The sequence below is a fragment of the Sphaeramia orbicularis genome, chromosome 12 (genome assembly GCF_902148855.1).
Source record: "Sphaeramia orbicularis chromosome 12, fSphaOr1.1, whole genome shotgun sequence".
Taxonomy (NCBI): Eukaryota; Metazoa; Chordata; class Actinopteri; order Kurtiformes; family Apogonidae; genus Sphaeramia; species Sphaeramia orbicularis.
The window spans coordinates 46,410,380-46,938,319 of NC_043968.1; the positions used below are offsets into that span (position 1 = coordinate 46,410,380).

A 527,940-nucleotide genomic window follows, 5' to 3' on the forward strand; every position below is an offset into this window, starting at 1 on the left:
AGATAGCTTTACAGTGCCTGGAGGGTTCAAATTCAAACTTTTTGAACTATCAGGGTCCAAATACAAAAATAAGATAAGTGGGTTTAGCAAAATATGACCCCTTTAAAGTATCACGGCTGACCTCAGTTTACTGCAGGTCATATGCTGATTCAACACCTGGATTTGATGTTTAAGGTGAAGGTTCATTACATAAAATAATAATTATAATAAGCAACAATTCTCCCTGTTCATATGGATACAAACAAACCAGAGATTTTAAAAATCTTCCAGTATTTCACTCTTTTTGCAACCTAAAAACAGCATTTACATGTGGGCCAGAGAGACATCCATCTATCCATCCATCCATCCATCCATCCATCCATCCATCCATCCATCCATCCATCCATCCATCCATCCATCCATCCATCCATCCATCCATATTTAGCATACAAATATGGTTAACAGTTAAACCAGGTATATGAATACACATAATTAGCTAATATACTAGTACATGCCAGTAGATAATCAGACCCCTTCCTTTTTCTTTCTTTCCTCTATCATCAGCTGCATTTATTTTAACTTTACGTAAACAGCTTAGTAACGGGAGGAAATGTGGTCAAAAAGTATCCAGCCCCCTAACATCATCTAAACATGTCACACTAACTGATCATATTTAATGTAGTATCACAGTAATATTATGAGCATGTTATAGTGACATATAATAGGAGTTATGACCTACAGATATCTTAATAATCATGTGCTTACCCGTGAAAAAGCTAACAGCAGAGATGAAACAACCCCCTGACATCATCAGTCAGCTGGTTTTAAGATGGCTGCACTCTGCCAGTGACAAAGAGGAAAACAATCTACTTTTCTGATAAATACAAATAAATAACAGTTTTATTGCAGTGCCATGTACTGTATTACCTAAGGTGCAAAGAAAATAAAGTACAGTAATGTTATCCAACAATTCAGAATAAAAAAATTTCTGCATTGGCCTCATTTTTGAACCAGGGTCCTTTGCCCTTTGACCTGGGAGCAAATCAATCTTTACAATGTTGATTTGAAGTCTTTTCAAGAATGTGGGATTGGCCGGTTTCATAAAAGGGCAACAAATATCTGCTGAAATGAGCCTGTCAGGTGTTGAGGAAAGAGAACGAGGGAGGCAATGAAGAGAGGATGAAGAGAGGAAGTACTTCTATGTACTTCTTCAGTTCTCTTGGATGAGAGACCAAACATTTTCAAAAGAGCTAAACCAGTCCAGTTGAACCGAGAACTACCAAGAAGAACAATGACCTGGGCAAATGAGAACCTGCACAAAGAGAGGAAGTAGAAGAAAAGGGAAAATGATAAGGAAGAAGTGAAGAGAATGAAGCGGAGGAGGAGAGATACAGTAAGAAAAGAGGATGAAGAGACAGGGGGATGAGGGGATTGGGGGTGTGTGGCCTCCTGGATTAGAAATCCGGTTGGTTAAATTAGTAGGACTTATTTTTAGCTCCTCTCTCTCTCTGACTGTCCCCCCTCCCTCTCGGAGGCATTAATTATCTGCCCAAACCGGACTAATAATACTCGCTAATGCTGCTGCTTAGGGAGACGGCCCGCGGTACACTGTATGTGCAATCAGAAAACAATAAAGACAAGACGGAGCACAGACAATGCAGAACAAAATTACCCAAAGAGTTCCTCTGGTCATCTTATGAGATGACATCTAAAATTTGTCTGATATGTTTTCTTTTTTTTTTTCTTAAAACACTCAGTGATCCAGTTAAATCTTCAAATGAAATCTGCCCATCCCACATTAGTAATCTTACATCTCCAAACAAATAAATGTTGTTCATTTTTAAAGCATAATGTTGGACACAAATGTTACCTCCTCTCTTAATTGTCCACTTTCTCTTTGTGTGCTATTATTACGCTTGTAGAGCTTCAATATTAGATCACAAGTCATGTTTACATCTAAAAACCAACACAGTAAAAATTCTATTATGTGAGTCTGTTTTCAGAAACACATTAAGGCCGTAGTTATTACTAAAATATAATATACCATAAACAGCTGGGGACTTTTCTTGTTCTTGAAATTCATGCTATCCTGTATTTAAAAACCTTTTGTCGATGCGTTCACACACACACACGCACACGCACACGCACACACACACACACACACACACACACACACGCACACACATATTCATTTTGTTGCTTTCATGAATGGTTTGGCTAAATTTCTTCACATTTGTTGCACATCATCAGCACTTGGACTACATTTTGGTCAAAGGTCAATGTCGCTGTGACCTGACATGATTTTGACCATAACTTAGGACATCAGATTATATGATACACAGATAATGGGACTGTGTGACTGAATTTATTTATTTTTCTTCCTCAGCCCATATACAGACTGATGTGGACTTAGTGACTGTGTTTAATTGAGTTTACCGGCATTTTAGGGCCTTTTGTTAGTTTCACCTTCTTCTATCGATACAATGTATAATATTTGTTTTTTCTCCATAACTAGACAGTATGTTTTTAATACTGTCTACTTAGTGTTTACTTTCCCTATTCTTTCACTCCACCTTGTCAAGATTTCTCATTTCCCACATCCTTTATGATTTATAATATTGTACTTTTGAGGTTTTTGTGAATGAACTCATTTCACAAATCCACCTTCTAGGTCCAAATGTTGATTCCACAAGAGACATTAGTCAACTAATCCAAACTCAGATCCGGTCACCTGTCATTTGAAGCCTACAAGAGTCAACCTGAGGTCTATTTTAGTCCAATCTAAATTGAGACAGTGCCCTCTGTTGGAATTGATTTAAATTCAATGTTGCAATGTTGTCATTCTCCTCAAGATTCATTAACATGATCCCACCTTCTGATTGGGAGCGGTTTTGTCTTCCTTTGAGGACACTACAGGCAGTATTTAGCTGGTCCATGGGCCAATTCCGGGCCCCAGGCCATACTTTGCCCATGTGTGCTATTGGCTAATTTTGATACTGGGGAAAAACAACACAAAGTCTGAAGGCATACAGATCCACTGACACTGGGTCATATATTTTCCACCTAAAAAAAAACTGCATGCATAACACACAAAACACAAAACGTATGCTTCTACAGTGTGAAGTCCTTGCCAAGAGCTGTGATTTATTTTCAGCTTCTGCTTTGTGTGAAGGTAATAGTCTTTTACCTGTTTACTTGCGGCTACAAAGAGGCAATTTTACATAGTAATGAATATGTAAAGGTGATTTCAGCTATGTGATGAATAGCAGGCAAGTAGACATGTTTGCTCCCAGTCACATAGCAGTGCTTCTCCATTTTAGATGTTATATTTTTTCAGGTTTTTTCACTCTTTCTGTCACTCAGTGTTGTCCACTGTGACACTGTGGGTGTCGTGTGCACATAACCCTACACACCTCATATAAACCTGACTACAGTCTCATTATGCCCAATAATGTCCCCCAGTAATACTGAAATCCACATCTCCTACAACTCATTTCCACTCTTGCTTCCTGTATTTTTAGACTTTTTTCTTTGCAGATTTTTGGACCTTGTGTCTGCCTGCTGCCTCCTGGATGGTTTTGACTTATCCACAGATCCTATTATTTTCTACATGTGCCAGTCTGGGTCTGTCTTTTTTTCTGTAAAACCATTTCCATCATTAATAAATTCACTGAACTGTTCCTTTGCCCATTTTCTGTATTCACCCCATCTTCTCTGTTGCCAGTGGGAAGACCACTGCAGTCTTAGTTTAATACATAAAAAAGTAATTGTCGTAATGTGATGTATTATAATGTATTTTCTATTTTATGTGACCATTTTTTATGATCATTTTACCAGATGATCTTTTGTGTAATTTGGTTCTGTTTTTGCGTCTTATTTCTGTGTTGTTTTTACCTTCTAAGTTTTTGGTTGCTTTTTTGTTTTTCACATCTCCCTGAAACTAAACCCCAGCTTTGTACATGAAACCTGATGGTAAACAGACAGCTCCTCTGTGTTCTTTGTGGACTTTCACTCGTTTGTGTTGATCTCTGTCTTTTTGTGCTTCACTGCACAACAGTCGCCTTCACTTTTGTTTGTGATATGACACAGACTGAGGGAGCACGATGCAGACAGTGAGGGAAAGAAAGAAAGAGACAAGGAGACAATGCAGATACTTCTTAGATATCTTCTCATTAGCCTTTCTGCTTTATGGAAACAAATCTTTTCTGCTGTATGATTCTGAGGACAATAATGTTCTCCCGGCATGTTTCTGTTCCTTCATACATGAGCTCTGATATGCGAGTTCAGAGCATGAATGAAGTGCCTTGGGCCATTCATACGAGATCTCTATGTATAGAAACATGTTCTTTAGGCTGCATCTATATTCTCTGATGTAAATAATGCTCTTTGAACCAATTCCCTCTTTATTCTTTTTTTTTATATCCCCGTTGAAGTTCAGTGTGTTTAGGACACAGTCCATATAAATCCTCTTATGCAACACATCACTTTGACTTATCAGCAAAATAAAATCTCCTGAAACATTGGAGATAAACAGCAGCTGCAGCTAATTAATCAGATTCTCATAATAAAGATGAGCAGCTCTGATAGAGGAAAGTTATTCAGTACACTTTGTGCTACTTCATACTTACACATCACTACATCACTTAATATACATTAAGGACTCCAAAATAACAAAATGCTACATATTTAAAATAATCTCCATCCCTAAAACTGTGGAACAGTTTTAAAATACCTGAAATCATATTTGGAAGCTATGTATTGGTTTTGGCTGTACTGGTAACAACATTTGAAAATGCATTTCCTCTGGTGTCTGTCAAGGGGCAGTTCTTAGCCCATTTCAGTTTAACTTGTACATGACCTTACTTGACCACACCATTCACTAGTTTGCCTGTGATATTGCACATTTTCATGTAACTGATGCTATGCAATTTTTCCATCTGCACATTAAAAAACCCAAACAAAAATCTGTATCACAAATGGGATATGAACTCTGATCCACAATAAAATATAGAAAATAACTGTAATGCACCTTGTTGCTGGATGTCACCCACTGTAATATGGATAAGACGTGATATAAACAGCTCATTATATGGTAGCAAAACACAATGATTCTTGTTTTCAGGGGTTCATGTGCTAATGAAGACACATTTATGAAGATTACATTCAATTTCAGTAATAAGATCTTCCTAACACATTGAACCTTAAAAGCAGCATTGATGCTGACAGATGCTTATTTGTGTTTTCTGATTGGCTTCCACTCTGTAGGTGTGACTGATAGCCGGACTGCAGTCATTTCATGCATCACACCCACACCTTCTCACCCCCCACCCCCCACCCACCTTCACCCTCAACCAAATGAAACCTGGAGAGGGACCAAAGTCGTTTGTTATTTCAGGGTTGGCAGAGCGACGGCACCCAGAGAGAAATGGTGATTTTGTGACTGTAGTGGGAAACATGAATAAATTCAACAGCTGAGGGTAGAGGGGGCTGCTGTGAAGTGGGTTTAACTGGGTTTAAACATTCAGGGTTAATGACAGCAGCTGATTAAAGGGTTACATTAGAAAATGACCCACAGACATTAATTACAGGTTTTTTTTTTGTTTTTTTTTTAACCTTTTTGTTTTTAAGAGCAGGTATAATAGATGCTGATTTCTGCAAATTCAGCATTCTACACAGGCAGAGACTCACATTTACAGCTGACTTAGTGCCTGTATTTTGATGCTTTTTTCCCCTCATTTTTTTCTTCCGCACATGCACTGCACATGATTTAATTTCTTTCCTCTCTCTGCATATGACTGTGTGTGTATGATTTATTATCCTTTATAGCAGTAGCCTATTCAGGCTTTGGGTCTTCACTGAGCAGTTGCCTAAAAACAAACTAAAACCTTTTAATCTTATAAATAACTACAGCCTTTCATCATCAATTTGTGTTTTATTACTTATTATTTCTGTAAAAAGCAGACATATGAAATGTAAATTTCACAGAAAAAAGAAAGTGGATTTTTATCCATTTATAGCAATTAACATTTCCAAGACAAAAGCATGGCTTTCGTGGTGAGACACACTTGTATTAAATCTGCTCATTATTAAGGTTTTTCAGTGTAGAGATCAGGGAAAATAAGTATAAGTTCAATTAAAAAAGTGCCCACTATCCTTGAGTTAATCTATTCCTGTGATTCTCTGAACTACAAGCAGTTATGTCCAAATATGTGAGGGTGCAATAGCATTGACCTTTGGCCATTTCATCCTTGATTGTTCATGCAAAATTTTGTGGCTTCATGTCAAACCATTCTTGATATACTGCGTTCTGAAGGAAATAGAGGCTAATGGACAGACAGATATATAAAAATGACAGGAACATAGTCTTCTTTGGTGTTTTGATGATGCTTGTGAAGCTGCCGGTTTAAAATCTAGTGTTTTGTTGGTACTCTTAGTGGCACCAGTGGATGGAGGCAGTGTCCTCCTGGAAAATACCATCATGTTTTTCCTATAATTTATCCCCTTTTGTATAGACAGATATAAATTATTCACAGCCAAACATCATGTTCTGAGTCAGCCACTCAAAGGACACCTTAAACAATAAAGCTAAACCAAACAAACAGCTGTTCAGGGTACATTTGATGTGATGAGCCACTCAAAATACATGCTTGGTCATACATATAACTTATATGTCTCAGACTCTCCTCAGTTTTTACCAGAGGACAAACATTCTTAACTCAAGGAAAAGGAAAAAACTACAGACTGAAATGTGCTGAAAACTATAATCCTTTGACATTTCTACTGATCTACAGTATGAAACCTATTAAATGATTCACTTTGATTGTTAACTGTGCGCCAATTATTTTTCAATGTCATCAGCATCAGTTGCATTTTCTCTTCAGTTAGGGCTCCATTTCATTTCTGTTATGTCATTCTTGTCTTATTATACTGATGTTGCATGATATTCATAGATGGATAGATCAAGGGCTCACCTTATCTCTGTATAATTGTCTGAAATTGCAGTGAAGCAAAACAGAAATAAGCATAGATTCTTCTCTAATGCATTAAAACTGACATAACAGATGGAGGGACTAGAAGTAGTAGTAGAGAGAAATAAAGAGGTTCTGTATATGTAGTACTTCTACTTTCAGATGTTAAAAAAGAGCTCTGAAGGTATGCCAAAGATGACAGTGTATTGGATTGTAAAGATATGACCTGAATCTTTTGACTCAGATGGACTAGCAGATTTATATGACCACTAGAGAGAGTAGTGAGTCACTCCAACCATTAAGAAATAACTTTTAGAGTAAAAAGAATATAAAAGACAAGGTGATAAAAGCTAGAATCACTGTTGTTGTTTTCTTCCCTGGCCACAGCTCTGAATTAATGGAATGGAATTTGAGTACCGTATATAATCTGCATTCAAGTGTAGTTTTAAAATGTTTTCGGTCGTTTAATGAGGACTCATGTCATGTGTTTCCTGTTTGGGGTGCAAATATCTGTGCACAAGGCTCTCCCTTTTTAGACTCTCATTATAGTTGGTGCGTGTGCAGTAGACCCTCTCCAATACAAGAGATAGGAGAGCCTCGATGTGCAAAAAAATTTGCACCCAAGCACCACCCACAGGAATAAATGTCACATCCCGAAAAGAATCAAGTCCTTCCTTAGAAATGTAATTTCACACAAGATCGTGTAAACCAGGGGTGCCCACACTTTTACGGATTTTGAGCTACTTTTAAACTGACCAAGACAAAATGATGTACATCCACTATATATTAATATATATATCAGTGAAGAGCTCAGTAGGTAACACTACTGACTTCAATGCTGTCTGTCCATTCAGCGACATAATCACATTATCTGAAGAATGTATTGAGCTATCTGTACAAAATTTATACTGTGGCTGCATCTCGGCATGGAGCAGAAGTCTATTGAAAATAGGTGACCTTGACCTACTTTTTCAAGGTCAAATGGCCTTGTGCAGTTATTATATCTGAGTACTTTCACACACACACACACACACACACACACACATACATATATACATACACACACACACATATATATATATATATATATATATATATATATATATATATATATATATATATATATATATATATATATATATATATATAACTTTTACACAAACACAATCTAATCAAAATTAAAGGGCAGTAACTTTCAACAGAATCTTACACTATATTTGGATGAGGGGTATTTACAGTGCGCAGCATGTTATGTTACTGTGTCTGTTTTATGTCCACAAGACATAGTCATTCTGACCAACTGTCAAAATAACCAGCTATGAGTTCTGGTTTGAAGAAGAAACTTGATGATACCATAACACAGATGTGTGTAAACAATAAACCCCCCTGTGTGACATCAAAATGCAGCTTTTATTCTTTAATGATGTCTCAAAATCACAGCTGTATTTCAGTATTCTATATGATGGCCTGTCTGTAGGTGTGGATGTACTGTATACACACGCACACACATGCACACACACACACACACACACACACACACACACACACACACACACACACACACCAATTGTCCGGTAAAGCAACACTGCTGTTTATGATTTCCTTCAGCCTTTGGTCCTGATGGATTTAGTGCTGATGGGAGGGGAAAGCTTCCAAAATTCATCAGTCACGCACATACACTCACACACATATACTTCTCTCTATCTTTGTGAGGACATTTCATTGACATAGTGCTTTCCATAGTCATGTAACCTATTCTTAACCATCACAACTAAACATCTAATCCTAGCCTCAAACCTTGAAAGTGTGAATCCTAAAAGTCCTGTGAGGACTGAAGAAACATGTCCTAAGGATATAGAAGGTCCTCATAACTATACTAAGACTGTACCAATAAACAGAAAAAAGTCTCCAGACCTCAAAGTGTGGAGGATCAAACCAGAATGAAATAAAACATGTTATGAGTAGCAAGCAGCACGTCCTGGAGCTCAAAGCTGAGGTATATGTGGAGTAATCAGCAGGGATCAGAATGTGGTTCAGACCTGATGTGCAGCAATTTTTATTTATGGCAGAAAAAAGAAAGAAGGATAAAAAAAAATATGGGGTCAGATAAGAGATGCTAGAATGTGGAAATAAAAGGAAGGATGGGCAAGGAATAGATAGAGATGATGAAGGCAAATGAAAATAAGTTAAAGAAACATAATGAACAAAAAAAACCAACCGAACAGAATGGACAAACATAATTCCCAAGTGTGAGACAAACTGTTTTAAAGTCCTAAAATTTCCTGTGTGAAGTTCTCACCAGCTTATCTTTGAATCTGCTCTGACTCATCTACTGCTGATTTATGGCTGGTTGATGTGACGGACGCTGCTTGTCACTGCTCATGTTTCATGGCCTCGGTCAATGAACTGCTGTCACTGCAGGAATACTAAAGAGTCTGCTTTCATTCAGCATTACATCACCTTCCCTTCAGCTGGTAAATTGTGAGAAATTAGGATTTGAACTCATTTCTCAGCTTCCTTCTTTACAAAACCAACCAACTCTTTTTATGCAAAACTCCTGAGTGCAAGACTGTATGAATGTCTTCTATGGCAGACTGAATATACGCTCCATTTTCTCCAGGCTTAAACCAGATCACGTCTCCCCTTTTCTCTGCAATGACCTGCTTTGACTTCAATTATATGAATGAGATGACTTTATTTTCAAAGGTCAAGATGACATTAACGTTATCGGATGAACAGAAAACAGATAAGCACAAAATCATTACATTAGGATATAACACAGTGACTGAGGTGATGATATTTGTGTTCATTTCTCACAGAAGACCAAACCACTAACCCTAGACCTTACGAGCAGCAGATGCTTCATAGTTTCTGCTGCAGCTTCCATCCATCTGGCCTCCAGTAACCAGTGTGACCAAACTGACTCTACATGTATGTTTGTTTTGGATGAGTTCTTCTTGATGTTTTAATTACAGGTTGAGTTGGCAAAAATGCCCCACACCAACATCTCTCAATATGCACAGACTGGTGGGAAAAAGGTCCCACACACACAACATGTCATTGGATGCCTTTAACCTTGATTACAGGACACATTCCCTGTGGCATCGTTTATGCAAAGCAATGTTTATGCAATGTCAGAATTAATTTCCATCCAGAGTTGCATTAATTTCTGTTTAAGGTCATATGTTGATGATGGGAGGTAGTGGGAGCAAATTAATACTTGTAGTACTCTACATCAATTAAGGTTAAAGATGTTTTTGCAACTGAAACATATTAACCAGTGCAGTAATTATCCAATGGAAGGATCTGAATTCTTTACTTTGTTAATATCTGAGTTTGACCTTTTTTTGTTAGGTTTTTTGCCAGGTACCAAGTAAATGCACTTCAAGCAGCTGAAAAGCAACTGAAACTCTATGTATTGGTGATAAATAAAGGGATGAGAGGTAAAGGATGAGATGATTCCCTTTGCTAGCAAGTAGGCAGAATGAAACAGCCCGTACAAAGCTGAATCCATGGCAAAAAGTTTTATACCTGAAGAAATCTTTTAAATAGTTTTTTTTTCATTTGAGCTCTTTGATAAATCATCTGACCAAGCCATCATGTCATTCTCCTCCAAAATGTCACAGTACATATTGGAATCTGTACCTCCATCACTGATGTCCACACTAATGTATATATTTTGCAAAACAGATACATTTCTTCACATTTGGGCCTCTATAGGTTTTTTCAGGTTATGAAAATGGAAAACTTTACAAATGCTTTCAGAGAGCATGAGAGATTTTCACACATGGATTGGCCATGACCTGAACCCCACTGAGAATCTTTGGGATGTACTGGAGAAGACTTTACATGTCTGTCCGATTATCCCATCACTAATAAAAGATTTTGGGCAAAAAAACCCCAACAAACCTGATGTATCTCTGGATGGAAATAAATGCTTGGACAGCGCATAAGCATTTTGAGGCCAAAGTAATGTTGTAGTGCAATGAATCCTATATTATAAAAGGGAAGTGGACTCTGTCTGTGTGCCTCGGACATCACACAAAATCTGGACAGAGCTGACTGCTGCAGTTTGGCATACTTTTGGTCAAGGAAGAGACGAGTGAAAATGGCAAGTTGATAGGACCAATATTTTGGGAGATATTAGTCATTTTGGAATACAGTGGCCTCCCAATAGCCAGTCATGTTACTATGCCTAGAATCATAGAATCATCACTGAAGCGGGTTACCTAGCAACAGGTAAACAATAGGGCCACATTGCCATGGTGTCAAATTTCATGTGCAGAAACAGACATGCCAGCTGAGAGGTCATTCAACTGAAAATGCCAGTGGAATTTATCAAGAAAGTAAAGAAAGTAAAGGAATCAACTGTATCAGAGGATCTTAACCCATGGTTCCCCACAGGTCAACGCACAAGTACTTCTATAATTTGTGTACAGCCGCAGTTAGAGTCCTAGAATTCTGCATTGCTTTGATTACTCAGGAGAATCTGTGATTAGTATAACTAGATAAATTAAAATTGCTTTTTTCACTGTGATTTGCCTTAAGCTGTTGGATTGTGTTTTCATGTGTAACCAGTTGAAAATCTGTGAACAGGTTAAAAAAAGGGCAGTTGTGGTTTATATAGAGTTCACAGCTGCACAGCTGTGCGTTGTTGTGCAGCTGTGCATCAACATGTGCATCAGCAGTGGCGGAAACAATGTAAGCAAACACAAATATACTGTATTTAGTTTACAATATGATTTGGCAGAGAAAAGCTTGTCATACTGTATTAACATTTAAATGTGGGAAGCATTTAGATTTGATCATTGTTGCTTGAAAAATGGTACCTGAACCACTTTTTTAACATTAACTGAACTGAACTGAAAAGACACTGCTGACAGTAAAAGCAATGAAACATACCTGGATACTGAAAATAGAAGTCAGAAACTACCAAAAAAAGAAGACGTTAGAATTTCACAAAGCAAAGATTTCTGTAGTTCAAGGCAGCCAAAAATATGTTCAGCTTAACTCTCAGATATAACAGAAAAACCCTCTAAACCTCATAATTATGAGCTGCAGTCTTCAAAATGTGGCCCCGGGAAATATAGTTACTGATTACAGTGGTGGGCTGTGCATTTGGCACTGGGGCCTTCAGTGGGGATTTACTTGACTTAATCCACTGCTTAATACCACCACTGTGACATCACAATTATAGACACCATCAATACTATATAAAAAACACAAAATAACAAGGTGTGGCATTAAAGAGAGAGAGCGAGAGACATTTGGCATATTGAGGGTGAATACCATTATTTCTAAAGCAAGAAACCCAGTTAAGACAACTCCAAACCTTTACATTACAACCACAGCTGTGCCATGTACATCTCCTGGGGCAGTTCACAATCAATGTTATCTAATAACATGACAAAAGCATAAAAAAACACATCCCTGCTCACCAGAGATGCTCATTATTTATATGCAAAATCCAATCTCCTTTCTTTGTGCAGGAAAACTTCAATGACTCGGTCATAGAGGTGATCTATGTGTTTCAGTTCGATCAATAAGTCCTTTTATGTCCATGGAGGCCAAGGCTGACTGTCTCCTCTGTCCAGTCATATTCCTGACATAAGTTTCTATTCTCTTGGGGGCAGAGAATGTCCACTCGACCAGCTAGTTAGCGTCAGGGTTGGCCGACCTCTACTTGTGATGTCCGGCTTTTATGGAAAAGTCCACCTCGAAAAATACATTTTTAAGTATGTTCGAGACCAAATCATTTTCCTCTCCTCTGTCAACCATTGTGGGCATAAAAAATTCTACCTCCAGTGTATTAATAGTTCAATTCAATTCAATTCAGTTCTATTAAAATGAGCTTTTTTGGCATGAATCAAAAAGAATATTGCCAAAGCTATATCAATTAAGTTTTGCTCTTATCATCCAATCAGATGAAGGATAAAGGCAGATGACATTGTGGGCTGGCCCTGTGAAGTGAAATTGACATCTGATTGGTTAAAGAAACAGTCCCAATGCTATACAGTTTAAGTTACATGAGCCTTCACTACTCATTTTGAAGGCCCAGGGCAGATTAGATTAACCCTGGCAACACATAGAGACTGAAATCTGATTAGACAAAATATCTTCCATCCACATACATGTACTGGAAGCAATACAGCCAAGATAAACACTAAGGAATGAAGAGAATAGTCTGTTGGGAATAAATGAATACAATTTCATGGAACAAACATTAGAATTTAGGTTCAGATTCAGATATATTTTATTGATGCACAGAGAAAGAAAAATATATAATACATGAGCAGTTCACAACAGATGTACATGAAAGGGAACCCCAAGGAAGCAAGAGTGCTAATAGATAGGGGACCCAAGCAACCAACAACATCCTCACCCACATTCCCCCTCAACCCCCACCCCCTAATGACATACCTACATATTCATCACCACCCACTCACGCGCAGTCATCGACACACGCCACACTCAAACACCTACACAGACCTACTGGTTGTAAATATAGGTCAGTGTTTTTGATGATGTTTAGGCCAGCAGAGAAAGTCCTGCTGGCCCTGATGGACTACTATTGACTTGATTAATATGTTTTTTTTTTTATCTCATGTGGTTGCAACTCCAGAGGCATTTCCTACATGAAAAATCTGAATGTGTGGTTTCTTTTTAATGAATCTCAAGTGCTACTAAAGTAATATGAGCTTTAAGCCTAGTTTAGGACACTATTTCACTTGTTGCATCTGATTCAGAGATAATTACACATTTGTAGACACTGATATAATGACTTTTAATGACATCACATGTTTTGTGATTGGGTTTCAACACATTTCACGGTGATGTCAGCACATTACCAGCCTCTACTGGGACCTTTAAAATGACTGTGGTGTTTGCCCTGAACCAGCACATTAATATTCATCTATCGCCATCGTCCTGTTTCCTCTGCAGGGGAAAAAGAGGAGAGAGACAGTCATGCATAAGTTCAAATGTGACCTTCTGGGTAATGAATGACACCGAGGTGAGAGGAAGAGGAGGAGGATGAAGGTGTCTGGGGGTTTCTATCTGCAGCAGTTTCTGACTACATCTGACTGACAGATCAGTTTTTCCTACATAAAGCTGCTGATGCAGTGGCTCTCCACTCCAGATGTGTCTCTGCTTCTGTCTCCAGATGTGTGAGGACGTCTCTGACAGCTGAGCTCATGTTCTGTTTGTTAATGCTCATCTCTGACGATGCTGTTTTTAGGTCTGCGACTCATAGTCATTCTTTATTTTTGGTTAATCTCCTGGATGTTTATTCAGTTAGCTGATTAGTTGCTAAGTCTGAATCAGAATCCATACAAATCCCTTATTCAGACTAAACAGGTTTTGCTTTCAGCATTTGCATGTTTGAAAGGAAAAATCTGTATAAATGTATGTGGCGCAGTAGAATAACAGCTGCTGACTGATCCATCTGACTTTGTGAAGCTGTTGTTTCAAATACAAGACAGTTTCCAGGGATGTGTTATTTTAGTATTTGAAGGACTGTGTTTGAATATGTACTGAATGCAAGTGAAAACGCATTTTATTTAAAATATAATGTTGGTCAGACTATGTTTTTGAACATAATTACCAGGGGTTAATACTGCAAGTGCACTACACAACTAGAATAATTTGGTAGTTGGATGCTTTTCTGGCTTTACACATTGCATTAAATGGAAACACAAAATTGAATGTTTTTCTTTTCTTTTTTTTTTTTTTTTTTTGCCAAATTTCATAGCATAAAGTAAGTATTTTCTCTGCTACAGCACACTGTGCAAGGCACTAAACAAGCAAACAAACAAACAAACAAACAAACAAAAAAATATATATATATGTATACACATACATACAGGGTGGGGAAGCAAAACTTACAATATTTTGAGGCAGGGATTGAAAGACAGTGTATGACCAATTAGTTTATTGAAAGTCATGAGAATTTATTTGCCACAAGAAAATTTACATAATAGAAAATGTTTTTATTCTATGTGTCCTCCTTCTTTTTCAATAACTGCCTTCACACGCTTCCTGAAACTTGCACAAGTGTTCCTCAAATTTTCGGGTGACAACTTCTCCCATTCTTCTTTAATAGTATCTTCCAGACTTTCTCGTAATGGTTTTGCTCATAGTCATTCTCTTCTTTACATTATAAACAGTCTTTATGGACACTCCAACTATTTTTGAAATCTCCTTTGGTGTGACAAGTGCATTCAGCAAATCACACACTCTTTGACGTTTGCTTTCCTGATTACTCATATGGGCAAAAGTTTCTGAAAAGGTATGGATAATAGTGTTAGGTATGATTATGACATCAGTATATGTTTGGTTTCAAAACAATTGACGTAGTGCCTGCTGAGAAAAAACAACTAAATGTTCATTGTAAAGTTTGCTTCCCCACCCTATATATATATATATATATATATATATATATATATATATATATATATATATATATATATATTAGAATTTTATAAATCCACTCTTGGTAGTGTTTTCTCTTCATCACATCTCATTTTTTGTTTACAGTGGTTTGATGCCTAACCAAGTTCACTGTATCAGTTTTTCTGTCCTCTTTAATGCCTTGGCTAATAATAGTAATTATGATAAACACATTTCCAATAAGATAAAAAAGCTTTGCTCGCACTGCTGTTATGAATCATGGAGCATCTCAGAGCATCTGTCCTGAAGAGGAACCTATGGTTCAAAAAGGTTTTAGCCATCTGTCCTCACATTTAGTATCAGAGCTGAGAGTGGGAGCAGTTGGACTTTGCTTCCAAAATGAAACCAATGTGGAAGTATCTTAAAGTTGTAATACCACTGGGTTTGGCTCCAAAAAATAAAGTCAAACATTTTTTTCCTAAACTCATTCCAGTCTAATCCATTTTATTTGGACCCTCTAAAAAGTGATATGGTAAACCATTTCTATCTATATTTATGTATTTTCAGAGATTTTTAGAGTTTCAGTTTATTTATTACGATTATTGTTTTTTTTAGTTTTAGGTTTTTCATTTAAATTAATAAATCTATATTTTCCTGACAAGCAGCTCAGCTGTAACTGTGTTTAGCAATACTGTAAAATGACTTTGCAACACAATGCTGAATGAAGTTTACTGTTTTATTGAGTCAGTAAACCTGTGCTTCGCAGTAGCTCAGCACCGAATCCTTGGGTTCCCATTGGACTCCAGCAACTAATAGTCATTCTTTATTTTTGATTAATTTTCTGGATATTTTTTCAGTTAACTGATTCAAATGCTGGATTTTTTTAAATTAGTTGAAGTCATATAGGAGAGTTTTCTTCTAGTATGGTCATTTATGGCTCCAAACACATGGCAGTGGCTGCAAATGGCCAGCTCAGAAACCAATGTCATGTACCTGTATACAGTCTATGGTAGAAACACACTTCCATGTGTTGTGGTTTGGGTAGATGTCTGTTTTTGGGTGAATCAGATCATCAGCTGAACCCGCCAGTTACACATTAGTTTGCTTAAGTACATATTTATGACTGTAATAAACAGCCACTGCTTGTTTTAGTGTTGGTTATATAACAGAAATGGAACAATGCAGTGAGAATAGCATTAGCTAAAGCTGAACAGTCATCAGAACATTTAGTTAGCTTAAATATTCCTCCTCATGTGGGTCTGTTCTAGGTCTCTTTCTCTGAAAATGATACACCTGAATGGGATGGAGCCATTTCTAATGATTCGCGTGTGTGATCAAATCGGCCTTAACACATCAGAATGGCCCAATCCCATTTCACCCCTTGGCGCTCCCCCTTACCCCTCCCCCTTCATTTTGCGTGTTCACATGAAGGGGTAGTGTTGTCCCATTTCTTGATGAATCGGAGGGGAAGGGCGAAGGGGGAGGGCTGTATTGCCCTTGAAATGGAGATTTTTCAGGACCACACAACAAACAGAGGGGTAGGAGAAATCTTCCATAATTCTGCTCGCATCATCAGCAAGATGGACATAAACACAGCCAAAAAGTGCAGCAGCGTGATGAAAGAAACACATAAATGTACGTATATTCTTCATAAACCACTTGATCATTTGATCAACGGTTTAATGCCATTTCAATGTGTTATACGTAGATCACATTCTGCGGTTTGCGGTTGATAGCTGCAAAAAGATGACCAAAGCCGAACAGAGACGGTTACAGCTGCTGACGTCATGGTGAATGCTTTCACAAACAAAGTTGTCGCATCTGTTTATAGCGGCATCAATGACCGCTGATGACGTAACAGGTCTCGAAGGGTTGTCCCATTTCGTAGGGGAGTATTTCAACCCTACCCTTTGCTACTCTGTTACAAGGGGTAATGCCAAGTGCAAGGGCCAAGGGGTAGGGGGAAGGGAGAGGGCCAAGGGGAGAATTGGGATTGGGCCAATGTCTCCTGTGAATAAACTCTGTTACAGTGATATAAAGAAAAATGCTATCTGGCGCATCATTTAGTCCCACATGTCTACTTCCCTCTGAAATTGCATTAGATTTCAATTCTCAACTGTTATCACAAAATTTTGATAAAAATGTGTTGAAAATACCAGCCAAAGTGGGCTAGATGTGGTCAGTCTTTGGTTGTGCCATGTTCTAAAACCAATTTGACCCCAACAAAACAGAAGAAAAGAAGAAAAGAAATAATAAGATAATAAGACACACAGAGATAATAGATAATAAGAAAATAATAACTGCTAACCTGTGATAGCACAACAGTTGACACCGGTAAGATAAGATAGCCACCTCAGGGAATCTCCACACACGTAGAAACTTGTAGTGTTTCCTCACACGCCCATCATGTGTTATTAACACATTGTCACGATTAGAGTTTTTCTTGGACATAAATGTAATGAAGTCAGCTCCTCAATGTTTGTGCTGATGGTTAAAGAATTCATGAGGGGAAACTAACACTAGTGAACGACCACTTTAGGACCAATTAGGATGTGTGCAGTCAGTGTCTCAGTGTTTTTGGGTCCACAGGGGACGGATAGACGCTCATCCACCCCCACCAGCTGCTTTATGAAGCAGGATGATAACAGGCTGAGACTCACGACAGCACAAAGACAGGCATATACAGCAGAAAGAAAAGACTGATTCAGATGGATGACGATGATCAGTGGTAGGTGTTCATTTATCTCTTTGTTCATATTTGATAGATGCTCAGAAAAATACGTCTTAGTGAGCAAACACTTATCTCAAATCAATAAACCTGGGTGTCTGCCCTATATACTGGAAGTATTGGAATTTATTTTGGCTGGTTTGACTCTAAACTATGGAGAAAAGTTCAATAACACACTTCTAAAGACCATACGCTGTATACCATAACAAAAACATTTGTCTAGAGAATCATCATCCATCTATTTCACTTAGTTATGGTGAGGGCTGTTGTGCTGGAGTCTGTCCCAGTTACCAACGGTCAAAGGCAGGTACACGTTGGGTGGACAGTAGGAGGAATCATGTGACAACCCACTCAGACAGGGGAACTCCACATAGAAAGATCCACAATGGTTGGTGTAGAACGTTCTTAATGTGAATCAATAGTCCTAACCACTGCACCACTGTGCCGCTCCAGCTGAATCCTTTATTTGGTAAATGAAATATGTTTGGAAGTAAAAATGAAGACTGAAAATTAGATATCTTTTGCTTGTTCAATATGGGAATATGTGGGGTATTTCTCTAAAATACTGTAAGGTCTCGACCTTCCTAAATAAAGTGCTTTAATAGGATTTTTTAAATATATTTATTGGGCATTTTGAGCTTTTATCATACTGTAGACACAGTTGAGATGAGAAATATGGGAGAGAGAAGTGATGTCATGCAACAAATAAAACAGATTCCTCATTTTTAAATCTGTATTTTTCCATGTCATATATACAAACTTAAATTAGCATAAAAAATACAACACCTTCAAGGCAAAATACTGTACGTAATATTTCTGGCTTGTGTTTTTCAAACAGAATTCAGCTCCTCAGACTGAATGGAGAGAGCCAGTGGTGTAAAACACAGGGAAAAAATGAAATGGTGAAATAAATTATTCCCTGATTCTGTCACAGCAGTTATTTCCTAAAAAAAAACAAATAAATATCAATGCTTTTGCCAAACTCTACAAGAGCTTCCCAGAGGCAAAAAACAGCTGAAGCGCAAGTTTTCTCCTCTGTGTCATCTGTTAGAGGTGATAGGTCAGTGAGCATGTGCGTTGCCCAGAGTTTTGTCTCTCATACAGAACTGTGCAGTAAGTTAAAAGAAAAGACAGATGAGAGTGCCGTAAAACTAGAGCTGCTTTGTGTTTGTACTGTTCAGCTCATGCATATTATGTGATGCTGTTATTCGCTGGAGATACAAACTCACTGCCCAAAGGCTGATTCCCAGAAGTGACCTGAACAAAATAAAATGAGAGGAAGACAGAAAATACTGGCAGAAGTCAGTGTGTCTGCAGCAGTGGTTCCCAACCTTTTTTGGTTCGTGACCCCATTTTAACATCACAAATTTCTGCCAACTCCAGACGTTCAAAACAGAGACTTTGTTTTTGCTAAAATTAATTTATATTTGATCATGTAATAGTTTGCTATAGTATGTTGCAAATAAATGTTAATTTTAGACAATATTAACTCTATATAATGTATATTATTATGGATGGAGGCAGAAAAGCCAGGTGTAGATTACTGCACAAAGTGAGAATTTTATTTTCCTTGGTCAGGATATGTACAGTCAGTCCAGCTTGGATTTACAAGGCTGACAATTAATACTGAACAAACAAGAACTCAAACTATGAATTATGAAAGAGCTGCAGCATCTGAAACCGACCACAATGAACATTTGAAAGATAAACAGCACCACAGTGCTTCAGTTTCAGCTTCAGAGTTTGTCATGTCTTTTATGTATTGGGATTGTCTCTGTCAACTCACCATATATTTTTTATTAAGTTTTTTTTTTTTTTTTTTTAAATTACTAGAAATTTCAGGTGACCCCATTTGAATTCCAGGCGACCCCATGTGGGGTCCTGACTCCAAGGTTGAAAAACACTGCTCTACAGGTAAATACACTACCACACACTGAAGTGAGCGTTAAGAGAATTTTTATCGTAAGATGGTATGTTTTTAATGGTAAATATGGCATGTTATCCTTTAGAAATTTAGGTGGACCACCTGAACACTTATTAGAAGTTGATATATCAGAGGCTGGAGTTTAGACTATCATGACTAAAAGCCCAACGTAAGCTTTGTATCCACCATATTTAAAAACCAGAGCTGTTGCAGTGCCCGGTCTGTCTGATTTACCTAAACAAGAAGAAAACAAGAGCTAAGTATAGATTTGGAGCCAAAGCAGGAAGTGTCTGTGCAGAAAAGTCTATTGTGATACAGCTGTTGTCAATGCAGCTCTGACTGTTGAATTGACAGTAAATGAGGTTACTGAGTCACTGTGCCTCGCTGGTCAGCCAATGCTCCTTTTACTGCAGCGACAACAGCCCCTTCTGAGATATACTGTTGGCAATGAAGTGTCTTTATTGGTTAAAGATGAGATGTAATTAGTTATATGTCTTATAATAATGTCTCTCTACATTAGGATGTTTGACAATGCTTCAACATTAACATTACTTTTATATGTTGACTTGACAGTGTATGTCATTTGTCTGGATGAAACTCATGCTGTTATATTGTAATAGCTTTTAACTTTTTGAGAGGTGTTAATCTATTTTTGTGCTAGCTGTAGCTGATGTTGTTTTATTTTCATTAATGGGGGTACAGTTTGTCCACATTCAGTGAAAATAACTTCGAACAATTTCAGATTTTCTAAATACTGCTGGTGTTGGGTTATTAAGAAGTACAGACAACAGCCACCTTGGTCTCACCAAAAAATAAGGCAGTAGAAACAGCTCTGACGCCTCAGACCTTGCATGTTGACTGTCAGTGAAGTACATGAACTGTCCTGATACTTACACCTACAATGATACCTACAATGCCAACAGAAAAAAAAAACCCTTAAAACTGCATTTAATCAACACTTGTATTTAGAAATTTCTGTGAAGAAGCTAGTGAGGAGGTCAGGGAAATATTCAAACTGATGGGAGTTTTTTGTCACAATGGGACTATGTATGTAATAAAGAAAACCCAAATTTCAAAAAAGAAGCTTGCGGGTATTCAGCTGATGTTTATTGGCTCGTCTCTTTCCATCACCTGTAAATGTAATGCTCTAGTTCCATGATGGCCTAGCCTGTGGAAAAGCAAATCGGTTCTTAGAAGGCCCACATAAAGAATGAGCAACTAGCACCAGCTAGGGCTGCACGAATAATCGATTTTAAATCGAAATCGGATTTTTTAATTAGTACGATTTTTAAAAAAGGGAAATCGTAAAATCGATTTCATCTCTCTCGTGCCTGCGGGCCGCGCGCTTGCGGGCTCCCGTAGGCTCCTCCTCCTATCAGTGACAGCGGTCTGTCACAGAAGTCCATGTAATGACCAGACTTTAAATGTGTTAATGAGCCCGCAGTACTTACAGCAATGTAAGCCGTGGCTTCACGCACGGATCCCACAACTGAAATAGAACTGCATGCGGATCACTCATCTTACGTTGCCCCGGATCCGTACCGTACTGTCTTCTTCCAAACCGGGTCCGGGTCTCGGGTCTCGGGTCATCAGCCTCAGCAGAGGAGCCCACACAGCCCCCTGCCCACACACATCCACCAGCTCCACAGATAGAATCCCTCCAGCGTGTCCTGGGTCGGTCTGTTCCACGCACGGATCCCCCAGTTTAAATAGAACCACATGTGGATCACTCATATTAACGTGGTCCACGCACACACGCACGCACGACTGATGCCTGTCACTGACTTACATTGGTATCACTTCTGTGGGCCCAGATACCCAGAAAAAAACAAACAAACAAAAAAAACAAACAAAACAAATGTATATATATATATATATATATATATATATATATATATATATATATATATATATATATATACACATATATATAATTTAGTCCTCTTACTTGCGAAATTTTTCATTCACAAATGTAAGTTCTGTAACACAAAACCAAATATTATTTATTTTTTGAAAGATGTTGAACTTTATTTAAAGCTGTTCGATAAATCTGGAAACAAAAAGGCAGGTATAAAAAAGGCTATAAAAAACATAAGTATTTGCTCTGATTTGGACATTGTATTATATAGTGTATTCCCCCTGACAAACTTCTGTTATTTTCTTGTTGTATACATTGTTTGTATACTCTACTTCATTCAATAAAGATTTAATTAAGAATAAAACTTCTGGGGGTTCATCATGTGATCCCATCACAGATTTGAGGTTAGAGCAGTGCCTTGCATTGTTGGCTGCTCACGAAAACGGCATGCTGACTTCTGTTGTCTTTTGTAGTTTTACCCAAAAATCGAAATCAAAATCGAAAATCGAGTTTTTAGAGGAAAAAATCTTTTTTTTTTTTTTTTTGCCAAAATCGTGCAGCCTTAGCACCAGCACTGGCTATGGCCCTGAAATAATACTGGAACATGAAAAGTGATTTATGGGATCCTGGGATTTCTGGAGCCAAACCCAGTGGCCATGAGCGGTATTCCAACTTTTAGATACTTATGCTTCATTTTGGAGCTGAGGTCCTTGCCCCTTGGATGTGACACCATTGACGAGAGACCAAACAAACGAACAAAAAATGACGTGAATAAAATTTTGTTTTCTTCAAAGTGTAGAAAACACAGAACTCAACAAAATTTAAGTGGTATCATTACTTTTAGATACTTTAATGCACAAATGCTCCATACTGTGCATAAATGACTGTTTTTTAAAGTAGCTGACATATCTTGAACTTATCACCACTGCAGTTCTGCAGACGTGGATCAGTGGTGACATGTTTCTGTCACAAACTGCTAGATGACAAATTCCTCTCTGTGGCATTAGATAAATATCATACTTCATCTTGACTCTGCAGCATTTTGGTTGTTGCCGTCTGTTACCTCGGGGGTCGTGACCTTTGCTGTAGACAGAACAGTGTGAAACTTGTCCTCAGTTTCTTCTCCACCGCTGACTGATGTCCTCGTTACCATGGACGGTCGTCATTATCACTCTGACCCCCCCTCTGTCGGAGGTTATCGGACAGTGAGGGCTGTCTATGTCTGGCTGCGGGGAATTGAGGGCACGCCCCCTCCTGCACGGCCTGATGGGAAGGAAAGAACAGCGCGGTCTAATGGAAACCAATTACCCAGCCATCAGAGCGGTCTGAGTTTCGGTTGCAGTCCGGAGGTGAGACCAAGGTGAGACAGTGTATGTCAGTGTGTGTTTTCTACTTTTAGACCTCTACGATGAGGATGTATGATGGCTTTAAAGTGTCAAATGGAGAAGACAAATGTACCTATCGAACACATGAACTTCATCTACTAATTGAGAGAACACAATAAAGTGTGATGAAAACTGAACCAAACATCAAAAAATATCCAATTCTAATGTACACACACAAAATTATATGAAAGTAGAACTTAGTGACATCTCTTTTAGTAGAATTTTTGGAAACATAAAAATTGGTTAAACCTAACTGATAATAGAATAGAATAGTAAGATTAAATGGTTGAACTGCAAAGAACCGAATCACCAAGTATTGAACTTAAATTAAAAAATTGAATTAAATCTAAAAAATTTATAAACATTGCACATAAAAATATATGTTTACATTAGTTAATTAATGGTTTCAAGAGAGTAGTTTTATGGAAGTAAAATTATAGGATAATTAAAATTTACCATATACTAAAATTGCTATTTCTATGAAATAACTGTCAAATCCTATGTTGGCAGTCAGCTTGGTAGAAGAGATGAGGGCTTATATATTTAGTCATTTGATGTGTTGCCAATGATGTTTTTTTTGTCTTTTTTTATCAACTAGAAATATTATACCACCATTTTTATCATTAGTTTCAGTCACAATTTTATAGAAGATGGCTTAAAGTGCCCATTAGGATGCACTAATGTTATACATTGCCATTTATCAATTCATATTTGTGTGTCTTCACAGTATATATGATGGAACTCATAAGTTCAGGAGCAGACAGATTTTAGCTTTAGTGCAGGATGTTATAAGTTTTTTTCTAACGCTAAAAGCCACTAACAGCTGAACACTTGTGATCACCTTACTTATTACATACATTATTACATAACAAACATTTACGAGGTTCATTACTGACCATGGACACACATAAACTAACAAACAATACAAGATTTAGGATTTCTGAGTACTTATGAAGGGTTTAATGACAATATCCTCCTGAGACCCAGGAATAAAAGTTTTGGCTTTTTTTTTTTTTTTAACATTAAATAATTGTCCTGATTGGACACGGCCTGATTTAACAGTTTTTGTTTTTTTTTTCAGATCTTATTTATTATTTTTTATAGAATGTCCTTTGCAGTGGACACCATGTTTTTAATTTTAATTTTTTTTTTTTTTTTAAAGTAAAGCTGTGAAACTCTTGGACAAAATGCATTGCTGGGTCTCAGGAGGATATAGTAATTAAATGATCAATCAGATATTCTGTAATCCTGCATTTCTGTATTAATAGCTCTAAAATATCTGCAACACCAACAGAAAGGACTACAATACAGATTTCAGAGTTGCAGTTATAACCTGGCATTGATGAATGTGTTAAAAGTGATGTAAAACTTCCACAAAATATTAGAATGAGTTTTTACTATATATGTCTATTTTCTGCTTTTGCTAAACCTTGTAAATACCTGAAAAATTATGAGACTCACTTCTGGCGAGTTAATCTGAAGGAAATGCGACCTTGTTCACGGTCTCATTTCTAGTTGTTTTAGTGATGAATTTAAAATCGTTACAGTTTGCTATGTGAGCGTGTGGAGGCTGGAAAGCTGCTGTTTTATTGGAGGACAGACTCTAAATTGCAGCCAATGTGAACGTGTCCAACAGCCCGACACTAATGAGTCGGGGCGTTTGATCAAGTCCAGACAAAAAGAACAAGGAGTCTGATCAATAAGAAGCAGCAGAGGATTGTGGGTGTTGCACTGCTGACAGGCAGCAAGAGGAGGAAACAACATTTACAAATGAGGAACAGCGATGTGAGGATGGCAGTGTGGACGGCTCATTACTGCGGTCAATGAGACAGAACTAAGTTATGTGTCCTATGTCCACTGAAGGCTGCTAACTGCAGCATCCAACCACCGCCGGAAGTTGTTTAAAAGTTATCCAGGCGAGCACTTCACCTCCCTCTGATTCACTTCATCAGGGCGGCTTTTCATCACCACACAATCTGCTCACATTCAAAGGACAGAAAATATAACCGCTGCAGTTTGAACTCTGTACTGTGGCCTGTTAGAGACATACTACAGGCAAGTTCAGAACCTGAAAACAGAGGACCAGGGTCATAATAAAGTCTCAAGGCTGTGGAAGTGGAGTCAGAATCTAAACCAGGGATGGTCAACATTTTTTCCAGAGGGCTGCATCAAATGAACTAAATGAAGTTAAAGGTGGGGTATGAGGTCTTAGAAAAACAGTTTGAGCAAGTTACATTTTGAAAATACTCAATTCAAAAGTCCAAACCTCTTTCTTCAGACATCCCCTGAAGCCACACCTCTAGAGTACTGGCATACACAATGCTTGTTCTCGAGGGTTCACGAGCTCTGCACAGCAACAATTCGCCTGGCTCCGGTGGCCCCGGCTCCGGCTGCCCTGGCTCCGGCTCTGGCGACCCCAATCCATGCATACCTCATTCAGTCTCCTCCAACACCTCTGCTCTTGCAGAACAGCCCCAGTTCAAACCTATCTGGCAAACGTTACATTTCCTACTGATTTATGTGAGTGACAAAACAGTTTGCTGGTGAACTTTCCATCCTAATATAACTAATATAGCCAAGCTCTGTCTCTGGCTTCATTTCCTGAACAAGTGCTCCAGACCTCTGAGAATGCACGATTCATGTACGTGCAGAGGGGGGATGGGGGAGGGACAAATGGCAGTTGAGTTTGATAGATATATCACTGTTCAATCATTTTGATTGGGCGCTCAAAATGATTGGATGGTGGTTTTTCAGTCCTGTCCATTCCATGGGTGACTAAATTTTTGTATTTTTGTGTTAGAGCATTTAATAAATTGGTTGTAATTGGGGTGTGAAGGGGATTTTAAGTAATATAGTAAAAAACGCTCCAGGAAAACATCTCGCACCCCACCTTTAACATAACAGTATCCTAACCTTGTTCCACTGACAGCTGCCAAAATCCCCCTGGCTCCCTAACGCCTACAACACATGTACCTCTCTGAAAATGACATAATTTTCCCCAGGAGTCACTCTGGTTCATCTGTTTTATTTGGAACCTCTAATAAGTGACCTGGAGGCCCATCTGTAAAGGTTTCTACCCTCGATATAAGTTCAAGGCAAATATTAGGCTTTATCTCTCACTTGCCAAGTCAGACTTTCAGAGTTTCAGTTTATTTAATAAAACACAAGACTATAAAATTAATTCATTGCGAAGTGATGATGATGTTTAATCTTTTACCAAGTCAGTAAGCCAAGTAAGAAAGTTGGATTCCTGTAGTTCTTCCCCTTTTGTCCAGATATGGTCACCTCAGGCTCTAAAAAGCCAAAGTGATGATGGCTATATCGCAAACTACTTTTTTCAGAACAGCAGTTCAGAAACCAGTAGTCAACATCACGGTCCGTTAATTATATACAGTCTGTAAGCCATACATTGGACAACGGAACTGAAACAGGAAACACCTACAGGAACACTGAGAGCCATCTCTACAATCAGTCAATTTGGTTAGTTATATGTTTCCATCTGCTGTCCACTGAGATTATGATGAAAAGACTATTTACTTCAGACAGGTCACTTACATTACCCTGCATGGCGTAAAGTTGTTTGACATGCACTGCAGGTCAGATGAAACACACTGCATTATGTTCACCATGAACTTCTGTAATGGACAATATCAAACATGACAAGGTAAAACTGATTATCTTGTGGGAGGGGATAAAATATCAGTCTCACTGATTTCAAGTTGCTCTGCAGTCACAGTGCAATTGGGGGGGCACTAAAAATCTCAGATCTGTCAGAACATGTTTTGGTCAAATCAAGAAGTCCAGTCTAAAATGTTCCAACTGAAGCTTGAGCTTCTTTAAAAATAGCTTTTGGGCCTTATTCCCCGTAAAGTCCTTGGGAATTACCCAATGCGTATTGTAGTTATAATTGTGAGAAAAATTGCAAGTTGAAAGAAAAATCTGAAGAAACAGTTCTTAAGTTCTTGGGGACAAGTCCAACTCAAGACAGATGTTTCCTAAAGGATGTCTCGAGATATTAAATTCAAATCTGGACCAAAACATTCAGAAAGACTTTTTCTTGAAAAAAAAAAACAACAACATAGTTGATTTGACCTTCTCTCCAAGTCTCCATTTTAAGGTTTCAGGTTAAATCTCAAATTGTTGGTACCAAGTGCTGAAAGTCCATCTTCAGTCCATGTGTTGATTATTCTATCTTGACTAGATACAGTACTGTGCAAATCTCCAAGGTCAGCATTAGGTTTGTTGGTTTAGTAAAGTTCTAATGATCACACATGCATTTCTCAGTCTCTACATTATGATACAATAGTAAAAACACAAGATTCAGGGAAAAAAAAAAAAACAGCTTCTAAAAACAGTAAAAAGTGGTAGCATTTATCATGACCTCCCTTTGCACTTAACATGTCTTTAACCTTTTGTTCAGACAATATGAGATTTATTGCATTAATTGTCTGATCTTTTATACCAGGTTTCATTCAACACGTCAGATGTTTTTAACTGTTTGTGCTGCTTCTTGTCATGGGGTCAGGGGTCATATTAAATAGTGACTTTAACCTTTACAGCTCATTTAGTTCAGTTTTTTGTGTGATTTTAAGCCTGTGCAAAAAGTTCCTGTAGTTTCTTGTTGTATGTGAAGTAAAGAGAATGAGAAATAAGTATGTATACTCATTAGAACCCTGCAAAAACAAGCAAAGGTGGCCCAGGACCTTGGCACAATATTGTATATTTGTAAAAGCAAGACTCAAGTCAAGTGACAGATCACTGCAATAAAAAAACACTTTGAAACAACTTAAGTTCTTGTACTCTATTCATCTCAGATATTTGCTCTGAAGAATGTCAAAATCAGATATTTTTTTATCCTTTCATTCCTGAAGTACAGAATCTTTGTTTGAGTCTGATTGAAGAGAAGTGGTTCAGTAATGAGCCAGTGAGTGGACGAGCTGAATGCAGCGGACAAGCTTCCCAGGACAGTGCTCATTTTTCCTCCCTCGCAGTGGCTCGTTGGTGAGGGAATGATCCCATCATCCATTGCTCCATCCCTCACCCTGCAGACAGACTCAGCGGAGGAGTCGGACCTCTTCTCTCTCCATCATCCTTTGCTTCAGTCATTACTGTGACTCGTCTCTCCATCATCCTTCTCTAGCTCTTTGCACTCGCTCCTGGGTCTTCTTCCCTCCCCCTCCTCTTACTTTCATGAAAGTCAACTGTGACTTTAAGTCTCCATCACTCACTCTGTCTTCCTCTCAGTGAATGATGAAAAGCTCAGGTAAGGTGTTAGAGACATTAGAAAATCTGAAACCAAAAAATGATAAAAAAAAACAAAAAACAAAAAAAAAACAACCTGAATATCAAAGGCAGTTTCCCTGTGTGAGTCAGTGTGTTGTGAAACTGCAATGTAACTTTAACACCTGTTTAACTGAACATGGAGCACAGCAGGTTAGTCTCTGGGTGTTGACTGTCATGGTAACAGATGATCTTTGGTCATTTTGTTCATACAGGAACTTTCCAGTGAGGACTGGTCTTGATTGTCCACAATGTCTTCCTCCAGTGAACCAGGTTTTCTGCACCTGTTTAGTTGCAATGTTTCCAATATGATCGATGAAGAAGGACATCTTGGAAAATCCCAATTATCACCTTCATCTCATTCTGACAAACCAGAAGAGCAGCTGTGGTGGGTGTCTAACCTCAGCGAACCTGAAAAACCCACAACTATTTTGATCACAACTTCCAAATTATTATTTTTTTTTGTCTTTCCCAAGTGATTTATCACCATTTCTGCATTTTTGCATTTTTCAGTGAAAATCTGGTATTTTCCTATATTTAATTCACTGATCATGCAGTTCATGAAAGCTCAGAGTAAATTCAAAGGTTATTAGATCAAATCAGAAAAAAAGAGGAAAAAGTGACATTTTAAACAAAATATATCATTAACAACATAAAAACAAGTGTCGTCATCCACTGTCATTTGTCAAACTTCATGGTTTTTCCTGGTGAATCAAAGTTCCTGAAGATGACTGTGTTTCTACATTTACTATGGAGCGAGTATTGATAGGATTAGTGGATCAACAGTTGTTAAACATTTTTGATCAGTAGTTGTTTTTGGTCGGTAGTAGATGTTTAGGTCGATATGGGTTAAGATGCAGGACTAAGACGTATAGGAGACCCTTCATGTTCTCTGGCATCAGGGTCTACAACACCTCAGTCTGAGGATTCACAGATTGATGATCGCTTGTTTTATTTAGATTTCCTTCTTTTCATTGTGCTGATGAAAGTGAATGTCTCCCTGGGGATCAGTAGAGTTAATCTGTCTCTGACTGTCTCTATATTTGTACCCGTATCTGTACATTTCATGGTCCTTTACAGGTTCATCCCTGAAATTGCTTGTCTCCACCACAAAAGAAACCCCCTTTCCACTTTTTGCTGCCGTACGTCCTACAATTGGGGCAGTGCATTAGATTCTTGGCTGACCTGGCCTGACCTGGTTTCCAGTTTTCATTTAATAGTCTTTTCTTTTTCCTTGTGTGTTTTCTGCTGTATGGGTTTTGTTACACCTCTAATAGCTCCTCTGGTTCACCATGGTTTCTACAGGGACAACACAGTTCTGGTCATTAGTGTCTTTGACTTCACAAATGGACCAGTGAGCAAACACTGTGCGCATGTATTGGTCATGGGAATGGTAGTGCCATGATTGCAATTTTATTTTATTATGCCATTTTATTTTATAATTTTATTATCTTAGAAATCTTTTGGGAATACTAGAAATGCTAAAGTGGTTAGATGGGAATTACCGCTGAGCTCCATTTGCTCTTGGCAGGTTGAGGGGTGTTAATGTCAGGCTCTGATGTTTAGCATTGAAAGTAGGCAGGTTTCCATCCAAATGTGTCACAAATCTGAACTGAATTGACTTAAATTTGGTGACAGAAAATGGTTCATCGTCATTGTTATCATGATCATGTTTCAAAACCAGACACATGCAGTATTTCAAATAGTAAGATGAGATGAGATAAGATAAGATGAGAAAAGATAAAACCTTTGTCTAACATTCTTTCTGAGGCTCTTACTACATTGTTGCCCATAAAGTTGGACCACAATATTAAAAGATGGTTGTTAAACTGATGAGAGGAGTTTGACACCTACAAAAAAGGTTACATACTCATGTTTTTATTGCCAAATTTCATGACCATGGGGGTTGTGTTAACTGTTCTGAACACCCAGAAATCAACTTTAAACTCTTAAAACATCTTTGGGTTGAGGCATGGGTGGGACCAGCAGGTGAGATACTAGTCTGCAGAAGTAAAACTGGAAACCAAGGAGCAAATTTAACTTGGTAAAAATAGTCACCACACTTAAATCTGGAAACCAGCTCTAATAATACACTGTTTCCCATAAAGTTGCAATAAAATATTTTTTTACCTTTTCTCATGCAATCATTGCCACAATGTGATTTATTCTTGATAGATAAAGTGCAACTGGGACCCAGTGTGTAATCATTTCACCTGGTCAAAGGTAACTATTGATGTGTGTAAATAGGGATCAAAAGAGGAATGTGTCTGAAAACAAAATGATTCCAACTTTCTGGGAAACAATGTACATGGTAGTATTTCATTGCTGTGTGCCATTTCAGTTTCTGGTATTAATTCAGTAAATGTTTTCTTCATCACTCCACACCCACACAATTACTCTCTTAATTGTTTCCATTGCACTTATTTGCCTCTCCCTTTTATTGAAATCTCAGCTTTTCCACTCCTCCCTAGCATAAACACTTGGCTGAGAATTTAGCTGTTTTTATTTTCTGCATTTCTCCACAGTTGGATGGAAACATCAAACTCAAACCTCCAGCATTCAAATTGTTTTACCTATTGAGCAGGAGGTTGTAACAACACAAGCAGCGAATAAAAGCATATAACCTTTTTGTTATCATAACCCAAAGTTCAGATATCTGCATATTCTGACACCTTTAAAATAAGATGGAAAATAATTTCTACTTTTCCTGCCTTTGGATAGTTTTAACTCAACTCCTTGGATGTAACTGCACTTAATTCTCACTTCTGTTACCTTCACCGATAGAGGTTTCATTATTTCAGGATGACTGTGTGTTTTCTCTGTGCAGTAGTTTACTCTCATGCTAAGTTTGGGAAATAACTGATGATTTAGAGAGTGTTGGAAACCTTTGTTGTGTGCCGTCCTCATCTTTCTGCACTAATTCCTGCAGCGTCGTTGTATCGACCCCAAAAAAGGAGCACAACTAGGGATTGACTTGAAATCTTCAAGTTTAACAGCAGCAGTGGATGAAAATCATGTATTAATTTGTTTTTGGTTTTTTTTTCCGATTTTTGAGAAATATTGGTATGTTTTTCCTCCCCTTTGGATGGAAACGTGACTATACCAAGTATATACCACAAGGTATAGGAAGGTAATCAAAAATAGTCTTTCAAGTATGACACTGAAAAAAAATTATAAGAAAAACTGAAGGCCAAACTGCCCACAGATCTAAACTTACAGTGAAGGAAGAATGAAACAAGAAAAAAAAAACATGATTGAGAAGTGAGGGAAAAATGAACGATGTGAAATGCATAGAAACAGGAGTGAGGTGAAAAAAATGGCCTCACACAAAGCCAAGGACACATACACACCTGAACACACACACATGCACACACACACCTAAACACAGTATTATAGCATCATCCATTACATCCATTGGACAGGCAGTAATGGCTGTGAGACACAGAGGACAGAGCTGCACCTATAAACAGTCACATAATTACACACACACACCCACAGTCACACTCAGACCCCCTGGCCTCATTATTTATAATGTACCGTTCCCCCTCCCAGAGAGGCCGAGGTCTGCAGGGTGGGGGTTGTTAATGACAAACTAAACTCTACTTTTAAATCGTCCTTCTTACTCGTCTTTCTCTTCCTTTATAACGTCATCAGTGTTATCGCTGCCTGCAGGCGTTGAATTTAGTCTAATCAGCAATGGCGTCACATTTAGGAAAAAAAAGTGGTTCACAAACAATAAGAGAAATCACCAACAACACAACAAAAACATAAGTAGAAACTGGAATCATCATGGCTACAAGAACAAAAGTATAGATTACATTTCAGATTACACATTATAAATAAATAAATGTACACAAACAGAGTTGTAAGATACACTAAAATCACAGAAGAATGCAGTGAGCATGTGCATGAGGTCCTTCAGCGCACTGAGTACTAACTTTAGCGTAACAAGAAGAAGAAGATGGCAGGTTTTATTGTACTAGTGCTAGTAAACTTAGCAGCGCCTGCAGTGCAAACACAACTCTAAAATCCACCATTGTTGTTGTTGGTATCACTTTGCCTATCCATACGGCAATGTGGGGGCAGCGTTGTGAGATTTTTCCACTGTGGGACCTGTTCTGCAAAAATACCGTTTCAGGGTACCGACAATGCTGGTGTCATTTGGACGAAAGGCCCAAACAATATTAAACTTTTGCAGATTAACATAATTTTGTTGTAGTGTGTTGACAGGAAGCTAAACGTTAGACTGTTGTATGGAAAAGGGGTGGGATTAAATAAATTATACTTCCTCCCACTCCTTTTCGAATATGCAAATGAAGTCATACTTTGTTTTCATGTATATGTATAGGTTTTTGTTTGTTTTGTTTTCCTATAATCAGTTTCATTTATAAGAACTAAGTAGGATTATTTTTTTTGTTGCATATTTAAACTAAACTAAACTAAACTAAAAAAACAAACTGTGCTATTACAGTTATAATAATTGTGACTAGAGCTTTGGCTGCCAAACTGAACAGAGAACAGTCAGCTAGAGTATGTTTAACAAAAAGAAATTAAAAAATAGTAATGTTAACTTCCCAGCATTGAGGTTCAAATATAAATTCTTACAGTTAGACTGATCACAGTGTTATTATTTTGAATCTGGATCAAATGCACCAAGAATAAGGAGAAAACCAAGTCCTGATGTGTCAAAAACAGCAGGTGAAAACCTTTCACTGTGTTTACTCAGTATTATTATGTTTCCATCATACATTTACACTGCAACAAACAGAAGCGTGGTTGTCTGTTATTGTCAAAAGTATTTATACTTACTCCAGCAGAAGGTAATGTGTAACTCCACACAGCGTTGTGACACTGCAGGAGATAAGACAGAGAGGTCTACAGAGGTCACAGATGGACAACAACTGAGCAGGATGTAAACAGTGGGCAGTGTGTTTATGTCTCTGAGCTCTACCACCAAATGTTAGCAAAGTTGACAAAAACTGGTTTTAAACCATCAGTGGAACAACTTTATCTGTTGACTGATTCCTCAGTCTCCACAACAGACTGTGGTGAAAAAGTATTTTATAACAGCAATATGACCAGAGCAGAAAAATGACTTTTTTCCTGTTTTTTGTGGAAACTTGTGAAAAAAGAAAAATTATACAAGGTGTTTACATGTTTATAGTGCATACTATTTGTTTCCAGAAAAAACATCAAATGCCAGTTGCAGTTTAGCTTTGTGATACAAATGTGTGTGTTTTTTCTCCTTTACATACTTTCTAATATTTGGCTGGTAATTAAAGAAGATTATGTCCAATATGAAATGACATAAATCTGCACTAAATGAGCCGTGATGATGGTGATGGTGAGTCTAAATGAACTCATTACAAGACTGATGTTGTGTTTGTGGATGAAAACAGTCTCCTCTGAGTCCAACAAACAACAGCTGGGACGCTATGACGCTTCAGTGCAGCAGATGCTCTGTTTGATAGAGTTAAATGCACACATTTCATTTTTCTGTGCATGGAGAGAAAATAGAGGATCTTTTTAGAGTTTTAGGTTAATATTTCAGCAACGGCAGAAACTATTGTATCTTCTTTAAGGAGACATTGTTAGAGCTTCGAATTCCAGTGTTACCGACAGTTTTGTCAATTATAAAAACATTGTTCCTTCTCAGCCAATATCAGAGATCATTCTGTCTCTATGTTGTCATCTAACCAATGGCCAACAACTGCAGCTTCAAAAGGAACATAATGTACATGTATCTTAAAGTGGAAGTCCACTGATGACTGCTAGATTCTGCCTTAAAAATTTTCTCCAAATTATTTCCACTGAAAAAAACATGAACTTCTCACTACAAAAGACTTTCATTTGTCATGTTTGTTTAAGAATATTCATCCCTAATGCCCTGTCCCCTCTAACAGATATTTTTCTAAACAGATATTTTGTACTTCCAATAAAAAAACATATTCTGTCCACACAACTTTCGTTTTACTAGATATCTCTGTCCTGAATTTGACACCTCAGGTGCAGATTATGCCAACATTTTCCAATCTCTCCATTTTCTTTGTGTGGGCACACACAAACCATAGTTAAAAAAAGTCTTTTGAAAAGCTCTGTTTTTGTGATGTAAAGCACTGATCACATGTGGACGAGAAACCCATGCATGAATAAAATGACCTGGAAGTGTCTGAGTGGTAAGAGTTATTTAAATTCTCTAAATGTTAAAGATAAGAGATGCCACCCTTCCGTCAGGTTCTCCTTTAGCTAACCCCCTCTAGGTACACCGGACCCCCTTCTACTGGAAAGGAGATAAGGGGATCCCACAATTCCTTGATGTAACAAAATCAGAAAATCTGACCATACTTGTAATGATCAGATCTGATGAAACGAATGAGCAAATGACAATGATGATAGACAGGATACATACTTTCACAACCTACTGAACCTTGCTGATATGTTGCAAAGTGTCACAATGAATATGACATTACTGTTGGTGAAACTTGTCAGTATAAATGTTCAACTGAATCTTGCATCCAGTGCACCCAAATCAGGACGGTGTAATATTATGGTGTAACATTTTGAAGCCTAAATGTAATAATGGTTATCTTTATATTTTTAACTTGCATTGATTTTTTTTTCATATTACAATGCTAAGTAGGATTCGTTATATTGAGTATGTGTGGATGGTAGTACAAATTACGTTTTATTACCCCGCCCACCCAAGGAGAGGCAAAAGGTGTTGTTTTTGGTTCAGTTTGTTTGGTTGTTTGTTTATTAACACTCTAGCAAAACTACTCATGCTAAATTGGGTTTATAGATTGCCAGCGACTCATAATAGATGTATTTACATTTTGGGAACAGTAGGTCAAAGTTCAAATTTTTTATGAATTTTTAAAATCGTTTTTTATTTTCCCATTTACTTATAATGGGCGATATTTCAAATGTCTGTAGCAGCAAAACTGTTGGTTGAATTCATACCAAATTTGGTTTGCAAATTGCCAGTGATCAAGAATAGATGTCATTACATTTTGGGAAAAGTAGGTCAAAGAAAAAAACTTTTTATGAATTTTTAAAATCTTTTTTCTTCTCCCATTTATGTATAATGGGCACAATTTCAAATCTGTATAAAAACATAATAATAATTATAATAATAATTTATATAGTGCTTTTCTATAAATGTATACTCAAATCCATTATTCATTCACACTCTGATGGTGGTAAACTACATATGTATCCACAGCTGACCTGGGGCAGGCTGACAGAAGCGTGGCTGCCAGTTCGCACCAACAGCCCCTCTGACCACCACCAAACATTCATATACCAGTGTGAGTTGCAGCACTGCAGACAAGGAGGGTGAAGTGTCTTGCCCAAGGACACAACGGCACATGACTAGGACAGAGCGGGAACGGGAAGACAGAGCGGGAATTTGAACCGCCAACCCTTCAGTTATTGGACACCCGCTCTACCTCCTGAGCCACGGCTGCCCCGTGTCATCAATTTTGTTTCAATTTACTTCACACTTGGCACATATATAGAGGCCTTTGATATGTTGACATCAGCACATGCATAGACATGATGACATCAGCTGGATCCATGCCAAAATAAGCTACAATACATGTGAGGGGCGGGGTTTGTTGTCCCTGGCACCGCTTGTTTTTGTTTGTTTGTTTCTAACACTTATACTTAGAACATTTATACCAAATTGGGTTTATAGATTACCAGTGACCCAAAATAGATGGGATTACATTTTGGGAAAAGTAGGACAAAGTCCATATTTTTTATGATTTTTTTTATATGACAAAAAAAGTTCATTATTAGTTCCCTAATCAAAATTCATCTACCCTGCATGTTGGTATAACTTAGCAAAAATAGCTAATGTTTGTGCTCTTTAATTAAATAGTCTGTGAGCCAGCTTGGTAGGTTGAATGTTCATCCATGATGTTAAGGTGACAATAAATGAAACTGCTTGGTGGGGTTTTTAAAATAGCACTTTCCTAAGTAGCAGTGCAGTGTCAGTAACTAACTTTCAGTAAATTAGCATTAGTCTTGGCATTAGCTAGAGGCATTTTTCCCCTCACTCCTCTTCAGCTTAACCCTCTCATACAAGTAACTTCTGGTCCTCAAAATGATGATGATGATGATGATAAAATGAGATGGTGATGGTGAAAACACTGAATTCAGAGCTTCAAAATGTAATATGGACCATGGATGCAGGAGGCTGTTAAAATGATGAGAAGACTCTGACACTTGCAAAGAAGGTTGGATATTACTCTTATTATTGGCAAATTTCATGACGTGGAGGTTGTGTTAACTGTTCTGAACACCCAGAAATCAACTCTAAACTTTTTAAATATCTATAGGTTATGGTGGAAGCCATAGGTGGGACCAGCAATGAAATACTAGTCTGCACAAGTAAAACTGGAAGCCAGGAAAAAAAATTGGTAAAAAGAGTCACCGTCTTTAAGTCTGTAATCCAGCTCTAATAATGTTACCCATACAGTTGGAATAAAATGTTTTTACCTCTTCATGAAATAATTGTGGCAATTTGATTTATTATTGATTGATAAAGTGTAACTTCAGTGTCACTGAACTTGGTCATAGGTGATAGGAATAAAAAGAGGAATGTGTCTGAAAACAAAATAATTCCAACTTTATGGGTAACGATGTATTTCCATGTAGTGTAAACCAATGTTGATATGATCTATTAAAACATTTTCTCTTGCCACAAGTGAAAAAAAAGCATAATATTCAAATCTGACAAAAAAAAAAAAATCACTGTTTTTCAGTAAGTTTTGGAAAAATAGTGGTGAAATTAGTACTGCAGGGTAAAAGCCCTTTGTGTTATTATTTTGGTCATAAATAAAAAACAACATGGGCTCAGTTTGAAACAGGACTTTATTAATTAATTGTATGTGTCAAACCCTCCGCCTTAAAAACCCCTGGTGAGATCTGCTGCATTATGAACTGATTTTCCTCTTCACACCTCAGGGTCTGAACTGAACTCAGTCGGTTAATAATGAGGAGGAGGTATGAGCTGCAGCTGTTGCCATCGAATCACAATCTGTCTGTCCAAATTGACAGCAGCAGAATGAGAAGACAGAGGACAGATAAATAAATAGCCTGTGGAGAGTGAGGGGTTGCTGATTTTAGTGGGAGACACTGTTAATGAACCCAAACTGTGCGAAGGTTTTATTTGTAGCCGCTGAAAATAGAGTGGCAGATGGACGTTTAAGACCATCACACTAAAAACAAGAAGAGTTCCCACACTGTGTATGTCTTTCAGGAGATCATTAGTGGTTTAAAAATCAAAATAAATCCAACTTTATTACAGGTAGTGAGCTTCTCTATGGGAGTTTGTCAGTTTGGTGGAGATGGAATGATGGGTTCAGCACTTTATGTTCTGCATCAATTAGTCCATTAAAAAAAATTAAAAATTATAACTATTGTATGACTTCAACAAGCAAATATTCTGAACTAAATCAAAGACATTTTACAGATGAAATAAAAGGAATGAAAAGGTGATAATAGTGCCGGAGAAATTAGTCTTTAAGCAAGACTTGAGTTAACATTTTGCTCCCCCAGATTCTCTCAACTCAAAACCAGTAGATATTTTGAATGGATGACTGAAACATTTACACATTTAAGGATTTTATGTCTCATAAAACGTCTTTTGTTAACAAGTGGCTAAATGAAACTACAGAGGTTAGCTCAGGAGACAGTATATTTCATAGTTTTGAAAGGGAAAATTGATTTAGTTCAAGTTAAATCAGTGATGGTGTACACACTTACATGAATATTTCTTTAAATGGAAATTTTCTTCCTCTGTTTTTAGAAAACAATGTGCTCACATGACAATGAAAATACAACTACACTCTGGTACAAATGGTCAGACAAACCACTGACTGTTTTGGTGGACACTGTGGATAAAACCGGACGTCGCAGACACAGGTTTTACTCTGTTATGAAGGTGAACAGCAGCAACAAGTTCAGTTATAAACGTAAGTTCCCTAAAGGGTTTGTTCAGGTTGTTGAAAGATTCTTTACATTCGATAAAGGTGTCTGTGCTGACCTTGAGCTACTGTAGGGCATACACTGGTTTACACTTGGGATATTTTCAGGTGCAGGTTCCTTATACAAGGCAGTGATTGACAAAAAATTTATTTAAGAATTTTGAAACATTTTTAATTTTATTAATTTTATTTAAATTTGCAAAATTTTACTTTTACTTTTATCGACTGCCTTTTGGCTTCGAAAAAAATCATTTAAAAAAATCATAAAAAAATGGGATCTTATTTACTGCCCTGATACAAAAGCCAGTGGAAAAACTCCACTTAAAGGTTAAAGGAAAATTGCACTGGGATTTGGTTAAAGGAGGTGAACTGACGGTAACTTCTTGGTTAGCCAACAAACATACATAATTCCCGAAACACTCTATACAGGACAAGGAGAAATGTTCCAAAACCAGTCACACCCATGACATTTAGGTGAAAATGTTGCTTAATGCTGGTTCCCAAAATTGTGTGACGTTGCCTTGTCCAGTGGTAGTGAATTCAGAATGTTACATTAATGCATCCAAAGGTTCAGTATGGAAGATGTGCATGCATGTGCTTGTGAGAAGTTTGTGAAGTCTGTGCTGTGCTGTTCACTGTGACCTAAGCTGACTGCATTTCAAAGATAATGATATCTCAGTTTGCACACTATTGCAAATGTAGAGGAGTAGAATAGAGGCATTGGAGAACTTGGGGAAAAGCTTAAGAACTGACCTGAGTCCACTTCAGTGTGCATGCTGTTTCATGGATGTAGGAAAAGTAGACAATTGTTTGCTTTGAAATGGAGTTAGTCAGTGCCAACAATCAACTTCCAGCACAAACTTAATGCATATGTAATTTATTTAACATGCAAATCTCTCTCAAAAAATATCATGATTACTTGTACTGCTATGGATTCCACTGGCTGTTTCCACTCAGGGATTATGTCAACACTACAATGAAAACAATCTCTAACCACAAAAGTGTTTTTGCAATTTTTATCATCTGTCATCAACTGAACAGTGGAAAAATGATGAATTTAACAGAAGAAGAGTTTCAGCAGAGACAACAAGGACAGTAATGCGTGTAATCCAGTATCTATGTTGAACTCAGCTGGTCGTTAAGGGTAATTTCTTTTTTTATTCAGGAACAGGTCACATCATGGGGCAAAGAAAGTCAGTGGAGACATATAGACCATAGGACCCAATCAGGCAACAAATGCAGGAGTCTGCATAATGAGGGCTCTTCAGACCTTGCATTAATATGCGTCCTGAGAAATCTGAAAACAGGTGGTCAGCTCTAAGTGTGTCTGCTCATAACGGTCATTAGAAAACATCATATGTGTCTAACCTGATCACTTTTGATCAGACCTAAAATTCCTGCTTAATGTGTACATAAAGGGGGTCATATATAGCTTAAAACACAATCACATAATCAATGTTGTCAAGCTAAACTGACTTCGGTATGTTTCCACCGTTCAGCCAAAAGGAGGCCCTGGTATCTTTTAAAGTGTACCTGTACTGGTCATACTTACCACATTAGTTGTACTGTTTGTATTAAAGCAAGAGAGGTGCAAATTCAGTAAAAAATCACAATAAATGCACTACACCAGACCTTTCTTTTCTGTGAATTACGGGCAGGGGCAGAACCTATGGGAGCAGCCATTTCTGGCCAGAAGTAATGCACCTGCGTCGTTTTTGAGTGATGGAGTACCAGTAAACAAGCAGCAGTCAGTGAGCAAGATTGAGTGGAAAGCATGTGTTCATGCTTGTTACTTCCACTAGGAGGTATTGTGATAACTTTGCTTTGGGTGCTTGCGTGTTTGTGTGTTTGTTTGTTTGTTAGCAAGATAACTCAAAAAGTTATGGACAGATTTTCATGAAATTTTCAGGAAATGTTGATACTGGCACAAGGAAGAAATGATTACATTTTGGTGGTGATCAGGGGTGGGGTGGGGGTGGGGCAGATCTGTCTTGGCGGAGGTCTGTGCTCTCCGAGTGCTTTTCTTGTTGTTTGTGCAGCTGTAAGCTTTACACTCTACCATTGTCCTATAGAGACATGACCCAGCACTGGCCGATTATGTGTCATCTTAGACTGGTGTCTTCAGCACAGGGTCAGTTATCAGTCCCCCTCAGCCCAGGTAATCAGACAAAACAACGAGTCGGTGTCACTACCAGTGCTGGAACAGCCCATGAAGGAGGCAATATGTCACTGACCCTGCCTGACTGATGGAGCAGTGACTTAGTACTTGCATTTACTTGCCAGTGGGCTGGTTTTAATTATACAGTTGAAGAACATATAAAAAACTTCAGCATTATAAAATTAGAATATAATATGCTATAAAAATGATAGGCTAACTATGTTTTGAAAATAGAATGTGATGTTATAGTTATGTCTGTTTTTATTGGTTAGTTTTGAGTTGCGTGATGTATTAATATTAGAGGGCAACAAGCTTAAAAGGGTAGAATGGAAAACACAGACAAAGGGACACAGATGGGTTAGTTTAGTTTACAGGAGTGTGGAATGTTTATTGTTTTATTATACATAAGGAGAAGAGTTTAAGACAGTGTTTATCAACCTTAGGCTCAGGACCCTACGTGGGGTCATCTGGAATTCATATGGGGTCACCTGAAATTTCTAGTAATTGATTAAAAAAAAAAAAGTAAATAAATTACTAATAAAAGATATTTTTTAATGATTCAATATATATTTCATTATAATTAAAATGCTACACATTTTTCTTATTAAAAATCAAGTTCAAATAAAATGCAGGATATAACATCTGAGAGGGCATGTCTTGATAGACCCGATCACGTAACCGCATGCGTTACTACACTTCAACCTGACAGTCGCAAACCGGACCAAACAGAAAATGGAAATATTTCTTCACCCACCTGACCCCGCTAAGACATCACCAAGAGAAAAATGTCTCAGTTTTGAATGTCTGGGGTCGCCATTGTGATGTTAAAATGGGGTCACGAGCCAAAAAAGGTTGGGAACCACTGGTTTAAGAGGTCTGTGGGGTAAGGACAGGGGACGACCGCTGTAAGGTGGAGGAGGCACAATGTTGTTGGTTGAGGCCAGGAAGAAACGACACCCCATGTATGACTATAAAGGATGAGGAAAAAGGTCTTCTGGGCTCTTGAGGACAGGGAGCCAGAGAGATGGGTTCTTTGTTTAGAGACTTTATGTCTGTGGGCCTGGAAAACTGATTCTCTGTAACCTTGGGAGACCACTGATCTGTGTACGTTTGATTAATGTTCATTAAATGATTGATTCATTGTTATTCTTAAATCCCGTTTCAGGTCTGTTTTATGATCAAGGTAATAACGAACGCAGGGGATAGAGAATTGGAGTCAGATTTGTAAGTAGAATCCCAACAATGGAACTGCTAGCATTATATGTGATTTTTGAAATAGTGAGCATTGAAAATTCACTGCAGGTACCCTTTAATGTGGAATGTTTTTTCCATGTTAGGAGGAGGAGAAACAGTATGAGTCAGTCAATGCACCTTGAGTGAATTTGGCAACTTTGACTATTCTGTTTTTTTTGTTTTTTTTTTTTTTTTTATCAACTAGTGTGCTTATATGGCATATACTTTTGTGATGATTAAGTCTTAAAGCCCTTACAACATATTTATGAAATTCTACTGGGTTATGCAAAAGGTGGATGTTTTATTTCCTCATGGAGAAATAAGTAGCAGAGGTGCATTAGCCAGATGAGTTCAGGCCTCAGCACACATGTTAAGCACTTTATTTGGCATGTTTTTGTGGGCTTCATCAAAATGTTATACATCTTTAAAGCACTTTAATATGACGCCATTGGGACATTAGCACATGCACGTCAGCTGAGTGGATGTCCTTCAGCACCTTCCGGGACATATACCTGCTCAGGCTACTGGGAGAATGTGTCTCACACCACCTCTGTATGCATTCTGAGTGTGTTCAGACCTTGCATTAATGCTGTTTGCATGTGATTGGATTTGTGATAATGGAAGAAACATCCAAACAGTGCCATCATTTTCAAAGTCTCTGGCCCAATCCCAATTCCCCCCTTAACCTTCCCCCTTACCCCTACCCCTTGGCCCTTGCACTTGACTCTACCCCTTGAAATGGATTTGCAAGGGTTAGGGGTTGAAACATTCTCCTATGAAATGGGACAACCCTTCCAGACCTGTTACGTCATCAGCAGTCATCAATGCCGCTTTTAACAGATGTGAAAATTTCTTTTCCAAAAGCATTCACTATGCCGTCAGCAGCTGTAAACATCTCTGTTCCATGGGCTTTGGTCGTCGTTTTACGGCTATCAACCACAAATCACAGAAATGTAATCTATAGCGCATTGAAACGGCATTAAACAGTTAATCAAATGATTAAGTTGTTTACGAAGAAAATACGTACATTTGTGTGTTTCTTTCATCACACTCCTGCACTTTTTTGCAGTTTTTGCCTCCATCTTGCCGACGATTTGAACAGAATTACAGGAGATTTCTCATATACCTTTGTTTGTAATGTGGCCCTTCCCCTTCGACTCATTGAGAATCGGGACAACCCTACCCCTTCACGTGAACGTGCAAAACGGAAGGGTAGGGGTAAAGGGTAGGGCCAAGGGGTGAATTGGGATATGTTGTCCACATTACAACATATCCAAGAAGTTACCAAAAGAAAATAAGGTCAGTGGAGTCTCCAAGAATGATCATGTTCATCCTAAAATGTCAGAGAAGTGTCAACTCTAGTATAAAAGTAACACAATTTTTGTTTTAAAAGAAAATAACATTCGTGTGGACATGGCCTGAAGCACTGTGAGTGGAGGTTACTGGTGAAATACATGTGAAGAATTGTTAATGATTTCCCTTCTTCAGTTTTTAAACCCACATGCCTGTACCTTTGACATTTTACAACATATATACAGCTGATCATCTTTTATCAGGGTTTCATTTCCACCACCTCACAGTTATGTTACTCATGTCTTACCTCTGATTCAAGTTCTGACTAAAATGTGTGCGTGTGTGTGTGTGTGTGTGTGTGTGTGTGTCTTCTCAGATTATTGGCCGGGCACAGCGAGAGGATCAGCTTGTCTTTTTTGTTCCGCTGTGGTATTACAGGATTACAGGTATTACCCAGCAGGCTTTGGTGTCTGATTTTAGCAAAATGGTTTACACACACACAGTCACTCCACAGTACGTACAGTCAGGGCACTTCAACTGTAAGGAGGGTTTAGAGGTTCGGGTCAGCCACAGTAGGGGGTTTATGTGTCACGACTTCTTCATTCATATTCCTGTTCGGTTCAGTCTGGAGAGTGAGAGCCCATCAGGTCACTGAGCGCTGAGCCAAGGCATCGCTGACAGGCTTCTGTGGGAGGAGGAGCAGCTGTTAAATGAACTTTGAGATGAGAAAGCAATACAGTGAAATTGTGAGGTCTAACCAGGGCAACAACCACTACTTGAGACTGAAGCCAGCGTGGAAATATCTTAAAGTGTAATGACTCTAATTGACTTGTATCGAACCCCTCTCTAGAAAGAATAAGTGAATATAATTTTGACCCTTTATAAGTGCTGGGTCAGACTTTGTGAGTGTATGTTAATTGAATAGAAAGGATTTTTAGACGCCTCCATGCATGTCTATGAGGTCAATCTGCCTGTCCTTTGGTTCTCATTATGTATAAAATTAAGTCAGATTGATTTGCCTGGTAGGTGGTTATAACTGAGATGCTGCAGTTGCATGAATGGAGGACACATTGTTGAACTTATAGGTCTCGTTACTCAAAAAGTTACACCATCAAAGCATTTTGTGATGCAAATGCTTCATTAAGTTTACTGTTTTTCCATATCAATAAGTTTCATCCAACTCCCTGCTAATATGGTATTTAATATGTGTGGTCATGTGAAACTGACATTGTTCTGAAATACAGTATGTGAAATCATTAAATTAGTGTTGTAGTTGTAACTGTGTTTTGAGAAGGTTTGCAGTGGTATTAGCTTGACAGGGTCCTTCCCTATGTGATTTATGATCATTTATCATAATATTATCCTCTGTATTTTGCATATTTGAGTGAAAATTCAGTATATTTTTTCTATGTTTAATTTAGGGTGTATTCAGACCTACTTTGTTTGATCTGTTCATGTTTGTTTTTGTCAACACCCGCCATCTCTGATTCACCCTGCCCCTGACTTTTCTGTCCAATGCCAGCACATTTTGTCACATGCTTGCTTCTGGGTACACATTTTGGTCCACTAGCAAAAAGTGCAATGAGAATACAATCCGACCCAAATGAAAAAATAAAGTCTGCATTCAATCTGAATCAAATAAGCGGACCAAAGGACTTTCCAGGGGTGAATACACTCTTAGTGATCATCTAAATGTTCTTTAAACGTCAGAGGAAATTCAAAAGTTATTATGTCAAAACAGAGAAAACTGAAGAAAGAAGCAAAAAATATCATTAACTGAATGTAAAAACAAGCATCTACAACCATTGTAATTTATCAAACTACATGGGGTTTACTTGTGAATCAGTATTCTAGAAGATGATGGTGATTCCACATTCACTATGATTAGTGATGCAGAGAAACTGCATTTTACCTGAATTATTTACATATATTGATAGGATAAATGGTTCAATTGTTATTAAACATTTTAGACCAGTAGTTGCTTTTGGTTGCCGGTGGCTGTTTAGGTCTTAGAGGATTTCATCAAGATGTCATTTAATTACAATTACAGAATACAAACTCAAGGCTTCAAGTATCAGGAGACCAAACCCAGTGGGTTACATCATGATGGATCCATTCACCACTGGTCTAAGTTAAGTAACTTAAAGTTTTTTTGCTTTCATATATACACATGGTTTTTTATTTAGATTCTAAAACTAAACTGCAGACTTCACTCTTAAAAAAAGACTCACAATCCAATAGACTTCTGCCTGACTGGATCCACTGGTTTACCTTCAGCTCGTACCATGATCACTCACTTTCCATCAGAGGCATGTAATTGTCTGATTTGCATTCAGGTGTGCAGGTGTGTGATCCCAACTTTCTCCTGGAGTTTCGTGGGACTTTGTAGTAGAACTGTGGGTGGGAAGGTCAGCTAGAAAGAGGAGAGACGGGGGTGGGGGGCAGCTGGAGGTGAATTTCAATTTTAACAAAGAACACACACTAAGAAGTCTCCAGCATTCAGCTGCTGAGATGAAACTCAGAAATGTGTCGACTTCCATCTGAGTCAGTCCATTTGTTCCTGAACCCTGTACCCTCTGCTGCTCTGTTTCCACTCACTTTCCTGTGTCGTGTCAACTAATTGCTACTCTCCCTGTCCTGGGGTGGTTTATAGACAAGTGACTGTGGTTTGCAAATGAAAATAAAATGCCAATTACAAAGAAAAAGTACTTGAAGGCCACTTAGATTAGATGATTAATAAGTTACAAGGTTCAGAACTTTGGCTTCACTACAGACGTGTTCTTATTCTAGTGGGGACGTGGCGTTCAGTGTTTTTATGTAAAACGAGATATCCATTTTATCTGTCAGTTTCATCTCAGGGGGGTGGAACTCAAATACTAAACGATAATCAAGCACAACAGTGGTCAAATGACCAACAGGGATATATTTTGCATTCTCTTTCATTACATGCTCATGTCAGACAATGCCATATTTTGTCTCATGAAAAATGTATTTTTCACAACTTTTTATCAGTATAACTGCCTGCAAAAACCTGACATTTCACCACTGATAGGTAAAGTAATATTTTTACAAACCCTAACATTTAGCCCTAAGCAAATAAGGTTTGAGTACAAGATTATTACATTTGTCAGATTTAATGATGCATTTTGAAGAATATATATTTCACTTACTGTAATTGCACATATTATGGTTTAGTGCTGGAGATGAATCTAGAGGTGGAGTATCATACAGTGATAAGGAAGATTAGGCCATAGTGGTAATACAGCAGGAAGAGAGTGAGAGTTAGGATGAAGATGAGGATGACAGAAGTATCATAATCAGTGGTGGCTTGTCAATAGAGGGCGCTAGGGTGCTGCTCCACCTGTCTCACATGAAGAAGAAGACCAGAGGAATCACCTGAAATAATTTTACAAAAATATTAATATTTAAATAAATGACCTATACATGATACAGCCAGTGAGTACTGTGTATAATCTGCATTCAAGTGTACTTTAAAAAATGTCTTTGGTCGTTTAATGAGCAGTCCAGTCACATGTTTCCTGTTTGGGGCCCTGCCTCAGAACTCCATAGACTCTCATTACAAATGGTGCGTGTGCAGTGGACACCCCCCCCCCTCAAATGCAAGAGATAGGAGAGCATCACCTACAGGAGTAAACATCACATCCCAAAAAGAATCATGACCTTCCAAAGAAATGGAATCACTGAGTAGGTCCGTAAGTACACTCTAAGAAATAAAATGTTCGAATTTGTGAGAATTAATTAAAAATGTTATGCAACTTGTTCCTTGAAATATAGTTATTAAAGTGTAAAAACATGTTGGAGTTAATTGCAAAGATAACCTACTAATAAATCCAAAGTAATTGTGTCAGTAAATCTAAAGTAAGATGTTGCTTTAATGCTACAACTTAAGAATTACATTTTCTAATTAACAGTATTGGTTTGCATTTACACACATGTTTTCTTTAAATTGGTGAATCAAATGAATTGATTCGGAATCGATTCGCAACAGACAAACAAACTGAAAGAATTGAGTTCCTTTAAAAAAATCGGACTTCCCATCACTAAATTTACAACAAACTGTGTGTAAATCCAAGCCAATACTGTTGATTAAAAAATATAATTCATAAGTTGTAGCATTAAAGCAACACCTTACTTTAGGTTTATTGACACAATTGCTTTGGATTTATTCGAAGGTTATTTGCAATTAACTGCAACATCATTTTACATTTAAATAACCATATTTCATGGAATAAGTTGCATAACATTTTTAATTAACTCCAACAAATTCGAACATTTTATTTCTTAGTGTAATACTACTGAGCTACTGAGTAAACAGCTGGACAGCTCAGGGGAATGGGGAGGCACAGCATCAATTCCAGGTACTAGTGGTATTAGTGATATGTTTTTAACCCTTATGCTGATTTTCTTTTTTTTTTTCTTCCAATGCCATACGTTCTACTCACACTAGCCTTTAACCCTGGCCTAAATGCATTACCCATATTATCAGTGGAAAAGACACTTGTCAGGGACATGCCTGACTTTAATAGAGCCCTAAAAAAATGTGCATGTTTGAAGGATAGACAGGTGAAATGTACATATGAAAAATACATGACTGAAAACACAGACTGTGCATTTTTATTTCAGTTTAAATAAATATTTTAAAACAGTGGTGCATGTACTTTGGTGTATCCTAGTGGTGATATGTAGTTATAGCGCAGCTGAAAATGGACTTGCATAGTGTGCCCCACCAAAAAATAATTTCACCAGCTGCCACTGATCATAATGGCGGAAAATCAACAGATAAGTTCAGAATGAGAATGAGGAACCTGGTGAGCGTTAAACTAGAGGAAGAGCAGATTTAAATGGAGTAGGAGGATTTTTAATATTCATTACAACACATTTAATTTGCAACATTTCCATGTCCTGACATATTTATTTATTTTTCTTTTTATTTTTTTTGTATTTTTCTTAGGCCTGTCAGCAGTAATACACTAGAGCTAAGAATGTAGAGCTGGAAACTCAGGACAGACAAAAAAGTCTATGAGATGATACAATGTTCCCTGAGGCGACAGACTTTTAATAAACAAATAAATATAAATATAACGAAGTACTGATATTGCTATGGTGTCCAATTTTAGGAAAAACATCCCAAATGTTGTTTTTCCTTAATATAACTTGATATACAAGTTGCAAAGATTGGAACTTATACTTCAACTAGCACGTTGACCCATGAGAATCCATGGGTTCTGGAAGTAGTAGACTTGATAAAATGGGGGAGCTGAGCTAAACTTACTGGTGTAACACACAGGTTAGCAAAAAATAGAATGGCCCTCATTTTGTTTTGTGTTGAAATCAAAAGTAACAGAAAAGAATGCATTCATAGTTACCTTATATATTTCTTTGAAAGGGCTCTACATCATTACTGTATGACTTCACATTCACATGACTTGATGACTTGACTAAGTTTACTGATGTAACACACAGATTAGGAAGAAATATAATAATGGCCCTTATTTTGTTTTGTATTGACATCAGCTTGGACCAGAGACCTTGACCCAGGACTGAACATGATAGTTTGTGAATTCTAATATTCCTGGTAGCACGTGAAGGCAGCATAAGACTTTTACACGGGACTGAACATGACGGGTTACTGCCAGTCACTGCCATCCTCAGTGACTCACAATAACCCTGATCCGCTGAACTCCGGTCCGCCTGCTCAGTCTGTGTAGTTACAGTGAGGGGGGGGTTCTGGGGACAGAGGACTGATGTTGTGGAACTGGGCCACAGTAAGAACCAGACCAACCTTGTTAGTGTGTGGTCACAGCTGGACCTGGTTCTCCCGTTGTGTCCCGGTAGTTCTGTTGATCCGGCTCCAGCTTCCCCCCCCTCTTTTTTGCGGCTGTTAATGGACTCATCCGCAGGCCGCCCGTAAGCCCACTGTAATTTTAAAAACAACTAATAACCCCAAAAGTATTGGTAGTATCAATAAGCTGTTTTTTCCTGTCTGATCCTTAACCCAAAATACATTAGCACTCCAAAAGGCACAGGCTAGATCTGCCCAGTTTTCCAGTTATAAAGCTGATACACATACATGCATACACACACACAGAGGTCACTTGGCTTTTATAATATAGATAGAGACAGGCTCTTGTTCTTGAGTTCTAGGGTGGAGATTCTTATCCTACCTGGGGCTTAATGATCTCGACTGAAGTACTTTACTTCGGTGTTGAGAAAACTGAAACAAAGTCTTTAATGGAAAAACTAGATAAGCTTTATATCAACTCTATTGTATGAAAAAAATCATACAAAAGGAACAAACCCACTATCTATAACAGAATCACTGTAAACTTTGATCTATAAATTGATCAACACTGAATTTCCTGCACATTCTTACTTTGGACTGATCTGATTTGTTCTTTTAGCTATTCATCTCTGCTGCTCCCCACAAGTGAATAAGATAAAACTGCAAACACTAACTAAAAAATACCTTGAAACCAGAGCCAGAACAATGTCAACCTTAATAATTAAAGAAGAGAGGTATAAGCACAAAGCTGGTTAGCAAAATAGTTGAATTTTACTTTACAGAAACACCTAAGAGATACACTTTAAAGTTACATTGACACAACAACTCCCAAAGGCAAATCCAGAGTAGGACTTCAACTTTATGACAAATTCACTGTTTCTAAATGAGGAGTCCCACTCACACAGATGTCAATTAACATCTTTATCGACTGAGGAGGAGACAGAATGAATATCTGAAATATCGTTTGAAGATAGCCTCTCAGGGGCAGCCTCATTTTTTTATTGCAACATTGAAATAGATTAAGATTCTTTATTGTCAGTATACAGTACACGCATCACACACTGAAATTTAACTTCTGCTTTTAACCCATCACTAGAATATGCAGAAACTCACCACACATACTAGGAGCAGCAGGCTTTCCTTATCAGATGGAGCAAATGGGGGGTTAGTGCTTTGCTCAAGGGCACACCAGCCAACAACTTTTTCTTCCAGCCCGTGAAATCGAACCGGCAACCCTTTCGATCACAAGCCGACTCTCCACCTGACTCTCCAGCCCTCTAGGCCATGGTTGCCCCCATACACAGCGTAATAAGTTGCTGTTTACCATTTAAGCATTAAGTCACCCACCCACCTCCACTCAGACTTCATCCACCCTTTCCATCAACAGACCAACAAAGTCCACACAGAGGATTTCTCTGTTGATAGAAGGTCTTACCAAATAGATATGAAGTTTTTCCAAACTAAGACTGTGTTTGGTCATGTATTGTTGACTTTTGCTGATGAAAGCTCCAGGTAAGGAATGTCCAAAGACCCCAGAGGCCAGTGAGTGCTTGAAATATTATGAGGAGGTGTCTATCATCTTCTGAGCTGCAGTATGACCTGCTGGCTAGTTTTTACAGCTTAGGGAAAGATGTGTCATTATTTAGTAGACATGCTGCTGGGTCTACTGGAATCTGCACTCCTGTGAGTTCTGCAAGAGGAGAAGTAGGAAGAGCAATACAGATCAGAAAGCGTCTCACCATACCTTCTATTAGACAATAGAAGGCTTTGTAATTTCACAGCTACATACAGTTCAGTTCAGTTAGTTTATTTCAGGGGTGGAAGGTGGAAGCTCAACACACCTACCCCTTTGTACATATTACCCCCAAAGTCCTAAACAGCCACTAAAGACCAAAAGCATCTACAAAAACAAAAAGTGTTATACAAAAAACATATTGTGATCACACATCACTTTTATACTATACTGTTGCTGGTTAGTGTGAAATTTTTTTTTGACATATTAAGAAGTTATTTTTTTTAATTTTGTTTGCACATCTTATTAGTAGTTTTTATTCTACCCTATTTACCTTTTATATACTGTATTTTGCTTTATATTTTTTTCCCTTTTATCTTCTGTGCTACACTGCCTTTTTTTAAATGTGTAATTTGAATGACATATCATTGTTTCCTTGTCAAAACCTTCCTCTTTCTTGGTCCTGACACTTTTTTTTTTTTTTTTTTTACCATCTGTCACTATTTGGGACCGGTTTTGACACATCTTGCAAATTTCAGCTTTAATGCTAATGCAATAAAAATGTCTGAATATTAATGTTTTTGACCAAAGTTTAAAATGTGAACTCCAACTCTTGTTGCAACCTTTAGATCATTGTGCACCACATTTTACATACACTTGTTGATTTAAGGACCAAAACTGACTCATAGATTTCCATTCAACGTTCATTTTTTTGTATCAACTTTAATTCAGACATCATATAATGTGACAACTATAAATACCTTGACACTGAGTGGTTGAAAGCTGAATAATTTGATATGCTTTTGAAAAAAAATCTTAATATGTTAAAAAATATTACATTTGGATGTAGATTATTTTGTGCTTTTTACATTATCTGAGCAGTCAACCAAGTCGAGTGTAATGCATATAAATTAATACATGTTATATTGATAATAATCTGATCAAAAGGGTTTAAATGAAAGTTTGTGAAGCTCTGTTTCATGTTCACAGAGATCCATGACGGTAACTGGTCAAACATTTATATACTGAACATGTTTTGTATCATCTCCACAGATATTCTTAACTGTAGCGTAGAAACATGATCTGAATGCCTCTGTAATGTGTGTGAGGAGGCAGACATTTCCTGGAGTCTGATTTATCTTCAGTGTTTTATGATGGCAACACAACAAGCAATTTCATTACAGTCAGATGTCACATGTTAATCACACAGGTGGACATAAAGGAGCTCAGAAAGATGGAAATGATGCAGCTGGAAAATGACTATTCTGAGTGTCTGTAGACCTTTGGTTGAACTTAGGATGGTGATGGTGTAAAAACAGAGGCCCTCATATTTCCATCTTTTACCAGGTTCTGGCATCCAAACATACTAACCATAAAAAGTTTAATAATGTGGGCACAAAATCCCATATTGTTCACACAATGGCAATAAAGGCTATTCTATTCTATTCTATTCTATTCTATTCTATTCTATTCTATTCTATTCTATTCTATTCTATTCTATTCTATTCCAAGGAAAAAAACAATGAATTATATTGCTGAATGTTTTAGTGGTACTGTCAGTATCACCACTATTGTGTCTTTCAGATGTGTTATTACGTTGGTAGAAAACAATCTGACCTGAAGATTTCCTGTTGAAAATCTTTTCTGTATGAACACAGAACTTGAGACTTTTTCCAGGCTGTAGACTAATCCAGCAGACATTTTATGACTCTCTCAGCACCGCTGCCTTTAGCCTATTTCAGTGTTAGAATGAAACATAACACACTTACGCTGGCCAGTGGCTCCTCTAACAGACTGAAGAGGATTAAGGATGCGAATCAAGATATTTTTCAGTCATCAGTCAAGATTATGAGGCTGCAGAAGAAAAAGAATAAACATGTGGATTTATTAGTGGACTATTGGCGCATAGCAGCACTGTTGTCATGTTGTGTGTGAGAACCCCACTAAACACTTGTGAAACAAATTATGTTGATGATCGTCTTAGTTTAACAAAGTATAACTGGTAAAGGTTTCAGCCAGGAAATAATATTTTATTCAATAAATAAAAGCTCTGAATGTCTATGTCAGTAGACGAATGAGGTGTCAACCACACCTGAAATTCAACATCCACACAGCCTTTGATTACAGGTTAAAGTTAACTCACTTCATTACTTCTATTGGTGGACATCACTCTACATTTTACCATCATCTTACACACAGTACTGCCTAATAATTACTTTAGCCACTAGAAAAGCACTCAGAGAGCACAGACCTCTGCCAAGGCAGATCTGTCCCACCCACCCACCTTCGATCACCACCAAAATTTAATTATTTGTTCCTTGTGCCAGTATCAACATTTCCTGAAAATTTCATCTAAATCCATCCATAACTTTTGGAGTTTGCTAACAGACAAACAGACAGACAAACCCCGATGAAAACATTACCTCCGCTGTTCCTTGGCGGAGGTAATGTATTGGAACCAGACTTTTTAGAGATATCAGTCTAGTGGGAATTGTTAGCCTTTAAAAAGGAAAAAAATAAATCTGCATTGGTATCCATCTCACATCATGGCATTTTATTGTCATTTTCCTGCTTACGAATTTTGGACGCGAGTGACAGTTAATCATCTCAGAGAAGTGATCAGCTGATGACCTCAGAGCAGCTGCTTCCAGTCACACATCGTTTGATTTTAGTGCCGACAAAACCGAACGCTGCAGCTTTACAGCTTCTGCTTTATGTCCCGGAGGCTGGACTCCGATGCAGAAACACAAAGAACAGCTTTTCTCTGTGTCTGAGGTGGAGTAGTGATGGAGACTGTGACAGATATCAGGGGATTTGTACTGGCAGCCTGCGGCGCTGCAGGAGCAGGCGTGCAGAAAGGCAATATTAGCTGGAAATGGGGAAGAATTCATGCGTGTTGTTTTGGAATGAATTGAAACCTGCAGCCACAGTATTGATTTCTGTCCCGTCCTCTCTTCCTTCTCTCCTTTTTTACTCGTATTTCTTCCACTTGCTTCTCCTCCTCCTCCTTGTGCTCTTGCCAGACTGATGGCTTTCATTCAGAGATGATGAAGAGGAAAGCGATGACCTTTCACTTCTTCCAGCTGAAGTTTAACTGCAGCGGTGGCTTTGACAAAATGACTCCTCTGTGTGACGGTTAGAGGTCGCCCACAAATCTGTGGCAGAGACAGATTACCACTGCTGTCTGTTTATTTTCTGATTTGTCTCTGCAAACACACAAAGTGAGATAAATATGAGAAAAATATCTTCTCTCCTCTCAGTCAGCTGTTTCCTGTCTCTGCGGGCACTGACCTCTGCTTTTCTAAATCTGCAGGATGATGACGATGCAAACAGTGTCAGATTTGTTTTTGTTTTTTTTTTTTATTTGTTGAATGGTGTCTTTTAAATCTAACCTGAGAAATAATGCTTTTCTTTAGGAGAATTTCCAGGAAATAAATTTGATTTGCTACTTATTGGACAGAAAACAGTGCTGAGTTGGTCCATTTCCAATTAACTACCTTCAGATCACTCTAGCGTAATTCAATTGTTTGGAATTGTTTGTTCATTTGTTTGTGTGCTGCAGTGTATGAGAGTTTGTGAAGCAAACAGAGTTGTGTGTCTCTTGTATAATCAAATTTCCAGTACACAGTGGGGTACTGACTCTTTATATTGATGTTTACTTCTTGCTCCAGTTTGTTAGTTTCATCAGTTGTTTACGTTTTCACAAGCAATTTGTTGTTGGAATCATTGCTACGGACTATGGAAGATAAGAGATAATGCATAATGAACTTGTTATTATAGAATAAACTCCAACAAGGAGATACAAGGTTTTGAATACCCTGAAGTGGTTCCTTAACCCCTTAGACCTGGCTTCCCCAGGTCCATTTGTGTTGCCATGGTAATGCTACCTAATGCTTGTAGCAATATACATATTCTACACATCCACGTACCCAGAAGAACGTCAGCTAAAAGCTAAAAACAAACAAACAATTGTCTGACAACAAGAACTCAATGGGCAAATATAAAAAAACAAGCCAACAATCTGAGACCAGTGTATGTCATGAATAATTCCATAAACCAACAGACCACTGAGACGACCTCTGCAGCGCTAGGCTAACACTAATCAGATCCCACAGAACAAGTATTATTTCTCTACCACTAAAACTACTGAACAAGCCAATGAAGCGCAAAAATGAAGGCTCCATTAGAGATGATTCCAAATTGTGTCTTACCATTTGCTGTTTTCTGAAGTTGGTTTTACATGAATTAATCTTCTGTTACCAGCTAATACATTGTTTTGTGTTATATTGAAATTATTCTGAAACAAATAAATATATATGTTGTTTTTAAATCGACAATTTGATTAAAGTTACATATTTATTAAAAATTATTTTCCTGCTTCCACTCAAAACAGTGTGACAGACTGTGTGGGAAACTCCTTTTAAATCATGTCTTTAGAAGCTCCTTCACATTGGAAGAAGCTGAGCTACAGCAAAGCTACAATAAGAAGAAACGAACTTTTGGTAACCACCAAGAAAAAGTAGTTTAGATTACTTTTTGACATTATAGCAAAATATAATAAAGCCAATCAGTATTTTAATTCTTAAGTTTAATTTCTGAAATATTAATGCCTGGTACCAAATATGACTGCTAGGGATGCACTGATACCGATACCAGTACTGGGTATCGGTCCGATACTGAGCGCATGTACTAATACTCATACTCCGATACAAACACACTGATACCACTTGACAGCAGCGGGACATTCACCTCATAGTGCAGCAGGTATGAGGCCGAGGAGTAATGTCAGTAGTGTGGAAATTTTTCAAAATAAACAACGGTGACAAAAGTAACAGTGACTGCAAATTATGTTAAAGACACAGACAGATATGGATGGAGTGTATTATCTGTCCTTTGCATACATTCTGCACGTAATTCTGTCGATTTTCTGGGAGCCTGTGGATGCATACCCAGAGCCATATAAAGATCATCATACTATCTTATAAGGCTCTGTGCGTACACAGATAGAGAAGCAGTACCACTGGGAACTGTGGGGGTAGCGGATATTTTCAAACAGCAACTATGTGAGTTAGTGAAAAACTACTGACATATTTATGATAACTGCCCCCATAAATATCAAACATTAGTATCCACACTAGTATTACCTACTCTATAGTCTCCATGTTTGTTATTATTGACTTTCTTCTTCTCAAAAACTTTAGTCTTCTTCGTGGTATTTGTCCAGTATGGTTAATTAAGAGCTGCACCCTCTGGTGGACTGATTGAGAAACGCTCATTCCGACACATTAAATGTCAGTAGCAGCACTTTGTTACAGTCAGACTAATGACAACGACAATAAAGCACATTTTCAAAAGTAACTAAGAACTGTAATGGTATTATTATGTATTCATATGGGTACTCGATATCGGCATGTAATCAAATGTAAGTACTTGTGCTTGTACTTGGTATCGGTGAATCCCTAATGACTGGAAAAGTCATATGAGTCTGTCAGCATTAGTTCAGACTCACCACCAAAGCCCTCTCTCTGGTAACAGCTGATTTCAGTGCCAGAACATGCCAGCTCATGGTTCAGCTGATTCTCTACTACATATCCGACTGGCAGTGTCTGACTCAGGCCAGTATATTTATGCTACTTACCCTGGCTAACATTGTTATAGCCTCCTACCCTTCTGCTTCTTCAGTAAACCAATTTACAGCCTGTGTCCACCTCAGCTCCTCCATTCTGTGTCTGATTTAATCATTGTCATGTTATTTGTCATTGATGCCTGTTGTGTTTTGTGCTCCATGAGACCTTGCTGCTGCTCTCCCCTGCTTTAGATTTTTCCATATATGTATGTTGAAGAGCAAGGAGGTCCCAGAACAGAGCCATGCTGCCAAATATAGCTCACTGCAGATGAAATAGTTTTCTTTGATGAAAGTAGTCCCAACTGAACTAAATGTTATTACACTCACCTTTACAGGATATGCATTCCTACATTTGCATTTTAGATCAGTAGTACAGATTAGGGCATTAACTGAAAAGTCGGTTTGTCGACGTGTTGATGTCTGTGGCACAAGTCGACGTTACTTTGGAGGAGTCGACTAGTCGTGTGTTATTCTCTCTTTCCCTTCCATCACCTGACAGTGCGCGAGCCGTCATTCAGCGCATGTTGATACTCTCATCTTTCTACATGAAAACATGGAGCGCAATGAGCGGTAGTGATGCGTGGATCAGCGGACCCGGGTCAGATTGGTGCGGGTCAAAAAATTCCACAAAGCGGGTTAAAAAAAAAAAAAAACACCCGCGCATCACTAGCACAAGGCCAAGACTGAAGGAAGAAGACGACTCAGTGTAGGAACTAAACTGACTGTGATCTAGAAAAACTCTGGTCTCAGTAATGTTCTGTGAACCATGGAAGCACCACCAATACTGAATAATCATTTGGACCGCCAGTGTGTTTGGATTATTCTGTTCATTTATTTCATGAAGACAATGTGCTCTTTTCTTTAACATGCTGTGTGTCATGGCTGCTGCTGTCTGAAGTTTTTCCCACTTTATGTTGTTCACTTAAATTTAGAAGAAAATTCCAAGTGTTAACCTATGTTTTGTTTTGGTTAAATGTCTGAGAAGGACTGTTGATGCTTGTGTTTTTCCAGTTTTTTATTCTGCTCTTTACTGTACATTGTTAATGTTACAGTGAACATTTGTACAAGTTGCTAATTGTTGAACGGCTGTGTGTCTGTGTTGTTCCTCCGCTGTCAATGTGATGATGTCATTATACGACAAGTCGACTCGACTTCAACTTTGTTGACAAACAAGTCAGTCTGAAAAAATCTGGAGTCACTAATGCCCTAGTACAGATGGCATGTTCTCTCACAAGCTCACGATTAAGGATGTAAGCCCTATCAGAGGATTGTATCAGCATCATGTACTTGGTTAACTAGGGCTGTGATGATTGTTCCTCAGGCCGTAGATGTTGCCGCTGTGTGAACACACTGTCCTTTTGCACTTACACGAAAGGTCAAATGATTTATGGCAAAGGAGGGTCAAAGAAGCAATGGCTAAATGAATATAAAAATTAATTATTATCCTTTATTATAGCTAAAATGATGTAATTTTAAATGTTAATAACAGGAAGTAGTTTGCCACTTGAATTATTAAACAGACTTGCATAGGTGTAGTTTTCAGTTAAACAGTGAAGGACATGCATTGCCTGGGGTTCTTCCTCCTGGATATGTTGAGCATCACACACTTCATTCCATACACTGTAGTGACTTTTTATGCACTCTGCCCTTTCTGTATTATTTTAAAGTGCAAATATTCTCTTCTCTCCTCTGGTTATATGTGCTTCTGACACCTTGGAATCAATGATGAATGATTTAATCAGCTTATAAACCACTGGTCTTTAACAGATTGTATATATTTCATCAAGATTTCTGCTCATGTTCAAAAGTTTCTGCACAATCTAGGCTAATGAGTGGTTGTTAACCCATAAAGACCCAAACAGCCCCAGGCGACCAAAAGTACTTTAATGTTTAATAACTGTTGATCCACTAATCCTATTAAACATGTAAATAATTGGTGTAAAATGCAGTTATTCATCTTTTCATGGTAATCAGATATAACCCATTTGGATGTTTAGAGGCTCCATAGTTGTCTTGCGTCGACGTTTATGTTGATTTAGTTTTGGGTTTTGGTCTCTTCCTGTTTTATTTTGGTGATGGTGGTCGCCTTCCTGTTTTGTCTGCACTTTGTCAGTCTTGTCTCTGTCTTCCCTAATCCCATCATTGCCTGCACCTGGTGTTCCTCCTGTAATTGTCCACATCTGTTTGTGATCCCTGCCTTCCTTATATATTCTCCTCGCTTTCTTTGTCTCTTGTCAGTGTGTTGTTTCTGTTTTCTTGTGAAGACACCCCCCTGTGTTAAGTATCTTGAATCTAGTTCCATGTGTTATCTGCCTCAGGCTTTTTAGTTTTATATAGAGTACTTTGTACTTCCTCTTTTAGTTCATTAGAGTTTTTAGGTTTATTGTAGAGGACGTTGTGCTTCCTCTTTTTCTTCATCCATTTTTGTACTTTTGAATATTTGTTAAATAAATCCCTTAGACCACTGAACAAAAGAGTCTCGTTGCATTTTGGTCCACGCCGAGTGTCGTGCCGTAACAATAGTTACCATGGAAACACCGTCATCTTCTACAGCATTGATTCACCAGTAAAACCCATGGAGTTGGATCAATGACAGTGGATGGACACATTGGGTTTGTGTTCAATTAATGATATGTTTTGTTGAAAAAGTCACTTTTTCGTCAGTTTTCACTGTTTTTGATAAAATAACCCACAACTTTAACCTTAGCTTTAATGAACGTTTACATGATCAGTGAATTTAACAAAGGAAAATGAATGATTTACACTGAAAAAATACAAAGGGTAATATTTTAATAAATGGTAATAAATTACCTATCAAAGGTTAAATACAGAGAAAAATTCATAACAAACAGGAAGAGAACTCCAAGGTACTCTCTTTAAGCATTAAAATGCCTTTATTCTCACGGCATGGTCATGTGTAGACCTATTCTATCTCTTGGGTCCTAGAAGCATTTCTTCCCATGATTTTTGGAACAGAAAAAATTCATTTGGGAACTGACACTAAAGTAGCGCTGGGTCTATATCAGATAATTAGTTCAGCACAAAAGATCCAATGTTTATGTAAGATACATTTTCTCACAAAAAAAAAAAACTGCATGAAAAAAAGGAAAAATTTAGTGCCAGTGAATCTATAGATTCAAGAAGAAGTAACACAATCTATCCTCGTATTGATTTTTTGCCCTTGCCCTATCATATATCCCCTATTCTAGTATTTTTATTCTGTTTATATCTTCTCGACAGTTTAAATTAATAGGTGTATATTCAAAGCAAGTCCTCCTTTTTCTCTGAATAATGACAGAAGTGGAAGCTGAACGCTGGCATCTGTTCCTCTGCTGTTCGGTGTTATGTTTCTCTGTTGGAGGCTTCCTCCTGGATGTGGAGCTGCAGTAACCTGGCAGCTGCGGAGTGTTTGTTTGCAGCCTGGTTGCAGGCAGGAAGTGGCGGTTACATGAGCCAGTAAGAACTGAGAGCTGCAGGGAGAGAACCTTCACCTCCTCTCGTCCCCTGTTATCATAATTAGACCATATTTCCAAACGAAGCTGAAGAGGGATGATGTGATGGTAGTGTGATGATGTCGCGTCAGAGGGATGACGGATGAAGGGAATAACTTGGAGGCTGTCAGTCCTTCAGGGAAAATGGGTGAATAATGAGTGAAATTAGCATGTGAAGTGTTGTGTTTACTGTTTTTATGAACCTCCTCTGCATTTGTAGCCTCACTTCACCTTCTCCAAAATGATGCATAATGATGTTATGTCCATCAGGAGACTGAATTTAGATCCAACAAATGGAAAAAAAAACCCTTCATCGTTCAATAACCCGTACGGTTCAGATCTTTAACCAAACAGTCCACTACGGCTTTGGATGCATTTATGAACAATGAATTCATCAGTCAAACATAAAATCTTAAACTCAAGCTATTTTTCCAATACAAACACAAAATAATGCATGATTGTTTGCATCCTGTTTCTTCCAAATTGCTAAATCATAATTTAGCAACAATTCAGTCCTTATTCCTTTCAGTTAAATTATACAACAAAGAGATAGGAGGAAAAAGAAATGTGGAAAATGTGTAAATTCAAATCTAAATGTTAAAATGCAAACAAACATAATTTTCCAGTTGTGATAAAGTAAACAATAAACAATACTAATGTTCTAAAATACATGTTCCTTTCACATTAAATATGCTTTTCTTGTTTTTTTGTTTTTTGTTTTTTTTTTATTATGTACTTTTTATTTATTTATTTATTGCCACTCACGGGCAATGAACCAAATATGGTAAATTCATTAACCTTGATTTTCTATGTAGCAATAAAACATTTTGAAAAATTTCACAAAAGTAATAGTCTTGTTTGGTCCTCTAATAACACAATGAGGTTGAAATTTAGAATTTCAGAGTATTTCTATGAGTGCCCTGTAAAGGGTTAATCTATAACACTGAAATAAGCCACTGGCCAAGCAGAAGTTCTTCAGTGTCTTCTTATCTTTACATAATATGACTTAAGTTTTCTAATAACTAGCTCACCTAAGTCAGAAAGTATGTCATTCTGCTGTTTCACACAGAACGCAATCATAGCACAGCGAAAACTGACTTTATTCTTTCCTTTCAAGGTTGATTTTTCTGAGCATTCAAGGTGTGAAAACACCTTGAATAAAGGCATCAACCAGTCACCTCTCTAAAACAGACATCAAGTGACAACAATGAGGGACCTGGACCTGTGGATTTCTAGCCATGAAGTGAAGGACACTGTGTGAAGCAGCATCAACAGACAACCAGACTGTCAGGTTAGTGAGGAGTTTCTGTAACATGTATGTCATATGAATCAGATTTGTTTTGCCCTGTATGTCTTTTTACTTGGACACATGGCATGGACACAGAGGACAGCCAGATCAGACAGAATGGAGACATAGAGGCTCCAGGTGATGGTGAATCCATCAATATGTCTGTCAAAAGGACCAGTGTGGACAGATTTGAATCTTTTACTGAACATGTCACAGCTGTTGAAAAATAACTCACTGGTACAGTTGTACAATAGTTTCACCAAAATCGTGTCATTTCCTGCTGGTTTTACAAACCTCCTCAAGGACACAATGCTTCTTTAGGTGGGCTATATTCAACTATCCCACAGAGAGCCTAAAATATTTATTGAAACCATATAGTAGACTTTTAGAGTTTCAGACTCACCATCCTCTTGTCACCTCACCAAGAATGACCAGATCCCTTATTTGGTTTCTCCTGAATCGTACCGTTTGCTGAGAAATGTTCCTAATTATGTGAAATGACTAAAATGTATCTGAGTAGGATAAGAGCTGTCTTCCTTTAGTGCCCCCTTTTGGATACACTGGACCATCTTTAATGGAAGGTGAGGACAGAATGCCATCCCACAATGCACTGCAGCAGCAACACTGGTCAACTCAACTGTTCATGAAAACAAACAATCAACATAACAGACAGGACGTGCATTTTCAGGCACAACTGTCTAATATATGTTTTGTACTTGAAACACTTGTTGGTTTTAATTCAGTAACACCTGTGCTCAGTTTGCATTAATTATGTCTTCAATTTGAACCTTCTTTTACTACAGGAATATCACTCATTAATTTTCAGCTCCTTCAGTCACAGATACTTTAATAAACCTAAACTGGAAACAGTGAACTGGAAAGTTGTTCTTCTGTAATAGAAATACAGTGGTATCAGGCTGCAATAAGGACATAAGAAGGAAAATGTTATTATAAATGTAAGAAGATGATGTTTTTCGTTCACTCATTAAAAACTAAGACCAGATGTTTTCTAGTAGATATAACATATAGATAGACATTTATAGCTTTATAGTTATTTTTCATAGACTGACTGTTGATTGCACTAAAGGATGAGTTTGACTGACAGGTGGTGTGGCTTTGGCCTTTATTTAGGCTCATTTATGTTCTAACTTTAGTAAATAACCCATAAGGACCCAGTGGAATTTTTTGTGGCAGTTCCCAAATTACTTTTTCTCTCTGTTTAATCTTTGCTAAGTGATTTATCACTGTTTGTTATAACATTATCTTCTGACTCTTGCATTTTTTCCAGTGAAAATTATCTATTTTCCTATAAGTTCAGAGTAAAGTCAAAGGTTATTATATCAAAACAGAAACAACTGATGAAAAAGTGACTTTTTCAGTAAAATATATCATTCACTGAACATAGAACAAGTGTCTCCATCCACTGTCCAACTGATCCAACTCCATGGGTTTTACTGGTTTTACTGGTGAATCAATGCTGTAGAAGATAATAATGTTTCAGCGTTCACTATGGAGCCTCTGAAAGTCCAAATGGGTCATATCTGATGACCATGAAAAGATAACAAGCTGTATTTTACACCAATTATTTACATGTATCGATAGGATTAGTGGATCCAACAGTTTAGATCAGTAGATGCTTTTGGTTGATGGTTGATGTTTGAGTCTTTATGGGTTAAGTCACATTTTTGCCAAATTGTCCGTGATGATTTCCTGCATTAAACAGCGCAGTAAGAACGGACCGGGGGAAGTATCTGAGATGTGCTTTTGCAGTCTACTTTCAGAACTTGGTAGTTTCATCATGGATGACCTATGTAACATTCATCCAGTGCAAAAGCAGCTGGATTCTCTCAGCACCATGATGTCTTTTCCTGAGGCCTGAATTCTCCCTCCCAGCTTTCCTTAACCACATGACATGTTATACAAAGGTCAAGGAAAAGGGTCAGAAAAAGTACACAAGATGTTTTCGCTTTTCACTTTTTGGATGCCTCCTTGCCTTGGTTTAACAAGCACATCATCATTAACACGGGTAAAGTGTAAATAACAAAGAAATAAGTAAATGAATAAGTAAATGTGGTATTGCATCTTGGCATCTGTGTGTGATTTTAAACTTTACAAGACTTGATTTATTTCTTGATGCCCTGATACTGTGGTTAATCTCTTAGCATGTCAGACCTCTGTAGTGGTACTTATGAAGAACCATAATGCTGCTTTTTTATTGATTTGCTTAAAGTTGCTTTGCTATCCTTTTAGGACTTGGGTATTATTTTATTTTTGTGTGGTATTAGACTACTAAAATAATGCATTAAGATCCCAAATACTGATGGATTGTCCTAAGTATGTCATGAAGGATTAAATGACTTTAGCTAATCAATCATGAATGGCTATTTTTCAGAAAGCTGTCAATGGCTCTGTACAGTTTCAGAATTTTCTTCTCCCAGCCCTTCCTCTCAGAAGGATGACTGCAGCAGACACTGAGTTTTTGTTGACAGTTTATTTTCTCAGCACATACTGGATGACCTTTCTGTCTGTACGAAATCATATCTTCCTATCTAACCTCTCAAACTGTCCTACTGCTTAAAAATACCAGAGCCCTGGCCGACCATCTCTGAGGAAAACAACAACATGCGAAGGTTGAGGAGGACATATTGGAAAAACATCTCGGGATCAGGACGTCTTATGAACATCATTTCTCAGAATGAACAACAAGAATAAAAAAAAGCACATTACCTGCAGTGTTACTTTCACCTCTGTCCACCTTCAGCACAAACCCATCCCACAGGCCTTCCTCCACCTCATATATTTATAATGAACACTGTATGACCAAAAAATACTTACACAGAAAGAAACTGTTCACAAAGAAAGCGAAACTCTTCAGGTGTTCAAAATAGGAGTTGTGTTGCATTTGTATAACTTCATGTATTTTATAACTTTAAGTTCCTCTTAGATAACTGCAGTGCTTTTGAAGACTTTTTAAATTCCACAGACAACCTTTAAAGTGATTTTCATTTCTGTGGTTCTGTGGATTTGTACCTTCAGAGATAAATTGAAAATCTCATAGTGTCAGTTAAACTATGAATTGTACTAATAACTTCTCATCTCTCTGCTGTCTCAGTACTGCTTTTCTCGTTGAGGACACACTAAAGTGTCTCATATTCAGCTGAAAAGTGAAATGGAGGTCCAGTCATCACCTCTAACCTTGGAGCCTTTAATGGGGCTGTAAAACTGTAATGGAGACATTAAAAGAGATCCACATCGATACTCTGATCCTTGCTGACCACATGATTTGCAGGACAATAGAAATCGCAGCAGAATGGGATGATGGGGAAGAGAGAGGAAAGAGTGTTGAGTTTAATTTGCTATGTCCGCAGTGAAGTAATTAAAAGAGACTGACCTAATTAAATAAGAGTGCAGGGACTCTTCTAATGCCTCTCCCACTGAATTAGACAGTTCGACTGACCATCACTTCAATGTTTAATGCTCTACTCAAGTCCGACAGTTACTCTGCACTTTGGCAATTTAGCCTATATATAACCCCCCAAGCCCATAAGTGTTATTTTTCATGATTTGATGCACTTTTAGCCTTTATGTAACATTTAAAAGTGAAGAGGAAATGAGATAAAGTGAGTAGAAGAATGACATGCAACAAAAGATCCATCCAGACAGGAACTGAACAGAGGACACACTCACAAGGCTTACTCATCCCCACAACACTACTATTACTACGCTATTTATTTATATTTTCTTGTGCTCTACCAAATTTACCCTGATTTCAAAACCAGTCTGGATAATGTACAGTGAGAATGGCCAGGTGTCCCATTCTGTGAAGGATGCCAGAGCTTCTCATCCTTTGTCCCCAAACATATTAATTTGATGCTCCATAGTTTGATAATGAAGGGAATGCATTGTTGACAGTAGTTGGGTTTACTTCCAAATGTCTTGCAAATTTTCAGAAAATCAAATCAACAACACTCTGTTAGTATTATGTGCATTTCCATCCACTACTGTTATGTAAATGGAACAAGTTGGTTCATTAAAAGGGACTTCACAACCAAGTAGTGTTTCATTTAGAGTGTTTTCACACCTGAATTTCGTTCCGAATCAGGGAGTAATGTATTACAATGTGTTACAGTGTTGAGCACCACTTTGTTTCAGTTCATTTTCACACTGCCCCACGCCCCCAACACCACATCCATATAAACAGCTGGAAGCCATGTTCCTTTATGCGCTCACTGAAAATCTTGAATACTTCTGAGTTTTTGTGTGTGCTGTCGGTGCTAGACATCTGATACTTCTCACACATAAGCATTGTTTCCAACTCTCGTGCAGTCAAAATCGTTGTCTAGCATTTGTTTCTGTAGCACTTCAATCATGGTGATGATTCATTGCTGGTTCCCGCTTAAAGTGGAATTTATGTTTGTTTCTCGTGTTGATTCATAGAATATCTAGTCTTGATTTTGTCATTTATTTGTAATGTATTCTTTTCTGTGCATAATTTGAAATGTGCATAGAACAACCAGTAGATCAGTTTCCTTCTATATTAACTCTATATATTTAGTCTGGGTGTTACAGTCAGAAAAAAATATTATATTTAAGTCTTCCATATAATTGATTAATTGATTGACTGACTGACTGATTGATTGATTTGATTTTATTATCATTGCACATGTCATTGTACACAGTGATGAAATTCAGACTGCATGTAACCAGACGTGCAAGTATGCAGAGAATCAACTTTGAGAATGGAATGATATATATTATAATATTTGCAGTATATGTAGAATATCTTGGCTCCTGTAGCACTCCCAGAGGGCAGGAGGGCATGCAGTCTGTGTGCTGGGTGGCTTTTTTTTTGCTCTCTTAAGATATGATGCCTAAATTGTAACATGTAATGTAATATCCATGGTTATTATTTTAATTAGACAGACATTGTACCTGCATTGGTAACCACATTGTCCTTCCACACAAACATATTCTTTGCCCCTTACATGGTTTGAGATCTGGTCACTCTAGATTGTCCATTCCCAAAGACTGACCGGATATTGTTGTTAAGCAGCTTATTTTAAACTTCATGTCAGAATCCCGTGACATTTCTGTTAGTGTAATCTCTTCACCAGTAGTAACTGCCTGTCAGGAAAAAATATGTTTTATTCAACAATCCAAGTCTCTGAATGTCCAGCTCAGCAGTCAAGTTAGCTGTCAACCAAAGACCACCCAGCAGACATGAACAGCAGCCACATGTGATGCACATTGGTCACACCCTTAAATGGGTTATATGTAATATTGATGTTTCAGAATAGACAGCAGTGGGAAGTTGTACATCAGAACACATCTAACAAAACCACCAATGAATCAACATTACATCTCCACAGACTGTATCACTCACTGAATAAAATGTAAAGCTCATTGTTTACATATATCTATTTTATGGTATCACCACGTTTTCTTCTTCAAACAAAAATACCTTTAGTGAATATAACAGCGTCTTCACATGCTGCATCAGCCGATTGTTTACATTGTAGCTGTTAGCTTAGCTCTGTTTTTAGACAGAAAACAGCCACAGTAAAACCATAAATCACCTCCGTTTTCTCTACAGTTTGTGTTGTCAATAGTAACACTAAAGATCTGTTTGGAATTGTCCAAACAAGGTCAGAACTGTCACTGTTTAGTCTGAACCATGGACCGATGAACGGTCAACTTAACAAATATAACACCACATAATAACTTTATTCCTTCACAAGCTTTATAATAAAGAAATGCTGTGATTTCAGCCTCAAACTTCATTCTTTTCATTCAAAGCTGTATCCATCAGTGAAAACAACAACAGTGCTTCTACCTTTTATCACTTTGTCACTTACTTTAAAACTGTATAAGTTGTTTCTCAGTAGTTCTCATATCATCTGATCACTTTCTAATGTTTTGGTCAAAGGCCCTTTTTCTTCACCATGGGAATCCAGCAGAGTCACTCACTACTCCCTCTAGTGAACATATAAAGCTGTCAGACCATGGGTATGAATAGATTCAGTTCATATTTCTACCATCCAATACATTGGCATCATTTTCATTAATTCGCAAATATTTATTACTTCCACTCTATTGATATTACTTGATACGTCAGTTGTAAAAAAAACATTTTAAAACAGAAATATTACATATCACTTCCTGTACTATTCATAACTTTATGCATGTACATCAGTGTTTCTCAACGGGGGTGGTACTGCCCCCCAGAGGGCATTGGGACACCGTCGGGGGGCGTTTGGAACAAGAAAGCTGAGCAGGGGGCGCTGAGACCAAAATGGGGGTGCTAGTCTGTATAAGTATAAATATGCAATGTATATAAGCTCCGTCAGACTGACTCAAATTTTTTTCGGGGGGGGCAGGAGGCTCACGATGACAAAAAGGGGTGTTTGTTCAAAAAAGGTTGAGGAACACTGATAAACAAACTCCCTGCAGTTATTATCTACACAGACCCAAGCTGTTTTTGCACCTCCACACTGACTTCACCTCTAATGAAAATGTTCATTCATTCATCCTCTGAACCTGCTTTATCTTCACTTAGGGTCGTGCCTATGGGCAATTTTAAATTGACCAATTAACCTATTAAGAGCGTGTGTTTGGATGATGGGAGGAAGCCGGAGTACCTGGAGAGAACCCATGCAAACATGGGGAGAACATGCAAACTCCACACAGAAAGGTCTCTGGTTGGTGAAAATATAATTATCCATATTTCATTAAACCACTTTATTAAATTGTTGGTTATTCTCAGCATTTACAGTCTCCCATTAGATCAACAGAAAGTTCCAAGTGCAGAATCTAACAGACTTTTTTAATCAGAGGCAGTGCAACATTTTTTACATCAATATGTTCATTTTTAAATCAGCATTCTCTGTTGTTGTGACTGATCCATCCTCCTTCATCTCCTTCCTATAAATCCCACTTTGTGGTTGTAACAATCACACTTGGCTTGTTGTGGATGGCGCACTCAGAGAACACACATTATGTTTGCAGCAGGAGGAGAATAAGACGCTGTTAAGCATGACAAACAGTTGCAAAGGCCCTACTAAATTTGGTCCTAGATGCTTGCGACCGTTCTTCATGTCATAAATCATTAATTTCTGTTTTAGAGAACACTACGTAGATGTACTTTTTCTATGTGGGAAGGCATTTGGTATTCATCACGTTTGCACACACAACATGGTGCATTTCAGTTACTTAATGAGAAAATCTGAAAAGAGCCTGCAGTGTTTCTGAAGCCTCAAAATTACTTTTAATTTACACACAGAATGTCTTATTGTTGCTGCAATTAGTAGATCTGAAACTGACTTTTATCTAAACCAGAAACAGCTTGGATCCTTAATCAGTTGTAATCGATAGAGGGGACCAACAGATCATATGCTGATGCTTCAGTTCTTATTAACAGAAGGATATAATGTATTCAGACAGGTTACAACCACACTGAATCACTATGTGTAGAGTTTATTATGTTTAGTGTATTTAGTTCAGTTTGAACATTAAAAAAGATAACAAAAAGACTGCTTAAATGTTAAACTTTGGGGGTATGGAGGTTAAGTTGCCGCCACTCACAGTTTAGCATTCTTTGCTATGCAGTTAATTTAGGTTCATTTAGGAGTATAAATATCTTCAGCCGGTAGAAAACATCTCAAGGATCCTCCAAAAGCCATTAGATAGGCTTTTTTTGTGCATTTAGAATTTGACCTTTAATTAGCCTTAATAGTCCTAGACGTTGAAGAGATTCAGTGGAAATCCACCGCTCTTTGGGACATTTGTGGAGTTCATTATTTATTATTTCAATAATTTATGAGGAAGCCTTAGAGGTCTGAGAACACAAAATAAAATATTATACCCTATGTCCTGAAAGTAAAACAAAGCACCTTCAAAAAAATCAATCAAAAGGCAGCATTATGGTTCCTCATAAGTACCACTATAGAGGTTTGATGTGCCAAGAAATTAACCAAAATATCAGGGCATCAAGAAATACACCAAGAGATGCCTTGTAATCTATGCTACAAATTTTCCATTGTGGGAAAGAGGAGGGAAAGCCCTGAAATTAACTTCCAGCTTATTTGCTGCCCAGATGTGGAAGTTGGCCATCCAAAAATCAGCGAAGAAAGTTAACAACGCAAGATCACAAGATAGAGCGAGTCATTCTCTGAAGGGGGAATGTATAGACGGCCGGCCATATTCATAACATAATATAATATAATGTGTTTAATCAGTGACCTCTGCTGGGCTGTATATCAGATTTATAAAATGATGGCTAATTTGTAGGTACATGTACAGATACCGATGAAGTTTATTGATCACCAGGGGGAAATTCATGTCATGTAGTCATTAAAAAGTGAATATTTTATAACAGTCAGAGGAACATATCTCATGTCTAAAGGCAGTCTCTAATGACTACCAAATTTAAGTAGTTTTACATAATTTAGTCCCGTTCTTATGTAATTCATGACTGAATGGCTCTGTGCTTACTTTATCAATACCATAGGAATCGTCTGGAAAAAAAATGTTGCCCATACCTGCCATTGAGAATATTCCAAACGCCTTCCATCAGGCCTTTCAAACAGATATTAAAGTAGAGGCAGTTCTGGTAAGACGGTCGTAAATGTCTGTGATTCAAACTCACCAATGGTAATGCTAAAGCTAACTTAGTAAATGCCAACTACCCATACTGCTAACTAGTAAATGTTACGTTAAAATGCCACTAAATAATTTCAGCAATTTGCTAAATGTCAGCATATATAGTTGTGCCTGCTAACAGCAAAGTCAATTAATTTGTAAAAACATAAATCAGCTAACTAGCAGAGAGACCACAACTGTGAATCAAATGGCATGTTGTATATGTCACAGTCTCATATAAGCCCTAAAATTAAACAATACTTTTTTATAACAACCACTCAACATATTTGAGAGTCCAGATAAAGTAAAAGAAACCAGAGTGACTCCTAGAAAAAGAACATTTTCCAGAGAGAAGATGCCATTTCTTGTATGGGAGTCAAGTGGAAAGAAATTCTTTGGTCCAGCTCACTTATATATACTGTATATTACTGCATTAGCACTGGGACATTTGTGGTTGTTGTCCCTTGAGCAATACATGTATATATACATCGCATGGTGGTTTTAATGGGGGTTTGAGGGAGTTGCAAGTGATGTAAAAGTGCTTTTGTCATATCCCCTGTCCTTGAGGAGGTTGTAGAGCTCCTTGTCAAGGTTCAAAGGGTTTTACAGGTTTTGAAGGGATCAAGAGTGTGCCTTGGAGGCTGTAGATTTCCTGTAGAGGATATCGGAGACATTTTTTTTACACTTGTTCAAGGAAGAGAATTGTTGAGATTGTGGAAAGCTGTTCACCTTATTGGTCTGTGAGTATGATGTGGATGTGCAAACAGCGACAATGGTAGTGATAATGACGGTGATAGTTTTCGTCCTCCTATACCTGCTAGTCTTTACTGAAGGTGGGACACTGCTGCAGGAGACAGGATGTAATGATCATAAATAGTTTGGAAATCACTGCTGCTGCAAAGGTCAGCACATTAATCTGCTGCTGTGACATGCTGCTGCCTTGCTGCAGCGTCCAGCCTCACCTGTCTGTCTACCTGCCTGTCCGGAAATCTGTCTGTCTGTGTGTCCTCACATCTTTGTTTATGTGTCTCTGTCCTGTTATGATGAGTAACAGCCTCTGAAATTGGTTTTGTTGTCTGCCTCCCTGAGCTGCTGTTACAGCAGCACTGCAGCACTGCGACAGCCGCTCTCCCCAGGCCTCATAATGGCAATATCAGTCAGAGCTGATTCATTACAGCCAGACATCAGGGAGCAGCCGGGGGTAACAGAGGAAATCCTCCGTCCTGAGAAAACTGTGCAAACACAAGACTCTTACAGCGCTCATTCATGATGTTTTTTAAACTTCTAAAATCTATAAAATTGTTTTTTATTATTAGTGGACAAACACCAACAGAGCCAAAGTGCCCTGAAAAGGCAGAGAGAAAGTTTGGCTGGCAGAGTAAAAAGTGTTTTTTTTATGAAATATAAAGCTGTTTACAACAGAAACTAAACCCCTTGTCACACAGCCTAAATAATTACTGCACACTTCATCCTTTGGATAATATTTACATGACACCAACAGAACCTAACAATAAACCAAACCAAATATGTTTTTACATTTTTATTTCAACTTGAAACTATTTTAATCATCTTAACACCGGTGATGTATCAACACCTGTTCAGAAAATGTAAATTTTAAAGGGAGCTCTTTGTAATGTTTCATAATTTACCTAAAATTATCACCAGGGTGTTAAGAGCAGTTCTGATGTTTACTAAAGATGTCAGTGTGTTATATTGCCTATATATCTTACAGTGGATGGCCACCACCATGTCACACCACTGTCCTCCATGCATCTCTGTGCTACCTCATACCAAAGATGGTAATGGCAGGTAAACGACTGAGACTGCTTAAAAATGCATATTACAGTACAAATTAACACACAAAAAAATATGAAATCACAAATAGACAACAAAGAACATATTCATACGACATAAAGAACACATGATGGGAAATTTCAAGAACCTAAGTGGGGAACAGAATGGTACATTTATTACAAATTCACTACCCGACACCAGTAGCAATAATGTGAGTAGTGAGTCACTGTGGTGTTCAGATTGGACTGCTGCTTGGGTTGGTGCCATGGATGGATTCCTACAAATTTTCACTCCCACCTCGTCACACACTGACGCTTGGTTCACTTAGTCAGGAAAAATAAGAAAGTCAAGGAGCGACAATGCACAAATAACACCAAATGAAAAAGAATACAAACCATGGTCTCCTGTGTGTAAATCCACAAATTTGTCACATGGCACTTGATGTCAATTGCTGATTATGTTGATTTCTGTTCGATACCCTGTACATTGAATATTGGTGTTACAGAGGTTAAAAAAAAGTAGGGCAAGGGTTCATGATTGAATATGGACTCTGTATCCAGTCAAGCATCGTTGGTGATAAATTGGACCAGCAAGAGTGATCCCCTGCTCTGCTGTGAATAGATATTTCACTATGCAGCTGGTTCGTTAGCTGCTGCTACAATGAGAAATGTGCTAATAATGCTATACACTAATAATCTAATTAAAATAATCTCCTTTTTGTGGAGGATGCTTCTATACTCCATCAGAAAGGGCTGTCAATCACATAGCACAGCCTACATACCCACTGACAACCTTGACAGCGTTCAACATTTGATCAAATGCATCCTCCCTCTGTTGGCTGTAGGATTTAATAAATTAACTTTAACACTTCAAGGAACAAAAAACATATTTCAATAATGCTACAGATTTAGCAGCTGCTGCATTAAAATTTGTTAAGTAAGTTAAATGAAAAATATCCAACTTTCTTTTAAATAATATTTTTCTTTGCAGAAGAGAAAAACTCACTGACCAAAAGAGTGAGGAGTGAGTTCATGTCCTTGGTCAACTTTTTTTTCATTCCTACATCTCCTGATAAATAAAGATACAAAGAAGCTGGACAAACTGGTAAAGAAAGCTGTTCAGGGTTTTGGGAGATGCTGGACTCTAGGGGCTGTGGTGGAGTGATGCACACTTCATCTTGGACAATCTGGATCCTGCTCTGCACTACGTTCGACCAAACCAGAGAAGCAGGTGTAGGACTTACTAAGATGGAGGACTCACTGCACAGAGGATCCACCATCTCCACTGTCATCAGACTCTGTAATAGCTTAGTTTAACCCTTTCATGCACGAATTATGAGAACCTTAATCAAAATTTTTTCCTGAGTGTATTTATTCCTCTTTAGGCATGAAAAAAAAACAATGTGATTGAAAATTTTCTTCTGAAAAATAAATAAATTTAAAAAAATAAAAATAATTTAAAAAATTTAAAAAACACTTTATAAAATAACAATGGAAAAAAAAATTCTTATGAACCCATTTTTCATGAATTTGAAAAAATGTCCACTCAGCTGGACACCATACGTTTAATTTTTGACGCACAGAAACATGTATTTATTGATAAATTGTGTGAAAACTATGGGGAGGGCTTGTGATTCTGGGGGTTTATGCTCAGGAGTGATCTACATAATGTTACCAAATCATGTCAGAAAAGATATGTAGTGTCTTAAAACTTTAATAAAGATATGTGTTAAAAAAAAAAACAAAACAAAAAAAAAACAACAACAACAACGAAAAGAACAACAAAACCCATGAATATACAAGAGAACAGCTGTAGAATAGCTGTCCACTGTAGTGACCAGTATGCATGAAAGGGTTAATGAATAATGATCAATTGAATTTCATTGAAGTTTTTCTTGGCTTTTTTATTTTCTTGACCTGTCAAAAATTTAATTTCCCTTTTGGGATAAATGATAATCTCTATCTGTATCTATAATTATAGAAATCCTGTTAATAGGTGAAGACACACCAACCTGATTTTCGGTGGTCAGACGTTGTCAGGCAGTCTGGTGAGGTCGGTGACATGAGTCTGCTTGGTGTGTTCTGTTCGATCGGCCATCGTTAATGATGTCGTCAGTCCTTTCAGCCGATTCAACATGTGTAATCGGCCACTACCCATCGCTCACTTGGACAAATCTGATTGGTGGAGGGATAGCCCTTGAGTAGTGAATCAGTGAACGAGAAGTGTCCATGTGAATACAGCTATGCCAAGGTACTTCACACTATTATTGTCTTCTATAATAGGACATTCATTAACTGCTCTAATCGTATCTGAATGAATGACAGTCTGTGTTTTCTATGGACTTCATTCATTCCATGAGCATACTGCGATTTCTCCTTTTTTTCATCTGCAACATCTTTCTTCTTCCACAAGAAGAAGCCCTAGAGCTGACAACGCCAGTACCGGTATCTTCTTATTACTAGAGATCCATTCAACGAGTACATTTCTGGATTTACGTCTCACGCAAGCGCAGAATGTACGTTCAAGTCGGTAGTCGATTTGGTGTGTTCTTCACACTTTTTTCACCGCGTCGGGGAGACTGGCGCTGACTGATCCATCGTACTACCTTTTTTGGCAGTGGTCGGCAGTCGGGTTGGTGTGTCTTCGCCTTATCACGCATGTCTATGCTATGACCACTAGTTTAAAGTACAGGTTAAAAATGACTCAGTTTAATATCCCCATAGGGAAATGTGTTTTTTGCATTTTGCCCATCCTAAAACATGCAGCACCTAGCCTCTAGTTGTAAGGTGGAAGTGTTATGGCTCATTTATGCTCACGTTACGTACGTTAATAGGTACGTCTGGTTCTAATGTTGTCCTGAGTCACTGCCTTCAAAATTCAGTGCATCTGTTGCATTGGAATGAGCGTTTCTCAGTCAATGCATCAGAGGGCACCTCTCTTAATTAACATACTGGCCAAATACCACAAAAAAGAGTAAAGTTTTTTGAGAAGAAGAAGAAGTCAATAATAACAAACATGGTGACGACAGAGGAGGTTTTACTAATGTGGATACTAATGTTGATACTGAGAAGGGTAGTTGTCACAAGTATGTTGATAGTTTTTCGCTTTGTCCGTATCCATCTGCGTCTGTACTGTAGAGCATAAATGAGCCCTAAAATGCAACCTCTACAACTCTTCCTTATTATGCTGCTTTTCATTTACTGACGTCATGAGACATATTTGAGTACAGATTGTCGAACTTATAAAGGGACCAGCTCTAGGTATGTTAGGCAATGTTAGCAATATCTGTTAATAATGATATATTAGTTTATACTGTATTTTGCAGATACAAACACTGTACTGACATGTTTACGATAGCAGAATTTGAAAGTGAAATTATTGAGTTAGTCATGATCATTAACCGCCACTGCCTTGCACTTCATTGCCTTTTTAGATAACAGTAGATAAGATAGAACTTAATGTAAAAGATCCTGATATTTTTCTCACCCAGTTGTTCATTTTTTGGAGTGTTTCAGGTCTATCAGTAACATTCTCTCCATGAAATGTGAATGGGCTAAGCCTCCCCTGCTCCTTTAGGAGCTCTACCCAATATAAGTCAGAAATGAGCATCTGATGACTTCTTCTCTTCCAGCAGACTTTTCCCAATAACCCTTGACAAACAAACTGATAGAAAAAAATCTTCCAGAAGAACATTAGAGGAGGAGGAGGAGGATTAGACAAACGAGTTGAGTTTAGTGAGGTGGAACTCCCTCCTGCGTCTCCTCCTTCAAATTCTTCCCATCCCAGCATGCAGAGCGGTGTTGGGCCGGCTGACAGTGATGAAACACAGCACCACCCCCTCCTCCCTTCTCCCTCCCCCTCCATGCTGCCTCCTCTCTCGCTGTGATTTACCTCTTTACCTTCTGCACTCACTCTTATCAGTAGTGTTGCATAAGAAGCTCAGCTGTGAACACGATAAGGAGAACGACTTCCGACTGATATCACCTCCTAATAGATCTGAAAAATATCTCTCTTTTTAAAACTGTTGCGTTTCATCTGAGAAGAGAAACACAATATATTTGTAACTGACCTGCCTTGTGTGTAGTTTTTCTCACCATTTTTTAAAAAGTTATCAATCCTCTCTTTTGGTCTACACTAAAATCCCATAAAGTGGTGTAAACTGACTGTAAATCTTCCACCTTGAGAACTGGTATCAACTGTAAGATATACTTGTGAGAGCTTTGTAATGTTATACAGTCAATTTTTAATTAATAGTTGATGTGAAAAGGTCCTTATATAAGAGCCCTCTCTAATTAAACAAATGTTAATTGTTTTTGCACAGATTTATACAAAAAGCAATGACTGCAGTTGGATGTTAAAGGGACTGTGAGAATTCCAAATACAGATCATACTGCCATTTTTCTCATCATCTGGCTTCATTTTATTAACCTTTATTCAGATTTTGTGCATGTATGGTGGTGTGTTCCTTATAACGCTACTCCTAAATATTGAATTAAAAAAAAATTAAACTATTAAAAAAAACATCAATTTGGAGCATCTCTTTGCACTCTGGTGAGAAATGCATGGGCGATTATTGCTACTTCGCCCCTTAAGAAGCACACAAACTGTAATACCCAGAGTACGTAAACTGAACCCACATGCACGACCCAGAGACAGACGTAAAGGTTCACAGTGTTTATTAAACACAAAGTTCACTGACAGTTCTCTGATAATCAATATGAACAAAACCTTGAGAACACAGAGTCCCGGGTTCTTCTCAGGGTTAGTAACTCGGACCGGAGGCGAAAACCCACAGTCCGGGTTGGAAAAGCACGTCGGGTATCCGACTAGGGAAAAGCAGAGGGAGGTCAGTGGCAGAACCAGGTCATACACGGGCAGGCAAACGGAAAGGCAACAGGACATAAGGATCAGGCTAGCTCATGCACCGTTAAACAGGCGATAGGTCGAACACACAATGAGTCAGTTGGAGGCAGAAGCACAGACAGGGGTTAGGCAAACAGGCGAAAAACAGAGATGGCAAACCAGGTCATACACAGACAGACAGACAGACAGGATCCAAAAATGCTGGTAAGTATCTCACGAGGAAAATACAAACTGGCAACGAACAGGGGAAAACACAGGGCTTAAATACACAAAAGGGAGGGAAGACAATGAGACACAGGTGGAACAAATCAGGGCGGGGACACGTAATCACACAGGTGACAGATTAGGGAAAGGAAGCAAAGACACCAGACATGACACACGAGGAGAACTTAACAAAATAAAACAGGAAATGACAGACAAACACACAAGACAGACAAAACCAAACTAATGTCTGGCGGCAGGCATGACACAAACATACATACTGTAATATGTAACGCCAATCTGCATAAAGCATGCCAATTTTTTAACATGCAGTGGATCCATGACAGTCCATCAGTCTGACCCCATTATATTTAAATCCATTATTTCCGCTATTTCAAGTCAGAATGCTTTGAAACTTGACAAGTAGGTTATTATACTGTAATTGAGATACTGCTGATATTTGTGCACATTTTATTCTTTTCAGTTTTGCATTGCAGATTATATATATTAGGCACCAGAACTATTTAGTCAGTTTAGGAAAAGATCATGGTTGGGGACTATGTTTTCACAGTCTTTGCAATTAGGTGCAGATATCATACAATAGTGTTCAGCATCTAAATATAAAGTTGAAGTATTTATGGGATCTGACATAGGAATTTGAGTTTGGTTGAAGGATGGGATAAGGGGGTGGGAGATTGGAAGTTAAACTTCTTCCTGCTCCTTTTTGAATGTTGGAGTTTCTTTTATATGATCCTTTTGTTGTTTGGTTTTAATACAAATTTGAAATAAATAAAGAAACAAAGAAACCAACAATAAATAACACCTGGACACCTGGGTTAAAAAAGTGTCTCTGTCCTAAAAACAAACAAGCAACATACAATACATTATCATCACCATATACAAATGCAAAATGTTTGTATTGTAATTGTATCTGCTGTGATACACATGAAATGTATTGATTTCCCAGATTCTTCACCCCCCACAGCACCGCCCCCAATATGTAAAATATTTGTTTAATATATTGGCATGCTGACCTACTAAGGAGACAGGCTGACTGATGCTGAGGCTGGAGATGAATGTCATACTAATTACAAAGAACAAATCAAACACCTTATCTTCCCCTGTAATTAACATCAATCCACATAGCCCTTTCAAGGGGGCTTTTTAAATGTCAGCACATTAGTTCATTTTTAAGGAACTTTCATAAAATTCCATCCCGGGTTTGCCGAAATGAAACCCTGAGTGGATCTTCTCTTCTAAAAGCGTTCAGCCTTGAAATGTTCTGGTTGTTCCTGTTAAGCTGATGGACTCAGACCCTGAACTCATGTCCTTCAGCCCAACTACCTCATTTCACTCCCATACTCCCTATTTTTTATTCTTCTCCTCTTTATTACTCCATCCATCAAGGAAATCAGCGCTTTACTGCAACCTCAATAACCGCCAATCCTCCCCGGATCCCTGCACAATTCACGCACTGAAAATAAAGCTTTTCCTTTCCTCCATCTGACTGTTCTTCCTTTGCGTTCACTCTGCGTCATGAGTCATTAACATAATCTTGCCAGCAGCTATAAAGCTGAGGAAACAGCGAGAAGGATGGTCGAACAAAGAACAGGCATTGTGTAAAATGATCATCAGGAGGATGCTGGTTGCTGTGGTGACACCTCTACTCCAGCACTAAAAACACAATGCTGACCCTCTGGGAGTCACATCTCCTTCAGCTGAGTCAATGAGGACTCATGTGGACTTATTCAAATGTCAGCTGTTTGTGAGCTGTGAGAGGAGAGGGGAGAGGAAATCAATACTAACAGTGTGTATGTGTTTACATAACGAGATGCTGTACAGACTCCTGCCTGTCAAACTGCAGTGACAGCAGGTCACTGAACACGGCATGTTTACTGTCATCAGCTATCAGTGAATGACAACAAAGCATGTGTGACTCCATCCACCTGCTTTAGGGATCATTCAGTTGCTAAAAAACTCTTTTCAGTGGAAACTCTTCATGTTTGGTGAGGTGATTATGGCTGTGCAAAGGTACATTAACCCTCAGACCTCCCCAAAGTGCACAAAAGTGGCTGAAAAAAACAAACAAACAAACAACTTGTGCTTATTTGGACATTTCAATCCAAACTGCACTCAAACAATGCAGAAGTAAGAGCTATGATCCAAAACTGGTAAATGCTAAATGGACAGCACTTATGTGTTTTTGACCTTACTGGACACAGCACTTTACAATTTGCCTCCCACTCCCACCTGTTCACACACACAGACACACACACACACACACACACACACACACACACACACACACACACACACACACACACACACACACACACACACACACAGCAGATTGAATAGACCACTCACAATGTCTCTCAGGTTCACAGAGTTAATTCGATCAACACAAGTGATAAACTGACAAAGGAAAATGACTGTTGGTGGTGATGAAAGATCATCCACAAATCCATCTTCCTTCCTTCTTTCCCTCCCTCCTTTTTTTTTTTAACTTGCATCTCTTTGACAATGCAAAGGTATAATTTTGTAAAAGATAAAGCACATTGAATAAAATTAACTGAACACACAAATGTCTTGTAAAATGAAAAAAAAAGTCCATTCTATTTCTCTGTGTAACACATTTTTGCAGTGCAGTCTTTGTAGTGCTCCTTGAATATGATGCATTTTATGAAAACATCCCTCATTACACAAAAGTACAAAATACCACTCAAAGAGACACAAATTGTGGTTGTTGTTGGTGGTGAAATACACAACACAGCTAGCTTATTAGTGCAATTCAACATTTTAAACTGTGAAACTATACACATTGTTACTGTAATCATATGTTTTGTTTAAAGATTATTTCTACCACATTTTGTTCATTCATTTATGAGCAACAGAAAACTAGAGATGGAAGTGGTAGCCATTTTACATTTGCTGCACACTATTCTCTCAGAACAGGAACAAACCATTATAAAAGCTAAGAGACTGAGCAAGTTAAAGGTGCAGGAGACTTTCGTGACCAATGTTTGATCACATCTGTAAAACCTCAGTCACAGCCTAAGTATCATGAATCTGTAAGTCTTTCTGTGATTACTCACCTGAATCTCTTGGATCACGGTGAACAATTTCGAAGTGTACTCTACCATAAACAAACCATTTGTTTACAAACAGAGCAGGTACATCACTTGGGCATCTTCGGAATTTTGCAGCGACGTGCATTGTAGGAAGCAGAGGTTTGCGCAGCCACCTGGCAGCGGCAGTACAACCATATATACAGCTGAAACAAACACTACGCGGAAATGGCTGAAACACAGAAACGGCTGGAGGGATATGCATAGAGGGAAGTGGAGCGCCTGCTGTTTCCGCATCATGTCTGTTCCAGCTGCTGCTGCCAGGCGGCTACACGAAACCTCTGCCTCAGGCATCTTCAGAATTTTGTCGTGATGTGTATTGTACACATCACGACAAAATTCTGAAGATGCCTGAGTGACCTACTGGCTCTGTTTGTAAACACATGGTTTGTTTATTGTGGATGGCACTTCAAAATTGTTCACCGTGATGCAAGAGATTCAGATGAGTAATCACAGAACAACTTACAGATTCATGATACTTAGGCTATGACTGAGGTTTTACAGATGTGATGAAAAATTGATCACGAAAGTCTCCCGCAGCTTTAATGTCATTCAACCACACAACACTAATATAGTACAATAACAGCTGAAAGTCACAAAATGGCACAAGATTAACTATGTCACTTTAAAAACAGCAGACTTGGATGATCACAAAATGAGATTGCGATATAAATAACAGTGATGATGATGTAAATTTACCAGGTAAATATCTATACTGAAGTAGGTATGAAGTGAAAACTGCTGTGTGTATTTTGGTATTATTTGCAGACACACTGCTTCTGTCCTGCTGAAGTATGAGTTGGACTGTGACCATAGACTGTTTAGAATTTGTAGATAGAGGAATGGTCAGTATTTGTTTTCTGATTTGCTGTCTTGCCTTTTTGGTGGTGGAAGTGACCGTATTTGAACAAAAGAGGCAGACTATAGGAGCATGAAGGGTCATAGGTGAGCTAATCCTAAACACCAGCTGTAAAACTGTAACTGCCACCTATTAGAGGCTCCAAATAAAGCAAATTAGACTCTCATGAATTCTACATTTAGAGATGTAATGTAAAGTCCAGTGGGGGACTTTTTGGTGTCACCCACAGTGGCCGTCATACATGATCATACTTCATATTGGAGATGAGGTCAAACTCAAAGGGGTCCTTGCTCTCCTTGAATTTGACCTTCATGGTGCATTCAAGTGCATATGAATACCTAGTCAATTCAGAAATCATATTTATTTAAAACTGTTTTTATGTCTTTCTTTTTTTTCTATTTAAATACATAGACCTGAACAATGAAAATGTTTACCCATGTTAATATTCTCAACACGAGCTGATGAATTTTTTTTCTTCAGGCTTCTTCTATTGCCAGGATGTTCTTCCACCTGACAGCAATGTTAAATTATATTTTGTTGTATATGAAAATGTTGATCAATAGGGAGAAAAATATTGTGGTAGTATTTTCTGCCTGTGTCTGAATTTGAAACATACCTCAAAGCTGTTCTCAGCAGGCTACATATATGTCATCAATGAGCTCACAGGGCTGCAGTAACCAATAACCAGTGGGTGTTCCAATAAAACACAGGAGAGGACCTGCATAACTAGACAAATGGTAGAAAAGGATAGGATACAAAATGAAAGTGTACTGAATCAATGACCTGATTTTGACGAACTAGCAAACACACATATACACTGACTTAAGCCTGCCCACCAGGAGCGGCACCAGTTCACTGTATTGCCCAAGGAGGCTCTGACATGTGAACAGAAAGAGGTAGGAATTCAACTGCAAACCCTGCAGCTTGTGGACAACCTGCTCTACTTCCTGAAGTGCTGGTAAACAAATAACCCCAAAGAGAGTAGATAGTTTTAATTTTATATAGTATTTAAACAAGGCAAAAGTAAAACACCAGGTTTGACCAAAAAAAAATAAAAATTTTACTGATGTCTTCAATAAACTACATCTCCCATGAGCTCCAGTTACAGATCACAGGTGGGGAGTCATTGTTACGGCACGACACACTGGCGGGGACTCAAATACACAAGATGATCAGGCACGAGCCAGATTTCAACAAGTTTATTATGTCAGTTAGTGTTCACAAGAGAATTCAAAATTACAAAAACAGAGGAACTAAAGGAGGGAGCAAATAAGTGCTCAATAAACTAAGTAAACAAAAATAGAAAAACAAGAAACAGCCTAGCTGTACTACACTCACGAGGGAAAAATCGAGGAACAAGATACAAGGAACAAGATGCGAGGAGTCAGAGGTCTTCTCTGGGGAAGCATGAATGACGCACTGACAACAGACAAAGGGAGAGAGGAGAATATATAGGGCAGTAGTTCCCAACCTTTTTTGGCTCGTGACCCCATTTAAGCATCACACATTTCTGGCGACCCCAGACATTCAAAACAGAGATGTTTGTTAGCTGAAATTAATTTTATTTTTCTTGGTCAGGATATGTACAGTCAGTCATGCTTGTATTTACAAGGCTGACAATTAATACTGAGCAAACAATAACTCAAAATGTGAATTATGAAAAGAGCTGCAGCTTCTTAACCGTTAGGGGTCTGAGCCTATTTTGGCTGTTTTTGAGTTCTTTTGATTTTGCCTTTATATACTATATAAAGAAATGTTTACTATACCCATGTTTAGTATCTTCTTTTTCAGCACAACTTCATCCATCTCATCTGCCTATTATTTTTTTTTAACTTTAACCTACTATATCAACACAAAAGGCCAAAAAACACACAAAAATTATAAAATCCAATTTGAAAAATGTACATAATTTATTGCATAAATGACACAAAGATGCTTAACGAACCATTTCAAAGACTTTAAAAGTGAATATTGGTTCCAAATATTAAGTATATAAAATCAAAATTGTAATAAATTAAAAATATACTCAAATATTTGACCTAAAAGCATATCTTTACATAGGCGTTTTCTCTGGTTTTCTCCATCAATTACTAGAAATTTCAGGCAACCCCATTTGAATTCCAGGCGACCCCACATGGGGTCCCGACCCCAAGGTTGAAAAACACTGATATAGGGAGAGCAGGGATCATAATCAGGTGTGGGTAATCAACAGGAGGACACCAGGTGCAGGCAATGAGGGAATTAGGGGAGGCAAAGACAAGTCAGACAGAGTGCAGACAAAACAGGAAGATGAACACCTTCACCAATATAAAACAGGAAGAGATGTAATAACTAAACAAAACCCTAACTAAAACCCTCAACTAAATTAACACAAACACCGCCACGTAACAGTCAATGCCAGTGAAGCATCTGTAAAACCAACAGAGACTACAACTGAATACATGGGAACATGGCTTGCCCCATGTCCTTTATGCGTCATTGTTGTTCCTGCTCCATGAAGAGCAGTGATGAATTCTCATCCTGAGGAATTTGGCTCATCAAGGAGAAATCAATGCCTCAGCTTCTTACAGCAATCAGATCAATGAGTATTTATAAGGGAGAAGCATCTCAGTTGGAGGAAACCGTACAGCATGGATATCAAACTCATTTTAATTCTGGGGACGCATACAGTCCAATTTGACCTCGAACGGGCAGAACCAGTAAAATAATAACTAAACTACCTATAAATAATGTAAACTCCAAACTTTTCTTTTAGAACGAAAAAGTAAAATTGCATTATGGAAACATTTACAAACTATCCTTTACAAAATGTGAATAACATGAAAAACCTGAAATTTCCTATGAAAAATAAATGTAATTTTAACAGTATTATGCCTCAGTTTATCATTTACACATGTGCATTTCAACTTACAGATCACAGTGGATCTACAAAGGCAAAAAACATTTAGAAACAGTTCCAGTATTGTTAAAATTGCACTTACTTGTCTTAAGAAATTTGAAGTTGTTAATATTTGTTCAGATTATTCACATTTCTTGAGAAAGGATGGTTGGCAAGTGTAAACATTTTCATGCACTTTAACTTTTTTACACTAAAACAAAGATGAAAATTTGGAGTTGACATTATTTATAGCAGTGTTTCCTAATGTTGTTGAGCCACGGCACATATTTTACATTACAAAAGTCACAAGGCACTCCAGCAAACAAAAATGTCACAAAAAGTGTATTATTGAAACATTATGCAAATCTAGTCTCAAGTTACTTACTCAGTGCGACATTGTTTCGGGGCATTTGGAACGATAAAGGTAAGAGGGGTGCGTCAGCGACCCCTCGGACGGATCCCCCAGGCTTATGGATTGAGGTCCATCGTAGTATAATAGAGGCCCACCCCCCTGCCCCAGCCCAATCTGCTGTTCCTGCAGGTAACCTGCTGATCTGCGCATCACCAGGGAGGGGGGCTTTATCAACAGAACGCACCACATCTGGGCCAATCAGGTGGAGCGTTCAGTTGCACATACCTACATATATCACTGCACTCGCATACAGTACCAATCAGGTGAAACTGGATAATCTTCCACAGCACACCTGATGATTTCTCACGGTGCACTTATGTGCTGCAGCACAGTGGTTAGAAAACACTGATTTATAAGTTACTATGATAGCATTTTGAGTTGTATGTGGCCCCTGAACTAACCTGAGTTTGACACCCTTGACTGTTAATATCTCAGTGTAATTTTTGCATTTCACAAATTCGTCACATGGACTGGACTGGACCCTTTGAAAGGCTGTGGGCTTTGACCCCCCCCCCCCCCCCCCCCCCCCCACACACACACACACACACACACACACACACACACACTCTAGGGGATCCTTAAACTTAAAGCTGGACCAACACTAGAAGATGGTTAGGCTGAATCACCACTCCTGAGCACAGACTGCATGAAAGAAGATAATCGTGTTAGTGTCGCTTATTAACCATAATTATAATCAAGTGTGTGTCACAGGAAAAAGTAAGTTTTTCCGTGTACAAACAGGGTCTTCATTAATCTGTCACAGCACAGAAATGAGATCAAGGACACTCTTCACACATCACATCCTTCTGTTACACCAACAGTTTTATCAATGAAGCACTGACTGTATAGAATTAATGGATGGAAGAAACTGTGACGTCATCCATTGGTGGTGACTGTTTTGAGGCCAGAGGTTTGTGATTTGCTTGTCAACATATTGGCTTTTTAGAGCCAGAAGTGACCTGGACAGAGGGGGGTGGAACTATGGGAGCCTGAGAGGTCAAAGGTGAGCTAATGCTAACTGCTAACTTACTGACTCTGTAGCACTGCTTAAAGCACTGCATAAAAAACTCTTTGTTAGTGGAATCTATGAGCCAAAACTACAGCTGAGCTTTCTGTCAGGAAAAATACATTTTATTAAACAAACAGAAACCCTGAAAGCACAAGTCAACAAACAAGCGACTTGTCATACAAACCTGTCAATCAAAAGACCAACGTGGCAGACATCTGCTCTATATTTTAATTTGAAGGCAGACCTCCTTGTTGGTCATTTCTATTTATCTACTCATGTTTTACAGATGCATGGGGGTGTTTGGTGTCTGGTGTCAAGAGTGTCCTGTGGTTGTTTATGAAACAGTTATTCCAGTTCCAACCAGGCAACAACTGCTTTAATTATTTGTTTTTAGTCATATTAGCCATGCAGCTATTTTTAACATCTTGTCAATTTTCTCGTTGGTTTGTGGATCCATCACCTGATTTTGGTACAAAGAGTTGCATCCTTCAAGATCAGCCTTAAATACACTTTGTGTAGGTTTAAACGTATTAACTTATTATTCATAGTATTGTTAATCCACATCATTTTATTATATACCGTGTTAACATGTTCTTTTATTGGAAGCTCCAGGGATGAGTCTGAATTCAGATTGGTCTCAAAGTTGACAAAATTTACTCAGATCACAAATAAGATGGACACTCAGCGCTAAGGACTCAAAAAACAATGCGCCCCAAAAATTAGATGAAGTGTGCATTTACTTTCCCTATGGGCGGGCTCGCCCATACAAATGGGTTGGTCTTTAACTTAGCGCTGTCTAAAAAGGTCAAGCAGATGTGGGGCCTCAACTGTAAGTAAACTTATGCCAACAATAAGTTTACTTCTTATCACCTATGTTTGACAACACTATATATGCGAAAGTGTGTGTTCAGACGTGTATCTACAAGAACAGAACATACCTAGCTCTTGTGCAGAAAGATGTTTCCTATCTTAACAAGCTTCATCTACTGACAACACATTTAAACTACAACAGAGTACTACATAAATCCTGGTCACAAAGAACTCACTATTAATATTATTCAAATAAAACAAACTAAATAAAAGAATCCTATGTTAAAACAATAACTACTTAATACTAAAACAGTTTATCCAAAAACTTCAATATCTAAATGAAAATTATATTTCAATTCCCCTTTTGACATGATTCTATCATGTCAACTGTGAGAGACTGATGACAGAATTTAGTAGTGCATAATACAGTCCTCTTTGTAAACTAAAACATTAATAGAAGCTTTCCATGCTCCTAAGGTTGTTAACTTAGGTGGAGTCTATGTAATTTCATCAAATCAAAACAAAGTAAAGGGAGAGCACCAACTTCTGCAGCTTAAATATGTTACAAAATGTTATCCCAAGCAAGCAGATTAGTTAATGGAGACAATGATTTGTAACAGTTTCCTTTCATGCTTTGGCACTTGACTGGTTATGCAAATTCCCACAAGATTTTATTTTTGCATTCTGAAAGACAATGGCACAGATTGTACAAAAATATTCAGATATAGTCATTTAGACAATCATCCACTGTGACCTTAACCTTAAACTTCTCAGGGTCAAATGTTTTCCAGTACTAGATTTTGACACTAAATGTGTGGTAAAATACAGTCGACCCAGATTAGTTTTTATCAAGATGCTTTTATAAATGTCACCCCATGTAAACACACACACACACACACGCACACACACACACACACACACACACACACACACACACACACACACACACACACACACACACACAAATTGGGATGATTTGTCTAAAATTATAGATGTTAATAGACTAACAGTAAAACCATTTCACTACTCAATAATAATACATAAATTTCATTAATATTGCCTTATTTTTCCCTCGTTTTATATTCAACACAATAGCTGATGATTTTTTCTGTGTTTGTGCTCTTGGATCACAGTATTTCAGCATTATAATGGTGCAGACCTTCTGACATGTTCATCCAAATGTTCATTTATTTGTACCTGTGAAACCCTGAAACAATATCAGTATACACTAGTGTTGTAGTCAAGACCAGCTAGACTGAGACCAAGACACTGCAGAGACCAGAGGGTATCGAGACCAAGACAAGACCAAGACCATGACACACTAAGGTGAGACCAAGACCAAGTCTTGTCGAGACCAAGTCCAAGACCAAGACCGATAACAGACTAGAGTTAGAATCGACATGACATGATTACTCATATCAATTGTAGAGCAAAAAAGGCATTGCTGTAAAGTGTCATGACTAGCTAAATCTAATTAGTGTTATTTTTTCTATTATATTGTCCTTATGTCTTGAAGACAGCGTGTAATAAATAATGATACTATTCTGTGATGATGTGGTTTTTGTACAAATCCCATCAAGACTGCTATACCCGAGACCAAGACAAGAGACCAAATGGGTCAAGTCTGTGACAAGACTGAGACTGCAAAAAGACCAGTCTCAGGAATTCCATCACTAGTGTACACACACTATGTGTGTCCACATTCATGTGTGTATCTGCGTGTTTACGTATGTCTGCTAACAGAGATGTCCTCACAAGAAGAGAAAGAGTCTGCTGATGATGATTGATACACAGACCAATCGCCTCCACGCAAAGCTGGAAAGCCATTACTGAAGTCTGATTGAAAACCACAGAGGGTGACCAACACTGTGAGAGAGTCTGTATTTGTGTGTGTGTGGATGTAACAGTTGAAAAGGCAGAGGGTGAGCAGGTCTGGGGAGGAAACTGAAGAAAAAACAGGGGTGAATCTTTAAAACATCATTTTTTGAGGATGTAAAACTCCTCATTTTCTCAGGGTCATTTCAAACTCAGTCTGAGGCCCACTGAGGGTCCCTGAAGCAGGACCTCCAGTGAAATGAGGAATTCAACTAAAATACAAACTATGGTAAAGAGGACATAGAGTCAAAAAAATGTAAACTTTGAATCCTGTGACTGTTCATATCATGCTTTAAAGGCTCAGCAGGCTCCAATATCAGCACTTTAATGTCATCTTTTTAATCTAGTACTTTTTTGACAGATTTTCGAAAGTCATTCTTTAGAGATTATATTACAGATTAAGACTGGGGCTAGGTAGACTTTAATACTGTGATACAGTGGCAGTAACTGAGTTAGTTACAATGTAAATTTACATGCACTGTATTATTACATCATTATTATAAATATGACAATATTCTTAATCTTACAGGTGTCACGTGAACAGCATATTCCATTTAAATATTCTGAATAAGGAGCATTTTCCAATTAAGACATTTGGAAAATCACTAATCTGCATGTTTTGCGGCAAGTTTGAGCTCACAACCTGTGTGTGTGTGTGTGTGTGTGTGTGTGTGTGTGTGTGGGTGGGTGGTATTCTGCCATTCAACACTCTTAAAAAACATTCTTTTTAATGGGATATTCATGACTGCAGGTGGACAGGAATATTAATTGTGTTAGGTACGTAAACAATAACAGACTTTTGTCTTTTTTAGCATGAGGGTTGAAAACTAGTATGTACAGTATTTTATGCATGTTAACTTGACACAAAAAAACACTGTAGCGAATTCTAGTGAATGGTCAATATGTCTGTTGTTGAAGCTGTACGTTACCTATAATAGCCAGCAATCACCGCATTTAGCTACAACCACATATAAAAGGACTTTTAATAGGTTGAAGCCAGTACTGTATAAAGTACTGGAAAGCCACACTTGAGTAGAAGTACAAGTACCCTACCAAAAAATGGCTTTGGTTGAAGTTCAAGTCACCAACTGAAATGCTACTCAAGTTAAAGTCTTTAAGTATATAGTATTTACTGTACTTAAAGGGGTCATATTTTGCGAAACCCACTTCTATTAGTCTTTGGTACATTTATTTGTGTATTTGGACCCAAATAGTTCAAAAAGTTTGAATTTGAACCCTCCAGGTGCTGCAAAACTATCTTTATATTCATTTTGGCAAAAATCGAGAGGATTTCTACAACCTGTTTTAATTCCTTCTTAATTTGTTATGTCTATAACTAGTTACGTCACAACATTTATACATATAGGGTCAAGACTTTTGACGAATATTTCTCCTAGTGCGACATAATTGTCTGTCAGCAGCAGCAGTTGTAGTCCATACTGAAAATATGTCCAGACTTCAAACCGATTACCTAAAATGTTCAGTTGTTGATTGATTGGGACAGAGCAGCGCAGCCAACAACCTGGAGGGGGTGGGGCGTGAAGTGGCTCATGTGCATTTAAAGGGCCAGCGCTCAAAACCACCTTTCTGGTGTCATTACTCAGAAATAGATAGTTGAAAATGGACCTGTGGAGTTGAATTAATGAAGAATTCAGACCCAAGCATAGCATTTACAGTTTATGTAGACCACAGGGAAATGGTTTAAAATGTATAATTCCGTTTTTAAAAAAAGCAAAATATCACTCCTTTAAGTATATCAATTACAATTAAACGTAATCAAGTAATGAAAGCAAAACTGCAAGTAAATGTCAGTAACAACCAAAGGCAGTCGAAATTTTGAATATTATAAAGTTTATCCAGGATTTTAAAAAAAGGTAAAGTTAAAGACAAGCAGTCAAAATACTGAAAATGATGCCTACATCACACACTTCAAAAACAAGGTGTTCAAAAACCTAAATAGGAGTAGGCTACAGCTGATATTATAAATGTCCAAATTAAAAAAAAAAACAAAGAAAAAAAAAGAAAAGAAATCTGTGAAGCTTGTGAAGCTTATGTGGCACCTCCAAACATGGAGCCTACATTACACTTCGTAAACAAGGAATCCAAAGTCTAAAGCAGTGTTTTTCAACCTTGGGGTCGTGACCCCATGTGAGGTCGCCTGGAATTCAAATGAGGTCGCCTGAAATTTCTAGTAATTGATAAAAAAAAAAAAATTATTAATAAAAAAATGTATGGTGAGTTGAGAGAGACAGTCACAATACATAAAAGACATGACAAACTGTGAAGCTGAAACTGAAGCACTGTGGTACTGTTTATCTATCAAATGTTCATTGTTGTCGGTTTAAGATGTTGCTGCTCTTTCATAATTCATAGTTTGAGTTATTATTTGTTTATTATTAATTGTCTGCTTCGAAAGTACAAGCTGGACTGACTGTACATATCCTGACCAAGGAAAATAAAATTCTCACTTTGTGCAGTAATCTACACCTGGCTTTTTTGCCTCCGTCCATATTAATACACATTATATAGCCTAAATGTCATCTAAAATTAATGTTTATTTGCAACATAGTATAGCAAACTATTACATGATCAAAAACAAATTAATTTTAGCAAGTGGATTAGATTTCTATAGCACTTTTCAAGGCACCCAAAGTGCTTTACAGTATTGAGTCATTCATTCACTCTCACATTCACACTCTGGTGGTGGTACACTATGTTTGTAGCCATGGGGCAGTTTAACAGAAGCGTGGCAGCCAATTCGTGCCAAACCTGTTTTATGGCATAGCTTCATTTAACTGTCCCTCACTTCAACAAACCGCTGTTTGCACTTGCACATTATGTGTTTAAGCCCAATGACAAATCAGCTTCCTGACTTTGTTGCAGTCACTAGTGTAACAGGATTAGTTCCCCCTGAACAATTTTCCCCCCGGAGGGAACTTATCCTACGATAACTCTCCCCCCGCGGGATAAGTTCCCCTCCCCCTGGTCAACTATCCCCTTGGACAGAAGAAGGTAGATATTACATCAAATTATATTATACCGATTACAATGTTTACATACATAAGGACATGTACCTACTAAAGAAATAATAAATAAAAGGTGCTTTTAGTCCATTGGGGTATAATCCTGATGACAAGTAGGTGGTACTTCCTGAATCTTCTCAGAAAAAGGCAATGCACTATAGCACAAATGCACCCCCCCACACACACACACACGCCATGTATGTCCAGTGCATATAGGGAATTGACCATAAAAATAAAAAAAAATCATTGAATCTTTGGATGTATTGTAATGTAATGCATAATGTGTTTAGTATATTGTTATTGGAATTATTGATAGTATTATTATTATTATTATAGTATTATAAATCCTATGTTTTAACATGCTATATTTAGCATGTTTCCAAAGTAATGATCAGTATTTTATTGTCCTTAAGGACTACAGAGTAGTCCCTAGAGTCCTGTCATGGGCATAATTAATCTCTGTAATAAAGAGATGGTCATTGGAGCTTTACAAAAGACATGAATAAGCTAAATCAGGTTACAGATGAACAGACAATACTGTGGGGGTTCATTTGTTGCTTGAATCCACAATTAAAAAATAGGACCAAGGGTCCTGTCATCCAACCACATATTTAAAGACATTAATTGACCATTCGTTTGACCATTCTAGATCATCTTAGGTCAAAGATTGCGTCATCAATCAAATTGTGATACTAGTATATTTCATCATATTGCTCATGCTGTTAATTTAGAATTTAGACTTTAGAAAAAGTTCTTGTAGAACTGAAATTTTTCGAGTTTCTTTTCCTCTTGCTTGTATATGTTTTTAGCTGGATAGTCAAAATCTACAGTCTGGGTTTGACCTTTCAGGACCACTAAAGGTCAAAAGTCATGGCACCAAATGAACGCCAATATGTGACTTTCTATCTACTGCCAATAGATTAATAAATTTAATAAATAAATAAATAAATTTGCACAATTCATAAAAATAAATAAATAAATCAATATCTCCTGGTTTCTTGAACAAACTTGGTAGACCTTACCCCAAAGATGTGCCACAACGAATATCAAGTCATTCTGACTGACGGTTTTGGAGAAAACAATTCTTTTTTTTTTTTTTTTCTACTTGTCTTGTCCAACATCCTAACAGCAGAATGGTAGCCTGGCTACCTTTTGGTGCTGAACAAATTTTCTTTGCCAAGGGTAACTTCATAAAGTATATGAAGCTCCACTTGATATTCTACTGTGTTTATTATGAGTTTTGTTGAGCCACATTTCGATGCCGGACCTGGCATGGGGGGGGGGGGGGGGGGCATGAAGGGGAGAGAGCAAGAGAGAAGAAGGTGGTGAAGACTCTCACAAGGAAGTATCAACAATACAAACAGTAACAACCGTGGTTATAATTATAATGGTAACAGTAACTACAACCAGAACTGAGTAAACTGGGCAGAAGAGAGAGAAAAAACAAAACAAACAAAACTATAAAAAAATTACAATAAAATAGAAGACAGTTCTTGAAAAATTGTTTGCGGACAGCAGACGGACGAGAACTGATACCAATAGTCCATCGAACCAAAAAGAGATTGGAGTACAGTCAAAAGGACAGGCAGTGTAAGAATAAATAAAGTGTCATCACATCTAAATCTTGACTAAATATACACTGAGTCATGGATGCACATGGATGAAAAACTGGGACTTAATGGTTTGGTGGAGTCATACAGCTATGAGGAGGTTGTTTCAGTCTCATTTAATTCAAGCTTTCTGACCCATGTTCTTTTTTCAGTGATGTCACAGTAATGTAATCTTCCCAGATGTCACATATTAAATAACAGAAATCGTGGAAAAATCTACCAAATTAAAGTCGGACATGAGATAAACTAGTATTATCACGCACATGTTTATCATCTCCTCACCAAGCTTGATATTAAATTCAAATGATTCTCTTCTTCCTGTCACAGATTGAGAGGAAACTCAGCTGGCTTCATCATTTTCAGTCGTCTGCCTCCCCAGAGAGAGGAAGAGTGATGGCAGACATTAGTATTCTGTTAATGTTGGACTCTTTTTATTCAGAGTTGATGCTCTCTCAGCTCTCCAATCAATCTGTTGAAGTTTTCACACAACTTCCACTTCATAGAAATTTGTATGAGTCTTGGTGTTGTGGGAGTTGTCATTCCTCACAAAACTGTTGGGGTTGTGTTTCTCTGCTGTATGGTCAGTAAAGCAGTGTCCAGTCTCTAGAAGTCATGATGACAATGTACTTTTTAAACAAAACAAAACAAAACAAAAAAAAGAGAGATCTGGGTTCCACCAATCTTAGCAAGTTAACAAGAGGATGGTGAGTTTCATTGCCTCATTTAAAAGCTGAAAAGTTGGCATTAGGTCACATCAGTTGGAGGGAACACTACACTGCTGCTTTACTATAGGCCTGTGATTATTTCATTAGCTGCTATGTTGAAATATGTTCTAATATCACTAGTATGCTAATCCTGGTTAACACAATATACTGTATCTTGATAAAAGCTGCAGGAGCTGAAATCAGGTGATAAAATGCTAGAAATAGAATATTCACACCTTCCTTTTACAGCTCTCCCCTATTGAGTCAAATCAAAAGAATAAATATAAAGGTTCTGCTGTAGAAGAGAAACCGTCCTAGAATTCTAGCATTTGTGTTGTGTCATGGAGTTGGAAATCGTAACAGTGAATTCAAATCACAGCTGTTAATTATGTTATTTAACCTTCAAAAGCCTCAACAGTGGCCGATGAACAAAAGTATCTACTGATCTAAAATGTTGAATAACTTTTGAACCACTACTACCTATCAATACATTAAAATAATTCAGCTATAATGCAGCTTCTCAGCTTTTCAGTGGCTTCAGATGTAACTTACGTAGACATTCAGAGACTCAGTAGTGAGTCATTGTGTCCTTGAGCAAGACACTTCCCCTACCTTGCCTCCAGCATCACTCACACTGGTGTATGAATGTGTATGAATGCATGGTGTGTATTGGCAGCCACACTTCCATCAGCCTGCCCCAGGGCAGTTCTGGAAACAAATGTAGCTTACCACCACCAGTGTGTGAATGTGAGTGAATGAATAATGGATCAATAAATAATGGGTGCCTTGAAAAGCACTATAGAAATCCAATCCATAATTATTATCATAAAATAACATCATATTCTGCAACACTCACTCACCAGCAAAACCCATGTTTGATAAATGGCAGTGGTTGTAGACACCTGTTTGTACATTCAGCTAATGATACATTTTTCACTTTTTCTTTTGTTTTCCCTGTTTTGATATAATGACCTTTGACTTTATTCTTTGCTTTTATGAACATCTACATAATCAGTAAATCAAATAAGGGAAAATAATAATGATGATACTAAAGGTGAAATATCGAGAAAAATTCCTTTGGAAGTGGGCACAAAAATAGATCTAGGTCTATAAGGGTTAACCCCGTGTGTCTGATAACACCTGTAATTTGCCAGAGCAGATTTACTACAGCCTGAAAACAGAGTCCACAGAGGGGCACAGAATTGTAGTTTTGTATCAGACCATTTGAATTACAACATGCTCTAAAGTAATTATGGAATTTCTGCTCAGCGGTGCCAAAAAACTATCAAGCCAGGGTGAAGTAAAAAGTACAGTTGGTTTTCTCTGAAATGTTGTGAGTTTGAAACCGTATCATGTTTGACATTTGATTCATGTTCCATTGTGCCGGTGTTTAGTCAGATATGGCCCTTGGCAGAGCTGTAGTGGAACAACCACTCAACTTTTAACAAGTAACACAGCAGGTCATCCTCTGCAGTCAATTCAACCGATGGGTCTGAAAATCGACCATGGTAGCTTTGACAAATAGTTTGAGTTGTCTTGGGGATAGTAAGAGGCTGGATATAATGTTTTGATCTAGACATTCTTCTTTAATTGTGGTCCTTGCTTCACTAAAGCCAACACTAAAAAACAGAGTTATATTTCTACTTTGGACATTGGGTGTTGGCATGCACTGTCAGATTGTTGACAGTTTTTTTTTTTTTTTTTTTAAATTCTTCTGTACAGCACTGTTTTTAATTGTAAAGCTGTTTTATGTCTTTGATCTATTATTGTATTTTATTCTACTATTTTGGTTTTTATTTATTCTTCTGTATAGCACTTTGGTTGTTTTAAAGTGCTTTACTAATAAAGTAGAGAGAGCGAGAGGGAGAGCTTAATTGTTAATCTTGCACCTGTAAGACGCTTTGGACAAAAGCATCTGCCAAATGCATTATGTAAATGTAAGTGCTGAAGCAGGTCAACATCCGGGCTATGCTATGTGATTGACAGGACTTTCTGATCAGGAACTGAATTCATCTGTTGATCAAATGCTCTATACTTCTGCACTGTGGGCTCTATGCACAGCCCCACTACTTCCTGAACTTCAGGTGGCTCCTTTATTTCCTGTCTTTCATTATTGGACACACTGATTAATCCAGGTATGTCTGCTTCTTCTTCTTGTGACTACTGATTAATTAGGCACACCTGGATTAATACATTTATTTATTTATTTATTTCAGATCCATTTTTGCTAAAATTAATATGTTCAAATTGTTCTCCATGCAGTAAGTGGGGCTGCTTCCCTGCGCCCCCTATTGATCAGCCACTAGTATGTATGAGATCTGAAAAATACTGCATTGCACTGAGTTTAAATCACATTGTTGAATTAAATCCCTACAAGACATACAACACTTGCAAAGCAAATGTAATGAGGTCAAGGAACTGCAGGCTACCTTCTTCTCGTTGTCTATCAGTTTCAGTGCCTTCTCTGCTCAATATCCCATGATATTATTAAACTTATACTGACCACATACTAAACAGATGCACCAAATTCTGTCTTTGTGTGCAGGAAGCAAGGGAACACAGATTTAGCTTTCTAGCAAAAAATCTCTCATATGAATGTGTTCTTTGTGAGGAAATACAGTAATACATCATCACTAATGATATTTAAAAAAAAAAAAAAAAAAAAAAGAACACAGTGTCATAGTGTTGTTGATTCTCACACGCTGTCAGACAGTAATAGAGACCGATGATGATGTTGCAGGAAAACAAAATGACCCGAGGGGATCAATTTGATATAAAGTGATGAAATATGAAACTGGTGACATGATCAAGTAGAGGTTAAGAACACTGAGGAGATGGATCAGTCCACATGATAATTAATCACAATGAGACATTATCAGAGGATAAAATGATAAAACCCAACAGGAGAAGAGTCTGCAGCACAATAATTACCTTTACTTCAGGTATGAGAGTGGTTCCATCAGTATTCCAGTCTGCTGCTGACTTTCATTAGAACCAATGAAAAACAGTGCTGGGCCAATCGATAGTGTTCAGCAGCTCGACACCTCGCTGAGGCAGCAGAGAGGAATATGAGCCGGGAAAAATATAAATATTAAAGAAAAACACCTGATACATCTCACAGTTTTTTTTTTCAGTGTTGTACCGGAGATAGATGTTTATCAGGTGGCCAAAAAATGCTGGAGATGACAAATGGTAGAGTGTAAGTATGGGAATAACAGTGACAGCTTTTAGGTGCTATCTCCGTTGTCAAAAGACAAAACAACAAAGAAAAAAATTCTTTTCACTTTCTGTGGAATAGAAATAAATATAATGATACTGCAGGTACTATGCAGATTTCTCCATTCGAGTATTAAAATTCTTCTTCTATTTGTGCTCAAGCTTTACACACAATACATACATGCTGTACACACCATAACCTCAAGAATACTGACATTTAGTTGATGATTGATTTAATAGAAGAAAGAGCTCCATAAAGAAGTGTAACACAGTCTGGCTCCATATATATGTTTGACTTTTATCACACAGTGTTTCAGCCGTCTGGCCTTTTTCAAGAACAACAGTCACTCTTCTTCCACATATTGAGAATCGTCTATTCAACAATGACGAAGGCCTTTTTACTAATGGAATTTCCTGTTAAGACATGAGAGATATGCCAACACTATTCATTTTAGGGGTGTTGTTTAGACATATATACACCAGTCAGAATATGTGTCAGTATGTATTTTAGATGTGGATATCTTGACTGACTGCCACACTCAAAGTTAGACCTATCACTCAATGAAAAATGTGTAAGAAAAAAAAATTGTCATGGCTACATCAAGTTTTCTGCTTCAAAGAAAAACTCAGTAGAAGATTTGATGTTATTGTGAATTCTGTGTCCAGGAGGGAAACCAGAAGCAATGTTGATTCTCTTCTTGCTTCTATTTTTAGCACTTCTTTTCTATGACTTTGAACATTTTTATCAGCAGCTGGTCTTCATCAAAAGCTTTAGGCATCATTGCATTTCTTGTTTGTACAGTTACATGAATGAATAGAGGTTTGCATAGACCTGGGGGGTATTCCAGAAAGTAGGTTCAACAAAATCTGAGTCTAATCCTAAACTCTGAGTTGACGCATTCTGAACTGAGAAATTCTGGGTATCCAACTCCAGAACAGCTGCTTTGAATTAGCTGAATCTACTTTGAGTATGTTTACCCAGAGTAAGGCGTGTGTATGAGCCACAATAAAAAGCCATCATCACTTGAGCACTGATACCTGGCTTCACCATGGCAATTGCTAACAAAAAGTGTACCTGTTATTTCACTCCAGTCCACTGGAACAACAGGACCTAATTCAAGTGTACGGGGAATACGAAGTGGTATTCCGTAGAGAGTGCAGGAGTCAGGTACAGAACCAGGCCACTGGGCTTCTACATTTGTGATGATGTGTACCAGACCACAAATGATCCTGATAGTGCAGAGGATGGCATTATTATTATTAGCTGCTCTATATTGTGACGTATACTCTAATTTTCAAGATAGCAGTGATGACACGTGGATGTTGATGCTGTGGAAGGACTTCCTATGAACATAGTCCCTTTTGTTTTGCGCAGTATCAGTAATAGAAATGTATGTTCCATCCACACACACTATTACATTTGGAAGCCCTGCAAAATGAAGGTTATCACTGATCTCAGTCTGAGTTTGCAGCAGAATGTCTCTAACATTATTTTAAGTATAATTTAGGATTTAATATAGAGCATAAGTTTGAATTATAATGATAATCATAAACTTTATTTCAAACATAAGTAGTAATAAAACATAAAGATGAAAAAAAGGCAAAAATAAATTGCAAATTTAAACAGAACACTCCAAAATATTGAAGATAATAACCAAAAAAAAGAAGAAAAAAAAAGGCACACAATGTACAGCTGTTTCACTGTGGCTCTTTAACATGTTATGTCTGAAATGGAATAGGAAGAAGCTTATATTGTCCTACCACAAATAGACAGAAATAGACAGATAATAGGTAAAAAGATATTTATCAGGAAATGATAGTGCATCTATTCAAGGTCTGAAAATCCTCTCCCGATGTAAAGCACTGCGTATTAACCGTGCTTCTAAATCTATGGGATCATGTTTTTGCGGACAACCCATTTCCAACAGTGTGTTTCATGTGGGAGGAGACAGGTGAAACTAAGGGTTTCATATAGAAAACCTGCCACCGAGCAGGTTATGTTCACAGAGTAAGTTACCATGGTGACAGACTCAGGGTTTGACTTTCCTCTCTTTCTGGAATGGAAAACCCAGAGTTTCCCTCATCTCAGGGTTAACATATTCGGAGCTTTCATGTGACCCGCTTTCTGGAATACGTCTGTGGTAAGTCTAGGTTGTCTACTGTCTACTTACTATGTCTGAATGAGGCTGTGAGGGCAGACTGAATGACTCAGTGATTCTCCATCAAAACCAAATTCATCATCTTTGGTATAACCTAAAAGCTGAAAGTGCTCCCCCAATGTAATGATATGATGATGTTTGTTTGTTTGTTTTATCCAGTTATAATTTTAAGTTATTTTTATTGTTACAAAGTACAAAAATTGCCACATGCTCAGTGTTAATGTGTCAAAGCAGAGCACAAATCTATAAATACTCCTATTGCTTTTAAAATATGATGGCTGAAATAAAATGCTGCAAATTCTGACCAATCACAAATATTCAGTGCTGTAAAGTCAGAAAGTCCTAACCCTAAAGCAGGGAATTTCTGGGTCCCTGAACCTAAATTTGGAGCTTGGTCCCTACAGTGGAAATGCACTGAGCCTCTGAAAAGCTTGTAAATCTTGGGGAAAGTTCCTGGAAAGAAAACACAGCTCAAGGCAATAGATTAAACCAGAGAGACCATGGACATAAGATGTTAAAACTGTCTCTTTTTCAGAAAACCCAGCAGTCTTACTTTTGTTCCAGAGCCAACCCATCTGTGTTATCAGATGTTTAGGGTGGATATCATGGACTCTGATCCTGGATTTAGCCTGAGGTCATGTGACTGTCTCCATCTGATCATGGAGTTAAAGTTTGGTGATGAAACTCCCCAGTAATCTCTCCTTGACTCTTTTTCTGTCTCACATTAATCTGGACTCATTTGTTGGTTTGACAGCTCTTACCTGGGGATCGCAGCTCAGGTGACTGATTCCTCTCAGCTCCGAGCTGTGTTTTCTAATTATCTCCACTCTTCTTCTTTTCCCCTCTGCCCTCCGTCTTTCTGGCCATTTTTTTTCCTTAGGCTGGATGGCAGAGGATTAATTAAAAATCCTCAGCAGCTTCAGGACTCACAGCCTGACACTGATGGATGGTGGACTGTTTTTGTTTATGTGAGGTGATGGTGGGGATGAGTGGACGGGTGGTCGGACTGGACAAGGCCACGATGTTTGCGAACACATTTACAACAACGCTCTGTGAGGAAGCAGCTCAGTTACAGCTGCAGAGAAACATTGCATTGATCTGTTTCTGCTCCAGCTAACATCTGATTGGACGCCTGCAGCTGCAGCAGCAGATTACTCTTTGAGTTTCGACCATTTTAATGAAGGTTTCTGATGCCTGATTAACTCTGTCAGGAGTCTGCTGCAGCTTATTGTGGTTGTTAGTATGCACTGATATCTTCAGTGTATTGACATGAACTTATGCATATGATGAATTCATTCTTCAAATCTAAGGAATAGTGTCATTTTTAGATGATCTATTTGTTCTTACTTTTGAAAGTGTGTTTTTAATAAGTGATACATGTAGACAGGTAGGTTTCATGTATCCAGTTATTACTGCAGTGATTAGCATGTTTAAGCAGCAACATGGTCTTTAACCGTGACTGATGCAGTGAGCAGCTTCTGTATGGTTTTCAATGGAAAAAGGTCATGTGGTCTGATGAGTCCAGATTGACCCTTTTCCAGAGTGATGGGTGTATCAGTGTGAGAAGAGAGGCTGATGAAGCGATTACCCATCATGCCTAGTGCCTACAGTACAAACCTGTAGTGGGGGCGAAAAAGGATGCCAGGATTCATCAGATTCAAATTGTGAGAGAGTAGTTCAGCTCAGTCCAGACCTGAACCCCAGGGACAAACTTTGGGACGTGATGAAGATTGTATGCACCGGTGTCACTTACTTGTCATCAATAAAAAAAAACTCTATTGCATTGTATAGCATTATAAACAGTCATGTGCCTTCATCAAAGATAAAGGTTGTCTATTGAAAAAATATATACAACTTATCTGATCCATGTCTGACAATTTGCAACTATAATAAAAATACATGAAAGATCTCACTTCCCAAAATTATATTTGTGCTAAAGGTATTGTGTATAGATGATCTCATATTGTAGTCTTTTAGATATTTCATGTGTGGACTGCTTTATGTAAAATATTTCACTTCTACATGGATATTCTATATATTTTATGAGCTTTTTTTTTGTCAGTATCAAGCCAACTACCTCAGCACTGCGACTGAAACTCTGTGAATGACAGTAGCGGCTGGTGCCAAAGAAGACTGCCGAACTCCACAGAAAATGAACAGAGCAGTTATGAATTTGTCTGGAGAGCCAATTTTTTGATATGTCAGTCAGCCAATATTATGTGTGTGCTGACATGTCATAAGCCTCTGATTTTAATGTTTGCCTAAAGTCTGCCAGCAGTTTAGTGTTTTCTTCCAGTGGAAACCGCAAATGACTTTAAATATATGTATAAAATTAAGTCATTCATGATAATCAAATCTGGGCTTTCCAGGCGACAGCCCTGTGACGAAGCCACACCACCCACAGCATTGTTGTCCAAGTGATGCTCTATCACAACATGACATGTTTTATGTATATTTGTGTTTAGTATCCAGACAGCAGTCACAGACAGGTGCACAGGGAGAAAACGGAGACATGATGGGTTTGTTCCTTGTGATAATTGGAGCAGGTTCATTGTCTGCTTTATGTTTACCCTCCTGAAAGCATTTGTCTCCCTCTAAAGGAGATTTGGCAACCCAACAAAAAATATCCAATCACAACAGGACAATAAAATAAGAACAATTCTGATGCTAAAACTGAAACATTCCAATAATAGAACATTCTCAAGTCACCTGGTCATGAATACTAGTACTATAAACAGGAAACACACAAACAATCAAACCAATTAATCAATGAAGTAATCAATCAATTAATTAATTAATTAATTAATTAATATTGACATCACAGATTTGTTTCAATCCCAGTGCCAGCAGAGTCTTTCTGTGTGTGTCTGCATGTTCTGTCTGTGTCTGCATAGGTTCTCCTGGGTACTCCACTTTCCTCCCGCTGTCTACAGACTGGGTAAATAGGTCAGTTTAAATGGCCCCTATAGGCGTGAATGTGAGTGAATGGTTTGTGTACGTCAGCTCTGTGATGACCTGCTGACATGACCAGTGTGTACCTCACCGTCACCCAGTGGTAGCTGAGATATTCTCCATCAGCCCTGTGACCCTCTCAAGGATTAAAAAATTCAGAAAATGAATTAATGAAGAAATGTTGATATTGCTACAAGGCACAGACCAAGTTTTTCTATTTCAGATGAATTTTTTCTATAATCACCACCTTTAACCCATAAGGACCCAGTGCTACTTTTGTGTCAATCAACCAAATAAACATTTCTATCTGTTTAACCTTTCTTAAGTGATTTATCACCATTTTACTATAATACTATCCTCTGTATTTAGCTTTTTTTTTTAAGTTAAAATCAGGTATTTTCCCATTTTTAATTTACTGCTCATGTAAATGTTCATTAAAGTTCAGATCAAAGTTGAGGGTTATATCAAAAACTGAGAAAACTGAAGAAAAGGTGACTTTTTTTAGTAAAATATGTTATTAACTGAACATAAACCAAGTGTCTCTATCGACTGTCATTGATCCAACTCCATGGGTTTTACTGGTGAATCATTGTTGTAGAAGATGACATTGTTTCCACGGTAACTACAGAGCCTTTGAATGTCCAAATGGGTCATATCTTATGACCATTAAAAGACGACAAACTGTATTTTATGTGAATTATTCACATGTATTGTTACGATTAATGAATCCACAGATATTATCAGTAGATTGTTTTGTTCGATGGTGGGTGTTTGGGTCTTTTTGGGTTAGTTTGTCAAATTAGGTGGGACCTGTCTGTGTGGAGTTTGCATGTTCTCCCTGTGTCTGTGTGGGTTCTCTCTGGGTACTCCGGCTTCCTCCCACCATCCAAAGACATGCACTGATAGGTTAATTGGTTCGTCTAAATTTCTCATAGGTGTGAATGTGAGAGTGATTGGTTGTTTGCCTCTGTGTCAGCCCTGTGATGAACTGGTGACTCGTCCAGGGTGTACCCCCCCTTCGCCCATAGGTAGCTGGGATAGGCTCCAGTGACCCCTGTGACCCTAGTGAGGATAAAGCGGGTTCAGATGATGAATGAATGAATGAATGAATGAATATGTCAAATTCAGTACATTTATTGTGCTAGGTGTATGTTCACATCATGTCATTTCATTGTAGTGAAATAGCCACAAGTAACATTAAAGATTCACATTGTAATACTGAGCTACCTCTAGCAGTGACATTGCAAATTGAACTCATCTGAACACCCCCTCACATACCTACAACAGCTGCAAAAAATGTGAAACACTCTCAGTAGAGTCAGTAATTTTTCCCATCCTGGACTTTCTAGTTTAGAGGACATTAATACTGGTTCATAATGAAGCACAGTAAGTGATAATAATGGGTCTTAATGACAGGTGCCATCTGCTGTAAAAGTACATGTGGAGGCGACCTGCTCTCTCAGAAGAAACAAACAGCAAGGAAACACAAACATGACTGATATTTTCATATGATTATGCTGCAATTCAAGCAAAAATAATCAACAGTTTATTCTATATCTGCAAGGAGATCCTTCTAAATATTCCTAAATCTTTAATATTACTAAAGACTACATGTCAACATTAGTGGGTGTCAAGTGAAATGGGAAGTTCCATTGAATAAAATTACAGATTTTTTTTTTTTTTATTTTAACCTCATTGGAAACATTGAATACTGACTCTGTTTACATGTACACTACTATCTTGGTTATGAGGCATATTTTTTTAAATCATATTCAGGATATGGTGTTTACATGGAACACAAAGAAATCTGAGTGCTCATACACCATATCATTTATTCTTACATTTCAGTATATGCTGCCTAACTTTAAAGACACTGTGGCTACAGAAAGTGAGACCACTCTGATTTATAACAGACTCAGCTCTATTAAACGTCAACATTGCCTTGTGGGGTCAGTTTACAGGTAATCATCTGCTGACAGCAACGGGAGAACAGATAAACAGCTAAACATGTCCTCCAGCTGATTTTGTGTCATAGTTGCCATACAGGACAAAGAGGAGGATGAAGACACACAGCCATGACTGATGGCACAGAGTCATCATGATGGAGTTCAGTGACTGGTTTTTATGTTTAATATGTTGTTAAACCTAGGTCCAGTTCATTGTTTTATGACAGACTATGACAGACAGGTATGTGTATTGAGTTCTTACTTACTGAGAAACCTTCAGTGTCTCTGTTACTCCATTAGAGAGTTACTTGTGTTGCTGTTGCCATCATTATTTAGTGCTTGTGTGGTAATCTGAATGTGTCAGAACCTGCAATATGATGTATACATCAGTACCCCAGATACAATTAGAATACTCCAGCTGGAATATCCATATTTCTCTAAACTGGGATATGGTCTTTTCCCAATTCAAAAACTCTGCAATATAAAGGGGAATGATGCGCATGTAAACTCAGTCATTGTGGAAGTTCACTATGCAAGATTTATGTCTGTTTATGTGGAGCTTGTGGAGTCTGTTTCTTGCCGGAAGCTGTGCTTTGTCATTGTCAAACTAACAACTGTTTTGATTAGCGACATCCATAATATCACCCTGTACACTGAGATCTGTGTAAAGGTCTCAGGTCATTTTTGTCTGAGAAAATCCTTAAACTCATTCTTTAGCACTTCGGGATTTCTCTTTTACTCCTCAGAAGGAAGGGTGAAGCGACGATGTGCTTCATACAGAAGCACATTGACAAGAACACTTTATCATCTTTAAAAAAAAATAGCATCTTTAACATATGTGTTGCCTGAAATTACCTCATACTGAGGTTCTTGTAAACATTTTTAATAAAATAGTAGCTATAAAAATTATTTTTAGTAATGTAGTTTTATTATATTTACAGTCTTGATTTTGAACCTTACACTTATTTTTCTTGTTTTCACTGCCATTCTCACATACATTTACTGTAGCTCTAGCAGCAGCTGTTGTGATGCTGCAGCTGTAGATGAGGGTACAGCAGAGTAAACAAAGAATGTTTACATCCACAACAGAGCAGACACACTCAAGTGCCTCTTGCTGTCAGACACACACAAACACACATAGCGTTGAGCTCCCATCCATTCTGTGTAAAGTAAACACAACTACCACAACATGTAGGACTGAACTCCATCCAAGTTAAGTGGGAAAAAAAATCTGGTGTAGAAACTACAGCTGCCTGCTGCTTTATACACTGAAGAGTCAACCTTAAACAAAAGAACCAAACCAATGAACTGAAAATCACAATATAAAAGTTTTTTGTAAACAAAAACAAGCACATTTACCAGGATTAATTACAATAATGATGTCTCACAGTGCAGTAGAGACAAATCATCTGCAGCAGATGTTTATTTATGAATTCATTTATACCTTCAATATTTTTTGCCTTTAAACCATTTGAAGTTCACTTTACATGATACAGTTATTTTATCTGTATAAAACTGTGGTTCTTTAATAAACAGGGACAAAACCTCTTCAAGTGTTTAATTCAGAAAATGTGTTAAATCTAACTAAATCTGCTCCTGTCATCGCTGCCAGTATTCTTCTTTTTGTTCCACCTCTTTTCCTATAATTGGTCATCTCAGTGGCTGAGAACGTGATCATGTGACCTGAAACACTTTGTCAAGTCAAACAGTAGAAGGAGAGGTAGTCCATAATCATCATACCTCTCTCTCCTCTTCTTCTCTGTTTGTTGTTTAGCGATATTGATCTTCAATAATCAAAGTAAACACAAACTGTTCTTGTCACTTGAGTCATCAGAGTGAATCTGGTTCTGGCATTCTGGTCACAACACTAATGAGCTCATGAATAATGCAGCAGTACAGCCGTGCTCCGCTGCAGCCTCGACCCATGGTCCATTTCATGTACGCGCTGTTGTCCACAGTGGCCAATTAGAGAGCAGCTGTGGAGAAGCAGGACAGCGATGAGACAAAAGGCAGGAAGTTGTACATTCTTAAGGAGTGCACACAAGTGTTGTGTGTGTGGTGGAGTAGAAACAGGTGGATATAAAAAAAAAAACTGTCCGAATTTTGGAAACACGGATAAAGGTCAAGATCTTCTCATCCTCCTGTGCTCAGGCCTCAGGCCAAAACAGCCTCATACTGACTGATGGAGTTTGTGGACAAATGTGATGATGTATTAAATGAGTGCTTCTATGAAACTGGGTTCATTTTGGTATCTGGCACTTTGCCAGCTTTATAGACCCAGTAATAAAAAAGAAATTTAGACATATATCCCCCGAGGATGTACCTCATGATGACCTCAGATAAATGCAAAAAATTATACTCTTGCTCTGAGCCATCCCAAAATTAATGAATTTTTAATCAAAAATTGGGGCCAAAAATGGGACAGGAAAAGCTACCTAGGTGTCAGTACATTTGTTTTGGAACACATCACTTGAAATGGTCTTATACAGACCATAAATAAAGACACTGTGTTAAATCTGTTGATCCTAGTGGTTTTTCTAATCCAGACATGCAGGTTTTTCATGATCGGCAGTTTCATTCCAGGTTTTGTGTGTAACTCATTGTGTCCACTGGCGTTACATGGGGAACCTGCCCATTTAAACACATATAAATCCTGAGTGATTTTGCAACAGCGGCCATTTTTGGGAAACACCCTGCCTTGCATAGTTAGCTCCCAAAATGTACCTGTGAGAAAATAAAAAGATATTTAAAAAATAGTTGTGCAAAATTTTTGTGTCCTTTTTACTGTGTCATATCTGAAAAAATGTGTGTGTTTTATCTGGATAAACCCAAAGTGCTTCTAAACCTGCTTCATAATATTAGTCTACAGCTGGTTTTTATTTTTAGCCCCTCTGTCATGTTTTTGAACAAGGTATCTGCAGGTTTGATGAAGCCAAATTTATGACTTTTTAAGCTGTTTTTCAATGCGTCTTTGGTCAAATTTAAGACCTTACATTCATGTCCAACAGAATAACATTACATTTACATTTCTCCATGGCTAAAGTTTCTGCTACTGATGTTCAAGCTCATACATAAACCCCCCCACCCATGAATGAATGTTGGAGGCTCCAGTCAATGTGATCTCCACTATGCTAAAATGATAAATGCTAATAACAAATTTGACAAACTCCTTACAAAGATTTCCAAAGCAAATATGTCAATATCATTTACTGTATATGTGGATTTTTTTAAAGACCTTTGAGTGACAGATTTAGGGATTAATGATCAATTTTAAGGATGATCTATACCTTAATTCATTTATTTAATTAATTTAAATTAATAAAATTAACATTTTTTTATGGATCTGCAGACACCTGTGAAAGGTAAACGACTGATGATGCAGCATTTAAAAGTGTGGGAGACTTTCGTGATGAATTTTTCATCAAATCTGTAAAACCTCAGTCATAGCCTAAGAATCACAAATCTGTAAGTCTTTCTGTGATTACTCACCTGAATCTCTTGCATTACGGTGAACAATTTCAAAGTGCCATCCACCACAAACAAACCCTGTGTGTTTACATTCTGAGCCGGAAGGTAACTTGGGCATCTTCAGAATTTTTTTGTCGTGATGTGCATTGTGGGAAACGGAGGCTCCTGCAGCGGCAGTAATTTTGTACTTTGTTTCTCTCTCTGTGTTGCCATAATGGAACCAGAGCCAATCAGTTACTGACAGGCAAAGGTGGGACACACCCTATTCATGCCACCAGGTTATTGCAGGGCTGACATACAGACATAAGTTTAGTATTTGACAACTCCAAGCAGCTTGGTTTTAGGAGTATGTTTTAAGCACATTTAAACTGTGGAAATGTTACTGTAGTCTGTATGAGAGGACATGGCCATCATCATCACCCATTTGTGAGTTTTCATTTTTACTACCATATTAGCTTTTTTGGAGCCAGAAGCAATGAAATTTTGACCAGAGTGGGAGGAGTAGGGAGTTGGTTAACAAGCAGCAGGGTTTGCCACTGAAATGGTAATTTTCATGTAGAAAAAAATCTTTGATGGTCCTCTGAGGGTATTTTATTAACCTCAACTACAGTAGCTGTGTCTGTCAAGAAAAACAGCATGCTTTATTCAATTAACAGAAGCTCTGAAAGTCTGACTGGGCAGGCGAGTGAGCTGTCAATCACACCTGTCAATCAAAGCTCACACAGCAGCCCTCTATTAGACCTTAAAGCTTAATACTGGGAGCAGCTGTCAATAATGGACCACCAGTACTGAAAACACATGCACATCAAATGAGGGTGGTCCTCCCTAGCACCAATAGGATGTGGGTGTTTGTATGGAAGTGGTCCCTAAAAACAGGACACGGGCTAAAAATTCAAACCAGATGTCGACTAATGTTATGAAGCAAGTTTGGAAACACTTTGGTTGTATTTTAAAAATAAATACTTACTGAGATAAAAGAGAAACTATTTTTCAGATAAAACACATTTTTATATTATTATATCTAATGCAAAAATCTACCATGGAACACGGTCAAAAGGACATGAAAACTACATGCTACAATTTCTTCGAATATCTGTTTATTCTCTCACAGGTACATTTTGGGAATTGAAGTAATTATGCAAGGCAGAGTGTTTGACAAAAATGACTGCTGTTGCAAAATCCTTCACATTTTATATGTGTTTAACTGGGCAGGTTCTGCATGGAACGCAAGTGGACACGATGGGTTACATACATAACCTAGAATAAGACTGCTAATTCATGAAAAACCCACATGTCTGGATTAGAAAAAACACTAGGATCCTCATGTTTAACACAGTGTCTTTATTTATAATGGCATATAAGACCATTTCAAGCCATGTTTTCAAGATCAAATGCACTGGCACCTATGTAGCTTTTCCTGTCCCAATTTTGGTCCTATTTTTAGCCCCAATATTTTATTAAAAATTCATTAATTTTGGGATGGCTCTGAGCAAGAGAATAACTTTTTTTGCATTTACCTGAGGTCATCATTAGGTACATTCTGGGGGGAAATATATCTAAATTTCTCTTATATTATTGGGACTAAAAAGCTGGCAAAGTGGGAGGAACCTAAATGAACCCAGTTTCATAGAAGCACCAACATGTGAAACTGGCCTTTATGAGGTTAAATCACCTTGGTAACTTACCATATATACCTAACCTGCTCAGGAGCTGGTGATGTTTGAGACCTATAAAAAAAACAGTGCCTTTTCACCAGGGAATTCTCCCAGAAAATCCTGTAAACCTCAGTGAACAGATTTAAAACTGTGAAAAAATGTTACATTGAAGAGGTCTCTGAAGAAAGTGAGAGATTGGCTTTCCATTGCCAAAGGGTGATATAACATATATATATATATATATATATATATATATATATATATATATATATATATATATATATATGTGTGTGTGTGTGTGTGTGTGTGTGTGTTGGCTCAGGTGGTAGAGCAGGTTGTCCAATAACCGAAGGGTTGGCAATTTGAATCCCGCTCTATCCTAGTCAGTCCCTTGTGTCCTTGGGCAAGACACTTCACCCTCCTTGCCTCCAGTGCCACTCACACTGGTGTATGAATATGTATGAATGTTTGGTGGTGGTCGGAGGGGCTGTAGGCGTGAATTGGCAGCCACGCTTCTGTCAGTCTGCCCCAGGGCAACTGTGGCTACAGATGTAGTTTAGCACCACCAGAGGGGGAATGTGAGAGCAAATGAATAATGGATCAATAAGGTAAAGCGCTATATAAAATCCAATCCATTATTATTATTATTTTTATTATTTATATATATAAATATAATCTATGGTATTGTCATAGGTTTGGTGAGAGATGGTCCCACGATGCAGACAAACGAACAAGAGATGAACTTGTAAAAATGACAAAAATCTTTAATGATTGTTTAAAAACTGGCTTGAGCTGGAGCAGGATGAAGGTGGCTGTCAAGTCCAGGGAGGAAGCAGGCAAAGGCAGGAACTGGGAAAAAGAGCACAATCAGATTAGCAAAAAACAGGAAAGTAACAAAGCAAAATTAAAGCCGCAAGCGGCATCTAAAGGCCCTCGCCAAGGGCACGTCCAGTGGAAGTATGCTCATCGTTCAGCAGGTGGCACTGTAGCCCCAAATTTTGTGTCTTCTAATGAATGGGTTTAGGCCTGGGACATTGACAACTGATTTGAGACAAATCAGTGTTCGTATGTCCGAACTGAACAAAATTTTGTATATATAAATCTGTAGGGGGTGCTATGAGCAAAAATTCAATTTGTTCCATTGAATGGGTGTAGGCCTGTGAGATGTACCACTGAGTCAAATTTGAGCCAAATCGGTGTTCGTATGTCTGAACTGATGCAATTTTCATGAAGGTAAATTTGTAGGGGGCGCTACTGAGCGAAGTGGCAATTTCTTTTGATAAATGGGTGTAGGCCTGGGAGATTGACAACTGATTCAAATTTGAGCCAAATTGGTGTTTGCATGTCTAACGTGAAGTAATTTTCGTAAAGGTAACATTGTAGGGGGCGCTATGGCGCCGAATTTAAAATTTTTCTGATAAATGGGTGTAGGCCTGGGATATAGACGTCTGAGTCAAATTTGAGCCAAATTGGTGTTCGTATGTCCAAACTGAAGCAATTTTAATAAAAAATATTTAAAAATTTTGTAGGGGGCGCTGTAGTGCAAAATTTCAGTTTCTTTTGATAAATAGGTGTAGGCCTTTGAGACAGATGTCTGAGTCAAATTTGAGCCAAATCGGTGTTCGTATGTTCGAACTGATGTCATTTTTGTAAATGTACATTTGTAGGGGACGCTATAGTGCGAAATTTCAATTTCTTTTAATAAATGGGTGTAGGCCTGGGAGATGGACGTCTGAGTCAAATTTCAGCCAAATCACTGTTCGTATGTCTGAGCTGAAGCAATTTTTATGATGGTAAATTTTCAAAAAAACTTCGCAAAGTTTGCAACCTTGTCACACAAAAACGGTGATGCCGATTCAAAAAATTCGGCTAACTTTTGATGCCCCACTTCTCTAGATACTGTACACCGATTTTGAGCTTATTCGGCCAAACGGCTTAGTAGGAGATAGTTAAAATACAACTTCAGTGAAAACGCTGACTCAGCATTTTGGAAATTTCAATCCAATATGGCCGACTAAGGGTTGGTTTAGGGGCGTGGCCATAATAATATTTTTTGTTTGTCTCCTCATGATGAATCTGTCTACCGATTTTCGTGGCTCTACGACAAACTTTATGTTGGACGCGCTCCCATTGGCGCAATGCATTTCCACTTTTCAAGGGGGCGCTGCCGCAACATTTCTTTACCGACATCTACGAAACCTATATGTAAATTCAATTTCTCACACTTCTGAATTTTAGGCAAAATTTGGTGAGTTTTCGTAAATGTTCAGAGGGTCAAAATTGAGCTCAAAGCGCAGGAGAAAGAAAAATAAGACAAAAAAATAAAAATAATAATGATAATCTGAGCAAGAACAATATAGCCGTTTCTATGGCAACCACGTATTTGCCCTTTTTTGAAAGTTCTCGAGGCCCCCCACATGTGTGTGGGGTCAGATGTCACCTGTCGTACACTTACACACGTGACTGACCCCGAGTGGGCGTGTCCCATTGACTCCCATTCATTCTGAGCAGGTGTAAATATGCGATTTGTGCACATGTCATATACATCGTCGGAAAGGTCTCAGTGCCGTGAATGTGAATATGTGTGAGAGTGGCGACAGTGGCGAAAGGCGACCGCGTCACTGGCGATTTTGTCCCCATGCGCCCACTGCAGACTCAATAGGCCCTGCGCCGGCTTTACTCGGCTCGGGCCTAAAAACTACAGAGCCAAAGTTCATGTACTACCACTTGAGGTTAGCTGACAATCTGGCAATGAGTTGTGCTGAAGACCAGGCTTAAATACAGAGGAGTGAAGTGGTTGATTGGAGGCAGGTGGCTTGATTGCAGATGGACGGCAGGTATGTGGGTGAAAGGTGAACTCCGGTTCTGCCCAGCTCCAGACAACACACACATGGACAAGACAGGGAAAGAACAAACAAGACACACACCCACAAAAGAGAGGGGGATCACAAGAAAAACACTAGGATCTTGACAGGTATAACAGCAAATGATTAAAAAGTATTAAAGTTTTAGACCTCTTGACCTTAAAAGATTTGACAGTAAAAGCCTATTAACTGGTTTGGATCCTATTTTTATATTTCCTCTTTACTTGCCCAGACTGTTTAATGATCAGATATACTTATGACTTAATTATCAACAAGTTAGGTCTCTGATAACAGGGGGTGGGTTAACACCAAAAATAAGAGCTGGTTCTTAAACACAGGTTTGGTTAATTCTCATTTATGCTCGCTTTACACATGAAAATAGGTACGTCCGTTTCTAACATTGTCATGCTTCACTGCCCTCCATACTTGTGTCGTGCTTTGGAATGAGCATTTCTCAATCGATCCACCAGAGGGTGCCGCTCTTAATTAACATACTGGCCAAATACCATGAAGAAGAGTAAAGTTTTTGAGCAGAAGAAAGTCAGTCATAACAAACATGGTGACAACAGAGGAGGTTTTACTAATGTGGATAGTAATGTTATATAGAACAGGGTAGTTGTCATACATACTGTATATAGGTAGTTTTTTGCTAACTCACACAGTCACTCTTTGAAGTGTTCCAGTATTTATGGAAACTATTCTCTTCAAATCTCAACACTGCCTCCATGGTTCCTGGTGGTACTGTTCCATATTCTCCCTCTGGGTTCACATCTGCAAGCTCAGAATTATGGAGAGATTGCTCCGTTCGTATCCGTCTGAGTCTTTAACGTAGAGCATAAATGAGCCCTTAATATAACGTACTACCCTTTAAGTACAATGACCACTTTTACAAGTTTAATTCTGTCACTGCAGGTGTGTGTTCTACAGAACAGCCATTTGTTGAAAGAAAATGTTTACACAATTAAAGAAATTCATTATTTATTATTCATTGAAATTCTCGAATGCTTTAATTTTGAAACAGTTAAGGGAGTGTTGTAGTCATGGGAAAGTGCACCAAATATGAGTGTGCACTAAATACGACTGTTGTTACCTATTTACCAGAGGATATTAAAAATAAAGGCCTGCTTCTAATACAAACCTCCTGGTTTGAGAAAGGAGTCAAAGAAGCCATTTTGAGAAAGTGGAAAATCCTTCCCTAAACAGAGGAGGTGGTCTGAGACACTAGTTATCAAAAACCTATAACACCAGTTTAAATAACATTCCCAAACAGTTTTCAACCAACAACCTTCCACACCTGGACTCACCTGAAACCAAACAACCCCCCGGCCCGAAGGATTTGGACCCACCCATCTGGTCAACGACCCTGAAACTGACACACAATACCCACTAACGACCCTAACCCCCAGGGACACACCCCCTTACGACCCTAACACTTAAGTTGGGAGTAACACCTACACAGACCCCTCCCCCTGCAGGTTTGTAAGTCCAGTTTTCCCCACCAGTTATTAGATCTGAAGAAGTCTCAGATGAGAGATGGAACGTTTTCAAAAGAGCAAAAAAACAGTGCAGTTGAACTGAGAACAACTACCAAAAAAACCCTCTTGGTACCATCTGCAGCTGAGGGAACTCAAGGTCCCCTATTTGACGCAAGTTTTTATATAATATTAACAGTAATAATAGATATTAACACATGTGGGCTGTGGGGAGTTGGCTGTTCCCTTTCCATCCTGGCCTTAGCCATAGCAGCTGTGTTACTTTTAGCCTGTATATTTTATTATTACATTTTCAAATTCCTCATATTTCCTTAAAGTGCTCTAAACCTGTCATGTGTGATTAATGTATTTTTACTCATAACTACAGTTTGAAACTCTGGCTTTACAGACCCTGGCATTTTCCTGTGAGGCTGTCATAAGTGGAATGATGGTGTTTAATTAAAAAAATGTATGGACGCTACTACTGGTCTCCAGAGCCTTGGGTTGCCAGACAGTGAGACAAATATAGAGTATAAGTGTATTTGGAATGATGGGACTGTTCATCACAATATTTCTTTATCCTGAAAACTAACATTTTTTGTCCTGATTTAATTTTCTGTTAGTCCAAAACAAAGACAGCAAAAGGTAGAAGAGAATAGCTAGACTAGGTGTATGAGCAAGGAGCAAGTGGAATAAATGTGTTTTTTCAGTGACACTAGAACGAAGACAGCAGTGTGTAGTGTTGTGGGGCAGCGCATCAGTGAGCACCGAGCCATTACTGGTGCGAGGTTGGACATAATAGAGGCGGCTGCTTTGACGAGTGCTGTTCAGTAGTGATGTGTTTGGGGCTTCGATGGCCCTGATGATTTATAGACACACCAACTGCAAATACACAGCACAAATCAAAACCTATACCCATGAATATAATCACTGATATCGTAACATTAGCTGAGAATATATCAGAAACATTTGATATTGCAACTTTTAGACACTGGTAGGGCTATGGAGCAGTGCCGCAGTTTTTTTTTTGTTTGTTTGTTTGTTTTTTTAGTTCTTTTCTCTTGGTTAATATGAAAAAGCTTAAGAAGAATTTTCTGAAGGAGGTTGAACAGCTGCTCGTTAAAATATTTATTGATTCCTGGATGTAAAAACATTTTTATTTTTGTTTCTACAGCTATATGTGTGTATGTATGTGTGTTAAAGGTAAACCTCATCCATAATTGATCCCAGCGTCAGTAATTATGCACTGGTAGTAATGTAATAAAAAATAAACGATGTAGCAGCATTCCAGTGGATTTTAATAATTCACACAACAAAAGCAGAGGCAGACCTGTCACTAGTGCATTATGGGTAGCAAGGCCAAGGCGTTTAGTTCAATAAATTTGATTTTCCTTACAGCAAATGTCTCACAATACCTATAAGAGAATCGTCTCTTCTTTGGCTGAGTACAAACCACTATAAACCTTTAAGCCCTTCTCTTCATTCAAAACTTTCACTTTATTTACTTTCAGAAATACATTGTTTAAAGTGATCGATAAAAAGTTACGTTGCCTTTACTACCACTGCTGACGTTATTATAATAATTTAATGTATTTAAAAAAAACTAACATTTCAATTTAGAAGCTGAATCCTTTACTATTTATGAAGTAAATGTATTGGTTTGTCCTTAATGATTCTACTGAAATTATGAATCTTGATTGTGATAAATGTGCTTCCAGGAATGAAATGGCAACTTAAAATTGTTATTTTAGTTTTTTTTTTTTTTTTTTCAGAAACATGTATTTTGACAGATTTAATTTTGTTTTGTGTTTTCTGTCAAGTATCTACATAAGTTAGTCATAATTTCAGGTGCTTTAATTTGTTATAAACGTCTATTTTCATACTTCTGTAAATGTAGTGTCTTTCACCTTCTGAGTGGAAAAAAATGACTCCTTTTTTGTTCTCTATAAATAAGCAGCACACTGTTAAACATCGTCTATTCTCCACGTTCATTTTATTTTTGCCCACATCGCATCAGTGTTTTCTTTGTGTTATATAGACAGTGTTTCATCTTCAGTGCACATTTTATTTGAGCCTGTGAATGTTCTCTCCTCCCAGTCCTTCCAGTCACCTCTTTTTTTTAAATCCTGCTGTCCTTTTTCCTTTTTGACCACTTTAGAGAAAGGCTTTTTCTCTGAGCTCAGAGAAGAGCTAAAAATAGAAAGAGGAGAATAAAGCAGGCTGTGAATGGGGGGAGGATATTAAACGTCCGTACAGTGCCATATCACCTCAGGGTCTAATGCTATGACTACAAGGTGATTGGTGGAGATTCAGAAGGTTTTTTTTTTTTTTTTCACTGTGACAGTTAGAGGTAAAGACAGATTAGAGCATAGTTCATGAGCGACACAAACAAAATTTCATCTTTAACCCGAAAAATCATCTGATCAAATTTTATACCCCAAATAAAGAACAAATTAAAGTGACCAATATTAAACACCCAAACGAAAGCAGTCTGTCAGGAAATCTAATATATGTGGAAATGATCTAAGTGTGTTCATCCTTTCCAAATACAGAATCTACATTTACTGTATATGGATCCTAAACAATGACTTTAATGTTTGATATTGAAAATAAAATTTTGCATTGAAAACACACCCTGAAAACTGAAAAAAGAAACACTGGCATTGAAAAACTTGAATTTAAAAAAACTGTAGTGGCATCCAAACAGGTATTGGCATTGATAACATTTCACTGAAATTCAAAACACGGACATCAAATATTATATTATTTCATTTTTATTAGTTTATTGGGGGGGGGGGGGGGGGTTCTTGATGTTGTTTTCTCGGTCCAGCTGACTGAAACAGCTTTTTTCAATAAGGAAATAATATGCAAATCACACCCTCCTAGCCCTTCCCCTCAAACCCTCCTCTCCACGCCAAAAATGTGACAGAAAGTTGAAACTGAAAACCACAGTAAGTGTAAAAAAACAGATAAAAAAAACATCAAATCAAATAAAAATCATTTCAGTTCAGTTCACATGTTTATTTCAAACCTGGTACCATAATATAACACTTAACAGATGACAACTTCATAGACCGCTAAACACATGGTTTGAAAAGGGGATGGAAGCAGCATTGCTTTTAGAATTCCAACCCCAAAATAACATGATTTTTATTCAAAAACACATCAGAATGCAAAAAATAATAAAAATGAAATTATACAACATTTGATGTCTTTATTTTAAACTTCAGCGAAATGTTATCAATGCCAATACCTGTTTGGATGCTGTTACAGTTTTTTTTTTAAAACATGTTTTTCAATGCCGGTGTTTCTTTTTTCAGTTTCAGGGTGTGTTTTCAATGCGAAATTGTATTTTCAATATCAAACATTTAAGTCATCGTTTTGGCTCCAAACATTCATATACAACCAAATTATCTTATATTCAGTTTCAGAATATGATTCAGAATGTGAAAGAATCTCCATTTACATCTTCAAAGTGTCTGTAGATTGAGGTTCATGTAGATGGATGAGGTTGCTTAGGATACATATTAAAACACATGCTAAACACTATCTTTCTCTGACCTTAAAAGGGTTATATTTAATATTGATATAACAATATCTCAAGAGCAGGGAGAAGTACACCGTCTTTGGATTCAATTGTTTTATGCCCAATCACAACAAAACAAATAAAAATAGAACATACAAGCATGGACAGAAGGATTAGTAAGAGTATTTTTTTTAAAAAAAGTTACACTACATTAATAAATGTAACTGTGCCATTAAGCAAAACCTTTCAGAAAGAGTATTTATAAAATACACCAACAGATCTTTTGATTAGAAATAGATGACACAGATAATCAAAAAAGTTTAACATGAACTTCAGAGTTATGAGGCCATCCAGCTTTTGTTCATTTGAAGGATAAATCAGACATTTCACATGAAGTTTTCTCTTTCTTCACATCCATGTCATTTCTTAACTGTGTTGCTCTGTCATAGTTAATTAATTTATTATTTCTTTGTCTTTCTGCTTTGATTTGATATCCAAGGTTTATATTTCAACATTTTTTTTAATACATATATTTTGATTTTATTTAATTTGCATTCACAGGAGGATGGCATCAGAAACCTTGGATGTGAAAAAGCTTCTTAAGTCTCAGAGAGGATAGTTTATTCTGAAAGACAGATATGAAATGTAGTGCAGAGGGTCACTGAGGATCCTCACCAATAAAACTATATATTCATCTCCTTAAATACTTCTATTAGTTCATTGACCTTTTAAATTAACTGCAGAATCTTAAGAGAATATCTGAAAAAGGTGTCTGTATGTAGAAAACTATCAGTCAGTGAACAGATGTGTCCTTAGATGGAAAACAAGTAAACATCAATCCAATACTGAATCTTGGCGAATATGTTTTGTCCTCATCAGTGTGTTCTGGCCCACATCCAGCTGTTTACTGGGTATCTGTAACAGGATGCAGCTTCTGGCAGCAGTTTGGGATCTGCTGTCGGTCTGAGTAAAGAAAAAAACTCAACAATTCTCAAAATACCCAGAAAGTACTACAGAAAGTCATCTTAAAACACATGAAACAGAAATGAGGCTCAGTGATCGTCTGCTCCTCCGAGTCTTCTATAAACGTGTCTCTGAAAGTCGCAGTGCTTAATGTGTTACATAAAATACTAAATGTTTTATTCTGATTTAAAGCCTCATTACAGAGATTTCCAGGATTGTTTCAGGACAGATCGGAGCTCATTGTGACTCAGCAGTCGGCATCTTTGGAGCTAATTAAAAGATCTCGGCAGGGATTGGCTAATGAGTTGAATCCCAGCATGCATCAGTCAGAGGAAACAGTCCAGAAGCGGCAGGAAGGAGGTGAGGCCTGCAGGGTGGAGGGTCTAAAGACAACAGGGCAACAAGAAACACAACAACGCAACAAGCAAAATACTAAACCAGATGCCACAAAGCAACAAGGGAAGTTGTGTCATGATATTAAAAAAGCAACAAATACTTGGATTGAATATAACATAAATACAGAAATACTTTAACTTCTTTTGACAGATCACAAAAAATATACCATCCACAATTACTCTTTAAAAATGGTGGATGTGGAAAACAAAACATCCTCTGCTCATCATCCGGAGTATTGTAATGTTCACTTTCTGCAGTGATGAATCTTCATACCACCAGAGCTTAAAATTCATCTCAACACAAAGCACTTAACAGCAAGGCAAGAAGAGGCAATGCAGCAAAAGTGTAATTATATAGTGCATTTCATACACAGGCAGTGCACTTTACATAAATAAAAGGGATATCCAGAGGAAAAATAAACTAAGTGCTTAAACAATAAAAGAGTGAAGTATTAGAAAATAAAATTAAAGAAAGCAAACAGGGCATAAAATCGCAATAAAGGAGACTAATGTAATTTAAAACATTAAAATGATTAAAATAAGATGCAGTGGTCCAGAATTACATAGAAAAAAGACTTGTGCGCACTAAAAATTAAATAAGTAAGCACAATAATATTTACTAAAGGAAACTGTTAACAGTGTGGCTAAATTGATTGATTGATTGACTGATTGAAGTATTTATTTCAAATATGAATGGATAAAAAGAAAATAAACAGACAAAGCATTTAAACATAAGACATAAAATACATATTGGAAAAGGAGTGAGAAGAACTTACTTAATCACCTTAGTCTCTTCACTGGAAGCGACTGCAGGTCAGTTTCAGTTGTAGAAGGCAAGGATTAACCCAACATTTCTCCTTAAATGAAAAAGTCAGGTACTCAAAATAACAGTGCTGTCTTATAATGTTCATGTCCTGTGTCAGCTGACAGTTTACATGATAGCTCTGTTAGCTTAGCTCTGTTTTCAGACAGAAAACTCACCTCTGTTTTCTGTATATGTTGTGTTGTCTGTAGCTGTACTTCAAACCCATTTTTAACACTCCAAATAAGGTCAGCACTGTCACTGTTTACTCACTCGGTGTAGAGGACATTTTATGATTTCAGTGTCATACGGCCTTTTTTACTTTATAGCCGTGTCCAGTGGGCAAAACAAGTGGAATGTGTCTTTTCTGTCCACATCTTTTCTTTAATTTTCCACGTTGTCTTATTGGTTGTCTCATCATAGTTAGCAGCTTTGGTCAAAGACTCCTTGGTGAGAGATTGGGAATGAGTGACGTATTTGGTTGTTGATAACTTTGGTTTTAAAATATACATAAAGAAGAAAAGACATAAAACTGCAGGTGTGTCTGGTCCGTGGTTTGGCTACATGACAGACTGTAGAGCCATTAACAAATAGGCCTCAGCTTCCATAGTCACTGCTTATTAGTCACTGAAAAGTGGTGGCACTAAGAATTTTTACGTTGAATATGATTGGTTCTGCCTTACTACAACACAAAATAAGGAGGGTTTTTTTTATATGGTTTTATCTGGAGGCCATCTTGTGGGACTGGAATATGCGAATAATCCAGTTTGCAATATTCAGTCTTCAGTGTTGTTCTATCAAGTTGCATAAGAACACAGTGTACATTTCAATAAACTAAAATACAAAATACAAAGGTTTTGTAAAAATCCATCAATATATCAACACGTCATCAGTAGGGTAAAACTAACCTGTCTCTCGACAGTCTAAATATAAAATGTAAAACTACATACATTCATTTCTATCAATGATTTTAAAAGTATCATGGAGAATGCAGTGAAGGAGGAATGTCACAGTTTTTCACAGTTGAATAGTTGTTATTGTGTTTTATTGTTCATTGTGTATCATGTATATGTGTTTTATGTTGTTTGGACTTTGTATGGCTGCTACCTTGGCCAGGTCTCTCTTGCCAAACAGATTCCTAATCTCAATGGGACTTCCTGGCTAAATAAATTTTAAATAAATAAATAAATGAATTAATAAATAAATAAATAAATAATTAAATATACTTAGCACCATTAAAAACACTGGGGCCAGAAAAATATGTATATTTGGAGATGTATTAAATTAATTGGTTTGGGGTTACCTTCATTAAAGAGGGAAGCACTGTTCATTAGAGAATGAATTGTGGACAAATTGTGATCAACTTAGCACGTTTATTCAGCCACTGAATACAGGTACTCAGAAACTGAAAGTGTCATCATTCAATATCGGGTGTGTCCACCTGTGGGTTCCAAACAAGCAGTGCAGCGACGACACATGGAACTGACAAGTCTCATGTCCTGAGGGATCCGATCCAATCCGATCTGGCACTCAGACGACTGATTGTACTGCGATGACAGCACAGACGGCAAGCGACTTCACCAAAGCTCAGACCTGCTCGTAACATGCCAATGGCACGTTCTCTCTGTTGTATTGTAAGTCATGGCATTTTGAGCTGGCAAAAACATTTGGGCGTTTTCTTTGCTCCCGTTACATAGACTATTGACTACACCTACGGTTACCAGTCAAGCGTGACTCTGTATAAGAGATTAGACTCAATGTCCGACATTAAGGGATTAGTCCAAACGCAGATGTCGCCCATGTTGCTAATAAAAAAAATACAGCTGTTAACTGTGTTACTCATCTCGTGAGCAACATATACAAGACAGGCACCTGAGCAAATCATCTTCTGGAAATTACACTACATGTTTGGACTGTGCGTTTTTAATGGCGTTAAGTATATATATATATATATACATACATATATATATAAATATATAAATATATATATATATATATATATATATATATATATATATATATATATATATATATATATGGAAGATTTTTTTCTTGAGGAAGTGGGAATTAGATGACTTGGTAAAGTGAGGCTTGCTTTGCAGATACCAAACTGACAGCGCTAACAAAATGGGAACAGAGTGTGTTCTCTCACATTATCACCTGTATTAAACTGTGGAAAATGTGAAATAACACACTGCTTCTATTCCAAGCAGATGATGCCCCACAAATCTAAAAACTCCACAGAGCCCAATTAACTGTTACATCTCAACACTTTTTTGACTTGAACAAGATTTATAAAGTTTGCGTTTGCCAAACCAGTGAGTTGTCATCCCTTTTAATGTCAGATGTAAAATGTCCACTAACAATACTTTTCAAGCACTTTCTAAAGCAATGGCAAATGAGTCTGAGTTTATAAATAGAGATTCATCTGAGAATAAAGCTGACTCTGACAGAAATATTAATATCCTCTGTGCTGAGAACTGATCCGATTCGTCCTGCTGAGGTGAACTTTATCCTCAGAGATCCTCGGGGATCAGGTTTGTCCTGCTGATGTCTCCGGTCCTGATGGGGAAACTAAAAGCCGCTACCTGAGCAGCAGGTCGGGGGATGGGGCACAAGGGGTTTATGGCCCTCAGTTAGTGTTTGTGTGCAGATTTACATCCTCTGTCAGAGGCCGAGTGATGGTTTGATGATGCAGAGTGATGAACGGCTGTCGGAGGTGAAGGGACAGACGGAGTGATGGATGGCAGGGGGTCGACTGTCCCTGCTGACTTCTGCTTTTATTTATTTACAGCAGAATACATAAATTAGGTTTTATTGTTTGCTGTGTCAGAGCTGATTTATGTCCCCCAGTGAGTTTAAACAGAAAAATATTATGACTCTCTTAAGGCAAGCAGAGGAGGAAGGAAGAGATTGAAGTATTAGTGGCAAATTCTTGCATATAATCAGTCAGTTCATAAAATAACACTGGAGGTGACGGTCATTGATGTAAGATGCTAAAAAAAACAAAACATAAAATAAAGTGTTCTGACATGAGCGAACTGGAGGAGTACACAGTTCAGTTAAAAATGCTTGGAAATATTCAGCACCAGCTCTGGTAAAAAAAAACAAAAACATGACTGAGCTAGTCTCATAGAACTCAACATTTTTAAAACGGAACTGTCAAATTATGTTTTACTTGCCTTCCACAACTTTTTGAAAGTTCCTCTTAGCTGCTAGAGAGTGGAGTTTGTCTTACAACTCCTGCAAATGTTAAGGTTTAGGAAATTCCAGCACTTGATACATTATGGTTTGATTTAACCCATTAAATCCTGGGCCATTTGTTTCTAGTGGGAATTATTTCAATGTAACACAAAACAATGGATTAGCTGATAGTGGAAGTTTTATTTATATTAATACAAGTTCTGATCAGAAAACAGCAAAGGTAAGACAAAATTCATGGCCATTGCGTCATAATGTGATCTTTATTTTTGCTTGTCTTTGTCTCACTCAGTGAGTTTCAGCAGTCACATTGGTCTGTTGTTTTATAAAATTATTCATGACATAAATTGGTCTCGGACTGTTATTTATCCATTTAATGGCTTGTTATTTGGATTGTGTTCTGTTCTCTGAAAATAAGTTTTGTTGAGCTTTTACCTGATATTCAGCTGGTTACATGGATGTATTGCAAATATTGCTACAAGTGTTGTGTAGTATTACCATGACAACACAGACAGAACAGCAGCTGCCCCCAGGTCTTAGAGGATACTGACATATAGAGATAAACAACTTGTCACTAGAGGCCCTTTCATTGACCCTCAAATTGTGTAAATATAACTTGCGCATAAAAATTTGCTTAATGGAAAAACAACAATTCTGCCCAAACTCTCGTTTTTCACTGAAATTTTTTTGTGCTTGCAAGAGGTGGTTTTTCGGGTCTAGCAAAATTGGTATATCACACAAAACTGCAATGGAAAGACCTTTTTGCGCAACTAGAGTCATGTGAACAAAAAGAAGACAGATGTTGATGGATGTTACAACAAGCGAAGAAGAGCCAACCAGGAAACACACCAGGAAACCGAATTATTTTTGAATTTAGTACAGGATAGAGGGGTAATGAGAATTCTGGATTCAAAACAACAGATATTTATGTTTGTTGCCATGTTTATGGAATGACTTCTCATGACATCTCGTGATAAGAAATAAACAAATCATTGCATTTCTGATTTAATGGAAAAAAATGCTTTTTCGATATTTAGTAAATATCAGTAAATTTTTGCACATATGTCCAATGGAAAAGTGACTACTCTCTCATTCACACCTATGGGTGGTTTAGATTGACCACCAGTCGATGCACATGTCTTTGGACGGTGGGAGCAAGTCAGAGTACACACAGCATACATCACCACCATGTCCCCCATCAATTAGAAATCATGTTAATTCGTAACAGTGGATAGTTGTCCTATGAACAGTGGACAGGGGCAGACACCATGCTTAGTGCAGATCCTCTGGTACATGCCTAAGATGAGGTGAGATGCCTCCAATCAAAGGCCATAAGGTAAATCCTAAGGGTCGAAGTGTGATGTCCAGTAGGCTTTTTCAAAATGTACATTTTTATGTGAAGCCATTCAGTTTTATTTTCAGCTACTGTGCTTCCCCCTATGGACATATCATTTTCATTTTCATTTGTTTTTCTTGTTAAAGAAGTACTGACATGTCAGTCCCTCGTGTTTACTTTGTTTCTGTTTATTGTTTATATTTTACTACTACTGAAAGTTATTCTTCAAGAAATAACTGGAGTTACGGCTTCAGAAGATGTCCAGTCAGATTCTGAAAATAAATCTTTAATTCAGCTCTAAATAATATAACAGAGGAATACATTGTGAAGAGGGAGATGTGCAGGAGCTTCACATTTTGATATCGTCATAGGATCACCTGAACAATGCTAAACCTTTGACGTTCTTCTGTTTCTATGATTTTCCTTTCACCTTTTTGACCTTTTCTGTAGTTTTCTCCCCCTCTGTTGGCTTGTCTTTTCTCTCTCTGCTCTGATTGACACTCTATTTGTTAGGCTCTGAGGATTTCTCACAGTGAAATAACATCATAATCCTATTTCCTCCTTTAATCCCCAAATTGAATTTCAGAAATTTGGGAGAACACTAAAGTGGGCAGGATTTAACCTCCAGCTTCAGTCAGAGATAAACATTTGACTGGTGGCCCCTGGGCAAATTATCTCTGAAGCTGATGTTTGATATATTTGTATGTGACTATGAGGAGCATCTGTCCAATAATAGTACTTATTTATTTTACAGCATCATTTAAGAGGACCCAAACACTTTCATTTCCATATGTTAATTCTGGGACTCTAATAGAATAGCTCAACATGATTTACAATTAAACATATCTAGCACTGCAGCTTCTGTGTGAAACAGGTGTCACGTGTAGAAGAATGTGGACCCTTCAGTAAAGGCAGGCAGCGGTGCATAGCAGTTCGAACAGTTTTGTATTGATTACTAGGAGAAGGTGAAAGCAGACTGGTGGTGATACAGGCAGGGGACCAGGGCTGGTACAGCAGAGACCAGGAGGAAGCTGCCGAGCAGAGGACTGACTGTGGTTTTGACTAGAAGGTGGAACCCAGGAAAACCAGCAGTGGTACAGGAGACTCAGAGGAGCCAGGAATACAGATAGAAGGATCACTAAGATTAATTAACAGTTTCAACTATGAACAAGCATGAGGGAGCTGAACCAGAAGAACTTCACCATGGGAGGTTTGGACAAATGTCCACTGAGGATGATATGGGAAACCAGGCTTTTTAACCCTTAAAGACCGAAACAGCCACCAGCGCCCAAAAGCATAGTCTACAGGTTTTAGTAACTTTTAAACCACTAACACTATCAATAAATTCAGATAAAATACAGATTCTCAACTTGTCAGTGGTATCAGACATGACCCATTTAGACATTTAGAGGCTCAGTAGTGAACAAGGAAACACCATCATTTTCAACAACTCTGATTCACCAATAAAACCCATGTAGTTTGACAGATACTCTTGACATTCACATAGTGGTATATTTACTGAAAATGTCACTTTTGTTTGATATAATACCCACTGATTTTACTCTGCTCCTTGTCCATGGTTGATAAATTGAATATACCTGATTTTGACTGAAAAATGCGGAGGATATTTTTATAATAAAAGGGATTCAATCATCTATAAAGGTTTGATATAGAGAAAAAAAATATTTTGAAAAGTCACAGCAAAAATTGTTGTAGGTCTTTGAGGGTTAACTATGACTGATGAAGATCTGGAACAGGTGTGCCACTGTGCTGCCACACCTTCCAGGTATACAGGGGAAAGAGGGGGCTGGGAGGGACATAACAGGAAATACAGGGACCTAACAACAGGCTCCTTCAGCTGCGGTCTGAGGTCTTACATGACAAAGCTCACATTATTATGATTGACCAGTTTACACAAAGGCTGCTTAGTGAAGATCATAATGCCTTTTGGTAGTTATACTAGCAACAGCAATTCAGTCTCTCTCTCTCTTTTTCTCTTCCTTTAACCCTCTCTCTTTAATCCAAACTGGTCAATGGACCATCCTCCAAGAGTTGGGGTCTGCTCCAGGTTTCTGTTTGTTAAAAGGACATTTTTCCTTCCACTGTCACCAAATGTTTACTCCTGGAGGATTCTATTGGGTTTCTGTGAGTTGGCTTAAGAGTCTGGTTTTGACCAGCTCTATATGTTAAGTGTCATGAGATAACTTTTGTTATAATGTGATGCTATATAATTAAAATTACATAGATAGATAGATAGATAGATAGATAGATAGATAGAACTTCCCACTTTTTCTTGTTCATTGTTTGAAATGTAAACTTTACAAATATTCCATGGATGCTAGAGCAGCTTCAGCAAGACATTTTGAAAGTACATATTTGCATATATACATGCTAGCATATGTGCAAGAAAGTACATATTTTATTTTTTGACAACAGTTGTATCTGAAAGCACTTACTACTCACTATATTATCGACTATATAGTGAATTTTGTAATGCTATCGTACGGTGATGATTATTGTACCCTACAAACATGGATTAAAAATAAAACAGTCCCTGGGCACAAAACCATGTGAGCTCTCTGATTAATAAAACGTATTCTTTGATTTTGAAACAATAGCCTTCAGGGCTTGTGTCCATACGCCGTTTTTCTCTCACCACATAAGTGCTTACCCAGCATTCTACCAGGGCTTTTCTGCCAGAATAAACAAACAAAATGTTATGTGGCACAAGCCCTAATATTAGTTATCGTCTCTGAGCCAAGTAGCAACCTCTGGGACTGAGAAATAAAGTCAACAGACAAAAACCCCCAATGATGGCATGACGTTGTTGAGACTTTGTACTGAGATTCTGGTTAATTTCTGAATGTAATTTTTATATAATTGTAGGGTAGAAAACTCGATTGCCTATCAGATCTCAGGTCTTAATGTCTCATCGGAGACAAGTGTAGTGCAGCTGAACAGGTGGCAGTCACAGTGTCATGCTGATGCTCTGGTCCTCTTGGACGCTGATCTGGTTCAAGTCCAAGGGGCTGAGCTGAACTACAAGTAGCTGCTTGGTTTGTTATCAGTGTAAGGTTTGCCCTCGACACTCTTTGCTGGCAGGCCGACTTGAAAAATGATGAGATAGCATGAATGATTTTTCAAAGTAGAATGTTTAGCTTTTTTTACTCCATTTTATCCATTGTGTATTTTGCTAGATAGCAGCTCACTTCCAAGTCCCTTTCAATTAAGACTATTTCCTCTGCAATAATTGCATTTGACAGTGTGACTCTGCAATGCATATGCATTAATAGGACCTAAAGCAGGGAGAGCAGCACCAAGACCCCTATAGAGAACAGAACAGCAATGACAACAATGTGACATTTTTAAACACACTGTGAAAAGGAGGAGCTGAGATGGAGGAATGTTGCAAAGCGGCTTACAGGGGCAGCAGCAATAGAAGAGGGCTAAGCAGTTTAAATATAGCACCCTGAATAAAATGTACCGCTTGGATAGGTGGAAGGACTTAGCTGCTACCAATGATCTATGAACTAATACTACAGTCAATTTCTATACACGTGCCTGGTTAAACTTTTACATCCAAATTCTTCATCATCATCATCATCATCATCGTCATCATCATCATTATTATCATTATACACAATCCAAACAACAATACTTATTGCAATTGAAGTAAATATTATCATTGTACACTTAAAGGAGTGATATTTTGCTTTTTTAAATGGAAATATGCATTTTAAAACATTTCCCTGTGGTCTACATAAACTGTAAATGCTATGCTTGGGTCTGAATTCTTCATTAATTAAACTCCACAAGTCCATCTTCAACCCTATTTCTGAGTAATGACACCAGAAAGGTCGTTTTAGGCGCTGGCCCATTAAATGCACATGAACCACTTCGTGCCCCACCCCCTCCAGGTTGTTTACCATGCTGCTCTGTCCCGTTCAACCAACAACTGAACATTTTAGGTAATTGGTTCGAAGTTTGGACATATTTTCAGTATGGACTACAACCGCTACTGCTGATAAACAGTTATGTTGTACTTGGAGAAATGTTTGTCGGAAGTCTTGACCTTATATGTGCAAATGTCGTGACGTAACTAGTTATAGATGTAACAAATTATGCAGGAATTAAAACAGGTTGTAGAAATCCACTCAGTGTTTGCCAAAAAGAATATAAAGATAGCTTTGCAGCATCTGGAGGGCTCAAATTCAAACTTTTTGAACTATTAGGGTCCAAATACACCAATAAATGTACCAAAGACTAATAAAAGTGGGTTTAGCAAAATATGACCCCTTTAAATGTGATCCTAAAGTAAGTCCAAATTACTGCCCACTGCTGAGTGAACTTTTGAGTGTTTATGATAAAGCGAAGCGGTGGTTTCAGACTTGTTAACAGGTGTGCAAGTGGGAAATGTGCTACAAAGCCAAGAAAAAATGTATATTTAGTGTGAATGCTTTGTCTAAACAGAACAACAGAACCTTGAACTTTTGTCTCACAGGAATTATTTTTACACATGTTCATCTTGCAGTTTACCACTAACACTGCACTGGCATAGACACAAAGACAAATCTAACATCAGTGTAATTTAAGTTAGTTTAGGTTTAGTTTAATAACACTGGTCTACAATATTTTTGAAATGTGCTAAATGTTACGTATTTTTTAATAAGATTAATTTCACATTTTGACCCAAGACTGTATGTTGGAAACATCAGCCAGCCTGCATTTTTGACTTGCCTTTTCTTTATCAGTGACTCACATGTAGTAAAATTTCCCTGCTTTTACTCTGGAAGCATTTTACCTTTAGACCAGTGTAATTCATTATTTGAAAACCATCCTTATTTTATGTATCTTGTTTCATTCTTTCTTATTTGTTCTATTTTATGGTTTCTAATTGAATAAATCCTTTCTATCAGAGACATTTTAGAGTCGAGAAGAACCTTTATTTCTTCTTGTTTGATGAAACTTTTTTTCTTGCTGAACAAAGATTAATGAGTCATGAGCATTAAAAAAGAAGTCTGAATACAATAAACCAGAAGCTTCAGCTCATCCCACACGTCTGTTCACACAAAAAGGTGCGAAGATGACTTGAAGATCTTAATTAATGTTGAACAGCAGCAGCCTCACCTCGACACGTTCTCATTTCAACACTAAATATAGAAAAGAAGAAGAAGAGCTCGCTACCGCCTCCACAAAAAGCAGCTCTGTGTCATCACAACAGACATATTTATAGTATGATCAAAGCTGGAAATCTGCTTCACACACAAACCAGCAGCATGTGTATGTGTTTTTCTACGTCCCACGTCTCCTCCTGTGTTCCCACAATCCTTTGTTGCAGCTGACAGATGGTGATAATCAGTATTGTCCCTGGGAGACGAGAAGACGTCCCATTTATTATCGTCCAACACGTCAGCGATGGACATCCAAATGAAAGCTCAGCTTCAGTCTGATGCAGCTTTAAATCAGTACATGGCCTTACTTTGTTTTTTATCCTGACATAAAATAGTAACGCATAGATTAAAAAATCACACCATCATCTTGCAGATTCACAGTATGCAGATCATAAACCTACAAGTTAGAACATCTGCATCAGTCTTTTTAAACAATGTTTTCCACAGTAGTTTATAGTGTTTTTTGAATGCCTACATACTTACTGCAGAATTTATGTCAAAACTCTAACCACATGGCCAAAAACACACAGCGCTTGGTGCCACACATGATCATCTCTGTCAATATTTTATTAATAGTATTTGTTGTTTGTCTTTTAATTCTTTGCACTGAACCTGAGAGCTCTACCTCAGTTTCGTTGTACTTGGTACAATGACAATAAAGATACTCTGATTCTGATCTGATTTTGAATATAGAGCTCTTCAATCAAAACTTAACCTTAGGACATGATATATCTCTTTAAGGGCTGTGTGAAATATTCTACTAAAACAGCTCAGAAAAAAACACAGCAGATGTAGATGTTTTTCTTTTTTTTAATTTACTTTGTATCATTATAAGTTTTTTGTTTGTACAGCAACAACAAAACAAGGAAATGTGGAATCGCAGCACAATAATGAATATAATATGATAGGTAAACTAAAGGACAAAAGTGCATCACAGTAACATCACAATGTAGTAGTGGGTAAAAATGGGATTGTAAGGATGGAGTTTATGGAACTCACCCTCTTTAAAGGCAAAGACACACCAACCCAACTGCTGACAAAAAGTAGCATGACTGATCAGTCGGCTCGTGTCTCCCCAACATGGTCAAAAAAGTGAGAAGAACGCACCAAATCAACTACTGACTTCAGTGTATGTTCTGCACTTGCGCAAGATGTAAAACCGGAAAATGATGGAACATTTCTTTAAACACAGAGCGCTGTTGTCAGTCATTGTTGTCAGCAGAGTGTTGAGTAGTCAAGAAGGGTTGTTGTAATTGTTGAACGGATGGCTAGTAATAAGAAGATACTGGTGTTGTCAGCTCTCGGGGTTCTTGTTGTGGAAGAAGCAAGATGTCGCAGGCGAAAACTAAGGAGAAATCGTACTATGCTAACACTACTAGCAGTATTCACTACATGGAATGAATGAAGTCCACAGGCAACACTGACTGACACTCATTCGGATATGATATGAGCAGTGAATGGCCTATTATATGAGACAGTAATAGTGTGAAGTACCTTGGCATAGCTGTATTCACATGGAAACTTCTCATTCACTGATTCACTAGTCAGGGGCTATCCCTCCACCAATCAGACTGGTCCAACAGAACGACAGGTAGTGGCCGATTACACATGTTGAATTGGCCGAAAAGACTGGCGACAGCATTAACGACGGCCGATCGCACTATTGCTATGATTATAGCTGGGTATTTTTAAAAATGGAGATTTTTCTTTACATTTGTGCCTATCCTTTATAAGACAATGATGGGCATGCGCACCAAAAACAAAAAGAAACGTGAAAATGGAGATTCTCGGACAGACATCACAGTTTTCGAAGGAAATATTCTACCACTTCACATGTGATGATACAGTAAAGAGGAAGAGGATGGAACTGATAAGTGAAGTTACAAGTATTAAATGAGAAAATAAGGAAGTTTGGTGCTACTAAATGTTAGCATCTTAGCTAATTAGTGCCCACTGCATCTACTTAACAGGATCTTTGTGTAGTTTTTGGACATAAAATAAGGCTTTTATGAGGTGTTTCCACAACGTCATACTTCATATTTTGTTTATCAGTCCTTTATCTGTTCTGTCCATTTCAGTGGAAGATAAATGCAGCAATAATTTTCGCACAGTGGTCTTCAACTAAAGACAGAACAAGACTGAAAAACAGACTGCAGTAGTTAATGACTACAGAACTAACACAGTTCAACTCAGAGTTCAAACCCTTTTAATCTGCTCAGACACATCAGAAAAGCAGGTAGTCATTGTAAATAAAAGTCACTGGCTCATCCATTTGCATTGCATTGTAATGGTTACACGTCTCAGATTTGTTTGGACCCAGAACCAGGAAAACTACATCTCCATAGGTTCATAGCAGAAGTAATGTTTTGTTGTGACTGTTTTCAGGATTCTGATTGGTCAGTGGTACTCAGTCGTTTCACCTCACCGACAGGCCTAGCATCCTCTTTACAGTGTAGATACAGGGCCGTGTAAATGCAGATTTTTCTGAAAATGGTGACGTCTGCATGAGTTTTTTTTTAATATATTTATATGGAGAGGGGGAAATTCCCCTTTTTCAAAAATACCCGGCTGCATTTAATTGTAGCCTATGTTTCCAAAGTTCTCATATAGAGATGGTCTTACCTGAGGTTTATGTGCATTTCTCTGTCCAACTTCTGTTCAACTAGTGTCTGTGTTTTTTATGTGTGTAGAGGTATAGTAGAGAAGTAGATGTTGAATTTGGTATTATTAAGGCCTTAACCTGAATTTGTGAATTGCCTAGGGATAAGTGTACAATGATTGGTGCTAAATAAAACTGAACTGTAGTGTTTTGTGTAAGAAACAGTGTGTAGTGCTGCATAAATGCACACACAGTGCACAGCAGAAAACGTATCTGTATATTTGGTGGCTTTGTTTACATTAAAGTTGTGAGTCTAAGCATTTACCTGATGGACAGAAACTGTAACATGTGAAACTTTGACAGGAATAGAACAGCAAAGTCCTGGACTTTACACAACTTAACATAGTAGAAAAAAGTCATAGAAACATTACTTTTATGATTATGATCAAAATTAGATCAGAGTCGAACATCTTGGATAGTTCAACAGATCATCTTTTCAGTATCAGACTAGTGGGTATGTCAGTGATGAACAACCCTGATCTCTACACTCACAGACTCTCAGCCTTTGAAGTGTGCTCACATTATCCTACAATTAAATCGTCAAGTGTGTGAAGGCTCTTTTGAGCCACTTACCATAAGCCTGTATTTCTGCAGACTTCACAGAATCTCCCACAGTCCATAGCTGTGACTGTGACGTCAAACATGTGTTTACCAGGGGAAGTATTGACTGCTTAAAAAATAAAAAAGAAAGAAAGAAAAACGGGCAAGTAGGTGTGCCAGTAAGAAAGATTTATGATATTTCATAATAAACTTGACATCAAACGAATGCAAGAAAGTGCTTTAATACAGTTCAGGTTTTATTCAGTTACGATTTCTTTTATTTTGACTCAAAGAATGAAGTAGTTTGTAGTGACATCAGTGTGTGTTTTGTCCATTCAGGGCATTCTGGGTAACCCATAAAGACCCAAACAGCCACTGGTGACCAAAATCATCTACCAGTCTAAAATGTTTAATACCTGGTGATCCACTAATCCTATCAATACATATAAATAATTGATGTAAAATGCAATTTGTCATCTTTTCATGGTCATCAGATATGACGCATTTGGACTTTCAGAGGCTCTGTAGTGAACATGGAAACACTGTCATCTTCTACAACATAGATTCACCAGTTAAACCCACTGGATCAATGACAGTGGATAGAGATGCTTATTTTAGTTCAGTTAATGATAGATTTTACTGCAAAAGTCACTTTTTCTTCTATTTCTTCCATTTCTGACATAATAACTCTGAACTTTAATCTGAGCTTTAATGAACATCTACATGATCAGAGAATTAAATATGAGAAAATACGAGATTTTCACTTAAAAATGCCAAATGCAGAGGATAATATAATAAATGGTGACAAATCACTTAAGAAAGGCTAAATAGAGACCAAAAAAATCATTTTTGTGATTGCTACAAAAGTAGCACTAGGTCTTTATGGGTTAACAGGATAAAAACCCTGGTTGGCAGATGTTGGTAATGCATTTTAACACCGAATACCACCAGCAACTAGACTGCACTCAAAAGCATTGCTGACCTACCCCCAGCACCTGTTTAGAATATCTATTCAGTTTCCCTTCATATGAGATAGGATGAGATAAGATAGAATTCTATTTCATGAACATTTATGTCAGTCCAGAGTTGCACTGATTTTTCACCAAGATCTTGTATTGATGAAGGGAGAGTTCTTCCTCTTCTTCTTCTTAATAATAATAATAATAATAATAATAATAATAATAATAATAATATATTGACTTTATGGCTCTTTTCTATAAAGTCAAAGTGCGTTACATTGAATCCATTATTCATTCACGCCACCATCACACACTAGAGGTCATGAACTACATCAGTAACAAAGTGTGAAGTGTCTTGCTCAAGGACACAAAGGCAGAGAACAGGATGGAGTGGGATTTAAACCTCCAATCCTCTGGTTATTGGACAACCTACTCTACCTTCTGACCTCCTCTATGGCCATAGTTGGACCACTGCTTAAAGTCCCCTCCATCACATCCTGTGTTACCTGTGGGCAAAAGTGGGGTACACCCTGGACCTGTCACCAGTTCATCACAGGGTTGACATGAACAGACAAATAACTATTCACTCCCATATTCACAAATATGGGATTTTTTTAGATTGACCCATTAACCTGTTGAACCAAGGACCTTCTTGCTCTGAGGCAATAGTATTAAACACTGTAACGCCATGCCACCCTTGTGTGTACCCACATAAATCCATATCCATATAAACAGAAGCACAATACATTTTGGTTGAGTGTATGTGCATGCAAGTCTGAATCAATCTACCTAAATTATAGACTGTATGGGAGATACATTTTTTGATCATATGACCTACTGATTTTCTATTCTATTCTATTCTATTCTATTCTATTCTATTCTATTCTATTCTATTCTATTCTATTCTATTCTATTCTTCAGGGCACAGACTGCGTTGACCACCGTACTCAGTGCCTTACTCCATTATCAGGTGTTGTTTCAATGTTACAAGAACACAATGACTTTTATATTCACAGGATTAAAAACTGATTAATGTAATAATAAAAAAAGTTGAAAATAAAAATAAAGTACAAACCAGTCCCTCCAGAAAAATGCGTTCAAAAATCTTTGATTATGCAATGGAATATGCAGGTTTTTTTTGTGATTTTATGCCGTGAAATTGTGGGAATTTGCAAAAAAATACACAGAGTTGCAAAAATATGCAGGAACTGGAAAAACATACGTTTCAATGAAAAAACAGATTCTTCTCCCACACCCTGTTCTAACTAGGCTACTCCTAAATGTCTAATTACATCCTGTAACAAGCAAACCTACAAGAAATAAGCATACACTACATCACAGAAAGTGTTGGTTCTGTTTTAGTTCTTTTTTATTTTCTAAGCCTGACATGGTTTTAACATTCACAGTCACAAGTGTCAAAATAAAATAACTGCTTCCTGTTTCACAAAAGTGAGGTAGAACAGGCCATCTGTTTCAAGGTTATTATAGCCTCTATGTTTATGTAGCATCATTATCGCTGCAGCAGAAACCATTTTCAAATGTTTCGCGCTGGAAAAGTGGCTCCAGCATCAATTTTCTTCTCTGTTCCAGCGTACTGTTACATGGGATGCAGAATAGTATGAACCTGTTTTCAGGTAGGACATCAGGTACTGGTTTGCTCTGTCTTTTGCAGATATTTATGTCAGCAAATGAGCTGCCTTTTTCATCATCTTGCAGGATTTCTTCTGAAGCTCACGGTTAGTTTACCTTCTGTGGACACATGAGCTGATGATGTGTCATGAGATTGCATAATACATCACTATCCGTGTCAAGTTACAATGCAATATTATTTAAACTTTATGCAGAAAAATGTGGGGATTATGAACTCATGTGACCACCGCATATTTTGTGTGTTTTGGACGGATATATGCTGTTTTTGCGGTGAGTATGTGCTCTTCTTGAAAAAATGTGGACCCCCACATAATCCATGCTATTTGCTTGATTTTGGATTGAATTATGCGATTGCATAATCATGTTTTTCTGGATGGACTGATAAACAATGTTTCAGTGTCATGAAAGTAGCATCATATGACATGTGATATGCCACTCCTTTCCTCTTTTCATTTTAAGTTTATTTTGAGCCGTCACAGTTGTTCATACTCACTGACGTCATCATTTAACACCTTGCTCTCAGCAGAAACCTGTTACCTGCTGAAGCAGAAAGTACACAGATGTAATTGCATTATAAAAAACGCAGGCATACCATTCAGTTGTAAGTGTTTCAGGTGTTGGAATCGTGCATGTTAGTTCACTGGAAAGGCCTCCTGAGAAAACTAAATGGAACAGAGGCATTGTTAAGGTTATATTTAACACCTATACTTTGCCTGCTTTTACAATGTAAAATGTCTGCTGTGATTAAGCTTTATGGAGTCAGTAGTTTTAGTACTCATGCTGTAGGCTGCAGAGTAAGACTGGTTGAGTCAGAAACTCTTAGATGCTGTGTTAGATCCAGCTGTGATGTGGGGACAGTACACAAAGTTCTCCAGCCTTTAGATATATGCAAATAAGTACAAGCAGTTTTCATTATATCACTTTACATTAATGCAAAAATGAATCAATGTCTTTGCTTAGTAACTCAGTAATAAATCGGTGTAAAAAGAAACGTCCCTACAACTAATAAAACAAATCCTCAGTGAAAATAACCAGTACATTATATTACGATACTAGAGATAAAACCAATGAAACTATGAATGAAACAATACTATCATAAAAACAATGACTTTATTTATTTTAAATCAGTAATAGGAGTTGCAATATACCATGTCAGAAAAGAAGAATGTTTTTCATATCTGTAAAGACAACACGCTTTTTTTGCCATGCATTTCTGTATTTCTGTATCTTCATCATCATGGACCACATATAAAATTATGCTGTTATTCATGTGTGATTTATGCACGTGTGTGATTCATCACTAATTGACAGTAGTAAAGATACTGGCATGTCTAAACTGGAGCACTCTGAATATAAAGGCGTATTATTCCACACATGCAGGTGGATTAGTAAATTGTCTTCTCTTGTATAGTCTTAGTATTATTACGGAAAAAAAAGTTCTCTTTCTCCCTTCACGCCTTCAGTCATGCTACTGCTATAGCTGCTTTAAGAGAGTAGAGTTAAGAGTTTTATAAATGAATCTGTTGTTTTTGACCACGGACAATAAAAACAAGACATTTTACTTCATTCTCAATATTTCAGATTCATATTCATCAGTTTGACTCAACATTTCATTCTCTCTGTTCTGACTTTATTCTCAACATTTCAACTATGGAATTTTCTTAACTCTTAGAGACCTAAACATCCACCAGTAACCAAAAGTATCTACTGATCTAAAATATTTAATCACCTTAGAACCACTAATACTATCAATACATTTTAATAATTCATGTAAAATGCTGTTTCTTGGTTTTTTAGTAGCATAGGCTATGACTGACATCTGGACATTCAGAGGGATCATCGTGAACATCTCTACACTGTTGAATCAGTGTTGAAGAAAATGAATGTATTTCTACACTGAACAAAAATATAACACAACACTTTTGTTTTTGCTCCCATTTTTCATGAGCTGAACTCAAAGACTTAAGACTTTTTCTATGTACACAAGAGGCCTCTCAAATATTGTTCACAAATCTGTCTTAATCTGTGTTAGTGAGCACTTCTCCTTTGACGAGATAATCCATCCACCTCACAGGTGTGGCATATCAACATGCTGATTAGACAGCATCGTTATTGCACAGGTGTGCCTTAGACTGGCCACAATAAAAGGCCACTCTAAAATGTGCAGTTTTATCACACAGCACAATGCCACAGTTATCGCAACTTTTGAAGGAGCGTGCAATTGGCATGCTGACTGCAGGAATGTCCACCAGAGCGGTTGGCTGTGAATTCAATGTTCATTTCTCTACAATAAGTCGTCTCCAAAGGTGTTTCAGAGAATTTGATAGTACATCCAACTGGTCTCGCAACAGTAGACCACGTGTAACCACACCAGCCCAGGACCTCCACATTCAGCATCTTCACCTCCAAGATCATCTGAGACCAGCCACCCAGACAGCTGCTGCAACAATCGGTTTGCATAACCAAAGAATTTTTGCATAATATTTGCAATGAGGCAAATGGTGCTCAGACCAGATACTGGCTGGTTTTCTGACCCCCGGACCCCCCCCAGTACAGTAAAACTGCACATTTTAGAGTGGCCTTTTACTGTGGCCATCCTAAGGCACACCTGTGCAGTACTCATGCTGTCTAATCAGCATGTTGATATGTCACACCTGTGAGGTGGATGGATTATCTCAGCAAAAGAGAAGTGCTCACTAACACAGATTTAGACAGAATTGTGAACAGTATTCGAGAGAAATAGGCCTTTTGTGTACATAGAAAAAGGCTTAAATCTTTGATTTCAGCTCATGAAAAATGGGAGCAAAAACAAAAGTGTTGCTCTTATGTATTTGTTCAGTGTAGAAATACTTTTATTTTCTGCAACATTGGTTCAACAGTAAAATCCATGTACAGTTGTTCTCATAAGTTTACATACTCTAGCAGAATTTGTGATTTTTTTTTGGTCTATTTTTCAGAGAATATGAATACATAAACTTTTCTTTCACTCGTGGCTAGTGGTTGGGTGAAGCCACTTATCAAACAAATGTGTTTGCTCTTTTTAAATCATACTGACAACAGGTACTATCCAAATGACCCTGATCCAAAGTTGACATACTCTAGTTCTTAATCCTCTGTATTGGCCCCTTTAACATCAATGACAGCTTGAAGTCTTTTGTGGTCGTTGTGGATGAGGCCCTTTATTTTTTCAGATGGTAAAACTGCCCATGCCTCTTGGTAAAACACCTTCAGTTCCTTTATTTGGGTTTTCTTGTACGAACTTCATGTTTGAGACCTCCCCAAAGTGTCTCAATGATATTGAGGTCAGGAGACTGAGATGGCCACTTCTTCACCTTCACTTTTTTCTGCTGTAGCCAATGACAGGTCGACTTGACCTTGTGTTTTAGGTCATTGTCATGTTGGAACATCCAAGACCATCCCATGCACATTCTGTCAGGGTACATAAACTTATGAGCACAACTGCAGTTTGACAAATGACATTGGTTGTAGACACTTGATTTTATGTTCAATTAATGCTGTATTTTACTGAAGTCACTTAACTGAACTGAAAAATGCAAAATACAGAGGCTAATATAATAAATTTTGATTAATCACTGAGGAAAGGTTAGATGTAGAGTGAATATCATTTGGAAGTCGACATAAAAATAGTACTGGGTTTGGTTGTTAATGTGGCCCTAATACTCCTTCAAGGTCCCACAGACCCAGTGTCAAAAAAGAAAGAAGGGGGTTAGTCAGGGACAGTAAAGTAAAACAGTAAAAATTTACATCTGTCACTCATATAAACCCACTCCAGGCAGAGCCAGAGGAGAGATGTTAATGATCTCTGATTAATTATGTCTTTTTTTCTGACAGAGGAGATGAAGAGCAGCAGGAGGAAGTGGAGTAGTGGGGGTGTGGGGTGGATGGTTCACAGCTCACAGTTGTTAATAGAAAAGATTTGATGAAAAGATTTGACGGTTGGTTTTCACTGAGCTGAATCGTGTTTCCTCGCTCTGCTGAAAGCACACCTATCACTGACAGATCCAACCAGAGATGCCACTTCCTGTGTGTGTATGTGTGGAGGTTGTTTTCCTCCTCACACTCTTGACTTCCATTAACTAAATGTTTGTGGGAGCGTTGTGGATCAATCGCTGCCTTGTTATGAATTCATGAAATTGCTTTTGTGGCAGTGTGCTTGTGCGCATGTTGAACATCACCTGTGACACGATGCTCATTACATATTTCACACATCCCACAGACGACTGTGCACAAGCCGCTTGAAGTTATCTGACTGTTAAAGCTGCTGTGTCCTGATACAGCTGGAAACATCACACCTAGTTTTTCGTAAAAGCACAGATCATCATATAAAGTGGGTTGTTGGTCCTGAATGATAAAAATAAACCCTCTTCCACACTTTCTCTGGGTCTTTAATTACATTCAGTAGAAGCTGCTTTTTTGCAGTAAGTGTTATTAATGTTGTGCAGTGACTGTTTAGTTAACGACTCTCTCCTGCCTTTCTATATGACATAACCTGATTGACTATAGGTGGTTTGTCCTCACCCATAGCTGGAGATGTAGGTGCTGCTTATTTAAATGTAAGCGCAACTATGACATTAAAAAGTTACAACTCATTTTGAAGATTCTGCAAGTAATGTACATTTATAGTCAACTATTTGTAATTAAAATTGACTCCACAATAAAATAGACAGACAGACCTCATAAGCAAATAGTTTCATCATGTTGACAGTAATATGTTAGTCAACCAAACATACAACTTAATACTTTTTAACATTAACTGATTGGCTGATGTCTATCTTGAATATGTCTGTGTCATCAGGGAAGAAACAAAATAGTCACTCATATTCAGCTGACCTCATTTTATGGACATATGACGTTGCTGAACCCAGACCTTAACAAGTCAACCAACCCCAGATCATAACACTGCCCCCACAGGCTTGTACTGTAGGCACTAAGCATGATGGGCAATCACTGCATCCTCCTCTCTTCTCACCTTGATGTGTCCATTATTCTGGAACAGGGTCAATCTGGACTCATAAGACCACTTGAAACAGTCCAATCTCTATCAAACTGATGGTTGTTTAAGAATGCAAAGCTACTCACTGCATCAGTTAAAGGGTTAAAGAACTCACGGAAATGTATTGAAACAGATCGAATGTGTAATGGTTACGGTGTGGGAGAGTTTAGTGTGTTCTGTAAGTTCTGTGTTTTTTTCATTGTGAAGGACTAGGGGGAGTGGGGGTTTTGAGCCCGGGTTGTTCTGGTTCTGGTTGAGGGGCTAATGAGCCGTGTTGTGGTGGTATCACTCTGTAACGCGTGGGTTATGGCCAACAATAGCCCATTTATTAAAAATTAAGAAAGGTGTGAGTCGCTACAGTATTAATCACAGTAAGTATCCAATAGAAGTATCTTATCTCTTTGCTTTTTTTGTTTTGTTTTTTGGCCATGCTGTGTACATATGAATTTGTGAATGTCTCCTCTAACCCTACAGGGGACAAAAAAAGTGCAGAAAACTAATGATTCATTCATTCATTTGGTTTGTTTAGATTTGGTAAAACCTAAACAATGGTCATGGCTAGGGATGGGAATTGAGTATCAGTTTGTTTTGCTAACAAGTTCCCAGTAGCTCAGTCTCTTGGAATCCTTTGCCTGCCTGCCAACAATTCTGGTTATTAGTTCCACCTTCCTTGCGCATGTGTGATGATGTCACATGTACGCTGCATTGTTTTGGTTTAGAACATAGCCAACATGGTGTCGAGGTAGAAACGCTCCAAAGTATGGCTGTATTTCATGCAAAAAGATCACACCAGGGCCACTTGTAACGCTTGCAAAGCCTCCATTCCTTCCAAGGGCGGAAATACCCCCAATATGCTCAAACATTTGTCCACACAGCATGTAATTCATTTGCAGAAATGTCATGTGTTTGATATGCTACTTAGCGACGCTTGTGAATCTAGTGGCAGGGCAAACACCAGGGCATCATCAGGGCCTGGTTCGGGAGGAGGGGGGGGCAACAAATGTCCTACCCCTCAAATACAAGTTTCCGAAGGTAGGGAAAGGGAAAATGAATTGCACAACAGCAGGAGACAGAGGAATTAGTAAAGGATCTTAAGTTTCACTTTACGGTCATATGGCGTGACCCCCCAAACCAGGTCTGTTATTATTGTTTGTGCCTACTGTATATGATATATTTTCTGTCCAGAGATGGAAATATAAAAGACAGTTAATGCAAACAAACTTGTCTTTTATTCTCTCACCCAATGACAATCATTAAGAGAATTGATAAGGAATCAGATTGATAAGCAAAACTGATAATGGAATCAGAATCATTAAATTCTTATCAGTTCCCATCCCTAGTCATGGCAGTGAGTATTGGTTTGAAACAGTAAACGTCTCCATTAAGTAGATGGGTTGGCTTAGTTTCTGAAGTGTCAGTAATACCAGGTTTGCTTCCAGTCTTGTTTATGTCAGTTCATCTCTTTGTTTCCATGCTGGTTGTGCTGTGTTTCTTTTAAATGCACGTAGACTTCTTTACACAACCCACTTAAAATAATCCAAATGATCCCTTTAAACATTACTGCACTTTTCAGGCTTCAACTCTCACTGATGTGCTCCATATTTGACTTACTCAAACTGGGAGGAAGTTTAGGAACATTAATGGAGCTGTTGGGTCATAAAATGAAATGAATGTTTGAGTCTTTTAATGAGCAGAGACAAACATAAAAACAGTGTATATCGAGTAATACGTTAGTAATGTGAGCACAGGGCTGAAGATCAAGTGATTTGAATATGAATGAATAAAACAGAGAGATTTAGGTATTCGTTTCCTATTTTTAATCATCTCTGGGACCAAATATTAATAAGTTCCTACCTTCGAAAATTAAAACTCCAACTATGACGCTGATGACCAACAACAATGAGGATGTTAATTTATTCAGCAGCACATCTAACATTCACTGAGCTGCTGAGCATGAATTAATAACAAAAAAGGAAAAATCCTTCTCCTCCTCTTCATCACTAAATCACTCTGCATTTGAAATGCACAAAAAAACTGTTGTGCAGGTCAAACAAACAGGTAGGAAATCTCAGGAATTGTAATTGAGTTTATGTTGATGTGCACAAGCTTCTGTCTTTTGAAATGGTGCCATCTTGAAAGAGTTTGAGTTTTTGCATCAAAAACGACAAACAATTACAATGACAGCATATTAATTATTGTCCCAATAGACTGCATACTTCATTACCCATAAGCGTTGTTGCAACTGTGACCTCAAGCATCACCATGGTTACTGAGCTTCACTCATTCATGGAGCACAGGATATAAGGAATTCTTTAAGACGAATGGAACTTACTCTCTGATGTATTTATTAATTTTTCTTAGATCTGTATATTTTAAGTTTGTATTATTATCATTATTATTATTTCTCTATTCGTCTTTGTGTTTCTAAGTCTTTGCATATTTTAATTTATTTGTTTAGATGCTTTTTCCTTTTGATATCTTGATGTTTGTTCACAATTTCTCTGTTCTGTATACCAATATATTTTCAATAAAGTTGGAAAAAAAATTCATGGAGTGCAGGACTAGAGCTTGGTATCAAACTTCGGTACCATCTGAGTTGTTTATTTATTGATCCCAAATTTCTGAAATAAATTATTTTAATGAAGCATCTCCATTGTTGTGCATTGCATTGTTGCTTCAGCAAAAAAAATAAAAAAAATCTGTTGGCCTTTGTTTACTTTACAAGAAGAAATAGCCCATTATACAAACGTCTGTAGGTTAAACGGACTAACACAGCATGTTTACTGCTGACAGACTGAAAACAATCATAATGGATGGATTTTTTTAGAAACTCTGCATATTCAGTTTATATTTCAGCTGCCTTGCTGAGAGAGGAAGTCCGGGTATCTGTATCAATAAATTGTTTATTAGCTCCATTTTTCAACATGTTAAGTTCTATGTTCTGCTGTGTTATATTTATCATGCAGTTTATCATGTTATATATTGTTTATTCTTATTCTGGGTTGTCCTGCAGTGAATCATTGTTCTTATGCACAGAAACACCCATTACATTTGACGTTTCCTATAATCTCTGGTGCTGCTTTGAGGTTAATATGTTATTGAAATCTATGAATATGTGTTCATGGGCACCTGGCTGCAGCTGCAGCTCTTCATCTTTTTCTATTTTTAAAGACGATGTGAGAATGAAACCATTTTTATCAGTGAATCCAGCAGCTATTTTTCATCATCAGCTGAGATGTCAGATCATGTGACCAGGTTAAAAAAAGATCACTAGCAAGACAAAGGCAGGCTGAAAGAGACCATATGATGATGTTTTATTTGACTGCTAAATATACTTTACACTATTTTAAGCAGATGTTGTTTACTGCTCACATAAAAAAGTGCAGCATAATTTAGAAAAGAAGCATTAAAAAGCAGAGTGACAGGACATGGTTTTTGCACCAGAAATGGAATTACTTTGAAGATAATGGGGTGAACCTCACCACATACTGGGTAAGGTAATGACTGTATTTTTGCTCTCGTTACTCTGATTTACTCAAAAATATCAATGTGATGTCACATGGAGTTTTCTTACCTCTGGATTCAGTTTTCACTTTGGGTCCTTATTCAACTAAAATGTCCTCTTGGTGTTAATGTAAGTCTGTATCACTTAGTACTAACTGCATTATCATCTTGTTGTCATATTTTTTATTTTGTGTCCCCTCTCTGGTTTCTGTTCACAATAGACAGATTGATCTCCATCCTGTTACAGGACACCTGAGAACATCCACAGTTATTTTTAACTGCACCATATCATAATTCATTTTTCCCAGTGAATCAAATTGCAGGTTCAAATTTCATTCATTTCATTCTTCATTTTAAAGCAAGTCATTCAGTCAGAACACAGATGCTTGTCCACTGGTTGTGTTCTGCAATGAAAAAATAAAAGTACTCCCAAATGTTTGGGCCATGAGAATAATTAAATAAATAATCTCAGAATGGATTGGAAAGAAAAGTCAACATCTGATGCTGCTTAGTAATGTATTATTTTAAACTTTTATTCTCAGTGATAAAATATTCAGGACAGTCTGTTTCCTCATAACCTTCTGGGTTTATTAGCACCAACCTTCAGCTGTAAACAATTATTAATGAACAGTTGCACCCCCTGTTTTGCTACCGGACCACTCTGAAGAACACTTATTTATTCATATTTTAATTGTGAATTCATGTGAAGGTTTCTACTGCTTCTGCTTTTCTGACCAGCTGGAGATTTTTGATCAAACCCAGCCAGTCTCTGAGAGAAAAGTAAACTACAACTTCCAGGGTGCTCTTAGTCACAGACCTATGTATATTACAATGTTGAGAAACTTGAAAACACAATTTGCAGATTAAATGGAGCTCTGAGTTCTTGCACGCTTAAATTTACATCTGGGGCCTCATGTACAAAGACTTGCGTGGATTTCATACTGAAACCTGGCGTACATCCAAATCCAGAAAAGTCTGTACACACAAAAAAATCCAGATGAACAAAACTGGGCGTTCGCCCGAATCCAAGTACACTTCCTTTGTACATCCCAATCAGTATGGAATTGACTGCATATATTGGAGTACCTGACTCCTCCCTCTCCACGGCCACATTTAAATATGCAAATCAGCATAAACAGGGTCTAAAGGTGGGATTCCCCTCTGCATGATCAGATGATGACATCAAGGTGGACATGAAGCGGAGGCCAAAATAGACGGAAGGAGAAAAGAGGATGAACTCAGCCCGTTTGAGCAGGCACACCGCTGTTTTGAGTGACACTGCTCTCACAGAGGCGACTCGTATCATCCCCGAGGTAAATATATATTTACCTCTACCGAGGAGGTTATGATTTTTGCCGGTGTTGGTTTGTCTGTCTGTCCGTGTGCAAGGTAACTCAAAAAGTTATGGATGGATTTGGATGAAAATTTCCGGAAATGTTGATACTGGCACAAGGAACAAATGATTTAATTTTGGTGGTAATTTGGGGGGGGCACTGATCTGCCTTGGCAGAGTTCTGCACTCTCCGAGCGCTTTTCTAGTTAGTATTTGTGTAACTCACACATTAGTTCATTCTACGGGTCATACAATGGCCTGATCACAGCCAAACAAGATAAAGGGTTCATGTGTAATCATGTCAGGATATCAAAGAGGAAATCAAAGACTTTAACTCCTGTTTAATCACTCAATTTATTATTTCCCAAAAGACAATGAGACAGAAGACGGTAAGACGCAGTCTCAGCCTATCACAGACCGTGGGATTTCTCTGGTCCAACAGCCAGCTGCTGATGCCCGTCCTCGTCCATGTCCACACCTGTGCTCACCCGAGACACCAGAGGACATCATTAGGACAATCGGCGGCGTCAGTGAACGCCTGGACCGACTAATAAATGTTCCCACAGACATTAATATTACATTAAATGCATTTATCACCAAGTGAATTCTGTGTCCTTGTCTCTTCATGTAGTTGAAATCACATCCTATTCAGATGGCAGGATTGGCATTGACGGGTCCAGGGTCTGGTTCTGGTGGTGGTGGTGGTGGTGTTGGTGGTGGGGTGCTGCTCTGGCAGTAGGATGGCATACCGGTGTGTTCATTGTTCATCTGTGTATCTCATATGTGCCCATCAGTCGGAGGAATGACCTTTGTCACATTATTAACAGTTTCCCAGTGTCACCTCTAAGTGTCGCCAATGGTTCCAAAGCACTAGAAACGTGCGTACGCCAGCTATGAAGTTGGCGTGGAGCACCGCACATTTCCACGGTCATTTCACTCTTTGTACATCTGAACGTGAGCATGGAAAAGGGCGTATGCCATGTTTTTGAGCGTACGCAACCTTTGTACATGAGGCCCCTGGTCACAAGTTCCTGTTCATTCAGGGGTTATGGTTTCTGTAGAAATCTGTTAAAAATGGTAGTTTAGAACAGATGCTGCATTAATTCAGCCTACACTGCGCTCTTCACGTTTTGAGACATTTTGACCAAGACCCAGATCACACTGGATACTGTAAAAAACATTAATGCATCTAACTTTTACAAATAGGAAGAGAAGAATATGATTGTGTGTAATGATGTGGTCAAACCAGTTTGTTTCCACAAAACTGAAATAATTATATGTAAGGTGATTGATATTAAAGGATATAAGGGGTGAACTACTTAGTCAGACATCTGAGTATCAGTTGGGTCTGGGGCGTTGCTTAGACTTTAGTGTCTTGAAAATAAAAATGGAGTTCAGGCAGCTTTATAACAAACACTCCATCTTACAAAATCAGAAAGTTTGCCACCAGGATTTAACTAAGGCCTCAGTCACAAAGAGTCTTACGAACAATGGGTTCATAAAAATCTCCCAGTTCATTCAAAATCTGGAGTTTGTAGACATTCGTGGAGGGAGCAGTAGTTTCTTACGGCCGCCTAATGAAGTTGGTACGTCTGCTGGTCAAATCAGAAGAGCAACTTGAGGCCTCCGTGAGAAAATGACGAGATTTCGTGTCGTATGAAGACCGTACAGTTGTCATTTTCTTTGTAAGGGTGCCTTGGGACCATCCTACATCATACCTATGGCCACTTCATGAATTATTTGGTTGTAAGGTGGCTGTACAGCACCCTTTTGTGCAACTCAAGTTATTGGTAGGAAGATCTTCCTCCAGGATTTATGTTATTTCTTCATGTTTATTTTTCTGTTAATAAAACAATTTCCCTTCAGCACCATATGTTTGAGTCCAATCATTCACTCTGTCGTGAAAATTTGTACACGACCCCCTCTAAGAATGCCATGAATGTTGCACGAATGACATAGTACTACCTATTATGAACACCTTCCGTCCACCTTAAGAACGCTGTGAGAATCTCTGTCTGTACATCCATTCATGTGAACGCCGTAAGGGACCCCTAATAACAATGTAATATGTTCTTGCAATCTACTTGTGGCCACCGCAGGAACATGGGTTTCTGGAATGGCCTCCTGATCCATGAAAGTCATGTGTTGTTCTTAGGTTGTTCCTAAGGCATTCATTTGGGCGCCCTAGGAAAGGGGATTTTGTAGTGCGTTCGTAGAGAATCTTGCACAAGATCATCCATCTGGCTACAAACTTAGGAATGGTCTATGAACTCTCCATTCTTATAAGCCTGCCTTGAGAAGGTTGTACGCAGTGGTCCATAAGTTGTCCGCACGGTATTCGTAGCCATTCATAAAGGTACTTGTGACTGAGGCATAAGCAAACAAATAAGAATACTCTTGTTAAGGACTGAGCCTGTGGTACATTCAATTGCACCCAAAAGCAGAGGTTGGAAGCAGAGTTCAATAGATGCATTGTCTACAGGCAAAAAACAAAAGTAAAGGTGGTGAGGAGACGTTGTAACGAGGAGGTCTGGAGGTTCGCAGAGTCTAGGATGCACGGGAGGAGTAACGCAGGGAGAATCCAAAGGACAGCAGACTGGAGATCACAAGGGTGCACCACAAGGGTGCACCACGTAGACATCAGAATACGGCAGAGTGGTGGTGGTAGACCTGGCTTACATATGTGGTGGATGAGGACTATTGGAGGCAGGTGTTGCCCATCAGCACACCTCCTCACACACCTGTAGGGGAAGAAACAGAAAGGGAGGGGGAAGGAGAGAAAACAGCAATACAGAAACAGACCACTGCACCTCTGTGGGACATTTACTGCAGTGATTACCATGTGTCAGCTACAACTGGTTCTTTAACTCTAACTGATGCAGTGAGTAACTTCTCATTTTTTAAACACCCCTCAGTTTGATAAAGAACATAAAGATTCCTGTTCCAAAGTGATGGATGTAACAGGGTGAGAAGACAGATGGATACAGTGATTACTCATCATACCTACACCTACAGTACAAGTCTGTGGGGGCAGTGTTATGATCTGGGGTTGGTTCAGTTGATCAGGTCTAGGTAGACATTGTTATGTGTCCATAACACACAAATCCCTTCATAAACTTCAGTTAGTTCAGAATTCTGCAGCTCACATCATCACCAGGACCCCCTCCACTCACCACATCACTCCTGTCCTCCAACAGCTTCACTGGCTCCCGGTTAAGTTCCAGATTGAATTTAAAATCCTTCTAATGACATTCAAAGCCATCCATAACGTCACCCCTCCATATCTGTCTGACCTCCTTAATGTTGCCACTCCCTCTCGTACCCTCAGATCTTCCTCCTCCATCCACCTCACTGTTCCCTCTGCCCGTCTCACCACCATGGGGAGCAGAGCATTCAGCCGCTCTGCTCCCCAGCTCTGGAACTCCCTGCCACTGGATCTCAGAAACACCACTTCACTTCCTCTCTTCAAATCCAGACTCAAAACCCATCTGTTTAGGACCTCTTTCTCTTTGTGAACACAATTGCACTGTCCAAATTTTTAACCTGCCTTTTATTTTTACTCTGCTTTATTGCTTGTTTTAAACTTTCCTGTTTTACTGTACGGTGTCCTTGAGTGCCAAGCAAGGCGCCTATAGATAAAATGTATTATTATTATTATTATTATTATTATTATTATTATTATTATTATTATTATTATTATAAAATGTGATCAGTTGAACCTGAATATACTGAATAACCAGGATTGAACATCAGACAGTCTTTTTCTTCCTTGATGACACAGATCTTGGCAATTAATGCAAAAATTCACAAAATAAATGTCACATTTGCAGTCATATTGCATAAATGGGAGTGGCAGTAAATGCATCTCATAATCAAAGCTAAAGTTGGTCCAACGAAATTACCAAAGACTTTTTCGTTGTTGTTGCACCTCTTCACTAATGAGGTGCTCCCTTTTTAATGGTGATGTGGTGAGATGAGGTGCACATGGGGGACTTTCTGCCAGAATGGTTAATGAGGTGACAGAGTCTATTTCAACCCAAACCTTTTTTCCTTATTGTCTATGTTTTTTTCCTTTTGGAATTTAATCAAACTTCGGGTCCCAGTCCTGCATACCATCCATTCATTTTGTTAATTGCTATATCCACTATTTTGGCATGTTAGAAAAGGACAATTCATTTTACATTACAAATATGCACTACTTACATAAATCTCCTTAATTAAACAAATCATACAAAGAAAACTCAAACATACAGATTTACAAGAGGCTTAATCAGTCAACATGTCATGTGTTGTACCTGATGTGAGACCAGACATTTACTTTTATTCAGGGATAGGGATTATATAAGAGTTTCACTGGCTTGTTCATAACTTGTGTGAAAGACATTAGTTCAATCCCATGTTCCAAGAATGATGATGTTTCAGATTTCCATTGTCTCTCAACACCATAGGCACCGTAGTTTATTGTGATCATTTGTAACAAACAACATGCATATTATGCAACATGCTACATACAAAGTCCTGGTTCTTGGGAGCATGAAACAGTTTAAGAGTGGAATTTAATCCCACAAATCATAAGTATGTCACATCCATAAAACAGGTGTATGACTGCTCCAATTTCATTATGCCAATGCCAACATAAATCACATCTTCTTAATTTGGGTCTGGTCACTCTGTTTGGAATCCAACAGCATCAGTTGAGGATTTTATAATTGATGAATTGTGTCTAGACAGCTCCGGTGAGAGTATGCCAGCTTGATGAAACTTTTTTGTGCTGTTGTTGCTCAGTGTAATCGCCACTGTCTCTCTTCCAAGCCAATTTAAGACCGCCAAGTTTAGGTGCATTGGCATCTCTAATAAGGCTGTATAAAAGTTGATGGCCCACTTTTCTTAAAACTAATATGGTTTCATAGGCTTTGGATTTCATTAATTGGGTGAGGATCACAAATCAGGACTACATGGATACCGAGGTCTGAGCTGGACATATTTCTTTAAATCTGTATTTGGTCAATGGTAACATTATTTAATATAATTAAAAGCATACAATTCATTCAACCACTGAATGTACACAAACTTTGTTACCCTTCACATTTTACGTGAATTACTATTTTTCTGAATTTGTTTGTTTGACTAATTGAATATTCCTTACCAGTTTTCAACTACATAATTTTAGAGAATATTCAGGTTTTTTATCACTCTTTTTTGTCACTTCCTTCCAAATGACTGAATTAAGTTCTCCTATGAATTTGTTAGGTTTTCTTTTCTGAACAGTCATAGTTTTCTTCAATCAGGGAAACAGATATTTTTTTCTCATACTATTACCTCTCTTTCTCCTCATAAAATTAAATTGGCCCAAATCATTCTGATGAACCAACTAACTTGTCGTTTTATTATTACTACCTGCAGCATATTTGCAGACCCTCCACCGTGTTGATGCTGATGTTTACCAAGCTGATTCATTGCTGGGTGTGGGCTGTCCATAGACAGATGACTGCTTATTACAAAGCCAAAGGAATCTAGTTTAAGGAGCTTCGCTACAGTCTCCTTCTGTTCTTGTCTCTCTTGGCTTTTCTTTTAGCTGCATTTACTTTTGAGTGGCATTACTGGTTGCTTGACTTGCAAATGTGCTCATTTTGACAGATTTTATACCTAAACTAGTTAGAGCAAATTTCATCATTTCATCATATTTTCAAACAGAGACTTGACATTGGAAAACATTAATAGAACATATATGAATACTGTAAATAGCAAAGAAAAACAGAACTTTATTTATCATCAGGGATGGAAAATGGAAATTCACCTTAATTTTCCATCAGTTCAAGAAAACAAAGAGACCCAAATAAGAAAATTCAACAGTAACCATCAGTCTCTGACTAAGGTACTACCTGATGCAATGGGGATGAAGGATCTTCCATATCATTCAGTCCTGCATGAAAATGAGCTGAGTTGTCCACTGCATCTGCATCTGCCTCTGTTAGAATGATGAAGAGAATGATCCAAATTGTTGTCAGTTGGGATGTGTACAACTGTTTAAAATATAGTTTAGGGTCTGTTTTTAATTGATTATGTACTATAAGTCTATTATTATGTTATAGGCTGTTACTGATCATGACAGAGATGCGTTGGCCTCAGGATATATAAAATCATACCAGTTTAATACACTGAACAAAAATATAAACGCACCACTTTTGTTTTTGCTCCCATTTTTCATGAGCTGAACTCAAAGATCTAAAACTTTTTCTACACACACACACAAAAGGCCTGTTTCTCTCAAATATTGTTCATAAATTTGTCTAAATCTGTGTTAGTGAGCACTTCTCCTTTGTCCTTTGCTGAGATAATCCATCCACCTCACAGGTGTGGCATATCAAGATGCTGATTAGACAGCAGGATTATTGCACAGGTGTGACTTAGGCTGGCCACAATAAAAGGCCACTCTAAAATGTGCAGTTTTACTGTATTTGGTGGTCCAGGGGGGTCAGAAAACCAGTCAGTATTTGGTGTGACCACCATTTTCCTCGCACAGTCTTCTTCATGAATTCTCTGAAACAGCTTTGGAGATGGTTTATGGTAGAGAAATGAACATTCAATTCACAGGCAAAAGCTCTGGTGGAGATTCCTGAAGTCAGCATGCCAATTGCATATTCCCTCAAAACTTGTGACATCTGTGGTATTGTGCTGTGTGATAAAACTGCACATTTTGGAGTGGCCTTTTATTGTGGCCAGCCTAAGGCACACCTGTGCAAATATCATGCTGTCTAATCAGCATCTTGATATGCCACACCTGTGAGGTGGATGGATTATCTCAGCAAAGAAGAAGTGTTCACTAACACAAATTTAAACAGATTTGTGAACAGTATTTGAGAGAAATAAACCTTGTGTGTACACAGAAAAAGTTTTAGATCTTTGAGTTCAGCTCATGAAAAATGGGAGCAAAAACAAAAGTGGTGCGTTTATATTTTTGTTCAGTGTAGTGTTTTTTTCTATGGTGGTATCTCACCAAGGCCAACAGGAACCATTCACTCTGCTAGAAACCAAGCCTGGGGCTCATTTCTGGGTTAAGTAGTGAATGCACCCATTAGCGGACCCTCCATCGCAAATAGTGAGGTAGCGATGGGTCAGCGAATACACAGGCAAAATCTGTCTCTGAGCTCGTTGTGTTTGCTAAACCACTGTCAGCACGCTATTTGCAACTATATGTGAGCAAACGAATGCGAACCCAAATGCCTCCACTCCCACCGTTTCTGTTATCGTCTTAAGGATATAAAACCGCTACATTCCTGTGACAGTCATTAATCATCAGTCATCCAGGTGACAGCACAGAAAATGTTCAACAGAAGTATGACACATTTGTGGAACAATTTGTCAATATTCTTCTCTCTTTATTTTTCAGTTTGTTAACAGTTGACGACATTTAGACCTACATATGTTATCCAATTTCATTTGCCATAGATTTGCATACTCATACAAGACCCACATGGGCCGATGTGAGAAGTGGAATTATTTTCATTCATTGATTTTCTACTCCGCTCCCCCTTACACACTTCTGTCTACCCCAAATTAATGCATCTGTCAGCATTATAGTTAGAATGAAGAATTATTATAGGCTATTTACACACATATATCGTGCATCCAGCTGGATGTCTAAGGATGACCTGAGTTATTCCACATTGGTGGCTTTGTTAACAGAACTCTAAATAATTACTGTTGGCTGTAACCACGCTGAAAAACAGGAAAAACAGATTATAAAGAAAAACTGAACTCCGCTCCGTTCCCTCATCCACTCACTCATACCTCATTACGCGCAATGAAGACTACTTCATTAAACCCCCACCTTCATGTAAAATAACAAAAGCATACAAACTCTGGTTACAAGGTGAAAATGGCAAATGTTGATAGACATGCATCTTTTTATGGAGGTTTTGTGGGGATTTGATCATTTTAATACCACAGTGCACCTCTTCATGTACATATGTTCCACCAAAACAGCTTCTCCCCTCCCTATACATACACACACACACACACACACACATATACATACATATACATATATATATATATATATATATATATATATATATATATATATATATATATATACATACATACATACATACATACATACATACACATACACATACACACACACACACATGCATATATATGTATGTATTAGGGTGGTCAAGATTAATCTATCATCATGATTAATCTGGTTAAAAATTTTAACGCAATTAACCCATCTGCAGCGCACAATGACTCTGAACGTCTCTGGTAAAGCATTTTGTGAAGACGCTAAACAGCACGTTGGCCCTCTGGAAGGAAATATGAGCACAAAAAAAACACGATGGAACAGTCAGCCGACAAAAAATATTATACACATTCTGCAGGAAGGAGTTTTCTTTTCACTGAAGCACCTCCAGCATAAAATAACACTTTAACATGAAGCATACGTTAGTCGGGGATTCTGCTAGCACTTCGGCTAACACGTCACCCAGCTAGTGACAAATACATTAAGTCCATATATATTTCCTTCTTTCTTGAGTCTGTTCGCTCATGCAAAATGAAATGCAATTAATATAGATGAAAAATTTATTTCAAGATTAATTGAAATTAATCCACAGCAACCGTGTGATTAATCACATTAAAAATTTCAATTGTTTGACAGCCCTAATATACCTAATATATATATATATGAAAATTAGTCAAATGCAGTTTCTTAGCTTTTCATCATCTCCAGATATGACCTATTTGGATGTTCAGAGGCTCTGTAGTGTACGAGGAAATATCATCATCTTCTGCAACATTGAATAACCAATAAAACCCCGCTTGAAAAATGACAGTGAATGTAAATGCTTGTTTTTTTGTTCAGTTAATAATATATTTTGCTGAAAGTCACTTTTTCTTCAGCTTTCTCTGTTTGATATAATAATCTTTGAATTTACAACAAGCTTTTATGTAAATCTACATAATCAGTAAATTAAACATATGAAAATATATGATTTTCATTGAAATATGCAAAATGCAGAGCACAATATTATAATACATGTTGATAATTCACTTCAGAAAAGTTAAATGTAAAAAAAAAAAATCATTTGGAAGTCTGCACAAAAATAGTTCTAGGTCTTTAAACATTCCTAATATTTCATTTATATATTTGCATTGTTTTTTAAACACTTTTATGTATTGTTTTATTTATTTATTATTTACAGTAATGTTCTGTTTTTGTGCTCCGATTTTCACATGTGTACATGTGCATGGTGGATGATGACAACTCCTCGACTTGACTGTTCCAGAATGTGCTAATGAAGTGTGGACATATAGTGGGTCTAGTTATGCGAGACCACTGGCAACCCCCACCCCAGTGATCCCAGTGGAGCTGCTGTGCCTGCGTTTGAACATATTTTTCATTTTCTCTATGGAAATCTACAATAGACTTCTATGAAATGTACATAGAGACTCCCAGAAAAACAACATACAGCTCAAGAAGGGCATTATTGTTGCTTTCCTGGTAAAATCTCTGACTGGTCTACATTGTTATAAAAGGGACAAAGCCCTCAGTGGAAGGAGGCTGGGGTGGACATGGAGTAACTTATAACAGGAGGACAGTATTTATGTAATGACCTTCTTATTTTTGCACCCATCACTAACTAAACGAATGGTATTTTTATTATATGTGGTATTTTTACCCCACCCTCCGAAAGGGAGGCAAGGGGTGTTGTTTCTGGTTTAGTTTGTTTATTTGTTTGTTTATTTAAACACTCTAGCAGCAAACCTATTGGTTGAAATCATCTTCAAATTGTTCAGGAATTTTTAAATTGGGTTTATAGATTGCCAGTGAGCCAGAATAGATACATTTGGGGGAAAGTAGGTCAAAGTTGAAATTTTTTATGAATTTTTAAAACCTTTTTCTTCTCTCATTTACTTATAATGGGCAGAATTTCAAATGTCTATAAAAACATAAATTTTGTTTGCTTCCTGCATTCGCCTTTCCATGCAGTTTCTCCAGATGTCTATTCGATCAGCGACTGTAGAGTGATGATGTGTTATGAACAGAGTCAATCAACTCCTCAGTTCTCAGCAGAAAGAGAGAAAAAGCCAGTCTGTCTAGCGCTGTTCACTGGTTTGCTTTCAGGCAGCTTAAAAGCAAATGTACATCTAATTATTATTGTCTTTTATTCACATCCAGCTAAATTTTGGAAGGCAGAACATTGTCTTGACCATGAAGTTTCCATCTCATTTCCTTCACTCTGTGTAGTTTTGTCATTGACAGTTTTAATCCACTGCTAACCTAGCTGATGAAACTCATATAGAACCCCTAATGGTTATTGATCCTGATAAAGTAATTTCAAGGCCTTGTTTTAGCAGCACTTCTCCTGAAGGGATGTGGCCAGTGCAGCTGTAGATTTAAAGAGCTCACTTGGTGATGATAAACTTGATCCCTGTTCGGTTGTGGTCAGTTAAATTGCATATATTTTTATTGTCTGATTTTTAATGGGTAGGGTTTTTAAGGTCTGGGAGACTGTTTATAAACACAGCTTTACATAAAGGAACAATGGACCTCAACAATTAGAGGTATAGGCTATAACTCTTTATTATCTTCCCCAGCAAACAAGTCAGAATCACTGGTAAACACACTAATGCACCATTACAGCTACTCTTCTTGTTTAAAATGCCATTACAATTTTGTACAGGACAAAACACTGTGCTGCTTTTTATGTTTCCTGAAGGCAAGCAATATAGTCAATTATGCTTTGTTTGAAGAAAAAAAAAAAAAAAAGAAAAAAGCTTAATAGTACTGGATTTGATGAAATTGCTTATAAATTGCTTTTTTTTTTTGTTTGTGTGTTTTTAACCTGTCCTGTTCAGCAATTTGGCCTCTAGTATGAATGTACTGGGCGCCATGAGTTGCTTGACATTTTTGATCTACAAGAGGGTTTTGAACCTCAGATCTGTTCCCCTCTATTGGTTGGATTTTATTACCATATGGATGTTACCTGATGGGAGAACAGGACAGGTGTTAAACACAAACAGACATTGACGTAGACCCTGAAACAGAAACAAAAAACAGGTGAAAACAGAACAGTAACAATAACAGACAAACAGTGAATTGAAAAACAAAATGGTCCACAATCAAATTAACCCGTGGCAAACAACAAGTGAAAAAAATAAAGAAACAAAAACAGCAACAGAAGAACATTAGTCGTTTTAAAGCAAGATAACTCAAAGGCAGTGTAACCTGAAAAGAACAACAGGCAAGTGTAGTCTGGAAAGTCATGACCACACCTGCCCATCAGCGCCAGCAGCAGGACAGGGATGGTCTGGAGAGCACAGGCAACCACCAACCCACAGAGCCAAAAGGACCCAAAACCACTGTTAGCGTGTTCTGTGTTTGGAAGCTCCAAGAATAAGTCTGGATTCTTTTTGGTCTCGTTTTTATAATTTTAATTATTGACTTGATCTGATCACAAACAAAATATAACTCAACTGAGGATCCACACCCCAAGTGGGAAAATGGATCCAGACATCCCAATGCACATCACTTTTATAATCCTTGTAAACTGATCTTCAAACTATGGGCTGACCCCCTTGTGCTAGGTGGGCTGGATCACAGAAAATGGACTGGTGTCATCTGACTCTAAAGTCAAGCAGATGTGATTCCTCAACTCTGTGTAAAACCCCATATTGACAGTGTTTACCTCTTATCTCTTGTTGTTTATGATCGTCTGTGAGCATACAAGTGTGCCTAAGGTAGAACCTAAGTCCTGTGATCAAAAATCTGTCAGTTTAGTACGTTGACCAAGATGTGACCTATCCTACCAGTGAAAGGAATCCTAAATAATACTGACTAATACTAATATTGACTAATATGTGATTAAACTTAAGAATTCATCTATCTAAATTAAAATAATAGTTCACCACACCCCATGGCACAGCTCCACAGCCAGAGCCAGAACCACCAAGTTGCAATGACATCCCCACATGCAGGGTAAGGGTTTCATAGTTATCAGACAACAGGAAATGGTTAAAGTTTAAATGTGTTAATGCAAGGTACAAAAGGTTTAAACTAAGGGTTAAGTCAGAGGCCTGTACTGTTTACTCTTGAATAGATGAGAGTTTTCCACTCTTTGTTTAAGCTGTGTAGACAGTGTTGGATGGGCCTAGCTGTGCTCATTATCATTCTGAAATAGAGGAATAAATCTCTGGTGTGATTGTATTTCTTTAACACAATCACAATCATCTTGAGGTGTTTGTAAAATAAATGGTGGGGAACTTGGTTTGGTGGCACATGGGGAGCAGTGGTCTTGCACTAAAATGGATAAAAGAAAATGCCTCAGAGTCAAGAGGACCTGCTTTATTGCATGTGATGACCAAAATAGTCGCCAGTGGAAGGTTTATAGAAGGGCTTAGTCCCACCCCTTCCAGTTGTACCCCAGTGTTGGAGAGAAATTATGTTACAATCGATGGTGAGAGACAAGTCATATTTTGATTCTGTTTGAATTGTTTGTTTTATTCATGTTTTCTCATATGATTTATGTCACTTTTTAAGATAATTTTACAAGTAAAGAAGGTTCCAGTATATTATAAATCTATCAGACAGTGAAAATATGAAGCTACAAAGACTACACACTGAACAGTTGTAGAGATGACATCCTCTCTCTCTCTCTCTCTCTCTCTCTCTCTCTCTCGCTCTCTCTCTCTGTCTCTCTCTCTCTCTTTCACCATTCATTGTTTGACAATGAGGTGAAATATGTTGTGTCCACTCAGCTGTTTAACACAAAACTAGGTGTTTCGTTATTATGTATACCACAAACCCATACTTTCTTGACTTCTGAAGATAAGTTAACATCCATCCATCCATCCATCCATCCATCCATCTGTTGTTTGAATTACTCAGTCCTTGTGAGGGTCCTGGGGGTTCTGGATCCTATCCCAGATGCCACTGGGTGAAGGCAGGGTTCACCCCAGTTCATCACAGAGGAACCATTTAAAGTCATAAAGAGGATATTGATAAGTTATATATGCATTATATATTCTTATGTAGATGATACTTTCTTTTGCTGTAAATTATAAATTGGAATGTTCTGATTCTCGATTGTGAATGGCTGAGCTGTGTTCAAAGCTGCAGTAAAACACTCCGTAAACATTATATCAGTATCACTGCGTCAGTCATACCATGGTGTTACAATGTTCGATTAAATTAAGATACAAAGCTGTGACTGTTAATGCCAAACTGTATTGTATTTGCTGTGTTTTTTATGAAACCTTGCCAGGTAGTATATGTAGTAACCATTAGGAAAAGCATCAAGCTGCAGGAGGCCATTCTTTACACTGAGTTTACAATGGCTAAGGGGGATTTAGTCACTCTGTTTTTGTGTTGTTTCACAACACCCCACAGCTGTTGTAAAAACTCTGTAAACCACAGCCCCTATGTCTTATTTAAATCCCTAAAATGGGACAAATCAAGTATCGAAAGAGTCACAAAGTACAAGTAGTATCTTATTTTTTTGTGGTTTAGAGAATGTAACCTTTAAATATCTTGTAATTGAACTAGTGAACAAATCAAGGGAGAAAAATGGTTTCTCTAGGAATAAACATATTCTCATCTGCATCATGGAATGATGCTTTTTGAGGCAACTTTCCTATCAGTTTTGGTTTGTTGACATTTTACACATGCATGCTTCAGCAGCATCCTAAGCAATTGGACACTGTTTATCACTCTGTGCTGCACTGAGATTTATTAATGATGATAATTATAATACTCATAAATTGGTGCCTTTCAGTAAAGCATGCAGAATTTTATTCATTTATGAGGCCCCTTATATTATTTTGCTGCGGTTTTTAATGAGGGCGCTTATAGAACTCACTCAAACAATTACTTTATGTTACATTATGGTACTGACTGTCTTTACTGAACTGGGAAAACCGACTTTTATTCACTGTGCACCTGCAACCTATGCAGAAGAATCTGAAGCTGGCTTTATATTTGTCTTCAGGGCAATTTAAATGTTTAATATGATCATATTTTAGCTGTAGCTGTTCTTGTTTTAGTTGATTCATTTGCTTTACCTTTTAATTGCTTCAATTATTCTTAAGGGTTTTATAGTTTTACCAGATTGCCTTTTTATTGTTGTCAGCACCATTATTCATCCAGTTCTGTGTTCATACTACATTGTAAATGTATCCTTACTCTATTATAATATCAAATGATAATAATCACCGTCAAAACCGGATTGGTCATAAACAATGTGTCAATAATTCAAGCTGGTGGTAAGAACACGTACATATATGTCTTCCTTCAGGAGAGGCTTCTGCTTCTCTGCTCAGTACACAGAAATGATACCAAAAAGGAAAAAAGAAATGTGGCTTGTGTGAGTTTAGCAGCTCCTACTCACACTGTCAGCCTCATGTCTGGACAAAAGCTGCTGTTTGAGCTGTCCACAAACAGTGCTTTGGGTCATAATCACTGCCCTGTTATCACAGCGCTTCCTGCTGCTGTGTACTCAGCAGCTGGATTGATTTCTTCTTTAAAGAGAATGATGTCCGACCGTAAAGACAACTTCATCTGCCATTCTGCTATAGCCTGCTTCTTCTTCTTTCCCCACAAATATGCAGACTGCAGCAGTAGAGAGTGAATTACCATCTTATAAGCACAAATCTATAAGCTGCAGTTGCTGACAAATGATCCCAGTTTGATTTCCTCTTGGGGGGTTTTGGGGGTGGGGGAAAAATGGTCGAGTGTCTGAACTGAATATGTTTAAATTTTTATCACATAACCAGCTTTTCTTCGCCTGCAGTGGGGAAGATGATAAAAGGAGCAAGTGGCTGATGGGACGTGAAGGCCTGAGGCTGATCACTGACAGAGCGCCGACCAATCACAACGAGCCGTGAGCCAGCGTTTCATCAGACCTGTCAGCATGTAAACCATTCAAAAAAACACAACTGTCAAATGTAAAACTTTGTTTTCTTCCACTCTGTGAATAAATAAAGATGTGTCAGTGATAAACAAATAAAAATGTGATTGATGGTTTGGAGTTTTTAAAGAAAGTTTAGACTAAACAATCATCCTGATGATCTGTTTGTTCTTATAGCTGTAAAATATCCAACATACTGGCTCGAGAGGCTGCCATGCTGAACAAAAATGAAGTCCTTAAAGGTCCACTTCTTAATATCTGGGGTGATTTAGGAGGATACTGTATATTTACATAGGGCAGTGTTTCTCAGCCTTTTTTGAGCAAATGCCCCTTTACATTATCATGACCCTCCTGCTGGGTCAGATTGAGTTTTAAAACACCATGCCCTGAATTCAAGACATTCGTTGAAGAACAGAGGTCACTGATAGCTGCAGCAAAGGGAAACACAAAATATAAATGGAAGACCAGGTAAGAAAAGGATTACATCCAGATGGCCTATCTGACAGATGCATTAAGTGTAACAGGCTATGTGATGCCAAAGTATGTTAAAGGCAACTCTAATGTCATCCCTTTACTCATGTGTTTAGTCGAGAGGTAGAGAAGGCAAGCACAAGCAATGCACACACCAGTATCTAAGGAATCAGGTAAGCATGAGAATACTAGATGTTTAAAATAATACTGGTCTACACGTAAAATGCTTCCAAAATAAAAGTAGTGAAATTTTACCACATGAGTCACTGATAAAGAAAAAATCAAGTCAAAAATTCACAAATTAATCAAACATGTTTCAAACATGCCTGAGTTGCATTAATCACTGGAGACTATTTAGAAGGACATTTCAGTAAATTATGACAAAGACACACAACACTGGAGAAGCAAAATAAGCTGGTTTATGATTGGAGAGAACTCTGTGTGTGTGTGCTTATCTCAGCAAATTAAAGACAATAAGTGTTTTCTGATTTTAAATCCTTATGACCATCTCCAGTAACCCTAACCAAGTTGTTTTGTGCCTGTTTAATAACCTACTTTTTTCTACACACACACGCGCACACACACACACACACACACACACACACACACGCATGCACACACCTACACACACACACACACACACACACACACACACACACACACACACACACTCTTCACCCCCACCTGACCATTCCCTGTGTTAGTGCATTGATATCCACCTCAGCTATCCTCCTTATTGCTTTCAGAGGGAAATAAATTCCTCTGGAGGTAATTACCTGCTGTAAGGTTGCATTACCCACAACTCCCCTGGTTATTTGTACTGATGGGAGGGCTGATCACCTTACTGTTGTACTGTTTCATTAACACTCCATTAAACCACAGAGGAGCCCACTGCCTCTTATGATGTGATATTTCTTTGCAGCTCCAACAGCTTCTTAATGAAACACATCAGCACAGACTGAAGCCACAAAACAAGTTTTAAACAAGGAACAAAAAGACTTCAGCAGAGTCTTAACCAGACGGTAAATAAAGATGGATGGTAAACATTGCTTCATAAACCCCTTTGGTGTTGACATTTCTAGCTTTCATAATGACAGTTCAGGCTCATTTAAATCTGGGTGTTTTTCCATTAATACAGCAGAAACATTGGCTTTAAACTAGCTGCATGCCATCAGGAGGAACATGTTATACTTGTTAGAAATGTTCAGTCTGTTCAGCTTGCTGTCATTCATTGTGGTATGTCCTCTAACCAAGGACATTTCAGACTGATCTGAGTTATCAGGGGACAAACTAAGTGCTCTTTAATGCCCCACAACCATCCAGACAGGTAAATCTGCTGTGATGTTTGATTTCCCCAAATGTAGCCTGAAACACTCACAAATATCTTTTTTATGTACGCCAAACAAGGATCTGGTTTGACAAGAAAAACACACTCTTTTGACCTTTAGTTGAACAAAACATAATGAAAACAGCAGCCTTCACCATATGGAAACTTTATGAGCTATATGCAGTATCTCTGCTATAAAATATTTTAAAATGACCTAAAAGCATCAATACAGTGTTCAGAATAAAAAAGTCTGATGTTAAGCCAAAAGCAAATGTGTTGGATTGTGGAGATACACACTGAACCAATTCATACCATGAGCCAATGGATGAATTTGTCCACTAGAGGGAGTAGTGAGCTAGTCTGCTGGTCTGATGAGAACCAATAAGAAACAACTTTTGGTCATAGAAAGTGAGAAAGTGATAGAATTTAGTAGCAATGTTCTTTTAACAACTGGATAGAACAGTGGAGTTTGATGTTGAATTCGAACCATTTCTTCTACATGGGTGGGTTTGATTGTAAAGATTATAAAAAAAATATATAAAGTTGTTATATTAACTAAGGGTGTTATTTGTTGATCCACGGTTGAGACTAAGCTGTGTCAGTTCTGACCTTGTTTGGATAACTTCAAACAGATCTTTAGTTCAGCTACTGACAACACAAACTGGACAGAAAACAGAGGTGTTTTTGTTGTTTCACCGTGTCTGTTTTCTGTCTAAAAACAGAGCTACGCTAACAGAGTTATAATGTTAACTAATAACTATTGGCTAATGGAGTAACGCTATGAAGACACAGCACTATATCACAGTATAGATGTGTCTGGAGTTAAACAGCGAGGTTCTACTTTATTGAGTGAGTGATTTCATCTGTGGATGTATACGGTTTATTTGTTGGTCATGTGTTCTAGTATGCAACCTCTCCCTGCTGTTGACAATTTTGGATATGAATACAGCATATGATGTACCTTAAAAGAACGTTAAGTTCATCAAGTGGAAAATATCCATAATAATCATTATCTATCTATGTAGTTCCCGTTGATTTTGGGTGAGAAGGAGGGGAACATCCTGGACATCACAAGTTTGGCACATAGTCCCTGGTTAGACCTCATTTAAACACGCATTTTCCACATTTTCCGTGATCTGATCACAAGTGCAGAGCCCTAAGTACAGACATTCACATCAGTGATCAGACGTCACTTCCCTGCTCTATATGCAAATAAACAAACTAGTCTCTTCTTAAAACACTTACATGGCAAGCTTTCATTTCCTGAAGGCATTGTTAGTGCATCACAGGCTTAGTTCAACAGACTGGTTTTGTTTAATGTCTGCTTGGAAATACACCACAATAAGGAAACAGTGTTTTATTACTGAACATTTACAAGGTAGAAAAACTTATTATTATTATTATTATTATTATTAATAATAATAATAATAATAATAATAATAATAATAATAATAATAATAATAATAATAATAATAATAATAATTTGATTCACCGTCTTGGACAAAAGCTATCAGTTGGATGTTGAATGTTTTTCTTGCCTACTCCTCTTTGTAGAAATTCTGTTCAGTTTGCAATGTTTTGTGGCACTTGGACTTTACAACCAACAAAAAACTCCTCACCTTATCCTCTTTGCTTTGGGGCTTTAGTGTTACACCCCGGCCTAGGGGTTCACCAGGGCGAACATAATAGGCTCAACTTTGACCCCTCCCAGCTCCCAAGCACACACGTCAGTCAAAACTAAAATTCACAGTATTTATTATCAGTATTTTGTTCAACTAAGGAAGGGTTAGGGGAGGGGGCGGCTAAAACAACAAACAAAATATCTTCTTTTACAATTCAAACTAACTTACCTAACCAAAATAAATGCAAGAAATAAAATACAGAAAACTTACCTAACTACCTAACAAAAACAGGAGAAAAGGTGAAAACAAAAGAGCCGACCTCCCCTACCAGAAAAAGGTTCAATTTAACAAAACTATTTACAACTACAAACAATCGGATTTTTCCAGGAGCACGAAGACTGACGGTCACACACACGAACACAGGGTTGGGAGCTGACAGGAGGCAAGAGCGAGCGAGGACGGAAGTTCCAGGGCCATTTTTAAAGGGCTGGGCAATCATGATCCACCAATCAGCAACCTGCAATAGACAGACACAAAAGGGCACAGCACACCTACAGGACGGGGGAGAACACACACACTAAACAGAAAACACATACATATACATATAAATAGATAAATTATGACCCAGGGTCATAACATTAGTTAATGAAAATATTAAATGTGGTCCATGCTTCAACATAGTAGGTGATTGTAATGGAGCTTGGTACTGGATACTGAAAATGGAGAAGGTCTACAGAAGGTTTAGGTAAGGTGGGGAAGGTGAAAACACATCATTGTATTATGTTCGATGCGTGCGATAGAGCACCGTTGTGCATAAAAATTAAGGTCTTCTTCGATGCAGCTTTTTTCTTTTATCACTACTCGAAGAAAGTGTCTTTGAAAAACTGGGAGTTGGCTTGTGAGTTGATTTTGAATACATCTTGAGCTAGTTGGGCCCCAAAATGTCCAACAAATTAATTTTTAACTATACCAGCCCATACTAGTACCCCACCTCCACCTTGTTGGTATCTGAGTGGAAGTGGATCTCTGTGATGTTACTGATGCAGCCGTGGGTCCATCTGTCTGCTCCATCAATTGTTACTCTGACCTCATCTGCTCATAAAATCTTTGGACAATACATCTTCAGATATTTCTTGGCCCAATCTTGATGTTTCAACATCTTGTTCAGTTGTGGTTGTATTTCAACTTGACCTTGTCTCTGAGCATCTTGTATTTCTGGACACTCCAGGTATACTCTGGAATATTCACTATATTCCAGAGTGGAGGTCAGCATGTTCCCAGTAGCATCCCACTTTATTCTTCTTCAATCTTTTGCTGTAAATTTCCATCTTTTCTTCTCTTTGTATTATTTATGACCTTGTTGAGTATTTGCAACAAAATAGATTTATGATAATCTGGTGGTTATGCTTCAATAGTTTAGTTATTTCAAGAGCATTTCATCTGTCTGAAAGGTATTGTACAATTTTTGACTTTTTGCTATTGGTTGAATCTCTTCTTTGACCCATTTGACCTGATGTACGAAGCTGCCTAATAATTTTGCACACTTTAATATAAGGTGTGAATCATTTTAGGCCACACCCTGTCTTTTACAAATATATATCACCTGAGAATGATTCATTCCAGTAAGAAATTGAATTTATATATAGTTTGGAGCTGGAAAATGTGCTTTAAAATGTTGTTATGGTCAAAATACTCACTTGTCTAACTAGAAGCACCTGGAGAGCGCAGACCTCCACCAAGGCAGATCAGTGCCCCCCCCCCGATGTTTGTCTGTCTGTCTGTCCGTATGCAAGATAACTCAAAAAGTTATGGATGGATTTGGATGAAAATTTCAGGAAATGTTGATACTGACACAAGGAACAAATGATTAAATTTTGGTGGTGATCGAAGGTGGGGGTATGGTGGGGGGGCACTGATCTGCCTTGGCGGAGGTCTGCGCTCTCTTTTCTACAAAAGCCCTTGTAGAGCGCAGACTTCCGCCAAGGCAGATCAGTGCCCCCCCAAATTGAATCATTTGTTCCTTGTGCCAGTATCAACATTTCCTGAAATTTTCATCCAAATCCGTCCATAACTTTTTAAGTTATCTTGCACACAGACAGACAGTCAAACAGACAGACAGACAGACAGACAAACCAACGCCGACACAAACATAACCTCCTTGGTGGAGGTAATAATAATTTTGCACTCAGTGGAATTGTAGCCGCTCCAACACCAAACTGTGTCAGTGATTGAAGAATACAGAGTAAACAGTTTTATTTTAAGAAACAGACAGGAATGATTGAAATGAATGAGTGTATTCAATAAAACTGGAGTTTTTCTGCAATTGCCTCTCGAGTGTGTGTCTGATTATCAGTCCTGAGTTTTTTCTGAAGGTTCTTACCCAGAAGGCCACAGGCTCCGCCATCCTCCCACATCAATATAAATGCCCTCTTCAATATGAGGCCTTTCTTCTTCTTCTTTTTCTTTTTCTTCTTTTTTTGTCTTCTTCTTCCTCTCTGGAGACCCAAAATGTTCTCACCTCCCAACACAAACAGTGAGTATCGACCAGCCTCTTCAGCAGCTGACAGGTTCACACTGAGAGGACATTTTATTACTCCATTATCAGCCTGACATCAGCTGCTTTTAGCTACTTCGTCTTTTCTCAAGGGGAGGTTTACCAGGAAACAAATACATGTGTTTTCTCATTTAACAAGAGATGAAGTGACACAACAAAGGGGAAAAGAGCAGCGCTGCACAGAGTGAAAGATTTGTTTCAGTTTGGCTGCAGATTTTTACCACTAAAGTTAAACCAAATTGGACTCATGTACAGTACATCAAACTGAACACTGTGTTATTCAGCGTTGACAGGAGGCAATAACTGAGTTCAATGTAGATTTTAAGATTGTCTTTGTGCAGTGGATTAGTGCTAAATCAGAGATACATTGTCTACATTCTTCTCCTGCTTCTCCCTCTTGTTCATGTTCTCTCAGTCCCATTACCACACTTAAAACTGAAACAGAAAAAAATGAAAATATAAGCTACCAAAGTGAGATGAGATGGCTGTCACATTGAGAATGGTTATTCCAGTTGACCTGCCTGTCCTCTCACATTTATATATGAGTCCTAATTACTTTGATTGAATGAAAAATAATTGTTACATTTACGTAAGATAGTCATTACATGTTAGGTCTACACAGCTTCTACTGCATAAATCATCGATTGTCTCAATGTTGAATTAGATCATTACATCAATTATATCAACTTTTTAATCACTTAAATACTTACCCCCAACCTCATCAGGCTGCTTTTCTCTTCCCAGTAGTATTTAGTTTAACAATTTATTTTTATTAAAACATTTGTGTCAAATTAAAGAATGAAATTCATTGATATCCATTCTAAAAATGTGGAAATATGATTCACTCATTTAAACTGAACATATGAGTTTTGAAAAGGGCTTCATGAATAATTTATAACATGACTCTGGTCATTTTACAGCAGCTGAAGCCATGTCTACACTTGAGATTTTTATGGAAATTGCAAAATCTTAAAAAAGAATAACAAGCAAACAAAAAAATTCTCAATTCAACCAATAAAGTATTTGTGCTTTATCTTTTTTCAAAAAATAGTTAATATGGTAAAAACCTTTTACTAATAAGTTCTGATATAGTGAACATATGCCTCATTTCATCCAATATATTTCCATAAAGCAAAAGAATGCATAGCTAGTAGTTCAGCTGGTAGTGTGGACTGATGAGGAGAACAAGTCCTTCTTTCATTATATGTTTAACAATATAATCATGACAACAAAGTTTATTTAACCTTAAAGTACTAATCTTGTATATTTCTGCAAGCATTAATTGAACCTGGAGAGCTGAAAGTGGCAATTTGTTCAGGTCTTTTTGTGAATTCAGTGTTATTTTTCAACAAGGCTTATTTACAAAGCATGGGGTCAATTTTGCACCAAATAGCCTATATAATTATCCCTTAAATTACATCCACACAATTAGCACAGGAACAACCTTGAAGCCATTTGCTTAGCAACACATATTGCGCTCAAGTCCACAATTTGTAGCTTGTGAATTACATGGAATATTTTTGTCTAATTTGCACAGGTTTTAGCTGCTGCAAAGGCCAAACAATATTTTTTATGAATCTGTCCCTGAGTTCTCAGTGTCGTAAAGGTGGATTGCCTTTTATTGGGTAAATCACCATGGTAACCCATGCTGCATGCCTAATCTGCTCCGAAACAGGTTATGTTTGACATAACAGATCAGAACATGTAAAAACAGAGCCTACTGATCACCTGTGAATTCTCCTACTGTCTGCACAGTATATTAGCTCTCTACTTCATCCTGCTCACCAACAGTCACTAGATCTTCTAAAGTGCTGATATACTGTGCTAAACCTTCATAAAATCAATATATTCACTTTGGTTTTCCCTTTGTATGGCAGTATTTTATATAATCCTAAAAACAGGCTGATTAAACCACTAAAGCTTTAGACTTGTTGACCTTAAAAGTAGCACTATTCACTGGTTTGAATTCTCTTTTATACTTGGCCTTTACTTCCACCAAAAAAAAGCATCTGCAAGGTTCAGCTTGAATAATAAGACAAAAGTTGTCTTACACAACAGACGAATACACCAAGCAACATATTCAACTAATGAAATACATGACTGTAATATAACTAGATGAATTTCAATCTCTGCAGAGATTGCATGTGATTACTGATGGATGAAGCTTTGCTGAAATGCAGCTGAACTGTTGAATCATAGCTGAATTTAGCTGAACTTGCTTAAGTTACAAAGTATTGTGTAAGTGAAAAAAGAAAACTGAAAAAGCTAAAAAGTGCAAAGTAGAAAAAACTCAAAAAATAAATAAATAAAATAAAAGTTGAAAGAGGAGCTGAAATGAAGGTTTGCTGAAACCCAGTTGAGCCCCAGGTGAATCGGGGATGAATTTAGATGGAATAGCAAAACTTAAATGAGAACATATTTTTATACTGTGGGAATAAAGTTGAAAAAGATGAAATGGTTTAATTCAGAGATCACTGCCAAAGTGAAAAAATAATTTGAAGAAGCTGAAATAGTTTGAAGTATTAAAGTTTAAGAAAGCTGAAACAGTTTACAGAGAAGCTGAAAAATACATCATAACGATGTATAGGGATTAGAATATTAGAAGTCTAATTGTTTAAATATATGAAATATAAACATGTCGAAAACTGCCCTATGCATAAGATGTGAAGATGGACAATCCAAAAAAAAAAAGTAAAAGCAAAAAAGACACTGGAAAACGACTAAATGCAAAAAGATGTGCATTGCATGCTTTTATTTTGACATTGTAACTGGCTCCATAGACCATCTTTATCTTTGGTAATTTTATTTTGAGAGTCAGGCTGGTCCTGAAATGTCAGCTTTTGTTACTTCTGGGAGGCTTTACTTTGAAATCCAGATGCATCCTGTGGCCATATGTGCACTTATAAAAACTACAGCTACATATTGTAGACTTTTATTTTGGTGGTCAGCTGCAGTCAGTGTAGGTGTGTGTGGCTCATTTTTATTTGTAAACATGAGGGTTTTTTTTTTTTTTTTTTTTTTTTTACTTTTTTTTCTGCTTCCAAAGTCTTATTCCTCCTTTCTGCAGCACTCATTATGGTTCCAAAAGTGGTCATATCAGTGAGGTTAAATTGTATTCATTTTATTAATGTACGATAATTAAAAAAAAAAAAAAAAAAAAAACAGTTTTATGTGATTTGAAGTATTTAGAGTTTTAATTTTGCCCTCCCTCCAGCCCCCTTTAAATCCACACCGGGGCTCCAACCCTGCACTCCACCATTCTCCCCTTCCCCCCCCCTCCATTTTTTTCTGGATCCACCACTTCATCAAAGTGAATGGTAGAGGTGAAGGGACCACTGGCTTGAGGGTCACACAGCTTTGAAAAGTATACAAAAGACCACCAATTTCTTTATGTTTTAGTGTCAAAGGTGTAATTGATAAGAACAACTTTTAACTCATACTTTAATACAATAGACATGCTATCAGTTTTCTTTCTTGGCCTTGGAAGCACCGTTAAATTCCTGAGATTTGTTAAACATTATATTTTGTTCTTGTGAGACATTTGCAGCTCTTGACTTGATCTTGTTTGTGATAGGTCATGGAATGCACTGGAAAATGTGAAATGATGCAAAATAATCTGATAACTACGACTGTGAAACCATTTAGCATGATTGAAATATTTTGGCTTTATTTTTCCCAAGCAGTTGTAACTGGCATCGAAAGTGGCATCCATCTTTATAATACTGTAATAAGTCAGGAAGTTAAATGTGTTAAGTCTCAGTGCTGTTCTGTGTATTTTTCCCTTCAGTGATGTTTGGATGAAGCTGATTTTGCTTCTGTTTGTTCTACAGCTGCATGCAGAGTAGCTTAGAGACACTGTTCCTTGTATTTTTCCCGTCTGAGCTCACAGAGTGAAGAAGATTTTTTTTTCCCATAAGGCCGTGGGACACTGTCAGACAGACAGAGGCAGCAGTTTCTTCCCTATCCCCACATGGCAGAAAACCTCAACAACAATAAAAAAGAAACCCTGAAACGAGACTGGAGGTTGGTTTTGACAAAGAAAAGGGTGTGAAGAGAAACCCACTCACTCTTCCTCCTCCCATCAGCCCCTGGGGCCTGCTGCAGCCTGTGTGAACAGTGAGGAGGATGCTGCCGAGCCGCTGTTTGGCCTTGAAGAGATTCAACAGAAAATTGAACTCTGCAGATTCCTGAGTTCACTTTCAATCAGATGTATTATTTATCAGCTCGATTTTTTACTTTCACATGGATCTACCAACTTGTTTGTGTAGTCATATTTCCTGCAGTTCAACTCTGCAGTAGTTGTCCCTGTCAGCCCTGAACTTCGACATGTATTGTCATTTTTGTCATAGGGAAGTTTAGAAACTATTCGCAAATAGTTCTTAAAATCACAAATACTCAACTCTACCTTCAAATAACCAGAGAAACTATAAGTATTGACAATACAATGTTGAATAAAATAAACTTTGTTTTTGCATGTTTTCAGGCCATATCATTTAGAAAATAAATGTTGTTCTAGGGTAAGTGGTTGACTCCAGATAAAAACAAAAAGAAAAAAAACATCACTAGCAGCATATTCTTTATTTTCTCAGTTAACAAGGCCCGTTCAGTTTAGTCATCTGGGTTCTCAGAGTACCTGAGTAGGTGCCATAAGTACAATAAAGCAGAAAGTAGATTTCGCTTTAAAAACAGAGACACTGCATTTCACTTTACTCACCCCTAAAGTGAAATTCAGTTTAGCTTAAATAAAATAAAATGAAAATAAAACAAGAAATTAGTCCTTTATTTAGAGAATAGCTGTAGTCACAAGTAGAAATATACGTAGTAATTCAAGTTAGAGCAGTTGCTCAGTTCAAGTGTCTTGAATAATGTTTTCCAAAGTTATTGGAGTGAAAAGGACATTTTTCTGCTTTTGAGACCACTGTGCCATGCTATCATCAAATGGTTGCCCAAAGTGGAAACATTTAACAGCATCATGAAGTTGCATATAGACCCAGACTTGCAGCAGTCTAAGGTAACATCAGATTGAAAGAAAGTGATGAATAAAAATAAAATACAATAAACTCTACATTTTCGCATCATCCTTAAAGTAAATAATATAGTACTTTTAATGCTTTCATGCTGAAAGGACGTTATATTTTGTTGTGTAGCACTTATTAGTCTGAGTTTTGAGACCATTTCTGAGCACTTTCTGATCTTTTTGCTGATGGCATGAGAGGTTTCTGTGTCATCTCAGAGTTAACTCTGCTTTTAAATGGTTTTGTCTTGATCTGAGACAAAGAGGACTCAAAGAGGATTTTATTTCAAGGCCAGTCCAGATCTACAGCCTGGATTTCTGAATTTCCACTGAGTGTATACTGGGTGATGATGAACACCACCTGGGACTGCCTCCTGTCCAGCTTTGGCTTTTGTCTGTGATGTTGCTCTGATTGGCTGTAGGTCTGTCCAGTTGCATCCACACACATTTTGGTCTCAGCCTGTTGATGATGTTCAGACTCATTAGCGTTTAAAATTAGTCTGGTAATACCAGATTAGTCAAGACCCAGAACTGTGAGCACATTACTAAACTTTCTGTATATTGTCAGATGGGTCAACCTCACCCCCCCACTGCCATCAAACTGTGCAACACATTAGTCAATGGTACTCAGACTAATCTGAATATTCTGTAAGTAAATCACTGATTACTCAGTTTTATTTTTGGTTTTTCTTTCTTTTGGTCAAATGCAGGACACATAGGGATTACCGAAGTCAATCTGAATCTAAATCAAATTTTTTATCATGTAAACATCCTGTTTCAACCTCAGCCAAGGAGATATAAAACAAAAGATATGAGCCAAATCTTATGTAATAAATTTTTATCAGCCTAAACCTTGAGTACATTCGGTAAAAAACAAAGCGATGGATAAATTGTGCAATACAACACTTACCAAGATGAATGGGAGAAACGATCATCAACTTTTAATAATAAATGAAGGAAATAAAAGTAGGAGTAACCCTTTCTTTTAACCGTGCTTATAAATACAACTGCATGCCTTTTCCATGTGAACATAAGTGGTGCATAAGCACAAGTCTCCTTCTATTACAAAAAAATATTTAAACCCTTGTTGTTTTTTTTGGGCTGTAGAATATATTTTTAATAAATGTAGCATAGCTGTAATGTAAAGTCACCGTCAAGGATGTAGGGTGTATGAAAGAGATAATACACCATTGCCCATAAAGTTGGAAAAATGTTGTTTTCAGACACTTCCCTCTTTTTATTCCTATTTATACACATTAGTAATCACAATGATTCTATAATGAATCCTAGTTACACATTATCAGTCAAGAATAAATCCTTTTCATGAGAAGAGATAAGAATATTTTATTCCAACTTTATTGGCAACTGTGTAGATTGCCTCATGGGTAAACATCACTGTAAATACAGGAGCATCTAAACTTATTTTACAATTGCCTATAGTGGAGCCAGTGTGAATCTGGCAGCAGTAAAATATAAACTTAAAGGGTGCTATGGTGCCTTCTTTTCAATCTTTGCAAACTTTTCCCGTCTTTCAGTCCTGATGATTGACAGCTTCATTAATCCTTGTAATACTCTGCAGAGTCTCTTTTTGATTAAACTGTTTTTTCAGCTGTTGCATCAACAGAAAATTTAACCATCATGCTGGTCGGTCAAACAAACATGATGCGGACATCAAAGATGGCTGCAGGTCAGCCTGAGGCTGCACTGAAGCAACACAGACGAAATATGTAAAATTCCTCCCATCACAACTTTGAGCATTTCATTCATTTACATAATATTTTGAGTGAAAAGTTTGGATTTATGATTCTCTTTGAACTATAATAATGACTACTCAGGCTGCTTTTGATGCCTTGCTTTCCCATTGAATCGCCTTAAACAGCTGTGAATGGATCAGATAAAACTAATCACAGGAAAAAAGACATCTAAAAAACATTCACATTCTGACAGTGAGAGAGGTTTAATTTAAAATATTAATACGAAAGCAAAAGCATCTTCACTATACGCACTCCTTTCAGACCCGTCCTTCAGCTCAGTGACCTTCAAACAGAGCCTGATGAAACGCTGGAAAAAAAAATCATCTCTAACAACTTTTTGATTTTCAAAGTCACCTTCCGTCCAAAAGCCTTTTTTGTTTTGTTTTTGGCAGTTTATTCTCAGAACAAACAGCAGAATCTTTTAGACAGTCACGACCTGAGGGAGGAGACCACAAAGACATTCCTTTTCCTGGCTGCAGTTCAGATCTACAGATGTGTCAGAAAATTAATAAACTGCTGGTGTACTTTTCATATCTGATCATTTATCGCTGATGAACATATCAAAAAGGAATTACAATAGCTTTTTGTTTTGGCTTTGAACAGTTTCATTTAATGCTTTTACCAATTCTACTGGGATATAATCAGATTTTTGGACAAAAATTAATTAATTACAGACTGCAATCAGTGGGGTAAGTGAGAAACAGTGGAAACCAGGTATTTTTCTGTTTTGATCTTAATTAGTTCAATAAAAGATCGAATTAGTATTGATGGTCGAGTTAAAATGGTTAATGATGCTGAGCTTTGAGGGTTTAAAGGATCCAACTGGAGGATGTGTCAGCTGTTATATGAAGGAAGATGAACTTCAGATTTATCTTAAACCAGATACAGACCAGTTCACATATAGGATTTAGACTGGTACTGCGGTATTATGGTTTGTTCAGGAATAGTGAGATTCACATTTCAGAAGTATATGTAACTACTTAGTGTTACATTAAATGAATAAAAAAGCCACTGATGGTGACAAACAGCCAATAATAGCACCCGTCACGTTATTTTACACCCTTAACACAAACAGTAAAGGTAACTATACACAAGATTCATACACAAACCTACTAACACTCATCTCACATGATGTATGCTGTTTGATGTAAACAATAATGGAAATGCAAAGACTCAAAAAATACAAAAGAGATGATAAAGGGAAAGCATTTTAATTGACCATTAAATGAACAACCACTGTTGGCTAAATATGTCAATAAAAATACAAAGGCAATGATGATGGATGGTTTGTGGAGTTTATTTAAAAGAAAGTGAATTTTTCAGATTTTTGTTGCACTTGAATAGTCTTTTTTTCATGAATTAAGGGGGGAGTAACAGACATTAACTGCAGGTATTTATACATTTATAAACTGAAATTGAAGTAAGATAATAACACTCTGCTCCAGGTGTCAACAGGAAAACTGTCCGTTCATCACATCTGTCCTCATCTTTTTTCTTTTTTTTGACATGATGTATACAGGCCTGGCGGGTCAGAGGGGATACACTGGGGTGGTTGTGTCAGAGAGCTGAGTGATGACTGGGATGAGTTTGTAATGCTCAAAGTACGAAAACTGAACCCAGATGCACGACCCAGAGACAGACTGAAAAGTTCAGTGTTTATTAAACACCAAGCTCACTGACAGTTCAATAAAAATGATATAGTACAAAATCTTGAGGATAATGGTGACGGGGTTCTTCTCAGGGTGAGTACCCCGGACCGGAGATGAAAACCCACCGTCCGGTTTGGTAGTACACGTCGGTTTCCCGACTGGGGAGAAGCAGAGGGAGGTCAGTGGCAGAACCAGGTCATACACGGGAAGGCAATCAAACAGGCAACAGGACATAGGGATCAGGCTAGCTCACGTACCATTAAAGTCAGGCGAGGAGGTCAAAACCAGGAGGTCAGAAGGAGGCAGAAAAAACCGACAGGGATAAGGCAACAGGCAAAAACAGAGATGGCAAACCGGGTCAAACACAGGTAGACAGACAGGATCAAAAACGCTGGTAGGTAACACACAAGGAGATATGAACTGGCAACAAACAAGGGGAAAGACAGGGGTTAAATACACAAAAGGGAGGGAAGACAATGAGACACAGGTGGAACAAATTAGGGCGGAGTCAGGTAATCAAGAGCAGGTGGACACAATCAGGGAAAGGAAGCAAAGACACCAGACATGACACACGAGGGAAACTTAACAAAATAAAACAGGAAATGACAGACAACATAAAAGACAGACAAAACCAGACTATCGTCTGGAGGCAGGCTTGACAGAGTTACACATTAGCTTAACAGTCACAGTGTTTGTCTTCAATATTTTCTTCTTTTTCATAATGTTTACTTTTACCATGAGTGTATTGAATCACTGGGCTGAACTCTAATGTTAACCTGAACAGAGTGTGAACAGACGGATGCTTTATTTGATCTTAAAAATGTAATCCCTATAAAGAAGAGATTGTAAATTGATGCATGGCTCCTGTAAAGACAGCTCCCTTCAGTATGCATGTAGAATTATTAAATAGACCTTATAAAATTACTAGAATATGATCAGTTTTCATTTGTGGTACTAATGTGCCGTTAATGTCATTCTACACCACCTACGCCATGGGCTGGTTCTACTTCAGATGAGTTATGTTCACTGTGTTCACAAGGAGAGTCCATATGAACATCCTCCTCTTGTCATATTCACAACCTCATTACTGGATATGATCTGAAATCTCAGGGTTACTGGTTTGAGCTGCGTTTATTAAATGTATGTCTGAAGAGTGCTGCTTATCAGCTTCATCATTTCAGTATACCTTTGTATTTTCTACACTACACCACAAAATTATTATGTTACTTGTTTGTTAACCTTGTTTGCATCACTTCCTTTAGCATACAGTTGATGAACAGCAGCATTTCTCATGATGTACCATTTGGACCTATGACCTTGCGGTAAGACAGGTAAAGTCAAACTTAGCTCATAATGCTATTTAATCCCATATCTGTGATGACATTATGAGCTCATTTACATGACCAGTAAAATCTGATAACTGAGAGTAATCAGATAATTGTAATAATAATTCCATGCACTTCAGAAAAACTCTGGTTTAGACATTTCAGTCCATAATTGGATTTTTTTTTTTTTTCTCGGAGTATGTACATCTGTATGGAGTAACAGTAGACTCAAACTTCCTATTATTGTCTTCCACTCATGTTTGACTACATCATTTCCATTTTCTATGATTTTAATAGTTTTTAAACATGTGCAGATATAAAAGGTTAGGGACAGATTAATGGGTACACATGCATGAAGATATTGGCGCATTGGTGAGAAATCCAGGTGTGTTAATCTGATTTCTCATAATCAGATAACTGCTGTTATCTGATAAAAAAAATATCAGATTATGCTGTTTACATGATTATTTGAATAATCTGATAACTCCAGAAATCAGATAATGATCAGAGTTTTAGTGTGTATGTGAACAGGCTTGATGCTAAATCGCTTCATTGGAGAAAAAAGACGCAAAAGTTATTTCGGTTAGGACCACTTTATTTTATCACAAATTAAATTAAACCATTTTGACTGGATTTGGTGGTATGGCTCTGTTATGGGACCTTTCTGTTTTCACATACATGGAAAGCTTGAGTCAAGAGGAGAACACCTTCCTGTCCCCCCAGGTGAATACATATAAGAAGACAGGGAGAGTGACGCCAGAGCCCTGTGGGGAACAGAACAGCCTTTAAAAACAGTGGTATGATGGGGGTTGCATTAGAGAGGGAGGAGCTCGGGTGAAGGTGGATTGTGACGACACTCTGCAGTGGGGGCAGGAAGAGTGGGCAGGCTGGAGCATCATGAATGGGATTTAACCAACAGGAAGCAAAGCACGGATGGGGGTGGACAGTCAGGTGTTGTATATCTATGAGGCTGCACTGGCAGAGCTCAACAACGTGGCCCATCTGAAATAACACTATGTTCAGCTTACCGATAAAATCATCAAAACTTTTACAATGCTCATTTCTTCGATGTATCTCAGAAATGTATGGAAAAATCGGAACCAACCAAAAATTCTGAACCAGTAAAGCTGGTGAAAAACAATTTTGTGTCACTGTCAGAATGTTTGGCCACGACTGTATTTCCGCAACAATCAACAGCAGTTAAGAGACAAAACCAAAAATGGAACAAACAAAACATTGGACATGTGGTATGCAGCAGAACTACTGAAACACACTATTTGCCAATTTGTGTGTGTGTGTTTGTTTTATACTTACACTTAATATTGTTAGTCCATATGTGAGTCCACATTGTCAACAGAATACAGTGGACCATTAGGACCCAGATTTTGTGCTCATAAAGGTCAGAAAAGTTGAGTGTGGAACAATCTGTGGTTGCCATCTTGGTTATAAAGTAGAAAGCACAGGTTGCAAAACATGAAAACAGCAGCAGGTGAATCTCCAGCCACTTTTACACAAGATCCTGGAAAAAGGTGAGATGATGATCCCACTTTTTTTCCACCATTGACCAATTTCCACAGCTAAGCCAAAGGAGTAACAGAGGTGAGACAGGCTGGACTTTTACACATCGGACCTGTGTTCCGGAATCAGAGGGGCGGTGGCGCAGTGTAGCGTTCAGTGTGATGTATAACTTGCGTGTTGGAAATACCCTGAGCATAGCTTCTTAGCTAACCTGTCCAGTGTCTTTCACCGTTCCACAAATGTTAGCATGTAGAGTCCTCCGCCTGAAGTGACAACAGCTCACAGATCTCGGCGTCTCCCCAGTTTGACATTTTTGTGGTCGTGTTGATATGTTTGTTGACATGTTTGTTTACTATACATGGCCCACACTCATTTTTAAAAACCCTTGGCGTGGGAGTCGCACACGCAATTTGTCATCAAAACGTCACACCATGGTTGTGGAATGAGAGGTGTTCCTTTTACATAGCATTCCAAAATCATGATTCCACCTTTATCACGACTCTGTTACTACCTCCAGAGGTGTTACAGAGCCATGATAAAGGTGGGACCAAATGATCGCACCAATGCGTTTAGACAGACATCATTCAGGATTAAAGGTGAAATATTCCCGTAGCAGAAGTGCTGTGTAAAAGGAGCTACAAGTACAGGTTAGCATTAGCTGGCAGATATTCTGGTGGGTGACAACCATAAAATGGCCTTTTCTCAGTAGTTGCACAGCAGTGACGCTTGAGTTGAGACAACACTACAATGTTAGAATTCTCACACAACTAAGCATAGAGTATACATAGTACACAGCCTGGAACAGTACTAATGGAAGTATCCAAAATGAGACACAGTGAGAGTTCCTAAACATATTAGATGCTTTACAAACTTGGATATCTCAAGTGCTAATCATAAACAATAAAATGAAAATGATAATAAATAAATCTGCAGAGAAGCTAAACAAACGCTCATTAATATGTATGATGCTGTTAAACCAGTTTCCTGTGATCCGACTGAAGGAGTGACTGGTGATACAGGTGATTAAACTGCAGTTTGAAACATGCACTGACTGAATGTAAATGCTGTTGCTGGGGTTGGAAGTCTGCAGGGAGGGGGATATTACTGTGAGATTAATGCAGTTTAATTACATCTGTCGCTGTAAAAGCATATCAGAAACCCTCTAGCTCTCTGGCAAATCCCACCTGGCGTCAAAGCTAATTGATATCTGATACTAATGACTTCTAATTGCACCTGTTGGGGAAACCTATTGAATGAAAACAGTCATTAAATCCTGTGGTAAGATGTTTACAGTCTGCAAACATGTGACCTGTGAGCTAATGCTGTTCTCAGGTCATGTGATAATGAAGGAAAAAAAATCCATAAATGAGCACTATAGATTGATATGAACTCAAAAAAGGAACATTATCTAGAAAATTATTTACCCAGTTGTTTATAAAACCTTTCGAGGCTCAGAAGGCATAAACCTGAGGTGGAAATCATGACAATAAGTCATGAAAAACATAGAGAAAACAACTGTCACAAGAACTAGAATTTATGACAAATTAGTGTCAAGTGCAGTTTTAAAAACTCTGCAGCCACTACTTTAAAATCTGTTTATACACTGTCATTTATGGAAGTATCTGTCTAACTAAAGGATGCTCCAAATAGTAATATTTTTTCAGTAACATTTAAATTACCCTGCAAATTACAATTCACTGTCAACAACTGCAGCTATCTTCATCATAACTTCAACTTCTTTTTCATATCAAAATGTGAAAACATAAAAAGCTGTTGTCTAATTTGTCCTTCAGAACAACAGAATATGTTCATTACTAATCACTCCTAAACAATTTAAATACATGACACAAAATACCAGTGATCATGTGACAATGGCTGAGGTTGGATTAAGTTTAGCCAGAAAATTAGTTTGGTTAGTCAGGAAAAGATTACAGTAAGTGTTAAAATAAAAGTCATATTTCACTCATGAAACCTCCTTCTAAGTTTTATCACTGTTTATTTTGCTTGTCTTTGCATGCACTGAATCAAATAACCTCAGGAGCAGCACATATATACACAAGTATGTAAACACCAGCTGTTTTAAGCCCCTTGAAAAATGGTCCAGTATTGTTGTTCTGAATTACAGTTTAATATTTAATAGATGTAAACATAGTACTTTTTTTCTGTTTATACTCAGTATAGTACGGCCAATTTCTTCATGGACTGTTCAGTTATTATAATGTGCAATATAAATGAAAATAAATCCTATTTTCATCTGATTTGAGCATTTGTTCCAGAATGATCAAATTTTAGGAGCATTTAGTCACAAAAATCTGACACGCAAATATAATAACGAATGACGACAGCTGGAAAAACAGACGCAGTGATGAGGGGGAAGATATAGTCATATGGAAGATTTTCACAGCTGTCATTTGTGATTGTGTTTCTGTCGTTACACTCATCCCACTCATCTCTCTCAGCCTTATCGCTCTGTGCCCAGACAATACTGTCCTAAAAAACACTTCCTTCTGGCCAAACAGCTAAAAACAGGTTGTCTGAGAAAGAAAAGCTGAGGAGGAGGTGAGGAGAGTTGGAGACAGATGGAGAGACAGAATGAGGGAGTAAAAGAGACAAAAAACAGAAATCAGAAAGAAAAGAGCTGCAGGCCAGACAGCAGCGTGACATGGTGTATTTACAGCAAGTACTACAAAAGTGTGTGAATATATTAACCAAATATCAACTGTGATATTTAAAACTACAAACAAAGTTTTCTTAGTTGAAAACACACAGGTCAAAGCTGAAGGCAACCACAAGATGGGAAACCGACATTTTCATTACTTAATCAGATTCTCCATTTCTCCATCTCAAACCGTTTCTTCTAGAAAGTCTATTTATATGTTTCAGCCTCTTAGTTACGGAACAGGAAAAGGGCCACAAGGGGCTGTACAGGGGGTGGCAGCTGCACCAAATGACTTCTCAAAAACCCAATATACTTCCTTAATAGTACTGAATCGTTTTATATTTGTTCTGAAGTTGTAGTGAAACATATTATTTAGTGGCTTGTCCCCTGGTTGGTGGGGGTTACCAACAGACTGAGGAGAGGGGCAGTTGAACCAGTTCTTGTGAGCAATTAAGGTGATTTTATGTTCATACAGATTGATTTTTGTTAAGGTTGGAATGTTGTTCACGATTATTCCACTGCCTATGGTCATTTCTGTGTTTCCAGAGAGATGTGAGCATCTTTTCTTACTAAAAATCACTGTAAATTTGTTATGATTCTATAATCACCATATACTCCTGAGACCCAGCAAAGTGGAAGTTTTAGCTTTTTTACAATAAACAATTGTCTCGATTGGAAACCGCATAATGCAACAGTTTTTTCAGACCCATTGTGTAAATTATTTTTATTTGTTTTTTTATTTTTCTAAATGTGATGTCCTTGTCAATGGACAGTATTTTTTTTAAGTAAAACTGTGAAACTTTTGTCCCCTACAGAGGAAAAAAAAATGTTTTGCTGGGTCTCAGGAGTTTAAACAGGTAGCAAAGAAATTGTACATTTCATTCTTAACAGTCCAGAATCTCCAGTTATGTTTGCATTTAAATGTTAGATTTCTCTCTGTAACCAGTCTTTTGCCAGACTAATCTATCCCTCCCAGTCTCTCTAATGCAATTATGGCAATGGACCAAGAAAGTGCACTGAAAATTTTCTACTTTCTGCTTTCTACTTCTCTACTATTTTTTTTGCAATGATCTTGACCTAAAAAACCTTTTAGCAGGAGATTTTCTTCAGGACTCTGTGACCATGAAGGGAAAATCCTGATGTGGTTGCAGTATTCCTTGGTGATTCTAAGTCACCCAGGTGTGCGCTACGCCCTGAAAGTTCCTAGTGTCTAGTTCCACTTCTGCACCAAACATGAACATGACGGCAGAGGTAGCTGGAGCATGGCTTCTAACTGGCAGATGTTCTTGGGTGACAATTGGCAAATACTGGCAAGTTTGACACAATTTGTGATGAATGTTTAACTCCCCTGATGTGCAAGTATTGAATATTGGGATGAACACATGGCATGAATAAACAATTTAAACTTCAGTCAGTACGAAATTGACACCAATTTATCTGAGGATAGATGTAATTTTGCTGGAGCTTCATCTGACAGGTCAAATGTGTGAATGACCAGGCAGACTCCACATTTGAATCCCTGTATAGATGGGCACAGCACCAGTGACCCCTGTGTGCATCTGGCTCTGATGTCTCTACAGAGTCCATATTTCAATAGGACTTGCTGAGATCAGGCTGGTTGTGCTGGCAGCTAATGGGAGCAGCTAGTGGGACCAGAAGGCCTCACCAACTGTCCACATATCTGGTACCATGCTGTGAACTGTCCAGCAGGTCCTTTTGGATGTTTGTTTTCTGTTACAGTGCAAGTAGACAGGCCATCTCCTCCATGAGCACTGGTTGCTTGGATTTCTCATCCATATTCAAGCTGTTTTTATGGGGTAAAATGTCTGACAGTAGATTATTGTTGGTAGTCAAAACAAAAATAACTGGTTCGAGCTGGTTGTAAAGTGACCCTGGAGCTGTCTTAGTGGAAAAGGAGTGTTTTGAAAGTCTGCAGGTTTGGTTCTTAACCACAACAATGCAGCACTGTGGATTTACAACAGCTCTGACTCATACCTTTGACAAAGACAATTCAAGTAAGAAGAGAGGATTCCAGTCTTGCAGAGTAAACATGTCTTGGCCTTGAGACCACAGTTTTTATTGTTGGAATGGATTCTTATGGAAGAAGTGCTCAAGTCCCTGAACAAATTCCTCTTTTGTGAAATGTATTTACTTGGTTTCATAAGAATCAGGCAACCTCTGTGATTATATCTTAACCACAGATTAACAAATTTTGACACCACCTGAAAAACTCTGAAATTAATAAAATGATTGTTAAAACTTGCGGTGTTGCAAAAGGTGCTTACTAAGAACATCAGGAATCTCTACACCATGTCTTATAACTCTTGAAACACAAGACTGACTTTTGTAAACAGGAGAACGTTAAGATAATTAGCTGCTGGTTTGCTGTTATGTTTTAATCAATGGAGAAAGAGATCAGAATCTTCACTCTTTATTTACACTGGCTTCTTCCCGATGGCAACAGCAGCCGAGGCTCATGGAAGAGTAGAGTAGTATTTACAACAAGGAACTTATAGATTGGGTCTGAAATTTTATAGTTTCATACATTAAAACAGCATTTAGGGTTTTTTAGTATGAATCCATCATATAAAACCAATATATGAATTGTATTTATAGGTAAATATTACATTATATAAGCTCTGGACATTTCACCATCATCATAAATATCCCATAAAGTAATGAGACAGACAATGAGAGAAGGCAAGTGCAGCCCAGTAGCTTGTAGTTAGAACCAGTAGTTTATACTTTGTACTATTGCAGATGCTGGTATAGTCTGTAGCACCACACAGAGCAGACAGGAAGTGGTATGTATTCACATCCTGAGCTCAAGGTCTGGAAACATACATTGTAGTATTTAGTCAAACAAAAGTATACTAAATGTTAGCATATGTTTTGTGGATTTTGTACATAGTATGACATTTTGGGTGGACTTATATTGTCAATATCTACAATAGACGACCATTTCTTTGTGCATTGAAAGTTGTTCTTGGACCGCAGTTTTGTGCTTTTCCTTTAATCTTTGTGTCTACACTCTTTGTTGGTGTAAAACGACTTGTATTTATTTTCAAGTTTTCCTAAAAAACAGAAAAGAACATTACCAAATATATGGGTCTATGAGGTTACAATACTGAATGGCCATTGTCAGAACAGCAGAGTTTCATCTCTTTATTCGTATAGTCTTTGTTTAAGGTAGAGCTGTAACAGTGAATCATAAATTCCACTGCAGTTTGGTAATCAATAACTGTTTTTTGTTTAATTTTTGAGAATAGTGAAAATGCTGATGTTTTGCAGGTTACAGCTTCTGAGTTTTGCAATTTTGATACTTTTCTTTGTAATACTGGAAAGTAATGTGTATCTTTTGGGAGTTTGGAAGGACTGTTTAATTATATAATTTTATGTTTGGAAAGCTCTCATAGTCCTGAATGATAAATTGTCAAATATTGCTCATATAAATCAATAGTAAATTACTGACAATAAAACCTGTACATAATTCAAACTGGTGGTCAGAACATAAAAATGCATGACTTGTTTATATTCTACATGTTCCGATCACACATGATCTGACTCCATTCATTCTCACATTCACACCTAAGGGCAATTTTGCAGAGTTGGGGAGAACAAACTCCACACAGCACTCAGTTGGTGCTGAAATTAAACCCAGGACCTCCTTGAGGTTATAGTGCTAACCACTGCACCACCATGCCACCTAGAAAACCCCTGACGTAAACCGGGAGCGTGAAGTTGGTTCCGTAAATGGGACCAGTTCCGAGTTCCGAAAACGGAACTGCTCCGTTTACGGAACCAGTTCCGTTTTCGAAACTCGCAACCAGTTCCGTTTAAGGGTCCAGTTCCATTTAAGGGTCCAGTCCCGTTTAAGGGTCCAGTTCCGTTTAAGTGTCATGGAAGTAAGCCGTGCTCCGACCTCCAAGCACTGCTTAGCGCCCTCCAAGCCCGGCTCCTGCGGGGCTTGGAGCTGCTCTAACCTGCAGTGAATCGCGAGAACAAGCCGGTCCTCCACGGACCTCGGATCTCGTTCTGAATAATGCTCTCCATCAGGTCCGACCCATAAATTAATACACATTTGCACCTTCTGCTGTTTATATTTTCTTTAATGCTGGCGAATGTCATTTTATTTTACTTCATTTATGCCAACCCCAACTTCCACATCGCCCGTTGTGCCCTGCGCAAAGCGGGCTCCAGGCTTCTAGCGCCAGCTTGTAGACCGATGCACTAAGCCGCTGTGACCCGGTACACCACGCCGCAGCACGGACCTCCAAGCTCCAGGCTTTTCATCAGCTACCGGCTACGTATAAATTAAACGGACCTCGGAAGTCCAGTTCGTGCTGGTTATGAATAAGCTTTCTTGGATCTGCTTATTCGGAACCAGCTCCGTTTAAGGATTGAACTAGTTTCATTTACCGAACTCAGAACCAAGCCGTGCACCGACCTCCAAGCCCCGCTTTGCCCTCATCAAACCCTCCAAGCCCGGCTTCTGTGGGCCTGGGAGGTGCTCTAAAACAGGGTGAACCGCGAGACCAAGCCGCCTCTCCACGGTTGTATAAGGAATAAAATTATAATACAATGCGATATAAGGAATGACTCGTGCGCTGTCCATGGTGTTGTTTTACACATATGCGGCATACGGGGCTAATAGTAATACAGGTAAAGTCATTATTTAAAGTAAAACAAAAACTTTTCTTTAAAACAAAACAAAACAAAACAAAAAACAATAATTTCTCAATAAAATCGGATGAGTGACTCCCCTGAAACACCTTCTTTCAAACACATTCAAACAAAGATAAACTTCCTCGGATCTGCTTATTCGGAACCAGTTCCGTGTAAGGGTCTCGGATTCAGCACAATGGACAGCGCACGAGTCATTCCTTATATCACATTGTATTATAATCTTATTGCTTATACAACTTTAAACATGTCATAACGTTCTATAATCATACCGTTCAAGGAATATATAACAGTATGACACAATAACTCTATTCAACCCATGAAGACCCAAACCACCACAGTCCAAATCATCTACTGCTCTAAAAGTTTAATAACTCTTAACCACTAATCTGATCAATACATGCAAATAATTGGTGTAAAATGCAATTTGTCATCTTTTCATGGTAAAAGTAGAGCTTCCAGCCCGGCTTGGTTTCGAGTTCTGTAAATGAAACTAGTTCAATCCTTAAACGGAGCTGGTTCCGAATAAGCAGATCCAAGAAAGCTTATTCATAACCAGCACGAACTGGACTTCCGAGGTCCGTTTAATTTATACGTAGCCGGTAGCTGATGAAAAGCCTGGAGCTTGGAGGTCCGTGCTGCGGCGTGGTGTACCGGGTCACAGTCTTAGTGCATCGGTCTGCAAACTGGCGCTAGAAGCCTGGAGCCCACTTTGCGCAGGGCACAACGGGCGATGTGGAAGCTGGGGTTGGTGTTAATGAAGTAAAATAAAATGACATTCGCCAGGATTAAAGAAAATATAAACAGCAGAAGAGTGCAAATGTGTATTAATTTATGGGTCGGACCTGATGGAGAGCATTATTCAGAACGAGATCCGAGGTCCGTGGAGGACCGGCTTGTTCTCGCGATTCACTGCGGGTTAGAGCAGCTCCAAGCCCCGCAGGAGCCGGGCTTGGAGGGCGCTAAGCAGTGCTTGGAGGTCGGAGCACGGCTTACTTCCATGACACTTAAACAGAACTGGACCCTTAAACGGGACTGGACCCTTAAACGGAACTGGTTGCGAGTTCTGAAAACGGAACTGGTTCCGTAAACGGAGCAGTTCCGTTTTCGGAACTTGGAACTGGTTCCATTTACGGAACCAACTTCACGCTCCCACGTAAACCTTCATATTAAAAATATCCAGTAAAATATAGTAAAGTATTTTGTTTGTTTTTTTGGACCAAAGTATGATCCAGAATAAACAGTGGCTTATGACTGTGACTGTGGAACGTTCTCAGATCAGAGTAACAGTGTGAGCAGTTCAGTCCTGTATCTATATAAAGGTAATTTCCCTTTGTTTTGCAGGCAGTGTGTCTCCTGAGTGACAGCATGGAGACAGATGTTACTATGGCAGAAAATAAGGATGAAATTGTCACACTGTGTAGGTTTACTGACCTGCAGACAGACACAGTGTGTGTTCTTGTTGCACAACACAAACACAGATGCACACAGAGAGATGGCTCAGACTCCCTGTTAGCTCTGCAGGGGGCCATCAATCAACCATATTGACAGCTCAGTGCACATATAGTGACCTCCTGCATAATGTGAAATCACACACATATGCTTGCTGTGTTTCCCTATGTTTAGGAAGCACTGATTTTCATTCATTTGCTGGAAACTTCCCCGAACCGTAACTTCCCCAAGCCCTAACCAGTCTTAACCCTTTAATTTAATGATTAAGTTACAGGGACATGAATTTTGTCCCCACAAGTGAGTGTGTGAACAGATTTATGTCCCCATTATGTAAGGAAAACATGTCCATTCACACACACTGCATTGATCTGCGTTCCTCTGGGTTCCTTTTGTTCAGTGATTTAGGAGCAGAATAAGACCTCCGCCTGCGGTCTGCACCTCGTCTGACTGATGGAGGAGATGAACTGCAGCTCAGGGAGAGTAAATACATCAGGACTGAAGGATGATGGATGTGTGTGTGTGTGTGTGTGTGTGTGTGTGTGTGTGTGCTGCATATCTAATGACAGTGTAATTGCCGTCAGTATTATCTTCACTAGTGGAAACAGATTTTGATTGAAAGAAGGGTTGTACTGTCACAGGTCAAAGGTGAAAGGTCAGAGGACTTCCACCCACTGTCAGGATAATGTAAACATTTTGATTCATGTTTAGTTGATAGTAGACCTGCAGGTCTGTGCTACTATGGATCTATCGTCTCATATATGGGGCTTGTATAGATGATGCAGTGCTGCGTTCACTGCTGGGTCCAGAGCTCTGTTCCTGGGAGTCACTGAGGACACAACAAAACAGGTGGATTTCCAAAATTCATAGCAGGATCACTTCACAAGATAACACATTCTGAATGAAAACCATACCTCTTTACCTCAGTTAATACATTTTATTTGAGCGGGAGTGCACAGCAACCCTAAGTTACATTTACTGATTTTGCTGCCACAATTCTCTGTTTCACTGAAGAAAAACTGCTGCTACTTCTTCACAGATAAATGTGTGGGGATGTGTATGTATGCAGGTGTGTATGAGTATACATATATATTTATGTGTGTGTGTGTGTGTGTATATATGTATGAGTAGATACGTATATATATATATATATATATATATATATATATATGTATACATATATATATATATAAATTGTTTTAATCTTCAATAATTTTAGTTTGTTACCAGTCTGATAGCAAGTTAGTGTATGTTCTGTTTGACAATAAAATGGCTATTGTGTTCTATCCTATTCTATTCTATTCTATTCTATTCTATTCTATTGCAAATCTTGAACAAGCAGCCACAGTGTTAAAACACACCTGTTTCCAAGAAATGGTTTCCTCCCATATGCAAATCTGTACTGTTACACGAGGCTGTGTCCGTAATCACTCACTAATTAGCATAGTGGAAATATAATGAGTAGCGTGCAATTTTAGACACAAATAACGTGAGTTTCCCCCCAGTCTGCCATTATTTCCTGATTAGATGCTTCATTATTGGCCATATGAGCTTTTGCTGCATGATGCAGTGTTCATAGTTCAGCTTGGTTGATCAATCTTAGCCATTACAGACCTAGAACTATTTTTGTGGTGACTTGCAAATGAATTTTCTCCACCTCTAACCTTTCCAAAGTGAATTATTACCAGTTATCATATTGTCATTTACATTTTTGTGAAAAACCGGTATTTTGCAAAGGTTGACTGTTGACCTTTTCAACAAAATATATCATTAACTGAATATAAAAACAAGTGTCCACAACCAAATAGCAATTGAACTACACAGCAATCAATGTTTCAGAAATTCTTGACATTTATGAAGCCTTTGAACATCCACATGCGTCATATCTGTCATAGTGAAAAGATGAGAAATGACATTTTACCTGACTTGTTTTAATGTATTGATGGGTTTAGTTGTTGAAGAATTATTAAATATTTTAGATCTGTAGATGCTTCTAGTTGCAAGTGGCTGTTTAGGTCTTTGAGGAATAAAAAGTGGACTTGTTGCCTTTGTCACGTTGCATGTGAAAGTCCTTCCACACTTGTTACCTCCGCCAGGAGGTATTGTGATCGCTTTGCTTTGTGTGTTTGCATGTGTGTTTGTTTGTTTGTTAGCAAGATAACTCAAAAAGTTAAGGACAGATTTTCATGAAATTTTCAGGAAATGTTGATACTGGCACAAGGAAGAAATGATTAAATTTTGGTGGTGATCAGGGGTGGGGTGGTGGGGTGGGGGGCATGGGGGCCCACTGATCAGCCTTGGCAGAGGTCTGCGCTCTCCAAGTGCTTTTCTTGGTTAAAGCTGTGTTTGTACTGGATGTAGGTATGACTCCATACACTATTATTTTGGAATAGGAAACAAAAAAACATGTATTTCTGCAATCAAATTATACTCATTTTGATGATTAAGCACTGGATCCTGCAACAGCAAAATGCAAAATATTGCAGGAGAAAGCCTAATTTGATCTAACATTTGTACAAGGAGAACTGAGGAGGGAAAGAGTGGTATTAAAAAGACAAAATCCCCACAACAGAAAGTCCCACATAAAAATGGGAATGTCTTTCTTTCACAGAGAAAGGGAGACTTTTAAAACAGAAACACAGAGATAATGGAGGGGAGACTGACTAAGTAGTCGATCAACCAATGGCAGGTTTATTCTTGTGGATTACCTACTGTGAGCCAGATTGCCATAGACTCATTCATTTATTTTCATTCTTTTATTTATTTAAACCCTCTGAGGGAAACCTTCCTTTCAATGGTGCAGAGGTACATAAAATAAAATAAATACAGACAGAACATGAGGTATAAAAGAGTAAAAACATGAAAAAAGAAGTGTTAATAACAGTTGTACAGTGGTAGAATAAGTAAAAAAAAAAACTAATAGTAAACATTAAAAATTAAAACAATTAGAAACAAGTACTTAAACCTTGTAAATGTCTCTATGACCTACGTAGAGTCACATTTAGGCTGCACCTGCAGATAGACATGTAAACCAGTAGACCTGCAGAGCTCCAAGGCTGTAAACCTGCAGAGGCTGACCCATGGACCTGTACAGAGTCAGACTCTTTATCTGCTTTAAATCTACTCTCAGACTGACTGAGATGTTTTGGCACACACTTTCTCCAGATCCATTAGACAAATTAGGGTCATCACAGTGAAAAGCTGCCAGTTATAGCTCACAGCTGTGTTTCCACTCCTCTCTGTGAGCCTGACAGGTCTGTTTGGACACCTCTGAACTTCATCATCACACAGTTTAAAGCACTGCAGATTAATTCCACTGAGTTCTATATTTATGAAATCAACAACGGCAGATTTTTTCCTCAATCATATTTATTGTATCTGTCTTTGCTTTTGGTCTTTGGGTCTTTCACTCATATGTGATTCAGATCTGCTTTATTACAGCATTGTGGAAGACCAGGAATCTGACCTTTGCAATGTCCTGTTTGTATTCTAAGGTTTTACATATGAGGACATAATGAAAACTCAAATCATCTTTACCTGGATCTAAGATTATTTAAATGTCAAGTGTAAAACAACACTCAACAGGTTCCACAGTGTCATTATCATTGTTTTACTGGCCCACTCTTTCTGATATTGTTGCTTCATTTCAGGTATTTGCATATGTACAGCTCTGAAGGTCCTGCTACAGCATTTCAGCTAGGTTAACATCTGGACATTCACAGCCATTCATTCTGTTGTTAATTTCTTGGTGTTCTTAGGATCATTGTCCTATTGCATGAACCTGCTTCAGTCAAGTTTGGGCTGTTGGACAGATGGTCTAGAATACTCTGGAAACAGGGGAGTTCATGGTTGACTTTGGTACTGTGGTGGTAAAACACACCCAAACAAGTGGTGCCAGGCACAACTAACCCCACCCCTTGCATGTATTGTAGCTTGTGCTGATGTCAGCATATCAATTGCTGCTATACATGTGGCAAGTCTGAAGTAAATTGAAATAAAATTGATGTTTTTATAGACATTTAAAATTTCGGCCATTATAAGTAAATGGGAGGAAAAAAAAGATTGAAAAAACTCATGAAGAATTTGAACTTTGACCTACTTTTCCCTAAATGTAACCACATCTATTCTGGGTCACTGGCAATCTATAAACCCAATTTGGTATGAATTCAACCAATAGTTTTGCGGCTACAGACATGTGAACGTTCACCCATTTTAAGTAAATGGGAAAAAAAAGATTTTAAAAATTCATAAAATATTTGAACTTTGACCTACTTTTCTCAAAATGTAATAAGATCTCTTCTGGGTCACTGGCAATCTATTAACCCCATTTGGTATGAATTCAAGCAATAGTTTTGCTGCTAGAGTGTAAACAAACAAAGAAACAAGCAAACCGAACCAAAAACAATACCCCTTTCCTGCCTCCCTTTCAGGGGGCGGGGTAATATTCACCCCTCTACCACATGTCTGGCAGGTTGCTATGAGGTGTTTGAGCTGATATTCTGTGTTTAGTTTTTGCCAAATGTGGCGCTGCCCATTATAGCCAAACACCTCTCATTTTGGTTTCATTTGTCCTAAGGTCACTGTTCCATAAGTCTTGTGGTTTGTTCAGATACAACTTTGCAAACCTAAGCTGTGATGGCTTGTTCTTTGTAAAGATCAGACACTTTCTTTTTGTAACCCTTCCAAACAAAGACACAACAAGCCGTATTTGTTCAATCTTCATCTAATTGCACTGTCATGAACTTGCCTGTAGAGTCTTGGCAGCTCTACTGAGATTGGCTACTGTCTTGAATGTTTTCCACTTCCCACTGTTTTCTCTGTGTAAAATGATGGACTTTGAATTGTTTGGAAATGCTCTTAGAACTCTTCCCAGATTGATTGGCAGCAACAATCACTTCACTACATTCATTGCTGATGTCCTTGAGGTGGTCACACTGACTGATGTTCGATAAATCAAGGGCTTAGCTGCACCTGGTTGATTCTTGCCATCTTAATTCTTTAATATGCTGGGTTTTTTTTGTTACCCCACCCCCCGAAGGGGAGGCAAGGGGTATTGTTTTTGGTTTGTTTTGTATGTTTGTTTGCTTGTTTGTTTGTTTTGTTTGTTTGCTTGTTTGTTTTGTAAGTTTGTTTGTTTTGTATTTTTGTTTGCTTGTTTGTATGTTTGTTTGCTTGTTTGTCTGTCTGTCTGTTTGTTTGTTTGTCAGTAAAACCATTGGTTGAATTCATACCAAATTGGGTTTATAGATTGCCAGTGATCCAGAATAGATCTCATTACATTTTGGGAACAGTAGGTCAAAGTTCAAATTTTTTTATGAATTTTTTAAATGTTCCCATGTACTCATAATCGGCAAAATATCTGTGAGGGGCGGGGTTGTTGTGCCTGGCACCACTTGTTTTAGTTTTTTTTTTTCTGCTTCCACATTTTGGTTTCATTCTCATTATAATCTATTGTATGTTGTTTGGAGTCAAACATAGAACCTGGTACGGAACAGATGATTCTTTATTAAGTCATGATGCATAAAACTATAGACATCAAAGAGTGTGTGCTTTCTTTTCCATTTGACTGTTTATGTGGTTTTAAGTTACAAATAGGTATTATTGTTATTGGTTTTTTTTACAATTCAACCACAGTCTAAACAGTGAGTTCATTTTGGGGTAAAAATCCTCATCCCCATCATCTGTCATCTGTTCACAAATTACAATGTAGATAAGCAGTGGCGGTCCTAGCTTGAATGACACCCTGGGTGAGAACCCCCTCTAGCAAACTGTGATGTTTTATAATATGTCCACAAGGACATCTAAAAATACAGAAAAACTGACAGGGTCTGTGTGGAAAAAAATTATACAATTTTTAGGGCTGGGCATGTTAACGCGTTATTACCATGTTAACGCATTCATTAAATAGCGCCAACATTTTTTTTTTTATCACACGTTAATGCCGTTTTATTATTGTTCTGCCTTTCAAGCAAGTCTTAGTTCATTTATACATACGGACTCTTATTTTGAAACTCATGCTTTTATTTTGGCGCTCCACACGCACCAAGCGCTGGTGCTCTGTGTACGTGCTGGCTGAGAGGAGAGAAGCCAGCAAACTTTACAAGTAATGCTGAATCAAACTTTGTGTAACTCCTGCAGTTCAATGCCTGTATATATCAATCATTCTGTTGTTTGCTAAATAACTTCACATGCAAACATGCCATTAGAAACATGTTTATGACGTTATTTTGGATGTGTTTATTACAGTGTGTTATTACCATGTTTATCAGTCGGAGATGGGTTGCTCATTCTTTATGCAGGCTCATGCTAAGTTTATATAAATTCATTGGTTGTGTTTAGGTATAATATGCCAGCCTTTGAGCTAACCTTTACTTATTTACGATGTGGTTGTTCTATTAGCAGTCAATTTAAGTTTATAATAATTACATCTATGCATTTTCCGTGAATATGCATATCATTAATAGACATAACTAATTGATTTATTTTGTCTTTATTTTATTAGTTAGTTCCTTCTTATGTCCAAACTGACTACGGTAACACCGAAAGGACAAAACATACGTTAGTGCAGCTTATTCCAACCACTAGAGGGCCCCCTTTGCTTGCTTTTAACAACTGAACATCACATATTATGGGGATTATAAGTATTAGTACTTATTACTGGGCTTAAGACTCCTGTCAGTCACTCACAAGCGGAAATAAACTGGTGGGGACATAAACATGGAGAAAAGTACCGGTCTTTTACATGGACATTTTCATTTTAAATGTCTTCAGATGGTGGGGTTGATAAGGCCAAAGTTGTTTATAAGCGCTGCAATGTGGAATTATTTTTATCACCAGAGTACTTCAAGTCTGGAATATCACTTAAAGGCAATATATGCTGTTGATGCCAGCAACCCCCCCACCCCCACCCCCCCAAAAAAATATAACTATGCGAGTAATCGCGATTAATTGCAGAAATCCACGCGATTAATTGCGATTCAAAATTTTAATCGCTGCCCAGCACTAATAATTTTAAATTAAATAGACAATACCTTGACAAGAGCCTACTGTAATGTGATGTCAGTAAAGGGCTCCCATGTGTCTAATTTGCCATTCCTGAACTTGTTAAATGAGTGATCCATTTTCTAAACAATTTGCAACAGAAACAAAAAAAAAGGCTGTTGATCTTCTCTAAATATATCAGTCAACTTCTAACTATTTTTTCTTCTCAACAATAATACACACACACGCACACACACATTTGCAAAAACCGACCTGAAGGATCCTCCTGCTGGGGAGACGTAGGAGCAAACCAGTCTTGATCCTGAGGATCAGACATTAGTGGAGACACTGTCTCTGAGGACATAGATGGTGTCTGTCCCTGAAGTGTCCAGCTCATTCCAGAGGCCTGTATATCTGAGGAGGTAGATGGCAGCTCCTCATCCTGAGACACAGAGAACATCCCATCAGCTGAGTGGGTAGATGGCAGCTCATCCTGACCAGTTACATGGGATGATCCAAAATATTTTAGAAGTGCCCCTGAAACTGCATCAAAAGGCAGTAAACATAACTGTGAATCTGATCTAAAACATCCATGAATTGTACATTTAAATAAACATACCATTGTATACTATTACTGTCTGTCCTTACACACTATGACGCTAACTCTCAGGGAGGAACAGGACACACTCTCAGTGCTGGCCTGTTCAGATATAGACTGCCTTTATCACAAAATAGAGTTTTAGCAATTAACAAATGTTCGTCTTTGAAACTACTGCATTGTAAATTCCGTTAGCTAATTACTGGACAGGACCTGATGACATTAACCCAAATGACCGATAGAAATAATAACTGAACTTGTAGCACTGTCTTGTTGCACGACACAATATGGTGAAATTGTATGTCATGTTTGTTAGTTCAGTTCAGCCTAAATATAGTTGTTTTAGAGCAGAGAAAGCAGATAAAGGAACAACTGTGAGAGTTAGAACCTGCCTGATGAACCTGAGCCCTGTTTTCAGAACATGCACAGTAATATGGACAGAACATGTGCATACCTTTATCTTTTGCCCGTTTCTCCTCTTCTTCTTTTTCTAAATTGAACACCTGACAGACCCACAGGTCAACTGTCCCACGCGCCCCCTCCACCTCTTCCTTTTCTTTCTCTCGCTGCTTCTGTGCACATGCTGCACGGCACCACCACAGCATGCAGGGGCGCCTGCACAACAGAGGGGGCGCTATTGTGCCAATTCCCTGGCACATCGTGATAGATTGACTCAATTTTTTTTAAGAGCTCGTGGCACGGCGCCCCTCATGAAATGCCCCCCTGGGCAAATGCCCACTTTGTCCATATGAGAAACCACCCCTGTAGATAAGGGATGGGTCTGAGCATCAGATGTTCAATAGACTTATGAAGATGTCTTATAATGGACATGCTCTAGGTACACTTAACGGTGACATTTTACATCACCATTAAATCCTTATTTTATTACATTATTTGCTGTACATTTTCCAGGTTTGTGAGTGAGATTAGGTGTGAATACTTTAATGCACAGCGAAAATAGGTTGTTGAAATATGGCATGCACACACGCACACACACACACACACACACACACACACACACACTAATTGATGCTCATAGCAGTATGATGCTTTCACTCTTGATTCTGCTGTTAACTGCATATCTTTCAGCAAACAGACCGCACAAAGATTAGAATCTTTTCATGTCCCTCCGCTGCCAATGAATGCAATTTTATTCAAGTTCTTCTGCAACCTCTGCCAGCCCCCACCCTCATTTGTAACCCAGCAAGTTTTGGTCTTTTAAATGTCAGATCCCTAAATAACATCTTTTTTATTACTTCTAATAATTTTGTCTTTTTTTATACTTGACAAATGTTAAAGCAGACTGTCTACAGCTGAAGTTGAGTTGGAGTTTAAGGAAAAAACATGGAAAATGTACAAACAGCCAGGTCAAAACAATGTCTTTATTTAAGAATTTGCCAATTTAATTGTGAGAATTAGCTGGTACTCTTACTTAAGCCAGAGAGCCGTAGCACCCGAGTCACATAAATGGAAGTGCTGGCAACCATCCGAAGTAGGAAAAATACTTCACTTTTATTTTTTAACACACCCAATCAATCAATCAATCAATCAATCAATAAATAAATAAATAAAGACAACTTGTCCCCCTCCACAGATAACAGGAAAATGAAGAACAGTTCATATGACTCCAGACCCCTTCAAATAGGTCTGGCTCAATCCACTAACCCCTCAACTACAAGTGAACTCAGTGTAGATTAGCTTTAAACTTCCAGTAAACATGCACCTCATTCACACCTATCTGCAAAATAAACCTATACATCAACCTTTGTGTTTCATATAATGTGTTATTTCTGAAAATGCACCCCTTGTGACACATTTAATTATATCCCTCCCCTGCTAAACCTCCCCTTCCTTTGGGCTACATGGTCTGGTCTGATCAGGCAGATCTTCTACACCTGACCTGCACTCACATGGGTGCGCCTCCATGGGAGTACCCCACCCGCTGACCTCAAAGGAAAAGAGAAAACAATGAACAAAAGGAAATGAGCAAACTTTAAGTGAGAACAAACTAAATAGGTACTGTCCTTAGCTGTTAAGACAAAAAAAAGTAATCACCAGTAACTCAGGTTAATTAATAAAATTAGTGAAAGGTTAAATGCAAATACTAAATGATTAAACTAAATAGGTGTGAGGTGGATGGCATACACCTGATTAGTGTGTGTGTGGGGGGGGGGCACTAACAGCTCCCTTACATTTCCTCCCCCGTTGGAAGGTCCAGAATCTTTTCTGCGGGACAGGAAGTCAAACCACCGTGTTCTGCTTCCCAGGCACATAGCAAATGTTGAACTTGTATGGCTGGAGGGACAGGAACCACCTGGTGATCAAGCTGTTTGTGTCTTTCATGGACTCCAACCACTGGAGAACTCAATGGTCGGTCTCCAGGGTGAATTCCCTCCCCAGGAGATAGTACTTGAATGAGTCGATCACCCACTTGATGGCCAAATACTCCAACTCGGCCATTGAGTAGCGCGTCTCTCACAGGAACAGCTTCCTGCTAACATAGGCCACTGGTTTCTTGTCCTTCCCTTCTCCTTGCAGTAGAACTCCACCTATCCCTCTCTGCAATGCATCTGTCTGGACCAGGGGTAGGCAATCCTGGTCCTCGAGGGCCGGTATCCTGCATGTTTTAGATGTTTCCCTCTTCCAACACACCTGGTTCACATGATAAGCCTATCATCAAGCTCTGCAGAAGCCTGATAATGACCTTCAGGTGTACTGGAAGAGGGAAACATCTAAAACATGCAGGATACCAGCCCTCGAGGACCAGGATTGCCCACCCCTGGTCTGGACAGTAAAGGGTAAGCTGAAGTTGGGACTATGGAGAACAGGCTCTTGGCAGAGGGCTTCCTTCAGCTACTGAAATGCCTTTTGCCAGTTCCTCTCTCTAGGCAAATTTGGATTGGCTGGTACTCGTGAGGTTAGACAGGGGTGCATCTCAGGTTGACAAGTTCCTGATGAACCATCTGTACCAACCCACCAGGCCCAAGAAGGATCTGACCTGCTTAAAGGTGGTTGGTCTCTCAGCCGTTCTTACAGCCTCCACCTTATCCTTCAGAGGCTTGATCACACTGCCTCCCAAGATGTGGCCTAGATATTGTAACTCCTGCTTCACCAGGGAACATTTCTTTGGACTGATGGTCAAGCCGACCTGCTTGATCCGCTGAAGTACAGCCTCCAGGTGGGAAAGATGTTCCTGCCACAAGTTGCTGTCGTCAAGGTATGCTGCAGCAAACGATTCCATATCTGACATTATTATTTCATTTTATGACAAAGTATGATAAAATCCTGATTTCGTCATTTTAGGTGATTTCATTGTGCATGTTTTCTGTATTTAGTCACTGATTTTACTGACGTCTTGGAATATTTTAACCTCCTGAATCTACAAAGTTCAAACTCTTGGCTCAGTTTTATATGTGGTCTCAGACCACACAACTTTATGAATAATCATGTTTGTGTTTTGGACCAAAGGGTAATTTTATTCAGTGAGGTTTTATCCCAAATCCTTTTTAATTGCAGTGAACTTGTTCATTGATAGGTTTTTAATTCTATTTATACTATAACTTGTTCGGAGATTTGCTGTGTGTTTAATTTAATTCACATTTTACACAGAAGAGCTATTTTCTCTTGTTAATCTCACTCGAGGACCACAACAATAAAACACAGTGTATGACTAACACAAATAATTGCAGCTATTTTATGAGATTTGAAATGGTGCAATAAAAAAGATTAACAAAGAGTTTAAGAGGGGCATCATTTTTTTTGGAATTTCATTTAAACTAATTCTACTCCGTTGATCGACTCAGTCATCTTTACTTTCACTATGATTTTACAGATGATCACAAGAGACCTGAGAGAGAATTTTATATATCTTCACCAACAAGTTATTGGCAAAGGCAATATTGTGTTTATCTCTCTGTTATTGTGCTCTAAGTTTCCTAGTTTTGTTTTGTCAAAATCACTCTGAAAACAGTTTTTAAGTACTTTGACTACCACTATTATTGTCAAATATAAATGACATACTTACGCTTTCTTAAAGAATAATTAGTGCAGAATTCTACACACAATATAACAAGACAAATATCCTCATTTGTGCAGTTATGTTCAGTAATATTTGCTACCATTTTATAAGCAGTAGATTTATTTGATCCCCCTTAAGCTTCCACAGTGATAACTCGTCTTCCAAGGGTCTACAATTAAAAAACAAAACAAAACACAAAAGCGTATATGCATATCTATCATGTCTTTCTTTCTTTCTTTCTTTCTTTCTTTCTTTCTTTCTTTCTTTCTTTCTTTCTTTCTTTCTTTCTTTCTTCTGTTTATTCCATTTCCTTCTACATTAGACAAGGGCAGTCTGCTGTGCATTTCAGTATTGATGCTGTGATATGGAACATCTTAAAATATGGCACCTTCATGATGGAATATCTGAAGTCTGAAATGTTGACATATTTCTTTGATGTTCAATGATCATCTTTATTAGTAGCATCATGATGTATGACTGAACAATACCCAAAGAAACAACACTAATGAGATAACACACTAATGCTTTTAACCCATAAAGACCCAAACAGATGCTGAAACCATCCCCAGATCTAAAATGTTTAATACCTGTTGATTCACTAATCCTATCAATACATGTAAATATTTGGTGTAAAATACAGTTTAGCATCTTTTCATGGTCATCAGATATGACCCATTTGGATGTGCAGAGGGTCCGTGGTAGCTGTGGGAACACTGTCGTCTTCTACAACATTAATTCACAAGTAAAACCCACGGAACTGGATCAACGATGGTGGATGGAAACATTTGGTTTGTGTTCAATTATTGATAGATTTTTCTGAAAAAGTCAATTTTTCTTCAGTTTTCTCTGTTTCTGATATATAGCCATCAACTACAACTGGAGCTTTTGTTAGCATCTATGCGATCAGTGAATTAAATAGAGGAAAATACCAGATTTTTTCTGTAAAAACACAAAATACAGGGGATATTATTATAACAAATGGTAAAGAAAAATAAGAAAAGTTAAATATAGAGAAAAAATTATTTTGGAACTGCCACATAAGTAGCACTGGGTCTTTATGGATTAATAACAAATAAAATGACAGGAAAGAATGTTTTCTGGCAAGAGTTGCACTGTTTTAACATTCCACAGGAAAACAGTGTGAGCAAGACGGGATTGAAAGAGAACCTGCAAGGGATCTGCTCTTACAGGGAAATCTTAAAATTGACATCTGTTAAAAAAGCACAGGCAGTTACAGCCTAGAATTTATTCATACTATTTGTATCAAAGGCCCTGAACTGGGGGAAAAAGTGTTCCAATTTACTGTTCCCTCTGCAAGGAATCAGTCTACAGGATCTTAAAGAGATGGTTTCTTAGATGCATCCAAAGTAATTTTAAATCACTCAAGGGCAGGCAAATGAACCACAGCACTTTTATATATTAATGTTGACTGATGATTTTGACTTGCAGATTATGTCTGTTATTTCATGTCTCTTAAACTTATTTTACAGTCATTTGTGTGTTTTTACTGGTGTATGGTTGTATTCCTGTCTAAACCTTGTGCCTGCTGCATGTCTTTGCCAGGACACCTTATTGATTAGCCATAACTGATTATTTAAATAAGGCAAAAATACCCCAATCACACCATGTTATGTTGATTTATTTATCATCATCACAGTAAATGAGTTGTCCAGAACTCTGCAGATGAACAGCTGATGTATTAAGCTGTTCTTCAGCCTACTCAGGCCCAAAGGTTCCTCTTTTGATGATGTTTTAGGCAGTTTTTACCACACATTCTGTAAATGATTAACCCATAAAGACCCTGCGGTACTTTTGTGGCAATTCACAAATGACTTTTTCTCTTTATTTATCCTTTCTTAAATGATTTATCATTTATAATATTATACTCTTTATTTTGTGTTTCTTCAGTAAAAATCAGGTATTTTTTAAAACTTAATTCACTGATCATGTAGATGTTCATTAAAGCTCAGAGTAAATTCAAAGGTTATTATATCAGAAACAGAGAAAACTGAAGAAAACGTGATTTTTTTTTTTCAGCAAAATATATCATTAACTGAACATAAACCAAGTGTCTCCATCCACTGTCACTGATCCAACTCCATGGGTTTTACTGGTGAATCAATGTTGTAGAAGATGACAGTGTTTCTACATTCATTAATGAGCCTCTGAACATCCAAATGGGTCATATCAGATAACCATGAAAAAATGACAAACTGTATTTTACACCAATTATTTACATGTATTGATAGGATTAGTGGATTAACAGGTATTAAACAGTTTAGATCAGTAGATGGATTTGGTCGTTGTTGGATGTTTGGGTCTTCATGGGTTAGTAATTATGAAGAATTCAAGTTGGCTTCAAGAAGAAACAATTTTTGTGGCATATTTAGCAAGCTTGAGCTGCAAAGGAAGCTTTGATTTTGTAATGAAATGTGACCGTTGCAACTTTAATGGTGTCCTGTAAACCCATGAGAGTTGGACACTTAGTGCATGACACTAATAAAAATCATTTATCATGTTGTGGAGGGATGGTGTGGTCCTTTGTGATTCTGATGGCTCAGACTGTTCCATAAATCATTTTCTAAATATTCGAAAGTTGTTTGTCTTTAGTTCTGTATTCAGTTTGTGGAACTGCAGACATCTACATTAGTCATTTAGATCTAAACTTTTGTCAGACTTGTTTTGGAGGTGGATTAATAACCTCTGACCTCTGGTTGGATCATGGGGCACAGACAGTGTTAAACAGTAGATGAACTGCTTTTTTGTTGTGGCAGTAGGTGATGATGAGACAGAGATGATGACTGAAGAAAAACAGGAACAGTCTGCTGCTCAGTACAGTTTTCTCTGCTCCAACCACAGGGTCATGGACTCAAGGGGATAGTTATTAATGTTCTTCTTTAGTGGGACTTGGGATAATGGTAATATACATATGTAATATAGGCTATGGTAAATTTGTCTTTATCTCTCTGTGGAGCAGAAGAAGAAAGTGTTTGTTGTTTTGTTTTCAATTTAAACAGCAAATTAGAAACTGGAGTTTCTCTTCAATGATAAAACAAAATATCTGTGCTGAGCAAAAAAACAAAACAAAAACAAACACGTTTTACTAAATGTATTCAATATAATAAACCAGCAGCTGTCACGCCACCTTTAACAATTCTATTTGCCCTGATGATACTATAGTTTTATAAGTTATCTTGCTGTAAGTTTTGATGCACACACACATTTTCTGCACTGCACAGTTTTTTTCAATCTGGACACACCTGTTTGGCTGAACACCGGAGGAACGATTTCATTAAAATTACAAAATAGGCAAGTTTGTTTGTTTTTTTAATAATCAAACCTTAAGGGAAACGAAACAAAAAGCTACTCTTTGCAAAGCATTTCTTTGCGTGTACGAGATACGGTTTCTGCATTTCTTGCACCCATTAAATTGACTGATTTACAAACAAGCAATTACTGACACATAAGTAACAGGTGACACGAGGGTTTTCGCTGCTGATGGAGAGTTTTTGGTGCGTAAAAGGCGCAGGAGAGCTCCGTGTTATCCGCGGGACTCCGCCAGCGACACGCCCCCAAAGAGAGAGAGAGAGAGAGTGAGAGAGAGAGAGAGAGGGGGGGGGGGGAGAGTGAGAGAGAGAGAGCGGGGAAACAGGAGGAAAGAGGAGGAGGAGTGGGTAGAGGGAGTAACGTGGGTTTCCGCGTCTCTGTTCAGCAGGCACCTGTGTGACCGGCGAACACGCCGCGGTCGCGTCGCTTCCTGCCGAACATCTCCTACTCTCCGCTGCGATTCGGTTCGGCTCAGCTCAACTCGGCGCTGCAGCTGCTGGGGCGCACGGGAAACCTGTGTGTTCAACAGGAAGGAAAACTGCGCTGCGGACGGCTCAGTGCGGGTTCAGTGTGGAGGGGAGACCCGGGGAGAGGAGCATGCAAGCGGCACGTCAGTGCCAGCTCCGTGTCCGAGTTTGGAGCGTGGAATTATCCTGATACCTGCTGAACTTGTTGCTGCTGGAGGAAATAAAAGCTGTGTGGAGGGTTACGACCCAGAGAGGAGATAAAAGTCCAAGGAACAAGTTTCGGTGCTGGATTTTTAACGGATTTTAATCAGAAATGTAAAGATTTTGAAGGATTTTTTTCTCAGTGGAGGTGAGTTCGGAGGTGAAAACTGGTTTGGTTTTTGCAGTTTTGATGCGTCCAAACTATCAGTAAACTGGGGCTGATAAGGACAGACTGGATAGGTGGATTTGTTTTGTTTCTAAGCTGTTATTGTAAGTTTTACGCATAGTTTTCGTGCATAAAATTATTAGTTATTTTCTGGAGAAACTCGAAGGTTTCATCTGTTGTCCGGCTCTGTCTTCTCTCTCCAGATGTCCTGTCGGTACTCCGCTGCTTCCTGAACTTCCCCACACAGAGCCCCTCTCTGAGCTCCAGGACCGAGCTCCACCACCTCCACCAGCATGGCAGCAGGAGTGGCGGCGTGGCTGCCGTTTGCACGCGCAGCGGCCATCGGCTGGATGCCGGTGGCCAGCTCGCCCATGCCGGTGCCCCCGAAGGACAAGCCGCGCGGACGGAACGGGATCATCGTGATCAACGTGAGCGGCACAAAGTTCCAGACTTGGCAGGACACGCTGGAGCGGTACCCGGACACCCTTCTGGGCAGCTCGGAACGGGACTTCTTCTTCCACGAGGAGAGCAACGAGTACTTTTTCGATCGCGACCCAGATATCTTCAGGCACATCCTCAACTTTTACCGCACAGGGAAGCTGCACTACCCGCGGCAGGAGTGCATCTCCGCCTATGACGAGGAGCTGGCTTTCTTCGGCATCATCCCAGAGATCATCGGGGACTGCTGCTATGAGGACTACAAGGACCGGCGGCGGGAGAACCAGGAGCGCATGCAGGACGACGAGGAGACTGACCCCGCCAACGAGCTGATCACGGCTGACATGAGCTTCCGGGAGTCCATGTGGCGCGCCTTTGAGAACCCGCACACCAGCACCATGGCGCTCGTCTTCTACTATGTCACCGGTTTCTTCATCGCGGTGTCGGTTATGGCCAACGTGGTGGAAACAGTCCCGTGCGGGGCCGTGCCAAACCGGGTCAAGATGATGTCTTGTGGTGAACGGTACGAGCTGGCGTTCTTCTGCCTGGACACGGCCTGCGTCATGATCTTCACGGTGGAGTACCTGCTGCGCCTGCTGGCTGCGCCCAGCCGATATAAGTTTGTCAAAAGTGTCATGAGCATCATCGACGTGGTGGCCATCATGCCCTACTACATCGGCCTGGTCATGACGGACAACGAGGACGTGAGCGGCGCCTTCGTCACCCTGAGAGTCTTCAGGGTGTTTCGGATTTTCAAATTTTCGCGGCACTCTGCGGGACTTCGCATCCTGGGTTACACTCTGAAAAGCTGCGCGTCTGAGCTCGGCTTCCTGCTCTTCTCCCTCACCATGGCCATCATCATATTCGCCACTGTCATGTTCTACGCAGAGAAAGGAAGCGGGAGCAAGTTCACCAGCATCCCGGCGGCCTTCTGGTACACCATCGTCACCATGACAACCCTGGGGTAAGTGATGCTGCTCGTGTGTGATTGTGCGCGTGGGGGCCGAGCTTTGGGCCCCGAAACGAGAGGATGGAAGTTACTTTACAACAGAGCTGAAAGAAAAAAATAACTTTTATGTAGTGCAGCTTAAGAACAACTGCGTTTTATAGGTGGAAGTAATGTTTCATGAACTTATAAAAAAAAAAAAAAAGAAAGAAAAAGTTTACAAGAAGGAACAAGAGGATTTTGAGATTTACTGGAGTCTTCCTGATTTCCAGACCTGGTGAAAATGACCTTTACATCTCATGCTGTAGGAAAACTCTTTTCTGTATTTGTGACATTAAACAGTATAGTTCCATTCCAACTTTGGTTTCACTTCAATTGCTGCTCACATCAGTCTTAACTTAGTGATGTATGAGCAGATTGGTTGCACCTCATCTACATGCGCCCTGCATTCATGTTTTACAAATCTTGCATCTTAAGGTTTAAATGTGAACTTTTCCCTCATGCTGCTTTTTTCTTTTTAACATTTTTACAATACATAGATGCAAGAGCCACAAACACACAAAAACTCTGCCTTTTCCTCTTCTTCTGTGAGTCATTAAACACTGCACACTCGCTGCACAATGTACAACGTACTGGACAAAATATATTAAAGTAACTTTTCTCTTCACTTTTAGTTGATTAGAGTATTTTCTGCTTTCTCGTTATATGGTTTAATAAATATAGACTATCTAGAGATAACACCAGAGGGATGTGAACAGGTGATTTTTAAGGGTTTTGTCATGAGATGATGTGGATTCTTCTGCATTTTGTCAACAGCTCTGTCTATTAACCATGACCACTAATCAATACAACCATCAGATATTCATATATTGGTATGTGCATCTGAAAAAGAGCCAAAGCTAGTTTAATGAAGATTAAAGTTTTGCAGCAGCACAGAGAGGACAGTTAGAGTTTCTCTTGTACTGTAGTTACAGTTTTATGTTTTCTGATAAAATGTGGCCACTGGCACTAAAACGGTTTGATGGAGAAGCATAAATCCACCTCAAGAACGCGACTATTTCTCTGTGTTGTCGCAGAGGGGCCTTTTATGACTTTATAACTGTTTGGTGCCAGATTCTTTTTTTCCCTCATACTGCTTGTGCGTGTATGTGATTGATGTATTTTAAGGCGGCACGATAGCAGTAATACTGTAAAAACAGTCACATTCCCTCGTCTGTACTGTGAATGTTCTTCTGCCCCTGCCAGTGTTTCCTGGGAGAGTGTGTGTTTCAGCTGCAGTAATAACCGTCATATACACTGAGTGTGCTCAGCAGAAGCTCCAATCTCTTGTACTTTAATTCATTTGTGGATCAGGGCTCCTCCTCTTCTCTTCCTCTCTCCTTTTCACCATTTCTTGTCACGTTTTGTTCTTTTTACTTTTTCTTTCTTATATCTGTCATTTTCCTGGTTTGGTTTTTCTGTCTCTGTCCATGGTGCTGAAACTGAGCTGTGACTGTTGGCTGTGAAACCTGCTGCAGTTTCACATTAAACCTGATGGGAGCAGAGTTATGTCTGCCATATTATTACTAACAGTGGAAAAAAAAACATCCAGATGGACAATCACTCATGATTCTGTTCAGGTTAATCCAAGCAAAGAGATGTGATAATATTGTCATCATTAGAAACACTGTATTTTCTCAGTTTATGGAGACAAAAGTTAATATTTTATGAGGATACTTTTATTTTTAATACTATATTAACCCTTTAGGCACCTGAGGGTTTTTTTTCTTAATATCCAATTTTAATATCAAGATTTCAAAAAGCTGTTTGTTGTTCTGTTTCATTCAGTTATGTTGCTTGTCACAATATTGCAAATTTGCCACTTAAAGGGTTATCACTAATATAATTAAATTCAAGTTAACATACATGCCCACACTGAAAATGATGAATGCCAAATGCTCTAATGTAGACCATACTTAGAAATGCCTACCTATTCAAGCATTTCATATTCCATTGAATAGCATATATGCACCTGCACAGTCAGATTAGGAAAAGTTAGAGGTGTGAGTTCATTCCACAAATACTTTTCAGCAGAAATCAAACCCATGACAGGAGATATTTCCCTATCATAGCTGTTTTTAGACAGGGAAAGGGGTTACTGAGGGCTGTAATTATCTGTCACTGTTCAGATTCAGTCAGACATGACTCTGTTGCTCCACTACATTGTTCAACACAGTACTGTGAAACACTGTGGGGTCATTTATATTTATGTGTTTAGTCTTTTGATTCAGACTGAGAGGATAGAGCAGCAGAGGGAAGGTGTGTAGTTTCATATTCTGTTGTATTTCACCTTGATTTTGGCTCCTAGCATTATTTATTACCCTGCCCCCCCTGAAGGGCAGGCAAGAGGTATAGTTTTTGATTCGGTTTGTTTCTTTGTTTGTTTGTTAACACTTTAGCAGCAAAACCTTTGGTTGAATTCATACCAAATTGGGTTTATAGATTGCCAGTGACCCAGAATACATGTGATTACACTTTGGGACAAGTGAGTCAAAGTTCAAATTTTTTTATGAATTTTTAAAATCTTATTTTTTCCCCCATTTCCTTATAATGACTGAAATGTGTCTACGCTGACATCAGCACACGCATAGACATGATGACATCAGTTGGATCGATGCCAAAATAAGCTGCAATACATGCGAGATGCGGTGTTTTGTTGTGCCTGGCACCACTTGTTTATGTATTTATTTATATATGATATTTTTCACTACACAAAGGTGTTAGATGTATGTCTGCTTGTATTTAATAGATTTTTTTAATTTATGATTTTTAAAATAAATGTTCATGTATTCCTTTGATTGATACAGTTTTCAGCAGTTCCAAACAGGTGATTAGAGACACGATGTGATCTGTCTGTGACTGACCTGTCAGTGCCCTGATCAGCAGCTGCAGGTCATGTGACTAAATAATACATGTGTGATGATGCACGTCTGTAGTCACAGAGCTGGAACAAGAGAAACCTGAGATACACACACAGACGTACACTCACGTAATTTTCTTGGAACCTAATTCTAACCAAACCCTACGCTTTCAACTAACTCTAATCCAACTTGAACTTTAAAGCAAGTCTTTATGTAAAAGGGACTTGCTAACCCTAACCCGTCTTTGTAAAGGAGAGTATGGAAACAGATATACATCCCTATAAGATTAGATCATGGTCCTATACGCACAGGCCTTTGCAAACATCTAATCTGTCACTGGCAGATAGAGGCAGAGTTTACATCATGCACAACTTTGAACATGTTTATGTACAAAAAATAAGTAAATATATGAAGGCATAATCTTTGTGTCTTCATGTACAGAACATAAAGAATCCACAAATACACATTAAGGTAATGACTGTTGTTATTTAGACGTTTTATACATTATACACAAACAATTTGATATACAAACAAATACTATGTGACATCACCCACTGGGTCATGGCTACAGCTACTGAAGCCCACATGAGCATTTTAATTGTCACAATTGTCTTGTTTTTTTTTTGTTTGTTAGGTTTTTTTTTAAATAAACTTTTTGTGACCATTTTTTACAAGAATTTGGAGAAGAATATGGAGTTACTGAAGAGTGAGGAGTGAAAACAAACAGTTCAGAAACAAGACCATGCATTGGGGAGTCATTTCCTGTTCAGACTTCATCCAAATCATGGTAGAGATCACATAATATGAAATCTTCTTTGGACTATGATTGCCCCAATAAATGCTGGATCTATTTTTTCCACAAGGCATACACCTTCTGAACATTCTGACACCAAAATAACATTTTCAAACACATAAATCTAGAGAAAATTAGCTTTGTTTAAGACTTGTCTGTGTCTCAGTAACACAAATCTCATACAAGGAAAGTAAAAAGAGCTACAAAATACTGTAAATAATAATTATAGTAAGAGAATCTTATGCTGTGTTCCAGGCAGGTTTTTGAGCCCGAAAGTCACAACTTCACGCCACAGCTAACAATTTTGTAGTGTTCCAGGCAGGTCACGCCAAACTACCTGAGGACAAGGAATTGTGGTAGCTAGGTGTAAACAAACCAGCATGGCAGACTGTACAGGGCTTATGCTCGTTTATAGTCATTTCTATCCCAGAGGTGCTTGCTCCTTGCTTATTTGAGGGAAAAGGGAGGAAAAATGGCGCATAAGGCAAGAGAAACTGTTATACCTTTTATGTTATGTTATTTGGATACGTATAAATTTATTCTTGCACTTAATAAGCTGAAAACTAGCTAATGCTAGAGTAGCTCCCAATTATGCATAACATTTGCAGATAAATAACGCTGGAGCAATACCTTGTTTTAATGAACAATTTGCATAATCACTGCATCCATGGGGGCCACCATGTTGTTTCACGGGCTGTGACGTCACAGCTCAAAACTGGGAGTACATCAATCTAGTACGAGTTTATGGGTGGGAAGTCACAGGCTTGACTGCCATTCCAGTGCATTTTCACTGGTAGAAGGTTGGAAAAACACAGACTATGGGTTGCCTGGAATGCAGCATTCGTTAACAGTAGATGGTTCATTTAGCCCTTATTATCATCCATTTACATGATGTTTTCAACCCTTCTGACTGTGGCCACGTAGCAGACAGGAAATGTACCTATTTGCTGTCAGCAGTACTACACTTTAAGATACTCCCACATTGGGTTTGGTTTCAAGCTGTGGTTGTCACCCTTTGATATAAACCAAACTCGTGGCCTCATCCCTCACAGAAGAGCTGCAGGTTGGACACTGATCTCCACTTGAAAGCAGTTTTCCAGGTGACAGTCATCACCTGCTCCCTGCATGTCTTCTCTTCCTTTTTTCTGAGGGATGATGTGTTGCTAATGCTGCTTTCAGACAGCTCTAATTTAATTAATGCATTAGCAGCGTAACAGCTCACACACACTCATTTGCTCGCCTTAGTGATTATTTTTAATCGGCTCTTTAATGAAGCCACCTACAGGAGCAGCCGAGCAGAAAAGATGGTTTCTGCAGGCAAGAGCTCCACTTGTCCCAAAACCCTGCTCCTGTTTAATTTGGAAATGACCGTTTTAATGACGCTCAGAGAGTTGGGCTGTTTTTGTAGACGGCAGACATTTAGAAAAAGCGGAGGGGGGGCTTATTAGTGGGAATGTTGCAGAGCACATTTAAGAGTGATTTTACAAAGTGGGAGACTCAAAGGAAGTAGGCAGGGATGGATTAACACACTCAAAGACCCTGAAGTAAAAATGAGTTGGACGGATATATGCACACACTGAGCACACTCTGTAATGTGTTCAATAATTAACCAAAATTAACCTTGATTGGCTCAATTTGCATCACATTTCCTGTTCTTCCTTCTGATCTCAGATATCCACTTGATTTGTCAAATTCAGATGAATGATGCTTCCTATTATCAGGTAACCCTTCAAATACAAAGAAGGTCCTGGTACAACGTCCTCTACTTCCAAGGTGCATGAAGGAGGAAAATACTTTTAGGAGTAAGTTTATTAAAGCTTTAATTAAATGTGCTCTATACTACAAGTGCTGCTGGAGTTCTTCAGCGGCTACAGAAGGAACAGTGGTCAGTCAGTCACCTTCTGAACTGTTCTATCCTCAGTATGGTCACGTTGGTGTTGGAGCCTATCCCAGCTACTTATGGGCGAAAGGCGGGGTACACCTTGGACGAGTCACCAGTTCATCACAGGGCAGACATATAGAGATGAATAACCAGTCAGCCTCACATTCACACCAATGGGCAATGTTGGCTTGACCAATTAACCTACTAGTGCATGTCTTTGGATGATGGAAGGAAGCCAGAGTACCTGGAGAGAACCCACACAAACATGAGGAGAACATGCAAACTCCACAGAAAGGTCTTGGTGTTGGACCTTCTTGCTGTGAGGTGACAGTACTATCTGCTGAACCACTGCAGCACCCCGTAGGAACAGTGGTCATCATGTCATATTCTCATTTTAACCTTTACCGTAACCCTTACCAAGATATTTTTATGCCAAGACCTAACAAGCCTCAATCGTTACAGTTACTGTGTATATTATATCTATAAATGTGTCTCATTGGTCACAGGTACACTCATCTATCATCCTATGGAGTCACTAGACTAGAAAATCTGAAAACACTTATATTGAGACAGATCATAGACTGAGATTTCCTCTCCCCATCTTCCTCCTGATTCTCCTCCTCATCATCATCAGCATCTGGTAGTTATCGCAAAAACTACCATTGCATCTTTCTAGAAATCATATACTTCACATAAATATAATGTAAATATAATATTTTTGAACATTTAAAATAATGGAGCTGGAGAAACAAATGGGCTGAAATTCATCAAGTCACTGCTCCTTTATATCAACATTTACAGGTACATGTATTTAGGAAAGGTTGACATGAAACACATTCTTGTTTCACAGATGTTGGGCGTTCTGTGGTTTGCAGAAATGAGCAGCATTTTTTCCTGACAGTTTGTGTCCTCCTCCTCTTTTCTCCTCCTTTCTCCTCTTCCTCCTCCTCCTCCCTCTACTTCCTCCTCCCCCTCTTCTTCCTTTTCCACCTCGTCCTGTAGATCAGTTGATCTTCCTCTCAGCTGCAGAAATGAAATAACAGTGTTAGTGTCGGAGCTCATTGATCAGAGCAGGCTGTGAATATCAATGACAGCAGATAAATACACTGCTGCACAGCTGCAGACACACACACACACACTCACACACACACACACACACACACACACACACACACACACACACACACACACACACACACACACTGATTCAGCTGCAGGAAACAGACTCTCTGTTATTTAAAGATAAATTCTCCTCAGAGATCAGAGCCTGCGCTGGGAGTTTCTACTCCTCTCTTTGTATTTGTCTCTAAGCATTCTGGGATTTGAGATCAGCAGCGTCAGCAAAATAATGGCAGAGATCAGTGAGCTCAGAGGTTTGATGATATGACACAAACAAATGGGTGCATGCAGTCGCACTGTTATTCACACATGTTATTCAAATGCCACAATGTGAAGCACATGAAGAATCAGATTAAAATTAAAATCACATAATTTGTGATTTCTCATAATCATAAGTAATCTTAACAAGGTAGTGGACAAACTAAACATCATAAAAATGAAATTTGGTAAAATTCCCATCTATATTTATTGCATGATTTAGAGTAGAGCAGCACAATTTGTGGTAAAAGCCATATTGCAGTTATCACTTATTTAACAGTGGAGACTTTAATTGGATTTTTCTTTTCTTCTTTTTTTTTATACACGGTATCTCTCTAATTACATTCACTAAATCCAAGATATGACCAAGCAACAGAATTTGTATTTATATTTTTCTCATTTCTGTTATCAGATTACCTTAAATCCTCCTAAATTGCAAATAAATCCTTGAAATTGCAACCATATCTGATTATATGATTACACAGGCTGATATTGTGATTATTTGTGATTAATTTTACAGCCCTAATTTACTGATATTATCCAAATTGTAATAACTATTTTTAGTGCAATAAAGTAATTCTAAAATTTTGAATATTGTAAATTGGATTTTGTTCTGTATCTAATTTATGATATTTTTTCTGTGCAGAGTTAATTATTACATTTTGGGCAATACATTTACATTAGTTTTCAGAGCCTTTAATATACCACCTGAATCTTTACACCTCTCAAAAGTGGGCAGGGCTACAAAAAACATTCTGCCCTTCTATTAAGTGTTCCTATGGGCACATTAGCCTCCATAGTCACTTTAACAATTGTTTATATTTTTATCTTCTCTTCATTTTTCTATTGTATGTGATGTCTCTTGTCTTGTGCTGCTGTTACATTTGAATTTAACCCTTGGAGGATCAATAAAGTATATCTTATCTTATCTTAGTTTGGAAATGGAATATGTATGGGGCAACTAGGACCTTTCCTAGAGTTGGCCATCCACATAAATTAAGCAATCCAGGATAGGATAGAGGGGAGAAGATTCAAGAACATCAGTGCAGGACTCTGCCGACCTGGGCTTTAAGGAAAAGTGGCCAGATGCCTTGTTTAAGTAAGAAACAAATGATAGAACACCTGAGGAGCTGTCAGACAATGAGCAATTAAGTCTATGGTCTGATGAAACTAAAACTGAATTATTTGACATGAATTCTAAGTGACTCACTCAGTGTAAAACTTGCACTGTCCATCACATCCCTAACACCATCCCAGTGTTGAAGCATGGTGGTGGTGGATCATGTGGGGATATTTTTCAGAGGGAGGGACTGGGAGATTACTCAGGATTTATGAAAAGATGAGTGCAATAAAGTATAAAGATATACTGAACAGAAACCTACTCCCAAGAGCCCAGGAACTCAGACTAGGCTGAAGATTCCCATTTAAGCACAATAATAACCCACAACACCCAGTAAAAATCACACAGGGTTGGATTAGGGATGACTGTGAAGGTTCTTGAGTAGTCCAGCAAGAGGCATGAGTGGAATCTAATAGAGCATGTCTGCAGAGAGATGAAAATGATTATTCTTTGTCGAGGCCCATCAAACCTAGAGGTACTGGAGACAATGCTTAAGGACGAATGGAAGAAAATGTCCAAACCCTAGCACAAACATTGTAGCATCAAACACCTGAAGACTTGAAGCTGTGATCTGAATATAAAATTCTCCTTTCACATCTGTTAAATATTGTGGTTTTATTTCAAGAAAAAGAAAATGATCCAGCTTTCTTGAGGCACTGTATGTCTCATCCTGAACCAGATTTTTGGTAAATTCGACAAGTGTGGTTGGGAACTAAAACCAAAATAAGGTAAAAGTCAAAACGCCAAGTAATGGGCATCTGTGGAAAACAGAGAGGAAAAAAAAAAGGTACTCTTGTTGGTTCCTAAACACCCTTATTACTGCAAACAAAGGCCACATATCTGTAAAGATCTGCCAGGACCTGTCTGACATTGTGTTTATTCTTTAATGAGGAGCTAGCATGAATGACTAATGTTGTAAAAAGGACTACAGTAAATGAACACAACCTATTTATGTTGGAATCCACTTTGTAAACACCAGTAAAGTCAGATGAGAGGGTTGTTATTTCCAGGGATAAAAGTCCACAGGTCTTTCTGACTCCTTCCTTTGCCATAACATAATTAAAGGACAAAATACTTCATTGGTCACATTCTCTTCTGAAAGACTTTTCATATTTTTCAATCACTGTATACATTTCTTTTTGTGTCCAGAGAGTCACATGTACGTGCATATTGAGCTCTTATTTTTATTCACAGTCATTCAGATGAACCCAGATGCTGTTTTCAGTCCATAACACACTCTGGATATGTAGAATTATTCCTTTTTTCAGCAGCTGCCTTCTGTGTTATGATGATCTTGATGACTCAGTGTGTGTTGGCAGCCTTTACCAGAGCCATAAAACCCATTCAGACCAGTATGACATAATCAATGAGGAGCTGTGTTCCCAACTTCCATCAGCAGCCTCATAAATCTACTGCTTCCTCTGCAGGACGTTAAACTGATCACAGTTCAGTTTTAACCATGTTCTTCTCAGATCTGATCTTGCCATTTTCTTAGATGTTTGACTTTCTTTCAGAGCTAAACTGCAGTTCAGTTTGTCTCTAATACAGACCTTATGTCAGTATCTTTGTCCATCAGGAAATATCAGTAAATCCTCAGAAGTACATCCCTGAAAACTATGTACACATTCAGAGGTTGTATGAGTTCTATTCATTGTCAAAATAATCCAGTGATTGTTTTCTCTACATTCATGCATACACTGCAAATTAGGATTTTTAGTATTTATGTATTTAGTTTCAGGACAGTGTGCATTGGCATTAGTTACAAAGAACATGATGCATGCACCAGATTTAGCAGAGGAGCTAATTTCCATCTGTTGTCCAGGACAAATGACCAACATAAAATATCACATGGTTACAAAGTACTAATATATAGGAAGAATGAGACCTTTATAACAATGTTTGGTTTTATTTATTCATTTTTTTGGGGGGGTTCCAACTACAAACTGAACCCTGACCACCACACAACAAGCCTTAAAAATCAGAACCAGAATCAGATTCCACAGCTCTAGGTGGTAAATTCATAACTTATTAATTGAATGACCTTTCTCTAAGCCCCTTCCCTTCTCGGTCTAGGGTAAGATACTGACCTAGCTAGTTTAACACACAGCTGTTTGCAAACCACAAAAACATGTCTGAGACCAGTCTTACTGCTGTTTCTTGTAGGTGGTATATAGTATTTTGTCAGCTTCAAATGAGACGTAACTAAGTAAAGTTAACAAATTTAGCATTTAGCATCTTATAGCTCTTCTAGTCCTCTCTGAGTGCTTCTCTGCAATTTTACAACTGTTAATACAGACATTTCCAAATGTTCCTCTTGGCATAACTTTAACCTGCTTTAACCAAGGCATTTACTGTTTCCAGGTCCACTTGTGTTCATTATTCTGTATTCAATCTGCTGCAGCACTGTATCCCTGAGTCCATAAAACACATCCAGTTGTCAATCTACCACTTTCCTTGAGATGATAAAGAGCAGAGGAAGTGGTCCAGCAAGAGGCATTGATAAATGATGAATAAGTAAGGTTGTAAGTCTTAAATTCATGAGGAAAGAAAAGAACTTTGGCACCATCTAACATGCTAACTAAGTTAGTTCCCTACTACATATTCAGATTCCCCTGATACAGAATAAAGCTTTTTGAGGAATTTCAGGTCTTCACACTCAGTATTTCAGTAGTGGGCCTCTTATTTGTCCAGCTTAGGAGAAGATAACTAAAGCAACAAGCACCATTTAGAGCAGAGCTGAGCACCAAGTAAAGTGATGCACTGCTGTAAACGGACCAAGAGCTTACAAAAGTACTTTAGACACTTACAAGGAAAATATGTAAATAAATACAATGATTTGTATTCTATATTCACATATATTTTCATTGTTTTATTCACTAATTCTCATAATGTGTCCTAACAGACTGTGATCTACTGAATGTTAAACACTTACAATGGAAAATTTCCCCATTCACTGTATTTGAGTAAAATGAATGAATTTAACCCCTTCTGGGCCATGGTGTCTCACTAATGAAAGAAAATTCAGGCTCCACTGTCATTGACTATTTACTTGACAACAGGATGAAAACCCCATAGTAATATGCTGAGTAGCAAATGACAGGTGTAGGCACAGTGACTAAGAGGATTTAATTCAATTGTGTTAATCAATTGTATACAGATACCACCACATCATACTTTAAGAACCATGCCAGAGGAGTGGAGGAAAATGACACCTCCACTATTTTTGAGAGGTGAATTAAAATGCAGAACAAAAGAAGGGGGCGAAAATGCCTGTAGCTAGCAAAAAACATATTTCTAGCATGTCAAAGAATTATTGAGCACCATATATGATGGCACACATTAGCTGTTAGGTAGCTGTTAGCTATGTGTTTGTAAGCTATTACATGTATATTGCAAATATAATGTTACTGCTTTCCACGTTTCATTTTAGCAGCTGCTTAACTTACGGAAATAGAGTAAACAGACATTTAAAGGGTTAAAAATTAACTTGCTTTATTATGCCCATAGGGAAATTCAGTTTCTGTGTTTTACCCGTAATACACACATTTAGTAGTTAGCATTAGTAACTAGAAAAGCACTCCGAGAGCGCAGACCTCCGCCAAGGCAGATCAGTCCACCCCACCCCACCCCATCCCCCCATCCCATCACCACCAAAATGTAATCATTTGTTCCTTGTGCCAGAATCAACATTTCCTGAAAATGTATTCAGAATCTACCCCCCCTCCCGATCACCATCAAAATGTAATCATTTGTTCCTTGTGACAGTATCAACATTTCCTGAAAATTTCATCCAAATCCATCCATAATTTTTGGAGTTATCTTGCTAACAGACAGACAGACAGACAGACAGACCCTGATGAAAACATAACCTCCGCCGTTTCACTTGGCAGAGGTAATTAGCATTAGCACATAGTACACACACTAGGAGCAGTGAGCTGCTATTGAAGGCGCTCTGGGACCAACTCCAGATCTTCATGAGTACCGTGTTCAAGGACACTGACAGGAGAACTGACCTATATGTATAGCAGTTTTTAAGGGTGGGGGAAACTGGAGGAAACCCATCTGGTGTGGAGAGAACAGGTAAACTCAACAAGCGTATGTGCTAACCATTGTGCCACCCATTTAGATATTTTGTCACACATCTTTTGCTTGTGTTCAGTTTTAAATGCTATATTTTTTGGGCTTGACAGCTTATGAAAACATGCCTACAGGTTATTACCTCCGCCAGGAGGTATTGTGATTGCTTTGCGTGCGTGCGTGTTTTTTGTTAGAAAGATAACTCAAAAAGTTATGGACGAATTTTTGTGAAATTTCAGGAAATGTTGATACTGGCACAAGGAAGAAATGATTAAATTTTGGTGGTGATTGGGGGTGGGGGGGCAGATCTGTCTTGGTGGAGGTCTCCGCTCTCCGAGTGCTTTTCTTGTTTATACACTGTTTTTAGTGCGTCTATCACATACCAGCTTTTTATTTGTATTTTTTTTTTTTTACTAGTAGTTGGTGGTGTTGGTGGGGGGTGGGAGGAATGCTATGTTTGCACAAGACAAACATAATGTAGAGTGATGGATTGTTTTCGTCTCTGCTTTGGGCTCAGTGAAAAGCACTAAATTTGACATCTTTGCTTATTGATTTTCAAATTAGAACCAACCAGCCATTAATCACTGCTACTGTAGACGTGATTAGTTAAAACATAATCAGCATATTAATCATTAATGAAAATGATCTCATTAGTTAGAGCCAACTTAAAATTTTTTGTCCGGACAACAGCATACATTTTTAAAGTCGTCACTCAGCACCTCCCATCTCCCATAGAGGCTGTCGTCATGTTGGTGAAATTAACAGTCCCATCTCTGAAGGACGTGGCTCCCAGGGGCCCAGCCTCCCTCCTCCCTCTGCTGTCTGGATCAGGTTTTCTCCCACATGTGATCTGATCTGGTTGCTTAACCACAAGGGGATCATCTGTCTGCACCTGCAGGACATGTGACCCCACCCTGACCACACCCATGTCCCAGGTGCAGCAGAACACCTGGGCATGAGCATGCAACGTGAACACAAACGTGATGTTGAGTGTTTCTGCAGCTCAGACAGATGACTGTTGAGATGATGAATAGAGATGTGACATGATGTGACTTGAGGCCTGAATCTTCATGTCACAGACCCCTGAGCACAAATGTTTGATGGGCTCCTATTTATATCGAGCTTTATTTGCTTTTGTCCTCCTTTAACACTATAATATTCATCTAAACTCTGTGATCATATTTCAGTTACAGTTCTAAGTTAGGACATTGAAAGGCCAATAAATCAGACATTAAATACAAAACACCATCGAGAATCGGAGAGCTCTGATTAATTATGGAGATTATGAAATGAATGAAGCCACTGAAACCACCTGCCAGCCTTTGTGTCTGTAAAATCTGTCTGATCACTTCTTCACATCTCTAGTGGCTCATAGTCTGATCCAACACCACTTCTCTCCCTCCAGCTGTTGGGACTAATGTTCATAAATTGTCACAGTGCCAGATGAGCATTTAAACAGTGTTAAAATACAGCGTTTCCCATGTTATGCACATATTCAGGTGTTTCCCTGTGGAGGGTGAATGTATATTCCTCCCTGCAGATCTCCAGAACCTTGGTGAGGAAGTGTAGCTACTTCTACTTTTAACCCCCATCATGGAGTCTGGATATCTTTTTTGCTTAGGAAGTGGTGGTATGTAATACAACAGGGACTCTATTGTACCAATTGCATAATTCTCTACAGGTATTAGTTTTATATACACAGCCCAGCCAAAATATCCCCATCTGGATTTTACTTGGTAAAAGCCTTCTGTTGGATAATTACTGCAGTGATTAATATGCACATAACCCGAAATGATGAGTAGATGCTCATTTCTTAAAGGTGCGGGAGACTTTCGTGAACAGTTTTTCATCAGATCTGTAAAACCTCAGTCATAGCCTATGTATCACAAATCCGTCAGTCTTTCTGTGATTACTCACCTGAATCTCTTGCATTCCGGTGAACAATTTCGAAGTGCCATCCACCATAAACAAACCATATGTTTACAAACAGAGTTGGGAGGTAACTCGGGTATCTTCGGAATTTTGTTACAATGGGCATTGTGGGAAGCGAAGGCTCGCGCCGCTGCTGTAAGGTGGCGGTGCAAGCATATGATATTATATTGATTAAACACAATGCGGAAACGGCTGAAATGTGGAAATGGCTGGAGGAATATGCATAGAGGTAAGGGAGCTCCTGCTATTTCCACGTCGTGTCTTTAGCAGCTGCTGCTACCAGACAGCGGCGTGAACCGGCATTTCCCACAATGCACGTCACGACAAAATTCCAAAGATGCCTGAGTTACCTACTGGCTCTGAATGTAAACACACGGTTTGTTTATGGTGGATTGCACTTCGAAATTGTTCACCGTAATGCAAGAGATTCAGGTGAGTAATCACTGAAAGACTGACAGATTCGTGATACTTAGGCTATGACTGAGGTTTTACAGATTTGATGAAAAATTGCTCACGAAAGTCTCCCGCACCTGTAAACAACCATCAGTTTGTTACAGAGCATAAAGACTGGAATGTTTCAATGAAAAAAGGTCTTGTGGTCTGATGAGCCCAGATTGACCCTGTTCCAGAGTGATGGGAGTATCAGGGTGAGGAGAGGCAGTTGAAGTAATTACCCATCATGCTTGGTGCCTACAGTACAACCCTGTGGGGGTAGTGTTATGATCCAGTGTTGGTTCAGTTGATCAGGTCTAAGTTCAGCAACATTATGTGTCCAAATAATGATGCCAATAAATGTACATGCCATAATCAAAGATATAGGTGTTCTTTATCTTTATCTAAAACAAAGTATTAGTGTGTGGAACTTTTTTTTTCCAGGTTGTGTACATAGTGTCATTACCAAAAACTGAATTTAAAAAAATCCCCATAGATAATGTGGCTCAGCTTTAACCAGATACCCACAGCAGAGACGTGACCTCTGTACAGTATGTACACTTTACCTCCTATTTCTGTAATAAGCACTAAAGAAACAGGCCTGATGGGCATGACAGGACAATTTGTGTCGATGATGAAGAAACAAGAGGAGAAAGAGAGACTGGTCAGGAAGTGATGAAGACAAAAGACAATGGCACAAAGAGATGCTGTCTTCCCTTTGACTATTTGACAAATCTGTCATCAGAGTCTATTGTTAGTGAGGTGTATAGAATAAAACATCAATAATAACATGAAAAGAACATAAATAACTCTAAGGGACGCTTACATAAGCCAAATTTGATCTGAACCATGTTAAATAAAAGAGAAATAATTACATCTGATGTTTGGTTGATGAATGAAAGATGGCAGCTTGATTTTAAAGCCTTCCTTTCAGTGAACTGAATATGCAAAGAAACACGTAGAAAGAAAATAAATTTGTAGAATATTGTCAACTTAAGTTTTATTAATATAGCACAAAATCACAGCAAATGTACACTCCTGGGTCTTATAATACTGCAGAGAAAAAGACAAAAAAAATGCTTTGTGAGCAAGCACTTGGCAAGAGAGTCAAGGAAAAACTTCTTTAACTGTTGTGACATTTAAGAGACTAATCAGCTAATCAAGACAATTACTGGGACTAGTGCTGCACAATTTAATCTAATCACAATGTCAGCCCGTCGAAGTATATAACTGTAAAAGGCTGCAATTTAATTAAATGCAAAAAGTGCCACATGCAGGCGTGAATGGGCAAACTCACTGGCTCAGCCCCAATCTTCACCCTATGGCCTGATCACTAAACGCTCACAGACTTTACTGATGTAAGATTTGCCTGAGGCATTGTGTTTATGTCAAGTTTGTGTTGGAGTGTGTTTTGTGCTGATAAATGCTTCTAGATTGATCACAGAAGAAAAGAACTGAGGTTGGTTCGTCCACAAAAATCCATAACACTCACACCCAAGTTCCACAGTGCCTCTGTTTAGCTCCTCTACAGCTTCAACAATGTGCAACACTAGCTACTGTTAATGTAGAAATGAGTCACTGATATCAACAAACAACAAAGTTCAGCACAACCGACACCAACACTAACGGTGAAAATGGTTAAAAATCGATGATGAATACACAAGGTATGTAACAGCATCAATCATCTAACGTTTGATGTTTTGATGTCTTAAATCCTTGATAATATTGATAGTGTTTGTACACATATTCATCTTTTATTATGTTATTTAAACAGATCGATAATGTATTTCCCTGTAAGAGAACTGTCCTGACAAGCTGACAACTCTCTGAAGGTGCACTTCTCATGTTTACCCTATTAAAAAAAATCCACTCACCAAAAGTAAAGAAAGTGGACAGATTTTATTCAACATTGGGGGTATAATAATCCTTTATTATTCACGCAATTTTCACAATGACACTGTATTTTTCTAATTGCTTGCACACTCTTATCCCAACGGCATTTACCATTTTCCATTGTCATCGCTCTGAATCCAAAGGCAAAGTGACCGCTAGGACATTGATATCTGCCTCTGGTTACGTCATTGACACTGACCACTGTAGAATCGGTATCTGCCTCGACATAATAGAGACAATCGGACAGGTTTTGACCTCTGTGCTGCTGAAAATGAGGATGATCTTCCCTAATGAATGTGTGGGTCTTGGCTGTATCCATGCTTAGGATGTACTTTCCTGTCATCTGTATGAATGAGGAAATGAAGCAGCCAATCAAAGAGCTCCATTCATACAGCAGGAGGGAGGAAATTTAGAAACATGAGGTTTGTTGAAGAAAATCTGCCAGTGAAGGAGGGTCGGTTCACAGAATGAGATGTAGTAACCGACTCCCCATAATCCATGAAGAGTCAGTGCTACTTTTGTGGCAGTTGTCAAATACATTTTTCTCTATAATTAACCTTTCTTGGAGTTCACAGAGTTTGCATGTTCTCCCCGTGTCTGCGTGGGTTCTCTCCAGGTACTTCGGCTTCCTCCCACCATCCAAAGACATGTACTGATAGGTTAATTAGTTTATCTAAATTGCCCGTAGGTGTGAATGTGAGAGTGATTATTTGTCTATATATGTCAGCCCTGTGATGAACTGGCGACATGTCCTGGATGTACCTTTGCCCATAAGTAGCTGGGACAGGCTCCACCGACCCCCGTGACCCTAGTGAGGATAAAGCAGGTTCAGAAAATGAATGAATGAATGAATAACCATTCTTGAGTGATTTATCACCATTTATTATAATACTTTGGTCAGTCTTTTGTATTTTTAAGTGAAAATTAGGTATTTTCCTATATTTAAAGTACTGTGGTCATGTAGATGTTCATAAAAGCTCAGATTTAAGTTGAGGGTTATTATGTCAAAAACAGAAAATTGAAGAAAAGGGACTTTTATCGTAAAATATATTACTGACTGAACATAAACCAACCGTCTCCATCCACTGTCATTGAGCAAACTGGGTTTTACTAGTAAATCAATGTTGTAGAACATGACGGTGTAAGTACAGAGCCTCTGAACATCCAAATGGGTCAAATCGGATGACCATGAAAAGATGACAAACTGTATTTGACACCAGTTATTTACATGTATTGATAAGATTAATGGATCAACAGTTATTTAACTTTTTATATCAGTAAATGATTTTGGTCGCCAGTGGATGTTTGGGTCTTTATGGGTTAAACTGAACTTAGTTTGTGAAACTGAAACTCTGACTTTCCATCATTTCAGCTTTGACAAACTCAGACTTTGCCCTAAGTCTGCTTTCTCAGTAATAAAGAGCTTGTTTGTTTGTTTAAGCTTTTATGCTTCAGGGTTTTCCTAGTAAACACATGTTTAATGTCACAATGTCATGAACTGTGGGTAATTACCTCAGGCAAAGTAGACAGAGCTACAGAGTTATGAAGGCTGCGTGTAACAGATTTAAAATGTCTTCAAGAGAGCCCTGGTGCCCTGGATTTGACAGTAGAATATGTCTCAGAATGAGTGTGGACACTGTTCATTGTCTCTATGTTTGTAATCTGTCCATTTTCTACTCATATAATTAGGCGATTGAGGGGAGTGCAGTGGAGCTTATGTTGCCATGGTCAAACAGCTCTGGCATGTAGAGATATTTTAGAATTTCAGTGACATTAAGCAGAAAGAGCTGCTGTGTAAAACATGCAAATTAAACTAATCACCATGCAGAAATTGAACTAAGCGCTACCAGTGCCGTAAACAGCAGAAGTAAGAAGCATATTTATCAAAATCTGGAAGCAGTAATGATCAGACACTTGTATGTCCAATATTCTGTGTCTGTAGCTGTGGACTTCTCCATTTTGATAACTGTTCATTTCACAGGTGTTTAGATGAAAGTGACCAAACTGGGAATCTCTCAGGCTAATTATCTTGAAGGAGTTCAGCCAAGTGCAGCAGCTGGAAATGTCAAAAATGTGCCAGAATTGCACATTCAAACCAAAATGGAAGTCTTTTGTTGGGTTCAGACTAGGTTTCCAAGATGCTTTTTTGTACATCTGGACCTGATATGTCAACCAAATTTAGCACATCAAGGCAAAGAACATAAATTCAATCCAATCCACTCTATTTATATAGCACATTTAAAAAACACAAGGTTCCCAAAGTGCTGTACAATGCAAAAGACACACAAAACAAAAAGACAGTATTTTTTTTTTAAATTTTAGATAAAAGCTGTAAATGATAAAAACCGGATGTATCTATGTAATTTATCTGTTTATTGAGTTTAAAATCAGTATCCATTTTAAAACCAAGATTGGTAGCAACCGATTTAGCAAATGATTGCAAGGGACCCAGATCCAGAGGAGAGGCATATCGGGTCTGACTCGGTCCAAACACAATGACCTCCATTTTATCATCATTTATATTCAAGAAGTTAAAAGCTATCCAGTCCTTGATATCCTTAAGGCAGTTTAGTAAGGGTGTCAGCGAGCCTTAATTTTCCTGTTTTAAGGACATATAAATTTGTGAGTCATTGGCATAAAAATGGTAAGAAACACCATGCTTTTCAAGATTTTTTCCAAGTTGGAGGAGGTAGAGTGAAAAGAGAATGGGGCCGAGAACTGAGCCCTGGGGGACCCTACAGAAAGACATGTTGGGAATCAGAGCTGGGGACAGCAATTTCTGATGGCATAATTTTGACATCTTTCTACTGTAAAGGTATTAAGATGAAAGTGCCTGAATTTTAAGTCTCAAGTTGATTCTCTATGACAACTTCATTAAAACTTAAACAGCTGGAATTAGCAAAAATGAGGCAAAAATTACATATTCAAACCAAAATAGTGGATTTTCTTTCTAGGGTGTGGGTCCAAGGGCTTTTTTTTGCAAGTCTGGACCTGACGCATTTGCCTACAAAATCTGTACATCAAAGTAAATCTTTAATACAGAGGGTTAATGTGAAAACTTCAAGGCAATAGTATTGAGCCATCTTGGCACACTTATGCTATGCAGAGCTTTGTGAGGTTTCGAATATCTTCACTTGCATGTGAAGAATAATCCTTACAATTTCAAGAGGGCCTTAACACTGGTCAGTGCTCAGGCTCTAATACATTTTTTAACAGGACTGTAATCAAGAGGTGACAGGAAATGACAGTGGTACAAAAGAAAATGGGATTCATTTCCACTTTTCTTATGTCTGTTTTCCTCATGAATGTTTTATCACCTGCTGAAGTTAATACTCAGAGAAAGGACAGCAGCTCTCAAAAGTACACCTAAAAGGAGAAACAGCATGTAACTCATGAAATCAAACTTTTGTTTAATTTGCTGATGTGTCCTTAATTTGGTGTCATGCCCATATGTTCACCTGACAAAAAATATTGTTCAATCAGCTGTAATGAAGCATTCTGCAGGAGGATTCAGTGTTTGAGGATCAGGTTCAGGTGCTTCAGTTTAAAGTAGCAGCCGCATAATGATGGTCGTTCATCAGGTAAATTTGCAGATTAAGTTTGCAGCTCTGAGATCCCAGCAGCTGAAAAACCCACTAAAACCTAATAAAAGTAATGTTTAAAGAGAACGACGAGCGTGTGATTGATCGACTTGCAGAATAGAAACGGCAGCGTTTCCGGCTCTTTATGATGTTTTCTTCATTACAGCATTATGACTCCCCAGCCAACAAAGCCGCAGATGTAAATCCATTAAGAGCATCAGAAAACACATTTACCACTAATATGCTGATTCTGGTAAGGCCATAAATCTGCAGACAACAATAAGAGCAGAATAACACCTCAGTGTCTGTTTGTTTATCCTGCAAGCCTTTATCTGCTTGTGGGAAGAGCTTTTCTGTGCATTTTACCCTTCATTTCAGCAATTTTTCTTTGATACTGTGGTTTCTACAGCAGTGACTTCATGCTAACACTCCTGCATATATTCAGTTGAACTTTAGGATGAACTGATTACATTTTAATTTTAACATTAATGTTGAATGTTGAATATTTAATGTTACCCTGTTTTAGTTATTCATTTACATTGACATACATGATGTTGTTTTATTCCATTCCTTCACTTTGCGTTGATCTGACAGTATCATGTTATGTTATTTCTACCCTCTCCACTACAATACATTTAAAGTTAGTCATGATTTTATGTTTGCTGTACTTATGTCTTTTATTGTGTTGTGTTGTTTTCTGTTTTATTCTGCTGTTGTTCCCTTTTGCTTTGTCTGTCAAAGTACTTTGTAAACTCAGTTTTTAAAGGTGCTATATAAATAAACTTAATAAAATAAAGTTATTATTTTGTTAAACAGAAGTCAAGGCTGTTGTAACCACAAAAAGCACATTTTTGGCCATAACTCAAGAACATATACAGTGGTGTGCATAAATATTAGAACACTTGTCAAATCTTCAGAAACTGGTGGCTTATTTTTTTCCCAGAGCCTGAATTTCACTTTTTGCCAAAGGTAAAGGCAAAGGTACTGAGAATATTTCACCTACAAATTTATCAGTCCAGTCCTTTTTTTACATTTTACTCTAATATTTAGTGTGGCTCCCCCTCTGCAACAATCATAGCAGCGCACCTTTCTGGCATTGTGTCGATGTATTTTCTGAGAGTTTCAACCCCAGTGTCATTCCACATTCTCAGAAGCTCATTCCAGAGAGTTTCCTTAGAGTTTCCTTAGATTGTTACCAAGGGAGGGCACACTAAATATTAGAGTAAAATGCAAAAAAAGGACTGGACTTATAAATTTGTAGGTGAAATATTCTCAGTACCTTATAAAATAAATTGGATTTTATATCCTTAAGTCAGAAGTCAGCTTCACTGTAACGATGTTCTGGACATGAACTGACACTTAAAGCTGCAGTGTTTGGGTTTTTTTTAAGCATCATTGGGCAATGGCCTTTCAGCATAATGTAATCCACATGATCTGAGAGGACATGAGACATCTGCATCTACTCCTTCCTTGTGTTTTCAAGCTGTAGAAAATCTACTACATGACACATGGCTTTGTCCTATCACAGATGTTTTGTTTTCAGGTAGAGGGAGCTAAATTTGTGACTGACAGACTGACTGATTCATACGTGACCCCGATGGCACTCCACTGCTCTGCTTTGTGTGTCAACATGTAACCACCAGGGCCTGGTTAATATGACGGTAAAGTAATACCACATAGTACTGGATGATGGTGGCTCTCATTGTTTTGCTGTAAAGTACCAGAGTTAAGAGAACACAATGCTGTGCACGACATCCACACGGAATCTCCCTGAAGTAACCAAATGGTCTAGGTCATGCTTTTTATATTTTACTGTTCATGTAGGACATGTAGATATAGAGCTTTGGAGAACTAGTATGACACAGTTCTGTAGAATAAAAAGGTCAGTGTAGAAACTGCCATTTTGTTGGATGTGGATTTTCTGAGTTCAGCTACCCAGAGCTTCAGCTACATCCACCTTATGTTACAAACACAAAAGCTCAGAAAAATGTCCTTGCTTTAATGTAAAATGACTTCAGGTTATCTATTTTTATATTAAGTCTTTTGATTTGGACCAACAGGAGAGCTGCAGAAGGAAGGTGTGTTTTCAAAGTCTGTCATTTTTTCCTTCTGATTTCTACTCCTGCAGCTTCAACTGTTTCCCAGAGGGTATTTACTGATTTGTTCTCTTGTTATTTGTAATTTTTGGAGACATTTTATAAGGTGGTGATAATTTATTGATTCATTCCATGACTGTTGTTGTAAAACTATTGAAATATTTCCAGTATTTAAAAAAACATTAATTTACAAAGTCTGATAGGTTATAAACTGTTGCCCATAAAGTTGGAATAATTTTTTTTCCCTCTTCTCATGAAATGATTGTGACAATGGGATTTACTCTTCATAGGTAAAGTGTAAGTGGGGCTCAGCATGTAATCATTGCGCCTGGTCAAAGGTAATTACTGATGTGCACAAAGAGGAATAAAAGAGAAATGTATCTGAAAGCAAAATTATTCCAACTTTATGGGCAACAGTGTATAAATAAGTAATGCTTGTGAGATCAGACAGAATGAGGCATCCTGCTTCATACCTCATCTCTAAACTGATAAACCAGACTCCAGATCATGTGTGTGCATCAGCAGGTGAAGCTTCTGCACAAAGAGACAATGATCGAGGCAAAGGTTCAATTAGTTGCTATGGCAACAGCCAGTCGATTGGCCCTAAGCTTGTTAAGTCTGATATTAAGTGAGTCTGTTTGTGTGCTGCTCTCTGTTTCATCCAGCTGATAAAAAGAAAAAAAAAGAATCTTTTTTTTTTTTTTCCAGTTTCTTTTCATCTTTTTTAGTTCCATCAGAAAATAAAATGATCAGTTTTGTCTTCAGAGATCACAGACCAAAAGCTGCACTGTTTTTCTATCCGCAGGTTCAAAATCCTTTACACACTCAACTGATTTCAAAGCTTTTACTATCTGCTTTTTATTAATATTTCAGAAGTTATCTTATTTGGGGATTTAGTGTAAATTCCATGTTGCGGCTCAGTATTAACACTGCTGTTAATCCATCATGCTGGTTGGACAAGCATAACTTTTGGAAAAAACATTGAATAGCTGCAGGTGTGTAGGAGGATTAGTAGTGTCATGTTTTGTGGATCTGCAGCTATTATTTTAGAATTAATGAAGTATTTTGTTAAGTAAAAAGTAAAGAAGTAAAGAAATGATACTTTGTCATATCTGAGAGGTAACTGACTTTTTAGTTTTTGGATGGACTGAATAACGTACAATTCAAGTATTAACAAGTATCTTATTTCCTCATCTCTCCCTGTTATAAATATTTGGTAGTTGTTTTTTTTTTTTTTTTTTTTTTTTTTGAGGGGGGACGTTATTTTTTGGTATTTTTGCTCTTTTTTTGTCCACTTGAGGTCTGGAATATGGAGAGTACCATATAGGTAGAGGGATACTTGACAGCGTCTGTTTTCTCTCTGTGACAATAGATCCTAAAATAGAAATGTCTGTTGTTCCCACTGCTGAGCTTCAGCACCACGGACAGCTCCGACAGCAGCAGGGACATACAGTAAGACCAACACAGAGAATCTAGAAACTCTTTCTAAAGCTGAAGGGAATTATGAAGTATTTTAAATGCTTGCACATTATTTCGGAGTATGTAGTACATACAGTATGTAAGTATGAATTTAGTAAATGTGTGACAGCCTCGCATTTCAGTTTAACTTGGGATATTCACTTGAATTCAAAATTTTGTGTTTTGTCAGAAAAAAAATCTCAACAAATACTGTAGTCTATTCCTGGAGTTGTCAGTCACATTTGCTCAGAGTTTTATCCAAGTGCTGTTGTTACATTTAAACAAAAATCCGCTTGAAATGGTTTGATTAAAATGGCCTGGATATACCATAATTTTGGGATACATTTACTTCAAATTCCCAAATCTTTTTTGAGGTTAAGTCTGATTACCCTCTGCTTATTATAAAACACATACTTTGTGAAGAATAAATGAGAGCCATCTTCATTCTCCTGTCAGTTTTATGGCCTTTTCATGGTTAGAAATTTAGGAGAAGTAAAGTAAATACAGGCAGCGTTTATCCTTCCAACTCTCTCAGCTGTACAGTTTTGTTGCTGTGAAGCTGCTTTGTCTTCTTTTGTCTGGGACGTTTTCCCTCTTTGGTGTATCCAGCCGTGAAACTGGAGCAGCCGACTTTACCTGCTTACCTGGATCAAGTGTTTCACAACAACATCCAGGGCAGCATAAAACCGGCATCTGATTCCTGTGGCACAGCGTTGCCAGCAAGCTGCCGTCACATCAGCGCTGAAGACGCGCGTGCAGTGACACATCGGATTACAGGTCAGATGTAGTTTGACAGATGATCAGATGTGTTATGTCACAGACTAAAGGTCTGACATGGAGTGTGTTATATGGTGCCAAAGTAAAAAAAAAACTAAATGTAAGGAGTGGCTAAATGCAACAAAATCATGAAGACAATAAGCCCCAGCATTTCATCTGGATTTGATCTTATCTTTGATCTTATTGTTTTGTATCCACATGAATATGTTTTTATGCGAAAAGTGTTTAACATGAAAATAATCTCTATCCATTCTCACAGGCCTGAAATGCATATTATTTGACCATTTGCGTACACTGAGCATGTGTATGCTGAATAAACAGGAAGCAGGACAGATGCTTGAGTTGTTTATTTACAGAAAAGATGACAGAGTCAGAACAGGGTGAAAAGTACAAGCAGAGATATATTTTCTTGAACCTACAATGTTCAAAGTTAAGGCGTATAGTGTATTTACAAACTAAAGTGTTCATCAGTGTTTCCAGAATTCAATTTCCTCAAATTACAGATCTTAAAAGAAAAAATGACATGTTTTAAAGCAAAATTGTATCACAATTACATGGCCTGAGTATTTCGGAATTTTGTGCTTTAAGCATGACATAGTCCAAAGTTTGTATGATGTTATAGAGCAATGCATTTTTTCGTGTTTCTAACCCTCTGGCTACATATATGTAACATGTGGAACAGATGCTGCAGTTTGTGCCTACGTTTTCTTTTTAATAAAGCTACAAATATATGGGTGCTTCTCTGAAACTGGGTTCATTTTGGTACCTTCCACTTTGCCAACTTTTTAGACCCAATAATAAAAGAGAAATTTAGACATATTTCCCCCTAGGATGTACCTAATGATGACCTCAGATAAATGCAATAAAATTATACTCTTGCTCTGAGCCTCCCAAAATGAATGAATTTTTAATCAAGTACTGGGGCCCAAAATTCGACCAAAATTAGGACATGAAAAGCTACCTGGGTGTCAGTGCATTTGATCTGGAAAACATGGCTTGAAATGGTCTGCAAATATACTGCACTATCTGCAAAAGATATAAAGACACTGTGTTAAATGTGATGATACTAGTGGTTTTTCTAATCCAGACGTGGGGTTTTCATGAATCAGCAGTCTCATTCCAGGTTTCGTGTGCAACCCATCGTGTCCACTGGTGTTACATGCAGAACCTGCCCAGTTAAACACATATAAATCGCAAGTGATTTTGCAGCAGTGGTCATTTTTGTGAAACACTCTGCCTTGCATAATTAGTGAGATTTCCAAAATGTATCTGTGAAAGAATAAAAAGATATTCAAAAAAATAGTAGTGTGTAAATTTTGTGTCCTTTTTACCGTGTTACATGCAGATTTTTGTATAAAAATAACATAAAAATAATATAAAAGTGTGTTTAATCTAAAAAACTGTTTCTCTTTTATCCTAGTAAATGTTTATTTTTAAAATAGACCCAAAGTGCTTCCAAACTGGCTTCATAACATTAGTCTACATCTGGTTTGAATTTTTAACTCCCATGTCCTGTTTTTAGGGGCCAGTTTCATAGAAGCACCCATATGTGAAATGACTATCTTAATTGCAGTTTTGAGGCTTTATTCCTTTTATCTTGAGCTGAAAAAGACTGACACAGCAGGTTGAATCATTGGAAAATTATAAAGTTTAAACCAAAAATGTGAGTGACTTTTTTAACACCCTCTTTTCACCTCTGCACCACAAATTATATTTGGTATTAGCTTGTAGTTGTTTTGTAACTTTATCCAATCCTAAAACAACTGTCAGCCCTACAACGTACATGTGCTGCAGGTGTTACTGGTGTAAGGGACACATTCTGCAGAACATCTGCTCTAGAAATAGTCTGTATATATAAAAATGCCTCACGTTCATTTGTGTCAAATAGACAACATTATATCTTAATAATGTGTATTTTTTGCTATTTTGATTAAAAGTCCAGTCTAAGTCAAAAGTCAAGTTGATTTTTTTAATTCATCACAAAATGCAACAAAACTCAGATTTTAAAGTTGTTGGGTTTTTTCAAGGAAACTTCCCAGAATCTAATGTGAAAAATATTCAGATTTTCAGGAAGAGTAAAATAAAACCATCACCACAAGCTTTTCTTCCTTTGTCTCTGAGCTCAACAGTCAGTGACAGAGAATAAAAAGCTTCAGCAGCAGCTGCTTTTGTATTTTTAGCTTCATTCAGACTGCGGAGCCTCTGCAAGATAAACATCACACACACGAACGCACACATGTTGTGTTTCCATGTCTTTAGGGGATGTTACGTGAATTAATTTACTGGAGACTTTCCTCAACTACAACACGGCCAGACCTCACCCGCCAATTCTAACCTTAAAAGAAATTTTAACCTGCTTTTTTTTATTATTTACTGTATGAGAGCCTGCACTGTGTTCCCATAAGTCCCAACAATTGACTATGTAAACAGATGTACATCTTATTGTCAGTAATACATGACCACACACACACACACACACACATACACATACACACTACACTCAAAAAAATTATTCTTGGCTCTAATAAACATGAAGTAATATTTTAAAGTAAAATGTAACTGAAATATATGAAATTTAAAGTTTATTTATCCGAAAAAAGTCAAACATAATGTGAATATGCTTAGTATAAAGTGAATCTAAACAAATAAAGTAAACTTTATTCACTAGATCAAATAAAAAGACTGAGCGTCACAGTCAAACACAGTTTATGTAAAAGTTTGCATTAACTAAAGCAAATCTGACTGAAGGTATTTCATTTATTCATATTGACTCAATATGATAGAAAAAACATTGTATTAAATGCAACTCTTTACATTAAACTTATGTAATAAAATTACATGGAAAATTTACATGTAATTAAAATACATAAAGTCAACAGTTTTGGCCTAATTATTTTTTTGAGTGTATAATAACTATGTGTTCCTGACCATATGGTAAACAGGAGTTGTCTCTCTGGAGTCTGAAAACTAACACTGATCATGTGTTTCTCTGCTCAGTGATAATGAAAACTATGATTACATTTTTATTGACATCTCATTTTTTATAACAGAAGAAAAATAACATGTGAAAGTAAAAACAGAAAACATAAAAGCAGCAACAAAACAAAAATAAAAACTGCTGAAATCTGTAATTGAAGCTGTTCATTTTGAAGACATAATTTTAGGTTTAGGGATAGATTTTGAGATGAGACAAGATTTTTCTTTTCTTTTGTTAATCTCCAAAGAAGGAAATAACTACCAAAGATACCTGGAAATGATTATGTGAAAATGCTCAAACAGCAATTTGTCTTTAGTGTTTTTGACCTCCTGTTTTCTGGACTGTTTTCAGTCTGTTTCAGTGAAGTCTAAACATGTATTTTGTGTCACTGTTCATGACTCAAAGTTGTTTTGTTGATCCATGACATCTAGCATCTACCATGAAATGTCCAATTTTAACATCAAAGTGACAACACAAAGGAAGTGTGGTGGTGATGGTTCCTGTTTCAAACCAAAACACATGATTTTCTAACTAAAAACAGAGTTAGGGTTAAGATTGCAGTCTTTAAGTATAACTACGTCATGGTATTGGGCTCTTTGAAGGGAGACCAGAGGCTGATTTATTTGATTGGAGTCCTGTGAGAGAAGTGAAGAAAATACTGTTTTTTATGAAAACCATCGGTCTCATAAGAATCAGCTGACCTCTGATGATCTGTAACATCATATCCATAGCAAATAGCAAATTACAATGTCACCTGATGAGTTCTAACATTAACAAAATGATCATTTAGTGAAACAAGACACAGTTTGAGGTGTTACAACAGATGAGGCCCATTTATGACAGATCTACAGCCTGTTATAATCCAACCATTAACCAAACACAGGCATTTTTATAAGTGTTTTTTTTTTAATTTTTCAAAACCAAAGATAAATATAACCAAACTCACTAAACACATCCCTTATCTCTCCCATCTGGGGTAAGAAATCCACAGCTCTTGTAAGCCTTAGGAGAACGTTCAGTGACGTCAGGGGGCTGATACGATTGGCTCAGAATGAAGCATGTGATCAAAGCCTGAGCTAATTAGCTGTAGGTTAACCATTATGTTGTCATCAACAGTTAAACTGGTAAGTTTGGCATCTTTTGTCTTCAGTCTGCATTATCTTTGACATGGTTTCTTTTATCCATAGTTGTACAGACAATGAGGTAACCAATGAGTAACCATGACAATGAGGGTCCTCCTCTTACCTCAACAAAGAACTCATCTAAGCCCAACCATGATCTGTCAGTAAACCACCAACACTAACCACAGCATTGTCACACCTCGTATAGTTTGTTAGTTAATTAGCTGAACCGGATTATGTGATCAGGTTGGATCATCAGTGGATTTATTTCTTCCCTGATGACACAGACATATTCTGGGATGATAATACCAAGATTCATCTGGTTCAGATTGTGAAAGAGTGGTTCAGGGAGCATGAGACATCATTTTCACACATGGATTGTCCACCACAGAGTCCAGATTTGAACCCCTTTGAGAATCTTTGGGATGTGATGGAGAAGACTTTACACAGCGGTCCGACTCTCCATCATCAATACAAGATATTGGTGAAAAATGTTTACGAATCTGGATGGACATAAATGTCATAACATGCAATGTGACCTTGTACATGCCTTATATGACACAAACAGTGACACATCGGCTGCATCCTGTAATTCCAGTTACAGTACTGTTTGGTGTGCTATATATACTTGTGTACTCTCTAATAGTATTAATAACACCACATGTCCATATCTTCCTTGTAGGATGTAATTGTGAATAAGCAGATTTGTCTACTATTAGGCTAATTATTATTTTTTTCTTTGCTTTCATTGTTTTATTTATTTTCTTTAATTTTACCTTTTTTGTTCTATGAGTACTTTGTTATTTTCTATTACTATTATTTACTATGTCATGTAGGACCAGGGGCAGGAGGGTGAAGGGGTGGGAAGAATGGGACATGCTTAATGCTTTTGAAATTGAATATTCAAATGTTCAATGTAACTTAAATCTGCACCAAAAAATTATGAATAAATATGTAAAAAAAAAAAAAGGGATCCAATCAAATATTGTGTGTATTGTGCAGTGTATGTCAATAAATGTGATTTGAGTATTTTTCATCTTATCTGCAACATGGGTTTTGAGTCACAAAAGAGATTTTGATCTGAAATAGTAGTAAAAACATGATGCCACATTAATTCATCAAAATAAATGTACTCTTCCATGGAACTTGAGCTGTGAATGCCAGGCAAAACACTTCTGATCAACAATGTCCTTATTTTTAGCTTAAAAAAAAAACTAAAAAAGCTGGATGTATTTTCTATCTACACAAATTGACCTTCAGATAAGTTGGTCAAAAACCTAAATATTCACATTATCATCCGATATAACCCTAATCCTTCTTGGTTTATTTAGAGGTGAAACCTTCATCCTCAGCACTGATGACTGTTAACAGGTTATTATATCACAGTGACAGCTGTGTGTGTCTGTATGTGTGAGTGTGTGTTATATAAGCCATTTGTCCTGAGGGTAATTACAGCAGGTGTGCAGTTGAGAGGAGAAACTCACCTTGTTTGTACTTAACAGCAGGATACAGAGTGGCATACACGCTCACACACAGCTGAGTGTTGTATAAAGTGATTTCTAAAAGCTATTAACATTTCAGGATTTCACCAACAAACTATGTAGTACATTTTATTTTATTTTACGTGGAAATAAAAAGTGAAAAACGAAGCAGTGACTCATTAACCCGAACAGTGACAAACCCACAGTGTCCCAGTTCAACAACAACATCCTGACTTTGTTTCACATGTCCTCTGTTCTCTCTGGAAAGAAAGGGTTGAGGTTTCAGGACTAATTAGGGAGATTCTATGCTTGACTGAAAGGCTTCTACTTGTTCTTTAAGAGGCTCTGTTGGTTATTTAGATGTTACTGTGGTTTTTGAAGGTCTCTAAGGTAGCGATAATGTGGTTTAGTGGGTCAGTGTTTTATTTATTTATTTTTTTGTAGTGATATAGAGGTTTTATTGGTCCCTCATGAGCCTCTAATAGCCCACCAAACAGTGTTATATGGGAGGTTTTGGGGTCTTTTGAGATGCTCTTAGCTGTTTTTTACCTTGCTGCCTATAGGTTGAATTTATAAGGGTCAAATTTAATAATAATATAATATATATAGTAATACTACTACTACTAATAATAATAATCTCCTTCACAGGCTGCTGCTCTGAATTCATTCCCGTACTTAAGATCTGTTTTTATCTTGTTTTGATCAGACAGGCTCTGTTTTATTATTTCTTTTATTGCTGCCTTAAAGTTTTTGTTGATCTATTTGGCTATGAAAATGCCACACCCAGCGCTTGATGTAAGTGATACGGATGCTGTTCTGGAACCAGTTTTCCTGGCCAAGAGGGGGGCTATTCAAGTGTTGAACCGGCTCTAGAGAAGGTGCATTTAAAGGCCTATTTGCACAGGACTAGTATAACCCGTGGACCTTTGTTTGTTTGACTTGTAAATTAACCCTCAAAAGTATTGTTTTACTTGAATTAACTGACTTTACTACTCAGTTCTGATGTCAAGAGCAGGCTCACCACTTACGGAGAACTACAAGACAGAAAAATGTTCCTTATTGTAGATGTCATAGCTACACACCATCCATCTTACTCTCTTTTCAGATGTCGGTCTTCTGAAGGGTTTATCCTTGACCATCCTTGCTATATCATAACATGAGCCTCCTGGATTTCCGCCTAAAACAGTTTTAAAACTTTCATTTATCATCACCGGTGCAGTGTTTGTTATCCTTGACCAGGAAATAGGCAGAATAAATGTGTGGAAGAAACAAAGATGTTGCAAACCACAATCCCAGAGATTTCCATTCACATGGGACTAATATTACCAGTCTGTGTTTACTGAAATAGGGTGGGTAATTTACAATGGGATATTTACTTTAAAAATTACACACATGGCAGAATCACAGATGACCGGTGCATTCATTACATCTCGCCTGATGTTCACAGGTAATGCTAGTCCCATGGAAACAAGGCTTGACTTGTGGATCTTGCAGGATTTATCTGTGATCTTAATCCCATGTGAATCTGCAGAGTCTGTCATTTGTAAATTACAAATTCTTCCATAAACATTTCAGGAAACACAGTGATTTGGTTGGATTTGCAACATTTTTTTGTTTCCTCCATGTATTTATTCAGCCTATTTCCTGGTCAAGAGATAATAGAGCTGACTGAAAATTTCAGTTTGAATGGAAATTCAGGCGACTCATGTCACAATACAACATGGATATTCCTTCAAGAGTGAAATCTCCAAAAATGAGATGAAAGACATGCATGACAGTAAGGAATATTTGTCTATCTTTCAGCAGTTATCTGTACATATAGAGTCCTCTTTTGACATAGAACCATGGAAAAATGTAAGTGAATTCAAGTAAAAAACAGAATTTGTTCATCCTATATAAATGCACCAGATGAAACACAGATGTCAGAGGTTCATTTACAAAGCAGTGCAGGTCCACAGATTATGTTATACTAGTCCTGTGTAAATAAGGCTAAAGAGGCCTTTGCACCAAATTTTAGCTCTGCTTCTTGAAACAGTTCCAGATTCATAGAACCTCTGTATCATCTAAAGAACCCGTTGGTCTTAGCAGTAGTTTGAGCAGAACCATTGTAATCAGCTGTTGTCACTGCACATGTATGATGATCATAATGCCATAACCCAGCTCCACTTTTCTTTTGTTTGTCTTCTGTGTTGTTGCATGCAGATTTCTAGCTTTTAAAGTGCTGGATTTAACCCATAAAGACCCGAACATCCACTGGCAACCAAATATATCTACTGATATAAAAAGTTTAATACCTGTTGATCCACTAATCCTATCAATACATGTAAATAATTAATGTAAAATATAGTTTGTCATCTTTTCATGGTCATCAGATATGACCCATCTGGACATTCAGAGGCTCTGTAGTGAACATGGAAACACCGTCATCTTCTACAACAATGATTCACCAGTAAAACCCATGGAGTTGGATCAATGACAGTGGATAGACACTTTTGGTTTTATGATCAGTTCGTGATGTATTTAGTGAAAATGTCACTTTATCCTTCAAATTTTCTGTGTTTTGCTATAATCTTTGAAAACAATGACTTTTCATGAACATGTAAATTAAATATAGGAAATAAAATACTGGAAAATACACGATTTACAGTGAAAAATGCAAAATGGATGGAGGATAATGAAATAATTGGTCAAAAATCATTTAAGAATGGTTAAACAGAGAGAAAATATTATTTGGCAACCGACACAAAAGTAGCACTGGGCCTTTATGGGTTAAACAGGACTTTTTTCCCTCATTTTCTTTTCAAAGATTCTTTTGTAATTGTGTTTTTCATCCTTTTTTTCCAATCTGTAGAATATGAAACACCCACAGTTGTTCTCACTTAAGGTCCAAGAGAAACCTGTTATTTTTTTGTTCCAGCTGAGAAACATCTTTCCATGTTTCAAGCCAATTTATTTTGATTAAACTGGAACAGCACCTGTTCAGTGTTGGAAAAGTGTTATCAGTGGGGTGAAGAGGTGCTTTAGACAGCTCTTGTGTTTGGTAAAGGGTTTTTAGTTATGGTGGTTGGTGAGGAGGTTTTGCAGGTCTTATTGATGGTTCTAGTGGTTCTTGTTCCTTTATTGAAGATCATAGGGAATCTGTATTAGAGGTCAACTGATAGAGGATTTTTAAAGACCAATATAATAGATACAGATGATTAATCGGCCCTTATCGTCTCTGCCCCTCCCTCAAAGAACGCAGAGGCTGTTTTAATCGATCAAACCAGAAAACTGTTAAACTGAAGATCTAAGCCAAATAAATACGGAAGTGGACATGTAAAATAACAGTAAAATAACTTTTTTTGACCAGTTGTTTTCCGTTGGTGTCAGCATTTCCAGTTTTGGAGAAGCCTGATATTTGCTATCTGCCATATTACTGCCAGTTCATGAGGATACTGTTAGTTTGTTACATATTCAGTCGATTTTAGTACCTTCTGGTATTGATAAACCTTTGAAGGCATTAACCCCCAAATAGCCACCAGAGACCCAAAGCATTTACTGATCTAAAATGTTACTTCTGAACCACTAATCCCGTCAATACCTTTAAATAATTCAGGTAAAATGAAGTTCCTCAGCTCATCAGTGGCCTTAGATGTGTGTTGTTTGGATGTTCAGAGGCTACATAGTGAGTGTGAAAACCCCGCCATCTTCTGCAACACTGATTCACCAGTAGAACCCATGTAGTTTGACAAATGGCTGTGGTTTTAGATGTTCATTTTTGCGTTCAGTTAAAGCTATACCTACTGATGTGGCATTTCTCACAGCACTTAGTAAAAATTTGAACATGAACATCCCGTCTCCCTCCAAAGCCCCGCCCACTTCCCCCTGCCTGAGCTCTGACGCTCCCCTCCTCTCACCTGATGCACGCGGTGGAAGCGGAGGTGGAGGCAGAGGTCCGGTCCGCTTCAGTGTGTCTGCGGACCCCTCCCTCAGTAATCAGACACATCATCCACCTGCCGCAGCTCCTGTTTCATCAGTAGACCCTGTATTTAAGGGTCTGGTCTGTGCAGCGCTGGGTCAGTGTCTTCACTGCACCACATCCCCTGGGCAATGAGGTGTCCAGGCGATGGGCGAGCGGACTGTGAGCGCACGGACTCCACAAATTTTCCGTGGACATTTGAGGTTTCATAGTCAATACATTTTTCATCCTACATCAGGGGTGTCAAACTCATTTTAGTTCAGGGGCCACATTCAGCTAAATTTGATCTGAAGTGGGCCCAACCAGTAAAATAACATAATAAATATAACAATATAACGTAATAATATATAAATAATGTCAACTCCAAACTTTTCTCTATGTTTTAGAGCAAAAAACGTAAATTTAGATTATGAAAAGGTTAACATCTACAAACTATCCTTTCAAACAATGTGAATAACATGCACAAACTGAAAAAATAAGTGTAATTTTAACAATATTCTGTCTCAGTTTATCATTTACACATGTACATTATAACTTACAGATCACAGTGGATCTACAAACACACAAAACATTTAGTAACAGACAGAATATTGTTAAAATTGAACTTACTCCTCTTAAGACATTTCAGGTTGTTCATATTTGTTCAGGTTATTCACATTTTTTGCAAAATTATACTTTGTTTTTGTGTAAATACACGAAAGTATTTACATTTAAAGAGAAAATTTTGGAGTTGTCATGATTTATATGTTATTATGATAGTATTTTACTGGTCCTGCCCACTTGAGATTGAATTGGTCTGAAAGTGGAACCTAAACTAAAAGGGTTGTTAATATCTTAGTGTAAGTTTTGCATTTCACAAATTCATTTCAAGGGCCGGACTGGACCCTTTGGCGGGCCAGAGTTTGCCCCTGGGCCGCATGTTTGACACCTGTGTCCTACATCATCCTACACTGTGTGACACCAAGTACATGTACGTGTATGAGTCCCACAGTCATGAAAGCTGACCTTTGTGCAGACCAGTCTGTGGAGTCCAGTACACCAGACTTCCAGACTTTTATCTCCATCCTTCATTCATTGGACTCTGACTGCTGCAGTCGGGTTGTTCTGTTTGTTCCCCTTAGTTGTTTCTTTTAATACATCCCCTTCATATGCATTTGAATCCTATCCATTCACACCCTCAGACAGGAGACTGTGGTCAGTGACAGGAGGAGCAGGGGGAGTGGAACGTCAGATTCAGAGGCACACATATCGAATGCGAGACGGCAATAATGGATTGGATGCAGGACAGCGGTATTGGATGATTGACAGGAGGCTCAGACAGGCTTGGCCAATTATTTTATTCGGACCGAATAAAATGATTGGTCAGATATATAAATATCTATATGAGAATATATGAGAATTAAACATTTTTGAGTTTCAATACCTGGTGGATTCCTTTTTCATTTTAGTTTGACACATGCTTATTAGGAGCATTTTAAGATGAAAAAAGAAAAGTGTAAAAATGCCACATCATATGGTATAGCTTTAATAAAATATTTTGCCGATAAAGTCACTTGCAGTCAGTTTTTTTCTGTTTTGACATAATAACCTTTCAATTTACTCTGAGATGAGAATGCAAAATGCTGAGAATAATGTTATAATAAATGGTGATAAATTGCTTAGGAAAGGTTAAAGTAATTTGGATGTCTCCATAAGAATAGTTCTAGGTCTTTAAGAGTTAAAGAGGTTCCAGTCGTATTTTAGGCCTAAATCATCCTGTAGCAGAGACTTGTAGTTGGTTCTTGTTTAATTAAACATGTTTTAAATTTACATGAGCTTCCCATTATCATTGAAAAGCCAAGACTGAGGGAATATTTTCTGATAGACTATTGTCATTCCTTCAGAGTTTCACAGACTGACTTTAATTTGTCACCTATGTTTGTGTGTGTGTTTTTAGTTTTATGGTTGGCTCTTGTTGTGTGGCAGGATGTGGATGGCTCTCTGAGGGATATTTGGCTGTGGTGGATCTCAGTATATGAAGCTGATTTGGCCTCCACCCAGAGTGTTTTTGTTTGTGTTAATCCTGAAGGAAACCCTCAGAGTGCCACACAAACTGTCCATAAACCCTCTGTGTGTATGTGTGTTAGTGTGTGGGTGTTTTACTGTGTGTGCTTGTGTGTGTGTGTGTGTGTGTGTGTGTGTGTGTATGTGTGTGTTTGTCTGTAATTCAGTGTTATCATATTCATACCTGCTGGTCATTAATGAAAAAGAAGAGGATGCCTGTCAGGGGAGGAAGGACTAAATACAACACAATAACACAATACAACACATTTATTCTGCCCAGCAACAGGCGCAGCTGCTGCACATGTTACAATGTGAAGCTCTGACTCTATCAGCGCCTCCTAACAAATGAGACACTGACCATTTTGGTCTTCATAAAAATTGGAGTTTTTTCTTTTAACAAAATAAAACTGAATTTATAAAGTAAACACTTGCCTGTTAGTTGCAAATAAATCCCACTCTACTATTATTGCTTGTTTTCATCACATTATCTTTCTTTCTACTCATATTATACCACAATTAAAATGAGTAATACGCAGATATTGTTCATTTCCTAATTATCTCATTAAAATAGGTAATTAAACAAAAATTAAGTTTCATAATGACATAAGTGTGAATACAAACCTAATTTTAGTGTATTGTCCATTGTAATGGAATTATATGTGATATTTTCCTTTTATTAAGTGTTATAATATTAATATAACTCTTTAATGAAAAATAAATATCTGCAGCAGTTGGATTTATTATGATATGACAAAAGACAAATAGCGAGTCTCTGTGGGAATCGAACCGGCGCTCTTCAGATCGCTGTGCTCTCTGTTGCTGTAGAAACGATCAATGCACTTCTGCAGCACATGAATCAGATCGGTACATTACAGGAGAGGGATCGATAAGAAATCCAGAGAAACAATGAAAAACAAACAGCAGCACAGAGCACATCGTCCATCATGACCAACTGCAGCGCTGCATTAATATACATTAACACTTAAACAAGAACACACAAAGAAAACAGATGTTTTTATTTGTAAGACTTTACACAGCGAGTTATTTCCTCTTTGATTTGGTGTCCTTGAAAGTGTGTGTACAGGTTTTACAGAGAAGGATTAGTCTACCTGTCACTTTATTTTTTCCACAAGGTCTTAAATGAAATCACATTAAATGTTAAAACAGGTCATAGACTGTATATGACATAGTTGTATTTGCAACAAGTTACCAAGGAGTCAATGTAAAGATGGGAACTTTCACAAGAAACAGCTTCAGCAGGTGAATGGTGTTATATTGCTGGAATGAAAATATATGTAAATGATTAGATTTTAGTCCCTCCAATTTAAGAATCACTGAAACATCATGTGGAAAATTGTTTTGCTCATTACTGAGATGGGTCATTTTTCCCCATGCAAGATTTGCATCTCCTTTCAGATTTCAGTAGCTTAATTTTGTTTTCATTTTGTAAAGTAAACTATATTGAAATATCAGTTAGTCTCTGTTTGCTCTGTGCCCGTGGATATGTAGACAGCTATTACTGAATTTCTTTGAAAGATTTGATGTGTTTTGCTATTGTTTTTACAATCCTTCAAATATAAATAGTGAATTTACAACTAAAATGTAGCTTTGGCAACAAATACAGTAAAATACCAGCTTTAACTGTATGTCAACTAGTCCTGGTATTAAGTTAGTTAAGTTCAAAGGAAAAGCTTTCAAGATGTGCCTTTTTATGTTTATGCATTGTACATGATAAATATGGAGGCAAAATCCACTGAGAAAACAGTATGGCTCTTGAAATGTTGTATTTGGTCCTTGAAACACTTGGCACAAAGTAGACTCAAAGATGAACTGACTAGATTTTAATGGTCAAAGGTCAGAACTCAGCTTTACTGGGACATTATCATCTACTACTACTTCTACTACTACTACTACTACTACTACTACTACTATTACTACTACTACTACTACTACTACTACTACTACTACTATTACTACTACTACTACTACTACTACTACTACTACTACTATTACTACTACTACTACTACTACTACTACTACTACTACTACTATTACTACTACTACTACTACTACTACTATTATTACTACTACTACTACTACTACTACTATTACTACTACTACTACTATTACTACTACTACTACTACTTCTACTACTATTACTACTACTACTACCAGTACTACTACTATTACTACTACTACTACTACTATTACTACTACTACTGCTACCACTACTACTACTGTTACTACTACTTCTACTACTCCCACTACTTCTTCTTTTATTACTTCTACCACTACTACTGCTGCTACTACTACTACTACTCCCACTACTACTACTTCTACTACTACTAGCACTACTACTACCACTACTTCTACTACTACTACTACAACTATTACTACTACTACTACCACCACTGCTACTACTACTACTCCCCCCACTACTACTTCTTCTACCTCTACTACTTCCATTACTACTACTACTACTACTACTACTACTGTTACTACTACTTCTACTACTCCCACTACTACTTCTTCTATTACTTCTACTACTACTACTGCTGCTGCTACTACTACTACCACCACTACTTCTACTACTACTACTACTATTACTACTACTGCTACTACTACTCCCACTACTACTTCTTCTACCTCTACTACTTCTACTACTACTACAACTACTACTATTACTACTTCTGACTGTCTCCTTCATGTCCTCTTTCACCACATCCATACATCTCCTCTTTGTTCTTCCTCTTTGCCTCCATCTTCGTCATCCTTCTATATATTCACTCTCCTTCCTCATCACATGGCTGAACCATGTTAGTCTGGCTTCTCTCACTTCATCCCCAAAACGTCCAACCTGAGTTCTCCCTCTGATGTGCTCCTCGTGATCCTGTGGCATCATGGTAATAATGTAAAAACACTTTTCTGTCCAATATTTAACACAGTACTCCTCTATCTGTAAATAATAACAACATGTATCTCACTGGAAATTATTCAGTGGAATCATCAGTGTAGTCAGAACTGTCATTTCATCATAAAATACAATGAATACTTTACATTAAGTTTGTCTTCACTTTATATATTATGAGTCTGGACAATATTAGATATAAACTGCATCATGACTGGTCTGTGGTTTGTGGAGGCCATAATTCCACCATTATGTATGATGTGTTTGGATTCATATTACTGCTGCATTAGTGTGTATGTTGCGTTTTACTACTGTAGATGTTTGAGGTTGAGCTGCTGGCCAGTTTAATCTACAGCAATAATTCATATTCTGTGTCAGACATTGTTATGCCAACCGTTGGCCAGCTTTTACGTCACTCCAGTGTTCCTACTAGCAGTGTGAATGCCAGCAGTGAAAGCCTAGAAGGTCTGTAGCTCCCCAGCGGTTAGTTTCCCTCAGAGAGTCCCCAGATCAATTTGGTCCAAAATAATAATGTCCTCACTTAGTGGAAGTCACACATTTTATGTCCAATTAACTTTGGTCTAATGGGGGGCTGGTTTTCAGCTACATGTTAAACCTAAATGAGTGTATAAATTAATGTTCAAGGTTTTTTTTTTAAATATGCAGCTCTATGTCATTCAATGTCATAAACATAATTATAACACCTCTGCAAAGGTATTTTTCAAGGCAATGAACAGTATATGGACAAAAATACTGTGGTACATCACATCTACGGCTTATAGAACCTCCATTCCTATTGAGTTGAAATATAAATGCTCATGTTACTTGTTTGTGTCAGGATACATGTAAAGTCATTATGTATTTTAAGTAGAGTTGTAGCAACCAGATGGTTACTTGTGGTTTGAAACAATTATAACGTCAAAATTGAGCTAAATTAATTAAACAAGAGACACTGAGGCATTTTGTAAACATAGATGACGAAAACAGAATTAACCCAAAAGATTAACAAATAAAAACAGTTCAATGATTTTTATGGCTGTATAAATGATATGATATTTGTAGCTTTTGTAGCGCAGCCCCATGTGAGCAATGAAACACCCAAATTTATTGTGTCCATATGGTTTAACATGTCTGTGTTTGTGAATGGAACAGAATGTGGCCCCTCCCTCCTCCTATTGAGTGAGCAATAGATTGAATAGAGAGAGTTTGTACCATAGCAAGAAAAAAAGGAGTGAAATGAAACAGTCACAGTGACTACACTCAAATAAACACACCAACACCATTGCAAAATATTTGGGGAATATTCTAGAGGTGAAAGGAAGAAGTATGCATATGTGTGTTTTGCCTCTCAGACAGAGCTGTGCATTAATTCAGAAGTTAAGGAAAAGCAGAACAGGATTTAACCCAAGTTGTTTAGTTTTTATGTTATTCTGTCCACACATCCAAACTCACTGGCCAAAAAGTCAATGCCCAGAAACATCCTAATCACAGCAAGGAATGCAAATTATGACACAGAAAATACTGGCAGAAGTCAGAGTCTGTGCAGGTGAATACACAACCACACACTGACAGTGGGTTGAACTGACGATTTAGAGGGATTACTGTAGGATTATATGACAGATTGTTATTATTGGGTACTTTTTGACATTTTTATTAGCTTCTTGGAATATGATATTTCTTGCTGATCCAGAAGATGAGCAGCACTGGTAACAATATTGAAATTTTATTTCTAAATGCACCATATCTGATTGGCAGTTTCAACCTCAATTTTGAACATATTAATTTCAGATTCAGTGTTTAGACTCACTGTTCATTTCTTTTTGATGCTAGACCTGTTTGTATTCTGTTTGATAATAGAACTGACTGCACTGACAGTGAAATCGCATTCATGCCACGACAAGTAACTTCAAAACAATTGTTAATGGAGATATGAATTCAGATCTTAAAGATTTATTAGAAGGGTCAAAGAAATGATTTATAATATCTATGCTTCTTTGACAACGTAGTGGACTTATATAACATGGTAGATATTATCTAAGAGGTCTAATTGCCCAGTACACAAGTGACAGAAAATACAAATACTCACTAAATCTGTACTCTTGTTTACTACTTAGATAAATGCATGGAGTTACTTTGCTCATCGTACTTGCTTGTCACTTTAATGTAATATTCAATGTAATGAAATGTGTTTCTGCAGATAAGTACAGATGTCTAACAGCCTCCTGGAGTCTCCAGTGGTGTGAAACAGGTTTTTATCAGCACTCTGAGGTAGATTAGGTGATGCTATCAGCCGTGTAGCGCTGACAGTCACCTTGTGAGAACATTATCATGGAGATAAAGACACGATGTGATCTGCAGTGTCCTCACACTGTGACCGCCAAACATCCTGACGGGGAATTAAAACACTCTGGGAAAAAAAACGGGGAGTGCGGAATGAAGGATTGTGGGAGATTTAGAGGAAATGTGTCAGAGGAGGCAAGGATTGGATGAGGCGGTCACATGACTGAAGTAGAGTAAAGATGATAAAGAATGAAGTGAATCTGCAGGATCAGCTCGTCCACCAACCAGAGCTTTGAAGTAACAGATCAGAGGAACGCAGCGGGAAGTTTGTGATCATTCACAGGTGAATTGCTCACCTGCTGCTTCAACACACATGCCCAAGCATTAGACTGTGGACCAGACAGTTTGTTGTTGAGTGGAAGTAGAGTCAAGTTGAATAGTTTGATTAAAAAAAAGAAAGAAAGAAAGAAAAAAAGAAAGTGTATTTTCTGTGTCTGATGTGGCTACGGTTTGTTGATATTCTCCAGTATCTCCGGGTGATGCTTTTCCAGACTCCTCCTGTCACAGTTGATGTAGCACACTCATATATAAAATATAAACCACATATACTGTATGTGTGTGAAAGCTGTTCTGACAGCTGCAGGAGTTTACTTTTCTTTTCCTCCTCTCCCTGTTTTCTTGGCCTTCAGATGGGCTCAGCGCTCACCGAGGACTGAGTCAGCAGATTAAAATGTCAGCAGATGAAGATGAAGAAGAGTTCAAAGTGATAGGGGTTGAAGGTTTTAATCTTCCTGAGACAAAGAAAGGGCTTATGATGAGGAGAAAAATCTGATCTTGGATTAGTTTATTTTCAGGGTGAGCAGATGGAAGATATTTTTGAGGTCTAGAGTTGACATGAGAAATAGATGATTTGTCCTCCTACATTAGTCACCGAGAAAATAGTCAATGGAAATATCTATGCAAGTCAGGTTCGTAATTGGTAGAATTGTCCGGGTGCTTCAGACGGTAGAGAAAACTCTGGTTGTGTACAAAAGCTCACATCGCATGATAATTATGGCATTGATTGTTCAGTGGGAGGATGTCCTGCCTCTGTTCATACGTGTCTGGACATTGCACCGGGGGGGGGGTACCCAGACATGCTCAGACCCCACCCCATGCAATGTGTCGACACTTTTTAGTTTAGTTTAGGTTAGTTTATTTCAGACACAAACATAATACAAAGCATAGGGAAAAAAAACAAAACAAGACAAAAAATAAAAAATAGAACTGTTGTGCCTGAACAGGAGTAGGCAGAAGCCACTGCTTCTTCAGTCCTACCCCCCTATTCCAGTCCTCAGACTGTTCGTCTGAGCACTGATTTATTGCTTCAAGTTGCACAATGGAGGATTTACTCCTGCTCTTTACGGGGCTTAAATTTAGTTTTGGTTGGTGTCTAACAATGACTTGTTGCTAACATACATTGTAATATGTGCAATTCACTGATTTCTATCTTATGCAGAGGACCTTTACTTGTGACTTAAACCTTAGTGTTAGAATTAGTCATCCCATCACCCTTTGCTCTTCCCCAGGCTCTTTCTTCATTTGGCTTCTTTCTACTTCTGCTTCTAAGAAGTAAAGACAAAAATCAAGATTCTTTTTTTTTTCTTCTTTTTTTTTAAAGATGCTTTTTTCTAAAAATGTATTTAAAAAATTCTGTTCCTAGTTAAGTCATTGCAGGCTGTTGCAGGCTAATAACTTTATTTTTAATTTATTTGATTTTAATTTATTTAATTTATTCACAGGTGCACTTGTTTCTGTTTGTTTTTTAAACTTTAGTGGTTTAAGAAATAGGTGATTGTGTTATTGTGATCACGTCTCCAGCCATCTGTTATAAAACCAGGTGTCATGTTTCCTTGTGCTATAGGTATCAGTATGATCATGTATTTATTATGTCAATCTATTTAGTTGCTTGTCCTCAGTTTTAAGGTGACGGTGAGTGTAAAGGTCAGATATGGTTAAGTTTAGGGTGAGTTTCCTGGAAATGAATGTAGATCAATGTAATGTCCTTCAAACCCAGTGTCAGAGTGTAATGTGTGTACATTTGTGCGCACAGAGCAGCAGAGCGTGAACTGTAAAAGACTCGCCCTACTGTATCACCACGGCGACCAGATGGTGCTGCTTGGAGACTATCGCCAAGGTGACCCTTGGGCTGCTGGGGGCGATGACCTGTGAGAGATGTCATTCATCACACCGCACCCATAAACACACTCCTCTACATTTGTGAGGACCTTAGTAGTTTCATCCATTTCCTAAGTCTGAATGGAAAGATTCAATATGTGAAATTTAGTGACAATTAGCACTTCATAGCATATGTCATTTTACTTCGGCCTCAAAAATTTGGAAGTTCTTTGATAAAGCTAGTGATTGTTTTGTACATTATTGGCTTTAATAGTTACCATTGACATCTACTATCTACCATTACCAAAAACATCGACTTTTACTATTATTAATATCTTTTGAACCACTAATCCTATCATTATATTTACATAATTAAGGTAAAATGTAGTTTTTCAGCTTTTCAGTGGCACCAGATACAAACTATTAGCACGTTCAGAGGCTCTGTTGTGGAAACACTATTCTCTGCAATTTTGATTCACCAATAAAACCCATGCAATCCGACAAATGGAAGTGGTTGTAGACACTGGTTTTTATGTTCACTTAATTATATATTTCACTGAAAAAGTCTCTTTTGGTTCAGTTTCTCTGATTTGACAAAATAAGCTCTGGATCTACTTCTGAATCTGCATGATCAGTAAATTAAATAGAGAAACGCAAGTGATTTTCACTGAACAATGCAAAATGCAGAGGATAATATAATAAATGGTGATAAATCACTTAGGAAAGATTAAATAAAATAAATTTGGAAGATGCCATGAAAATAGTTCTGATGGTAATGCACCTTAGCACTGGATAAAACTGGCTATAAAATGGTGAAAAAAAGAAAGGAAGTGCAGTCTGAGCTACGACAGGAGGACGGTTGGACGCACAAAAAAACACAAGTATTTTCATTTTTGTGTGATAACACATAATTGAAAACATAATTTTGAATATCAGCTTTTAACTTCAGTACTGAAATCCTCATAAATCCCCTTAAATCTGACACACTGAACCTCAGTAAAACCTTCAAAGTAAACCTGTACACCTCTTACTGTTCTCACTGTATCGTAACATGTTCCTAACAAACAGGAATTATGTGTGCAATGTGCACTGGTACAGCGACTTCAATTTTTGTTACATGCTGCCAGAACAAAACTTACTGTGTCGGCACAGAGCCATAGTCTACTCAGCTGGAAACCTGAGGGTGAACAGCTCATTGTGTAGGCCACAAGTCAAAAGACTGTTGTTCTTTGTTATCTGCCTTTAACAGTTTGGATGTTAGATAAACAAGTCTGCTGGCTTTGTCTTCTGTGTGGACAATGGGTGACATGGCTTATTCAACATGTGCTATTAGAGTCAGTACATCTGCATTTAAGGTTGGTTTCCATGGTGATCACATCCGGATGTTTCATTCATTCATTCATTAACTGTATGTGCTCATTATGTTCTCACACTTTCCTGACAGGAACTAGTGAAGGGAATAGGGAATAATGCCAGAAAAACAAGAAAACAACATGGTCAGATAAATTTAAAGCTAAATACTAACAGAAATATCCATTTACTTTCATTTGTTCCATTATATTATTTTATTGTTTTTAGATTTTTTGTTTTCTATTTTTATATATGTTATTCTATTTTTTTTAAATATTATGCTCCGTTTTTATCATTTGAATCTATTTTACCTCACTCTGTTATATGTATTTATTATTCCTGTGTTATCATCAGTTTATGACATTGAATTGCACTATATTTGGAAGATGAGGTTTGATATTAGACTGAAAATAAATAAATAAATAAATAAATAAAATTAGATTAAAATTAAATTAAATAAAAATAAGAACATTTCATATTGGTTAGAATTTTGCTTTATTCTTTTCACCAACTTAAACATAAACTTAACTGACCACATCTGGTTTTATGTTGTGTTTTTTTTTTGGGGCGTTTTGTGCTTCTGTAACCCACTGAGCCTCAAACCATCTCAAACCGGAGAAATAAGCCAGTGTGAACCCCTCGGTCCTGTAATAATAACTCTGCTCTTTTATTTCCCTTCTTTATTTCCCCTGCTCCTGCAGCAGAAATCCAATCAGCTGCTGCAGCTTTCATTTATTTCTGCTGATGGATTCAAACATGAACACAGGCGCAGAAACAGAGCTCAGATTTTTATATTTATGCTCTGTTTCTGAATTAGATGTCAGCAGCTTCATCACCCCCAATGTTTTTAAAATCTGCTCAAAGAACAGAAGAGGAAGAGTGAGCGATGATCTGCCACAGTCGTTTTGTGTCCTTTGTTTGTTGGCTGTAAAATCACAAAAGAGCAGTCCAATATACGGAAGATCATTTAAGCCAGAAACACTTAAAAAAATTTGGAATATATGAAGTGGTGGGAAATAATTTTCTAATGCTGGTGAAAAAATTGTATAAAAATCATATTTTCACAAAATAAAATTGATCCTATTGTGTGTGTATATAAATAAATAAATAAATAAATATATGAGAGAGAGAGAGTGTTAAAAGAACTGAGCTCATACCTGCTTTATCGCCTTGGCCACACATGGATATTTAATATAGCATGCATGTTTGGCTAAAGAGGCTTTTCTTTTTGTCGTCTAGTGGTGCAGTGGTTTAGTGGTTAGTACTATCATCCACAGCCAGCAGGAAAAAGTCCTGAGTTTAATTCCAGCACCTTTATATGTGGAGTTTTCATGTTCTTCTCATGAATGACAAAGACATCCACTATAGGTTAACTGGTCTAAATGATCTAAATGGGCTGAAGGTGTGAATGTGAGGGTGAATGGTTGATCATCTGTCTATGTCAGCTCTGTGATGAACTGGTGACAGATCCAGGTTGTACCCTACCTTCACCCATTTGTAGTCGGGATAGGCTCTGGTACCCCCATGACCCTCAAAAAGAATAAGCAGTTCAGAAAAGGGAGGGATGGATGATATTTTTCTCTACATTTGAGCCTCTTGTACACAGGTAATGGACTTCTAGGTCGAAAAAAGTGAGATTTTTACAACCCTTTACAAAGTGAAGATTTGTTAAAGCTCTGGTTCGTATGTTTCCATGTAAATAGAGAAAATAAGGGATTGGAAATCACACTCCACTTAGTGCATGTCTGTCATTGCAATGAACATGTAATGAACCTGCATCTGAAACATCAGATCCATGTGTATAAGTCAGTGTATGACCTGCAGTAGATCGAGGTCAGCATGGATATTTTTGGGAGATGAACCCGACCAGCGTTACGGACAAATCCACACCGTGTAAAGAATACATGTAAACAACCTGGACCAACATTGAAGGTACCTGAAGTTAGAACTGAACTAGTCATTGCTGCTCACCTTCATGACAGATTAAAGCCTCTATGTCTGCTACGTCCAGGATTATCCACACTTTCAACCAACAGAAACAATGATTAGTCTAAGTATTTGTACCAGTTTGTCACTTTTGCATTGTTGTGTTGACAGATATTTTGTAAAACATTGGTGTTGTGAACAAAAAAATAAAATAAAATGGACAAAGAAAATATCTGTTCAGAAAATATCCAGATTAGTTTGGGCAGGAGATTATTTGACCAAAATATGAAAAAATAATTTCCAAATAATGAACAGTGTTGTATCGGTCAGTTGTGGTAAAGAAGGAGCTGAGCCAAAAGGTGAAGCTCTCGATTTACCGGTCAATCTACGTTCCTACCCTCACCTATGGTCATGAGCTTTGGGTCATGACCGAAAGGACAAGATCCCGGATACAAGCGGTCGAAATGAGTTTCCTCTGTAGGGTGGCTGGGCGCACCCTTAGGGATAGGGTGAGGAGCTCAGCCACCAGGGAGGAGCTCGGAGTAGAGCGCTGCTCCTCCACATCGAGAGGAGCCAGCTGAGGTGGCTTGGGCATCTGTTTCGGATGCCTCCTGGATGCCTCCCTGGGGAGGTGTTCCGGGCATGTCCCACCAGGAGGAGGCCTCGGGGAAGACCTAGGACACGTTGGAGAGACTACGTCTCTTGGCTGGCCTGGGAACACCTTGGGGTCCCTCTGGAAGAGCTGGAGGAGATGTCTGGGGAGAGGGAAGTCTAGGCATCCCTACTTAGACTGTTGCCCCTGCGACCCGGCTCCGGATAAGCGGTGGATAATGGATGGATGGATGGATGAACAGTGCAATAAACTGAACTCAACCAACAAAATGAGTTAACTAGAGGCACTCGGAGAGCACAGACCTCCACCAAGGCAGATCAGTGGCTCCCCCACCCCCAATAACCACCAAAATTTAATCATTTGTTCCTTGTGCCAGTATCCATCCAAATTTCCATCCAAATCCGTCCATAACTTTTGGAGTTATCTTGCACACAGACAGACAAACAGACAAACCAACGCCGACAAAAACAACCTCCTTGGCGGAGGTAACAAACCAACAAAGATAAAAGAGAAAATGAGAAAAGATAAATGAAACAAAGAAAGAAGGAAACAGGACAAGACAGTTGTCTTCAATGTCAAATAAACATCATACTGATCAAAACCATGTGTCCAAACACCAAATTCAACTCTAGTTACATTCTCACAATGGTTCATAAATAACCTCAATACTGTGAAATACAGAGGATATGTTGTACCTAAATAACAATATGTTCTTTGAGATTAATGAAAGACAAAATCAAAATCATAACTTAAACTCTAAGTGATGGTATAAGTGAACTTTACTTTTTTAATATACGCAAATACAGAATTAAAAAAACAAAAGTGTCAAAGAAACTTTGAGACAAAGTGATCAAAAACCTAAAACAGCAAAGTTACGAGAAGGTAAATAAATAATTGGTATTTCACAGGAACGATTATCAAATACAGTATGTGAAAAAACAAAAAACCCTCAGACTTCTGACTTAAAATAATCTTTTGAATGAAAATATTATATGCATTATTTTTGAGTAAAAAAATCTAGGTCAAAACAGTGACTCATTTATGTTTTTCACTGTCATATTTAAAAGAAAATTTTAAATGTAAAATCAGTATTTTTTTTACTATGGCTATAAGTTAATATTCTTCCTTTTTGAAGCCATAAAGCCAACCCTTCACTACGGGGCTGAAATCAGGCTTTTCACATGTGGCTGCTCGGGTGCTGAAGAAATGTGTTTCTTAATTTTACATCAGTGATTTCAGTCCTTGTCTCTGGTTCTAATTAGGACATTGTGTTCATGTTTAAAGTAAACTACTGAATTAATTTACATATTACATAATAATCACAGCTAAATACAAAGATATACATGTAATGTTTTTAATGTCAGTGTGAAAGTTTGGTTTAAATTGGAGCAGCCTGCAGGTTTCACAGTTAAACTCATCACACTGATGAAGACGAGGAGGCAGAAAATAAAAGTTGATCAAAGGTTCAGAAATGATTTTTAATCCGCTTTGCTTTCTTTCTGCTTCCTTCTTCTCAACCAAAAAACCTTTGATCTCTCACACAATCCTTTAATTCCTGTTCCACCCAAACTCTGCTGATACCTGCAGGAAACACCCACCGCTACCATCACTAAACCTGGTTCCACAGGCCAATTTGTTCTCACACTAATGAGGGTCAAAGGTCAGAGCCTACAGGAGCCCCAGTGGCTGATGCTAATCTGCATCACAGGAAAAATCATTTGAGCTTCATTTTGGAGGTGAAAACGTGACAAAGGTGAGAAAGCTCCTTATCCTGCAAACACATATTTACTGTTTGCCACAGAATAATAAATGTAACATTAAATGTAGGAGTAAATATCAAACTGTTTAGTCTTTTTGATCTGCCTTCATTCACTGCATTGTAACGTAGAAGTCTCAATAACATAAACAAAAATAAAATGTTGGGTGCCAGACAGGAGAAGGGTTAAATTACCTTCCACCTGTCAGATTTATTACATATTAAACTTAAATGTGAAAGAAACAACAACCACAACAACACAACAACATAAAGAAAAGACCCAGCTGCTCACTTCATTGTTACAAAAGACATCGGTTAACACATAAAATTAAGGTTTCTTAATTTTCTCTATTGTAAATTAGCATTTCAAAATCATCTGCATCATCATCAAAACATTTCTTATTATTCATCAACTAAAAAAAAAAAAACATCTTAAATCAGGAATTAAACAGTAAATTAAACAGATGTTAAATTAAACTTAGGTAGTCCATTTCAGAACACAATAGTTTTTTCATGTAGGTAGAGAGGGGATGAGTGTGTAGGAGTGTATGTATGTAGATCTTCAGGATCCTTCAGTTCTTTCCAGGGGATAATGTGAGTATGGAGTTCAGTTCAGTTCAGTTCAGGGGGGTCTGTGTGTTTGAGAAGGGGTAAAGATGAAGGGGTCCAGTTCAGGGCAGGTTGGAGGTTAGGGGCATATATGTGTAGAGTAGGGGGGAGAGAGAGAACACAAGGGTATCCTCAGGCCAGACAGGAGAAGCCAGGAGAGTTTGGGGAAAAAAAGGGACTTATCTGGTTGTGGGTGTCCTCAGAGAGAAAGTAACTCCTGAGTCCGAGCAGAACAGGTCCGCCTGCTCCAGGGATTCAGCTTCTCTTCTAAAGTCTCCTGGGTCCACACCGGTCCATTTCCAGATTCTTCCGTTAAAGTCACATTAAGGTTTTCTTTTTTGTTTTGTTTTTTTCCTCCTTTCCTTGTCAATCTCACTTCTCCTTTCTCTCTGACCTCCTTCCAGTCTCTCCTTTGAGTTTTCCCTCCACCACAGCTCTCAGGTGTGTCTCATTTATAAGTTTCCCTTCCCCCTCCTTACCAGTGATGTCATTGTTACTTTTTACTTCCTGCTACAGCATCAAAGGGCAAATATCTGTTAGTTATCTAGCAGACTGAGGTCATAAATTATGGACAATACTAAAATGTGTTAAAACTCACTGGTTTGACTTGTTTTAGAGTCCCAAAGACCATAAACAACACTAGGTAAATATATATTTTATTTACATTATATGTGTGTAGGGGTAGGTGAGATAGGCTCCAGAATCTGTGCAACCATCTGGAGGACGAAGTGGTTCAGAAAATGATTGAATGAATCAATGAATTTATAGGCCAATTTATAGGCCATTAAAATTTATTTATTTATTTATTTATTTATTTATTTATTTATTTTCCATCACTAAATTAGTTCTTATTTCTGTTTGCAAAATGCAAATATTCATGTGAGCCCAGTCTTCTACTACTACTACTACTACTACTACTACTACTACTACCAATACTACTACTACTACTACTATTAAAGATGAACTGATTAGATTTTGATGGTCAAAGGTCTGAACTCAGTTTCACTGGGGCATCATGAATTACTTCTACTACTACTACTACTACTACTACTACTACTACAACTACTACTACTACTACTACTACTACTACTACTACTACTACTACTACTACAACTACTACTACTACTACTGCTATTACTACTTGTATTACTACTACTACCACCACTATTACTAGTACCACTACTACTACTATTACTACTACTACTACTTCCATCCATAAATCTCCTCTTTGTTCTTCCTCTTTGCCACCATCTTCATCATCCTTCTATGTATTCACCATCCCTCCTCATCACATGTCTGAACCATAGTCTGGTCTCTGTTATTTCGTATCCATAGCGTCCAACCTGAGCTGTCCCTCTGATGTACTCATCCTTTATCCTGTCCATCCTTGTCGTCTCCCACAGAAAATCTCCTCATCTTCAGCTCTGCTTCTTGTCTTTTGGTCTGTCTCTACATCATACAACAGTGCTGGTCTTACTACCATCCTGTATACATTTCCTTTAATTCCTTATATGAGTCCAGTCCCTACATACAAATAATGGTCCATCTGTTGAACTGAGGGTCTGCATGAGCTTTAGAGGAGAAAAACACTAAACTATGCTTTCTTAAAACAATTGAAATCCCTATACCATTATGGGTTTGTAGTATTTATTTGAATTTATTTAATTTGGTGACTTTTTTACCAATGAGTTTACATTAAAATCACAAAATGCTCTGTTTTAAGACTTTTACAGTGGCAGCCTATAATAAGGTGTTTCTCAGAGTACTTCCTGTAGTGGAGAATTTCTCATTTGGAATTGTGTATTATTGTGCTATTTCAAGCCAAAATATTTTAAGCAAATACTCAACTTGTTTGCTGAGATGTACTTCTTTGTGTAAGACTGATTTTTGGCACAATCCAGCCTTCCAAAATCCACATCTTAAAATATAAAATAATGGGGCAAACAATGACTTAAGCTTGCAAATGCACAATAAAATGACTAAACACTAAGAATAATAAATAGCAGGATTATGATGAACTGTGCACTAGGTCATTTATGGTCTACACTATTGATTATTATTCATATAAGTAGAACCAAGATGAAGTACATCAGACCATAGATTATATGTCATTGTTTAGAACTACTGTGTTGTGTGTTTGTTCACATGAAGAGAAACTGTTGTACATTACGTAAAGCCACATTAAAACATTATTTCACAGTGATGTAATATTCAGCCAACACTAAAACTTCTACTGGGCCTGAAGGTTTGGATCTTTATTGGACTGAACCAGCCTTTCAATTCTTGTGAAACACATTTTCATATTTTATAACACACACACAATAGAGAGATCAGTCCTCAAAATGTTCTAAAAAAAACTTTTTTCAACCTTTTTTTATCCTTCTCTTTGTGTCTGACAGACTAAATCACAGTGTTAGTTTCCTTCTGACAGACATTATGTTTTTTTTGTGGTTTTTTTAGCTTAAATTAAAGGGTTTCAGGATGATAATCGAACCTGTCGTCCCTCGGGTCACTGTTAATGAGCCAATCAGGAGACACCACACATTATCGTTATAAATGATTTTATAATGTAAATGGATTTTAATTTCTCCGGCTGAGTTATGGATCTGTGAATTCAAATGAACAGACTGTCAGATTTATGGATTTCCAGCTCGTCTCTTCCTCCATGCAGATGCTGATCCGCTAATATTTGTATTGATTAGCAGCTGAAGTGTGATCAGTCTGTTTGTCTGTGATTAATGAAAATACAGGTGGTCACATGATCACTGAGCTCTCGCAGAAGGAAGTGAAATACTTAAAGCTCCCGCATCAGCACTTTGTAGGTGTCAGTTCGATCTCTGCAGATCAATGACAGTGATCGGTTTCTCTGTGTGCAATGAGGTCATCTGTAAACAGGAGATAATTTGGTTATCTAACAGAAAGAGAGCTACATCAGACTGTTTCACTTCACTTGGTAAAACTAGGACAGTCGCATGTTTGAGATGAATGAAGCTTTATCTCTAAATCTGAAATAAACATTATTATTCTGCCTTGTGTTGGGTAATGGAACAACCCAGTCCTCAGAAAAGTCATTTGTTTTTATATTCCAAGTTTTTATTGACCACTGACTTTTCTTGGTGAATTCAAAGTAAAAACCCATTTCTGAACTAATTTCATAGCAAAAGGCAATTTGATTTTCTCAAGTTCCACTTTTCATTTTCAACTTTTTGTAGGGCACTTCAGCTCCAATATTATGTTTTCATGTTTGAGTCAGGCTGTAAATGAGCTGGGTAGTGGTTAGATGTGATTTGCATCAGAAGTTGTTAGTCATATGTTGCTACAGATTTAAATATTTATGGTTTCGAGGATGTTTCGATTCATCTCTATATGCTCCCTCCGTCCATTTGTATAAGAAGTATGTAAACACCGGTCACTTTAATCTGCTTCTTTTTTCAAGAAGTCAGACTGGAGGGTTTGAAATGGTTAATGTGGGTGTTTTTGTACTGGTTTTATATCTACAAAAAGACCCACCAGCAAAAATGAATGTCTACAAACAAAGCTACAACACTAATATAAAGTCATCCATCTTATGTTGCACATTTTGTGCTTTGATTGTTTGGTTTTATGTTACTCTGAGATTCTGGTGTTTCAGTAAATTAGTTCACACCCACCTTCATGTGGCCTAGAAGGTTGGAGAAGCAGCTTGTAACTGAAGGATTGATGGTTCAATTCCCCCAACCAGCAGAGAAATTGTCGGCTGATGTGCCCTGGAGCAAGGCACTCAATACCCCACCTGACATGTCAGCCCACTGCTGCTAGTCTGCAGTGTGTGGTGTATTCCTTCACGTTCAGCTAGCGAAGGGTTCAAAGTAGAGGGTTAATTTCAGAGTGTGTTGCATGTAAAATATATACCGATAAATAATAAAGATTCTTCAAACTAATATGTCAAGAGTAGTGCTGTGAACCAATTAAATTTTTTAATCAGATTAATTACAGGGTTGCTGTGAATTAATTTTGATTAATCACGATTAAAGATCCTTCATTTTTAATCTATATTTATTGTGTTGTATTTTGCATGAGCAGACTCAAGAAAGAAGGGAATATATATGCATTTAACGTGTTTGTTAAACACCTTCAACAGTTTTAACAAAACAACCTGAAACAGCTGTTCCGTCTTGGGGTTTTTTTGTACTCATATTACCATCCAGAGGATCAACATGCTGTTCAGTGTCTTCCATCTTTATGGGTTGGTTCTGCTGCCTGTCACTACCAGATCAACTGTTCATGTGCAACGGTAACTCTGCTTGGACAAATGCCCCAAATGTGTTGCCAGAGATGTTCAGAGTTATTCTGCAGATGGGTTAATTGCGTTAAACTTTTTATTCCAATTAATCATGATGAATGATTAATCCTGGTTAACCCTAGCCCTAGTCAAGAGCAATTCTGCTTTTACACACTGGGAGCTTTTGCAGTGATAATAAAGAGATCATCCAGTCATTTATGTGAGCTGGACATGTTGATTTCTATCACGTGGAGCAGCATCGATAAACAACTACACAGTCAGGGTAGTGAGGAGTTTCTGTAATATGAACATCATATGAATCAAATACAGTTTACGGTGTGAGCGTCGTTTTACGTGGACACACTGGCTTGAGGTGATGTTGAATCCATTATTATTTCTGTCCAACAGCCTGGTGCAAATATATTCAGATCTTGAAAAAATGTTGCAACTGTTGCATGTATTGCCGCTGGCGTGAATAGTTTTGGTGCAAACTATTTGCCCACAAACGCTTTAATTTTGCTGTTTTTCCTTAAAGGAATCTGGCGGCTTTGAAGAAAGTGATATAACTGTTTTAGATCACAGTCGAAAAATGGAAGAGGGCTCACAGTCGGCTGTTCAAGGGCATCACAGCCCTCATTAGAAGGTGTTGACATGGATTGTTTTATGTACTGAATGGTAGAGAAGAGACTGAAAAGTAGTGGAGGCAAATGACATTTTTAACTGAATATTAACACTATCACTGATGTTATATCACTGCTCAAAAAACATGTTTTAGTTTTTGGTACTTTTTTTTTTTTAACTCCAGTCATAATTTAATTCTGTACTTTGTTTATTTTATCTTTTAATCTGCACTGCATTTACAGCTATTGGCTCAATGTTTTCTTATTACCTGGTTTTGTTTATAAATTTTTTTAAATATAAATTTTCACAAGAATTATCAAATTACAATCTAACCATGTTTTATTTAGCTTTTTCTTTTTTTTTTTTTTTTATTTCATTTTTTTGCAAAGGACGCCTGTTTTGTAATTCACCGATGTTCAGATGGCATCTTGCTCAGTCTAAAAATGTTTTTATATTTTACAGTTTAGATCAGCAGAGTCATCTCCTTGACGTTTATTTTCTACAAGTAGATTTTCCTGGTAGCAAACTTTCCTTTTTCACTTTCATCGTGTCTCATGGATGGACTTCCTGTTTCCCTGGGAAACTTTTACTGTCGGGGATCATCTGTTTTTCTTTTCCTTTTTTCCTTCTTCTTCTGCTTCTTTTTTTTTTTTTTTTTTTTGAGTTGTCAGGAGTCCAAACTGAGCAGAAAGTTTCAGAGCATGAATAAATAATGCAGCAAAGCCTTAAAGAAGAGAAAGTTTGGAGGTATTATACACTGACTTTTACATCTGACTCAGTAAAAGTTTTTTTTCTTCAGCTTGTTAGAAATCAATCACAACTGCTCTCTTGTCGTGATGTTTGTTTGAGCGCAGTCGATAATTCTCATGCAGCTGTAAAGAAATAATGAGAGATAAAATTCTTACTCTACTGGATTTTCCCTTTAGGCTGCACTCGTCCTGCAGCAACATTAAAAATACAACACAAGAAAAATACATACATGGAAAAATTACGTGAGTAATTGTTGAACAGAAAAAAAAAAAATGAACACAATCTACTCTGTTTTTGTTCTCTGATGGTTTATGAGCAGAGAGAGGAATCAGAGCAGGTCATTTCTCAGATATTTTCTTGGCCTTTCTCTCATAGTTTCTGGTTCCTACAAGATCTGTCGAACTCTGGTTAAATATTCATTCAGACAAGCCAGAGACAGACTGAAAACTACTGTTTTTCTGGCAGCAGAAGAGTAAACTGAAGGGAAGACAGACGGGGCGGAGAATGTTAAAGATTTTCAAGTTCTGCGTAAAACTCAAATAGACACAGAGGACGAGCACACAACACTTTCATCTTCAGGTCACGTTTAAGTCCACGAAGAGGTGATTATTCAGCAGAGGCTGTTTACACTGAGCCGACAGGAAACAAATTAAATTCACATTCGATGAATTCAAACGAGGGAAAAAGAGGAACAAATGAGGAACATAAACATGAAACTAATGGACTGACAAGGATATGAAATGTAAAACCAAAAGCGTGTTAAATGCTTTAGAGGGAAAGCACAGGAGAAAAAGAAGTGCACAGGAAATATTCAGACACAGATTAAAAAAACTCATGAAGCTTCCAAATGTGCACTTTGTAAAGGTCAGAGATGAAAGGATTTCATTTACAATGTGGATCTCACTTTTCAGTATTTTGTAATAATATATTTGGGTCAAAACATGGTATTTGAAATCTCTCTGATGGGACATTTTAGAGATAATTTGACACGTTAGTTGCTAAATGACCCTCATTTTTACTTTTAAATTCATTTTTGCTTTAGTTTGACCATAAGGGATTATCCAAAACAAGGAGCTATACTTTATATTGACAAAAAAGTTGGAATGGCAATCAATTAAAGTTCACTCTCTGACGGGACATTACTGTGTTTTGACCCATTTATGTTTTATATTTTTGTATTTTATGTATTTTTACAAATTATAGTTCTATTCTTTTCTAATATGTATATTGCTGGAAAGTAATAATTGCAAAAGCATAATGTATCTTGTACTTGTAATTAATTACAAAATAAAATTATAAAGTAGATGTGAATTTGACCAGTTCCTCAAATTATTTATTAAAGTTGAATATGTAAGATCGTTCACATGCAGTTTGTGATTGTGCTCGGAGTTGATTTGTTAACATTACGTAACTCCCTAACTTTCTGGTCCAACAGTTTCTAGTGGTTCCAGCTGTAGAGGAACCAAAGAGAGGCAATGAGGATGTAGGCAACCAAGATGGATGTTAGAAATGAAGTTGGTAAACATCAACAAACATCCAGCATCCAGCAGAAAACAGACTCCAACAGAGATAAGCACAAAAATATGTGCTAACCTCACATACGTGGCTATTAAATTGAACTGTCTCAATATACACCTTTCATTGACACCAGCCAGACCAACAGAGATGTTTACTACTCTCATTATTTGGAAACATTATCAAGAAAATCTACCTGGTGATGCCAATTTTTGTCTAACCACAGGCATCTTCTGACAGGTATGGAGGCTGAATACATGACGGAGCGCTAACATGACTGATGATCAGATTCTGTTTGACATGGCGTGGACATGATTCTCTACTCCGTGCTGAGATACTGGTACCTAAAAAAATGGCTTCACTTTTCCATAACAGCATGAAACATCATTATCTTTTTGATTTGGATGGAACAGAGAGAGCTGCAGAAGGAAGGTGTGTTGTTTCTTCTGGTGTTTTTACACATGATTTGGGCTCCTGTAGCTTTAAAGGTATGATCTGCTATTTAAATCAGTGGTGGAACATTCCCAGGAACTTCTCAAGTGCTGCACTGAATTACAGTTTTGATGTACTTGAGTATTTCAACTCTGCTGCTGCGGTATGAGTATGTGCAATGCGCCCACTGGGCTGTCTGGCTGAAATGCCCTGAAAATGTATATTTTTATATGTATCTTTAAAAAATGCAGCAGACAGTAGTGCACTGTGGTGTGAGATATGAGCTCAGACAGCTCCACACAGCAGCATGTGTGGGTACACTTTACCTGCATCAGCATCTGCTGGACGATCTGACTGATGTTATTAGTTTAAAAGACATAGCAGTTCACTCATAAAAAACCCAACAGTCTCCATACGTCCAACCATCTGCTGCTGGTGGGATATGATGCGCATGAAGAACCACATTCCATCTAATGTTGATTATGAAATGGTCAACCACTGAAATTCATCTCGTGTTTTGTCATAAATGTATGCTGCTCAGATTACATTATGTTTCAAAATATAGGGTAAGTGTTAGCTTTGTCAATGGTATCATTACATTTGTTATGGTCAGGTTTAGGGACTGAAACCTCTTCCACCAGGACTTAACACAGAAGGAGTTGAGGGATGTGATAAAAATGACTAACAATGCATTTAGCAATATTTAAAAAAAACACAAAACATGATACTTTTATTTGGCCTGAACCTAAACACTTAGAGAAGTTGAAATGTGACTTTTACAGTCCTCCTGCCGGTTTCAGTGGTCCATCACTGACAAATTACATTTTCTGGTCACAAAATCAAAGCACTTACTATGTTTGTAATAAACACTTTACAGTTTGCTTTTTTGGTTATGGTTTTATATTTATTACAAAGTGTTACGAAATGTAGGACGTAATTTAATTAAAAGGTTTTCTTTATTCTTCTCATCATTGTTTGAGTTTTTAAAGTATTGTGAGAACGTTGTGTTATTGTGAATTAAATAAATGAACCGTTATAGTTCAACTACTTCCATCCTCAGTGTGAACGTTGCTTAGATCAATGAGAAGGATTCTTTTTACTTGACTTTAGCTTTGTTTTTCACATCTGTTGTTTTCTTTTTTAAGGTCATAGAAGCTTCATTTTTCTTTGCAGTTTTAGTTTATATAGAACCTGTCAGACTCTAGTGATAAGTGCAATGGCTGTTGCTCTCAGAATGGCGTAGTAACAGATAAATCACCATGTTGCCATATTGTTGTCGCATGACAGGGAGCGTGTGTTTCTGCTGTTATGGATAAGAGAAGATAAAGAGCCTGAAACATAAACACGTATGATTAAACAGTGCATCCATGTGCAGTGATGTTGTTAACACATGCAGGTCACACACATGTTTGCACATTAAAGCTAGAGCACACACATGAACACACAGACTGCTAAAAATACAAGCAATTCTCAGCTGCTGTCATATAACACTTTGATGAAGACTGGAGTTTATGAGACATAATGTCAGCTGATGATGTACTGATAATTCAATATCAAAGTTCATGGGTTCATATTAATGCATCTTTATGTGGAGCTACAATTCCCATGATAATTAGGGCTTGTGAACAGGTACTGTATGCTGAGTTAGCTTTTAGCAGCTCCTATAGATGGAACACAGCTTTTATTCTAATAAAGCCTGTTCACAGTGTTGCAGCTAAGCAGTGATGATTTGGAGAAGTACAAAATATGTTTTATGTTCTTGTGACAATCTTAGACAGAGGTGAAACAGACAGATACATTGCCAATGTCTTGTTCCTCATTACACTGTGCTGATGCACAGCTAATCCATGTTCACAGAGAAGGGGCAGATCATGAAAATACAGGGTTGGAAAGTAACTAATTTCACAAAATTGAATGATTCAATTCAATTACAAAATAAGTGTATCTGTAAACAGTTACGGAGAAAAAAGGGGTAATTAAATGTCATTTGCCAACCAAAGTATTTCACAAAGCAGTTACATTCTAATGTATTGTGTTAATGTAACCAACAGTTGTTCATGCTAAGACAGTTTTACATGTCATTGGACTAGAACTTCTTTCAATGTGTCACAATGTTTCAAATGTTACTGTACAACATTCTTTTTAAATGATATTTTAGAAAAGTAATAAAAACGTAACCAAATGTAATAAGTTTCATTACAATTATGTGCAATTAACGTACGTACGTAGGTGGGTGGGTTGAGCTTCCCAGTGTTAAAATAGTGCTGGGGTGTTCATTGGCTGCTGAATGATCCTGTTTAGTCAGTTAGTTTCGTCTGTTATATGTAATGGAATATTGACTTTGGTCCACACTCATACATGCTCATACGTAGCAGGTGACAGTCGTATACCTTGATACTGAATTTCACCCATACTTAAGATGGTGGACAGGAGATCACCTGCTCCCGATGAACAGCTCATTCTAAGTCAACAAAACCATAATTCTTGTTTTCAGGTGAATAACCACTGATGAAAACATATTCATGACTATTATGTTAATATTTTGTTAAATACAGCCTCCCCAAATTGTATACCTAGGGCCTTTAAACATCACAGATGAGGTAGTTGATCTTTAGTTTTAAGCTCTGTTTCTACAATATTTTGAATCGTTTACCTGTTGTGAAAGACTATGTTTTGCACCATGAATGCATGGTTAATATCTTCCCTCCAGCCTGTTGTAACTAGACATGAGCTTAATTATTTACTTATTCATTTCTCTCATGAGGCCCCTGGCTGGTTGGACAGAGGGAGGCCCAGGGCTAACCCTTGCATTAAAGAGCCACTGACTGTTATAACTAAAAACAATTTTCTTGAAAGATTTGACTTGAAAGAAAATCTTTTGTTTTTTTTTGGAAAGGTCTTTAAGCAACTTCAGCAGGGAGTTCTTTTTTCCCCTAAAACTGATTTTCTTATCCAAAACTAGATCTGAAATACTGACATCTATTAAAGTCCCACTTTTTAAAAATATGTGCACAGTGTGTATTTAAATTTCACGCAAGTTTGACTCTGGGAAGAGGAAGTTTGATTAGTTAAACCAACTCACAGACACTAGGCTCTGGTCTCCTCCATCTCTTCATGTCAGCTGGTAAAATCCAAACTTCTTTGCGTGCCATCACACCAATCTTCTCGCTCATTCTTCAGTCAGATATCATCAAACTCAATTTTATGCAGCAGTGTCCCGGTCCGAGCTGGCGGTCGGTCACGGCTGCTGTGGGCGGATGCTTCGTTCTACTCGCCTCATGGATGCTGATGAGTGTTGATTGGAGCTGCGTTCCGGAGCGTGTCAGGCTTTAATGCGGGGTTGATGTGCAGGGATGGAGGCAGTTTGTCCCAGGCAATGAGAGAAGGAAGGCAGTGTTTTAGTTCATCGCCTGAAGGAAGAATTCCTCCCTCATACACTAACTATTAAAAAGCTGATCTATGCGTGGAAGCTGCAGCTCTGACTTGAAGTGTTTCTGTCAGATGTTTACCTGTTCAGATCATTATTCTGTCATGTGATCAGCTGATTGAAATGGCAATGCTCTGTTTTATTTCATTTATTCACATGGGCAGGCTTCATATACAGCCACCTGAGATTATGGAAGCAAATTCAAGTGTCCAAAGGAGTCATTGATCCATCAGAGCGTACACACTGACATCTGTTCTGATCAGTTTTGAGTAAGCTTTTCATGACGTAACTCAAAAAGATGAGTTGAACTTGGACGCCCAAAACACATAGACAGTATATTAATATTGTCTATATGCATAGTTTGTGAAGTACAATTTTGAAGAATGAGAAGATGTGTAAGTGGTTTCACAGTCTTGTTCCTCGAAGCCATCGGTTTACTGGTACAATGTTATATTTTGATATATATTCTTGAAATTACTTTTCTAATCAAAATTTGGTTCAGAAAATAATTTTTTGTTTTATAAAAACACTACAATTAATTTCCCAGAAATAAGTCTTTTCTTCTTTTCTTTAAATTCCTTTTTTTTTAGTGAAACACAGAAGCACACACAAACACTAAGGAGAGTGGCCATTTGATGATAAACTAAATAACAGGCGTCTTTGAATGCTCTTTTCTCACAAGTACACACACATGAGCCGCAGTGCAAAGCCAACAATGTACTGAGGCATCAGGGTCACCATGGCAACCAATGAGCTCCATGACAAGCTGATTGAGACTTTAATATCGATGCATTTAGGCCTCCTCTTCTGTTGACAGAAAAAAAGTTGGTTTAATTTTGTAAAGCAGTAAAACATGAAGTAATATCAGCTATTGAGCTTTCTTTCCTGCAGAAACACACGTGAGGAATGCTGAGGGTTAGATGATGTGATAGCGAGCTGTCAGGTTAACAGAGACCTCACAGCCTCGCCGCTAATCTCCTCGCTCTTTAATATCTCTGTGATGAGTCGCTGCACTGTCATTGGCTGACTTAAGTCCTGATAAATAGCCAAGCTGCTGCAGAGCGTTCAGCACGGAGACATTAATCTGGAGCTGCTGAAATCCTCGTCTTCTCATCATGCTGCTGCTTCATCTTCTTCATTTACTTCTTCTTCTTCTGATTTTTCACTTGACTTGGGCTAATTTATGATGGTGGTCACAGTCGGGGGCCAGAGAAGAAAAAGCTTTAGTGATCAGTGTGTTGACTTTTTTTACTCAAAAGTGTAAAAAGTACCAAGCGTAGACTAGTTTTACACTAAAAATCTGCAGAATGTTTCAACCTGCATTAGAAAGAATCTAAACCTATGAACATGTAACAATGTACAGTTTGTAGAGCGTTAACATTAGCTGACTGTATCTCTGAGCTGTTTCAATTGATGTAGCACTGAAGTGTTTATTAGAGTCAGTGTATATTGGCTCTAGGGCTGAAAGATATATCGTTATCGTATTGATATCGAGATATGAACATTCAAGATATTAATATTGAAAAAGCAACGATATAAACAATATAGATTTCCCCTGTGCTCGCCCTGCATGTACAGCTCTGGAAGTCACAACAAATTTAATTTATTTGTACTTTATGTTAATTTTGATGACTGGCAGTGAGTTCTTATAAATAAAACTGCACTTTCCACATTCTTTTGTATTATAATGTTAGTATTTTTCTGAAAAATGCTTGGTTTTCACTGAACTTGTAGTCATATCGTATCGTATCGATATCGAGATCGAGATATCTGGCACGAATATCGAGATACGAAATTTTATCCATATCGTTCAGCCCTAATTGGCTCTTTAGCCTCTTTCCGAGCTGAAGTGTTTTAGTCCACATTAACTTGAGTTTGTTGTTTTGCTGCTGCTGAATGACTGACAAAATGATGACCTTAGACAGTATATAACTACCATCTGTAGTCTATGAGTCTCTGGTCCAACTTATTCATTTTGACGTCTGTCCGATTAAAGCTGACGTTTTGGCATTGCATTAGAATGATAAAATCTCTTTATTTCATAATAAATTTTAAGCAGTAGAAATTAGGCCACAGTCTAGGTAATGAATGAAAACACTGCAACTTCACAGATGTGTATGCAGTTGGGGTATGTTTACTTCATCAGTTATTGTCAAAATATTGCAATAATATGATCCATAATGATGCAAAAATGCTGATTTTCTAGTCATAAATAACATTAAAAAGCCATCACACAGAGCCCAAGTCTCCAAAAAGCTAAAGACAATGTGTATAGGTCACAAGACAGATGTGTTAAGATGTGTTATGATCTGTTAAAAAAAAAAAAAAAAAGCAATGCTATACTGTGCAAAAGTCTAGGGACAACATTCAGTTTGTTGTTTTAGCAAATAATTACACCATTAAAAAAAAAAAAGCTTTAACATCCTGTAGATGAGATCTTTGATTTTCCACCGCACATATTTCCTATATTTTCTCTTTTATTTGAAGATAGAAGTCCAACAAATAAATGCGTATGCTCAGTACATCCCTGCATAAACAAAAAACAATGATGGCTTAATACTTTCACACAGTACCGTAAATTTCTTCTCATATATGTGACATATTGCTCTGAGTGATGATTGCACCTCAATATTTTCTCTGATGTGTGAGAAGTTTCAGTTGAAAGCTAATGCTCAGCTGTCGACAAGGCACACAAAAAATTATGTCAAAATAAAGTTTGACATAGGTGACAAAAATGTTTGTATGCTATTGTAAGTAGCTTACATACACAGTATCTTGCTTTCAAAATGATTTTAATTGCTGTGTGGCTTGGTTACAGATTAAGAACATAAATCCAATCAATATGCAGCAAGAATTAAAAAAAGAAATTAAGTAAAGTAATAAAACATGCAAATAATGGCCTGTCTCTGGTATGTTCTTAAGTTAACATACTGTAACCTATAGTGCATTTAAGTTTCCTTTAGCAAACTATTTTACACAAACTCATTTTAATGAGTTGAATTCTGAGAAACATTTTCCAGTCAGTTCATACTTTTCACACTGCAAGTGTCTGCAGTAAAGACACAGGGAGACGACGTCAACTTGTTTTCAGGTGTCATGCCAGTATAGTGGCAGAAAAACCCATTGCACAAACTCATGCAGGTGTGTGGACTAACTGAACACTTCACAGTGTTGACAGACTCTAAAGAATCACTACAAACACAATGCATCGCTCTCACCTGCTACTCGGCCAATTTAGAATGAATGTGTGTCTGTGAGTCGGAGACAGATACAAATGAAATGCCACAGTCTGATGCTAGCAGCTTAATATGTAGTATTTCTACTGTAAAATACGAATAAATTACCTAAAATTAGCATCAGTGATTAGAATAAAGAGTTCTGAATTTATGTGACCACTAGGTGGAGTAGTGAGTCAGTCTACGAGGCTCCCACGGTGAATAAAACACCACAGGGCCTTTGACCAAAGCATCAGAAAGCAATGAGAACAAGAAACAAGTTTTAGAGTTGAAGAAAGTGATAAAAGCTACAAGCACTGTTGTTGTTTTCACCACTGGACACAGATGAAAATGAAAAGAACATGGGTGAGTTCGATTATGAGGCTTGTGAAGGTGTAAATATCATTGTCTTTGCTAAGTTGTCGTTTGTTGATTGACAGTTCAGACTAAACTGTGACAGTTCTGATCTTGTTTGGACGATTCCAAACAGATCTTTGTTGCAGCTACTGACAACACAAACCATACAGAAAACTGAGGTGATTTGTGGTTTTACCGTGGCAGTTTATTTGTCTACAAACAGAGCTAAGCTAACAGAGCTATAATGTAAATGATCAGGCGATGCAGCACATGAAGGTAATAATGCTGCATTCCAGGCAACCCCTAACTCGTGGTTTTCCAACCTTCTACTGGTGAAAATGCACTGGAATGGCAGTCAAACCTGTGACTTCCCACCCGTGAACTTGTAGGGCTTGACTAATCCAAATGACAAATGGCATGGAATAACGAATGATCACTAGGGTTAGGGTTAGGGTTAGGTCATTCGTTATTTCATGCCATTTGTCATTCAGATTAGGAAGGCCCGAACTTGTACTAGATCCATGTACTCCCAGTTCCGAGCTCTGACATCACATAGCCCGTGAAACAACAATGGCGGCCCCCATGGATGCGGTGTTTATGGCAAATTGTTTGTTAAAACAAGGTATTGCTCCAACATTATTTATTCACAAATGTTCTGCATAATCAGCAGCTACTCTAGCATTAGCTAGTTTTCAGTCCATTGAGGACAAGAATAAATTAATACCAAATATGTATCCGAATATACAAATAACTTAACATAAAAGGTAAAACAGCCTCTCTTGCCTTATGCGCCATTTTTACTCCTCTGTTTCCCTCAAATAAGTAAGGAACAAGCACCTCTGGGATAGAAATGATTGTAAATGAACGTAATGTACAGTCCACCATACTGGTTTGTTTACACCTAGCTACCACAATTCCTTACACTCAGGCAGTTTGGCGTGACCTGCCTGGAACGTTACAAAATTGTGAGTCGTGGTTTGAAGTTGTGACTTATGAGCTCAAAAACCTGCCTGGAACACAGCATAAGAAACAGTGTCATTTTTACCGACTGTCAAAATAAGGCTATGAATTATGATTTGAAGAAGTAAAAGTGATGATACCATAATACAGATGCGTGTAAACAACAAACTTTGTATGTATTCACTGTCCAGTGACTGATACAGTCTGTGTGGATGCATTTGTGGGTTTTGGTAGTCATGAGTCTGTTGTGTTATGTACCGTACGTCTCTTGTTCAGAATGTGGAATGTATACAGTTTAGATGCTCAAACAGTGACCTTTGCTGAAGCTCAGGTGTGATGATGGGTTATTAATGGGAATAAGTGTGAAAAAGTCTGCAGATTAGAGTAAAGTGTTTATCTAACAGCTGTTTGTACCATGTGAATGTCTCTAGGCAGCTAATTATGGAGCGCAGCATTCACCTGTGATGAATCAGACTCTTGAGACAAAAACACTGAGCATTCTGCTTTTAATGGATGATGTGATTGGTGAAAAGTGTTAAAGTTCAAAATAAAGAGTTTATAATGTTATGTGTGAGGAAGCTGCTGTGTGGCTGAACTGAATAACTACAAACTCACTAACAAACCACATTTCCCAGAAAGCCAAGCCATTATCTAATGAGAGACTCTGACCTGATCCTTTATTTGGAGCTTAGTGGAAATTTAACCCTCAGCTCATTCAATTATTCATCACAGCTCATTCTCACCGGGGTTACTGTTCAACTCAGAGTTTTATTTTTGTTGTATAAAGAGCTGCCCCCAACTAAAATTTTCCAATTCAGCAGGCCTCATTAGTTCTAGTGAACAGTCAAGTTAGTGCAGCATATTAATCATATTACTTAAATATGGATATTTGACTGTAGGCGGGGAGGCTACAAAAATAATTTGAGTATCAGGTCTGAAAAATAGTAACACATGACAATACATCATAATAATAATAATAATAATAATAATGTGAACTTTGTGTCAGAGTTTATATTGTGCTTAGAGATGGTAATTTGTTTATGTTCAATGACGGTAGAAACTTTAGGATTGTCATGGAATATTCAACCCAAGTCGTTGTAATCATGGATGTCAGTGAATGATACTCTGCTCACACTAATAAGGATAATTTTCTAAAAATTTGTCCACACAACCTATAGTTTACAAAATATCTCTCCACACTACAATGCAAAAATGACTACAAACCTGTACAAATGCTGTAACAAACTGTTGTTTCTGGTGGATGTTAAACTGTGGACACTGCAGAGAATATTTGATGTAGCAGATAAGAGGGTTTAATCTATCATGAAGTTAAGCAGCAACAACAATTGAAGTTATAAACTTAAGCCCCATTAAGTCGTGGTTGGGACTGTCGAATAATTCCTTTATACTATGTGGATTTCGATTCAACATTGGTGCATGCCCGGTCTAATCCATCTCCCAAAGTTGTTTGTGTTGAGAAGCTAATCCATGAAGCCCAAAAACTACAGAGGCCCATCCAATCAGATGTCTTCTTTTTATGCCCAATCATTGACACATAAACTATAAAATAAGTGAACATAGTGAAGAAAAGTTAAGGATCATAATATTAATAATAACAAAATAATCTGAAACATTTTTTAAGACACCTTACAAGAATGATGAATAGCAATTGATTGTGTCCCTAATAGGCCCAGGTGAGCAATGAAAATGGCTGGCTGGCTGGCTGGATGGATGGATGGACATAGCAGTTGCTCATGTTCATTTTACAGAGATGCGAGGACCAGGAGTAAGTGCATTCATTGGACAGTGTCTTTCATGTTCAACATCCCAGTGACGTTTCCAAAATGAATCATCTGCTCCAGGTCCCCTTACGCTTAACATAACAGGCTGTACTGTCAAATAAACTGATTATTTGGCGTCAGGGCACCAGTAAAAACAAACAATGCTGTCGTCCCTGCTCTCCTATTAATCAATGGACGATAATCCAGGGATTTAACACAGTCTTTGTCGTCTACTGCTCCAGTTATCATCATGATCATCTAAAAGTAAGCTCATTTAAATTTGGGACTGTAAGGACTTAGTGCCCATCTCAGTACCGTTGGTGGGTGTTGTGTTTGTGTATAGGTGGATTTCAGACTGTCTTTCTCTGATTCTCTTTCTCTGTGTTTATGTGGTTGCATTTTTAACTCTTATTTTAACTTTACATTGTTGCTGTTATTGATTACTGATAATGCAATAATGTCTATAGCAGGGGTCCCCATCCCTTGTCCACGAGAGCTCCTATCCTGCATGTTTTAGATGTATCCCTCTACCAACACACTTGATTCAAATGATAAGCCTATCATCAAGCTCTGCAGAAGCCTGATAACAACAGTCAGGTGTGTGGAAGAGGGAAATATCTAAAACATGCAGGATAGTAGCTCTGGAGGACCAGCATCGGTGACCGCTGGTCCATAGTATTCCCTCTTATTAGATTAAGTAAGGCTCACATGATTAATATGAATATAGAAGTATCATTTTAATGACCTATTTTAGTTAACATTTGCATTTCAGGTATGCTCAGTCTCAGCCCACGTGACTTTATCTGGGCTCGCCCACACTGTAATATCTGCATATGCTACTGCACCCATGGACCAAAATGAAATAAATGTCTGTACAAGTGATGCCAGAATACCTGCAACTGCTATGAGATGGACGTTCATACTCATTGGAGCTTTGGATGCACAGAAAATAGGTTAAAATCCCACACAATTAAAGTTGAAGTGCTTGTTCTTTTTTAGGATTAGTCATAAAATCCATAATTACATTTTACTCATAGAATATTCTAGTTCATGTGATCTGAGAAGACATGAGACTTCTACTTCTACTCCAAGCTGTAGAAAATCTACTCTGTGACAGGATTTTTGCTAATCACAGACATTTTAAAACAGGTAGGGGTGAAATATGTGACTGACAGCTGTGATTACCAGTCGCTGATCAGATTCTATTAGATGCAATCCTGCTGCTGTTCTCTGTGGCCGTTTCTCAATACACATTCTTGTCTGTTCTTCTGGGAAATGTCATCAGTTGTGGCCCAAGTACTCTTCCTTTTGAAAATTTGCATAAACCAAGACCGTATGGAATACCCGGATGATGTTCTCTTCTGCTAGCTTAAACCAAGAATGCACTTGACTATGAATGACTTAGCTGGAAAATATCCCAAGATGCACTTCATGCTACTCTTGAATACTACAGTGCAATGCTTCTGTGACAACTAAATTCAGAAATGTTTAATTGAGTAGACAACCGTCACTAGATGATGTGATATAATGTTAGAACATGAGCGAGAGGTAGAAGAGCAAGAAATACATCTTTATTATCATGATATGGGATTCAACAAAATTTATTCCAGTTTTGAAAAATACACAAAATGTATAAATGACATGGAAATATTAATATAAATGTACTGCAATCAAATCAAGTGACGTTGTGGTGATTTGAGGGAAAAACATGACGGAGCAGATGACAGAAATGCAGCAGGGACAGGGAGGAAAGTTCATAAGTATGCAGTCATTCTAATTACAGAGACTTGCGTTCTGAAGAAGACCATTCTTACCAAGACCATACTCGCTGAATTTGCAAGACTGTACTCTGCAAACTTGATATTGATACAGCTTGGAAAAGTGGCTTCACTTTCCATATCAGCATGAAACAGCATCAAGTCATCTGTATATATTTTTAGTTTGTTTTTCTTTTTGGATCAAATAGAAAGAGATACAGATGGAAATTCTGGCATTTGCTGCTTCATGATTTGGCTCTTGTAGCTTTAAGCTTGAAAGTCGACTCGGCAATGTCACCATAAAACACTAATCCTGCATAACACAGAAGTAACAGAAGTAACCTGGAAGCTGTTTTCATGAGTGAGCAGTTTTCAGTTGGAAAAAATTGCTGTCATTTTAGCAGCTGGCATGCAGTTCACATAATGCAATAATGGAGCAAATATGGGTCATTAAAGAAGGTAAACAGTATAATTTGTTATTCAAGGTGGAGGACTTTTTGGCAAATCTTGTATTCAGGGAATAAAGTGCATGTGGATTGTAAAAAATACCACCAATCCAGTATTAAAACAAGAAAAGCACTCAGAGAGCGCAGACCTCCACCAAGACAGATCTACTCCCCCAATCACCACCAAATTTAATCATTTCTTCCTTGTGTCAGTATCAACATTTCCTGAAAATTTCATGAAAATCCATCCATAACTTTTTGAGTTATCTTGCTAACAAACAAACACGCACGCACGCAAACACACAAAGCAAAGTGATCACAATACCTCCTGGCCGAGGTAAAAATGTCAGAATGATCATGTAAAACCTCCTCATGTAACTGTGCAAGCCTCAGATAACTTGCGCTACATAAAAACATTCCCGAGGACAGTAAATCATGAAGTTTGTCAGTACATTTAGCAGATGGGACTGGTATATATTGTACCATTAGGGGTGACTTTCCCCTACTAAAAGTTCATTTATATTCCAGACAAACTGTAAGTACAGTTAAGGAAAATGCCAACACACAGGAGAGAAAACATTAAAATTATTCCAGTCTCTCTGAACAAAACCATTTCTTTACTGAGTTTGGAGGGAAAAAAACTTCCAGCTCCAACATCTCTGTCAAGTTTTTTACTGCAAACACAATTACAGCCGGAGTCTCTGCTCTGAAACAGCCTCCAATTACTTCATTTTTCAGCTGATTGGTGGAGCTGCTGCTGATCTGAAAACGAGTTGGAGCCCAAAACTCCTCGGGAGAAAGATAAATGACTCGATTTAAGGTGCAGAGAAAACGATTAACGCCGCTGCAGATAAAAGGCTATATATGTGTGTGTGAAGCAGCGATGTTCAGCTGTTTGTTAGCAAGTTTTTTCCCCCTCCACAGGCTGAACATTTGTTTCTTTCTCTGCTGTTTGAGACAATAAATGTGGATATGAACTCATGCAAATGAAGTCAGATATAGATTGGATGTGGGACACGGGGAATGGAAGCATGCGTGTGTGCAGCTGCATTAAACACTCAGTATGTGTGTGTATGTGTGTGTCCTCAGTGTTTAATTAACTCCATCACCCCCAAGGATTTCTTCTCATTCCTCTGCTGCACATACTCACATTACACACACACACACTCATTTATGTATGTATATATGCATGCATTCTAATTTAAATTCCACTGACATGTACTTTCCGCTGCTGCAGGTCGGTTCGTGCAGATTTAAAGTCTTGCTGAAGAAAGTGGTCTGGCCCTTTTCGTTTAGTTTGCAGCATTTAGAGGATTAAAGAGATCATCAGAAACTGGAGCTCAGCTTAACTGATCGTTAAAAGTTGATGAGGTGAAATGATGGACAAGGAGGATAAATGGACACAATGGTCACAAAGGAAAAGTAACCGTAGAGTCATCTGTCCAAGCATTTACATTTTGTTCTGATACTCTAATTTTATCAGTGCTTGTGTCATGTAATGTGATCATGCACTGCAAGTAGAAATTATCTGAAGAGAAAACGTGTTGTAAGACAGTTCTTTCACATATATTGCATGAATGTTTTTATGACCCACAACCAAAAAAATGCGCTGTAGATATTTTATATAGAAAGTCCCGAAAGGTACCAGAAGAATTTACAATCATGTCACGATGAACGCCAATCGTTACATTATATAATATATAAGGAAGAGCATATTAAAATCAAAATTGTAACTTTATTTGAAAAGAGTCATAATAAGTTGACTTTAATGCAGTTGCAATAATAAGCCATATTTTTAATGCTAATATGTTATAGTTTCGTGGCGCAATGTCTTGATTTATGGGGTTCCATCTACATTCCACGTTATGTGTGTCCATATTAAGACAGTTTTTAGCAAAGTTTAAAGAATAGTTTCTTTTTATTCTAAGGTGCATAAAATGCATATCACATGGCCACAGGGACTGATCACATAGTTGGACATGGAGTTTATTACAAACTGCTCCAGTGCCTACCCACTGTGAATTTGGTCAGTAGTGAAATGATAAAATGCCAAAAGGACCAGGACAGAAGTGGCTGTACTTCAATATCCATGTTGAATGAACAGGTATAGAGAAGTGTGATGTCTAGTTTTCTCTAGGAGTCATGTGAAGGTGGGATGAATGTGGAATGAACACTGGTGTCTCGGTGTCCATATATTTCAGTTTCCATCTGTCCCACAGCCCTGGAGTTTCAGAATTAAAACAGGCTCAGCAGCAGTGTGTAAGTTTTATTATTCTAGATTTTACATCAAAAGATTAAAGGTTAACTCACTTCATTATCCCTGTAGAGACATTCTGCATTTTACCCATCCTAATATATACACATACAGTACCAGGGATTAGCATTAGCATTAGCGTATTAGGAGCAGTGAGGTGCCTTTGAAGACGTTTAGAGGCCAACTCCAGATGTTTATTGGTATCTTTGTCAAGCCACTGACAGGAGAATTAACCTACATATACCTTTTTTTAATTGAGCAGGAACTAGAGGACCCAGAAGAACCCCACAAACAAAAACATACTGGTGTGAACATAGCCGAAGATGGGTGTTCACTAGGGATGCAATGGTACAGGTTATCCACGGTTCGGTACATATTGCGGTTCTTGAGTCACGGTTCACGGTACGGTACGGACGCAGAGGCCAGCTGGAGCCTGGCTGTGTGTTGATATGTAACTGGGAGCTGATGGAGAGCCTTAAGGTTCATTTATACGTGCTTTACGTATGTAAATAGGTTTGTTTGTTTCTAATGTTGTCATGCGTCACTGCCTTCATACTTCCATGCGTCCTGTACGTTGGAATGAGCGTTTCTCAATCAATGCACAAGAGGGCGCTGCTCTTAATTACCATACTGGCCAAATAACATGAAGAAGAGTAAAGTTTTTGAGAAGAAGCAAAAGAAGAAGAAAGTCAATAATAACAAACATGGCGACGACAGAGGAGGTTTTACAAATGTTGATAATAATGTTAATATTCAGAAAGGTAGTTGTCATAAATATGTTGGTGGTTTTTCACTAACTCTCACAGTCGCTCTTTGAAAAGTGCCACTATTTATGGAAATTATTCTGTTCAAATCTCAAGATGCTCTGTCTGTACCCATCCACATTTTTAACATAGAGCTTGAGCCTTTACTCAGAACTAGGGCTGCACGATTTTGGAAAAAAAAAAAATCCCGATTTTTTCATCTAAAAACTCGATTTTCGATTTTGATTTCGATTTTTGGGTAAAACTACAAAAGACAACAGAAGTCAGCATGTCGTTTTCGTGAGCAGCCCACAATGCAAGGCACTACTCTGACCTCAAATCTGTGATGGTATCACGTGATGAACCCCCAGAAGTTTATTTTTTCTTAATTAAATCTTTATTGAATGAAATAGAGTATACAAACAATGTATACAACAAGAAAATAACATAAGTTTGCCAGGGGGAATACACTATAATACAATGTCCAAATCAGAGCAAATACTTATGTTTTTTATAGCCTTTTTGTTTCCAGATTTATCTAACAGCTTTAAATAAAGTTCAACATCTTTCAAAAAATAAATAATATTTGTTTTTGTGTTACAGAACTTACATTTGTGAATGAAAAATTTAGAAAGTAAGAGGACTAAATTAATTATTTAAATTTTATATATATATATATATATATATATATATATATATATATATATATATATATATATATATGTATGTGTGTGTGTGTGTGTGTGTGTGTTGTTGTTGTTGTTTTTTTAATTGTATTTATTTATTTATTTTTTTCCTGGGTATCTGGGCCCACAGAAGTGATACCAATGTAAGTCAGTGACAGGCATCAGTCGTGCGTGCGTGCGTGGACCAGGTTAATATAAGTGATCCACATGCGGTTCTGTTTAAACTGAGGGATCCGTGCGTGGAATACACTGACCCAGGACACGCTGGAGGGATTCTATCCTGGAGCGGGTGGATGTGTGTGGGCACAGGGCTGTGTGGGCTCCTCTGCTGAGGCTGATGACCCCGAGACCCGGACCGGAAGAAGACAGTACGGTACGGATCCGGGACAACGGAAGATGAGTGATCCGCATGCAGTTCTGTTTCAGTTGCGGGATCCGTGCGTGAAGCCACGGCTTACATTGCTATAAGTACTGCAGGCTCATGAACAATTTACAGTCCGGCCATTGCACGGACTTCTGTGACAGACCGCTGTCACTGATAGGAGGAGGAGCCTACGGGAGCCCGCAAGCGCACGGCCCGCAGGCACGAGAGAGATGAAATCGATTTTACGATTTCCCTTTTTTAAAAATCGTCCTAATTAAAAAATCCGATTTCGATTTAAAATCGATTAATCGTGCAGCCCTACTCAGAACTGGATCGGAGTTCTGTTTAAGTCAAATAAGTTGGGTGCAGCTCACAGCCGGGCTCCGTGTCCGGCTCCAACCAGTGACAGTAGAAATCAGTCATTTTGCAAAGCTCTAATATAAACACGAGTTGTCCGGAAATGTCATTTGAAAATGACAAATGAGCCGTACCATGATACATGCTCGTACCGAACCGGGAGGGGTGTACCATTCAGTACGACTCCTAGTGTTCACAGGATTGTTTTTAGGGTTCTGGTTATGACATCTCCTTGTTTTTGTAACTTGTGCTGTTTGTGTAGCACAGTGATGACAACCAATTAACTTCATATTTTGCCTCACCTTTTCCAGAATTAGTTGAGCAGATTCAGATCTTGGCTTTAAGGACAATGCCCTCAACTTGTTTACCGGTTTAGAATCAGACATTTCTCCCTGTTTATCAATGTTTAAAAAAAAAAAATTAGACCAGAAGAGATAGCAGTGGTCAAGTGAGATAGGGGAGTGGATGACGGAGATGGATTGGTCAGAGGTCTGCAGTGTGTTTAAGGACTGATGGTGCAAAAAACAAACATTTCCCTGAAGTCAAAGACAACCGAGGAGTCAGATACACTGAATGGCAGCAGAAGCGGCTGAACAAGCCAAAGGTTCCAAAATAGTTTAGATAACTTAGCTAACTTTTTTTGCATCAGAGTTGAGAGCTCTGAGCAGCAGTCACATTACTCTGCATCCCCCTGCAGTGTGTATTTCCAATATACAGGGGTTGGACAAAATAATTGAAACACCTTAAAACATCAACAAAATATAATTTAATATGGTATAGGTCCGCCTTTTGCGGCAGTTACAGCCTCAATTCTCCGCGGTATTGATTCATACAACTTGTGAATTGTTTCCAAAGGAATTTTAAGCCATTCTTCAGTTAGAATACCCTCCAACTCTTTTAGAGACGATGGCGATGGAAATCGACGTCTTACTTGAATCTCTAAAACTGACCATAAATGCTCAATAATGTTGAGGTCTGGGGACTGTGCCGGCCATACGAGATGCTCAACTTCATTAGAATGTTCCTCATGCCATTCTTTAACAATTCTAGCTGTATGGATTGGGGCATTATCATCTTGAGATGAAGGTGTTTCCATTATTTTGTCCAACCCCTGTAGGTTGACTAGTTTTGTGAATTATTTCAAGACTTGGTTTTTAAATGTTCACAGCCTGTCGAGCTGTTGTGTTGTTTTGCTGTGAATACAATGACAGACCTAAAAAAACCTAATTGGAGGATTTTTGTAATTGTGTTTTTCAGACTGCAGGTTGTCTTTTTCTTTCTGAAATCCTGCTTTTTCACTTGTCAGTTGCTGTAATGCTGCCATAAATTTAAAGTCCAGGGTGCCTCAATGGGGAGACACATGTTTAAAAGAACACAATATATGAGTTAAACCCTCAGAAATCTCGTGTTTTCACATTAAAATATCAAAATGCATTAAGTTTGGTACCCTAATGCCCCATTTCCACTGCGTGGTATCGGCTCGACTCGACTCAGCTCGGCCTTTTTGCGTTTCCATTACAAAAAAGGACCATGAATCTGGTATCCAGTACTACTTTTTTGGTATCACCTCCGCCGAGGTTCCAGGACTGGGGACCAGACGTCTCAATTATTTTTTCTTCCTTTCTTCCAAAAATGTTCATATGAGTGTGAAAAATGCATTCTCTGCATCTCATTTCATCATTTTGATGTCTCCTAACCGCAGCCGTGTGTTCACAATTACACATCCAACCCGTTTGCACCTCTGTTTGAGACGTGGTAAATATAGACACAGTTTCTATGAACAAAATTGCTTTCGGGTTTGATAAATCACTTTGGGTGTGTTAAATTAATATATTTACATTTTCTCTTCCCAGCACACACACAATTACATGTAAACGCCCCAAATTGCATAGTCATTGTGCCAAATGTACTAACTGGATGCAGACGCGTTATTTTGCACCTTTGAAAGACACAACCCTTAGTGCGCACTGTTAGTAAATCAGTTTGTACATTTTTTTGCATGTGCAATGAGTTTGCACACGTTTTAATACACGCAGGCCTTTAGTAGATCAGGTCCTCAGTCGCCCATTTCTGGTATTATAAAGAAATAAGATACTAATACGGGAAATGCTCTGAGTGAATAAGTTCAGTAACTCAATTAATATGTTTCATTGCGAAAGTAAAAGATGTGGTGGATTAACATCATCACTGTTTTTAGTGACTTTAACAAATAAATGCAAACGTTTGAATATTTTGTATGAATCATTGAAATTCTTTGTAATAGTCTATAGCTACAATTCATTTTATGAGATAGCACTCATGTTTAAAAATACAATTTTAAGCCCTGCTCCATAAAATGTCTTTTACTTTATAAATGTAGCATTTTTTAATACTTATTCTCAAGATATTTGCTCTTTGTTCATTCTATTGTTGTACTTATTCAGTCAGTAAAAGCCAGATTGATTTTCTCCTGAGCAGCAGAAATAAGATGGTAAACAGCGTGTTTTACAGCTCAAAGGGGTGATGGCAGACACTGCTTCATTTATGGACATCCCTCTTCTTCTTCTTTTGTTTCTCAGGCTGATTCAGACACAGATCTCCGTTGTGTCTCAGCAGTCAAGGCTGCAGTTTTACTCCTGCTGCACATAAATCTGCTCTGCTGCTGATTGAAGAGAAAAGAGAGCAGTAAAACGGGAAAAAATGGTTCACTAGGGAATAGACTGACCCGCTTTTTTCTAGTTATGAACTATTTTTTTGTAGGCTTTTCTATCAGTGATTTCTGCAGAGCCGCTGGATGAAGGTCTACTGATTTTCTCGACCTTGGGCTTTTCTCAGCATTCTTTTATCTGTCTGCCTTTAAAGCTGTAAAAGAGGATGAAGATGGGGGGAGGGGCTCACTGAATAAAACTGTCTTTATCTCGATATTCAAGTTCATCTCATCGCTGTGCCTCAGATCTGCTACTCGCTCTCGTTCATCACTGAGCTCGGATGCTAATGTGCTGTCACAGTGGGCCTGAAGACTTTCGCTGCAGGGAGTCCATCAAGATCTCAGAGGAGCTCAGACAACAGGAGTTGTATATAACACCATTCACTATGAGCTGGTTATTTTTAGTCTGGGAGCACTAAGGGAGGCCCTTCTGTTCAGCTTCAAAAGCATCATTGTTTTCTTGTTAACATCTTAATCCTTTACACCCTGGCAGCACAAGTAGTAGGACTGTACTGAGAGGCACAAAAAATGGCAAATCAGAAAATATTATGTCATAGTATTGTGACGAAATACAAACCAAACTTCAAGAAAAGCTACAGTTAAATTAAAATCAGTGATATGTTCCTTTATTGGAAACTTTGTTTAATGGACAAAAGATAGTCCTTATTTTCACTAAATATATTTAAATTTGTATATAAACAAATGTTGATACCTGCAACACTCATTTCCTTTGTATTCATTTGTCAGTTAAACCTGTATTCATTTTAATCTTTGTTTTACTTTTATTGCATTTTGGTTTGTATATGTAGTGCTCACAGTGTTCATTCTTGTACTTTTTTAGTAGCGTTATTGACTACATACTTGAATAAGTGTTTTATTAACCTTGAAATTCCTAACCTTGATTGGACACATAGTAGAAAAATAGTATTTTTCATGGAGCTTTGTACATCTCAGTCCCGCCTTGGAAAAGAAACAACTTATGTGTTTTGAAAATTCTCTCCCTCTTCCCTTTCAGCCCAGGATTGCTCTTGATGGTCATTGTTGAACAATTATAGATAAAATGTGAAGTATGTAGCTCTCAGGCAGATATAAAAGGTAGACCTTGGGTATAGAAGATTAAACTCCCACGAACAGAGGTTTACTTCAGTAACATTAAATCCAAACATATGATGTAATTCCACATGCATATATACTGAGGCAAGAGTGTCCAGTGGTTGTAAATCAAGGTTTAATAGCCAAACTGTAATTTATTAGACAAGAGAACTAAACAACTGAAAGTGAAACCTGACAGTGAAGCCAGTGTATAAGGTGTAATACCACTGATGGCCACTAAAGGCTGGTTTCATAACATGAACATGAAACATGAAATAGTAATTCAAACAATGTGATAACATGAAATCGCATAAACATAGATGCCACTTTTAATCGGTGTGTTACCTGTACACACTATAACCTGACAAAACGTGTATGTTCACGCTATGTCAAATACCACGCACTGAGGGTTAGGGGTTAGGGGTTAGGGGTTATGGAACTGGAGACCTTGGTATAAATTGACACACGATCAAATGGCGTTGGATAACACAAGAAGAAAGAAGAAAATACATTTTATTCATCACTGAGTGAATTGAACATTCATGTAGCATAAGTTAGTTTGAGGTAAATGTCATGTCCTGTAAATGTTTAAGTAAAAAACATCAACATCAGCAAAGAAATTAAAATTTTAGCATAACTGAGACAAACAAAAAGAAAAATTAAAACATAACTAAATTCAATAGCAGTATTCTATAGGGGTGTAACAGTACAGAAAAATGTTGGTTCAGTATGTTTTCGGTACATTTTCGGTACAGTGGAGAAGACCAATTTCATTAAAAATAACTTTATTGAAGTATAAATGCAGCATATTCTGAACAATGAAATATCACTCTACAGCTGAAGTTTTTTATACTATTGTGTGGGTCTTAAATGTGTTGTGTTAACAGAAATATAACTGATCTTCACAAAACAATGCCGGCACACTGCTCTAGTTTTGTCGACTTGTCTCCGTTGACATAACTGACAGGGAATCTGAAATGCTTCCAAATCGGAGACCATAGAGATGACGGAGGGTTTTCCAACTCTGGTTTTGTACCTGTGACGCTGCTCTGAGCTGCCATGCTAGTTCACCTTCAGCATGTGGATGGTGCGTGGACCGCTTAGACACTGTCTAGGATATCAAATATTGTATATGAGTTCTGCTTCCGTCCATCCTGCTCATACAGTGTGCGTTCCGCCTCAAGTTTCTTGTGGAAACTTATGGCGAGTGTTTGTGTTGTTCACATAGGCTACATATATTCGTTCAGTACACCTCCATATTGTATTGAAGACCCCGAAACGAAACGGTTTGGTACGAACAAGTGCATTGTTACATCCCTAGTTTTCATTAATGGTAAATTGTTTTTCCTTGTAAAATATTTAGCATATCAGCGACTTACAACTCTTTGTTTCCATCCTCATGAAGTATAGCACAAACAGGTCTTTGTCACATTCTCGTCCTCTTTGTTAACGCATCTCTTTGTGTGTTTTCATTATATGTTATTACTATGAAATGCAGAATAATCCAAATTCATCAAGTTTTGTTTTTAAAGCATTATGAGCTTTTTTTTGTACATGAAAATGGTCATATGAATACACTTTACAGCAGGTCCACAGGTTTACAACACAAAACACTGAAAATCTTATAAACAAGAAGATTCATTTTATCCTTCGGATAATCAATCAAAGTGCTGCCTCCTGACCTTTGACCTCATAAGGAAGAAAAAGAAAAGAATAGTAACTGAGTCATAAAGCTGCACTATGATTCTCTTTTATGATAATTAAAGTAATGAAAAACATTTCCAGTAAATGTCTGTGAGCTGGTTTATCATCCTGCTCCAAAACCTGCAGATTAAAGCTAAAAAAAAGGTAGTGATGTGTTGTTTTTGGGGGTTGGCAGAGCCTCAGTCCCTTGTGTGTTGATCGTAAGGTCTTATTTTTTTTTTTGGAGACTCAGATTCAGACTTCAAAAACAATTCAGTATTAAACTTGTCCAGTTGGCTGAGATATTAAACAAATAACCTTGATTTTCATTCAGTATTTGGCTCTTATCCTGCTGGTTAATACATAAATGCAATAAATGAACTTTTTTTTCCTTTTTACTACTGAATGCCCACTGAGGCGTCCTACAATCAGGAGAAATGTATTTTTATGTGCTCGTAAAACAAGTATGACCTGGATTTATATCACCATGTTGGACCCTCCTCCCATCGGACGATTTAAACAGTTTTTCCACATGGAATCTACTTCATTTTAGGGTGAACATTAATGTTTTGGTTTAGATGTTTGGTTTTTCAATTAATTATTTTCCATTACAAGTTTACCCATCATCCATTTATCCAGATTAGTAACAATAAAGGTATGTAACTGTATGGGACATGAGATAGAAATAATGTTTAACCACTAAAATTATCTCACTTAAAGTGTCATTTGTAGATTTCTTTATTGTCATTATTGTTATTGTATTATTATTGTTATGGCTTTCCATTAGTCTTGAATCAGACTCACAAAGATTCAGCAACAGTATATTTGTAAAATAGCTTTGAGAGAGAAGTTGCTTTGGTTGAACATGACAAAACACCATGGCTTTAATTTGTTAAATGATTAAGCGCATCTACTCTTATGCAAAAAAGGTAACAGAAACATGCAAAATTTCAGAATGTGCATTAAATACATTTATGGATACGATCTACATGCAAATCAGAAAATTAAAGTGACTTAACCTTGCATTAATGATGTCAAACTAACTAAACATCTAAATGAAGAGAAAAGCCCTAAAATTCATTTCCAGACCATAATTTTAACCAAAAACCTGTTTCACCTGATGTATCCATTGTAAAATCATGCTGTTTTTTCCCTCATGTAAGTAGGTTTATACCTGACTGTGTCTCTGAGCTGTTGTTGACTTTCTTCGGTGCTGCTGAACCAGCTTTTGGAAACATAGTTTGGAGCGTTTTTCAGTAAATGAATGTTGATCTGCCTCCATCCATGACAGATAGTGTTTAAAACCAGTTTACAGTAATTAGTGAGCACAGGGAGAGTGAGCTCAGTCAAGCTCATTAAAGCGGATTTTCATGGCTTGAAAACCAGCATCCATATCCTGAGGTCAAAGGTCAGCACTGCAGCACACAGGCAGGCGACACATAATCTGGCTTTTCAATTAGTCACGTTAGAAGTGTTTAGCCTCTGAGGGACAAACAAAGAGTTATTGTCTTGTCCTGCGGGCCGAGACACAACTTCTTCTTTCTTCCCTCAGGACTTCATCTATTTTCTTTTATCCTCCCCCAATCTCCCCCTCCTCTTCCTCCTCCTCCTCCTTCTCGGATGAGTAAGAATGTGGATGAAGCAGCAGTTACAGATTAATGAAGAATGAAAACAGCTCTGATATTTTCAGTCGCTGCCTTTCTATCAGTCTCTGCCAGCTTTTCTAAACCCTCTCTGATCCGGGATCACTTCCTCCTGCTCCTTCTACCTTGTCAAATCACAATGCTGCTTTTATCAGAACAAAGTCAAAAGCTGCAGAGGATTGTGGGGAAACAAACAGTGAGAACATTTGATATATACAATGGAAACAAAAGGATGAAGATGATTCTGTTTGATTTTATTTTTGCTGTCAGGATAGGTTTGTTTTCAGCTATTTATTGGTTTTTAGTTCATGTTTTATTAACCATTACTGATACGTACTTATACTAATTAAACTTTTAATTAGCTACATAGCCATTACACATAGAGGAAACTAAGGATTCAAATATTAGCTTACTTCATTCAGAATATATATGTATTACTACAACACAGCTGAGCACACAAAGGTTAAGGGTACTGCATATATTTATTTTAGTTTTAGTACTGTCAAACCTTTACCTCACATGATGTTTTGGCATTTTCTCTCATTAAATCTTTTTCAGCCAATGCCAGAGAAATTTTTGCATCTTTTGAAAGTCATAATTTCCTGAACAACCGCAACCGATCGACAACTGAACACTTCCAATTCATCAGATGAGTTATGACAGTGGTGGGTCATTCACGCCGTCAGTCAGTTTTTCATATCATCCAATAGCATTAAAAATAAACTTTTCAGAAGATGAACACAAATCAGCCTGCTGAAATATACATACAAAATTATTGCACATACTACATGTTCAATGTATAAAACACACAGTGATACTCAATCAGCCAATGACAGACCATCTCTTATGTGATCTTAGGTCAGGGGTGTCCAATCCTGGTCCTCAAGAGCTGCTATCCTGCATGTTTTAGATGTTTCCCTCTTCCAACACACCTGACGGTCATTATCAGGCTTCTGCAGAGCTTGATGATAGACTTATCATTTGACTCAAGTGTGTTGCAAGAGGGATATATCTAAAACATGCAGGATAGTATCGCTTGAGGACCAGGATTGAGCACCACCGTCTTAGGTCATTACCATACAGTGTGTGTGTTCTGTAGTTGGTTGATTCTAATCTGCCCCCTCTGACCATCAAACACTAAAACTGTTCTGTTGGTGGAACTGTAAACTGTATGTGTGTAGTGACCACAATATGTGCCCAACTTTACATTAAAGGACCAGAACTAATGACCTGTACTACAAGGAGGAGTCACAGGGGAGTGATCCAGATATATTGGCTTTGCTTTTAGGGAGCAGTTGTGTCATCAGTCTTTCAAGTTTGGTCTGGGTGTGTGTCAGTGTGTGTGTCTCACATAATATGGGGACTTGTCGCCCATAAGAGAACAAAATGGTTAAATGGTCTCCTTAATGGAAAGTATTTACTTTGCGAGTTGAGCTGTGTTAAGGTTAGGTTAGGCATGTTGTGGTTACGGCAAATTCCCAGGAAATGGATGTAAGTGAATGTAATGTCTTCTGTGTGTGTGTGTGTGTGTGTGTGTGTGTGTGTGTGTGTGTGTGTGTCTATATGTAGTGTATTTTTGCATTACACACATCATCATGGTCACCTGCTCTCTGTCATCATGTCAGCATCAAGTGACAGATTTTTTGGACAGTGTGTTGTCAGTCAGTCAGACTCGGTTTAGCTCGTGTCGCCTTCAGCCGCACCAGTCAACCAGTTGAACCCACCAACTGGACGAGTGTGAGATAAGATGTAATTAGAGCTGACAGTGTCATATCTTCATGTTCGTACAAGGGGAAGGGAAGGTGAGAGAGTGTAAGACTTTCTTCAGTTGGAGTGCTAACACGTGAAACCTACCAGTCCAGTTCAGTGAGGTGAGCTGATATTAGCACAGGAAACATTTAAAAGGTTATACTTTCAGACTGTAATGAAACCTCTGAACCATTTTTCAGCCTGTTCATGCAAAATCCAACATCATTATCTCCTCCCACAAATGCCTTTCTATCCCCATTTATCATAATAATTTCCTCATCGGCAGAAAACTTTTCTGCTTCAAGCGAGCGTGAAAACTTTTCTGCAAAATGAAGGAAAAGATTGTTTCCGTTCAGCTTTTCCCATTTCAGAATAAAAATAATAAAATCCTGTTGGTATCTTATTCTGATCAGATGCACATGATCTCTGGGTGAGTTTCCTGGGATATTGAAGGTTGATGAGAAGTGACAGGAACATTAATCAAAACAGAAATGTGATGTCGCATGAAACCATGCGTCTGATATATACCACAGAGAGGACCAGTGAAAATGTTTCTGTTCATGTATTTAAATGAGGCTTCTCTTGTGTGCTCAAGGCATTAATAAGCTTTAATCCAATTAATATAAAGCTCATCCTCTGCCTGTTAAAACACTGATCACACACCTACTGAAATCACATAAGTCTCAGAGAAGCAGTGCACGGTCTCTCTGGGAAATTAGTAAAGTATATTTAGATACTGGAACACCATTTACTCATTGCCTGTAAGATGGACAGACAACTAAACCACCACTAAGTATCTACTTCCCCCAAGGTTTCCAACATCAGACTGGTGTGTGGGGGGGTACTGTTTATGTCTTTTGCTTTTCTTTGAAATGTTTACAATACATGGAGTCTTATTTTGTTTTCTTTTTATTTCACATAGAACAATGGGATGTGGATTTGTGATTTTTTCACAGTGAACTGGGATAGGTAAACTGATTTTATACGTTAAAGTATCTCTGTAGGAACCATTGGTCAACAACTGCTCCTTGAAATGTGATGGACAGCTCACTCACCTGCTGAATCAGGTTTTCTGAGTTTCTCCTCTTTGATTACAGCTTATATTTTTTCCTGATTGACTGTTTTTTCTGAAGGCCTAGTCTTGGTAGTTTGGGAAAGAGTGAATATTTCCATCACCCAGTGGCAGGATTGACATTCTCTTTCCATCAACTATGCATGGGTGACCTCTTCCCCCTCGCTACATCGAACAGCAACAACCTCCAATCTGCAACTGTACCCTGAAAATAGCAAGCTCTGACAAAGACGCTTCTTTTCTTTTGTTTAGTTATTTTAATACCACAAGGGTCTTCTTTGTGCACGCATGTTCCTCCAAAATGTCACGGTGGAAGGTTTTGGCAATAACACAAAGCATAGCTTACATAGCTTTTTGCAAAAATGTGATCCTTTTTTTGTATTAAAAGTCTTTCAAACTCAAAAAATTAACAAATATGATTGTTCTTCATTGTTCCTGATAAAAACTGCCACATCGAAGCTCTCAAGAACCAAATTTGTGGTTTTTGGTCTCGTTTGTCCAATGCTATCAATCAAACATATGATGTTTCTGAATGAACAGGTGACACATCCAGGGTGAACTGTAACTTTGCCTGTTTTTAGCTGGAATACATTCCAGCATCCCCCGTGACCCTTCAAGTCACAAAAAGGTCAATATGTCGTAAAGATACTAAAGTAATATCGAAATTATTTTTGTGTGAAATGGCCCAATGTACTGCATCTCCCATGTTATCAGATACATCACACCAACACCAAAAGGGCTGTCAACTTGAAACATTTCAACCCAATGAGTAAAAAACCCCTACAAGTCTGATCCTGCTCAGAGCTGCTGCAGCTCTAGGCAGCTTGTGGAGAGACAAGGTTAGAATGACATCACTTACTAACCAAGCAAAGGGAGTTCAGAATAGGACTGTCAAATTACCTTCAGCCTTCATTCACATAGTGTAAGAAACACAAATAGAAGCAGACGTTAGATGCCTATCTAGTTAATGTAGTCTCTTTGCTGATGTTGGTTGAACACTTAAAAAAAGAAGAAAAAGCAGTTTTATTGTTGTTTTTCCTCTTGAAATAAACACAGTTGAAAATAAATAGTCTCACTGTTCAGGCTGTTGGCAGTGAACTCGTTGTTATTTTCAGTAGTTAGAATATCTTTAAACATATCAGCCACCAGCCACAGCTTTAAAATATATAGTTATCAGTGAAAGGCTTTAAACTCTTATCAGCAGCGCTGTGAGCAGGCTGCGCTGTTGGCTGCAGGATAATAATGAACTCCATCAGCCGCATGCTGAGCCACCAAAACCCCAACCGACTGTTCCTCTTCCTCTGTGGGTCTTCTCCCTCTGTTGAATCTTTACCACCTGCAAATAAAACACTGAAATCGAGACAGAGGGGAAACAAAATAAAGAACAGGAAGAAAAAGACTCTAATTTAAAGGGTCCACACAACAGAGTTTGTTAGGCAAGTTCATTAATTAATAGTATATGTTAAATAACAGAAGGTAGTATGATTCTATTACAGCATTCCTTACATTAATGGTGTGTGTTTACTTCTCTAGTGGCATTAAACAGATCCTCCCCCTGTTTATTCTGAACACTAGCTCCAATTTCTGATCCATACATGGTCACACAGATTCAAGAGACATTATTAATGTGGTTACTGATTTATTTTTAGTAAATGTAGATGCATAGTTAGGTAGATTGTGGCTATGAAGATGAACAAAAGGAAAGAAATACATAAAAACAAAAAATATCCTCTTTTACATAAATTTCTTCTTGCTAGAGGATAGAGAATAAAAAACTTGTTGTATTTCATGTCAGGAACCTTTTTGTTACTGACTTTGTTTGCCGAGCTTGGGCTAGTGTTTGTGTAACCTGTAAAGGAGCAGGTGGTTTTGGGATGAAATGAAACAATGGTTATTGACTGTTGAAATGATGTCTCTATTGTCTTATAAGCCTGTGATGGTTGTGTCTAAAACAATGAAAAATCAATCAGTCAATCAATGAAGATCATGCTTTTAGTTTGTTGTGTAAGATTTAGGTAGGTTTAGAAGGATCTGACTGCAGACATGGAATGTAATATAGAGAATGCTGTTCCATGAGTCTATGCAAACATATCATCCTAAGGTGCAGTCATGTTTCCTTGCAATTGGCTGTTTTCTACAGAGGCAGCAGATCACCTCCAGAGTACAGAGTGTTTCAACAGTAGCTCACCATGGGCTTCCATTTGTCCTTTTTCTATTTTATAGAAGATGGCATTAAACCATGCAGTATATTATTTTATGTTTGAGAGAGGACCAGAGTTAATGTTCCCTGAACCAATAGGCCAAGCACGGACAAACCAAACGCTGATCTTGATGTTTTTTGCAGCCAGTGGTACACACTGAGTGTCAATATATAATCTGTGTCTGCATTAAATAAAGAAAATGTTTTTATGACCGAGTAGAGGTCTACATGTCTCTAACAACTGTTTGTGATTTATATGTTTTTGGTTCAGTTTAGGAAGAAAGGATGGTTTTGTTAAATATTATGGACTAAAGCACCAACGCATGCCCATCTCCCATAATAATGATTTTGTTTATTACTGGATTAAAGTATAACAAAAGTAAACAGGACATAAAATCTGCACAAGAGGAACAATGTCAGTCTGCATCGGTTTTGGTTATTGGATTTTCTTTCAGAGCCAGTAGTCCCTTTTACACAGCACTTCAGTTACAGGAATATTTCACCTTTATTCTGGAATGACATCCGTGTAAATGAAATGGTGGGATCATTTGGTCTCATCTCTGTCAAGGCTTTGTAACACCTGTGGAGGTAGTAACAGAGCCGTGATAAAGATGGAATCATGATTCCGGAATGCTTTATAAAGGGAATACCTCTCATTCCGCAACCAAGGTGTGATGTTTGATGATGTACTGTGTCTGTGACCCCCGTGCCAGGGGTATTTAAAAATGAGCATGGGCCGTTTACAGTAAACAAACATATCAACGTGACCAGAAAAATGTCAAACTGGGGAGACGCCGAGATCCATGAGCTGTTGTCACTTCGGGCGGAGGACTCTATCCATGCTAACATTTGTGGAACGGTGAAAGACAGGCCGACTCTGGAGAGGTTAGCAACACCGCTATGCTCAGGGTATTTTTACAATGCACAAGTTATACATCACACTATACGCTGCGTTGCATCGCCGCCCCTTTCATTCTGTCACACAGGTCCACTGTGTAGAAGTCCAGCCTGTCTCACCTCTGTTACTCCTTTGGCTTGGCTGTGGAAATCAGTCAGTGGTGGAAAAAAGGTGGGATCACCATCTCACCTTTTTTCCTGGATTTCCGTGTAAAAGTGTCTTATGAGAATCCTATGTTTTGGTTTCTTAAAATTCTTGTTATTGTTAAAGCTAGACTTAACATTATAATTAAAACCTCTAGTGGAACTTCTCCTGCTTCACCTAGAAAAAGGGTGGGAACACTCGCTTTTTTTCCGGGATCTCTGTGTAAAAGTGGCCAGTGGTGAAAATACAAAAATATGAATTAAAATTCTCATGCTCAAAATATGATGAATGTAGTCACTAGAAAGAAAGATGCTATTTTTGATAATCTAACTCTGGATGTGACTGTTTACTATGCTACACCTCCAGTCCTGGCTGATATAACCTTGTAATTATCCTTATGTGGATGCTGAACACTATATTTTGTTTTTGTATATTTGAGCACTGACACTGACTGGCTCTTCCTGGTCTCTAAAACCAGTTTTCTTTGTTTTGCTTTTGTTTATGTGGAGAACACTGTGGCATGTCCAATCAACGATTTGCACCATGTACTTAGTGTTTGTACGGGACCACAGTCACCCAAAAAACCCTTTATTTTGCTGTGGTTTTCATTATTGCTGGACCATTACCAACTGATCGCTCATTTACTCACCTACCATTTTCTATCCAAATACACCAACCTGTCTTCCTCACCTCCTCTTCTTAATAACCTGTCATCTTTTGTGCAGTTTGTATTCGAAGGTCAGTGCTAATTGAAAAGTTTTTCCTCACATGGCTGACTCTGTGTGGTTAAACGCATGGCCTGCGTTAGTTAAAGTCGGCATGCTGGGCCTATTAGGAACTAATGGCTGCAGCTGAAGCCGTCATTAGTTGAAGGTCTGCAGTTTTTCCATCAGTCACTTATTATCCCACATTAGAGCTAAGAGGAGTAATGTACACAAAGTCCGAGTCAGACAGGATGGATGGTGCATATCAAACACCTGCTTGACGACAGGTGGATATAAAAAAGCAAACAGACGACAGGAAAAGGATATGATGTCATTGACAAACCCATCAGGATCCAGCATGGAGAACTGACTGAAATATTTTCATCCATGCTGTTCAAAATATAGAAAAGAGGCTAAGTGGGGGCATTGAAATATGTTTTTTCATGCTCTGGTTCCAGGGTTCATTTGGCTGTTCAAATGGTGGGCAGTGATTAAGAGTTTAAGACTAAAAGCCTACATCCACCCAGAAAATCCTGGCTCCAATTAATTTACGTAAAGAAACCCCTGAAACTTCTCAAGAAATGTTATATCAGTTCTATTTTTTCAGGAGAAATTTTGGTCTCAGTCATGTAGGGTTTAGACTCCTGTAAAAGTGCACTGGTGGTTGTAAATAATTGCTCTGTTAATTAGATTTATGGTGAAGAGACAGTTTAATGGCTGCATCATGGGCTTTGATTGGCAGGTTTGATTGACAGCTTATTACCTACTGAGTTAAGCTTTCAGAGCTTCTGGTCTGTTCTTCTAACGTCAAAGGATATTGTCACACAAGTGTTTCATGTAGTGTACAATTATTCAAGTACAATACTTAAAGATTAATTATGTTAGTACATTAGAAACTAGCTGAAACTACTAAATGTTGTTTGTTATAATAATTGCTACTTTTTTGGTGGTACTATTAGGTTGGCAAGTTTTACCCCTTGCACTTTCCCCTTTCGTCCAAACATGGTCAAAAAAAATGATGAAAACTGAAGACTGGTGGTTGTCTTGGTCCATGGTTAGCACCTGCACCTCACAGCAAGACAGTTCTTGGTATGACTCTCAACTGGATCAGAGCCTTTCTGTGTTGAGTTTACCTGTGTGTTTCCCCTGCCATTAAGAGCATGTAGATATACGTTAAATCTCCAGTCCTCTGACCACAGTACTGATGAAGATCTGGAGTCGGTCCCCAAGTGCCTTCAATGGCAGCTCACTGCTCCTGGCACTCCTATTTTTGGGGGCATTTCGTTGTATGTCTTTCGCCCAGGGGTAGGGTTACATTCTACGTGTTAGGGTTAGGGGTTGGGTTAGGGGATAAGCAGATTATGACACCATGCCGACACAAGAACCCGTATCTAACACATCAGCAATGCAGGACGCAACCCTGCCCCTGGGAAAAGTGCCTCAAAAAATAGGAGTCCCCACTGCTCCCTGGGTGTGCTATTTGCTAATGCCAATGCTAGGTACTGTGTTGTTGTATTACGTTGGGTAAAATGCAGAGACAAAACTTCTCGACAGGGATAATAAAACAAGTTAACCTTTTTGGCTTTAAAAAGCCAAAATATACATATCAGGCTTCAAGCTTCAAAACGGCAGGCCAGAAACCAATAAGTGATGCAGTTAGGACTACATCCACCTCCTGAGACATGAGGTGGAGCGAGGTGTCCAACATCACAGAAGAGTCAAGAAGATCCTGCGCAAAGGATTTTACAAACTGGAGACGTTTTTTCCATGCAATTAATTCACATGTCATTATATCTTTTGCTTTCACACAAGATGCAAATAGTATGCAGTGAAAAAGTGTTTTGTTTTTGGGGCAAAGGTTGATTTTTTTCAATGTGAATTAATACATCAACTAATCATTAGTGTAAATAGACACAAAAGAAGATAATGAAGTGAAGGACAACATGTGGAGCAGCATCACAAGCATCAGGATAGTGAGGCGTTTCTGTCAACATGAACCTCATATGAATTAAATACTGTGTCTTTTAACTGTGACTGTAGACACTGGAACACAGGACACTGTATCAGACAGATTCAGATGAGACCCCAAGTGATGTTGAATCCATTACTATTTTTGTTGAACAAGTTGTTGCAGTTGTTCCAAGCTTGTATAGCTGCTGGTGTGAAGTATTTTGTACAATTGACTTGTATCATTTATTTATCATATCCCTGATGTCTACAGACTTGCTCTACTCAGGGCCTGATAAGATCCAGGCTTGTCTGTCAAGCAATGGTTTTCATACAAAATATTAGTATTTCTGCAGATTCTAAGTGACTGTTGTATCAGGGTGTCATATTTTTTGCTATCTATATTTTCAGACCTCTCAGCTGTTTTAGGGAACAGCAGTTGTGTTTGTACAAACAAACTGGAGAATGTCCACTCAACATTTCAGCCCAGACCTTCTAATGCAGCAGCTTGGAAAGCTACAGTGAAATCATTTCAAGTGCTAAAGGTGTACTAACTTTTGTGAGCTGTTGTAGAATGACACAAGGCTGAAGGATGACACAAAGCTAAAAGGCTGGAAGAGTTAGTAACTGGAGTGAATTAGAGAATAGACACTAATGTTGTATTTTTGGGATACTAACCTTGAGGCATGAACTGATAACAGTTTGCCACTGTCGGATATCATTACACGTTTGTTATGATCTCATATAATATATCTACCCAATAATCGTGCAGGCTACTGCTATACTGTATTACCCTGTGTTGACAGTTTCACTGTCAGTGTTATTTTTGCTCTTGATGTAGATTAAAGTTGTGCAGTTATCACTTAATCATAATGCTTTGTCCTAGTTTAAGAACCGCTTTGTTGTTTGGTGATTAAGGTTAGCTATTCTTAGTCGTTAGTTTCCAAAGTGTTCAAAGAAAAGTGGACACAAAAGACAATGCAGTAATGAACAGTTCATTAAAAAGAGTGCCTTGTTTCAAAGTATGATTGAGTGTGAAGTAGCTGAGGAGAGAACAGTTGTTGGGGAGGTTCCCTAGGTGGTGGTTAGTGATCCTTCAGGAGGTATTAGGGGGTCTGCAGGAGGATGATGCTCATTTAATTCTTCTAGGTGGTTACTCAGCTTCACTGGACAGTTTGTTTGTAAAGTTTTTGGCATCCTCCAGCCTCTTAAGCCTAGGGGTCGCTTAGGAGTCACTAAATATGTGCTGTAGCATGCTCCTGCCCTCTTTATTCTTAATTATACGTGTAGTAGAAAGCAGGTCGGCAGTCTGAGGTTTTTATCTGCAAACTGTGTCAGTAGCCAGACTGATCACCAAGTGACTCACAACATCAGTGATCTGAGACCACAGAGGAGCCGCTGCTGGTCAGCAACAGGTCTCAGCTAACAGTGTGTCTCTGTGTGTGTGCGGCTATTTTCAGTCCTCATTAATGCGTAACATCAGCAGCTGAGGAATAAATTTGCATCTTGTCTCTCTTCTTCTTCTCTTCATTTACTCTCTCGGCTCATCCTCCTCACTTCTTCTGCATTTCAGCCACTGCAGCTGCTTCCTAATTGGCGTTTGTTCATGAGTAAATGTGTGTGTGTGTGTGTGTGTTTATGTGTGTGTCTGAGGCAGAAAGAAAGAGAGCGGTACAGATTAAATAAGATGCATCATTAATGACCCTTCAGGGGAATCAGATTGTTGAAATAGATCGCAGATAAAGAAATAAAGTACACTGAGGGTTTTTTTAATGTTCAGTGTGGAGGACAAACTGTGGATCATGGTGCCAAACACCAGAGCAAAGAATGCAGAAATAAATAAATAATTTTAAAAAAGTATATCTGTTTGTTTCCTGTTTGGGAAAGAAACACGAAACTACAGGTTTAGATGCCTGTGGTTGCAGAGATAATGTGTCTTAAACGAAGCTACAATGATCACTTAATTACCAGATCGACCGCACTGATTAATCATTGAACACCACAAAAAAAATCTAGAGAGGTATCACCCTGCATGTCACCAGAAAAAAACACATGGGAATAATTTATTCTTTTTATGCGACCAACAACTATTTCTGCAATGCAATTACAGAGGGCAAAGTAAGACATGTTTAAATTATGCGTGATTAGGAATAAGTAAAAGGGTTTTAAGGGTTTTATCATTTTATTTTTCCCTCTAATTTCTGTGGTGTTTTGTCATTTGTTAGTTGTGATTAGTTTAGTTTTGTGAGTTTAACAAAAAATAATAAAAACATTGTTTAAAAAACACAAAACAAAAACAACATCAACACAAAAACACAGCTAGAAACACTGAATGAATCAAACGAAGCAAGGTTGCCTGTTTTGAATTCTTCTATGAAAAAGACATAACTACAAAAAAAAAAACAGCATGAAAACTAAAATATCCCACAGGGTTTACAACTAAAAGAATGAACAAATATAAAACAACATTGATTAAACATTAAGACCTGCAAACAAAGTAAAAAAAACATAAAACAAACCATTAAACATTATAACGAAACTAAAAACAAACCAAAAACAACAAAAAACAAAGCTTAAGTATGTCAAAAACAACCCAACAAAGCACGTAACAGCAGGAACAAAATCTATAAACAAAATTAACGACTAAAAACACAATAAATCAAAAACAGCAAAATACTAAGAAACAACTAAATAAAGCACACAGCAGCAGGTACAAAAAGTCTGAAGCCCAGTTCAGAGAAAAGGTTTGCAAGAAAACCTGAAACTTTTTCCAGCGCTGTGGTCTGAAATGTTCTGAAACCCTGCAAGTCCAGATCGATGCAACAAGACTAGACAACGTATCATTTCTGCAGCACCAAGTCTGTACAGCTATTTTCAGGCTTTTTTTTTTTTTGCAAATGGAGATAATTCAGAGCAACTAAAAATGGGAATAAATACAGAGATAGTGAGTTCCTTATCACAGCTGCCCCTCGTTGTCTCTTTTTGTGGCAATGACAATAAACTGAAACTGAAACTGAAAGTGAGTTTTGTCTGAAAAAATAGACAGACTGTCAAGGCAGGATTTAACAAGTAAATAGATGATAGTAACACTGTGCGTCATCCGGTTGTTAGACCATGGCATCATTTACCGTTTCCAAGTTCAATACTGTTCATTACTGTGTGTTCAGTCTGCTGCAGTCCATAAAACAGTTGTCCAGTTGTCCTGCTGCCAGTTTACATATGATGATAAAAAGCAGAGAAAGTGGATAAAACTGATGAGTACAGTTACAAGTCTTAAGTGAAGGAGAAAAAATGAAGTTTGGCACTACCTACCATTAGGTTCCACTGTGTCTGCCGATCCAGAAGTTAATGGATTACCATGATGTAGAATTACACTTTAATAAGATATGGAAGATCTTCAGAGTTCATATTTCATTTGTCAGCCCTTTACCGGTGCTGTCCAGTTCAGAGGAAGGTAAATAAAGCAACAATGTATGTCACTAGAAACAGACCAGGAGCTTAAGAAGTGTTTTAGACACTCACAAAAGTGAGAAATTATACTAAACATATGTAGAAGTGGATTTTATGGCACCAGATTGTGGCAGTTGAGTTGCAGCCAATAAATACAAGGAAAACTCCTATCACTGTTCATATCACTGAGGCTTTTACCCGTAATGTCTTAAAACAGTTTGGTCTTGTCTCAAATCTTTGGTCTGAACTGGCTTTAAACATATATTTCCAGTAAATAGTTTTATTGCTATATTGTCCTGTGTTTACATCTTTCACGTTAAAGGAGTGATATTTTGCTTTTTTTAAATGGAATTATGCATTTTCAAACATTTCCCTGTGGTCTACATAAACCAGTGGTTCCCAACCTTTTTTGGCTCGTGACCCCATTCTAACATCACAAATTTCTGGTGACCCCAGACATTCAAAACAGACATTTTTAGGTCAATTTTAAGGTCCTTTTAATAGTTTTTAAATGTCTTAATGGTGTTGCGCTTTCTTATCTTTTAGACTTGCTTTCACCTTATGAACCCTCGCGGACCCTGAGGTCCTCTGGGACTGGCCTTTTAACAGTTCCAAAAGCTAACACAAAAACTCATGGCAAGGCAGCTTTTCAGCATTGTGCTCCTCGCCTTTGGAACAGCCTGCCAGGGAACCTCAGGGCCGCAGAAAATGTAGACATTTTTAAAACCAGGCTCAAGACCCACCTTTTTAATTTGGCTTTTAACTAATGCTTCGGTTTTTTCTACTCTAAGGTTTTATAGTTATATTTTATATATATATATATATATATATATATATATATATATATATATATATATATATATATATATATATATATATATATGTATGTATGTATATCTTAAGATTCTTTTAACCAATGCTTCTGTTTTATCATCTTAATGTTTAATATTTAGATTATATTTATATATATGTCTTACATTTAGATTCTTTTAATCAGTTCTTTTATATCTTTTTAATGTTTTTTATCTATATTTTCCAGTGTTTCATCAGAGGGAGCCCTCTGTGCCGGGGGGGGGGGGGGGGGGGGGGGGGGGGGAGGACTGTGGACTCTGGTGGCTGTGGCGCCTTCTTTCACTGGGGTCTGCTCCTTTCTGGTGGGTGGGGGTCTCTGCCACCATGATGCGGTGGCAGTTGGCCCTCTCTTACTGGTTGGGATGTCGCGCTGTGTCGCTGGCGCCTGGTTGCCGGGGTCGGCAGCTGCCTCCTGGTGCGGATGGCTCCCTGAGACAGCGCCTCCTCTTTTACTCTCTTACTTTTACTTTAACTTTCTGGTCCTCTTGTGCTCAGTTAGTCTTTTTAAGTATGTCTGTGCTTGTGTGTGTGCATGTGTGTGTGTGTGTGTGTGTGTGTGTGTGTGTGTGTGTGTGTGTGTGTGTGTGTGTGTGTGTGTGAGCGGTTGGGTGGGTGGGGGGTGGTACTGATTTTTAAACTTACATGTAAAGCACTTTGTGCTACACCGTTAATGTATAAAAAGTCCTATATAAATAAAGATTGATTGATTGATTTTTTTATTTTTTTTTTTGCGAAAATGTATTTGTTTTTGATCATGTAATAGTTTACAAAATAAAGGTTAATTTTAGATGACATTTAGGCTGTATAATGTATTTTATGCACCTTCTTGGTGTCTCCTTCTCAGTTTCTCTTGGAGATGTCTTAGCGGGGCCAGGCGGGCCAAGAAATCTTTCCATTCTCTGTTCGGTCCAGTTTTCTGACTGCGACTGTGTCCAGGCAGGTTGGAGTGCAGTAATGCATGCGGTCACATGATCGGGTCAATCAAGATGTGCCCTCTCAGATGTTATATTTTGTGTTTTATTTGAACTTGATTTTTATTAGGAAAAGTGTGTGGTGTTTTAATTAGAATGAAATATATGTTGAATCATTAAAAAATATTTTTTATTAGCCTATTTTTTTTCAATTACTAGAAATTCCAGGTGACCCCACGTGGGGTTGCAACCCCAAGGTTGAAAAACACTTACATAAACTGTAAATGCTATGCTTGGGTCTGAATTCTTCATTAATTCAACTCCACAGGTCCATCTTCAACCCTATTTCTGAGTAATGACACCAGAAAGGTCGTTCTGAGCGCTGGCCCTTTAAATGCACATGAGCCACTTCATGCCCTGCCCCCTCCAGGCTGTTGACTGTGCTGCTCTGTCCCATTCAGCCACTTGTGTTCGTTAATACAACCAACAACTGAACATTTTAGGTAATCGGCTCGAGGGTTGGACATATTTTCAGTCTGGACTACAACCACTGCTGCTGATAAACAGTTATGTCGTACTCAGAGAAATGTTCGTCAGAAGTCTTGTCCTTATTTGTGCAAATATCATGACATAACTAGTTATAGACGTAACAAATTCAGCAGGAATTAAAACAGGTTGTAGAAATCCGCTCGATTTTTGCCAAAATGAATATAAAGAGGGCAACACGGTGGTGCAGTGGATAGCACACGTGCATCACAGCAAGAAGGTCCTGGGTTTGATTCCAACACCAGTTGACAGGGGGTGGGACCTTTCTGTGTGGAGTTTGCATGTTCTCTCCAGGTACTCCGGCTTCCTCCCACCATCCAAACACATGCACTGATAGGTTAACTGGTTCATTTAAATTGCCCATAGGTGTGAATGTGAAAGTGATTGTTTGTCTCTATATGTCAGCCCTGTGATGAACTGGCAAAATGTCCAGGTTGTACTCCGCCTTCGCCCGTAAGTAGCTGGGAGAGGCTCCAAGCAACCCCTAAAATATAAAAAAAAGCGGGTTCAGATAATGAATGAATGAATGAATGAATGAATATAAAGATAGCTTTGCAGCACCTGGAGGATTCAAATTCAAACTTTTTGAACTATTAGGGTCCAAATACACAAATAAATGTACCAGAGACTAATAAAAGTAGGTTTAGCTAAACATGGCCCCTTAAAGCTTTTCAGTGTGCCATGTAATCATAGCTTTCTCACATTTTTACGCAGGTTTTCTACAGTATTTTTCTATAATGCAAAGGAATATGGGAAATGAGGAGACTTGAGAAAAAAAACATTAAGTTGAATTAATGGTGATCATAGAAAACCAAGAAACATGCTTTAACAGTGAGATGATATTGCCTGACAGCCATAATGTCTGGCATCATTTCATGTTAATAGAAAACATTCAAACATGCAGATTTACTGATAACAATATTCATACTGTAATCATCTGATTTGACTGTATTTTTAGTGTAAGGTGTGTAATGTGTCACTGCTGTGAGGCCTGATGATGGATGTGTCTCTGCTCTAAGGTTAGAGAAAAAAAAAAAATCAAGGTGTTTGCCCTTCACTGTGTGTGAAGAAGATGGATGTCGTATCTGATCGCGTCAGTCTGCTCCTGTGATGTTTAAAAATAGAACGATGAATAAAAACATATGGTGAGGCCTTTTTTTGTTCTTCTGTCTCCTTGCCACAAAAATAAACTCTTTCTCTGAAATCAAAATGATTCCTGTCTAGAAGTGCAGAAAATAAAGTAAGACATAAATAGCCTTTTTACTAATATCAGCAGTAAAATGATTCAACAGTCATGATTTCTATCTTTATTTCAGTTTATTTTAATGTTAAAGATGTTGGAGAATAGGAAGAATTAAACTTACTTGCAACAGAGTCAACAAGGACAGAATCATCTATCAACCAGTATCTATGTTGACCCTGATGCATCCTGGGAGTTGTAGTTTACCAAACAACTGCTGCTGCTGCTGCTGCTGCTCTATACTGTCATCCCCTTGTCTGACAGGATGTTACCGCCACTGTAAAAGCTAAGCAGATGTTGTTAATTATGTATTATAGGCTGTTTATGACCTCTGTGTTGTCAGAATAACCTCTTTCACATCAGTCTGAACACATACACACAGCAGAGAAAATGCTAATCTATAATGAATGTGGCCTCTCATTAAGCAAGAAACATTTTAGTCTCATACGCTTATAGGCTTTCTGTTTGTGTGTGTGTGTGTGTGTGTGTGTGTGTGTGTGTGTGTGTGTGTGTGTGTGTGTGTGTATGTGTGTGTGTGTATGTGTGTGTGTGTGTGTGTGTGTGTGTGTGCGCGCAGGCTATTTGTCGAGCACTTCCTGTTAATGGTGAGGCAAAAACGAGGCATTCGGTCAGATCGAAACATAAATGATTCAGATGCTCGTCGCTGCATGAATTCACTTTATGAAACGTTAAACATGCTGTCAACAGCCGGCACATTAATGCTCCCTGCAGGGCTGATGCACACTCCAACACACACACACACACACACTAGCGCTTTTCACACCTGGTTGCTTCTGAACTGTAAAATCACTGCTTTGTTTCATCTCATAAATGCTGCTGATGTGTGTGTGTGTGTGTGTGTGTGTGTGTGTGTGTGTGTGTGTGAAACAGGGTTGAGTATGTGTCCGTGTGTTTAATCATAATGATTATGATGGTGTTAAGTGCTACCAAAAGTAGTAAAAACTAACACAAACACAAACCAAGGCTCCATTTACACCGCCAGCCTTCATGCTCAGTTCTGATTCACTGGTCTTTGAACCGGTCACTGTCCTGAATTGAGAAACATCCACAAAACCATTCGAGTCAAAGTGTTCAGATGATTTCCCTCAGTAACAGTACTAATGTATACAGTGAAAATATTCCACTACAAGTAAAGTTAAGTTAATAGGTCCCCATCGTGTTTTACCGTTATACTCAATTACTTGAAGTATTGTTTCTTCAAGTATATGTTGCATTTGAAATGGTTTTTAGCATGTGAGTGAGTCATGAGAATCTCCCATCTCTGACATGACCGTTCACACTGAAAAGTATCACATCTGTATTTGATTCAGGACCACATGTCGCCTGGATCAGAATTAAAAATATAAAATCATGTGTGATTTGTGCTGTTCACACTGTCATGGAACACAGAGGTGTGTTATGTGTTTCACTCATATGTGTGCATATGACTGAAAGGATCTGATTTGAGACACTTTTGCCTGCAGTGTGAACGGAGCCAAAACAGCTCTCCATGATATATATTACACCGGAGTTCTAAAAAAAATAGAACATTATTTTTATTTTTATTATTAAGTAGCTAACTTAATAATAATGTCCAATTATTTTAGACCAAGTACTTGAATAGCTATACAAAAACTATTTTAATTTGATCTATTCTCACAGTTTTGTTCATTTAGTAAGATAACAGGCATATTTCTCTCTGTTGAAATGGTTTTATTGTTCAACTGTCACAAGTTTGTCGTCATTCATTCTACTAGTTCACTGCTTTATGTGACCTGTACATGTTTTTAATTGACCTGTGAAAAACAAGTCTCTCTTGATTCCACTTTCCATATTTGACCACCTTGTTTCTTTGTCTAGTGATGCTTTTTAAATCAGATAACACATTTCTTTGTTTCCCCAGAGACATAATAGTTCACAATACAGCAAGAAAAATCATGTACGTTTACAGAGAAATTAGTTTGAAGTGAATCAGTAATGATCTGAAATATTAAGAATGTCTTGAAAATCATACCACCCATTAACCAAAAGTGAGGGCTAAAGAGTTATAAACAGTGAGAACAGACCAAGACCCATAATGTTTATGAAAAATGTATCGCAAACCCTGATCATGGACCAAAGACCAATTAGTGTTACAGCAATATTGCAACATGTACACAAATGCACACCTCCAAATTCTTGATTTCCTGATAAACACTAACTTAAAATTTTAGCCTGACTTGTATAATAATGAGGAGAGACTCTCAACATGAAACTTTATTCATGCATTTACCGTAAACAAGTTAAGGACTAATTCCTTGTTTCTTCTGCAAAACAATCAGTTAAATCAAATAACTTACAAACAGTACATCTTTCTGACATTTACTCTTTACTCTTCTTTTCCTTCTATTACACTGAAATCATGTAAAATGTATGAAAAAAAAAAAAAAAGAAGCAGACATTTTGTCTGGTTGTGCGTCAGACTAACTGGATTGTTTTATTCATGTGTCGTTCTTCTTCTGGAACTAATCACTGAAACAATAACAGTTACAGCTCATTCATTATTAATGACTTCATTATTAGCTACTTTTTTGTGTGAAACTATTGTAAAGTGAGACATTATAATGAGTATTTTCTCAATATTCCCTCATTATATCATGATAATCAAACCAATACTTCGGCTATTTCTTTGCATCCTACAGTAAAGTGAGATGTAACACTGAGTTAAGTTAAAAACCTTATTCATGAGGAAGGAGTGTGTTTGATTTATTAACTTTACAGACTTAATGACCACAGTGAACTTACTGATACATTTATTTATGTAGAGTCTCATTCAAATGTTCACTAAACATGAATTAAATAAGTGTAGAGAGCTGTCAGTTTATCTCTGTGGATCTTTTATTTATTTCATCTCATCTCTTCTCACAGTGAGAGGGGAGAATATTTTTTAGACTATCCTCCAAACCCCCATAAACAAAGATAATAATATAATGGAGGCAGGATGATTTACAGTTGAACATTTTATTATTTAGAATCAGAACAGACCTCTGAACTGTAAACCTCACTTCTATATTGAACACAACTACATACGTATACCTACTTATAGTTTGAAATAATAACATAACCAGTGAAAGGTAAAAATAGTGTCTGTCACAGCATTTCTGTCTTAACCCTTAAAGACCCAAACAGCCACCGTCAACCAAAATCATCTACTGATCTAAACTATATAATACCTGGTGATCCATTAATCCTGTCAATGCATGTAAATAATTGGTGTAAAATACAGTTTGTCATCATTTCGTAGTCATTAGATATGACCCATTTGAACATTCAGAGGCTCCGTAGTTACCGTGGAAACACTGTCATCTACAATAATGATTCACCAGTAAAACCCATGGAGTTTGGTCAGTGACAGTGGATGGGGACACTTGGTTTATGTTCAGTTAAGTATACATTTTGTGGGAAAAGTCACTTTTTCTTCATTTTTCTCCATTTCTGATATTCTGACAATCAATTTGAATCTGAGCTTTTATGAACAACTACATGATCAATAAATTAAATACGGGAAAATACATGACTTTCTTTGAAAAAATGCAAAATACAGAGGATAATATTAGAATAAACAGTGATAAATCACTTAAAAAAGGTTAGATAGACACAAAAGTAGCACTAGGTCTTTGTGGGTTAAACTCTTTTAATTGTCTTGTGAGGCAGCAGTTAATGTTAACTCAACAATGTATATTTCTCTTTTTGCAAATTTCACTTGCTGCTGTAGCCTTTCTTTTAACCTGATGCCATCAAATTAAGATGTGCTGAAAATTAAAAAAAAAAAACAAAAAAAAAAAACAGAAATTCTACTGAATACAACTGTCTCTGTGGTTTTAGTCATTGTTGGTCCTTATTGAGATACTGTGGATAAGCACTGAAACATTGATCTGGCAGTTATTGATCTGGTTAATGGAAATGTGTCTGGGTCCATGTTGTTTCTTTGTCATTCAGTATGGTTTTTATTTACTGTATCCCGTCTGTTTATTAATTCAGCTACAACAGTATCCATTTAGAAGTGTTGCTAATTTGGAGCTAATTTGTTGCCAAAACCCATCAAACTGATGAAACGTGTCTTATAAAATCCGTGAAATTCACTATTTGAACACGATTTGATTTATTCTGTATATAGACAAAAATATTGGGACACATCCCTCATAAACTTCATGATAAAAATGTGATTGTGGCCAATAATTATTACCATAAATATAAAATCAACATTTCTTTTAAGTTTAAAGGCTGGATTTTCCTCCTGATTGAGAAGAAACCAGATGGTTACTTGTGGTGTAAAATGATTGTGTATAGATTTATTGTTATTGTTTATATATAAATATTTCAGATATAGATGTAGGAAATTTAAAGAATTGTACTGACAAAGAACATTTTAATGTTTAGTAAAGTTAAGTGAAAGAAAAATCTGAAGCATCTCGTAAGCATTTCAGATAATACTTTAAACAAAAATAAATCATGAAGAAAATGTATGTGAATTGCAGTGTTATTTATAGCATTCTATATGACATTTGTTGGTAGTGTTTTGTAGCCCAAGCCCCTGTGAAACACCTGTATCCCAGTATCCATCCATTCATCTTCTTCCGCTCATCTGAGTCCAGGTCATGAGGCCATCCGCCAACAACAGACCAGCCTAGATTTTCCTCTCTCCAGCCACACGTAGGCATTCCCAGACCACTGATATAATCCTTTCAGGGTGTCCTAAGGTCTGCTCCATGGTCTCCTCCCAGTTGTACTCATGTGAAACACCTCACTAGGGAGGGGTCCAGATGCCTAAACCACATCAGCTGGATCCTTTTGATGTAGAGGACCAGCATCTCTACTCTGTGTCCCAACACTTTTGTCCATGTAGTGTAAATGAAAAAACAGGCACAAATAAAAAGCTCATGTGATTTGGTTTGCAATAACAAAATACCTTTCAGATACACAACATATTTTTAACTACAAGATTCATCAGCATGATTCAGAATCAAATATATCTACTGCAAAAAATATATATATAGTATGCATCATACTATATTTGGCAGTTTTTCTTCTTCTATGTTTGTGCTGTTGATTTCCTCAGAAATTTCTGAGGTAATTTGTCTTTTACAACAGCAGGTAGTGCTATGAATCAGTGTTAGTGCTAGTGTTATGTCAGGTTCTGCCAAAATAAACTACGAAACCAAAATAATGCACCCCTCATACATTCATTTTAAGGATCAAATAATGTTACTCACAATATATTTTGTACTCCTCTGTGTTAACCATGTGGGTTTTATTATGGAACACTCTGCAAACATACTGAAAAACAGGGAATATAAATTTTAGCAACTATAAAAACTCAAATGTCCTAATGCATGAAATAAGCCTCAGCAAAAATTGTGTTTGCTTGTGAATCACAGTGAATTTATAAAACATTTTTTTTTGTTTTGGCAGGAATGTAGCTCCATATGTCAACATCAGATGCCTCTGGGATAGTCAAGTAAAATGTAAACTAAGATTCTGCACAGCATCATCTCTTTGATCAGCACATGTTTGATTGATCAGTCAGAGCTTCTCTTCATCACCACAGACTCAGATTAATTATCAGTCATGACCCTGGTTCATTAATAATACACAACGCATCTCAAAGAACCCGTTGGCCTTCATGATGGTGACTTTTAATGTTCAGTCAATCAGAAATAATCATTAATCAACACTTCACACGCAGTTGAAGATTATATATGGGCGTACAGTTTGTATTCTGTGCGGTCTGCTGGGAGGAGAAAGTGCTGACGGCTGCAACAGGGTCAATATGTGCGGTTTGTTTTGACAGAACACACACACCTCTGAGCGAGTCTGTGTGATGAAGTGGAGCTGCATCTGTGTTGAAATGAGCGCAATGTGTGTGTGTGTGTGTGTGTGTGCGTGCGTGCGTGTGTGTGTGTGTATGTGTGTTGTCAGTGTGTATTACTGAGTGTAGAGATCACCTGATGATGAAGGTGAATCTGAGGAAAGACGAGTTCACCTTTTCCTCTGCACCAACTGACAGCAAACATGTTCTGAACAGAGAACAAACTATGAAATTAAAAACCCCCTCCTGCCAACAGCACAGGGGGCACATGGGTATTGCAGTGTTTAGGGCAAACTGAAGACAGAATCTGACTGGTCTGAAACAAAGTAAGAGTTCTAGGGTCAGGACATAAATGTATATGATCATCACATTATTGAGGAGAATACTGGGCTCAATAACAGTGATTTTTCATTTTAAAAAATGTATATAAATATCTGCAATTATGTGATAGTGATTGGTTGTTCGTCTCTATATGTTGGCCCTGCGATGAACTGGCAACTCCTCCAGGGTGAACTCTGCCTTTACCCGTAGGTAGCTGGGATAGGCTCCACCCCCATGACCCTAATGAGGAAAAAGAGGTTTCAGAAGATGAATGAATGAATGAATATTCAATTAAAAGAGAATCCTACATAAAATACATAATACGCTTCATTTGCATGTTTAAAGTGTGAAATTGAGCCTGGAGTTAATCTGAAAGGAGGGTAAAAGCTGAAAACATACAGTGGTGTTTAACACAGTTGTCAAGAAAATCCAATATTCAACATCCAGTTTCATTTTGATCCTTTTTCTTCTCCTGTAATCAAAATGTAAACCAGACTCACATCACAACATTTTTTTAGAGGAAATTTTGAAATTAAAATTGCTCCTATATGGTGTAATTTCTATGTAAAAATGACACTGAAACAAAATATTACACATGAAAGAGAAAGTTTGTACATGTTCCTAAAAAAGACTAATTGTATTTCATTGGGGAATGCTAACAGCTCTATGCTGTCCACAGAAACTTATTAATATGTATTTTTTTTAGCTGCGCAAAGTAAAGTAATTAAAGTACACTTATATTGTTCCTGTAGGGTACGTCAACATCTGCATTTAACCCATCCCAGTGCATACACAAGGAACAGTGAGCTGCCACTGAAGGCGCCCGGGGACTAGCCTCAGACCTATATCAAAACCTGGGTCAAGGGCACAGACTGGAGAATTAACATAGCATATGCTTTTGAGAGGGGGTGACTGCAGGACTGGAGGAAACCCACAGGACATAGGCAGAACATGCAAACTCCACAAAGAAAGGCCTGCTGGGAATTGAACTCTGAACCTTCTTGCTGTGAGGTGACAGTAGTAACCACTGCGGTTATGAGAACAAGGATAAGCTTGTCAGGCATGATTCAAATGTGGCCGCGTAGCCCTGACTGAAATATATGTAGTTCTATATTTATTATGTTGTAGAGAAGATCAAGAAGCATTTCTGTTCATTTGGAGGCAGTGTTAGTATCTTCATTTGAATGAGTGTGTTTTTTATTGTACAACAGTTCAGGATGTTTGACTTAAAGAGAGGCTGACTGATAGTCCATCAAACTGCAGAGGTCGCTGAACTCACCAACACTCAGCCATTCACTCCTCCTCTTCATCATCATCATTGTCGGGGCTCATTAACAGAGCAGTCAGCCAAACCTCAGACTGTGCTTTTATTCTGAAGGAGAACAGGAAGTTCTCTGCACTTTGTCGAAGAAAGAGTTTGTGTCTCTGATTTCCAAGGTGACAGGAAAGTTTGTGACAGTGACTGATCACATTGTGTCCGCCTCCAAACCTTGACTTACAGCATCTTAGCGCCAGACGACAGCCAATGAGAGGCTACGACCTTGTCGCGGTGTATATGTGAGCGTGTGTGTGTGTGTGTGTCACAATAACACTATCAGGCATACAGAATTAGAAACACACTTAGAGCTCAGGTGTATGTACTCTGTCAGCATCATGTGACTGCGCCCTTCATCAAGGAGGGTGTGTATGTTTACCTCATAATACACACATATGATTGATGTATTTGTGAGGACACCAATGGATGCAATACAACTTTATGCACTTGACAAATGCAGTGGACATTATCACCTAATTTTGTTATATTGGAAGGTTACATTGTTTTCCAAATGGTACTTTACATGTTTCAAATGTTTTAAATTTTGTTTCATGCAATTTGGCAGAATACAAAAAACATGATCCATAATATATCTGATATAATTTTATAACATGCATATAGTGTGAAATCAAATTCACAATTACACCTAGAAATTAATAAAGCATATCTGTCTATAATTGTATGAAAAGATTACATTGAGGTGCTTTACTTGATTACTTCACTTGTATCTTTATATCTCAGAGGGAATACTTTAGTTTTTACTTCACTGTTGGCGTGCAGCTGTACATTGTCAGATTTCAGTTTTTATCTATTTCCTGTCCAGTAAAAACCATCAAATGTGTAGTTTATGTCATTTATTCCCTTTTTCCATCATGCACCCCTGTCCTAACACCAACTGAAGGTATTCTTCAGACTTACTAGACTCACAAAGCCACTGCCTCAGCTAATTAGTTTGTATTAATGTATGATTTTGGTGTAACATGATTTTTACAATCCAAACTGTCAGACAAACTTATGTTCCTTTTACATAGTGTTCTGGAATCATGATTCCACCTTTATCACAGCTCAGTTACTACCTCCAGAGGTGTAACAGAGCTGTGACAGAGGTGGGACCAAATGATCTTACCATTTCATTTACACAGATGTCGTTCCGGAATAAAGGTGAAATATTCCCAGAATAGAAGTGCTGTGTAAAAGGGGCTTAAGGCAGCGGGTCCATGAGCTAAATTTATTCTTTGTCAAAGGAACCTTGTGCTTTAAGAGAGAGCGGTGAAATAGTTTGTTTGACCTGCTGGAAAATGAATGAGTAGCAGACTTCCACTGAAGGGCAAGTGGGGCACACACCTCAAATTAGCACATTGTTTTTTTTCAATGCTAAATTCATGACATAGAAAAGACCCAAATAGCTGACAGTACAGCAGGATCCACTGGTTAAGCTGTGACATCATTCCTTTTTTCAGGTCTTACATCATGCCTGAGAAGGAAGAGGGTTAGGCGAAGGGCCATCAACAAAACAATGTAAAATACTTCAACAGAAGTAAACCACCACAGACAGAGTAGGAGGTTTGCTTTTTTCAGGTCTGCTTTTGTTCAGTCTTCTGTACTCAGTTTGCCGCAGTACGATGTCCCTGAGTCCATTAAACACATCCACTTGTCATTGTACCACTTTACATGTGATGATAAAGAGCAGAGGAAATGGATGAGGATGTCAAGTCCAAGTCTCTCATGGATGGAAAAAAAACGTTTGCTAATATTAGCACCTCAGCTATAACATTAGCACACACTGCAACTGGCAAACACAGTATTTCATTCATCAACCTTTTATCTTTGTGTCCATTTCAATATCAACACACAGTTGAGCATGAAGTGAGGTGATGAAAATGGACCAAGAGGTGAAACAGTATTTAAGGCACTTAAAAATCATGACCTACTGCAGGTAAAACACTGACTGTCTAAATGTAGGTTAATAACTGTATCCGAGTTAAATAAATGAATTTAGTCCCTTCTTAACCCTAACCGGTTCATCATTAACAAAGGAGTTCTACTAAATGAGCAGACAGGCTCTGCTGTTGTTGTCTTTTTGGACCTGAAGTGTTTTTTTGTTTTTTTTTTTCAGCATGCTGACGTCAGGCTTAAGAAGCCGATTGGCAAGAATCAGAATGATATAAAACAGAAGTTGGCATCGTGAGCTATTTTTAATGAATAAAATTATGATTTTTATAATCTTCCTTGCAGTGGAATGTTGTGACAGTGTGGTATTAGTACAGGATTTGAATACTTGGTCCACAACCACTGTATTTACATTCTCATTTAATGTTTACTACCCATTTCTTCCTCTTAGGTTCATCCTTTGGGAAAATGAATATTCACCTTAAAATTGAGCAGAAATCTTCTCGGTTGTAAATCATAGTGGACAGCTGGACTGATGGGTTGTTCCATCTCACAGTGGGACAAAAATATCATCAGTCAAAAGGCAAAAAGACTAGTTAAAAGTCAAACTGTCCACCACAGTAACCTTTCCTCATGTGATGGATGGTTTTCTGCTAAGGACAAACTGTACATTTTAAACATGGTGGAAACATGTGAGCTGAGCATCATGTGATCTCTTTATTTATTTATTTGTCTGTATGTAACATTAAAACCCTGTTTATTGTGTATTTAACACACTTTATAAAAGTGCACAGCCACAGAAGCAAACACAACAAACAGAAGTGGTACCTTATATGGCCACTTCTAAAATCTTATAACAGGATTTATTTGAGCTAATGGTGGCTGAAAACCTCCCATACCATCTGTAAACATATAAGAGCCCGTCCTGGGACCGTCCTCAAACAGATAAAAAACAGTAAATACTAAATAAAAAAGAAGAGTTTAAAGGGGCAAGAAAAATAGGACAGAGAAGGATTTTTTATTTTTCAGTCTGGACTTTCGGATGAACTGTGTTTGTCGTTGATGTTTTATTATGAGCAGAAATAAAGCACATTGAAGAGCGCCCCGTCAGTAGACACTGCAGCTTTGTAGCTCCCCCAGGTGGACACTGACGGAACTGCAGCTTCATTCACAAAAACAGTTTGAGTAAAAGACTAGGTCAGCTGTTTTTTCTGCTGATTGTCTGAATAGATGAATATGTATTTTTGTTTAGAAATGGAATATGTGTCACCAGTAGCAAACTATGTGCTCACTATTCAAATATACATGAATAATTAGATAGAAATGCACAGTATACTGTATGCCCAAAATGTACTTTAAATAAAAGGAAAAGTCAGTGATCAACATGAAGACTGAAAGATTTCTATTTTCTTATTTAATTATATTTTTTAATCAAATTACATTTGTATGTTTTGTATTTTTTTTTACAAATTTAGCAAATGCACAATATATTTAAAGATAAACTATAACAAAGTGCGGATTCTAAAAAGTTTTCAGACACGTTATGTAACTTTAGGCAGATGGTTCTGTAGGTGATAGATTATACATTTTAATTCTTATTTTCACTTTATACTCCATCAGGTTGTCTTTGCATGTTGTACTAAAGCTTCATACTACACACAGCTGGCTGTAACAAAATATGTTTTAATCCATATTCCTAAATGGATTTGGAATTTACACATGAACAAACCAGGGTGGAATTCAAATAAAAGTCCAAATATTCACTCATTCATACATTTTCTGAACTGCTTAATCAAGAGGGTCGTGGGAGGTACAAATATTGCAAAATATATTTTGATATTGGGCTGAGGTAAAAAAAAAAAAAAAGTTTCTCTGTGATAATGATGACTTAGATGTGAATGGTAGCATGAGAAAATGTGTGGACCAATGCTAATTTGACACTTCTGAATGTTACATTTTTGTTGTTGAGTTCATGGTGTCTCTGGTCACATGCTCTGTGATCTATACTGGCCACAACAGTAACAAACCCACAAACCCCTGACTGAATGTTTGTCTCTATATTTAAAGTGTAATGTCATTAATTCTGTCTGAAAATGTGTGTAATTGATGCAGTCATTTCCTTTGGTTTGTCTTGGGTGTTATATTTAGTACCCACCAAAACTCTAGACACACCATACTCTTTTGTATGCCAGAAGTAGAATTGGCAGTATGTAAGGGCACATGTCTGTTTGTGTGTTCCTACCCACAAGCCTCTGTGCATGACTGCATCTAATTCAGGGCAGTAGGTGGCGATAAGAAGGTCAAGGTTCAAGGAGCCATGTTATGGTGAAGCAGTATATATGTACAACTGTATACTTAGTTCACAGTATGTATTGTACAAGAGCATCTGCACCACATACACTGTCATCCTTTAAGTATTCTTGATAGATAATATGTAACTGGGGCTGGGAGGATGTAATCATTGCACCTGGTCAAAGGTGATAATTTATGTGTATAAACAGGAATAAAAAGAGGAATGTGTCTGAAAACAAAATTGCTCCAAGTTCATGAACAACAGCGTTCTAACAGTAAAAAGTGCATGTGTCTTCTTTTTAATTTATTATTTTGTAGACAACTAAAGACATGAAAACACTGAAAAAAAAAAAGTCCAAATTTAACTGAATAAACACAAAATAAGCCTTCAGAGACATACCAGAAACAGCCTCAGTGTCTGGCTCAGTAATTTACTCAGCTGAAAAGGTTAAAGCTTCCATGTATCTACGAAGGCCTGGTATTGCAGCTTTGTCTCCAGTTCGGTAGAAATAGGAACCTGATGTTAAACATGGCTCTTTCCTCCCTCAGATATGGTGACATGGTGCCAAAGACCATCATGGGGAAGATTTTTGGCTCCATTTGCTCTCTAAGTGGCGTGCTGGTCATTGCGCTGCCGGTGCCCGTCATCGTCTCCAACTTCAGCCGGATCTACCATCAGAGCCAGCGAGCTGAGAAGAGGCGAGCACAGAAGGTGAAACACTGAGCTGGAGGGATTTAACCTTGAATCGGCTAAAAACTAAAAACTTTCAAATCAATTTAACAGACCTAGTATCTACTGTATATCATTACAGCAAACAAAACCACCACAACACATCCTGTTTACAGCCACAGAATCAATCAAATGAACTGTTATATTAAGACATAAAGGGTTCAACTAACTACGACTACAGGTGGTGGAAGAAAGCAGCTCAGAAAATCATTTTATTCCACTCAGGACAGTGGGAGGACACATTATACAGGAGTTTAGTGTTGGAGACACAAGCTTCGTCCCCAGGGAACAAACACAAACAGGATGGAGAGTCTAAGAAGGTCTGACTGAGAGTCTCTGGAACAACACGACAACAAACAACAGGACAGGGTTTGCGTCATATTTATTAGTGATTCTTATTGACTAAATATGACTGTAGATTGTTCTTTCTCACACTAATATCTTTTTTAGATCTATGTACAACTATTTAACCCATAAAGACCCAGCACTACTTTCGTGGCCATTCCCAAATTAATTTTTCTTTGTATTTAACCTTTCTTAAGTGATTTATCACCATTCATTGTAATATTATCCTTTGTATTTTGTTTTTTTTTTTCCTGTAAAAATTGGTTTATTTCCTTTATTTAATTCACTGATCATGTACATGTTCATTAAAGCTCAGATTAAAATTGAGGGTTATTATATCAGAAACAGACAAACTGAAGAAAAAGTTATTTTTTTCTGTAAAATCCATCATTAACTGATCATAAAGTGTCCATCCGCTGTCATTGATAGAACTCCATGGGTTTGATTGGTGAATCAGTGCTGTAGAAGATGATGGTGTTTTCATGTTCACTACGGAGCCTCTGAACATCCAAGTGGGTCATATCTGATGACCATGAAAAGACGACAAACTGCATTTTACACCAATTATTTACATGTATTGATAGGATTAATGGATCAACAATTATTAAACATTTTACATGACTAGATAGTTTTGGTCGCCAGTGGATGTTTGGGTCTTTATGGGTTAATTGACACACATACGCATATTTTGATCATATTAAAGTCTGTTTATCATTATATAGAGTAAAAGTGAAAAGGCGTTATTGAGCACTTTACAGAACATAAAAACTAAATTTCTTTGCACTTTACAGTAGTATTGCAGTGACAATAAAGCTTATTCTATTCTATTCTATTCTATTATTGCTACATAAAATAGAAATGTTCTATTTCTTACAATGTACATCCATATATGATCTTTCATAGTTTTGATGTTTTCAGGAATAATTAAAAAGAAAAACCATCAGTAGGTGTGTCCAAACATTTGGCTGGCTGCATCTCTATATCATGATATTTGCATAAAAATGTCATAAATGTATGTAAATGTATGTCAGTATAAGGGTGAAAATGAAAAGGTGAAAAAGCAAGTTAACTTTAACCTTAAAATAAATCAAAAAATTTGTTCCGGCAATATTTTCATATTTTAATCTACTTCATAAAAATAAGGTTTAAGTGTAATAATAAGTAATTATAGTGATATCATTGTGTAATTGCAAGCTCTATGTTAAAGTTCCATAAGTGATCCTTATAAACATAATGTAAATCTGTGACATTTGAACCCAAAGAGCAAGACTCAGAGAGGTCTGATGTTGGGATTTCACTCTGTCTTTGGTCCACAGGTACATTTGCTTTGTCACTTCACTTTTGTTTTAGTCAGATTTCACAGAACATGGACGTTTGTATGTGTTCACAAACAGAAAACCAGGCTTGCTAGAATTCATGCGGTGAAGAGCGGAGGGGCTAACGCTTATTTGCAGTACAAACAGAACCAGCTGCTGATTGATCCAGATGAGGAGGTAACCACGGAATCACAGTTGTCAACGGGTGGTGCTGGTGTTATTTATTATTTGTTGGTTTTGATTTTTTTTTTTTTTTTTTTTTTTTTTTTTTTTTTTTTTTTTTATCTTTTACTTCTTTTTTTCATGATTATTTTCTTCTTGGTGAGCCGTGACCTCCTAACCTGCTGCAGGCTGCTGCATGCTGGATGTCCAGTGTTGGCCAGAGGGGGATTGGCTGTTGACCTCCTCATTCTACTTTTATCCTGTCTCCATCCAGGGATCATTTCTGTTTCACCACCTTACCCTCATATCTGCCCACTCTATCTATCTGTCTGTTTACCTGGTACAACAGAAACATTTTCCATGTCGTCCTGTCAGTAATAAAACCACTGCCCTCCATGTTATTTTTTTTGTACATGTTTTGGGCATGCAGACATCTGATACTAACCCCCCAAAAATTATTTCCTTTCTTTCAATGAAGATTTGGTATTTGTTGATATTGCTTGGACACCAGTCACAGGCCTCTGGTTCTTGAACTGGTTCTGTTCTCTGAACTTTGATGCCATCTTTTTTGAGTCTAAGTAATATTTAAATCTTTTTTTTTAATTATTGACACTTGCAAGTAAAAACTAGCTTTGGTCAGCCTTACAAAGAGCTCACAACAGTGCACACTTCAGGTCTTTATTCGTCAACCAACATTCAACTCAAACAAACCATGAATTCAGTCCTGGTCAAAATGATCCAAACCGGGACAGCACCCATTCCAGAGAAGTTCCAAACATCAGCATGGTTAAACTGCCGCAAATGTTTGTAGCTTACGGTTGTTTTGTCCATAATCAGTTTGAATCCTATCTTTTGATTTCTTAAAATTCTTGTTACTGTTAAAGCTAGACTTCACATCATAATTAAAACCTCTTGTGGAACACCTCCTGCTTCATATTGGCCTGAGATGAACAAAAATGGATCTGCTAGTCATTCAGTCTAATTAGGATCATGTGAACACAGCATGATAGTGACCTGGGCCAACATGAAACTGTTACTGTTGAACCTTCTATTTATAACTAACTCGCCTTCCTTTTTTATTCTCTACATGTCTCCATCTGTGCATATTTTTGGTTTTGATATCACACTGACGCTGTCCATGAAACACAGAGCGACTTTACACCCTCCATGCCCGCTAACCCACCTGTGCATGACTTAATCTTCAGGTGTTGTCTGAGAATCAACGGAAAACAGCTTTGTCTCCAGCCATCTTCCATCTCCACCTCACAGCAGCTCTTTTCTTCTCTTTTCCATCTCTTTTTCTTGTTCTTCTGTTGAGAGCATTTTGGTTGGCCCTCCCATGTGGCTCGGCTGCCACCTGACCGGCCTTTGCTGTTCATGACATTGTCACTATGTGCCTCGGATTCCATCACCATGTGCAGCAATGAGATTGGGCTGAGATGCATGTCAATCAGTCAGCCTCGTGGCATGCAGGGGTGATAGAGTCAATGTGGCACGGTGGCAGCGGTAGAGAACCGACCTCTAATGAAACCATATATTTTAAGGAAAACCAGTGTTGCCAGATCAGAAACGTTAAGGTGTGATACCGGAGACTTGACATAACAGATTTACACTGGTTAAATATGTCACTGGCCTGAAGTTTAATGTACACTGTTGCCTGTATTATTGGAATCATTTTGATTTCAATTCAACTGACTGACAACAACTACTAACCGTCACAAAATGATGAAATTATTGTACATTTGGGATTATTGGTCATAGGGTGCGATTTGTCAAAAAAACAGAGGGGGGTGTGTGTTTTGTTTTGGGATTTTTTGTCGGAATGTGGGGGGGGGGGGGGGGGGGTTAATATACATTTACATACTTTCAACGTCCTACTCCCAGGTTCTATTATACAGCAGATCTTATATGAAATTTTCACAACTTGTAACCTGCATCCACTGGACACACAAATACTGGGCCCCATGAATTAGTCACCCACCCCTTTACGGCACCCAAGTGCATGGAGATGTTTGCTAATTCTGAGAGAGTTCGGTTCAGGTGAACGTTAGTGCCAGTAATGTGGGCTATAGCTGTAAGAAAACTGTCACAACCTGCCTGTTTTTTCAATTGGTCGGTTGTCCCCCCTGAGGATGAAATTCCCTGAACAGAAGTAGGGATGTAAAAACCAGAGGGGGTGGTTGAACCCCCCATCCCCCCACAACAAATTGTACCCTGATTGTTCATACATTGTACATAGATGACTGAAAGGTTTTATTCAGTCATCACACATAATTAAATCAATAAAAACAGTTTAAACAACATCAACAGTTTTTGTATTTATTAGTGACTGAACAAATTTAAGTAGAAGCAGAATGCTTGTACAGTATGTGCCTCACTATATTCTTTTAAAATCTAACAAAAAAATAAACTATACAACAAATTATTCACATTTACAACAGTAGAATTGTAAACCTCAAAAAACTGAAGAATTTGTATAATTCTATTGTTGGGGTAATAATTGAATCCCAACAACAGAAATTCCATCTTCTTTTAATCCTATTTTCCATAGCTTTTTGTACAATAAACTAACACCTTCCAGATCACATTGAATCTCTTGCATTTAAAAGACTATTAAATCCACAACCCACTTCCATCAGTGTGAGTAATAAATTAACCCTTTCATGCATAGTGGTCACTACAGTAGACAGTTATTCTACAGCTGTTCTCTTGTATATTGATGGGTTTTGTTGTTTTAGTTCCATATCAGCCAACACAGTGGACACTTATGCACATCTCATACACTGCAATTCATACCATTACTGTAACTTTGCTGTTCTTGATAAATCTGATCTGCAGTAACATGTTTGAGTGTAAATCAACTGGTAGTTGTTATTAGACTGTAATTAACAGTTTTCTTAAATAAAAAGGTTTTTTTTTGCATATTATCTCCATGAAGTGAGTAATAACTAGTATTAGAATATGATAAAATGTGAGGAAACATCAGATTAGCTGCATTAAAAAAGTAATTTCATAGTTTTCACACAGTATATCACTTTTTGATATTGCATTTTACATTCACGTTTCTTTCCTTCAAAAATTAAATGCATGGTATCTAGCTGAGTGGACATTTTTGTAACTCCATTAAAAATAGGTTCATTTAGAAATTTCAATCACATTGTTTTGTTCATTCCTAAAGAGGAATAAAAACATTCAGGAAAAAAATCTGACTAAGATCCTCAGAATTCATGCATCAAAGGGTTAAGCCATTAAATTCCATGTAATGTCATTTAAAGCAGTGAATGTATCAGTATCATATGAATATAATTATTACAAATCTGGCAATGCTGAGGAAAATATCTGCAGTGTTTAAACATAATCCAGAGAAAGATGAAGGAGTACAGAAACAAGGAAAATAAAATCAGACGCTTAACCAGAGCTTAACTCCAGCCGGTCTCTCCACCTGTGTCACATTCAGTCTCAACCCCATAGCGAGATCTGTATGAGGCTCTCTTGGATCAAATGAGGCTCGTCATTCAAGTAGCACAAGCACAAATGCACTGATAAAATGTATTGACAAAGCTGAAGAACAGCTTCTGTCCATGGCCTGAATTTGAACCAGTGAGCAATCCGTCATGTTGAAACTAACTCTGAGCTAGGAGGGCATTGTCTGTAAATGAATCGACAGATGAAACATTCTTACAGCAGAATGTTACCAGACGGTGCTGACAAAATTAGCCCTGTCTAGGTGTGACGGGTTAGACGGCCCTACTTTGTACTGTTGGTCTGGATGAAGTAGAGCTGTGACATATGATTTGTTCAATGTGTGGTCATGTGGATTTTTATTTGTGCCCTAAAGGCGTCCAAGGAGGCAGGTCAGGCGCTGGTGTGTAAGACCAACCCCATCTTTGAGGTGCAGCACCATCACATTCTGCACTGTCTGGAGAAAACCACAGTGAGAACACACACAAACTCACAAACACACTGTAGTTTCTACAAGACATGTGGCGTAAAACATTACATCTGCAACTAATTATCCGTTTTTGACCCAGAATCATGAGTTTGTGGATGAGAAGACGTATGAGGCAAGCTGTAGGGAGGTTACTCTGGTGAAGCAAGTGTCGCGCTCCTCTTCTATCTCCTCCTCTTCACCTCACGGCCTCTCCTGCTGTGCCCGCAAGAAGAGGAAGACCTTCAACGTACCAAACTCCAACATGTCAGTGGGTCTGCAGGGCAGCATCCAAGAGCTGAGCACCATCCAGATCAGAGAGAGACCTCTGACCAACAGGTATACACACAAACACCAAAGAGGGACATTATATTATATTCACAGTCTCAAAGGTTGATATAGGTTCTTTGAAAAAAGATGACCCTTAATATGTTACTAGAGTTTCTGAGAAAGTTTGAAAGATACTCACATACTACATTTCCACCAAGACCATTCCAGGGCCAGAGGTCCTGAATATTAAGCCAGTTCTTCATGTCTCGACAGTAAAACAAACCCCATAGAATCAGTTGCTGGCCTGGAAGACTGGTTCTAAAGAAACACTAATACTGAGCTAGTTTAGTTGGTCTATGGGTTTGGGGCAGGATTATGGTGATAAACTAAAAACTACATTTTATGGCTTTGCTCTTACCGCTTTCCAGGCTGTCGTAACCTGAGTCTGTCCATCAGTGTCAACACAATTACTCTTCACCAAATCATCCAATCTCCTTCATGTTTGGTATTTACGGGTATCTTGGGAAGCTCTAGAATGACTTCTTTGAGTATTGACCTTGACCTTCATTTTCAGGGTTAAATCAGGGGTTGACAAGTCAAATGCAGATGAGATCAGTGCATTGTCATGGGGGCAGATAGAAGAAGAACAGATAAGGTGAGGTTATGGTGGTACTGGTAGGGGAGCAGGGAGCAACAGGGGTATAGGTACAGGCCAGCACTCATTGTCAAAAGGGGTCATTACAATGTTCAACATTTGTCTTGTTAAGAAAAACAGAGCTAATCAAAGATGATAAAGGTTCGTGTTTGACTCCACTGTCTGTTGACATTAGCTGAGTACATTTCTAAGCTATCAGTACTTGGTGACACTCAATGCTGTAACAATACAGCTAAATGGTGAGACAGTCATTCTCAGCATACCAATGTATGGAATCAAGACAGCAGCACTCACAGAGAAAGTAAACCAGATGCTGAACATGTCTCAGTGCATATGACTTTTTTCTCCGGTCTGAAAATCAGAACATGTATTGAACTCTGAAATCCACCAATTCACTGGACAGAGGCTCTTTACTCAAGTACATTTGTGAACAGCAGCTTTGTAAGCACATTAGCACATAGATGTCCATTGATGTTTTACATTAGTTTTAATTAAGTTAGACGTCGTAAGGAAAGTTTCTGTAATATGTTGTAAAAGTTCAGTTGTTCCAGCGTACTCTGAGGAAGCTGTAGAGTTAATAATGAAGTTTTGGTTCATGGGTTCTTAAAAATTCATGCCTGAGGTTTTAGAAAACCCTGAAAAACTCACAGAGGTCATTAAGTATCTCTTGGATGCTGCTGAGGATTGTAATCATCCTCAAGGTGCTAAAGATGATTATTAAACAGGTTCTAAGCAGGTCCTTTAGGAGGTTACAAACATGCTAATGAAGATTGTAGAGATCCTGAAAATATTTGAGGGAAGTTCTTCATACCTCTATAAAAACTATACAGGGATTTTAAGTTTCATTTCAATAGGTCCTTGGGGTCCTAAAGAAGCAAAACAAAGAGCACCTCACACAGGCTGATTGTCAGTTATAAAGCTCATTTTTAATTTTAATCTGTAGAAGATTTAAGAATTGATTGGAATTGAATAGGTTTCTCTTTAAGGGATGTTTATCATTTTAACGTGAAAGCACATTAGTCATAACATTTATATAAAATGAAGTTATACAAACAGAATGAGACACACACAGACATTGTGTATACTGTATATAAACACATGCCACTGGAGGCCATGTGACAGTGTATTCCCATGTTGAGTCAGAGAACAGGAATCCAGAATATGTCCAGCTGTGGGAGGCTGTGGGAGGTCCGAACACTCTGGGAACTTTCTCCTAAACATGGACAGCTGGGAAACCAAGTCCAGCTCTCATTACACTCTCCTGCTGTCTGTCTGCCTCCCAGTATCAGTAACACAACTGCAGCAACTCCTATAAGTGCATCTAACGTCCAACATGCAAAAGACGATGTAGATATGTACACGCTGATCAAACACACCAAATAGTACTCAGTAGTCGCAGATAAACCAACATAAAGTCAATAATGGCCCCGTAAGTGCATCACTTATTTTTGTGATTTATCTAATCCTAACCAATCTTGAGTTATATATTTTTACATCTCATGTTTATATTGTTATCAGGTGACTTTAAATGTGTAAAAGTGATAGCATCTGAAAAAGGTGTCATCTACAGCAGTAAGATAACTTCATGTGTATTTGATGAACATTCTTAGGTCCTGATTTACTAAAGGTTTGCGCGTGTAAAAATGCGTGTAAACTTGACTCCACATGCAAAAACATGTTAAAGCTGATCTACTAACAAGACGCACTGAGGGTTGTGTCTCTCAAATGGGCAAAATAGCTCATGCAACCCATTTAGCGTGTTTGCCTTGATGAATATGCAATATGGGAGTTTCTGCCAGAACACGCAAAATTATTGGGAGGAGTAGATGCAAATAATTATTTAACGTATGCAATGTGATTTACCAAACCTGAAACTGATTGTGGTGGCTGATTTTGTGTCTACATTTAGCACATCTGAAAGGTAGGTTTTAACTGACACAGCTTAACGCAAAACTGGCTGCAGTTGTTGTGGTGAGGAGGCGGCATAGGCACAACCAAAGGCAACGCAGAGAACCAATCTGTTCTGACCACATCAACATTTATGGAATGACGGAAAGAAAAAAATAAATAAAAATTGAGACATATGGTCCCCTACTTTATGGGCCTGCCCCCCACACCTGGGTCCACCAGTGGCACATCACCATTAGACCAGGACCCGACTCCTGAGAGGCGTCTCTCTCTCTCTCTCTCTCTCTCTCTCTCTCTCTCTCTCTCTCTCTCTCTCTCTCTCTCTCTCTGGCAGGGGAGACTGAACAGGACAGGTTCTAGCGCTGCACACACACACATGCACACACACAAATGGCACTGTCCACAGTGTTGTGACTGGGCTCCTATATAAGCACTGATGTAGAGAGTTTTCTGTCATGCTCATGGGCTTAAAAGTTTTCATTCACCATGCAGAGCGACATACAGAGAGAAGCTATTTATTTCACTAATAACACACTTCACCACTGATTAACAACAACAACAGAGACATACCTATCCACCCCTCTGTGTGGAAAAAAAGCAACTTCATATTCATGAGTACTGGCATATCCCAGAGCAGTTTTTACAGTGTACTGTCTTCATGACATCAACCAGTAGTGCACGCAAAATCCACATTTAAATACGGTGGTGTCCAAGGCTTTGTCTGTTGTCATTTATGCAGGCAATCTTAGTTGATCACCCGTGACACGCAAGTCCATAGCACACACATTTTTTGTGGGATCAAGCACATTTGCACCTGTTATTTGCGATCTTAGTAAATCAGCCCCTTAGAGTGAACCTAAAGAGGAAACACTAAACAAATATTTGGGGAATTGACTTCTCTGGTCAAGTTAATGCTGTCCCACTCCTTAAACTATGCCCCATTGGACTTAACTTCGGAAAAAATATGAATGGAGGGCAATGGCGAAAGATGAACATTTTTCTGATCTCATCTGAATTGTGCCACCATTTACACCTGTAATGTTTTGTCAATTTAACAGATAATTTTACAAGCCAAGAAAGTTGCAAAGATAGTAAAGAAACATCTAAGTTTGTGTTAAACAGCTCAATGAACTCCATCTGTTATCACATGTGATACACATCACCAACACCAAAACAGCATTCATCACCTTGCTCTCGAAGACCAAGGTGAGAAAGTGGTAAGAAAGATGGAAATCACTACAATCTGATCATGTTGAAGCTGCACAGACATCTTCAATGAGAATATTTCAATCACATCAGTTCTTTGGCTTTTCAATGAGTAGCCTTTGCAATTATTTATCTATTTATTTGGTTTTACCACAAACTGCAACTTCCTTAATGTGTGAAATTATATTTTAAACTTACATAGATCATATTTGTAAATGTTGGCATAACTAAAATAGGACCAAAAAATGACTTCTCTCTTTCAGTTGTGTTTTTTTTTTTTCATAGACAAAATTCACATGACCAAACCAAATATACTAGTATATATATATATATATATATATATATATATATATATATATATATATATATATATATATATATATAAAATTTGTGTTTTTGCTTTAAAGCAGATGCTAAATTAAGTGGAGATTGTTCATTTGACTTTAGAACATAAAATAGATACAAATTTGGGTACGATGCAAATTTGCGACAACAGGCATAATGGGTGAATAATAATGACAAGTAATAAAACAGATTTTCCCATCTTAGGAGATGGAGAGTTTTATTGATGCCACAAATTTATTTTTAGTGTCCTGATTGGGTATGTATCAAATATGCCCAAACTGGCAATGGGGAAACATGCTATCTTGGCTGATTCCGTAATGGAACACTTTGATGCAAATTTACAACAGTTGACGTTAAGGGATTCAGCATAGATGACTTTTTAACATTTGGAATCCAACACTATCACTATTTATAAAGAATGAACTGTTTATTAAATCTTTTTTTTTTTTTTTACCAAGTGTTGAAATGTCCTCTGTGGCCTATGTCTGCAGTCGCTCCAGTCGTTCCAGTCTGAACGCCAAGTTTGAGGAGACGGTTCCTCTTAACTGTGACCAGCCGTACATCACCGCCGCCGTCATCAGCATGCCCACACCACCCGTCACCACGCCTGAGGGGGATGAATCAGCCAGCTCCCCTGACTACTCCCAGGCCAACATCGTACGGGTGTCAGCGCTCTAGGATCTATAGACCTCATCCCAAACCTGAAACACATCTACGCAGCTGGAGGACGGCAGCTACGGCGCCGCAACACAACAGACTCAGTGGACGGGCGGCAGGTGTCCACAATGGAACACAATGGGTTAGCTTGATTAGTTAATCTCTCTAGCGGAGAAATATGTCGATGTGTATGCACTAAAGCTCAGCTAACCCCCTCTCAGATTTTTCTTTTGGGAAGGATTTTTGTTACAGCAACTGAAAAAGAAACTGTAACTGCAGAGAAAGCTATCTAATTACTGTTCATCACCAGTGTGAGTTTTAAATCATATTAATGTTTTGACACAGAACTGATGCTATACTTCTGTGTTGTGTTTGCAATTTAAAGGAAAATGCTAACATTTTAGGATCTACGTATGTGTCTATCTTCCATTTTTCCATCAGCTGGCAGTTTGAAAAAAAAAGATTTTCACTTTTATCTGAAGTCATCGTAAGATTCTGTGCTTAACGTAGACAGAAATCTAGAAAAAAGCAGCCAATTCTTAGGCCACACTACTTAAACGCTAATTTTACTTATATCAATGTAATTTATGTTGGCTAAGTCTGATTTTTTTTAATTACAAACCATCTGACTTAGAGGCATTTATGAGTCTATGTAACAAACCAGTCCAAGGGAGAACACTTTACACACCTTTAAAAACAAAACAAAAAAATGACAACATGTAAAAATAACACATTTAAACTGTAAAATCTGGAAACCAAAATTGTGTTTATACAAATTAAACTTGGAAATAAATATCTGTTTTTACTATACTTTACAGTGAGGAACAGATTGAGGGCTTGGGTATACCGTCACCTGGTAAATCTGTGTTTTCGACTTATCGGCAGATTTGGGGATCTGCTGATTTAAACATCGAGTTTGTAGTACGCAATGACTGTCCTGGATCAGTGATGGCCTACAAAGGTACGTAAAAACTGACGACCTCTTCCCGTTGTCAGCTGATTTCAGAGAAAGTGCTGCTCAAGGCGTCGACAGAAAGGACACCGTAACCACCTGAGCATGTTTCTTATCTGTGTGTGTCCAAGTGCATGGACCGATGATGTTCATGCTGTTTCTCTGCATGCAGATCTGACTGCAAAGACTGACTGTAAATACTCATTTTTACCCGGCTTTCTGTCAGAGTTGACTGCCTTCTTCTCTGCTCTACACAAATCAACTCATCAGGTTGTCGTGGTAACAAAATGCCATCGTAAAAAACATTGATGTCAATTTGTGATACAAACTTTTGTCTTTCTCTTTGTTGTCCTGCTTGCTGATTTATTTTTAAAGCACATGTTGCCTGATGTTATTTTTCTATTCTTATTTTATTCTCAGCGAATTAAAACAGTCGAGTCAAATTTAATTAGAGATGATTAGCGCCATTTGAGAACAGAAAAACAATTACTTGCTCGCCTTTATTAAAATTAGTCGGTGCTAGAGTCTAGTAAAATGTAGCTAGCTAGCAACAAGCTAGCACTAACAAATACAAACAGAACAGCAGCTAACTGGCATTAAACTAGCTAGCTGTTTATTTTTGCTAGTGACATTTTTATTGTACCTTCCAAAGCTAAAATTCTCCAAATGTTTAAACTCCTAACAAAATTATAACTCTGGTCAATATTGACAAATACATAACCAGAAGAGTAGCTGCATCAGTTTATTGTAAACTGGTTTAACATTAGAGCATAATATACATACAAATAGTCATAAAAATAAATCAAAAAAGTACACAAAGAAAAGAAAATCTGCAGTTTTTAAGTCAAATAAGTTTGTAGATGTTCTCTGAAATTTACTTTTATATGTTAAAGTAAAAAAAATATATCTTCAAAGTCTTATACATAATATCTTAATGTAACATATAAGTTAAATCAGATTTATTTCTAACCACCCATATAAATCACTTGAAAATAGTTGAAAATGGTACTAAATATCTTCAATTATTCATTTTTTCTCGAAGAAGAATGACACCTGTCATTGTCAAACATTATATCTCATGTAAAACAGATTTTTATTTTTCAAACATGACTAAGTCCAAATGAGCACACTTAATGTCAGTAAACTGATGGTAACACTGGAGATGCAAATCTAAATTAAGAAAAAACACTTTTTTATTTTAAATAAATGCATGTATGAATATATTTACCATTACCTGCTTACTGAGTCTCAGTGTGTCTTCTTTTATTTTCCATGTTTCTGAATTTTACAGATAAGTTTACTTTGCCTTCAGAGATGAAATAGATGCAAATATGTTCGAGCAGACATCTGATCTGTCAACTGGAATTTAATCTGCTCGAACCAGCTGAACTCTAATAAATGCAGATTTGTTTCTTTCATTTTTAAGGCAAAAAATTGCCTGAATGCAAAATTTTGGAGGCCAACCTTCTTCATCACTGCTCGAACCTAAGGTGACATATGCAACCAGTTTGTTTTCTTTTTGTAAAGTTTCCTTCTGCTTTGTATTTTGGGAACTGGGATAAAGGTGAGGGGAAAAAACAGATGCATATTTTTGAGTATCATGTTGAATTTTGTTGTAAAAGTAAGAAATACAGATTATTCTGATTATGATTATTACTCTTGCTAGTGCAAATGTGTTGTAAATGTTCTTCAGTGTAGTAAATCTTATTTTTTTCTATCATTTCCATAATGTTGTCTTATGTTCATGACATTTTTCTAAAGTGTTCCCCAATGCATGCGTTTGGACCAGTCATCATGTCAGAGACGAGAAGTGATGAAAGAATGACATGGACGTGAGGGCGTTGTGTACATTGATGAAAACCAGAGGATGATTATCATAATTATTATTTGATTTGTTACAGCTTGTATTATTGATAAAATATGAATTATTGAGGATAATATTAAAAAAGAAGCTTCCATGGTTTTGTCCGGTGCAGTGTCTGAATACATAGAATAAACCATGTTATATTAAAAAACATATCAGAGTGTCTGTTTTATTCAAAACAGCTGCTATAAATTAAACACAGAAATACGCTTTTCTTTTATGCTACTTTTTGTGCTTAATTCAAATTATATAGGAAGAGAATACATGCTCTGTTATGTGTTTAATTACATGCTGTTTTTTTCCCTTCTTTTTTATATTTAATTACATTGCATAATGTCACATGGTCACCTCAAAGAGTCTTTTTGTGCTTAGTGCCTGATTTGGATAATGTCTATTAGCATGGACTGTAGAACACATTACAAATTAGTCACAAAAACAACACCAGACTCCCAAACTTTCAGCAAGAAATTAAGCTACAATGTAATAGGTTATTGGGATTTATACAAACAGTAACCAGCAGACTATATTTACTGCTTTCATAGTTCATAAAAGATGCCTGAGCACAAAAAATACTGATATTACCACTTGATTTACTTGTGAGAGGTATAAAAGTTGGTGTGTAGCCCAAATAAGGAGACTGCTTCTTGATTTGATACCAAATGCAAACAATAAATGCCATATTAAATGGAAAACACCAACAGAATCCCACAATGAATGAAGAAATGCAGAAAAAAATGTTACACTAAAGAACTGACAAACTTGCAAATTCAGAGAAGCAGATCAGACCAGCAGATTTGTTCATGTATTAAAAACCAAACCCCCCCCAATATTTTTTTTACATGATCCTACTTCTTACTCTCAGCTACTCTTGTATATTATTGCATGAAACACTATATAACCGATCATGAATGAACTCCTGACTGTTCATATTACTCTAATGAATGGCATTTACATTTGCATTTTCTTTTGCAGATTTTTTCGGTTAATATTTGGTGTACTTTGGAATAGAGACAAATGCAGCCACATGGACAGAAACCACTGTCCTTTCTCTTCAACTTTTCAACATCAGTCAGATGGGCTAACCCATCCTCGTCCAGTGAGTGAGTGAGTGAGAATCCTGTGATGAAGGCTGGAGATATGCTATGGCTTCATGTGAAAGCAGGTGGTCTTCAAGAAAAGACCCTAATACACTTTGATTCAGAAATACAGGGATGTCATATCACACTTTCTAATCTCTAACAGTTGCTAAACATGTGATTGTTGGGAGATGCTATTTCTACAGCTCATGGTATTTTATACAAGGTGTGATTTTGCATAAATGAATAGTCTTATCATTTTTGTTATCAATTATATCATGTATGCTTTGTAAGGCATTATTTCTTTTTTCTTTTTTTTTTTTTTTTTTTTTTTAGATAAAATGTGCTTTGATATTCAAGTGACAGAAGTGGTAGAGTTTTGTATGAATGACACAGAGGTGGCCACAACTCTACGCTATCAGACAGTGTAATACAGTATTATGTCCAACATCCTGTAAGTAAATGCTGTTAACCTAAAAGTAAAGACATATGAGTCGTACAGTATCAAATGCACCTGAAGGCCAAGCAGATGTCAGTCATTCAATACCACTCCCAGAAGGCAAAGGACAGTACTGACAATGTGCAGCCATGCACAAATGTAAATGGTTAAACAAAGGTAGATTGGTCTGCACAGAGAAAAAAGACGAACTGAACAGATGGTCTTTTCTCTTTGAATCCAGCAGTTGGTAACAAAATGGCGGTGTGCCAGAGGTGAGTTCAATTTGTGCAAAATGTTAAGACATTCTGTTGAGCTATTCCTGAGGTACTGCATTTTTTACTAAATTGGAACTGACAGACCTTATCATACACATCACAAAGCATCTGAAATCCTATTTACATGGGTCTATAATAGCCTGAGGGCTTCCACTGGCTTAGAAATTAACCCCCCATGCCTGTGTTTTGTGCTAAGTCTGCACCTTACTTGAACTTACCCATAGTGATTACAGTGATTTATATAGGGTTACATTTAATTGGTGGTGTGTTCACTCTGTTAGGACTAAAAGTGTTTAGTTTGTCCAGCAGTCATATTTTCTCATGCATGAAGCATTGTTTACCACAGAACTATGTTTTATGCAAGGCCATGGTTCGTGATGACACTGCACCATCGTAGTGATCAATGCCTCATTTGACAAAATGACAGTCATTCTACCACAGACTGCTGACTGTAGATACTGCAGGACAAAGGGACTTTTTCTTTCCCTCCTCTAGTAGCACCTTAAGGTACGACAGAGTTTGCATTACATTCAGGATTCATTTCTGTCAGTGCAAGTTAGATATAACCACATTTGGCAGCAACAGAACAAGAGAATAACACAGTTGTCTCTTGGTGTAGTTTGACAGAGCTTGTCCATCCATCCGTTTTCTGAACAGTTTAGTCCTTTTGACGCTCATGGGGGTGACATAGGCTGTAAGAATGTAAAAATGGAATTCTGAAGTGAGTGGTCGCAGTAGCAAAAGCTGTATGTGTATTTATTACCCCTCGGCAAAGGGGTACTGTAATCATTTTGTCGTCTGTCTGTCCGTCCATGTGTCTTTCCATTCAACAACATAATTGCATTATGTGAAGAATGCATTGAGATATCTGCACCAAATTTACACTGTGGATACATCTTGGCATGGAGCAGAAGCCTATTGAAAATATGTGACCTTGACCTACTTTTTCAAGGTTAAATGGCCTTGTGCCATTATAATATCTGAGTACTTTCAAATATAAATATGTATGTAATAAGTTTTACACAAAGACAATCTAATCTAAATTATAGGGCAGTAACTTTCAACAGAATCTTACACTATATTTGGCTGAGGGGGATTAAAAGTGTGCAACACGTTATTCTTTCTGTTTTTAATGCACTGTGGCTGCCCCAGACTTATAACTTTACCACTTGAATCAGATTGGTTATGAATTCTGGGAACATATTTCAAAATGAACACAGCTATATATAATGCATACCAAACTGTCAGAAAATACTTTCAGACTGTAGCCACAGTCCTGGAAAATTAATCAACAATTGATTAAGATCTGAGGAACCTACATTCCAGTGTCATTAAATGTTTGGCTGCAGAGGACATCCAGAGCTTACCATAGGACACCTATGTTACAGTTACAGACAGGAAACTGCATTGGCCTCTGTCGTGGACCAGGACTTCACAGTAACTGGGAGAACACACAGGTCTCACCTACTTCTCAAAGGGTGAGAAAAAAAGATGAGACTAAATCAAAATCTGTGTGGAAACAGAAATTCTGTCACCTTTTCTGTTTCCACTGTATTTTCAGGTTGTTATATGTCCGTGGCTGCTGAAATTAGATTATAGCAGGCTGCTGTGCAATTGCCTTAGTGAAGGTTGAAAGGTAATAATTTCTCCCTATGAACTAAATCTACCTTGGCTGTTATTCATATCCAGTAGAGTCTATGTGTGTCAAACATGGGGACATACAGCCTCTGTGTAACATCTGGTTCTGTGTGTTCAGACCTTATGTTGAACCACCCGCAGTGATGACACTGGTCACTATGGTGCTGGAACACATGTCACTACTGTTCGGAGATGATAATTTTTTCATGGGAATGTCAGACTCTTACATTTGTAACTACAGGGGCTTTTGTATAATACGGTCAGTTAATAAGTACCGCAGTGTTAAGTCATATGATGACAGAGAATGACTTAACTTTTGTTTAAGTGAAAACAACAAATATTATGTCTAACATGATGATTCTTCAGAATTCTCTATTTCTAACTGCTGACATTGTGTGCAAGGCCAACTATAACTTCAATCATGGATACTTTAATCAGTTTTTTATAATGACAGGGACTAACTTCTCTTTTGTAGATAAGGTCCCTGTAACATAAATCATTCATTTAGAGGGATAAGAGTTGTTACAAGATTAGGGGTCAGTGTAGGGCAAAGGTTAGGCATGTTGTGGTTAAAGTTAGTCTCCAGGAAGTGATTTTAGTGAGTGTATATGTCCCTAATGACAATGTGTGAGTGACTTCCTCCAACAGCTGCAGTTTGACTTAAGCAATTTATGAAATGCTTGACGAATCCAATAAGGAGAATATGTGGCCTGGATCATTTTTATACATCAGACACTGGTGTTAATATTTTGACAGGCATTAGAGGATAGGGTGATATCCTAGAGAAACCATTAGCACAACTCTGAACCTAAAAGAGATTGAAAAAGGTGAGAAAAAAGCTGCAAGGTAGCTTAATAAGTGACAAAAACTCAAGTTATCTAGTTTTTAATATTAAAAATACTCAGACTAAGATTGTTTGTGTGTGTGTGTGTGTGTGTGTGTGTGTGTGTGTGTGTGTGTGTGTGTGTGTGTGTGTGCGCACGTATGCGTGTGCGTGTGTACGCGCAATAGACAGTAATGTTAAGTCCATACCTTTCCCAGCTGGTCTGCAAAGTGTGGTAACTAAACCAGTCTCACACAGATTATCCTGCTTTGATGTTTTTATTCCAGTGAGAAAATGATCATTTCTTCTGATAAAGCTGAGATGATCATTATTAAATATTAAGCCCATGCACAGTTTCTCATGTACAGCAAGCAACACTCTGCTTATCTTCCAGTGACAGCAACGAAGTTCCAAAGTATTCTGTCTCTTCAGTGGTGATAAAACAAACGATTAAAATTCTTCTGTTTAAAAACAGTGGTTGTTTCCTTCAGTTCTCATCCAATGAAGAACCAAAAAGTACCAAAAATGAGGACTTTTTTGAGTTCAGTTGTAGAGTTCAGAGATGTTTTCTGAAACAAACAAACATCTCTACCTGTAGCTCTCTGTTGTCGTGTTTCCTTGTGTTTTTTCTTTAAATCTGTTTTTGTTTTCAGTCTGAAGCTGTGACATTCGCTCCATCTCAAACTGAAGATCACTCGGCTTGGCAGCAGCAGATGTGTTGGCACAGACTTTAGTTGAGCGGCCGCCGCTGAATTTAGGTGCTTCGTCTGAGGGTCCATGCGTTGCTGTGGGAGGGGCAGGGTCATCTGGTGGGGGGGGCACAGAGTTGAGTTCTGGGGATTTGCGTCCATAATATAGTGCCCAGAGCAGCATGAGAGTCAGCGCCATCGCTAGGATCTGAGCGACGCCAATAGACACACCTAGGAAACGCAAAACCTGTAGCTGCTTCGTCCCCCGAATGAAATTGTAGATCTTTGGACCACAGCCCTGAGACATGGAAACACATGAAGAAGAAACATGTTAAACCATAGAGACATCATTCCATCATCAGTGCTAATGCTAAAAAATACAGACTGTGATATCTTCCACCAAAATTTGGGATGATAATCTAAACAGTGTCAGAGATGGTTGGTTTTGTTGGAAAATTAATGAGAGAAAGTCAAAACGGGGAAGGAGTATATTGTCACTGAAATATAATGAAAGTAAATGTTCACAAAAACTGTCCAACATGGAAACGTCGTCATGATCCCTATAACCTCCTCCTCACGAACCGCTTGAAACTACCCAGACCTTCATCTTGCATCTTCATCCAGCACTTTCAACCTCTTGTAATGTGGAGAATAATGTGTCTGGAACCTCCTTAAGAAGCACCAGGAGGAACATATGGGCGTCAGTATAAAGCATAATGTGGAGAACAGCATCATAAAACTTTGGACTTCTACACAAAGTCAGTGTCAAAACTGTTTTTTAAGATTGAGCAATTTTATAAAAGTACTTCTGACTTTATCTGTGGAACTGACAGAAGATGCATTTGTTGGCAGTGCTGCCAAAGCAGCTACCTGGAGAAATGTTAGTTCACTCCTGATGTGCAGCAACTTCAAACCACAATCGTCATATATTCTTGACCGGAGTTTTACTGCATTAGCTCAGACGATCAGGACAGTGGCATCTCACCTCTTGATGCAGGTCACTGAGGTCATGGTAGTGAGCATGGCGAGCACATCCCGGATACTGATTGGAACAACAGGAGTCAGGTGGCCACTCCATCTCTGTCATCTCCAGCCAATCAGTGAAGTAGATCACTCCACAGCATTTAAACTGTGGGCAGGTAAACACACCTGTCATCACACAGGTCACATGACCACTTCATGTGTGTGATTGTTTGTTTGTCTGTGTGTGTGTGTGTGTGTGTGTGTGTGTGTGTGTGTGTGTGTGTGTTGCCTTCTGACCTCTGTTTGGAAGGTGTTCCAAGTGTGTGTGAGCCACTGGAACCTTTGCAGGCCATAATTTGGCATCCGAGACTTCAGACTGATCATATCAGAGCGCTGTACCAGGGGCTGAAGCCGCCCACACACACACATGAAGAGAAGAAGAGTATGTTCAGACTCCAGGAGAGGTGAGTCAGCTTTCTGTCCTGCTGATAGCAAACCATTCACACTGACTTCAGTACCCATAACCCCCTGCTGGCAGGTGAGGCCTGATGTGATGAAGGTCATATAGTGATGTCAACACACACAGCTGCTCTAATGAGTCTTCAGCTGAGATAACCATCAGCCTTATTACTCACCTGCTGAGTTGATGACCCTGATTATTCAATAAATGAATTTTCCCTCACTGCATACTTTCATTGTTAAAAAGTTGTGACAAGGCTGTGAAAGTATTTTGTCACTCACAGGATTTATGAAATTTTCTGTTACACAATTACAGCCTGGCCTGTTAGCATAACATAGCTACATTAGCTAATGGTATCATTAATTCAGTAGCTTGGTGCATTATCTATCAGTCTGCTAATTACTACGTTTATAGATAAGGCTTTGAAAATTTGACATTACCTTTATAAAACACAACTATAATTGTTGACATTCAGCAAGTGGCAGAAATTACTTGGCAGCATTTGATGTTTCCTAATTTTTTGCTGTGTGGCTGGTGCCGTGAGTTTGAAATAGTTGAAACCTGGGTCACAGGAAGTAGTATGATGGAGTAATCGTGCTATGGGTTACTATTTTCAGTCTCCTCTCCTCTGCTATTAAGGTATAAACATATTAAGACAACAACCTTTGAGCTGCAACTATATGTTGCAAATGATAAGTTTTGGCAAAAACATGTATCTTTTGTGGGGATTTAATCATTTTAGTGCCACAGCTTGCTTCCTCATGTGTAAGATGAGTGTGACTCCTTTAATGAAATACTAATGACCCCAACATTTGGTTAGTTTTTAATTCTTTTCCAGAAAAGGTAGTTGATTGAATCAGACTTATCTTCAGCACATGACAACTTTCAAGAAAATTACCTTTACATTAAGTTTGTGATGGTATTAGCTTGGAGAGCTTCACCCATCACATTTCTTTCTTCCCCAGCTCACTAGTTAAGATCACTAATGACTTCAAAAAGCAAAGATGGATAAATGCTGAAACTTTAGGGTTGAAAATGTTAGTTCAAAAACATCATGCATCCACTTGTTTTGGTCCATGTGTGTCTGATGTATTGTATTTTGTTGGTTACTGGTATGCAGTGATGTGTGTAATGCCAGTATGATAGTGATGGTAATGTTTTGTTGATGTGTGTGTTACATTGTTGTGTAGTACGTTGGATGTGCTAGGATTTGTGGTTGTGATGTGTCTTGTATGTTGTTGCATTGTGTGTTGATGTGTGTAACAGGAGCAGCGCTGTGTGCCGGACGTGTCTAACATATCTGGTTATTTTTAGGTCTTTAGTTTGTATCAGCAGCTGAATGTTTCTGAATACTGCAGCTGCTCAGAAGTCTCAGTCTGATCTGCACAGTACTGACATAGTTGATAGAGGTATAAAATATGACAGTGTAAACAGGAAGTCAGTTTTCTCACCTCATCATAGGTCCACACAGCACTGGCCAACTCCACACAGAAGATCACCAACAGAGAGCTGAAATACTGACAAACACAGATATTCAGACTTATTTTAGGGTTAATTCAGTGTCAAATCTGTATTTCGGTTAGCCTGCTTTGTGTTTTAGCTTATTATTTTATGAGATGTGTAAAGACATGTTGTTTTAAGGTAGGCTAAGTTGTGTTACATCAGACTAAACTAATGGAGTCAAATACAGAAAGAGAAACAAATAAAGTAGACACATGCAGTCATGTGAATACGCATATGTGTGTGTCCTCCATTGTAGAGTGTAAATATCAGCAGACTGCTTTGTTACTGTTCAACTCCATTTACAGCTCACTCACTCACTCACTCACTCACTCACTCCCTCACACACACACACACATTGCATGATGAATCTATCTCTGCTGTCTCTATCATCGGTTAAGGGGAGGGTGAACTTTTGACCTCCACTCCTCCTCACACACACACACACACACACACACTCTCCTCCCAAACAGATGAGGAAACCAGCAGGTGAGAAAATATGAACCCACTCTGAGCATTTCTCTTTCTGCTGGTAAATGGTTCAGAGTGAAATATTCAAATGCTCACAGACTTTCGAGAACCTCCTCAAGGACTACCAGGGTCATCTCAAGGAAACCATCCGTTTTTAAAACTGAAGAACTTTCTCTTGCATTTAAAGTTTTCCCAGCTAAAGCCATTGCATTGTATTTATCTCAGTACAACAGAAAGTTTTATTTGTTCATTCAACAGAAACACGGATTTCGCTCTGTTGTGAGATTACCTGATGCATAGGTGGGCAAACATGGTACTTCCCTATCCCCTCACCAGGACTGAGGAACAAACATTGATACTTTCAAGTCACCGAACAAATTGCTTAGATGCTATCAAGTATTAAAAATGCATTCTATTTCAGTTCTAAGGAAATGAAGAATGAAGAATTCTCATCTGTATCCATGTCTCAGTGTGCATGTCACATGTTTGTACCAATATCTGCTTATGATGCCTAAGTCTAATGTGTCTCACCACAGTTTCATAATGAACTAAAGCTATTTTTACCCATCACCATTGTGTTTTGTGTTGCTTCTTTTGTGAAGTCATTTCACTTCCAAAAATGTTACTCAAATTCTAGAAGCAGAATCTTTATTTGTCAGTATATTGTACATGTGGACATGCAACACAAACTGAAACAGACCCTCTGGATTTAATCCATCACCAGCTGCACATACAGGAACACAACACACACACTGCAGACTAGGAGCAGTGGGTTGACATGTCAGGAGACCAGGGAGCAAATGGGTTCTTGAGTGCCTTGCTCAAGGGTATATCAGCCAACAATTTCTATGCTATTCCAGGAATTCACCCAGCAACCCTTACCCTTTCATCACAAGCCACTTCTACAACCCTCCAGGCCACAGCCGTAACAGTTGGTGCCACCTAGTTTCAAACCAGGGACCTTTCACATGTGAACCGACCACCATACTACAGAAACTGAAGAAGTATAATGAATTTCCACAAGTTGACATCTGAATTAGGAGAGATTTAACTAATACTCATAATAATACTCATAACAATGCTATAATTAATGCACCTGAATATCAGAATCATGTTTTCATTTCCTTAGAATGACCTGCTGCTGTTTATATCTACAGAGGGATTAGGTCGCCTTCATGGAGTCCATCGTGTTTCACTGCCATGTTTATACAGTGGCTCAAACCGACCTAGTGTTCTTCTTTCTTCTGTTTTATACCATCTAGTTTTAATGTGCATTACTGTTACAGACAATGTTTGAGTGTGGAGTTATTATACCCTTAACTAGTTACGTTTGCTCCAAGTACAAAGTGGTGAATGTTTTCATTGCACTGTGGCAAAATGGTCCCTCTTCATCCATCCACTACCTGTGTCTCCACTCAGATCTATCAGTGTCACTGGCACAGTGAAACTAAGTCTGTAGATAGAGGGTATTCATTTGGTTGTCAGTGTATATCAATATGTATATCACCAGTATGCTATCCTAGTATCATTAATGCAAAAATGACCAGTGATGCAGCATTCTCTGTAAAATACCAGATTTATGCTGTTATTCTGCTCATTTGAAATTCACATTATTACAGTAGGAAGGTCTGGACACCACTGTTTACAATGTGAAGGGGTGGGAACCAATATTCAGTCAAAATGTGAACGTGACGTTTTAAATATCGTTATTAATGCTATTATGTTATTGTTGTTGATTATGTTGTATAACCTTATTGAAACAAAAAGGTGCAAAATAAAAAAAAAACAAAAAAAAAAACTGTACTATAATGAGTAATGTAATATTCTTTTTGCAAAACAGTCAAAATGTTGAAATTTATTGTTCCTCACTCCTCAAACACACTGTCACAGATTTGTGGGCATTGTTTACCAAACAGATATGGCCCTTTATTAGAAATCTGTAGATTGGATTTGACAAATGATCAGATTAATCTGAAACTGTATGATAGCATTGCTGAAGTTAGAAGTGTACACACAACAGAAGAAAAGCAGATCTGAGTCCTTTTAAATAATTTAACTCAAATTAAAGAGTAATATTAATACTGGTAAAGTGATCACTGATGGGCTGCCAAATGAAACTCGATATGAAATTGAATGAAGTTATGAATTTCTTGGATTTTGAAACATTGTTGGAAATATTAGATACGCAGGAAGTGCAGGAGTTAATTTAGGCCTAGTCAATTTTAGGTATTTTATTGTGGTAGTTACATATTGTATAGCTTTAAATATGGAATTTACAAACAGCACAATGCAACTATTGAGTTAAAATGTTTCAATTCACTAAACACATACTTGATTTCCTTTCTGCTTGTCTATGATTCCTTATATCTCTCCTCACATCTCTAGTGGTAAAGACTGAGACATAAGGAAAGACGCATTTAAGAGAATCAGGATGTATCACAGAGACAGTCTCCTTGTTCAGGACGTCTCCTTTGTCCAATAAAAAGCCCCGTCCGTATTCAGGATGAGGTGGAGTTGTTGTCTCTATTGTGATGCGATCTCCCAGGTGTCTCGGGAGCAACTGAGGGAGGGTGGGGGCATTTCCTGTTTCTCCTGGTTTCCCATCATTCATCTGGCTGCTCTGTGTCTGTGTGCCTAAGGGGACAAATCTATCTCCTCTGAGACAATAGAGACACCCGAAGCCTGGCTCTGCCCACTCAGGTGGGTCACACACAGGTGAAGTGGATCACAGACTGACCCCTGTTATCAAACCAGTCTGACTGGTGCTCAAAGACTTATGGTGAAAGCAGAATCAGATCTTTAGCTTTTTAGTTTAGACTGAAATTGCAAAACTGCCGATGGTTTTACTTTAATACTGATGTCGTGTTTGTATGCCGTTACTTTAATTAAATAGAGAGTCATTAGATCACTACAGCTATTATACAAACAAATCAAAAATTCTGGATAAAAGACTATTTAATGTTATCACTATACGATATTATCTCCTCAGATTTGACAGTTCACTTCACTTAAATCTGTGGAATGTAGATTACTTGACTTTTCTTACATCACTTTAAAAACTTCCAAAACCCACGAGCCTATCTTCCATAAAAGACTGTACTGTACAGTTTTATCTCAATGCCTTTTGGCAGACAGCTTTCTCTATGAAAATCACAACTCAGTGGAACGCCACATTAGATGATATAAAGAGCTATAAAGAGAGTAGCTTTAATGTATAAAGGAAGGCATACCCCCAGACCAACCCCAGCAGAAAAACTACAAGTGGTACTTGTTACTGATGATAGCTTAGTTTCATTCACTTAGCTTTCTGACAGCGGAGGAGTCAGGTAGTTTCAGATGGATGGACAGACAGGTAACAGACGAAACAGCCAATAGGACCACGCCACACCATAACTAATAAGTTGCAGCTGGTTTGGTGTAATAATATTCTATGGTTTTCCTTTCAGATCTGCTAACAAAATGACGAATATGCTGATTGCCATATTCCCCTGCATAACATGCCAGGGGATAACAATGTGCTAAAACCTACTCAACTCTGTAACTACTGACTTCATTTTCCATATGTTTTAATTAATTGGCGTTCAGATACTGTGGCTTTCATTTTGTCATCACACACAGCACAACATCATAGTGCTGAGTCTGTGATGCATTATAGTGTGTAATTTCTGTAATGGGTTTTGTCGTCTTTGTCTGGTATACTTAAAGTTATGTTCTGTCACTGTGTGGAAGTACGAATTATGACCTGTCATTTAGGAAGCGGATGGAGCTACAATGACATCACCCACTAAACTGCCATTTTGAGGCAAGGACTTTGGCATTTTGGCCTTCTTCATCTCGAATTTTTGAAGTCAAAAGTGGCCATATTTAGTCAATAGGACAGAACTGCAGAACCACAGGGGGTGATGGATGAGCTAATGCTAAATGCTAACTTACTGAAACAGTATTAATTCATTCACAGCCCCTTTCAGACTGCTCATTCAACGATACAGTGTTAAAATATACATTCTAGGGACATGTGAGATTTACAATACTTACATCCAGGAAGATATATCAGACGTTTGCATAAAGGTTTGACTGGAAACAGTGGACTTATATTACAAATGTGCTTATGTCAGTGACATTTTTTAATGCAAATTTCTTGTAAAAGTTAAACTTTTTCACATGTATGTGAATTTATGTTGAGGATATTGTAGGTCCCAAATGTGCTTGATTAATTTAGTGTAACTAAGGATAATCTAATAATGACTGTGAAGCATATATTGCATTACACACTGTTTATGCCCCATATAATGAATACTTTAGCTGAATAAGTATCTTAGTATATAATCCAATGTAATGTGCTTCTTCTGCATGCACATGTCTTTGAACAAAATAAATAACAGATTCTGAAAATGGTAATGAAAAGTTTCTGTGTTGTTTTAGCGGCTGATGATTAGTGAAGAGCTAAACTCATACCCAGGACAGCAGCAGGAGGTTACACTTGAGGGTGCCACAGTATCCCACCATGGCCACGATGATCAGGAAACAGCACACAGCGATGATGACAGGATGGACAGCAGGAGAATATGTGAGGATGGCAGCTTCCTCCAGCCTGCAGAGACACAGAGACCATCAGTACTTTTGATTTATCCATGCTCAAAACCAACTTTCCATGATCCAGTATGTGCATGGCAGAGTTCAGAATAAATGTCTGGAGTTAACTGTCAGTACTCATTTCAAATACATGAATCTGTCACATCAGTAAATAGGTTTCCTGATAATCAAGCAGGGAGCCAGTGTTTACAGCTAATAATCCATTTTCCCATCGACTTCTACCCTGTTGTGGGTTTTTTTCTCCCACTTTGAGTCTTCTTAATGTAATAAATAAAACATTTCACTCCAGCAGTTCAGTTTGTTTTGGTCAAAGATTTATAAATGACTGTGTAGTATAATTTTATAGTCCATGATGCTGACAGATCTAGCAGAAATCATTTTAATGCTTCACTCTGCTTTAAATGCAGTGTTTGTCTAATGATTTAACAGCATCTGAAACCTCTTCCTAAAAGAGACAAATCACCGAACCTCCAAGCAGTGGTTGGTTTGCTGTTTAGAGGTGAGAAAGGGTTTGAAATTCTCTTTCAGTTTTTTTTTTTTTTTCAGTAAAGCCTCTGGAAATTTGGCATAAAAGAGTAAAAATGCATTAAGCACCCTAAAAAATCTGACTGAAAATAAACTTTCAGAGGTATTTTCAAACTTTGCATAAAATGACTCAGACTGTCCATCTGTGGAAGATCACATCAGCATTCACAGAGGATAAACACATTAGTTAAATCTTAAACATAGACATCCTTAAATGTAGTCTAATACAATACTTGTGAGTCAATTACACATAAAGAATAGCTAATGGATCACACATTTCATGTAAATCTGTTTTTATCTGAGTGAATGAAGGAGAAGGAGGCAGTGGTCCAACAATGTAGAAAATAAATGAAGAGTGTGCACCACTAGTGAAAACAAGGCCATGAATCACAAAAATATAAAATGGTATAGAACAAGGAAAAAAAGGCACAATAGGGCAGAGAGCTCATACCTGCTACTAGATCCTGACAATCAATAGGACCAACTGTGTGTATAGATGGATGCTTCAACTGCCTTTCCTCCCAATGCATGAAAAAGAAGCCAAAAGGAGGTCAAGGAAATTATCATATGATCTGTGTGAAATAATTTAGAGCCCGGGTCTGCTGGGTCATGATGTTCCATGAGGTAGCTGATCACCATATTGGTTCTAAGTCACATGTCTGACTGACACCAGACTGCAATTGGTCAATACAGCTGTCACTTACTTGCTTTTATAACATCCAACGACATGTTGAAAGCAATCAGATCAGAAAAAATATGATCTAAATACAAAGCAACCAGATTAAATCAACCTAAAAGACTAAAATCACTTTCATAGGTTTTATCTGGAGGACGGCACAGCATTCGTGTGATTAACACTGCTGAGTTACAGCAAGAATCTCTAAGGTTTAATCCAAGGTTTCTGTATGTGCATGTTCTCCCCGTGTCTGTGTGGGTTCTTTTATAATAATGCGCTAACTGGTTACTGTAAATTGGCCGTAGGTGTGAATGTAAGAGCTACGATGATGAACTGGCAACACTTCCAGGGTGTACCAGGCCTTCTCCCGTTGATAGATCAGTCCCTCCAGGATTTCGCAGGATTTTTTTTGATTGTTGCGGCCTAAAATGCCTGATTTTGCGGCAGCTTTTCCAAAAAACTGTGGTGAAAGTTGTGATGATTTGAGGTTTCTTTTATTAACATCACAGGAACATGGGCATTTGCAAATTACCTACAACAGTCTTTTTTGAGTTTTTAGCCTTAAAAAGCACCAAGAAGCCATGATATTAAACAAAACAGGCTTTTTTTCATTCATTCATTTATTTGTTTCGACCAGCCGATGAGAGCGGCGCATCACAGAACACCAGCCAATGAGAATGTAGCGTCACAGAACGCCAGCCAATCAGAGCAGAGTGTCACAGAACATAAGCCAATGAGAGCGCAGCGTCACAAAATGCCAGCCAATGAGAGTGGAGTGTCACAGAACGCCAGCCAATGAGAGTGCAGTGTCACGGAACATCAGCCAATGAGAGCATAGCGTCACAGAACGCCAGCCAATGAGAGTACAGCGTCACAGAACACCAGCCAATCAGAGCGGAGCATCACAGAACGTCAGCCAATGAGAGCGCAGCATCACAGAACATCAACCAATCAAGAGCACAGCATCACAGAACATCAGCCAATGAGAGTGCAGCATCACAAAATGTCATCCAGTGAGAGTGGAGCGTCACAGAACGTCAGCCAATGAGAGCGCAGCATCACAGAACATCAACCAATCAGAGTGCAGCGTCACAGAACGTCAGCCAATGAGAGCGGAGCGTCACAGAATGTCAGCCAATAAGAGCGTAGCGTCACAGAACGTCAGCCAATGAGAGCGCAGTGTCACAGAACATCAGCCAATGAGAGCACAGCGTCACAGAACGTCAGCCAATGAGAGCGCAGCATCATGGAATGCCAGCCAATAAGAGCGTAGCATCACAGAACGTCAGCCAATGAGAGTGCAGTGTCACAGAACGTCAGCCAATGAGAGCGCAGCGTCACAGAACATCAGCCAATGAGAGCGGAGCGTCACAGAACGCCAGCCAATCAGAGCGGAGCGTCACAGAACGTCAGCCAATGAGAGCGGAGCGTCACACAGCATCAGCCAATGAGAACGCAGCGTCATAGCACGCCAGCCAATGAGAGCGCAGCATCATGGAATGCCAGCCAATAAGAGCGTAACGTCACAAAACGCCAGCCAATGAGAGTGCAGTGTCACGGAACATCAGCCAATGAGAGCATAGCGTCACAGAACGCCAGCCAATGAGAGTACAGCGTCACAGAACACCAGCCAATCAGAGCGGAGCATCACAGAAAGTCAGCCAATGAGAGCGCAGCATCACAGAATGTCAGCCAATGAGAGTGCAGCGTCACAGAATGCCAGCCAATGAGAGCGTAGCGTCACAGAACATCAGCCAATGAGAGTGCAGCGTCACAGAACGGCAGCCAATCAGAGCGGAGCGTCACAGAAAGTCAGCCAATGAGAGTGCAGCGTCACAGAACGCCAGCCAATCAGAGCGGAGCGTCAATCAGAGTGCAGCGTCACAGAACACCAGCCAATCAGAGCGGAGCATCACAGAAAGTCAGCCAATGAGAGCGCAGCGTTACAGAACGTCAGCCAATGAGAGGGCAGCGTCACAGAACGCCAGCCAATAAGAGCGTAGCGTCACAGAACGCCAGCCAATCAGAGCTGAGCGTCACAGAACATCAGCCAATGAGAGCGCAGTGTCACAGAACGCCAGCCAATGAGAACGCAGCGTTACAGAACATCAGTTAATGAGAGCGCAGCGTCACAGAATGTCAGCCAATGAGAGCGCAGCATCATGGAATGCCAGCCAATAAGAGAGTAGTGTCACAGATCGTCTGCCAATGAGAGCGCAGCGTCACAGAACATCAGCCAATGAGAGCATAGCGTCACAGAACGCCAGCCAATGAGAGTGCAGCGTCACAGAACACCAGCCAATCAGAGCGGAGCATCACAGAAAGTCAGCCAATGAGAGCGCAGCGTCACAGAACGTCAGCCAATGAGAGTGCAGCGTCACAGAACGCCAGCCAATAAGAGCGTAGCGTCACAGAACACCAGCCAATCAGAGCGGAGCGTAACAGAACATCAGCCAATGAGAGCGCAGCGTCACAGAACGCCAGCCAATGAGAACGTAGCGTTACAAAACATCAGTTAATGAGAGCGCAGCGTCACAGAACGCCAGCCAATCAGAGCGGAGCGTAACAGAACATCAGCCAATGAGAGCACAGCGTCACAGAACGCCAGCCAATGAGAACGTAGCGTTACAGAACATCAGTTAATGAGAGCGCAGTGTCACAGAACGCCAGCCAATGACAGCGCAGCGTCACAGAACATCAGCCAATGAGAGCACAGAATCACAGAACATCAGCTAATGCAAGCACAGCATCACAAAACACCAGCCAATCAATGCACAGGGTCACACAACCTGAGAGCCTGATCCTTAGTTTTTCTCTTTCCTGTTGTGCTGTTACACAGTTATAACAAACATTTTTTGTAATAAATAACTTATATATACAAATGCAATGTAGAACAACATCACTTTCATCCAAATACATGCAGTACGTTATAGCCTCCAGCATCCCCCACAACCCTCGTGAAGATCAAGCAGTCCTAAGGCTGCCACGTCTCCAGTGGCTGGGCCATGTCCAAATGGACAACAGTCGTATCCCAAAGGACATCTTATACGCAGATCTAACATCTGGCAAAAAGCCAGCTGGCTGCCTGCTGCTCCATTATATGGATTCCTGCAAACAAAACCTCAAATGTTTCAACATCAATCCAGTCACCTGAGAAAATGCCTCCCAAGACCGTCGCCAATGGCAGAAAGCAATCCACAACAGCCTGTAATCTCACAAAACCATCCTGATTCAACATCATGAAACAAAAAGAAAGTTGAGGTAGCAATAAGCCGCCACCATGCCCTCAACATCAGTGGATTTGGTCCACATGTGTGTCTGTCTGTCCCAGACTGGCCTCCATAGCCACAGATGATGCTGCTTTAAAAGCTGGCTCCCTAGCATAAGAAATCCATGGTCTCACGAGACTGCAATGCAGATATAGTAGCTATCTGTAGCTACAATGGGAAACTGACTGTCCCAATGATCGTTAATAAGTAAGTGGTCTCCCCATACAAACAGAATATCAGAAAGTTTACAAAAACATAAATGAGCATTTTAAATTTGGATTAAAACAAATCTCTTTTTTTTTTTTTTTTTTTTATACTGATATGTTCATAATGCCCTGAAGTACACCCAGTGCAGCTGTGGCTCAGGAGGTATTGTGGGAGTCATTGGAAGATTGGCATTGATCCCTAAGAAACTGGTGTTAATGTGTGTGTAACTGAGTGACACACATTCTAAAGCACACTGTGCCAATAAAGTAGAATAGCACTACATAATTTCACATTGATTTACCATAGGTAGGTAGGGCGCTACTGTGTGTTTAAGGTTTCCAGAGGCTTTAATTACTTTGTGCTGTATGTGAACAGAGTCTGACACTATGAAAGTCTTCCAGGGAAACTGAAAAGGCAGTGTGATGCTAGTTTGAGAAGCCAAGACCTGGACCCTCCACCATCCCACAGCCGCCCTACTCTTCCAGTGGGACTCACCTGGTGTGGGCTGTCAGGGTCAGGACGGTGTTCAGGGAGTCTCTTATCCAGGCTGCCACTCCCAAGACACATGCTGACATCAGCTGGGACACCCACAGAAATAAACACACACAGAAATAAACACACACGGATCAGTTTCTGCTGCCTACAAATAACATCTCAGAATGTGAAACATGCTCTCACAAACAGACCATGGCCTACTTTAAGTGCAACTTTAACTGTAATTTCAACTTCATCTTCAACTGGAACTTTAACTCCAGCTTCAGCAGAAAAGTGAACAATGGTTATGTCCAAGTGCAACTTCAGCGAAGCCTCAGGTTTAAGTGCAACTTCAGATAGAGCTCATCTGTATCTGCAGCACGTGCAGCAGAACAACTAATTCCTAACAGTATATCAAATACAACTACTACAACTTTTATCGAACATCAGCTGCAACATTTATGTAACTTGAGCTGCAACTTTGTTACACCTTCACCCACATCTTTAATCCAGCTTCCTCTACAACAATAATGCAACTTCAACTTTGATGCAACATATATTGGAACTTTATTCCAACTTCAGCAGCAACATTAAAACAGCTCCTACAAATTTAATCTACCACCAACTACAGCATTAATGCAACTTTAATCAACATCTATAGCACAATCAATGCAACTTTAGCTGCAACTCTACTGCAACATAGTTGCAATCTTAAAGTTTAGTGCCAACTTTAATATTTAACATTTTCTAATGTAATATTAAATATTTATTTGCGCTAACTTCACACATATTGTACACATATATTTTAGATGTTCTCCAAAACAGACTATTTATAACTTCTAACTACAAAATACTAATTTTATATAGAAACTATTGCAACATCTCACACACACACATCTGAAAATTGCACGTGTCTTTATACTGTACAATACATTTGAAATATTTTTGTCAAATACACATGGAATTAACATGGGCTCATGTTAATTATTACATATGGAACCTTCACATTTTAGATGTGGATTGGGTCAAATAAAAACAGCTGATTCTGCTGAAGGGCTCTGAGCTGTAAACTTTCCGACTGATACTTTGGATTCTGATGGTACTGATGGTTGTATCTCTGTGGTCAATGACTAGTGAGTAGAGAGTGTTAATAATCCTCCACGTGTTGTATTGATATCAGTGTGGATCTGACCAGTCGCTCCTCTCACCCAGAAGAGTAAGTTGAGCGCGTACAGCAGACATCGCAGACACCTCACCGCGTCCTCACGAGCCATCCCGAGCGCAGCCACCGGAGCTCCGCTGTCCTCCTCATCTGAGCCCGGGACACCATGGCAACATGCTCACTGCAAACAAACAACCAGTGAGTGACGAACACGGAGCCGGAGGGGAGCTGTGTGGAGATTATCACTCATTAGAGAGCAGCCTCTCCCCAGAAACTGCGTCTGCTCCGTGCGTAAAAACCGCATACCGTTGTGCGTGCGCCTCCTGCTCAGCTCTGTCCGACGTCTTGTTTTAGCAGCTCAGGTTTATCCGTGAGAAGCTCCAGGAAACATTCACAACAGGTGGTTTCTTACTTTCCCTCAGCCCGCCGGGATGATGGAGTGTGCTGGTCTGTGCTCAGCGGTGGCGCTGACATTTCCAAATCAATCATCACTCACTTAACGACAGTGCGCCTTCAGCCACAGCATGGCTCACTCTGACGCCGCAATGATATGATCCACTTTCTGTTTGTTGTGTGAAACTTTCAAAGAGAAACTCAGGAGAAAAGCTCGAATCCAAGACGTTACAGTCAACTCAACTCAACTTTAACGCTCAAAGTTCCCGTTCAGCTCGTCAAATGTTTGCTCCAAACAGGACAGAAGACGTGGGGGCTCTGTCCGGTCCAGATCTGCGGACAGAGTGTCGGCTCAAGTTGTTGCCAGAAACCCGGAGCTGCTTGGAAGGGGGGGCGGTGCGTTGTCCTCCTGGCCCGTCCCGCCGCTTCTTCTTCTTCTCCCTAATTAAATATGTGCAGGGGCAGCACGGGGCAGCTCCCTTCCTCCCTTCCTCCCTCCCTTCCTCCCCCGTCAGTCCTCAGAGGGGACGGAGGAATGTGTCCGCCTCCAGCCGCAAGAGCCGCGGGATCAGCAGGCCAGTGGTCTGAGAGTGTGACGGCGATGAAGAGGCTGCTGCAGAGTAAACACACACTGACCGAGCTCCAGGAAACCTCCAAATATGTCAGATAGTAAAGATTATTTAAATGCTTTTAGTCAAATATCCAAGGACAATAAGCCCTAGTCTTTAGAGAAATAACGCTTTTTAATTGTTTTGTAGGCCTACATCAGCAACATCTTTAAAGGCTTTAACCAAATGTAATATATGCATAGCCTCTGTTAGAAATGTGCTATAGTTGTGATATAGGCTAATTTTGGAGATTATGAGGCTATTGTAGAATTTTTTAAGTTCGAAAAGTTTTCTCTTTTTTTTGGCAGATTAGCAAACTACAATACAAGTAAATACTGCATGAAACATTTGTTTTTAACAACACCTTTTCTGACACTTTACTTTGATCACACCACATGCACCTTAGTTAATTAAACATAGTTTAAACTTTAAAGCGTCCATTCTCATCCAGTAGAGTGACCGGCACAGGGCTTTGGAGTGCCATCTAGTGTACATCATAATAACATGTTCATAGTAGGAGCACTCCAAATTTCTACCAAACACGTCTCAATCTCCACCTGGTGGATCACTACGGTATAATAATTCTGTATCCCGTTCAATTTATTCTATGGGACTTTGGCTGAAGAGAAACTCCAAGAGCACATCCAATACATTTTGTTTTTACTTATTTAATGTAATCAAACGGGTGCTTAAACAGCCATAATAGCCTGAATCCGTCAGATAACAGTCAAGTGGAGTCTTTTGGCTTCATTTTTGCTCAATGGGAGATAAGAGCATCATGTTCTCCATTTTTATATACAGTTTATGTTTTAATACTGTTCTTGCAGCTTTTGTTCCCTCAAATGGAGTAAAATAAAATGACTGGATTTTAAAATTAAAAATGTCTATACTGGAAGAAGCTGGAAGTTCTCCATGCACATTACCTCATTGTATGTTTTTATTATTATTATTATTATTATTTTTTTTTTTTTTATTTTTTTTTTTTTTGCTGTTGTTGTTTTGTCCATTTATCATTGTCTATTTATTGTATGTTGAATTTGCACTGTATTGTATCTGACTTTTTTAACTGGATTACACTTTATTGGATTTGCACTATATTTTTTTATTTTTTTTATTCCTATTTTTTGTTGTGACTGCTAAAGATTCTACAAAATTGTTTCTCATTGTACTATAATAATGACAAAAAGTTCTATTCTATTCTATTCTATTCTATTCTATTCTATTCTATTCTATTCTATTCTATTCTATTCATGTGAATACAATGAATACCTTAGGTTTGGATTACCAGGCAGTGAGGAGTAGAATTACCATTTATAAACAATTCACAATTTTGTCTGAACTGCAGGCTGTAGGCAGTAGGCAATAGGCAATAGGCTGATAATCCCTGCCATCAACAAGTATACCGTAGTATGTGATAAATTCTGGTCAGTTTTGGAGACCACATTTTGGGTAATTTTATTAAAATGTAGACAAAGTAAGCAATCTCTCTCAAATTTTAATTAATTTGTTGTCCACTGTACATGACCATAAACCGAATAATCAAGTCACACAAGCAGGTCTTTAAGATAATTGCAGTGATTTAATTATTTATTAGTGCTTGTGGTAAAACATTGCAATAAAACGTCTTGCATGACATGACCATAAAAATCTATGCACAAACTTTTTTGCTCTATTAAGTATTCTCCTAATGATAGTCACCTGATTCTGCAGTCATCATAACAAGATGTACACTATTTTCATGCGACCATAATTTGTGCAGTAGATGATGGGCAGTGTTATAAATCAGTGTTGAGGAGTCTGAAAATATTTACAATATTTCTGTAAAAGCGTTGATGGTATATGATTTCTATTTGAGTGTTCTATCTAAAATTTCGAAATGCAGCCTATATAGTCACCCACAATATGTGCAACATAAATAACAGGAAATATTTGTATCTTTTTGTATATCTGACAGATATATATTTTGGTCCTACAAATATTGTTTGTTTTTTTTTTTATCTTAAAATTAATTAATTTGGTGTATTTGGCTGTTTATCTATACCAATCTGTTAGAAAACTCCAAGTCCCATGAGACATCTGATCTGAGAACACGAATCAGCGACTATCTAGGGATTAACCAATCAGAGCGTAGACATCTGACTGCGTCACGTTCGCTGACCTCAATTTTTTGTGGTATTTTTTTCTGAGCGAGACAGCGGCTGGCGGCGCCATATTGAAAGAAGAAAATTATTTCATTAATCGCTTGAAATATAAAATTTGCCGCGATGCTGTACCTGGAGGACTATCTCGAAAGTGAGTGTAGACGTCCAACAAAGCACCGATGACTTTGTTTGGCCCTATTGTGCTTTACATGTATAGTATTTTATGGACTGTGTAGCTGCGGCTGTTAGCCTAGCCGTGCTAGCAGGATAACCGCTTTTTCTTCTCCTGGCAGTGATCGAGCAGCTACCCATGGATCTCCGCGACAGGTTTACGGAAATGAGAGAGATGGACCTTCAGGTTCAAAGTATGTGCAGCGCCGCCGGTGACTGTGGCTCAGGACCGTATAATAATGAGTAAACCGAAGAAAGACTGCACGCTGTTATTGTACATATTAAGTAGAAAGCACTTAGTGATTATACTTTATCTAGCAGTTAAAGCACTGTATCCCACATACCGAAATATGTCTGTAATTTAGCAAAGTGGCTAGCATGAGCCGGCTAACATTTCTGAACTTACTTGAACATTTCTATTCCAAACAGCATGTTTTACCAGATGTTGCATCAAAGTGTGTGATGTGACAGATTCTGACATAATTACTAGCCATGTTGTAAACATACTAGGATCATTACTTTTGCTAGTTATTTAAAATGTATGAAATTATGATCAAAAGTATGGAGATTCTGTGCAGGATTTTGTGGGTGCTATCTTTAAATCATTTTATAACTAACCATGTACTTTAACGCTTGCTTCGTCTAGGAATATATTTTTTTCATTAGGCAAGTTTCCAAATTCTTAAATGTGTAGATGATTTTTAAGTTTTCTGCCGGACAAAACTGAATAGAAAGTAACAGTTATTGCATCGTTTTAAGTAAGTTTAACTGTTTTCCTTTTTAGTCTAGCTTTTTTAGTGGAATACTGAGTTTATGTATTTTCTCATTCTGAATGTTTTTCTCTGTTTGTTTTCTTTGTCATCACCCTGTGAAGATGCCACTGATCAGCTAGAGCAGAAGGTGATTGAATTCTTCGTCAATGCAAAGAAAAACAAACCAGAGTGGAGAGAAGAACAGATGGAGGTCATTAAAAAGGTCAGATATTCTGGTTATCACAGTGAGATACTGGGTGTCTTTTTCCTCCAAGTTCACACATATTATAGTGAGAAATGTGACATTAACTTCCATTTGTAGATTTGTCAGTCAAATAACACTATGAAAAACAAAATTAGTCCAGAGTCTTGTGAGTCAATGAAGTCAATTATCATCTTAAGTAAAGTGGGAAAAGTGTAGGATTTGGAGCCAGACTCTAAATCTAACAGCCTCTGAACCCTCTACAATCCTGAATACCACCGACAATATTCACCCTTTAACAAATGTGAACGCTTATTTCGTCAGACAAATCTGGCATAATATAATCAGCAACCAAGTCATGAGGCCAACAGGTGGTCTCTGTGAGTCTGTGTGGGTTACAGTGACAGAAATGGTCTGTCCGTACTTGATTCATCAATTATACATCCATTACATACATTCATGCATGCATTTTCTCATGGGATGAAAAATAACATCAAGACTGATAATTTTATGGTAAAAAGGCAACATTGACTTCATACATCCATGTGATGAAGCAGAGCTTCAAAACAGTGCACACAGGCAGATGTGAAAATTTGCTACCATGGTAACATTGAAGCTCTGACTGTCTGTTACTGTGCATGTCTAAAGTTATGAATACCTCAGCAGTGTTATAGCCATTTTTTATTTTTACATGAGCAACAGGTTGTATACATGGTCTAATGTCATATATTTAAAAAATTAAATAAAAGGTAGAAAGGGTGCATTTTCCTTGTATTGTTTTCTCCCTTAATTTTGTGTTTGTTTTGTTTACTAACTGCTGTAGTCTTGTGTAGCTTTGTACATGTCTTAACTTCAAACCTGCTGCAATATTTTTGGTTTAGGATGAGACTATGTTTGACTACACTATAATCTCTTTGGCAGGGGTAGAAGTAATAAAATTATTCACCTTACTAAATATACTTTGGCAGCACACCCAAGTAAAGACTGTATGGGAAAGACCACGCACACATGCCAGCTGCACTTCATCGGCTTCTCAGCCATGCACTTACGTCAATTGTCTGACTTTGAAATTCCTGCTGCGTAAAATGCCTAAAATCAGAGGGACTGTGGTGTCTAGGTGTCACATTTCATGTGCAATAAAAAAAATTAAGATCCCATTATATATGTTTATTGTCTAATCCCTTTCTTCATCACTTTTTATCATGCAGTCCTTGTGTGTTTTTGTAAGATTTGTCTGTTATTGGGCCGCTCATCTATCAATTATGCAATTAGCTTCCTGCAGGAATTATTATTATTATTATTGGTGTTATGATTGGTGTTAAGTGAGATTTGAAACATCTGAATTTGAAACTGTCAATAGCTGTTTAATCACATTATGCTTCTGTTAAAAAAAATGCATTTATGGTGTTAAATAAATTGCTGTTTCCCATTTCAGGATTATTACAAAGCTCTGGAGGATGCTGATGAGAAAGTCCAGCTGGCCAATCAGATTTATGATTTGGTGGGTTGGTCTCCGATCTGCTCTTGTTCTTCATCTAATATTAATAAGTGGCTATATTAATATTAACATTATTTGTGTGTGTAACGATGGCTTCTATAAAGTTCTGATGATTCATAGGCTCTGTTCTTGAGTGTTGTTCAATCAACTCACCACTAGATGGCAGTCAGTTTATAAAACTCCAACCCCAGTAGTGTTCAGCCTGCTGCTTTGTTCCATTTTGGAAGAGAAAATATGTGACAATCACTCTAATCTTGTTAGTGTGCTGAACCTGAAGATGCTCTACTTTTTAAAATGTGGTGTGCGTCCTCAGCTAAGACTTTTGTGTCCTCTTTCCTGCAGGTGGACCGTCATCTCCGTAAATTGGACCAGGAGCTGGCCAAGTTTAAGATGGAGCTAGAGGCTGACAATGCCGGCATCACTGAGATCCTGGAGAGACGTAAGTTACTCAGACTGTCTCTTGTCAAAGTTAGGCCAGTGGCAGGTAGTCTACCAGCATGCAGCATTTCCAATTTAAATGCTGTTTCTCTTCTCAGGATCGCTAGAAATGGACAGTCCATCTCAGCCTGTCAACAATCACCATGTCCACTCCCACACCACAACAGAGAGTAAGTGCAGAACTGATCCGTTAACATGCAGTGAATTCAGATTGTTATAGTATAGATCCACTCCCATTTCCATCTTTACTGAACTTGTTCCTCAGTTGGAATTTCACAGTGAACTGATGTATCCTGCAGGTTGTGTTTTCACTTTAATCAACATTTTTTACTTTGTAATCTTTAGCTTTAACTTGCTGTTAAGATAGAGTTCTGACAGTAAAGGTCAGAATCATAGTGAGTCATGTGACTATTGGCTTTAAATGTGCTCTTCCACGTAGAGTATTTACCTCAATCTTTTATTGGGTTAAAGTAGCACTTTTTGTGCGGTTCGGTCAGTCAGGGGCTCGGCCCGGTTTCCTACTTATATTACTATGGGGTATGGGATGATGCGGACCGTGTCACCTCCAGTAGTGAAAGTGAAACGTAATGCTCATTTATGTGGTAATGCGACGGTGATGATTTTTTTTAAATTTTTTTTTTTTGTCTGAAATGTATGGTGTGGCAGCAACAATTTTGCCATGGTATGGCCTTGCTTTCCTTCTTTTTAAATCCGAAGTGCTCCCGCAGATCTGCTTTTAAGTGTGAAGGTGCTGGATTTATATTCGCCACCATTCTCCTGAATCTCTTAGCTCTGACTGTGTAAACATGAAGAGAAAGACATCGGCACCGATATAAAGAGAGTACCTAGACCGGTGACATGTTGAAAATGCTCTATAGTGACACTAGCGGCTGGCTGACCTAATCGCTCTTCCTGCAAAGTGAACGGGGGAAATGGGCGGCGAGCAGAGATCCAGAAGGAACATGGGGGCTTTGAATGGGGCTTAATGTATCGATACTTGTGGCTAAAAAATCGATACTTTCAAGGGAAACTACATATTTATATGTGTATATATATATATATATATGTATATATATATATATAGTAGAATCGCTAAATTTGCTTAGCTTTATGTATGAGCCACCATTACTGCAGTCCGGCGTCCAGTCATTTTAGCAGAGCACCTAACATGATCTACAGCTCTGTGATTAGTGTTTGTTATTGAAATGCATCTTGGGAGTTGTAATTAATTTCTATCTCAGTTTTTGGATGAAAGGCTTGTGCTTTTGACACAGTGAAGCATCATTTGGAGAATATGCAAAGCCTAAACTAACATTGTTTTTTTTTTTTTTCCCCCAAATATTGTGTAATAACAGAGAGGAAGTACAATGCTCCAACTCATCACACTACAGAACATGTGCCAGAGAAGAAGTTCAAGTCTGAAGCTCTCCTGTCTACACTCACCTCAGATGCCTCCAAGGAGAACACACCAGGTAAAAACAGTGACGTTTATCCACACCTTTACCTGCATGGAGCTTTCTGTGTATTAACTCTGACCTGTGTCCTCTGCAGGCTGCCGTACCAATAGTACATCATCCTCCACCAACAACGTCTACAGCGTCAACTCTTCTCAGCCGCTCGCCTCCTACAACCTGAGCTCTCTCCCTGCAGGGCCTGGAGCTGCTGGAGCCGGGGCCATCACCATGGCCGCTGCACAGGCTGTTCAGGCTACCGCACAGGTCAGAACCATGCACACCACAATACTTCACATACCTTTGATAATTTTACATGTCAAACATGGAGGTGCTTTTCTGTGTGTCACTGGATTCCACTCAGCTTTTTCCAGTCAGCCTCACTGTCAACAAACAACAAACCCGATTCCATCTGGGAAGACAATTAAGGAACACTAATTTTCCCGACGGTAGACCACTAAGATTTGAATGAGTCCTGTGTGTTTGTGGCAAACATCTGTTTCCAAGTGTTAGGCTGTGTCATTGTTTTACCATATGAATTAAATTACATTAGGGCAGTCATGATATTGAAATTAGTCATATACTTCGGTTTTTGGCTTTGTACTAATTTTGTGCTGCTGGTATAGAATAAAGCTGTTGATAGTGCTTTATTTTTGCACATACAGTCTACTTAAGGGAGAATAGCCATGTATTAACATGGACTGCTGAAACATATAAATAAAAATCACATTTCTATTAGCCTTGTTGTCTTTGTAAGCACATTACACAGGTCAGATTGGACATAAAGTAGTTGAATTTATGAAGCTTACTCCTGAAATATATAAATAAATGTCTGGTTGAACAGCAACCACGTGATTAAGCTTTCAGTGATTTGTTTTTTTAGTCATACAGCTGGATGCATATGTTAATGTGTATGTCCATCCAGTGAGTAAAGACCAAATGTTAAACAGTATCCTCCTTGTTTGTTTGTGTCCAGATGAAGGAGGGCAGGAGGACGTCCAGTCTTAAAGCGAGCTACGAAGCGATCAAGAACAATGACTTCCAGCTTGGCAGAGAGTTCTCTCTGTCCCGGGACAACAGCGGATACTCCTCCTCTGCTCTGGCCTCCACCCTCACACAGACCCTCACCCCTGCCACTGCCTCAGACTCCAGGGGCCGCAAGTCCAAGTAAGGCTTCATCCACACTCCTGTACACTGAACAGTTTTTAATTAGCACAAGAAAATACTAAGTACCACTTGTCCTAACTTCTCGTGTTTTGTTTTTCCAGAAGCAGCATCAAGTCTTCAAATCATCAGTCATCTTCATCCTCTTCCTCCTCCTCGCTCTCATCATGCTCTTCATCATCAGCACTGGCTCAGGAGCTTTCCCAGCAGGCTTCAGCACTGCCTGAGGCTGAAGCCAACAGCCAAGTGGACTGGACCTATGACCCCAACGAACCGCGATACTGCATCTGTAACCAGGTATCCACACAGCCCCACAGAAGCTGTTGATATGTATGAAAGAGTCAGAGGCAAAATCATCCATTATACAAATACAGTTAAAACTTGGTTTTAGAAATCAGAGTCTACTTGACAGTGTTGGTTTTGTGTATGTTTTCTCAGTGACCCTCTACAGTTTCTGTGCCCTGTACAGTGAAAACTAAACAGAGTTGTCTTGCATACACATACATAAACATATATAGATACAATTATTAAAGCTGTATAGGCAAGTTTTAAAGGATCTGCGCAAGTAGATGAGGCAGCAATCCAACATACATGTCATATTGTTTGGATCTTTACTATGACCAGTTGAGAAGAAAAACACTTGCCAGTTGTAATTCTTAAATGTACCATAATATAGACAAAAACCATCATCACTACCAACTGTTGAGAATAAACAAACCTTATTATTTCTGTTTATTTATTTATGTATGTATGTATTTATTTATTTATTTCTCTTTTCAACCTGGCCTGTTCAGCAGTTTGGCCTCCAGTATATAAGTGTACTGGTGCCATGAGAAACCTCATTATTTCTAATGATAGTGGACAAGTTAAAAGTTTGTAATCATCATGTGCTTGTAGTGACCGATTTTACCCAAGAGACGTGATCACTAGAAGTGGTGTAACCTGTATTATAAATGGTAAAAGGTGTCATTCTCTTTGCAGTTACCAGCTTATTTTAATTAAAAAATTACCCTTTGTGTCACTTTCTGCAGGTTTCTTATGGAGAAATGGTCGGCTGTGATAATACAGATGTAAGTATCTTCATATTTTTATATGGGTGTCTTTTGTCATATGTTCTTTAGAGTAGGGCTTAAACTTGTTTTAAGTAAGTGACAAGACTGTAAAATGGCTCTGAAAATAAATAATAATCTATATTAAACAGAAATCACCATTCATGAGAAAGAAGAATTTCATGTCAAAGCCAAAGATTTTTTTGTTTGGCATTCTGTAGTGCAGATAAAACAGCAGATTTGACTGTTAAAAACCTGTGTTTCATTAATGCTTGTTTTTTTGTTTCAGTTTCTAATTTATGAAATTTTACCTGAAAATAAAAGCACAATAGGAATATATAGTCCTTTTTAAAAATTTGTTGCTGTAGTCTGGTTAAAGAATGCTTGGTTCATAAAATAGAGGATTTATTCATATTTGCCAAAGTGAATCCAACACATTTTTCAACCACATATGAATAAAGTTGGAGCATGTTTTCAGGCCAAATGCTGATTTTGTTTAAATTCCATTTTTCATTAGTGTCCGATCGAGTGGTTTCATTATGGCTGTGTGGGGCTGACAGAGGCTCCAAAGGGGAAGTGGTACTGTCCACAGTGTACGGCCGCCATGAAGAGGAGAGGCAGCCGCCACAAATAGACCCCGCCCACTGTCCATCCATTGGTCTTTCTGTCCACCACCTCCAGCTCGTTGTCAAACACACCAAGAAGGTCAGAGGTCAACAGGCTGCTCTCAAATAAGGTTTCAACAGTAACCAGAAAACTTTGTGCCAACATAAACCATCTACGGATTAAAGCCACACGGAGAGGTCACAGATTATAAGCAGAAACCTGAAAGTATGAAAAACTGTCTAAATTCAGCTTTCTGTCTTTGATTTTTCAACTCAGCTATTTTCTTCTGTGACATACAGACTTGTAGATTTGTTTTTTCTCCTCATGCTGTTGTCAAAATATCTGAACCCCAAGAGGACAGGAAGAAGTGGTTTGATTTCTGGACATAAACTTGCACAAAGAATATAAAAATAATTTTGTTATTGTTAAAAAAAAAAATTGTTGGAGTCAACATGAGGTCATACTGTGCAGTCATCAGCCCAAAGCAGATGTCCATTGATCAAAATATTGATTGGGTTTTAAATTAGGCGGGTTCAGCCAATGGAAGGGCCACACCGAGCTCACGTGTGGCCAAAGGTCAACCTGCTGAGGTCATGTTGTGTATTAAATATAGGAACAGAGGAGGAGAGTACATTTCACTGCTGAGCCCGAAAAAACCCAAAAAACAAATCAAACAGAAGAAAAAAACATGAAAAATCTGACATTAAACTGAAAAGGAAATGATACTGATTACCAGATGGATGGCATATTAATCCAAATGGCTGAAAAAAAAACTTTGAGAGATTTAAGACCTTTTTTTGAAGCTTAAATTCCAAGCTATCAAATAAATTCAGGATTAGTACATTGTTTCCATCATCATTTTAATAAAAAACTTGGAGTTGAGCAGCAAAATCCCAGCCCTGATTTATTTTACAATTTCCTGACATGCACTTCTTATTATATCCTTTTTTGGCCTTTTCTGTCTTGTTCTCTTTTTTTGTTCAGTCATAATTCAGAATTTATGCAAAATTGAAAACCAATTTTTTTTTTTTTTCTGTCATCTGCTCTCTGTCATGTGTTCGTTTGTAGCAGATGACATCCAGCATCATTACTCTGCTGTCATCCGCTATGTTTGAATGTGGACCAGAGTTAAAATCCCATAAACTAAAAGGAAACAGAATAATAACAAACACTGGCTTTATCATGGGACCCCCACCACCTTATGAGAGGGGCGTGGGGTATTCAGCTGGATGCTGTCTGCTGCTTCACCACTAGATGGTTCAGAGATCACACACACTGGACTTTTAAAGGGCTCTATGCACAGCCTTCCTGAATTTAAGGCAGCGCCTATATTTCCTGTCTTTCATTATTGGACACACTGATTAATCCAGGTGTGTGTGCTACTTCTTGTTGTGACTACTGTGGTCAGGCACACCTGGACTAATCAGTGTGTTCAATAATGAAAACAGGAAATATAGGCGCTGCCTTAAGTTCAGGAAGTAGTGAGGCTGTGCATAAAGCCGATTGTCAGTCTTATTAGATGTTTGTTGTATAATCTTTAACAAACAAAATTAATTTCCATCTTTTAATCTCAGATATAATTATGATTCTGACTAACCTTGGAGTCGGAATGATTTTCAGTCCGTGGGCTTTCTCCTCTGAACTTGACCAACCAGACCTACTGCATTAAAACTACAGCATGAACCAGAACCAAGTCATTGGACTAGAACTACCGAAGCCTGTCTGACCCACCTCATGTTTGATTTCAGTGGAACTAGATGAGACAAAATGTGACTTCGCGGATGAGTTCATTTTAACAGTTGAGATAAAAAAAAGGAAAAAAAAAAGAAGTTTCGACTTCCGTATTAGTGATTTTCAGAATGTACAGAGCTGTGTGTGTGTGTGCGCGTGTGTATGGATGTGTGTGTGTCACTGCACTGATGTATTGTTTCCAGGGATGTTTAAAAAATTCAATAAAATGATGATGTTTTGCTATCTGATGAGTTTTAGTTGCATTATTTATACTGACTTGAAGAAGTATCTGAAAATTAAAGTGCAGGAGGAACAAATACAAGCCCTAAAGATCAGCTTTCACTTCTGACATTTGAAGTTGAAATGCATAGTGCTTGTTAACTATAGTGAGGAGTTTGGCCAGAGTTTAGGAGGTGTTCAGAGCACAGACCCTGCTCCTCCATGCCAGTAGGAGCCAGATGTGGTGGTTCCGGCATCTGCGGCGTGTTTTAGACACATCCAACTGGGAGGGGACGTGGGACGGACTGTATCGGCTGGACTGGGACCCCTCCCCCCCTCCCTCTCTGAGGGGCTGGAGGAGGTGGCCATGGAGAGGGGAGTCTAGGCTGACCCATGACCTGGAGCCTGATAAGCTGTTGAAGATGGATGGATGGACAGAGTCATTTGTTAAACAAAAATGTGAAAGTAATCAACATGTATTTTCAGTGTGTGGTGGCGGAAAGCTGCTGTTATTGCACTGATCAATGCTATTTTCAAATGAAATGCACTGTTGATCATAAAGTTGGAAAAATGTTTTCAGATACATTCCACTTACAACTATTTATACATACAGTATCAGTAATCACCTTTGACCAGGCTCAGTGACTACACACTGAGTCCCAGTTACACTTGATCTATCTAGAATAAATCACATTGTCACAATCATTTCATGAAAAGAGGCCAAAATACTTTATTCCAACTTTATGGACAACAGTGTAAATCGTGGGTTTATTCCACAACAAGACACTTTACATCATTACTAAGAAGTTTGATTCCTAAATCTGTCCCATGTAGACATGCTAAATGTTTTGCTGCAGGTTTAAAAAGTTTGTTAGACTCAGAAAAAGCATTAATCATGTGAAATTTACAATATACAGTATTTATACACCTTTCACAGTATTACTAGTTTTGTTATGTGTATTACATTTGTTTTATGAGTTCCTCAAATCAGTAAAATATATACATTTAATATTGAAAGCACTGAACAATAAGGTCACATTAGTTAACATTAGTTAATGGAATAATGAACACTAAACATGTTAACACGTATTTATTCAGCTTTGGAAATAATTAGTAAACAACTAAAAAAAAATGTATCACAAGCCAACGTGGTCAAAAATCTAAATTCATCTGCAATTTCTTATGTACAAATGTAACACAAAATGTTTGCTTTATAAATTGAACGCAGGAGAAATGGTATATTACAGAAAATCACAGGTTGCCTAATCTTAATCTCCAAAGATTTTGTGTTATTTACATGAATGAACATATGTTAATACACAGATGAACACTAAGAGTTAACTAGTTAGTGTCATCTAGTTAATTACCAATGTGCTCAGCTGAATTGGGTATTGAGTTCTATATTATTATTTAATAGTTTACAGATGCTGTTAACATGAGATACTTCTTCATTGACTGTTATCTTAACATCAACTAATTTTAATTAATGTGCATTTATTGTCAAAACACCTCAAATTAAAATCTATGTACACAGATTAAAGATATCTTCACATTTGATAACAGGACATTTAATAATTGTTACTGCTATTAATAAATTGTATTCATGTGATCATGCATAAGTAAGGTATTAGTTTTAATTATTATTTAATGTTTATTATTGTTGGTAATTTATTATTATTAGTAGTAGTTCTACTTCTGATCTGCAATTTCCTGTTTCCTGCTGTTTCCATAGATATTGTTATTGTCTTATTTTCTTTCTCTTTCTCATTTTCTTCCATCTGTGTGATATTACCGTCCTGTGCTTTTGCTGGAACCTTAATTTTCCCAGAGATCGATAAAATTCTAATTTAATCTATTAATATGACTTAATTCTAAACATGTAGTTAACAGTTAATAATGCATTATGTGCCGTTAAGTGTAAAATATTATCCTCCTAAATATCTATATGATAAACCTTCTTAGTCTTATAAAGGCAGCTGTAGGTTTAACGCTGATTCAGTGAATGCATGTATTCTAATTCCATCTGGTTTGTACACATTTACATATGTTTTATTTACATATGATAGTTTTAGGTATTTTTTAGTTTTCCCTGATGGAAAAAAAGTAATCGTATAAAGTTAAAGTTTGTTTAAAAACGTGTTCTAACTTTAACTCACGTGCACGCGCTCACACTGTGTTCCATAAATAACTCTGCGTGTTTGCGCGTGGGGAGCAGTGGGAGGAGAGGGGAGGGCTGAGGTGTGGAGTGGGGGCCACCGACCTCCTACTGAGCAACAGGAGACCCTCACTGTCCGGACTCCAAGTCAAACCCCGGACCAAACCTCTGACCTTCACTTTGTCCGGAGGAGCCGGGTCCGGGTCTGGGTCCGGGACCAGGACTGAGGGATCCGCTTCATCCAGAGGACGGACTGCTGGAAACCCGACTACTGCGGTCTTTTTTTCTTCTGCTGGATTTAACTCAAACCAGATGGTGTGGCTGCCAGAGCAGACTCCTCCGCCACCGGTTGGGTTGTTTTTGACTGGTCTACGGCGCCACGCAACTCCGCGTCAGGGTTTCACTCAATGCGCTGCGTGGATCACTTTCCACGGGTCTTTCCTGAATGTTTGTAGATAACGGTCTCCTCAGTCGGTCCCGTTGTGATTCCAGCGGAACTTTAACTTTCCAACAGTTGACAGGACCAGTTTTTGCCTTCAACAGTCGCGGATGAAACCTTAGTGGGAGACGTGGATGTGTTGCGCACTCTGAATTCAGACAAATGAGCGCATTATCGTGGAAATTAGGTCGCAGCGGGTGTCTTTGAAGGGTCATATGCTCTTTTTAAAACCCACATGATCTGATCACGGAGGAGAGAAGATGCACTTCGCCTGGGCTCGGGCGAAGTTCGCCGGTTCGCCGGACGGGCTGGCTGCTACGTTGCGTCTTTTTGCGCGTGTTCGCTGCGCACAGACGTGTGTGTGACATTAACACGGGATACGCCGGAACACACAGCATGAGTTAATACTTTCAAACTCTGCACAAGTATAGTTAATACATCGACAGAGTCTTCATAGAGCACAGGTTGAACAAACTTTCCGCCAGAGCCGGTCCCGGAGGTGGCCGTGAGGGATGTGAAGTGGCGGACCTCCTCTCATGCGGTGCCTCCTGGCCTCCGTCTGCGGGCTCCTCCTCAGGGAAGCCGGGATGCTGCTCCGCCGCCGCTCCTGCTCCGGCCCGCTGCTCCTGCTAGGGGTGGCGGTGTGCCTCTTCTACCAGACCCTGATGGTGTCCCGGAACCGGCCCCGGACTGGACAGCATCCCCCCGCAGATGTCTACAGCAGAAAGCCGACAGACGGGCTGATGGTGGAGGAGACCCGGAGCTTCCTGTCGGCCCTGGAAACTTTACAGGCTCAGGTGAGTTCACACAGGTGTGTTTGGATGTGTTTGGATGTGTTCGGGTATGTATTCGGGTGTTTTCTGGTATATTAATGTGTACTCCTTACCATGACCTGACTCATAGTTGATGATCTTATCTGTACATTTTATGGTAAAACAAAGGTCTTCGAAGCCAAACTAATTAACAATTATTTTTGATATTTACTTGTAAAATAATCAAGATCCCATCTGCCACTGTCTTATTGAAGAAATTGCTTGTCAGTTAATTTTTCATTCTAACACTTTTTATCCTCCACACATGATCCAACGCTGACTTTGCCATCCATCACACTACAGCAGAACTTTTCTAGCTCTAGACCAGGATCCAGACTCATAAAAAGTCATTATGACTCAGTCATAACGTCTCCGTTTTTAACTAACTTACTATCATCCAATGCTGGACAAGCCATCTGACAGACTAATGACACTCCCAAGATCCTTGAGCAAAAGTACAAATACAACAGTGTAAAAATCAGCTACAAGTAAAAGTACTGAATACAAATTTCTCTTAAGTAAAAATGCAAAGTATTTAGTGCAGGACACGCTCATTCTTCAGAATGGCTCTTGTATCATGGAATATTATACAGTTATGTTTATCACTAATGACTACATATGAAAGTATTAGTGTCATACTTTGTCGATATGTAGTTAATTTAGATCCTTTGCAAAATACTAGTTAGACAAGAAATATAGTACTGCATCAAATCATGCTTTTACACAATCTTCTCATTCTTTATATAAAATTTACAAGGAAGTGTCAAATGAATGGATGAGTGAAAAGCACAATATGTCCCTGTGATGTGTGTATACACATACACATTACCATATTAATTTGCCAAACTTCACTCAGAATCTGACTATTTTAGAATTTGCTTGTTTCATAACCATTGTAATGCGATTCATAGTCAGACGCATGAATCCATTAAATATCAACATAAATATTTATTTGTCATTGTCTTTTCTTCAGATACAACAAAAAAATAAAGGAAACGTGTATAACCTTAAAAGGCACAGAATACTGAACTAAATGTGCTGTAATGGTTAAAGTCACAAGTTGTTGTGACCCCTGACCCCATGACAAGAAACAACACAAACAGTTATCAACATCTGATATGTGTTGAATGAAACCTAGTATATAACAACACAAAACATATGTAATAAATCTCATGTTAAGTGCAAGGGAGGTCACATTTAATACTATAACTTAGGTTGATAGAAGCTGTTTTTTTCCCTGACACCTTTGTGTTTACTGTTGTACATACTTCACATATATCAGACTGGATCTTAATACACAGACTGAGAAATACATACATGTGTTCATAAATTTACTAAACCAACTAACCTAATGTTGGACTGGGACTATATACACACACACACACACACACACACACACACACACACACACACACACACACACACACACACACATATATATATATATATATATATATATATATATATACACACACACACACACACACACACACACACACACACATATATATATATATATATATATATATATATATATATGTATATGTATATAGTATACTTTGTTCATGTTTACACATTAGTCAGACTACCAATGAGACATGTTAGTATCATCATAAATGTCGTCCAGTGTATGTTTTAATGAGCTGTTTTTAGACTGGACTTGTGTGTACACACGGAAGCGTCATGCCTGCCGGGTCAAGGATCCTTCCTGCAGTTATTGTTCCGGTATTTTTAGATTACGAGGGGATTAATGCACGCTCACTGGTGGTTTTATTTTTCTGCCCTTGTCGGCTGATTGACACATGTGCTGACCAATCAGCTGCAGACATTCAGAGTATCCTGCCTATGTCTTGTGGGTATTTTAAGTGGCTCCAGGTCCTGAGTGTCCCCTGATAAAAATATTTTGGACATTAATCTGCAGAGGATCCAGTTCCTGACAGCTAACGGGAGGGTAAAGAGGCAGCTGACAGACAGACGCATGGACTCAGTGTTAATGTATGGGTTACATTTAATTTACTCAACACAAACACACACACATAGACACAGAGACACACACTCTCACACACTCAGGTTGTTAATCTTGTCAGACTGTGTGAGGCTGCTGGTTAAACTGGAGCTGAGCTTGTGCACTCGGTGTTTGGTTTTTTATTTCACACACAGTAAACCTTCACTGTTCTGTCAGCTGTCTCTCAGAACCTTAGCACCGCTCAATTACACGTTTAGATTAGTGGAAGGATTCAGCATTATAGTGTCCATCTATTGTTTGATCACACAGTTCATCAGTTTACGTGTTATTTGTCATTTATTTTAAACCAATTCCTTGTGTTAAACTCAAACATTTCTCAATAAAAACATATAGTTTTCAGACAAAGTTGTTTGTTTGTTATAGTATTATGTAACTTTACATATTTTAACCGAAACAGAAACAAAATTAAGCTTAACAAGAAAAAACATAACACGAAGCAGCTATTTTTACCATGTGACTCAATGTAATGTGAAATAACTTAACTTTAATATTAAATGTAAGAGAAAAACATAGACTAAGATATAATAAGATAACAGAATAAAATAAGGAATTCATATTACCTTATTTACTATTATCATAATAAAAACTGTAACTAAAATAAAACAATAATACATACAATTATAGTATAGGCTCATGTAAATATACATCATATACATCATTAATCACCTTTGACCTGGTGCAATGATTACATACTGAGTCCCAGTTATACTTTATCTTTCAACAATAAATCACATTATTACAGTTATTTCATGAGAGGAGGTAAACATATTTTACCTGTATATTATGAGTTCATTCCACAGCAAGATACTTTACATCATTGCTAATAAGTTTGTTTTCTAAAATTTGTACACGGTGTAATATAAAAGAAAGTAACCAGCCCTTTGTGGCGCAGATAAAATTCTTGATTTCCCTGTACCGTTTCTAAAAAAAAAAGCAATAAGTGTTTTTTGTTGTGAAATCACAGGGTTAATTGAAAATGGCAAAAGTAGGGTTTTTGTTGTTTTTAACTATAGGCAAGATCTTCCACTGTGCGTAAATCATACAACTCTAAGTCTTTATAAAAAGACTCAGGACAGAGAGTTCAGACAAAATCTTCTTTATTGTGTAAATGAAATGCACTTGAAGAGTTTTTATTTCACAGAGCAAAAGCCCAAACTTTTTGGAGTACAGAGTCAAAACAGCAAACACAAAATCATAAAATATTAACATGCACAAGGCATTGATGAATGGTAAAACAAAAAAAGTCTGTATTTTTATAGTTTTTAAGGTTGGTGGTAAAGTACAATGATCGCAAAGTTCTATCAAAGTTGCACTGGTGGATGAAATTGCAAGGTCATAGATTTGCAGTTGGTACTTCACAACTTGAAATTTTATATATCACGATGAAATGTGATGAGGTAAAACAACTTAACCCTTTATCAGGCAAGTGACTATTTTTGGTCATTTCCACACACATTACAAGACAGTGACAGCAACAGTTCCAGTGAGGACAGTGAGTCAGTAACCTTAGGTCCAATGTGGTCTACAGGGTCTGTAAGGTCCACCTCTGCATGAACAGTGAGTGTACCTGCTTTGTTAGGTACCATGAAGTAATGGTACTAATGTAAGGAATGATGTTCAAAGGGAGAATGTGGATGTGGACAGGGGTCTGGATCAGCACTTATGTTGGTCTAATGTTCTAAAAGTGATGTTCTAAAATACATGTTCCTTTCACATTACATGTGTTTTTCTTGTGTTTTTTTTATATATTTCTTGGATATTTATTTTATTTTGCCACTTATGGGCAAGGAACCAAATACAGTAACTTCAGTGACCTTGATTTTCTACATGACAATACATGTTTTGTTTTTTTTCTTAAGTCTTCTTATGTCTTCCAGTATCACACTAAGGCTAAAATGTTGAATTTCAGAGTATTTTTATGAGTGCCCTATAAAGGGTTAAAGTAACATGATGAACAGAGACATTATGTAAATGACATGTTGTTGCATAATTAGATGTAACTAATAACACGACACAACACATGACAATATGTTGTATAGTACAGGGCTGCGTCAAGTAATGTGAAAAAAAAATGGAATCTATGCTAAACAAAGACACATAAAAATAGATTATGTAGGAGAAATGACAGCGTGACAGAAATAGATGTCAGATATGAGGGAAACACATTGTCCTTCTGTTTGATCTGAATGAACCTGTTTTCTGTTTTATTGATCATCTGTCCTCGTGTCAGCTGTTCAGCTCTCTGGTTTCCAGCTGATCGTAAATCAGACACACTGAAGAACCTGCTGCTGCTGTTTGTCCTCAGATTCTCAAGAGTTTATTTTTACATTCACGTGAACCATGTGAACCAAATTTCACGAATAAAGCAGTTTGACTCAGTGTTGTGACAGAAACCTGCACTGGGCACATTATACATAGGAAGATGAATCATTTGTAAAGTAATGACACTGTTTAAGCCGTTAATTAAGAGATGAATGAAAAGACTGTCATTACATGTTTAATGAATTTTATGTATAGTTTGAGGGGTGAAAAAGTCTGAAATAAAATCAACTGTTCACTTAATATGTACTGTCATATGGACAGATATGATCAGAGACATTATCATGTTAAAAATTACGTCAATTAATTCTTTCTTCTGTCAGTTCTTATGTCTTTATTCATAAAATTAAAGGTTGATTTTTGGTTATTTTTTATAACTATTCTGTATGGTCAGAACATGACAAACACTCACAAACATTATATATATATATATATATATATATATATATATATATATATATCTATCTATATATATATATATATATATATATATATATATATATATATATATATATTTTTTTTTTTACCATTTGAAGATAAAACTTTCAATAGACTGATAATGCTAATATTTTTTTCAACTGTGCTTACACAGTGTTTTGATAGTGTAAGCAAAACAGACATAAGTGCTATTATCATATGTCTCTATATTTAAATATATTGTAATAGAAAATGATGCTATGATAATTATCATGATCATTTTATTGCTTAGCTCTACTTTCACAGGATTTTTAGGTTTTAAGTTGAAATAGGATCATGATATTTGGGTTGTTTTCACTCTTGAAAACTGTAAGCTGTACAGATACGCATATATACAGCAGTAAATTGAAGATTTGCACAATATTGTGAAGTATAAATAATGAAGTTAAAACATTAATGCATAAAGACCCAGCACTACTTTTATGTCAGTTCCCAAATGAAATTTTCTCCATATTTAACCTTTCTTAAGTGATTTGTCGCCATTTACTTATAATATTATCCTCTGTAATTTCTATTTTATCAGTATAAATCATGCATTTTCAACTGTCGTTGATCCAACTCCATGGGTTTTACTAAAGAATCAATGTTGTAGAAGATGACAGTGTTTCCATGTTCACTTCAGAGCCTCTGAACATCCAAATGGGTCATATCTGATGACCATGAAAAGATGTAAAACTGTATGTAAAACTGTATTTTACACCAGTTATTTACATGTATTAATTTGATTAGTGGATTGACAGGTATTAAACATTTTACATCAGTAGATCTAGTTTCGGTTGTTGATGAATGTTTGGATCTTTATGGGTTAAGAGAGCCATTAAAATATTTTTAATTGACCAGGCATGTAGTAATAACCACTCAATCTGTGTTTTTAAATACATTGTGTTTTAAAATGCAGAAGTTCTGCTTTCCTCATGTTTTCAGGAATAAATAAAGAGTTAGATACAGCAGATTTGTGATGTGTGGTTGGACAGATGTCTAACTCTGGAACATAATGTTGGACAGACACATGGGCTGGTTTTACATGGATTCTTCAGCCTGTTTGTGATTCTGTGTAAGCATTTCAGACATTTGTTTTTGGTTAAAAGTTATTTGGGGTCAGTGTGTCATGTGATCTGCGGATCCAGTCACCTGTTCGTCCAGAGATGATCAAACAGTGTGTGTGTCGTAATGACAGGGGGCGGGGATTGCCAGCTGACAGACTCTTAAACGCATCACTGTGTTTTTACAGCTGATGAAACTTTTCAGACTCTGCTGCCTGGCTCAATGGGTCGCTGACTGCTGATGTTAACAGGAAGTGTTTCCCTAGTCGGTTCAGTGCAAAGCCAAAATATTCTGTCCCTGCTGGTTTGACTGTGAGTGGAGTCAGTGTTTCTCATGTCAGTGATCTGTGCAGGCTCTGAAGAACAGAGGGTTAGATTTGATGTTTTATTAGAGCTGCAGTTGCACTAACTCTGGATTTTATTATTGATTGTAGTGCCATAACTCAAATCTGACTCTTAGGAATGATATGTAGACTTAGCTCTGGTGTGAAACTTGAGGTCTATAAATCCAAAATGTTCCTAATAAGAGGTTGTGAAACCATCCTCCCACCAGAACACACCCCCTGACTGAGAAGACATACAGCAACATGGCTGCGTTTAGTAACAGAAACTACAAATCCATGACTAAAACAATGAGTATTTGCTCAGATTAAAGACAGTTTGACTGAACAGTGATCCTTAAAGCTCACCCAGGACCACTGTGAACATGTGACCAGGAATCACTTCCTCACAGGTCTGTGTACTGGATTACAAGGCTTGGATGCACACAAATCCTTAATGCTCACTTGTCCTTTTTCCTCATTCAACTGTGTCAATAATACGTAACTTTGTTTATTTGAACTGCACAAGCACCTCTTAATCAAAATGGCATTTGTATGAAAGTTATTGGAGTGGCCTTCCACATGAACCACATATAAGCTGTAAGAACTGTAGTGTGATTTTGACGCAAATGACAAGAGATGCAACGTCTTAAAAATCTTCATTAGATCAAATCACATGTAAGAAAAAATGTTTGCCCCCCATGTCTAGTGATCTCTCATCACATCACTCATTTGTCCATAAAGAAGCACTAAATACATTCAAATATATCATGTATTTCCATTTAAGAATGTTTGCACAAATTGACTTAAGATTTGCTATGAAATACTAATTTTAAATGTACAGAGATTTTATTGCCGGTAAAAATAAACTTGAAACATGTATCCTAACTCTTGTTATGGCTTTAACAGTTATATTGATAAGATGTGGAGGTCATTGCTCAAGAGTTTTCTCTATGTTAGGTGTTTTTGCAGCTTTCAAACCGAACATTTATTTGTGCTAAGTTAGTATTTCTGCTGCTCAGTGGCTGTAAACACAGGTACAATAAACCTTAGGATCATCAGGTTTTTCTTCAGTGTCATAATAAACTAGTGATAGGCATCAGTTCATACAATTGTGCAAAAAAGGAGCTGATAACAGTTAATTCAGCAAACTGAAAACTTACAAATACAGGCTAATAATACAAGAACAGAACTCATCATTATTTTAGTGGATGAACTTTTCCATGTTCTACTATTGGTGCATATATTTCACATTACTGTGGCTCTGAATGTCCCATCAACATGATTCATGTATCTCTAAACTACGGTGGCCCAGAGGGGCAACAGCCCAAAAAATTATTCACTATAAGAAAAAAAAGAGATTGTGATTTGTTTAAAAAGAAGTATCTGAAAAATAAATGTACCCCTTAAATAGAAATAAACTTGTATAAAAAAAATCTCCCCCCCCCCCCAAAAAAAAAGTAATAAAAATACATTTGTACAAAGAAATAAAATCAACTTGTATGATTTTTTAAAAATAACCTTCTCAAATAAAATAGACTTCTGCAAAAAAAAAAAGTTTAACATTGAATTAAATTTTTGATGTTGCTCTATTTTAATTTGAGACACTTGTTTTGTAGAGGTCTATTTTATTTGAGGAGATCATTTAAAAAAAAAAAAAATCATTAGGGATGTCCGATATTGGCTTTTTTGCCAAAAACCGATATGCCGATATTGTCCAACGCTTAATTTCTGATTCCGATATCTACCGATATCGCTGCCGATATATGTGGGATATTAAACTAATTTTAGGTAACATCACATATCTCCTGTCATGGAATTAACACATCATGCCTAATTTTATTGTGATGCCCCATTGGATGCATTCTCAAATGCAACAAGGCTTTTAAAATGTAAACACTGTCTGTGCAAAGAATACATACTTCAGCTTAACTCTTTCCCCACCAGAGCATTTTCCAGTGAGTTGGTAGCCAGTGCCAGCCTTTTTGGTCATTTTCACTAATCTTTGGAGGCTGACTGAAAATGTTGTGTTAGGAGTATGTGAACACTGAATACATCAAAAGAAAGAACAGAACTTCAACTTTTAAACACAAGAAACGATTTTATTCTATCTTCATTCGTTCGTGAGACATGAACATTTGAATATTGGTCATTTTCAGGAAAAAACTGAATTTTGAGCAAAAAACTGAGAAAACTGCATTTTTTTCCAAACATATTGATTTTCAAGATAAAATTGATTTCCTATTTACATTTTTGACTCTTTCTCATTTACCAACAGTAACACTGTATTCCAAATCACAAAATAAAATAATAATAACAACAATAATAGTAACAAACAGTTCTAAGATATCCCATCATTCCACAAAATATTAGAGGAATCTACACCAAACTGTAGACAAAACATCTAAAGCACCAGGTTCCTTCCAAACTTATCACATTTACATACATCAGTTATAAGTCTAACACATATTAGTTAAGTTTTTTGATATAAACACTTCAATATTCCTCATTTTCAAGAAAAAAAGAAACAAATTCACTAAATACTGTAGATTTCTGGCCTTTGCTTGGCTGTACCAGGTCCTCCTGTTGGACCAGCTGCTATGTTTGATCTGTAAATAATTATATGGACATCTAGTTATTTATCTATGTATGAATATATGTATTTATTTATTTCATACTAAAGCCAAATCCAACAGTGTCTTACCTGTGTCCCTGCTGACATTCTACAGCTGAATCTGTTCTGTGTCCTCAGTCTGAATCTGAACTCACTCTAACAGATGAACACTAGCTGTCCTTTGTCTTGTCCCATGTCTGTCTTCTCCTTGAATGTCCTCTATAAATGTCTCTTTTCTCTTCCTCCTGTCTGTCATTTTCTCCGTGCCCCCCCCCCCCCCCCGCACCTCCGTGTCGGACCTGAGCCGCTCCGTGTTTCCCGTGTTCCGTGTCTGTCTCCCTCACCTTCTATTTCTCTGTTCCTGTCTCTAAATGGTTCTCCTGTAGCTCCATCATATATTGAATTGTCAGACTCTGTCTCCATAATCATCTTTAAGGCTTTTGAAACTGCACGCGGTTCCTGCACAGTCTGCATTTCCTCAGTAAGTGACTGCCACTGGATGCGTTGCCATGGGATACAGAGACTCCAGTGCGAAAACATTAAACCTGGTCCGTCATTTTTCCGAAAAAGCTGCTTAATTGTTTGTTTTTGGACTAAGGAAAGTAATTCACACGATCTGCAACAGCTTCAACTACAGCATAACAGTGAAAACACGGAGTGACGGAAAATCTCGTCATTGGCAGAGAAAGAGTTAAGTTGTGGAAAAAATGCCATATTTATTTATTTTCTCTACCTCCCTCCATGACTCTATTACAGTGTGGCAACTCTACTGTACAATTTTGAAAACTGCACATTTCTTTCAGCTACAAACAATGCTTCATTTACGTGTCGGTAAATGCCGGCGAAATCAAGGCATTATTTTATCGGTTTTAATGATAGGCAAAAAAAACGATACCAATATTCACTGATATTACATTTTAATGCCAATATCGGGCTGATAATATCGGTGGGCCGATATTATCGGACATCCCTAAAAATCATACAAGTTTATTTTATTCCTTTGTACAAATTTATTCTTATTACATTTCTTTTTTCTTTTAGGAGATTGAGGTTTTTTTTCATCCAAGTTTATTTTTATTTAAGGGGTACATTTCTTTTTCAGATACTTCATTTGAAACAAATCACAATCTCTTTTTTTTTCAAATAGTAGATAATTTTTCAGGCTGTTGCCCCTCAGGGCCACCGTACTAAACACATGTATTCCACTGCATTTAAAGCCTGCAAACATACAAAAATATAACTTTTTTTCATTAAAAACACAGGACATGCACTTTCTGTTCATGACACGTGAAGAAAAGTTACATTGCTCTCAGTCAGGTGTTTCTCATGTTCAGTTGGGTTGTTTAGCGGTCTGTCTGTCTGTCTGTCTGACGTTCATGGATGCTGCAGCTCTGGTAGCTGAGGCTGGGTCATGTGACCTGTCTCATGCATCCTCTGTGCTGATGAAGACTCGGTTGAGCGGCTGTGGTATGCTAACTCGTTAGCGTGTGTTTGTGGACAGAAAGTGGAAATTTGTAGCTGTTGTGGATTAGAGTTCAGATTAAAGATGGCAGGAGACAGAAGGAAGGAAAGAAGCTGCACAGGTGTAGATTTGGTTTCAGACCAATGAAAATGTGTGCATTTAATAACGTTTTTTGATTCAAAATTATCATAAAAATGGAATATATTTTTGATTTCCTCCAAACTTGATGTTTTCCTCTCCCAAAGCATTTGCAAAATTGATTTTTGTTTATTTGAATAACGCTACAGGACTTTTATCATCCACATTTATTCTACCAGTTTTCTTCTTTGTTTTTTTAATTGTCAATCATTTGGAAAAAAAATGTGTCCAGCTATTTTCATAGATAATTAAATCTTAATGTTAGTGTTCTTTTGAGCAATAATGTCTAATATTCTGTGGTCTTATTTTTTCTAATATACAATATAAATGTTGGACTGTATTGACCACAGCATCTAATTTTGCCACAAGGAGTCTTTCAATCAAAACAAAAAGAGAAGGCATCACTTTATGATGCCATTGCAGTTTTCACAACTTTTACAAATGAAAAGCTGGTGTGACTGCAGACATACTGTTTTACAAATGAGATCATGTGTTTCAGAGTAAAGTTTCATTCACCGTACGTTTGGTGGTGCATGTCTACATTATGTCTCTATTGAAATAGTCTCAAGTAGTGTCAGCTGTTAGACTGTTAAACTTTTGTAATGTTAACTAATTACTGGTATGTTAAGAGATGTTAATTGTGTCTTTCTCATCAGGATAATGAGATGAATATACTATACATTAATAAACTTATATTACTGTACACATTGACAAAAGTCTGAAAAAGTCAGTCACAGATTATGGTAAATTAGACTGATATTAAAATATGTCATTGACAGACATTGAACAAAATCCTGGACTTTTCTGAATTTTAACATTGTTGGAAATGTTTAATTTTAAAAGTATTCAGTTATAAATCAGACCCATTACTATGTGATATTTGTCAAACTGCCATTTTCTATACTTATAAAGATACAGTATTGTGTCAAAATGTTAAATTCTATGATTTAAGCAAAACGTGGGTTTTACCCAAAAGGAACATTTGTTTCAGAGTGACCAGTTTTACTGAAAAACGGTTGAACATTACAATGTGTTCAGTTTTTATATTCCTTCTCGTGTAAGATTTCTAAATGCAGTATATTATAGAAACATATATAAGCCTATGTATATACAGTATCATATATCTTGAAAACAACCAACTCTTCAGTTATTTGTTTTCCAGTTCATCTCACCAAAGTACACACAGATGCAAACAAAATCTCATTTTATCTCCAAAGCAGATAATCTTCAAAAAAGTAAGACCAGACCAGTGTTTTTGGTGAACGGACCCTTTAAGTCCACTGTGTCTGAAGTGACAGATGATTGAGTCACAGAGTTAGTTTAAAACCACAGAAGAAGACAGTGTTGTGTGTTTTAGTATTCAGATCACAGTGTGTTAAAGTTTGTGTTGGAGAAAAGAAGCTGGCAGTTTTTTGTGACTTCAGTCTCTGTTTTCAAGACTTAATGACTAAATAATACAAACTATGAGGAAGTCAGTTTACACATAATAGATCTGGACATATTTTAAGAAAAGCTGAAAACTAATAGATTATTTTCTTAATATGAATTAATCTGTTATGGTCTGAAAACTGTAAGAAAACAACCTTAAATGTGAGGATATTGCATTTCTCATTCGATGTGTTTCAGAGGAGTGGTCATGTGTTTTGTATGAGGACCCCCCCCCCCCCCCCCCCCCAGTGTTTCCATAGTGACAGGCAGCAGGTCAGAGGGGGCGGGGTTACAGGAGCTGCTGTTTTATATTTAGTCCTGTTGAAACACAGAAGATATGTTTATGGTGCCACACAGGCATTTATATTCAGTTTACAACCTGTTTTACTAGTTTCACACAAATGTTAATCTTTATTAAGTTTACAGTTGCACACCTTGCTACTGTTGGTGAAAAATTTCAGTGTCCTCAAGTAGCAAACCGTTGGTAGAATAGTTTGTAACATGGAACCACAGTAACAGCACAGATAATATAATTTCTTCAGATTTTTAACTGTAATTAAGAAAATGCAACCAAAATACTATAACTTTTAAATTTTATTGTGATTATTTGTAAATAGTTCTGAGATGTTCATAGTTTCTGAAAGTTTTAACCTTAAATTCAATCAGAAAATGAACAAACATGTAACTATTTATCATATAATAAATGGATCTTCAGAGAGATCGTCAGTCAGTAACATGAAGAAGCGTCTCCACCCGTCTCAAACACGTAACTTGTCTCCATCACCTCCTCATCTGTCTGAGCTGGCAGCAGAAGAGCTCTCATCTCAATGACCTGCTGCCGCACATCTGATCCATAATGTCAAAAATAAAAATAAATCCGTTTCCAAAACAACAACAGATTCAGACATCAGTGAGGACCAAACAATTTACAGCACAGACATTGCACAAACAAAAATAAATGTGTTTTTTTCCCCTTTACAAAGCCCATACAAATATATTTTCAGACTTCTGAGAAAAAAAAGTCAATTTTAGTACAATTTACAGGTATTTTTTTTAATCACAAAACTGGATCCTGCCAAATGTCTGTACCTTTGCATCAGTAGAGGTGCTGAAGTTTATTAAAAGGCTCAAACCACCAAGTTACTGTGAAGAAGTTTGGGACAGAACTGTACTAAAACTAACAAGGCTGCAAGTTCTGCAGAGATTTTTATAGCAATTACAAGAGGAAACAATCACAACTTGATATTGAAGCCAGTGTGTAAATGTGTAAATTGTAAAAATTTCCTTTGATTGTGTATATAGGATTAATACCTGAAGGACATCTACACCTTTGTAATGTTAATCCTGTCATGCTTAAATGTCATCACATAGACCTGGCTGAAATCCTAAGACTAAAACATTGGCTGGGCATCATAGAGAAAATAAACTCTATTGAAAATTCAATGTGTTTTTTATGTTTTCACTTGATAAAAGAAAAGAAAAGAAAAGAAAAGAAAAGAAAAGAAAAGAAAAAAGAAAATTGTGAAGCCTCGGATGGTCTGTAGAAGGTGGCTCCAAAAATCCTTGCACTTATTGACTCTCATTAAAAAAAAGGAAATACAAAGTCCTTCTCTGTAAGTGTATTTTTGGAGTAGTTGTAAAAGATCATTAATCCGATTATAGGCCAAATACAAGGCTCCTCTTTGGGTGTTGACTGACAGTTCTCATACACTTAGTATTTCTTTTGTTGTATAAAACATTTTTGCTAATTAACAGACATAAAGACACAACTACATACATGATATTTAGAAAACAGCTGTAACTTGGTCTTGCTGAATGTAACATCTTCTATTACCAGAGTAGAAACAGTGTTTTTGATAAGTTATCAGGAATGTTCCATTGGTAAGATTCAACTTTTACCTCTAGCTCTTCCTCAGTTCCAGCGTCTTGTTCACATCTAGTCAAAACTGCAAGAAAGTCATACTTTTGGGTAACTACCTCTATTTGCATTAGTAACTGTGGCAATTCTTCAGATCAGACAAGATGTAATAAGGAAAATGAAACATTTTATAAATGACTGAAATATTTTTGGGTCTCTGGGCTCCTCATGTTGGTCAGATTTGTTCCGTTCTCTTCTCTCTGTGGTCAGCAGCCTGTGGTTTGTTTTCAGTTTCTTATGTTGTTGTATAATACTTAGACATTCCTCCAGACTTTATCTCTGACTTAAACATTTTTTAAGCTCATCAAGCTTTACGTGCATAAAATTGTTGGAGTTAGAGGAGCAGTCTGACAGTCTGCCACAGTGTTGACTGCTGTCTGCTGAATGATGAGGACCAGTTGATATCAGTGTTTTCATCTCCTCCCATTGCTCAGAACCAACAGACATCTGTGAGTCCAGCTCAGCGGTGGCGCCAGGCTGTGGTTCTGACAGGCCGACATGTCATCACCGATACCGAGGTCCAGCTATACCAGCGGGTCCTGCAGCAGATGGGCTACAAGGTGCAGCTGTCCAGATATGCAGAGACCAGCAGCCTCCTCAGACCAAAACAGGGTAAGAGTAATGCTGCCTTCAGGTGCTTCAGGAAATCTGAGCATGTACAGTTACAACAGAGGCACAGCTGGAGGCAGAGGCTTGTGTGGATGTATCTGACATGTTCTGGCACCAAAATACCCTAGTTATAATTGACTCATTTCTAAAAACACACACAAGAATTATTGAGATTCTAATCACTGTATTTGGGCTCCTTCATTCACAGTTTTTTTTTTTTTTTTTTCTAATATGACCAGATATGAGGTCAGAGGTTTGATGATTTTCTTTCTGTTTCAAGCTACACATGTTCAGATCACCACTGAAAGGAAGAAAGAATCTGAACGAAGTGCTAGTTCTGGGCAGATGTGATTCATAAACTGCAGCCGCTGCAGTATCTCTGACAGTATCATCAGTAAAGTCATGTCAGAGCTCTGGTAATGTTTACATCCAGATAAACATGTGTAGAATCCCCCCTCTTACACTGCTGCCACCAGGACAAAAGCATACAAAGCAGAAAAAAGGTACATTATCATTGTCCAAACAAAAGTGAGCACTAATCAGCTGACTTTAGATAGATACATAATGTTAATGTATTAGGTATCCAGCTGATGCACAGTTCAGCATTACAGAAGCATTACGCAAGCAGTGACAAACCAGCAATAATTTGATTAGGCTTGCACAACATCTTGAATAAATCCAATTAATTTCCATGTTTTATGTTTGTGTGTTTTCCTTCTCAGATACTGCAGAAGCATGAATAAGTCAATCAAATATCAATGCAAATATGCTTGTCAGAAAATAAAAGAAATCCTTATTTTGCCCTAAAGGTGGGTGACAGGATGAGAAAACTATGACTCCTGTGACTGCCAAGGACTGCTTAGTAAGATTTTAAAGATAACATTTGCTTCAACATTTGCCTCTAGAGGTGTAATACAACTGAATTATAATGGAAAAGATGCAAGAAGAAGTCACTTCATGGTATAGCATTCAATCTATGTCAGTGCAAATGAATTCAACAAAAATGTAATGAATAATAAATAAAAGGTAGAAATCCAAAAACCCATATACAGAGATTTAACTCAGATTGTGTTTGCTGTGTTTTGGTTTCTAATGGTCTGCAGGAAGTACTGTGTGTGTTTTTATGTGTGTCCTGCTGGGTGTGTGTGTTGGGTGGAGACTTCCTGTCCAGATCTGCTGCAGAAGAAACAAAGTGGAAAACCTGAGTTGTGTTTACATGGCCGAAGCTGTGTGAACTGCCGTTGAACGCGATTTTAAAACTCAGAGACCAAAACTTCTGGAGCTTCAGCCAAAAAACACACCAGAACATTTCCTGTTGATACACAATCACTACCACATGTTCGTGCGTGCGCACACTCGCACACACGCACGCACACACACACGCACGTATGCACGCACGCACACACACACACACACACACACACACACACACACACACACACACACACGCACACACACACACACACACACACACTCCATATTTGGTCAAACACCTTTCAGGCTCTTTCCTGTTTTTACTCACTTCAGTTTTTCATTGTGCTGTGAGTGAAATATCATTTTCCTCTTTTTTATACTTCATTTGTCCCAATGAGGGGATTTGTTTGAGAAAACATGTGGAGCTGCATAACAAGACAACCATTCTCTCATATAGTCATGTTGTTCATATTAAACAGTTAAAGGCAAAGGAACAAAAGCGTTCTTGTGTCTACATCTAAACTTCAGTGTTGAGATGTCTACCAGATGGGAGTAGATTATAAAGTCATATTATGGAGCTTGTGAGATCAATCCAGAGTCATTTTCTTTGCCAATTGACCATATGCAGAGCAGAGCTGAAGCGACATGTTGAAACCCCAAAGTCACACAATAACAATCAGTCTCACAGATTAAAAAACAAGAAAAGCACTCGGAGATCGCAGACCTCCGCCAAGACAGATCTGCCCCCCCCAAATCACCACCAAAATTTAATCATTTCTTCCTTGTGCCAGTATCAACATTTCCTGAAAATGTCATTGAAATCCATCCATAATTTTTGGAGTTATCCTGCTAACAAACAAACATGCAAACAAATATGCAAACACACAAAGCAAAGTGATCACAATACCTCCTGGCAGAGGTAACAACAACCACAGCAGTGAGTCCAGTGTTCTATAAGTAAAATGACTGCAAATGTTTTTCTGAAGGGGTAGTTGTGGCTTTGGAGTGAATTTCTTGGCGTCTGCTCTAAAGGTAAAGCATATTGTTTACACTTACCCTACACATCAGTTCTTAGAATTCTAGCAGACTGAACAGTGAATAAAATCCACCACTCTTTGGTGAAATGCTGCCCCCCTCTGTTGATGATTGGAGGTATGTTCTGAGTCCTAATCATATAATTTCTGCTTTTAACCTCTTACTGCTCAAATTCAACTACAGTTATATTAAAAATACATTATTTGTGTTGTTACTGTCTAGCAGATGCTAAATTAAGTAAAGATTGTCAATTTGAATATAGTACATACAACAGATAGGATGCAGATTAGTGACATCGGGCATAATTGGGATAATAAGATAAGACAAGATTTTATTCAACCCATTTTCAGAGTTAACAGCAGCTACATACAACAAGCAAATACAGAGAAAAACACTGGTAGAAAAACCACAAACGAGTGAGAAATTAAATATAAGAGAAAAATAAGAAAAATAAATTTGGTATTTATATAAATATTTATTTAAATAAATAATTACAATTAAAAATTAAATATCATTTACATACTTACATTGTGGTTGCACATAATAGTAATTAAACACATTTTCCAGTCTCAGGAATTTGGATTATTTTATTGATTAATTCCTTCAGTCAACAATCCAAACAAAACCAAAATGATCCAAAAATCAGTAGAATGTCATGAAATTATTAACACTTTTACTGAAATGTGTTTGAAACTGATCCATGCACCTCAGGGATCATAGGTAACCAGGTCACATACTGTATATGCATTCACAAAGAGTGTTGAGCAGCACCTCAAGCATAAAACAGTGGAAAATTGAGGCGAACTTGCAACGGTAATCTACAAGGAGGAAATTTTCATCTCTAATGAAGTTTTTGTGTGACCTCTGACCTTCCCACCTGTCTGTTTTGTCAGGTATCAGTGGGTGGAGCCTCTTGGTGTGTCTCAGCAGTTCAGAGAGAAGCTGCCTGAGGCGAGTCTCTTTCTCTCACCTGCAGAATCATCAGAGGGTGAGACTCACCTGTTCATACCTTGCAGCCAATCATACCCTGTTACAGTACTGTTACCTGAGGTTCTACTCTGTAACATCATATACCTCTTATGTTTGTGTCATCAGGTAAACCTTCTACCTGGGCTGATGGAGGTGTTCTCTGATGCTGGCGGTGGTCTGTGTCAGCTCTACACTCGCTCACACCTGTCAGGTGAGTCGCATCATGCACGAGTGTGAACTAGAGCGGAGTCAAAAGAACCTCAGTTCTTCTCTTAATACACTGTTTCCTATAAACTTGGAATAATTTTGTTTTCAGACACATTCCTCTTTTTGTTCCCATTTATACACATCAATAATCACCTTTGATCTAGTACAATGATTACATACTGAGTCCAGTTACACTTTATCTACCAACAATAAATCACTATGTCACAATCATTTCAAGAGAAGAGGTAAAAATATTTAATTCCAACTTTTATATGACATGAGCTTCTCTGAAAGTCTGATTTTGAAACGGACAATAGCAATATTTTTTGCCATATATTTTCCCTTTTCTTTATTTTTCTGAGAGATCAGGTGTAAAATTAGGCTGAAATGGTCCATGAATGAAGTGTAATTCATCTGCAGTTCTTCATTCATCAGTAGTCAAAAACTGTAGAAGGAACTCCAGAACTGGAAACAGAGAGGGTTTGTCTTCAAAGTAAAAGCACTCATGACATAAACTGACTCATAAATTGTGTAAAACATCATAAATTGTCATTTGTTGACAAAAGTCTCTGAAACTTATAAAATTCTTGTAATTGTTCTTCAATGTACCTCGGAAACACACAGGAAAGAAATCTTAAAACAAACAAACAAAAAAAAAAAAACAGCAAAGCTTGCAAAAACGATCTATGAGTTGCTGCCAAAACTTTTTTTCTACAACTGTATATAGTTTCTGCTTTGTCTTCTATCAAAACAGTTGTAACACATCATATATCCCATACATCAGCTGTTCTGCACCACAGATCCACCACTTCCTTAGTTAACTTTCACGATTAAAGATGTAAATATAGACAGCGAAAAGAGCAAGTGTGCCTTGGGACTTAACACACAGGGACATACACTTATGTTCTTCTGTGGGTTTTGATGCAGTTTATATTGAACCCTTGATCACATATAGGCTACTGTCATGGAAAAAATTATTAAACCATCAAAAGTCATCAAAAACAATGATTATGCAATCAAGTACTAACTCCTGTGTGTATCATGTGACTACAACAGACAGAAAAGAAAACATGGAGTGCCATAGGTATTGATATAAGAACTGAAGTGATTTTGGTTATTATCAAGAAACATGGAAAATTGATAGATATCAGCTCTGAAATTAAATTCTTACAAACTATTTTTGTTGTTATCATTATATTTGTCCAAATAAATGTACCTTTAGTTGTACCAGGCATTAAAATGAATAAGAAACTGAAGAAAACAAGGGTGGTCTAATAATTTTTTCCACAACTGTATGGTGAGGAATTCCAAGGTCATGGTCCTCTTAACACACCAGATAACCCACCTGGACATTCTGGTCAGAACAGACCACAAGCTGAAGGAACATGTTTTTAATGTTGTTTCTCTGTGTCAGGATCTGAATTACCCATGAGGCCATATGCTTGCGGTGCGACCAATCAGAAGCCCCAGTTTCCTGAAGACTCCACAGGAGCCAAGAGGTGAGTGTCAGTCAGTCTGAACATCTGTCCAACATGGTTTCTGTGGTCACGTCACATCATCATCATTATCATTCTTCTTCATCTATGTGACAGTTTGTTTCAGGCTGTTTCTCCGTCTCCTGCTTTCGTTGCCATGGTGAATGTTTATGTGGTGGTTACATCAGTGAACCCGCTGACTGCCTTCCTGCATGACATCAGCGTGGTGATGACCAATCAGGAGCAGACAGGACAGTCCACTCAGGTAAAACGTCTCACTGTTTTAATTGTATTTATTTGGGAAAATTATTTCTTGACATTTTAGTTTTTTTTATGTGTGACTCGTAGTTCTCATGTTCTCAGTTTTCCTGTTCTTGATGTTTAGACGTAGAGAACTCCATTTCCCATCATACTTTGAGTGTACAATTATTGGTAAAGATTGAAATTTCATGTTTTACAATAACTGGAGCTCAGCTGTTGCTGTTCCCTGCTGTTTGACCATTGCATCTCCTCCCTCTCAGCTCAAGAGCTTCCTGCTGCAGCAGTTCGGATACGCTGCATCCCATCAGGCCCTGGGGCAGTTGAAGAAGGTGATAGGGGATGTGTTGCAGGCTGCAGCTTCGACCATTATGAAAGATCAAATTGTTAAAAGGTGACAATTGGTTTTTCTTCCCACCTATCTTTTTGCTGATTTTCAGCATTATCATACTAATAGATTGTCATTTAACGGCATGAATAAAGGTGACTTTCCCATAATACTGAACCTTAAGCGGACTGAACCCAGGAGTCAGTCTCAATCAATATATGAACATATTTAACCCATAAAGACCCAAACAGCCAGTGGTGACCAAATTCATTTACTGATATAACAAGTTAAATACCTGTTAATCCATTAATCCTATCAATACATGTAAGTAATTGGTGTAAAATGTAGTTTGTCATCTTTTCATGGTCATCAGATATGACCCATTTAGATGTTTAGAGGTTCTGTAGTTACCAAGAAAACAACGTCATCTTCTACAACATTGATTCACTACTAAAATCCATGGAGTTGGATCAATGACAGTAGATGGACACACTGGGTTTATATGCAGTTAATGATAGATTTTGCAGAAAAAGTCATTGTCTCTTCAGTTTTCTCTATTTTTTACATAATAATTCTCAACTTTCCTCTGAGTTTTAATGAACATCTACATGATGTAGGAAAATACCTGATTACCACTGAAAAAAAAACACAAAATACAGAAGATAATATTACAATAAATGGTGATAAATCACTTAAGGAGGGTTAAATATAGAGAAAAAATTATTTGGGAACTGCCATAAAAGTAATGCTGGGTCTTTATGGGCTAATGTGCAAAATATACATTAGATATGTTTATGGAGACACTTCTAATGTTCATAGCCAAGCTTGAAAAAAACTTGCTTGAGGTGTTTTTTTGTAATTTTGTAATTAAGTTACCATTAATGACATATTACACACGGAAGAATTGAAAAATTTTTCTCAAATAAATTATTTGGCCTAGTAAAGATGTAACTTGTGTTATTGTTTGCTGCTTCATCATAGGTATTTGGATAAATTGTGAAAACATATCTGGCAGTGCCACAAGTCATGCCACCCAAATTATTCCTCTGTCTCATTATTCATTAAAAAAACATCAGCCATTTTAGATGGAAACGATGTCAGAACACTGGGCGTCCTCTAATCTGTTTATTACCTGTCATGCAGGACCACCACAGTCTTATTCATTCTAAAACAGTTAATGGAAGTGCATGATTCACATTTTTATTTTTGAAACTTTTCACAGGTTTTCCTCACATTCACTTGACATTTTATCCACAGCTATTGTCTGTAGAGATGAAACCACAAAGGCAGATGATAGTGCAGCAACACCATTAAGTAATGTTACCAGACATGTAACTGTTGTGGAGGCGTAAACGACAAAGAAATTTGTGGAGAATGGATTGGTTGTTAGTCAGGCCTTCCTTTATTGTGCACAAGTGAGAAACTGACAAACAAAGCTTCGCCCTCTGTCAGAAGTCAGTTCTGACCTGTCTAGGAAGTCAGTCTAACTTATAGTAGCCTGCGCTAAGCTTAAATGTGATTGATTAATATGATGTATGATAAGCAGAAGAAAGAAAATAAGATACAAACAGAAAGAATGCAAGACCTTGGAGTTGTCCTGGGAAGTTTTAGGGAGTTGGGTTGTGCTGTATCTTGTGGTATCATTAGAGACAAAGTAGCTTAGAAAACATGCAGAATTGAGAAACTGACTGAGAGCAAACATTCCTATCTAGGCCTGTGGTTAGAAAGAGAATGAAAACTGAAGAGCTATCATAGGTGTCTTATAAACTAATAGAAGACTTATGGTCAGTATTACAATCAGTATTAACATAACTCTAACCAAATACATTAATACTCTTATTTTCTAAATATGCCTTTAAATGCGTTCAGTTACTCCCCAGAAATACACATCAGACATGTGCAACACCTCAGTTGCACTGCTGCCATTTTAACCCTGTGACGCTATACGTGTCATATTTGATACGTGAGTTTTGAAGCCCTCTACATGATCAGTGTTTATTTTTTTTTCTTGAAAAACCTGATGTATACAATTAGATACATGCAATACACTGATAATCGACCAGGGAGGAGGAATTCGTTCACCAGAGGCTTTTCCAGTGACACTACATAACTGTCATTATTGAGGAAGGAGGCCGAACTTTGCCAGTTTTGAAAAGGAATTACCAATTTGTTAGACATGTTTGTGTTATATTACGTTTTTGTTTGTAAAAAAAAAAAAAAAAATATTTGAGCACTGAGACCCGATGTATCAAATATGATACAAAATTGAAACTCACACATGGAAACTGATATTTGAAAAAAAATGTTTTGGTTGTTCAGAAGGACCACTAAAGGCTCCAGTTTCAAAGAACTGGAATTTTCGGTCAGTGATTTACTGGTTCAGGCTTTACAGGGTTAAGGTGGTTTGTTAAGGTATTTTTTAAGGTGGTCCGTAGAGTCAGATGCTGCTTTTTCTGCATCTAAATTTGATTATTGTCTTTCCATTGTTATGCATTCACCAAAATAGTAAGTTTTTATTGAAATGTATATACAAACTTACTATTCAGATCCACTATCCAGAGAAAACTAACTCCGGTAGATGAATCCTGTTGTATTCTGTGCTCTGTTGATCGATTGCTGGTGTGTTTTAGGTGTGTGCTCTGTTACCAGCTGCTCACCTTCACTCTGCTCTTCAGTGGCTCTATCTCACCTGTCATTGTCCAGGTGAGAGACTAACTGCTCCTTTAATAAAGTCATGATACACACAATACATACAACTATTTCTGTCACATGTTTTTAATTTTTAAAGTTCAGGATTCAGACACATAATGGAGAAATATTCAGATTTTCCTTTCCAAACTTGAAGCCTCTTTTTGCAGATTGTAAATGTTTTCTCTTTTAAACCATAAAGACCCAGACATCCACTGGTGACCAAAAGCATCTACTGATCTAAACTGTTTAATACATGTTGATCCACTAATCCTATCAATACAGGTAAATAATTGGTGTAAAATACAGTTTGTCATCTCTTCATGGTCATCAGATATGACCCATTTGGACGTTCAGAGGCTCTGTGGTGAATGTTGAAACACCATCATCTTCTACAACATTGATTCACCAGTAGAACCCATGGAGTTGGATCAATGACCGTGGATGGACCCACATGGTTTATGTTCAGTTAATGATAGATTTGCTGCAAAACTCCCCTTTTTCTTAAATTTTTTTCTGTTTTGATCTAACAACCTTTGAATTAACTCTGAGTTTTCATGAATATCTAAATCAAATACAGGAAAGTACATGATTACCAGTGAGTAATGCAAAATACAGAAGATAATATTATAATAAATGGTGATAAATCACTTAAGAAATGTTAAATAGAGAGACAAATTCATCTGGGATCTGACACAAAAGTAGCACTGGGTCTTTATGGGTTAATGTAATAATCCTAATAAATAATTCTTCTGCCTTTCCTAATGCATAGTGAAAGTAGACTGGAAAAAACAAAAACAGGGAAGGAAAAAGATACAGTCTGTGCTAATGCGTTAAAGTATGCAAAATAATTTCACACAAAAGACTTCACCATTTAAGATCACTGAGCACTTCATGAACAAAACAGAGGTCATTGAAGGATAAAAGATAGATTCATAACAGGTTAAAGTACTTTAATCTGCAGAATTAAACAGTATTTATCTGTCTGTAGTCATGGTAACTAAATCATTCCTAATTTGCACTTAGGACAAAATCATAGTAATGGTAGTAAATGTATGATTTTGAAAAGAAAAATTTGGAGGAATCTTTCATTTGATCAGTTTATAAAGGTTTATAACAGTTTTATTCCACCTTAAAAATCTGATAATATAACATAATACAACACAGGACTGATTCAATGATTATTAAAGCATAAACACAATCATAATAAACAGATCAGGGACAGTGGTAGAGCAGAGAGAATCTCATTAAAGCTGTTTATATTTGCAATGGTGTTTTTTCTGTCATTAATCTGACTTCATGACTGTAGGTGAAGGTATAGACACACACTGGACACACTATGGCCCACTGAATATGCTGCAAACCATCCCACTGTCAATCTCACAGTCTGAAAACAACACTAAAATATTTCAAGTAAAACATATCATTAACTGAACATAAAAACAACTGGCTGAAATGGATGTAAACTGTAATGTGACCGGCTGATAGAGGTCTACGCTACTTCTAGGTTTTTTTTCTTGTCTCTTCTCCCTCCTTATCGGACTTTAATACTGTTGTTGTATTATTATGTCCCTAATAATGAGACAATGAAGGCATCTCTGTGGCCTTTTTTCATTATTTTTTGCCTAATAATCCTGTAATTATCTCCGCTGTTGTTATGGAAACATGTCAATATGTGATATGTGCAGCTCGTCTCAGGTCCATTAAACAGGATAAAGACTCTGCTGTCTGCCGCTCATCAGCTTCTGTTTGATCAGTAAAGCTGCTCAAACTAAACTTTATTACCACAAACAGACACACAAACACACCTGCAGCACACCTGGGCCACAGGTCACACAGAGGTCAGAGGTCAGACCTTGGGCCTGTCATAATGAACATGAAGCATGATTTTTCATGATTTTCAACTAACTTGCTCTTCAAGTAAATGTCCACCAGAGGTCAGTGTGTCCTCAGCTGCTCTGTGATTGGTCAGCAGTCACTCTCACCATCTGTCTGCCTCCAGGTGGACTCTGACTGGACATTTTCTGCTCTAAGTGATGAAAGCTTTGACGGACAGATTACCAAAGACCTGATCCTGGAGGACACGCTTCACTTCCTGCTGATGTCACATGACCACCCATCCTCGATAACACAGGCAAAGACAGAGACACAACAGGTGAGGCTGTAGAAACCCCCTCCTCTGCTTCTACACCTGTTCCTATAAACATCAGAGGAATCATCAGACAACTGATTACTGTTTCATGACAAAAACACATTATCAATACCACAACGAAGTGTAACATTTTTGCTCTTCATAATGTAATAGCATGTGTGTTCTGTAATAATCTCCTGCATTTTGTAATTATAAGCACAATATGCACACATATATATAATAACAATTACACAATATATAATATATTTCGCCATATTTTCAAATAAATCATTACATTTTGCAGTGTTAAAGAATGCAGGAGTTGCTATTTCATAAACTCTTGAAGCATTTTGAAGAAGCTGAAGCTTTTTACTGTTTTTTAAGAAGTCATGTCAAGAGTGTTGTGGTAGTCAATCCTGTGAGAAATAAAAGTGCAAATAGGTTTTTCCAGGTTGGCTGACAGCTTGTAATGAGGTCTTATAACAATGTTTAACATCTTTTAATTGATGTTATAAATATGTGTGTCTGTTCAGTACGGTGGCTGCAGAGGGACATTCGGTGTCTGTCTGTCAGAGGAAGAGCTGCTTCTGCTGCTTCAGTTTAACCAACAGATGAAAACACCCGGGGCATTTCAGCTGGTAAAAATATTACTAATCAATATGAATAAATCATATTAATAAAGACTGTATAATAAGTATGTAATGAGATCATTTGTTTTCTCTCCCTGTAGCTCTATCCTAGCACCTCCTCTTTCTCCCCCTCCTCCTCCTCCCATCCTCTGAATGTGTCTGACCTCCTGCTCAGGATCAGCTTTTATTATGAACTGCAAAAGAACAACAGCTTCAGGTAAGTGAGAAAAATAATAGCCACTTGATTCTCAAGTCTTGAACTTGAGGCAAAAACAAAATGTCAAAGTGTACGACTGCTAATGGATATTAAATGCTGGCTCCAAAAAAAGTCATAGTTATAATTGATTTCTTCCCACAAAAAAAGAAAAAAATTACATGACTTCTCTCCAGAAAGTTGATAGCTTCTTTGAGGAGCAAATCTGGTGTGTACTAGTCATGCTTTTGTACATTTTTATTGATTAATAAAATAATGATTAATAAAGATTCTGATTTAATGAAGTTGATTTGGATTAACTGGTTATTTTGGCCATCCTGTGGTCTCTTATTTCTACATGTCTGAGCCAAACAACATAAATACTGGTCATACTACACCATGAACAGTTCCAACTGCAAAATGTAATACACTATTAGCTATATTAGCTAATGTTTTTCATCATTTTATTGTTTCAGTATTAATTATATGGTCTGCCTGCTAATTTGTGCGCTTACACATTACATATAAATTAGAATGTGTTTTCTTTTAGCTGGTTGCAGACATTAGGCTTGCCAAACTCCTGAAAACAGCAGTCAAAAAAAACAATGAATGATGTATTTTTTAATGAATATCTGATGTTTTCACACAGAACTGATCAGACTGAAGTTCTGACCAATCAGGATGCAGCTCTACCCATTGACCTGAAAGCTGAAATGAAAGGTGAGACATGCGAACTGTGGAACATCTGTGAACATCTGAAAATTAAAGGAACAATCTCTAAGAGTTTAATATAAATACATTTTTAAGTCACCTTCTATCATCAGTGGGTGTATTAGAACACACTGTCACACACACATTGTATGAAAGTTTTTGTATTTACACTTTTATGATCTGGGTGTCTGTGGTAGCATTCCTTTGAAAAAAAAATCCCCATCTGGGAACAGTAGTGACATGTGTGGCTTCAGTTGGAAAGAAGAGCCTTTCATTACAGCGCTGCATGTATTAAATGCACTGTATTCATGTTAAAATCCTCAAAAATGCATCCCCATAACTGTGTCCTATCTGATTCAATTACATGGCAGGAGCTGCCCCACTGACCTAAATACAATAATAGAAGTCAGGGGAAGACTCTCACTACTATGTTCACTCACTTCACACTTATGCTTTGACATTAATGCAGCCTACACACCACAGCATGTCAAATCTAACAACCCTAACTCTATGTGAATCACTGTGATCACTGTGTGGGTGTGGCCACAGGTTCCATCTGTCAGCTGACTGATTAGGTTGGATGACACCACTCTTTTCTGAACTCACTGAGGTTCAATTTAAAAATGATCCTGCAGCTTCCATTTACCAATAATAGGGGCAAGAACAAAAGAGAACAAAAACTGATATCTTTGAGATTGCTACTTTAAGATTCATTATCTATATTTCTAGTTACTTGTATCACCATGGTATCTACATGATGCTAGTGTCTAGGAGCTGTTTGCCCATTGGCTGATTGAATGTTTTCTTTCTTTTTTTTTTCAGGTGTGTGTGTAGACCCCCACCTTAGACAGATCTACACTGACCCACCCCTCTCTTTGACCCCACCCTTTAACCCCTGGGTGAAGGAGTACCGTGCTGAGGTAACCTTTGATACAGTGATGGTCCGAATCCGTCCAGAGCCTGTGAGCTCCACCTGCCATGTTCACCTGGATGAGCACCGAGGCCCCAGGTGAGACCAGGACGCTCAGCTGACCTCTGACCTGTGACACTTGAGATCACACATCCTTTCCTTCATGGTTTCTTTTTGTTCCTCAGGATGGCAAACTTTCCCGTTGGCCTCGGCAACAGCAGGATTAACATCCTGGTGACGGATGGAAGCAGGCCGGAGCCTGTCGTCATGACAATCTATACTCTGCACGTGTTCCGAGAGAGCCGGCCCAGCCTGCCCATGTTTGGAGATCATGTGATGTGCGGCTTCGTCCAGGTATGTCTGATAGTGGGCGTGGGCAGGGTCACTGTGAAGGACAGGAAGTGATGTCAGAGTTTTCAGCCAATCACACAGAGGGAGTGGCGCAAAAATCTCATTCAAATGCTTTTAATTACCATTTACAAAGCATCGAGTAAAAATATGGAGAACAGTCAATAAAATAAAATAAAGCAGAAAGCATAAGAAGGAAATAATGAGTCATAGATACTTGTTGTATTAGAGTTATGTGTACTTAAGGGGAAATGCATAATGATAAATGGTAGAAATACTAAGCCCATCAATTAAAAGCTGGGTCAACATGAATAAATAAAGTTGGGAAGAAAATAAATCCAGATAAACTCCTGATGTCTATCAAATAACGTATACGAGTTAAACATAATCTTTCATTGTACCACTTCTACCACATGAACATAATGATGCTATTTTTTTCTCATTTTGTTCACTTGTTAATTTCAATCAGTGCAGGAATACATACATGCATTAATGTCTCAAACCATAGTGTGTAGTAATGTACAAGCACCACAAGATGGCAATGACAACTCAACCAAATAGTGTTTCATTTAAGCATTAACAGCATCAGAAACATGTTCATTATAAAATCATAAACATTTACAATTGCTTATAGAAACTTGTTAATTGGCATTATACTGGTTCAGTTTATTTATTATTACACTTGTCTGCTTTATAGATCAGTTTTCTACCTGTCTACCCATCTAATTAAGGATTTAATTTATTTTACTCATTTTTAATTATTTATTGACCTAAGTTATTGTTCTCGCTATACATTCAGTAATTGCACATAGTTAACTGTTAATAAGTTCCCTGTTAACTATTAGTATATTCATAATAAAGTATGAAATGATTTCAATGTAGAAACAAACAACATTAACTCTCAAAGACCTAAACAATTGCCTGGGTCTAAAATCGTCTATGTTTCTAAAATATTATATAACTTTGGAACCACTAATGCCACCATTACACTTTTTTTTTTTTACACTATTCAGGTCAAATACAGTTTCTCAGCTTTTCAGCACCATCAGAAATGACTCATTTGGACGTTTAGGGACTTCCTAGTGAATGTGAAAACACCAACATGTTCTGCAATGTTGATTTATAAATAAGACCTGTGTAGCTGCTGGTTTGGGTTCAGTTAATGAAACTGGTCTTTTCCTTCAGTTTTCATTGTTCTGATTTTACAACGTCTAGTTAGGTCACAAGAAAATACCTGCTTATTACTGAAATATGGAGAGGATGGTAGGATAATAAATCACTTAGGTTATAAATCACTTAGAAAAGGTTAGATGCAGAGAAAAATGTATTTGGTAGTTTTGTTTTGTATAATTTGTCCAGCTTTATATGGGTTATATGGTAGTTGGGTGCTTTTATGAAAGTGGGTTCATTTTGGTACCCGGCACTTTGCCAGCTTTTTAGACCCAAAAATAAAAGAGAAATTTAGACATATTTCCACCCAGGATGTACCTAATGATGACCTCAGATAAATGTTATAATTATAATAATTGTAAATGTAATAATTATTATGTTAAAATTATACTCTTGCTCTGAGGTATATATATATATATATATATATATATATATATATATATATATATATATATATATATTGCTCTGAGGTATCCAAAAATTAATAAATTTAATTTGAGGATTCTAGTGGTTTTTTTAATCCAGACATGCGTGTTTTTCATGAATCTTAGTCTCATTCCAGGTTTCACATGTAACCCATCGTGTCCACTCATGTTACATACAGAACCTGCCCATTTAAACACATATAAATCGTGAGTGATTTTGTGACAGGGGTCATTTTTGTGAAACACTCTGCCTTGCATACCTGGTTCAATTCCCAAATTGCACCTGTGAGAGAATAAAAAGATATTTGCATAGTAGCATGCAATTTTTGTGTCCTTTTTACCATGTTATATGCAAGTTCTTGTGTAAAAATAATCTAAAAATGTGTTTTATCTGAAAAATAGTGTACCTTTTATCTCAGTAAATATTTATTTTTTTCCAAACTTGCTTCATAACATCAGTCTACATCTGGTTTGAATTTTTAGCCCCTATGTCCTGTTTTTAGGGACCAGTTTCATAGAAGCACCAGTTCTTAAAAAAAAATTCTTAGGCAAAGTACAGTAAAGCAGGAGCTTATGATACTGATGTCAACTGAAAAAACAGAGTAGAAACATTAATGAAGAAACAGTATTGGTACATGAATGAAACTTGATAAAAATGACTGTAGGATTTATTCTAAACAACTTTATTTTAAAAAAAAAAATATATATATATATAAAAGCTTTTCATTAATGTTCATAAATAGTCTACAGTTGTGGTCATAAGTTTTTAAAACTTAGAAAATGCTTGTAATTCTTATGCTTAGTTCTTCAACGTGAAGCAGGAATACATGGAAAAAATCTCACAAAAAATTGAAGCAGCACAGTTTGTAAAAGCAAACTTTGTGTCATTGTCCAAACTTTTGGCCATGACTGTATTAGTCTAAAATAACACCCTGAATTAAATGACTTTATGATGCTGTTGTTAACACTTATAACACGCTGCAATTGTTAACAGATAATAATAATATTAATAAGCATCATCTAATTCTAATGCTTCAATGTACTGCAAGAACACATGGAAAAAAATTTTTAAAAAGCAGCAGCAAAGCTCGGAACAGAGTGTTTATGTCACTGCTAAATCTTTTGGCCACAGCTGTATTGGTCTCTTATAGCTGTCTAAAACAATAATGTAAAAGTAAATGTTTTTATGATGCTGTTGTTAACACATAATAATATTAATAAGCATCTTATAAAGAAAAAAAATGTCAAAACCAAACCATTGTAATGACATAATACATTACAATAAGAGGACTTTAAATCAGATAATAGAAAGTGAAGTGTAGCTTTTACTTCACATGTTTGGTGTCAACGGTGGAACATGTGGATGTGATGAGAAGAAGAATTTATTCAAATGAGTAAAAAAGCAGCTTGTTTTTGGCATGTTTGACTTGAGCCTCGAAGCATTGAGACATGCAGAGGACGTGAGTGTGAATTCATTTCTTGTATTGTTTTCCTCAACTGCTCGCTATAAAACTGTTCAGTCAAATCAATGTTCAGCTGCAGCAGCAACAAGCTTTACAAGACAACATCAGCACAGGAAGAACAAAATATTGATGCAGAGGGCCGCAATAAAACACCCATAATGCTCTGCACAAAGCTCCATAAATTTCCATATCATGTGTTACTTATTCTGTGTACTGTAGGAAAGATTCTAGGAAAAATGTATGTTCTTCAGATGTTTTTTTTTTTGTTTTTTTTTTAATTGATGCTCTTGGTAAAATGATGATGAAGATGTTGATGCCAGTTTTTCATATGATACATGTTTCTTTGTGACTCTGTTACACACATTATTTATTCCATGTTTGCGGTTGGAAGATCAAAGCTAAATTGTGAAGTTTCTCTCATCACTTTTGTTTCTATTTTTCCATGTATTTCTAACCACCACTAATTTTGCAATATAATATTTTTGTTTGTTTTATTTGATATGTTTGTTTCCTACATGTTTGTATTTATTCTTCATGTTTGGAGGTTCGTTGGTTAAGCCGTGAAACTTTTCCCTACATTCCTCCTTGTCTTCGGGGAGAACCTTTAATTCTTTCCTTGTGTCTTGGCCATTTGACTGCAGCTGCTCTCACTTTTATTACAACACATTCTCCATGAGAAGAAAAAAAAAACCTGTTCAGTCTGTGTTTGATCTCACCTGTCCTCTGTCACAGACCTGTTACCTGTACGGTCAGAGTCAGCGGAGGCTCCTTTTGCAGAACACTCAGCTCTTTGTCTGCAAGTGAATACATAATTAAACCTGTGCAGGTGTTCTCTGATGGTTAAACCCACCTGTCTCAGGTCAGTTTGGCTTTTTATTGCTTCATTTTGTTCAGGAAATGGTCAGAATGGCTCAGATCCTGATAACATAAATTCTATGTTATGTATGAAGCAGCGTTTTTATATTAATATGTATGGCACTGGATGTATTTTTATGCATGAAATCTTTTTTTTCCCCACATTTAACAATTTGTTAAATGTGACAGTTGGAGGTTTTTTCTATATGGCAACAGCAGCGAAGGGTCGAATGGAAATTGCAAATACTAGCGGCATTGTACCCGTACATCCTCCCGTGCTGCAATATCGATCACACATCGATGGGACACAGGGCGGGGCCGAAACGTGCATTATATAGTAGGATGTTGAAACTGGATTTATTCAGAGAAATAAAACCAAGACATTTTCTGAGAGAACATAAGTAAAACTGAATTTGCAAGTACTGTCTGAAATGAAAACTCTTTTCAAAAGCACACAAACACTTTTAATAAATAATCAGAATAAAAATGCAGCTCTTGGATTAAATTGTTTCATGTAAAAAGTAGTTCCCTCAAAAATCAGTGCTTCTTTGGTGAAGAAGCCAAATGATTTTTTTTTAATAGAAATGCAGCATGAAGTTTTACTCTTACTAAATGCCCCCCCCCCCCCCCCCCCCCATCAGTTATACGTATATTTGTTGCTTAAAAAGAAAATTCTTCAAGGTGAAAAAGTTGAAGTTTACCATAAGGATAGTTTAGTTAGTTTCGTGTTCGACAACATCTCATGTGATACAAGTCACCAGCACTAAAAGCTCGATACATTTTATTTTGCTCTTCAAGAATGAGTAAAAATGTATTAATAGAGTTAAGAAATCACTACACTTTGGTCATGTCATCACAAAGATATGCTAGGTGTATTCTCCTGTCAGTGCTGTTGAACGAGGTACTGGAGCTGGTCTTCAGACACCTTCAGTGGAAGCTCACTGCTCCTAATGTACGAACAACGCCCACTCCAAAATACTGAAAAATTGCGCAGTAGATGCCAAACACCGCATGAGAAAAAAAGCTCTGCCTGGATGATGTGTCGAGAACAAGCTGCATAAACTCCCAAATGTCTCTGTTCTTTTGGAGTATGAACAGGCCATAAGCATACAGTGTTCAGTCTACACATAAACATCAGTAGTGTGATATTTGTTGTTGTTTTTTTTTTTCATACAATTCAGACAAACAGTCACAGCATGAATTTAACTGGCATGATTCACTTCTTCCATCATGTGTCAGATTAAAATTAAAAATCTTCTGTGCATGAAAAATTCAATCATCTTTTGGTGTGTGGAGTTGTCATGGTAACCTATAGAGTATCCTGGTAGTACAGAGGGGTTAATGTGGCGTGGCTGCCATGGAAATAACACAGAGTCTCAATCCAATAACAGATCACATTTTTAATTTTTATGATACACTCTGATAGACATTTAGTAATAATCAATATGAGTCGTACACGAAGTGAACAAGCATGGCCTGAAGTGTTCGTCTGTATGTGCTTACTCTGACTCTGTGATCTAATCTTTGTTGAACTGGGTCCAAACGGGACCGGCGCCAGAACCTCAGGACTGCCCAGCTTTCAGCCCACATAAATCAGAGAGAGGCTTTAAGTTAAATCTTTAACTTTTATCTCAGAGCGTCTGTGGAACACTGACATCAACTTTAGAAATTGAATTTAAGAAACGCAAATGTAAAGACACTGAGATATTTTGAAAGTACTTTGATAGTTTTGCAAATGCTTCAGACTGCTGAAGACGGCCAAAAGCATATTTTGTCAATGACTAAAAGAATTTTTATTATTTTGTTCATATGTTTTTTTGTAGAATCCAGTGCATTAATCATGTTGGAATTTTCAAAAAGTCCTAAAACCTCCTTTGCATCTAACCATTCCTAAGCAATTTAAAACCCTTTATTATAATATCATCCTCTACATATTTCCGTAATAGGCAGATATTTATTATTATTATTATTATTATTATTATTATTATTATTATTATTATTATTATTGTTATTATTATTATTATTATTATTATTATTATTATTATTATTATTATTATTATTACTACTACTACTACTAATAATAATAATAATAATATATTTTATTTATAACGCACTTTTAATTCAGTGAAGCTCAGAGTGCAACAATAGAAAAGAACAGATCCCCCAGAAAAACATAAACATCAACAGTTATAAGCCTTTTTAAATAGGTATGTTTTCAGTCTAGTTTCCTGTATTTAATGTTCATGAAACTAAATAGATGTTGTTATATCAGAACAGAGAATAAAAATTTTAGATAAAGTAGGATACTTTTTACTCTCAGCTTCAGTTCCTCTCCTCAGAACAATCTCAGATTAATCAAAAATCCTTAGAAATCTACTGTTTAAATTATTAGAAATCATGTTTTTACTACTGGAACAAAAAACAACATCAAACAAGAACACAAAACATTTTCTGTTCCGTGTCAGATTCCTTCCATTTCTGCACCAACCATCACTTTTTGTAAATAAACGTATCCTCAGTTTCACTTTGTTTCTCAAGGCTGAAAAATGAACTGTTGGATGTACCGGACAGGAAATGTGTTTCAGCAGTTTTTGTGTCGGCTGTGAATTCCTGATTCTCCACTGTCAGACTGATTCAGGTCAGCTTACTGTTAGGGGAGTTCCCTGACAGCAGAGTTTAGGAAGTTTGTGAACAGCAGCCATGAGCTGCAGATGATGATCTGATGAATGTGGATCAGCACATTCACCAGGGTTACACTAGAGCTGGATCAGATCAGGATCAATCTGGCCACCTCTTTGATCACCACAGATTATTTTATGCTTCTGATTAAATCTGATTAAAAAAAAAATCTCTACTGTAAACTTGGCAAAACTAACCTCTTTAAGACCTTAAGCACGTTTTACTCCACTTATTATAATATGAACAAAATGTGGTTTTTCCTGCAGTTTCAGTCATTTAAGTCTGTTTTAGAACTTAATTGCAGAGTGATGTTGTCCATACTCTTAATATTCTTTTTACTGTATTCTTTCACACTCTTTCACATATTTATTTTTTAAAGCTTAGCAAAAAACATAACTGTATGCGTTATATACACCAACTGTAACATTTTATGATATTCTGTTCTTTAAAATGCCTGAAAAGTTTTGCATATCCCCTGATAAAGTCATACTAATGTAAATAAAAGGTATTAATAGAAATAATACAATTAGAAATATCATAAATATGTGTAATAATGAACTCAGATGCAGGTACCTTTGTATGAAACTGATACAGTTAATTTTTGATCAGAGAAGCCCTCCTGTTGAAAAGTCACATTTTATCTGTTGTTTAAAATATTTGCTATTCACTGATCATCCTGTTATCGTGTTCTTTTATGAAATTTACTTCATGTAGTTTAATGATGACCCTAATTGTGTGTTTATGAAAAAATCAAAACTGAGCAAACTCTGTAAACCTCTATGGCATGGTTTTATTTCTATTGAAATACAACCCTATTTCTGAGAGGTTTGCTCCCAGGGATTTGGGGTCCTGTAAAAAAAAAAAAACTCACTTTGGGCCCCGCCGCTTCAATGCCACAAACCATGCAAACACTGTGCAGACAGATAAAGTAGAATTTGTAATAGATTTCGCAATTTCACACAAGATTGATGAGAAAGGTGGAAGCCATCTGTTACATTTGAATAATATTCCTTAATGATAACAGTATTTTTATTTATTATTATTTTACATTGACATACGAATACAAATAAAATATAGTTTTACTTCTTGGATGGAAATAAATATAATTCCCTTGGCCTTTTACTTCATTTATATTCCTGTCAGTGGCTCTGTCCTTCAAATATCCCTTTTTATGTTTATTAGTACGTGAAGCAAATATTCTTCTACGGTGATATGTTAATAATTTTTGAAAAAAAAAAAAAAAAAGAGAGTTCCACTATTTTCTCGCCCCCCCCCCCCCCCCCCCCCCCGCCCCCGTCAGTCATAGGCCCTTATTAACATCGTCACTTTTCCCCTGCATGGTAATAAATCTGAATAAAGGTATATATATATATATATATATATATATATATATATATATATATATATATTACATGTTTTATGTGGAATAGGGAGAAATAAGCTATAGATAGATTAGTAGAAGTTATACCTCAAGATTTACAAACATCACATAATCACATAGAGCTGCTTTTCACATGTGTTGTGGGCATAAACATCGACCTGATCAAATAGGAGGATATTCAGAGACAGGTGAAGGAGGCACAGGAAGCATTACATTAGAATATGTCACACATTACTCTTCTCCACCTCCCTGTCCTGATTCTGTTCAATATTCCACCTGCACCTTAAAATGTTCATGCATGTGTGTATAATCCTTCAAATGTGGATTATGTGCTATATGATGTGCAATAATCTTCTGTCCTGCAATAACAAAGCAATATTTATTCAACGTTTATCAAAAATAAATGCACTATTTTTATATAGACTTGCTTCATAAGTATACGTACTGTTTACATAGATATACATACTGTTTTCATAGGCAGTATACTGTTAATAGTGTTAATAGAGATACATACTGTTTCATAGATATACTGTACATACTGTTATTCATGGGTAATGCATACTGTTAATGTTGTTCATATGCATACTGTTAATACTGTAAATTGGCATCTATTCACATTTATCCAGTTTTATTTTTTATTCTACTTAACTCTATTCTTAAGGCAGCGTATGACTTTCATCACTAATATTTCTTCAAATATGTAAAACCCCAGTGTTAGCCTAATTATCACTAATCCATTAGTATTCCCTTAAGCACTCGAATCACTTCCCTCACTGTGAACAATTTCGAAGATGACTCCATCACAAGCAGTCCATTTGTTTACATACCAAACCGATACGTGACTCGGGCTTTTTTGGAATTTTGTCACCAAGTGCACTGTTGGAATGGGAGTTCACAGATATATCTGGAAATACATTAGAAATAATAACAAGTATAATAGAAAAGGACATTTGATGGTTTGGCATTCAGCGCTTCACTGTGAAGCATTAAATGAAGAAATAAAACACAGACAATGTGTATGTGTTGGTTTCTACTCAGGAGTGTTTTTCTCTTCCATATTATTTAACAGCTGCAAATCATTCATTTTTTAACTCGCTTTACTTCATATTGCACTGTTGAGTCAATGAAGATTATGCAGCTAATTAGAATTAAAGATCTGCTGTAGCAGCATAGCAACCACTTCATGACGTTTTTCTTTTGTTAAAACAAAGCAAATTCTTTCATCTTTTCCTCTTTCTGTCTTCTTTTACATTCTTGTCTCTTGTTGAGTTGAGGACGTAATCAGTATAAACAGTAAAGCGTCTACGTGGCGCTGAGCTCTTGCTTTAAACTCCCTGCTGGATGAAAGGCGGCAGCGGCGTTTTGTCCTTGTTGTTGGTGTGTAGAGGTGATGGGGCGGCGGCTGTTTGAGCGTGTACACTGAACTCAGGTACGAACAAGAAAATCCCTGTTAAGTTTTCTTGTCGCACTTTGTTGCGAGCTGCGACGCCGCTGTGCAGAATGTGACGCCGCCACGCAGAAACCCCCGCAGCAGCAGCAGAAGAAGAGAGAGCGTCTGAACTCCGGGCCAGACGTGGCGGCTCCCACGGGGCCTCTGCGCTGAACAGGTCAAGTTTATTTGACCTCTGACCTCTGACCAGGAGAGACACAAGAGAGAAGAGAAGAAAAAGAAGTAAGAGGATGAAAGAAGAAGGAGAAGCTTTGATATGAGACGAGAAGACCAAATAATGAGGACAGGAAGAGAAGAAGAAGAAGCCTCAACAATGAGTCGATTTATCTCCAACTATGATGACCATCGGTGATTAATTTTTCAGACGGAAAAAAAAAATCATGAATGAAGCTCATTGAACATGAATATTAGTGGTTTCCTTGTGCAATCTCATAAAAACTGCCCTCCTGTTCTGGTTTCAGGACTGTGGTCTGCTGGTGCAGCCTGGTCATCCCTGTGGTTTGGAACCTCTGATCACATCTCAGAGTCCAGCAGAGTCCTGCAGCTCAGGCCATGAACCAGGTGTGACAAAATATTTATACTGTTTTATTAAGCACTGTTACTGTAATTCCATATTTTTTCAGGTGATATTCAACAAATTTGAGATGTGTTTAGTTTTTCATAAAACCATGAACAAAAACCACCTGCCATTATCAGATCTATTACACAAATCTGATTTATTTTCCACACATGCAAACAAGCAGCAATATTCTGTGGCTAGCATATGAAATCAAGTATCTGTCATTTAAATACAGTCCCTTATTTTATTTTATGATTCAAAAGATTCAGATTATTCTTTTTACATAAACAAACATTCTGTATGAAATAGGTGATGGTTCAAAACAGTCAAATCACCTGAACATAAACTGTGGAGCTTAACCTAGCATTCAGAGGGGATGCAAGTGAGTGTAAAAATCTTAAATATTCTGGGTATGGTTTGGCAATAACTAACAATAGTTACTTAAAAAAAAAAAAAAAAAAAAGTAAAAACATTTATATGATATACATTTTTGTTTAGGTTAATGCAAACATACACACCTTATTGTGTCTTAACGTGTTGATGAAGAAGCGGAGTAAGCCCTTTCCTCCCGCCCACTGTTTTTTTTTTTTTAATTTGTTCTATATTCTACTAAAAAACTTGGATTCGCATCTTTGTTCATTTCGATGTGTGGCTACTGAAATATACCCGAAAGGGAAGTATTGTATGACCTGCTTTTCCAAATAAACAAAGAATGGGAATAAAAGGAAAAATAAATGATTTTCTTTTCATAACTACCAAAATCAGACACATCATTATTTTTATTGAAGTCCAGAAATTACTGTTACATACTGGTGACAAGAAAAAACTGCATTATCACAAACAGAGAGACCACATTCAGTGTGACATGTGACAAAGATGTTCACTTTATCATAAATGCATGGTGTCTGAGTTGCTGAACCTTTTCTGAGATGGAGCCATCACAAAATGATCCTGTGACAGCTGATGTACTAGTAGAACAACACAGAACATCTCCTGAACCAAACGAAAATAGAAAGAATAAGACAGAATATATGTTTTGATGTTCACAATAATACCATATTCAAACTCATAAATTTCACAGGTGAATAGTTCAGTTATGTATCATGTCTGTTACATGCACATGTTGTGGAGCTTTTGTTTATTGACAACATTAATATTTACTGTGTTTTCTTTGTTAGGTTTAGGTTTAACAACATCACAACAGTTAATGAATTTGTAAATGGTGTCACTGTGACACATACATAGGTATCTAGAGACACAATAGACATCACCTTTCTCCCAATATCCAATTCAGGACATGTGATGCAAAACACATAGATCAGTTATAGAGGAAAGTAAGATGGCCACCATGGCGTGTTTTTGCACTAGCATAATTTCTGAAAATGATCAGAGCACCAAACTTCATGCTTTTATGACAAGTGAACATAATTTTGACTTGTTACTTGGACCATATGAAGAAAAAATGCAACTTTCCATTAACAGCTTCCCTTTGTCTAAGCTGAGCGAATCACTTCCCAACTCTGATTCCAAAGCAAACCGTAAACTGCTTCTTCCCATTAAAGAGGACACCTCTGGACCAAAGCGGAGTCTTATCTGTTTCTCAGGTCGATGGGTGGTGCCGTGTCTCAGCTGCTCAGACAACAGGACCTGTGATTGGAGGGAGGTTGCCTGGCGACCAGACAGCTGTTATCACCCACTAGTGGACTGCCCACAGCTGCAGGACTGTATGGCGGACAGGAAGGTGAGGTCATGTGATCACAAATGAGGTCAGGTGATATATGAATTCCCTCTGTCCTCTTCATCTTCTGTTGTTTATCGTCCTCTCCTCTCTCCTCATCCTTAGCTGTTGTTCATTGGCGATTCGACCAATCGGGGGATGATGTACTTTTTGATGGAGCGGGTAAACTCCAGTCTGGAGGACTGGGGGAAGGCCCACAACACGCTGGTCTATAGGAACCTGAATGGGGGTCGGACTCTGATCAGCTACTCCTATTATCCTCAGTTCTGGTTGGAGATGAGTCAGAGGCCAACGTTCAGACAGGCACTGGAGCAGCTGCTGCACAGGTGGATGAAAACACTGCAGACTGCTGCATTTACAGCTATAACAACATGACTTTACACTCACATATGATACACTGATTTTTTATGTTTTCAGGTTGTCCATTCGTCCCAGTCTCATGAATTTAAATCCCAGGAACATCTTGGGAGAATTTTTCCAAATTTTACAGAAATTTCTCTATGTGATGGGTCCAAAATCACTAAGTAAATGTCTTCAATGTTGTATAATTACCTGAAAAATTGTGTTTTCATTACATTAGAATGAGACATTTGGGAACAGGGAACAGGTTGTCATTCAGAGCTACTGTGTTTCTACAGTAGGTCAACAGAACTGTTCTTCTATGTTCCATTTTAGAGTGAATGTCATCCATCATTAGGGTGCATTATCATCACTTCCTTTGTGTGAGGGCAAACCAGAGTTAATATCCTCTTAGCTAAAGTCCCAGGACACACAAAGCAAGCACTGGCTCAAACAAGTGACTTGCATATTTTTAGGCATCATTGGGTAAAACAGACATGATATACTTACTGTAATATGGTTGAATTTTCTATTTTTATTCAGCTGATTCTGCTAGTTGCAGCATTGTAAGTGATTTTAAGACTTTTAATTCTTCTATTGTGTGAAAACCATTATAATTACAGCTAAACCTAATACAAGTCATGTCTGTACAGATACATCATAGAATATATATATATATATATATATATATATATATATATATATATATATATATATATATATATATATATATGTGTGTGTGTGTGTGTGTGTGTGTGTGTGTGTGTGTGTGTGTGTTTTTTTTTTTTTTTTAGGAGGGGGACGAAGACTAATTTCAAACTATATTAACATATATGAATCCATTAAACTATTCCAGTGGCGTAAGCTGTACCAAGAGACAAATACACTATAGTGTTAAATAACCAACATAAACATGACAATTTTGTCTTTTTTTTGCCCTATTAAACATACTGTGTTTTGTTGTGTATGTTGTAAACTGGGGGCTCATCTATTGTGTTTTTTCTTTGTGTTTTTTGTGTCAGGTAACTTTTGTAGGTATTTTCATTCCCTTTTTATTGCATATCTCTGATTGACTATTTTTTCTGTGGTGATGCTAATCCACGCCCGGACAATTAGATTTACATTGCATGTTGTATGTATGAAGGTTTATATATCTCATATATCTCACCAAGAAGATATATGACCACAAATGAGGTAACAAACATCAGTTCTAGCTGATGACAAGTGAGCCTCAAGGTTTTCCAAATTTTTGGAATTCTCCAGGGACGTGCATCAGACTTAGATCTGACGGTGCATGCAACTCGCTCGCCACAGTACTGTAAGGAAGTGACAGGAGAAATACATACCAGTGGGGCCACAGAAATCACCCAGAGGCCATTACACACTACATACTTTTTTAACATGTCATACACAGGACATTTGTTGTCTGTCATTCATCTTGGTCACATAATCTGTCTCACAGTGATCTTGACCTTTGCACAAAATCTAATCAGTTTTATCAGTGGAGCCCAAGTGAAGGTTTGTGGTAAATGTGAACAAAGTGCCCCAAGGTCTTCCTCAGACAGACAGATGGACAACCTGAAAATTTAACAGTGTAGGGATTTTTTTTTACATAAAATTGTAACATGTACAATAAAACTCAACTGTCAAATTGAAAACACTAATCAAACAGTCTCTGAGTTCAGGTGTTTACTGCTAAGCTGTACACCTCTTATGCACTAATGAGATTCCTTTTCCTGAAGGTCACGACCCCTACTGAACTCCCCCCAGACGGTGCTGGTTGTGGGAGGAGTCCAGTGGCTCAACACCAATCACTTGAGGGTCATCAAAGAGATGTTGGACAGGTGCTAAAACACACGTAGACATTAATTTTATGACGAAAGTGTTAAGTTTGAACAAATGGGACAGTGACAATGATTTTCCATACTCAGAGAGGGACTCAGTAACATCGAGGTGGTGGTGAAGTCTTTGGGGATGGGCTTTCACCTTCCTGTCGATGGGATACGATCGCTCAGTCTGGTATGTTTCTGTCACTAATAGTATAATTTAAAAAGTAACAACAAAACTTATTGTTAATTAAGATTTTTTTTATGGATGCTAAGAGAGAAGTCCAGGAACTCTACAAAGAGAACCAGAACATCATCACCATAGCAAAGCATTATGGGTACGAGGTGATTGACACCTTCAGCATCACAATGGGTCGATACAAGGAGTTTCTGCAGGGACGGTGTGCCTGCCATTTTCATGAGGTAACGTTGCTTTATTTCTCTGTGAATTACTGTAAATCTGTCTATTGAGACTTCTTGAAGTCAAAGAGTTTCTAATGTACGTAATCAAAATCAGATCTAAAGCACAGTGTGATCACATGTTGCCTCTACACTTGCCACCCCCACCCCCTTCGGTACAACGTTCTCATCTGTTTTCTTTGTGAACCAGGTGGAGAAGTTGGACTCCTCAAAGACTTCATATGACACAACACCAACAGTCAGCAGGACCAAATCCACCAAACCAGGACCAAGACTCTGGAGCCAATCAGCCATGTTGGATACGGACCAGGGAGCGAGGTCTAATGCCTCATCTTATCACGTGAGAGGACCAGTGAATCAGGTGTACTCTGAGATTCTGCTGAGCCGCCTGTGTCCCAAAACCACAAAACTGAACACCTGAGAGAGAGTGTATGTGTGTGAGATCAGGACGCCTCCCAGTGGGTCCTCACCTGTTGAGGTCAGCGGGGTCATGAGGTCACCGTCTGGGAGGAGTGACAGAGAACAAAGCAGACAGAGGAGAAGAAATCAGTGGTTTCTGCACAAAAAACGGAACCTTGCAGTGAAAACATCATCGCTTCCTTAATTTACAAACCAAAGTATTAATCAATAACATTTTTGCACTTTGGGAACAAGAACATTTTCCTGAAAATGATGTACCTCTGTTCAGGAAAAATTTTACTGTTCGCAATAACTTCACAGTGCAGGTCAGAGATTTTTTGTTAATTATTATTCATCACAGTAATGAACAATGAAACATGTTAGCGTTAGCTTCAAATCAGCAGTGACTGGTTTTTCATAATCAGCGCTTCATTGTTAATGCAGATGTTTACTAATTCACAGCTGAATTTGTAACCATACCAGCTTCATCTCACTGTTACTAACTAGTTCTCTTTCACATGAAGTATCTGTAGTTTCCATTGCAACAAATTCCCCAATATGAACAGTTATATTAGTGTATGTTACATGTTCACAATGACCCATAACAGCTTCATTGATCTCCATAAATAACATCAAAATGAAGAAAACAAAATTTGCGCTGCAGCCCATAGGTGTGAAAGGTGTTTGTCTGTATATGTCACCCCTGGGATTTATTGGTGACATGTCCAAGGTGCACCCCACCTTCACCCATTGGTAGGTGGGATAGGCTCTGGGCACCCATCTGACCCTTTGGAGGACTAAGCAGAAAATGAATAAATGAATGAATAACTAGTCACAGTTGTCGAGGGCGATGCATAATGTAGGATTCACTGATCTTTCTTTTGCAGTGTATTTCACACCCTGGCATTACAGCAGCTGCATCCCTGCACAAGACCACACAACCACAAAGAACCAATCAGCATCAATGCATGATCCACATCTTTGTCAAAAATTTCAGCTTCTCGTTGTAAGCAGACTTTGAAAACCTGACGCAGGGGAAGGGAATGCCACTTGGACTCTTTAGACAATGGCAGGCTTATTCCAAAAGATTACTTCCTGTGAATTAGACTAGGTCAAAAGAATCTACATTCTCAAACAGCCTTATGAGCATGTTTTCAACTGGGCAGACTCTTCTGAAATAGATTGTGCCACAAAAAATCAGTTTGTATATTTCTTCATAGCTACTCTATGCAAATCAACTGGTTTCTGATACACTTTAACTTATAAGGAGCACAAGAAGATCGTTTAGAATATTCATAGTAGCTCATTTTATCTGAATCCTATACATATACCAAAGTTTACTGACTGGTTTGTAGTTTGAAAACAGAAAAAGCTCGTTTGCATCAAATCTTGTCTACTTGCAGGTGTGCACCATCTAGTTTGTGCAGCAGGAAGTTTCTGCTATGAACTTAACCATTTCTTATTCACACCAGCTGGTTGTTTTTGTAAATACTGTAGTTTGTTATACACATTTTCTGTATACACTGGCTGTTGTGAAATATTAGCAGTGTGACAAGTTTCACTTTTCTTTTGTACATGAGATTTCTGTAGTTTCTGACGAGCAATAAGTCATTTTTATTGTTAAAAAAGTTAGTTGGTAGTTTGTTTCACTGGTGCTTTTTGTGCACATCAGCTGGCATCTGATATAATGTAAGTCGTTTTCTTTTATTATCACCAGCTAGTTTTAAACCTTTGGCTACTAATAGCACTGTAGATGTTAATATGTATGTATAATACTCCAATGTATTGTAAGACAGCTAGTTTCAAATGTACTTACTATTTCTAATGTTGTGTTCAGACCAAACACAAAGCCAATTTTCACTTATGTTACTTGTGAATGTGGCTGCTGGAATGTTTTTAGATATTGAATATTGGCTTTTACAACCTACAGTATTTTAGTTAGAGTTAAAGCCTTGAACACCAGTGTGAACTTGGTCCATAGAAAAGTACATCTTTTAGCTGGAATCTGTTTTGTTCTGTTTGACAGAAGTTGAATCATACGCTCATAGTGTCCACAATAATGCAGCACACCAATGAGGCTTTGGTGAAGTTAGTTGTAGTGGCAAGGTTTATTGTTTGCTAAAATATTTTGCATGTGCACTCATGCTGGGTCGTTCTGTGTTTTGTCTTACTATGTTTACAGTTCAGTTTTACATGTTGTGTGTTATTTATCTTGATGTCAGACGAGCAAAGCTATAATATTATGAGTGCAGTCTGTTGAGAGGTCAATGACAATCCCAGTGTTAAAACACAAGAAGTGTATGTGGGCACAAGTGAAGCTCTGTTCATTGTTGAAAATGAAACTGAAAAAGTCTCCACCCTGTGCTCAGTGAATCACTTCCTACAACAAGAACATATAACATATTATCGTAGCATCAAAGCATGTCACTACATTCATTTATGTCTTTGCTTTGACCTTTTGCGTAACTGACAACTAACCAGTTTCTGATGCTTATTGGATAGTTTTTTGTAATTTTTGTTTCTGTTTTTTTTTTTTTTTACCGTGAAAGGCGACTTGTTTTGATGCATACCAGCTTACCTACAACAAGCCCCTGCTGTGCAGTGGCAAATTTCTCATGCACAAAACTTTTACAGTGGACAGCGGCTAATTGTTGTTCATTGCTAGTTGTAAACATGAGCTCAGTGTGGTAAATTCCACCAGCTAAGTAAATACTTTCTTATCAGTTACAGTATACATTTACAATTTTTGATGCACCTAAGCTTTTAATTGCAAATGAAATAATTAATTTCTAAACAGAGTACCCACATATTTCAAGTAGACCTTCACATTTATATTTTTACTGCTGCACGCTGACTATTTTGTAACTACTTATTTCTAATGTGCCATGGCTAATTTCCACACCAGCCTTATTCTGCCATTTGTCAAACAGTTTCTGGTGCTTTAAGAAGATGCTATAATAAGCCTTCTATATATATAAAAGCCTTCCTTAAAGCTAGGTGCTAATGCTAAGTGCTTATGCTAGAAGCTAATGGTAGGTGTTGCGTGTTTATTATGGGTAAATTGCAGAGGCTGAATTTTCCGACCAGGATAATAGAGTAAACCTTTTAACCTTTAACTGTTTATTTATTTTAATACTAATTTTCACTGCACAACTGTTCCTTTCTCTGTACTGTTCAGTTTTTGTTGCACAGCTCCACTTTTTACTAAAATTTAACAGCGTTTGCTGCAGTATTTAATAAGCTGCAGGTAGTGTTTGTGCACCTGACACTTTTTTCTGCAATTGTCAGATGAGTTATTAATATCTGATGTTATTTCTGATGGGTTTTTTCTGATTTTTGTTCTATTGTGTGCATATGGACCTCAGCCAGTATTGTGAATATGAAATAGTATAAAATACTAAAGAAGACAAGATGATAAATTTGTTCATGTGAGAAAACGTCTTAGTTCTGATTCTGTGCTTATATTTTCTATATTTTTCTACAGATTCTGCCTTCATCCTAAACATGTTTACATGCTGTAAAATGGCATATACGAATATTTATGTATGAATGTTATTCTTCCTTGTTCTGTTAAACCATTTAAAACAAATCCACTGTGAACAAATACAATCTGTTTTATTTTTTAAATTAAAACTTACTCTTTGACCCATATATGTTTCACCTTTAAAATCTGTTTTTTACCTAAACTATTTACAAATTCTTGTTTTTTAAGCTAAAACTATGTAAATGTGACTTTATATGTTTTAATAAATAAATCTATTTTAAAAAATTTATTGTAAGTTGTATCAATTTCGGGTTTTCAGCTTTCAGAGACATTTCATTTCAGGTATTTTTTTTTATTTATGTTTTGGATAATTTTTATCTAATAGTCATCACATTGTTGAAGTTAAAGTATGTTGTCTTATTTGAGTACATGTTTACAGAATTCAAGCTCATTAACCTGGAAATGAACAAATTCACTTTTATAAATTTCTAATGAGAAATTCAACATAAGACAATTATAGATTAGATATGATTATTCAACTTTATCGTCATTACACATGTACAAGTTGAAGGCAACAAAATTCAGAAATGTAATATAGGATGTAATTAATGGTTTAATAATGGGTTAATCAATAATTTACAAATCTTTTATATATTCATTTATGTGTTCTAAAAGAAGGAGACTTCTGACTTGCCAGGGCTTAAAAAATTCCTCTATTTCAGGCCAATGTATCATTATTTTATTTAAGTCCTCAGAAGGACATCCCCAGAGAAATAAAATTAATATTTACAAATGCAAATGTGTAATAGTTTTATTCATGACTTGGTGAAACTATCTGTTGGTTGATTGGAATGTTTTTTGTGCTGCTTGTGTTGGCTCAGCCTATTGAGTAAATTGTTGCAAAATTATGTATATCAGCTGTTTTTGGGTTTTTTTTTAGGCTTTTTTCAACTTATACATGTTTCTTTATTCAGTGTTATTTTTAGAGCACATGTGATTACCTTTTTAATGTTGATTTTCATTCTTTCATGTCTTTAATATACCCAATAGTATCAAATATGTTTTAAGTGAAGTAAATGGCATTTTTATGGTGGTGTGTAAATACAGTACATGTGATAGATTAACGCATAAAGACCCACTACAATTTGTGGCAGTTCCAAAACATTTTTTTCCCCTATATTATCTTTTCTTAAGTAATTTATCCACATTTATTACAATATTATCCTCTGTATTTTGTGTTTTTACAGTAAAAATCAGGTATTTTCCCATATTTGATTTAATGACCATGTGGATGTCCATAAAACCTCAAATTAAAGTTGAGGGTTAATCATCCGAAACAGAGAAAACTGAAGAAAAAGTGACTTTTTCAGCAAAGTATATCACTAACAACATAAACCAAGAGTCAGCGTTTCCATGAACGTCCAAATGAGTCATATCTGATGACCATGAAAAGATGACAAACTGTATTTTGCACCAATATGGAAGAGGATTAGGGCCACTAGGAAAAAAAAAATTTGACGTTCAATCTGTTTTCCAATCTCAGAATTCTGAGATTAAAGTCAGAATTCTGCGTAAAAAAATCACCTATGTCTGTCATTATGTCACTCTATTGTACTCCTCCTGCATGCCATAAAGCAAAAGAGACACTCTCCCTGAATGTCAGAAAAAAGAAAAAAAAAATCTGAATTCTGAGATTAAATTCTGACTTTAATCTCAGAATTATGACTTTTATTTCAGAATTATTACTTTTATTTCAGCATTATGACTTTTTTCTCAGAATTATGACTTTGATCTCAGAATTATGACTTTTTCACAGAATAATAATTTAAAAAACATTTTTTTCATAATCCTCTTCCGTACACCAATTATTTACATGTATTGATAGGATTAATGGATCAACAGGTATTAAACAGTTTAGATCAGTGGGTGGTTTTGGTCGTTGGCGGCTGTTTGGGTCTTTATGGCTTAATATGATTTGTGTAAAAGTGATTGGAGTTCATGACTGACTACAGATCCATGTTTGGTGTTAGTTCAATTATTTAGTAAAAATAATAAAATAAATGCCTCAGAGACCTGGATCAGCAGAAGAAATGGACCCACAGAAGCTTCTTATGTGCAGGACCTGGAATTTTGTCCTACACCCCTGCTCGCCACATATTTACGTGTCTTTATCACATCTCTGCAAACTTTCTTTTCCTTTGGACTCCTTCTGTCTCTTTGGACCTTCCGACCAATTAGCGCCCAGCTCTGACGTCCTCCAGGCTGGTCCAATCAGGATCGTCCTGGACCAGGGCTCACACTGGTCCAGTCAGTGCTGCTTCTCCTCCATCAGTCTCTATCGTCTTCAGGCGGGATTTCATCACCTCATCACCGACATCCTGAGCGGGACAGTGGGGAGGGAGGCCGCCACCGCCGCCTCTGCACCGGAGGGTCATCCATGGACTGACACACCTGGGACTAAGTGTTCACCAACCTGCTCCTGGACCGGCTTTATAGTAGGAGACGGAGCCTCTGCTGCTCATGGACAGACTGAGAGGCTCAGGTAGATGAGGACATGGAGAGACGGAGCTGTGGAGTCCGACGCATGTGCACTCTGACCCTGCTGCTGGTGTCCGTGTGTCCGCTGTGCTGCAGAGCCAACTGGATGTGAGTATGACAAACCACTGAGGCCGATTTCCACTCACAAAGACGTCACTTTAAGGCTGTTTCTCGTATTTTCTCATGCTTCGGATACATTTGACCGCAACTTCTGGAACGACCGGATCCACTCTATCATTCGGCAAATATAACCAGACATAATAATAAGCGTGTAACTAAATGCAGACTTGTCACTGATCATGTGGTTTTTACAGTCGAAGGCAAGTCAAGTCCATATTTCGGGATTTTATAAGAGTTTGGGTTTCCAGGTTGCCCTACAGAACCAACTGGATGTCTAGGCGCACATCCAGGTGCGCCGGTTTTACGCAACAGGAGAAGCTGAAACTGTCCATTTAAAGACACGTCACATCAGATGCCATAGAAGACAACGCGTGGAGGAATACAATGTCTTTTTTAATTCAAGCACAATTAAAATAGTGACATAAAAACTTTTATTTTGAGACAAAAAATAGATAAGTGGGTCTATTTTCCGGGCATTGATACAATATAGGCCTAGATTTCAGGTTTCTGAACCAGCTCCTGGATCCATGACGGTGCCAAGTTAAAAAAAAAAAAAAAAAACAACAAAAAAAACAACAACAACAAAAAAAAAAAAACAAAAACGCATAGGTATTCACAGACTAGTTATGTTGATGCTAAATGTTTTGGAACACTGAGACAATGTCTTTAATCTGGCACACACTTTAATTTTCCAGTTGGATTTATTGAGCTGGAGCAGAGCGGTTTTCCGTTTTAACATAGCCCACAGCCACACTGTTAAGAAAACAGTGTGGAAATTCTGCGTTTAGAGGATGCATGGGAGGTCTTAATGAAATCAGCATCGCTTCAGCAGACACAACTGGATGTACGAGCAGGCAGTTTCTTCATGGGTGGGATCGAACCAGATTTCACCGTAAATGCGTCCATGCGTAATGGATCAGGAACGCACCACGCACCTCAGGCTATAGCTTCTAATACATAGACTGCATCCTCTGGGAGTGCGTCTTAATTCTTCGCACATGTTGGCGTTCATCTAATCCATTTTCAACAACACACACTTCAGACTTTAAAAGTAAGACTGGGACGCGCTTATATACTTAGATACATTTTAAAGAGAGGCCGTTCTCGTCGATTGAGCGTCTTTGCCCATGAGACAAGTCACTTAAAGGCGAATTAATTAAATACATCAGTTCATCCCTTGCCTGTCTGTTCAACCAAACAGCCCTTAAGATATTTTTTTTAATAAAGGTTCTGGAAGGAAGGTAGAAACTATCATCCAGGTTGCAATGTTTTCTGGATCCTCTGTTTATTCAGTATTTTCTTACACACACCAAGAAGAAATACCCTGCACCTAATTGAGTCAAATATTAAATTTTACAGTTTAACTGAACACAATGTCTAATAATTAAAAACAGAGGAGTTCTCCATCTGAGGCCGATCCTTCTGTTCAGTCAATCTTAAATTACCTTTTTTTTTTTTTTAAATCACAAACGATCACGACCCAGTTCACAAAAGACATCAGTCATTTTTAAATTTTGAGTAAATTTGTTCAGTTAATCAAAATTAAGGTTTCTAGATCATTTTTAATATTGTGAACAGATTTATGTTTTTTTAAAACATAACTTAATCTTATGTGTGTCATTGAAAATACACTGACTCACCCACAGTGTTAAATAGGTTACTTATTAATAGAGACTAAAGGAAACTCTCACTTTTGTCATCACATTAGGCTTTTACAGTTTTCAGAATAAGAGGAACATTCAGTAAGTCATGCTTATTAAACACATTTTGCTTTGGGAAAGTACTTTAAGTGCACATTTATTTGGCCAAAGTAAAATCTCCTGCGGCCCACCTATGGGTCACGAACCAGTCTTTGGGAATTAAATGGGACAACATCTCTACAGTTCATTTACTTTTATTAAATGGCGATTTTGTCAATAAAATATCAGGATTTTATTTTTTATTTTTTACAAACAATTGTGAAAACCTAAACGCGCCAACAGTCCTTTTGTGATGCTTTTACGCAGGCCTACCATTTATTTGTTTTCATCAGTTTGACGTGCTCCTCCCTCCCCGTGGAGGCGCACCTGTGGGGTTTGCGCTCTCACCCGTGGGTTCTGTGTCCAGGTGGCTCGGTTTGACCTCGGCCGGAGTCCCCGAGAAACTGGGCTGTGCCAACCCGCCGCTGAGCCCCAAACAGCGGGACCTGTGCCGGAAGAAGCCGTTCTTGCTGCCCAGCATCCAGGACGGAGCCCGCCTCGCCATCAGCGAGTGTCAGAGCCAGTTCAGACACGAGAGGTGGAACTGTTCCACGAGTGACCAACCGTCCGTGTTCGGCCACGAGCTGACCAGCGGTGAGGCCAACGCACAGGACGCACAGAGCTTTCTTTTCTTTTCTTTTCTTTTCTTTTCTTTTCTTTTCTTTTCTTTTCTCATGTTACATGTTACACCAGCAAACAGGATGAAAAACCTCAACAGAGGATTAAAAACTGTACCGATCAGATGAGAGCCCAGAGGGTTTTTTGAGACCATTTAAGGATATTTTAGACACATTTTATTCAGGCCCATTTCACAGTCTCAGCTGTAGCTTATTTCAGTTCCATGGTTCATTTATAGTGTCAGACTGCAGCCACAGATAGTTTTACAGTGAAGTGGTAGAGACTGAACCCCCACCAAAACATAAGAGACACCTACAGATGATCATCTGGCCCCATAACTGCAACTTTTTCTTTCTTTCTTTCTTTCTTTCTTTCTTTCTTTCTTTCTTTCTTTCTTTCTTTCTTTTGGTGGCAGACCTCTGAGATATAATATTCAATATTCACATCCACAAAGATGTGATGAAAACTCAAAATGGATTGAGTATTTACCAAACGAAACCACAATCTTCTTCTTTTACATGTACAGGGTGGGGAAGCAAAATTTACAATATTTTGAGGCAGCGATTGAAAGACAGTGTATGACCAATTAGTTTACTGAAAGTCATGAGAATTTATTTGCCACAAGAAAATTGACATAATAGAAAATGTTTTTATTCTATGTGTCCTCCTTCTTTCTCAATAACTGCCTTCACACGCTTCCTGAAACTTGCGCAAGTGTTCCTCAAATATTCGGGTGACAACTTCTCCCATTCTTCTTTAATAGTATCTTCCAGACTTTCTCGTAATAGTTTTGCTCATAGTCATTCTCTTCTTTACATTATAAACAGTCTTTATGGACACTCCAACTATTTTTGAAATCTCCTTTGGTGTGACAAGTGCATTCAGCAAATCACACACTCTTTGACGTTTGCTTTCCTGATTACTCACATGGGCAAAAGTTTCTGAAAAGGTATGGATAATAGTGTTAGGTATGATTATGACATCAATATATGTTTGGTTTCAAAACAATTGACGTAGTGCCTGCTGAGAAAAAACAACTAAATGTTCATTATAAATTTTGCTTCCCCACCCTGTATATCTATCTCTGGTGTCAAAGTCACTATAAAGTCGATGTGCACTATACATGTTGATATAAAACATATTTTTGGGTCACAAATGTGTGTGTGGTTTGCATAAATGAACAATGGTAGCAATGCAGTAACACTGTAAAAGCAAAGAGTAGACTTTACTCTATATTTTGAGTAAAATGTAACTAAATTTAACAGGTATAACACACTAAAAGAAATGAGGTAAAATCCACCTAACATATCCCAATAGATTACACAACAAATTATATATTGTATTAACAATTCCTAATATTTAATTGGAGTATATTCATCTATTTAATTGTTACTATTAATTAGCACACAGTTAATTTTTAGTTATCCAAGGAAAGTTAGTTTTACTTCAATAACTGCCAGTCACAGTCAGTCTTCTACTTCAATCTTTAACCCTACCGAGTATATCAGAACTTAGACCTGAAAACTTTAATCTCACATTTTACTTTTATTAACTGATGGAAAATCATTCCAGAGTCTCATGAAACAAAGGAGCAACTTAGTTCATGGTGCAAGAATATGCAACTCAATAAAAATATTCATTCAAACAAAACAAAATTTAAAAAAAACCTAACAAAAAGGGTAAAACACACCATAACATGCTATATAAAAAGAACAACACCTCGTATCAACTCAGAACACTGTAAAACACATAAAAACTGTCCCAAATAGTTTGTCCCAATGCATGCTGGGAAACTCCCCTCAGCTGCTCCTCTAACACATCAACAAATTATGGGGTAGATTTTATTACATTATTTTAAGTAGCAATTGTTACTGTTAACAAATAGGTAGTGTATGTTGAATTTAACCAGTAATAATAGATTTCACTGGCTAACTATTAGTGTTGATTAAAATGTAACTGATTTCCATAGTTTGTATTTACCAACCCCCCAAAATAATTTTTTTTACAGTTTACTCTCTATGTTTAAATACATGTGTGAGTATTGTAGTCCAAGTAGTGGATATGAAACAGGAGCCTGTGTATGTATTTATGCTATTTATGGAGATACTAGTACAATAAGTTTGAGGGTGAAATGAGGCTACTGACCATAGAAAGCTCTTGGTTGTATTGGCTTAGTGTAAGTAGAGCTAATCCTTATTTAATACATGACTTAGTACTTACTCAAGCGTGAGTGTAATTGAATGTAAGTCAAGCTGACCCTAAATATGAGCCTTAAAATGATCTAAAGTCTTATTGTGTCTTTAAGGTATTAGATAATATGCAAGAATTAAACATGTTCCTGCAGTTGAAGATTAAAAGGGTTTTGTTCATTATGAAAAATGCTGAAAATCCAGTGTGAGTGTTCACCAGGCCACACTGACCATGGTGCACTGAGGACAGATTGTCTCATGACTGCAGATATGTTTTTTTTATTGTTATCTTTAATTAAATCAAACTGGTTTATATGAGTTATAATTCCAGTAAACCAGAGGAACACCCTTCACAAAATATCCGCCATAGAATAACCTTTTACACAGTAAGTTGAATGGCGTTGTGTATAATTAAATCAGTGGACCCAACGTGTGATATCATGACTTGTGTAAATGTACACGTCACTTTTGATTGGTGTGTTATTTGTATGCATTATAAGGTTTCTGTGTACATGTTCATGCCGTGTCAAATACCACGCACTGACAGTTAGGGTTATGTGAACCGGACATCTTGGCATAAATTGACATGCGATCAAATGACGTTCAGTAACACGCAAAAGGTCGAAAATGTGTATGTAAAGCACACCAAATGCCATAAGAACTGTCATGACATACAACGCGATTTCATAAGATCAGTCTCCATCCACGTGGATGATGTACAGATAGCATTGTTTTTGCAGAGTCACATTTTACCCTGAATGTTACTGATCACATGTTTTAGATCAGGATATCAGAGGCATGTGAGGGATCATAAATCAGAACAAATAGACTAAGACTGAACTGCAGAGACACTTGCATTTACTGAGTTTAACAAGTTGACATATTTTTATGGAAATGCTTTGTGTGGAAATAATGTTTTGGATTCAGTTTTGTAGAGAATAATTAAAGTAGAATACAAAGCTGAGGAAGTTAGTTGAGCAAAAGTTCATGACCCTGTTATGAGATTTTATAAAAATGGTTGGATAAATTCACCTCCTACAAGCAGCGATCAATCTTTAAGAGGTTGTTAATCACATGACTTTTCATGTGGCGCCACCAGCTGGTCGACCTTTTTCGCTCCAACACTTCAGATCAGTAAAAAAAAAACACACTTTAAAGCATTTAAATGGTCAGATTGTATTCTGAATTTGCAATGAAACATTTATTTACTTATGATTGTCTACTGTATTTACAGCTCGATTGTAGATGAAGGTATAGACTATCTGTTTCAACAACTTCATCTGTCTACATAGAGACTTCATGAACATTACAATTAATATGATATTTCTGTTTTTCATCCTCTAGTTTCTTTTCTTCCTTGTTTACCAACTCTTTGCCTGTGTATAAGAAGTTTTGCCCCTCAGTTTGTCAGTCTCCATTACATTTAGAAACACAATATCTCAGGAACTTCACAGAATATCCTCAAAATTGGTACAGTTGTTCACTGTGACTCATGCTGAATTGATTATATTTTAGAGGCAGAAGGTCAAGGTCCCTGTTAACTCATAATACTATTTATAAACCCAGGGGCAATGCCTACTGCTCCAAAATTAATCCAGTGCAGAAGAATATTAAAGTTCTTATACCACAGATGGAAACAATTCCCACAGACTTATTCTAAACTTCAGTCGGTCATTTGCAGGCTGTAATATATCTGTCATCAGGACAGTCTAATAGATCTGATGGTCCATCTGTAAATTCATCCTTCATCAATCAGATCTCAGGTTGAGTAAAACACCTGCAGTGTTGAGATTTGATTGACAGCTCTGTAGGACAGTTCACTCACCTGCTGAGTGGATGTTCATAGTTTCTGCTGATTTAATAACACATTTTGTCTTTTTTCTTGACAGACAGGTCAGCTGTAGTTAATATGTTCCAGAAACAGGGCCATCTAACAACTACCTTACACAAAGGCTTGATCAAACGTTGCCTTTTATTATATCAGTAAAGTAGTTCATAGCATGACATTTTTTGGTTCTACCCCTTCTGTCCAAATGTGATCACTTCTGGCTCTGAAAAGCCAGGGAAAAAAAAGCTAACTTCTACAACTTCCATGCAGTCGGTTTAGAAACCATTATGTGTGGTCATGGTTTGTTCATTCACTAATTAATCTTAATTCATTTTTGTCCATTAGTCATTAACATATTCTTCTGTAAAACAGTAAGTGCAGATAGTGTGTGATTGATATGTTGCACACATCCTTTTACCTTTTTATTAACCTTGTGTTTGAAATTTAAAAAGTTGTAAGAAATAATATTATGACATCCTCTGAGGTTTACAGTTTCTACGTATGAGGTCTCCCTTGGTAAAAAGTATGTTTGGCAGGACATAATAGAACTTCATGTGCAAGACACTTCTAATTTAACTCACCGTGCTTTTTTCTTTCTCCTTCGTCCAGTTCTTTCCATTTTTTTTCTTTTCAGCTGAATTCAATAAGTACAGAGATAAACTACAAAGCTGCAGCAGGGCAACCAGAGCAGCTTCATGTGGCAACTGCAAAGACACATTCTGTAAAGCAGAAGAGAGACACTGAATCCTGCTTTATTCAGTAACAACCCAGTACTCATGCCTAGTTTTAAATGTGTATTCCTGTTATCCTGTTGGAATCAGTTTAAACTAGAAATACAATATTTTGCTGTTTTTTTTTCTTCCAAACCATACTTAGATCATACATCATATTTTACTTTTGTGATTTTCTAAAGCCCTTTGAGGAACCAGTTTTGCAAATTAGCATTTGCTCCAAAAACTATGATATTTTCATAGGATTACTAATTATCTGCTCTAATAAAAAAAAAAAAAAAAAATCAATAAATAAATAATAAATAACTACAATGAATAGCAAATTATGCAAAAACTTGCCCATAAAGACCTAGTGTTACTTCTGTGGCAGTTCTCAAATTATCTGTACTCTGGATTTCACCTTTCTAAATGATTTATCACCATTTATTATAGTATTATCCTCTGTATTTTGTCAGTGAATTTTCCTATATTTAATTTACTGATCATGTAGATGTTCATTAAAGGTCAGATTAAAGTTGAGGGTTATCATATCAAAAACAAAGAAAACTGAAGAAAAAGTGACCTTTTCAGCAAATATATCATTAACTTAACTTCAACCCAGTGTGTCCATCCACTGTCATTGATCCAACTCCATGGACTTTGCTGGTGAATTAATGTTGTAGAAGATGACGGTGTTTCCATGGTAACTATGGAGCCTCTGAACGTCCAAATGGGTCATATCTGATGACCATGAAAAGATGACGATTGTATTTTATACCAGTTATTTACATGTTTTGATAGGATTAGTGGTTCAGAAATTACTCAGCATTTTAGATCAGTAGATGATTTTGCTTGCCAGTGGATGTTTGGGTCTTTGCTTTGAGTCTGGGTTAAACTCAACTCATTTTTTACTGAAACATTCATCTTTCATTCCTCAGGCCTCAGGTGCCTTGTGGAGTTTTTTAGACGTCTTTAGACGTAATTTCCAGATTTAATTTCAAACTCTGGATAACTCACATTATTAGAACACTAAATTCTGATTTCTTTTGTCAAACACCAAACCTGTATGTCTTCTTAAAGGAACCAAAGAGACAGCGTTCATCTACGCCGTCATGGCGGCGGGGCTCGTCCATGCCGTCACACGCTCCTGCAGTCAGGGGAACATGACGGAGTGCGGCTGCGACACTCGGCTCCAGGGCCTCGGCTCACCAGCAGAGGGCTGGCACTGGGGCGGCTGCTCGGACCACATCCAGTACGGAACCTGGTTCAGCCGAAAGTTCATGGACAGCTCCTCCAAAAACATGACGTCATCCCGTGGAGGACACACGCCAGACACCATGAACCAGCACAACAGCGAGGCTGGACGGCAGGTCAGAGACACGCCCATAGCTCCACTTCCTGCTGTGTTTCACACTAAAAGACTCCTAGGCATAAGAAGTATTAAGTTCTTACAGAAATAAAAGTGACTGACAGACTGGATCAGATGTGATTGATGTTTTGTTATGTCCTGTTTGTTTTAGTAGCTGGTACTGCATTCGTACATGTGCCAATACTGCAACTAGTAATGCACTATGCAATAACTGAAATTAGCATCCCACTGACAGTCGCGGAAAAAATTATTACACCATCAAAAGTCATCAAAAACAATGGTTATGCAATGAAGCACTAACTCCTGTACATATCATGTGACTAAAACAGACAGAAAAGAAAACATGGAATGCCTAAAAGCACTGTTTTTGGCAGTACAATGCCATAGCTATTGACGTAAGAAGTGAAGTGATTTTGGTTATTATCAAGAAAACATGGAAAATGGATAGATATCAGCTCTGAAATTAAACTCTTATGAGCTATGTTTGTTGTTATGTCCAAACAAATGCACCTTTAGTTGTACCAGGCATTAAAATGAACAAGACACTGAAGAAAACAAGGGGTGGTCTAATAATTTTTTCTGTGACTGTGGATAAATCACATCTTGAGGAAGCACTAGAGTCATTTACCTTCCTCAAATTGTAATATGTTGATTATCCATCAGTAAAACTCATTATGTAATTATTCATTAACTGTTTCTACCACGTAAACATACAGTTCAGTTGAATGTTGTTAGCCTGAATAATATGTTTTGTATTGATTGATTTAACAGGTGTGATTTTTATATGTAAAACAAAATAGGATATATTAGTTTGTGAGTAAGGTTTTAGAAATCACCCTGTATTTGTTACTGAATCACAAGGCATTTGTAAAATATAATTTGTTTGTTAAGTTTAGGCAGGAAATGAGCTCAGTAGAATCTCTTCACAGTAAATATGAAGTTAAAAGGGTTAGCTTTGCACGAACACTGAAAACAATGGGAGCTTCTGTCCAAAACACACACACTGACTGACATGTTAAATCTGTTTGTTTTCATCCCAACAATAAGATCTCTGTGTCTGTGTCTCAGGCCATTGACAAGACAATGTCCACTGACTGTCGGTGCCATGGCGTCTCTGGTTCCTGTGCTGTGAAGACATGTTGGCGGACCATGGCGCCTTTTGAGCGTGTTGGTGCATATTTGAAGGACCGCTATGAGCACAGCATTCAGGTGTTGGACCGATCAAGGAAGAAGGTGAGGAAGAAGGAGCGTGAGCACCGTCGCGTTCCTGTTGATAAATATAAGCTCATCCACTTCAACAAATCCCCAAACTACTGTCTGGAGGACCGGCGCTTAGGGGTGGCAGGCACCAGGGGACGCCGCTGCAATCGTAGTTCACATGGCTCCGATGGCTGCAACCTGCTGTGCTGTGGGAGAGGTTACAACACTCATGTAGTGCGACATGTTGAACGCTGCGAGTGCAAGTTTGTGTGGTGCTGCTATGTTCGCTGCAGGCGCTGTGAGAGCATGAATGACATGCACACCTGTAAATAACAACAATCACACCTGTAAATAACAACAGTCACATCTGTAAATAACAACAGTCACATCTGTAAATAACAAGCACAACTGGAACTAATACGGATGTTCAGCTGCAACTTTACAGTGGGAGTTTACACATGTGTCTGGTCATCCTGAACATTTCACACCCTGTGATTGGTTGACCAGTGGAGAGAAGAGATACTGTGGTAAAAAGACTTGACTGGATGACCTTTGACCTCCTGCTCTATTCTCAAAGCCTTTGACTTTTAAAAATTTTACCAAAATGTGAAAGGGGTTGTCCTCATATTTTGCATGTCAAATTTTCATTTAATTTTGCCTATTTATCATTAATAATCAGGAATTAGATGGTTTCAAACACATTATAGTGTATTAAAGAATATCTATAAGGCTACGTTCACACTACAGGTCTTAATGCTCAATTATGATTTTTTTTCTGAAATCCAATTTTTTGCGTGGTTGTTCACATCATAACAGTCTATGACCCTGAAGTGACATCGCACGCAGCACACGCAGCACACACAGCACAGAATTGTGATGTCTGTCACATTTCTGTGACATAAAAGTCAGAGTAAATGTGACGTGATTGTTCAGATTGAAGTCGCATTGAAAAACATTCAATTTTTATCCAGTTTAGGACCACATATGAAAGAGGCCTGGGTCTGATTTGGAGAAATTAGATTTTTGCTGTTCAGACTATGATGAAAAAAAAATCAGACATAGATCACATATGGGCAAAAAAGTCACATTTGGGCCTGGTTTGCCTTCAGTGTAAACGAAGCCTAATTAAGTCATGATGCACAGATTACAGTGAAATAAACCCTGACATGGTGATGCAGGATAAGAAGTGGAGGGGTCTTTATTTCATAACAATGACAGGCTCACAATAAATGGTCCTGCTTAAGCTCAAAGCAACCAATAATTTGATTATATACATAAATTTAAAATGTATTTTAATGATTTAAAAATCCCATGCAACCAACATGAACCCAATGACAGATGGCGACAGATCTGATCAGAATCAAGTATTCAGTAAAACCATGTAACAAGTGTCTGTAAATGTCTTTAATGTTTATGTCGTGTTGTGTTTCCCTCAAAACTGTTTTTTATTAGTTATAAATAGAAAGCTACATGTGCGCTGTACTGTATCAAACTCCTCTGTCTCAGACAGTCATAAAACAAACCACATGTTTAACTGAACAGATCATAGTGCCTTTAATCATTTACAGAAAACAAAGACATGGAGGAAAAGCAAATAAGTTAATGACTAAATAAACTGATTGTTTCATACACATTTTTATTTGCACATAAATAGGAAATGGTTTGAAATAGAATCTGAGTAACACAGATAAAACAGTCCATGCAGAGACAGAAACTGAAGTAGGATCAGCGCCACCTGCTGTTCATCCCAGGCACCACATCTGAACATCCATAAGTGTTTTATTTTATTGTATGGACATTCTGGTCCAAATGTAGAATTCATTTGGAGAAAAAACCAAAACAAATTACATGCATAAAAATTGTAGAAAATACTTGTTTACAGCACTTAGATGGAATACTGCTTGTGAAAATGAACCTGTTTATTTGCTGATTATTAATGATAAAAAGGCAATTGTTCAGATACATCAAACTTTCGGTTTAAAATCATTAATTTTTGTCATTTTCCTTTGTTATTTCAAGAGGAAGACGAGGTTTGTTTTTTGTTTTAACCTTTTGCATGATCACAAAAAATAAAAATCACTTAAAATATAAATGTTTGTACCTGAAACTGAGAAATCTTCATTCTAACTGATTTTACTCTATTCAATAATAATGGCCTCAACAGAAAACAAGTGAAATTTGTTTTATATTTTTTCACAATAAATTGTTATTTATGTATAAAATGGCAGAATATGTGAAATTTGTTCTGTTTGTAAACATTCTGTAACATTTTGTTAAAGTTGGTTTCTATGGACTCAGTTTAGTTTCAGAATAACATGATTTACAAATGAACATGGTTTTTGTTCTTTTATGATCTTATATGAAAGTAACAGGCAGAAAACATCAATATAAAATATTTAAGTGGGCAGTAAAAAGGTAAAAGATGCTTTGTATAAAATGTGATTAGTTTTCAAAATGTAAAATTGTAATATTTGTAAAACTTGTTTGTTTTATATGTTTTGACAGAATATTTCCTCTATGTTATGTTCCTTCTTGGGCTTATATCATTTCTTTATAATTCATGCAGTTAAAGATGTGAAAGGCTGACATGTTGAATGTTCCCAGACAGCTGAATGATGATATACACTATTGCCCATAAAGTTGGAATACTTTAGTTTTCAGATACATTCCTATTTTTATTCCTCCCGTTTAATTCCTCATATACATCAACATCACCTTTAACCTGGTACAATGATTACATACTGAGTCCCAGTTACACTTGATCTATTAAGCATAAATCACATTGTCACAATGATTTCATGTGAAGAGGTAAAAAATATTTTATTCCAACTTTATGGGCAACAGTGTATAACAGTCAATATAATGTGACACATTCTTTAACATGAAAATTTAGAACAAAAACACAAAGATCAGTTATCACAATGTTGGTAAAATTGCATGTGCATGTATGCTTCTCTGGTCACAAAGGTACATTTTGATTATTGAATGTCTTTTTGAGAGGACATTGTGGCTTGTTTTAGGGGTAAGACATGGTTTTACAGTAATGCATTATGTCACTGAGGGTCCTCAAAAAGATAGTGACAGTGTGTGTGTGTGTTATCAGCAGTGTGTGATGACAGAGCAGAAAGTTTCAGGAAGTGAAAAGGACGACAAAATCGTATTTACAGTCCAGGATTTCCTGCCATTCTCTCTGCACACACTGTCTTGGCTGTCCTAAGTTTTAAACAATTAAAAAAAAAAAATCTGTCAGTTACTTAACATTGAAAATCTAGAGACAGACAATGAGTCTAGTGACACTAGAAAGTTATGTGATATATTATGTGCATATTATTTATCATGTATAGTCTTCTTTTCAAGTCTGATATAAAACAAATAAGTTTAATATATTAAACAACAAAGTGCATCTGCAATAGGAGATATTTAAAACATAATAATTATAAAATACAGTAAATAGTACATAAAATGATAACAAAAGAATTATTAAAATAATGAAAAACCTCCAGAATTACATAGTTCCAAAGGTTAAATTGCACTTAGAAGATGGTGTATTAAAAAAAAGAAAATCTTTTTAACCTTGCTGCTATTTTTACTTTGCAGTATTAATACTTTTACTGAAAAGTCTAACTTATGCAGAGTCAGATTAAAAATGTTTCACAAACAGTTTGATTCAGCAGTTTTTGTTGAGGGTCAGTAGAGATTTGCAGGAAACAGGAGCAGCAGCAGGAGGAGGAGGAGGAGGAAGAGGCTGAGTGCTGTGATGGTTAAAGAGACGCTCTGACACTGGGCTCACAGGAGGACTGAAGCATGGAGTCCTGCCAGAGCTTCCCGCTGCTGCTTCTCTGTCTGCTGCTGCTGAACGACGAGACATCGGCCGCATCGCCACAGGTAAAACATCCACAATTGATGACGGATCAATTCCTCTGTTCATTAAGTTAGATGTTGAGTCTGAGCTCCTGTTTGTTTTACTCAGCAGTCAATATTTTATCACTGTTTCTGTCCATGGTAAACTGTAAAAGAATAGATTTGAGCATTTCATTTGAAAAGCAGGAACTCAAAACAAATGTCTTCATCCAGATCTAAAACATAAAACATATGTAAACCCAGTTCAGATCAAAGCTGCTGGTGATGGTGATGATGATAATGATATTCTACTTGGGTTTGGTGATGCTTCTCTGAGCTTCTAGTGGTCATTTTGTCCTGGAAAACTCAGGGAAAAAATGTACAGGTTGGTTTGGTGTATACGGAGGTAAATTAATGTGAAATTATAAAGGATATTGAGAGAAGACAAGCAAAATTTTAATAATAACAGCTGCTTGTGTTGGTGATGACTTATCTAAAATGTGCACAAACATTTCTTTAGGCAGTTCTATTTTTGTTAAAATGTTAAAGTTGGTCCCTTTGGTTCCAGGATTTCCGCAAAAAGTTCTGCATCCAACATGAGGTTCTAGCACCACACTGCTTAGTAACAGATGTTTTTGAGTTTGTCCTCATGAAAGACAGGAATCTAGACATGTGGGCATTTGTTGAGTTTGTTTGTTTTTTTGTTTTTGTTTTTACAAGGATTTAGTGACTAATTAAGAAAAACATTGTAGTGGTTGTGCAAAAAAAGTTCTTTTTAGGAAGGTTCTCAGTGTTTCTGTGGTTGTTCAAGTGGTACTAAAAGGTTCAGATCATTCCTGTGATGACACCATTAAATAGACATTAGTTACAGTCGTCTCTGTCCTAAAACCACATTAGACATCACCTTTAAAGTGCTGAAAGTAAGTCAACCACTGAGATTAAAATCTGCATTGAGTTAGACAGGAATATCTCAATATCTCATGTAAATCTAGAATTGGGGTGAACATAATCAGCAGGAGATGATTGATTTTACAAGTTAGGATTTTCCTTGTTTTTTTAAATTGTATAAATGTCTGAATGCAGTGCTGTAGGATCAGAGGCTTTCAATTAATAAAAGTGTTTTGAGTTGAAAAAAATGGCAACAATTACAAAACACAGACGTAACATCATCATCACTTTTATTTTGTTCAGGACATTTTCCAAACAGCACTGAACTACTGTTTTCTCAGAACTTGCATGTGTGTGTTTCCTGGGAGGATCAGATGGAGCTATTAGACACTTCCTGTTTATGCTCCATCACACTCAGACCCACACAAACCTCTGATGTTTAGATGGGTTTGGTTTCATGTGTGTAGTTTTATCAGTGGTTTTATTCGTTTATTTTCTTTATAGCTACAACAACTGAATATCAGCTCCTGTGGTTTTAAACCAATATAGGGTCTGCCAAAACAAAACACATTTTCTAAATGTCCTATAATTCTCTAGAAACATAGTTTGGTTTGTTAACAGAAATCTAAAACCCAATCAAATATGTCTACAGCGTCAGGTGGTGCTATGGGTCAATTTTAATTAAGTTCTGATTACATTTTGTGGTACAACAAATAATTTGCATGTTTGTGTAATCTATATCCTTTTTTTAAAAAAATTAAATTGCATTTGCTTGTTAACCAGTTGCATTTTCAAACCAATCTGTGTTTTTGAATCACATTGTACTAACCCTCCGGTATCCCGTCCAGCAAGACCCTTACTAAGCACCAAGTGTGCCTTTTTGTCACACTTGTGGAATAATGTCAAAAAAAATTTCATACAGTTTGTTTTTAATTCTTTTACACTTTTTTCTATTTCATCAACTTGAGCCATAAATAAAAATACCAAATACTCAATAATTGTCACATTTTTTTTAACCCTTTAAATGCCATATTTGTATTGTAAACAAACCTTTTTTTTTTTGGGATGCAAAAAACACAAAAAAATATTTTTTTTCAATATACTACATAAAAAGTGGATCACATATTATTTGATTTTTGCAGCCTGGCATATGTCAATGATTAACTCCAGCATTGGTTAGTTTGCATTATTATTTTTGGCGCTAGGTCAAATGTTCAAAAATACTAGCATCTGTCACCAAGTGTGTGTAAAATGCACACATATAAAACATACTATTAAATATTATATACTGATTTATTTTTCTGCTCTAATTCGATTTTATTTTTGTAAATCAAGGTCAGCCCTAATCATACATATCAAATAATCATTCTAGATTTTTTTTAACCCTTTAAACGATCTCTTTTCATCATGATGTCACTACATTTTTTGATGCAAAAAACACTATATATATATATATATATATATATATATATATATATATATATATATATATATATATATATTTTTTTTTTTTTTTTTTTTTCAAAATACGACATAAAAATTCGATTACATATTATTTGATTTTTGCAGCCTGGCCTATGTCAATGATTAACAGCAACATTAACAATGTTAATAAATCAATTTAGACCCTCACCTCTCAAATGAAGCCCAGATATTAGTAAAAGCATGATTTATGCCTTAATGGCTTACGGATCAAAAACAGTGGTTATCATGGAAGAAATAGTGCGTTTTAGGCACACTTGGGAGACAGATGCTAGTCTTGTAATTTTCTTTTGTTTACAATGTGCAAATTTTAGTTGGTGGCCAGAATTTTAAAGATCATGCAAAAATGAACAACTTTTGAATTCTAACCTTATTTAAATTGTGAAAAATAATATGATGTTTTTTAAAGCGAAGTGCAAAGTGTGCCTAAAAAACACACCTGAAACCGGAGGGTTAAATAAAACATGATTTGCTTGTTGTCAAATATAGGCAAAGAATTAGCTCTATATAAATCTCCCTAATTTTTACCTTTCTCATATATATCTCTTCTATCCAGGATAACATAGTCATATACATAGACAAACATGTAAAACATGTGATAAAGCATATAATTCATAAAAATTATTAAAATTAAATTTATTATATATAAATGTTATATGCAGGAGAATTCAGAATGAGTGCATTAAATCATGATTAACCAAAGCCATCATCTGCATTTAATGGCATTTAGAAAAAACATTATACATAATACACTCATTGTGAGTTTGAAAATGTTTCCTGTAGTTGCTGCTGTCTGCCTGTAGAGGGCAGAGCTGTTAAAGCTTCAGTCATTAAATCGTTAACTAAATCTGTTGGTTTTTGGCAGAACATTTGCTCAAATTCGACAGTTGTGCGGACTCAGACTGCCTGTCACTCCTGCAGCATCACCATGTTGATACCGTGTCCGTCTGGATTCAAACAGACCCCTGGCTCCACAGCGCAGAACTGCAAGTAAGAAAACAAGCCTTTTAACAAAAAACACAAAACAAAACAAAACAAAACTAGAAGCACTCGGAGAGCGCAGACCTCCGCCAAGGCTGATCAGTGGCCCCCCCCGTCGGCCCCCCCATCCCCGATCACCACCAAAATTTAATCATTTCTTCCTTATCCCATTTCCAACAAACCCTGAAAATTTCATCCAAATCTGTCCATAACTTTTTGAGTTATGTTGCACACTAACGGACAGACAAACAGACAGACAGACAGACAAACAAACCCTGGCAAAAACATAACCTCCTTGGCGGAGGTAAAAAACATGCTGGGCACTTTTAATCCCCCTCAGCCAAATATAGTGTAAGGTTCTGTTGAAAGCTGCTGCCCTATAATTTAGATTAATTGTCTTTGTGCAAAACGTATTACATAGGCTACACATTTATATGTGAAAGTACTCAGATATTATAATTGCACAAGGCCATTTGACCTTGAAAAAGTCGATCAAGGTCACCTGTTTTTAATAGGCTTCTGCTCCATATCAAGATGCATCCACACTATAAATGTGGTACAGGTGTTTCAATGCATTCTTCAGATAAGGTGATTATGTCATTGAATGGATAGACAGATGCATGGACAGATGGACAGACAAAACAATTACATACCCCTTCGGCCGAAGTTGGCCCAGGTGTACTAACTATTTCAGTTGTATGCTGTGACCTTACTTTTGAAGAAAAAAAAATGCATTACAGTCAATGGAGAATTATGCCATCATTTATACACATGGTCATTGGCGTAGTCCAGGGTATACGGCAGTATACAGAGTATACCTACTTATTTTTCAGTCAGCATTGCATACACCCACTTCTAAATCCTCTAATGCACACTATTCAGTAGTACCTGAGCCAAATGGGCTCTATGCACAGCCCCACTACTTCCTAAACTTAAGGCAGCTCCTTTATTTCCTGTCTTTCCTTATTGGACACACTGATTAATCCAGGTGTGTCTGCTACTTCTTGTTGTGACTGCTGTGGTCAGACACACCTGGATTAATCAGTGTGCCCAAAAATGAAAGACAGGAAATAAAGGAGTTACCTGAAGTTCAGGAAGTAGTGGGGCTGTGCATAGAGCCCATTGTCCATGTTTTGCCCTAGGATGGTGAAGCCAAGACCCGCCCTACTCTGCCTCTAATTGGCTAGTACCTGGTACCTTCACTGATTAGATTGGTTAACTTTAGGCATGAGGACTGATGAGCCAATCAAAGGCAGAGTAGGGCGGGCTATGCCGAAGAAAATATTGCTGACGCAGCACCAGAGCTTTGCTTAGCACTGTCCACCTGTGGAACCTGATTGGACACCTCAGGTGCCTGTGCCACCCCAGTTGATTGACAGGTCACTGCGCCTCACGTTGAAAGATGTGTAATTATTGGAAACGAACAAGAAAGGCAGAATAAATGTCTTTCAAATGAGTGACACATACTCAGAGAACCTACTTTCATGGAATACATAATTCTGAGGTAAGTTTTAAGGTGGTTTCAGAATGAGTCACTGTTTTAAATTACTGGTCATAGGACTGCACATTTAGAGAAGAGATGTTGTCACCAATAGTTCAACTGTGCCAGTTGGCTAACGTTATGAAAGGCTAACGTTATGAAGGGCTAACGTTTTGAAAGGCTAACGTTATCCTATGTTTGCCTCATGTTGAATACATTTCCATTCATGCAGCGGCTTGTGTGACCAGTAAAACCTACAAACTGCTCCTGATCAAGTCATGACAATTTTATAATAGTGAGCAAATACTACTGATGGATTTTTGTCGGAGGGGGGGTGGTGGTGCGCGGTCCATAACTAATGTAACGCTGGCAGGAAACGAAAGTGAAACTTTACATCTTTCAACGTCCAACTCCCAGGTTCTATTCCTCTATTATACAGTGTGCGTGATAGAGAGACACAGACAGTCAGAAAGACAGACAGAGCTGGTGTAAGTGCTTTAGAAGTACTACAGTTCATAGGGGCCAAACAACGTCTGTCGTATTAACGTCTCTTTCCTCGTTGTTGTCTTTCACCGGGACCTGAAATGATCCCAAACAGGACTGTAATGATGGCGGAGGGTCTTCAATCTCTTTCTTCCAGGTTGACATCATAGTTGTTTTTTTTAACCTCATTACAGCTGCTATTTCATATTTCGGGTCAATGTGCGCTCCTTCAGTATGTCCGTGTGGAACTTGCGCAGATTTGAAGTTCCGCATCGAACAACGTCTTTCCTTCCTTTTCTTTTACTAGTCATACTGTGCCGTTTCGGTACAGCTGTGTACCGAACCGAACAGGTGTGTACCGAAATGGTTCGGTTCAGTATGTGTACCGTTACAGGCCTAGTAAATAGTGACACTATTCAAACTGGATCAGTAAATGATTTGTCTCTCCGTTGACCACCATTCATATCTTTTCTGAAGTTAGGTCTCATGGGGCAGGATTTCAGCTATCTGTTGTGTAAAGCCACTTTATTCTTGTATATTAATCATTAATACTGTGAACTATGAGACTAGTTTTGCCTTCATTTTTATTTCTCTTTATTTTCCTACAACCATAACATGTGATTATTCACAGAAATCCTTACAGTCACATGAGACTCTTCTTCTTCTCTCTTTACAAAAAGAGGTACCGTTAGTTTAGAAGTTGAGTTATGTTACTAAACATGTTGTGTCATTGCCAGTTTCATCTCTTATCTTTGTTTTTTGTTAATGACTCTGGTCTGAGCAGCCACATTCACCTGTGTGCAGGTACCACATCAGGACGCCCAGTATGACGTTGGCCCTTAAAGGCTGTTCCTTTGAGTGCTACAAGGAGGTGGAGGCGAAGAGCTGCTGTCCAGGATTCTGGGGTCCAGACTGCATTGGTGAGTATGAATATAGAGGTCAAGAATCGTTAAAGGTTGGTAGATGAACTGATTTTAAAGTCTGAGACGGTACAGGAGACTTTGAGGTGCATTAAAAGGAGTGTTAGAAAAGCTGCAGAGGAAATTATTGAAATGTAAGAGCAGAAATTTTACAGCATTACAGAAACATTTAAGGAGGGAAGTGTTATCTACTGCGCAGGAAACTGAGGCCAGTGCTGAAGTATTGTAAAGTGTAATACCACTGATGGCCACCGGATGCTGCCTCTGAAGCATTCTCTCTCACAAATTACTGAATCTATGTTTTTCAGGCGTGATTCTTGTCTTTGTAAATTACTGCTCTGTCTTAAGGTTTTGTGCATAATAGCAGGCCTTAATATCTGCTGTGTGGCTTTTGATTCTGTTTGTCTGACTTTTCAATCTTCTGTTTAAAGAATGAAACATATTTTATACTTTGACTGTAGCTGTGCTGTAGTGTAACTGCACTATTAAGAATATTAAGTCAAAGAAGTTCACCTTTTTACTGTGTCACTATGTTTGCATTAGCATTATCTCACACATCACCACTCACAGCCTTCGCTCCATTTGTCAGTCCCATCCTGTTATATGTTTTTGTACATCCAGTGGGCCAGTGAGTCACTGTAACGTGAAATCCGACTTCAGTTAAACATGAGAAGAAGTTGAAGTAGAGCTAATGTTTAGGTTAGGGGCATAGAAATAATATTAAGAGAAAAGATACGCTGATATATGGACCTACGTCGAGCTGTTATTGGAGGTTTCATTGTGTATTCATTAGCAGATAATACAATGAAATTTGTATTACTGCACCTAGTGCACTAACTGGTGGACAACATGAGCTTCTCACTTTAACCCACTATATCTTGATGAAGCAGTTTCAGCAGTTGAAGTTCACAGAGACATTTACCTTCCTCAGGATGCAGTATGTCCACTGTATCATTCTAAATAGTGTTTATATGCATACAACACTCTTTTCAAAGTCAGAAGATTCCTTTGGCAAAAACAGTCATTTAACCACAACCAGTGCAGAACTCCAACAGCACCTGTCTGATAGAAGAACTTTATTTCATCTAAATGCAGATGGCCACTGGAAGGCCACAAGCTGAAATTCACTGGTCTATATTTAGTGTAAAATACAGCTGCTCTATATGACAAGTACTGCTGGAGTTCTTGATCTGTAGCTAGTTTTTCTTCTGCTCTATGCACCTTCAAAGTAAGGCAAGGCAAGGCAAGTTTATTTGTATAGCACATTTCAGCAACAAGGCAATTCAAGGTGCTTCACACAGGACATTGAAATAAAAGAAACAAAAAGAAACACATTTAAAACATTATAAAAGAAACATATAAAAGGTGATTAAAAACAGCAAGTAAGAAAACAACACACAAAATCAAAAATAAATAAATAAAATAGAATAAAATAACAATAAAAAACACACATATTAAAGTAAAAGTTGCAGTGCAGAGTTTCAAAGAGAATATAAAATTTAAAACGTCAAAAGCCTTTTAGTCAAAGGCAGCAGTGAACAGGTGAGTCTTTAACCTGGACTTAAAAGAACTCAGACTCTCAGCAGACCTGATATTTTCCGGTAGTTTGTTCCAGATATATGGAGCATAGAAACTGAACGCTGATTCTCCATGTTTAGTTCTGACTTTGGGAACACAGAGCAGACCTGTACCAGATGACCTGAGTGGTCTGGATGGGTCGTACTGGACTAGAAGGTCTCTAATGTATTTTGGGCCTAAACCATTCAGTGCTTTATATGCTAGTAAGAGAATTTTGAAGTCTATTCTCTGAGAGACAGGGAGCCAGTGTAGAGACCTCAGAACTGGGCTGATGTGGTCCACTCTCTTGGTCTTAGTTAGGACTCGAGCAGCAGCATTCTGGATCAGCTGCAGTCGTCGAATAGACTTTTTAGGGAGACCACAGAAGATACTGTTACAGTAGTCAACTTGACTAAAGATAAATGCATGGACAGGTTTTTCAAGGTCCTGCTTCGACATCAGTCCTTTAATCCTAGAAATGTTCTTGAGGTGATAGTAAGCTGACTTTGTAATTGTTTGTATGTGGTTTTTAAAATTCAGGTCTGAATCCATGACAACACCCAAATCCCTGGCCTGGTCTGAGGTTTTTAACTGAAGTGACTGGAGCTGTTTGCTGATTTTAAGACGCTCCTCCTTGGGTCCAAAAACGACTACCTCAGTTTTTTCTCTGTTTAACTGAAGAAAGTTATGGCCCATCCATTCAGATACTTGCTCCATGCATTTACCCAGTGCTTGTATGGGACTATGGTCACCTGGGGACATTGAAATGTAGAGCTGTGTGTCATCTGCATAGTTATGGTAATCTATTTTGTTTTTTTCTATGATCTGAGCCAGTGGAAGCATGTAGATGTTGAACAGAAGGGGCCCCAGGATGGAGCCTTGGGGGACTCCACATGTAATTTTGGTCTGCTCAGATTTAAAGTTACCTATTGACACAAAATAATCCCTGCCCTTTAAGTAGGATGCAAACCAATCAAGAACTGTGCCAGATAGTCCCACCCAATTTTCCAGTCGATCAAGTAATATATCATGGTCGACTGTGTCAAATGCAGCACTGAGGTCCAGTAACACTAAAACTGAAGATCTGCCATGATCTGTGTTTAAGCGAATGTCATTAAATACTTTGAGCAGAGCTGTCTCAGTGCTGTGATGTGGTCTAAAACCTGACTGAAAGACGTTAAAGCAGCTGTGTAGGTGAAGTATATGTAGTGTAGGTGAAGTAGGTGAAGTTGTGCCAGAGCCTTATTTAGATTTAACCACAACCACACAAGAGATGCACCAGCTGACAAGACATGTTTTTATCTGAGGAGTTTGGTGGCTTTGAAGAACAAAAGGTGAAGTATAGAACATCCACTGGATCTAGTTTACCTCTACTATACCCCTTTTCCCCACCCATCTGTGTATGGCATTAATTCTTTTGTTCTTCTCAGTCTTACAAATATATTCCAGGATCATTACAACATTGTCACAGGAGTGTTGGTGAAACATTAGGGTAGCATTTAGACTGTTTGAGCAGTGTTCCTGGACCTTCTTGAAAGACCGTTACAGGCCTCCAGGTGACTCCTGTCACATGCTGTTCTAACCCTCAGGCCCACAGGAAGCATCTCTGCCTGCAGAAAACAGAATTTCCTTCCTGGCCGCAGATCTCCCAGTCAGCAGGATGGGAAAATGCTGATGTCCTGTCATAAAGGCCTCCCTGAGTCCCAAATACCTCCCACTGAGCCACCGAGATTCATGTATAGCACAGCATCTCTACTGAAGGGATTCCTTTTCTCCAATGGAGAAACTCATCAAAACATTACAGACTTTTTTAATATGAGTAGCTTCACCTTCAGGTGACAAAGTAAAGTATATCTACTGCAGATATTTAGTTTATTTAGTTTATGTATTGCAGTCTGAATTAACATAATTTCTACATGAAAATCATTACAAATGAGCTGTGTAAAAATATAAATAATATAGATTAAATATTAAAATGTCCACACAATCAAATTACTTATAAAATGTACATAATCTCCTGTTCTGCAGAACTCAATGAAGATGAATCTGTTACATGCAGATATTCACATGTTAACTTTACATCATGTAAATAACATGTAGATAATACAATGACCAAAGATGATACAACTTCATTAAATTATGCAAACTGTTATAAAGTTTCCATCAAAGAGTAGTTTCCATCAAAGAGGAAGCAGAGTCTGTCAGCGGTTGTTTTAATGAGTTGATGACCTGTCGACATTACAGAGGGACAAAGGAAAACAACAGATAAGACCGAAGAGAAGAAGTCAGGAAGTCAACGAATGAATCTATTTCCTCACAGAAAACAAAACAATACTGTGTGCTGACTGCTTCCTCTTTGTGTTTCAGAGTGTCCAGAGGAGGCCAGCCGACCCTGCAGCCACAATGGGGTGTGCTCTGACGGAGTGGGAGGAAACGGCACCTGTAGCTGCAAGGTAACACACCTGCAAAAAAATGATGCACCAAAGCACAGGAAACACTCATCTAAAGGCAGCAAAAACACCTCAGTACATGTGTGTTGGTTTCAGGAAGGGTTTGCAGGTACAGCCTGTGAGATTTGTGCATCTGGTCGGTATGGGCCCAAATGCAGCTCAGGTAACTCATCATGACTCACTGTTTCCTTTGCATCTGAACAACAAAGCATCACACTGATTATATATAGATGTATGAAAGTGATAGCTATGTTGGTCTGGTTCTTCCCTCCCAGTATGCACCTGTGTCCATGGTCTGTGTAACGCTGGATTAAATGGTGATGGTACATGTATGTGTTTCTCTGGGTATAAAGGACCAAACTGTAACCAAGGTGAGTTCACGATCCAGTTCTATGACCCTGAATGGTCGTAGAAAGAAAAAACCTCTAGCTTCATTCACTAAAGTGGACTCACATTTTCAGTGCTGACAGAGCTGATACAACACCCCAAACAAAACATAACTCTGTCTGAAACACTTTCATGTCTATGGGGGCGTGGCCACAGGTTCCATCTGTCAGCTGACTGATGATGCTGAATGATGTTACATAGGTGATGGTCACAAGTGGTTTGAAGATCAGGTCAAAAACGAAACTCCAGTTATCACTTATCACCTGTAGGGGCCACCAAAGAAAACAAAACTGAAACCATAGTGAATACTACTTCAAGGATTTCTCTTGAGCTGATACTTTTGCCTTGTATTTTACTTCCATTACATTTGCTTCTTTACCCGCACTTTATACCTGCACCTTTACTTAGTAACTGTCACCTCTAAATGCACCTGTCTTCTGTGACATTCTCACCTGTGTTTGCAGAGGTGCCGGAGTGTGCGGCTCTAAGCTGTCCGTCCAACTCTCGCTGCATTGAGGAGGCTGCGACAGGGCAGCTGGCGTGTCAGTGTATGCCTGGTTACAGAAAAGACAGTCCCAACGCTCAATGTCTTTGTAAGTTTAAGAGACAACACAAAATGCATCTGTTTCAACTGTATTCTAACACTTACTACATGAGCATTAAACTCCAGCATTAAACTGCACCAAACTGTTATCTAATTTAACAGTTGTGTCCTGTGTTTTCATGAGCAAAAAAGAAAAAAATAATTATCATTAGAAGATACTCTATAAGAAGAATAGTAATTAATAATATCGCCCAAAAAGCAATGTAAAACAAAATATTGTAGATCAATACGGCCTGCATGAGATTATATTTTTATTTTTCTGTGATACTGTATAAAATGTTATAAAATGTATAAAATTATATATAAAATGTACAGTATTGGAGCCACACTGACAAAAAAATGTTATGAGATAAAGGAATTGTTTTCTTTGGAAAAACAAAGTTTAATGGTAGAGGAGTTATCTAAAATCCAGGTGACCCAAACATAAAAGTCTTAAAAGAGCTTTGCTGAAGAACCAATAAGTTTACTGCTTTTTTAGGTTAAATAATGAAGCTTAAATTCTTCGGTTTCCTTAAATTTTGTCTGTATTCTCATAATATAAATTTTTGCTATTGTACTGTAAAACTACAGCTTTTAATCTCAAATGTTATGAATTTTCCCCCAGATGAACAAATGTTTTTCTGCTCATTGTGGCCCTAACAACATCATACTGGTGTCATAGTTTTATACTCAATGTTATTTAGATAGTCACCCAAAATAATTAGTTAAATAAACTGTTCTGGACCCTATTTTGTTTGTCTTCTGTCTCCTCAGCCATCAACCCATGTCTGCAGAGGATCTGTCATGCCCAGGCTACCTGCATCCACACCGGACCGAACCAGCACATGTGTGCCTGTAACGAAGGCTACAGTGGAGATGGACACGTCTGTATGGCCATCGACCCCTGTCAGACCAATAGGGGGGGCTGCTCCGCTGATTCCACCCACTGTGTCTATGATGAACCAGGGAAGGTAAGAGGAAACTGGACAAGATCAGGAGCAAATAAAAGGCTAGTAGAGAGGATTTTGGGAGAATGAACTGGAGTAAAATGTGGTTTGGGATCAAGGTTGGGATAAGTTAGAGATTTACAGAAAGAAGAACAACGCAAGGAGCAGAAACAAGAGTAAAATCATTATTGTAGATAAAAACAGGTATGTAGCAACAGAAGTAGCAAAAGTAAGAGAAAAAAAAAACATAAAGTGCAAGCTTAGGTTTAAGATCAGTTCAAATTTATATGGATCTAATATTTGCATGACAGAATCCTTTTGAATTTTCACGTTACACAAGGTATTACACTGATGACTGTACATTCAGACAGCATTAACCTCTGCTGCTCTCTCTGTAGTCTCACTGCGAGTGTCTTTCTGGCTTTAAACAACTGGTGGATGGCGTCTGCAGTTTGACGGATGTCTGCAGACCAGATTCCTGCCACAAAAATGCCAACTGCTCCACTGTGGCACCAGGAAGATTCGAGTGAGTCACTTTACTTCCTGTTCACTGCACAACAAAATGAAAGAAAAATGAAATCCAGTCTCAGATGTTTAATGCATCACTCATATCTCCTGTCTTTCTCTTCCTCAGATGCACCTGTTTGCAGGGTTATGTTGGTAATGGTAAAGTTTGTTATGGAAACATCATGCAGCGTCTGAATGAACTGAACACAGAACCAGGCAGCCAGTGGGCCAGCCAGCTCAACAGTGCCATCACTCTGTTCGGTACAACCATAACTCAGAGGTTTTCCACATCAAATACATTTCACAAACGTCGTCCACAACTGAAAGAAAATACTCTGTAAAAAGAATAATAGAATTACTAGATTAGAGAAGACACCATAAATTATCATTGAAACAAACAAGAAGCAATCTAAAACAACTATATTGCAGATTAATAGGTCCTGCATGACATTATTATTTGTATTTTTTCCATAATACTGTATGAAATGTATGCAGAATATTGGACCCACACCAATGAAAAAAAATCTGATATTTTGAAAATGAAATCAGAATATTATTAAATCAAAGCTGTAATGTTGTGAGCTAAAGTCATAATTTTTAGGGAAAAAAATGTTTAAAGGTAGAAGAGTTAAAATCTGAAATCCCAGCTGACCCAAACGCAGCAGTCTTAATAGAGTTTTGCTGCAGAACCAAGTTTACTGCTTTTTTAGGTTAAATAATAGTGCTTAAATTCTTCAGACAGATAAAATTACAACTGAGTTATCATAATTTTGTTAAATTTTGATTTTATTCTCATGATATAATTTTTTTTTCTATTGTAGAACTATAGCTTTTCTGTCAAACATTCCCCCAGATCTTTCAGATTAACTGATGCTTTTCTGATGATGAGCAGCCATCATACTGGCGTTGTCATTTTACACTCAATTTTATTGAGATTATCTTGAATAAAAGTCACCACCGACATTTAACTATGCAAATATATAAGAGACCTCCATAATTATTGAGAAATTACTGAATAATTTCTAATTTCTTAAACAACCATCAGTTTGATAGAGAGCTAAAAAATTGGACTGTGTTTTAATGGAAAAAGGTTGTATGGTCTGATGAGTTCAGACTGACCCTGTTCCAGAGTGATGGATGCATCAGGGTGAGAAGAGAGGAGGATGAAGTGATTACCCATCATACCTAGTGCCTATAGTACAAGTGTGTGGGCGCAAGTGATATGATCTGAGGTTGGTTCAGTTGGTCAAGTCTAAATAAATAAATAAAAATAAAGGAAATAAATGTGTATAAATTTACTGAAATGATGATATGATAAATACATGACATAATCTAAGGTGAAGATCCTACAAAATATTAGAGGTCAATGAGTTGATCAAACCCATAACGTGACTAGAGGTGTGACATGGTTGAATTACACAAACCCTGACTGGAGGAAGACTTTATTAAAGGAATATTTCCCTCAATCTGAAGTTGTATTTGTTATTTGTAATAATCGAGCATATAATCTACTTGTGTGTGTTACATAAAACTTGATATCCCTACATCACCTACTCATTCATAAGGCTAAATTGTGAATTGAATTCAAAGTGAATCATAGGTTTACATGACAGTTCCTCTAATAGATCATAAATGCAGCAGTAGGCTACATCGCAACTGAATATTTAACAGACATGTATTAAAAGTGACGGCTCTGTGGTGAGGACATCTCATGTTGTTAAATGCTGCTAGTTTCCTTCTGCTTCCATCATGGCCAATGCATCATTAACGAACAGTTCGAGTAGTTCAATCAGCTCAGTTCAACCGGCTTCACTTGACATGTTAGACAGTGAAAAAAAACCAAAACAAATCCATCCTCCACCTCCTTCTCTGTTTCCCAAAATTGTCTTTGTGAAAGATGAGATGAGATAAGATAAGACTTTACTGATCGTACCATGGGGAATTTTCACAGTTGACAGCTGCAACATTCAACACACAAGTGCAAAGACAGGTAGAAAAGAAACACAAGTGAGAAATGAAATATGAAAGAAAATGAGAAATTTTGTATTTATATAAACTTGTATATAAATAGAGAATTTGAATTAAACATTGTAAGATTTCAATAGTACTTGCATATCTACATTGTGATTGCACATGCACATGGTGTGATTTGTGGGGGGGGTTACTGTGGGGGTTGTGTGATCCTGTTGACAGATAGAAAAACACACAAACGCTGATGAAAACACACCCTCCTCAGTGGATTTCATATTCTTCTTTATTTCTGTTCTAGAGTCTCTGTCGTGGCCTTTGCAGAACCTGGGTCCTTTCACTGTTTTTGTCCCGATTAATAAAGCCTTCAGAGGAAGCTCGGTGAGAAATTGATGCGTAAAGATCTGCTTTGCTTGGCAGACTTTGATATTTACAGGTGAAAATGTATGTGTTCACCAGGTGAGGACACTGATGGCCAATCAAGCCAAAGCCAAATACCTGTGTAAGATGCACCTGGTTGCCGGGGTGATGCCATTTGAGACTTTGAAGAAAACTGATGTCTTTTACACTCTGACGGGAAAATCAGCTGAGACCGACACCTCGGAGGGGGTGAGAGGAGCTCAAACATGCAAAGGAAATGTCAGATACTCGCAATGGACCATTCTAAGGCTAAATTAAAGTATTAAACTGAGTAAACTGATAAAGTGCAACAGGAAGCAGCAATGAGAAAAGTGCACTCAACACTATCCATAAAGTCAAATCAGTTTGAGACAGTGACTCTTATACTTTTGAGAACATTTCTGCACTTTTCCCATTTGACTCGAGAACAGAAGTAGAATCAGTACTTGTACTTTACATTACTGCTACTTTACCATGAATACACGATTTGAATGTGAATTAACTTGTCCAAACATTGAACCATCAGGCTTCTTTTTAACTTTCTTCTTTTTCAGGACTATCAGACTAAAATCCGCATCCATGGCAGCAGGAAGAAAGGTGTGATCATCCAGTCAGATGTAGTTGCATCCAATGGGATGATTCATTTCATCAATAAACTGATGGACAGTGTCTCACCCACTGTGGACAGTGATACAGAGGTGCAAACAGGCATTTTATCTCTGAGTTTTATTTATTATGTAGCCTGGTTGGTTGTTTAGGTCATTTATTTGCATGTAGTTTATGAGGCTGACTATTATCCATGTTGCATTATTATCTGTGTCTTTTATTCACAGGAGAACCTGATGAAGATCCTCTCTGACTACAGCAAATTTGATACTTTCAGAACCTTATTAGAAGTATGGCGGTTATTTACCAGTTTGTAATTGCACCTGTATCTTGAAAACTATCACTATATTTACTTTGTTTTTATTCATATATTTACTTTAGAGATGCTGAATCTGGTTCAAATTTGATCAAAACAAAACCACATGAGTTTCACGTCTCATTGAGGACAAAAATAATCTGATACATTAGGAGTCATAGTATACACAAGTAATCTCATACTGTTTCTAGAAAAAAACAGCTGGTGATGTATCTGGTTCAGCTGTGCAGTGAATTCCTATTGACAAAAAAAAATAAAATCACATCTTCCATGAATAAGTCAGATGTTTTTCTTGTATAATTGAAACTTTATTGTCATAATATTTATTTATCCTCAAAATGGCAAAAATAATAAAATGAAGTCATACAATATTATGACTTAATACTTGTAATATGATGACATTTTTTCTACAGACATAAGGAAAACTTAAGAGGTGGTTTTAATAAATGAACTGTAACTAAAGTGAATACATATGAGCCGTCTCTATATAAGCATACAGACATATTACACATATCGCATATATATATATATATATATACACACACACACACACAATTTGACAACTATGCTATGTTAATTTAGCAGTACTGTCATGGACAGTTTATGATACATCTGTTGTAATTTTCCTTCTATTTATCTACATGTTTTTATTTGAAGTTTCTTACTGAATGGAATGATTCGATGTTTTTATTTCCAGAAAGCTGACCTGACGTCTGTGATAGACTCACCAGGTGTGCTGACTGTCTTTGCTCCGACCACCGCTGCTTTTGATGCAATGAAGGAGGGACAACTGCAGTACCTGAACAGCGCTGATGTAAGAATAATTCAGTGGTAAAATAACCACAACAAGTAGATATTAAATAACTTCAATGAAAATAAATCTGTTCAACCTCCAGGGTCACAACAAGTTGGTAGAGTTTCTCAGACACCACATTGTCCAGTCCATCTCTGTGAGTACAAGCATCTGCTTTTAATTCTGCAAAAATATTTATAATTTTTCATTTTATTTCATTCATTTTTGTGTGTGTTAAGCTGGAGGTCTTCAATGCCGTCTCCAGTCCCAGCATCGTGACAATGGCCAATCAGGCTCTGACGATTAATGTGACAGAAAATGTAAGTGTTGGCACAAAAATCTGTACAACACTCTCTTCTCTCCTAATGATTTGCATAAAACACAGGTCAGGAATGTTTTTTTGTACAACGTATTTAATTATTTTATCTTCCACATACAGTACTCTGCAAAGGTCTTATGCCACCTTTAACTTTGTTCTTCTTACAGGGTTGTAAATAGCATAAGTGTTTATTTATCAGTCTCTTTTGAAGTAACAAGAAACTATAACAAATATATGCATGAGTATGTTCACAACACGCACAAAATCAGATGTAAATGACTCCTGCAGGCAAATGTCTCTATTTATATTTGTAAATGACAAATGGTCGCCCAAACAGTAAGAAACATTTGAAGACCCTGGTGCTAAAAATACTGAGGTCATATTTTTGGGCAATTCAAGTTGAGTATATAAACATGTTGCATTTGTTTAGCTAAGTCCACCCTATAAATATTTTTAACAGACTTTTTTTGTGACTTCAGTACTTTTAGCACCAGGGTCTTCATGTGACATACATTGGATGAAAACTGCAGTAAATCTTACATTTTCTGCACAAAATAGTTCAAGATATAGTCAGTACAGAGGGAGGTCACACTTAATACTGATTACTTTGGTTCATAGATATTTTCTTTTCTTGTTTTCAAAACCTTTTCAATATGTTTTCTATATTTTACAGTCAGTCATGGTCTTTAAAACGTGATAAAACATCAGACCTACTGGTGTTTTGGGGGATAGAAAACAGTCACATCTTTCATACTTAAATGTTTTTTATTACATTATAAGAAACTCTCTTTTTCATATTTATTCATCTGTAGTCTGATGTCATCTTTCAATTGTGCTGTTCACTATAATTATTTATTTACTTTTTTTTAACCTGTGTTTCCTTTTCAGGGTCAGATTCAGGTTAATGATGCAGCCGTGTTGGAGGCAGCTGTGGAAGGAAGGAATGGACGCCTCTATGTCCTGGATGGTGTGTTGATTCCACCCTCCATTGAACCCATCCTACCCCACCGATGTGACGTCACAGAAAACAAAGTGATCATGGTGTGCTCCGCTTTCAGACTTTATTTTTCGACAGATGAGCAGATGTTTGGTACATCATATGAGTTTAATGCAGATCACTTAAAATCACCCTTCATCGTAGATATTCCATTTTCCTCATTACACTATTAAAGCCTTATTTTTCCACTGAAATTGGATTGACAGCCATGCTTCTGTCAGCCTGCCCCAGGGCAGCTGTGGCCACAGATGTAGTTTACCACCACCAGGCTGTGAATGTGAGAGTGAACCCTGGTTTCCGCCCCGCAGTCTGAAGCATTACCTATTGAGCCAAATCCCAGTTGTCCTGGAAGTGGACCTATTTGCTATCTGATTGTCTTGGTACTTTTCTGGATGCAATGTTTACATCTTAGCCTCAGGGATAAGTAAGATTAAAGTGTACATTGTGTTGTGAAATACAGTCTACTCTCGTTAAACTGCCCGCCGTTATACCGCCATTTTCGCTCACCGCCGACCAAAACCATTGCACAAAAATCCCCAATGCATTATTCCATTAGCTACCGCCATTTCCGCCTATCGCCATCCGCCAGCCCAGTTCCATGCACAAACAACACTTATACCATTGATTTCCCGACCGTTATACTGCCAGTGTGATTGCCATCGAGTACACATAAATTTTAACAATGCACTGAAACAAATGTGCCAGACGCTGATCGCGACAAGCTACGAGTAGGTCTACGGAACGGCCACCGTTCATTTATCACAGAACACTCAGTAGGTCAGGATGTCGGGAAGAGGACGTGGGATTAAGCCAAAGCCTCAAGATGATGGGGTGTCATTTCCCGACACGGTATAATAATGCTTAAAATGTTTCCCCACTTTAAATGATCCCTTACAACATAACAGAATCAAGATTTATTTAGAAACGCAATTAGAACGGGTTAACAGAGGCAGCATAGACATCATATAGTAAAGACATGCACATTATGGACGCAACCCGTTGTAACGCCATTTTCGCTATACCGCCAATTTGGCCGTGAACGAAAGTTGGCGGTATAACGAGAGTAGACTGTATGACTGTGATGCACAGCATGTTCTGTTGAACAAAAAAGCAGTCCTGCTGTGCAGGAATATGATAATTCGGAGAAGGATATCACATAGGTATGTATATATAACGCCCCCATTTCATTTTTTCTGGATCCACCACTGATATCATAGTCTATGTATGCATTTAAATCCCCAAAAATGTGCACTCTCAACTTTTATTAGCATAGCTTTACAGAGTAAACAATGGATTTTCAATTGCCATTTTGTTTTGTGTCTTAAGTTAGATGGAGATCAAGGTAGAAATACTGTTGGTTGAGATATAGTACCAGTGTATTTCACATCTAGGCCCTCAGTGTTGTTCTTCCTGACATAATCCACCTTTTACAATATCATCAATACTATACCAAAAATGCAATATAACACAGCGTTGCATCACAGACAGGTATCTCACTTAATAAGATCGAATGTCATTACTAAATCAAGAAATGCAATGAACACAACTCAACAGGTGTCCTTTCACTACAGCCACAGCTACACCACATGCACCATCTTAATTATCATCATTAAATACAAAAACATAAAAATGTTAATTAAATGCCCCATACTCACCAAAACTGTTACTGTCAGCCATTATGGGTTGAGAAAACAGCTATATGTTACTGTACTGTTCAATCGTCCCCATATGGCAAACATAAACTCTGATTGGTTAAGACTGAATAATGCTTGGACAAACGCTCTAAAAGACACATACACTGCTGGAAGCAGTGCAGCCAAGAGAGAAGCTACTAAATAAAGAGAATAGATAAGACTCTTGAATAATTGAATACATCTTCATGAAACAAATTTAAAAATATTGGGTGTAAATGTAGTTTCAGTGGTTCTAATTCCTTGTGTCCCTGACCGTGGTTGATGTTATTTTTCTCACATCCTCACATGCACGCAGATGGTCAATAGCAGAAACAATACCACGTTTGTCTGGAACTTGCTGGGTAACAAAGTAAATCAGTGCTGGGCATACAGCTGTTTACATACATATGCCTTGACAGTTTTAGGGTGTGTGTCAGTGCAGAGTGGAGGTGGTGGCTGCTGTGGTGATGTGAGGTCTGGGTCATGTGTTCTGATATGTGGCTCTATGAATGTATGACTAAACCTTCTCCTGAGTGGATTAGAGAGGTTGCCCATGACAGCTATGAGTCTCCCTGTAGGAATATAAATGAATCCATTAAATACTATTTTTTCACTTAGATCAAATGCATGAATCTTCAATGTGTTTTTCAGGGTGAATGCACCAGCTGCTCCAAAGTCAAACTGGCTCAGTGCTCGTCGGGAGTTTCCACAGTAAGGCGACTCAGTATTTCATTTAATGAAAACTCTTACATCAATACTAACATGATGTAAATATGTTCCTTCACCTTTTTCCTTCTTGGTGATCAGGGCATATCTACATATGGTTGTATTTACACTTTCAAACTTGGCCAGCCACCGGTCAGATTACCAGCAACCGGCTGCTCTCCACAGTGCAATGTCACTGTCACGGTAAATACATGAAGATTATAAACTTACATTTACTGAATTATTCTTAATATTAAGTCTTCACAGCACACTACTTCTAATTGACTGGATTTTGTGTTTTCTTAGACTCTAAAATACATATATAGTAGAATAATATGCCAAAATGTACTTGAAATAAATAATAAAAATGTTGTTGTATTAACATAACCTTTTAGTGTGTATAACTTGTTGTATTTGTGTCTTCAGACGGCAGCATGCTGTTCAGGGTTCTTTGGTGCGGACTGCAGCCCATGTCCTGGAGGATACACAACGCCATGCTCTGGACATGGAAAGGTCAGGAAAATATTTACAAAGATATTCAACAAGATGATATTCACTCTTTTAGAGTAAAGTATTGTATGTTAGCCTACTACGTGATTAATGAAAAACATGTGAAAATGTTGGCTTAGTCCTTGATCGAGAAGGCAACCTTTAAATAACATTTTATTGTGTTAATTATATGTTTTAGACCGTTTTACAAAAGGTTTTAATTATTTATCTATATATTTTCCTTTTTTTTCATTTTCTACATTTGTGTTGATCAATTTTAACAAGGCTTATTTCAGTGATTGTCATTTTTAAGTGGTTGGATTCACGTTGTTCATGTTTTTGTAAGTGTTTGGATGGACATAAATACATTTTTACAATATTTTTAAGTGTTTGGATGGTCTGTCAGGAAACGGCACATGTGTCTGTGATCCAAACTTCGGAGGTTCACGCTGCCATTACTGCTCCTCCTTAAACAAATATGGACTAAACTGTGACAAAAGTAAGTCTGTAATTGAGAGGCTCATCACACCTGTCTGTGATGCGTCAGGGTACTGTCAGCCCTCAAGTCTCTATTTGTCTGTCTGTCTGTCGGTTTGTCTGCAGCCTGTCTTTGCATCAATGGTCAGTGCGACAACCGTCCAAACTCAGACGGTAGCTGTAAACCTGACTCCTGTTTACCCGGGTTCACTGGTCGTTTCTGTGAGCGGCAAACGGCGGCCTGCGGCACCAATGTCCAGTTTTGCCACGCCCATGCCGTCTGTGACTTCAGTGAAACACCCACCAGGTGAGTTTACCTGTGTCAGTCCCAAACAGATTACGGTCTTCATAGATAACATTAAAGTTCAATCAGTGGAGGTTTTATGACTGAAACGTACATTTAAAGGATATTCTGTTGTCATGTATGATGATGATGAAAACTTCTATTTAACAAAAAAAAAAAAAAAACATTTATTAAACTCCTTTAAAGTATATTATATGAGTCTGGACAGACACGGCTCTGAATTGCCATTTAACAAGTTGATGAGTCCATACAAATGGAGAGCTCTACATCTGTTTTTTCTGTTGGTTTTTGTGTTTTGTTCTTTTTTTAGGTGTGTATGTAAACCTGGTTTCAATGGCGATGGAATCACATGTGTGGAATCAGACCCATGTGCTCCGCCTCTGCGAGGCGGCTGCAGTGTAAATGTAAGCCATTACAGAGTCACAGAGTCCAATAAAACAAACATGCTGTCAAATTATGTCAGGTGTTTCGCTAACGCAGCCTCATTTCTGCCTCCTGCAGGCCAAATGTATAAAGACAGGAGTGGGGACTCACACATGTCAATGTCTGAGTGGATGGAGGGAGGATGGAGATGACTGTCAGCCAATCAACAACTGCGATTCTCCAGACAATGGGGGCTGCCACCCCAACGCCACCTGCATCTATGTTGGACCTGGACAGGTGACGTGATCACAGTATTTCAAGGATCACCCAAGATTTTTAAGAACAGGGCACAGGAACAGGTGTGACGTCTCAGTGTCTTCAACAGGGTCCGTCTAAGAGCTGCTACTGGATACAAAACTGTTCTGTTCTCAGTTTAATGAGGAGCTGCTGAGTTTTTATCATAACATTATAGAGTGATGAGCCAATGGCTAGAGATGGATACTTTATTGATCCTGTTTGAGCCACCATTTACACGTGATATTTGTCGTAGAAAGTAGCCAAGAAAGTCACAGTAGGTGGAAAAAATAGAAAAGGAACTAGTAGACCTCCAGCTCAGCACTGGTTTTGTGTTAAACAGCTGAATGGACTACATCTGTTATTGCACGTCATACATGTCATCAACACCAACATGGCCGTTCCCTTTGGGCATTTTAAGGATTAACTGTGATCACTACAGTCCAAGGGAGTAGGTTTGATTCAGACATTGGTGGGGACACAAAAGTGCTCCAAGGCAGCACTCCTGAAAGTTGATGTTTTTTTGCATTTGCGATCATAATTTCACGTCATGTAGAGCTGATCAAACAAGCAAACAATCATAGTCAGTCGGTTCTAGCCATTTTGGCACCCTAGGCGAGATAGAATTTGGTGCCCCCCCCCCACTTAAAAAATACACACATGCACACAAACACACACACACATGGGGGGGGGGGGGGGGGGGGCACGAAGAGGAGATACATGAAGCATGAGAGGAGATGCACAAAGCAGCCAGCAGTAAACCACATAGAAACATGTATCAAACAGTCAACTAGCAGTAAACCATATAGAACAGTGGTTCTTAACCTTGTTGGAGGTACTGAACCCCACCAGTTTCATATGCACATTCACCGAACCCTTCTTTATTAAAGAATAAAATATGATTTTTTTTTCAAATTCAAGACAAAGGTATATGTTTTACTGGTGCACAGAATGAACCGTGCATTAACATCACTGTGTTCAAAGAACAAAACCAATACAGTGCATGAACTCACAACAAATTACATACTTTTTCACAAAGACATGACCTTTTTTAATACTACCACACTGAAATGGTTTTAATTTTTAACCTTATGTATTCCAATAATGAACTTATTGTATTTATGCTATTTATCATTTTCAACCCAGTTTTCATTTCATCTCGCTCCGAACTTTCCGAACCACGCAATTTTGACATAAAAAAAAAAGATAATTGCATGTAGTGTATCAAAAAAAAGTTCTCGTTATACTCCTTCAGTATTTTTGTGATCGTTGTTTTATTACGGCACTAGCTCGGCTTTAGCGTAATACGATTTCTCCATCCATGACGGTGTGTCGGTCGTCACGTGATTGTAACTGACCAGTGCGGTGACCGAAAAATGTAAACAAACGCTACACATGGCTGCATCCGTGGTTAACAGGAAGTAGCAAAAGTCATAACAACGATGTGGAAAATACTCAAATAATTCATCGTCAGACGAGTGGAAGAGATTATAAACACTTCCAGATGTGTTGTAGTGCTATAAGCAACAACAGTACACCGCGTATATTGGATGTCAATCAGAGAAAGAGTCTCCGAAGCCGTTTGTTTACATACACGGACCTAGCCCGACACACACACCCGACTAATGAGTCGAGTGTGTGTCTTGGCCTCCGCCGAACTCCTGAGACTGACTCACCGAACCCCTAGGGTTCGATCGAACCCAGGTTAAGAACCACTGATATAGAAACATGAATAAATCAGATAGATAGAGTTATAAACCAGCCAACCAGCAGTAAACCATGTAGAAACATATATAAACCACATGGAAACATGTATAAACCAGTTCAGCAGTAAACCACACACCTTAGTAGATATCTCATATCTTAATCATCTGCAGTTCCATTATTAGCAAACTTTGCTTCATTTTAATTCAGCTAGCTGTAGCTAGTAACATCAAATGTTTTTTAACATTATAAAAGGTTACATCCCTCTATAATTGGATTATTTTTCTGCCTCCTCTTCTCTCCTCTTCTAAACTGTGCAGTTAAAGCCTTGGAAGGCCTTTTCATGGTGATAAACTCTCCATCCTTTACCTGGATGTTTAGTTCTACACCTGTCTGACTGTCATTCAGCTCCATTCTGTCTCTGTCACTCACACACACAGTGAGCACCGGTCTGGGAGAGCTCACCTGAGAAATTACAGGGGAGGTTGTTGTTTTGTTTTTTTCCCTCTCATTTCTTCATTTTTAAACAATTAATGAGAAATTATCATGTTATCAGTTATCAGCCTATGCCACTAACCGGCCCTACACGCACGGACACGCATACACATGCAGGCAAACAGACACATGTACAAATGTAAATGTAAATGACACCCTGATATTCAAATCCATCTAGCTGACGTGACCCAGGCAGAACAAATGCATACATGATATTGACAACTTACACTAAGCGGTTGGAGATACGAACTGCCTCCTGTCCTGTCCAACAGATGAGTTTCAATGTTTACTAACAACAGTGATGCGCGTACATCTCAGAGGCAAAAACAGTAGTCCCAGCTCCAGCCGGCTCACATCAGCCACGTACACCTCCAGGCTCTCCCCCAGAACTCATGAACGAGCCGATATGTTAGCTCTAAAATGGTCCATTAACTGTCTCTGTCCAAAAGCTGATGACATCTTCTCTTTTATGGCTGTATAATTTGACTTGACCGCATGTGGAAGGCTGTCCCATAGTAGAAAAGCAGACTTGCACAGATGGGTGGGGACTATTGTCACCAGCTCCCCGCTAACTCACCGGTGTTGTGCGCCGTAGCTCCGACTGCCACTTCCAGCTGAGGAAACTCTGGCTGCCATTGCCGGCAAAGGGAGCAGGTAGATCCACAATCACTCTGTCTATAGGGTGATAGGTCAGGGGAAGCCCTCCTGGTAGGTGTAAAGGGATCTGCATCACCATACCACATGATGACAATTCTTTTTTTCCACGCCGCTGCAACAGACACGCAGGCTAACTATACTGAGAAGCTACGCTAACCACGGTAATAACTATAAACAGCGGTCGGCAGAACAGAACCACCGCTGCCACCAATGGAACTGAGCGATCTTTCTGCCTAACTTATAATTGGTGAAAGCTAAGTAATAAACAGCACACAGGAGTTTAGCAGGTCCATCGTTTAACATGCTACAAACTCAGCTTGACTTCCCCCTCCAAGACTTAATGTATGCATACATCACATGAAACTCATCTACTAGCGGGTAACTGTAGCTTTTACAAGTAGATGGAGTAACAGCGGGGACAGCCAGTCACATGTACAGGGTGGGGAAGCAAAATTTACAATGAACATTTAGTTGTTTTTTCTCAGCAGGCACTACGTCAATTGTTTTGAAACCAAACATATATTGATGTCATAATCATACCTAACACTATTATCCATACCTTTTCAGAAACTTTTGCCCATATGAGTAATCAGGAAAGCAAACGTCAAAGAGTGTGTGATTTGCTGAATGCACTCGTCACACCAAAGGAGATTTCAAAAATAGTTGGAGTGTCCATAAAGACTGTTTATAATGTAAAGAAGAGAATGACTATGAGCAAAACTATTAGGAGAAAGTCTGGAAGATACTATTAAAGAAGAATGGGAGAAGTTGTCACCCGAATATTTGAGGAACACTTGCGCAAGTTTCAGGAAGCGTGTGAAGGCAGTTATTGAGAAAGAAGGAGAACACATAGAATAAAAACATTTTCTATTATGTAAATTTTCTTGTGGCAAATAAATTCTCATGACTTTCAATAAACTAATTGGTCATACACTGTCTTTCAATCCCTGCCTCAAAATATTGTAAATTTTGCTTCCCCACCCTGTACGATAGCAAAACCGCAGAATCGGAGAGTGATAATTGGGTTAGAGGCGGGCCTTCTAGCAGAGACCAACTGATAACCATTTGTGTGCCATAATCACTGACTAAACACTACAGACAGTGGTTGGATTGGTAGGGACAACACAGTAGTGGATGGATACTGGTAGGGACGTGTCCCTAGCGTCCCTACGCAATTCTACGCCCCTGCTACAGTCCCATCACATTGATCGCCTACAGTTCTGGACAGATCACCATCTTCAATCATCTTCATCTTTTAAACTGACAAACATATGTGTAAATGATGAAATTATTCAAATGGGATGATTTTTTTTTTTTTTAATTCTCTTTGTAGTGACTGCACTACATTTTTTTTTATAAAATGAGCTCCCATGGGTCACAAACATAAGGAGCCAGACTTTGACTCTCTTTTGCAGCTGTTAGCATCACAGCTACAGTAATGGTTTTTCCATCAACAGGCTGTTCACCGCTTATTGAATATTGTTGCAAATTGCCGTAATAGGTTTTTTTTTATGTTTGTTTGTTTGTTTGTTTGTTGACTGCAGGAATTCATCAGTAGCAGCATCAATAAAATAATCTGTTCAATTACTATTATACCAATTATCATTAGGTCACTAATTTGAATCTTGAATTTCAACAGCCACAGTGAGTATTCACCCTTCTGCTTTTGTTCTCTATGAACCATCAGAGTGACTGTTCATGTAAATCTGGATACAAAGGAAACGGACGAGATTGTGAAGCTATAAACCAGTGTGTGACGCTCAGTGGAGGCTGTCATTACCTGGTGAGTACCCAGTATTCTTATTATTTAACACAATTAAATCAAATCAATAGAATACAAAAGTTGTGGTCCTGGTTTCTGTCAAATACAATGTTGTTTTTACAGTCACTGGATGGCAAACTAATAAAGTCACTTTTTGCTTTTTAGTTCTGACATCCACATATAGCTTGTCCTTTGTCTTCTCTGGCTTTCAGACTTTACTTTTGTGATTTTGAGGTGACTGTTGTGTTTCAGGCCAGCTGCCGCCTCATCTCCTCTCAGTGGAAGTGTGTTTGTGATGATGGTTACACTGGAAATGGACAGATCTGTTACGGGACAGTGGAACAGGTGAGTGATGATGTTACACAGCTTTAATGCATTGTACATGGAGACTCTTAAGTGCTTTTGTCTGATGCTTTCAGGAATTGATGAGTTTACCAGAGGCTTCTGACTTCTACACATGGACCACTGTGAGTCACCTCAGGTTTTATGTGGTAGTTTTGTTCTTATAGATCCTATGTACAATATTTACAGAAACATATTAAGATATCTTATACATGAACTATTGAAATCCATCAGTAAAATTGCCCTGAAAGGCAGCAAAACAAACAGTGTCAGCTTGGGAACTGAAGCCAATGCAGTGACCTTGTAAAGAAAAGGCCAGACATACAAATACAGTAAGGCAGCCCTTATTTTATTTATTTATTTTAGGGTTGTAATAGCCATGTGTCTTTTTCTAACAAGACATGTACAGTATTGAAACACAAAAATAAATAAATAAGAGCTAAACAGCTTCTGCAGGTAAAGGTAGTAGTTAGTGTGACCTCCCATTGGATTCAGTAAATCTTCAACTCTCTTGGGCCAACAGCATGTTTTCTTAAATAGCCTTGTGTTATATTACACACCTTCAGAATATCCCAGCTTTCTTGATCTTTTAGCCTTTTCTTTGTCCATATGATCCCATATAGCTTCTACAACATTCATATTTTTTTCTGAATTGCATGACTTACATATACATTTCTCTGTCTTTGTAGTAATACATGTACAACAGGAATATACAGCAAATATGTAAACAATACTAAAAACTAAAATATATTTGCTAAGTTAAGTTTGTTAAGTTCATCCAGATCCTTTTTCCCCATCTCTACCCTCTCCAAATAGGATCACCACTGGCTCCAAAAGCCAACATGGTCCAAATGTAAACTTGAAAACCCATTGGATAACATCACAGTGACTTTGTCCACTGCTTTTATACAGAAAGAGCTTTGGACAAACTTACGTCACCAGAATGTTTGTAAGTGTAATGACCCGTATCACCTGTAGGAAGCGTTCAGGACCTTATGTTTGTTTGTTTGTTTATATTTCAGGAGTCTGGTATGTTTTGGTCTCTGCCTGAGGTGAACATCACCCTTCTTGTCCCGTCATCAGATGCTGTTTCTAAAATGTCCACTGATGACAGAAACTTCTGGACATCGAAGGGAAACCTGCCAAGTCTCGTCAGGTTACAGCACTGAACAAATCTACTGTGGAATAATATTCCAATTTAATTTTGACATTTTTATACATGCAGTCTGATCCGTCATCCATCTCTTATTTGACAGAAATCATATCATTCAAGGAAATTATCCGTTATCCTCCATCAGTGCCATTTCCTCTGTGACTTCACTTCTAAAGACCTCGTTTCCTGTTTCAACATCCAATGAGGTACATTGTCAGAGGTCGACTGGTATGTGAACTCTTGCTCTTAGCTCTAATCAGCTCCTATCAAACTGTCTTCAGGGATCATACTGTTTATAGATTTAATAGCTCATAACAAACCTCATCTCACACAAGCTCAGGGTCATCATAAAATGACAGCAACTTGACAAACCGAAGCTGGTGGAGTGGTGAGAAAATGCATTTGTCCATTTGTCCATAACCCAGATGTTTTCTTTTACTGTAATTTTTTTGAGATTTTCTGCAGAAATTGGAGTTCACGTTGTTTATATGTCTATGATACCTGCAGAAAACTGTTTGAACAAATGCACTGAAACCCTGGAAAAGAAAGGAACAAGTTATGAAGACAGATCTGTTAGAGTTTTCAGAAATAGGACTTTTTTTTTTTGTCAAGTGTGTTTCGTGTGTTATGTTTGATTTGTCTGGAATGAGCATTAAATTCCTTTTTCAATTTGTCTTTTTATCAAATAACAAGAAAATAAAGGATATTTTTGGTCTTGTAACTGTTCAAATGGCAGGTAAAATATGCATCTGTTACCATTATGTGCATACTGTTCATATCAGTAAAGTTTATAATGGTTGTGGATGTAAACTTCAGGAAATATGTGCACTACATTTACCCAAGCTGTTTTTACTTGTAAGGTGACAACTGTAGGGGGAGCCACCATCACCACACCTAACATAGCTGCAACTAATGGACTGATCCACATCATTGATAAGGTACAACAATAACAACAAAGCTAGTGAACGCTGACTTTCCTCTGTCTGAGTCTGAAAGATTACTTTATGTTTTTCTATGTTTTAGGTTTTGGTTCCTGACAGGAAGTTAAGTGAAGGTCTGTTGGCAACGCTAGCTCTGCGGCCTGACCTCTCTCTTTTCAGATCGTACATCATCGTATGTAATAAATATACACACCTATGGCATTCAGATTTTACTCTTTAAATATATGAGATGCATATTTTTCTGTTTTTTTTTTTTTTTTTCCAGAAATACAACCTGACTGACGAGATCCAGCAGACGAGTGAGTTCACAGTCTTCGCTCCAACAGATGATGCAGTCAACAATTACCTCAAGGAAACTGGTGCAGCTGCTCTGGTATACAAAGACAATGGGAAGGGGGCAGGATTGATAGCTTGACCTATTTGACTTTTGATTATTTTTCATTGCCTAAAATATGAACATAGATACATTAAATCAGTCAAACTCTTGTGCTTCTGCTCCTGGAGTAGAACTATTCCCTTGACTTTAGAATGAGTATTTGTTTCAATATAAGTAATTTCCTGAATGGCTTTTGATATTAACAGGATGTGAATACAACTCGCTACCATGTGCTGGTGTCAGAGAGTCTGCTGAAAACTGACCTGCAACAGGGTGGATACAAACCCACGCTGCTCGGCTTCTCCTTCCACCTCGGCATCTTCCCCCGAGATGGAAAGGTCAGATATCAAATGTGATCATAATGTAATCTGATATAAATAACATTGTCAAACAATCTGATGTCACAGTCATGTCTTTGTATTTTTTTGGGAAATAAATAAATGAATAATAAAATAAGGAAAGAAATGATGAATAGCGCTGAATATCTGATAACTGGTGGTTATCAGATAATTATAATAATCAGATCTGATGCATTTATATGCAATTCAGAAATGCGATAATCAAAAAACCCTGGTTTAGACACTAGTTCATTATGTGCATATGTCAGTATGTATGTACATAGTGATTGTGGACTTAAACTTCCTATTACTTTCCTCTGCTCATGTATGACTACGTCACTTCTATTTAATACAATTTCTTTCTTTTTTTTACACAACACACAAACACATATTAAAAGGACAAAATAAATCAGATTAACCTGTATGCATTTATGAAGACATCAAAGTACTGGGGGGAAATCCAGGTGTATTGATCCGATTTCTCATAATTAGTTTACTACTGTTATCTGATAAAGCATATCAAATTATGCTGTTTACATGATTGTATCAATGATCTGATAATTCCAGAAATTGGATAATAATCAAAGTATTAGTGTGCATGTAAACAGCCTCATTGTCCCAAACAGGCAGAACTGATGTAAAATGGTTTTAGTGTTAATTTATTAAAATCAGGTTTCATCATTATTGCCTAATGTTAGCATGTAATATTTTAACAGTTAATAGTTTCTAGTATCTTTGAATTTATATGTCCATCTTTTTTTCCTCCAGCTGTTTGTTAATGATGCTCAGATAAACTCATCCAACATCCTCTGTGGTAAAGGTGTGATCCACACTCTGTCGTCTGTTCTGCTGATAAACAGGAATCGCTGCGACTCGGCACAATATCAGAAAGTCATGGTAATAAAACATCAACAACCACTATTCCTGTATATTAGTACTTTGTAATCCATGTGATGTTTTATTATGTTGGTCATTTGTCCAGGACAACAGATGGAAATGAGCTCCTCTGCTAAATCTAGTGCACGCACATTGTTCTTTGTAACTAATGCCAATACACACTGTCTTGTATCTAAATAAATAAATAATACCATAATTAAACCCACTGAATAGTGTATATAGTATGAAGAATAAGTACTTACATTTTTCTCTTCACAGGGACCATGTGAGGACTGTTTGTTCCCACGAAGCAAGATCTGCCCAAACAACACAGTCCCAGACGTAAGATTAAGATCATTATTACAAATGATTTTTGTTTAGTTTTACATGTAATATTATAATATAGGTATATTATATGTAATTTTCTTGTAGTAAGTCGACAACACTTCCTGCATTGATGTTTTCATTAAAACTAGCTCAAAGAGCATAATTGTCCCTTCTATTTCTTTGTAAACTTGTAATTTGAAAAAAAAATTACATTACATTAGGTTAGATAGAATTTTATTGATTGACAGGTTCCAGCACAGCACCGTTTTATGGTAATAGCAGACAGGTATAAGAAAAATTAGAAGGAGAATAAGAAAATATAACAGTAACTATAGAAATAGTAGTAAAACCGTAGTACAAAAAACAGTAGTAGAAATTGCACATTAGAAGTAATAACATTAACAACAACAATAATAATAATAATAATAATAATAATAATGTTGAGTGAAAAATTTATTAGTATTTCAAACTAAAGAGAGACTCTAGACAAAACGGAAGATGTTTGAAACTTCAGTTCATTTTCAGATGATGGGATTGAATTTATGAAAATTCACTTTCCAGAAATGATTTAGCTGTTCAAAAAACCAAACTGAACACAAAACAGGCTTTTAAAATTTCTGTTTTTTTTCCTAGAAATTAGTGAGGAAGAGGAAGTGTATGTTAAGTCGAGTGTTTGAGGAGGAGCGGCTGCTGACCATTGGCTGCAGAGCCACCTGTTACAAGACCAACATTGTATGTTTTTCAAGATAAGTCTTTATTGATAAAACACAAACAGTATAGACTGAAGGTTTTTTTTGTATTTTTGTAAACAATAACAGCGATAATATAATTTATTTTTTCAGATCCACAAGTGTTGTGCAGGTTTTTTTGGGGAACACTGTGAGCCATGTCCTGGCCCAAAGGGTCAGCCCTGCTTTGGTAACGGAGCATGCTCAGATGGGATAAATGGGACTGGAGTGTGTGGCTGTTTCCAAGGTTTTAATGGAACAGCCTGTGAGACCTGTCAGAGCGGAAAATATGGCGTCCACTGTGATCAGGGTGCATATGCATTAAACATATTTAAAGTTACAAACATATATGTATATCTAAATATAATAACTGTGATTTATTTGTGCAGAGTGCAAGTGTAAAAATGGCCGCTGTAACGAAGGACTGAAGGGCGATGGCACGTGTGAGTGTGATGTCGGCTGGAGAGGCATCCTATGTGATGAAAGTATGGAAACTGACCTGAGATCCGCAGAAACATTCCACTTTGAATGCAAACAACTCATTCTGTCTTTATGATCTTTATTTGCCAGAAATTGAATCCAAAGCTGATGAGCTGTGTGGCTCTGTGAAGTGTCACAGCAGTGCCAAGTGAGTATTTAGAGTCTGTGTCTGATAACATTGATCTGTTATATTATATTATTAAGCATTAAACACTGCTTTTATGTAACTGTTTGTAGGTACCAGCTATTCCATGCAGAAGCTTACATGTAGTGTTGTAGTACTTAAGATTGGTATTGGCCTTGAGATCAGTCTCTAGATTAAGTTTTGACTCTATATAGTCTTTATATATCCCGACAGTCAAGATTATAATCAGAGCTATCACAAATGTACCTTTTCACTGTCACATTTATTCATTAGCATTATTATTGTGTTGTCATGTACCATGTCAACATAATCACAATTTAGAGGCCCTGTAGAGGCCCTGAGCAGCTCCTTCAGCACCAGACTTTTACACCCCCTGTGCAAGAAGGAGCGATTCTGTATGTCGTTCCTCAGTCCTCCCCACAGTCAGCAGACTTCGTAGTATTTCACAGTAACCCTCCCCCCGCCCCCATATCACATCATATACATGTGCAACCACAGTGTAAATAATGTAAATATGTCAATACTTAGATTTTTTAAAAATGTTTCATTCTAATTCTCTATTTATATAAATACCAAATTTCTCATTTTGCTTTATATTTCATTTCTCACTTGTGTTTTTTTTCTACCTGTCTTTTCTTTGCACTTTTGTGTGGTATGTGTCTGCTGTTAATTGTGAAATTTCCCCATGGTGGCACCAGTAAAGTCTTATCTTATCTTATCTTATCTTATCTTATCTTATCTTATCTTATCTTATCTTATCTTATGAAGTAATATTACTAAATAAGTAATGTAAGACATGCAGAGTCACTCTTCCAGTTCTGGGTATTAGATACTTAACAGAACGATACACATCCCTTTCTATGAAACTTAAATCACTTTAAAAATGATTGTTCTTACAGTATTGATATGAAAATGACCTGCTCTGGCCATGTCATAACTTATCAGTCATATTCTTGTGTACCTATTTGTTTGCCTTTAGGCCTTTACTGTGTATCTGATCTGGTCTTGGTCTCAACTCCTTTAAGTTTGGGTTTTGTCTTGGTTTCAGTAAACTTTGTCTCAGTCATGATTTGGCCTGTAGGTGGTCTTGATTACAACCATCCTTCCCTATGTAATGAACAGCATCCTAAACAAATAGTATGTCATTAATCCTCTGTTGCAGCATTCATAGTTTCTTTATGACAGTTTTTTTTATTGTTATTCTTGTACGGTGTTTTTATTTAAGACTAGGTGTTTGTGCACACATGGCAAATAAAACTCTTGTAACAAAACTCTCGAATCTTGAAAACAGTCCTTTGTTTTTTTCTGCTCTGACAGCTGTGTGTTTAGACCGTCAGGCCTTCAGTGTCTCTGTGCTGCAGGGTTCGAGGGCAACGGAACCTTCTGTCAAGGTAATGACAAAACTAAAACATCAACAAACAGACAACACTGCTTTTAATGATGACTAAGATGGTGATGGTAATGACTGTGTGCAGCTAAGGACCCGTGTGCGTGGGATAATGGAGGCTGCAGTCTGTATGCGGTCTGTAAAAGAACTCGACCTGGCCAACGGCAGTGTGTTTGTAACAGTGGCTACACAGGAGATGGACTTGTGTGTGTTGGTATGAAGCATTTATTTAATATTTTTGCCTTCTGTCACACAAGCAAGTTTAAAAAAAGATAACACATTTCCAAAAAACTTAAGTTAAATAGAAATTTTAGAGCTGTCAATTATTTTTGTAATCAACTAATCTATCGATTGTTTTCTTTGATTCGAATTGATTAAAACAGTTGGAATATGTGAAAAGAATAATTAAAATGTGAAACCGCCATGTCTGAAGATGACAACTTGTCCTTTAATCCAGAACCAGATGAAACAACAACCACAAAAACTATAAAAATGACAGGATATATAAAAATATCTATAAAGAAATAACATTAACAATAGTATAAACATATATATAAAAATATCTTTTTACATAAACAACAACAAACAAGTCAAGTGACATCTACAAACAATATGTGCACTGTAGCCTTTAACACATTTGGATCCAACTTACTAACAACTTTGGAACTAACATAAAACTTAAAAAAAAAAAAAAAAAAAAAAGCCAAGTAATTTTAATGTTTGTGTTAAAAGTTAAAAGTTTAAAGAAGAAAGTGATGGTTCCAATTACGAATAGTGAACATACAGACATTTTCTGCCTTTTTGTCCTCATCTCTTCTGAGCTACGCTCCATGTTGTTTGTATCACAATAAGCATGGAATCAATATTTAGCAGCAGCGAAATTAAGGAAACGAACCTTCGATTCACGAAAATTGTAATCAAATACTTTTTTTGAATTGATTCGAGTTAGTTAATCAATCATTTCTACCATAATATATTTACCATTTAATAACTACATTGTATTAGAGCTTTTGAAAATGTGCATGATGCGTTTAATGTTATAGGACTTTATGTGTTTCTCCAGAGGTAAATCCCTGCCTGGAAGGAAACGGGGGCTGTCACGTTAACGCAGACTGTGTTCATGTTGGGCCAAATAAGGTAAAACTTAGTTTACTGTTTTTACTTATTTTACATTGCAGCTTTGGTGAGAACAACATGACTTAAACAGTCCAGCAAACTTTGATTAGTGGTCGGATAATCATCATATTTTTTACAGACGTCTTGTGCCTGCAGTGAAGGTTATGAAGGTGATGGACAGACCTGTAACATGATTGACTTGTGTCGAAAGGTGCGTTTGTCTTGGCTCTGAATGTTTTGTTTTTACACTTTCCCAAATGTGAATACTGTAGAAATACATTCTGAAATATCTGCATGAATCAGAAAGTGTGACACATAATGTAAGTACAACTACCTTAAACGGAGAGTTTCTTCATCACACCTAATCTTCATCAGACCTATTGTACAAAGTTAATTTCCCACCAAAACTGACAACCAAACAAAACATGTTTTATAAAAGTACTAGCAGAGAATGGTTTGTGAACAGGATAACAAATGGATGTATTTTGTTTCCCAATACCATGACAATGGATGGTGTCAGTGTAAGTTTATGAGACTTTTTAGGCCTTTTAAGAGTTAGCATCTAGTGCCCATCAGTGGTATTGCAGTTTCAGGTATTTCTGCAATGGCTCAATACATCATTTATGCCACAAAATTCTTTTGTAATATCACAATAAATGTCACAATATTTATTTCTGTCCAGACTTGCATCACTTTTTGCAGAGATCTTGTGTTGATGATGGTAGAGTCAGGCCACTGTGTAAAGTCTCCATCGCATCTAAAAGATTCTCAGTGGGGTTCAGGTCTGGACTCTGTGGTGGTCAGTCCATGTGTGAAAGCCATGTCTTGTGCTCTCTGAACCACTCTCTCACAATTACCTTTTTGACTAATGATGGTATTGTCATATTGGAATATATCTGAGCCATCAGCAAGGAAAAAAGTTCATTACTGGTCTATTGTTTGTTAGTCAATTAAATAATTTTTTTTTTGTTAAGTTTTGACAGCATAGTGGTTCCTTACTATTCAGTGACTGAGTCCCATTTGGCAGCGTCAGTCATCCGTTTCATGTCCCCATGTGTATTTTCAGAAAAATGGAGACTGTCATAAATACGCCAGATGTAACATGACAGGTCCAGGTGTTCGCACCTGCACGTGTATGAGTTACTATATCGGAGATGGGGTGACCTGCAAAGGCACTGTGGGGAAAGTAAGCAGCTGACACTTCTGCCCCAAACCATAAATATATATAAGTCAAATGAATTAAAGCAGGATGTTAATCTACCTGTTGCACTTTCCCAGGAACTCCTGACCAGAAAGCACAGAGACTTTTACCTGTCCCTGCTGGTGAGTGAACAGATGTCTGTCATGTCTGTCATGTCCTGCAGCAGGAAACACTGACTGATGTGAACCCTCCTTTCAGATGCTGGAGATCTCCCTGAAAGGTCGTGGCCCTTTCACTGTCTTCATCCCAAACTCAGAGGCCTTCGCAAGGGAAGAGAACAAGAAGGTAATGAACAGACTGACCTCAAATCACTTTCCAACAAGAATTTACCATAGCTATGGATAAGTGGCACCTTCCAAGGCTGAAAAATGAAACCAATATGAAGTGCCAAAAGCTGCAGATCTTCAGATGGTCACTAGAGGCTCACTTTATGCTCAGCTGTGTATTGACATGAAATCTTCACTTTATTTACCTTCTCTTCAACTGGATTGCACAGTTGAAGAGAATTCCAAGAATGCCAAACCAAGAGGATTGGTTTGGCAGATGCATTAGGAACTAATGTTAATGCTAATTAGTAAACATGCTTATTTTAGATCACTTCACAGTTTGTTTTATTCTTTTTTGATGAATACTTGTAACTTTACACATCAATTTCATTCACTTCTTCTGATCTTTATCATAACATAGAAAATAGTAGAATGACAACTGGATATGATTGATAGACTCAGGAACACAGCACAGCAGATTGAATACTGAGTAATAAACAGGATTGGACCCACAAGTAGGAACTGGCATAATGATGTAACAACTGATTTAATGCAAAACTGTAACTTACAGGTTCTGTCCCAGAATTAAGGCAATTCTTTCAAAACCTGACTGCAGGAAATCACTTGAGTAAAACTGGATCTTTACAGAGAAACATACAAGAGTTAAAAGATAAACAACTGTGTTAGCCTTCAACTCTCGCTGTGTATTTTAGCTGCAGTCATACTGTCACGGAGCTTCACATTATCTTGTTGCCAGTGAGCTGAAGCTACAGAAAACAGACAGTTTTTCTCTGCAGTAACTACTGGTGATCCATGATTAGGCAGTATTTAGACTTGAAAAACAAGACAGCCAAGTACTGTTCCAGAGGTGCAAGTAGTAGTAGTAACTTACTCATAGTATGTGTAATGTTCACCTTACTCATCGTCACAGTAATGTCAGTCAGGGGCGCCGCTACCAATTGTGGGCCCCATGAAAGGTAAACGTTGTCCAACTCCCGACTTTTATGCCTCTCTTATACAGCGGACCTTACATGAAATTTTCACAACTTCTACCCACTGGACCCTATGGGCCCCCCACAAATGCTGGGCCCCATGAATTTGTCATGTTTACACCCCTCCCCTTACTGGCACCCCAGATGTCAGTAATAAGCAGTTAACGATGTGAAATTCTGAATTTGTATTAAACATATTTCATGTATTTTCAGCTGAAGCCTGTGATGTCAGACAAATACAGAGATCTGTTTGGCACCTTTCTGCGCTCCCACATCGTCATGTGTCACACTCTGCTTGCTGCCGACCTCAGCCAACCCCGAAACCTCACCACACTGTCCGGAGTCATCCTCAGCACTCGCTCCTCCCAGGTCACCAAACTCAAACCAGGATGCTCCCATGAGATCTTTAAGGAAAAATGATTTCAATCTTAGTGTTTATCCGGATTTTACTGAAGTTGGTGTAGATATATAATTATTTTTAATTTTTTTAATTTACATTTCCTCTTATTTCTTATTTTTGTTTCTTTAATAATCACTTTTAGTATGCTGTTTGGTGTGGAGTTGAATTTGTTTAATATTTAATTCATTAAAAATGTTCTGGGGAATGTTCATACTTATTAAGTTTGTGGATATTTATGTTTTAGGGCAGCATTTTCATAAACGAGGCAAATGTGACCTACAGTGATGATGTCAGTGTTAATGGCATCTTTCATGAGATCAACAAATTTCTGATTCTTCCTGATGTGGAAAAACAAAAACCGCCAGACACCCCTGTAAGTTTTCCATCAATCATTCTTTGACTAATTAATTAACCATGTAGTGTTATTTAACAACTCCTAGACTTAAAACATTGGACCCAGACGCTACTGTTTATTGTTTTACCTGAAAGTTAATCCCATTGTTCATCTGCTCGACTGATTTCAGCTGAACCTGACTGATGTGGCTGAACACCAGGGTTACAAAACTTTCTATAAACTATTGGTGGTGAGAAATTGTTTCACTCTTAAATCATAGTAAAGTGGTATCTTTAAACCAGTTATTTACTCTTTCCTTAAGTTTTTTTTATCTGCAGGATGATACTTATGTGTTTCAGGACACGGGTGTGGTAGACCTGGTGCAGGATGCAATTCACCAGCCAATCACAATCTTCCTACCCTCTGATGCCGCCATGGCATCGCTGCCACAACAGCAGAAAGACTTCCTGTTTAACCCACAGAACCAAGCTCAGCTGCAGGAATACCTGAAGTACCACATCTTACCCAGCCAGAAGGTCAGCACGCTGAAATAATCATATTCAACTTGAATAAAAATGTAGTCCATGCTTCCTTTATTGATATACTATAGGGATTATTCATATTCATTACTCTTATTCATTTTTTACTATCAAAAGTCTGTTGAGTTGCAGCTAGGATTGAGGACACAGGAGTTATTTAGATTTTTATTTAACTTAAAAATAAGTAAATAAATAAATAAATAAAAGTCTGTTTCCAGGGCCATAAAAGAGGTCAAACAAACAGAACTGAACTCAGGTTCATACAAAGTAACTTAAGAAATCAACTGGCTGAACAGATAAAGAACAAAGGGGGCTGTATATACTGGATGGTCAGAGAATAATAGAACCACATAACACTGAATAACAACCACATAAATAATAGAACAGTTAGTCTGAAGTTTCCAAACACAAACACGAATTAAACTGAAAGGAACATCCAAATCTTTTACTTACGTCCGATGAAGGCGACAACATGTAGTGCCAAAAATATCATAATATTAAATATTAGATTGACAAAACTATAATGTTGAATATTAGTGTAGTGTTCTCTAACAACTCTGACAAATAGTGTAAAAATATTAAAAAAATATATATATATTGTATGAAATTAAGAACTATGTTTCATCATTTGTGTTTTATATATGAGCAATGTGAACATGAAGTATAACAAAAATTAAGAAAAAAAATGTATTAGTGTGTGAGGTTACCATCATCTTTACGATGTGTAGCTGCAGGTGAAACCATTACATTGCAGTTCGGACCTGTTTGTACTGTACACGTGGGGGTACAGACAACTCGGATCACTGGTAAACTGCGATGTTGATGATGATTTTTAGTTGAGTTCTGGAGGTACAAAGAGTATAGAAATGAAAGGACCAATGGTTGAAGTATCATATTCTTGAGTGTATTATTTACTGCTGTTAGCTGTTAGAAGCTGCTGTCATGGGAAAAAATGGCAACTTCTGCGAAGCGCAAAGTCAGTAATTTTTTTCCACTGTGCATTCATGAGATTTAAAACCAAGGAGAAAAAAACAACAGAATTTTAACTTTTTTGCAGCTTTTGCTACTTAGTCCAAATTAAAAAAAAAAAAACTTAAACAAGTGGTTCCAGGCACAACAAACCCCACCCCTCACACATATTGTAGCTTATTTTGGCATCGATCCAGCTGATGTCATCATGTCTCTGCGTGTGCTGATGTCAGCATAGACAAATTTCAGCCATTATAAGTGCATGGGGAAAAAAGATGATAAAAATTCCTAAAAAATTTGAACTTTGACCTACTTTTCCCAAAATGTAATCACATCTATTTGGGGTCGCTGGCAATTTGATATAAATTTAACTAATAGTTTTGCTGCTAAAGTGTTAACAAACAAACAAAGAAAAAAAACGAACCAAAAACAACACCCCTTGCCTCCCCTTCAGGGGGGCTGGGTAATAACATGATGTCATTTCATGCCTGTATGGAAAAGTCAAGCCACTTGGAGGGGAGCAGGTCTTCTCCTGGTCATGTCTGACAGAATCTGATCAATGACTGGTAATTACAGTTACCAGTCAAGTATTTAACTCCCACCAACAGTCTGAAAACAGCTGTGATTACACAAAGTCAGGCCATCATGAGGTAGATTTTCAGCCTGAAATAACAGGCAGGGAGTAGATGCAGGACTGTCTTCTCAGAACACTTAAATTACAGTATTCTGAAAGGTCATTATGGGATTTTTGTCCAATTTTGCAAAATAGCTATCAAGCATTGCTTTTTCATATTTGGCACTCTGAATGAATTAGACTTAGTGTTCTGATGATCATTTCAGGCTTGAAGTCCTCTTCATGTTTTCCACCACAGGTTTATGCTGAAGGTCTGATCCATCTGGACTCACCTCGGACGATTCAGGGCTCTCCGCTTTCATTCAGCTGTGGAGGCTTGGACGCCATTGTGAGTACAGAGGCAAGAAAACACAGAAAAACAGCAGTGAGTGTCACCTCTGACCTTTTGTGTATGAACAGGGAGATATTTTCGTTAATGATGGGAAGTGTCGGATTGTACAAAGACACCTTATCTTCAGAGAGGGTATAGCCTATGGGATTGACTGCCTGCTGACTCCGCCCAGCCTGGGAGGTCGATGTGATGAACAGTCGACTTTTGAGCTCCAGGTGAGCATTTATATCTTAACTGCATCTATGAAATGAAAAATTAAATCTTGAGGTTGGATTAATGTTTGTGTTTCTTCTTTTGTGGCAGATGAGCTGTGGAGTGTGCTCCTCAGCAGCGAGCCGCTGCCCAAGAGGTTCAAAAGTAAAGGTCTGTGTCATCATCCACTTCCTGTTTCAAAACATCACATCAAACAGCTTCAGGTTCATCTGTATTGGGTTTTTATCTCTGATATTCTCTGAAATTTTGTCCTTTCAATCTCAGGAGGTTCAGAGATGTGATCTTCCAACAATGTTTGTCACAAGGAATTCCGGCTGTCGCAGCACCTGTACTGTCAACTTCTGGCAGCCAAAGTGTTGCCCTGGATACTATGGACGAGATTGCTTGGGTAGGACAATGTCAATGTTATTAGATTATTAATACCAAAGTGTTACATCTTACAATAACTTTCCTGAGCTCTTCGATCTAAAATGTGGCAGTAACTTTATAGATAGTAGTTTTTACCCCTCAGCCAACTTCTGTCTGAAGGGGTATTGTAATTGTTTTGTCGTCTGTCTGTCCGTCCATCTGTCTGTCTGTCCATTCAGCAACATAATCACATTATCTGAAGAATGCATTGAGATATCTGCACAAAATTTATACAGTGAATGCATCTTGACATAGAGCAGAAGTCTGTTGAAAATTGGTGACCATGACCTACTTTTTCAAGGTCCAGTGGCCTTGTACCTTGTGCAGTTATATCTGTTTACTTTCACATATAAATACTGTATGTATGTAATAAGTTTGACACAAAGATAATCTAATCTAAATTGTAGGGCGGTAACTTTCAACAGAATCTCTATATTTAGCCGAGGGGCATTAAAAGTGTGCAGCATGTTATATTCTATACAATTCTCACTTACTGAAAATGTTTTCTGTGTGTCTTCTGTCCAGTCTGTCCCGGCGGTGTTGGCTCTCCATGCAATAACCGAGGTAAATGTGACGACGGCCACCTCGGTAATGGTACCTGTACATGCAATGCAGGTTTTGGGGGTGTGGCTTGTGAACTGTGCAACAAAGGTTTCTACGGACCCACCTGCAAAGGTAAGCAACACGTAGATTGGTTTCCACTGTGACACCATGATCTGGAGCTTTACATCCTCCTGACAGTTTTTTCTTTTCAGCCTGTAACTGTTCAGAACACGGCTCATGTGACGACGGCCGCAGAGGGACGGGTTCATGCTTCTGTGAAGCAGGTTGGACTGGAGAGCGCTGTGAGACACCACAGGGTGAGATAGACTGTCTTCACTTTTGGGGAAATCTGCCATCTGTCCAACATTCATAAAAATCATCTCTAATATTTTGCAAAACACACTAGCTACAAGTGTCATACACACATTCTCACTGAAAAAGCAGCATATTTTATCCTTAGGAGTGTGTGCTTTTGTCCGCACTTTTTTTATGGGGATTTGTTAAATTTATACTGTATCTCTTTTTCGGATTGTCTGTCCTCCAGCTGAAGTCTATCAGTGTTCTCCTGCCTGTTCCCCTAAAGCTGTCTGTCAACAGAACAACACCTGTGTGTGTCGCCCCTTCTATGTAGGAGATGGACTCACCTGTACAGGTAAACGCCAAAGGGCAACAATTGAGGGTTGAGATTGAAGCTGAAGAAGTGCAGGAGTACAGTGAACCCTCACACTTTGCGGTTAATGGGGGCTGTGACCCCCCGCGAATGGTGAAAAACCGCGATGTGGCGTACCACACAGTATATGTACATGTACATGTACGCGCATTTGCAAAATCTACGGAATGTACACTCACTTTGACGATCTCTCCTCTGTGCGTGGCTGACGAAGATCTTGATGATGACGATGATGACGATGATTCTTGATGATCGATGGTAATGAAGATGATGGACTGCCTGTGCAGGTGTGAAGTATGGAATGTGATACCTGCACAGGTGCTGAGGGAGAGCTTTACTGCTCTCCTGAGGACGCCTCCTCGTCAGCTATTAATATGGGCAGAGGAGACAGATCGTCGACCAACTCCCCTTCCGAGAGAGTAGGAGAGGCTGGCGGAGGCGTACTGGCTGCAGGAGGAGGAGATGAGCGAGCAGGAGTACGAGGGGGAATATTTTTGAAACCTCCACGATGTACTGAGACCGCGATTGCTGAGACCGCGAACTGTGAGGGTTCACTGTATCTTGAAGTGGAATGCCACCTTAGATGTTGTCTCCAAGGTTTTCCCATTTATAAAACATCAGCTGTGTTTGAGATGCCTTATTACACAGGTGTCAAACATGCGGCCCGGGGTCCAAATCTGGTCCGCAAAAGGGTCCAGTCCGGCCCATGGGATGAATTTGTGAAATGCAAAAATTACACTGAAGATATTAACAGTCAATGGTGCAAAAACCAATTTAATGCAGGTTCCACATACAGAACAAATACATTTCAATTGGGTCAGACCAGTAAAATATTATCATAATAACCTATAAATAATGACAACTGCAGATTTTGTCTTTGTTTTAGTGTAAAAAAAAAAGTAAAATTACATGAAAATGTTTACATTAACAAACTATCCATTCACAAAAAATATGAATAACCTGAACAAATGCAAACAACCCGAAATATCTTAAGAAAAATAAATGCAATTTTACTAATATACTGCCTGTTACTAAATGTTTTGTGTATTTGTAATTGTAATATAAGTTGTAATGCGCATGTGTAAATGATGAACTGACAAACTAAGGCAGAATATTGTTAAAATATCACTTAAGACATTTAAAGTTGTTCATGTTATTCAGATTTTCAAGGAAACGTTGTAGATGTAAACATTTTCATATTGTAATTTTACTTTTTTCACTGTTTTTATTTTACTGGTCCGGCCCACTTTAGATCATATTGGGGGGAATGTGGCCCCTGAACTAAAATGAGTTTGACACCCCTGCCTTATTACATACTACTGCCATATTGATTCTGACTAAAAGTAGTAAGTAGTAGGCTGTAGATGACGACTAGCTAGAGGTATGTAGCTAGGTGAAAACTGAAAAATCTGTTGTATGTCAAAGATACCTATATCTGTACTATATGTGTCTAGCTCTCCTGAGTCTTCTTTGTCATGCTTCTTTATTTCATGGATTAAATGTTTTCATTTAGTGAATGGTCTGGACTACAGATGGGCAAGTTGACCATTCAACAGTCTTGTACTACAAAGACTCTTATAATAGATGCAGCATCTGGTTTAGCACTGTCCTGCTGAAGTATGTAAGGCCTTACCTGAAAAAGATATGTGGATGGGAGCATCAGTAGCTATAAAACCTGTATATATCTGTCAGTTCCAGATGTGCAAGCTGTCCATTCCATAGGCACTAATGCACCCTCATACCATCAGAGATGCAGACGCCCATAGTGTCCAGAAAGAATTGGAGTTTAAATGTTCTCCCTGTGTCAGAGTGGGTTCTCTCTGCTTACTCCAGCTTCTTTTTACCTCCGCCAAGGAGGTTATGTTTTTGCCAGGGTTTGTTTGTTTGTTTGTTTGTTTGTTTGTTTGTTACCTCCGCCAAGGAGGTTATGTTTTTGCCAGGGTTTGTTTGTTTGTCTGTCCGTTAGTGTGCAACATAACTCAAAAAGTTATGGACAGATTTGGATGAAATTTTCAGGGTTTGTTGGAAATGGGATAAGGAAGAAATGATTAACTTTTGGGGGTGATCGGGGGTGGGGGGGCCCACGGGGGGGCCCACTGATCAGCCTTGGCGGAGGTCTGCGCTCTCCGAGTGCTTCTAGTTCATCCTGTGTCTATTTGTCTGTTACTCTCATACCCCTCTCTTGCCATCTAGTGGTGGACATGTGTCAGGTCTGGAATGGTGGTTGTGCTAAAGACGCAAAGTGTTCTCAGAAAGGAGAACAGGTGAGCTGTACCTGTCCTAAAGGATACACAGGAGATGGCTACGTCTGTCTGCCCATCGACCCCTGTGCTGACGGGAACAACGGCGGATGCCACGAACACGCCATCTGCACCCTGACTGCACCGGTGAGGACAAACTCACACTTATGTTTTTTAATAGAACATTTTAAAGCATCAACAGCTGTTCTCACTTTCTCTGTGTTTCTATGGAAACCACTGATGACATTAGGGCAAGAGGAAGTGCAGCTGTAAGGACAAGTACATTGGAGATGGAGTTACCTGTGACGTCAAACAGCTGCCAATCAGCCGCTGTCTCCAGGACAACGGACTATGTCACCAGGATGCCAAATGCACTGACCTCCACTTTGAAGGTTATATAAAAATAGGGTTATTGATTTTATCTGGTTGAAATTATCCTCCACGGAGAGTGATTGATCAGTTTAACAAGCACATTTAGGTTCATTCTCCTGTCGGTGGCCCTGACCATGGCACTGATGAAGATCTGGAGCTGGTCCATGAGCACCTTCAATGCTCACTGTTCCTAATGTGTGGTAGCTGATTCTAATTTATAATGCTAGGTACTGTGTGTGTATTAGGATGGGTAAAATGCAGAGACCAAATTTCCCTACGGGATAAGAAAACAAGATAACCTTTAACCTCTAAAATTCAGTCTTATTTGGTACCGAGGAAGGGATGAGGTAAAAGTATGTTAACTTCTACTTTGTCATCATTTGTTTGCTCCAGAGGTCTGCTAAGTTTTTAATAGTTTACCACAATAATGATACATCTCAAGGACTTGACTCTAAATATTCAGTTCCCTTAATGCAAAAGATAAGAAATTAACACTTTTGACATGTTTTTCTTTTAATCAGATGCGACACTTGGCGTGTTTCACCTGCGTTCAGATAAAGGTCAGTACAAACTGAACTACACAGCAGCACAGCAGGCTTGCAGTGCAGTGGGAGGAACCCTGGCCACATATATGCAACTGTCCTATGCTCAGCAGGTCAGTGAACACACCACCCATTAATTACCTCCGCCAAGGAGGTTATGTTTTTGCCAGGGTTTGTTTGTCTGTTTGTCCGTTAGTGTGCAACATAACTCCAAAAGTTATGGACAGATTTTGATGAAATTTTCAGGGTTTGTTGGAAATGGGATAAGGAAGAAATGATTAACTTTTGGGGGTGATCGGGGGTGGGGGGGCCCACGGGGGGGCCCACTGATCAGCCTTGGCAGAGGTCTGCGCTCTCCAAGTGCTTCTAGTATTGAATATATGTTTGCCTTTAAATGTTATATGTATGATTTTTAAACATTTACTCAGGGGGCAGAATTTTAAGAACTAAAGCTGTAGTGTGGGAGGATCAGACTCGTACTTTTTCATTCTATTGTGTCCATATATTTTTAGGAATGCAGGCATTTTTTATTTAGATACACAGAGATACATAGTCTGAGTCTGCTTGGGCAGGGTAGGGGGCACAGTCCAGTGAAAAATGTTGGGCAAATTGTACAGAAGTAACTTTGCTGTGTTACTGGGCAGTAGCAATCTTAGGCAGTAACATATGAGAATCAGGTTAAATATTGTGATGAATCACTCATCTGTCTCATCTCCTCATTACTCTCTGCCTTTAACATTACACTCTTTCAGTTAATTTCTCTCTGTCTTTTGCTATGTGGTCTCTGTGTGTCATGCTCACGTGAACTCAGGAAGGTGTATAAGAGTTTGCCATATTTCTCAAGATGAAGGGTAATTGAGTAGAAGCAGTCAGCTAGTAAAATTCTCTAGTTACCTGTATCTCACTTCTGTTGAATCAGCTGCCTGAGACAAGATGTTGCTGTAGCATCAATGTCATTCACTCCACCGGTTATGCCACTTACACACAAGCAATGAAGGCAGTGATCACTGATCACATTAACTACAGTTGTTGTTTCATCGCTCCTAAAAAACACATTTCTAATATCTCCACTAAAAAGATGCATAGAAATGATTTATATATTAATTCATATTGTTGTTTTGATTACAAGATGTCTGTTCTATATGCAGTGAGTTTCAGGATTTACAGAGCCCCCAGTCAGTCTGTGAAGGCAGCATGTCCCTCCTCTGAGTTCCCATTTGTTAGAGCTTTCTTTGTGATTTAGTCATTATTCATTGTCATCTCATGTCACTTTTACATTTCTTGAAAGTGAAGTAAAAAACTCCAAATATTTTTTTTTTTTAATTATTTCTTTGTTTTAAGCATTGTTTATCTATTTATTTGGCTACTTTTCATGTCACACTATTTTTGTGAACAAAACAAACTGCAAAATCAATCTGTAATCTCCAAATTTCCATTTACACATCGTAAAATTGTGTTTTCACAAGTTATTTTACTTTTTTTCAAAATTGAAAATCTAATTTTGCAGCTTCAGGGCCCAACATTTTCATCTCACTATTCCAGTACAGATGAGTCTTTACTCTACTGATAGATGAGAATGTCCTGCTCATTTCGAAATCCAACAGGTCAGGTTATATAAAGTACCTACAAAGGTGATTATAAGCAGACATAAGAAAAACAGATATTAATATTACAGACCTTAGGGTTAATAGAAGAGGACACGGTTCCAACAGTTGAGAACACTACATCATAGTGAGACCATAATACGTAACCCCTCTGTGTGTTCTCTTGTGTAGGGTGGACTGAATATGTGTGCTGCTGGATGGTTAGACCAGGCTCGAGTGTCTTACCCCACCACATACGCTAATCCCAACTGTGGCTTTGGGCATGTGGGTATTGTGGACTATGGTGTACGCAAGAACCTAAGTGAGACCTGGGACACCTTCTGCTACCGGATGAAGGGTGAGAATAAATAAGGACAAGGCTGTTTGGGGTGGATCCATATTGGTAAAACCTAATATTAAAACACTCACTAAGCATTTTTTAAGTGTGGAATTTCTGCTATCACAGTAAAGTAATAGGAAACTTATAAGAGGATGCATCTTAGGTTTACTTAGTACAAACCTGAGCAGTACTCCAAATGTGAGTTTTTGTATCTTTGTTAATGGTTGTTCAGATCTGGGTCTACTGCTGCCAATGCTCTCCTTGTCTTAGGCTTCACACAGGGAACAGCAGGAAGGCCTCAGAACAGCTGTACCACCTGTCATTTTAGTCAGATTTATTTGTGCCTTAATGATATGATTATTGATAAAATATGTATATTAGGATTATTTACAGGGTTTCTGATGTACCGATCTTCCTTGGTTGGCTGTTAGCATTAATCAGCTGTGTGTTTTTAGAGGTAAAGTGTGAGTGTAAAGTCGGCTATATTGGAGATGGATTCACCTGTACAGGAAACCTGCTGCAAGTCCTTAAATCTACACCAAGCTTCTCCAGTTTCCTCACAGTGAGTCTATCACATGACTGTATTTATTTACATATAAGTGACTAGTTTTGGCTACATTACAGTCACATGACCACATTTGGTTACATTACTTTTTTATACTGTTCTTCAAAACTGCTGTCAGTAGGTGTTTCTATATAATATCAAACCTCTATTAAAGCATATGGAATCCTCTGTTAAGATTTATTGTTATTTTTATTGTGTCTACAGCAAATTCTGAATTATTCTGAGGTGTCTGCATCAGGGAAGCAATTTATGAAGCGTCTCAGTAACCTGACAATCCAGTCCACTCTGTTCGTACCTGACAACAGCGGGCTGGCTGAAAACGATGTGAGTCATTACACACATAATTTACCTTCAAATAGAAGAATAAAACACAGTACTATTTCTACCTCTTCACATGTCTGTGTCCCTACAGACTCTGACCCAGCGGGACATTGAGTTCCACCTGTCAGATGGTCAGGTTCTACCAATTAACCGGCTCAAGAATGGCACTCGGATCAGAACTCGTGTTGGGTCCCTCACTGCCCTTGGTGTCTCCAACCTACTCAACCCAGCAATTCTGGTAAGGTCCCAGTGTAATTTTCACCACTAAATCATGTCAAAATTAACACTTCATGTACCCAAGGTTTAGTAGGACTTGAGTGTTTACGTTATTAAAAAGTCTCTGGTTGACTCATAACCTTAAATCACACATATATTTGTGTATCTTTCCAGGAAAATCACCATAGCATGTCATACAAATATTTAAAAAGTTTTGAGTAACATGGGGTTCAAACTGAATCAAATGTCATAACACTGGCTCCAACTTCTGATTTTATTTAACAGTTTTAATTTTCCATTTAGAAAAGCTTGTTTTTCCACTTCTACCAGTCATTTGAACAAATTTCAGCTCTGCAGTTTACTGTAACTGCTCCACCGTTACTGTAGACCCGTCCACTGTGTGTCACTCTGCTCCATACTTACAACGACAGGACAAGTTGTGTAATGGATAACACATCTGACCACAGATCCGGAACTTGTAGATTTGACTCTTGGTTAGCTCAATCCTTCCTTTAATTTACATTCTCACTTGTCTTTCTCCATATTCTTTCCTGTCGTCATGCATTTCAACCTTAAAGGGTTGAAATGAGATCTAAATATGCTGACATGCACCACAACTGTGACATTCACTGACTCATGGTTATTAGTAGTTTTGCCTCTCTTATCCAGTTTTCTTTGTGAACTCAGTATTGAAACAGATGACTTATCACACTTGGTTGCAGCGCAGTTGGTGTGTTTGATAGGATGTTCTTGGATGTTGTTTTTTTGTGACACCAACTATAACAATAATGACAGATCTTCAAGCCTCCTGTAGCTGTGATCGTATAGTGGTCAGTACTCTGCGTTGTGGCTGCAGCAAACCTGGTTCGAATCCAGGTCACAGCAGTATTGAACTTGTTTTAGAGGAGCTTGTTTTTCTGGTCATTTGAATGATGTCTTCTGTACTTAACAACAGCTGGTCCACTGTTGTAGTATTCCAGCCCACTGTGTGTCTCACTGCTCCCTGTTTACAACAGCAGGGAGAATGAGAACAGAATAACTACTGAAAAAAGCAAACCTGGTTTCAATTCAGGTCATGGAATTATCTAACTTGTTCCTCAATCACAATGATTCTTTCGTCAGCTTCTGATTTTGTCATGTCATTTTTATTTCCCATTATATTGATGCAGAAGATCACTTGATCATATCGCAGTTGGTTGTTTTTATAGGGTGTCATTGGTCCAGTCCCTTTTTTTTTTTTTTTTTTTTTAACTTGTCCAGCAGAATGGTGCTCGGGCTGCCTTTTTGTGCTGAACAAATTTGGTTTGCCAAGGGAAACTTCATAAAGTATATGAGGCTCCCCTTGATATTCTACTGTCTTTATTCTGAGTTTTGTTGAACCACATTTCAATGCTGGACTTGACATGAAGGAACAGGGAGAGGGAGAAGGAGAGGAAAGGAGGAGAAGAAAAGGAGAGAGTGAAGAGGGCAGAAAAAGGAAGAAGAAGAAGGCGAAGACCCTCACAAGAAAATATCAGCAATACTAATAATAACAACCATGGTGATAAATATAATGGTAATAATAACTAGAAAAAGCACTGCATAAACTGGGCAGAAAGACAACAAACAAACAAACACAATTATAATAAAATAAAATAAATAAGACCTATTAAATGAGGAATATAAAAAAAGAAAACCTGAACAGAATATCGCAAACAACGACCACCCAAATCATACCAGCAACAAATTCACACAACATCAGTTGTTCACATTAATCTTTCGTGACAAAGTGACTGCATCAGAGCAACGCAAAGAGAATAAGGCAAGGAGACTGAGGTGACCTGAGTGATGCACACAGCCATTCAACCACAACTGGACCCCCTCCAAGGACCAGGGGCCGACAAAGAGGATCTCGAGGCCTGGCCAACCAGCAGTCTTTGGTCCAATCCCAATGTCCATCCTACATCTTGATCAATAACGCTCATAGACTTTGCTGACATCAGCTGGTCAGCATTAGAGCTTAAAAACATGTGAAAGAAATGACTTTCCTACATGTCACATGACATCACCTTGTTGACACAAACACACCAGAGATAAAGATATGAGATTAACTATTAATCCTGTCAGGAAAATTCAGCTGGCACACACTACAGCTCAACATCAAATACAATAAAATTAAATTACACAATTCATTATTTAGGTATAAATACCTAAATAATGGTTTAAATACCTACATTTAGTTTGTGTTTGGGACTTTTTTATTATCAAATATTCAATTTACTAGTAGTAAGTAAAAAGTAAAAGTAAAACTAAAATGAAACAGAGATGGTTGATGAATTGGTGAGTCATCAAATCATGTTCTCCCCTCATTTGTTGTGTTTCTATAAACCATCTTAAATCCTTGTAAATGTAGTGTTTCTGTAAATTTTGGCAAATGTTCTGTTTATGTTGTCATGGAAACTTGAATGTTCTGATTAGGGTTAGGGTTTGTGAGACATAAATACTGTCCAAGCACAAGAGTTTGTCTTTGTGATGTTGACTTGTTTGCAGCAAAGGAGAAGTATAGTGAAAACAGTAATCAAAACGTCATCGAAAAGAAGTTAGAGGAGTGATTTATGCAGTAGTCCATCATCATCATTATCTGTTATCTGGGTAGAGAAGCTCACTCACCCCTACAGTTCACATAAATTGTTAGAGTCAGCGAAGAAAATGAAAAACAAAGTGTAATTGGGCAGAGTGATAAGAAAATTCCTTGCACCCAATGCCCTTGGTACCAGTTGCTTCCAACACACGGAGAGGTCATAATGTTCAGTTAAACTTTTCTTCTACTTTTTTTTTTAATGCTTCAGGGCTTTTACTGGTAACCCAAAGTTTAATGTCATAACACAGGAGAATATAGTCTGCTGGAGATGCTAACTTATGGAAAGTGGCTGTAAAAGGACTCAAAATATCCACAATCAAGACCTCGGCACCCTCACTGTTTGTCATTGTGACAGTCCTAAACCCCCAGGGATTTACCAGAACAAGCCTTAGAGTCTGTGAGTCTCTCAGGGTCAACATTGGGACTGGACCATTTTATTTAGTGTAGCTTGAGTCCAAACCACTCCATAAGGACAAAGACAAACCCTGATTACTCTGTGTAGCTGTGATCGTATAGTGGTCAGTACTCTGCATTGTGGCCGCAGTAACCCCGGTTTGAATCTGGGTCACAGCACTTTCCAGTTCATCCTGTTATTATAATCTTTTCTCCAACTTCTGATTTTGTTAATGGCTACCTGTTTTCTCCTTAGCTCAGCATTATAATGACAGATAGGTTATCTTGGAACACTGTTGGTAACTTATGGGATGTCATTGTATTGTGTATTTTAACACCCAATGACTATATTGGAGTAAGAACAGACCTGAAGTCCTCTGTGTAGCTGTGATTGTACAGTGGTTAATACTCTGCGTTATGCCCCGTGCAGCCTCAGTTCCACTCTCCACCACAGCAAGGTCCAACATCATAATTATGCTTCTTTAGCAATTACTCAAAAAAAAAAAAGACCTCTTATTTTCCATTTCAGAGTTTGTTTTCTGTCTCTACCAGTCACTTAAACAGTGTCCACTGTTGTGATAAACCAGTCCATCATATGTCATACTGCTTCCTGATTTCATCTGACCAGAGGTTCAATTCCTGGTCAGTTTGGTGATCACATTGCTGTTCTTCATTCTAAATAATACTGCTAAACACCACATTTCCCCAATAAGGTGCAAATTGTCCTTAAACACATTGAAGCCCCTTACAGTGGCTCAGTCTGTATTTGCCTTATCAGACTGAAACACTTAGAGTGTTTCTTTTTGCTTTGTTAGTGTAAAAATGTACACTGAGCAAAAATGTAAATGCACCATTGACACTTTATCATTTTAATAGCAATAGGTGTTCCACAATGTATTAAATCACACACAGTTTATTCTGTTGATCAATGTGCTACAGATTACTGTCCATTAGAACATGATAGCATGATAGTGGCGTCTGGCATTCAGGGACAATCGTGAGGACATGGTGGGGGCCGGTTAAAAGAAATCACAACTCCATATCTCATGTGTCCACCATTGGCTTCCCATAAAGCAGGGGTGTCCAATCCTGGTCCTCGAGGGCTGGTATCCTGCATGTTTTAGATGTATCCCTCTTCCAACACACCTGATTCAAATGATAAGCCTATCATCAAGCTCTACAGAAGCCAGATAACCACTGTCAGGTGTGTTGGATACGGGCCCTCAAGGACCAGGATTGGACACCCCTGCCGTAGAGCAACACATTGTCTTCTCATCGAGTTGACAATATTGTCAATTGTGGCTTGTGGAATGTTATTCCACTCCTCTTTGAGGGCTACACGGAGCTATGGGATATTATCCAGAACCATTCCCACATGATTTGGACATCTATGGCATGGTGACATCTGAGGAAATGTGACATTTTGAGGTGTCCTTTTATTATCTCCAGTATAAGGAGGGCCTGAATACTGTTAATGCTGTTTGAGCAGTGTCTAGACATGCTACACCTGTGTTGGGGGTGGAATCACTAGACCACTGTGCAAGTGCTCACTTGGAGAGATGGACGCAAAGTTTGTTTACAAGTCAAGGGAATTTACCACGTTTTACAATTCTAAGACATCATGAGCACATTTTGGCTATGTTGAGTTACACATACTGTACATGGTGTGTTTATATTTTTGCTCAGTATATTAAGCATTTCTAGAAGGAAATGTTATGTTTTGTTGTTTAATTGAATCAAGCAGCTGGCAGCCCTTTATTGTTACGTATTAAAATACTTTGCAGTGTTTTCAGTTTGAAGCTGTGGATATTGTTTGGTATATACATCCCAAATCTTAATTCTCTTGAAACATCTTTTTAAATAGTTTAATTTTAGAGATACATTTCTATTTGCATCTTTTTTTTTACATCTCCTCAGTCATCATGGTACATTAATGATCGCTTTGTCACATCGTCCGACATTGTGGCTTCAAATGGGATCATTCATGTTCTGCAGGGACCCCTGAAAGCCCCTCCTCCTCGCCAAGAGGTGAGTATTGACTCGAGCACGCAGTAATCATCTGTCAGTCGGATCATTAGCTGTTAAAACATTTGTGTTTGTGATCATGTGTGTTGTGCTCTGCAGATGCGTGTGGCGCACAAAGCAGGCATGGGCGTCGGTGTGGTGCTGCTCATTGTTCTGGTGGTGGCAGTCAGCTTCGTTGGTTATCACTTCTACAAACACAACACCAAACCATTCCAGTTCCACTACTTTAAGGTCAAAGAAGGCGCATGCATACTTTTGGTTAACATTAGATGTTTGTCGGTTTTGTTTTATGTCATTAACTTGGCCCTCTCAACCTTTTTGAGTGTCAGTGGGGCCAGAACTGAGGAGTTAATTGTAGATTTGCACCTATCTGCTCTGTAGTCATTGATAATCAGGCTGTTGATCATGAAATACAAATATCTTGCCACTTCAATTGATCACAAGCTTACCTTTGAGCCCCATGTTGATGCTGTGTGCAATAAAGCATTTAGTTATTTATTTATTCATGCTTTATTCCTGTTGCTGTTGTCCTTTTAAACAACTCCATGTGAGTCTTATTGATATATTTATTTTCAAGCAATGTACATGCATATATATATATATATATATATATATATATATATATATATATATATATATATATATATATATATATGTATGTATATATATATGTATATATATATATATATATTTCAAGCAAGACACTATAATTACACAAGAAAAATGTCAATATTAGAAGAAAATTATTTCATCTGATGAAATTTCTTAATAGAAATTATGAAATTAAGAATCCATGTAGCATCAAATACCTCAGTAAGCAAATATGTGAACAGCAGACACTGGACTCAAACTGCTATGTTTAGTTCAGCTAGGAATTTTGGCTACTACTACAAAATTAAGACTGTGCTCACATTATATTTAGAATTTTTTTCTCATGTTCCATCATATTTCTGTTCCAGTTTAAATGGCTCCGTCATATTAAATGTACAGTTTTATGAAAATCTGATGAAATTGTCAGAAGGTACATCTTGACACTGCATTTGTCATGAACATTTCAGCCAAGAGCAAACTTTGTCAAAATTGTTTGTACAGTCAAGCTCATCACAAGTGTTTGTATAATATCAATTATAGAATTAGTAGTATTATCATATCATAACATTTTTCAGTATTTAAAACATTTACGTTCAATGTACTTGTTTTATTCATTTTCTTTATTGTGATCCTCCTTGTTTCCATTGTTCATGCATTACTTGAACACTTTACTGTATTTTATTTCATCTATATTAGTGTACTATACATTCATATTTAGTTCATACAGACATTGATACTAATGATGGTTTTCTCTTTGCTGACCTTTGACCTCATTGTCCTGACAGGAGGATGATCAGGAGGAAGATGCTGCTCCACCTCCAGTGAACAGCCGCAGCATCTGTAACCCAGTTTATGACTCAGGTCCAGAACTAGAGCCAGAACCAGCGGAGTCCAACACATCTGATATTATAGTGAGAGATTATTTCATTTCATTCTAATACATGTTCAGTAAATACAGTCAAATATTCCCACAATAACAGAATTTTAACCAATTTTTACTTCTTAAGTCAGACACATGAGCTGTGTTTCCGTTAGTGTCAAACTTCTCAGAGAGGCGAAAATAAAAACTATGGAATATGTGTAGCGCTTTCTAATGCAGTATTTAAAAATACACATACAACATAGCAAATGACAAGAATAAAGTGGCATCTTAAATGAAGTCATTAGCAGTGTTTCTAGGATATAATTCCATTAATGTCAGCTGATGATCAGCTGTTTGGGGTCCTGTTTGGGGTCCTCTTGGATATTATCATAAGGCTTTAATACATGGTTAGTATTAGTAAGAGGACCGGTGAGACCAAATTTATCTTTGGTCTCATCCCTGGAAAAAAAAACATCACAGTTATTTAGATGGAAAATAGTAACACAACACTGTACTTATACTAGAACTATACATAACGCACATTACAGCACCAACTTCTGATGGTACTTAGAAAGTTTTGAAGTCCGATTGTGCCTCATGAGGCCTAATTTCAGAAAAAAATACAACACAGTAGTCAGTGGTTAAAGACAGTTTGTTGTACAATTGCTTAAATATTAGACTGTGGAAACACATGAAAAGAAAGGCCACACATCCCAGTTGCAGAATTTACATCATTGTAAACTTCCTTCCCCTAAGTCTGTTCAGACTCACTAAAGTTGTCTCTCTACCTTCAACATGACCAGATTTTCAGTGACTTTCACCTCTTAATACTTTTTCAGAACTGAGGTGAAATATACCTAGATAACATTCATTTTGTCATAGGTGTTGTATACCACATGCAACAAGACATGCAGGCCACTGAGGCATTTCACACAAAAACATATCTACCATCTTCACCACAAGCTGCAACTCTCTTAAAGCTGCGTATGGCATTCGTCACCAATTTTTCATCAAATCTGTAAAACCCGAGTGATAGCTTAAATATCACGAACCCGTTAGTCTTTCTGTGCTAACACACTTGAACCACTTCCCTCACAGTGAACAACGTCGAAGTGTACTCCATCACAAGCAGTATGTTTGTTTACATATCAAACCAAAATGTCACTCAAGCCTTTTTGGAATTCCACAGTCACAGCAGCAAGAAGCAATGAAGCTGTTTCCATGCTTGTTGCTGCTGCGGCTGTACTGCGGCTGCATGGAATTCCCATCCCCACAATGTACTTCGCAACAAAATTTCCAAAAGGCCTGAGTGACATATGTTCGTTATGTAAACAAACAGACTGCCTGTGATGGAGTACACTTCGAAGTTGTTCACTGTGAGGGAAGTGATTCAGGTGCATAATCATGGAAAGACTAACAGATTTGTGATATTTAGGCTATCACTTGGGTTTTACAGATTTGCTGAAAGATTGGTGATGAACGTCATACGCAGCTTTAATTTGTAAGAGGGTGAGGGAATTTGAGTTCATTTTATGGATTTTTTGACAACAAATCCAAAGTTAAAGTCTAAACACTCATTCCCCCCCAGATGTTAAACATGAAATAGTTGTATCTTCAACTCATCCAAAGCACAAAATCACCCCAAAAATAAAAACAGAAAACAAGCAACGTAGTCAAAAGCATTTAAGCTATAAAAACAGTGCATCTCTAAATTTGTCACCCCTCATTCAACCTGACTTCTAAAAGCCCCTCGTGCGTAGCAATACAGTATGTGAATGAGGATCATTCCACAAAATGGGGCCAGTGTTAAAGGGAAAATCTGCCTTGATTAATTATGCAAAGGATTAAACATGAGTGCATGCTGGCCTTAGTGTTATATTAATGTAATGTGTGGATCAGTGATGTAGAACACAGGTAGCAAGGGGAAAACCATTGATAATGATGTAAATACTCGTGAAATTACCCTTTACATTGACAAAAAGTAGTAGATTAAAAAAAAAAAAGTTTCTCACCACTGACTACCATCAGAAATTAGATCCCATGGGGCAGGACTTTACTTTGTTTTTTTTTACTGAAGTTGCAGATAGTTAATAGACTATAATAAATGGGAAAACATGTTAGTACAACTAAAGACTTACCTTTATCCTGTTTGGCTGTTTGCAGGCTGAGGACAAACATGAGGTGATTAACGGAGGATCATACGACCTGCTGCAGGACAGCTGAGGCAAATTCTAAACTTGAAATCAGACTTCAAATCCTGATTTTATACCTCTGAACTGAAAAGTTTCTCACCTGCTTCATGAAAAATGTCAGCATCCAGTGTACTTTTTCCTACAGATTAAAAAGACACTTCATCAGTGCCCTGACAAAGGTTCAAAGGCGTTTTTCAGAGGCTACATCCAACCAACACTAATCAAGATGTAAAGAATTAAATCTTGGTGGTAACTCTGTCACAGCTGATAAAATGCTTGTTCAGTATGTTTCAGTTTAATGCATATTGAACAGCTGGCCTTAAAATCTGGTCATCCTTATTTCAAAATGTTAGATATTTTTCTGCTTTTGAAAAGAAAAAGTCTCTTTAGTTCTCAAAAGTTTGGTTTAACGTTTGTAAAAAAAAAAATTTAAGATTTACATATTTCAAATTTACTGACTTCAAAAAAAATTTTGAATTTATCTTTTGTAACTAAGTCTAACTGAAATTTTGTATTCCACTTTATTCCCCCCATAGGGTTTTTAAATCTGATGGGAATTCAGATCCCAAAAACTGTGAAAAGAAATTAAATGTGCCCGTTTTTGGTTATTCTTTGGTGTCGTTTTTTTTTCCCAGACTTAGACATTAAACACAGTAACAAGAGTAAAAATGGAATGGAAAATATATGCAGCTATGGAAATATTTATTCAACCATCTGCTCATTTTCATATTTTCAACATAAACATCAGTTTTATTTTAACACATCACATGTACTTGTGACCAGCAAATATCCTCTAATGTGGACACAAATATTTAAAAATTTGGTAAAAGTTTGTTCCCATTTATCAGCAGATAAACTGATAAATATAAATGAACTCATGGTCATATTTCTCTGAGTTCAGGTCAGCAATATGTTTGAAATATAGCACCACGTTGTCACTTAAACATATAGGCAATATTCAAGTTATACTTTAGCAGCATTTTAACCATTCAGACTTGATTACAGATCCAGCTGTGAGTGATGACTGGCTGCGTCTACCAACAGAAGCAGTCTTCAGTTGTCTTTCAGAACCTCATTAATCCATTTATCAAAACGTGGCACTCTGGAGAAGACTGCTGGCTTGTCTGCATTACAGTGTCTGTTGCCCCATGTGAACAGACCAAACAGGAAGAAGTCACCATGCTTCCGACAGAACAGAGGAGCTCCAGACTCACCCTGAGGACAGACATGAAGCGACACTTTAAACTCCACTATATAACAAGTGGTTCCAGGCACAACAAACCCCGCCCCTTGCATGTATTGTATCTTATTTTGGCATTGATCCAGCTGATAGAGATAGATATGCCAAGTTTGAAGTAAATTGAAACAAAATTTATGTATTTATAGACATGAAATTTCACCCATTATAAGTCAGTGGGAGAAGAAAAGATTTTTTTTTTTTTTTAATTTAACTTTGACCTACTTTTCCAAAAATATAATGAGATCTATTCTGGGTCACTGGCAGTCTATAAACCCAATTTGGTATGAATTCAGCCAACAGTTTTTCTGCTAGAAAGTTAACAATCAAACAAACCGAACCAAAAACAATACCCCTTGCCTCTCCTTTAGAGGGTGGGGTAATAAATGTACAGTATGTAAACACAAACTTCCTCCATGTTCTCTAAAAGGAAATACCAAGCGTTCCAATGGTCTGTCCATTTTGTTTAGTGGTTTTGGTTAAGGTGTAATGTGTAGGATTTACTGGCATCTACTGGTAAGGTGGCAAACTACAACCAGCTACCAGTCATATTACCCTCCTCCTTCAAGCAGAACTTAGGCTACATTCACACCACAGATAAGTGGCCCAAATTTGACATTTGTGACCCAAATCTAATTTTTGTGACAGACAGTCTGAACAGCACAAATCTGATTTTTTTTTCCCAAATCAGACCCAGACCACTTTCATATGTGGCCCTAAATCACGTACATATCTGATGTTCTGCAATCCGACTTCAGTCTGAACAGTCATTCATCCAACTTTTACGTCACTGAAATCCATCCAAAATTCAATCTGAATACATATTCCATGAAGACAGTCTGCTGTGTGTGACATGATGTATTCTGTGCATGCGGGTCACTTCAGGCCTGTAGACTGTTCACATATGAGTCTGAAGGCAGTTCATTTAAATTACACTGAACAACCATGCAAAAAAGGATCTCCAAAACAAATCAGAATAGAGTATTGAGACCTGCAGTGTGAATGTAGCCTTTGAGTAGCAAAACACAAAATGATTCTTATCTGCTGTGGTAGATACTGTGGTGGTCATCTACTCACTCAATACTCCACTCACCTGATTATAAGGAAGTCATTATAATGTACTAATGAAACATAAGGGTACATACTATATTCTGCCTATGCAAATATACCCCCCTACACACTGTGCCTTTATTTTTTCTCATGAAATATACTATAAACGATGCTTCGCAGGGTTCAATAGCAATCTGTTTGAACCCTACTCTGATATTGTCAGTTTTGTAAGTACCGGTGATCAAGAAAAGTAGGAAAACATGTTAGAATTGTTTGCATCAACTTCTAAGACTTCATTTACTTAAGTGTTTTTACAGCAACTTTCAGAGGATGTTTCAGATACATACCATGCAGGAGGTGGATCCTGCAGGATGTGTACAGATGTGGGAGTCACTGGTGAGCGCGTACTCCCACATCTTGTTGCAGGCGGTCTGGTTAATCAGAGTGAGTACAGCGTGGTGCAGGCGGTTTGGATCTACAGTTGCTGTGCACAATCAGAAATCATCAATGGAATGATAAATACACCAAGGCTAGGAGTCAGTGTGGATTTAAAACAGTCATCTGCAGCTCTTGGTTTTAACCCACAAACACCTAAACAGCCACTGGCAACCAAGATAATCGACTGTTGTAAAATGTTTAATACCTGTTGATCCACTAATCCTACCATTATATGTAAATAATTGGTGTAAAATCCAGTGTGTCATTTTTCATGGTCATCAGATATGACCCATTTGGATGTCCCTGTAGTGAATGTGGAAACGCCATCATCTTCTACAACACTGATTCACCAGTAAAATCCATGGAGTTTGATAAATGACAGTGGATGGAAACACTGGGTTTACGTTCAGTTAATGATAGATTTGCTGAAAGTCACTTTTTCTTCAGTTTATAATAACCTTCGACTTTAATGTGAGTTTTAATGAAAATCTACATAAGGGAATTAAATCTGGAAAAAGCACATGATTTACACTGAAAAAAATGCAAAATACAGAGAACAATATAATAAAGAGAGAAATCACTTAAGAAAAGGTTAAATGTAGACTGAAATTCACTTAGGAATTGCCGTAAATTTAGCTCTGGGTCTTTATGGGTTAAATGCTCTGAACGTTACCAGTGGCTTTAGTGGCTCCCCAGCCAGTGATAATGCAGGTCCAGCTGTCATCCAGTTCTTCATCCTCATCCTCATCCGGGACACAAATTGTACAAACATTCCTGCCTGCAGAGAATTTAATCTCTTCAGTCTAGGTGGATTTATACATTGATACTGTGTGATTATGCAGATAAACTGGAAAAATTCTGTACCAAGTCTGGCAGGCCTGCTGAGGCGGAGCAGGGACAGGTCAGCTATCGGGGGGAAGCTGTGGTCCTGTGCCAGGTTGAACACTTTATCAATAGGGATGATCCGTGATGATGAAAACCTTATATCGTGAATTCCCAAAACTGCCACATCCTCTTCAGCCCTGCAGGGAACAAGATTGGCTCATATCACTCTATGGATCGGAGCATTTTGACCAAAAAATTAATTTGTTCAGAACGCAGATGTTGAATCCTACTTAAAATCTAGTGAGATTTTCCTTATCAGAGTCACACTCAAAAAACGTTGTGCATGTGTTACACTGACTTCCATTAGCCTCAGAAGTCTGAGCTGGGAATTAAACCACATTTGAGCTAAATATGTTCTAGTCCAGCAAATCAGAAAACCAGTAGTAATACTGCCTTTAGGCATGTTTCTGATGCCAGTTATGTGGAGAAGACCTAGTGATCATACAAGGTCAACTTCTGACAGTGTTAACAGTGTCAGGGTAGTAATGTATAACGTCTTCCTCTGTAGGTAATCTTTGGCAAATACCTTTAGTATTACCACTGTAATTAGCAAAGGTGGTGACTGAAAATGCAGTAATAAGACAAGATAGATAAATTATTGTGGCGTGAACTGAAGGGCAGTAATGGCCCAGAGTGGGTGAATCATCATTATTCCACTGCAGCAGCAGCACTGTAGTGCCATTTGCAGTAATACCAGTAATGTATTTGCAGTAACTGTGGCAGAGGCAGTATTAACATTACACATACCTGACATTACAGTGTTGTGAAGTGATCACATAGCTTGGGTGGATCAGTGCGCCACTGCAGAAGTGATACCCACTGAACTGCAGACTGACCATCCAGCACCAGGTGAAGGGACAGGATTCAGTGACGTTCACCACAGACACTGGACCGTCCTGGGGCACAGACACTGCAGCGGGGCTCGGATTCCTCACACACCTGGAGCGCTGTGGTTTCCCACATACGCCGTCTGTCAGCAAGGTGAACACACACATTTGTGGTGGATAAAATAATATCACTGCCTGCACAAAGAACTAAGCATATCCAACTGAACACATCTGCCATTTGTTTCCTCTGCAGATTTGTAAACAGGATGGTTTGTCTCTTACCTTATCACACAAGCAGGTCAGTATGAAGGTACTATTACTGAAACTCTCCAGTGTTATAATTTATGTATAATTATATATTTCATTGTAACTGTGTGTTGCAAGTTATATTTAAAGTAATGTGCCAGAGATTGATGATTTGATAATTACATAAAAACACACCTTCAGCTGTAGAGTCATCTGCGATAGAGTCCCTCTGATTATCTGTACATAAAACACAAGCACTCTTCATACAAGAATACAAGATTTCACATCAACACGATATAACACGCGTATGTTATAGTTTAACCAGTCACCAATATGTCCAGTAGATTAATAAACCATAACAGTTACTTCCTTCACTCTGGCACATATTGACTGTTTCCATTTTTTTCTTACTAACTATGATAATTAAACATATTAGTATCTGATCACATCAGTAGTTGTGGTGCTGTTCATCTGAAACGTACACATGACTTCACTGATCCACTGAGCATGCGGCTGCACTCTGGCGTAGACTCCAGGTTTTCTGGCTCGTCCACAGCCAACCCCCCAACTGATCACACCTGCCAGCTCATACCTGCTGCCAGTGTAACAAGATAAAGGACCTCCAGAGTCTCCCTGACATGAGACAGGCACAGGAAACAGAATGATGAGTACAAACACCAATTGATATTTTGCAATTCAGATCCAAGTTACATTTGGAGGTACTATATCAGACTTGTACAAGTACCTCAGTACAGAAATGTATGCAACATCTGGAGCATAAACCGATATCATGAATGAAACCTGGATGACCTGTGAACCCTATATGATCCTTACTCATTACAGAAAGTGAGCATCCTCTGTTTTAAACCTTTTCTCCAGTATATATTTGGGCTTACAGAAAATCTGTCTGACTCAACATGAAGGGATTCTCCAGTTCTTCTGTACCATAAGGATTGTAAAACTTACTACTACCTGTGCCCACCTAACTACCAAATGCATGCTCAACTTTAATAAAGCTTTACACTGAGCCCTTCCCATTTTATTCTCCTTTGCCAACTTCTGCCTTTGGAGCTTCAATTAAAGTCTGTCTCAAGCAAACCTTTGAGCTCTGATCCTCTTTATTGTTTCTCATGACAATACAAATCCGGTGTGATCACTTAGAAGTCTGTGGACAGGCTGTGCCAAAGATCTGATCTGAGAAAAAAAACAGTTTGCCTGTAGTCTGAACAGTCCAAGAAAGGACAGGACTGAACTGGATAATGAGAAGGGAGGTCCTGAAGGTTGTTTCTGTCATACCTGACAGGCGTCGACTCCTCCTCCTTCCTTTCCAGCACAGAACATTGAAGGCCGGATCCTGCCAGCGTAGTACTTGTTACAAACGTCAGAGGGCATGATGGTCACGTTCACCTCTTGTAGTCTGGGAACTCGAGGACCATCTGATGAATAGAGAACAAACAGTCAACATTTAGATTCCTTCATTCAGGGTGTTCCCTGTCTTACAGAATAGCTCCTTACTCTCTCGAGTGGATCCCCAGCCAGTGATGGTGCATTTACTGTACATAGGCAATGGTGCCATCCAGAGATCAATGGGTCTGACATATTCGTTGAACATGAGCTGTTGCTGCAGCTTCAGGAGCGCCAGGTCATTCTCCTTTGTCAGAATGTTGTAGGCTTTATGTGTGATGATCATGGACACTCCAACTGTCTGATGGGAAGTTAAACATGTACTTAAACCCTCAGAAAGAAGAGCAGTGATAAACAAACATTGTCAATGTGTTCATACTGTAATTTTAGAGAAGTATTACTGATACATTTAAATATAAACTCCAACTTAATATTAATTTCCATCACTAAGGAGGTTATCTTTTCATACCAAGCAAAAGGAAAAACCACAGCACCTATTTTCAGGAAAACTGGTAGAAACTTAGGGCATGAAGGGCAGAAGCAAACCCCTTAAATTTGGAGCAGTTTCATGACAATCTGTCCTCTTAAAGCTAATTATGAAACCATAAGAAGGTGCTCAGGGTGCCTCTCTAGTCTAACATACAACAGTTACATCATATTTCATTAATGATTATATTTTTTTAATAATGCAAATAAACAGACATTTCTTCCTTTCAGTACAATATTTCTAACCTGCTGTCCATTCTCGTGAGGATTGTCCAGGTCATGTTTTCCAGCTAGAACCGTCCATGATGAAGCTTTTTTATACCTAGCAACAGGATAGAATACAAGAAAATTCACACTGAACTAGTCTGCAATCAACTCTTGTTATGGTTTTACTCCAGTCATGATATTTCACCTTTTGAAACAGTGAGCTGCAGAAACAACCCACATTGGGCTAATTATGGCACCCCCACAGGCTGCAATGGTGGTTAACTGCAGACAAGCCTGCCATGGCCATGAGTGGGACCAGGCCACTTTACCCCCAATAATCCTGGTCTCCAGTTCTTCTTCTGGAAGGAAAGACCTGATCCCTGCCAGCTCTGAAAGGTAGAAAGGTTTAACATTGCTCATTGTCAACATGACTAAATATTACTGATTTAAATTTATTAGATTTAAAAAATGAGATTAAGAGTTAATAAAAATGTATGGGCTATTCATAATTTAAAAATAGATCCTCAAACATTATTTTAGCTATAATATATTCAGTTATTAGGTCTAAATGGAGGAGCCTGGGAAGTACACACCAACTTACTGTCACAACAAAATGGTAACCTCCATAAAATATTTGTTTAATAAAATCCTTTTAACCATAAGTACACTACAGCTCTCTGTAAAGAAAATAAATGCACAAGAACCAGTTCACTTATTAGACGCAGAGTAGACCAGAATGACAAATGGAAAGACTTACTAAAGTTCACTGGGAATCAACAGCTTTCAATCTGTTTAGCACATTTTTTACAGACTTAAATTACAGTATTAAATCTATTGTTTCTTATTGCCCAAATAAAACAAATTTACAAAAATCATAATAGTTATCTTAAAAATGTACATTTTGTCATGAATATTTCATCAGACAAACAATGTTTTGTTAGTTAAGGTGATTCATTTTTTCTGGCATCTGTTTTTGTTTTGGGTTTTTTTTGGATTTTCCATTTCATATCTTTAAATCTGAAGATGTCCAACAGTCTTTGAACTCACCAAACCCAAACCTTCCATATTCCTGAGTTTGATTTAATGATCCACTGCTTGGCTGCGCTTGGTTCACAGTTCCATCTACAGAGACACACAAATGAGATTAATATAACTAGAGCAAAATGACCATCAGCAGATCCGATATTCAACCTGTTGAATGTGTTATTTGTAGAATATCTCGGTAGACAGGATAGACTCATCTGCTTCTTACCTGTCCACACTCCTAACAGGCACACTGACATAAACCAGATCACCTGCAGCATCATGTCAGTCTGCTACTGACTACCTGGGTCTGTCAGGCAAAGTTAAATCTACTGGAATTCACTTTGATCTGCCATCTCCCAGTTACACCTGTCTCATTAGAAACACCTGGAGCTCCTCCGCCTCTGCTTTTCTATTGGTCCGTGCTACTCCTACTACCTCCTGCACTCACACCTGTGCTGTTCACACTGGGTCATGTTACTAACTTAATCTGGGTTTTGAATCCAGGTGCTTGGGATTTAGCTGTTGCTATTTGGCTTCAGAAGGTTTTTGGCAATAGGTGGAACTTCTAAAGCTATAACCAACTGAAACAGTAAAACAGACTTCAGAAAACGTTTGCTAAATGAATTGATGAGGGGGAAAAAAAAAAAAACATTTAATAAACTAAAACTACAAATTCAACTCCGCCATCTGCCACCAGGTGGCGCCGCTGAACGGGAAGGGAAAAAAAGGAAAGTAATAATTTCTCATGTTCTGTTTTAACAATAAAGAAATAAATAACTGTATAAAAAAAACCTACACCACGACCACCCCAGCCTCTCCCCAATAAGTGATCTCTCCCTCACCTTCAGAGCGCAAGGCTCAGTCACATGACGTGTGTGTGTGTGTGTGTGTGTGAGAGAGAGAGAGAGAGAGAGAGAGAGAGAGAGAGAGAGAGAGAGAGAGAGAGAGAGAGAGAGAGAGAGAGACCAGTAGCGGATCTGACTGACAGTCATTTATAAGTGTTATGCAGCAGAGCATCCAGGTACATATCATTTATTACAATGAAAAGTCTGTCCAAGCTCTCAGATTCGCAATTTCGGAAGCGGAGAAAAGGCGAGGTAGGCTGACCAGGTGTACCGCTTTGTGCAGGACCGCACAGGATTATGGCCATTTTTTCCACGTCCCGCAAATTGAGACGATGTCCCACATGTGGTTGGCTCTGGCTCTCCTCAGTGCGGTATGGGACCCCATAACAGTGCAGGACAGTCGCCTTTTCCCAAACATGACCTTCATTTTATAGTGGTGTTAGCGCTATCACCATTGGCTGTGTCCGCTGTCAATCAACCAACATACACGTAGGGTCAGGAGTCCATCACCTGTCACCTGTGTCCTCCTGACCCCGCCCACCGACACACAAAAAACAAAGGGTAAGCCTCAGACATCAGGCATATGCAAATAATGGCGGAAATCATGGAAACCCCGCGCAAAAAAAAAAAAAAAGAAGATGCAACTACAGAAAAGACATGGGTGAAAGCGGTGGGGGTGATTCACAGAGGGTATACTGCGAACTACGTCAAACTTATTTCTCCATCGCGCATGGAGGCGAGTGTGACCTGAAGTGATGCACTGTATGTATGTGATGTTTGGTTAGACGTTATCCATATTCCTTTTTATCTATTTTTAAGTTTGGAGTTTGAACTGAGAGTCTCAAGAAGACAAAATATGCTTTTGTTAAGTATGTGGATATTTATTTTTTGACAAAATTCCACAGGATATTTATTTTTTATCTTTGTCTATTTTTTTTTTTTTATTACTGTGTTAGAATGCAAAATGTTTGACTGTTCTGTGTATGGATGCTCAAAGGTTTTGGGTCCTTGTAACTTCAAGTTGTCTGGAAGTGGAAACAGCTGTTATAATGTTGTCAGTTATGCCTTTTTGTTTTATTGCACATAGATTAGTTTACCTTTGAGGTTGAGAACATGTACTCAAATAAAAAAAAAAAGCTGATTTTCTAAAAGTATTTAATTACAATATTTGAAACTTGAGGTTTCTTTTTTGAGTTTTTACAAGTAGATTTTTTGTTTTGTTTTTACAAGCAAAAAAAGTTGTTGAAACCTGTGCAGAAGAAAAAAAAAAAAAAAGCCCAGTGCAGAAATATGCATACTGTGTGCAACCAAATCAAACTGTTGTTATTCATATTTATAAGCTCGATAATAAGATGCACATTGTTTAAAAATCTAGACTGTTTTCCAGCATTATGGTTAAGTGTCCCACATTAGGCCCTTTTCCACCGCAGGAACTTTTGCAGGAACTTTGAGCATTACCCTGAACGTTCAAAAGCCCCGGTGCATTTGCACCGAAAATTACCCGGGTAAATAACTTTCCCCTGGCCCCGAACTTTCCCCAAAGAAGTCCCTAGTAAGGACGTAGTACTTTTCAGATTACCAGGAACTCTTTGGGGCGGGGCTGTGTGCTGCAGAATGCTGAGTGGTGGACTACACTCACAGTGTTCCCGCATTCTGTTCACTGGCCACTATTTAATTCATTCTTTATTTAATTTCCACAAGCTTTGTATTGTGATAATTTGGAAAATGGACCAAAAGAGAAGCTATGACAAGTGGACGGACGATGAGGTCCAGGCTCTTTTGAACGTTTTTGCGGAGGAGGAAATTCCGACAGACTTTGAAACACAGACACGAAACAAGCGAAGTTTGAGTAAAAGCTGTTGGAGCCAAATATAAGACACAAGCCTAAAGAAATACGAGAAAAGCCAAAGAAACTTATGCAGGATTAAAAGAATGATCTGCCTTGGCGGAGGTCTGCGCTCTACGAGTGCTTTTCTAGAAAGGACAGTGCAGACCTCCGCCAAGGCAGATCAGTGGCCCCCCACCCCACCCCCTATCACCACCAAAATGTAATCATTTGTTCCTTGTGCCAGTATCAACATTTCCTGAAATTTTCATCCAAATCCGGGGTACTAATCTGCCTTGGCGGAGGTCTGCGCTCTCTGAGTGCTTCTAGTTTATATACTGCATCTTGTCTCACATAACACCTTTATTGTGCTGCTGAAATGAGTACCAGTAGGGACAATAATACTGAAATCATAATTATTGTTAAAATATTATTGAGCATGTGTAATTTTAGTGTGATCTCTTTTTTTAGTAATGCATAACCCCAACTAGATATATGATATTATCTTGAACAATCACAGGTACAGCTAATAGTTTGTCTGCTGAAGCTTTTGTTTGTACTGTACAATAACATAATGTACAACAATGTAATGGCATGTTTCACTGAATGCTATGTGATGTGGGTGGGGTGTGGTAAGGTCTTGGGAGGGAGATGTTGGGTGGGGTGGGGTGGGGCAAATCCATATGTTGCCTAGGGCGCCAAAATGCCTGGAACCGGCTCTGACAGACCAGTCTCTTTATTATGTTTTTATGTCCTGATTGGTGGAACTTGGAACACTTTTACTGTATCATGTTTATGTCTTGGTTTCTTGTTACATGTCGTTATGCTTTGAGAAATGTCAAAAGGATGTCATCATGTAAAACAAATCTACTACGGGTGTAAATACAGTAATTTGAACCTGAAGGGACAATAGCGTGAGTGTGAATTCCAGCTTTTATTGTGAAGGCGTCGGGCCGGATGTGCTGTTAACGTGCTGCTGTGTTGTGGCTGGAGTCAGTGAGTGGCTAGCCCCTGAGGTGGAAACATGTCTCGGCTCAACAGAGAGGTGACACTGGCCACACGCATCCTGTGTGACAGTACAGGCTCCATGCAGCTCCTGCAGCTGCACCGGAAGCTGCTGCAGCGCTGCGGCATCACAGAGGAGGACCTCCGGTACATGGTCCGGGAGTGTTCTCGTTTCCTGCTGGTCCCGGGTTCGGCGGACCACGGCTTGGATCGGCTGCAGGACTACATCGTGGTGGCTAAAACCTCCCTGCGGTTGTGTAGGAGGTACCTGAGCGAGCAGTGCGCAGGCTGCGAGGACCTGCACCTGTGCAGGTACTACGTCTACGGGAACTGCAAGTTTGGCAAAGGCAGGTGAGATGGAGGCGCGAGCTCAGGTGTGTCCGAGGCGCGAGCACAGTGTCCGAGCCGCAGCACAGGAGTTGTGTCCAATCATAGGAACGCACATAACGGAGCAGTGCAGCACATAGCTCAGGACAGGAAGTTTGTTTTCTTGTTTTCCTGTCGGCTCCAAAAAGACAAACAAAAAAAAACCCTCCTCATGTAACAGCTAATGTTCGCCCTTTTAATGATACTAGTGGTATTTGTAGGTGGTGTTTGGTACTAAAATCAGAGAATTGTTCTTCCGGTGCCGCGCCCTGAATCTGCACCAGCAGACTTCATGTGGAAGACGAAACTAAACTCAGCATGACCGCAGACCAATAGGATTCTGAAATTATTAAGAAAACATTCAATATGTTGATAAAGAAGTTCAAATGAAGGTGGTCTTTCAGAGGGTTAGAACATGATAGTTGAAAACTTAACGCGCTAAAACTTTTTTTTTTGAATCTAAAGAAAAGGAAGACAAGTTAGTTTAATTTCCTGAGAAATGAAACTGAAGGAAATTAAAGTGAGCGACTGAAACTCTATCACAAACTGAGAGCAGCCGACTAAAAGAGCCTTTTACTCATTGATCAAATAACTCCCACATATTAAGATGCAGATATCTACACCAGACCTGAATATTTAGTAGTCACATGTCTGCTTCCTTAACCCTTACAGACTTATAACAATTTGTGGCGACCTCTAAATGTTTTTTTTTTCTTTTCTATATTGAACCTGTCCGATGTAATTTATCACTGTTTTTTATTATTTAATAGTATCCTCTGCATTTCCTCATCCTTCAATGAAAATCAGACAGGTACTTGCCTTTAATTTACTGATCATGTAGATGTTCATAAAAGCTCAGAGGAAATTCAAAGGTTATTGTATCAATACAGATAGAACAGAAGAAAAAGCTACTTTTTCAGCAAAAGTCATCATTAACTGAACATAACGACAAGCTCTGCAATTACTCATTTGTCATGGGTTTTACTGGTGAATCAATGTTGCAGAAGATGATGGTTTCCATGTTCTCTTAGTAGCCTCTGAACATCCAAATGGGTCATATCCGATGACAATGCAAAGCTGAGAATGTACTTTACCTGAATAATTCATAGGATTAGTGTTTTAATACTTAATAAATATTTTAGATCAGTAGGTGTTTTAGTCGCTGGCAGCTGTTTAGGTTAAAGAAAAACAATCATTCACTGTCATACTATATGTTTATGACTGAGTATGAATCATGGCTTTAGTTAAAAAAAAAATGCTCTCCCTTGGTGGACAGTATGTACTGTATGCTGATGTTTTGTTGCAGGAAGCCATGTAAGTTCTCCCATGACATTTGCTCTGATCACAACTATCCTCTGCTGAGAGAATGTACACTCCATGAGCTGAAAGAAGACGAGCTGTTCCTGTTGCTGCTGCAGAATGACCCGGCACTGCTGCCAGAGGTAACACCTGAGCACAGCTGATCTTTTTGTCTTTTCTGAGAGCAGTGGATCAGCGTACAGCTGTTGGGTGAGCGTCCTCTTCTCTGCTTGGAAGATGGAGCTGTGAGTGAAAGAAAATGTATGAAGAGGTGTGAAAGAGTAGGACAGCAGGATGAGAAATGTGTTCAACGAAGTGAAAGTCAGATTAGTTGAGGAACAAGTTGTGGAAAAGAAGCCCAGAAGAACCCAAGGGCAAAAAAAAACACAACAAAAACAAAAAAAACAAAAAAAACAAAAAAGAAAACTGTAATTGTCTCCTGATGACTAAGTAAGGTAAAGTTCAGTTGTTTTACTCTAAAATTTCAGCATATCCCTCTGGTGTCAAGCATCTTCCTCTCCATTTCCTCTTAAGGTGTGTTTGCATTACAACAAAGGCTCAGGCCCACACGGCAGCTGCACCTTCAAGGAAAACTGCACCAAAGTCCACATGTGTCTCCACTTCATCCAGGGACTCTGTGTGTTTGGGCCTAAATGTAAAAAGTTGCACACTGTTGATGAGCACGGCCGCCGCATGCTGCAGGAACGAGGTCTGAGCAGTGACATCATCAACGACCTGCCTGTTATCTACCAGAACATCCACCACCTGACCAGCGCCGTTGCAGGTTACCATCACACCTGTTCACATCTTAGCACACCTTTTTTAAAGTGTATTTAAGGTTTCAGAATTGTTTAGGCATCTGTTGTAACTTACTCCGACAGGTATGAGCAGGTGTGTTACATCCTCTTGAAACCTGAATACCCAATAGATTTCTATCTATTTATTTAAAGAAGCGAAGACTACACATCCAAAAGTAATGGAAGTGACATCATTGCAAACATATCTCCTCACAATGTGCTTTGAGTCATTGAAGATGTCTATGTGGCTTTGATATGACCAAACTTGTAGTGATTTTTGCCTCCTTTTAAAACTTTTTCATGTTGGTCTGGAAGAATTAGGTGACATATGCCATGGTAATGGCCGTTTTGGTGTTAGTGACGTGTCATATGAGAGAGGAGATGCAGTTCACTGAGTCCTGTCACGTGAAAGACAGATGTTACCTTACTATCTTTACAACAAATTCCAACTATATTAACACACACTCTCTCTCTCTTTCACTCTTTCTCTCTCTCTCTCACTCTCTCTCACTCTCTCTCTATATATACACATATATGTACACACACACACTACCGGTCACAAGTTTTAGAACACCCCAATTTTTCCAGAACTTCATTGAAAATGATGCAGTTTAATGTCTCAGTGTACTCTGAAATTAAAGCATAGAACAAATAAACAATTGAAGTTAAAAAAGAAATCATGGAATCAATTTAGAAACCAAAATGTATTCTAAACTTTTGACTCATCAAAGTTGCCACCTTTGGCAGATATAACAGTTGACCACACTTGTGGCATTCTTTCTACAATGGAAATCAAATATTCTTCAGAAAGTTCTTCTTAACTCTGTTGCAGAAGTTCCCATAAATGTGGAGCACTTGTAAGTTGCTTTGCTGTCACTCTTCTGTCCAGTTCATCCCAAATCAGCTCAATGGCGTTTAAGTCTGGAGACTGGACTGGCCACTCCATGTTTTCAAGCGCATTATCTTGTTCTTTTTTCTTAAGGTAGTTCTAGCATAGCTTGGATTTATGTTTTGGGTCATTATCTTGGTGTAGGATGAACCCCTGACCAACTAGGCGCATCCCAGAGGGCACTGCATGGCGCTGCAGAATGCTGTGGTAGCCGTTTTGGTTCAGGGTGCCTTTCACTCTGTACAAGTCACTGACCCTGGATCCAGCAAAACAGCCCCAGACCATCACATTTCTCCTCCATGTTTGACAGTTGATGTCACACACTGAGGAACCATCCTTTCACCTACTCGACGGCGTACATAAGTCCTGCGGGATGAACCAAAGATTTCAAATTTGGATTCATCAGTCCATAACACTTTCTTCCAGTCTTCAGTAGTCCACTGGCGGCGTTTCATGGCCCAGGAAAGCCTCTTTTTCTTATTCTGAAGTCTCAGCAATGGCTTTCTTGCTGCATTCGACCCATCAAACCTGCAACTGGAAGTTTTCTCTTCACAGTTGAAATGGAGACTTGCTTATTACGACTACTATTGAGCTGTGCTTGAAGCTGTTGTCCTGTGAGTCTCCTATCACGTAAGCTGGTGACTCTCAGAAACATGTCTTCTGATTCTGTTGTGGCTTTGGGTCTGCCAGACCTTTTCCTGTCAGCATTCCCCCAGTTTCTGAGTGCCTTTGGATGGTGAAGGAAACTGGACTTGCTGACACCTGGACTTTCTTGGCAATTTCTCTGTAGGACAGAGCTACATTTTTAAGTGTTCTGATGGTCTGTCTCTTATCTATCATTAATTGCCTTTTCCTCTTTTCCATTTTTATAGTAACACACTACTTTCTGCAGTACAATACTGTTCAAATAATGCTCCCAACGGTATGGTACCAAAGTGTGTTCCAACACTACTTTTATGCAGACAGAGGGGGTTGGAAGGAATTAAGAAATGTTGGGACACCTGTAGGAATTGGTAGCACCAACTTTCAAGGCTTGATCAACCTCCATTGCTGCAGAACTGTTTTAAGTTGTTAACCCATTTCTTGTTCGCTGAAAAAGGCTTTTTTGTAGAATTCTGAAATGTACATTATTTTTCAGTTTTTTTTAACCTTACCTTTTTTTTTTGTTTTTTACCTCTGGCAGTTCACCGCTTACCTTTGTACCATTTCAAACTGTTCATTGGACTTGAACTGCTTGAATTTCAATACAAAACTGGAAAATTCAGGTGTTCTAAAACTTTTGACTGGTAGTGTGTGTGTGTGTGTGTGTGTGTGTATATATATGCATATATACATATATAAACTGGACCCTGTTCTGTTGAGGAAATGCAAAAGAGTCAGCCATATGTCTACACACTACAGTTTTATTACCCCTCAGTTCTTGGACAAGTTTATTGTCAATATCAACTCTGGGTTGACGTCACACTTGGACGCCAGTGTTGACCTACATTTTTCAGGTCTTTCAGGATCAGTGCATGGTCATGGGGCAGATGGGAGATGCTGGTACAGATGAGCTGAGGGGATAGTGATACTGGTAGGGGAGCAGGGAACAACAAGGGTATATGTGCAGGGCAGCTGTCATTGTCAAAAGTTGTCATTATAATGTTCAACACTGGTCATGGTTTTTAGTTGAGGAAACACTCGAGCTAATGCTGTGACATTGTGACATCTTTGAACTATAAATATGAGCAGCTCAGAAGGAAACACCTGTGCCACTCTAAGTTGCAGTAAGAGATAAAGTTTTTCTGTTATTTATTTATTTTTTTATAATATGCATTCATAGTGTTTCAGATTTACACAAAACAGAGCAAAAAATGGAACAATCTGTTAAAATTACATTTGCATTATGCTGCATCTCTTGCATTGGTTCGGTCAAATCCAACTGTTTACAAGCTGAGAACAATAGCAAACTCTCCAGGGACATGATCATAAGGTTCACCAGACTGCAGATCTATTTGTGTTTTCTGGTAGACAGTCATAATGGGTGTTGGCACCAGGTTACCAATCACAAACGTGCACAGACAGGTCTAGATCAGCCGCATATTTCACACAAGAGAAACAGACACACACAAGGAACCTAAAATAGTACAGTAATGCAGCTGCTCCAGCCAATGCTAGAAAAGAAAGCTGGACACAAACTGGCTGCTGTCTGAATGTGTAAGGTAGTATTGTTAAACATATCACATTAAAGTACAGGTGAATCAGACTGTAGTTCATATGGGCTCTATGCACACGCTGATTAGTCCAGGTGTGCTTGACCACAGTCATCATAACAACAAGTAGCAGGCACACCTGGATTAATCAGTATGTCCAATAATGGAAGACGGGAAATAAAGGAGCTGCCTGAAGTTCAGGAAGTAGTGGGGCTGTGCATAGAGCCAAATTTGTATTTTGTTAAGTCACATGGTTTATTATTATGCCACATTATGACAACACAGCCCTGTTAATAAGTCTGGGATCAAATGAAAAGGTTAAGGCCCCATGGCTTTCTTTTGTTTTCTCCTTTTTTTCTTTTTGGTTTGTCCATGCTATCTTGAACATCGCCTGCTGTGAAGGTTTGGTTTTACAGGATAAGTTATGATGGAGATTTACCCCATTAAGAAGTAAACCATATTTGTGATTCCAAAAACCCAGGGTTAAACAAGAATTTACCTCACCAACCCCTTAATCCTGGTTTGTGATGTAAAAGTATCAGACGATGCACACAAGTACAGGTCACAGGGGTCGGTGGAAGTGTGTGAATAAGCTATTGTTCATGTTTGTGATCCAGATTGTTGTGTTGACATATTCTGATATGAATATTTGTGTTGACAGAAGATATTCCTGATTCTGCGGGTGAATGTTTGGATGAGCCTGACAGCTTTGAGGACATCTGTCTGCACTTTATCAGAAACAGCTGCAGGTTTCAAGGTCAGTTCACTTTCTTCCTCATCGTCATCTGAGCTTTTTGCTTGTGATTACAACAACAAAGCTGTGATTTATCAAATTATTCATCCTACAGTTTCCTCTAATTTCCATTAGGTGGCAGCATACTTTGACCAGTATAACTATTATACATTTATGGTATTCAGTCAACTAATCCCAACACTTCTGCCTTTGTTTGTGTTGCTATGATATGACAACAGCATCATTCATCCAATAATTGTGAATTTTAAAGATGTATTAAAAACATTTTTTGTACGTATATTGTTACTGCAGAAAATTGCCACCTTGTTCACTTTCATTTGCCGTATAAGTGGCAAGTACACGATGGAGACACCTGGTTGGATCTGCTTTACATGGAGGACATTGAACAAGCTTTCTGTGACCCTTCTAAAACACAAAGGTCAGAGGTCATATCACTTTTTAGATTATTTCATGTTAATGTGTTGTTAATGGGTTTTTTGCTGTTGTTTTCATTTTGCAGCTCTGGCCCTCAGCTGGTGGACTTCCTGTCAATGACTATGGAGTCACAGCCTGTTCGGCGACTCTCCACGGTTTCCTCTGTGAAAAGGCCACCTCACTACACCATGACGACAGAGTGGCTGTGGTACTACAAAGCAGAGCATGGGAAGTGGGTGGAGTTTGGACAACTGGTGAGACAGAGGGCTAGGTGGAGCCTAAGAACTGGGAAGAGTTTTTGATGTTCAGATTGTCAAAGATTTTCACCTCTGACTGATAACTGAGGTAGTGAAGGTGTCTGATATTTAACCTGCATCATTTCCTGTTGGGAAGGACTGCCATGGATTCGTATAGACACTATTGAAATGCCCATGAGACATTCATTTTAAGCAAACTGGGCAAGTGTTTCTTACTTAAAAGTTGCCAAATCTGGTGTGAAAATTGAGACAACCTGACTTTTCCTCAGTGGTCTCTCAGGGTTTGCTCTGTGGACGGGTGGCAGTGATGACTTGCTCATCTTTAAAAGCAAATTGAATGCTAATGTTGGCATGCTCAAGTGCTAAATCTCTTTTTCTTCTCAGGATGACAAGCTGAGAACCACATCAGTGTCCTCCAGGAGTCTGGAGGAGGCATTTCTGTCCAACAGAGAAGCTGAGGTCCCAGTAGTCAAAGGTCAGCGGCAGTACATCATCAGCTTCAAAGGTTAGCCTTTCCACCACCTTCCATCATCCTCTACCTGCAGTTGCACTGTTCTGTGATAAAAAAAAAAAGAAAAATGAAAAAAAAACTCTACGTCTTCTCCTCTGCAGACATGTATCAGAGAAACCCCAAACACAACACCAAGAGGAAAATTCGTCGTCGTCCTCGCTTCATGTCTCCATCTGAGGTGGAGAGACAAGCAGCTCAGTAAATGAACCAATCTGGACCAGAACCAATGCCTTACCTGACTTTAACAGATGTGAAGTCGGTTTTATTTGAACCTGAATTGTCTTGTTTTCCTGTTTTCAGACATTTGACTTCTGTTATTACTGACATATGAGGCTCGTCTCATTTCCTTACTTTGTTTTTTCTTGACTCCTTGCTCATCCTTTTCAGTGATTAGACCTGGGATGTATTAAAGTCTCGATTAATAAAATCTAGGCAGGATTCAGAACCAAAAATTCAGAAGATGTATGACATTAAAAATGATCAAATGTATGATCAAATTTGGAAATGTAAAACTTAAAAAAAAAAAAAAAAAAAAAGTAGAACACATCTTCATAGCCTACTTGACAAATGCCATGTGGAGAATTGACCTGAGAGCTCATTTTATGTTTACAGAAACAATTTTCTGCGCATTTGACATCTTAAAACACAGTGGTATATTACAGATACTAAAAGGATAGGTTTATCCAACCATGTCCAGTGTTAAATAGACTCCACTAGCACATTGGAAATGAGAAGAGGAGATTGACCAGTATGTGACTGTATATTTTACTAGGTCCTTATGTTAAGATGAATTGGCATCAGTTTGGGCTTGGTACTGTATTACTGATGCCATGTGACAACAGAAATGTCACTAGTGAAAACTTCTGAACATGTTTACCTGCCAATGTTGGCATAGTAGCATGTTTTGAATTGGCACAAATAATGAAATACAGCAATATTTGGATATACATGAACATCTGTTGTGCTAATGTAAACCCTGAAAAAGTTAGAATTTGAGCCTACATTTTAGTTTGGTTGTAAGCTGGTATGGTTTCAGTAGCACTCCTCGATTCTGAAGTGAATAAAAAATTCTAGTGAATAATTTAAACTTATGAGTCTGAAATGAAAGGTCAACAGATGAAAATAAACTCCTTGATCAGTGTGTACGGTTACATTAGTGTCCTTTTCAAGGATAAAATACAGTTTTGACACAATGAGGTTAAAAAAAAAGGGCGGGGGGGGGGGGGGGGGGGGGGGGGGGTTAGGGTCTTTGTAAGTGAATAAGAACGCCACAACCTCAAGGGGGCGATACTGATTCATGAGAAAATGAGACGCACCTGAATATTTCCTGTGATTTTATTCCTGTTGTTACAGTTTACCTTATAAATGTATGATTATTTTTACTCTGTTTTTGTTTTTGCATGTCCTGCCTTTATTGTCAAATATTTTTCTATGGTCTGTAAAAATGCTTGTGACTGACGAACACTTTATAATCTTTTATAGACACTAGCCGTTTTGTGACGTTTTCTTACTTGGTTATAATGCATTTGTAAAATGATAAACATGTCACATATCTCCATAAAGTGTGTGTTTGTGGTTTTTCCCATGAGCCTTTGCAGTCTGAGCAGGTTTCGTCTTATTTCAAAATCGTCTGACTCCGTTTAAGGTACATGTTGGTGTCACATAAAAACATCTTTGTGTGTGAAAAAGAAACAAAATGACGTTTGAATTGTAGATTTGGATCAACAGATGATCCGCACCAGGCGGAGCCGGGCTGGACTGGTACTGACACCGGTACCCGCCCAGAACCACACGGACCATTACCAGAAGCGGCTCTGATCGTACGTCTCCGAATTCTTTGATTTAGCGCCTTTTTCACACAGCCATGCGGAGGTGAGGCTGCGGACAACAGCATCCACGGACAGAAGCGTCCATTCTTCGGGGACTCTCCTCCTCGTCCACGCGCAGGGAGCGCGCCGCGCGGCTGTGCGAGAGGCGTGACGCGCCTGAACCGCATCTCCAGGATGGCAGGTAGGTCTGATCTCTGACAGAAAGATGAAGTAAATCCGCTTCTACTGAAGCTCGGCCTGTGTTTCCGCTGAACGGGCAGAGGTTTGTGCCCGGTGTGGTGCGTCGGGTGGCGGCTGCAGGTCTGCTCTGCATTGCCGCTGCCCGTGTCGGTTGTAGCGGCATGGAGGCTCCGGCTGCGGCTGGCAGAGGGGAGGAGGCTCCGGATGCGCCTGTGCTCTGGTAAAGACCTGGATTCATGTCCATGCAACCGGCACACCGGCTCGGCTTGGGCCGAACCTGGTATTTGGGTCAGTATGTGTGTAATGTAAACGTGGGCGGTGCTGATGCCAGTGTCCTGCCGCTGTGTGTGACACCTAGGCCCGCTAATGTGTCAGAGTTAGACCGATAATGGGGTCAGTGTAAGAGGTAAACGAACCGGGCCGAACCGGGCCCAGCTGAGAGGTGTGAGAGGCCTGCACCCGGACCAGGGCCGGATCTGGTCCGAACAGGTCCTAGGGCAGGGTAGGGTGTGAAGGGATGTAGGCTATGTGAAGAAAATAATTTGTTCACACTGACATGTCAAATGAATAATAGTAACAATCCGTGTCATCAGTTAAAGTCAAACTGCACAGTTAAAACCTGCAGGAGGGTTCTCTGCACAGCATGAGAATCAATGAAGGACTGCAAATTCTATTTACCTTTTTTATTTATTCAGATGATTATTTAGTTGTAAAATCCTAGCTGGTGTAAAATGGTGTCTAACTGGTGTTTTTAGATGTCACATTTGGTCTTGAAAGAAGTATTTGTATAATAAGTAAGAAAAGCTAGAAACCTGAGGTTTAGAATTTTATTTTATATTGTGTATTGTGTGTGCAGTTTGTTTTAGCAAACAGTTACTATTAAAGTGTGTGGAGCATTTAATGAACAATGAAATCATAATGCAAATACAGTTTGCATTCAGGTGTCTGAATAGTCAACCTTACCATTTACACCCATGGTGGATTAACCCATGTAGCTAGTTACACTCAACTGCGATAATATAATGGCAGAGGTAATGTGTGCTTCCTTTCTCTTATCCCTGTTATTTAAACCCAAGGCTTCTTTAGGTCTACTCTATGTTTTGCTGACAGAAAGGCCTCTTGACACACAGGTAATGTTAAGAACCCAAATCAGCCAAGTAGCCTACTTTTGGTGCCTAAACCAGTCACCAGTCACAAGTGTTTGCTCCTGGAGGATTCTGTTGGGTTTCTGTAAATTTGATTTGATTTGATTTTGATTTGATTTGATAAAGCACTTTGTGATTCTGTCTGTGAAAAGTGCTCTATAAATAAAATTTACTAACTTACTTAAACCTAACCCAAGTGCAACTGAAATCTGCAAATAATATAATGAAAATATAACTTCAAGTCTTATCCAGGGGCTTTGAGCCTCATGCTCCTGAGTTTAGTGCCAGTTCAGTAACTCAGTGCATCTTTAATCGGTTGTAGACTTACATGATTTGTAACATTATATTTACCATGTGAATACTTGGGTGTAACTGACATAGATGCTCTGAATGGATTGAAATGAAATCTAATCAGGCTTACATGAAATGCAGACCTGCAATGTCTGAGGTTTTTGTAATATATGAAGGTAATTTTACCATTGAAATCATTTTAGAGACTTAAGGAAGTTACACTGCATGTTCTACAAAGCTGCATAAATCACATCTGAATGCACCTCAGCTCTGTGTACTTGTAATAAACCACCCGTTGATATTTTGTGTCCTGATCGGTTGCCTGTAGGACCTCCTGACCCCCCCACATAGTGTACTGTACTGGGCTCAGACCGCCAGCCCTTTGAGGACAATGGACCCTATGACGCCGGCGGGGCCCGTCACCATGATGGAGCCCGGTACCATGATGGACCCCAGAACCTCCGCCTACAGGCGAACTCTCGCCGCGCTGCTGTTGGTGATGGGCACGCTGGTTTCCATGGTGACCTCAGGCTCACCTGTTGCAGGTAGTTTGTTAGTTCTATTCATGTGTTTCGGTCTGTGACTGCAGCAGAATGAAGTCTTGTTCCTTTATATACAGTCCTCCCACTGACTCTGAGTCACAGAGAACACCTACTCACAACGCACAGCGTCTTTACAGCTACTCATCACATGACCTGCTGATGTCACACTGAGGACGTTTGATCTGATGAATCCCGAGCTCTTTGATTAATCTAATATTCAGATTTTACTGGGTCAATGCCATGATCATATGCTTTTTATGTTGCCATCTCTGTTCAGGAGAAATTATGTTATCAGTCACTTGTGTAGAAGATGAGATGTAGTGAAGATTTAATGTAAAAATGTATTTTCCCATAGATTACAGACAACATGCACTTAAATGTAATTTGCAACCTATTCTATTAGACTACTCAAAGTGATTAATGTATTTTTAAAAACTTCTACATCATTACTGGATGAAACAGTGTAAATGAATGGGGCATTAAGACAACCCTAGTGTCCACTGTGGACTGACAGAGTCCATTTTTCTTTGATGAAAAAACATATGAATTCATAGTTCTATAGTAATTTTGTTCTCACTGTTTCTGGATTACATTTTGGTTATTTGTAATAAATCATCTTAAAGTAAAAATGGCAGAAAAGGTAGACTGCATTTCCTCTGTTTTCCACATCTTGAAATTGGTGAAAAATATAGACCATAAAAACAAATAAAAGAAAATGAATAATTAAATTAAAATAAAATTCAAAAATGATACTGTAATGGTAATAAGGAGACTGTAATAGTAATCTGATTACCACCCATTAAATAGTACCTGAATACAATGCTCATATCTATCTATCTATCTATCTATCTATCTATCTATCTATCTATCTATCTATCTATCTATCTATCTATCTATCTATCTATCTATCTATCTATCTATCTATCTATCTATCTATCTATCTATCTATCTGTGATCTGAGGGCGTCGTCTCCAGAATACCAATGAGTCGTCACCATCCAGCACGTGATGCTGCCGCAAAGCACAGCATCACCATAGCAACGCAGTCGGCACAAGATGAAAGGGTCTCAGTCAAGGCTGTGTGTGTTTTTGTGTCTATGTGTGTTGGAGATGACACAAAGACAAATAGCTTTTTTTTAAAAATGCAAAAAAGAAAAGGAATGGAAAGGAAAAAGGAGCTAGTCAGTTTTCATGCTGTTTGAATGAATGCATGGCCAAACTGATCACATTCATTATTCATTAATGAGAAATAATTACAACACAACTGATTTTAAATGTATGATTTTAATGGGCTTCAGATAGGACTGGATCATGATACAGTATCAAAACAGAGTAGCAAAAAAATTTAAATATTAATATTAAATATTTAATTTTGAACATTTTACTTGAATGGATGGATGGATGGATGGATGGATGGAGCAATCTATAACATGCTCCACACTCCATGCAAGTAGATTGTCCCCTCGGCAAGTAAATCTTAGAAGACTTTTTGCACACTGCCAGGTAAATATTTGTGCTAAATTAGTCATGCACTGCATGTTGGTGTCATTTACAAACATTGTAATTCTGTACTGTTGCTATATGAGTCACAGTTTCACACACAAGCACTAAAAGATGCTTAATGGGGCATTCAGTACACTTCCTAACTCTGACATCGCCATCATTTTGAAGACCAAAATACAGGTACATTTCAAAAAATTAGAATATCATGAAAAAGTTCAATATTTTTTGTCACTCATTTCAGAAAGTGAAACCCATATATTATACAGACTCGTTAGATATAGAGTGAAATATTTCAATCCTTTATTTCTTGAAATTTGATGATTATTGTTGCAAGTGCTATATAATTAGGTAATTAGCATTAGCGGGTGGCTTTGCTATAGGCTAGTTTAGCAATGAACTTAAAGAAAACTCAGAAGATCTCTAAGATTGACCAGCGCAAGGGAATGATTAAACTGATTCACAGAATTCAATGAAAACCAGGAGACATGAAATTCAAGTAAAATAGTGGTACCATGTATTGACAAGATAATAATATTTACAATACATATAGAGAAAATTAGGGTTTGATCAACCAATTATATTTTCGTGTTCTTTTGTTCAGAAAAACAACTGTTCATAAATTCTTAATTGGTGCACTTCAAAGAGTTTCAATTCAATGGATCTTTTTTCCATTCTTCCATATGCATTACAATTCACACAGGTTTACAGTCAGCTCCAACTCAATAAGAAAGTCAAAAGTCCAAAAATCCAGAAAAAATAGGCCATTCGTGGTCAGAGTCAAGAGTCCAAACTTAAATGAGGAAAAGGGAATTAGGCAGGGCAGTGTGTGTGTGTGTGTGTGTGTGTGTGTGCGTGTGTGTGTGTGTGTGTGTGTGTGTGTGTGTGTGTGTGTGTGTGTGTAGGGTGCAGGAGTGAGCAGAGGCTCCAGCCTACTCTGCTGGCAGACTAGTTCAGTTCAGCGAATCCAAGTTCTTCTCTTCTCTAGCTCGCATTCGGGTTTCCAACCATGAAAAAAAACCTGGCCAATTTGGGAGTTCAGTTTATTTCTCCTTCCTTTTCTCTCTCTCTCGCCCTCAATGGACATCAGCTCTCTCACTCGATATCCGCTGTCAATGCAACGGCTCATGCTACTGCCATATCTCTCTCTGACTTCCTCTACCTGTTGCCGCTACTCCTGTTTTATGCCTCACACCTGGTCTGACTGGCACCCCTAATCTCACGATACAATGACTCAGGTAGTACAGGCACACACAAAAAATTAAATAAACACAATGACAATTTTTCCAGTTCCTTTGCATATTTCATTCATTTTAGAAGTTATATAATAATAAATATTTTCCCAAATTGCATTTAGGAGACCTGGGTTACATTATGGCTTACAGATAATGAAAACCCAAAATTCAGTGTGTCAGAAAATTAGAATATTACCTAAGATCAATTTAAAAAATATATATTTTAAACAGAAATGTCAGATTTCTGAAAAGTATGTTCATTTCTATGTACTCAGTACTTGGTTGGGCCTCCTTTTGCATTAATTACTGCATCAGTGTGGCGTGGCATGGAGGTGATCAGCCTGTGGTACTGCTCAGGTGGAATGGAAGCCCAGGTTGGTTTGATACTGTCCTTCAGGTCACCTGCATTGGTGGATCTGGTGTCTCTCATCTTCCTCTTGACAATATTCCATAGATTCTCTATGGGGTTCAGGTCAGGTGAGTTTACTGGCCCATCAGTCACAGTAACACCATGGTCACTGGACCAGCTTTTGGTACCTTCGACAGTGTGGGCAGGTGCCAAGTCCTGCTGGAAAATGAAATCAGCATCTGCATAAAGCTTTTCAGGAAAAGGAAGCATGAAATACTCTAAAATGTCCTGGTAGATGGGTGCATTGACTGTGGACTTCAGAAAACACAGCGGACCAAAACCAGCAGATGCCATGGCAGCCCAAATCATCACTGACTGTGGAAAGTCCAAAGTCCTCTTTTCAGATGAAGTCAGTGTTGCCTGTCATTTGGAAATCAAGATCCCAGAGTCTGGAGGAAGAGTGGAGAGGCACAGAATCCATGTTGCTTGAGGTCCAGTGCGAAGTTTCCACAGTCAGTGCAGTAATTCATATAAAAGTAGAACCAACCAAGTATTGAGTACATAAAAATGAACAATATTCAAATTTTCTGACACACTGAATTTTGGGTTTTCATTATTTGTAAGTAAGTAAGTAAAGCTTTATTTATATAGCACTTTTTAAAACAACATGTTACAAAGTGCTTCACATAAAGGGGAGATAGATCAAATCAAATCAAATTTTAAGCCAATTTGTAAGCCAGAATAATTAAAAATTCAAGAAATAAAGGCTTGAAATATTTCACTCTATGTCTAATGAGTCTATATAATATATGGGTTTCACTTTCTGAAATGAGTGACAAAAAATAGTGAACTTTTTCATGATATCTCATTTTTTGAGATGTACCTGTATGTGGGCACAGAAGCCATTGATACTGTATTTAAATTCCCTTTGTAAATTAAGATATCTGTAAAGGAATGGCTATGAACTTTTTTAAACAGTAAAGTTTTTTTGGTTGGCATTGACAATGAACTTCAGGATTCAGGTATTACCCAGATAGCAGCATTATACTATGAAAAATATATGCATATGTATTGATCAGTGTATCACACTACTTTGTGTCTCTCATCCTCAGGTAAGCTGGACCTGAACCGGACAGCGGAGCCTCCATCACGTCCTTCATTATCCTCCTCCTCCTCTTCCTCCTCTTCCTCCTCTTCCTCTCTTAGACAACTAGCTGCCAGCCCCCCCTCAGACTCCAGTTACCATAGTAACACAGGTGGTACAGGCTCAGCAGAGGACTCGGACTCTGGGGCTCAGGGCATCCATCTCCTGCTCAGACCACCAGATTTGTTGTCCCCCAGCCTCCCCCCACCTCTCCCCCCACACAGCCAGCCCACCTTAACTCCTCCTCCTCCGTGGGAGCAGGGCCCCTCACTGGAGGAGGCCTGGGGTTCCGGAGACTACCTGGAGACTCTGTCCTTCATGGTGCCTGATGGCGAGGAGCTGGCCCTGGCTACACCTCTGCCGAGCCACCCCTACGATGATGACACCGGAGGGGAGTGGGTCTCCTATGACACTGCCTTTCCTGCCCGTCCCACTCTCCCCCTCTCTTCCCGCCTCCCCCTCTTCCCCTCCTCTTCCTCCACCCCCAGTATTGAACTGCACACTCGCCCTGCTCACCCAGACGTCTTCCCTACCTGGGAGGAGGACTACGACCTGGAGGACATGATGCCTCTGGAGCCAACAGAGCTGCTGCTGCCGGACATGAACAGTCTGGAGTACTACACCAACCTGATCGCCCGAGAGAGGGAGAAGGAGAGGGAGAGAGAGAGAGAGCGGACCCTTTCAAAATCCTCCATCTCTCCTACAACCACCCACACCCCCCCACACCATCCAACTGCCCCGTCCCCCAGCTCTAGCCCCCCAGTAGGACAGGAGCCTAAACGGCCATTTGAGGGTCCCACACCTCCACTTGCCCTTTCACCAACTCTAACAGGTGAGGTGAGGCCACCTGCTCCATCACTACACCCCACCATCAAGGCTCCATCCGCTCCCCCTGCTCCTCCTGCTCCGCCTTCTCCCCGGCCCAAAGACCATGTTCTTACTCCAGGGAGACAACCTCCACGCCCTCCCTCCAACACCACTGGGCGGGTGCCCCCCCCTCCCCCGCTGGGCCCGCCCACTCGTCCTGACAGGCCAGAGAAGATTCCAGTGGTCACAGAGAAGCCTATGAAGATTCCACCCACCAAGCCTTCCACCACCACCACCACCACTAAGGTTACCACGACCACCACAGCCATCACCACTACTACCCAGATCACAGCCATCAGTCTGACCAGAGCCCCACCTGTCACTACACCCAGGGTGACTCCGCCCTCCAGACAGTACCTGTGTAACATCACCAAGCCAGAGATGTACCTGGTTAGAGTAGGTAAGTGGCCTTAGGGTCATGTGATGTCACCAGGTGTGCATGAAACAAATGCTCATGTGTATTTGTGTTCTACAGTGAGCTCTAAAGGTTCATCAGCTGGCTTCAGTCAGGTGAGAGAGCTGCTGAAGAGGGAGTTCAACCGCTCAGTGGAGCTCCAGGTACAAACATGACCTTTAAACATACATCATACCTGTGCACTAATACCTTCATTCTTTCCACTTTGAGCTAGTTCCTGGCTGGTATAGTGTCTTCAGACTTGGTGAAACTTGCAAATGTTATAAGAACTGATTTGCTTTTAAACTGGAATGAAGTGAGCTCCTGCTGGGTGCAGCTGAATGAACAGCTGAACAGCCAGCCAACCATCACTGTTGGATGTTGTTACATTCCTATACAGCGCATGGAGGTTGAACTGCACTGATGTTTTGTGCCCATACTGAGGTGCTTTGAATTAGTCACACTAGGAGCTACACTAGCTCTGTTTTTTATATAGCTGGCACCAAGTTGTTTACAATTACTCTGTCCCCAATACCTGATGTAAGCGGTTTTTGGTTCTAGATAGTATTGGTGTTGGAGCCTGTTTTTCTGGGTAAAAGCTGGCTGTTGAAATGCAAAGAAATGGTTTGAGGGTTGGTGTCCACTCTGAACCAGCCGAGAACTGTCTCAGTGGAAAAGGGAGGGAACCCTGCACTACATGAAAAACCTAATGAAAGCTAATGTCTAGCTCTATACTTCACTGAATATATACTGATGTTGTTGATGTTCATTATTGATTCCCCTCTGCTCTCTTACCAGTTCCTGAGAACTCCATCCAGTTTTGCATTCCGAGTCGTATCAGGACCTTTGATTTACACCTCCATATCTGTCATCAACGCTCTCCGTCCACCAGTGCGCACCTCTGGCCCCGTTCCCACCGTGTCACCACTCTACACCATACCTGACCTCACTTACCAAATCCACTCTGTGCTACAGTTTGTTCCCACCCACATTGATGTCAGGCTGTGCAATTTCAGTGAACGGGTGGAAAAGGGTCTCCTGATGGCATATGCCGAAACTCGCCGGCGTTCACATGAGACTGGCAATGTCACTGTACAGGTGATTCTGATTAGTGTTTGTTCCTATGACATCATTACAGTTGATGCTGCCCCTGATTAACTGCCAATATTCAAAAATGTCAGCAAACACTGCTCTCACAAACTCTTTCCATTGGCTTCTAGTTGTTGAACATCACTGTGGGCGTAGCCAGGCTCAGGGAGCAGAAGGTTCCGGTTGACATCACCTTTGCGGTACGAGATGGCCGGGGCTATCTGCCCGGCTCAGAGGTCAGCGAACACCTGAGGAAGCTCAGCCTTGTGGAGTTCAGTTTTTACATCGGATTTCCTGTCCTGCAAATCGCAGAACGTATGATGACACACACATACACACACAAGCATGTCTTTCTATTTTTGTGACATTCATTCTCTAGCCTCTTACCTGAACGTTTATCAACTTGTAACCATAATTCTAAAACCAAGTCTGAACGATGCTCACGATGAAATAAAAAAACAACACATGCACAAACCACAGAATGCATACAAGAAGTGGTCTGAGAAGACACAAGAGGCCTACCTAACTGAGCTGGAGAAAATCCACCCCTTGAAGGGAAGTTTTGGCCACTTGTTTGGTGTTTTCAGACAGATAGAGGGTTTGAATGTTTGACAGCTGGAAGTATCAATCGCTGTTAAGATTCAGTCTGATTACGCTCTAGTGCTCTACTCTGTGGCTTGACAGTGAAGCTTAGACAGGACTTCTGCTTTCCACAGTGGCAAGAAATTACACCAGGTCATCTATTTGTGCTGAAAAAAAAACTTTCTTTTCACATCAAGGTAATTATCATTAACAAAAACTAACAAAATGATGAAAACTAGAATTGTAAAAACATTTTCGTTTACTGAAAAATAAATAAAAACTATAATTAAAAGAAAAAGATGAAAACTAACTGAAACTGTATTGTGTGTTTACAAAACTAACTAAAACGTATAAAAATTCTGGATAAAATTCCCTTCGTTTTCGTCTTTGTCAATGTCAAATTGATATAAAATCGATTTATTTCCCTCAAGCAATTTTAGCTGGTGGCACCATATGTTATTTAACAGTCCGTCACTTCTTGTCACTTGTCAATTAGTTGTCTTCTGGTCCCCACTCTACCTGGAAACATGGAGACTAAAGTTGGGAGACAACAGCAGAGACCTGTCTGCGATTTATTTGAATTCAACGGTGAAGAAGATAAAAGATATAAAGAAACTAAAACTAAGCATTTAGAAAATAACGAAAACTAATAAAAACTAGAAAACCTGCTCTAAGAACTAATTAAAACTCACTGAATTAGAGAAAAAAAAGTTGAAACTAAATAAAACTAAACTATAATGAAAAATCCAAAACTATTATAACCTTGTTTCACACCTTCCTTCTGCAAATAGGGAAGAACTACAGTAGAAAGGTGCATTTCTATTTTCAAATTCTGTAATTTTTTTACTGATTTTGGCTCCTGTAGCTTTAAATAACATTAAACCTCAATATAACCTCTTAATCTCAACGACAAGAAAAAACAAACAAACAGAAGTGCTGATAATCTGACTCATCAGCTGAGCAAGCTATCAGTCACACCTTTCAACCAAAGACTTCAAATTTCCCAAAAACTCTATCAGTGGATCAATAATTTACAAAACGACCCCAGTACATTTATTAGAGTGTTAAAATAAAGAAAACCTAAATATATTCGGGTCAAAAAGTATTGACTCAGCATTTTCAAGTGTTCTTAAGGCACTGACCAACCAGACCAGCCCTTTACAATGAAAGTTTGTGTTTTATAATTGGAGGCAAACTGTAAGGCTGTAAGGAATGTAAAATGCCTTTATACAACAAGACTCAGCATGCAATATTTATGACATGGACTTCATTTGGGGACCTAACTTTGTTCACAGAGTTTGAGCTGAACTCGTTGTACTATCTCAGTTTTCTATATTTAATAATATGCCAGTGTTCTTATCGTCTCGTTGTTCGTGTGCAGTTTGTGCCCAATGTACATTCAAGTGAGCATATATCAAATGTGTTTGTGTCCACAGCCTTCCACTACCCTGAGCTTAACACATCTCACCACCTGCGTTCCACTTGGGTCCGTACAGGTGAGAACACATATGCACTTATTTTGGTAACATGTTTCTGTAACATATTTTAATGTACAAAAAAAATAGAAAAAGGGAGAATATGGTTAAAATTTGGATTCGCTAAAATGATCATAAGACACTTAGTGTCAGACATAATAATAAGGTTGTTATAGATTAGCACAGTGCAACCTGTGGCAGATTTCCTGTAAAGGTTTATAATGTGTATTCTGTAATGTGTCCTCCATGTCTGTCTTTTAGTCCTGCTGGGTGTTCAGGAGCAGATGGTGGCTGAGAGAAGTTTTAAAGCTCGACTAGAGAGACGCCTCGCTCTGCTGTTGGAGGAGGGGTTGAGTGGAGTCAGGAGGCGCTATACTAGAGCTACAGCTGTGGGCAACAACAGTCTGCAGGTAAACACATTTACATGCTGTGAGTGTTGAGACCCTGGCTCACCAGACAGTATATGTGCAAAAACATTAACCCATCAGAGAGGGTTACTGGTTTGTGACTGCTTTGTTTTCTATTTCTGTTCAAACTTTGCAGAATCCATGTTAGATATTAATGAATACTATATGTTGTGAGGGTGACAGAAACATCACCTGCTGTTTTCCAGGTGGTGCGTGTGGCGAGGCTGTCGGGGGCAGAGCGCCCCCTGGAGGTGTTGTATTTCGTGGAAGGCCCAGGGGGTGAGCGGATCCCTGCTGAAGTGACTGCAGCCACTCTGAACCGACTAGACCTTCAGAGAGCTGCCATTGTCCTTGGACATCGTGTCCAGAGACCACTCGCTCAGCGTAAGATCACGTTATATTTTTTTGTCCACCTGAGATCTCTGTCCTTTACCTGTCTCTCACCTGTCTCTCACTTGTCTCCTACCTGTCCAGCTGTGGAGACACTGTCAGTGCCACCCTCAGAGACTCAGAGCAGCAGTATTTGGCTGATTGTTGGTGTGGTAGTCCCTGTCCTTCTGGCTGTCTTCATCATCATCATCCTTTACTGGAAGTTGTGTGGCTCAGACAAGTTGGAGTTCCAGCCAGATGCCATAAACACCATCCAGCAGCGGCAAAAGGTCAGTGGTCAATGGAAGTGTTACATTTTATCTTTTGTAAGTCCCACTCTGACAGCTCTGTGTGTTCCCTCAGCTTCAGGCTCCTAGTGTTAAAGGCTTCGACTTCGCCAAACTCCATCTGGGTCAGCACAGCAAAGATGACATCATGGTGATCCAGGAGCCTGGTCCACTGCCGGCCCCTGTCAAAGAGGCCACGCCTTCTGATGGTGGAGACCTCAACACTCCCAAATCTAAAGGATCGTCCACTAAAGCAGCCAGGTCCAGCCGCCGCAGGGGCAGGTCAGACACATAAAATATTCTACAGACATGTGAAAACCATCACAGATCTAAGTCTCCGATTCAAACCTCAGATTAGACTGACTGAAGACAAAATATGTTTCATAAACACTCTTTCTTAATTGATAATATTCAAGATTGAAGACGTTTATTGTCATATACACAGCAGAAACACAGTGGTTAAGCTGAGTTTTCTTACTTTGCAAGTTTCCTTCACACAACTGAAATAACAATGAAACTAGATTAAAGTAAAGGAATAAAATTAACTCTAAGCTGAGAAAATAAATATAACAAAGTCAGCACTATGGGCAATAGAGTAGAGTGCAGTCAACAATATAAAATTGTATTAGTTTTGCAAAAAATACTGTCATTCCACAGACAAGTGTAGAAATACATTAACAAACAATGGCAAGAAGCAGAATCTTTCATGGTTTTCAGAAAGCCAGATTTTTAAAACATCCTCACATTCTTAAATTAGGGACACTGGCTCCTCCAAAATCTTGCAAATAAATAAATTGCATTTATTTTGATTATCTGTCTGTTATTTTTGTTGTTGTTTTGTTGTTAGACTCAGTCCATCAGATGGTGATTCATTAGGAAGTGACCAGTCCAGTGGCAGAGAGTCAGCAGAGGAGAGTACCCGGCCTGTGGCCACGCCCAGTGAGGGGAAACAGCACAGGAAGACGCCTAAAAATGGTAAGGTATAGTGAGTCATCATCAGCATAAGAATTCTGAGAATAACTGTTTCACACAATAGAGATCAGATTTAGTGACAGTTTATGTCACTGCTAACTCTCTTTTGGTGTTAAAAAACTACAGTTGGATTTTCTAAGGAGGCATTGTTTAAAGTTAGTGTTGGAAGGGTTTACAGGTGGCCTTCGTTTTCCAGGAGTTCGTAGGAGTTTCCATTTTACAAATTTTAGCCAAGCCTCGCTACTCTTGATTTTCTGAGAAAATCAAAATCAGTTGTAACCTTAAGCTAAAGCGACTAACAAAATACACACTACACTAAATGTTCATTTGTAGCCTCTTGTTCTTTTCAGTATATTCACAGGCACATTTTCAGGTCATTAATGGGCAAAAAAAACGCAGAGGCAGATAATGTTTGAAGCTGTTAAACAGGCTTTTAGAAACTCTTACTCTGACATTAGTGTCATAAAGGTTCATGTCAATCTTCACAATAAAAAAATTACATGAAATACATGAAATCTGATTGTTAATTTCAGAATTCCTGTTGTTTTTCATGGTTGAGGAGTATTGATAATGCCTCTAGTTCCCTCAGTATTACTGATCCAAGTCACTGATCCACATGTGTTGTTTGTATATCACCTGTTCTATCACCAGGTCTGTTTGTAAAACCTGCTAAAACTTTGTGCTGCTCTTGGCAGATTGTGTTGGTCATTGTTGAAATGAAATGGTTACATCTGTGTTCATAAATGTTTGCATTTTCACTACATCATCCGCAGAACGGGCCACTTTAGTCTGCACTTGTTTTCATTGTTATTATTGTTATCATTATTGTTATCATCCTTTTGCTCTACTTAGTAAATTTGACCCCACCTCATTGTCTCCGAAGATATTTTCTCATGTTGTTAAAAAAGTCAGTCATGAATATTTATGATTTGTCCTTAAATATGCATGCTTTATTGTATATGTGATGTGCAGTTCAACTGAACTTATCAAATTAACCGTTCACTCATATATTTCTTGTAACCGAACATCATGTAGATGTATTTAACAGTACAACCATAATAACACGGATAACACAGCATGAATGTGTATAAAAATGTAATGTGTTTCTGTCTTCACTTTTCAGAGTTAGAGTCACACTCATTAATAAATGTAATCAATATATACAAAAATAGTAAAGCTGAAGAATGTCATTAAGCACAGCCATTCTCTGCTTCTACAAACTTTTAACCCTTTCATGCATGAATTATGAGAACCTTAGTCAAGATTTTTTTACCTGATTGTTTTTAGTCCTCTTTAGGCATGAAAAAAAAACCCAATGCGATTAAAATTTTTTTAATGAACATATTTTTCGTAGAGTTAGAAAAACCATGAAACAAAGAAGCATGTGTATCAGAAAATGATGTACTGTGTGACAGTTATAAAATAAGACATTTTCAATGCAGCTAATCTTATGTGAGTAGTTGTTACTCACTTTATGGAGATAATATGCAAAAAAAAAAAAAACTTTAAGAAAACTGTTTTTCTTATAGTCTAATTGCAATTAGCTAATGATTTACACTAAAACATGCTATTGCAGATCAGGTTTATCAAAAACAGCAAAATTACAGTAATGGTATGAATGTCAGTGTATGGGATGGTGCATAAGCGTCCACTGTGTTGGCTGAAATGGAACCAAAACAGCAAAACCTGTGAATATACAAGAGAACAGCTGGAGAATAACTGTCCACTGTAGTGACCACTATGCATGAAAGGGTTAATATATATATTTTAAATTCTCTTTTTATTGAAAGAATTTAGATTTTTACAAACATTGAAAAATCAGACAGATACACAAACTATATATATCCAGAGAGTGAGTGTGAAAAAAAAAACATTTACAGCAGCTCATTATTGTCTTGGAATACAGGATTTCAAAGTAAAAAATCAATGTATATATGAAAAAAAATAAAAACACAAAACATATTTCCTTCAGAGGATTTTGGGTTCATATTCATGCAGTCATCTCAGCAAAATCAGATCTTAAAGGCTTCACATATCTCACCCATCCCTCCCAGTGTTGCACAAAAAAATCCATCTTCAAATTTACAGTGAAGGTTATTCGTTCCATCCTTTAAATTACCATGATTATGTCTGTCCAATTATTTATTGTCGGTTCTTCTTGTGTCATCCATCGTTTAGTTATAGCTTTTTTTCCTGCAGCTAGTAATATATAGAATAAGTATAATAAGTATAATAAGTAGTTTATGTTTTTGACCTCTGGAGAAATGTATCCCAAATATATGGTTTTGAAACTAAAGGGTAAATAAGTATTGAGAATGATTTCTATGGTTTTATGTATTTCTTTCCAATAATGGTTAATTTTTGGACATTCCCAGAATATGTGGAAATGATGTGCGGTGTGGCAGCTGCAATTCCTCCAGCATTGTGAATTCCCAATATAGTGTGACTTATGACTAGGGGTAACAAAGAAACGAGTTACGTTTTTCCAACAGAATTCTTTCCATAAGTGAGACTTTGTACTTTTCCATTGAAATTGTCAGATGTTTTGCCACTCTTCATCCGTTATTGTTAGGCCTCCCTCTTTCTCCCATTTATCTTTTATGTATCTTGTTGAATGATTGTTAAAGTTATGGAGACTTTGGTATAGTTGTGATATGATGTTTCTTTTCATATCTGATTTGTATGCTTTTATGAATAGCTGGATGAAAGGTTTGCTGTCTACTCTGATACTCTCCTTTTTGATGTGTTGGTTGTGATAGTTCCTTAATTGAAGATACCTATAGAAATCTTCCTTTTCCAAAGAGAACTTTTCTTTTAATATTTGAAAACTCATCATTTCATTTTTCTGTATGATGCCATTTGTTATAGAAAAAATAATACTCTACTCATTCGTCCTCAAAATAAGAAATGGTCAATTCATACAATCAGTGTCTTTTCAGTGTAATTTTAATTGGAGCTCCAAGGTACGATTGTACAGAGGCTGTCTGCATGAGTGTACAAGAAATTACAGTCGTCATTGTCTCTTATATGAAAACTAATTTAAAAAATCATGTCATCTCTGTGTCACAATGATATCTCCTGTGCTAGAATGGAATGTCTGGAAGAGATAACTTCTGTGAGAAACTTCTGTGAGAAAGCTGTGTCCTAGAACAAACACAGAATGCAAAACAGTCATTTGTCGAACAGGAATAAAACCCAGTCTCATATAATACAAAGTTCAACCAAACTTATATGTAATATAGAGTATATGTAAACCTGTCATTACATACTCAATGATGTTCTACCTTTTTTAATCCACAATTTAAATCTGGAGTCTAATTTATTTGATAGAAAGTCAGAGTCGTATGCGCACCAACTGAGAATTTTAATATCTTTTTCTAATTTATATTCTTTTATTGCCCCTATCCACATCTTTAGGACAGATTTTATCCATTAATTTTCTGTTTTGTCTATTTAGTCCTTCTATGTCCATGTAGTGCTATGTAGTCCCAAGTTTTTATCAGGTAATAATGCCTGGGTGGGAATGTCAGGTAGTATTTTACATTCCATCGTGCTTCATAGGATGCATTACACCAACACGATAATGCTCTAACCTTTGCTGAAACATAATAAACCTTTAATATTGTTGTCTCCCTTTTTTTTTCTAATGCAGGAAGGAGCAAGATGGGTACGTTCATATTTTAAATACTCTTTTCATGTCTGCTGTGGTGTGATAGAACTCTGTATCTGAGTTACAGTCTGCTCCTCATCTGCCCCCTCCTCTTCCAGCTGCTCCATCGGGCAGTGGTCCAGATGAGCTGCTCTCCTCCTCCTCCATCTTCGATCATGTCGACCGTCTGTCACGTGGCTCCTCTGATGGGACTCGTCGTCAGGCCAACAAGGTGCAACTAATTGCCATGCAGCCACGGCCAAGCCCACCGCTACAGCACCCCCCGACCCAGCTGAGTCCAACCCTCACAGAAAAAGTCAACACAGAGGTGAGACCATCACACTGACATCACAGACATGCTTTCCCCGTAGACTCTGTAGAAGAAGTATAGGTAGCAGCACTGATGTCACACATTTGTTGGTGGACTTTTTGTATAAAGTACTAGAAAGTCACACTTGAGTAGAAGTACAGGTAAAGCCAATCAAGAACTTACTTTGGTAGAAGTTCAAGTCACCAAATGAAATGCTATTCAAGTTGAAGTCTTGAAGTATCTAGTATTTACTGAACTTAACCCTTGTATGGTGTTTGGGTCGTGGGACCCATTTTCATTTTTTGTTGAAAGAAAAATGATGAGTAATTATTTTTTTATGCGTTTTTTCCTCTCATATCTTGATTATGTTACATTTTATTAAAAAACAAACTAAAAATAAGTGGCACTTTAATTCCTAAATGTGATCTAGCAAAGGCAAAAGGCAAATATTACACATATATGCTTTTTATATTGCTTGTAATTGGAATGAAGTAAACATCTGTTGAGTATTTTAACATAAAATTGTTTGATTATGTTGAAATAAAAACCCACAAATGCAGCGGGTCCACCATACCCACGAACACTGGCTGAATCATAAAAATCTGAACACTACACAAGGGTTAAGTATATCAAGTAATCTACAATTAAATGTACTCAAGTAATGAAAACAAAAGTACAAATAAATGTTAATAACAACCAAAGGCACTCAGAATTTGGAATATTACACTGCTGTTCACATCAACAGATCACTGACAGATTGAGTGTGGACCGTTGTTTGCACTTGTTCATTACGCGATCAGGCCCAATGACAAATCAGCTTCCGGACTTTGTTGCAGTCACTGGTAATCTCAGTGGTGAAAACACCAGATTTCCTTTAACTTGTTTTTTGTAATGATACTTTGCATTAAAAATGTATCAGAGTAGAAGTATGCAGTTGAGTCAGGAAATGTAGTGAAGCAAACATGAAAGTAAACAGAATAAAAAATACTCAATAAAGTTCAAATTCTCCCAAAACAGACTTGAGTACAGTAGAGAACTATTGTTATTTTGTTACTATACACCACTGGTTTTACCTATCACCATCTTGCTTGTTTGGGACTAGAAATAAACTAATTTGGATGAGTATGGAGTATGGAGCTGATGAGTATGATGCAAAGGGTGAACCTCATCATGTTTAAACTGCCACTAACACTGCCTGACCACACTGCTAACTAGGATATGTGATGTTAAAAGACACAAAGTTCAGCTACTTGTGAATTGTTTTAACACCTACAAGTGTTTGGTTTCAGTAGTCAATTTAATGTAATGTGTAAATACATTAACTAGCAGTCTAACTGACAGACCATTCAATGCATACTTATTGAACCATAACATTGGCTAATGTAGCTAGATTGTGTAGGCACACTGGGTTTGTTATAAAGTCACTATATTTTTCTTGTACATTCTCAGGAAATTCAGTAAGTGAGAAAATCAGCTGTGTCAATCAAAGCTCTCACAGCAGACCTCAAAGCCTCCTGTTAGCCCTAAAAATCATTGTTTTATATGGTGGAAGAATTTACAACCAGTACACTTTTTTACATTAGATCAAGGTTCACCAACCCTGGTCCTCAAGAGGCACTATCCTGCATGTTTTAGATGTTTCCCTCTTCTATCACACCTGTCGGTTGTTATCAGGCTTCTTTAGAGCTTGATGATAGGCTTATCATTTGAATCAGGTGTGCTGGAAGAGGGATACATTTAAAACATGCAGGATAGTAGCTCTCGAGGACCAGGGTTGGTGACCCCTGCATTAGATGGTCAAAATAAAGCAAATTAGACTAGAATGACTACTGGAAAAATTATTGACCTAGCGTTTCTAGAGAGATGATGCCATTTTCTGATTCAGTCAGTTGGAGCCAGTATTTGCGTAGATTAGCATCTAGCAGCCATCAGTAGTCACCTGTTTTGTATTTGTGTAGGTGGCGCTAAGACACAAGTCAGAGATTGAACATCACAGAAACAAGTTGCGGCAGCGCGCCAAGAGGCGTGGCCAGTGTGAGTTCCCATCCATGGATGACATAATGGATGCATTTGGAGATGGACCGGTACAAAGTGAGGCAGCGCAGCGCCTCTACAGCTCCGCCCACGACCACATGGACTGTATCCTGCAGACTGACGCCCCATCACCTCCAACCCCCACTGACTCCAGGAGAAGGTGAGACTTCCCTTGAGTTGTATGATATATTGATCCAGGATGGTTTGTTTAATGACCAGACAGATGACAGCATTTAACAAAAAAATATATCAGCTCATCTGCTAATATTTGCAGGCCCCCAAGGTCTCCAAGCTCACTTGTGATTTTGCTCAGCATTGGTGCAGCTGCATCTGGTCCCATAGCTCTTAAACAGCTGCGCCAGTCACTGCAGCATGTGACGCCAATTGCTCAACTAATAGAAAGACACAGAAATGTTTTTGAGTGTGAAATTTAAGTAGCATGTTGGAATGTTAAATATTATTCAATTATTATTATAATAAAATTGCATAAATGGCAGTGGAGTGTCAGGTTACAAAAGAATTTGCACCCTACAAGAGTTTCCACCAAGAGTTTGTGTTTGTCCCTCCAGAGGGAGGCGGTCTCCTCGAGGGCGGCGGGCTCAGCCAGGTCCTGGAAGTCTCCCCGATACTGACAGAGACAGGCTGCTTACTGACCAGAGCGCCACCTACAGAAAATACCCAGGACTCAACAATGTGGCCTATATGGTGAAACAAACAATGAATTCATGAAAGCTATTGATATGTATCATAGAGTATTGATTGTTATCTCTTAATTGTATTTATAGCAGAAACCATTGGTGTAATTTTTAGACAAGTCCACACTGTATATCTATAAAAAGGTGTGTCAGTCCCCATTTCACTTGAAATGTACTGTAATTTCTTTGGAATAGCTGGACAGTGTTGCAAAACTTAATACAAGGATGTACTGAACCAAAGGTCAAGTCATTGTGACCTCACAAAATATATTTTTGAGAGAAAATCATATTCAGTTTGTTGCAATCTACAAACGCACCACACGTGGTGTTTAGTTTAAAAATAAATGTTATTAATTTTAAACAGAGGAACTAATATGGATCCTTGTGGAACACCCTCAGTCATTAATCACTTATTAACATTATTCTATCTTTTTGGCTCTCACAGTCAGACCCTGATCTTCCCCCAGACCACGGCAGCCCCTCCCCTACTGATGAGGTGTTTGACCCTGCCCCGCCCCCACCCCCGTACATGCCTCCCCAACCCTCCATTGAGGAAGCACGGCAGCAGATGCACTCCCTCCTGGATGATGCCTTTGCCCTGGTGTCGCCGTCCTCACAGGGCAGCGCCGGGGTGAGCGGGGTAAGCCCTGCCCTGCCCAGCCCCTCCCCTCAAGCCCGCCCTTCTGGCAGGCAGTGGGGCTCTTACCCAGCAGCCCCCTCTCACAGCCCTTTCTCTGCAGTGAGTGCATCGTCCTGCAGCAGAGGCAAATTTCCTTGTGCCATGACCCCATGTTCAGTTTTCATGTTCTTCCTTTTGTCTTTTTGTGCAGAGATATGCTGAACTGGGAATGTCTCCTACATCCGTTCAGGGTCTGCTGCAGAGGTTAGTTTCAGCACATTTGAAAGCAGTCTCCAGTCTTTAGGCTTGATTTAACACACAGTTTATCTTCTGTGTATTTCATCCAGGCAAGGACTGAGCTCAGGAGGGTATGCCTCTACTGGAGATCAGTTGCAAGAGGCAGTTTATTCCAACAGGGGGCAGTATGATGACCCACCCTCCTCCTCCAGGCCTCGACCTGTAGGGGGCAGCACAGGTACATTTATTTATTCATTCATTATATTTCTCTTTTATTTAGTCAGGATGTGGTAAAAGATCTCGTCTTCCAGAGAGTCTTGATTAAAATGGCACCAACTAGTAAAAGACAAATAAAGAACAGGTAAAGACACTAAAAAAGAGGAAAATAGTCCAAATCAGTGATATACAGAACTCACACCCCCTATTTTAAACATCTTTCTTAATTTTTAATTGTGTCTTTTTGAACAGTTTCTAAAAAACAATTTTTTTTTATTTTAAGGAGGAAGTGTACTATGTACTATGATTTGTTACAACATGAGTCGTCACAAACCGACTAAAGAGTTGTCACATGCATCAGATTATGGTGTTTTTGGAGAATCACAGTATTTATAACATCAGCTGTTTTATTTGTTGTTTATGGGTAAACAGTTTAAAAACTGAATGAAACATTTTCATATCTGTTTCCCTTCACATATTTTGATGTACATTCTGAAAAGGGGATGGAGGCAGCAAAATGAATAAATAAATTTTAAAAATGTAGGGTTGATGTGTTTAATGGTGATGGAAACATTTTTTTCTGATTGATTCTGAAGAAGGAGCAATTTGTATATGTGGATTAATCAGGATACCAAAATATTCCTTCCACATTCATGAAAAAACCATCAACAATTTGCACCTAATCCTCTACTATCTCTACTCTTTAACTTAACGTAGCCTGTAACACCACTTTCTGACACCAGCCCAGCTTATTTGCCCCAAATCGTTTTCACATTTGCATCCATTTTTCTCTTTTACAACATTTCAAAAGTTTGCTGCAAAGTCACTTCACAGTTTCACTGAAATATGGCTAAATAATCCTTATCCTGTTCTTGCGTCCAACACTATGTGAAAACCATCACTATTGTTTTCACGTTTCCTGAATGTATTGTATTTGTTGGCCTTCAGGTGCACAGTTACACCACTTGACCCAGGTGGGTCTCTCCAGCCAGATCGGGGCTTATCCTGGTGTGGGCCGTAGTATGTCAGGTCCCACTGGCTCTAGCTGGAACCAGCAACACTCAGACCAGGACCTATCCAGACCAGGAGCCAGTAGAGAGAGTGTGAGTCTGCAAGAGGTTAAACAAAGTCTGCAACACAAAAACTCATTGTTTCATCCATATTATAAGGCTTAGATGGAGCACTCAAGCTGTTTAGCATCCACCTTGGCCAAAATAATGTCAAATCCATGTGGAGAGCAACTATACTTTTGTCCTGATTAACTTGCAGTTGGTCCCCAGTTGACCCCTCTAGCAAGATTTTTGGATGTTTTGTTATCTGGTCTAACTTCTCCAAATTCTGTAGACATATATGGTGATTATAATTATCCAAAATGAAGTGAATTCACACAGCTTACAAAAGATGTAATGTTTTCTTATATGATTACACCAAAATGACACCTAACTTGAATGGACTGGTCATCAGAAGTGGGTGAAGTTAAAAGTTTACTCTGGTTTGTGCGTTTGATTAATATTTCTTTCATATTGTTCAGATATTTAGGGTATAAACTCACAAATAATTGTTAAATGCTTAAAAAAAATTATATAATTATATGTATATATATATATATATATATATTTTTTTTTTTTTAAATTATTTATTATTATACAGAGATACATGACACGTGTGTGTGTGCGTGTGTGTATGTGACTAGGTTTATGCACTAACAGTGTTTTTTGTAGGATTAGGTTCACAGTGACATTTATTCTGATGTTTTCTTTTGTTCTTTTCTGGTCTTGATCTGACCCTGTCTTCCTTTTTCCTTGCAGGTCCTATCATTTCCAGAGTTCTCCTCATCTTCTGTTTTCCAGATGCCCAGCTCGTCATTGCGGGACTCGTCAGCTCCGCCTCTACTCCTGACCTCACCAACGCCAGAGTACCCACCAGAGGACGCCTCCCCCTCCGCCCACACCTCAGCCTCTTTAATAAAGGCGATCAGGGAGGAACTACGACGTCTGGCCCAGAAACAGGCTGCAGTAACCAGCTACCCTTAGACTGGTCTGGGCCAGTTTGGATCAGGACTGAACTGGTTTTAGCAATTTACCACTATGAACTTCTAAGGACTGGGTTGAAACCACAAACCTGAAAACTGATCCACACTCTGGACCATCTTGAGTTAATAAAAGTCTGTGCCACTGAGACCAAATTAACTCTGGACCACAATCTATGTCTGAAAAAACCCAACAGTGTTCCCTGACCTCCGGTATTTTACAGGGTCCCATTCGTCAGTCCATTGGTTGTCCTTCAGCTCAGTGTCTCATTGGACAGTAGTTTGACTCGTCACATTTCCACTGAAGTGCTTCCTGGAGTGGATCGTCCCACCTGACTGTCTGGAGTGGATTGTCCTGTTGATTTCCTGAAGTGCATCATACCTCTGGACATTCTGGACTGGATGTTCTGTCTCGTTCTTTTGGAGCAGATTATCCCTCCTGAACCTTTGGAGTGGATCCTTCTTTTAGACCTTCTGAGAGGAACCCTTTGATCCTCTGGATGGGGCGGTCCCTCTGACGTTCAGGATAGGATGGTCCCTCCTTACCTTTGGACTTGGTGGTCACTCCTGATCTTCCGTGGTGCTAACCGTCAGCCTCATACAGTCCTCTCATTGCCACGCATTGCCTTCCACACTCCCATCAGTCACGGGGATCGGGTCTCCGTTCATAAACCATATCACTGAGGTCTTTGCACTGTCGACAGCTGGAGGTGGGATACAGTTCCTGCGGCATGGCGACACAAAACAAGAAAAAATATTTATAAATAGATATAAAATGATATAAAATAATATATGTAAAGAAATAGAATCCCAATGAGCACAATATTAATGTAAGAGTTATTAACGGAGTATTGAGATGTAACTTATTTTTTATTGCTTGTATATGAAAGTATACGTTAAATCCTTTATTTTGATCAAAAAAGACCAAACTACTGTTCTATGGTTGTACTCCTCTTGTGTTTGAGCTCGCTGTAGATTTTGAGCCAGCATTTGTTTCTCTGTGGAGATGTTGCTTAGTGTAGCTGCTCGCTTGTGTGCTCACGTATTGGTGGCAATGACAAAAAAAAATTACCGCTAATGCATCGCTTTGATATAGAGTTTTTTGCTCCACATGGAGCAGATTCATCGCAAATTAGTTGCATCCATCAGTTTGTGGGCAGAACGCAATGGATAGGTCTATCAGGTTGAAGATTGGGTCAAGGGTTTGTTTGTGTAGGTGGGGAGAGTTGGAATCACAGTCTGATGCCAAACATAATCACAACAGTGCCCCCCTGAGGCTGTAATGTCAATCGCAGACTTAAAATAACTTAACTGCTTGAGGATAAGTGTAAATGGAACTGACAAGGACAGAGACTCACATCATATAATAATAATTATTATTATTATAATTATAATAATAAAAAAGCAACAAGCATGTCACATCGTTAGCCAATGCTGAGATACATTTTTTCCATTTCTAATTCAAACTGTTTATTCTATGTCATACTGCAAAGGGACAAATACAGATAGTTTGTGAAGTTTTTAGCAGTTGTTATAGTTTACTAAAACTAAGCTAGCTGTGAAATAAGTATTTTGTTAACTAAAATAAAAATGAACATTTTTTTTCATTTTCTTTAACTAAAGAATTTCCTCATAATACTTGAAAAATTCAAACACCAAAACTAAAAGTGGATTAGATTGTCAAATTACAAATTAAACTACTTGTAAAACTAAAAACAAACTGAAAACATTAAAACCTAATGGACATTTTCAACTATAAGTGTGTTTTTTTTTTTTCAAGTATTTCATTTTGTTCAACCAAAAGGTAAAAACCTAAAGATTTTAAATACAATTAATGTAATTACAATTACAACATTAAACGCAGACAAAGGTCTTAACATATTACAGTTGACAGATTTAATTCAATGCTGCCATTCATTTTTTGATGATCCTCTTAAAGATCAACTAGTTATTTTAATAAATTAATAAATTGGTATTAATAGGAGTCAATATGCCAGTGAGGCCATAGAAATAAAAATATGGCCCCATTTATGAATAATCTGTTAGGTAACCTGCAAAACATGGCAGCTCTGTTTCTTTTCTGTGAAAAGGAAACATAACTCAAATATTTCACATTCTAGAGCTCCTGTCCTGGTCATGTTATGCTTCCATTTTGTAAACCTTCTTGTGTTGGCTGAATGACTGCTTCCTTCTCTTGCTGTTCGGTTGGTTTTTCTGTGCTCTTTTGATGAAGCTGGTTATTCATAAGTTTGAGAGGGTTTGTTCGTCTCTGCTCTTCTTCAGCATGTTCAACTAAGTTTGAACGTTAGCTACTCGTGATGTTCCTGTTAATGTCCAGCATGCTGCTAAAAGATGTTAAAAACAAACTTTAAACAAGTGAAAAGTCGTTCCACATCAGGTAAAGAGTGAGCAAAGAGTGAATAATGTCACAGTGCCATTAAACCATCAATCCATCGAAACACAGTAGAAAAAAAAATACACCATGGAACATCATGTTTTTTTGTTTTGTTTTTTCAAAAGATATTTTTAATCTAAATAAAGATGGTCACAGTTAACAGTGTATAAAAGAAAGTGGATATGATGTTGAATAGAAATAACAATATAGAAAAAAATATTTTATTTGTGATTGTTCTGAATGGACTTAAAGATCAGCCCGACAACAGTGCCAACACATCTTTCACGGACCAGAAACCAAGTGCAGAACTCTTCACTGGCTAGAGACTTTCTGATTGGACCTAGCACCTGTCAGTCAAACTGTCAGACCTGGCCACACCCACAGATCACACGGTGCTAATTCATGAACTCTAGGTGTGTCTGAACTTGACAAAAATCACATGCAGTTCAAACAAAATACCACAATCTGCAGGTGTTGTGATGGAAAAGAGAAGTTCATCTTCTCTCATCAAACTCTGGATTCAAACTGTTCCTCTGCAGTTTCCACAAACTTCTCTTGAATGTTTCCTTCAGTGTTTTCTAGGATTTCAGAGTTTCTGTGTTTTCTAGATCTGTGATCCTCAGTAAGAATCCAGCAGATGACCAGCCGCACTGTGGACGTTTAATCAGGACAAAACAACTGACTCAGCCTGAGTTCTCACAAGCTACTAACACATTTAAAGCTCCCTGAATTCCTAAGAGGTGATTTATTCCTCTCTGAGTATCTTTTGCACACAGGAGATTATGTTGTTTGCACAAGACATTTACATGCACAGAATGTATAGTCTCAATAGTTTGCGGGCATATGTCAACAAAAATGTGAAGTGCAAAAATTATTAAGTTGTGCAAACAATGCACTGACTGATTCAAACAATATATAAATTCATGCAAACAAGATCAAATAACTAGTTAAAACCACTCTGCTGTGATTGGTTGTTTCACTGCATGGCTGTGATTGGGTTATTCTCTGTTAACAAGTATGTTACGTTTTAGATTAGATCTTCCTTTAATACACTTCATCTTGTTGAAGCAGTACAAAAATGCACACATTTACATGTATTTACTTTCTTCAGGTTGTAATATGTCCGTCATCCATTGGTAGAACTCCTAATGGGCATAATTATTAGATCAATACAAGCTAAATGACTGCTATGCAAAAGCTGGTTTGACCAACCAACAGACCAAACCACCACCTGATCCAAATCACTGAAAGAAAAAGACAAACTCACACATTTTAAACCTGATATCATGAAATGTTGGTATATTTTGTGTGAAAAATGAACCTAAACCTTTGCCATTGTTAAGTTTCTTAATTTTGTCTCAGTCAACAGAAGTGTTAAGTATTACTTCTATATACACTGAGTCTATGACAAGGCTTAGTTTCCGCTGAAACATACACCCCATGTGAGTATTTAGCCAAATGCTGGTAACCAGAAAAGTATTGGTGATAAGTATAACAACCAGACCCAGGAGAGATTCCCTACAACCAGCCTCATCTAGCATTTATACAATCAATAGCTATATTTTCACACACAACATTGATCCAACAATGTGTGTGAACCAGATAGTAATTTGTGCAAACAATATGCTTATGATTGTGTGCATGGTATAATAAATATACGTAAGGATTCAGGGACAATGTAAATGTCTTTGGCAGCTCCACTGTCACTACCTGATCCTACATGTGTGAAAAGGCTACTTCCTGTTACAAGTGTTTCTAAGTAGTTTATGGCACTTTGGGATTTAAAGAAATGGGAATATGAATGTATTTGTTGTTATGAAATACAAGATGTTTATTTATCAAATACTTTTTAAGCTTGAGTAGTTTTTTCAGCTAAATGAGCAAAGAATAAGTAGCTAACAGTAGCTAAAATTTGTTAGTGAGATATCTACAGCTTGGCAATTCATTCAATTTCAATATCACCAAAAAAGGTTTTATTTAAAAAAAAAAAAAAAAAAAACCTGAAAGATTTGTCATTTTTGTGAAATATGTTCAACTGGAACCTCAGTTTTGAGTCGTCTATTTCATTAACACCTTAGACACCCTGACCACAAGAAAACATACATTTATTTAAACCAAAGATAACATTTTAATTAAATCAAGGCATTTTATTTCCAAATATTGGTAACAGGAAGTGGTATTTTCACATGAGTATAGAACAAAATGGGTTCTGGGATGGGTAGTCAGTGATTTGAAAGACATAATGCTAAAGTGTAACAGTAGTGGCCCAATTTTGTTGATGGTTAAAACTGTTTGGCCCGTGAGATTTCAGATTTTTATGCTCGTATTATTTCAGTCAGTAGTTTTGTCATGGATGAACGTCCGTACGGTGGCAGCTCTGAGTCGATCCACATTCCTGTTGCTCTCTTTGTACTCTGTCCCAGTGTGCAGCGTTACTGAGTTACGTCCAGTATTATATCCAGGTGTGATCACATCTGCCCAGGTGTCATAAAGGTAACTCAGTACAGCTGCATTCTGGAAACAGAACTTGAAGAGAAAATTGTTTAATTGTCAGACCTGAACCTGGTTTTACTGCCAGCAGGACTCCTCATCTGACCTGAAGGCGTCACATGACAGGACCTGTTCTACCCAAACTCTGTGTGAGCTGCATCCTGTGGTGTTTCAAGTCTGAAAGATTGTGTTTAACAAACATTAAAGAGATGTGTTCAATTCACACTGTGGTGGCATGTTTTCTCAGTCTGTATCCATTAATAGTTCTTATTTTTATAATTATTTTGTCTACTCATATTTCATGGTTCTTTTGGCTCTTTCAGCTCCCAAGTCGCTCCCTAGATTTTTTTTGTTGTTTAAAGTAATTTGTTACCAAGTTATGTGTAAAATGATGTACGTAATCTAAAAACATCTCAAATGTTTCTTATATATATATGGCTTTATTTATACACTTCAAAACACACAACACATTAAAAAAATACATTATGAAATACAAAAACAAAGGAGTAGCAACCATTGCAGTAGACACACTGGCACCTTCATTAACAGCAGCCTCCCTTTGCTTGTATTGTCTAATTGCACTAATGAATGAACAGTTCACATAAGCCTGTGTGGGCTGTTCGTGGAACCTGCTCGGTATGAATTTTTTTACTTTGCGCAGTCCACACGCTGCTCTCAAACTGTCTTTGATATTGAAATGGGTCCAAATTTTACTTCTTTTTCTTTCACTCATTTTCCTCTCCTTTGCAACATGTAATCTGCTGTACAAACTTCTCTCTTGGTGTGGACACAAATGCCACTACACATCTTGACTAATCACATGCTGCATTAACCCATAAAGACCCAAACCACCATTGGCAACCAAAAGCATCTACTGATCTAAAATGTTTAATAACTTCAGAAACACTAAACCTATTAATACATGTAAATAATTGATGTAAAATACAGTTTGTCATCTTTTCATGGTCATCAGATATGATCCATTTGGACGTTCAGAGGCTCCATAGTGAATGTGGAAACACCGTCATTTTCTACAACATTGATTCACTAGTAAAACCCATGGGGTTGGATCAATGGCAGTGGATAGAGACATTTGATTTATGTTTAGTTTTTGATATCTTTGCTGAAGAAGTCAGTTTTTCTTCAGTTTTCTCTGTTTTGATAATAATCCTTGAATTTCTGTGAGTTTTCGTGAACATCTAAATTAAATATAGGAAATCA

General features: G+C 38.0%; 10 protein-coding genes across 14 annotated transcripts; 7 read left to right on the top strand and 3 right to left on the bottom strand.

Annotated features, from left to right (window-relative positions):
- The first annotated feature begins 199,940 nt into the window (after positions 1–199,940).
- Positions 199,941–324,184, top strand: kcnd2 (potassium voltage-gated channel, Shal-related subfamily, member 2). Of its 2 annotated transcripts, XM_030150088.1 has the most exons (6): positions 199,941–200,388; positions 200,610–201,808; positions 310,246–310,408; positions 316,088–316,183; positions 316,281–316,516; positions 321,053–324,184. In XM_030150088.1, exons 2-6 carry the CDS (start codon positions 200,700–200,702, stop codon positions 321,237–321,239), a joined length of 1,791 nt encoding a protein of 596 aa, XP_030005948.1. In that variant the 5' UTR covers positions 199,941–200,388; positions 200,610–200,699; the 3' UTR covers positions 321,240–324,184. The 2 variants fall into 2 exon arrangements, with proteins under 2 accessions (XP_030005948.1, XP_030005949.1); XM_030150089.1 differs by having other exon boundaries at positions 199,941–201,808.
- Positions 324,185–328,544: 4,360 nt separating this feature from the next.
- On the bottom strand, positions 328,545–344,304 carry tspan12 (tetraspanin 12). 2 transcript variants are annotated; one of them, XM_030148428.1, is made up of 8 exons: positions 343,581–344,304; positions 343,321–343,455; positions 342,134–342,216; positions 336,824–336,959; positions 331,849–331,914; positions 330,235–330,342; positions 329,960–330,103; positions 328,545–329,272 (listed from the first exon to the last, which is right to left on the bottom strand). In XM_030148428.1, exons 2-8 carry the CDS (start codon positions 343,384–343,386, stop codon positions 328,874–328,876), a joined length of 1,002 nt encoding a protein of 333 aa, XP_030004288.1. In that variant the 5' UTR covers positions 343,387–343,455; positions 343,581–344,304; the 3' UTR covers positions 328,545–328,873. The 2 variants fall into 2 exon arrangements, with proteins under 2 accessions (XP_030004288.1, XP_030004289.1); XM_030148429.1 differs by having other exon boundaries at positions 343,321–343,502.
- Positions 344,305–346,453: 2,149 nt separating this feature from the next.
- On the top strand, positions 346,454–355,718 carry ing3 (inhibitor of growth family, member 3). 2 transcript variants are annotated; one of them, XM_030149903.1, is made up of 12 exons: positions 346,454–346,567; positions 346,710–346,781; positions 347,462–347,562; positions 348,977–349,042; positions 349,382–349,478; positions 349,576–349,647; positions 350,833–350,949; positions 351,029–351,195; positions 351,905–352,095; positions 352,197–352,389; positions 353,124–353,162; positions 353,659–355,718. In XM_030149903.1, the coding sequence occupies exons 1-12, from the start codon at positions 346,540–346,542 to the stop codon at positions 353,773–353,775; spliced, it is 1,260 nt and encodes a 419-aa protein (XP_030005763.1). In that variant the 5' UTR covers positions 346,454–346,539; the 3' UTR covers positions 353,776–355,718. The 2 variants fall into 2 exon arrangements, with proteins under 2 accessions (XP_030005763.1, XP_030005764.1); XM_030149904.1 differs by having other exon boundaries at positions 352,200–352,389.
- Positions 355,719–357,979: 2,261 nt separating this feature from the next.
- Positions 357,980–404,994, top strand: cped1 (cadherin-like and PC-esterase domain containing 1). Its single transcript, XM_030150920.1, has 21 exons — positions 357,980–359,088; positions 373,283–373,460; positions 376,580–376,674; positions 376,782–376,866; positions 378,277–378,361; positions 378,455–378,602; positions 378,859–378,989; positions 381,554–381,626; positions 383,614–383,766; positions 384,276–384,380; positions 384,473–384,588; positions 385,214–385,284; positions 386,098–386,284; positions 386,371–386,539; positions 396,418–396,517; positions 398,120–398,256; positions 398,359–398,579; positions 400,335–400,436; positions 400,524–400,611; positions 400,695–400,841; positions 401,029–404,994. The coding sequence occupies exons 1-21, from the start codon at positions 358,828–358,830 to the stop codon at positions 401,257–401,259; spliced, it is 2,883 nt and encodes a 960-aa protein (XP_030006780.1). The 5' UTR covers positions 357,980–358,827; the 3' UTR covers positions 401,260–404,994.
- Positions 404,995–407,090: 2,096 nt separating this feature from the next.
- wnt16 (wingless-type MMTV integration site family, member 16) lies at positions 407,091–417,785 on the top strand. Its single transcript, XM_030150086.1, has 4 exons — positions 407,091–407,367; positions 409,486–409,712; positions 415,544–415,833; positions 416,901–417,785. The coding sequence occupies exons 1-4, from the start codon at positions 407,276–407,278 to the stop codon at positions 417,363–417,365; spliced, it is 1,074 nt and encodes a 357-aa protein (XP_030005946.1). The 5' UTR covers positions 407,091–407,275; the 3' UTR covers positions 417,366–417,785.
- A 3,002-nt stretch (positions 417,786–420,787) lies between these two features.
- Positions 420,788–479,228, top strand: stab2 (stabilin 2). Of its 2 annotated transcripts, XM_030150876.1 has the most exons (69): positions 420,788–420,917; positions 424,108–424,232; positions 426,991–427,106; positions 431,031–431,116; positions 431,210–431,276; positions 431,389–431,484; positions 431,965–432,093; positions 432,858–433,054; positions 433,429–433,556; positions 433,665–433,798; positions 435,807–435,886; positions 435,965–436,114; positions 436,459–436,602; positions 436,738–436,800; positions 437,524–437,640; positions 437,723–437,776; positions 437,859–437,939; positions 438,827–438,979; positions 441,260–441,319; positions 441,416–441,517; positions 441,740–441,826; positions 442,190–442,301; positions 442,406–442,586; positions 442,894–442,987; positions 443,085–443,243; positions 447,784–447,879; positions 448,111–448,203; positions 448,278–448,325; positions 449,223–449,356; positions 449,457–449,559; positions 450,214–450,291; positions 450,377–450,466; positions 450,560–450,667; positions 450,877–451,008; positions 451,777–451,905; positions 452,164–452,226; positions 452,845–452,943; positions 453,054–453,249; positions 453,329–453,424; positions 453,510–453,567; positions 454,882–454,955; positions 455,040–455,165; positions 456,015–456,088; positions 456,207–456,278; positions 457,134–457,253; positions 457,346–457,390; positions 457,467–457,553; positions 458,740–458,895; positions 459,171–459,299; positions 459,451–459,510; positions 459,620–459,796; positions 461,641–461,730; positions 461,802–461,948; positions 462,037–462,096; positions 462,211–462,334; positions 462,880–463,029; positions 463,110–463,214; positions 463,442–463,549; positions 465,761–465,954; positions 466,058–466,199; positions 466,701–466,834; positions 468,497–468,662; positions 469,100–469,206; positions 469,414–469,533; positions 469,622–469,768; positions 474,677–474,787; positions 474,884–475,015; positions 476,161–476,286; positions 478,401–479,228. In XM_030150876.1, exons 1-69 carry the CDS (start codon positions 420,837–420,839, stop codon positions 478,458–478,460), a joined length of 7,662 nt encoding a protein of 2,553 aa, XP_030006736.1. In that variant the 5' UTR covers positions 420,788–420,836; the 3' UTR covers positions 478,461–479,228. The 2 variants fall into 2 exon arrangements, with proteins under 2 accessions (XP_030006736.1, XP_030006737.1); XM_030150877.1 differs by lacking the exon at positions 424,108–424,232 and having other exon boundaries at positions 420,830–420,917.
- Positions 479,229–479,482: 254 nt separating this feature from the next.
- Positions 479,483–482,343, bottom strand: LOC115429092 (chymotrypsinogen B-like). Its single transcript, XM_030148341.1, has 5 exons — positions 482,270–482,343; positions 482,019–482,176; positions 481,828–481,932; positions 481,064–481,200; positions 479,483–479,644 (listed from the first exon to the last, which is right to left on the bottom strand). Exons 1-5 carry the CDS (start codon positions 482,341–482,343, stop codon positions 479,483–479,485), a joined length of 636 nt encoding a protein of 211 aa, XP_030004201.1.
- A 1,201-nt stretch (positions 482,344–483,544) lies between these two features.
- Positions 483,545–486,516, bottom strand: LOC115429093 (serine protease hepsin-like). Its single transcript, XM_030148342.1, has 7 exons — positions 486,462–486,516; positions 486,257–486,331; positions 485,415–485,598; positions 485,249–485,324; positions 484,628–484,817; positions 484,409–484,548; positions 483,545–483,745 (listed from the first exon to the last, which is right to left on the bottom strand). The coding sequence occupies exons 1-7, from the start codon at positions 486,514–486,516 to the stop codon at positions 483,545–483,547; spliced, it is 921 nt and encodes a 306-aa protein (XP_030004202.1).
- A 3,372-nt stretch (positions 486,517–489,888) lies between these two features.
- Positions 489,889–497,972, top strand: parp12b (poly (ADP-ribose) polymerase family, member 12b). The gene is made up of 8 exons (XM_030151052.1): positions 489,889–490,261; positions 491,583–491,718; positions 492,110–492,359; positions 496,115–496,210; positions 496,499–496,625; positions 496,707–496,875; positions 497,263–497,383; positions 497,491–497,972. The coding sequence occupies exons 1-8, from the start codon at positions 489,930–489,932 to the stop codon at positions 497,589–497,591; spliced, it is 1,332 nt and encodes a 443-aa protein (XP_030006912.1). The 5' UTR covers positions 489,889–489,929; the 3' UTR covers positions 497,592–497,972.
- Positions 497,973–499,339: 1,367 nt separating this feature from the next.
- LOC115430382 (UPF0606 protein KIAA1549) lies at positions 499,340–526,942 on the top strand. The gene is made up of 21 exons (XM_030150371.1): positions 499,340–499,399; positions 501,163–501,379; positions 505,572–506,870; positions 506,946–507,028; positions 507,663–507,962; positions 508,085–508,268; positions 509,972–510,031; positions 510,272–510,420; positions 510,624–510,801; positions 510,892–511,076; positions 511,150–511,355; positions 511,921–512,048; positions 515,698–515,712; positions 515,814–516,022; positions 517,963–518,198; positions 518,608–518,743; positions 519,179–519,472; positions 519,564–519,616; positions 519,700–519,827; positions 520,754–520,908; positions 521,614–526,942. Exons 2-21 carry the CDS (start codon positions 501,226–501,228, stop codon positions 521,836–521,838), a joined length of 4,377 nt encoding a protein of 1,458 aa, XP_030006231.1. The 5' UTR covers positions 499,340–499,399; positions 501,163–501,225; the 3' UTR covers positions 521,839–526,942.
- Positions 526,943–527,940: the final 998 nt, after the last annotated feature.

Coding starts and splice junctions, on each gene's coding strand:
- stab2 (XM_030150876.1), top strand. CDS start 420,837: ATGGAGTCCTGCCAGAGCTTCCCGCTGCTGCTTCTCTGTCTGCTGCTG. Junction 431,117..431,209: donor ACGGCACCTGTAGCTGCAAG/GTAACACACCTG, acceptor TGTTGGTTTCAG/GAAGGGTTTGCAGGTACAGC. Junction 442,587..442,893: donor TTCAGTGAAACACCCACCAG/GTGAGTTTACCT, acceptor TTCTTTTTTTAG/GTGTGTATGTAAACCTGGTT.
- parp12b (XM_030151052.1), top strand. CDS start 489,930: ATGTCTCGGCTCAACAGAGAGGTGACACTGGCCACACGCATCCTGTGT. Junction 496,626..496,706: donor GACCCTTCTAAAACACAAAG/GTCAGAGGTCAT, acceptor TTCATTTTGCAG/CTCTGGCCCTCAGCTGGTGG. Junction 497,384..497,490: donor GTACATCATCAGCTTCAAAG/GTTAGCCTTTCC, acceptor TCTCCTCTGCAG/ACATGTATCAGAGAAACCCC.
- ing3 (XM_030149903.1), top strand. CDS start 346,540: ATGCTGTACCTGGAGGACTATCTCGAAA. Junction 347,563..348,976: donor AGATGGAGGTCATTAAAAAG/GTCAGATATTCT, acceptor TTCCCATTTCAG/GATTATTACAAAGCTCTGGA. Junction 353,163..353,658: donor TCGGCTGTGATAATACAGAT/GTAAGTATCTTC, acceptor ATTTTTCATTAG/TGTCCGATCGAGTGGTTTCA.
- LOC115430382 (XM_030150371.1), top strand. CDS start 501,226: ATGGACCCTATGACGCCGGCGGGGCCCGTCACCATGATGGAGCCCGGT. Junction 519,617..519,699: donor GTTCAGGGTCTGCTGCAGAG/GTTAGTTTCAGC, acceptor TATTTCATCCAG/GCAAGGACTGAGCTCAGGAG. Junction 520,909..521,613: donor CAGGAGCCAGTAGAGAGAGT/GTGAGTCTGCAA, acceptor TTTTCCTTGCAG/GTCCTATCATTTCCAGAGTT.
- LOC115429093 (XM_030148342.1), bottom strand. CDS start 486,516: ATGATGCTGCAGGTGATCTGGTTTATGTCAGTGTGCCTGTTAGGAGTG. Junction 486,332..486,461: donor CCTGTTAGGAGTGTGGACAG/GTAAGAAGCAGA, acceptor GTGTCTCTGTAG/ATGGAACTGTGAACCAAGCG. Junction 483,746..484,408: donor GAGGAGTCGACGCCTGTCAG/GTATGACAGAAA, acceptor GTCTCATGTCAG/GGAGACTCTGGAGGTCCTTT.
- cped1 (XM_030150920.1), top strand. CDS start 358,828: ATGCGGTGCCTCCTGGCCTCCGTCTGCGGGCTCCTCCTCAGGGAAGCC. Junction 378,362..378,454: donor GACTCCACAGGAGCCAAGAG/GTGAGTGTCAGT, acceptor TCTATGTGACAG/TTTGTTTCAGGCTGTTTCTC. Junction 400,842..401,028: donor GTGCCTGCCATTTTCATGAG/GTAACGTTGCTT, acceptor TTTGTGAACCAG/GTGGAGAAGTTGGACTCCTC.
- kcnd2 (XM_030150089.1), top strand. CDS start 200,700: ATGGCAGCAGGAGTGGCGGCGTGGCTGCCGTTTGCACGCGCAGCGGCC. Junction 201,809..310,245: donor GTCACCATGACAACCCTGGG/GTAAGTGATGCT, acceptor TTCCTCCCTCAG/ATATGGTGACATGGTGCCAA. Junction 310,409..316,087: donor AGAAGAGGCGAGCACAGAAG/GTGAAACACTGA, acceptor TGTGCCCTAAAG/GCGTCCAAGGAGGCAGGTCA.
- tspan12 (XM_030148428.1), bottom strand. CDS start 343,386: ATGGCTCGTGAGGACGCGGTGAGGTGTCTGCGATGTCTGCTGTACGCG. Junction 336,960..342,133: donor ACCCTGACAGCCCACACCAG/GTGAGTCCCACT, acceptor GTGTCTCTGCAG/GCTGGAGGAAGCTGCCATCC. Junction 330,343..331,848: donor CTGTGTGGACCTATGATGAG/GTGAGAAAACTG, acceptor GGGCGGCTTCAG/CCCCTGGTACAGCGCTCTGA.
- LOC115429092 (XM_030148341.1), bottom strand. CDS start 482,343: ATGGAAGTCAGTGTAACACATGCACAACGTTTTTTGAGTGTGACTCTG. Junction 482,177..482,269: donor AAAATCTCACTAGATTTTAA/GTAGGATTCAAC, acceptor TGTTCCCTGCAG/GGCTGAAGAGGATGTGGCAG. Junction 481,201..481,827: donor GGGAGCCACTAAAGCCACTG/GTAACGTTCAGA, acceptor GATTGTGCACAG/CAACTGTAGATCCAAACCGC.
- wnt16 (XM_030150086.1), top strand. CDS start 407,276: ATGGAGAGACGGAGCTGTGGAGTCCGACGCATGTGCACTCTGACCCTG. Junction 407,368..409,485: donor TGCTGCAGAGCCAACTGGAT/GTGAGTATGACA, acceptor TTCTGTGTCCAG/GTGGCTCGGTTTGACCTCGG. Junction 415,834..416,900: donor ACAGCGAGGCTGGACGGCAG/GTCAGAGACACG, acceptor TCTGTGTCTCAG/GCCATTGACAAGACAATGTC.